This window comes from Mesoplodon mirus, assembly GCF_964341445.2.
Source record: "Mesoplodon mirus genome assembly, chromosome: 13".
Classification (NCBI taxonomy): domain Eukaryota; kingdom Metazoa; phylum Chordata; class Mammalia; order Artiodactyla; family Ziphiidae; genus Mesoplodon; species Mesoplodon mirus.
Genome location: NC_138989.1, coordinates 42,963,144 through 43,539,859, shown reverse-complemented (window position 1 = coordinate 43,539,859; position 576,716 = coordinate 42,963,144). Strand labels below are relative to the sequence as shown.

The 576,716-nt window shown below is 39.3% G+C and overlaps 2 protein-coding genes across 4 annotated transcripts; both read left to right on the top strand.

The window, feature by feature from the left end:
* Positions 1-221,006: 221,006 nt before the first annotated feature.
* Positions 221,007-466,746, top strand: CHST9 (carbohydrate sulfotransferase 9). Its single transcript, XM_082641429.1, has 5 exons — positions 221,007-221,130; positions 259,001-259,208; positions 342,351-342,389; positions 443,341-443,378; positions 465,582-466,746. Exons 2-5 carry the CDS (start codon positions 259,088-259,090, stop codon positions 466,668-466,670), a joined length of 1,287 nt encoding a protein of 428 aa, XP_082497555.1. The 5' UTR covers positions 221,007-221,130; positions 259,001-259,087; the 3' UTR covers positions 466,671-466,746.
* Positions 466,747-495,795: 29,049 nt separating this feature from the next.
* AQP4 (aquaporin 4) lies at positions 495,796-514,368 on the top strand (the record flags this gene model as incomplete). Of its 3 annotated transcripts, none has more annotated exons than XM_082641341.1 (5): positions 495,796-495,869; positions 508,277-508,691; positions 509,586-509,750; positions 510,035-510,115; positions 514,090-514,368. In XM_082641341.1, the coding sequence occupies 5 exons, from the start codon at positions 495,796-495,798 to the stop codon at positions 514,366-514,368; spliced, it is 1,014 nt and encodes a 337-aa protein (XP_082497467.1). The 3 variants fall into 3 exon arrangements, with proteins under 3 accessions (XP_082497467.1, XP_082497468.1, XP_082497469.1); XM_082641342.1 differs by lacking the exon at positions 495,796-495,869 and adding an exon at positions 505,115-505,146; XM_082641343.1 differs by lacking the exons at positions 495,796-495,869; positions 510,035-510,115 and adding an exon at positions 505,115-505,146.
* Positions 514,369-576,716: the final 62,348 nt, after the last annotated feature.

Genomic DNA, 576,716 nt, shown 5'->3' with positions numbered 1-576,716 from the left:
GAGTTTTTGATAGACACTGTTCATTGTCCAGAATCTTTTCTCTTCTCTTCTTCCTCTTTCCTAACTGGCCCTAAATATTTTGGTATTATGCCAATCTGAAAAACTCAGCTTCTCAGGATACTAGCCAAGGAAGCCATACAATGTGTAAGTGAACATCATTGAATGATACTTGTAGAAAAACTTATTAAAGGAGAAGTACTCACATGGCATGGATCTTTTTGCATTTTGTCCTTTGCCTTTTGCCCTCCTACTCTTCTCATATCTAGAGGGACAGATGCCTGGCGATGGAGCAGACAGCTTGCAAGCATGAGAGTGAAAGTTATTCATTAATGGTGGAGAAGCAGAAGGAGAGGAGGGGTCTGGTTCCTTATGGCTTGTTGAGCCACCACGGACTTCCTGCTTCTGGTCACCTCATTGTGTGAGAAAAATAAACATCTATTCAGTTAAGACACACTATTTGTGCTTCTGTTACACAGAGCTGAAAAGAATCCTAATTGTTATAATTTTTGTTTTAGTGATTTTTTTTTTTAATCTCCAACCCTCTACTTGTTATTTCTTTTTCTTTCATTTCCAAAGGTAACAATCCCGATCGGGCATTTCTGATTTAAAGTTGTTTTCTATATTGTGATAGTAGATTTCCTTGCCCATCTTTATTATCCATAGAGGACCCCTTCATGGGTAATAGGAGGATGGCCCCCTGAGTTTGATGAGCTCAGCTGCAGTATAAAACCAAGGTGACTTGCCTACCTGAGGGTTGTTTCCTACTTGCTAATTTCATTAGCTGTGTCACTGGACTCTGTGCAATGACTAGCCTGAGATGTACTTTACTACTATTTATTTTTCCTAGAGTCACCATATTTATATGATAGTTGTTTTACCATCCATTCAAAATTGTAAGGAGCTGGCTATCTAATTTGATTTCAAGAGCCATAATGCAGTTACATTCAAGTAGCTGTTAATATAAAAATGCATTATTTTCTAAGTAGATGATATGAAACCTTTGAGTTCATTTTTGGCTATTATTATTTTTATATCAAAAGAAATATGTTAATGAGAAGAAATGGAGCTGAAATAAGATTGAACCCATGATAGACTGAACTAAGGTCAACCTTTAAATTCTCAAATTTGGAGAACACTTGAATTCTTAAATAGCCTTATCAATCAAGTTTCATCCCATGTCATCACTAGAGACCCCCTAGGAAACTAAGTGAGCTTGGAGTTCTTCTTGAGAATTTTGAACTCTCCAGTACATAAACTCCTTAAGGATACTATCCATTAAGATCATTTGTATAGTCCAAGTGATGAAACACAGCTTGGCATCCTGTTTTAATATGTTATCAGGGAACAACTGACAATTATCAATGGGCTAGACATCAATCTCTTTTTGTGGGTTGTTTTCTGGAATATATATTAGATTATGTTCCAAATCCTTTTTGAAAGTATTTACTAACTGAATGCAATGGGATTATCCAGTTGTAAGGTGAAATTCTGTGAAGATGAGCATTGTGATTTGTGTTTATCACTTAATTATTTTTATCATCTATGTATAATCAAGACTGGCCCAAAGATAGATTCATCTCTCTTCTTCTTTCCCTAAGCTTCCCCCACTCTAATTAGCTCCATAATCCTACTTACATCTCCTTGTAATAACCTGCCATCTGATTCCAGTTTTGGTTTCTTCCTAAAAATAAGTTGAAAATAAAATCTGATTCTTTATACCCTTATCGTTGATAATAAATATACCACAGTTTCTGTGGGAGAAAGACATTGTGCTGACCTTGTGTTTGTAAAGAGATATGATATGGTCTCTCTTGAAGGGACTTGCAGTTTAACTAAAAGGAGAGGGTGATTACAACAGCTGTATAGATAAGTGACAAATAAGTTGTACAAAGCCTGTCTCCCAAGATGACATTCTCCATGTGTAATCTGAGGTCTCAAGTAAAGTGGGACTTAGATGTGCTTTGCAGGAAGTATATAAATATGAGACTAATAGGTGCAATGGTACTTTAATAGCAATGTTGACAATGATAGTATCATTGAGTATTTACCATGTGCCAGATATTATATTAAGCATTCTACGAGGATTATACCTATTAAGTCCTCATCACAACACTATGTTTTGGAATGAACTTTTATTTTAATTCCCATCTTAAAGAAGAAAATATTGAAGGTTAGAGAGGTGTCTGCCCAAGATTACCTAGCTAATCAATGGTGAATAAGAGATATAAACCCAAGGTAGTGTGACTCCAGATCTGCCTCCACTCTAGTCAGGGAGACCTGAAAAGACAAATTATATCTATCTTTGATCCATTTACTATAATTTAGAATTGTTAGCTTTTAAATTATGCTCAAATTAGTGAGCCAATATCCCTGGATTTCAGTATGATGGCTTTAAAATCAAGGAACTCTGCACTTGGGTTTATTTAACGGGCTGATAAACTGCCAGGATTGTGAATTCATTGTTAAACATTAGCCTGGAAGTGAAAGATAAGAATGCACATGCTTTGTCTACAGATGGAGCGAGTTGTCATTCAAAGCTACAAAATATAGCTAAGGAGTTTAAGAATTGAGGGGAACATAAGTTCAAGACCCAGGAGGATAACATGAGACCAGACAATATGCCAGTTAATGGAATTAAACTGAAAAGATTTAAAATGAGATCCCCTCGGGGACAATGTGAAAGAAATGGCAGTTAATTCAATAAGGACAAAAGGATAAGCGGGCTAACTATGAGAGGATCAGAATATTTAAAGTTGATAGTGTCGTAACAATTCAAGAACACTGGCTTATGATTGCTCTGAATTTATTATACACCAGTAGCTTGGTCTAATTTGGTCCCCTTCATCCTCTGAACAAATATGCTCATCCTGAAATTCCAGGACAAAAGAAATAATCCTTTTTGTTGCAGTCAAGCTATAAAAGTGATTATGATCAGCAGCCATTCACAGAGGAATAAATAAGGACCCATCCATCATGCTAGTAAAGTTTTCTGTCCATCTGTCATGTTACATTTCAAAGACTGTTTCCTCATATTTTAGTTGTTTTAAAAGGTGTACTTAAAAAATAAATTTTATACTTGGAAACTCCCCAGTACACTGAGAGTTTAAATGTATAGATGTAATTTCTCTCTTGCTAAGCAGGGTTTAGCTTGCCAAAGGCATGGCAGAGGGTAGTTAAAGAGCGCAGTAAGGTGAATCTGTATGTCTCTGTAGCAAAAAACTAAAAATCTGGATTTTAGAAATTCTGTTATTGGCTATATTGTCTAGAAAAGCAGTTGTTCAGTGTCATTATTCAATTGTGTATCAACAGATGTGCCTCTAAAGACCAAAGCCTAAAAACTACAGCAGGGAGTAGGTTTAAAATCTTACACAAAATACAAAGGCAACAGCATCCTGTAGCTGAGCTTTGGTAAGTGCACACTTGGGAGGACGGCATTGCAGAGAACACATGATTGGTGGAGACAAATAACATTATCTGAGAACAGAGGGATATAAACTTAGAAGAACCATTTATGGGGAAGAAAAGTTTTTCATCGATTGCTATCAATGAGGCTGAAACAGTGCATTTATATGAAGTAGATTTCCCCATGTGATATTTATACCTAAAGACTACCAGGCTTTATAATTGTCCTGCAGCTGATAACTTACACCCTTTTTAAAAATATATACACAGATTTCATCATCTGAAAAATTCAGGAGTTAGACCTATAAATTTTATGGGTTTTTTTTTTTTTGGTGTGAATGATCTAGATTTTCTGGCAAATCAACTATGCATGTACATAATTTTCTTTCGCTGTAGTTCCCTAAGCCTATGTGTACATATAACTAAAATTAGTTTCTTAAAAGTAGCAACAAAACTGTTCTCAGTCCATAAAGAAGTACAGGAGTGCCTTAAAGTCTGTGAATTCTCTGCTCGAAAACATTTCTTTAAAATATTTAGTTCAAACTGGGGGGGTGAGGATGGGGATTCTACTCTATTAAACAAACAGTCCTGTCTCCCCTGGTTTTTTGCTCACCATAGAGTTTAAGGGACTTGCCATTCAGGTTACTGGTAGAACTGTGTCATGACAGAATTTCTGACACCTGTTCATTCCAATGAATCTTAGCACTTAACTGAGAAAAAACGTCCTACTCTTGGGACTCGCGGAATCCCTAAGAAGAGCTTCTAAAGAAGTCCTTCTCAGGACCGAGCAAGTCTAACATTGCCATAGATCTGATTTCCTAGAATTTTTAATGTACAGTTGACCCTTGAACAATGTTGGTGTGAACAGCACAGGTCCACTTATACACAGATATTTTTCAATAGTAAACACTACAGTACTACACGCTCCATGTTTGGTTGAGTCCACAGGTGCAGCGGAACCCCGGATAAGGAAGGCCGAGTATAAATTATACTCAGATTAACCTCCTGAGTTGTTCAAGTGTCAACTGTAGTTTTTATAAGAATTTGTGAATTTATACCCAAAGACCCAGCAATGAGAACCTAAAGATAAACATGAATGAAATAGACCTGAAATTTGAATACACACTTGAAATACGGTTTACGTGTGACATCGTGCTCTGTACTTATGGCGCAATCCAAAGGTGAATGCCAATGTTCACATTACTCGGTAGTTGATCCATCTCACGGTGGCATCAGTTTAAAAAACAGGACTTTTTATAACACTGATCTCTGACAACATTTATCTCAAACTTCTCTGCAGTCTAGAAGCACAGTGGAATTGGAAGGTCTAGTCAAAGCATAATTAAAATACTCTACCTAGCATGTGCCTGGCACTGTGGTAGGAATAAGAGAGAAAAAAACAGATATGAGTTAAGATTCTTAATCAGCCAGAAATCACACATGTGGTAGCCTGTTCTCAGAGCCAATGGGGAAGTGCAGTGGTGCGGGACCTAGCCGTTTCATGAAGGCTTTTGACCTCAACCCAATGGTATTTTTGGGGAAGATGGGGAGAGGGTAGGTGAATAGTACGTTTCAGACCTTATATGAGACCCTTATAGATTTTAGGCTATGTAATTAATGGTGCAAATTATAGGACTTCTAGAAGTTAGTGCTGAAAAGGTAGAGAATTATTGTAGGTTTGATTATTCTAAGAAGGCTTCATGAGATAGATGTCAGACAGGGTAGAATTAATGGATTTTAAAGAAAATGGGTATGATGGTTGTGGGGAAGAAGTCCTTTGAGATAGAAAGCGATATAAGGAAGGCAGGGTGGGAGGAATTTGTGCAGAGTGTTTGGGGAATAAGGAATATGACAGTTTCACTGTGCCAATCATTTGTCATTCCAATGGTGCTTCACTGATCCAAAGGCTATCAATAATTCATCTGACCTATTTATGTTGATAGCCACAGAAACAACTGAACGCAGATCCTTTCATTTGTTGAGATTCATGGCACGTAGCAAATGATCATTCAGTGGATCCAAGCCAACTCCTTGTTCTGCAAGTTGCAAATGTTGTAGCAGAGCTGTTCATCTATTGTCTTGGTCAGTGTTGAAAGGTCAACATTCTCTTTTTAGACCTGGAACAGCCAGAGCTGCTTTAATCCCAGAGAAGGTGTCTGACTTATATTGTACAGTGATTTGTTTAGTCAGCAAGAATTATCTTGTAATATAATTCTAAAATTGCTGACTAAAAAGTCTATTCAACTTGAAACCCCTGCTCCTTCAGTCCAAGAAAATTCTGTGCCTTGAAATCACCTGTTTCAGAAAGTCGCTAATCTCCCGAAGAGGCACTCTTTAGCACCTTCGGCAAAGTAACCAGACCAGGAGCAAAAGAAAGATAATTCTATAAAAACAGAGATCAGAAAATTCAGACAAAGGGATCTTCAGCTTTTATTTCACCTCTTTATTTTCTACCGCATTTGGAAATGAGGCTGACACATGCCTACGTGGCATTGTTAAAGTGACGTTGAGACCCCAAGCTTTTCCACTGGAAATCCAGAATTTACAAACACAACCTAAGTTTCCCCAGATTTTTCTGTCTTATGGGATATATGTTTTATTTTAATATTCCCTAATAAAATAAGTCTCAGTCCTCACTCTGCAGGGATGAAGAAGTTCTGTGCCCTCTCTAATAATTTTTAAGAAAAGGAATGTTTAGTGTAAACTGGGGGTCACTTGTCACCTCTCCCGCCAGATTGTCACCCAGGCATTTGCCTCCATGTCCTCCTGTGCTATCTCTTGACTGCTTTTGGTATTGCGTTAATTTTTCTGGTCCTGCAAATCCCCACCTTTCATTCCCCTAAGCTGCATTGAGCCTCCGCTTTTCTGTTCAGGAAATTATAAGGAAATTAACAAAAAAGCAAAAGTAAGAACTCAGCAGCCCATATGGTTTCTGGGCCACATTCTATCAAAGAAGGAAAGGTGTCTTGCTGACCGTCTCTGTCTTAGGATCCTAGCCTGCTGGCATCTTGCAGAGCCCCTCTCATCCCTACAAACACAGTCTTTCTCTTTTGCTGTCTCTTCCTATTCCTTGGATCCACCAGAGGAAATGTTGCATCCTTTTGAATACCTTAAGAAATCTCCTCTTCAGAAGTTCAACTCCCATCCTTATCACAGAGAAGACTTCTACATTATTTCTGGATACATTCCTCTTAATTACTTCAGTCTCTCCCTCCCTACCAAAATCTGTGATCAAAATGGCCCTGAAAGTACATTCCCTCTCCCAAAAATACTGCCCTTGTGAGCTGAAATGCAGAAATGGCTATTGGCAATAATTTTTTCATCCTTGGGCTCAAGCTAGAGCCAAAGAGGCAGGGAAGAGGCCAGGATGAGTAAGAGGAATATAAGGAGAGACTGAAACACTGCACCCTTTGGGTGGGAACTGCTTTCAGATTTTAGGACCCTATAAACTGGAACCTAAAAGTCAAACCTGGCTGAGAGAAACCTGGGTCAGCAGCCCAAATGTGATAACCTGAAGACATCTTTCTTTGTTAGAAAAGACATCTGCCATGGAGGACAAGATCTAGTTTGTGCTCAGAGAAACTCCGAAACCATTTCTACAAAACCATTATGAAATTTTTTCATCTGAAGTTCTGTACCCCTTATATTAAAATAAGAATGTTCCTGGCTGTTTCCTCATTTGATGCCAATGTAATTTACAACAGTAGTCTGCAAAAATAAAGGACCTTTTTAGATGAAAATAATAGATTTCATTATATTATATTCTTAAAAAGTAGATATATGAGGAGGGCAATTAGGTATATGGAATGAGACACATTCATCAAAGACATTCCTGAAAATTTCATAGGAATAGTAGACCATTCATTCTCTGGAAAAATTATATTTTAAGCACCTTTGTAATACATATTCAAGGAAGTACACTTTTTTAAAAGCCATTTTACCTTCTTTCCTAAAGTGACCTAACAAAAAAGTAAAATATGTATTTGGAAAAGAGCAAAAAAAAATCAATTTTCTTTGTTATCATTACTGGTATCATTGTTACTGATTCTTTTCTAAACATATTGGCTTCTAACTACATTTGTTATGGTTAGTGGTGAACACCATAAAACTTCACACATGGGTGTCAAGACAAGTAAATGATATTGTTTTGGTGATCTTGGGAGTCAGAAATCTTTTTTTCTCCCTTTTTTATAGCTGACCTTTTCAGAAAAAAATCCCTCTTGAGAAGTCCCACTTTAATTTGTTACATTTTTCAAACTAGACTGTCACATATGCTTTAATGGCACTATTTCTTAACACCTAGGAATAAAACTGACACCATTTCTGTGGTTTTTAACACTCTTGTGGTCTTATACACTGAATACAATCTTCATTAGTAACATATCATTTTATATGTTTTCCTTTTAAGGAGGTTTTATGTATCAGGATGGATCTCATGATGAACAGAACTTAATTTAAAAAAAAAGACTTGGAACGTGCTCTGTTAGCTATTGCTTAGGTGGAAAAAAATCTCCTTGGTCAGGAAGGTTAAATGAAGTTCACAAAAGAGCTCTTTTGTGATTCCTATTGCATGAGTCAGTGGGGTTACACACTTCTGTTACTTCATGGGTCATGAGAGAGTTTAGGTTAGTGCTGAGCTAAAGTAAAGAATGCTGGAAGATGCACTTTTTCATTTCTTTTGGTCTTGCTTTTTAAAATAGCATCCGCCTGGAGGGGTGGGATAGGGAGGGTGGGAGGGAGGGAGACGCAAGAGGGAAGGGATGGGGGAACAGATGTATATGTATGACTGATTCACTTTGTTATAAAGTAGAAACTAATAAAAAAAATTAAAAAATAAAAAAATAATAATAATAATAAAAAAGTAGCAGCATCATTCCACATCTGGTAGTAGGGAAATCTTGACCTAGTTCTGTTTCTACCCCAAACCTCTTAATTTCTCTAGTCCTCAGTTTCCACATTTATAAAAGATGTAGACCATGTTTGATAAAAACGCTTGAAATCCTAACTAACTGCAAATCATAACTTTGATAAGGGACTTGTATCCAGAATACATAGAGAATTCTTATAACTCAATAATAAAAAGATAAATAACCCAATTAAAAATAGGCAAAAGATCTAGATAGACATTTCTCAAAAGAATATATACAAATGGTAAATAAACATCACTAATAATGCTCAACATCATTAGCCCTTTGGGAAGTGCAAATAAAAATCACAATGAGATACCACTTTACAACCACTTGGATGGCTATAATCAAAAAGACAATAACAAGTGTGGACAAGGATACAGAGAAATTGAAACCCTCATACATTGCTGGTGAGAATGTAAAATGGTGCAGCCAGTTTGGAAATAGTTTTGCAATTTCTCAAAATGTTAAAGACATTCTCAAAAATGTCAAAAACACTTGAGGGAAGTTGATAATAACCCAGGTCCTGCTTATATAGGTGAAATTTAGGAATTACTATTAACATTCAGATTTCACCAACTTTTTATGCCCTTACATGTGTGTGTATGTATGTAGTTCTATGCATTTTTTTTTTTTTTTTTTTTTTTTTTTTGCGGTACGCGGGCCTCTCACTGTTGTGGCCTCTCCCGTTGCGGAGCACAGGCCCCAGACGCACAGGCTCAGCGGCCATGGCTCACGGGCCCAGCCGCTCCGCAGCATGTGGGATCCCCCTGGACCGGGGCATGAACCCGCGTCCCCTGTATCGGCAGGCGGACTCTCAACCACTGCGCCACCAGGGAAGCCCTATGCAGTTTTATCATGTCTATATTTGTGTGCCCACTGCCACAGTAAGGAACAGAACAGTTCCATCACAAGGATCCCTCATCCTACCCTTAATAGCCACAGTCAGCTCTCTCCTTAAACCCTCTTACAAATCCTTGACAACTACCAATCTGTTATTCATCTCAACCCTTTGTCATTTCAAGAATAATACATAATGGAATCATACAATATGTAACTTGTACTTTTTTATTGCTGAGTACAGGATACCTTGCTTTACTGGGTTTCACCTAATTACGTTTTTTACAAGTTGAAAGTTTGTTACCCTGTGTTGAGCAAGTCTATTGGCGCCATTTTTTTCAACAGGATTTGTTCACTTCATGTTTCTGTGTCACATTTTGGTAATTCTCACAATATTTCAAACTTTTTCATTATTACTATATTTGTTATGGTGATCTGTGATCTTGGATATTGCTGTTGTAATTTTTCATTTTGTACTTTTAATTAAGGTATGTACAATTTTTTTTAGACATAATGCTATTGTACACTCAATAGACTACTGTATAGTGTAAACATAACTTTAAATGCACTGGGAAACCAAAAAATTTGTGTGATGCTCTTTATTGTGATAGGTGCTTTATTGTGTTGGTCTGGAATCAAACCCATAATATCTCCGAGGTCTGTCTGTATTGTTCTGTGGTGTGGATGGATGTCCTACAGTGTGTTTAACCATTCACCCTTGGAGGACATTTGGGTTGTTTCCAGTTTGAGGCTATTACAAATAAAGCTGCTATGAATGTGTGAATATAAGTTTCAGTTTCTCTGGGATAAATGCCCAATAGTACAACCACCAGACTTTGGTAAACATTTTAAGCACATGTTTAGCTTTGTAAGAAAACTGCCAGTTCTTTTTTTTTTTCCCCAGAGTGACTATACCCTTTTACATTCCCGCTAACAATGTCATATGTATAAGTGACCTCGCTTTTCTGCATCCTCACCAGTGTTTGGTGTTTTGTTGTTGTTGTTTTGTTATTTTTAATTTTAGCCATTCTGATAGATGTGTAATGATATCTCATTGTGGTTGTAACCTGTATTTCTCTAATGGCTAATGATGTTGAACATACTTTCATATACTTACTTGCCATCTATATATCCTATTTAATGAAATGTCTATGTATGTCTTTGCCCAGTTTCTGACTGCATTTTTTAATTGTTGAGTTTTAACAGTTCTTTGAATATTTTAGATACAATTCCTTTGTCAAATGTGTGGTTGCAAATATTTTTACCCAGTCCATAAGATGTCTTTTTATCTCTCAGTACTTAAGAGGGGCCTTTGTAGAGTGAACGTTTTAATTTTAATGAGGTCCGCTTTATCAACTTTTCCTTTTTACAGATCACACTTTTGATGTGATCAAAAGAATTCTTTGTCAAGCCAAATAATTCTTTGTCTAGCTCTAGTTACTAAAGAATCGCTCCAATGGTTTTTTCCTAAAATTTTGTAGTTTTATGTTTTACACTTAAGTATGTGATGCATTTTAATTTTTATATAAGGTGGGAGATTCAGGTCAAGTTTTATTTCTTTTGCCTATGGATATCTGACTGCTCCAGCACCATTTGTTGAAAAGGCTACACTCTTCACTGAATTGCTTTTGCATCTCTGTCAAAAATCTCTTGGGCACATTTGTTAGGGTCAGTTTCTGAGTTCTCTATTCTGATCCATTGATCGATGTATCTATGGTAGATATTTATTACTGTGGTATACAACATACCTTTTCATCAGATAGAGTAATATTTCCCACTTTTTTCTCCTTTTTCAAAATTGTTTCAGCTATTATAGCTCCTGTACCTTTACATAGAAATTTTAGAGTAAGTTTGTCAACATCTACCAAAAAAAAAACGAAAACAAAAATGAAAACCCTTTTTGGGATTTTGATAGGAATTTCATTCAACCAGTGGATCAATTTGGGGAAAACTGACATCTTCACTATGTTGAGTCTTTCAATCCATGAAGATTGTATATGTCTTCATTTATTTAGGTCTTCTTTGATTTATTTCATTAGTATTTTGTAATTTTTAGAAGTCAGATTTTGTATGTATTTTGTTAGATTTATACTGAAATAATTTATTTTTTTGGAGCAATTGTAACTTACATTGTGGGGTTTTTTATATGCTCTTTGCTTTGGGAGTTTTATTATTATTATTATTTTAAATATTTATTTATTTTATTTTTGGCTGTGTTGGATCTTAGTTGCGGCACATGGGATCTTTTGTTGCCGTGCGTGGGCTTCTCTCTAGTTGTGTTATGCGGGTTTTCTCTTCTCTAATTGTGGCATGCGGGCTCCAGAGCTTGTGAGCTCTGCAGTTTGCAGCATGTGGGCTCTCTAGTTGAGGCACACAAGCTCAGTAGTTGTGGCACACGGGCTTAGTTGCCCCGTGGCATGTGGGATCTTAGTTCCCTGACCAGGGATTGAACCCGCGTCCCCTGCATTAGAAGGTGGATTTACCACTGGACCACCAGGGAAGTCCCTTACAGTGTTTTTAATTTCAGTTTCCGAGTGTTCATTGTTAGGTTATAGAAACGCTATTGTGAAATGTAAGGGGTTGAGCAGGAAAGCAACAGTGAGGTGACTGTCTCCACTTTCCTCAATGAGCTCATGTTCCCCATTCCATTTATTTCTTTATTTTTGTTTAATTTTTATTTATAAAAAATATAAATACAATTTATATTATATATTATATTACATACAATATATAAATACATTTTAGAGGTATAATTGATTTACAATATTATATAAGTTTCAGAGGTACCATATAATGCAGGGATCCCCAACCCCCAGGCCACAGACCAGTACCGGTCCATGACCTTTTAGGGACCAGGCTGCACAGCAGGAGGTGAGCAGTGGGTGAGCAAGAAAAGCTTCATCTGTATTTACAGCCGCTCCCCATCACTCGCATTACCACCTGAGCTCCACCTCCTGTCAGCACTATGGTGAGTTGTATAATTATTTCATTATATATTACAGTGTAATAATAATAGAAATAAAGTACACAATAAATGTAATGTACTTGAATCATCCCCAAACCATCCCCGCTGCCACCCTGGTCCGTGGAAAAATTGTCTTCCACAAAACTGGTCCTTGGTGCCAAAAAGGTTGGGGACTACTGATATAAGGAGTCACAGTTTTTAAAGTTTATACCCTATTTATAGTTATTATAAAATATTGGCTATATTCTCTGTGCTATATTCTCTTGTATACAATATATCTTTGTAACATTTATTTTACACATAGTAGTTTTTACCTTTTAATTCCCTACAAATATCTTGTCCCTACCCCTCTCCCCAGTGGTAACTACTAGTTCATTGTCTATATCTGTGAGTCTGTTTCTTTTTTGTTATATTCACTAGTTTGTTTTATTTTTTAGGTTCCTAATATAAGTGATGTCATATAGTATTTGTGTTTGTCTGACTTACTTCACTTAACATAATACCCTCCAAGTCCATCCACGTTGTTGCTAATGACAAAATTTCATTTTTTATGGCTATTTCATAGTATGTATGTATGTATGTGTATATATGTGTGTGTGTGTGTGTGTGTGTGTGTGTGATGAACACTTCACATACACACTCTTCTTTATCCATTCATCTGTTGACAGACACTTAGGTTGCTTCCATATCTTGGCTATTGTGAATAATGCTGCTATGAACATTGGAGTGCATGTGTGTTGATCTAATACCCCTCACTCTTGCTCAGCTCACTTATTAGTCCTAAAAGATGTTTTGTAGATTCCTTGGGATTTTCTATGTAGGTAATCATGTAATCTGCAAATAACAATGGTTTTGTTTCTTCCTTTCCAATATAGATGTCTTTTTTTTTTTTTTTTTTGCCTTAATGGGCTGGCTAGAACTTTTAATACTGTGTAGAATAAGAATAATGAGACCAGTCATCCTTGCTTTCTTCCCAGTCTTAGGTGGAGACTGAACTGCAGGGGTTTTTTTTTTATGTGTTCTTTTTCCATTGAGAAAGTTCCCTTCTGTTGCTGGTTTTCCTGAGAGTTTTTATCATGAACGGGTTTTGGATTTTATCAACTGTATTTTCTGCATCAATTGATATGATTATATGATTTTTTCTTTAGCTTGTTGATATGATAGATTATAGTAATTGATTTTTGAATGTTGTATCAGCCTTGCGTACCTGGAATAAATCCCACTTGGTCTTTGGGTATAATTTTTTTTATATATATTGCTGGATTTGATCTGTTAATATTTAATTGAGAATTTTTGCATCTAAATTCATGAGAGATATTCATCTGTAGCATTCTTTCTTTTTCTTTTCTTTCCTTTTCAAAAAATCTATATTTGTCTGGTTTTAGTATCAACATAACAGTAAAATGAGTTGGGAAGTGTTCCTTTTCTGTTACTGGAAAAGGTAATATAAAATTCTTGTTAATTCTTTAAATGTTTGTTAGAATTATCAAGTGAAATCATGAGGGCCTAGAAATTCCTTTTGTAGAAGCTTTTAAATTTTAATTTTAATTTCTTTAATGGTTATAGGACTATTCATGCTGTTGATTTCATGTTGTCTTGTTTTTTTTAAGAAATCAATTATCATTTTCAAAAAGATCATGACATGCATACTTCAGTACAGTTTCTACTCACTTTCTCTGCAAAGACCTTTCTACCCTGGATCTAAAACACAGTTGTTCAGGGTCCCCTTGGCCCAGGAGCCCCCTGAGTTTAAAGAAGAACACTTACAGTGTTTTTTTTTTCTTGCTTTTGTGGCTCCATGCTGAGCTTGGCTGCTGGAGTTCTCGAGTATCTGAACCTCTAGTCAGAGGTAGCCTTCAGAGCCTTTATTCTCCCCAAATCCCAGATGCCTCAGAATTCTTTATAACTTTAATCTGTTAGTAACCCCAAGGGAGTAGAACTTAGTAGACTGGGGAACAAGTAATGGAGGATATCTTGGGCTGCAGTTTTGCACTGGTCTCTGTAAGAAGCTGTTTTCCTTAAATTGAGGAGAGCCTAACTAAAACTATAGCGGATTCAGCATGAAAGTAGGGACAGTTGCTCTGACTAGTGCAAATAGTGTATTTGCAAAGAGGGTTTGAAATGAATTTGGAGGGTATTTTATCCTCATGCTCAATTACTGACATAAATCACATACTTTACAATAAATATGTTAAAATTTTGTTCTCTACTATGTCATGAATAATCCACCTCCAGTTGGTTTAGTAATCAAATGCTGACTGTTCTCTATCCATTAAAGCTAGCAGATTTTTCTGAGGTAAAATGAGTGTCAACAGAAATCTCAAAAGATTTCTTTTATGCTCTTCGAGGCCATGAAATAATGTAGTTTGCTAATGATCTTGTATCTAATACATGCAAATGTCCAATGTAGTAACTCTGCCACAAAGAAAAGACTAAAACTACATGCATGTGGGAAGCATGACTGGAGAGGTTTAAGATCACAGCAACACACCAATTTCCAATAGACTCATGGACGATATCCCCCCTTGTGTTCCCTACTCACTGTATGTGTTAGACTTTCCCCACAGCATACTGTTTGGGCACCTGCAATGTCTCCAGCTCTGGCTCTTCCTCTTGCCCAGCATTTACAGAGTCAGGTCTATGAAGAGAGACCTTCAGGAAAGGATAATGCATGTTAACCGTAGTAAGTTGCAAATTATCGATAAAACACGAAGTACTCCCTCTTTAAGAGATGTTTACCTTTTAAGGAGCAAAGTGTCTATTTGGTTAAAAACCAAAGAAATTGGGATGTAATTTTTACATTTTAAACACCTGAGAGTAGGGTAGGTAGGTTTCTGTTTCAGCAGGGTGACCAGTGGGTCCAAAATTCTCCATATGGCTTTCCCAACACAAGGCCACATCTGACTCTTCACCACTTTGAATGGATTCTGTTAATCCTGGCACCAAGGATCCTGGGAAAGAAACCAGCTTTACCAAAATGAAAACACCTAACTAGATGGAATTCACTCCACCACGATAGTGATGAATCACAGTTAAGATTTCAGCAAGCAAATAAATGTTTTTATCACTTCTGGAATGGCTTAAAAGTGTTTATGATTAGGATAGTTCAGTTTTGCCTGTTTTGTTGGTATATTACAAAGTACAAAGGCTTAAGAAAATTGCTTTTTTTTTCCTACCCTTCAGGCTATTTCCTCTGTCCATGGTTTGAAGAAAGACTTCCTTCTTTGACATTGTTCAGAATTATATTCAGAATTGTGGAACAAACTAGTTGGATTCTCTTTGTATGTCAGAGGTTTACAGTCTTAAATGGCAGCATCTAAATGAGGTTCTGATATGCACATTGTTCCCAAATAGCTCCCTATATCCATGTGGAACATTTTTTTAAATTAATTTTCATTGGAGTATGGTTGCTTTACAATGTTATGTTAGCCTCCACTGCACAACAAAATGAATCAGCCATACACGTACAGATATCCCCTCCCTTTTGGACTTCCCTCCCATTTAGGTTACCACAGTGCATTAGATAGAGTTCCCTGTGCTATACAGTATGTTTCCATCAGTTGTCTATTTCATACAAAGTATCAATAATGTATGTGTGTCAATCCCAGTCTCCCACCCCACCCCTTTCCCCCTTGGTATCCATATATTTGTTCTCTATGTCTGAGTATCTATTTCTGCTTTGCAAATAAGATCATCTATACCACTTTTCTAGATTCCACATATAATTCAAAAAAACACCTGCACCCCAATGTTCAGAGCAGCACTATTTACAATAGCTAGGACATGGAAGCAACCTAAATGTCCATCAACAGAGGAGTGGAGAAAAGCAAATATTGCACGTGGAGCATTTTTAATGGGACCCTAAATTTTCCTGACAGTCGGCCTTCTACAAAGTCAGGATTCACTCACTCCACAGGGGTTTGCATGGCTTTTGGCCATGGGTCCAGCTCCTAGCTGCATTTCCAATGGAATTCATGGTGTTTAGTTATGCAGCTGTCATAACTGGGTGAGCCCCGTCTCTAGGGGCACATACAACTCCTGTCAGTGTCAGTGGGGTTGAAGCTTGTGTTTCAAGGAGGTCTAAACTTGCCAACAGTGAGAGGACATTTTAGTTCTCCATGCTTTGATTTGGGCTTCCTGTGGTGATTTTGATTCCTCTAACAGAATTCCTTTCTTTCCATTTGTTATTATGTTTACAGAAAATTAACTGTCTGAAGAACATAAGGCAAGCTGGAGTTTCTCTGTCTCTGTCTGTCCCGTGTCTTTCTTTCTCTGTCTCTCTTTCTGTCAGATCACTGCACTTTTATTTGAGATGTCTTCCTTGTTTCCTTCTCATTGCTCTTTGGGTCAGTGTTGCCACCTTTTCCTAGTTCTGTTACTCATTCCAGACTCTTACTCCTAGAGGAAATATCTCTGGGATCTTCATTTAATTCTTGCCTATTTATTTTGAAATGACTCTATTCTGTCTTTTGGTATAACACAGAATTCTTACCTACTTAGGGAGGTGATATATTTTATTATTTATTTTTTAAAATTAAAGTATAGTTGATATACAATATTATATAAGTTTCAGGAGTACCACATAGTGATTCACAATTTTTAAAGGTTATACTCCTTTGTAGTTGGTATAAAATATTGGCTATATTCCCCATGTTGTACAATATATTCTTATAGCTTATTTTATACCTAATAGTTTGTACCTTTTAATAGGTACCCCTATATTCCCCTCCCCCTCTTCCCTCTCCCCACTGGTAACCACTAGTTTGTTCTCTATATCTGTGAGTCTGCTTCTTTTTTGTCATATTCACTAGTTTGTTGTATTTTTAGATTTCACATATAAGTGATATAATACAGAATATTTCTTTCTCTGTCTGACTTATTTCACTTAGCATAATACCCTCCAAGTTCATCTATGTTGTTGCAAATGGCAAAATTTCATTCTTTTTTATGGCTGAGTAGTATTTTGTTGTATATATAGACAACATCTTTTCTTCATCTTTTGATGGACACCGAAGTTGTAGGGAGGCAATATAGTTTCATTATTTTGTTTACATAAGTCTCAAAACTATTAGTTAAATGTTCAGAGAAAGTTTATCTCAATATTATAAAAAATAAACAAAAAAATTTTCCCTGAACTCAGAAGTTAAATTCTGTAATTTTGACATCATTAAATTCTCATATCTTGGGGACCTTCAAGATGGCAGAGGAGTAAGATATGGAGATCACCTTCCTCCCCACAAATACATCAAAAATACATCTGCAAAGACCTCAGACTTCCCAAAAGGCAAGAAACTCCCCCACACACCTGGGTAGGGCTAAAGAAAAAACACAGACAAAAGTATAGGGATGGGACCTGCACCAGTGGGAGGGAGCAGTGAAGGAGGAAAAGTCTCCACACACTAGGAAGCCCCTTCACTGGGGAGATGGGGGATGGGTGGGGGTATAGCTTTGGAGCTGCAGAGGAGAGCGCAGCTACAGGGGTGCGGAGGGCAAAGCGGAGAGATTTCCGCACAGAGGATCACTGCCGACCAGCACTCACCAGCCTGAGAGGCTTGTCTGCTCACCCGCCGGGGCAGGCGGGGGCTGGGAGCTGAGGCTCCTGCTTCGGAGGTCAGACCCCAGGGAGATCTGATGGTTGGCTGCGTGAACACAGCCTAAAGGGGGCCAGTGCGCCACAGCTAGCCAGCAGGGAGTATGGGAAAAAGTCTGTAACTGACTTAAAGGCAAGATATCATTGTGCGCGAGGAGAGGGGATTCAGAGCACTGCCTAAATGAGCTTCAGAGATGGGGCTATCAGCGGGGACACCAGAGACGGGTATGAAATGCCAACACTGCTGCTGCAGCCACCAAGAAGCCTCTGTACAAGCACAGGTCACTATCCACACCTCCTCTCCTGGGAGCCTGTGCAGCCCGCCACTGCCAGGGTCCCATGATCCAGGGACAAGTTTCCCGGGAGAACACACAGCGCACCTCAGGTTGGTGCAACGTCATGCTGGCCTCTGCCACTGCAGGCTCGCCCTGCATCCGTACCCCTCCCTCCCCACAGCCTGAGTGAGCCAGAGCCCCCGAATCAGCTGCTCCTTTAACCGCGTCCTGTCTGAGCAAAGAACAGACACCCTCAGGTGACCTACATGCAGAAGTGGGGCCAAATCCGAAGCTGAACTGCAGGAGCTGTGCAAACAAAGAAGAGAAAGGGAAATCTCTCCCAGCAGCCTCAGGAGCAGCAGATTAAATCTCCACAATCAACTTGATGTACCCTGCATCTGTGGAATACCTGAATAGACAACGAATCATCCCAAAATCGAGGCAGTGGATTTTGGGAGCAACTGTAGACTTGGGGTTTGCTGTATGCAACTGACTTATTTCTGATTTTTATCTTTATATTAGTATAGTTTTTAGCGCTTGATATGATTGGTGGATTTCTTTATTAGTTTGGCTCCTCTCTTCTATTTTATTACTCTTTTAAAAAATTTTTTATTTTAATAATTTTTAAATTTTAATTATTTTATTTTATATATATATTTATTTATTTTTCTTTCTTTTTAACTCCCTCTTCTTCAGAGCCGTGTGGCTGACAGGGTCTTGGTGCTCCAGCCTGGTGTCAGGCCTGAGACTCTGAGATGGGAGAGCTGAGTTCAGGACATTAGACCACCAGAGACCTCCCTGCCACACATAATATCAATTGGCGAGAGCTTCCCAGAGATCTTCATCTCAAGGCTAAGACCCAGCTCCACTCAATGGCCAGCAAGCTACAGTGCTGAACACCCTATGCCAAGAAACTAGCAAGACAGGGACACAACCCCACCCATTAGCAGAGAGGCTGCCTAAAATCATACTAAGTTCACAGACACCCCAAAACACACCACCGGATGTGGCCCTGCCCACCAGAAAGACGAGATCCAGCCCCAACCACCAGAACACAGGCACCAGTGCCCAATATCAGGAAGCCTACACAACCCACTGAACCAGCCTTACACACTGGGGGCAGACACAAAAAACAATGGCAATTAGGAACATGCAGCCTGCGAAAAGGATACCCCAAACACAGTAAGTTAAGCAAAATGAGAAGACAGAGAAATACACAGCAGATGAAGGAGCAAGGTAAAAACCCACAAGATCAAACAAATGAAGAGGAAATAGGCAGCCTACCTGAAAAAGAATTCAGAGTTATGATAGTAAAGATGATCCAAAATCTTGGAAATAGAATTGAGAAAATAAAAGAAACGTTTAACAAGGACCTAGAAGAACTAGAGAGCAAACAAACAATGATGAGCAACACAATAAATAAATTAAAAATTCTCTAGAAGGAATCAATAGCAGAATAACTGAGGCAGAAGAACGGATAAGTGACCTGGAAGATAAAATAGTGGAAATAACTACCACAGAGCAGAATAAAGAAAAAAGAATGAAAAGATTGAGGACAGTCTCAGAGAACTCTGGGACAATATTAAACACACCAACATTTGAGTAACGGAGGGTGCAGAGGAAGAAGAGAAAAAGAAAGGGACTGAGAAAATATTTGAAGAGATTATAATTAAAAACTTCCTTAACATGGAAAAGGAGATAGTCAAGTCCAGGAAGTGTAGAGAGTCCTATACAGGATAAACCCAAGGAGAAACAGGCCAAGACACATATTAATCAAATTATCAAAAATTAAATACAAAGAAAAAATATTAAAAGCAGCAAGGGAAAAGCAACAAAAATCATACAAGGGAATCCCCATAAGGTTAACAGCTCACCTTTTACCAGAAACTGCAAGCCAGAAGGCAGTGGCAGGACATATTTAAAGTGATGAAAGGGGAAAACCTACAACCAAGATTACTCTACCCAGCAAGGATCTCATTCAGATGTGACAGAGAAATTAAAACCATTACAGACAAGCAAAAGCTAAGAGAATTCACCACCACCAACCCAGCTTTACAACAAATGCTAAAGGAACTTCTCTAGGCAGGAAACACAACAGAAGGAAAGACCTACAGAAACAAACCTGTAATAATTAAGAAAATGGTAATAGGAACATACATATTGATACTTACCTTAAAAGTAAATGGATTAAATGTTCCAACCAAAAGACAGAGACTGGCTGAATGGATACAAAAACAAGACCCATATATATGCTGTATCCAGGAGACCCACTTCAGACCTAGGGACACATACAAACTCAAAGTGGGGGGATGGAAAAAAGATATTCCATGCAAATGGAAATCAAAAGAAAGCTGGAGTAGCAATTCTCATATCAGACAAAATAGACTTTAAAATAAAGACTATTACAAGAAACAAAGAAGGACACTACTTAATGATCAAGGGATCAATCCAAGAAGAAGATATAACAATTGTAAATGTTTATGCACCCAACATAGGAGCACCACAATACATAAGGCAAACGCTAACAGCCATAAAAGGGGAAAATGACAATAACACAGTCATAGTAGGGGACTTGAACACCCCACTTTCATCAATGGGCAGATCATCTGAAATGAAAATAAATAAGGCAACACAAGTTTTAAATGACACACTAAACAAGATGGGTTTAATTGATAGTTATAGGACATTCCATTCCAAAACAACAGAACACACTTCCTTCTCAAGTGCTCATGGAACATTCTCCAGGATAGATCATATCTTGCATAACAAATCAAGCCTTGATAAATCTAAGAAAATTGAAATTATATCAAGTATCCTTTCCTACCACAACACTATGCGACTAGATATCAATTACAGGAAAAAAAACTGTAAAAAATACAAACACATGAGACTAAACAATACTTTATTAAATAACCAAGAGATCACTGAAGAAATCAAAGAGGAAATCAAAAAATACCTAGAAACAAATGACCATGAAAAGATGACAGCCCAAAACCTATGGGATGCAGCAAAAGCAGTTCTAAGAGGGACGTTTATAACTATACAATCCTACCACAACAAACAAGCAAAATCTCAAATAAACAACCTAACCTTACACCTAAAGCAATTAGAGAAAGAAGAACAACAAAGAAGAAAAAAAAACCCCAAAGTTAGCAGAAGGAAAGAAATCATATATATCAGATCAGAAATAAATGAAAAAGAAATGAAGGAAACAATATCAAAGATCAATAAAACTAAAAGATTGTTCTTTGAGAAGATAAACTAAATTGATAAACCATTAGCCAGACTCATCAAGAAAATAAGGGAGAAGACTCAGATCAACAGAATTAGAAATGAGAAAGGAGAAGTAACAACTGACACTGAGGAAATACAAAAGATTATGAGAGATTACTACAAGCAACTATATGCCAATAAAATGGACAACCTGGAAGAAATGGACAAACTCTTAGAAAAGCACAACCTTCTGAGAATGAACCAGGAAGAAATAGAAAATATAAACAGATCAATCACAAGCACTGAAATTGACACTGTGGTTAAAAATCTTCCAACAAACAAAAGCCCAGGACCACAGGGCTTCACAGGCGAATTCTATCAAACATTTAGAGAAGAGCTAACACCTGTCCTTCTCAAACCCTTCCAAAATATAGCAGAGGGAGGAATACTCCCAAGCTCAGTCTATGAGGCCACCATCACCCTGATACCAAAACCAGACAAAGATGCCACAAAAAAAGAAAACTACAGGCCGATATCACTGATGAACATTGATGGGAAAATCCTCAACAAAATACTAAAAACAGAATCCAGCACCACATTAAAACGATCATACACCATGATCAAGTAGGGTTTATCCCAGGAATGCAAGGATTCTTCAACGTACGCAAATCAATCAATATGATACACCATATTAACAAATTGAAGGAGAAAAACCATACGATCATCTCAATAGATGCAGAAAAATCTTTCGACAAAATTCAACACCCATTTATGATAAAAACCCTCCAGAAAGTAGGCATAGAGGAACTTACCTGAACATAATAAAGGCCATATACGACAAACCCACAGCCAACATCATTCTCAATGGTGAAAAACTGAAACCATTTCCACTAAGGTTAGGAACAAGACAAGGTTGCCCACCCTCTCCACTATTATTCAACATACTTTTGGAAGTTTTAGCCACAGCAGTCAGAGATGAAAAAGAAATAAAAGGAATCCAAATTGGAAAAGAAGTAAAACTGTCACTGTTTGCAGATGACATGATACTATACATAGAAAATCCTAAAGATGCTACCAGAAAACTACTAGAGCTAATCAGTGAATTTGGAAAAGTAGCAGGATACAAAATTAATGCACAGAAATCTCTTGTATTCCTATAAACTAACAATGAAGAATCTGAAAGTGAAATTAAGGAAACACTCCCATTTACCATTGCAACAAAAAGAATAAAATACCTAGGAACAAACCTACCTAAGGAGACCAAAGACATGTATTCAGAAAACTATAAGACACTCATGAAATAAATTAAAGATGATACGAACAGATGGAGAGAGATACCATTTCTTGGATTGGAAGAATCAACATTTTGAAAATGACCATACTACTCAAAGCAATCTACAGATTCAATGCAATCCCTATCAAACTACCAATGGCATTTTTCACAGAACTAGAATAAAAAATTTCACAGCTTGGGGCTTCCCTGGTGGCGCAGTGGTTGAGAGTCCACCTGCCGAGGCAGGGGACACGTGTTCATGCCCTGGTCCGGGAGGATCCCACATGCCACGAAGTGGCTCGGCCCGTGAGCCATGGCCGCTGAGCCTGCACGTCCAGAGCCTGTGCTCCGCAACGGGAGAGGCCACAACAGTGAGAGGTCCGCATACCAAAAAAAAAAAAATTTTTTTCACAGCTTGTAAGGAAACACAAAAGACCCTAAATAGCCAAAGCAATTTTGAGAAAGAAAAACAGAGCTGGAGGAATCAGGCTCCCTGACTTCAGACTATACTACAAAGCTACCGTCATCAAGACAGTATGGTACTGGCACAAAAACAGAAATACAGATCAATGGAACAGGATAGAAAGCCCAGAGATAAACCCACACACATATGGTCACCTTATTTTTGATAAAGGAAGCAAGAATATACAATGGAGAAAAGATAAATGGTGCTGGGAAAACTGGACAGCTACATGTAAAAGAATGAAATTAGAACACTCCCTAACACCATACATAAAAATAAACTCAAAATGGATTAAAAACCTAAATGTAAGGCCAGACACTTTAAACTCTTAAGAGGAAAGCATAGGCAGAACATTCTATGACATAAATCACAGCAAGATCCTTTTTGACCCACCTCCTAGAGAAATGGAAATTAAAACAAAAATAAACAAATGGGACCTAATGAAACTTAAACGTTTTTGCAAAACAAAGGAAACTACAAACAAGACGAAAAGACAACCCTCAGAATGGGAGAAAAAATTTGCAAACAAATCAACGGATAAAGGATTAATCTCCAAAATATACAAGCAGCTCATGCAGTTGGATATCAAAAAAACAAACAACCCAATCCAAAAATGGGCAGAAGACCTAAACAGACATTTCTCCAGAGAAGATATATAGATTGCCAACAAGCACATGAAAGGATGCTCAACATCACTAATCATTAGAGAAATGCAAATCAAAACTACAATGAAGTATCACCTAACACCAGTCAGAATGGCTATCATCAAAAATCTACAAACAATAAATGCTGGAGAGGGCGTGGAGAAATGGGAACCCTCTTGCACTGTTTTTGGGAATGTAAATTGATACAGCCACTATGGAGAACAGTATGGACGTCCATTAAAAAACTAAAAATAGAACTACCACATGACCCAGCAATCCCACTACTGGGCATATACCCAGAGAAAACCATAATTCAAAAAGAGTCATGTACCACAATGTTCATTGCAGCTCTATTTACAGTAGCCAGGACATGGAAGCCACCTAAGTGTCCATCGACAGATGAATGGATAAAGAAGATGTCGCACATATATACAATGGAATATTACTCAGCCATAAAAAGAAACCAAATTGAGTTATTTGTAGTGAGATAGATGGAACTAGAGTTTTTCATACAGAGTGAAGTAAGTCAGAAAGAGAAAAACAAATAACATATGCTAACAGATAGATATGGAATCTAAAAAAAGAAAAAAAAGTTTCTGCAGAACCTAGGGGCAGAACAGGAATAAAGACACAGATGTAGAGAATGGACTTGAGGACAAGGAGAGGGGGAAGGGTAAGCTTGGAAGAAGTGAGAGAGTGGCAGGGACATACATACACTACCAAATGTAAAATAGATAGCTAGGGGGAAGCAGCCACATAGCACAGGGAGATCAGCTCGGTGCTCTGTGTCCACCTAGAGGGGTGGGATAGGGAGGGTGGGAAGGAGACTCTAGAGGGAGAAGATATGGGGATATATGTATACACATAGCTGATTCACTCTGTTATACAGCAGCAACTAACACAGCAATGTTAAACAATTCTACTCCAATATAGATGTTTAAAAAAATAAAAATTCTCATATCTTAGGAAGTCACAACTTTAAATTTAAAACATAGCCCAAAATATAAATTCCTCCCTCTCTCAGGTCCATTAGGTTTTTAATTAAAACATAAAAGTAACTAGACCAAGCCTTCTTAACCTAAATTCTGTGGAATCTATATGCATTCATAGATGCCTTTCAAAGGACTTACAGAATTCCATGAAATTGTTTACTAATTTTTATATATGTACATTTTTCTAAGGAGAGGGTTCAAATTTTTCTAAAGGATTTATTACTTTAAAAAATTATTAACGATCCCATTAGAAATTGATTCCAAGTTTCTTATGGGTGTAGCCTTAATTCCTACTTTCCTGAAAAACGGATAACGTCTAATGAGTTTGATGAGTCTTTAAAAGTTCTCTCCCTCCCATGTCATGCTTTTGCCTCTTAATAAACTACTTCTGCTCTCCCTAGCAAAGATCCACCGATTACTACTCCCCCACCTACTATTTCCTTATTAATAAGACTCATCATAGAGCCACCTCATTTCAAATTGTCAAGGCTATCACCCCTTGTTCTTCTCTGCCAGATGACTGGAGAGTCAGGTAAACTCAGGGAGGCATGGCCCTAAGTCCATCTCTGCCTAGTTATAACGTGGTCACTGGGTCCATCCAATTCACTTCGCCCTGAGATGTCTGATCAATGTTCCAATATTATGCATTTAGGCAAAATGAGATTATCTGAATATAACTCATACTGTGAGTGAACATAAGCACACACAGACAGTCCCTGACGTACCATGGTTTCACTTACGATTTTTCAACCTTATGATGGTGCAAAAGCAATACACATTCAGTAGAAACTATATTTTGGATTTTGAATTTTGATTTTTTCCTGGACTAGCCTTATGTTGCTCTCCCACAATGCTGGGCAGCGGCAGGTCTGTCAGCCACGCAATCACAAGGGTAAACAACTGATAAACTTACCGCCATTCTGTACCCAGACAACCATTCTGTTTTTCACTTTCAATACAGTATTCAACAAATTACATGAAATATTCAATACTTTATCATAACATAGACTTTGTGTTAGATGATTTTACCCAACTCTAGGCTAATGTAAGTGTTCTGAGCGTGTTTAAGTTAGGCTAGGCTAAGTTATGATGTTCAGTAACTTAGGTGTATTAAATGCATTTTGACTTATATTTTTAACTTACGATGGGTAGATTGGGACATAGCACCATCGTAAGTGAGGAAAACCTGTATAGTTAAATTCATTATTACTAACCATAGCTTCATTTATTTTCCAAAAACTTACTGAACCCATACTCTCTTTCAGCTACAGTTTGGTCATCAGCGAAATTTGGGTGTCCTAACTGAGGGTCAGTAATAGCTCATTAGACAGACTAGTTTAGTATCTCCATACTGATTTTCTAAGTTTTGATTTGTTACTTCATTTTCTCTATTATTTGTTGCAAAAAATTTTGCAAACTCTACTGTTTACTCAATTAATCCCTTATGAACTCAGTTTTTCTTATACGTTCTCTCTTCCACATACTTTTGCATGCTTTATCTTTCATGCCCCTTCCACACTCTGGTCATCGATTCCTCTAATCTTTGCTCTCTGCTTCTGGGCTCCAAGTCTTCAGAAAGATCCTCTGTTGTTGGCTGTCACCGTCTGTGTTCTTCTCATCTTCATATTCTTGAGGCTGTTATCATTCATACTAGGTGCTGCTCGCTTGAGTTCACTATTTTCCATTTTATTTCTAACTGTTGATTGGTTCTCTCTGACAGGAGAGGCTATTTCTCTCATCTAATGAAAGCTCCTACTATTGCAGGAAAAGTCTAGCTTCTGATCAGTGACATCACGAATAATCTCTTCAGAAAGGAAAAAATCTAAAGGATTGCCTGCTTCCTTTCTTTTGAGCACTCTGAGAGCAGCACAGCTATTATGTAATTCAAAGATATCTACTATCTCTCCTGATTCCTGTTTGTATGTGTGTGTGAGTGTGTGTATATATGTGTATTCTTTTATTCAACAGAGACAAATGTGTTAGGCAACATATAAGCTCCTGGAGACAGAAAGTTTTATGTGTTATGGTCTCTGCCCTCAAAGGGCTTAGTCTAAAATGAGAATAATCTTTACCTTTAACTTTGTTCACTGCACTTAGATTACATTTGGGTCTTCCAGCACTAGTCAATCACCTTATTATTGTTTGTCTGTTTCAGTTTGTGACACTGTTTATATTTAGTATGCCAAGAATTACCATCTATAAGAAGATGCTCTGGAAGAACTTTCTTTTGCTTCATTGTTACATTTTTATAGCTACAACCTTTGACACACATTCCTACTTTCTCCCCAGAACCTTCTTCCAAGCTGTCTTATTTTATGAGTGTACTGAAAGGCCTTCCTCAATCCTTTTCACCTTTTCACCTTCTCTTCAGTCAGAGACACCAGCTTGCATTTGTAGAACGCAAAATTGATGTTCCTCAGAAAGGCAAACAGAAAGCCCAGACTGCATGTACCTCCATCACCCTGTTCCCTTGTGCTATCTTCTGGGAAGAACGGAGAGCTACAGTTTTTTGTAACTCCATCAGAAATTTTTTCCTATTAGTGCCCATTGCAGACTGACTTTGGTGATGCCTGTTTATCTCTGGGCTCCTGGGACCACTCTCTCAAAAACAGCCTGGATGCTAGTCTCTATTTCTTTTCATTGAGACTTTATTATTCTGTTAAAGTGATAGCCTGAATTACTAATTTATATTCTAGGTGTCTGTCTTCTTCAGATACCAAATAGACAAAAACCCTTTTCTCAAATATTCCAGAAACATTCATTCACCTACCTTTTCTGGTAATTTTTAAACTGGGAAAAGTCACCAAATACATTCAAACATGAAACATGACATATAGTTATATCATGGTTATGTAACAGCCATGTGGCTGGTCACGTGTCAGACACCAGAATGCGAAGATGTGGAAGTCATGACCTTTGCCTTTCAAAGCCACTCAAGAAAAATGGGAAGACAAGTACACGAAGAGGAAGTTACAGTAAAATCATTAAATGTCACCCAGGACATAATTCTACAGGAAAATAAGAGAAGTCACTTTCCCTATCTTTCCCCTTACTACTACCCAACTATGGGAAGAAATATGATATAATGAAGAGTTTTGATGTAATGGTAAGTGGTGAAGTACTTAGTCCCAGGTCTGTGGTTGCAACCAGGCTGGGCTGTTTACTATCCATAGACCTTAGTAAGTCATACACTCTCTTAGCCAATTTCTTGTCTGTAAAATGGGGATAATGACAAGAACTTCTCCTAGCTGTCATAAGGGTTAAATGAGCTATAGGATAGAATGCAAAGCACTTTGCTTAATATACAGCAGATGCTGAATTAGATATTAGTGAAGTGAAGAGATGAATGTGTGTCATTGACAACATTCTCTGGTGAGCATGTTGTTATTACATATGAGATTGTGTTTTAGTGTCACAATAATTTCCTAGCTTTGTGATCATGGGTAAACAATTTTTCTGGTCCTTAAGATTTCCAATGTAAACAAAACCTCATCTTTAAATATTTTTTAAGTGGAATTTATTTTTTATTTATACTCTTTATGCTTTTTACTTTATTTTCTTTCCTTATTTTACTGGCTAGAACACGTGCTATAATGTTGAATAAAAGTGGTGGGAATGAACTTCCTTCTCTTGTTTTTTTTGGGGGAGAAAGAAAGTGTTAAATATTTCACCATTTAGTTTGATGTTAGCTATATATATTTCATAGGTGGTCTTTATCAGATTTACAGATTCACCTCCAATCTTACCTTGCTGTCTTTTCAGGAATAATCTTGAATTTTGTCAAATGCTTTTCCTTTATCTATTGAGGTAATTACAAGCTCTTTCTCCTTTTCCTGTTAGTATGAATAGTGAAAATGTAGTGAATGATTTTTTTAAAGAACAGACCACTTTTACATTCCCGTGACAAGCCTCAGTTAGACATAATGAATTATCCTGTTTTCAGATATTTTAGTATTCAATTTAAGAATATTTTGTTAATAATTTTTGCTTCTATGCTTATAAGTAATATTGGCCTGTAGTTATGATGACCTCATAAAATAAGTTGGGATGTACTCCCATCACCTCTAATTTCTGAAAGATTTTTTGCAACATTAGTATTATTTCTGCCTTAAATGCCTGAAAGAATTCACCAGTGAACCCATCAAGGAAAGCATAAAGTTAGGTAATGCTGTTTATATTGGAGCTCTTAGTCCATTTATATTAAATGTAATTGTTGCTATGCTTCAATTAATTTTGCCAAAGTTTTATTCACTTTCTATCAATATTTGTCCTCTTTTCAGCTCTTTTGTTCCCCTGCCCCTGCTTTCTTTTGTCTCAATATATATATTTTTAGTATTATACTTTGTTTCCTCCATTGTGTTTTTAGTTTGATTTCTTTATATACTTTTTTTTTTTTTGCGGTACACGGGCCTCTCACTGTTGTGGCCTCTCCCGCTGTGGAGCACAGGCTCCGGACACGCAGGCCCAGTGGCCATGGCTCACGGGCCCAGCCGCTCCGCAGCATGCGGGATCCTCCCGGACCGGGGCACGAACCCGTGTCCCCTGCATCGGCAGGCGGACTCTCAACCACTGCGCCACCGGGGAAGCCCTCTTTATATACTTTTTAATGCTACTTAGGGATTATAAAGTGCATCCTGAACTTCTCATCGTCCACTTAATATTGTACTAGTTTACGCAAAAGGTAACCCTGTAACCCTGTAACCACGAAATTTCATCTATCCCTTATCCTTTGTGCTTTCGTTGTCAATATTTTATTTCTGTATACACATAATAAATGCTATTATTCTTACTTGATATAATCTTTTAACTTTCAAAGAAATAAAGTAGTCCTTTTTATTTGCCCGCATATTGACCATTTCTCTTAGTTTCTTACTTAATTATAACTTAATTAATTTAATTCTTCACAGTGATACGTTTCTATCTGATAATATCTGCCTTCAGCCTGAAGAATTTCCTTCAGCCTTTCCTATAGTGCAGGTTGGCTGGCAGCCAATTTTCTGAGAAATTATTTAACTGAATATCTTTTGATGACACCCTCATTATTGAAGGAGAGATTTCTGGCCTTACTTTTTTTTTTCCCCAGCACTTTACATATGCTGTTTCACAGGGTTCTAGCTGCCATGACGTCGAATGGAAGTTAGCCATCACTTGTATCATTGTTCATCTGGAGATGGTGTGTGTTTTTTCTCTGACTACCTTTAAAATTTTCTGTTCAGCTCTTGTTTTCAGCAGTTTGACTATGATGCACTTAGATGTGGTTTTCTTTGGATGCTGGGCATTCAGGTAAGCCCCAGAAAGGCCATGAGAGTAAGGCCTATGCTTTAGAGTAAGAACCATAATTTAGGACAGAGAAAAGAAAACACTGTAGACCTAGCTTAAGCGATGATAAAACCAAACCTGACAAGTTCAGTGGGATACACTAGCAATCTAACCAGCTGCCAGAGCACAGTTCACCCCTTTCCCAGCCGGGCCAGCCCACTAACTTCTCTTGGCAGTGTCTGGCCTCCATGTTTCTGGGCAGCTCTTGCCCTGCAGCATCTGCTGTCTGCTGGGCCTGCCAGGCTCCCCCTGCACAGGCAGAGAGCAGCTTTCATCTGGGGTCTGACAGGGAAACCTTGTGCCATCTTTTGGGACCACCATCTTCACAATCCCCTCCTCTCCTGTATCCTGCTCCGCAAACCCCAGTTGCTTCAGCAGGTCCCAAACTGCCCTCTGCATCACCTCTTCTCATCTCAGAGACAGAAGGATCTCTCTGCTTGGACTCTACTTCCCTCTTCTGAGACTGGGAAAGGAGTGCCAGGGTAAAATCAATCACATCTCTTGTATTTTCATACACTCAAATATATCACAATCCTCTGACTCTGTCCAATACATAAAAATGGTTCTTTTATATACTCTGTCCAGTTTTATACTTATTCACAACAGTAGAATAAATTCCATACCAGTTATTCCATCATGGCCAGAAATGGAAGTCCTCTTTTGTTTTTGTTTTTTTGGAAAACTCCTCAGGTGATTTTTTTTTTTTTTTTTTTTTTGCGGTACACAGGCCTCTCACCGTTGTGGCCTCTCCTGTTGCAGAGCACAGGCTCCGGACGCGCAGGCTCAGCGGCCATGGCTCACGGGCCCAGCTGCTCCGCGGCATGTGGCATCTTCCCGGACCAGGGCACGAACCCGTGTCCCCTGAATCGGCAGGCGGACCCTCAACCACTGCGCCACCAGGGAAGCCCTCCTCAGGTGATTTTTAACGTGTAGCCTAGAAAGAGAAGCAGCGTGTTACAGCTCCTGGACTTTGGAGAAGCTGCCAATCCCTTCATCTGCCTGTCACCGCCAGGTACTGGGGACCAGGGCAGGAGGAAAGGCTACTGGAGTGGGGATTCCGAGGGAAGAGGATCCAGTCTGACTTTCCTGACAGTCCCTTTTCAAGAGATGCATTTCTGAGAGAGAATGATATAGTGGATACTATTCGCAGAATGAAGAAACTTGGATTTTAGTTCTGGTTCAGCCAACAGCTACTGGATGCCCATCATTTACCTTGCCTCTCCTCATCTGCAGAATCAGAGAATTGGATTTAGAATACTTACATTTTTCTCTATCATCTAGAGTCTCAGAACCACAAAATATTAGGCTATCTAAGTATTTCTATAACCAAATGACACATGGGAAGGCATAAAAAAATCAGGTTCTTATTACAAAAAAAAAAAAAAAACCCTTCATGGAATGAACCCATGTACCTCTAAGAAAATGACAAGATATAAGCTAAAACTGACTGTAAGAGGCTAAAGGGGTTTCAATGTACTGTCAAGAACTCTTTGCTGAATTTCAAGGTTTTCCAAAGCAGGACACCAACTGAATCCCAAGTAATGAAGATGATAGATACTTTAAAGGCTTGTTTTCTATTCCAAATGTGCTCTGTTGTTAAGAGAGCAAGTGAATCCATTATTACCTGATGATAGCCAAATGCAACTATGGCCAATGAGGAAAAGGGGCATGTTCAGAACTGTTTTTAAACCTTAAACAAATTAATTATAATACTGTATAAAAGCACAACACAGGAAAAGACTTACCACTTAGTGTGAGCTCATCACACTCATGCTTTTGTACCAAACATTATGTTGAAATAATACACATTTTCTTTTCCTCTTCAGATTCGTACTTCTCACATTACTGAAGGACCGATAAGTGAATCCCTTCCATAAGCATTAGAACTGGTTCTTGGGCTCAGTGTTCTGAGACTTGTAACCTACTACTGAGGATAAAATTGTCTGGAAATCTACAGCTGGGTAAAAGTTTTGGCATATGCTGAGTTGGAAAAACAAGACCTATTTGTCTTTTCAGGCTTTTTTTTTTTTTGCGGTACGCAGGCCTTTCACTGTTGTGGCCTCTCCCGTTGCGGAGCACAGGCTCTGGGCGCGCAGGCTCAGCGGCCATGGCTCACGGGCCCAGCCGCTCCGTGGCCTGTGGGATCTTCCTGGACCAGGGTACGAACCCGTCTCCCCTGCATCGGCAGGCGGACTCTCAACCACTGCGCCACCAGGGAAGCCCCAGGCATATTTTTGACGACAAGACTAAGATTCTAACAGAAAGTTTAAACATGGGGTTCTGTGCATCCTTGCCCCTTAAAAGTCTTGATTTCCAGGCTTTCTTCTAACATACTTACACACTTCCCATATTATTCCAACCTTCTGAAACTCTAATTTTGCCTTTGCTCAGATTATATTTCCTGTATCAGTAAGAAACTCATTCAGTGGTCCAAACAAATTCAGCTGGGCTTTCATGTCTTTCAAGAATTAAAGCAAGACAACACAGAGGGAAATATTTATCGCAATTTATTTTGAGGCGCATCTTAGTCTGTCTTTAGAGAGAGTACTTTGTGTATAAGTAAGGTTTAATGTGGCATAAACTCAGTAAAGTCATACACTTTTTAAGAAAGGCATAGGTGTTAGGGTTAATGACAATTCTAAATTGATATCTGGCAGCATGCTATTTACAATAATAATATATCATGAGAACTTGTAGTTTCATTATAAGAAGTGAAAATTGATGTCAGTAGCATATAGAAGCAAATTATGCTCTAATGATTTCCTAATAAAGTAATTTGCTCATAGGTCACAAGGGGTACAAGCCAAAAAAACTGCTTGGCCACTGAGGCCAAAGTAATTATTTTTCAGCCTTTAAATATTAAGCAAGTTGCCTAAGGCTTCTCATGGCATGCTAAATGATGATTCCCTGTCCCATCAAGTTCTTGAGGAGTTTGAAGAGGTCAAAGACAGAACTTCAGAGATAATTGAATGCACTTAAAATGAAAATGTTTACCAAGAAAGAGCAGGTTAGGTTTGTTTTTTCCCTGTGGCTAAGTCAGTTTTCCACCTTTGGTCCATGTGACAGATTGGGAGACATGTGTAGATTCCTGTAATCCCAGTGCTTAACCAAAGGGCAAGGATCACTTGGCACAATATGTAGAACCTTTACCAAATACAATCCACTCACCACATCCTCAACTACAACCTAATTTAATCCCGGGGTGGGTAAATATGAGGATTAAATCAAATGATATATATGTAAGTGTGTTGACAATTACAAAGTAGTATATAAATTAAAGTTATTAAGACACATTTGACTGGAAAAGACAAACTGTTTTCAAAACCTTATTACATTTCACTCTGGATTTATAAAAGTAAGCCATCTTGCAATTGCATTTTAAGAAATAGTGACTAATTGTGTTTGCATCCAGTCAGTACCATAGAAATTATGTCCCTATTTAGTAGACTTTCAATCACGCAAACTGACAAATTAAAAACACTAGCAGTAAAGCCTTTTGCACATGTTTTTCTTCATTATTACTTTTGCCTTACCTTGAGCTGCCTCTAGAGTTTATTTTAAAAGATAAAAAAAAAAATTTTAGAAAGGAAGGAAAACGTACAAGACAGATGGTTTGTCAAATCAGAAACAGGAAGCCTTTCCAAAAACAGGATAAAGAACATGGTGAATTATGAGATCGAAATGTGCATTGTAGGTCTACTGCAATTCCTTTGGATGTAAAAATAGGATGTTGCTGTAGTTCAGCCTTTAATTGTTCTTCCTTTCCTAGAGGGCAAGTATGTTCACTGTACATCTTCTATACCCATAAGGAGTGCTGGGCTTTTGTTCATAGTATGTCTCCCATTTTTCCGGAAGATTCCTTGGCAGGTAGAACACAGCTCATGTGCTAACTCAGAGCGATGTCAAGGGCCTAAGACATGCCCCTGCATGAGCACTGCTCTGTAGAGCACTGCTGCAGGACAGTGGAAAGAGCATGAACTTGGAAGTCAGGTGGATCTGAGTTTGAAAACCATCAGTTCTGACACTAGGTTGGTATATTCGTGGGAAAATGAATTCACCTCTTTCAGTCTTGGTTTTCTAATCAATAAAAGATAATGACAATAACATGACCCTGCAAAGTTTTATTTGGAGTTTAAGATTATCAGGATATGTTAAATTGACACAACTTAATAGCTATCTCTATGGAGCCTCCCCTTCCATCAAGTGTTTTGTATGTATTTCTCATTTAGTGCCCACAACAAGCTTATCCCGTAGGAAATACTATCTCATTTTTTTCACAAAATGGAAACACTGAGGCTCTGCTAAGTTCATGCTGAATCCATGTGGCTAGTAAGTAGATGTGCCAGTGGGAGGAGCTTGTGTGGTCCAGAGCTTGCCCTGATTAACGCCCACAGTCGGAGGTTAGTTCAGGATCACAGAAATGTTGCTAGAGAAGAGAAACCTTCTTTTTATAACTTCGGTGACTCTACCCACTGTATCTTTTGAATCAATGGACTCCCTTTTGGGGGGAGGGGGAGAGGGAGGTGAGCGGATTGTATAGGACTTCTCCTGCACTGAAGTGAAAGGTGGTCTCCATGGTCTTTTTTATTTTTATATTTATTTATTTGTTTGTTTGTTTGTTTATTTAAGACTGTGTTGGGTCTTCGTTGCTGCGTGTGGGCTTTCTCTCATAGCAGTGAGCGGGGACTACTCTTCGTTGAGGTGCACGGGCTTCTCATTGTGGTGGCTTCTCTTGTTGCGGAGCACGGGCTCTAGGCATGGGGGCTTCAGTAGTTGTTGCATGCAGGCTCCAGAGCGCAGGCTCAGTAGTGGTGCGTGGGCTTAGCTGCTCTGCAGCATGTGGGATCTTCCTGGACCAGGGCTCGAACCCGTGTCCACTGCCTTGGCAGGCGGATTCCTAACCACTGAGCCAACAGGGAAGCCCTCCATGGTCTTTTGAAATGCTAAAAATTTTGACAACTATAAAAGAGAAAATGATTCCTTTTAGCAGAAGTAAAGGAAAGGAAAAAGATTAAATGAAAGAACTTTTTGGCTATGAAATATGAGAGTTTAGTGAAAGAAGTAGTGGCTTCAATTGATAGACATGTTCTACAGGTAAACAATCATTTCTCTCAAATCGTCTGAATCAATCCTATCTAAGGCAAGGATATCACCTGCACTTAAATAATGTTAGTATGTATTATACAATGAGGGACAGTATCCCTTAATTTATCAATCCTGCATTTTTAACAGGACCAGTGTTCATATAAGTGGATATCCAAATCATGAAGTTTACCAGATGTTTGTAAGAACCCCCCCCCCACCGAAAGCCATAAGTTGTGCCCTTTTGAAATCTTAAATTGCAAGCACTGGTGCTTCTAGAGCAACTTTTTGATTCAGGATGAGAAGGCTGAACCACATGGAGAATGACTAGAGATAAAGGTTTGATGGTAGCTGGGGTATCCATTCTCTTCAGTTCCTCTCCCCCACCCCACCTCCTTGCTCACAGACCCTGGAGAAGCAGGAAGCTGGAAACATGGCCAAGCTTGGGGGCACAGTGGGAGTCAGATTTTCATTCCATCACATCCACCATCTGGTGCTTCTCTTCCTCACTGTCTGCCTGCATCTCCTTTTGGGGGCCTCTGGCTTTCAGCTTTTTCCTTTCTCCTTTTTTTGATATTCTGTTTCCCTACCAGCCCTTTTCATTCTATCTTCTCTTTTCTATTTCCATTTATCTGTGATCCCTTAGTTTGTTCTTTCCCTACAGAAATAATTTAAAAAGTCACCTGTATCTCAAGAAACTTTTTCAAGAATAAAATACATCTAACTCTGTATTTGTGAGTCTTGGTCCTTTGAGGATCAGATATCAAAAACAAGGTATCAAGAATTAAATATGCAAAGAATGTATTAGGAAAAATGCCAGTGAGAGAAAGTGGAGAGGGAGCCAGGGGAGACTAGGAAAGACCAAGATGGAGGTTGGATCCAGAGAAGAGAGAGGGACTTAAGGAAAGTAGGTCAGGTGCAAGTGTCTAGTCAGTGCAGTTCTAAGGAAAGTTCAGCAGGGGGAGCTCATGAGTCAGTGTCACTCACCAGAGGAGTCCTCTGTTGATCAGGAAAGGGCCTTAGCCTCCCTGCTGTGCTCAATCACTGGCTGGGAGCAGCCCATGGGAAGCAGGGCCTCAGTCAGAGTGCAGAGATGGATTGCAGAGTACAGAAGCTTGAGGCCATCAGCAAATGACGTTCTCTGCCTATGGAGATCTGTGAGGTGCGTTCTCCTGGTCACCATACTACTGTTCTTAGAGCTATGGCCCTTGAGTGTGTGTGTCTGTGTGTGTTCAGTAAATATCTATATTTATTAAATGTAGACCTTACTTTTTGACAAAAGCATTTGGAATATGTAAGTAAAATAGCCCCGCGGGCTCTTTGCCAAACTGGAGACCTGCTCCAAGTAATTACCTTTAGATCTACATTTGCTAAGCTGGTGAAAATGAGACATAGTTCTCAGCAGGAAAATAAAGTTATTCAACAAGCTAATGGTAAGAAGTATTGTGCATATTCCAATAGATGTCAGCAGCCATCATCACTGCTCCTATATTTTCATCTAAAGAGACATTTGTCTGATTATTAAATTTCTTTGACAATGTGCCTCAGTACAATCACCAGAAAACATAACAGCTGGTAAAAAGTTGCCTTTTATGTGAACAATAGCTGTTGTAAAGCTGTATAAAAATCACATAAGAGGTAAAAGTAAATACTGAGGATTGTGTTGAATCTTGTGGATTTTGAACTAGAGCAGTTAGAATTAAATGTAAAATTGAATAGCTATTGCTGAATATTAATACTTAACCAAATAAGGGTATTCTGTATTTCATAACTGCTAAAAACATTAGACCAATGGTTATAAAGGGTCATGATAATTAGGAAGCCAGAATTCTATGTTCTGATCCTCAGCCACTGCTAAATTATTCTATATCTTGTCATATGTTCAGTAGAGGTAGCATATCTAGCAAGAGAAAAATGAAGAATATACAACATGATACAGAAGTAATCAAGGAAAGAAGAGAAGGAGACTAGTTTAAAGAAACTATTACAATATTTATTTCTAAACACATTTTTATGACATCCCAGATCTTGACCCTTCTCAGACCCCACTCACATGATAGTCTCAGCATATTAGCTTCATGATTTTATCTAAGCACACCTACTATTTCAGTTAAAACCAAACATAAGTAAAAATGATAAATGAGAAGAAAAAATAGACTTTGAGTAGGGTATAGTAACGATTGAGAGGTGGTTTTCTGCCATATTTGAGGAGGGTGATGACAGTTCAGCAATACCATGGAATCAGTGGCAGTGATGATGGTCTAGAACTTTGGGGAGTTGACAAGCTATCTGAGTCAGAGTTCTCCAGAAAAGCAGAACACAATAGGATGTGTACATATAGAGAAAGAAATTTATTATATGGAATTGGCTCACATAATTATGGAGGCTGGAAAGTCCAAAATCTGCCAGGTAGACCAGCAGGCTGGAGACCCAGGGGAGGTGATGTTCCAGTTGGAGGATGTCTGCTGTAGAACCAGGTCAGACTTACTTTGCAGGTGAAGTCTGAAGACAGTCTGCTGTCAGATTTTCTCTTGCTCACAGGAAGCCTGTCTTTTTGTTCTATTCAGGCCTTCAACTGATTGTATGAGACCCACCCACACTGTAAATAGCAATCTGCTTTACTCACAGTCCCTTGATTTAAATGTTAATTCCATCCCCAAACATCCTCACAGGTAACACAAAATAACATTTGACCAAATATCTGGACACCTCATGACCCAGCCAAGCTGACATCTAAAATGAACCATCGCAGGGCAGAAATTGAGACACAGATGTAGAGAACAAACATATGGACACCGAGGGGGGAAAGTGGGGGGGGGTGATGAATTGGGAGATTGGGATTGACATATATACACTAATATGTATAAAATGGATAACTAATAAGAATCTGCTGTATAAAAAGATAAATAAAATAAAATTCAAAAATAAAATAAAATGAACCATCATACAAACCTTCCAGATTCCTTACCTCTGGTAGCAGGAATAGTAAGCTAAGTGATGTCCAGCCCACTCTGATTCTATGTTAACAGTGAGAATAGTCTCTAGGAGTTGGGTCAGGTACACCATCAAAATAATTTTCAGAAATGTATGCCCTCTTCTTAGACTTAACTTCCTAAGTTGTTGAAATTCAAAGTGCAGTGTATTATTGGTCTTTCCTTTATGCAACATTTTACTGAGGTATAGCATATATTCAGTAAATTGCCCAAATCTGAGGTGACAATGAAATATCTGTATCTGTCTCTATATCTCCATGTAACCACCATACAAAACAATATGTAGATCATTTTCAACATTCCAGAAGAGGCTCTCATTTTCCTTTTCAATTAATGTACCCCAGAGGAAAACACAGCTCTGACTTCTATCACTGAAGATTCTACTTTGTCTTTTCCTGAATGTCATATAAGTGACATCACAGAAAATTTCCTCTATTAATATCTGGCTTCCTTCATGTTAAGTCTGAAACTGTAAAAGGACTGTGATTACACCACTTGTGAGATAACAAATTAGCTTGCCATAGTTTTATATATATATATGGTATATATATGATTTTTTTTTAAATAAGACCTTGGGTCATACACACAAATGGTTTATTACTCACAGCAAAAAGCAGCCAGAGCAGTATCTCAGCACGCATTCTCCATGTCCCAGTCTTCACAAGGTGACAGAATGAGCGCCAGATGTTTATCTGACCTGCATCAGGTTTACCTCACAAGAGCAGAACCCTGAAAGGATGAGACTTGGAACTTCTTTGGGGTGGTTGGCATTATCTCTAGCACATCGCTGCCATTCTCCTGCCAAGAGAAAAAGGCTTTTACTCTACAATGTAAATCACCTTCTCCTGGGGAAGTGGGGGAGGGATATGATGACCATCCTGGAACGTAAGCCAGTGCCTCTGGAAGAGGGGAAGGAAACGTTACTAACTTGGAAGTCTCTGGAGATTTCTGTCTTTAGGGAGATACTACCTCTAGCTTCTAAGGCATGTTCCCAAGGCCATCCCTGTACTGGGAATGCCCAGGCCATGCAGAAAGACTGAGAAATCCAGGGAAATTTATCTCCCAACGTCATCAACTTTTCCTTGAGATTAATACACATGTTTGCATAAAGCAGTAGTTTATTCTTCCCTTGCTGATATACACAATTACTGCAGTTGATGTATTTAGAAATTGGCTGTTGAGCACCTACCATGTGCCCAGGTCTACCATAATAAAAGGACTGGCATGCCTACAACTATGAATTGTGGAAACTAGGGAGAGAGTTTAATGTGAGTTCTATAGATCTCTTAGTAGTACATATTCGGTGTTTAGATAGCTCATGATCCTTTCAAAATTCTACTTAAAACTTTGAGTCATGTTATATGCATTTTTCTCGGGAGAAAAACCATTGCTTTTATCAGATATAGTAATATGTCTGTAATTCAAAAGATTAAGAGTACCTAGCATGGTAATTACATCTCTGCAAGATTCAAACAGACTCTCTGTGGTTTTGTTTCTTCCTGACAGATCTGGACCCTGAGCCTCTAGTTTCCTTAAACTGCTTCCATTGTCTTAACTTCTCACCAAAACAGTGGAATTTCCAAGACAAATATGGAAAGAATGATGAAAAAGGTAGTAGGTATAAGTGAAGTAAGTCAGACAGAGAAAGGCAAGTATCATGTGATATCACTTATACGTGGAATGTAAAAGATGATACAAGTGAACTTATTTACAAAACAGAAAAAGACTCACAGACATAGAAAACAAAATTATGGTTACCAAAGGGGAAAGTGGGGGGAGGAATAAATTAGGACTCTGGGATTAACAGATACACACTAATATATATAAAATAGATAAACAACAAGGACCTACTGTATAGCACAGGGAACTATATTCAATATCTTGTAATAACCTATAATGGAAAAGAATCTGAAAAAGAATATATATATATACATGTATATATATGAATCACTTTGCTGTATACCTGAAACTAACACAACACTGTAAATCAACTATACTTCAATTTAAAAAAAGAAAGATATGGTAGGTAATAGTGCTCAAATTAAGGACAAAACCACCTCAGGGGCTTCCCTGGTGGCGCAGTGGTTAAGAATCTGCCTGCCAATGCAGGGGACACGGGTTCGAGCCCTGGTCCAGGAAGATCCCACATGCCATGGAGCAACTAAGCCCATGTGCCACAACTACTGAGCCTGCGCGTCTGGAGCCTGTGCTCCGCAACAGGAGAGGCCGCGGCAGTGAGGCCCGCGCACTGCGATGAGGAGTGGCCCCCGCTCGCCACAACTGGAGAAAGCCCTCGCACAGAAAAGAAGACCCAACACAGCCAAATAAATAAATAAACAAACAAACAAATTAATTAATTAATTTTAAAAAAAGAAACAGAATTCCTAAAAAAGCAAACAAAAAATAAAAAAAATCCTCAGACAAGTCAGTTTACAATTTTTCTGGCTTCTTTTTGTTTTAGTATCTTTGTTAAGAACGCACCAGTAAAACACTCAAGACCAAGATCTAAGACCCACCAGAGTGCTATACTCTCCCCAGGACTTAATCTGAAAAAAAACCCCTACTGTCCCCAGATGCCCCAGCCTGTCCCCACTACTATGACACGTTTATAGCAAATTTTCCTAAATTTGATACTCACCTGCCTGTGTTCAATCTCTTCTCACCCAGCACTGAAAATAAATTTAACAAATGTTCTCTTTTCATCATTTGCATTTTTGCCTTTTTGGAATATTTGCATTTTAACAGGAGTATGCCTGAAAAATAAGTCTTTGCTTGAGGGAATGTATTACTAATGTGAAAATGTTAGGCATCTGTTACAATCTAGTTGAAGAGGGATTTAAGATAAATAAGCTTTCCTGTCACACCGTCACACAGCAGTGCTCACATCACGTCGTCATCTCCTTAGATAAGCTTCATAAAATTCTCTACTTTTCTGATTGAAAAAGTTGCTCTTCAGAACATGACGGCACACACAATTGCCACATGGTGTGGTGACAAGGACACTTAGCCCGACCTTCCAAGACCAGAGTCCAAATCATGGGTCTGCACTCAGTCCGGCATGACCTTGGGCACATTGATTAATCTCCCAGAGATTCAGTCTGCTTTTGGGTAATACTGAGATCATGATGCTTGTGTTAACACATTATCAAATGAAAGATGTTTTACGAACTTAGGTAATATTATGTCACAATCACGTCACAACCACCCCACATGACCTCACCTGGACCTCATCTTCAGGTTACAAAAACATTCCTTAAACATTTTGGCAGTGCTATCGAGATGACAGTTTTGAAACATAGTCCTGTTGGACTCTGGGTCACAGTTGTGGGATGGAAGGAAAGAGGGGGAAAGAAGGAGTTGAGGAAAAGAGATCCTGCTGTTTTTAAAAAAATGTTATCGGAGTATAGTTGATTCACAGTGTGGTCTTAATTTCTGCTGTACAGCAAAGTGAGTCAGTTATACATATAGCCACTCTTTTTTAGATTCTTTTCCCATATAGGTCATTACAGAGTACTGAGTAAAGTTCCCTGTGCTATATAGTAAGTCCTTATTAGTTATCTATTTTATATGTAGCAGTGTGTATATGTCAATCCCAATCTCCCAAAGTATCCCCCCTTCTCCCCTGGTAACCATAAGTTTGGTTTCTACATCTGTGACTCTATTTCTGAGATTCTGCTATCTTGTGAATGTGCAAGATTTGCTCTCCTTGGAGGAAAAGTGACAGTTAGCCGGTGACTTTGCAGCATGGAACCCATAGCATGAAGGTTTAGGGCTCTGTTATTAACCAACAGTGTGCTGCCAACCAGAGTTAGCGAGCGTTTCAAGTGTCTCTTCATTAGCCAGGAGTGGGGAGAGATCAACAATTCTGTCTCAAAGATATAGGAAGCCTGTATCTTAATACTGTTAGCCTTGTAGGCAGGTTAGCGATAGCAGCTCTGTGGGCTCACAAGTGTGTTTCAGGTAATCTATATCCTCATATATTTGGGAGTGTTAGAAGCAAGCAACCACATTCACTGCTTATGGAAAACAGAACAAGTATCTCACAGCGAGCATTAAGACTGAACGATGCCTGAGCTATTGGAGCCTTGTTGATTCCAAATTTATAATAATGTCTGTGGAAAGGTGGAGAACAATAAGGAAACATAATGACTTACATTCCTTGGCTTAGGACAATGCAAGGTAGGTCAATTGTTATAGTCATATCTCTGTCCAGAGAAACTGTCATTTTAACTCCCTACTTCATAGCTTCTCATCTGAAAAGTTTTCTCAGTGGAGAAGGCTTCCTGTGTTTCTGGATGAGGATGAGAATAGTAGTGTAATGTCAGTTACTTTTTAGAAAGAACAAATAGAGTCCAAAAGTGGGGGTGAGGGAGGGGTTGGGAAAGAGAGCATACTGGCATTTGGTCAGAAAGAAATTAAACTTAGGGATAAGGGGAGCACTTAACTAACTCATTATTTTCTTTACCCTCCCATTCCTACCAAATCTTGTGCAATTTTTTTTTTAAAAAGTGAAAAAGAGATGTGCCATTTTTTATAGTTAATACTCCATCATAAATGAGCAGCAATTAATTAGAGAATATAATGGATGTCTTTTGGCACTTGAGAAACACAAATGGAAGTAGAGAGTTTAGAGTTTTCAAATAGAATAAACTCTATAACTTCCAATTTCTTTCTTTGGCTTACCATGGTCATATTATTATTATTTTTGTCCCTAAAGGTGATCTAATTTGTTTTCTCCAAAAGCTTAACATCCTTACAATAGGCTTGAAATTCTGACATATCGACATGAGGAAAGATCGGGAACCTTAGTGTCAAATCATGAAGTCTTTATTAGAAAGTACAAAGTCAACAGAAGACTGTTACTTGGAGATTTACTACTCTTAAAGGAAGTAATATATCAGTTTGCTCTTAGACATAGCCCAAGAGATGCCTGCTTGGGAAGTTTGGAAAGCTCCAGCTGGGGGGCTTTCCATCCTTCTCTTCATACCTGCAACTCCAGAAGTTAATACACAGAGTTTTAAGTAATGACGATACACATCATTTTTCCTTGGCTTCTCAGAGTGAATTGTTCTAAGAGAAGAAAAGTACTATGCTTCATATAATGCTTTACTATAATTCCCTAAGAATGTAATGGTACTATTCTATTCTCTAGATGTTTGTGGGAGAATTGGAAAAAAATTAACCTGGCATTCAAATTGAGCTTATTCTTCTAGTCTCTATTGCTGTACCTAGAACTTGGAGAGTCAGAGAATGTATCTACCAGCCCAGTGAATGTTTGTACCTTTGTGATTTTTGAGTCACTTTGTAGAACAGGTCAGGTTTCTCAGTATTCTTGGTTGAGGGAGTCTAATACGTAAAGTTTGTAAAATTTAAAGAACAAATCTTGGTCTTCCCTGGTGGCGCAGTGGTTGAGAGTCTGCCTGCCGATGCAAGGGACACGGGTTCCTGCCCCGGTCCGGGAAGATCTCACATGCCGCGGAGCGGCTGGGCCCGTGAGCCATGGCCACTGAGCCTGCGCGTCTGGAGCCTGTGCTCCGCAACGGGAGAGGCCACAACAGTGAGAGGCCCGCGGACCGCCAAAAAAAAAAAAGAACAAATCTTTATTTCCTGCCTTAATGGGTTAAGAAGTTTCCTTTCAGCCCATAATTTTATGGGGTGTTATTTCAAAAAATAATATTTAATGTAGGTTTGTTTTTTGTTTTTACTATTTTGATCTTAAGAATCATTGAGGTAAAGAGCTTCTAGAGCATTTATTCTTAATCTCTGGATCCTCTCTTCAATAAATCATGTATATAGAAATGTGGAAATTTCACAGACCCTCTGAAACTTATTCATACACCAATAGATCCATGGTTGCCAAGTTTAAAGCCACTGTTGTAGAGGAATTGGAATTGTATCAGCTTAAACAGATTAATATCACACCCTAGATAGTGCCAGGGACTCAGTAAGCACTTCATAAAACCTTTTGGAGAAAATAGCAGATGGAATATTTTTTCATTCTCTGCTCTGAAATTACATTTCCTAGGCCTCTCAGAGACCCAATAAGGTCATCAATTGTCATTTCCAAGATTCCTGCTTTTCATTGCTCAACTGCAAGGGATGAGAGGCAGGAGAATAACGTCCATATTTCAGCATTTCATGAATCTGATTGTTACGTGATCTCAGAAGGTTACAGTTAGGCTCTTCTCTCTTGTCTTTCATTTGTGTGACACTGGATTTGTTAATGAAAGAACCTAAATGAGCTTTAAATGGTTTTGTAAAGGAGAGACAAATATTTGGTTTGTTTTCTTAAAATTTTTTTTTCAATTGCCCGCCTCTCTTTCTCTCTCCCTGTCTCTCTCTTTCTCTCTCTAGGCACACAAGAAGTTGTTGGGTATTGCTCAAATTCTATAATATGGTAATGAAATACTTTGATCATGAGAAGCAAACGAATGTTTAGTAATTCAGCCAAAGCAGATAGAATCATGAGTTTTATAATACAGTTTTAGCTTTAGATACCACTTCAAAATCCACCTGCTTACTTAAATTAAACTCAACCCTCATAATTTTACATCCCTTGTTACTTTGTCATTGAACTATTCTGGTTTTAAGAAAATGAAAAGTAATTTTTTAAAGTGAGAACAATAAAGGAAGTTTGTGCAATTCATTTTTCTCTGATTAAAGAATACATACACACATTTACCTCTGTAGTTAAAAGCTGTACAAATACTAAATTTCATCCTTGGTTGACCCTGATACTTTTGCCATTAATATGGGAAATGGTCAGTCAACACAAGAGGAAAGGACATTTTATTTTCATGGTGAAACTTCTGCAGAATATTACAGGGTTCTTGGACTATATGTAAGCTAAAAGTTTGACCTTTTATTAAATACTTTGTAAAAATTTGTATTAAGGAAAATTTCAAATACATGCAAAAGTAGAGAGAATAGTATGACTTTGTGACCAATCTTTAAATTGATTTTGAAGTCACTGGTTGAATTATGGTATTCTAGAAAAAGTTTTAACAGTTATTGCCTTATTTAGGTCCCTTTCTTACTTCCTGTCACACCTTATTAGAATTGAAGCTAGGTAAATGCCTTTTTTTTTTTTTTTAAGAGAAAGAACAAGTTCTCTGCTGTCTCTCTTTTTCTTTTTTTTAACTAATTAATTAATTAATTTATATTTTTGGCTGTGTTGGGTCTTCGTTTCTGTGCGAGGGCTCTCTCTATTTGCGGCAAGTGGGGGCCACTCTTCATCGCGGTGCGTGGGCCTCTCACCGTCGTGGGCTCCCTTGTTGCGGAGCACAGGCTCCAGACGCGCAGGCTCAGTAGTTGTGGCTCACGGGCCTAGTTGCTCTGCGGCATGTGGGATCTTCCCAGACCAGGGCTCGAACCCGTGTCCCCTGCATTGGCAGGCAGATTCTCAACCACTGTGCCACCAGGGAAGCCCCCGGTAAATGCCTTTTTATGTAAAATTAATAGATGCTCATTCAGAAAAAGTCAAGCCATTAGGAAAAGTACAAAGTAAAAGACATATTTAAAACCATATCAATTTCCACCACCTCCAAATTACTCTAGTTACTATTTTGTGAACAGCATTTTATGCATCTTCTTATAAAGAGATCAATAGGTAATAGAGTAAAAAGTATTATCATGCTATATTCAGTATTTAAAATGAAAATTATGGGATTTAAAGAAAAAGAAACTGAAACAAAACTAAAATAATTGTTTCTTCAAGAGATACTCAATTCTTAAAGTGTCTTTACATTTTAATATAAAGAGTTTATTAAAAAGTACATAGTTCTACTTTAAATAGTATCTATTTGCATTTTGACTTGAAACCATAACTCCCATAATTCTGTATTTAAATGGATTCGCTATTTACCACCAGTTTTTTTTATCATGTTTTATCCGTATCCAAGTTTTTATTATGCTTCATCTCTCGCCTGCCTGGCATTCATTCTGCTCAAGAATGTTTTGGTCCCTAAGCTGTTAACAGATTTGCTAACTTCAAGGAAATGTCTTTATCTGAAGACACTTTGGACAGTATGAACTATTGGGCCACTCCCTCGGAATGTTGTACCTATCGTTCACTATCTTCAGGAGTTGAACGTTGCCTTAGAGACATCCGCAGCTAACCCTATTTTTACCCTTTGTATACCATTCACTTTTCTTATCACATGCTCAATTTTTTTTGAATTGTTCAAGTACAGCCACTTTTACAAAACATGTCCAATGATTCTGTCTGAATTTTCGAAGATATAATGTTCCCTTTCAATTTGAAGGTTCAAGTTTTTTCTCAGTTCTATGGTATTTTCACCTGTGAGATTACTTTATAATTTTAACTGTTCCATTTTTTCCATACTCTTCTTCAGCAATTATGGATATACTGGATCTCCTTTTCTTCCATATCTATCAACTTACAAACAGTACTTGTCTTTCTTTTCTTTATTATTATTATTATTATCATCCTAATGTGACTTTCATCTTTATCATGGTTTAGTTTTCTCTTATATTTCCTCTATGAATTGTACCGGCTCAATTTTTCTCTCCATCCATTGTCTTATAATTTCTTCTTTGAATCCTTACATCTACCCTATGAGATCTTTTCAGGAGTTATTATGCAATTTGGAATTTTTTTGAGACCTAACAGGTTGAATGTTTTTGTAATATAAGCATAGCTGTTTCAGTATTTTGTAGGTGTGCCTTATAGTTTGTGGTTGTAAACTTCCTTGTTTCATTGGAGATGAAGAGCTCTTCTATTTCTTCTATTTTTTCTTCATTGCGCACAGAGGGATTTAGGAAAGGAGAGGGGAATTCTAGAAAAGTCTTTGCTCAACCATCTTTGACATAAGGCTTACATCGAAGTTTAAGTCCAAAGTTTTACACTGCTTCAGTGCTATGAAGACTTCATAGATAGCCACCCAACTATCTGGGTGGAGTGGCTTCCTTTCCCTAGGAATGAGCAAGTTCTTAGAATGAACTGATTGCAAGAGCTAAGAACACAGGATTGGTTTTCCAATTCTTCCAACCACCTTCACCCCAGAAAGTTGGAGGATAGGATCACTTGCCCTGATACCTGTGGTGTGGACACAGGGTGAGACACTGTAGGTATGGTTGGAAAAAGCTTTTTTTTTTTTTGACCACATAGAAGAGAAATATAGTGTTAGAATCAGCAGCTTGACTGTGTATCCAAAAGACTGGGCTGATTTTGGCCATTTTGTACCTTGAATAAGTTTTTACTATACAGAGGGTTGAGATATGAATATTGCACTTCGGAGGTTCCTTTCCTGTTCAAAGGTAAAAAAAGTAACCAAAAGCTTTTCCAGGAGTTTTTACCAGCAATAGGAATAAAGTCTAGCTGGAAATACTAACTAGATTATAAGTTTCTCAAGCGACCATATTTTATTTATCTTTGCATTTTCAGTACCTTGTACAATGTTTGGAAAATAATAGGTGCATAATATTAACAATAATAACTGATAGCCAGATGCATATTGGTGATGGGCACTATGCCAATCACATTCAATTTTCACACAAAAAGAACAACTCATTACCCTTCTTGATTAGGGAAGTGAGGCTCAGAAAAGTAAATGCCCAAGATTACACTGCTATTAAATAGATGGAGTCAAGATTTGAACCCAGGCTAACTGACTACAGAGTACATCAACTTAACTAAGTGTACGAACTTAACCACCAAGAAAGGGATGAGGGAGCCAGGAAAGGAAATAAAGAAGAACGGGAGGCACAGTGAGAAGAATGATTGATATAAGCAAGAATTTTAAGGTACTGAAGCATTGTTATACAAAAAGGAGAACAGATGGCCTTTGAGCAGCCAGTGGGAAGCATGATTTTGCCGTGGAGACTCAATACTAGAGGCACAGGAAAAAAGCAATACACCTGAATGCACGCACAAAAAGTCTGTTACAAACCAAAGCTGGCCTCCTGGTGGTGAGAAGACAACTGTGGACATGGGGAATGTAGAAACCAATATGGAGAGATCGTGGTTGCCTTTGCAACGTTCCATGCTGTTCTTAATTTCTGACTTCCTGACCACTATCATTTTCTTGAATATCTTGGGAAAGTGTAAACAACATGGGAACAACACTATTGTACCCGATATGGACCATGTAACTCTTGAGAACACAGTCATCTTGACTAGCCAAGAATAGCTAACTGTAGTGGGCCCCAACTCTATTAAGCAATAGTTGGTGGGATGCAGGTTTGATGGGAGAGAATATCAAAGGGCCTCTTAGGCCTTTCCTCAGTTGGTTTTCTTTATACCTTTGAGTTCGGTTACGTATGTGCAAATGTGTGTCTGTGTATGAATCCATAAGCTGTCAAAAATTCAGTCTAGACTAGGAAGACTTAAACCAACAATACTCAATAATCTCCATCTAACCTGGGTGCTAATATTACTTAGAGGAAGGAAGTATTCTGTGAGTCTAGACAGTGTGATCCCAGCTAAGGAAAAAGCAGTTTAGTGAGTCAGAGGTGTGTATTCTGGGCCTGGCTTTCCCTCTCTGTAGCTGAGTGACATGATCATGCTTGGCTTCAACTCCCCATAATTTGAGGACAGTTCTCCTTGCCCAACCTACATTTGCTTCACTGGTTCCAAAACCTGTATAAAAATAGACAAATTGCAGAGACTCTTCTTAAGCCAGAGGAGCTAGAGTATGCACTAAGCAGTGTAAGATTCCTCTGTACCAGATGTCTTCTGTCTCCGGATGTGAGCCTGGCCCTGCTCAAACCTTACTCACTATGACTTCCCGCTACACTTTTTTTTTTAACATCTTTACTGGAGTATAATTGCATTACAATGTTGTGTTAGTTTCTGCTGTATAACAAAGTGAATCAGCTATACATATACATATGTCCCATATCCCCACCCTCTTGCGTCTCCCTCCCACCCTCCCTATGCCAAACCTCTACGTGGACACAAAGCACCCAGCTAATCTCCCTGTGCTATGCGGCTGCTTCCCACTAGCTATCTATTTTACATTTGGTAGTGTATATATGTCCATGCCACTCTCTCACTTCGTCCCAGCTTACACTTCCCCCTCCCCGTGTCCTCAAGTCCATTCTCTATGTCTGGGTCTTTGTTCCTGTCTTGCCCCAGGTTCCTCAGAACCATGTGTTTTTTTTAGGTTCTGTATACATGTGTTAGCATATGGTATTTGTTTTTCTCTTTCTGACTTACTTCACTCTGTACGACAAAGTCTAGGTCCATCCACCTCGCTACAAATAACTCAATTTCGCTTCTTTTTATGGCTGAGTAATATTCCATAGTATATATGTGCCACATCTTTATCCATTCATCTGTCAGTGGACACTTAGGTTGCTTCCATGTCCTGGCTATTGTAAATAGAGTTGCAATGAACATTTTGGTACATGACTCTTTTTGAAGTATGGTTTTCTCAGGGTATATGCCCAGTAGTGGGATTGCTGGGTCATATGGTAGTTCTATTTTTAGTTTTTTAAGGAACCTCCATACTGTTCTCCATAGTGGCTGTATCAGTTTACATTCCCGCAAACAGTGCAAGAGGGTTTCCTTTTCTCCACACCCTCTCCAGAATTCATTGTTTGTTTGTTTGTTTGTTTGTTTTGCCGTACGCGGGCCTCTCACTGTTGTGGCCTCTCCCGTTATGGAGCACAGGCTCCGGACACGCAGGCTCAGCGGCCATGGCTCACGGGCACAGCCGCTCCGCAGCATGTGGGATCTTCCCGGACCGGGGCACAATCCCACGTCCCCTGCATTGGCAGGCGGACTCTCAACCACTGCGCCACCAGGGAAGCCCCAGAAATTGTCTCTTAACCAAAATATCAACACCAGAAACCTGCCCCCTACCTCATCTGCAAGCATCTGTATGTGTATTGAACTGACATCAGATAGATTATGTTTGACAATCAAAGCACAAGAGGCATATTCATCAAGTGATTTTTCAATGTAAGATATACAACCACTACTAATTATTCCTAAGTCTTAGAGATAGTGCTAACACTATCTGAGTTCTAGGTTTATGGTTAAAATTCTCTGCTCTCTTTCCCCATATCTCATTTCCTCTCTCATAAACTATCAACAACTCTACATAACTCTTCATTGATTCCCAAATGCAGCCAGCCTGAGATGAAAGAATGAAAGACATGGTAGTCCCCTAAATAAATAAGCACTTTAGCTGTAAAGAGAAAAACGTAGTATAGCAAGGCAATCGAGGAAGTTTTGAAAATAAGTTATTCCAAAAGTACAAGGAAATTGAGGAAGTTTTGAAAATAAGTTATTCCAAAAGGTATTAAAGTAAAAATCCACAAAACCTTTGATCTATCAAGTCTGTCTTTAGACATAAACATTATAGAGATACTTGTACAAGTGCACAAATAAGTACAGATAAGTAAGAGTATTAATTGCAGCTCTTTCTTAGTGATAATTGGAAGTAATAAATATCTATCCCTGTGGGAATATATTTTAATACCAGGATATGCCTAAAGCAAAGTCTTAGCCCCCGAACAGTATGGTGTAGATCTCCATGTAGGACAATGCAAGAAGTCTATGAGGCAGAGCTGAAGTTTTTTAAAAAGCAAGTTGCAAGCATTAAGTGGAAACATAATCGTATTTTTTACAATTCATGCTTCATGCCCAGGAAGGTGCCTGTGGTTTTCAGTTATTCAAGAAGAGTGAAGATGTTTTATAAACGTAAAAGGTTCTTAAAATTCATTGTAGGTTTAATGATTTGAGGATTTCTTCAACTGTCTATGTATAGGCACAGATTCTGAAGATTACTCTTGAAAATACTAACGGTGGTTGTTCTAGGGAAGTGGGAGATTGGAAAAGGAAGGCGAGGAGACATTACTTTAGTCTGAAAAGTCTAGCCATCCAATGCATATAACTAAAAAACTATACAAAAAGCAATTATCTCCGAAAAGAGCTGCACTATCTCCTCCATCCATGACCCAGGCATAGTATTTTCCTTTATCTCTTCCCACCTCACAGACTCTTTTTCCTTCTCTGCCTTATGAGAAAAATACATTATAAGACAAGTACAGAGAATGATATAGGATAGATGTTACTGGACTGCAGTTTGACTTCTACAATTGGACTTAATGCATTTGACAGATTATAGGAGGAATAATGAATCTGAGTTCTTTGCAGTTGCCTTCCATATAGCAGATGGAGAGGTGCAGGACATGTGAGATAGCCATATTTATGGCAACAATGACTTAGATCCAAGCTCTGATCCCAGAAGAGGTGATGTTATACATATCAGTTAGAGTCTATCAACATGGTTTAACAACCCTGTGTGAAACCATTTCCATAAAGAGCAGCTGTTTCTTCCAATCTGTCTCTCGCTTGCTGTCCCTAAACACGTGTTCATACTCACATTTGTCCTTGTGCTTTGATACCATTTAAGATGGACAAAGGTGTTTTATAAATATAAAAGATGATTTTCAAAGGTGGTTTTTTTTTTTTTTTTTTTTTTTTTTCTTTTTGCGGTATGCGGGCCTCTCACTGTTGTGGCCTCTCCCGTTGCGGAGCACAGGCTCCGGATGCGCAGGCCCAGCGGCCATGGCTCACGGGCCCAGCCGCTCCGCGGCATATGGGATCCTCCCAGACCGGGGCACGAACCCGTATCCCCTGCATCGGCAGGCGGACTCTCAACCACTGCGCCACCAGGGAGGCCCTCAAAGGTGGTTTTAAGGCTTAATATTTTAAACATGATTTAAACTGTAGAGGCTTAGTGTTTTCAGTGGCTTAATGAAATAAAACCCACCTGTTATTTTTGGCTGCTTTATTTAGACCATCTGCATCACAAAGAACGAAAAGCTCAACGGTGGACAGAGAACTGTCTACTCTTCATGTGTCAGTAATTTATTTATTCTCTCTATCCAAGCCTTCAGGTCATTGCAAAAGGGTTTATCTATTCATTTTCCAACGCAAGGGAAACGAATATTTGGTGTTTGGCTTTATTAAAAATAATCACAGGGAATTGTATTTTTTGTTACTTAATGGTTTTCTATTTCCCCTATGTTAAAATAGCTTGCTGGGTGCATGTATTTTAAGGAACCAGATTCTCTTTTCCTTCTATGGCAGGTGGAGTAGCTGCTGAAGAGGTGTTTTTGGTGATGATGAAAAAATCACGTGGCATTCACAGTTCAGGTAGCAATGTGAGCATCACATTTTCTGTTCCTAAATTATGGAGTCCCAGCTAGAGATGAGAATTACAAAGGTCAGGCACTTTGGTCACCAACTATGTCCACTGGAATGGAAAGGTTTTGCAGTCCTTGTCGTCATCTTTTTGCAACATAGGATACTAGAGATCACCTTACTTTAACTTTTCTACTTTACTTGATGACTGTGAGTTTGTTCTCTCTTGGGTTCACTCTCACATCTTTGACCACCTCTAATCATAATCATAGCAACAACAATAATAATAACAGCTTGTATTTATCGAGTACTTACTAAGTTCTAAGTACTATGCTAAACACACCACATATCTCTCATATTTATCCAGCTCCTCCTTTTTCTCATCTTACACTTTCCCGCAAACTTACTCATGGGTCTTTTCTTCTACTTACTTACTCATTTCTTCAATGAGAACATTTCACATATGGTTCAGAATACCACCTCTATGTGGATGGGGTCTAACTGCATTTTCAACCTGTCTTAGTCCCTTCAAGCACCTGTAACAAAATATCATAAACCAGGTGGCTTATAAACAACCAAAATTTATTTCTCACAGTTCTGGATTCTGGAAAGGCCAAGGTCATGATTCAGACAGATTCAGTGCCTGGTGAGAGCCAGCTCCCTCGCTGACGGCCATCTTCTCATTGTACCCTCATATGGCAAAAGGGATGAGGGAGGTCTCTTTCGGGCCTCTTATAAGAGCATGAATTCCACTCATCAGGGCTTTGTTCTCATTACCTAATCAACTCTCAAAGACCTCACCTCAAAGTACCATCACATTGGAGATTAGGATTTCAACATACGAATTGTGGCGGGGATAGGGGGTGTGGGGAACACACAAACATTCAGATCATAACACAGCCGTTGAACTTGAACCTGACTTCCAGTTTCTAGCTGCCTATGGGATGTTTTAGGATTATCTAAGCGGAATGAGAATCTACTATTTATTGAGTGCCTGCCAAGTGCTAGGCACTTGTTAGATATTTTATATATTATCTTTAATCTTCACATAAATAAAGTACATCTTGCTTTAGATTTGGGAAAATTTGGGTACAAATAATTTAATAATTTTCCTGAGACCACACTGTTGCTAAGAAGCAAGCTGGGATGTTCAAATGTAATTCTAAAACCCGTGACTTTAAAAACATTTCATATGATAAATCTCAGATGTAACACTTTCTCCATATCACTGACTAAGCATCTGAGACTATCACCCATGTACTGCCAGACCTCCCTTTCTATGTTTCTGTTTATCTCCCAGCCAGCCACCTGCTAGGACTTTCATCCAGGGCTTGGTAACCTCAGCCTTAGATCATCCCAGTTACCTCCCTCCCTACTCTTCATTTCTAACCATCCTGTATGAAAACTATCCAATTTATTTTCCTGTGGCACTGTTCTCCTACTGTCATTTCTGGGCTAAAGAACCTGTAACATCGCCCATGATCTATCCATCAAGGTCAAATTATAGATTCAGAGTTTTTCTTCAACTCCTCTAATATATTTGTCTAAAATGATCATTATTTTATTAATTCATTTCACTCACAACAATCATTTTACTGGGTTCTTCACTCACTCTGCTCTTTGCCATTCCTTTTCCAGTTCCCTGAATCTCTTTCCTCCTCTTCTTGGCCAGTGCAATCTTACCCTGATTCAAAGTTCCAAACCAAGTTCTTTTCTCCCAAGAAAGCCACCTTGCTTGTCTACAGGCCACTAACATCTTTCTTCTCTGAATTCCTACAGTATTTGCTGTGTGCTCCATTCCCTTATCTACTGCCTTTTATTTGCCTTTCATCATTTGGGTCTCCAGGCATCAGACAGTAAACTTTTGAGGACAGAGGTCCTTTGTAGTACTTCTTGGACCTGGCATATGAACTTGGCACAGACTGTGTGATCAATAATCACTTTTAGATTAGTTGACTGGCATAAATTGTGTACTTAGAGGTGACAATCATTCTGCCACACAGAGTCCAGAGCCTCCTGAAAACCTTTATCATAGGCTGTTTGTCCTACAAGTGTTTGGAATTCCCCACCCTTGACATCATAGATGCCTAATAGGAAACAACAAACGATATTTATTTAGCTCCTTAAGTATGTTTCATATCCAACACAGTCTCTCATGCAAAAAGATAATTGTACTTATATGCTGCCATCCTTCAGAAACTGCCTATGATAACTTTGAAAATGTAAAGTCTATCATGTAAAGAGAGAGGGTAAGATAAGATACACCATAGTATGTTCATAGATTTCTTATCTACAGTCAGGATTCTCTCTTCTTTCCAAAGGACATGCTTACAAAGTATTAAATGAAGAATTTTGAAAGTCCCCTCCATCCCTGAAATGTAATCTCTTATGAAACAGGCTGGAAAGATTCTAAAGAGCAAAAAAGTATGATGTACTTTAAGCTCTTTTGGGGTCAAAACTAATACTTGAACTAATTCCAAGATAGTGACCTCTGCAGAAATATTTATTGAGCTTTGTTGCAGATGGACGGTGTGACAACAAATAGGGTAAGTCGTTAGGAATTCAGAGCTCGGGTATTCTGATGGCTCTTGAGATGCAAGCCAGATAACTCAACTCACTGTAATATGCGAACAAAGGACAGGGCTTCTAATGAGATTGAGCTTCTCAGCAAGAGCGTACATTGTGTATAGGAAGCACCGTTTTAACTTTCCAATATTTTAAAATGCATTGGCATCATTAGTGCAGGGCCATTTAAAGGTCGATTGAATTCCAATAGAAAAATCAATGACCAGTATAGGATAACACTAAGGTCACATAAAAAAAGGGCATGAAATGGGCAGCTAATTCCCAGAGATTTGCCATGTGATTCCCAATGCGGCATCTAATAGAAGAATGATTAAATAGAATTTAAAACTATCAGCAATACCTCTGCTCTGCTTGTACATTAAAAATGAATCTATATTTTTGGTATGCCAAAGGCATTATCTAAATTGCATGATGATGTAGGAACAGAGTGATATAAATTACCTCCCAAAACAAATAGAACATATTACCGCTTTAGGTATTTTATCTTGTTTAATCCAATTCTGACCAATTCTGTGGTATGGGTATTTGTATCCTAAAGTTACAGGTGAGTATATTAACCCTTGAAAAGTTTAAATAACTCTCTCAAGGTCAAAGTTAGTAAGAGGTAGAGTTAGGATTCAAATAAGTCTGAAAGCTAATTCACTTCCCTCACTCCCCTATTTGGGGTTTTGAGAAATCCTGGAGTAAAGAAATCCACTCCACATTGTTTAGGACAAGATCTGCCACACTCATTTGACCGGTAAACCTGTTTTCCACAGAATACTTTCTAAAACCTAAGATGGTAACATTCTGTAGCACAGGCTTTGGGGAATGCTGCTTTGGGAAGATGAGTAGTTTGCCAGGGATAGCAGATCTCACTCAACTCAAAAGAACTACCAAGGGAGTTGATGATAATCCAGTATGTAGCCGGATATGTGTAGTGCATACCTTGATGCTCTAGGTTTGAAAGAGAGGCACATCTCTCTGAGCTTCTAAAATAAGAAGTGCACAGAGCCATCTGGCTAAAAAGTCACCCTGAAGAGATTGTCAACCAAGTCAACAAATCAGTTGCTGGTCTCACTCGGGATTCTGCTCAGATCAAGCAAGAGGAATCATGGGTGATGCCTTGCTTCTCCAAGGTGACTCTAGATTTAAAGTAGATTCTCCCATGAACCTTTCAACACTAAGTGCTCGCAAAAGGAGGCAGTGGTACTGCACCTCCACAGCTCTGAAGAATATTTCCTGGATAATCCAGATGACCTAGCTGGAAGCTGCTGATTTCTGTTAAAACCTGTGAATCTTAGGAGACCAACAGGTTTCCATTTGTTGCAGCCATTTTGATGTATTCAAAATGAAACAGCTATTTTTACATGAGCTTAAAAATCAGCTATTACATTTTAAGCTTTTAAAATTGAAAATGAGGGTTTCTCCTCCCATCTTTGGCCCCATCCCGCTTCTGATTCAGTATGGAGGAGTGAAGAGTGGGGGGAGGGTCAGAGATTAGGTAAGGTTTTATGATGAATATTATTGCTGCTTTAAAATACTCACTTTGTATTTTGACATAACTACATGACAAGTAATATCCTTCAAGTCAAAATTTCCTTGTTAACGAAAGGTGAGTCAAATTAGCCAAGATAACTTGTTCTCTCTTGAGGCAATGACTATGTCTTACTTATTTTATGTTCCAAGGACCTAGTACAGTGTTTTACACTAAATAAGAGCAGTAAGAAAAACCACTGCCACATCTAGTAAAATCAAGCCCTAGCCTGGAAAGTTGACCCTGGATAAAGACTATAAAGAGGGGAACTAGAACCTTGTCTTCCCAACTCTAACCCTCGGACTACACTGCCCTTGGGGACGTTTCACTTTTTCTGCTATCAACACTCCCCCGGCCTCTAGGACACTATTTCTTCCAGCATATCTTTTTCTGTAGCAAAACTGAAAAGAGGCTAGATATTTAAAAAAGACTTTTATTTAAAGTCTTATTGTTAAGGAAATGGTAAAAGACCCAGAGATAAATATATAAGTCAATATAAAATATGGCTTACTCATTTTTGTCTTGGGAAACCTTCAGAGAAGCTTTCTGCCTAAGCTCCTGACCTGCGTCCATAATACAGATGCCATCTTCTCTAACCGTGATACTAAAAACCTCAATGCAAAATTCCTTGTGACCCAGGAAAAAGAGATTGAAGTTCTCTTGCTCAACTAGAACTGCTTTACCATGCTTCTGACAGCTGTGGGAAATATTCTTTCATTTCCCAAAGACCCTAGAAGAGCATACTGCACACGGCAAGCACTCAATTCAGGGGGGCTGGCTGACTCCCAAATTTTCTTGGGTTAAACCATGAAAACCTGAAGGCAGCAACTTAGCTGAAGACAGTGAATTCTACCTGGAGTTCAGTCTCTCAGGAAGCCGGGCTCCTGGCCTGCCTGCAGTGAGCGTGCCAACCTGACTCTTTCCAGCCCACTGCAATGTTCTCTAACACTCTCCTAGGAAGCTCAAGACCACGGATTGGCAGATTGGGAATTGGAGGATGCTTCAACAACATTCAAGATTCTTGGGGAGTTGTTTGTAAAGTTGACTTGGCAGGAAGTGTCAATAAACAATTTATGGGAAGTTTTTTCTGTCTGCTTTACCAGATCATTTGGAGGAAATACTTTGCTTCAGATTATAGTTTCCATAGATCTAGTCTACAGAGTATGGTATTTTTACAAAAGGCCGTGTAATAAACAATAGCTGAGAGTTTCTTAATTAACCCTTTCATACTGTTCATTCTTTCCTCGATTAAAAAGAATGTTTTAAGATAATTCTTATCCTTTGACCTAAGACTTTTCATTTTTTAATAAGAATTCATCTTCTGAAATGTACCTACAATTGGGGATTTTTTTCTATGACGAGAGTGCATATTTTACATGTATATAATGTATAGGAAGAACTTAAATGTATTCCATACCATCACTTCCTTTTTGGAATATTAATATGTTTGCTGTGTTTGATTAAAAATAGCTCTTTGAGGTTCAAAAGTATCTCTTTGCTAGCCTCTGAGGAGGATTTGAGGGAACAAAGGGATACAGTTTCTTCGGTGAAGAAGGGAGGTTTCTTCAAGGAGGAGGCTCATTGAACAAGGGTAGAGGATCATTAAAGAATTCTGCCAAGGTCAGTGACAACTTCAGTTACTGGCTACATATTTTACGGTAAACACTGCTCAAGTTAAAGTTGCCCATGATGGTTAAATGGAGGCACTAAATTATGCCTTCTCTGGATTCATTTGGTAGAGATAACAAGAGCGGAGGCTGTGTGAGCACTCTGGCTCATTCCTCTTTCATCTCTCTCATGCCCTTTATTTCCTCTTTTAGTCTCATACTTGAAAACTAAGAGTCCACTGAAATCATTTTTGTGAGCAGTTGTCATGAAGCCCTAAACTTCACCCTTCTGCTCCCACCTCATTCATTCAGGCTTTGGGGTAGGGAAGTTCCTTCCCAGGCTATATACCCTTGGGGCTATTCTCTTGTCCGTTACCATTCATTTATTGATTGAGCCTACATATAACACAAACCACTTTAAGGTGAGGACATGTTCTCAGGCTACTAAAGGCCCACTCTCTGGCCCTGGGCAGGACTTGGGAAGCTTTGCCTGGCCAGTTCCCTTTCCAGGATCTGGTTCCCTGCGGTTAGACTAGCTAGGATGCCTCCCTGTTTATCTAGGTGTCCCACACCAAAGAGTTATAAGTCAAGTGTTCCTTCTGAAGTTACTTTTGGTTCCTTAGCAAAGTCTAGGATCTCAGTGTTCCTGGTGGGTCAGGGGAGAGGGAGGCTGGCCACTGAATAGGAGGCTGATTGATGTGATAGGACAATTAATTGCTGGAGAAGGGAAATGGATATTGGCTACACTTCTCTCCCCTTTGGTAATTCCTAAAAAATATGTGTTACCCAAGCAGCTTAGTATCTGGCCAGGTCTTATTTCAGGAATAACTGATGCATAATGATCAACCTACTTTGTGGACTTCTGTATTCTTAATCACTGGCTTAATATGCAGCTCTTTTATTGCTGTGTTTCTCTAGTTTTCTAATCTCTCCTCTGAGTCAGGTAGCTGGGCTTATGTTTGCAGAGACTACAGGTCCCTGAAGTGACAGCCCTGCCCTTCACACTCACCTCCTTTCTTGTTTGCTCCCTTTGTCAGGTTAAGACATCTTCATTGCTCTCTATGGATTTCTGGTTTCTAGGACATCGTTCTCAACAGTGTTCTAAGGTAAAAAAGAGGTACTTCTACCACCATCCCAGTGGTTCTAGGGCTCTTTAGGTCACCACTAGTGATTCTGTTTGCAGACTGATCCCTACCAGTATGGACCATCATGCCACAGTCTTACTAGAGTTAACTAACCCTCTACCCTGACTGATGACAGGTATTTTCTCAGCTTGAAAGTGTCACGGTGGCCACTGGAGTGATGATTGATAGAACTGTGGTCCCATAATTATAGATATGAGTTCAAGCCAAGTGCCTGAATATAGAATATAGGATCTTTGACTTTTCTAAGAGCAACATGGTCCAGGAAAGCAATGTTATGCATCCATCTTAAGGCTGTATTGTCATTGTACTTCTTAATCTTGCATCACTCATCAGATGTTACTTTGTCTATGTGGATCACAGAAAGGATCGATGTCTTATGAAAAGATTAACAGAAGGGAAAAATACAAATTCTTTGTATGTATGGATCACAGAAAGATTGATATTTTGTTTGAGGAATGCCATAGGAAACATACAGGAGGAGCTTTTCATCACACGTGTAGAAAAATAGAGCGTGATCAATAAGGCTATGTAGTTATTGACCTGTGAACACTTAGCTAAAGAGAATGGTTCTCTGACAAATCGAGAAAAAGAGCCAAACACCACAAGTGAGAGGTCTAACAAATAACCCCACTGAGCTCCATCCGTGTGTGTGTGTGTGAGTGCCTCAGTGGGGAGCGGGGAGCAGGGGTGTATTGACTGCCTGCCCTCCCTCTGTTGCCTGCCTGCCTGCTCATGCTTTCACTCAGTCAGTTTTCTGAGAGAATCAGTCCTCTGCTCCAAGAACCTGCCCTGTTTTACAAAGAGCTGAGAAGTTGTGCTACTATCAGAAGTAGCTAAAACTGAGCTCTTAGGGAATCCAAAGTATTGGCCACGACCTGAACCCATTTATAGCTGGGAGCTCGCCCGCCCACCCCCTGAGCTCTCTTTCTCTCTCAGAGCGGATGACAAAGTCTTTTTTCCCTGGTAACCAGAGACTTTCTCCTCCCCCACTTCCCCACAGAAACCTGTTCTGACCATCCAGGTCAGGATTGCCTTGAACTTGATGGAGGTCATGAGAAATGTCTCAAATGTTTTCTCGTTAGGTTCTACAATGGACTCTCCATATAATTGAAGGGATATTTTTACACAGAATGAAATTTCAGTCTGTTAAATTGCCATATGTTTATCTTAGCTTTTGTCCCTTGGAGTTATTTGTGGTTGAATCCTCTGTATATTTGCATTTGTCTGGTAGGAGAGGAGTTGGTCTTACAGATTGTTGACGAACCTGTGCTCTTGGTTGATGCTAACGAACAGATGTGACTTAGGAAAGCACATAATGGCTAAGTTCTGAGGGGGCCCCCAGTAGAACAAAAAACACGAGCCAAAAATCAATCCTTGAAGGTTTCCTAGAAGCAGTGAGTTCTGAATCAGATTTTAGGAAAAGATAACGTATTCTTTTGCTTAAAGGTATAGCCTACTAAAATATGCAGGAGATCAGTTCAAACACCAAGAAGTAGAAATTGAATAGAAATAGATAAACAAGCCTTTTCAATTTGCTCTTCAAATATTTTTAAACCATTAATTCTATTAGCATACAACTGAATGAGCTATTAGTAGGAGTGTGTAAGCTGCAAATTTAAAGACAAAGATCTGAAATTGTCAATGGCTTCTTTTTGATAAAATACCTGCTTTATGTTTTTGGAAGAGGAAGAATAAAGCAATATTTGACTTAGTGCAAACGATTTATTTGAAATGTAGCTAACATTTGATATGGAAGACACATTTGCAATGAGAAAGCAGATAACATAATGTGCAAATTCAGAACAAGTAAAAATAGATTTTTATCAAATTTTCTTGTAATTTAACGTAACAAAGCCATACAAAGTCTTTAACATCGGAGAAAAATGGAAAGGTCTTGGAACAGTATAAAATTCTTGTTTCAGATAATAATATACTGTGTAAATTATAAAATTCAGACCCAGTCTACCAGAAACACCCTAAGAATGCAAAAGAGGCATCATTGAATAACTGATATGTGATGCAGTTTGTTTTAAATCAAGTACCAAGGCTGGACTTATGCTACAATGCAAGGCCCTCACTACACCTTTAAATCTCCCTATTAAGTGTGATCTAGGATTTGTTAGGAAAAATGTTCCAGTGACCATTCACTGCATTCAGAATAAAAATCCAAAGGCCTTATCCTGCCTTTCAAAAGTCTTTGAAAAGTATGCCTTATATAAATGTTCAGCTTAATCTCCCATCAAAACCAGTAAGACCCAATGCTCCGATTAGAGAAGCTGGCTTCACATTCTAGAAGCTGAATTGTGTGCCCACATCCAGGTCTTGGTTTGGTTGGTTTGGGATGCTTGGCCAGCTTCATCCTTGCTTTTCAATGTCTGCCTCTCAAAAGTTTCCCCTTTATTCTTGGCCAAATTCAAACTCCCTTTGATCTAAAAAGCCTTTGCAGGGCCTCCCTGGTGGCGCAGTGGTTGAGAGTCCACCTGCCGATGCAGGGGCTACGGGTTCGTGCCCCGGTCTGGGAGGATCCCATATGCCGCAGAGCGGCTGGGCCCGTGAGCCACGGCCGCTGGGCCTGCGCGTCCGGAGCCTGTGCTCCGCAACGGGAGAGGCCACAACAGTGAGAGGCCCGCATACCGCAAAAAGAAAAAAAAAAAAAAAGCCTTTGCAGAGCTTCTTAGAAGAAATGTCTCCTTTTCTTTTATTCCTCTAGCAAAGTATTAGCTACTCTGTTTGACAACTGATACATACACTCAAACTCCAAGTGCTGTGGACTTTACCTCCCAAGGCAGAAAACACATAGTAGGCATTCACTTAATATTTGTTGCCTGGCTGCCTCAATATTTCCCAAGTGATGCTTTCTTCCCCAGAACTGCCATCGCCAGCCCGGTCAGGTCCCACACTCTGACCTAATCACAAAACTAGTCCTCAAACATGTCACTCTGCCTCTGGTTCAGCCCTTTTCCACACGGCTGTCATAAAGATCTCTCAAAAACGGGAACTTAAAAATTGCAGTTTTAAAAACTGCAATCCCCTCTCTCTCTCACTCAGAGGTTGAATTCTACAGGCTTTATATGACACACACAGCCCTGTGATTTGTACCCCTTCCTTTCCAGTTACTTGTCTGAAACCCCCATTCATGTGCTTTATACTCCAGCAACACTGGATTGTTGCATCTTATGCAAGTGATAAATTCCTGAAGACCCGTGTAATTTAAAACTTGCATTATTTAACACAGATGTTCTCATGTGAATGAATGTCAGCTAGGGGGAACATTTCGGAGCAGGTATATTCTAACCATTATAGGGTATGTTTCCTTTCATATTCTTCTGCCTGGCAATGCCTCTATTATTATTTCACAAAATGCTGTCTCTTAAATTTACAGAAGAACACATGGTAGTGGATTTTTGGAGTTCTTTGTGACTTTTTATTGCTTTTAAATCCTGTTTCAAAGTTATGGATTTTCAGGCATTATTTCAGGTCTGAATTTTAGCCTTAGCCCTAGCAGTACTATTTAACGAAGATTTTCATTATATTATTATGGGGTATAAGGAGATAATTTAAATTACAAGCAGTGAATGCTAAAATTATGGGATGAAAGTCACCAAAAGCATTCACAGAAGTTTGAATGCTGGTAAACAGCAGTGGTCAGACATAGGACAGAAGTCATTTCTGTTCACTAGCAAATGTGGCTACATGGTAGGAAAAGAAACTGGTCTCTTCATATGTTGGCCATTTCATCATATTTTCCCTGGATATCATTCAAAGCTGCACCCTAAAGTGTGCTCAAGGAATATTCCAAAACTGTATGGAATCCAGTTATAAGGGCACATTCCAGACACTGCCATTCTTTTTTTTTTTTTTTTTTTTTTTTGTGGTACGCAGGCCTCTCACTGCTGTGGCCTCTCCCATTGCAGAGCACAGGCTCCGGACACGCAGGCTCAGCGGCCATGGCTCACGGGCCCAGCCGCTCCGTGGCATGTGGGATCTTCCCGGACCGGGGCACGAACCTGTGTCCCCTGCATCGGCAGGCGGACTCTCAACCACTGCGCCACCAGGGAAGCCCTACACTGCCATTCTTTACAGGATTGATTATACCACTTTCTTTCTTGAACTGTGAGCACCTGCCTCTAAATCATTGATTTCATTTTTCTCTCCTGGAATCAAGTGTGAGTCTATGAACTTGCTCTTTATCTGTTCTCTTCCTTTAAAGAAGTTCATATAAGTCTTTTCAATTATACACCATCATATCTCATTCAGTCCCATCCTATACACTGTCTTTATATTCTTTATAGCTGTCACCTCTGAACCTCTTGTTGTGTTTTATAAAATCTAAGACACTGGCTCTCAAACTTAAGGATACATGAGAATCATCAGGGGGGCTTTGCTGAAATGTACAGACCAGCAATATTTGGATTCAGTAGGTTTAGAGTAGGGTGTGGAAATTTTCATCTTCGCAAGCATGGCGGGAGATTCTGATGCTGGTCTCTGTGGCGTGCAGACCTCATGCACTGCTTTGCAGTGCTTTTGTTGTTGAACCCAAGTTCATGTGCCCAACTCACAGTGAGGCCAAACAAACTGGAATGTTGGAGTTTGGAGCAGAGAGATGTTTATTGCAAGGGCCAAGCAAGGAGAATTGGGTGGCTAGTGCTCAAAAAGCCCTAACTGCCTTATCGTTTTGGGGGAAGAGTTTTTATAGGCAAAATTTGGGGGGAATGCTGCAGGGTGTGTGCCCTTCCTCTGATTGGTTGGTGGGGAGGTAATAGGGTGGTGTTCCAGGAATCTCAATCATTAGCCTTCTGGTTCCAACAAGTCTGGGGTCCACGTGCTTGTGCTCAGCCTGAAGTAACCATCCTCCACCTGGGTGGGGCCTTAGTTCCTGTAGAAGAACTCAAGAGATGTGTATCAGATTGTTATGTGTATCCCTTGAGGAGGAACCAGGCCCTGCCCCATCTTGCACTATTGTTTCTTTTCTTCTTCTTTTTTTTTTGTTAGTTGCACTATTGTTTCTTGATTGCCTTTCTTTTATTTCTACATTTCCTCACTCTTCTAATTAATACCCATTTGAATCTGCTCTTTGGGACTCAGGGAAGGTCTAGGAGACTGAAAACTTCTTCCTACAAACAAGAAATGGGGGCCGTGGAAAGGCTTTGTTACCTGAGAGGGCTCCACAGGGTCCTGCTTAGTTTCACTTTTGAGCAGCTTCACCTGGTTCTCCTTTACTCTTGGAATACTCTACATAAAACTTCCTCCCTGTTTTGTGATGTTCATTATTTATCTTCAGATTTTTTCACATTTACTCAGTCCTGTCTGAAGTTGGAAATGTCTTTCAAAATATTAATTTTGTTGCTTTGCTTGAGGATTATCTCCATATTATTATTTGATGACCAACCACTGATATTTTGAAGGTGACTTGATTAATATTTTTATTATATTTTGCATGTCATCCCATTCTATAAGGAAATTGGTCATATCCCAGTCCAGTTTCCCTGCTTTCAAAAAATGAATTTGAGACAACTTCATGGTCAGAAAAGATGCTAACTTTCAAATTACATGTCACAGATTTCAAGTTTTCTTGTATGGAAATCACCTGGTTTTGCAAGGTCCATTTCTCTTCATTAAATGTGTATTCAGAACTATTATCCTGTACTTACAAATCGGTGTCCTTCAATACTGATAATTCTGCATGCTGATTATAAATATTTGTCCTCAGAGAGTGCATTGTCCCTGCTTATGCCTCTGTCATTCAAAATCCTGTGTCTACTGAGCACCTTTGTTGTTATACTAAGAAAAGTGATCAAATTCTTAAAGTGTCCTTCTTAGTTTACTGGCGGGAGTGGGGCAGAGAACAGGCAGGATATGAGATTGGGTTCTGAATCAATATCCCTGATCATACATCATCCAACACAGATCTCAATCTTGCTTTCCTTTTCTCCTATAGAAGCTACTGGAATCTCAGCATATTTGGGGACAGTTGTCATGATTTCCATAATAACTTCTCCTTCCAGTGTTTCTTCTCTCCCAAGTTTTGTGACATTCTCCGAATTTTTTTTTGCACTTTTTCGTTCCAATGGTTGTGCATAATTCCAAGTGTACAGGAAGCATTTTTACACCCTTACTCTCTGAATTATAAACCCCACTTCTGAATTCATTTTGGTATTACCTGATACACCTTCATGTCTCTGACTGACTACAACTGGAGAGGAGAACTTTGAGAGACAAACACATCCAGAAGTGTACAAGGCCCATTCTACAGTTATCATTCAGTTTTTACATACAGATGCTCCATGTGTCTAAGAACTATGTTATTTAAATCAGAGATATTTAAGCCACCACTTATGGTGCTCCAAATGATATCCATATTTTGAAAGGAATCCATCAAGTCTCAAAAACATGTTTCACTGTCTTCATAGAGAACAGACTTGAAGTTGCCAAGGGGGAGGGCAGGTGGGGAGGGAAGTATTGGGAGTCTGGGATTAGCAGAGGCAAACTGTTACATATAGGATGGATAAACAACAAGATCCTACTGTATAGCACAGGGAACAATATTCAGTATAAACCATAATGGAAAAGAATATGGAAAGGAGTGTGTATATATATATATATATATATAACTGAGTCATTTTGCTGTAAAGCAGAAATTAACACAACATTGAAAATCAACTATACTTCAATAAAATTTAAAAAAATGTTACACTGTCTTAGAGAAAATGTTTAGGTCTATGCTTTTGTATCCTTTTTTACAGTTGCAAATCCACTTGACCCTCACATCAGCCTTGCTTGTATACCTGAATAAGATTGCTAGCCAGAATTTCTTTAAATGTAAAAACTCTTGGATTAAGTATTATCCAGTAGGTTTCAAAATAAAAATAAAAAATAAAAAGCTACAGAGCTTTTTTATTAAAGTTGACAAGTATCAAGTGATCCTAATCCAAGTTCAGGGAAGCATCTTTGTCATCATAATAATTAAAGTGGGAATCTAAAGTGTGACAGTTTGCATAAATACGTGAGTGGTATATGCATGTTCAGATTCTGTAACTTATAAGTTCCTAGACATATCTAGCCCTCAATTTCCTCTTCTATAAAAGAAGAGAATTAGACTGATTAATGTTTCTCAAGGTTGTCTGCCACCAAATCACTTAAATGATTCCCACTCCAATTCCTTCATTATGAGTTGAATTGTGTCCCTCCCAAAAGGTATGTTAAAGTCTTAAACCCTAGGACCTGAAAATGTGAACCTAGTTAGAAATAAGGTCATTGCAGGTGTAATTAGGTCAGGTGAGGTCATCCTGAAGTAGGGTGGGCCCTAACCCAGTATGACTGGTGTCACTGTAAGACAAGAAGAAGAGGCCCAGAAGCACACACATAGAGGGAAAAAGGCCATGTGATGATTGAGGCAGAAATTGGAGTGATGCTCCTGCAAGCCAAAGAAAGCCAGCACACCACCAGAAGCTAGGAGGAGGCATGGAAGTGTTTCCCCTACAGGTTTCAGAGGGAGCATGGCCCTGCCGACACCTTGATTTCAGATTTCTGGCCTCCACAACTGTGAGATAATACATTTCTGCTGTTTTAAACCACCCCATTTGTGGTACTTTGCTATGCCAGCCCAAAGAAACTAAGAAACTTTAGGGGTGAGACAAAGGAATCTGTATTTTGAAAGCTCCACCCTCCCTGGTGGTGATTCTGCTATGAGCAAGGTTTGGGACCACTAGACAGATGATCTCCAAGTTTCTGTCCAGGTCTCAGATTCTATGATTCAAGGATATATAGGTGTTGTTAACAGAAGGAAAAAAAAAGAAGGATATACTACATATTCACTGATGAAATAATGTTGAGAACTACTAACACTTGGAGACAATAGCAAAAGTTTCTCTCCTACTTATGACAATGAAGCCCTAAATGATGCTCTTCTATAGTTGCTACCCTAGAAGTACAAGTCATTTGAAGGTCAATTTAATTTCATCTTGACAAACACATCTATTTGAACTTACTTGCTCTTCGAGATACGATGCTTATTCAGGTTTCAGTCAGTAAGTGTTGGGGTACTCTTTGTGATAGATGTACCTCCTATGGGTAACATATCTTCTATGTATGAACATCCAGTTCTTCTGCAATTGTCTGTGATGATTGATATTAAGCTATCATTTCTTGGTCTGTGGCATCAAGTGAAAACTTATCTTTCGTATTGCCAGCTTCAGACACTTCTCTCTCTTACCTGGGTCGGCCCTTGAGACACAATAAAGTGTGACACATGGCACTGCAGCAGCATCAGGAATTTGCAAAGTGCCTGGAGCTGCAGAGTGCCCTGAGTAATGGCTGCAGCCTTCCAGAACACACCAGTGGGGCCTCCATCCATAGCTGTACCAGACTACAATGACCCCTCACTCCACAGTACATCTTGTTCATCACTCATGGAAGCTGTTCTTCTACATTTTCCTCTTTATTTCATGTCTTCACCATGGACTACCAGTGGGAAACCTGTAGGATATGCAGTTCTTCAAGAGAAAAAATGCAGAGGAAGAGAAGAAACACTCGTTAGCATTTTTCTCTCCTATAGTGTATTCTTGAACAGAACAGGATTGGAAATTTAGTCAAAAATAATCAGGCACTTGGGAAACAGAAAGGGAAGCTGTCTTTTGTAGCCGTGTCTACTAAAGTGTTTTCAACACATGGACGGGGGCTCCTGACTTCTCTCTGCATCACATATATACATACTTGTGTTTGGGCTTTTTATCCCTAATCTTGCATGATCTCTTTCCACTCTAATAGGAATGTTAAGGTAAGAGAAAACCATCATGGTTTATAATAACTGTTCTTCTCCATCCTTTGCCTCACAAATGAAGAAGATTGTTTATTTTTAGATCACTGTAGCAAATACATTACCTTCTATCTCTTTTATTGGTACTGACAAGATTAGTGCATGGGAGGTATTATATAGTATTAATATGGCCAATTTATGAGTAGATCCTCTAGAATATTGAAGGTCTCTAAAATTAGGACCTATATTTGTACCCCTGATCCCTCGCCTTTGTACCTGGCGCATACTAAGAACTCAATCTATTTTTTTTTTAACCTGAATTGCTTCCTTATAGACATAGCTATCCTATCTTCTAACAACTAAGTGAGGGAGGAGCACACAAAATCCTGGACCATGAAGGTGCTCACTCCAAAATAGTTGAGACTCAAGTGTCAGATTGGGATCAAGACATCAAATAATTTCTTGGGCTGGTTTATAGGACTGGTAGATTATAGGTATACTACAAACGTTCTGGAGAGCTGAGGCTAAGACTGGAGAAGGTCTAAAAATCGTGTATGTACTTGAACTGAAGCAATGATTTTGGAGTATGCTGATATTTCTGCTTTAAGAAAAATTAATGGACGCAATTTAAAACAAATGTTAGTTGATAGTATACATGTTCATATACATCAAAGCTCTTCATACTCACAGGGTCAGTTAATGCAATCAACAAAAGGGTTTGATATCAATGTGAAAAATCACCATTGTGGTGCCTTCAACATAAAAAACTCAGTCCTTACTGAGTGACAGCAGTCTCAAGATATGGGAATTAGCCCTGTGGCATATTTTAAGACACACAAAAATCAGATGGATTCAGCATTCATTTGACTAAGTACTTGCAAATGTTATGTAGAATAATTACTTAATCACAGAATATCTGATTACAAAAGCAGAAAAGCTGTTAGAAGCAACATTAAGATGAATAATTATGATTTTTACTAGTGTTTGATGGGAGTATAATTTTTATACAGTAAAATGTCAGATCCCAAGTGATCAGCTTAATGACTTTGTTCACATGTATACTTCCATGGAATCATCACTTATTTAAAAGTATAGAACATTTCACCACCTCAAAAATACTTTTTGATTTTAAAATGGTGCTAAACTGTGAATATTGGGAAGAAGAGGTGGGATTACATGCCCCCAAATTTAAAAGAAATTAGTGGGAAAGCAGAATTCAGTTGATAAATATTTGTTTCACACATAAGGTTCAGGTATGTTTCTAGTACATATCATGATGGTCTCCCATGTATCTCAAAGTTACTCAACTACTATGTTCACTATAATCCATTAAAATATTTTTAAGACATTTGTGTGGTTTTAAACAAATAAATATTATTTGCTGAAGGAAGAGTTTCCCATTGTTTCTCGGAATGCCTATATTTCTTTATTAGCCTCCCTCAAAGCTGATTCCTCTGAAGGTATAGATAATTGCAGTTAAGAGGATACTAGTGACACCTAGTGCTTATACACTAAAAATGTCTGCATTGAAGAGAACATTTATTTTCTAATGGTTAGCTACTGTTAATCAGGTTCTTGCTTATGTGCAGAAAAGTGACAATGATAATCTCAGTGCTATTTCATGCTGTTAAAGACTAAATGGATAACCTTCCAACATAACCTCTTAACATAATTAAAGCAAGCAGATTTGACATTAACACTGCGTATTAAGAGCCAGTGCAGAGGATGAGAGGATCACAGAATGAGGAAGCATGTGCTTGAATTGGAATTTTATTATTCATAAGCAGATAGGGATGCTTAAAAGTTGTGGCTGATTAACTTGGTCCACTCATTAGGAGCTAGTAAGTGACACGGCGGGGGACAGAGGTGGGACCTCTGACCACAATGAAAAAAGACATAAAAAAAGTCTTCCTCCTTATTATTAATGAGTTGGTTCTGAGATTTTTCCATATCTTAGGTCAGATTCTGAAATACTATGAACCCAGTAGGCAAACATAGCAAGGCTTGGAGTGTGGGGCTGGTCACTGAAATCAGATGGATGAGTCATAGCATCCTCTCTTTCCCTCCAGTCTGGGAAGAAAATCTCAGCTCTCAGTCCCAATGTGTATAGACCATTGAAACCAAAATATTTTCCCATCTGCCCATTTCTGTTATGCCACTGTCAGACTCCATCCTCTTGATCTATCAAAATCTTGGTTTAGTTTTATAAGCTAAACCAAATTGGGGGTGATTTCGCAGTTAATCTTTGGTTGATAGTGATGAAGCAAACGTGATCCTAGAGAAGGAAGGACCATACTGAAGGTGGAGAGAAAGACTGCTAAATTTTTTTTAAATTGTACAATTTTTACTAAAGATAAGTCATCAAACAAAGAAACAATGTAGCTACTTTCACTCTTAGAATTGCCATCATCAGCAAATATTATTATTAAGCCTCAAGGGTGTCCAATGCAATGTGCTGGGCACTGAAATATTTTACATATAAATAATATATATATATAATGCTGACATATAATGTATGTGTATATATGTATATTTATATATCGTATTCTAGGTTCTAAATTCTGGAGATAAAGTTATAAACAATATAGATAAGACATCTTTCTCATGAAGCTTACATGCTTGTACAATTCATAGATAATAACTGTAACAATAATAATAACAGATAATAATAACAGATAATAATAATAACAGATAATAATAATAACAGATAATTTTGGATAGTGATAACTAGTGAGAAGGAAAAAAAGAAGATGAGATACTGTGATAGAGAGTGATGATATAGGAATAAGGAAACAAATTTTTGCTAGGTATCCAGGAAACCTCTCTGAGGGGGTGATGCATGAACGGCAAGCTGAAAGAGAAGGCATGTGAACACATGGGGGAAAATAAGATCCCAGCAAGTACAAAGGCCCAGACGCAGGAATAATCTTGGCTTATTTAGAGAACAGAAAGAAGCCAAATGTGGGAGGAGCTGTATGTGGCAGGAGAGGAGGAGAAGATCAGGTCTGAGAGAAAGACTAGAATGAAACTTTGCAGGTTGTTATGGGCTCAATGTTTGTGTTCCCCCAAAATTCATATGTTTAGGCCCTAGCCCCCAATTTGATGGTGTTTGGAAATGGGGCCTTTGGGAGGTAATTAAGTTTAAATTAGGTATGAGGGTGGGACCCTCATGATGGGATTAGTGCCTTTATAAGAAGAGGAAGAGAAAGTCTCTCTCTCTCCACTAGCACACACCAAGGAAAGAACATGTGAGGAAATAGCAAGAAGTCGGCCATCTACAAAGCAGGAAGCAGGTTCTCACTAGACACTGAATCTGTCAGCAGCTTGATCTTGGACTTCCCAGCCTGCAGAACTGTGAGAAATAAGGATCTATTGTTTAAGCTTCCCGTCTATGATAGGTTGTTATAGCAGTCCGAGCAGATTAAGACCCAAGTGATGACATGGCATTTGGAATCTAAGGACAGTGGGAAAACCATCTGAAAATTTAAATTTTATGAATATATATATTCATTTCATTTAAGGACACTATGACTACCATGTACATAATAGATAAACAGGGTAAATATTGGGAGCAAGATGACCTCATGTAATTTACAATCTATTTAGGAATGTAGGACACATACATAACGGAAGCTTAAATTCATAAAGAATACAGCCTACATTATGAACATACACTACTTCACACCTTTGATACTAATAAACATTTCTCCCTGTGGGAACATGTATTGCATGTGCAGAATGCCTTTAAGAAGTGAGCCCTGGTAATTTAATGGACTTGGAAAAGCTGTGTCCTGCCGTTCTCCTGTCTTTTGGGACTTTACACTATTACACTCCCTCCAGTCTCATACATCAAGTCACTTGAGGTGTCACCTTACATGATTTAAGGCAGCAAAAGATAAACACAGTCTGTCTCTGGACTCCGCATATTGGGTATTTGAAGGGCAGGCCAATGATTGTTTATTTCCCTGAAAACCTCCACAGCTGGAGACATAATGAGAAATTCCTCCAGCAACTTTGTTGAAAAGCTAACAAACACTCCCATGCAACATCAAAACTGTTTTGAATTTTTATGTTTTTTCTTGTACACCTCAAATTGAACTTTACTTAAGGACACAAAGTTTTTGTTTGGCTCTTGCTTTTGTTTTTGCATAATATATCATTTTTGCAGTGTTTTGGAACACAACCATACCTTCCCCTCATTCCACTCTGTTTAAATTTAGCACTTCAATAATTGAGGCTGCTTTCTAAACACACACGCACGCACATGCACACACAGACACAGTGACCCTTATGTAAGTTCCAATAGCACCTCATCATCCTGTCATTTATTAGCTGATTTTTCTTATTCTGCTGTCTAATTAAATGTGATCCCACTCTGTTATCAATGTTAGACTGTACACTCCTATTTGGAATTCTAGATGACAAGAATGCTTTCTGACGAACGTTCTTGTTTATTGATTTACTCAACATTGAGTGTTCAACAAGTGACAGATATTTCAATTTGCATGGATGGCAGAACCTAATAGGACATGGTCCCCATCCTCACGGATGGCACATTCTCATGGAGAAGCTTACCAGAGCTGAGACAAAGCTCAGCTACCCACTTCCCTCCACATAAAAGGTGGAAGAGGGTGTTGTAGTGGTGGTGGTTGGTGATAGTGGATGGTAGTGATGGTTGTTGGTGGTGATGGATGGTAGTGATGGTTAGCAGTGGTGGAGTGTTTGATATTATTTAAGTAGGAGTTGTTTTGGGTTTGGTCACATAATTTATTGCGTATTCCAACCGTTCTCATTTGTTCTTCTGACTCTTTGTTCATATGTCCATTCACTTCAAGACTGTGCTAGACAAAAAATATACAGAATGGTAAGCATCATGGAGCTTACAGTCATGCTGCTTCCTCTGGCAGAATTCCTCCCAATCTCTTTAGCACCCACCTCAAATGTCATTTCTTCTGTGAGGCATTTCTTGACCAACTCAAGAAGCCTCTGTGGGACTCTCTACTGTGCTTTCATAAAGCTCTTTGTACCTCCATTACAGCACTTTCCATAGCCTAACTTAGTAGGGCTTGTCATTGACTTTTCTCTGTGTATTTCTGTCCCCTTATGAGATTTTAAAACCAGGAATATTGCTTTTCTCCCACCCCCACACCTCAAAACCAAAGAGTGTTTATAGTACATACTCAATACACATAGTGTTTATAAAGTGGGATGCAAGTCTTCTCATAGGAATCAGTATCCGAGCAGATATTTGAATGGTGCCTCTCAATTATCTGATGTTTAATAGAAGATATCAAAATTATTTGCCCAAACCGTGACTTGATGTTTTTTTCTTGAATTATTTAACAAATCTGTGTAGCAAGCTTACCGTGTGCTACACACTGTTCCACAAGCTTTAGAATGTAAGATTATTTAAAGTTCACAACAACCCAATGATAGTGGACAATCATCACTGTAACTGAACAAAATTTGAGTCCAGTCAAGTTTACTGCATGCAGTAAGGCCAATCTACTGACATCAGGTTGTGGTGAAGGACAGTGCAGTGTTTATTGTAAGGCTCTAGACAAGGAGTTCAGGGCAGCTAATGCTCAAAAAACCAGAACTCCCCTATGTGTTTCAGGGAAACGTTTTCAAGGTGAGGGTGGGGAGTCGCAGGGAGTGTGATCAGGTCATGCACAATTCTCTGATTGATTGATGTTGAGGTCACAGGGTGGTGTCTCAGGGGTTCACATTATCAATCCTCAAGCTCTAGCTGGTCTGGGGGCTACATGCTCATGGTCCTCATGTAGTTAACTTCTTCCATATTGTAGGAGCTTTGGTATCTGTAAAACAACTCAGGAATGGGCATCAAATACTGTTATCTGGGTACTTCAGGCAGGAACTAAAGATTCTGTGACTGCCATATAGCTGATTTACCATTTAAATTGTTACCAGTTCTCCTGGCCCAACTTCTACTTTTGTCACTACATGTTCACATCCTTTCAAACATTAATTCTTGAGCCAGGCTTTTGTGACTCAGGGGTGACCTGAGAAACTACAGCTTTTCCACAAACAAAAGGCAGGCAGAACATTGGGGGTGGGTCTGTCTGGGGAAGGCCCCATAGGGTCCTACTCATTTAGATCACCTCCATCATGAAAATGAGGATCCTAGACAAGGAGATGCTTAGGTACTTTGTCCAAGGTCACAGAGCTGATCAGAGGCAGATCCCAGTTTTGATTCTCAGCAGCCTGGTTCCAGAGTCTACACTCTTGACCACTACACTCTGCTGTCCCTCCCACCATGCTGGTCTATTTCATAGTGTTGACTCTTGAGTCCACACACTCATTCACTTATTCAGTAAGCATATTCCTTTTCATGGCCACCACTTCATCAAGCCCTCTCTTTCAAGTGCTCATGTTTATGGAATAGCTTTCTTTCCCTTCCTCTTAGGCTTTAATTGTAGGAATCACCCCCAGGCTGGTTTCTTGGCCCTCTGCCTTTATCTCTTTAGTCTCTTCTTTGGAGCTCCTCCTGCCTTTCTAATACATATCACTTTCATGATACTATTTTGTTGTTCAGTTCCTCCCATTCAAAGTGCTCCATCTTCTGGATCCAAATTACCTTTGCCACCTTATATTTCCACTTTCCTTTTCAAATATTCTGCCTCAAATACAACTTGCAAACACAGCGTAGAATTTGCTAGCCTGGACTCGATGTTCTTGCTTCTTGCTTCTTGCTTTGCCCCGTCTCCACTAGCCTCAACTCTCACCTATGAAAATGCTAACTATGTCTCTAGGGAGATGAAACAATCTCCAAGAAGCCTTTGCTGTGCCTCCCAGCTCACTGTGATCCCTCCACCTCTCCCTTCTGTGTTTCTGTAATTGCCTGTTCCCTACGCCTCTTATCTGGTATCTAGGTAGGACTTTGTAGTGGTCGGGAACACAGTCTTTGCAATCAGGCTGCAAGACTCATAGCCCAGCTCTGCAACTTACTTGTTTGGGTAAATTCTTTTGTCTCATCAACAAAAATGGATATAATGTTAGCAAATTCATGCATTGGACACCAGGATGATTAAATTAACTCATACCATAATAGCTTAAGATTAAAATTAAGATCAACAATTGCCTGGCACGTTGCCTTTAACACATGTTAGCAACTGTCAATATAATTACATAGAGAACCTTGTAGCATCTCTAATAATGATATTCAACTCCTCAGGTATTTCCTATGTATTATTAGTCTCCATCTCACCTTCCATACCTTTGTCTCCTACAATCTTCTATCTCCTTGTTCTTAGCTTTTCCCATTGTATTGTACTTTCTGACCCTAATGCCTGAATCAGATTTAAAATTGGACGCAACAGATTGGACTTTCTGTCATTTCTGAGGCTTTCATTTGTTCTGTATTCAAACCAAGTTCTCACCTAGTTCTATTCCTCTGTACTTTCCCATTGATACAACTGATTCTTTCTCCCCAGTATCCTCCAGTGTCTTGACCCACTGCCAGTCCCTCTTTATAGTCTCCTGGAGTCTATCCAAATAGATTTTAGGAACATTAAAAAGGAGAACTATAAACTTTCCTTCTTTGTATTCTCCACAGTGCTAAGTACATACTAGATGCTCCAAATATATTTATTAAATAAATTGATGACACAAAAATAAAGATGTTCATGGCTTATTATTATAAGAGAAGGCAGTTTATATCAGTGAAGTCTGACACACATCTGTGATAGTCATATTTTAAGTAGGTTCAAAGAGATAATCAGAACATTTCATTTGGTTTGACAAATAACCGAGAATTTTCCCTCCTACCAGCAAGAACACTTAAAAGAGACTTTATTTCATTAATGGGGAGAGGTGTATTTGCTTATGGCTCCTGGAAGACAGGAATTTGATATTTATTCTAGGCAACTGGAAAATTGATTTGACCCATTTAGTAGTTTAACAATGGATTTATAATAACTCTTCTCAAAGAGTACAAAAGAACAAGTACATCAATTGATCAGTAGTACATTTAAGAAGAAAAAGAACTCAAGATCAAGAGAATTTAAAGAGATGGCCAAAGAACACTCTCTATTCAGAGGATTAAATCATAAGGTATTACAGAGAGTATAAAATGAATACATTAGGAAATGTTTCCTTAACTTTGGGACAGCAATTTCAGGGAGGAGTCTCAAAACTCCTTCCTGTTAATGTAAAATCAAAATGATAATCCCACTCAAAATTTCTGGGTCATTGAAAACTTATCTAATTTAACTCTGTGGTCAGCCTCTGATGTCTTTTTACAGCAATTCTGGGTTCCCACCAGGTATATGCTCTCAGCTTTCTCTTGGGGCCAGCTAGATTCACAGAATGGGAGAATAAATTCCAGGAAGACCCTGATGAAAAGGCTTGTGGGTGGAAAGGCTGAGTGGATGTTACACAGTAAGTGCCACCCAGGGAAAAAGAAGAAGTTTGCCTCCTTTCTTTTTTCCTCCAGAAGAAACACTAGCAATCTGGGAGAAATTCTTTCCCATCAGGCATTATCAGGCCTTAGCTCTGATCAATGCCCAGGAAATTCCAGTTCTAACAGGTCCTAAGTTTATCCAGCTACATCCCCTTTTTCTCTGGGTTCAATGGGAAACTTTAGTTTTCCAGTAGGGTAGTTTCCCTGAATGAGGCCTCAGGTAATTAATGGATAATTTTTAAAAATAAGTGAACAGGTTAGTTTCCTGTGGCACAGAAGAGTTGGGATAAAAGGAGAGAAAAGAAAAAACAAAACATTAAAATTTCAAATCTATGTAGAGACTAAATTACCTATCTAATGCTCACTTGGCAACAGAAACAGGGTAAATACACAATTAAAGAGAGCTCTTTGAAAACACACATAAATTCTTTACCAGAGTTGTAGGTGCCTACTCCATAAGAATTTAAGTTATATGTATAGAAGCTGAAATAGCTATTTTAGAAGTTTATGCAAATGGAATGATAATTATCAAGCTGTAGAAATACAATATAGAAAAAAATACCTCCTCTCTTTTATTTTTTCCCTCCTCTCTTTTAAAATAAATTATTTAGATGTGAATCCAGTAAAGCTACACTTTATTAGAAACGCATTTTAAAAGATTTCTTTTCCCAAAGTTAATAAGATTATAATCGCTAACCCAGAAATAAGGATAATAGGATTATTAACTACGAAGTTCACTAAGTAAAAAAAAAAATTCTAAATATAACTCCCTTGGAAAATTATTTCAACCTTCACATACTATCTTTCGCCCTCTATTGTCATTCATTCATTTACTCCCCAATATTCCAATCTCTTCCAGAGAAATGGGGCAGAGACTAATTAATGCCTTAACTTTTTAATCGGCTTTATTTTTCAGAATAGTTTTAGGTTTACAGCAACACCAAGCAGAATGCATAGAGGGGTCCCATATCTCCCTTCTCCCACAAATACACAACCTCCCCCCACTGTAGACACCCCACACCACAGTGGCACTTTAGTTACAATCGATGAACCTCCATTGAAATAACATTATCACCTAAATTATGTCTTTATTTCCATCTTTTCTTGTCCCAGAGTCATAAAGTTTTTGGCTATAAATTAGCTACCAGCTATAAAGATTGTATGTTTTGGCCTTTCTTGCAGCTCTGTGTGGCCAGGTGACGCAGCTGGCTCTGACCAACAAAACAAAACCGAATGTGACTTGTAGTGGCTTCCAGGATCCTTCCTGAAGAGACAGAATGAATGTACCCTTAGCTCTTTTATTCTTCAGCTCATCTTTCTTCTTGCTCAGCAGTGCAGAAACCACCTTGGTTCCCAAGGTCAAAGCCATGCATGGCAGAGCAACAACAGAGAAAGAACATTTCTAGGTGGAGCAGAGCTACATCTCCAGCCCTAAATTCGTTTAGACAAAGAAAGGTAATTTTTTTCTTGTTTAAACCACTATTATTGGAGGAATTCTAATGCCCACAGCCATATCTAATACAAACTAATACAATAAGACAAAATACTAGACCCCATAGGTAATAAAATACATGTAAGATCCAGCCCTCTCAGGATACCTCCAATCTACTAAGGGAAATAAGATACATAAGCCAATGAGTGAGCTGTAAGAGTCATACAAACTGAGCCTTATAGAGTACAGAAGAGGAAAAAAAATTCTTGGGGGAAAAAGGAGAACTTGATGGACAAGATAGTGTGAAATTGGGGTCAATATGTGGCATTAGAAAGGGAAAGAATTTAAAGTTTCGGAACAGATGGAACTAACATAAATCCTAAGAAGGGCCTCTCAGAGAACCAAAGGTGATCTAGTTGGCTAGAGAGACACAGGAGACAAAAGAAACTGATACATGTATTCAATAGATTGGGACTGTTTATGGAAAGTAATGTTAGGCAAACAATTGTGTTTTTAGAGAATAGGATTCATTTAAATCTAATGTTAGGGAAACTGACTTGGCTGTAGTATCAGAGGATGTCAGGGCAGGAAGCAGTGAAAAAAGTCAGGAATATAAGGGTTCCTTTCCCTGCAATTAGTGTGATGGCATTAAAAGGGAAAAAGAGGGGATGGGAGGGCAAAGTGTAGAAAAGGAGCGATCTTTCAGACTTGGCAACTAAATATGAAATGCGAAGAGGTAGAGAAGTATATTAAAAAGCCCAGACTTTAAGCCAGGTGACAGGTCAAGGTGTAGTCCATTGCCTAGAGAAGGGCAGTTAGAAGTAGGAAGCTGTTTAATGGATTGGACGTATAAGTATTTTTGAAAGCATTGTGTGTTTGAGGTGCTGGAAGGAGGGCATGCCCATCAAACCATTGGAAATACGGACCTTAAGACCAGAAAAAGTTCACCCTAAGGATAATGATTCCACACTCATTCCAAAAGAGGTAAGAGTCAAAATATATTAAATAGAGTGAGATAAAATAAGAGAGAAAAGAGACCACAGACAGAAATTTGGAGCGTACCTCATAAATAGGTAGAAAGAGAAAAAAGAGGCTAGCAAGGGGGCCATCTCAGACAGGGGATTCCAGAAAGTGTGAAGGAAGAAGAAACTTTTGAATCAGAAGTGGTGGTGGTGACCTATGTAAAATGCTCCTGAGAGGTAAAGATGTGGGAGTGCTTAGAAAAGCTACTCAACTTGATGTTGAGAAGCTCATTAGTAAGTGGTCAGAGCATTTTTCATGGTTATGAGAACAAAAACAGTATTTCTGGGGGTAGGTATCAAATGGTACAGAGGTACCACTAAGCTGTAATAGGCAACAAGGTTGTCATGCAAAGCACAGTGAAAAAGATTGATGACAGTGGGTCCCAGCTGGAGGTGACTTGGGCAGGCCTCAGTGTCTTGGGGACACTGCCATACCACCCTCTCCATCACTGGTGAACAGTTGTACTAGGTCAGCATGCAGCCCTGACGCAGTGCCGAGAGAGAGAGAGAGAGAGAGAGAGAGAGAGAGAGAGAGAGAGAGAGGGAGAGAGAGGGGGAATTTATAGCCAATGTGCTGATGGACAGGTATCAAGAAGGACACCCAATAATTGTTTACTTCAGTCAACTTTCTTGTTTCTATGGAATGAGAAAGCTATTCAAAAAGACCCACTCCTAAGGCAGTGATAAAAACAGGTGACAGCAAATAAGGAAGGAAGGGAGAACTTATCTATTATTTACTGCAAAATCCTAGAATTGAGATTAGTTATTTTAAATTGAAGTTAGCAAAACACTGACAGTCTGTTCGGGCCACCCTTGAAGGTAAGATTGAACCTGTCTTTGTTTTTGCTGAGACATTTCTGCAACATCTTTTTGGCCTGAGAACTAGAGTCAACTTATAAAGGAAAAGAGCAGTGTGAATGTGCCATCCCAGTGGTTCAGAAGGAGAGACATGTGTGTATGTGTGTGTGTGCGCGCACACACGCATATGTGGACTAGCTAAGAGTTTGAAATTGTCCTTGCTGTCTAATATAATTCCTCCTCTTGAACCTACCCCCACCCAATATTAGAATTGAACAGTAGCTCCCACCCACCCTAATGGAGCTAAACTATCTTGAACTTATGTACAGTAGTTTCTCCCCCTTCTAACCTCCTCTCTGAGGTCAAATTTTTTTTTTTATTCTTCAGAATTCACTCCTAGGCCCTCTCTTTTCTTAGAAAATCACATCTACACCCCACAGCTTCAGTTATCGTTCAAGTACCAATAGCCTCAATTTTCTTTATCCAGTCCTGATCACTCATCTGTGCTTGAAGAGGGGGGACATAAATGCCTACTCAGCATTCCACTTTGATTTCTCAAAGACCCATAAATGCAGCATGTCGAAACAATTCAACTCATGGATTCTTTGCTAAACCTACCATTTCTCCACTTCTCCCCATTTTAATAAGTAACCCCAGACTAGGAGTGATTATTGATTACTCCTTCTCCTTGACTCCCCAAATCCTATGGGTTCTACCTCCTAAATCTCTCTCAAATCCATCAATTCTCTCCTTCTCCCTCCAGCAGCCTATGGTTTCGGCCACCATCCTCTCCCATCAAGAAAACTCAAAAAGTTTCTTCAGGATAGAAAACCCAGAGATAAACCTACGCACCTATGGTCACCTAATCTATGACAAAGGGGCAAGGATATACAATGGAGAAAAGACAGTCTCTTTAATGAGTGGTGCTAGGAAAACGACAGCTACATGTAAAAGAATGAAATTAGAACATTCTCTAACACCATACACAAAAACAAACTCAAAATGGATTAAAGACCTAAATGTAAGGCCAGACACTATGAAACTCTGAGAGGAAAATTTAGGCAGAACATTCTTTGACATAAATCGCAGCAAGATCTTTTTTGATCCACCTCCTAGAGAAAGGGAAATAAAAACAAAAATAAACAAATAGGACCTAATGAAACTTAAAAGCTTTAGCACATCAAAGGAAACCATAAACAAAACAAAAAGATAACCCTCAGAATGGGAGAAAATATTTGCAAATGAAGCAACTGACAAGGAATTAATCTCCAAAATATACAAACACCTCATGCAGCTCAATATTAAAAAAACAAATAACCCAATGAAAAACTGGGCAGAAGACCTAAATAGACATTTCTCCAAAGAAGGCATACAGATTGCCAACAAACACATGAAAAGTTGCTCAACATCATTAATTATTAGAGAAATGCAAATCAAAACTACAATGAGGTATCACCTCACACTGGTCAGAATGGCCATCACCAAAAAAATCTACAAACAATAAATGCTGGAGAAGGTGTGGAGAAAAGGGAACCCTCTGGCACCTGGTGGGAATGTAAATTGATACAGCCACTATGGAGAACAGTATGGAGGTTCCTTAAAAAACTAATAATAGAACTACCACATGACCCAGCAATCCCACTCCTGGGCATATATCCAGAGAAAACCATAATTGAAAAAGATACATGCACCCCAATGTTCACTGCAGCACTATTTACAATAGCCAGGACATGGAAGCAACCTAAATGCCCATCGACAGAGAAATGGATAAAGAAGATGTGGTACACATATACAATGGAATATTACTCAGCCATAAAAAGGAATGAAATCAGGTCATTTGCAGAGATGTGGATAGACCTAGAGACTGTCATACAGAATGAAGTAAGTCAGAAAGAGAAAAACAGATATTGTGTAATATCTTATATGTGGAATCTAGAAAAATGGTATGGGTGAACTTAAATAGAAATAGAGTTACAGATGTAGAGAACAAACTTATGGATACCAAGGTGGGGAAGGGGAAGGTGGGATGGATTGGGAGATTGGGATTGACATATATACACTACTGTGTATGAAACAGATAACTAGTGAGAACCTACTGTATAGCACAGGGAACCCTTCTTAATGCTCTGTGGTGACCCAAATGGGGAGGAAAGCTAAAAAAGAGGGGATATATGTATACGTATAGCTGATTCACTTTGCTGTACAGCAGAAACTAACACAACATTGTAAAGCAACTATACTCCAATAAAAATTAAGAGAAAAAAAGAAAACTCAAAAAGTTTCTTAAGTGGTTTACTGCCTCCATTGTCACTGTCTTCCAGTTCATTCTCCATAATGTAGCCCAAGTATTCATTTTAGAAACAAGATCTTGTCCCTCTTCCCTGCTGAACACTTTTCAGTGGTTTCCTATTCCTCTTAGGAGAGAAAAGACATGGTCCGTGACCCTTCACATGTCCCTTGAGTTTCTGCAGGATCAGGCTGCCTCCTGTCTTTCCTGCCTTTGCCTGCTCTTCTCTACACACTCACATTATTGGTCTTTAAAAGAAAAAAATTTCTCTTGGGCCATTCTCTTTCTTGCCCCAGGACTGATATATATGCTATCATATAATTTATCTCTCTCCCACTTACTCTGCCTTTACTTCTCTAGTGCCTCCTTTATGGTCAACACAAATTTCATTTCCTTAGGGAGATATTTTTGGACTTTCCAGTGCAATTTCCTCTCATCGGCCTCCACAGAACATTTCTCGTACATAGAACTCAATAAAATTGTTTGATGACTCTCTTCCCGACCAGGCTGTAATCTGTCTTGTTCAGTGCTGTGTACCTAGCAACCGGCACATTTTCTGGAAAGGAAAGTGAATGAATGAATAAATGGTTTTAGAGAAACTATCGTAGGCTTGACTTACAATTTCAAATCCATTTGTTTTTCTTCTGACAGAATAGGAATTACATCAAATAATAGCTCAGCTCAAATATGGTTATCAGATCAGCAGAAAACAAGGCATTGGAGAAAGGTAACACAGGAGGTATGTGCAGTTTTCTGTGGCAGAGCTGAAGGTAAATTTTAGAAATATAAGACTATGCTGAAAGGGGGCCAGTGGATGGTAAATGCCGGAATAAGAAGGTGAAGCAAAAGAGAACATTTAAGGTGGGAGGAAGAGACACAGAAATAAACTTTATAACATCTTTGCAGTATCTGGGGCTTTGAGTCAGAGAGACCTGGAGCTGAATCGCAGCCCTGCCATTCACAAGCCAATTAATTAATCTGAGTCTCTATTTCTTACTGTGACTTATTTCACACCCATAAAAAGAGTGTGAAGACTACTTTTTAATGGCAGGAAAATTCTTGGCGCATAGCAGGTGTCTGAATTGTCAGTTTCCTTCTTCTCTAACTCCAGGAGTTTCCACTTACATTTGTTTATTTTACATTCAGTTTATCAAGCAGTAAACTTTTTTCTTTTTTTTTTTATTAGTCTCTGCTTTACAACAAAGTGAATCAGTCATACATATACATCTGTTCCCACATCCCCTCCCTCCTGCGTCTCCCTCCCTCCCACCCTCCCCACGCAGCCACCCCCCACCATCCATCCACCCCACGCCCAGCAGTGTATACACGTCCATGCCTCTCCCCCTCAACATCACAGCCCACCCCCCCCACATCCCCAAACCCACCCCGAGTAGGTCTGTGTCTCTATTCCTGTTTTACCCCTAAGTTCTTCATGACATTTTTGTGGCATATAAACTTAATGCCAGTTATGTTTCCCACAATACACAATTTTGTGTGGGTCACAGGAGAATACACAAACCATACCATGTAATTCAAGAGACTATTCTGTGCATCATTGAACAGTATTGAGAGAAATATAAACAGAGAAGGTCAGATGGCCAAAAGATTAGCAAGAACAGGAAGCAGCTCGAGCCCTTTAGGATGGAGAATCAAAGAGAGAGAGTGGGGCTTCCCTGGTGGCGCAGTGGTTGGGAGTCCGCCTGCCGATGCAGGGGACACGGGTTCGTGCCCCGGTCCGGGAGGATCCCGCATGCCGCGGAGCGGCTGGGTCCGTGAGCCATGGCCGTTGAGCCTGCGCGTCCGGAGCCTGTGCTCTGCAACGGGAGAGGCCACAACAGAGAGAGGCCCACATACCACAAAAAAAAAAAAAAAGAGGGAGAGAGTGGTCCTTTGAAATGTAGCTGCTGGGGCAGAAGAATGGGAGCTGGCATGGAGGATGAGACTGCCAGAGAGGCACCTCTCACCCAAGATGCCACTCAAAGCAGAGAGGAAGTGAGACATATTCTGACTTCCCTCCTTCTAACCTCCTGCCAATATCTCCCACTGGCCAAACCTAACTAAAGCCATTGGACAGTGACTCCTGGGAAATACCATTTGCAGAGTCAGATCTCTGAGATGGATAGCAGAGAGGGGAAAACAGGGAATGGATCCGAGTGAAAACAGGCAAATGGCTGGCATAAACAGCAAAGAAGGGCAATCGAAAGTGATTTAATAGAACTCAGTTACCTAAAAAGAACCCTTCTGTGATGGTGGAAGCCCTTCAGACCGACACAGAAAAGATTACAGATAATAGTCATTTCGCTCTTTGTGCTGTACAAAGCATTTTCAAAGGGTAATATGGTGTAATGGAAAGGAAACAAGCTTGGAAGGGGATAGCATTGGAATATAAACAGCTCAAACGTGAAGTAGATGTAAACAGACGGAACAAGTCTTTCACACTCTTCTTTTACTCCTCTCTCCAAATAAATAACCACTGTTACCAAATTAGCATCTGCTTTAAAATATATCTTTGTCATCTTTCCATATCACATATATAATGTTGTCTTACTATTTTTAGTAGCATAATATCCTACTGCATGCTCAGATCATAATTCATTCAATCAATTCCATACTGGGAGTCATTTGTAGTGTTTTGAATTGTTTTCTGCTAAAAATCAGCTTGGGAATAATATATTTGTACAAATACCTGCAGGATAAAATTCTAAAAGCGGAATTGCTATGTCAAAGGGTAAGATGTTACACAGTTTAATATATACTACTACAAGGCATTCCAAAATTTGTTTGAATTTACATTCTCTTTTGAGTTTTATAGCACTGTTTTCCAGTCAGCTCTTGATACCGCCACAGACAAAAGCCCAGTCAGCATACAAACAGAAAGACAATTACTTATTGTGCACAAATCTGTTCAACCAAACTTTAGGCATCATATAACTCTAAGAAACAGGATATTTGAATACAAAGGAAAAAAGTTGTTTTCCAAAAATATCATGTCTGAATATGTAATAGTACTTTTCATAGCTTTTCATCTGCTATTCTGGGAAAGTTACCTGTGACATGAAAGAAAATTTAACAATGAAAGCTGATCATGTAGAAAAAACTAATGTATAAATTAAAATGGAAATGCCCAGGATATAGGCTAGATAAAAGTTTAAGCATTTCAAATATCCTAGGAACTTCAGTTGCTCTAACAAAATAGAAATGCTCCCAGACATACGTATTTAGAGAGATTATTGCAAGGTTTATACACATGTGAAATGTTTTACTTTTAAAGGCAAGGATAGGAGCCTAAATCAGGCGAGACTAATAGCAACTTCATCATAAAGACACTAAAGATTTTTCACAATAATTTTAGAAGGAGGTCAGCCCTGTGGCTCACTGCTGAAAAGAGGCACAGCTGTCTAAGTATTTTGGGAGGTAGGGCAATATATGATACAAACCATTAAAAACAGGAGCCACGGCCAAGGTGCTATTATGGTTCTCAGGCTGTCTTTGGAGAAAAGAGCGCATCTCCATAATGATTCATTGCCCTGGAAGACCATCCTGCATGGTAGATTTTACAACTACAGCTAGAGACTTTTAAAAATTCAAAACGTTATTGAATTTACAGTATCCAATACACGGAAGCAACCTAAATGTCCATTGACAGATGAATGGATAAAGAAGATGTGGTATATACATATACAATGGAATATTACCCAGCCATAAAAAAGAATGAAATAATGCCATTTGCAGCAAAAGGGATGGACCTAGAGATTATCATACTGAGAGAAGTAAGTCAGGCAGAGAAAGACAAATAGTGTATGATATCACTTATATGTGGAATCTTAAAAAATGATACAAATGAATTTATTTACAAAACAAAGAGACCCACAGACATAGAAAATAAAGTTATGGTTACCAAATGGGAGGTATAAGTTAGGAGTTTGGGATTAACAGATACACATTACTGTATATAAAATAGATAAAAAAACAGGACCTACTGTATAGCACAGGGAACTCTACTCAATATCTTATAATAACTATAATGGAAAAGAATCTGAAAAACAATATATATATTCAGTTATACATATATATATATATATGCATATATATTTGTATAACTGAGTCACTTTGCTGTATACCTGAAACTAACACAACATTGTAAATTAACTATACTTCATTTTTTTAAAATGGTTAAAAAATTCAAAACATTATGGGAAGTAGATTTTAAACAATAAACAGCTTGAGGTACTTTAGTCAAGGAATGTGTTAATATATTTTAAAAATACATTTCTTTGGCCAACCATCAGGCTGAGTTTGCCACGGTGCAGGAATATCTGTAAGACAGGGTGAAGTGAGGTGTTTCAACATTTACCTGGTCCAGGGAAATCTTGAACTGGTTCCAGTCTGTGGACACAGTTACCCCAGCACTTTCCCTTCTATATCATTACTACCCCTCTAAGTAACCAGGGGCCTCTGGCTCTGGGGGATCGTTAGTGTCCTGAGCTGCTGAAAAGAGGGTGGTTTCCATAAGTCAAGTTTGAGGACAAAGTCTCTGGGCACAAATGGGACCCGCTCTTATTGGATGGCAAGCTGTCAAAGACTGGTGGGAGATAGGTCCTTCTTTGATGCCAGTGGGAGCTATGTTTAACTTGCCAGCTTGATACAAGCAAAGCACCAAGCTCCCTGGAATGGAAATATGATGATTTGTGGGTGATTTCTTGGCTTTCCACATGGCTCTCAAAAACTGTTGACAAATATGATTATTCAGCTGGAGATGAGATAGGTCCTGGATGCTGATGCCCCTCCTGTCATTGTATCACTCAGGTCTGGGTCACTAGTCTTGGTCCCACTGACCTCTGCTCACAGCATTGTCTTCTGTCTTCTTCCTTCCTCCTCCAGACTCTTTATCTAGATGACTGTCAAGATAGCCAAAATCTTCAGCTGTTCTTCAAGATCTAATCTTTGTGTCCTGACCTCAGTACTAGATCCAAAAGATTGTTTGATTTTTTTGTTTCTTCCATGTTCTTTTCCTTAAGGCAGTAGTTAGAGGGCATGGAATTTATGGGATGAAATGGGGGCAGGAACATCACAAGAAACAGAAAAATATAAGGACTGAAAAACACAATGGCTAACATATAAAAATATTATCCTGCCCATTTTCAGAATTTGATAGTATTTTTGCAATTAAAACTTACAGAAAACAGTAAACTATAGACCCTCCCAGTATAGCTTTGAGCTTCTAACAGATTCTACTTCAGAAGTAGCACGTACTAATAGTCTTGCTTCAAACCTATAAGCATCCTCCTGTGGACATTATGTCAGAGAGAACTGGATGGAATGAGTTCTGTCACATGGTTCTTGTTACAATAAAGCTATAAGAAAAGAGAGAGTTCTGTACTCTGGATGCATTGTGCTTTAGAAATGAAAAAGGAAGTTTCCCCATAACAGGCATTTCCACCAGAGAGCAATCACAATGCCCAGTTGGTTCTCATGCTTTTGACAGTTCTTAACTGTGTCTAACTCTCCTGATGAGTTCCTGTCTCAGGCTCACAGATTAATATTAACTCAGGCCACAACAGATTCCTCTTGTTGAGAGGGAGTTATTTTGATCTGTACACTTTATCATTATAACATTTTCTAAAAACCTATCTTTCAGCATTTTCCAAATCATGTTCCATGGAATCCTGGTATCCAGTGAGATGTAAAAAGTTCTGCACAGATAAAAGGAATCTGTAGTCAAGCTACTCACTGATATTCTGCAAACTTTACCTCTTATCATAAAGATACAGAATTAAATTAACATATAAAAGGCTCAGAGAAAAACTACATGAAAGAAACCTGCCTAACTTTGATAAACCCAGTATTTCCCAAACTTTGCAAATACAATCTTGGTTTTATTCATCTAGTTTTGATGGATATTACATGATCCACTTTTTGAAAAAGGCTGCTGTATACAAATGACATAATTTTTTTAACTTTTTTTTTTTTTTTTTTTTTTTTTTTTTGACGTACGTGGGCCTCTCACTGTTGTGGCCTCTCCCGTTTCGGAGCACAGGCTCCGGATGCGCAGGCTCAGTGGCCATGGCTCACGGGCCAAGCTGCTCCGCGGCATGTGGGATCTTCCCGGACCGGGGCACGAACCCGCATCCCCTGCATCAGCAGGCGGACTCTCAACCACTGCGCCACCAGGGAAGCCCCGAAATGACATAATTTACTCAGGTATTTGATTCCACACATCCCTTAATAAATAAAGAGAGATTTCATTTCCATTTAGGACAAAAACCGTACAATATTCAGAAGCATGAAAATCTTTTTTTTTTTTTTTTTTTTTTTTTTGCTGTACGCAGGCCTCTCACTTGTTGTGGCCTCTCCCGTTGCGGAGTACAGGCTCCGGACGCACAGGCTCAGCAGCCATGGCTCACGGGCCCAGCCGTTCCGCGGCATATGGGATCCTCCCAGACCGGGGCACGAACCCGTATCCCCTGCATCGGCAGGCGGACTCTCAACCACTGCGCCACCAGGGAGGCCGAAAATCTTTTTTAATAGGAGAAAATTTTTTACATACTAAATTCAAAGCTTCAAGTGCTCCTTGAACAAACTGGAGAACTAAAATTTGAAGACTGTGACACAGCTAAAATGTCCATTGTGTAGACATCACTGTCATTACATAAGCCATCAACCTTCTTTAAGGTAAGAGACCCAGATATTAGATTCAGGTAAGTCAGGAGCAGAAGAGCCACATAGAATTGGGTTTCATGGTACTCTGTGCTCAGAGCAAGACTGTGAGGGTGTGACCCACGAAGCCCAGGGGCAAAGCAAGCCAATGGACAAATCAGTCAAGCAGTCAGGAGCCAGGGAAATTCAGTGGCTAGAAAGCAAGTTAAAGCATTAGAACAAATTCCAGAATACTGGAAGAGTACAAGTACTACAAGATTAGACACAATGAGGGGCAAAGACATACAGAAGCAAAGGTACAGGAACTAGACAAACAAACTGGAGAGGAGGCATGACGGACTAACAAAAAAGACCTTGCAGCAACGTCTGCTGTAATAAATAGCTTACAAAAGAAAACGTTCCTCCTGGGACAGATGACCGGAAGGGGCTATTCTAAAGTCTAAGGGCGATAGCTGGTTAGTGGTTCATCTGAGCATAGAAGGAAAAAGAAACGAAGCCTAGGACAACAATGATATGGTAAGGAAGGAATCATCCGAATGTTTAAATGAGTTTGCAGGAAGGATTTGACCAACTTTTATGATTGAACCATCAATTTCATAGAAGTAGTCTCAGATCGTTTATGATAATAATTCCAATTTGACCTTTTTTCATTTACAAAATACTAATGAGTTATATGGTAGAAATACCATATCCATGCCCAAACACACGTCCTTTATAAGAGATGACAAGTTAAGTATTAACACATTAATAAATGCCAAATGCCAATCAATAGATGAATATTCCAATAAATATGAAGAGCCAAAATTTGAGTTAACATTATTGTGCACAAGAGTTAAGTATAAAATATAAAGAATTTATCATATATTTCTAAATGTAGTATAATTGTTTTCAGTGGATTGAATAATGTTTTATCTTTTTTTAAAATTATTTTTATTTCAGTAAAGTTTATTTTTACTTTAATAAAGCCTTTGATTCTAACCCATGGGTCACTGTTGACACAAATTAAGAAAGTGTGGTACTCACCATGTTACTCTTTCCAGGGATTTGAAAGCTGCACATGGCAGGTCATTGCAATGGCTTTGCATTAGCCTGAGCAAATATATTGAGTAGTATTTGGCAGAACTGATCCTAAGGTTTCTCCTAATCAATAATTTTATTGATGACCTGATCAAAAAGTTTATAGTATGTTAACCATATTACTGAAGAGCTTGGGTTAGGTGGGTTTCTAAGATTTTGGAATTAAGCCCAATATGATTTTTATTAAAAGAATGTATCACATTTGCAAAAACACAGTGAAATTCGACAAAAACATATGCGGGTTAATTTAGGTAAGAAAAAGAATCTGTAAAGCAATATAGGGTGTGGAAATAGTAATTGATCATATATATAGAAAAATGATCCATGTCAGCATAATACAGATGTATTAATATGATTAACTTATAAAAATAATTTCAGAGTAGCTCATAAGAGGACTCTCAGAATTTGTTATGAGCAGACTTTGAAGAGAGAGTGGTCATACATATGGATCTGTATAAAAGTGACAACCTTAAAGGGGTGGAGAGTGTCCTGATTGGCACATAGCATGTCCTCAATTGGTGTCTATTGACGCTGCATCTGCCAGGATTTGGTCAGGAAGACAGAGGCCATTTCATGCATCCCAGGCATAAAGGATCTTAGTATAGAAGCGTGGGCTTAAATAACTATTGGAGCAGCAGGGAAAGTAAGGTCAGCGAAGCAACACTGGTGACCTCAGTCTGAAGTGCTGAGGCGATGGTCCTTCATACCAACGAAGCAGATACAGTGAACCTCTCGTCTGCCCACCGTTTTGCTTGCAGCTGCCTTCAGAGATTAATAGCCATTCCTTTTCTTCTACCTTTCACACCTTATAAGAGAACTTCTCACTGTTACACTCGGCCCCAGAGCCATGTGAGGAATGGGATTCTGGGGAAGATAATTCTTGCTCTAGAAGAAGGTGATAGTGTGGTAATGTGATACAGCAATCCAGCATAACTATATAAATGAAGATCCTATGAAGAAAGGATAAAATAATTTATATGTTTAGCCTGAGGAGGACAGACTATGACAGGTTTTCACAAAATTTTTGACATGTTGTGAAAGCAGGTTAAAATTCTTAGCTGATTCTGTTTGTAAATGATTGAGTCAACTATTGCCACAATAGTAACTAACAACCTCAACATTTCAGCGGCTACAGTAACAAGCATTATGTCTGAGCCGTATATCTATGGGTCAGACAGGCAACTGCTGATCTCACCTGGGCTGGAGAATTAATTCTAGGTCAAGGTTTAGATTCAAGTCTGCTCTACATGGCCTCATTTTTTTTTTTTTTTTTTTTTTTTGTGTGGTACGCGGGCCTCTCGCTCTTGTGGCCTCTCCCGTTGCGGAGCACAGGCTCTGGACATGCAGGCTCAGCAGCCATGGCTCACGAGCCCAGCCGCTCCACGGCATGTGGGATCTTCCCGGACCGGGGCACGAACCCGTGTCCCCTGCATTGGCAGGCGGACTCTCAACCACTGCGCCACCAGGGAAGCCAGCATGGCCTCATTTTTAAGAGCTACCTAGGAGAGGCAGATTAATGGTCCCCTAAAGATGTTCACATCCTACTCCCCAGAAACTGTGAATATGTTTTTTTCCGCGGCCCAGGGCAATGAAGATTGCAGATGGAATTAAAGTTGTTAATCAGCTGACCTAGAGAGGGAGATAATATCTTGAATTATCCTGGATTATCTGGGTGGACCCGTTGTAATCACAGGGTCCTTAGAAGTAGAAGATAGAGGTAGGAGAGACAGAGAAGCAGAGGGAGAAGCAGAGAGAGGGCAGCACGAGGAGAACTTGGCTCAACGATACTGGCTTTAAAGAGAGAAAAAGGAGCCATGAACCAAGGAAGGTGGGCACCTTCTAGAAACAAGAAAGAGCAAGGAAGCAGATTGTCCCCAGGGCCTCCGGAGGAATACAGCCTTACTGACACCTTGACTGTAGCTCATTGTTATCCATTTTGATTGAGAAAATCAGATAGAAAGGAAAAAAACAAGACTTTTAGAAAGAGATGATTACTCTGACTGATGACGATGATAGTAATTCATAAACTGAAAGGTGTTGGGTAAATCGAATTCTGCATACTTGATCCTCAGGAAGCAAGGAAGAGAGTGAGAGAGGAAAGAAGAGAGAGAAACTAAGGAAGCATAGAGGCTCCTGGGAGAGGTAAAGGAGGTGTTTGGTGGCAGTCAGGTAAGAGCTTCATAAAGCAGCTGAATTTCTCTATCACAGTCCTTTTTCCATTAAGTTTTGTATTGGGGGAAGGAATAAAAGCTTTCTAGCCTCTCCTAATAGCACACTAATTGTATAGGTCATGTATATTATATATATCCACTTTATACATATACATTGTATGGAATGATATGGTATATAGATTAAAATATAATGTATACTATAAATTATGCTATAGATTATAATGTTATTATAGTATACATTATAAATACATATACATCTATATTTTGTATATACATATATGAGCGAGTCTTCTCAGTGAAATTTCTCTGTAGCTATTTCATTTCTCTCTTAAACTGTTCTCGTGAGCAAGGTTTCTGAGAGCTATCTGACCTCAAGGGTTAATTTTTAAAGCTACATTTCAAGGTTTCCCTTTTAAAAAATGTATCTTCCTTATGAATAAATATTGTAGAAAGAGACAGCTGAGGTGATCGGTTGCCTTGGGTATGTCCTCAGTCATGGGAACTTCTCTCTGCAGGCTGGAAATTGCTTCCACCTTTCAAAGCGAAACAGTGGAGAGAAGGCTGGATTAGCCCACTGAGATGTTGGGGAAAATTCCAATCTTTCAATGAGAGGGATGGTTTAAGTCATTTCCCAGGCGGCAGTGATTGTGATGGAAACCACCGTGTGGCCAGGAGGAAGTGGTCCTCGTGCTGCTGCCCGCCATGCTGACTGCTCTGCTGTCCCCTTGGCACCTGCCTCTGCATCATTAGTACTCACTGCAGTGTCTCTACTATATTAGTACTCATTTCTTCTGTTACTCTAGCTTCACATACATTTTTGTTCTTGCCAGAGACAGAGGACTTCTTGAGATTGAGGATTATGCTGTACCCACAGTGATTTCATGATCATCACATGAATTAATAATAAATGAACAGATGATTTTCCATTCTATTCGTTTCTCTCTGTCTTTGTCCGTGTATACACACACACACACACACACACATCATCATCATCATCATCATCATCATCACCACAATCACCATCCGTATATTTCCCCCTAGAGTCCTATGCAGTCAGTTCCCTCGCTACCATCCACTCTTCCTTTCTGCTGGGGTCGCCCTCTACCTCCCTGACTCTTGCACAGCTGCATCTCCGGTGGGTCTCAACCAGGTTCTCTCTTCAGTTTGCCCAAGAGCACAGTTTAGGAGCTGTAGTGTTTAGGTGCATTACAGAGAAGGATAGGGTCTAATAGGAAACAGTAACAGAGGTTCTTCTCTCATAGAATCCCCTGCCTGGATGATCAGCCCTGTTTGGCATTTAGGCCCAAGCCCACATTTCAGGGCAGGGCATTGCATGGGTTAGGCTGGCTTCCTGCCCTGACCTCACCTCCCAATCTTTCCACCCTGTGCTCTCCTGTGCCCAGTCTGTTCAGCAGCTTTCTTGGAAAACACAAGTTCATTTCCATGGAGGTGCAGAGGACTCCTTCTGAGTACATTTCATTGTAAAAGAAAAGGGGAAATGCTTAAAAGAGGTAACTGTGCTGATGGTAGAATTCCAGGCTTTAGTGGAGAAGGTGTTTTAAACAATCAAGAGTGTTCCCCCTCATGAGAAAACAGACAGTACACATGTACCACCTCTACTTCAACCCCTGTCAAATGTGAATCAGGATTAGCTCTTTGCTGTAGTCTGTGCAGGATGCTGTATCAGAATGCCATAGACTGGGGGTCTTATAAACATCAGAAATTTATTTCTCACAGTTCTGGTGGCTGGAGATCCAAGATCAAGGCACTGGCAGATTTGGTATCTGGTGAGGGTACACTTCCTGCTTCATAAATGGCTGTCTTTTCACTGTCCTCACATGGTGGAAGGGGCAAGGAAACCTTCTAGGGTCTCTTTTATAAGGACACTAATCCTATTCATGAGCACTCCATCCTCATGACCTAATCACCTCTCCCAAAACCCCCACCTCCAAATACCATTACATTGGAGGTTAGTTTTTAACATATGAATTTTGGCAGGATACACATATTCGGTCTATAGTACACTTCTTCTTCAAATTCCCTGTAAATAATCCACTCACCAAGGTCCCTAAACAATATGCAGGAAATGGAGAAAGGGTTTTACACTATCCAGTGGGCAGCATTTACATCAAAAACTCACATTCAGCATTATCACCCTCAGTCCCCACAAATACACCTCTGTCTCTCTCCAAATCTCCAGACTTGCCCACCTGTACCCCTCTGTCCTGACAATAAGACTTTCCAAATACCCAGGATCCACTCTGCTCAGAATACAAGGAGCATTTTCTGTTACACATAAAATAGGTCAGACTCTGAGGTAAGAACTGGAAACCCGAGCTTTCTTCTTCATGTGTGTAAAATTCTTGGTCATATGTGCATTTATGTATGTATGTTACATCAAGGGAGACTCTTCTTAGATATTTACTAGTTCAAATGGTTTCCCAGATTGTTTTCCAGAATGAAAAAACTAGCAATTGGAATTAAAAATTAAAATTCAAATTAAAAACAGATATTGTTTTAAAGCGTGTGTGAAAGAGCTCTAGGTTACTGGGATTCTTTCATCATGACAACCTTAAAATATGCAATCTATGTACAGCAATAGGGTTCTTATCAGTTAAAAGGTTAAATTGTAAGCGGCTGAAGAGGCTGACTCTTCCAGCTTAGCACAGAGTGAAGAATTTATTACGTAGTCATGATCTCATTTAGTATGCGGGGTAAATAGCCTCATTAAGAACATAATGTTAAGGAGATTCGTGAGGTTTCCAGCAGGGCAGAGAAGTCAACTGAGGGGGAGGGGGAGGCCAGTGGATGGAAATAGGCCTTGGATGAGGCTGTGTTCTTGTTCTGTCTGCTGCCTGTAAAAGTGTCATTTTAAGAAGAATGCTGTCCATCAGAGAAGGAGAAAAGGCCCTATTAGAAGACTGAGGCCCAAAAAACCCCCCAGAGTTTTTTTCCAGAGGTCATGTGGCTGCAATCCAGTAATAGCCAGTTGAGGAAGTCTGAAAGCCAAGATTGAGAAACTGTAGGAAAGGTAACAATCTCTTCAATTAGCTGCAGCATGTCTTTAACCCAGAGCTGGCCCCTTAGCACAGCTGGAAAGCAAGGGAAGGTCATTTTCATTGTCCCCACTCTCTTTATCTTGTATGAAATCTTTTCCTTAACTCCCAGCACAAATGACTTCTACTCTGAAGGCCCCCAATCCAAACTTTGAGTGCAAGAATCTTTATTCAACTCCTCTGATGGTCTAGGGCCCCATGTGGCATGATCTTGACCTTTCCATCCTTCTGAAGGTCACATGCTGCCTCTAGAGCCCTCATGGCTTACCCTCTCTGGCTCACTCTCCAACTCATCCTGCTGAGATTTACCAGCCCTCCTCACAGCTTTGCAAGCTTAGCTTGACAAGGTGACATGAAAGAGAGACTAACGTCTGCAGATGGGCTAAATGGAGAAGTCCAAGGGGCCACAGCTCACAGGGCCATCAGTGGTCCCTCCCCTCCAGGGCAGAAATGCATCCTAGCGGTGGGTTTCTGGAGGAAGCTCTTCCTCTGGGGCTTTCTCTCACAAAAGATTTTCATGAATATTTCTGAGCAGGTGGGTTCTATTTGGTAGGAGAGGAGAAAGACAATACTTTTGGGAAATAAGCAAAAAGAATAGATAGAGCAACAGTCCTTCTAGGCTAGGAACTATCTTTCTAAGGCATGGAGAAGACCCAGTTTTAAAGGTCCCAAGGTACTAGTAAATATCAAGGATAGTAATGCCTTCCCCCATGCTTATCATTGAGAAAATGGACAAATTTCCCTGAGAAAGGGGTTTCTGAAGATTTCTTAGGAGGTAAATCTCTAATGTTCCAATATTGTGAAATGATAGTATTAACTTTACTGGACAGTCACATAATATTGGCATTTAAAGATGGTGGGGAAACTTTTAGAAACTAGTTATTTTTGCTCAACTATATCTGTGACTCTGGTTGTCACAACTCTGGGTGCTAATTTTAAAAAGAAGAGATGTAAAAATGATCTCACATTTACATACCATTAACCACTGTAATAGGGTAAGAATGAACTTAGGTAGCTCACAGATTGCAGAGTTACTGCCTTGTGGATAGATAGGGAACCATAAAAATGTCACGGCCAAGTAAAAATGAGTGAAACTTTAGTGCTAACTCCTCTGTGGAGACTTGTCATTGTAATTTCAGTGTCCTGATTTTTAAAAGAAAGTAAACTACAGCAGCTTAAGATCTAATTCATTGTGCTACTTTTGGGCTCTTAGTTATTTTATTCTATGACTTTTGGATCATACATTCCTGGCTTAGGATAAGAAAAATGGGTAAAATACACAGAAATAAACCAAGGCAAGTAGACCTTTATAGGGTAGCCTATATTGGTCATTTTGGAGTATGAGGAATCTACCAGAGAAGAAAACCACTGTCTGGCTTCCATTGTAATGCAGTGGCTGGATTGAGGGGGAAAAAAAAGAAAAACAATTAGGGAAGAATACAATAATAATATGAAGAGATAGAAAAGCTATATCCTGAATCTGGAACTACACATCATAATTCCAACTATGAAGATCATAGTCAGTGGCTAATGTATCTTTTTTCTGCCACAGCAAATTTAACAGTCTTAAAGAAGATAGAAAGACAGAACCTCTACCCCACTATCTTCCTCCACCAACTGCCCACCCCTTCCCCCTTCAGTATTTGGACTAGAAATACAAGGGTAGAAAACTTGGCAGTTTATAGTGTCCTGCTACAAATGCTGTATTTTAAAATCTGTTTAATTGAATTATAATGATCATATTCAGGATTTTGGAAATGATGAGAGTTTAGCAATATGTCTTAAAAGAGGAGCATGATATTCCACTGGTTATAATAAATCTAGTGATCCAAAGGCTTTTGTTCCCACCTGGAATGTTAACTCTAATTGAACAGGAGGAAATGATGTGAAAATGCTTAGGGACTTTGTGTCAGAAATGGAGATGAAATGAGGTCATGGAAGAGGCACTTCAGGAGTGATTTGTATGAGTGTCTAAACGGCTTTCATATAATACAGCTCAGCTGAATTGAGGAGGGTTTTTCTAAATCTGTGGATTATCTTTCTGGTCATCTGAATTAATCAAACACACAAACTGTTATCATCTCTAACATTCACTGCTACTCGAAGTTTTATACATTTTAACATTAACTGTGGCATTTTCCATGTTCAAATTGCACCTCTCAGGAATTAATGTGTGACTTTCTGTTTTGTTCTACTTCCTACCTTAAAGTTTCTGTGCATTTTGATGCCTGAGTGGATACAGAATGAAGTAATGCTGTGTATGGCATTGGAGAGGTGAAAGTGATAGGATTGGGCAGTGTTTGGGCTACTTCAAAGCACAAAATGCTATGTGTAAAATAAGCTACAAGGATACACTGTACAACACAGAGAATATAGACAATATTTTACAATAACTGTAAATGGAATATAACATTCAAAAATTGTGAATCACTATGCTGTACACCTATAACTTATATAATATAATATTGATAATTTTATCAAGTATCTTTTCCAACCACAATGCTATGAGACTAGATATCAACTACAGGAAAAGATCTGTAAAAAATACAAACACATAGAGGCTAAACAATACACTACTAAATGACCAAGAGATCACTGAAGAAATCAAAGAGTAAATCAAAAAATACTTGGAAACAAATGACAATGAAAACATGACGACCCAAAACCTATGGGATGCAGCAAAAGCAGTTCTAAGAGGGAAGTTTATAGCAATACAGTCCTACCTTAAGAAACAAGAAACATCTCAAATAAACAACCTAACCTGACACCTAAAGCAATTAGAGAATGAAGAACAAAAATCCCCAAAGTTAGCAGAAGGAAAGAAACCAGAAAGATCGGATCAGAAGTAAATGAAAAAGAAATGAAGGAAACGATAGCAAAGATCAATAAAACTAAAAGCTGGTTCTTTGAGAAGATAAACAAAATTGATAAACCATTAGCCAGACTCATCAAGAAAAAAAGGGAGAAGACTCAAATCAACAGAATTAGAAATGAGAAATGAGAAACAACAACTGACACTGCAGAAATACAAAGGATCATGAGAGATTACTACAAGCAACTATATGCCAATAAAAAGGACAACCTGGAAGAAATGGACAAATTCTTGGAAATGCACAACCTTCTGAGACTGAACCAGGAAGAAATAGAAAATATGAACAGACCAATCACAAGCACTGAAATTGAAACTGTGATTAAAAGTCTTCCAACAAACAAAAGCCCAGGACCAGATGGCTTCATAGGAGAATTCCATCAAACATTTAGAGAAGAGCTAACACCTATCCTTCTCAAACTCTTCCAAAATATAACAGAGGGAGGAACACTCCAAAACTCATTCTATGGGGCCACAATCACCCTGATACCAAAACCAGACAAAGATGTCACAAAGAAAGAAAACTACAGGCCAATATCACTGATGAACATAAATGCAAAAACTCCCAACAAAATACTAGCAAACAGAATCCAACAGCACATTAAAGGTATCATAGACCATGATCAAGTGGGGTTTATTCCAGGAATGCAAGGATTCTTCAGTATACACAAATCAACCAACATGATACACCATATTAACAAGTTGAAGGAGAAAAACCATATGATCATCTCAATAGATGCAGAGAAAGCTTTCAACAAAATTCAACACCAATTTATGATAAAAACCCTCCAGAGAATAGGCATAGAGGGAACTTACCTCAACACAATAAAGGCCATATATGACAAACCCATAGCCAACATTGTCCTCAATGGTGAAAAACTGAAACCATTTCCACTAAGATCAGGAACAAGACAAGGTTGCCCACTCTCACCACTATTATTCAACATAGATTTGGAAGTTTTAGCCAGAGCAATCAGAGAAGAAAAAGAAATAAAAGGAATCCAAATTGGAAAAGAAGTAAAGTTGTCACTGTTTGCAGATGACATGATACTATACATAGAGAATCTTAAAGAAGCTACCAGAAAACTACTAGAGCTAATCAATGGATTTGGTAAAGTAGCAGGATACAAAATTAATGCACATAAATCTCTGGCATTCTTATACACTAATGATGAAAAATCTGAGATTGAAATTAAGAAAACACTCCCATTTACCATTGCAACAAAAAGAATAAAATACCTAGGAATAAACCTACCTAAGGAGAGAAAAGACCTGTATGCAGAAAATTATAAGACACTGATGAAAGAAATTAAAGATGATACAAATAGAGGGAGAGATATACCATGTTCTTGGATTGGAAGAATCAACATTGTGAAAAAGACTATACTACCCAAAGCAATCTACAGATTCAATGCAATCCCTATCAAACTACCAATGGCATTGTTCACAGAACTAGAAGAAAAAGTTTCACAGTTTGTATGGAAACACAAAAGACCCCAAATAGCCAAAGCCATCTTGAGAAACATAAACAGAGCTGGAGAATCAGGCTCCCTGACTTCAGACCATACTACAAAGCTACAGTAATGAAAATAGTATGGTACTGGCACAAAAACAGAGCTATAGATGAATGGAACAGGATAGAAAGCCCAGAGATATACCCACACACATGTGGTCACCTTATCTTTGATAAAGGAGGCAAGAATATACAGTGGAGAAAGGACTGCCTCTTCAATAAGTGATGCTGGGAAAACTGGACAGCTACATGTAAAAGAATGAAGTTAGAACATTCCCTGACACCATACACAAAAATAAACTCAAAATGGATTATAGACCTAAATGTAAGGCCAGACACCCTCAAACTCTTAGAGGAAAACATAGGCAGAACACTCTATGACATAAATCACAGCAAGATCCTTTTGGACCCACCTCCTAGAGAAATGTAAATAAAACTAAAAATAAACAAATGGGACCTAATGAAACTTAAAAGCTTTTGCACAACAAAGGAAACCATAAACAAGATGAAAAGGCAACCCTCAGAATGGGAGAAAATATTTGCAAACGAAGCAACTGACAAAGGATTAATCTCCATAACTTACAAGCAACTCATGCAGCTCAATATCAAAAAAGCAAAAACCCAATCCAAAAATGGGCAGAAGACCTAAATAGACATTTCTCCAAAGAAGATATATAGTTTGCCAAGAAACACATGAAAGAATGCTCAACATCATTAATCATTAGAGAAATGCAAATCAAAACTACAATGGGATATCACCTCACCCCTGTCAGAATGGCCATCATCAAAAAATCTGGAAACAATAAATGTTGGAGAGGGTGTGGAGAAAAGGGAACACTCTTGCACTCTTGGTGGGAATGTAAATTGATACAGCCTCTATGGAGAACAGTATGGAGGTTCCTTAAACAACTAAAAATAGAACTACCATACGACCCAGCAATCCCACTACTGGGCATATACCCTTAGAAAACCATAATTCAAAAAGAGTCGTGCACCACATTGTTCATTGCAGCTCTGTTTACAATAGCCAGGACATGGAAGCAACCTAAGTGTCCATCAACAGATGAATGGATAAAGAAGATGTGGTACATATATACAATGGAATATTACTCAGCCATAAAAAGAAACAAAATTGAGTTATTTGTAGTGAGGTGGATGGACCTAGAGTCTGTCATACAGAGTGAAGTAAGTCAGAAAGAGAAAAATACCGTATGCTAACACATATATATGGAATCTTAAAAAAAAAAAAAAAGGTCATGAAGAACCTAGGGGTCAAGATGGGATTAAAGACTCAGACCTACTAGAGAACGGACTTAAGGACATGGAGAGGGGAAAGGTTAGCTGTGACAACGTGAGAGAGCGGCATGGACATATATACACTACCAAATGTAAAATAGACAGCTAGTGGGAAGCAGCTGCATAGCACAGGGAGATCAGCTCGGTGCTCTGTGACCACCTAGAGGGGTGGGATAGGGAGGGTGGGAGGGAGGGAGACTCAAGAGGGAAGAGATATGGGAACATATGTATATGTATAACTGATTCACTTTCTTATAAAGCAGAAATTAACATACCATTGTAAAGCAATTATACTCCCAATAAGGATTAAAAAAAAAAAAACTAGACAAATCACTGCATGAGAAAACAGAAAAGCTGGAACATTGATGTAGTTTCTATACTAATATTGTGAAGCATCTCATTAAGTGGAGAAAATATCTTCAAGTCCCATCAGCCAGACCCAGAAAATGCAAATGTACATTAGCATATAAAAGGTCATACAAGCAGGTACTAAGGAAATTATAGCAATTATAAGAAAATAGAATAACATTTAACATTAAAATACAAAATATCATTGATACAGATAATTTTGTAGATAAACACCCACAACATCATAACTAATATAAAAAGCCAAAACTCGACTCATCCAATAACCATCCCAAGTCCACCTGGTCTGTCAGTTTCCACCATTACCTGCCTAGTCCAGGGATTGGAAAAGTTTTCTGTAAAGGACCAAATAATCAATATTTCAGGCTATGCAAGCCATAAAATCTTTACTGCAACTGCTCAACTTTGTCATTGTAACAGGAAAGCGGCCACAGATACTGTAAATTAATGAGCTTGGCTATGTTTCTACAAAACTTTATTGATAAAAACTAGTGTGGGTCCAGATTTGGGCCAGTTTGTAGACTCTTGATCTAGTCCAAGTTACTAGCATCACTGCCCAGATTGTATCAGTAGTCTCCCACAAATTAACTTGCACTTATCCTGCATACCAGCATCGCCACACTGTTCTTCACACTGCGGAAAGGCGAATCTAATTAGGTAACAAACTTCTGATTTGCCCTTAGCATTTTTAATACATTTGCTCTTAGGATAAAGGCAGAAATTAGTAAGGAAGTCCACAATGCCCTGAATTGTCTGGCCCCCATCTGCTCCTCACGCAGGTTTCCTTTCAGTCCCTCCCATCACCCTGCTTCCTCTTATTACCACAGGACTCTTTTTTATTTTTTTTTTTTAATTGCAGTACGCGGGCCTCTCACTGCTGTGGCCTCTCCCATTGCGGAGCACAGGCTCTGGACGCGCAGGCTCAGCGGCCATGGCTCACGGGCCCAGCCGCTCCGCGGCATGTGGGATCTTCCCTGACCGGGGCACGAACCCGAGTCCCCTGTATCGGCAGGCGGACTCTCAACCACTGTGCCACCAGGGAAGCCCAGGACTCTTGAATATGCTTGTTTTCTTGACCTAGATGCTCCTACTCCTACTGTTCCCTAATTAACATCTGGTAACTTATACTCCAGCTCATGTTTCACCTCCTCAGCTAATCGTTCTCTGATCTACCTGCCTATTACAAAACTCCTGGCTTTTCCTAGCACTATATTGTTTGAGCTGCAATTTTATATATATTTGTTGTATCTGGATCTCTCTGTGTCTCCCCACTAGATTATATACCCCAAGAGGGCAGGAGATATTTCTGGTCTGTTGACCATTTTGTCCTTAGTAACTAGCATCATATTTGGTACATGACAGGAGCTCAATAATTATTTGTTGAATGAGCAAATGAACTAAAGAATACATAAACAAATAAATGAATCATGGAGCTAATTTAAACACATCAAATAAATACTTGCATTGAAGATTCCAAGGCTAGTTATAAAATGATTTGTTTCAACTTTATTAGTTCCCAGGCGTATTAAAAAGTTCCAGAGCATAAAAAAATTGGGAGGCCTACCCAATTTATTTTATAAAACAGTGTCAACTTGTATTAAAACACAACAAGGAAAAGAAAAGTTGGGGATCCTATTTTTGCAATATACTTTCTTGACAGATTTGGCCCAATCATCAGTATGGTTTCAGCTTTCCAGTTGATTTCAATGTGCACCCAAGGATGAGATCCATACATCCAGGTAACCTCACCTGGAGCAGGATGGTAGGAAGTGGGTGGCTCTTATAAGAGCCTTGGGTCACTGATATCAGATTTAGATATTTCCAATGAAGTAAACCTCTAGTCATGTGTATTTTTATGATTAAACACCACATTTATATGTGATACTGAGATGACAAGATTAGGATGCATTTTTATCTCTCCAATTACTTTGAGAACCAGGACATGTCAATCCAAGAGTAGCTAGACAAAACAATAGAACAAAGAGCCTTGAACTCTATGCTGGCCTATATAAGAATTTATTTTAAGATAAAAGTGATTTAACATATCAGTAGCAAAATAAATGATTATTTCCATAAATGGTCCTAGAAAATTGCTTAACTATTCAGAAGAAAGTAAAGATCTCTAGCTCATACAATAATCCAAGTAAATTCTACTTAAATGTAAAAGATGAAACTATAAAACAACCTGAATTTTAAAAAATGGTGAATATTATTTCAAGTCAATTAAGGACTTCCTAAAGCATAAAAGTACTGACAGAAATAGCAAATAAAAATATCAATGACATGCCGATATAAAATATACATTCTTACATATAACATGTATATATATAATATATATATAGTAGATTAAAAGACAAAAGTGAGACAATTTTTAATAAATGTGGAAGAGTAAAATCTTAAAATTTGTTTTAAAAATTATTAAAACTTGGGGAGAAAATAAGCAAAGAGCATTATATGAATGAAAAAAGAAATTAAAAATTTGCTGACACATTAAAAACACATGTCCAATTTCACTAATGTTATAAAAATTGCCAATTTAAGCTATTATGAGAGATCATTTTTCAGGTATACAGTTGGTCTGTTTTTTCTTTCCTTAATGATAATTTTCAGTCAGTGTTAAAGAGGGCAAAGTGCAATGTTTACTTTCATGTATGGTTGGTGCCAGTGTAAATTGATAAACTTTGAAGAAAGCAAATTAGGATCTAAAATCCCTTAGAAATTATAACTTTGGCCCAGTAATACCTCTTCTAGGAATTTATTATGTGCAGTGATATTTATGGCAGTGTTATTTGCAGTAGGAAAACACAGAAACACCCTAAATAATAATAATATGAGAATGGTCAAAATAAAATAATGTGTTCCTTATGACTTAATATTATGCATTCATTTAAATTAATGCTACTGAAATCTCTGTCAGGGTCACTGGGAAATGTCCATGATTGAATTAGGGTATAAAAAAGCATGAACTAATCAGGATATTAAACTCTGTGGTGGTGGTGGTGGTGGTGGTGGTGGTGGTGGTGGTGGTGTGTGTGTGTGTGTGTGTGTGTGTGTGATTAACATGCCAACAGCAGATCTCTCTGGATCAAAAAACTAAAATTGATTTTTATTTTATTCTCTACCATTGTCTTTATTTCCCAAATTTCATCAAGTAGTCATTTTTTCAATCAGAAAAAAAATGTATTCTAAATTAAAGAAAAATATAAACTTATATTCTCAGATACCACTTGCCTTTCCTCTTTTTATTCCCTTCTCTACTGGTATGAATTAATCCCAAAAAGAGAGGAAATAACAACTGGTAAATTCAGATAACAGTCTGTTTTTGATGTTTGTATTATAGTCCTTTCTCTTTTTCTTTAACATTAAGTTTAAGCTTTGCAGTCACGTTTGGAAAAGAGACTCCAGCATGAATCATGTGTGTGGGATACTGATCTTTATCAGAGAATAATATTTAATCATTATCTTTCCAGATCTAATTGACAGAATGTCACAGCTCCACAAAATACACATTTTGCTTAAGATGATAGAAAACCAAACTAAAGCTATCAGGAAGAAGCAGCACATTGGGTGGGTAAATATACCGGTGACACTTAAGGATCTGTAATATATTGTGAAAGGAGAACTAACTCAGTCTTTTTAAGTTTCTCTCACTCTTATCTTGGGATAGTCCAAATGACCAACTTATTGCAAAATAAAGCAAGCTTCTGGACATCTTCAAAGCCTGGAGTTTCATGAAAAACATAAGTTCCACTATGGGTTGGGAAAATCTTATGAGGTTGTGTCATTTAACTGAATTCTCTCTATATTTGAAAATTTCTAACATACACTGTCTTTGCAGCATAGTATTAGACCTCAGCCTTGCCACTGCCTTTCAAGTTATATTTCTATTAACCATTAGCAGATTTGATTTTGGATTTAATGTCAAAAGAGAAATAGGACCTCTTCCTAGCTCCTGTGCCCACAGTTTTCAGCATTCTTAGAAGATACATTTAACAAAAAATGCCTTATATACATGTGGCGATGCTGTTATCTTGCTTAGCACAGTGGTATTCATTCCTTGACATCTATAGCCCTTCACAGAATAATTCAAGTTTCTGGGTAGATCTGTGTAAAGGGGAAAAGAACCCTCTGCTTTGGAACCATCCACTCAATCCAGACCAGATAGGGACACAGCCTAAGAGAACTGCATTTTGGCTAAAGGATGTGACTCTGTAACTACCCTTGGCTCAGAAGAACTCCAGAAGAGCTGATTAGAGACCCCAGCTGACTGTAGTCCTTGAAAATGAGAATGTTTCCCTTATTCTTGGAGATGAATAAAAACAACAATGACCAACTTTCATTGAGTATTTATTTTAGGCTAGACAATGTTCTGGCAATAATTTATACGTAACCGCTCATTTAATCCTTCACAACAGCACTAAGGATTTGTTGTTATTATTATCCCTATTTCATAGGTGAGGAAACTGAGGTATAGACTCAGAGACAGCAGTGAAAATTAATTGTATTTCTATATAGTAGGAAAAAACAATTGAAATTAAAATAATACCATTTAAAATGGTATCATAAAAAATATTAGGAATATTTTGACAAAAATATGCAAGATCTCTATAGTGAAAGATATAAAATATAGCTGAGAAAAATTAAAAACCTGAATAAAGAGGGAAAGATACCCCATGTTCATGGATTGAAACACTCCATATTTTAAGATGTCAATTTAAAAGATTGATCTATGAGTTAAAATTTATCATAATTCCAAAAGGATCTTTTGTAGAAATTAAAACAATGATTCTAAAATTTATGTCAAAATACAGAAGACCTAGGATAGCCAAATCTATAAGACCTGAGTTGGAAAACTAACACTCTCTGATTTCAAGGTTTACTACAAACCCACAGTAATCATAACAATGTTGTATTAGCATAGGGATAGTAAAACAAAACTCAATGAAACAAAATAGAGATTTCAGATAGAAACCCACACATACACAGTCGATTAATTTTCTACAAGGCACCAAGGCAATTCAATGAAAAAGATAGAATCTGAGAGTAGGGTCTGGTCTTGTGGTTGCAACTGTGACTAAAACAGGACTCACTATATCAGCATTTGAAGGGGAGAAGCACCAGTTAACTCCCTGGGCATAAGGCAGATTTAGCTCAGATTAGAACCCAGGTCTTCTTGATGCCATAGCTCATGCTTTTTACCACTGTGCTCTACTGCATCCGAAGATGGCCTTGCAATTTGGGGTTGTTACTGAATTACAATACTGCTCACTGGAAACAAATAACTTTGTCATAGATTTCACTTACTAAAAATATTTAGGGCTTCCCTGGTGGCGCAGTGGTTGAGAGTCTGCCTGCCGATGCAGGGGACCCGGGTTCGTGCCCCGGTCCGGGAAGATCCTGCATGCCGCAGAGCGGCTAGGCCCGTGAGCCATGGCCACTGAGCCTGTGCATCCGGAGCCTGTGCTCCACAACGGGGGAGAGGCCACAACAGTGAGAGGCCCGCGTACCGCGAAAAAAAAAAATTAATAACTGCTCTCATTCCTTGTCACAAAACAAAGCCACAATATAGGCATGAAAAAAATAGCGAAACACTATCTAGGATATGACACTGCCTAATATCCTCTCCATGTGATAAAAAATATGTGTGCCTGTGCTTTCTTTGGTATTTAATTCCATACTATATATTCATACTGTAGATAGGGTCTTAAATGTAAGATTTTACAATGGGAGACATGCACAAACCAGAATTTTCATATTTGTTCTTTTGGGGGGAGGGGTCCCATTTGTTTTGTTTATTGTAAAACAATGCAGTCATCACATGCATAATCAGTGACATGTTTATAAGAACTAAAATGGGTACACAGACATCAACTTTATTCTTTGTCTGTATAAAACAAATTTCCCCATCAGCACTAGGTAACTAGTTTTTTTTTTTTACACTAAGCAAAATTCTCTGGAGACTTATCCAAGTTGCTGGGTATATCAAGACTTTGTCCTTTTTATTGATCAATAGTGTTCCATGGTACAGATGTTCCATAGTTTGTTTAACCATTCACCCATCAAAGGACATCTGGTTGTTCCTAGTTTTTGGTTATTGTGAATAATGTTGCTATGAACATTAGTGTACAGGTTTTGTGAGAACATAAATTTTTATCTCTCTGTGCTAAATGCCCAAAAGTGTAGTTGCCGGATTATATGGTAAGCACATTTTTTTTGTGTGAGAAACTGTTGCATTCTTTTCCAGAGTGGCTGTTTCACATTCCCATCAGTATTATCTGAGTGATCCAGGTTCCTCTCATCCTCACCAGTTTTTGGTGTAATCACAGTCATTCTGATAGGTGAGTAATGATACCTCATTGCGTCTACCCAAAGACTTGTACACAGAGGAGCCTGCATTTCTCTAATGGCTAATAGTGTTGAACATTTTTTTTAACATCTTTATTGGAGTATAATTGCTTTACAATGGTGTGTTAGTTTCTGCTTTATAACAAAGTGAATCAGTTATACATATACATATATCCCCATATCTTTTCCCTCTTGCGTCTCCCTCCCTCCATATGCTCATTTGCCATCTGTATATCCTCAATGTCTCTTCATGTCTTTTGCCCGTTTTCTAATTGGATATTTGGTTTTTACTGTTTAATTTTTTGAGTTCTTTATATATTTTAAATCCTAGTCCTTTGTTGGATATATGGTATGCAAATATTTTCCTCTCAATCTATAGCTTGTGTTTTCATCCACTTAACAGAGTCTTTTGCACAGCATTTTTTTTTATTTTGATAGGTTCAATTTATCATTTTTCCTTTTAAGGATTGTGCTTTTGGTGTCATGTCTAAGATCTCTTTGCCTAGATCTAGCTCCCGAAGATATTCTTGTATTTTTTCCCAAAAGTTTCATAGTTTTACATTTTACTTTTAAGCCCATGATTCATTTTCAGTTAATTTTTGCCTATGGATGTCCAATTGCTCCAGCACCATTAATTGAAAAGGCTCTCCTACTCTATTGAATTGCTTTTGCATCTCTGGCAGAAGTTAGTTAAAGGAATTTTTGTGGGGGTCAGTTTCTGGGATCTCTAATCTGTTCCATTGATCTATGTGTCTATACCTTCACCAATATCATACTGCCTTGACTATATAAGTCTTCAAATCAGTTAGATTGATTCCTCCTACTTTATTCTTGTTATTCAAATTTGTTTTTGTTCTTCTAGACCCTATGCCTTTCACTATAGACTTTAGAATAAGTTAGTCTATACCTATAAAAAAAATCTTCCTGAGATTTTGATAGGAATTGCATTCAACCTATAGATCAATTGGGGTTAACTGACATGTTTATAATATTGACTCTTCCAATCCATGAATGCAGTATATCTTTCCAGTTATTTAGATTTCTTATTTATTTCATCATCACCTTGTCATTTCTATGATACAGATCCCGGAGAAATTATAAATTATATTGTGTTTTGAATTTCAAGTTCTACACATTCCTTGTTAGTATATAGAAATGTGATTGATTTTTTTTTTTTGCATGTGTTGATCTTATCACCTGTGACATTTTTGAACTAACATTAATTCCAGGAGTTTTTTGTGGATTATTAAGAATTTTCTACATAAACAATCATTACATTTCCAAATAGAGATGGTTTTATTTCTTCCTTTCTGATCTGGATAATTTACTTCCTTTTTTGCCTATTGTTCTGGCTAAGATTTCTAGTACAATGTGAATAAGAATGATGGGAGTGGGCATCTTTGCCTTGTTCCTGATCTCAAAGAAAAAGTATTCAATCTTTCACCATTGAGTATAATGTTAGCTGTAGATTTAAGTGATGTTCTTTATCGAGAGTCACCTCTAGTCTTAGTTTGCAGATAATTTTTTGTTTTTGGCCACACTGCGAGGTTTATAGGATCTTAGTTCCCCGACCAGGGATTGAACCTGGGCCCTGGTAGTGAAAGCACTGAGTCCTAACCACTGGACCAACAGGAAACTCCCAAGAATTTCTTTTTTTAATCATGAAAGCAGGTTGAATTTTGTCAAATGCTTTTTCTATATCAGTTGCTATGATCATGTGATTTTTCTTCTTTAGTCTGCTAATGGTGGATTATATTAATTTTTTCAAATATTGAACCAGCCCTGAGATGACCCCCACTTGGTGATCGTATATAGTTTTTTTTATATATATTGCTGAATTCTGTTTTTGTGCTATATTCATGAGGGATATTGACCTTTAGTTTTCTTCTTATTTATATGTATTTATGGTACTGCTTTATCTGGTTTTGGTATCAGTTTAATACTAGCTTCATAAAATGAACTGAAAAGTCACACCCCTCTGCTATTTCCCGGAAAGGATTGTATAAAATTTGTGTTGATTCTTCTTTAAATGTTTGGTTGGATTCTCCACTGAAATTCTCACTGTGTAAAGATTGTTCTACTCGAACATAACTATTTTTAATAGAGGCAATAGGCCTTTGCAATGTTGGAGTATCTCTCTTTTTAGCAGTTGTGGGTCAAAATAAGAAGGAGCCAAGTGCATTGGGTGTCTTCCGACTGTTTCAAAGGGTGAGAGTTTATGAGTTCCAAAAGGTGTGGATCTGAGATTTAGAAGGACCAACAGCAATGCTTTTGGCCAACGTATTTGGAAGACCTCAACAAATTTTTCCAATTTAGTCTTAATAATGTCATTTGTGTTGGACTAAACAAGAGAATTGAGGGTGGCAGACACAGTGAAATTGTTTTAAAAATCAACCAAAGAGCACAGACTTGTCAAAGTACCTGGCCAATAAAATGAATTCCTCCATCACTATGAAATTTGAGAGGAGTTCCCAAGGTAGGGATAATCTTTTCCAAAAAGATTTTAGCCACAAAAGAGGCAGTAGCCTGTCTGCAAGGGAAAGCTTCACTCTATTATGAAAATATAAAGACCATGACTAAAATATATTTATAACCATGAGACAGAGGAAGTTGTATGAAATCCATTTGCCAGACTTCAAATTGTCCACTAGGCAGTTTTAAATGACCAGGAGCTGTTATACAGGCTTCTCATGGTTGCACTTCAGACAAGGGTCAATGGTGTTTCCTGTGTTTCTGGGTGAGTACCCCAAGGGCATTTCCTTCCTTTTCATATATTAAAAAGGGGGGAATGTGATAAATGGGATGTCCAAGGGCAGGTGGGTTCATCAAAATCTCCTTTAAGACCTTGAAGACTATGTCATCTGTTTCTTCCTATAAAATTAGCACGGGGTTATTATAGTGTTGAGTAAAGCATATAGAGGTTTGACCATAAGAGAAAAAGTTGGAATAGACGGAGAGATATACCATGTTCTTGGATTGGAAGAATCAACATTGTGAAAATGACTCTACTAGCCAAAGCAATCTACAGATTCAATGCAATCCCTATCAAACTACCACTGGCATTTTTCACAGAACTAGAACAAAAAATTTCACAATTTGTATGGAAACACAAAGGACCCCGAATAGCCAAAGCAATCTTGAGAACGAAAAATGGAAATGGAGGAATCAGGTTCCCTGACTTCAGACTATACTACAAAGCTACATTAATCAATATAGTATGGTACTGGCACAAAAACAGAAATATAGATCAATGGAACAGGATAGAAAGCCCAGAGATAAACCCATGCACATATGGTCACCTTATCTTTGATAAAGGAAGCAAGAATATACAGTGGAGAAAAGACAGCCTCTTCAATAATTGGTGCTGGGAAAACTGGACAGCTACAGGTAAAAGAATGAAATTAGAACACTTCCTAACACCATACACAAAAATAAACTCAAAATAGATTAAAGACCTAAATGTAAGGGCAGACACTCTCAAACTCTTAAAGGAAAACATAGGCAGAACACTCTGTGACATAAATCACAGCAAGATCCTTTTTGACCCATCTCCTAGAGAAATGGAAATAAAAACAAAAATAAACAAATAGGACCTAATGAAACTTAAAGGCTTTTGCACAGCGAAGGAAACCATAAGCAAGACCAAAAGAGGACGCTCAGAATGGGAGAAAATATTTGCAAATGAAGCAACTGACAAAGTATTAATCTCTATAACTTACAAGCAACTCATGCAGCTCAATATCAAAAAAGCAAAAACCCAATCCAAAAATGGGCAGAAGACCTAAATAGACATTTCTCCAAAGAAGATGTACAGATTGACAACAAACACATGAAAGAATGCTCAACATCATTAATCATTAGAGAAACGCAAATCAAAACTACAATGAGATATCATCTCACACCGGTCAGAATGGCCATCATCAAAATATCTAGAAACGATAAATGCTGGAGAGGGTGTGGAGAAAAGGGAACACTCTTGCACTGTTGGTGGGAATGTAAATTGATACAGCCACTATGGAGAATAGTCTGGAGGTTCCTTAATCGACTAAAAATAGAACTACCATACGACCCAGCAATCCCACTACTGGGCATATACCCTGAGAAAACCATAATTCAAAAAGAGTCATGTACCAAAATGTTCATTGCAGCTCTGTTTACAATAGCCCAGAGATGGAAACAACCTAAGTGTCCATCGACAGATGAATGGATAAAGAAGATGTGGCACATATATACAATGGAATATTACTCAGCCATAAAAAGAAATGAAATTAAGTTATTTGTAGTGAGGTGTATGGACCCAGAGTCTGTCATACAGAGTGAAGTAAGTCAGAAAGAGAAAAACAAATACCGTATGCTAACACATATATATGGAATCTAAGAAAAAAAAAAGGTCATGAAGAACCTAGGGGCAAGACGGGAATAAAGACACAGACCTACTAGAGAATGGACTTGAGGATATGGAGAGGAGGAAAGGTAAGCTGTGACAAAGTGAGAGTGGCATGGACATATATATACTACCAAACATAAAATAGACAGCTAGTGGGAAGCAGCCACATAGCACAGGGACATCCGCTTGGTGCTTTGTGACCACCTAGAGGGGTGGAATAGGGAGGGTGGGAGGGAGGGAGACTCAAGAGGGAAGAGATATGGGAACATATGTATATGTATAGCTGATTCACTTTGTTATAAAGCAAGAAACTAACACACCATTGTAAAGCAATTATACTCCAATAAAGATGTTAAAAAAAAGAGAAAAAGTTGGAATTCAATTTCTTTTTCTTTTTTTAATTTAATTTTATTTATTTTTATACAGCAGGTTCTTATTAGTTATCTGTTTTATACATACTAGTGTATACATGTCAATCCCAATCTCCCAATTCATCCCACCCCCACCCCCACGCCCACCCCGCTTTCCCCTGTTGGTTTCCATACCTTTGTTCTCTACATCTGTGTCTCAATTTCTGCCTTGCAGATCGGTTCATCTGTACCATTTTTCTAGATTCCACATATATGTGTTAATAAATGATATTTGTTTTTCTCTTTCTGACTTACTTCACTCTGTATGACAGTCTCTAGAAATGAACCAATTTCTCTACAAAATGAACCAATCCACATCTCTACAAATGAACCGATTTCATTCCGTTTTATGGCTGAATAATATTCCATTGTATATATATACCACATCTTCTTTATCCATTCGTCTGTCAGTGGACATTTAGGTTGCTTCCCTGAACTGGCTATTGTAAATAGTGCTGCAATGAACATTGTGGTACATGACTCTTTTTTTTTTAATGGATCTTTATTGGAGTATAATTGCTTCACAATACTGTGTTAGTTTCTGTTGCACAACAAAGTGAATCAGCTGTATTCATACACATGTCCCCATATCCCCTCCCTCTGGAGCCTCCCTCCCATCCTCTCTATCCCACCCCTCTAGGTCATCACAAAGCAGCGAGCCAATCTCCCTGTGCTGTGCTGCTGCTTCCCACCAGCCAACTATTTTACATTCGGTAGTGTATATATGTCAATGCTACTCTCACTTTGCCCCAGCTTCGCCCTCCCATCCCATGTCCTCAAGTCCATTTTCTATGTCTACCTCTTTATTCCTGCCCTGCAACTAGATTCATCAGTACCATTTTTTTTTTAGATTCCATATATATGCGTTACCATATGGTATTTGTTTTTCTCTTTCTGACTTACTTCACTCTGTATGACAGACTATAGGTCCATCCACCTCACTACAAATAACTCAATTTCATTTCTTTTTATGGCTGAGTAATATTCCATTGTATATGTGTGCCACATCTTATTTATCCATTCATCTGTCCATGGACATTTAGGTTGGTTCCAAGTCCTGGCTATTTTAAATAGTGCTGCAATGAGCATTGTGGTACATGTCTCTTTTTGAATTATGGTTTTCTCAGGGTATATGCCCAGTAGTGGGATTGCTGAATCATATGGTAGTTCTATTTTTACTTTTCTAAGGAACCTCCATACTATTCTCCATAGTGGCCGTATCAATTTACATTCCCACCAACAGTGCAGGAGGGTTCCTTTTTCACCACCCCCTTTCCAGCATTTATTGTTTCTAGATTTTTTGATAATGGCCATTCTGACCAGCAGGAGGTGATACCTCATTGTAATTTTGATTTGAATCTCTCTAATATTTAGCAATGTTGAGCAGCTTTTCATATGCCTCTTGGCCATCTGTATGTCTTCTTTGGAGAATATCTATTTAGGTCTTCTGCCCATTTTTTAACTGGATTGTTTGTTTTTTTGATATTGAGATCCATGAGGTGTTTGTATATTTTGGAGATTAATCTTTTGTCTGTTGCTTCATTTGCAAATATTTTCTCCCATTCTGAAGGTTGTCTTTTTGTCTTGTTTATGGTTTCCTTTGCTGTGCAAAAGCTTTTAAGTCCCATGTGTTTATTTTTGTTTTTATTTTCGTTACTCTAAGAGGTGGGTCAAAAAAGATCTTGCTGTGGTTTATGTCAAAGAGTGTTTATCCTATGTTTTCCTCTAAGAGTTTTATAGTGTCTGATCTTACATTTAAGTCTTAAATCCATTTGGAATTTATTTTTGTGTATGGTGTTAAGTAGTGTTCTATTTTCATTCTTTTACATGTAGCTGTCCAGTTTTCCCAGCACCACTTATTAAAGAGGCTGTCTTTTCTCCATTGTATGCTCTTGCCTCCTTTGTCATAAATTAGCTGCCGATATGTGCATGGGTTTATCTCTGGGCATTCTATCCTGTACCATTGATCTATATTTCTGTTTTTGTGGCACTACCATACTGTCTTGATTACTGTAGCTTTGTGGTATAGTTTGAAGTCAGAGAGTATGATTCCTCCAACTCTGTTTTTCTTTCTCAAGATTGGCTATTCAGTGTCTTTTTTGTTTCCATATGAATTGTAAGATTTTTTGTTCTAATTCTGTGAAGAATGCCATTGGTAATTTGATAGGGATTGCACTGAATTTGTAGATTGCTTTGGGTAGTATAGTCATTTTCACAATATTGATTCTTCTAATCCAAGAAGATGGTATATTTCTCAATCTGTTTATGTCATCTTTGATTTCTTTCATCAGTGTCTTATAGTTTTCTGAGTATAAGTATTTCACCTCCTTAGGCAGGTTTATTCCTAGGTATTTTGTTCTTTTTGTTGCAATGGTAAATAGGAGTGTTGCAATGGTAAATAGGAGTGTTTCCTTAATTTCTCTTTTTGATTTTTCATTGTTGGTGTATAAGAATGCAAGAGATTTCTGTGTATTAGTTTTGTATCCTGCAACCTTACCAAATTCATTGATTAGTTCTAGTAGTTTTCTGGTGGCATCTTTAGGATTATCTATGTATAGTATCATGTCATCCGCAAAGAGTGTCATTTTTACTTCTTCTTTTCCAATTTGTATTCCTTTTATATCTTTTTCTTCTCTGATTGCTGTAGCTGGGACTTCCAAAACTATGTTAAATAAAAGTGGCAAGAGTGGACATCCTTGTCTTCTTCCTGATCTTAGTGGAAATGCTTTCAGTTCTTCACGACGGAGTATCAGTCTTGCTGTGGGTTTGTCATACATGGTGTTTATTATGTTGAGGTAGGTTCCCTCTATGCCCATTTTCTGGACAGGTTTTATCATAAATCAGTGTTGAACTTTGTCAAAAGTTTTTTCTGCATCTATTGAGATGATTATATGGTTTTTATTCCTTAATTTGTTAATGTGGTGTATCACATTGATTGATTTTTGTATACTGAAGAATCCTTGCATCCCTGGGATAAATCCCACTTGATCGTGGTGCATGATCCTTTTAATTTGCAGTAGGATTCTGTTTGCTAGTATTTTGTTGAGGATTTTTGCATCTTTGTTCATCAGTGATATTGGTCTATAATTTTCTTTTTGGTGATATCTTTTTCTGGTTTTGGTATCAGGGTGATGGTGGCTTCATAGAATTAATTTGGGAGTGTTTCTCCCTCTGAAGTTTTTTGGAAGAGTTTGAGAAGGATTGGTTTTAGCTCTTCTCTAAATGTTTGATAAAATTCTCCTGTGAAGCCCTCTGGTCCTGGACTTTTGTTTATTGGAAGATTTTTAATTACAGTTTCAGTTTCATTACTTGTGATATGTCTGTTTATATTTTCTAATTCTTCCTGGTTCAGTCTTAGAAAATTGTACCTTGCCAAGAATTTGTCCATTTCTTCGTGGTTGTCCATTTTATTGGCATATATTTGTTTGTAGTAGTCTCTTATAATCCTTTGTATTTCTGCAGTGTCAGTTGTGATTTCTCCTTTTTTATTTCTAATTTTACTGATTTGCTGCCCTCTCCCGTTTTTTCTTGATGAGTCTGCCTCAGGGTTTATCAATTTTGTTTATTTTCTTAAAGAACCAGCTTTTAGTTTTATTGATCTTTGCTATTGTTTTCATCTTTTCTGTTTCATTTATTTCTGCTCTGATCTTTATGATTTCTTTCCTTCTACTGACTTCAGGTTTTCTTTTTTATTCTTTCTCTAGTTGTTTTAAGTGCGGGGTTAGATTGTTTATTTGAGATTTTTCTTGTTTCTTGAGATGAGACTGTATTGCTATAAACTTCCCTCTTAGAACTGCTTTTGCTGTGTCCCATAGGTTTTGGGTCATTGTGTTTTTGTTGTCTTTTGTTTCTATGTATTTTTTGATTTCCTGTTTGATTTCTTCAGTGATCTCTTGGTTATTTAGTAGCACATTGTTTAGCTTCCATGTATTTGTGTCTTTTACAGTTTTTTTCCTGTAATTGATTTCCAGCCTCATAACATTGTGGTCAGAAAAGAGGCTTGATATGATTTAATTTTCTTAAATTTTCTGACACTTGATTTGTGACCCAAGAGGTGATGTATACTGGATAATGTTCCATGTGCACTTGAGAAGAAAGTGTACTCTGCCACCTTTGGGTGGAATGTTCTGTAAATATCAATTAGATCTATCTGTTCTATTGTGTCATTTAAAGCTTGTGTTTCCTGATTTATTTTTTGTTTGGATGATCTGTCCTTTGGTGTAAATGGGGTGTTAAAGTCCCTACTATTGTTGTGTTAGTGTCAGTTTCTCCTTTCACAGTTGTTAGCATTTGCCTTATGTATTGAGGTGCTCCTATATTTGGTGCATAAACATTTATAATTGTTATATCTTCTTCTTGGATTGATCCCTTGATCATTAGGTAGTGTCCTTCCTTGTCTCTTGTAATGTTGTTTATTTTAAAGCCTGTTTTATCTGATATGAATATTGCTACTCCAGCTTTCTTTTGATTTCCATTTGCATGGAATATCTTTTTCCATCCCCTCACTTTCAGTCAGTATGTGTCCCTAGGTCTAAAGTGGATCTCTTGTAGACAGCATATATATGGGTCTTTTCTTGTATCCATTCAGAGAGACTGTGTCATTTGGTTGGAACGTTTAATCCATTCACATTTAAGGTAATTATCAATATGTATCTTCTTATTACGATTTTCTTAATTGTTTGGGGTTTGTTTTTGTAGGTCCTTTTCTTCTCTTGTGTTTCCCAGTTAGAGAAGTTCCTTTAGCATTTGTTGTAGAGATGGTTTGGTGGTGCTGAATTCTATTAGCTTTTGCTTGTCTGTAAAGCTTTTGATTCCTCATCAAATCTGAATGTGATCCTTGCCAGGTAGAGTAATCTTGGTTGCAGGCCCTTCCCTTTCGTCACTTTAAATGTATCATGCCACTCCCTTCTGGCTTGTAGAGTTCCTGCTGAGAAATCAGCTGTTAACCTTATGGGAGCTCCCTTGTATATTATTTGTCATTTTTCCCTTTTTGCTTTTAATGATTTTTCTTTGTGTTTAATTTTTGTCATTTTGATACTGTATGTCTCAGCGTGTTTCTCCTTGGGCTTATCCTGCCTGGGACTCTCTGCACTTCCTGGACTTGGGTGGCTATTTCCTTTCCCATTTAAGGAAGCTTTCGAATATAGTCTCTTCAAATAATTTCTCGGGTCCTTTCCCTCTCTCTTCTCTTTCTGGGACCCCTATAATGTCAGTGTTGGTGGGTTTAATGTTGTCTCTTATACTGTCTTCATTTCTTTCATTCTTCTTTCTTTATTCTGTTCCACATCAGAGAATTCCACCATTCTGTCTTACAGGTCACTTATCCATTCTTCTGCCTCAGTTATTCTGCTTTTGATTCCTTCTAGTGTATTTTTCATTTCAATTATTGTATTGTTCATCTCTGTTTGTTTGTTTTTAATTCTTCTAGGTCTTCGTTAAGCATTTCTTGCATCTTCTCGATCTTTGCCTCCATTCTCTTTCCGTGGTCCTGGATCATCTTCACTATCATTATTCTGAATTCTTTTTCTGGAAGGTTGCCTATCTCTACTTCATTTACTTGTTTTTCTGGGGTTTTATTTTGTTCCTTCATCTGGTACATAATCCTCTGCCTTTTCTTTTTGTCTAATATTCTGTGAATGTTTTTCGTTCCACAGGCTGCAGGATTGTAATTCTTCTTGTTTCTGCTGTCTGCCCTCTGGTGGATGAGGCTACCTAAGAGGGTTGTGCAAGCATCCTGATGGGAGGGACTGGTGGTGGGTAGAGCTGAGTGTTGCTCTGGTGTGCAGAGCTCAGTAAAACTTTAATCCACTTGTCTGCTGATGGGTGGGGCTGAGTTCCCTCCTTGTTGGTTGTTTGGCCTGAGGCGACCCAGCACTGGAGACTACAGGCCCTTTGGTGGGGCTAATGGTGGGCTCCAGGAGGTCTGACACCAAGAAGTACTTCCCAGAACTTCTGCTGCCAGTGTACTTGTCCCCACATTGAGACACAGCTGCCCCCCCCCACCTCTGCAGGAGACCCTCCAACACTAGCAGGTAGGTCTGGTTCAGTCTCCTATGGGGTCACTGCTCCTTCCCCCTGGGTCCTGATGTGCACACTACTTTGTGTGTGCCCTCCAAGAGTGGAGTCTCTGTTTCCCCCAGTCCTGTCAAAGTCCTGCAATCAAATCCCACTAGCCTTGAAAGTCTGATTCTCTAGGAATTCCTCCTCCCGTTGTGGGACCCCCAGTTTGGGAAACCTGACGTGGTGCTCAGAACCTTCACTCTAGTGGGTGGACTTTTGTGGTATAATTGTTCTCCAGTTTGTGAGTCACCCACACAGTGGTTATGGGATTTGATTTTATTGTGATTGTGCCCCTCGTACCATCTCATTGAGGCTTCTCCTTTGTCTTTGGATGTGGCGTATCATCTTTGGTGAGGTCCAATGTCTTCCTGTCAGTGATTGTTCAGCAGTTAGTTGTGATTCTGGTGCTCTCGCAAGAGGGAGTGAGTGCACATTCTTCTACTCTGCCATCTTGAACCAACCAAACTCTGGAATTCAATTTTGACAATAACCAACTAATCTGAGAAAACCTAACAGTTGGCACTTAGTTCTGGGTTTTGGGAAACTCACCCCATGAAATCTGTCTGTATCTAGGTGTAGTCCTTGTTCTCATCTCAGAAGCCCTATATGTTGAATCTAAGTTTGGGCACACTGCAATTTTTCTTTGGTGAACTTAAGTCCCTTTAAGAGGAAAAACTTTAGCAAGTGTCTTCTTGTTCAGAGGCTTGAGAAGAAAAGCAAGGAGCAAATCCTCTACCTATTGCAACAAGTTAGAACCTCTAGAGAACTTTGTATCCTCCAGATCAGCCTTTAGAATTTGTGAGAAGTAAGAAGGACTCTTCAGTAAAACCCTGAGGCATTACTATCCAGGTGAATTATTTTTCTTCACAAGTGAGGGTGAAAAGGTATTGGCTGTCTTCATCAGTGGGAATACTAAAGAAGACATGGCATAAATCAATTACAGTAAAGAATTTACTTTAGGTAGAAATGGATGTAAGTAGCATATGAGTTAGGAACAAACAACAGAGTGTCAAGGGATAATAGTGTTACTTACTGCTCGGTGGTCCTGAACAAATCTCCACCCTTACCCTTAGGTTTTCTCCCTGGTAAAGTAGGAATATTACAGGGGTAGTATCAGAAAAACTAAACCTTTAAAAAGACCTTGAATAAAGCCTGGAGAGCTTCAAATGCAAAGATGATGTGAGCTTGGATCCAGGAGAAAGACATACCTTCAAACCCTGGGGTTAGTGAGAAAGCAGTGAGCAACAGTGGGCTCAGTTGTGGGTACCACACCTTTTTGCTCACTAGCCCCAAAGCTGTGAGGGGTCTTCTCTGGTTCCCATATAGGCCACCAAAATGTTGACCTGAAATAAATAGACTGCCAGATATTTCTCCTACAAAGATGGATTTATTCAGGGTCAGCAGAGAATTACAATTTGAAGTCTGCAACCACTGCGAGCCACATGAAAGTTCCTGCACAAGGAAAGGAGAACACTTTTACACCTTGTAAAAGGACGTCCAGAGGGTATAGTCAGAAAAGAGTCTGTGGCTTTTCATTGGCTGAATCCTTGCCAGGAAAGAAGAGGAGTGTTTCTTCTTCCTGTTGGGCTCCGCTATGATCGCAGGTCATGAGAGTGCCCCCTTCTGGTCTCTCAACTTCTGTTTAACTGAGGTTTCTGTTTATTAATTTTTATAATAGCATTTCCTTATTATTCTTTTGATGTCTGCAAAATGTCTAGTGACATCTCCTGTTTCATTCTTGATATTATTAATCTGTGTCTTCTCTTATTTTTCTTTGTCAGTCTTGCTAGAGGTTTGTCAATTTTAGAGTCTTTTCAAAGAACCAGCTCTTTGCTTCATTGTTTTTATATTTTTGCTGTTGTTTTCAATTTCATTGATTTCTAGTGTTGCCTTTATTATCTCCACCCCCTTGCTTGTTTTGAGTTTATTTTGAACTCTTTTTTTAGGTTCTTGAAGTAGAAGCTCAGATTATTTATTTGAGAACTTTCCTCTTATCTTTCTAGTGTACATATTTGTGCTATAAATTTTCTTCTCAGCACTGCTTTTGCTGTGTCCCACAAACTTTGATATGTTGTATTTTTATTTTTATTCTCTCTAATGTATTTTTTACCTTCCCCTGAGACTTCCTCTTTGACCCATGGATTATTTATGTGTGCTGTCTTGTTTCCAAGTGTTGGAGATATTCCTGTTATCTTTTTTCTAGTTTGATGCCATTGTGATAACAGAACACACTGTATGATTTCAATTTTTTTAAGTTTGTTCAGGTTTGTTTATGGCTTAGGGTGCAGTCTATGTTGGTACATGTTCTGTGGACAATTGAAAGAATGTGTAGTCTGCTGTTCTTGTGTGGAATATTCTATAAATGCCAATTAGATGCTGCAGGTTGATGGTGTTGTTGAGTTCATTTTTATTTTGCTGATTTTGTCTAGTTTTTTCCATCAAAACTCAAAGAGAGAAATTGAAGTTTCTAACTATAATTGTTTATTTGTCTATTGTTCTTTTCAGTTCTATCAATTTTTGCAACACATATTTTGTGGCTCTGTTATTTGGTGCATACCCATTTAGGATTGCATGTTCTCTTGCAAACCTATGAACTATAGGCTTATATAATAAGGAAACTACAAGTTATCTTGTAGTACAAGTAACTACACTACAGTTAATGTGGAGACATATGTGTCCTTGTTCAAGCAGGTGCTCAGAGGTCAGTAATAAGACCTGGAAGATGACAGGGAAGTCTGACTTTCATTTCATGCTGCCAAAAGGAACACAAAGTGGAATTCAGTAGGATTTTTGTCAAACTCTACTCATACTGTTCAGTTGATGCTCCTCATGCACTTGAAAAAGTGATTATCTCTGCAAGCACTGATGTTGAAGCATGGCGTCCTTTAACTGCTGTCTTTGTAAGGGCCATGAGGGAAAATGACATCCCCACAGTTGAAGCCTCCCATCTTCCTGAATGGACTTGATAATAGCACTTTCAGACACTCTGGAAAGACACTAATAGTGGGGCCTTGAACTGGAAGGAGGGAGAATCCCCAGGAGTTGGACCTGAAATTTGAGCCAGAGGCAAACACAGAAATTGCCCATTTGTGGAGGTGGCCCAGCCTTAGCCCTAGAAGTATGCCAGGAGGTGGGCACAGAGGTACACTGTAGAGGAGCCTAAACATGGGGTAAGTATCTGATAGTAGCCACATCTAAAAACAGAGGCAAGTTCTACTCATTTTCTCTATTACTACCAGTGTATGCATGGGAAATTTCAACTACAGCTTTGATTGTACACTATTGTAGAAAATCAGCATATATGTCTGACTGAAATTTGGGCAGAATGAAAAAGGGTATGAATCCCAGTCACCCAAGGTCAGAATGTCACTTCACTTTTAGGGTTGATCTGGGACAAAGTAAACCTAAAGGAAATGATCTAAGCATAAATTGGATATTATATATTTCTGACTGCAGTAAGGAGGGAGGCAGTTATTGCAAAGGTAACATGGAAGGTGTCCTTGGGAAGCAATGTAAATAAGGAAAAAACTGGGTTAGCAGAAATAGAAGACATACTGCTCTCTTTGGGTAACACAGCTTTTGTAAAAAAAAAAAATCATCAAGTATCTTTCAAATTTCATATAATGGTGGGAAATAATTTTCTCTCCTCTTTAAGATGAAAGCCGTTTTATTGATTTACTTATCTGATACTTTAAATAGATCACTAGACTCTGCAGAAAAATTTAAGAGTCACAAGAAGTTCAAAAGTAAAAGGTTAACTAGCCATGGGAAGAAACCAAAGTGGAAATACCTCAAAAGTTGTAGCAAAAAAGCAGTGGCAACTGTTAAACTCTCCAAATGATGAGCATTCTATCCTTTTACCATAAATAATTCTTCTAACCAGCATTTTTCATAACTGTCCTTCATTGTAGAGAATGGAACATAATTTGGTATCAAATTTTGCTTTTGATAATGTACAATAGAACTGATTATTGTCTGCCTAATTCCAAAAAGTAAAGCAGAGAGGCTCTTTCAGAATTTGACAGTTGAGCTGGCTTTGTCTGGACTAAATATCTCCTGTGTGTGGAGAGGAGTGAAGACTTTTATGAATGCAAATGAATGACAGTATTGTTAGAGTATAAGAGTATCAACCATGTGTAGAGGGGATAAAAATAGAATGTAGAGGCCCCTGGCAGCAATCTCAGTCTCAGAATGAGGAAAATACAAAGAAAAGTGTGCAAATATGGGTGCTTTATACTAATAAAATATAGATTTGGTTAAAATTTTATAATGCGTGTACTGCATAATGTCACCACTGCACCATTTATATAGTGTGTAGAACTTATAATTCTTCAAGACATAGACAGGATTCCGTTTTTGCATATGCTGTGCCTTATGCATAGAATATTCTTTCCCTGCACCTTTAGTTGGTTGAGAACTGTTCATATGTCCAGAGTATTTCCAGTGTCTTCTTCCAAGAATACCATCTGAGAGATTGAATATACACACAGACAGTGGCCAGATCATATATAACAATAGAACTATAACTCACAACGTCTTCAGTAACCAGCCCAGGAAGCCAAACAATAATTTCTTAGCAACGGCTCCAAAACGATCAGGACATAGGCAGTGATTGCCAGCTTCCCTATTTTTTTGCCCTGCTTCCAACTTAGGACCAACAAGGTAAAGCCAAACATGCTCCCCAAACCAATCACATAGGATGTTCAGTTTCTAGTTAGCCAACCTCTAGCTTTCCCATGACAACAGCCTCTAGTCAGAACATACCTGAAACCTTCCCTTTTTTCACACCACTTCTCTCTCTGCCTTTGAGTCTCTGCCAAACGCAAATGATTGTGCTTGATGCCTTTGCTTTAACAAGCTCAGAATAAATAGCTTTTTTTGTCCTCATTCAATGATTTATTTATTTCCATATGTCCCTGCTTTTATCTTCCTAGCATCAGTGTCAAAGGATTTAATTTCGAGTTATTGATACTTTCACAAATATGTCTGGCTTATGTCATAGGACTATAATGTCTCTCAATTTAATAAAGATTCAGTAAAAATTCAACAGATTGTGGAGCTGGTCTGTATCGTCATCAGAGATATTTTAGTTTTCAGCATAATATGCTGTACATATTTTGTTAGATATATAGGTAAGCATTTCAACTTTTGGTGCTATTGCATATAGTCCTGTCTGTTAAATTTACAATACCAATTGTTCATTACTGGTATATAGAAATATAATTGATTTTTGTAATTTACTTATGTCCTGTGACCTTTCTAAACTCACTAAGTATTAACTCAAGAGGAGTTAAAACATATTCACACAAAAACCTGCATGTGATGCTTTGTTCATAATTGCCAAAAACTGGAAACAACCCAATTTCACTTCAACTGGTAAATGGACAAAAAAAATTATGATACATCCATACAATGGAATACTACTAAACAATAAAGTAACAGACATTCAATAATGTGGATGAATCTCACATGTATTATGCTAAGTGAAAGAAACCAGAATCAAAAGGCTTCAAATACATGATTTCATTTATGTGATACTCTAGAAAAGGCAAAACTATAGGTGGGGGAACAGATCAATGGTTGCCATGGGTTACTGGCTGGGAAGAGATTGACTGCAAAGAAGCAGCCAGAGGACATGTTTTGGAGTTGATGAAACCATTCTGTACCTTGATCATGATGTGATTATGGGACTGTATGCATTTGTCAATGCTCATAGAATTTTACAACAAAAACGTGAATTTTAGTGTATTAAATTTAAAAATCAATTAACTGTGTATTTTTTTCTTAATCTATTCATAGGAATGTAGGACAAAGAACGAGGGAGATATTTCACTATATTGGGTTCCACTCTTGGTCAACTTAAATCATTTAGTCTAGATGCCATGTATAAGAGCCATAGACAAAATAAGAAGTTTCTGGTTAGAGTCTCCAGGATGTTGAAAATGATCCCCATTCTGTGCTTCTTATGGAACATTTTCTAATAATCAACTTTGGGCAAAAGGAAGGATCTGTCCTGAGAGGTAGAGTTCTCTATCACTGACAATGATCAAATAACTCAACCTGAACAACCACTCTGTGGGAATTCTGGAGAGAGGGGAATTGAAGAACTCCAAACCCTGAGATTCCAATATTCTATCAAAATAAGATAAGTGGGTTGTAAAGATAGATGTGAATCGCTGATACATGTAAAGGAAATGTTGAAAACAAGAGTGCTGGGCTTGCCTGAACCATTGAAAAATTGCATTTATTCAAGTTTTTTTTTCACATTTTGTTTTATTTTATTTATTTATTTATTTATTTTAACATCTTTATTGGAGTATAATTGCTTTACATTGTTGTGTTAGTTTCTGCTGTATAACAGAGTGAATCAGCTATACATATACATATATCCCCATATTCCCTCCCTCTTGCATCTCCCTCCCACCCTCCATATCCCACCCCTCTAGGTGGTTGCAAAGCACTGAGCTGATCTCCCTGTGCTATGCAGCTGCTTCCCACTAGCTATCCATTTTACATTTGGTAGTGTATATATGTCAATGCTACTCTCTCACTTCTTCCCAGCTTACCCTTCCCCCTCCCCATGTCATCAAGTCTATTCTCTTCATCTATGTCTTTATTCCTGTCCTGCCCCTAGGTTCATCAGAATCGTTTTTGTTTTTTTTTTAGATTCCATGTATATGTGTTAGCATACGGTATTTGTTTTTCTGTCTCTGACTTACTTCACTCTGTATGACAGACTCTCAGTCCATCCACCTCATTACAAATAACTCAATTTTGTTTCTTTTTATGGCTGAGTAATATTCCATTGTATATATGTGCCATATTTTTTCATCCATTCATCTGTCGATGGACACTTAGGTTGCTTCCATGTCCTGGCTATTGTAAATAGTGCTGCAATGAACATTGTGGTACATGACTCTTTTTGAATTATGGTTTTATAACTTTTATATACAAAACTTTTTGAAATTTAAGTCACTAAAGTTTTTCTGATGTTTTTAAGCTCGCATATGTCTGCTTCATGTATTGTTATATCCGTAATCCTATTTAGTGTTATCATTCCATTAGCTATTCAATATGTGTGTGTGTATTATCTTTTTTTTTTTTTTTTTTGGCTGCACTGTGTGGCATGTGGAACTTCCCCGACCAGGGATTGAACCCGTACCCCCTGCCAGGGACACAGAGTCTTAACCACTGGACCACCAGGGAAGTCCTGGATATTATTGAATTTAGTTTTAATTTATTCAAAATACATTCAAATAGTTTTATATTTCTGTATAGGAAAAAAACACTCCATTTTAAAGATGAAACTTAAGTTTTAGTGGCTAACTTAACTATAAAACTCAAGATAGCCAGTTGCCCACCTACACTGGATTAATATATCTGTCTCCCATGATATATACAGATGAATAAGTAAATAAAACCTGTATTTCTCATTATTCTTTACTTCCCTAAAAATTTTTATACAATTTTTAAAGGTTATTTTCCATTTACAGTTATTACAAAATATTGGCTCTATTCCCCGTGGTGTACAGTACACCCTTGAGCCCATCTTACACCCAAGAGTTTGTACCTCCCACTCCCTCATCCCTATATTTCTCCCCCTTCCCACTGGTAACCACTCATTTGTTCTATCTGTGAGTCTGCTTCTTTTTTGTTATATTCAGTAGTTTGTTGTATTTTTTAGATTCCACATATAAGTGATATCATACAGCATTTGTCTTTCTCTGTCTGATTTATGTCACTTAGCATAATGCCCTCTAAGTCCATCCACATTGCTATAAATGGCAAAATTTTCATTCTTTTTTATGGTTGAGTAATATTCTACTGTATATAAATACATATACCACATCTTCTTTATGCATTCATCTGTCAATGGACACTTAGGTTGTTTCCATATCTTGGCAATTCTAAATAATGCTGCTATGAACATTGGGGTGCATGTAACTTTTCAAACTAGTGTTCTTTACTTCTTATTATGGGTAAATGGGCCTATAAAGATCTATAAGGACAAAATAAATGGGCAATCATGAATGTTTTAGGGACATGGAAATAAATTAACTTGTGCATGGAAGGTGTTTTAACAGAGATAGGCAGAAATACCCATAATTCTGAAGAACTTCTTCCCACTGTCTTTTATATATGTAGGCACTTTGCTAGCTGGGATTGGGCTTGGCAGAGGTAAATTGAGAGAAGTTATCCAGAACATTCTTTAAATAAAAGGCAAGATTTAGATTAGATTCAAGATTCATCATTGTTCTCTATGTATGTCTCTCTGTTAGTGAACATGTGTAAGTGCACTCTTAGATGCACTTATTTCCACTCATGTTTCTCTGTGAACATCATACATGTAGACATGTGAATAATTATGATGTAATGTACACTTTTCTCCAGATTCCCACAACTTTGAATATGTCAACCATCAACTGTAAATAGTTCAGTAAAGGATTTCTTAATTATAGATGTATCGAATTCTACAACATAGCTTTGTGAGTTGTGTTACTTTTGCAAGTTAGATATTCCTTGAAGTTCCTATCAATAAAATATCCCTCCAAAATAAAAGTACGTTCTGTGATCTAACATCTAATATTTTTCAGATCGTTACCCTTAAGAAAAAATTAGAAACTTCTTCTTATAGGAAGTAAATTTAGTGCCTGATTCCTAAATCATTTGAGTTGCTTGTAGAAAGTATATGCAAAGTTTTGAAATGCCTTAGCTTTGCTGAAATGGATCAGAAAGGTCATGGGCAGTAAGACGATCCACCAGGGTAGCAGCACAGATAATAGCTCATGTGTGCAAAGCAGTCCTTTGCTGTGCAAGATGATAGTGTGCGACCACATACACTTCAGTTGAGTTTTTAACAACAACAAAAATCTCAAAGCAGTCTAGGCTATAGACTTAATAGCCAGTTGGAGTTATGCAAGCTTCAAGAAGAAGAAAATGGGTTTCCTCTCTCTCTAATTATTGTACTAGTTAGCTCAGAGAGCCATACGATTCATGAAAAACTGAAATATCATTGTGGTAGGTTGAATAGTGTCCCCCAAATAGTCATGTCTGCCTAGGACTTCAGAATATGACCTTGGTTGGAAATAGGGTCTTTGCAGATGTGACTAAATTATGGATAGAGATGAGCTCTTGTTAAATTATGGTGGGCCCCTAACCCAATGAGATTTTCTCTACGAGAGGCAGGGAGGAACACACAGAATAGAAGATCATTTGAAGCCAGGGGTAGGCAGACATTGGAGTAGCATACAAGCCAAGGAATGCCTGGGGCCACCAGAAGCTGGAAGAGGTAAAGAACCGACTTTTCCCTAGAGCCCTCAGAGGGAACACAGCCCTACGGATGCCTTGATCTCAGATTTTCGCCTCCAGAATTGTGAGAGAATAAATCTCCGTTGTTTTAAGACATCACATTTTCGATAATTTGTTATGGAAACACTAGGAAACTAAGAAAAATTTGAAATCTATTTGGGCTCATTTTCATCATTGTGCATATATCTTTAATTTTTTGAACCTTTTCATTATTCTGTATGTATCTTTTTTATATTGAATATTCAGATGCCAAACTTTATAAGCAGTTTTCACGTTATTTCCATCCCTATTTTACTGAAAGGCTATTTTAGATTAACTTGAATTTCCTTCAATAAATTGCTTTCATTTTTAATTGGCCAAAATGACCCAGCCACTTCTAAGGTAGAATAATCAAGATAAGTGGATGAATCAATATTTCAGAATGAGAAAAATGCTCCCTACAGGAAAGGTTCTTTTTTTCATACTTTTCATTCCTAGACTGGGTTGACAGATTTCATTTATTTAATATAAAACATGTGAACATAAACACGTTGTTATTCTCTAAATGTCTTACCCTTCACATTTAGTTTTTTTTTTAACTTGCTGATGGATGCTATCTATTTAATTCAATTAAATTAGCATGTTATACTTGATTGATTAATTAAATCTTGATTCAGCAATTTTGTTACCTTTTTTTCAGGGATACTTTTACTGTCACTCTTAAGAACAGAAAATCTCTCAATGTGAGAAAACTCTCCAAGTACTTAAGCAGCATGAAAACCTTTGTTGATAATTGTAACCAACTGATGTTTTACATGGAGAAACTGACACCCATCAAGATTGGCCTTTATTGTTCTAAATTCTCTCAGAAGAAAAATGCACAAAAACTTTTAAATCTACTCATGTGGGTCCACAGACACCTTGAAACTCTAGGTATAGTTCTTAAAAAAATATAAAGGACCTAGAGAAATAGATCCTTTCATTTCTGTAACTTTATGAGTAAAAATTTGAAACGGAATTGCCCAGAATAATTTCTCCGAAACCAAAGTTGAAACTCAGTTAGGAACCAACAAAGAGATTAAATCGCTCTGGTATTTTCTGGTAATAAATAGTTGAAAGACAGCTGTTTATAAAAAGACTTGTAAAGCAGAAACTTGAAGAATGACCATTTCAAACAAAGTTTCTTTTTGTCTGGGTGACATGGAGTGGTCATGGCTTATGGGTCCACTGTGGTCAGTCATTTAGAATGAATTCTTCCTACTTAATCACTTCTCTGATTGCTTGATTGTTGTTATTGTTTGCATTGCAGTGTCTTTACTCCAACAAGTAAGATGTCATTTCCTTCTTTATTCATGTTGGCATGGATCTTCTGGAGTGGAATGTCATCCTGGCACACAGTCACTGCTGCCTAACAGAGATATGTGGCATTTATAAAGCCTTTCTAATACACAGGGTTACTTATCCAAATTGTGCACCATCTGGGTTAATACAAATAAAGTTGTAATAAATCATTCATCACAATGTGAAATTTTATATAAATTCACATGAATTGTTTTTTTTAACTTACCACATGGATGTTCCCCAGCAGATCTATGGCTCTATAAATCCAAGGAAGTTTATTTGCTAATAATCCCATGATTACAGCTTTGTTTGTTAGTTGCTTTATGCCCCACATAAAATTGTCATTTTTTTACTGTTGGCAAGAGACCCTTGATTCAAAACCGTTTAATATGGTGCCTTTTGTGCAGATGGGTTTCGTCCATCCACTGTGCTCCATCATGTCTAAATTTCAGGGCAATAGCATTTTGACAATATGCCTAGTGATAAAAAAACTATAATGTTATATTTCAGGTGCATTTCACCTTTACACAAGTGTGATATATACATATTCCTACTTCCTCCTAAAATAAAAGACATTTAAAAAACTTGAACGCAAAGGATTTTTGACTTTCCCAAATATCTTCCAAGAGAAAGCCAATGGCAATACTTCATATACAAAGGGAGTAAACAAGAAAAGACACTGGAGGCTTGGAAAAAGGGGGCAACAAGTCCCTTCCAACTCTGCTGAATTGGGAAGGAATTAACAGGAGCCTTCTGTTTCAATGCCTTTCTCTTCCAACCACCTGAGTTCACAGAAAGCCTCTCCTACGCCATTCAGGATCCCTGCTGAATACTGAGCTTGAATGGATCTGGAAGAAAAAGATGCTGAAAGACAAATGAACAAAGGCACCTCAACACAGGGTTCTTGGGTGGTTCCCCTACTCTTATACTTTGGAGAAATTACTTGTTTTATGTCAGTCTTCCCCACTAGACTATAAACTTTAGTCTTTGGAACAGAGTATGTTGAGCACATGAAACAAAAACAACAAAAGCTATTTATCTAAAGTTGCAGAGGGTGAATTTGTTATTAAAGGAAACGGGAATCTCAGGTAACACAATTGCAAGGTGTTCCTTATGAGAATCTCAAAATCTCTTATGGCCCATAAGATGTCTCATCCTTGTTTCATATCTCTGTGTCTGCTTCCTTCTCTCAACCCTCAAGAGAAGTAGGGCAAATATTATCACATCCGTTTATAGATGTCAAAGGTCAGAAGATAGCTGCTGAAATTAGAACCTAAATTTTTTTTAATTTCAGCTCTGTGCTCCTATTTTTACCTTGTAGCGTCAAATTCTGCTGTGTACTCTTCAGCTGGTCAAGGAGTGAGTGATCTTAACCCAGTGATCCTCAAACATTTTGGCGCCAGGGACTGGTTTCCATGGAAAACAATTTCTCCAAGGAGGGAGGGGAGATGGTTCAGGCGGTAATGCAGGCAATGGGGAGTGGCTGATGAAGCTTCACTCCTCGCCTGCCACTCCTCTCCTGCGTGCGGCCCGTTCCTAACAGGCCACGGACAGGGGGTTGGGGACCCCTGTCTTAACCCCAACAAGCTGCACTTTTCTCTCTGTGAAATTATGGTAAATAATACTTGCCTTTTACATCTATAATGTTAGCATTATCAAAAATATATATAAAGTATATATATAGATAGATATTCTAAATCAAAATGTCTAGACAAATTCTTTGCTATTACATTTTTCAACAGATTTTTGAATTCCTCGCACCTTTCTCTATCCACCCTCCCACCTTTCCATCTCAAATCTGGAGAAAGTAAAGTTTTTCCACATCTGATGTCTATCTAATATATCGTTACTTAGCAGCAGACCTTAACTATGATATTCATTAAGAACAGATGATAAGATGTAAACTGTGTTTAAATGAATTCCTTCCATTTAAAGTATATGGAAGATTTATGCTATTTTCACAAGTCAGCAGTCTTTATAATGAATCCTTAAAATAGTGATTTGTACCTTGGAAGTCAACAGATACAGTTATAATGGCATGTTGATTATCTCCAGAATTTCAAAATGCCTACCTAAAATCATGCATGTATCCATGTATGTATAGCAAATCTGTATAGGCTAAGTGTCAAGTTTCCATGTTTATAGGACTTATATTAAATGGTCTCTAATTAATTTCATGAGAAATTGAATTAATTAGTTAATAATTACAATTTCTTTGATAAACAAAGTATTTTTTAAAACAGGGAGCCCATGAAGAAACAAAATGAAAGCATCTCTTGATAGTACAAAGTTGGAAAAATTCTGCATTCCAGCTTCCAAAATAAATTGGTTCTTAGCTGAAGTGGATGTGTCCTGGGAGGAGGAAACTGACATTCAGCACCATGCCACTGGCGTGGTCCACACTGTGGGAGCCCCTTCAGAGTGAAATGCTACCCATGAACTGCTTCATGGGTAAAATGTATCAATACATTGTGTAGGGTGAAAAACTGGGAAGCTAAATGTGAATGTGCCCCCAGACAGGAGGGGAATATGTTCTGGTTGGATAGTGACCCCCCCAAAATCCCTGTGTACCTAAAACCTCAGAATGTGACCTTGTTTGGAAATACGATCTTTGAAAATGTAATTAGTTAAGATGAGGTCATACTGGCATAGGGTGGGCCCTAAATCCAGTGATTGGTGTTTTCATAAGAGATTCGGAGACACACAGACACACAAGGAAGAAGGCCCTGTGAAGATGGAAACAGATTTTGGAGTGATGTGTCCATAAGCCAAGGAATGCCAGGGTTGCTGGCAACCACTAGAAGCTAGAAAATGGCAATGAAGGATTTTTCCTTACAGTTTTCAGAGAGAGCATGACCCCACCAATACCTTGATTTCATACTTCTAGCCTTCAGAATTGTGAGAATAAGTTTCTGTTGTTTTAAGCTACCCAGTTTTTGTGGTATTTATTATGGAAGCCCTAGGAAATTAATGCAGAGGGTTGAAGGATTTTTGAAAATGATTATGCTTACTGATTAACAAGCCCTACTCCTCTACTTGGACCCACATTGCAAGGCAGGTGTTTTTCCCCGGATGTTTTCTTTGCTTCTTGTCAGGCTTAAATTTTCCAGAGTCAAGCAGTGAACCCTAATTCTGCATACAAATTAAAGTTAGTTGCCCAAACATTATAGTACAATTTTCCAAAGAAATTAATTTACTTAGCTCCTTGATTTGTTTACACTCAGAGCATCTGAGTCATTTTCTTGTGTAAGTAAAATGACGTATTTATGTACGACTCTCTGTGTGTGTGCGTATACTTATGCATGTTGTACACAGGAACATGATTTACTTTTTTCCAGATTGAACACTTCCTAATGTGTTAGAGTTTCCAATAAGACAACTGCCATCAGTTAAACAGCCATTAAATTGAGAAAGACTAACTTCAGCAAAAATTTATTGATGTTCATTATCGAAGAACAATAAACGCCATAAATGTTACATAAATGCCACAATGCAGTTCATGATTTCTTTTTGTTGTTGATGTGTTTCTTTTTATTCCAGCTTTATTGAGATATAATTGACATGTAATATTGTATAGGTTTAAGATGTACAATGAAATGATTTGTAATGTGTATATATGCAAATGATTACCACAATAAAGTTAGTTAACACATCTATCCCCTCATGTAGTTACAATTTTTTGTGGGTGGTGAGAACTTTTAGGATGTACTCTCTTAGCAACTTTGAAATATACAATACAGTATTCTTAACTGTATCACTGTGCTATACATTACATTTTAAAGCTGGAATTTTGTAACCTTTGACTACCTTCATCCATTTCTCCTCCCACCCCTGGTAAATACCAGTCTACTCTCCGTTTCTATGAGTTCAGTTATTTTAGATTCCACATATAAGTGATATCATGTAGTATTTGTCCTTCTCTGACTTATCTTACTTAGCTAATATCCTCAAGGTCCATCCACATTTTCGTACATGACAAGATTTCCTTCTTTTTTATGACAATAATATTGCACTGTATATAAATACATATAACAATTTCTATATCCATCCATCTGTCAGTGGACGCTTATGTTGTATCCATACCTTGGCTATTGTGAATAATGCTGAAGTGAACGTGCGACTGCAGATATCTCTTTAAGATACTGATTTTATTTCTTTGGGATATATAATCAGAAGTGGAACTGCTGGAATATGTGGTAGTTACAATTTTAAATTTTTGGATGAACTTCCATGGTTATCTATAAAGGCTGAACCAATTTATATTCCACCAACAGTGCACAAGAGTTCCCTTTTCTCTACACCCTCACCAATGCTTATTAATGCTTATCTTTTTGATCATAGCCATTCTAAAAAGAGTGAGGTGATTGTGGTTTTTATGTGCATTTTCCTGATGACTAGTGATGTTGAGCACCTTTTTATGTACCTGTTGGCCATTTGGATGTCTTCTTTCCACGCTACGGCAGAAAAAATACAAGATGAGCTGAGAACATCTTGTTCTGACACAAATTAAGTGCTCAAGGAATTATGGAGATACATCAAAAGGACACAGTAGCCAGACTGAAGGGGCTCCCATTGATCAAATCTTCGAGAAGTTGAGCATCAAATTAAATAATAATAGTAAAGATTGTAACCCACTGACTGAAGTAAGAATGCATGAGTCCATACTAGTATAAATAAATTATAAATAAATAAATAAATGGTTTGGCGAAGGAGAGATATTTACATATTCTCAAATTATTTACTCACAGAATAATTTCACAAAGGAGGACCCTGATAGGCATTACCATAATAAAGTGATCAAAGTTAGCATCACCAGAAATAGGACTTAGAGAAGTCACATTCCATCTGATAGAACACACTGAGAGGAAGAAGCATCACTTGTACATTATCAATATGCAAAACTGAATCAAATCGTGAGGAAGACCCCATAAGGAACATTCCACAAAATAATTAGGCCTACAGCCTTCTAGAAAGTCAAGGTCATGAAAGTCAAGGGAAAATGAAAGAACTGATCAAGAATCATGGAGACTAAAAAGCCATGATAATGTAATGCTAAGCATGATTCTGGACTGGATCCTTTTTTGCTGTAACTGACATTATTGAGATAAAAGGATAAATGTGAATTTGGTCTGAGCATTCTATGGTAGTAATGTTACTTTCCTGATTATGATTATTTGATTGTTAATCGTGTTATTTAAGAGAATGATCTAGAGTATTTGGTGGTTAAAGACATCATGTTGACAATTTACCCTCAAACGATTCAGAAAAAAACCTTCTTTAGACTGAACTTGAAACTTTTCTGTAGGTTTGTGATTATTTTTTTAAAAAAACAAACACTACTGCATTATTTCTGAGAATAAAAATGATAAAGTAGAGATTTTGCTTAGATGCCAAAAATACCTTGGTCTAGGATCTGGTCCTGAGTTCTATAGACCAAAAATGTCCATATGTAAATGTATTCAGAAGTGATCTTTGTATTGGAGGGGCAAACTCATATTAATCAAATTCACAGGAGGAGACAGTATAAATCACTATGCAAAATCTTTTTTTTTCTGCATAAATGGTCAAGAATTCTTTTTAAACTTTTAAATTTTTGTACTGTATTTTTTAATTTTTATTTTGTATTGGAGTATAGTTGATTTACAATGTTGTGTTAGTTTCAGGTGTACAGCAAAGTGATTTAGTTATACATATACATGTATCTATTCTTTTTTGGATTCTTTTCCCATATGGGTTACTACCGAGTATTGAATAAAGTTCCTGGTGCTATATAATAGATCCTTGTTGATTATTTTACATATAGTAGTATGTATATGTTAACCCCAACCTCTTACTTTATCCCTCCCCCTCCACATTTCCCTCTGGTAATCATAAGTTTGTTTTCTAGTCTGTGAGTCTGTTTCTGTTTTGTAAATAAGTTCATTTGTATCATTTTTTAGATTCCACATATAAGTGGTATCATATGATATTTGTCTTTATCTGACTTACTTCACTTAGTATTATAATATCTAGGTCCATCCACGTTGCTGTAAATGGCATTGTTTCATTCTATTTTTATGGCTGAGTAATATTCCATTGTATATATGTACCACATCTTTATCCATTCATCTGTCAATGGACATTTAGGTTGATTCCATGTCTTGTCTATTGTAAATAGTGCTGCAATGAAAGTTGGGGTGCATGTATTTTTTGAAGTATGGTTTTCCACAGATATATGCCCAAGAGTGGGATTGCTGGATCATATGGTAGCTCTATGTTTAGTATTTTTAAGGAACCTCCATACTATTCTCCATAGTGGTTGAACCAATTTACATTCCCACCAACAGTGTAGGAGGGTTCCCTTTTCTCCACACCCTCTCCAGCATTTATTGTCTGTAGACTTTTTGACGATGGACATTCTGACTGGTGTGAGGTGATACCTCATTGTAGTTTTGATTTGCAGTTTTCTAATAACAACATTGAGCCTCTTTTCATGTGCTTTTTGACCATCCATATGACTTCTTTGGAGAAATGTCTATTTAGATTTTCTGTCCATTTTTTGATTGGGTGACTTTTGTTTTATGTGTGTGTATGTGCGTGTTTGTGTGTGTGTGTATGTGTGTGTGTGTGTGTGAGTTTTTGTTTTGATATTGAGCTGCATGAGCTGTTTGTATATTTTGGAGATTAATCCCTTGTTGGTTGCTTCATTTGCAAATATTTTCTTCCATTCTGTGAGTTGTGTTTTCATTTTGTTTATGGTTTCTTTGCTGTGCAAAAGCTTTTAAGTTTCATTAGATCTCATTGTTTATTTTTGTTTCTGTTTTCATTACTCTAGGAGGAGGATCCAAAAAGATATTGCTACGATTTATGTCATAGAGTGTTCTGCCTATGTTTTCCTCTGAGAGTTTTATAGTGTCTGGCCTTACATTTAGGTCTTTAATCTATTTTGAGTTTATTTTTGTGTATGGTGTTAGGGAATGTTCTAATTTCATTCTTTTACATGTAGCTGTCCAGTTTTCCCAGCACCACTTATTGAAGAGACTGTCTTTTCTCCATTGTATATTCTTGCCTCCACTGTTGTAGATTAATTGACCATAGTCGTGTTGGTTTATTTCTGGGCTTTCTATCCTGTTCCACTGGTCTATAAGTCTGCCTTTGTGCCAGTACCGTACTGTTTTGATAACTGTCGCTTTATAGTGTAGTCTGAAGTCAGGGAGCCTGATTGCTCCAGCTCTGTTTTTCTTTCTCAAGGTTGCTTTGGCTATTCAGGGTCCTTCATGTTTCCACACAAATTTTAAGGGGTTTTTGTTCTAGATCTGCAAAAAATGCCATTGGTGGTTTGATAGGGATTGCATTTAACCTGTAGATTACCTTGGGTAGTGTAATCATTTTGACAATATTGATTCTCCCAATCCAAGGACATGGTATATCTTTCCATCTGTTTGTGTCATCTTCAACTTCTTTCATCATCATCTTATAGTTTTCAGAGTACAGTTCTTTTGCCTCCTTAGGTAGGTTTGTTCTGCTGCAAAATCATTTGATCACAATTTTTAAAATATATAATGTCCAAGGGGAATCAACCACTCAAAATCATTGGTGGACTATCATCTTCCTGCAAGGAAAATATTTAATGGAATTTCTAAGTAAATCAGAAGACAATGTTGGGGAAACATGGAGCAAGAGTTAAAGGATGGTTAATGGCTAATATCATCAAACTATTATAAACATCTAAATATTTTTCCATTATGTATAGAAGTCCTGGGCTTTGAAGTTAAAAAGACTTGAATTGAAATTCTAGTTTCAGACTTTATGTGTTCTTGAGCAAATTAATTAACCTTTAGAAGTCTCAGTTTCCTCACTCAAAAAGTGAAGTCTGTAACTTTGCAAGACTAATTTGAGGATTGAATAAACTAATGCACGTAAAGCATTTAGCACACAGTTTATACTAAACAAGTGTTAAGTTTTGGTTACTATTCTTATTTTGCCAGCTAAGTGTGCTGAATAACTGCATTGAAAGGCAGAGGCCCTTGTTTTTCTAAGAACCTTGGAAATATACTAGTAAATTCTTATTCATTGTCTTACTATTTCCAACCAACCTGATAACGTTCCACCCTGGGTTAACTCAGCATTTCTGCAGACTGGGTGAAATGCTATTGATAATCTAAAACTTTAGAAAAAAATACAGCCATTCTTTTATAAGATGCCTAATGAAATGCCTGAAACATGTTAGAGGCTTAATGAATATTTGATGAATGAATAACTCCATGAATAAAAGATAGCCATGAATAGAATCTGGATGTCTTCAAAAGTCCTCAGTACTCACATATAGATTGTCAATTAGGATAGATTATGTTTATAGTTGTCTAACCTTAGTCATTACACAGAGTGTTTTTCTTAATTTCATTCTCAAATTATACTCTTAAAGTTTTAGAGTTACCTTGAAGGTGTGAGATAATTTTTGGAAATACAGTTGTAAAACTTATCCAAAAGATTCTATTCTGGGCAACTCATTCTCTGGTAATACCAATGCATGAGATGTTTCCCTACTAAAATGCAGGCCCAAGGTATACAACAGCATTGTTGATGCCTAATAATTTAATGCCATTTCCAATAATGCCCAAATTATTTCATATGTTGTTCATTGAATATACTCTATAGTATAACTTCCATTTGGGGTAAAGTATCATGTTCAATTGACATTTATAGATTCCATTGTGATTAACATTTGTCCATAATAACAAAAGAGGAAGAAAGCATTATGATTAAGAAATGCTCATATACAAATTTCTAGGTGTTAAGAAGAGTTAAAGGATATCACTTTTAACTGCTTTAAAATATAACTGATATCTATAGTAAATATGGTTTTAAACTATAGTATTTTTTCCCCCAAAAATACCCCCATTTTCCTTTTGAGAAATTGGTGTCAGATCCCTGAGCTTCTTTTCCTTTGTCTCAATCCTATTCTACTTTCTAAGCTAAAAGGAAAGAGGGCAGGAGAGGTAATGTCAGAGAGTCCGATGATGATAAGTTTTTCTGAGTGATGGGACACAGCTAATTTGTACATCATTGTTCCTGGGGCCACACCTGAACAATGCAGTTTTTTAGAGCTCCCCTTGAAATCTCCTCTTCAGCAAGATGAGTGGTTTAACTAGCTCTAAAGAGCTACACCTGGTAACCTTAGTTCAGCCTCCCATCAAAGCACCTTCCATTTCCTCAGAAATCCCAATAAGGCTCCTGGGCTTGAAAGTCATCCATCTTTTGCTTTTGGAAGGACTAAAGCTCTCAGGGTCTCCTACGAACAGGTTTTAAGAAGCAAGGAAAGAAATCCATTTTTTTCCTCCTACAAACGGGAACATCTGGGAATAGACGCTGTGCATCTGACAAGAGAAATGACATCACAGAAGTGTTGTTCTTTTGACTCATTTTTAGTCACTTTGCATAGCATAAGTAACAGTTGTTTATCATCTCATGGACACTTCAACAGACGCTAATTTGTGATGCTAATTAATATCACTACCAGTAACCGTAAGCTCTATGCCTTGCAGCTGGTATTGGCTAGGGGCAGAAAAGCAACATCTGCATGGAAATATTTATTCAATAGATTTTCTAGAACCCATCACCAGCATCCCTTCCCACAAAAGTGAAAACCTCCAATAGCATAAATCATTTGCAGGTTGTGACATTAAACTGAACAATTGCTCCGACTCCTAAAATAACAATTGCTTTATTATTGGAAGCAGCTTAAAGTAAAAAAGCAGAATGTGACTCCCACTTTCCCCCCTCCAGAGGCCTACATCCTGTCAGAATGCACCAGAATCATGGAAGCCTGTATTGTTTCAAATCAGGCATCAAATAGAGTCTAAGTGTCCTACTAACTAGCACACCCACCATTTGTCATTGGCACAAAAGGAAAAGGTTTTTTTTTTCAATTAATTATATAAATAAAGAAAGGAATTGCCATAAGCTGAATGATACCTTTTTCTTCAATTTTTAGATATTTTCTCCCCTCCTGCAATCTCCTTTAATAATTTCCCGCTATGAATATTGCATGCCCTTCTTCAGTTAATTATTTATGTTGATGAAACATGGCACTTACTGTGCCTTCTAGGATTCCAGTTGAACCTGATTCTGTGCTAGCTAGGCACAGAGAGGAATTAGAGCTCACAGAGGACTTTGGTTTGTAGAAAATCTTGTAGCTATTAAATTCAACATTCACAATCCATTTTTTTGTCTTACAGGATCATTCCATCTGTCACCACCATTGCCATCCTCTGAATGTCATTTCATATATTTCAAAAACCACTTGCAACTCTCATAATAGAGACCACCAGTCAAATTTCAAAAGTCCAGCCTCCTCTAGACCTACTTACCAACTTATATTGATTCAAGACTACAGAGACTCAAAGTTTAAGAATCTTTTTTGTTTTTAGCATAAAACTCTTTTTCAGAAAGAATCTCTGGTTATCAGAAATACTTCGTTGCTTCTAGAAGCAGTCTTCCCCAAATCATGAACCAGTTTTAGAAAAAAAGGAAACCTGGGTCTTTACTTATTGAGAGGGAAAATTTGGAGGGAACCTATTTGGAAGACTATTGTCTCCATGACTTCTCTTCATAATGTATCTATTAACAAAAAGCTAGATTGATTTCTGGGGAGTTTGAAGTCTAGTTTTCTCATAAAATGCAATAAAGAATGAAATGGCTAAAGATGACCTTCATAAAAAATAGAAGCTATTTCAGTCATTGTAAACTGAATTTCTAGATACTGTAAGAATTATTGACAGGGATGGATGGGTTGGGTGCCCCTTTTAAGAAAACAAATACAAAGGCAGAAGAAACCTGGGTGTGTGTGTGTGTTTATATGCTTAAAAGAATATGAAGGGCAATAGTTTTTTTTTTAATTAAAGTATAGTTGATGTACAATATTATATAAGTTACAGGCGTACAATATAGTGATTCACAATTTTTAAAGGCTATACTCCATTTATAGTTATAAAATTCCCTCTGTTATACAATATGTCCTTGTAGCTTATCTTATACGTAAGAGTTTACCACTTAATCCCCTCCCCCTGTACTGCCTCTCCCCCTTCCCTCTCTCCACTGGTAACCACCAGTCTGTTCTCTATATCTGTGAGTGAAAAACAGTAGTTTTAAGGAGCTTTATAAAAATATAAGGAAAAATGAATGCAATAAAAGGGGAAATTGCTCTCGACCTGCTGAAGCAATAGAGATAGTCTTAATTTTTTAAAATTTGCTTTTCGTTGTTCAGATTTTTTTCAAAATTAAATGTTAACATTTATTTTTTAAAAAAGAAAAGGAATACAAAATTACATACAAAGCGAATAATATTTAGAGTGAGACAAAATCACAACAAAATATAAATTTTAAAAAATTAAGAAATAAATAGTACCAAAAACCAAAATAACACGTTATTAATTAATGACCTGATACACCTCTATAGTATTTTTTTTTTTTTTTTTTTTTTGCAGTACGCGGACTTCTCACTGTTGTGGCCTCTCCCGTTGCGGAGCACAGGCTCCGGACGCGCTCAGTGGCCATGGCTCACAGGCCCAGCCACTTCGCGGCATGTGGGATCTTCCCGGACCGGGGCACGAACCCGTGTCCCCTGCATCGGCAGGCGGACTCTCAACCACTGCGCCGCCAGGGAAGCCCCCGATATAGTATTTTTATTTCTTACATTTTGGGGGCTACATGCTCTTTGATTACCTCTTTATACAACATGCTTTTTTAATAGGTAACTTAGTTTTCCTCTAGCATGAGTAATGGACATTTATTTATGATGATAATTTTAAAACATTTCTTTCAGTTCCAAACTTGTTTAGTAATGTCAATGTACATTTTTATGATTGTTTTCAAATTTGAGACAATCCCTGATAAATATCATATTTGTGAGCTGTACAATTTGGAAGAATTTGCCATGGACAAACTTCTGCTTCTGCTTCTGCTTCTTCTCCTCTATTATCCAAACGTTTCTGCTGCAGAGTATCAGCATATGGGAGGATAAAAGTATTACTACACCAGCACAATTAATATTAGCTTAACTACAAACAAAAAAGACTGTGAACCAACTAAGTATATCCCACTAAAGCCAGTGGAAATGTATCCTCAACTCTACTTTTATTTAGTAAGGCTCTCTAAATGTCTATGGCCTTTCAGTGACACTCCATAAGAGTGAGAGGTCCTGAAACGTGATGTCATGAGCTTAGTAGTAAATGATAAATCTCTGATTATTGCCTTGGGAAGAAAGGAAAAATGGATATTAATGTTAACAAAATACAAACATTTTATGAGTATGGCCTTCTGGTGGACAAATATGGGAGATGCTATGATACTCAGTATTTGAAACCCAGCCAATGCTGCATTAATAATGGAAGATAAAGATTTTTAACATACTGTGTTAAACAGTAATTAAGAAACTGATGCCACATTTACTTTTTCAGTATTTTCAAGTGACCTGAACAAATTTTTTAATGCATCTAGGGTACTGGCTGAATTATCAAAATGCTATATATGATTGGATTGATGAATTTGAGAAACAGAACAAGTTTGCAAGCAATTTCTAAAAATTGCTTAAGAAAGCAAGCAATTCTGAGAATTCTAATTGATTCTAATACAATTAACAAAAAGCAATTTCTAAGTTTACAAGCAATGGAAATAGTGTTTTATCTTTGTCCCATCTATTTCTCATATGAAGGGTATTTCTGAAAAAGTCTTTTTCTAAAGGATCCCTTCCAGTTTTCTAAACTTGGTTCCTTTGTACTCTAGATGGAGCACTTAGCCTTCTGCTTTCACTTTTTGTTTCATCAAGGCTGAATTACAGTCATGGAGGAGTCGGGAAAGGCTTTCTTTAGAAAGCTTTATTGATAGTTCCAAAATAAGGAAGGGATTCCAACTCTTCCATACAAAATGGCTCCTTCTATCCAAACAGCCATGTTTGTGTGTTTTAATGATTACATTTCCAAAGCTGATTGGTCTCCTGGTTTCTGGTTCATAAGTAAAGAACGAGCATGTTGCTTAGTTTCTCATTATCTGAAGTAGTTCAAGGACATTTCTTAAAAAGGGTTAAAAAACAATCAAGAGTGAAGTTGGCAAGCCTCATCATCATCAGCCTATGCAGTTGTTGTGCTTGTGCCCATGGCAATGTCCTATCAGTCCTAAATTTAATGCCATGGCTGAATGTGCCAGGACCAATGATTTTCAGGGGTTTTGCAATGTTTCCATTCTTTCTTTCTTTCATTTAAATTGGATTTGTTACTGACTCACTGATACATTAAGTACCCTGTAAATTCCCAGTGATAATATGATTTTTTTTGTTTCTGGGGACATTGAATAAAAGAAAAATCAGAGCACAGGTATCTAAACATTTTGCATTAACAAGCAAACCCAACATGATAAAAACACACAGCTTTCTAAATTCAAAACTGTAAAGACTCTGTATAACCAGTGACCCATTTTACTAGGTAAAAATAAAAGATCTGGAAAAAAAAAGATTCCTATGGCCATACTATAAAATAATATAGGATTTAGGGCCTCCCTGGTGGCGCAGTGGTTGAGAGTCCGCCTGCCGATGCAGGGGATACGGGTTCGTGCCCCGGTCTGGGAGGATCCCATATGCCGCGGAGCGGCTGGGCCCGTGAGCCATGGCCGCTGGGCCTGCGCGTCCGGAGCCTGTGCTCCGCAACGGGAGAGGCCACAGCAGTGAGAGGCCCGCATACCGCAAAAAGAAAAAAAAAATAATAATAATAATAATAATATAGGATTTAAAATAATTATTAATGCATAGTCAAAATTTTACAGCTTTGTACGTGTTTTGTGCAAAAAGAATGATTTATTTCTGAAATATAAAAGTGGGATGAAAACTTTCCCTAGTGAAATTATTTTGTGATAGAGAGGACAAGTCAGCTTCACATGCAGTAAATTACAGTGGTAAGTACTGGGATTTATTCAACTCAGCTACATAATATACACCAACACCTTTTTGGAAAACAGGACTGAGAGGCAGCAAACTAGCCATGATCAGTGTGTTCTGCTCCCAAAAGTAAAATAGCCATGAGATTAGAAAAGAAGTTTCTCTCTTCCAGCTTTGAACGAAGCCAGGTTTGCCCTAAGTGTTTTCTATAAGGCTATGAATTCATTTATCTAAGGTAATTTCTGGCTAAGGTCAACTAAAAAACAATTCCTTTAAAATAAACTGATCATTGGGCTTCCCTGGTGGCGCAGTGGTTGAGAGTCTGCCTGCCGATGCAGGGTTCGTGCCCCGGTCCGGGAAGATCCCACACGCCGCGGAGCGGCTGGGCCTGTGAGCCATGGCCGCTGAGCCTGCGTGTCTGGAGACTGCGCGTCCAGAGCCTGTGCTCCGCAACGGGAGAGGCCACCACAGTGAGAGGCCCGCGTACCGCAAAAAAACAAACAAACAAACAAACTGATCATTATTAGGAAAACTGAATGCCTTCCCTGACCTTCAAGGCATTGAAACTCATCCTCTGTGCCCATTTTTATCACCCCAAGCATGGCCGTCTCATGGTACTTAACACTCAGGATTGTAATTGCCTGTCTGTCTCTCCTATCAGAGAAGGAGAGATCATTAAAGGCAGATGATGTGCGTTGTTTATCTTTATTTCATCAGCGCAGGGCCCGTGGAAGGCACTTGTCAAATATTTATTGGATGGATGGATGGATGGATAGATAAAGACAGATGATAAATAAAAGTAAAATCATCCACAGATATTCTAGGTTTTGAAACCAAGTAATATTCATCTTTTTATAGACATAGCTGTACCTATATTTAAACAGTGATAAATAATTCCCACAGAGCTTACAAGACTACATCTAAAACAAATAAGAAATTCCTGAAGCTTCTACTGTCAAAAAAGATCACTTTTAGGAAAGGTGATATAAAACAATGGTTCTAAATTCTACGACTAATAACAATAATAATCCATAACTGTTGTGGGCCTCCCATCCACTGACAGAGTAGTAATTGCTTCTCATGCATTTATTTCTCACAACTCTTATATACCTATTTGCTAATGGGTAAATCAAGGCAATAAAGAGGGTCTGTTACCTTCCTAAGGTCACAGAATAAGTGGAAGAATTACAGCTTGGATTCAGACACTCTGAATACAGACTTTGTGTGCTTAATCACTAGGCCACATTCTTCTCCTTAGGTAGTGAGACTGAAAGGGAAATATTGTCAAATATTATCAAATCTGACCCACAACATATTTTCTGGGTGTGAGCCTAAATTACTGACAATGAAAAGAGAATTATTTCCAGAAAATAGAAAAGTGCAAAGTTCAGTTATTTTCATTAATTGAATAATGAACTTGTTGAAATACCATGATATCACTTGATCCTACTTTATAGCACAGAGAATAGATTTGTCTAAGAGTCTTTGTAGACTATAGCCCCTGTGCAAGGATCAAGAATGTTTTAGACCAGGGATGGCAAATATTTTCCAACTTTTGTGCCAAAGTGTTCACTTCCTGGACGTGAATGCTGAGGCTAGTCTGGAGAAGCTCCCACTGTCGTTAGTACCGCCTGCCCTGAGTACACAGGAGCCCTGCCACTGGACACATGCCATTCATGTGCTGTCCTTCTCCTAGGAACACTGTTCGGATACATTTCTAGCACAGTGGCTCTTCAATCAGGTTGTACATCAGAATCACCTGTGGAGCTTTTACAACCTACACATACCAAGGAAAGACACTCCTTGACTTCTATAAACATACAGTTTTGGGAGGAAAAGTCATATAAGCAGGTTGTAAGGTACAACTGAAAACACAAAGTCTCTTCCCATGTCTTCATGAATTAGGTAACCACCTCAGAATAAAGACTTGAAAACACTTCTAGTTGAATTCAGACCTGCCTATGCATTTAAGTATTTTAGCCCTTTCAGGTAGAAATGCAATATGTAATTTGATAGAAATATTGGGAGCACATATATGTATAGTCTTCATAGGAATTATTTTTTAAAAGGTGTTGTTTTAAATATATAAATTATTAGCAAATAAAAAAATAAAAGCAAGAAAGGAAAAAAGTAAACATGGGGTCCAAAATGGTTGTTGTGACTAACTAGTGATGTCTTCAAAATCTTTCTGGAATCTAGTTTGTTGGCTGCAACTAAAGAGATAAAAACAATACAACTGAAGGAGTCAACTCTTTATATTGTATTTCCATTTCAAACGGCAAAAACTCCACATTTTCCCTAGTGAAATATTTTAAATGAAAGTTCTTTCGGTAGCTGCAGAAGCACTAAGAGAATTGTAGTTACATGAAAGATGTGTTTGAGAATAAGGAAAGGGAAAAATACTGAAGAATCTTGAAAGTTACTCTTCCCTTTTACCACCATGCCAAAATAATAGAGTTCTGAAATATTAACATGTGAAGGGTAATCTCTGAGACCTTTTGCCACTTCCTAAAATGAAGAAAGGTTGCATACATTTTTGTCTTGCTGCTATGAATAATAAGAAGCCATGGGATTCCTTGTAGCAATCCTAGAATAATTATGAAACAGCTGATTAAGTTCAAAGTTAGCATGGAAATCTGTTCTTTTAAAAGTCTTTCATAATCTGTCTCTAGAGGGAGATAATTCTAACAAATTTGAATTAATCCATAGATAATGGCAAGACTATTGTCCACTATTATGTGTCTATATATGAGATATGAATACTGCATGGATTCTAAGATTTCACAGTAAAATAACTCAGGGCCAGATTACAGAAGGGATTAATTGTAAATAGTACAAGTTATGACAATCACCCCCAGAAAGGGATTAATCAACTTCAAACACAAAACTTGACCTAACAATAACAGTCTAACCACAGATAATTCTTTGGAGAGTGGATTTTTAAAATGCAGGTCACACAATGATCCCTTTATAGATCCAATAAAACATTTTTAAAATTACCCTATCTGGTATCATTATAAAGTATAATCAGGTCCCAGTATTATCATTACTACTGAAGCCTATAGTAGAATTAATTGTTCTTCATTTCAAGTCAAAAATAGGCTTTTTATCAAGAAACCTAAATTAAAGCCTTCAAAAAGTTTCCATTTTGAATAGTTAAGCACATTATTAGTAATTGGGATGTAAGCACTCATTCATTTTATCTTTTGTTCATGCCTGGTTTCTATTCTTTCAGTTTTGAATCCATATTTGTTCTACACATATAGCCAAAGTACAGAAAATAATGGGGCTTTCTGCATATGGGGTTACATTGTTCCTAAGGTGTGTGGACAAATGATAATAAAATAAGTTTGTACTTTATATAAAAATAAATTAAGGTTTAAAATTTTTTAGCAATACTTACATACGTGTATATATATATCTACACATATATATAATAAAAGTTACCAACTTAACAATTTTTAAGTGTGCAATTCAATAGTTAAGTATAGTCATTGTTGTGCAGCCAATAGCCAGAACTCTTTTCATCTTGCAAAACTAAAACTCTATGTCCATTAAATAACAACTTCCCCTTCTCCCCTACCCCAGCCTCAGACAACAACAATTCTATTTTCTGTCTGTGAATTTGAGTTCTCTAGCTGTCTCATGTAAGTGGAATATTACAATATTTGTCTTTTTGTGACCAGCTTTTTTCACTTACCATAGTGTCCGAGTTTCATCCAGGTTGTAGCATGTGTCAGAATTTCCTTCCATTTTAAGGCTGAATAATATTCCATTATTCCAAGTGCAGTGTATACTGCACTTGGTTTATCCATTCAGTCACTGATGGACACTTGGGTTGCTTCCTCCTTTGGGTTATTGTGAATACTGCTGTTATGAATATGGGTGTACAAATATTTCTTTGAGACCCTGCTTTCAATTCTTTTGGGTACATGCCCAGTAGTGGGATTGCAGGATCACACGGTAATTCTAACTTTTAATTTTTTTGAGGAACCGCCATACTGTTTTCCATAGTGGCTACGCCATTTACATCCCTACCAATAGTACATAGGGTTCCAGTTCTTCTACATCCTCACCAATACTTGTTATTTTCTGTTTTTTTAAAAATATGAATTAGGCTTTACCTAGCAGCCTTAAATGTATTTCAAATGATCTATCTATTATACCTGCTAGGGCTGAAAATCTGAGCTTTTTACTTTCTATAGGAAAAGATTGTTAAAGTTGAAGATACAGAAAATGAAACTTTTCTAACAACTATGGATCAATGTTAAGTCCTGATCCCCTCCCCCTCAAAATATCTGACATATTCTTTGTACAAAGTATGCACTTAGGAAATAATTTTTTAAATAAATGAGATAAAATGTTTTAATTTCCCACAGAGTTTTAAAATCCAAGGTGAATTTCAAAATTCCTCAGGGTGAAGGGCGCATACTTTTAGGTTATTACTCTATCCTCATCTGTCTAATGGACATTGCCTCACTTGGTAAACTATTTCTTTTGGTTGTTATGAGGATTAAATGAATAATCCAAAGCACCCAGAACAACCCATTATAAATTTAATAAATGTTAGCTATGATCATTTTTATAATTATTTAAATACTGTAAAAAGTAGCAACAAATTAGCAATTAAATGCAATTACATGTTTTTAGCAGTATATTAGGCACAGTGTTGAACATTGTCAAAGTACAAATAATAATTCATGCCTGAATAATATGGAAATATAGTTTAATTTCAAAGAAAAAAGATAAACACAAAAAAATGTAATGTATAATGCAAGGCAGGATTAAACCACTTCCATCTGAAACTCCCTTTCTTTAGCATCATGACTTTGTATAATTCTTCTTCTCGTGATACATCTTCCTCATTTCTTTCCAACCCCACCCGTGTATGATTTTTACCTCAGTCTTCTAGTCTTCTCTTTTTACCTGTTTTCTCCCTTGATGATTTTATCTGCTCTCATTTCACCACCATGGAGATGATCACAGCCTGAATATCTCTCCTTCAATGTTGCTGATTCATCTACCTGATGAACAATGACATACCAGTGCTATTTTGAAAGCAGATCTAAAACTCAAGTGCCTGTTTCAATTATTATTGTTACTGCTGCTCCTTGACGTAGTCCTGTCAAAATCCTGTAATTCTACTCCCTATCTGCAGAACAAAATCTAGAAATCTTAGTCTGTGATTAAAAACCATTCACAATATGGCTTAAAATTAGTTTTTCTACTTTAGCTTCCCTATAAGTACTCTAAACTAAGTTACATATACTTGTTCTTGTAGAACTTACAGTTTTCTTTTTTATGCCTTGTGAATTGAGTTATCTTGTTGCTGAGTTGCCCTTTTCTTCATCTCCATCTTTTGAAATCCTATTCAAACACCAAGAGCCAGCTCAAACCCTGATTCCTGCACCCCAACCAAAAGGACAGTCTCTCCCCTCTGAACTTCACAGTTCACTGTACATAATGTACATCTATTCTGAGGTACCTGGTTTCTAGGTATATGTCAATATGCACTAGATTTCCAGTCACTGACAATGACTTCATTGCCTAAGAGTCTCCCAAATGAATGAATGAATGAATAAATAAATAAATAAATAAATGGCTGAGTGAATGAATGAATAAATGAATAAAAGTAAATGTAGATTTTTAAAGGAAAATTAACTTTGTAATTGTATACAATGTAAGAGAGTCCAGATTCAGGGAGTCACCCTAAAGACTGTTGTATTGTTACAAATATAAAATCCAAGCTGGAACTACCTCAGCAAACTGGATAAGTAAGTGATTTAAGCTACTAAAAAGATACTAATTTTTTAATTGTAGAATGTATGTCTCACATGGTACACTTATTATACTCAGCTGTCTTTGTGTATTTCATTTCGGAAATTATCTATTGTCTTAGACTAAGACCAGTGTCTTAGTCTGCTCAGGCTGCCATAACAAAACACCATAGACTGGGTAGCTTAAACAAAAGAATTTTTTTCTCATGGTTCTGGAGGCTGGAAATCCAAGATCAAGGTCCTGCAGAGGTTGAGGTTGGTTCCTGGTGAAACTTTCTTCCTGGCTTGTAGATGCCACGTTCTCAGTACATCCTCACCTGGTGGAGAGCAAGCTTTCTGCCCTCTTCTTCTAAGGGCCCTAATCCCATCATAAGTGCCTCACCCTCATCATCTCATCAGATCCTTATTACCTCCCAAAGGCCTTGTCTCCAAATACCATCACCCTGGATGTTAGGGCTTCAACATATGAATTTGAGGGGATGCAATTCAGTCCACAGCAGCGGGGGAGGTGAGGAGATGTTTTACCTTTTAAACACATCTTTTCAACATTGTATTAGTCATAGAGAAATTTGGCAAATTACCAGAAAAACCTCTGAGAATTCCAGAACAAGTCACATTATTTTCCTGTTCAAACTTCCATGACTTCACCCACACATCAACAGGGAAAAAAAAATACATATACATAGATATATACATATCTCATGACTTCCTTACTGATATAATTTGAGGTTCATAATGTTTTGACCAAGGTATGAAGTTCCCACTCTATCAGTCAATTCTCTAGTTACTACATCTTAAAACTTCCTGTTAAAATTTACTTACCCAAAGTCAGAAGCAGTGTGACCATGAAGCTAACGGCACTAGCTAAATGGCCCCTCACTTGCATGGATTACTTGGAGGGACACTGGCAATGTGTTAACGTGGTCTTATGTTTCAGTGAATTTTATAAAAATGATACTTTAAAAATTCTTTTACTTAAAGATAACCCCTAAAAGTCTATAAGCTTCAAGCCTCACAACACTTAGATAAGCCTCTGCATAAGAGGTGTAAAATAACTACAGAAGATTGGATCAGATTAACTAGACATCAAAAAGCATTCTGAGATGCAAGCTAGTTTGTGAGGAAAGCACACCTGTAAGGGATCGTTACTATAACCAAAAGTGGGGTCTGGCTACTCCCGGCTCAAAAGCCAATAAAGAGGCAAGGTTGGTGGAAAGGAAAGTTTGCTTTATTCTGGATGCTGGCAACAGGGGTGGGGGGAGAGAGGGGAGGGTGGACTCCTGTCCAAAGGCCGACTCTCCCCCTCCTCACTGACAACCAGTGGGCAAGAGCTTTCAGAGACGGAGGGGGCTACATGCAGAAACAGCAAGGTCAGCTCTGACAGTCACCTTGAAATTGGTCATCAGTGGTCTGATCAGTGTCATCTTGATTGTTTTAAGTACACTTGAGTCTTCAGTTCCAGGGTCAGTTTGTTCCCATTTCCTTGAGGCCAGTTCTCAGAATTGTGGCACCTTATGTCATGGCTAGAGTCTGGCCATCATGTAGTTAACTTCTTCCACCTGATGGAGGGTTTCAGTACCTACAAGACAGATCAAAGGATATGGCTCAACACATTATCTATAGCCCTTGAGAAGGAACTAAAAGTCCTTGACTTTGTTTACTATTATTGTTTTGTCCTGTTTGACTGTTTTCCTTTGCTTTTGTGTTTTTTTACTTCTCTGATTAAACTTATTCTTTGCCTAAAGTTTTTTCACAGACAAAAGGCAGGTGGAAGATGTGGTAGGGGGGGATGGACCATAAGGTCCTGCTCCATTTCGTTACCACATAGGCCCCACAATGCTCCCACCTGTTTCATCTGACCCCAAGCACTATGAATGATTCACTATAATACTTCATTTAGTCTTTCAAGATGTTTTTTCTTACTGAAACTTACTTGGATCTGGTTTCCTAATCAGTGTCCTGCTTTGAGACCCCAATACTTGTATTCCTTGCTTATAAAATGAGGGTGAAGAGAAAACCTATTTTGTAGTGTTATTGTAAACATAAAATGATATGATATACATAGAAATGCTTTGTAAGCTATTCTTTCTATATGAATTTGAGGCCTTCCATGATCTGGTCCCATATGAATTTTCCAGTCCTGTATTCCACTAGAGCCCCTTGTTCTGGCCAAGTTAGATTACTCATACATCTCTGAACTCAGTTTGCAATTTTTGTTAGATCAATAACCATATCAGAGATTGAAAAAAAGCTGAGAATTATCTTAAACAAATAAGACCTCAGGGTCAGATCATTTTACCTATGAATTCTTTTAAATTCTTAAGTAACAAAAAATCTATATGAACAGTTGACATCATAAAGAAAATCTTTTAAAAGACTCCAATTTATTTAATGAAGCTAGCAAAACCAGAGAACAAAAATACATCAAAATCTTCTTAAAATAAAAACAAACAAATAAATTGGGTTAATTTCTCTTTTTACATTACTGCAACAATAAAAAAATACTAATAAGTAAAACTCAATATTCATTTAAACCATGTTTCTCAAAATTTGTTTTGTGCATCACGTGTTAGAATCATGGTGTGGAGGGGTTACTTCTAAAAATTCAAATTCTCAGCCTCACCCTACTGATTATGACCTACTGAATCAGAATCTCCAGGGGTGTCCATAGAATCTGCATTTTAGCATTTGTCCCAGGAGATTTTTTGCAAACTAAAGTAAAAAATACTACATTGACATAATCTGTCACAACCATGTAACATTTCTATCAATTAGAAATGCAAGAAATGATTAACATCGACACTTAGTGATGTAAAGATTTATTTCAATAAGCCTCAAAAGAAAAAATCCACAGAATAGATGCTAAAATGTTAGTCAGTAAAATTCATTACCTATTCCTGTTTAAAAAAGAAAACATAAAACCAAGAACAGAAGAATGCATATCCTCAAAATGATAGAGAATAACCACTTTAAAGCAGTGTTTTTAAACAGAAAAAAAGAAACCAACATAAAAAAAATAGTGGGCTTTTTTAAACAAAAAACATTAGCAGCATTATTATTAATGAACTAAATAAGGGTATCAGAAACCTCCTGTATCACTTCACATAGTTCTAAAGTTCTGGTGTAGACATTAAGACATCAGAGGTAAAAAGAACCTTCATTGTTGGAAAGAGGGAAACCAATTATAATTATTTTCAGAAACCATTATTCCATCCACTGAAAATCCAAGAATACATACTGAAAAATATAAAGTGAGAATGTAATGTAGCTTTGGACCACCAAAAATAAAAAGAGTCTATGTACCAAAAATAATCAGTTAGAATATTCATTGATTTATTTAATGAACATTAACAGAACACCAGGAAAATCACCAAACAATTGAAGAATATATTGAATATAAAATTTATAGAAATAATAAAGGAAACAACAAGCTTTAAAAGAGAATGAAATAGATAAATCCCAGGGAAATCTATAGAAGGAGAAATAAAAATGCTGACTAAGAGCCTGTGCTGAGGAGCACAGAGATGTCAGCTCACATCTTGCCTGGTGACCTTGAACTGACACTTAACCTCCCTCAACCAAAGGTCTCCCTGGCTCAGCAAATTCCCACCTACACAGCAAATGCTGTTATATTATTTCAACCTGTCCTCTATCTGAGAACATTTGGGTTGTTTATGATGTTTTTGACAAATAAAGCTTTTAAATTTTTAATTAGTTGGATCTCTAAATCTTTTTTATGTGTTTGCCTCTTGGCATTACTTTCCTTCACCCTCCTTGGAATCTTCTTTTTTTGGCTCCCTTCCTAGGTTATTTTGTCTGGGATGAGAAATCTTTATTTGTCTGTTCACTTTTCTCAAGAGAGGCTTTTCACCATCTCCTCTTCTAGTAAAGATATAAGTTTGCACTTTGTCAAATTAAAAGTCATATTTTTTTATTGTGATAACCTATGGAAGGAGGGTTTAGGCTGAATAAGTAACTAAATGACAAATAACTCCTGTTTTTAAAGTATGTATCAAATTCAAAGTCTCTCTCTCTCTCTCTCTCTCTCTCTCTCACACACACACACACACACACACACACACACACACACCCATAGGTTTATTTTCCTGAGCTTTTTTTTCACATCTATTTATGTTGCATAGACTATGAATTTTGTAAGATAACTCAAATCATTTTCAGAGCAAGACAAAATAAAAATAAATAACAATATCAGAATATTCTGCCTGGAGAGAAGTGAGAAGCAGCTCTACCACATAACTGTTTATCAAGAGATACAGATGAGCTCACTGGGAAGGTACTTCATCTGAATCGTGATGGGGCTCATAGTGCTGATGCTGCTTCCCCTGGTCCTTTCCATGCCTTTTTTCCCTACCCTGCTATTATCTTTCAATCTTCTGAAGATTGACACAGGTCTGCACCAAGTCGCTTGCATGGAAGTCCTTTCTGAGACTAACTTTTATAGTCTTTTTAATATTCATCTTCTTTCCTTTTCTTATGCAAAGCTCTCCTTTATTCACAATTATCTAGTTCTGCATCCTAATTGTTGACTTTTTGATAGAAGGGTATTAATTCCTGTCTGATGCTACTCCTTCTGTGGTCCTTGTTATAGTAGGACATCACATGGGGGAAAGCTGGATCACCAGCTGCCCCATTAGGGCAGTCATACAGACATGTAAGCACATTGGAAATCGACATTGGAAGTGGGTCTTGTTAGTTTCAGTGTGCATCTTGTTATCGGAAGGGTCTTGTTATACAGCCCTGAGCCTAACGTGTCAGGAAGGCATATGTGACAGAATTTGGAAGGAGGGAACATTCAGAGCTTTTGACCTGCTCACACCTGCTCAGGCTCCTCAGACCGGCCGTGACGACCACTGTGTCTCCATGGAGCTGAGGGAGGCGAGGAGAGCTCTGAAAAGAACCGTGGTCTGTTCTGGCTGAGTGTATCACCCCTGCGCTAAGTAAACTCTCAAACTAAGCTGAATATGACTCTGAGTTCTAAGTAAACTGCAGGTGTATGGTGCTTGGATGCTTGCATGCAATCCAGTGAACCAGAGAATAGCTTGTGACACTGGCCAATTCCTTTTTCTGTCCCCACAGCACAAGATTCTCTCAACGTCCCACTCGTCTCTCTAGGTGGGAAGCAGTCCGCTCCGGTTTCAAGTTCTAGCCCTGGCACTTACTAGCTCTGTGGCCTTAGGCAAGTCACTTAACCTCTCTGGGCTGGTTTCCTCCCTCCTGGGACTTTGTGAGACTTAGAACTGAGAGCACAGGTACAGAGCCTAGTACAGGGTCTGGCACATGAGCACTTAACACCTACGGGCTAATGTATTCATCACCAGCAGCAGCGGCATCTCTCCCTATAATCTACCCCTCCCGACTCACATAGCGAGATGCCTCTGGTGAAAGTTCTTCCCTCAGTGCCTCCCAGGAGCCTGTCCATCTCCTCTGAGACTCTCCGTGGTCACTGAGCCCTTATGTTTCACGTCTCTTTCACATCCCTCTCTCCCTGAGCCTCCCTTTCAGGCTTATAAACTTGTACTAGACTTTTCATCCTCAAACTAATATACAAAACAACAAAAATACTTCCTTGGCGCTTTCTCTGGTCACTGGCACCTTTCTCCCACCCTCCACAGCCAAGCCACTAAAAACAGGCAAATAGGCTTCACAGACTCCATGTTCTTCACTTTTATTTCCCTTCGATTGCGTCCGGCTTCCACTGCCACCGCGCCACCGAAATTGTCCTTTGCAAGGTCGCTACTGTAAGGTCAGATCTTAACAAACGGCATCGCGAAACAGAGGAAAGCTTCAAGTGAGCTTTATTAGGGGGCGCTCCCGGGCGAGGTTCACTGGTCCGAGAGAAAGGGGCCAGAGAAGTCGCACCCGGGCGAGGGTTGAGCAAGATTTTATGGAGGAAGAAGGGAAAAGGGTGTGGTGAATCTGGGAGGGCGCAGGGTATTCCTTATTTGGTGGTCTCTTCGGGTATCGTGGCAATACCTGGTGCCGGTTACATCAGTCTTGGGACCGCTAGTCCCGCCCCTCGAAAGGCGGGAAGACTGGGCCGGGTGGAAAGTCCCCAGGTCAGTTCCTGGAACTGGGTGGTCCGGAGAGTTTCGGTCTCATGCAACCTGTGAATCTGATTGCGTTCCCCTGCCTCGGGCCAGTTGGCCTTACAGCTACTAATTGACAACTTACCAAATTCATATTTTCCAGTCCTTGTTTGACCCAACTTCTCTGTAGCCCTTGCACCACCCTTCTCCAAAACCATCTCTTCCTCTACTGTCTCTTCAGTCTGGTTTTCCTCTTCTCTCTCTGACGCTTTTGTTTTGACAGTTATTAGGTAACTCCTTTTCTCCACAGCCCTTAAATGTTAGGCTGCTCTAGCCCTTAGCTCTCATCTTTCCTGACTTTTCACACCCTCCGGGCAATGTCACCTACATCATCAAACCATGCCCCACCCCTGCCCTCTCTGGACTGGAAATGGCCTCAGATTTCATCCAGGTGTCTTTTCCCAACAGTAAAGCAATGTTTGCCGCTGTCCAATAAACACTTGCACGTGGATACCTCTGCTACCTCAACATCCCCTTGTCATCCCTCCTGGATGCTTCTCTTCAGGCCTCTCTTGCTGAACGATACACTGTCACTTGCCACGAGCTCCACTCGAATTTAAACCCTTACCGTGGAGTCCTCAGATCTCAGCTCCAACATTGTTTCCTCAATGAAGCTTTCTCTGAACTCTAGCTTAGCCCATCGTCCTTACAGTCTCACTTTAAAAAAAGAAAAAGGGGGGGGGGAGTTTTCCTTCTATTCAATAGCAGTTTACATTGAAAAGCGTGATTATTTAACTAATAAAAATCTTTCCAAACAGATTTATAAAACTGAGGGCAAAATCCTGTCTTTTTTCACTAACCATTATAGTCTGATCCGTTAATATGGTGTCTGGAATAAAATATCTGCTCAGATATATAAAGGATAAATGATTCAACCAAAGAGTCTAAGAATCTTCCCAGACTCATGTATTACAATGACTCCTGATAACCGGTTAGCTACCAAGTCCTGCTGATTTTATTCCCTAAATATTACTCAAAGTCTGTCTTATCTTTCCTAGTTCCTTTTCAAATGCTTTTATTTAATGTTTAAATTACTTTTCATCAATTTGGCAGCAGCCTCTTTATTATATAAGTGTTGTATTTAATTAAACAGATTCTGCATCAGACTGCCTGGGTTTATATCCTGGTTCTGCTATTTTCAAGCTATGTGACCTGCAAGTTACTTCACTTTTCAGTGCCTTCATTTCCTCATCTATGAAACAGAATCAGTAATAAAATTACCTCACATGACTCTTGTGAGCATTAAGTATTATATTATAAGTGATTCAAAGAGTCCCTAACCCATGGTAAACAATAAATTCCAGCTCTTATTTTTATTACTATTTCTTCTCTTGGTGTTGGCATTTCCAGAGTAACCTCAACAAGTTACTAGAAACTCTAAAATGCAAATTCCAGAATATGTCAATACCTGAACATCCTTTAAAGGCTCCTCATTAACTGAGGATGAGTTTATGTGTAGAAAGCTACATGAAATCTAATACTTACATGATTTTGCTCAAAATGTTACCTCTATCTGGCATTATTATCTCATTTCAGTCCATCTGGTGAAGTCCTACTTAAGTTTTAAAATTAGTTCAAGCATCTCCTCCTCCAAGAAGCCTACTTCTTCTATCCTACAAAAAATTTGGTATCTTTCTCCCCACTCAAATGGCGCCATGGTTCTTCTTCCATACAACACTAAACATGATTGTTCTGTAATGATCTGCTGACTTGGATACACCTTTTACTATCTGTGAATTTCCTTGAGGTCAGGAATTGTGCATATTCAGATGTGTATGTACAGATTTTGAATATGCCTGTCACAGAAACAGGGCTCAATAAATATCTGCTAATTGAATGAATAACTATTCACCATCAGCGTTAAGCATGTTGTTTTGTTAGGGGAATTATCCATATTATATACATGCCATTTCCTACTTGTAATTGAAATGATAGAAGACCACTTCAGGACGGTGAACACAGGAATCACTCTTTACACAGGTAACGGGTACATCCAGACCATAGGAACCTGTTCCAGTTAGATTTGTTTCTTTCTCTTTGCATTGTCATTTTTATATTTTGAAAAACAAAACAAAACAAACAAAAAAACCAAGCACCACTTCTCTCCCTCTCACCGTATATTTCTATTTTGAATTTTCATTTACTCTGTCACTTCTTCCTGGTTTCTTAGTAAGTTCTTCCTATCTGCCCCATCCATCTCTTAGAAACAATGCAGCCTCCAGCCTTCCATTCTTCCACAGGGGCCTCCCTGAATCTGTTCACCTCCTTGATCAAGAGACTAGTTGGGGATAATAAGAATGTGTCTTTCGATTATCTCCAGGTCAGTGCTCAGTGTTGGAATCTGAGAAGACAAGAAGCAACTTGAAAGCTCTGATCCCTCATATTAAATATCTTCATAAAACTTGATCCTGCTACATAGGCACGTGTGTCCCTCACATAGCATATTCAATTCTCATAAAATTTCCTCCAATTAAAATCATAGAGTGGGGTGTGCTGTTGCTTAAGTCTTTTGAGTAATTATGACTTTTTATATTTATAACACATTTATAACATTTAATTACATTTTATAACAAATTTCTAACATTTTGAAATGTCTTAACTATGTCAACATCCTCTCTGTAGGAGCATTGTCATCAAATCAGATAAATAGCACAAAAGCTAAGGTGAGAAAACTTTAACTCTCTGCTTTACAACTCCCGTCAGTTTTTTTTACCAGCATTACTTTAAAGGTTAGTCTGTACCAAGGGGTGTCGTTTCCAACTTTGACAGTTTTGCGCATTGCAGTGTTGCTAAAAAATTTATAATGGAAAATACTATTCTTACAACAATAACAATATAAATATACCCAGAGTTGAGAAGACATTAAGCGTATGATAAGAGAAACAAATGGGCGGAAGAATAGGTAGTCGGTCACATAGGACGCTTGTTCTGATTCAAAAAGATCATCACAAGTTTCTCCTCGGCCGCTCCAAGGAGAATAATCTTCATGCTTAATAAGAGAGATAGTAGTGAAAACAAGGGAGATATTAAATTATACTATATTTATATTTTTATTTCTTTTATTTGGGGCTTCTTATTTCACTGATGTTTACCCATCTAAATAGAGCCCTGCTATAAAAAATAATTTAATAGAAAGCAATATTCTGATTTAACCAGTAGGCTAAAACACAAGCCTTCCATTTTATCATGTTGACAATAGCCAATATAACAAAAACGCCATCTTCCCTAACTAGTTGAGAGCAGACTTGCACAAGAATGTTAAAGGTTGTGTTATTTACATAGCCCCAACTAGAAAAGCCCACCTGGCCATTAGTACTTCAACTGGGTAAAACAAAGTGTGGTATATTCATGCAATGGAATGCTGTTCAGAAATAAAATTAATGGATCACTGCTACACACCATGACATGAGCTTGGATATGGGAATCATGAATATACTAGTAAGAAAAAGAAGCCAGGGGTGGGATAGGGAGGGTGGGAGGGAGGGAGATACAAGAGGGAAGAGATATGGGAACATATGTATATGTATAACTGATTCACTTTGTTATAAAGCAGAAACTAACACACCATTGTAAAGCAATTATACTCCAATAAAGATGTTAAAAGAAAAGAAAAGAAAAAGAAGCCAGATGCAAAAGAGTACAAACTGTATGATTCCTTTTATTAAAAGTTCAAAAATAGGCAAAGCTAAGCTATGCTATTTATTTATTTTTAGTTTTTGGCTGTGCTGCATGGCTTGCAGGATCTTAGTTCCCTGACTAGGGATTGAACTTGGGCCCACAGCAGTGAAAGCACTGAGTCCTAAGCACTTGCCCACAAGGGAATTCCCTAAGCTATGGTATTTAAAGTCAAGATGGTCGTTGTCTTTGGGTAGGAGGGAATGGTGATTTGAGAGGCCAATGAGGGGGGCTTTTGGGAGACTGAGAATGTTCTATTGCTTGCTTGGGTCATGGTTACATAGTTATGTTTACTTTGTGATAGTTCTAATGAATATTCAGGAGGTGTGCATTTTTCTTTAACTTTGCTTTATTTCAATAAATAAGTTTAACACACACACACACACAAAGTTCATTGCCTTATTTAAGAAAAACTTTGTTTCTTCAGTGATTTTTTTTTTGTTCAGTGGGTTGATTCATCAAGATTTCTTCCCAGAAATACATGGTGTTTTGAGAGAAATAAAAGCAAAAGCAGCTTTGGAACTGAAAATTGAAATAATCTCAATCACTTTATTTTAAAAATCAACACTTCATTTGTTGGTTTTATGAAATTCCTCAAGTCTTTGAAGAAAGGAAGAGACACCTAGATGGCAAAGCCACAGCCATGGGCAAGATGTGAAATTTTATCAACTAATCATCTTTACAAGCAGCATCTTATTTTTTAAAAACATCAGTAAACACTTTGATACATTCTGTGGACACTGAATCAGCAGCACTGAGTCTCTTAATGATGTTTTTAACCGACTTGTGTTTTAGTGATATAAAGTCTGGTTAATTAAGGGATTGTATAAGGAACACATAAGAAAAACCATTTTAAAACCTCTACTGAGTGTGCTGCAGTCTGTTGTTGAAAATATCGCTCATTAATTTGCTCAAGACACTTCTTGAGTGATGGAAATTTATTTTAAAGTTTAGTGCCAGGAAGTAATTTGTTTCCCCTAAAAAGCTAATGTGTTTTTTTCAATGGAAATCAGGTGAATTCCTAAATTTCCCTTTCCTTTGATCTTCAGATAAGTAGAACCAGAGGGACTTATCTCCCTTGCATTCTACTTTCTCTGGACTGTTTACTACTTTTTATTCTGATTTGTATTTTTCTGTTCCTGATTTTATTTTTATTTTATTGTTTATATTTTGTGTAAGTTGAATCATAGATGGAAACGAGAGGACAAAAAAACATTTTTCTTATGAATATATAAACAGTCCCATTATTCACTTTTTGTGCAAAAGAGGGAAAAAATGTTTTTAATAGAAAACTCTCTGTAAAGAATACCCACATACAAGACAATAATACAGTAAATATCAAATAAATGAAACAGACTATAAAAGCTATCAGTTCAGAAAATGAAGTCCTCACAAGCACACTGAATTTGGTGAAGAAGAGGAGAAATTTGACCTGGGATCTCAAGGGCTTCTACAAAACAGATAAACAAGAAAGATTTAATATGACTCTGAATTGATTGATAACATTTGCAAGAGACACTTGTACTTTAAACTTTGTCACTAATTATTGAATGAAAGATATGACATATTTTTCCATGTTAGCAAAACGTATGTTGAACAATAAACATTTAGGAAACAGCTTAGCAATAGTAAAATTTAAATAAATGTTAGCTACTAATAAAACTATGAAAATCATAACTATTAGTATTATCAGTAATCCAACGGGAGAAATATTTTTCATTAGGATAATGAAAGCAACTAAAATTTCTCCGAATGGACAATTGCCTGTTTCACCGATGGGTAAACACAGGCTGAAAATATGTTTTGTCTCTGTCTTTCCAAACTGCAGTAAATCAGAGTGTGTAGCTGGAATATTGGTCAAGACAATGGAGCTAATGGAGAAAAAAAACAATAAAACTGCCTTGAATCAAATCTGTGCCTCTTATAATCTAGTGCTCTTGAATAAGGAAATCATCTAAAATGAAACCATTAATTTCTATCTATAGGGTTTGTAGGGTAATTACATATGATCATATGGATGAAGGATTTTTTGCATATATTAAAGGTGCCAGTGAGAGGATATGAATGTATCATAGAAGACAGAGTTTTATAAATGACAATACCAGAGAAATATAACTGCTGCACATGTGGAGAGGCTACTAAAACTGTCCCAGGTGAGGCAAAACCTTTTCTGCCGAGTTTAATGATCCAAAACTTGAGGGCAATGTTCATGCTGCTTGAACTTTGATAATTTCTTACTTGATTTTCAGTCTTTTTTGACCCATTAATGGCCTTTGTCACCCACCTTCAGTTTTGCCTCTCAGATTATGGACTTTACCTGCCAACTGCTTATGGAAAGCTTACATAAGCCCTTTGGGTTTTATTCATTCAACAAATATTTACTGAGTACCTAGTATATGTCCTGCAGTTTTCTGGGTATATAGCCAAGGACAAAACAAAATCCTTTTCATACAGAGTGTACATGCCAAGGAGCAGAATTTAATAATAAAAATATTTCACTCACACAACACCAAGGCTGATTGCAATTATGAAGCAATTTAAGAGATGTGAATAAATAGCACAATAATATCTAAGCACAATTAGATTTGAAACAAGTGGATTCATTATAGTTGGATGTGGAGGAATGATTAAAGCCTATTTCAGTAGATGTGAAAATAAAATGCCATCATAATAAAGCCGGGTAGATTGTGTATTCCAAAGGTGACTGCGTCAATTTATATTTTATCCCTAATATACTTCTTTTCGTGACATTGATTCTTGAATCTGGATGGACTTGTGTAACTGTCTTAATCAACAGAATGGGATGGAAAGGTTGCTGTGAGGCTTCCAATAACAATAGGGGACAAAAGATGGGTCACAAAGCAACCCCTGTCCCCAGTGGAGAGTCATTCCACGGCCCATTCTCCCCACATACAAACAAATGAGTTGAAGAACCATGATTCAGTCACTCCAGTTCAGGATTTGTTGTTAAATTTGATTTGCCCTTGGCAAATGGATTCTTACAATAAAAGGAGGGTCAAAATTAGTTTGCATTCACATGGGATAAACAACAGCACACATTCATGGTCATGCCTCACAGATCTTTGTCTCTATTGCTATTTGTCACAGTATAATTATGGCCTGGATTATCTGACACTTTCCAAGCAATATCACATTTGTCCACTATACTGATGACATCATGTATAGCAAGTCCAATGAGAAAGAGGTGGCAAGTATTCTGGATTCATTAAAGAGATGCACGTGCTTCACAGTTTGGGGAAAAAAACCCTACAAAGATCAAGGTGCTTCTTGCATCAATAGAATTGTTGGGGATCTAGTTGTCTGAGGCACTCTTAGGACATGCCCTAGAAATACAAGTTATTGCACCTTGCACCTCTTATCGCTAGGAAAGAAGCACATGTTTAGAGGCTTCTTTGTTTTGGAGCAAAGATATCCCGTATTTGCAAATACTGGTTGAACACCTGTGTCAGGTGACACTGAAGGTTGTTGTATGTGAGTGGAGCTAGAGAAAGAAAGGGCTTGGTAACAGGACCAGCCTGTAATAGGTTCAACTCTGCCAGTTGGGCCATTTAACCCAGTAGATCTGAGGATACTTGAGGTATCTATGGTAGAGAAAGATGTCATATAGAGCTTCAGGCAAGCTCCAGTAGCAGAATTATAGCACAGACCCTATGGAATCACATCAGAGAAACTGAGAACCATTAAAAAGCGTTCCTAGAGGAAGAACTTCCAGAATAATGATTTCAGAAAATCTGCTCATCCATAAAGCCACAAGATCACTAGCAAAATTTTTTCAAAATCGGCTTTTTCAGAGCTTGGAAATTAACCAGAAACTTGCAAAACTCCAGGAGTATGTATTCAAGAAAAATGACAGAATCTTGGTAACAACAACAACAAATATCAGCTATGTGATATTTTAACTGGCTTATTGCCCATTCCAGTATCCCCAACACCACAGTAGCCTGGAAAATCAACAGCTTCAGAAGCACAATACTGTGAAAACCAGGCGCTCAGCAGCCGTTAGAGGGGGCAAAACAGATTTGCAATCCCCCTCCAAAATACTCTATTTTCAGAAAATTGTCACTATTTGATCTGTCTGGAAGATTCCTAGAAAAGCCATATTCTCAGAGCTTGGCTTTATTTGACTTGATTCAGAGCTCAGGAGCAGCCCTATACCTGAGGCATTTGTCAAAAACAATCAATCAGTGGCAATTGTTTAACATCATATCTGCCTGAGGCAATAATACCAGTTGGGACTAACAAGAGACTGCCTAAATAATTTGAAAGGAAAAGCTGATGAATGAGATGCCTTTAGAGGGCTTTGAAAAGCTCTAGCATATTTCTGGGGATCTAAAAGACTATACACAGGTTCAAGGCTCTGCACCTGGCCAGGAAGTACTTAAGAAGACCTTATTCTCTCACCTCTGGCTGACTTTGCGGCTCTTCACAAGCAAGTAGTAAAGGCTAAGGCTTAATTGTAAACTGTCTGCTGTAGCATTGAAGCCATACCACCAAATTCAAAAGCCTTCAGCAAAGACTGGGAAACTTACTGGTTCAAGGCATTTAAGAAAATTTCTATCCAATCATTAGCTGACTACTAAGTTTACTAAGCTAATTAGGTTGAGACTTCAGTGGCCACACATAATAAAGAATGCACACTTGTCAATTTATCCAAGGAAAGTAACTAGAGAAATAAAAGTAACAACAAACCATGGGGAGATGAGTAATCTGGTTTCCAGAGCCATCACATTTTTTTTTTTTTTTGGCTGCATTGCGCAGCATGGGGAACTTCCCTGACCAGGGATCAAACCCATGCCCCCTGCAGTGGAAGCACAGAGTCTTAACCACTGGACCACCAGGGAAGTCCTGTCACATTATATTATTTAAAATGTAGTTTTCAATAAAAAAGTATGAATCATGTGAAGAAATGAGAAATTTGGTCCCTATACAGGGGAAAAAAGCAATTAATAGACACTGGCATGGAGGAAGCACAGATGTTGGCCTTAGTAGACAAGGACTTTCAACAGCTGTTATAAATATCCTTAAAGAACTAAATGAAACCATGACTGAAAATTAAAGGGAAGTACAAGAACATTATTGGACCAAATACAGAATATCAATGAAGATATAATAATTATCTTTTTTTAAAAAACAGAAATTTTGTAGTTGAAAAGTAAAATAACTGAAATTACTTGACCTGAGGTGTTAAATAGCAGATTTGAACTGGCTGAAGTGAATCAGTGAACTTAAAGATAGGTCAATTGAAATTATCCAATCTGAGGAACAGAAAGTAAAAGAATGAAGAAAAAAGAACAGAGCCTCAGTAATGTGTGAGATATCACCAAGTAAGTCAATGTACAAATAAATCGAAGACTGCAATAATCTGAATGTGTCCTCTCAAAATTCTGTTGAAATCCTAATACCCAATGTGACGTTATTATGAAAGGGGGCTTTTGGAAAGTGCTTATGTCATAAAGGTGGAGCCCTCATGAACGGAATTAGTGTTATTATAAAAGAGACCCCACATAGATCCCTTGCCCCTTCCACCCTTGAGGACACAGTGAAAAAGTACCATCTATGAACCAGGAGCCATGCACTGTGGCTCGTGCCATGATCTTGGACTTCCCAGCCTCCAGAACTGTGAGAAATAAAATGCTCTTATTTATAAGCAACCCAATCTAGATATTTTGTTATAGAAGCCCAACAGACTAAGACAAAGACCCAGAAAGAGAATAGAGAAAGGAAGGAGCAAGAAGAATATTTGAATAAATAATGACCAAAAACTTCTCAAATTTGATGAAAAGTATTAATCTAAACATGAAGTTCAAGCAAATCCAAGTAAAATAAGTTCAAAAAGATTCACATCTGGAAGTATTATCAAACTGTCAAAAGACAAAGACGAAGATCTTGAAAGCAGCAAAAGAAAAGTGACTCATCACAGAGAGCTACAATAAGATTAACAGGTGAATTTTTATCAAAAACTATGGATGCCAGAAGGCAATGGGATGTCATATTTAAAGTGCTGAAAGAGATGGACGACCAAAAATTCTATGTCAAGCAAAACTATTCTTCAAGAATGTAGAAGAAATGAAGACACACCCAAAGAAAAACTGAGAATTTGTTGATAGCAGATCTACACTACAAGAAATGCTAGAGTCCTTCACACTGAAATGAAAAGGTATTAAATAGATACTCACATACATGTGAAGAAATAAAGAATACCAAAAAAGGTTATTGACATAGGTAACTATAAAAGACGGTGTGAGTGTTTTTGTTCATAATGCTTTCCTCTTCCTATCTGACTTAAAAGACAACTTCATAAAGCAATAATTATAAACCTGTTGATGAACTTAAAACATTAAAGATGTAATTTTTATGACAATAATAGATGAAGGAGGGAAAAGGAACAGAGAGACATTGGCTAAAAGTTTTTGTATGCTATTGAAATTAAGTTGGTATTAATTCAAAATACATTATTTTAAGATGTTAATATTACTTGTAATCTTCAGGGCCACAAGAAAATAACCCAAAAATATATTAAAAGAAAACATAAGGGAATTAAAATGGTACAGAAATGGAGAAATAGAGTAACATAGTGACATGAGACATAGAAAACAAATAGCAAAATAACAGATGTAAAGCCCACTTTATCAGGTATTACATTAAACATAAGTAGACAAACACTTTAATCAAAAGGCAGAAATTGGCAGAATGGATTTTGAAAAATGATCCAACTGTATACTGTTTATAAAACATACTTCAGATTCAAAGATATAAATAGATTGAAAGTAAAGGGTGCAAAAGATATACCATGCAAGCAGAAACCAAAATAAAACTGTAGTGGCTCTATTAACATAAGAAAAAATAGACTTTAAGATAAAAATTGTTACTAGAGACAAAGAAGAATGTTTTATAATGATAAAAGTGTCAATCATTCAAGCAGGCATAACAATTAAAAACATATATGCACCAGGGCTTCCCTGGTGGCGCAGTGGTTGAGAGTCCACCTGCTGATGCAGGGGACACGGGTTTGTGCCCCGGCCCGGGAAGATCCCACATGCCGTGGAGTGGCTAGGCCCGTGAGCTATGGCCACTGAGCCTGCGTGTCCAGAGCCTGTGCGTCCGGAGCCTGTGCTCTGCAACAGGAGAGGCCACAACAGTGAGAGGCCCGTGTACCGCAAACAAACAAACAAACAAACAAACAAAAAACCAAAAAATATATGCACCAAACAAGAAAAGTTCTAAAATACATAAAGCAAAAACAGACAGAAGTGAAGGAAGAAAAAAACAAATCAATATTAACAATTAAGAGACTTCAATACCCTACTTTCAATAACAGAAAAATCAACTAGGCAGAAGATAAATAAATACAAGACTTAAACAACACTATAAACCAATTATACTTAACAGACATCTATAGAACACTCCACCCAACAACAGCAGAGTACACATTATATATCATACAATAAAATATTGTTTGTACATAAAAAGGAATGAAGTACTAATACACACTACAGAATGGATAAACCTTGAAAAGTTTACACTTAGTGAAAGAAGGCAGACACATAGGCCACATATTATGTGGTTCCATTTACATGAAATTTCTAGAATAAGCAAATCCATGGAGACAAGAAAGAAAATTAGTGGTTGTCTAGACTTAGGGGAATTGGAGGGAATGAGAGGTGACTGCTAATGGGTATAAGTTTCTATTTGGTGATGTTGAAAATGTTCTAAAATCAGATAGTTGTGATGGTTGTCCAACTCTGTGAATGAACTAAAAAAACACTGAATTATACACTTCAAAGGGGTGATTAGAGTTTGTGAGTTATAAAAACCAGCTCCTAAAATGCTACTAGGCCATGATCAAAACTAAGCTTCTGACCACTGGATAGCAGAGGACCATGTGGCTGGAAGTTACCATTATGGCCCATCAAGTAAAAGGTCAGATGAGCCCAGCAGCAATCCATTGGACTCTGTATGAGCCCTCCAGCATATGCTTCCTCTCACTCAGACAATTCTAGCTACTGCCACAGTTGAGTATCTGACTTGTCAGCAGCACAGAATAAGGCTGAACCCCAGAATCATACCATCCCTCAAGGAGACCACTGAGCCTCTTGGTGGCAAGTTGAGGAATGTTTTGAATTCAAGTGTTTCTTGGGAACATCTCCTGGTACTTCCATATCTGTTTTTAACCAAACGGGCTTATGCAGACATCATAATCTGATAGAGCTCGCTAAACAGAGCCTATACCCCTCAGGAATGAAAGTCTGTGTCAACCCACCAGACAAGCTACCTGGACCAGCACATGTGCACATTGAAGAGAGGAGAATCTAGAATGGATGGAGAAGCAATGAAACGACGCATGTCACTGACAGCAGGGTTTCTCAACCTCCATACTGTTGACACTTTGTGATGGATAATTCTCTGCTATGGGGCTGTCCCGTGCATGCCAGTAGCAACCTCCAGCTATAGCAACCAAAAATGTCTCCAGACATCGCCAAATATCCCTGAGTCGGGGTGGTGAGGGGGGGGGATCTTGTCATTGAGAACCAATGACTTACAGCCTAAGGAACAATGGCAGCTGCAGGGGTTCTATTTTGTCCAGCTAACCATCCCCTTTTATAAGTTTCACCAGAAAATATGAACCACCAGAACCCTAGAGAATCTGTGCCTGGATAGATGAACTTGGAGTGAGAAGCAAGCCGATCTAAGCAATGTCAGGGGTAAGCTATAGTGGGTGCTGTGGGTGTCCCAACCAGATCCCCTTTACCAACAGGTGCACCTCTCTTCCACTGCTGCTAGTGCTATGATAACTCAAAGGTGCACCCTTCTCTGCAGAATTTCCCTCTGCCAAATGGGAGTTCTGGTGCTGGAGAGACTACACCTCTACAGCCCTCTGAGTGGGACTGACATGCATTTTGAGCTGCAGAGCTTCCTGGGGATATCAGACTGAAGTCAGTCCCCAGCTGAGATCTCTTTTCCCTCCTGATTTTTTCACTCTTCTGCTGAGAGCATTCAACCAATAAACCTCTTGACCAAGAATTTCCAACTCAGGCTCTGCTTCTTAGGACAAAAAAAATCATTTATTTAATGCCTGTTATGTGCCAGCATTTAACTTAGATTTTTTTCATTCTTAACGTCATTTAATCTTCAAGATAAGAGCTAAACATCATTAATCCTATTATACAAATGAGGAAAGCTCCAAGGAGTATGAGTTGTTCAAAGTTACACCCTAAAAATGGCAGAGCCACCATTTGAATCCATTTGAATTCATGACTTCTAAGACTATGTTCTTAACCAATAACTAGTCTATCTTTGAGGTTAAAAGGTGCTGAAGATATTTATAGTCTTCTCCTAGGTGGACTGCTCCTTTCCTTGCTGGAGGGATTCCAAGGTGTGTAAAAGAGTATGGGCTTCCATTTTATGACTCACTTCACGCAAAGTTTGTGTTGGAGATATTCATTAAATGTTGAAAACCCCATTCCTCAGTATTGGATGATCTGTCCTCAGGCAAGAGGGTGTTTCTGAATTCCTATAAGAGAGTTCATATACTCTCTGGTTCTCTAGGGAGGAAAGGGACTTTGACATTCAGAATTAGCTTCTACAGCCCCATAGCACAGGGAGACCAGCTCGGTGCTTTGTGACCACCTAGAGGAGTGGGATAGGGTGGGTGGGATGGAGGGAGATGCAAGAGGGAAGAGATATGGGAACATATGTATATGTATAACTGATTCACTTTGTTTTAAAGCAGAAACTAACACACCATTGTAAAGCAATTATACTCCAATAAAGATGTTAAAAAAAAAAAGAATTAGCTTCTATTTTGAAGAGTAGGGGGAGGATAATACGAGAAATTGCTTTCAAAGGCCACTTGCAATGGAAAATAAAAGTAAAAAAGCAACAGTAAATTGTGTCAATATATAACTTTATAATCTATTTTCTTTAATTATTTTAATAAGAACTTGAAAGTAAGACACATTGTACATAAATCCCCTGGCAGTTGAGTGAGAGCCAAAGGAATTATAAGCTTTAAAAAATAAGTTATCTGGGAATTAGCTCTAGGCTATATAGGCGTTTTGGTGTTGGAGAATATATCCCTTTCATCTAAAGAGAATTGTAATACACTTTTGCTTTAGTGAGAATTTGTGTTTAATCTATGCATTTAAAACAAAGAGAGACCACTAAACATTACCATGTTACCTTGGGTAGCTTTTGTTTTAATTGAAATACCACCAAGAGATATAAAGTCTTTAGCTAGCAGGGTATTTTGTTATTGTGTTGGTGGTGGTGTTCTGTTTCGTTTTGTTTACCATTTATGATTTGGTGAATATTTTTAGCATTATATGTAATAGAATTGGTGAGGTATTGTGGAAGAGAAAATAACAATCAAGGTCAACACAGAAATTCCCCATTTATAAGGCCAATTTATTTTGAGGAAAGTACTTTTCAGCAGTAGTGATTTTACAGATTTTTCTAGATTTTTCCAGATTTTCTTACTAGGAAACTGATACTTTTTCTATGAACCACATCATGGACCTATGAAAGCAAACACTGATGTAGTACATATAATCACAGTGGTGGGGGGAAGAACTTTAATTTACAAGGTCAATCTCTCCATGGCTGCAGATTTCCCAACTTTCTTCCTCTTTCCCTCCCTCCTTCCTTCAGCCTTACTACATACTCCTCAGGGTCACTGATGTTGGATGCCACAGCTCCTGCTATTAATGTCTTCCATTCTCCACTGGTTACAAGACTTTCCAAACTCCCATCAATGAAAAATTTTTTAAAAAATCAACAGAAAATGAGACATGAAGACATCAAAGTGTGACTTCTTTTCCATTCAGAAATCCTGATAATTTGAATGGAAAGGCAGAGAGTCAAGTCAGAACTGTAAATAATTTGGAACTTTCAGATTAATGCATTGCAATGCATAATTGCATATAGAAGATGGAGGAGAATAAAATGGGAAATGAAATATACAAAACCAGTTTGACTAGGAGAAGTTGTTCCAGGAAGAATAGATACCTAAGCAAAGTCACCTGCCCCAACTTATTTCTCCTCATAATTCTTGACTTTTTTTTTAACCAGCACCTCCTTCCTTCTCCCAACGCCTGAATCTGAAACAACATTAGAACTGACACCAACAAGTATCTAAAAAATGGTACAGATGAACCAGTTTACAAGGCAGAAATAGAGACAGAGATGTAGAGAACAAATATATGGACACAAAGGGGGGAAAGTGGGGTCAGTGGGGAGTGGTGGGATGAATTGGGAGATTGGGATTGACATATATACACTAATATGTATAAAATAGATAACTAATAAGAACCTGCTGTATAAAAATTAAATAAAATAAAATTTTTAAAAAATGTGTTTTTTCGGGCCTCCCTGGTGGCGCACTGGTTGAGAGTCCGCCTGCCGATGCAGGGGATACGGGTTCGTGCCCCGGTCTGGGAGGATCCCATATGCCGCGGAGCGGCTGGGCCCGTGAGCCATGGCCGCTGGGCCTGCGCATCCGGAGCCTGTGCTCCGCAACGGGAGAGGCCACAACAGTGAGAGGCCCGCATACCGCAAAAAGAAAAAAAAAAAAAAAAATGTGTTTTTTCTGTCTTTCTTGGTGTCTCTATAATTTGCTGGCTATGCTCTTGGAACAAGTTCTTTAAACAATCTAACTCCAGCATCCTCTGTAATAAATTTTATAAAGATGGGAGTGAAATAATAGAGCTAAAAGCCTAGCACAGTTCCAGACAAACTGTGGAGTTTTAGTAAGCTTTCTCTGTCTACCTGAAGTGCATATTTGCTTTCAATCATTCACACTTTATTGTGAATTAGTTTAATCAGAATGATTTCTTCTCTAATGTTTACTCTTATTGAAGAAATATGAGTTGTGGTAGAAGAACCTGAGGGAAAGCTTAATGTCCCTGCGAACAGCTAGAAGGTGCTGGATACTTGGAGGAGACAGAGAGGGACTCTTGGAGGTGGGGAGCAAGGCAGAACGGAGTTACAGAATGGAAAGGGGAAATTTCATCTACTTTTGACTTTTTTGAGGCTAGAAATGGAGAGGAAATACATCCCTTCTAATCCTTCCCTGCTAAAAGCCCTCCTGCACTCAGAATCTAATATTTGGGCATTTCATTAATATCACTCTTTTTTTTTTTTTTTTTTTTTTTGCGGTACGTGGGCCTCTCACTGCTGTGGCCCCTCCCACTGCGGAGCACAGGCTCCGGATGCGCAGGCCCAGCGGCCATGGCTCACTGGCCCAGCCGCTCCGCGGCATGTGGGATCCTCCCGGACCGGGGCACGAGCCCGTGTCCCCTGCATCGGCAGGCGGACTCTCAACCACTGCGCCACCAGGGAAACCCAATATCACTCTTTAGTTACCCTTAGATTTTATAAGTTTCTCTGAGCAATCTGATAAGGAGTCATCATCTTGGTGGAAAGAAGCATTTTTCTTTACAAATACCTGTTTTCCTAATAAAGTTTAGAGCATAACCTGTTCATAATTGGAAGCTGACTGTAATTAACATAGAATATGATTAAAATCCATAACTCCAGCGCTGACACCATTAAGTGATAACTTCTGCATTTCACAAGTTTTTTTAGATTAATTGTATCGAGATTAGTTTTAATTTGGATTCTGTATGACTCATTCATGAACCATGGATATATTTGGTTACACTGAACAGCTTCCATCCTGTTTTTGAAATTATTAACTCTACCTTCAGAATCTAAGTGAAAAAGTATCTCACGTGTGTTTCAAATGTGACCACCAAATAGTATAGAAAATTGAAACAAATTATTCTACCACTCCTCACCATTCTAAGGCTAAAATTGAATTAAAAATAGTAAGCAGGCCCCATGTCCTCATAACTACTCTAATTCTGAGGATAACATTTACTCTTGACATCATGCCCCAAGATGCTGAGAATAGAGGTCAATGTTTCCGCCCCACTGCCCATCTTCTCCATCACAATCCCATGGGAAGCAGGCAGATTCTCATATGATAGGACATTACATAAAATAATCAGTAGTTGACAACCCATTTTCAATTTTTAAATGTTTTCTTCAGAATTCCTACCCTTTATAAGGTTTTTACTTTGTTCCTTCTCTGTTGCTGTCAAGAATCTAATTTTATGAAGAATCCTTGACAGTATTCATGTAATGTTGCAAATTCATTCAGTGATGGTAGAAATTTCATGGAACAGGTGCCAGCAGAACAAGCAAAGTGCCATCATTTATTGTCATTACATTTATGAGATACATGGAGCGTAAGGAGGAAAAAATCATTGCACCAAGTCCGGCAGAAGATTGAGACTTGTTGAGGTTCTGCAGAGTAAGAGTGCAACATCGGGTCACAGTCACAGTCAATTGAAACGTTCTCTCCCTTTGGGAACAACTGCACATGACATAAATTGAGCACTCTATTTTTTTTTTCAGCTATTAAATGAACTTGAAGAAACCTGGATTATTTAATTGTTTTGTTCCAGCGCCAAGGACTATGGAAGGACTATGGAAAATAAGAACACTGGAGGATGGGATAGCAATTCAGATTTTTTTTAAGGTTTTAAAAATATGACTCCATGGAATATACTAAATAGAAAATGATCTTGGTGGCGTGGATTTATTTTTTGTTGGCAACAAGATTTTATTTTAAACAGGGCACCTAGTGGCTTGGCATGCTGCCAATATTTGACAAAGTGGCCAACCAAATGGCACTGATGGGAGAAAACCTCCCTCAAACTAGGGAAAATAGATCTCAAAAAAAAAATAAGGCCTTTGAGTACAAAAGGGGAACATGAGCAGAAAACTAAAAGGGTCCGCAGGGGGGAAAAATTACTGAAAGATATAAGTATAAATCTTGCCTAAGCCCAAGGTAAACAGAATGCCCCAAAATCAGTTCAACACTTTACAGCAGCATCAATAGGAAACAGTCTAAAGTGAAGGAGAATATGAACACTCAGATTCTTTTTTGTTACATCTTAGTTCTGCTTTGGCTACCAACAAAACAGCTCTATTTATTCATTGTCAGTCTGTCAGTCAGTCAGTCATTGTCGATTTACATGTCGAACTTTGTGCTACGCATCAAGAATGCAGTAGTAAACAAGAAAAAATACAACAGTGAAAGAAACAGAGACAGGAAGATGCAAGACTGGTTGTTAATGACACACTGAGAATAAATAGAGGATGCTGTGAGGTAGAAGAAAGCATACGAACCCTAAGTTTGGGGTGTCCGAAATGTTTTCTCAAAGGCAAATTAGTGAAGAATGGTCCAAGCATCTAGAAACACGTGTAAAGGTACAAGAGACAGAAGGAAAGAGAAAGAGAGAGATGAAAGAGTGTATTATGGCCAGAGCTTTGAGTTTGGTGAGAAAAAGAGGCAGAAGAAAAAGCAAGAGATAAAGCAGTGCCAGGGTAGCTTGGAATTCTTTACTTGTAAGTCTCAAAAGCCAAATTCGAAAACAATTTTAGCAAGAAAAAAAAGAGAGGGGCTTCCCTGGTGGCGCAGTGGTTGAGAGTCCGCCTGCCAATGCAGGGGACATGGGTTCGTGCCCCAATCCGGGAAGATCCCACATGCCGCGGAGCGGCTGGGCCCGTGAGCCATGGCCGCTGAGCCTGCGCGTCCAAAGCCTGTGCTCCGCAACGGGAGAGGCCATAACAGTGAGAGGCCCGCGTACCGCAAAAAAAAAAAAAAAAAAAAAAGAGAGGAATCCATTAAAATTACGTTGGGGTATCTCATACATAAATCGAACAGTCATACTAGGGAAAGGGAAGGAATACATCTGGGTCTCAAACAACTAGTAGGAGAGTTGAATACCAGCGAAACTGTCTTTAGCTCTTGTCTCTGTTTTTTCTATTGGCTTCTTATTCTCATTGACTTGTCCAAATAGCTTTTGAGTTTTATTGTCTAGGATTCAACTTTTAGAGATTGAAATTGATTCTGTGTCTTAGCTTCAGCTTCAGAAATTGGAGGGAAATCCATTGATACATCCATTCTTTTCTTCTTTTGGTTCATTCTTCTATGTGTCTACCAAGTTCCAGGCACTGTTTGATGTGCTGGGTTCATGTGATGAGCCCGACAGATAAATCCATGCTCTTATGGAGCTCACATTTAGTGGGAGAAAAGAGCAAACTAATACATGAACAAAGCAACTTCAAGTAGTGCTGAGTGTCTGTAAAAAAATAAAACAGAAAGGTGATGAAGTGATGGTGTGAATGAGGGAGGGGGAGATGGGTGAGTATCACCAAGGAGGGGATGTTTGAATAGAGCCGAGTTGAACAAGTCAGCTTCTCAACAAGAGGCAGAGATTTTACACAGAGGAAACAGTAAGGTCCAAAAGAGGAGACATTTGGCACATTCAAGGAGCAAAACGAAGGCCTGTGAAACCAGGGTAGTGAATGAAGAGAAGGATGGTAGGTGATTGGTCACAGACAAAACCAGGGGCCAGAAAACGTACAAGCTTATGAGGCTTTGAAAAATCGATTTTATTCTGAGTGAACTAGAAAAGCATCATAGGCAGCAGGATGGGGAGAAAAAGCAAAAGCAGGAATACCAACTATAAAGCTCTTGCCGTAATTCAAGTGAAAGGCGTTGGTGGCTTAAACTATGGTAATATTAGTAGAAATGGAGAGAAGTGGAGAGATTTGTAAAACATTTTGGAAATAGAGCCAAAAAGGCTTGATGATGGATTGGATGTAAAAGGGCAAGGGAGAGCGAAAACACCTAGGTCTGGAGTTTAAGTGAGCAATGGGATGGGTGGTGATACCCATTGAAACCAAGGGCAGTGATCAGTTAGCTTCCTTAAACTATAACTTGCTTAATAAATAATATCCTGTAACCCGCCTTCACTGACCAAGCTCGCTTTAATTATTCTTGCAAATTGCACACCCTCCAAGCTTCACATAATTTAGATAATCTATAACCAGACTTTTTAACTGTCCCCTATAGATAACACCTCTGATGTATGGGTTGTTATAGTAACGGTTGCCTAATTGGTTTTTAAGGATCATGGAGCTACTCTTGCCCAGTTCAAGCTGGTCGAGACCACCCACCATTCGACTGAAGCTGCACAAGTGTCCAATGGATGACCTTTTGACATCAGAGGGCCAAAAACCCCACCCTCATATCATGCTAACGTTGCCATTTGCTGAACATGTCACATGAAGAAGCACGTAACTCAGATATGCTGGTGCAGAGCAGCCATTGCCTCACCTTTTTCCTACCTCCAGTCACCTCCCCCTGCACCTCCAACCACTATAGTCTTTACCCATCAATATTCTAAGCCCCTCGCCTCCGGGGAGGCAGACCTGAGATTTGTTCTCCTATCTTCTCGCTTGACTGCCTTGTGAATAAACCTTTCTCTGCTGCAGACCTCAGTTTCTTAGTGTTTGGCTTGCTGTGCATTGGCCAACAAACCTGGTTCAGTAATACTGTTTACTAAGATGGAAAATTCCAGAAGGTGAACAGGGTAGTTTTTAGGGGGTGGGCTGATAGATCTACCCCAGGAACCTAATAGCTGTGAGTGGATGTTCACATTTTCCTGTGAGTGCTAAATCTAAATTGATAGTAAGTACACCAGTTGGGGTAAGGGGTGGGCAACAATTTACAAAAGAAGGGTAAGGAGCTGGCAAATACCTATGCCAAATAGAAATATATATACACACACTGTACATATGTATGCATGTATATATACACATATATATTTGTTTATATACTCCATAGATACACACTTATATTATGGCTATCTACCTATCTATACAGATGTATATGCACATGAATTCAGTTTGGACTATGGCAGGAGCATGGGTCATGTCAGAAGCAAAAGCAAAGGAGGTACAGACTCCTTTGAGTCCAGTGATGGAGCAATCCTACCCTCCCCCTCTGGCAGCTATTAGAGTTGGCAATTCACCCTTAACTCAGAAATTGTCAGCAGTGATGGGGGAAGGGGTGTTAGATGGAATAAATATATATGGAACACCTACTATGTGCTAAGTTGTGTGCTTACCCTTTCCTACCTGATTACAGGTAACTGAAAAGTTCTGTCCTTCACAGTTTTTAAAACATCTCCTGTCATCTGAAAACAAAAACAAAAAAACCAACCTAGCCAAAAAGATGGTTACCATTTCAAATCCTGAGGACTTGTCAGGAATGTCCTCCACAGTCAAATCTTTCTGCCTCATGCACCAAGGACATTTATAATTCTGACAAGACATCTCTGTCTTTCAGAACATCCCTGCAGGAGGTTGTCAACTTTAAAAAAATGGTGCCCTAAATAGAAGGGGGAAAAGTAGTTAATGTGCTTGTTTTCATAAACTAAAGTTCATGGAGAAATTCTGGACTCCTTCCCAAACACCGCTGACAGACAGCTGGTGTGATATGTACTTCACGCAGGCACCTTTTATTTTCAAGAACATTTCTCTTCTTAGAAATCGCTTTAACGAATACTCTCCTGATTGATCATTCTCTCTCCTTGTGATCCTTTTTGCATTGGTGTAATTCAGTTAGATGACATAAGGATTTCTATTCCTGCTTAATGCATAATAGATGTTCAACTGACGAGAGCAAATTGTTAAACTTGTGTGGTTAGTGTCACTTGCTTAGATTTAAATTTTTTAAATTTTATAAAAGCTGATTCCCCAATTACATATTTTATGCTCTATGCTATGTCATAAACATTGGAGATTTATAATTTCTGCCTATTTTGAATCTATAGATGTTAATCATCATTGTTCTTTCTGAAACTTTCCTGAAGCAGCCCGTGGTGGTAACCGAAGTGCATCTATTTTGCACGCACTGATCTCTAGTGCTAGGTCAATGCCATACCAGAGAGAGCGCTAAAATGATTTCTTTACCTGGAAGGAGCCAGGTAAGGATTAGTTCTTTCCTTAAATAATTTTGTAAACAGTTTTTTTCTTTCCTTATGACAAAAATATGATTTTGATCGTATTTTGGAATAGAATCTTGTCATTTCCAATGAAAGGAGCTTTTCTCAATATAAAAATAATAGATTATCACCATAAGAAACATGGAAAACATTAAATATGAAAATCTGTAAGTACAATTTGCACCTTGTCTCTTCTTTTTGAGGATTTAGCACAAGTCTTCCGGGTCCCTATGCTTAGGAACAAACACAGTGGAACGCCACGGGATATATCACACCTGTCTTTTGACAGACAGACAACTGAGTAACTTGTACCTTTAACTGTATTAACATTACAAAGCCATAACTCCTGTTTTGACAGCCAGGATTTGTAGCAGTCCACTTCAGTTGTCATATTAGGAGTTCATTTGTGACCTGACAGTCATGCCAGTGTTTAGTTTTTGTCAAGTTTGGATTGGCAAAGGGAAAGTATATCAAAACTCTATTAATAAAAGTGACAGCTGTTGACTTAAGAATGATTCTAATTTGTGATACATTTTGCTTATATAAAAATGTATAAATTAAAACATCTTTTTAAGAAAAAGTAAGATCATAGTAAGACTATATACTTAATAGTAAGCCTATAGTTAGTAACACTGATTCGTGTATTTGAAAGTTGCTAAGAGTAGATCTTTTTTTAAAATTTTATTTTATTTTATTTATTTTTGGCTGCGTTGGATCTTTCTTTGTTGCTGTGCGCGGGCTTTCTCTAGTTGCGGCGAGTGGGGGCTACTCTTCATTGTGGTGTGTGCGCTTCTCATCGCAGTGGCTTCTCTTGTTGTGGAGCACGGGCTCTAGGCGTGTGGGCTTCAGTAGTTGCGGTTCGTGGGCTCAGTAGCTGTAGCTCGCGGGCTCTAGAGCACAGGCTCAGTAGTTGTGGCACACGGGATTAGAAGATGTGGGATCTTCCCGGACCAGGGATCAAACCTGTGTCCTCTGCATTGGCAGGCACATTCTTAACCACTGCGCCACCAGGGAAGCCCAAGAGTAGATCTTAAAAGTTCTCATCACAAGAAAAACATTTTGTAACTAGGTATAGTGAATCATGTTAACTAGACTTATTATGTTGATCATTTCACAATAGATACAAAAATGGAATCATTAGGTTTTACACCAGAAACTAATATAATGTTACATGTCAATTATATGTTAAAAAATAGTAAAACAATAATAAATAAAATGAGATATTTTTTTCAGACATGGAAAGGGGTAACAGAATGCGTGATATACATAGTCCCAAAATAGCAATTCCTTGCAAATATTAAATGGCTAAATGATTTAAGTATATTTTAAAGATTTTTTCTGTTTGGATTTGTGCATATTTATAATAATAAACATTTAATTTGTGTGAATTGTATGCATCTAGACTTGTGGCAATTCTGTATCAAGAGTTTTCATTCCACCATTTAAAAACAAACAACTGGGGAATCTATAACCATAGTTATAGAATCGTTATATCAAGGAAGCAGTAATAATACATTTAAAATACATTTAACTTTTTACTTTAACATACATGTTACTATTTAATGACCCATCTGTGAATTTGCCAGCCTTGAAACTACAGGGCAAGTTTTGTTCTGCAGCATTTGAATTAGCCTCTTCTGCTGTAATTGGCTTCTCCTACAGGGAGTGAAAATGAACTGTGCTCTGGAATGATAACCCCTCTCATGGATAACAGTGACAACAACAAAAATGCTTTCAGGATTAGGTCACTGGGTAGGATGGTGCTTGGGGATTAAGACTGATATCTCATTGAAGGTGAAGGCAGGGGCTGGGGGTGGAGGGGCTCCTTCTCCAGCAGAATGCATTTGAATGAATATTTATCAAATACATGAATGCTATGTAGATGTTGTTTTTCTTGTTTTTGTTTCCTCTAGGTAGTTTGTATTTTTAGGAGCAGCACAGATAACAGTCATTTCTTAAATTTTCTTTGACTGATCATTGCTGATCTTCACCAGGGACACAAAGTGGGAACAAAAGAATAGTCATTATATTTGGTCATTCAGAATTTATGCACTAAAAACAGACTACCATCATGCCCAAAGCAGGAACAGGTTCACAAATTATCAGAGTGAAGCAGTTTGAAATTGGCATAACTGTAAGAGAAGCTAAGTGTCAGCAGAAGCACCAAATACAAACGCTGCAGAAGGAAACTTTTCCTGTAGCCTGACACATTCATGCACGGGTCACCGAACAGTAACAATGCACTAAAGTACAGTAGAAACTAACACAACATTATAAAACAGCTATACCCCAATAATTATAAAAAAGTTAACATGTTATTACTGGTTCCGTAAAACAACAGTGTTATAACTATAGCTCTATGTAGTTCTATAGCTTGGACATAAAAAAGAAAGAGAACGTACTTTATGTATTTCAGGAGGTAAGATTGGTAAAATAATTAAAAGTAAACGAAGATGAGGAATAATGTGGAAGGATAATATCATTGTAGAATTCTATTCAGAATTCTATTACATTACTTAGAATTATATTCTATTGTATGTAATACATATATTCTATTGTACATATTCTCTGAGAACCCCATTTTATATAATTGGGTTTCAAAGCACATCTTAAGTTTTTCTCTTGTGTCATAGAACCAATCTATCTATTTTCTCCCTGTCTGGGATATAACTACTCCAACACACAGCCTCGAGGCACTGCATAATACAGTGTTGTCACTGGATGTGCTGGCTTTGAAATGATACAGTCCAAATCCTGATTCTGCCACTTACTATGTATAACTTTGAGCAATTTCCTTAAAATTCTACTCAAGTCTCCTCATCTGTAAAAATGGGAATATGTAATAATACCCATAATTATATGTGATTATTATTACATGTAATATTATATGTGATTATTATTACATATAAAATTATATGTGATTAGTATTACATATAAAATTGCATGTAATTAGTGTTACATATAAGTAATATATCTAATAATAACTCTATACCTCCCAGCATTGTTGGGGAGATTAAATAATTAACATATCAAAAGGTTTAGAACCACTTAAACATATATTAAAAGCTCAGTGATTGTCCTTATTTTACAGAAATAATTGGGTGTTATTTTCATAGAATAAAGGAATGATTAAATTTTAAATTTATATATAATGCCTAGAAACACTGTTTATATTACAATACTTTTGGTAATACTTGGCCAACATTTTATGGTAGTTTTATACTGTAACTCCCTAATTTGACATTGTAGAATGCAGTATTTGACTTATTACTTCTGTCTATAAAGCAATGTTTGATGCTAATTGCCATTGGTAAAATAAGGATCAAAACCCACTCTCCAAAAGTTAATTACACTTAATGTAAAAGGTAACAGATTTGCAAAATGATAGGTCACATGGTGATTTCTATTGAATGAATAATTTAAAAAAAAACCCCAAAGTCTAATAAGATGAAAGAGTAAAGCTTTTTCCTACCAGTTAGTCCTCTTGAGTGTTCTCCTCTTTTTGAATGATTTCTGTTTATTTATATATTTAACCTGCTTAATCCACCACAAACTGTTTGGAGTACTTTTGTTTGTTTGTTTGTTTTTCCAGAACTACTCTTTTTTCCTTTTATTTTTTTTTATTGGAGTAAAATTGCTTTACAATGTTGTGTTTGTTTCTGCTGTACAATGAAGTGAATCAGCTATAGGTATACCTATATCCCTTCCCTCTTGGACCTCCCTCCCACCGTCCCCCATCCCACCCATCTAGGTCCTCACAGAGCACCGAGATGAGTTCCCTGTGCTACCTTTTGGAACATCTGAATCAATTTGCGTTCCCACTTACAAACAAGCCTGGAGTTACTTGTAGAGAAATGCCAAAGAGGGAAGCATGGTTCGTGGGCTCCTGGCAAAATATTTCACAGTATCACAATATGATGGTGCTACTGTCTTACACATTTTCACAAGGGTTATTTAAAATTAAGTCTTACAGCATTTACAAACTCATTACAATGGGGAAATAAAGTCCTCTGTGGTTTTTAGAATTCTAAGATTAAAAGGGTCCTGCAGAAATTCATCCGTTGTTTAATAGAGGTATTAGTAAAAAGAAAAAAGTCCCCGTGTCAGAACACAATAATACTTTAAGAGATACATGAATCATACTGGTCACAAAATAATTTTAGTGTCAGATGCAGAGATCAGATCCAACCCCTTAATTTTATAAAGGAGGAAACAGAATCAGAGAGATTCAATAGCTTACCCAGAGTCACTCAGCTGGTTACTGAGAGGCCAGCCGTGTGTCAGTTTATTAAGAACATTTTATCACTACCTGGGTGACCTCCAGCAAATTATTCAACCTTCCTGAGCCCCCTTGTCCTCACTGGTATATTGAGTAAAACTTATAAATATGATAGTTGAAAAGATTAGAATAATAGATTGCATGGGTAATGCACAGGCAAGCTTTAGTGTAGCCTCATGACCTCCCCAGTCGGGGGCGGGGCGGGGGGGGAGTCGGGTGGGGTGGAAGGGGAACATCCCTTGCCAAATAGAGAAATAAATGAGTGAAGGTGATCATCATCACTGCAGAAAAGGAACGCTGCACTCTGTCAGCAGAAAACGGCAGGGGGTAACTGGGATGGTGGGGCGTGGGGGAGGTGTATGGAGTGACTCTAGAGCTTTGTATCCCCAAGAAACTAGACCCATTCACATTCTTTCAGCAGACACTGATTGATCACTTACTACTAGATGCTGGCAATACAGCACTGAGCAAAACAAAAATCCTTCCCTAGGGAGCTTGCATTTTGGTGAGGGGAGAGATAGACCAGAAGCAAATAACTAAGAAAATTAGATAACATGTTAAAGTATGATAAGTGCTCTGGGGAAAACAAGACAGAGAAAGGTAATAAGGACCTACTGTGTCTGGGGAGGAGGCTGAGATGGATTTTAAACCAGATGGTCAAGGATCAGAAGGTTCCTTGAGCAAAACACTTTAGAAGTCATTGTTTTATATCGTATATTAACGCATATATGTGGAATCTAGAAAAATGGTACAGATGAACCATTTTGCAAGGCAGAAATGGAGACACAGATGTAGAGAAAAAACGTATGGACACCAAGGGGGGAAAGCAGCAGGGTGGTGGTGGTGGTGGGATGAGTTGGGAGATTGAGATTGACATGTATACACTAATATGTATAAAATAGATAACTAATAAGAACCTGCTGTATAAAAAAATAAATTCTAAAATTAAAAAAAAAAAACAGAAGTCATTGTTTTACAAGGGAGTGAAAATCTCTCTCCGAAAGATGTAAAAATTCCTGACTTGCAATGTATTTAGAGTTTTATCTACAAAGGTGTTTATCACAGCCTTATTTATAATAGCAAGAAAATAGAAATAACATAAAGCTCCAACTGAAGAGTTTGTTGCATAAAATACAGATGAAAAAACATGACACAATATTTTAAAACTGTGTTTTGGAAGAAAATTTAAAAGCATGGGTATGTGCTCTATAGTTGCAAAAACATATATGCCATATGCTTCCTGATTTCTTCAGTATATTTTTCTCCAATTAGAAAAGAGGGCAATGGTATTCCATAAAATATTCATAATATTACTATCCCAGAGATGTGATAGAGATTTTCAATTTATTAAAACTTTTCTTATCTTTTTACATTTTGTACTAGAAACAAGTATTACTTCTATAAAAAAAATTAAAATAAACTAAAAAGCTCTAGAAACTAGAATGCTTACAAATGTCTTCATAAAGCATAGAAAAGATGCTTATCCAATTGAAAGTGACAATCTGAAGAGTTGAAATGGTGTAAGAAGAATCAAAATCACAAATTATTTTGACAGACCAAAACAAGGGCCAAAGACATCAAGATGAACTTTATTAAAAATCATTTGAAATCTCCATTTGGGCTTTTAAAAAATCAATTTAAGAGTTACAGAGCTGGGGGATCCATCTGACAGCAGCTCACGCAAAGAAAGACCTGAGGGTGTTAATGACCACAAGCTCTACAGGAGTTCATAGTGTGACACAGCTGCTTAGAAGCCAATAAATTTTTCCATTAATTAATATGCTTCTGGAGTCAGCACAGGAGACATAATTGTCCCTGTTTCATCTACACTGGTCAGACAAAATCGGGCCCCCAGACTGAGGGAAACATTCCCACTGCATCTTGTTTTTCTCCTTTAGAGCCCTTGTCACACTTACGACCCACTAATTTAAGCAATGCTCACTTAATAATCTGTTGTCTCTGCTGTCCTGAAAGCTACCTGAGGACAGGGACAGTACTTTTATTATTTACTGCTTTATCTCCAATGTCTAATGTAGGCGCTCACAAAAAAAAAAAAAAAAAAAAAAAAAATTGCTTGCTGTTTTGAGTATTGTCAGTTCCAGTAACCTCATTTATTTATTCTATTTAACAACACTTAATATCATGTCTATTTGTGCCAGGCATGAGTCTAAGACCTTTAGAGACAGATATTTCATTAATCTTCACTGCACCCAAGTGAAGCAGGTAGACAAGAACAATAAGTTACAGAGAGGTTAAGAAACATGCCCAGGCAGGTAAGGGGAAGAGCTGAAATCTGAACCCAGGCACCCTACACTCTGCTGACTTTCAAAAACAAAACTTTGAAAAAACTATGCCCTATCTGTATGAGGTCGACCAGGAAAAGGAGTCTAAAAAATATATCGTCTTGAAAGGTTTGAAAGAGATGGACCAATTCAGGCTAAAAACAAACAAATAAAAAACAGAGTTGATATGATCACTTGACTTTGAATTTAGAGCACTTCTATGCTTCTATGCAAAATAAGAAGTAATGATGAAAATTAATGAACTCTCCTATGTTGAGTATGAACCTGCAGATTCATGCTAGGGCAATCCCAGTTGATGCCTATGGTAGCAACACAATTATCAACAGCACCCTCTTTCACTCTCAAAAATGTTCCAATTTGGACAATCAGTTATTACACGGTCACCATGTTTATGGCTTAAAAGAAGGTTTCACATCATTTGTACATTTAATTTTTACAAAAGTCCTGGGTAGTTGGTATTAATATTAGTTTACTATTCCTCATTCTTCAGCCTGAAAAACACAGACTTGTTCCAAAATACTTCACCAGTTAGTGGCAGAGATGTGACTTGAACCAGATTGTCTGATTCAAACTCTACATGTTCTTCTCCATCTACTCTGCTGAGTAATTCAACTTGCTCTGTATTGCTACAGAGCTCAGAACTAGGACAAATAGATAGAGATCCCTAAGAAAAGGTTTATCCCCAAATGAAGCACCATATGTATGTAACGTGCTTATATATTAGAAGAAAAAAACTGACTTAATGAATGAGCTGCCTGGTCAGTTGGAAATCTGACCGCTAGAAACTGCCCAAACCCAGGACTGAATGGGCAAGGGGCAAGTTTTTTACCAAGGGGACCTCCTGCACCAATAGGACCTTGAACCACTACACATGAGCATCTCAGAATGTGAGACATAGATTTTTGGAGGTAAATGAACCATTAGTGGGTCATGAAATGAATTTTGGCACTGCATGGACACAGCATTCCAAATCACCGACATACATAGTGAGACATTCTGATTCCCTTTTAAAAAAATAATTAATTAATTAATTAATTAATTTAACGTCTTTATTGGAGTATAATTGCCTTACAATGGTGTGTTAGTTTCTGCTCCCTTTTAAAAAATATATATATATATATATAATGTTGGGGGTAGGAGTTTTTTTATTGATTAATTTATTTATTTTTGCTGTGTTGGGTCTTCGTTTCTGTGTGAGGGCTTTCTCTAGTTGTGGCAAGCGGGGGCCACTCTTCATCGTGGTGCACGGGCCTCTCAGTATCATGGCCTCTCTTGTTGTGGAGCACAGGCTCCAGACGCGCAGGCTCAGTAGGTGTGGCTCATGGGCCTAGTTGCTCTGCGGCGTGTGGGATCCTCCCAGACCAGGGCTTGAACCCGTGTCCCCTGCATTAGCAGGCAGATTCTCAACCAGTGCGCCACCAGGGAAGCCTTCTGCTCCCTTTTTAATTATAGTTTCAATCCTTCCATTGCTGCCAAGGGGAAAGCCTGAGTTGGTGCTAATATACTTTTAATGCTACTCAAACATGCTAACCCACCTTTCAACCAAGAGTGCAGTATATTTTGAGCCTTCAGAGGCAGTAATATCCATTTAACTAGATCTGATACCATTGTTCTACCTTCACTGAACTTATTCTGATTTTGGATTTCCTTTTATGGTAATGATATACATTTTTCTTTAAAAAATAAATCTAAGTGAATGCGGGTCAACCTAAATAAAAACATTAACTAATTTATACTAAAAGCTGTGGTAGGCAGAAAAACAGCCCCCTAAAGATGTCTATATCCTATTCACTAGAACCAATGGGTAGGTTATCTTACATGGCAAAAGGGATCTTACAGATGGGATTAAGGTTAAGAACCTTGAGATGGGGATGTTACTCTGGAATATCTGAGTGGGTCCAATCTAATTCACATGAGTCCTCAAAAGCAGACCACTTTTCTCAGCTGTGGATGGAAAGACACATGAGGACAGAAGTAGGATCAAAGAGATGGAATATTGCTATTCAGAAAGTGGAGGAATAAATGGTGCAGATGAACCGGTTTGCAAAGCAGAAAGAGACACACAGATGTAGAGAACAAACATATGGACACCAAGGGGGGAAAGTGGGTGTGTGGCAGGGTGGTGGTGGGATGAACTGGGAGATTGGGATTGACATGTATACACTGATACGTATAAAATAGAAAACTAATAAGAACCTGCTGTATAAAAAATAAATAAAATCCGAAAAAAAAAAAAAGAAAGTGGAAGAAGGCAGACCATGAGCCAAGGAATGCGGTGGCCTCTAGAAGTTGGAAAATGCGAGGAAATGGATTATCCCCTAGGGTCTCCAGAAAGTAATGTAGCCCTGCCAAGCCTTGATTTTAGCCATGAGGCCCAGGTCCACCTTTTGACTTACAGAATTAAGACAACAAACTGGCCCTTCCAGTTCTGAGAGCCTCTGATAATATTCCATCACCTGTCAAATTTCTGTCCTTCCCAATAGCTAATTTGGTGTTTCCCGCCTTTTCATAGACATTCCAGGAAGAAATTTAAAAACAGAATTATTGAAGAGAAACAGAATCTTGTTTGGGAAAAGTAGTTTGTTTTTCAGGGATGCAGTGCTGGAGATGTAGGTATGACATTCTTACTTATGATCACATCATTTTTAGGTGGATTCCCTTGATGTTGAGAGCAATCTGCTTGTCCCAGATTAGTGAGTTTTATTATTCACACATTACAGTATTTTTCTTAAAAAATATTGGATACACTCAATTTATAGGTTAATTGAAGGAACTTTCTACACCAGTTGCTGTGAAAAGCAATCAAACAACTCATCCCAATAAAATGGAAGTTGAATTTGATGGCATGTGGTTAGTCCATGTTATACTGAAGAAGAAAACAATTATGATTAACCAAGTCTATTTGCTCTAAGTTGTTTTATTCTGCCATTTTGAAAATTCACAGCCTACAGACTCATGTTTGATTACAGTAATACCTAACCACTCCCCATTCACCATATTCTCCTTTGACTTGATTACACATGTTGAGATATATGAAAATGTCTTCAGGAGAAAAATAAGAGTTAATCAAAGACAGAGGGAAATGTGAGCACTCCACATCGCATGATTGATTATACATTACACGTGTAATCTGTAGACTAATAAAGCAGGACATGAATATAGCCAGTGAATACATAATCAGAGTCATTAAAAGAGAGCTTGTCATCTCATAATGTTAGTCAAACGCTATTTGACCAACTTGCTTCCAGCAAGTAATGGGGCAAATTAATATCAGCTAATCTTAAATCTAAAGAACAGCATATTCTAGAACTAGAGGGTTTTTAAAAAAATTTTCCTCTTTCTTAGGTTGAACTCATTTATCTTGAAGAAATGTATTTTCATGCTAATGCCAATGAAATAATACCCGAGAGCGGATTTGAAAATGGCAAGCTGTAATTTATCGTGGCTATGGAGGAGCGGAATGGCCACAATATCTCCAAAAATGCCTGTTATCAAATGGTCAGAAAAGTGTTGTGTAGACACCCCTCTGATTCATGATCTTCAGGCTACTAAAGTACCATACTTCACTGACATGCCACAAATTGAAATAAGAATGGAAAATTGATCTTCTTCCCCTGAAAAAAAATCTTAATTTAATCGATTTCCAGCTTAGTTTTAAGAAGAAAATATCATACTCTTATCCAAGAGTGATTTGGTTATGTATTAGCCCTGACCCATGTTACAGGAAATATATTTTTGGGTTCTTTAACGAGTGATGACTGTTCACGTGATACAAAGCTAATTTTGAATTATTGTGCTTTCACCACTGAGAAGAATATAAAATATCCTTTTTCTTTTTTTTAAATACATTTAATTCCTGACATAAGTAGGAATTCCTTTGAAGCCATTTGGTATTTGTTTTAAAGCAAAACTAATATTACCAGAATCCTGGGTTCTAGTAAATTGTTAATTAGTTGGTAATTAATATGGATTAATTTTAGCAATCCTACAAATTAATTACTTCTGGACTCTTTAATAAATTGAACTTTGTAAAGGATATATATTATATCCATTGCTTCTTTCTAACATATCCCCAATTTCAAATAGAACTGAAAGAAACCTGATAAAATCACATAGCACTGTCCCATCCTCACCCAGTTTAAGTTATATTATAACATTAGACTTTTTGTTCCCTGGAAACAGGAGCTTAATGTCTAGAGTTAGAAGATAGGGACCACATTCCTTGTTTTACTGAAGCATTTTCAGTGAATAGTGTGCAAGAAACTGATGCATACAGTCATATATACTGTATATGACTTTAATAATGCCAGAGAAAAGTGTTTATTTTATATTTAAAGAGAAAAATTGAGTTGACTCTCAAGTGAGCATGTAAACATCTTCTCAAGTCCTATAATAAAGTAGCTGATTTTGGCTCAAAGACTGAAACTCAGTTTCCCTAGATGGCCACTTCTTTCATCCCACTTCTGTAAAATATATTTAGTTCCAGGAACGAAGCAATACTAGCTGGCATGGGGAAAATCTGATCCAAGCATATTTTTCTCTTTAAACATGAAATTGGGAAATATCTTAAATGTTGAGGTACTAATTAGAGTCAAGGGACCCTTTACACTAATTTCTAACTCTAATATCATAAGCCTGTCTCAATAACCAAGTTTTTTGAGCAGACAACGCACAAATACTCAGACACACAGTATTTGATGTTTCTATTGATATTTACCCATTTTGAAGCTCAATACTCAAAGCCTTTTCTAGAAAAAAAAATCTCAAAGTACTAATATCTTTGATATGACCATAAAACTCTTATAAGCCTTAGAGATATGTACTTATGCTCTTTTTTTAGTAGAAATCAATAATTGTGTTTTCAGTGAGGATAATAGATACATGGTACATTTGTAAACTATTAGCACTGTTCTAAAAAGGAAATAAATAAACTCACAGTTTATTCCAAGACAGTATATTATTAGATCTTAATATTTAACTTTGCTCACCAAAATCGATTTGCTGTTGCTGTTGTTATGACTGCTTCCAGGTGGTTGTCTGCCTTAAAGAAATACACAAATTAGTCCAGGAATGTTCTACACCTAAACTATATTTGCTGATTTTATTTTTATTTTGAAGTGCATCATTTCATGAGGGCTCTGAAAACAATTACGTGGCTTCTCCTTGCCATGTGTCTCATTTCTCAAAATATCAGTCAACAGGGAAAGGAACGAGATGATTGGACCTTCTCGGTGGAGATGGCTCCTGCACTGATATTCTCCCCACACAGACTACTGAGCTGAAAGCTGGCTGCTTTTTTTTATTGAAAACAATATATTTCTTACCTTTTCCCTGGAGTCCTCCCCAGTTTTCATATTGAGAATTCCTCCTTTTGCCAGAAATGGTGTCCTGTGACGCAAAAGAGCCGTGTTTTATCATCGGAGCAATTTTAACATTATGCTTCTTACACTGATTTTTGACAGCTCTTTATTCAGACTTGAAGTGAACATTCCAAAATGCAGTATTTCCTCAAATATTTCAAATTTCTAAGGCTCATTCTATAATCCTTTACACTGGATTCTTCTTAAATTTGGAATCTCTAAAACCAGATCGACTGAGAATCCTTGAATGATTTCCTTAAAGATCTGCTTTCTGCTTCCATGTGTAAAGCTGGGTGTCCTTTGGTAAAACAAATTTCCAAGCTTCAGTGTGTCCTGTGGCTGTTCCTCCCTAAAAGGAAATAATCTTACCACAATGAGCTAACATTACAACAGCTCAGTGATTGAGTGCACTGTGGCTTCTAAAAATTTTTAATTTGGTTTGTTTTCCAGGTTTTGCTCAAAAACCACATGTTGGATTTACCACATGCACCATCTTTACCAGGACTGTCCTGGTTCATAGTCTGAACAAGTAATAGCCTAAAAGGTGTGGCTTCAGGGACCCCAACATGACTGCCCTCCCATCACCAAAATATCCTTCCTTCTAGCACCTCACTGCCCAATTTCTTTATGACTGTCTGAAATACTTTTTAGCAGAGGATGAATTTTTTTCAACACACTGTAAAAAATAAGTTGGACATTTAAACACTCTTCCAAAGAATTGCAAATACCTTAAGAATTGGATGCCTTCTTGTGTGTAGATTTTGATGGGAGACAAGATGTGAAGGCATAGAATACATATTACTTAGGTGAGAAACTGGCATTTCATGGATGAAAAGGGAGGCTAAGAATGAAACTCATGGCCTGCTTCCTACCTTTGCTTATGGTCAATCCTTGTGATTTTAATTCTCCTAAAAAGAACAATACTTGTCATAAGAGTTTTCTATGCTACTTATAGAAAATCCTTTATTCCCTTCTTTGGTAGCTAATTTCTGAGCACATGTAGAAATATTTTAACATTGGCGTTTCTATGTTCTGTTACAATTTAGAATGCTTCTTGCCTCTGTTTCATGGTCTTATTAGTATCACTTCTAGTAGTGGGATCCTTAAATAATTTAGAAGTCAAAGGGAAACTATTGCTTTACATGGGGTTCTAATAGAACTGTACCTCCAAAGAGCTATAATTTGTAAATCTTAAGATATTAATTACTATCACTATTGTTAATGATTTACACAATATAGACTAATTAATATTTATTCATCAGCAGTGTTCAAGTAAAAATACATGTATCCATCTCATGTTCCTAGCATATGCCTCATGCATTTTGAGTCTAAAATTCAGAAATGATATTGACAGCACATGAACCTTTAAAAATTAATATTTCATTTTAAATTTAACATAATCAATTATGAAAAACAGTTAATTTTTTTATTCATGGATTTCATGTTTTTATGATAGCATTTATATTCTTTTTTAAAAAATAGTGAAGATGTACCATTGTACTTTATTTATTTTTAAAAATTTATTTATTTAATTTATTTATTTTGGGCTGCATTGGGTCTTCGCTGCTGCATGCGGGCTATCTCTAGTTGCGGTGTGTGGACTTCTCATTGCGGTGGCTTCTCTTGTTGCAGAGCAGGGGCTCTGGGCGTGCAAGCTTCAGTAGTTGTAGCATGTGGGCTCAGTAGTTGTGGTACACGGGCTTAGCTGCTCCGTGGCATGTGGGATCTTCCTGGACCAGGGCTCAAGCTGGTGTCCCCTGCATTGGCAGGTGGATTCTTAACCACTGCGCCACCAGGGAGGCCCCAGCATTTATATTCTTAAACATCTAAAGTAGAACTCACTGATAAAGATCATCATAGATTTGGAGGCAGCAAACTGTGGCCTGCTGCCATTCAGCTGCTACCTGTTTTTGTAAGTCATGTTTTACCAAAACACAGCCACATCCATTTATTTATGTATTGTCTATGGTTGTGCTCCTACAGAAGAGTTGGGTAATTGTCACAGAGACCATATGGTCCTCAAAGCTGAAAATATTTGCTATCTGGACCTTTACAGAAAAAGTTTGCCAACTCCTGCTGTAGATTATCAAAACTTCATCAGTTTGAAAAATCTTTAGCAACTCAGGAAATTATTTCCCTGGTATCAAGGAAACAATAAAAGTTATACCTCCAGAAAAAGATAACTCAAAGTTAAGTGTTTGCCTAATGTAACATGATGCTATAAAAATAAAATAGTCCATAGTAAACATCTAGGATTTTGGACAATACCACAATTTGTTAGATTTCACTTTTCTGGAAATCACTTTTTAATATCTCAGGTGGATTATATGGTGACTCTAAATTTTGTCTTTTTAAAAATGTGATGGAAACTACCAGACAGGAGAGTATAGCGATTTCACATTTAGACAATCCTGTCTGATCCAAACACATAGCGATGACATATAAAATACAAAGAGAAAGTCAAATGTACATAACCAGGATCAAAAAGAAGATAACATTGTTAAGGACTAGAAACAAAAATATGACTCATTCATAATAAAAATGATTATCATACTAATATAAAAGGTATTTAATAAAATAATGCTTAAACTTTAGAAGTATTCCAGTAAGAGTCAAGAAGACAAAGATTTCTCTTATATTCGTTTCTATTAAAAACTGTAAAAGATTTCTGAGACAATGAAGTAAGCGATGAAAAAGAAATAAGCATAAATATTGGAAAGAAAGATACAGTTTGTTTCTCAAAAGATACTCATTTGCAAAGAAAATCCATAGGAACTAGAGAAATATAAGTGCTAATTAAACAAATCAATTGACCACAATTGTTAATTTAATTTACCAAATTTGTTAGAATTCACCAAAATTGTTAGAAACAAGATCAGCATATAAAAGTCAATGATATTCCTGTGCTCCATTAGAATTGGAAAATGTAATCAATTATAGCAAAAATAAAACTAAAAGGAACTTGGAAACAAATCTAAAAATGATAAAAGAATTTTTTTGAGAAAATTACAAAATATCATAGGACATAAAAGAAGATCTGGGAAAATATTGCATACTTAGGAATTGGAAATTTTGAATTTTAATATCTGATTTCACCTAAATTAATCTTTAAAGTAATTTCAATCAAAATTTTCACAGTCTTTTGCAAATTGGACAAGCTATCATAAAATTAAGGGAAAAGTGTAGAACATAAATTTAAAATTTTTAAGTATTTAAAGAAGAGAAGGAAAACAAAACTGTGTGCTGTGGGAAGTGGGAGAAGAGCTTGCCCTTAAAGATGAATAAGGTATATATTATAAAACTAGAGTAAAACAGAGTGTGTGGTATTGGCAGAGCAACAGATAAATAAACCAATGGAAGCACATAGAGTCCATGTATGCAAGGAAACTTGAAATATGATGTAGAGGGTGTAAAAATTATTAGGGAAAAGGATGAACTTTTCAGTAAACATTGTTGGCACAATGAAAATAATAATGAAAAATAAAGTTAGATTTCTACCTCATATCATATGGAAAATGTATTTTTTCAAATTTATTAAAGCCCTAAATATGAAAAGCAAATTTTAAGTCTTCAACATTTAAAACAATAATAAAGGAGAATTTTTATCACTTCAGGGTAAGAAAGACTTTCTTAAAAATCAGACAAAAATATCACAACCATAAAGGAAAAGATTGATAAATTTGACTAAATTAGAGGAAAACAAGACTATTCAAAAAGGTACCATAAATTAAGTGAAAACAAAACAGAAGGAAACAAACAAGTCATATACCTGAAGAAGATATTTGCAAAACATATAACCACCAAAGGATTTGTATCCAACATATATTAACCAAGCAAAACAAAACTCCTACACACTGCAGAATAATAATCAGTATTGAGGCTACTAAGTACAAAGAGCTTTATTTGGGTTCTTAAGAATTGCAGTTTGGGAGACACAGATTCGGGTAAAACCAAAAGAGTGTTCTGGGGAAGAAAAAGAGTCAGGGGCTTATAAGGGTAAGAGCCACAGGCTACTCAAGAATTACGATTGAACCTGATGCAACAAAGGAAATACTTGTCCTCAGGGGATAGGCTGTCACAAGTTATTTCAGGGTAAGGGTCATAAATATCTTGAGTTTCTGGAACATTAGTCAGATGTTCTGGATGGGTATGTTAAAACAAGAAGTGGTCAAGGACTTCCCTGGTGATGCAGTGGTGAAGAATCCACCTGCCAATGCAGGGGACACGGTTTCGAGCCCTGGTCCGGAAAGATCCCACATGCCCTGGAGCAACTAAGCCCGTGCACCACAACTACTGAGCCTGCGCTCTAGAGCCCGTGTGCCACAACTACTGAAGCCCCCGCGCCTAGAGCCCGTGCTCCGCAACAAGAGAAGCCACTGCAATGAGAAGCCTGCACACCACAGCAAAGAGTAGCCCCCATCGCCACAACTAGAGAAAGGCTGCACACAGCAACGAAGACCCCACACAGCCAAAAATAAATAAATTAAATAAATTAATTAAAAAAAAATAAGTGGTCAAAGTTCAGAATCCATCTAGCCTGAGACATGCGTTAAGTCCTACTTCCTCGATGGCCTCCTGGCTCCATTTTAAGGAGCTCCCTTAGCAACACTGACTCCATTTTGATTTTCTTTTCATAACACCAATGAAAAAAAGTCCATCAACCTAGTAGAAAAGTGAGCATAGAATATGAACAGAAAACTTACATTCATGAAAATCTGAGTACCCAATGAATTTCTGAAAAGACGGTCAACCTAATTAGAAACTAGAAATAGGCAAATCAAAACAAGAGATTGTGTCATACCAATCACACTGGGAAAATTTTCAAAGTCTGATAGTACCAAGTGTTGGTGAGGCTTAACACAATGGAAATTCTTACACTGCTGGTAGGCATTTAAGTTGGAACCACTGCTTTGGAGAACAATTTGACAATATCCAATTAAAGAGAGAAAAGATTTATTTCCTTTGATTTGGACATTCAACTTCTAGAGTCCAGAGAAACTCAGGAACCAGTATACAAGGAGATTTATACAACAATGTTCAGAGCCCTTGTAAGAGCAAAAGAATTGGAAACTATCTAAACACCCCATCAACTAGAAAATAAATAGTGGTCTACTCACACAATGAAGTAGTTACTAGAGAAATTAACAAAGCATGTCTAAATCTTAATAATATTGGGGGGGGGAAGGTCACATAACAATATGTAAAGTGTATCACTAATATAAAGTTTGGAAAGTACAAAACTGTAAATACCATTTATGAATGCTTGTTTCAATGAGCTTAGTAGTAACAACATAAAAGCATGCTTGGAAATGAAAAACGCATATTCAGAGCGACACTTCTCGTGGGGAGGTATGGAGCTGGGTAGGGGTACTCAGGTAGTTTCCACTTCATCTCAAATTTTTATCATTTTCAATCTTAAGAAAATTGTAATAACAAACATGTATTGAATAGTTATCATATGCCAGGCACTTCCCTAAGCTCTTGACATGTATTATTATAGTTAAAACTCATAAAAACGATATGAGATATTATTATACTAATTTTATATTTGAGAAACTGAAGCACAGAGAAGTTAAGAAACTTACCCAAAGTTATACAGCAAGGAATTTATTTAGGTAATAGACCAGGGACTGCATCCAGGGAGTATTAGTTTGGCATCTGGACCCTTAATCACCATACTATACAGCCCTGCTGGCATGCAAATATGGGAAAACACTGATATTTGATAAAGCTAGAGTATGTGTGGTTTTTAAAAATTATATTACACTGTAATAATTTTATGACTTAGTAAACATTTTAGTTTGAAAAAAGTATATAAGTACTTTAAAAGAATTGTATTTATAAGAATAAGGGATCCCAGTCATTCAATCCAATTACAACCTTTTAAATCTAATAATAATAATAATGTGACAATAAATGATTTTGAATCTTCACTTACTTTATAAGCATTCTTTTTTTTTTTTTTTTTTTGGTCTCCAAAATATTCCTAAGCAGAACTTCTTAAAAATAGGACTCAATAGTACCATTATGTGGAAACCAAATTTGGCTATTAATTCTTCTCTAAGGGAAGCCATTATGCTATTTTTGTGTTTGTATTCTCTTAATCACTACCATGACATTCAGAATTCTCTGCAGGAATGTACAAGAGCAGCTGTGAGGGGACTTTTGTGCTTAGGGAATTATAAATACATTCAATAATAGAGAAAGAAAAACAAGGAAATTGCCCATATACCTTAGTTTGTAATACGTTGCTTTCCCAATACCAGAAGCTAATTCACAGTATTCATAGGCTCTTAAAAACAACTAAGATATAAATTCTGTCCTGTTTATGTGAGATCTTTGTGAAGATAAACAGATAATCCTGATTTTGTTGATGGGAGTCTGAGTATTAAAGTGTGGAAATGACCTGGCCCAGATAGACATTTTAGATGACCAGCAGATCCTTACAGGCAAATGGAAAGAGTCTGGGGTGAAAATCAGACAACTGCTGGAACTTACAAAAAATTGTGAATAAATCAAGCTTGCTTCCAGGTCTGCCATGGCTCGTCTCCCTGGAAGCCATTCTATTCTTAAATAACTTTTTTCTAGATTAGCCATCAACGGATCCGCATCTGAGGAACATGGTTTTACTCTTGATCCAAAAAGACAAAGTCCATAATCCTAAATTCTAGCCTCAAAACCCAAAGAATAAAGCAGCAGACAGTAACAAGAGAAGTGATCGTGCCAAGGTTGGCGGGCGGTGGGGGGGGGAAGGAAGGGAGTTGGTGAGGCTCCAACCCTTCCGCAGCATATTTGTGGTCCCCTCCCCACGACTGTACCCACCAGTGTGATTTTGACCATGAATTCTGTCCTGTATGATTGGATAAAGACTTAATGGGGGAAATGAGTAATGATAGCAAAGCAAGTGATGTGCCTCTTTATCTGTAAATCCAGAGGTTAAATGTACTGTGATGCTTTTGCTTCCTACCCAGCAGAAGAAAAGCACTTCCCTAACTTTTCAGTTGCTGAGCCTTATCTGTTTGTTTTGAGAGTAAACGTGATATGTTTTTGATTTATGTCATTGAACTAACGCCAAATTGAACATCATTATTGTGACAACTTACAGGTAGATGCTATTTCATGCTGTCATTATTTTTGGATATTAAAAAAATACTTGCTTCTCATTCCTAGGCAACTCTAGAATACATTATTATTTTATTGATATATTAAATACGATCCATCCGAAAATATGGGAACTGTTATGTATATGCCAATTAAAGGTAAAACCAGAAACCCCTCTTCTCACCAGATTGCAATCCTCAATTCATCCCAGTGGCCTACGAAACATATCTGACAACCAAAGCGGGTCCTATTTTAATACCCTTTCCTCTGTACAACAAAGTGATTTTCAGTAACAATCATGAAATGATCGATTTCAAATACATTTGACATATGAACCAAAAATTTTACTTACTGAACTAAAATAATACATTTCACATTTTACATTTATTCTTTCACTGTTTTACATTTTAAACATGAATGCTTTTGGGGAGGGGGAAGTTTCCTCCTCTACGCCTCTTGAGTTTTTGTGGCTGAACTAATACTAAAACTGACACAAGCCAGATGAACAGGAGAAAAAGAAACACATTTTAATTTATGAGCACGGAGGTCTCATAGAAATAGGACCCAAGAAGTGGCCAAAGCAGGCAGCTCTTATACTTTTTAGACAAAGGAACAATACATTTGTGAGGAATTGACAGGACAAAGCAATTTAGGCTTTGGGTGCTCAATGAGTGAGGAGTTTAAACAGAGTCTGGGCTTGGGGTGGTAAATTAAAGAAGTAACAAGGTTTGTTGATAAGGGCTTTTCGCCTCAAATTCCCTATCTCTGGTGAAAAGAGTCTCCTTCTACCTCCAAATGCAGGGAGTGTACTTTTCACACGAGATTTATATCCTGCTTTCAGGGAGAGGAAGGTCAGAGTGTCCCTCTTGCATTGGCCATTTCTTGAGTAACTTTAATTCAAAATCATCAGTGTACCATTGGGGCACATTTTGGGGAGGCCCACCCTGAGCCCCAACATTGGTCACACAGAATGACAGAACTGAAATAACTCTAGTTCCATTTCTTCTTTATAATCTTCCCTGGGCTAGCATGTTTATTTCAAATCCACTGTTTAAATGCAGGAACATATAAAGAAATATATAAAGTACCACGAGGTTGGAGCCAGGATGCTGAACTGAATGCAGGTAGCTGAATCCCCACATATGGCGGATGGGAGCAACGGCTCAACAAATCAACCTCCATGTAGAATGCAGTGTTCACTAAAGGATCAGTAATAAAAACACCAAGAGCACCACAGTAATTATGGAGCAGCCCAACAAAAGATTTTTTCAGAGAGGAGTTTTTAGCACTAGCATGATGTAGAATTGTTGCCATGTGATAATAAGAAAGAAAAAAGAGAGGACAACTTTTGATCCATTTCATTATTGCTTTTAAATTTCCTACAACCAATTCACCTCGTTCTTGTCACCTCCACTGGACCACCCTATGTTGACATTCTGGAGCCTGGACCACTCTTCTGAAAGCCAGAGCACTGGATGGCCATCACTGACCATGGAAATTTGTCATGAGAGGCCACATTGTCACTCTGGCTTTCATCCCTGATCTCTTTATTCACACCCATCTTTCTAAGAGAAATGCATAAAAATGGAATTGCCTGGCTTGGGGGAAGTAACCTCCCAAAAGGATCCTTTTCAGGTGAAGGGAGAGAAATGGTATTCATGGCACCAAGCCAGGTGACGAGGGCAACCTGGAATGAGGATGGAAGTGTTCTGTGCATGAATTGCTGCTCTAGAAACAAAATGGCTGGGACTGAGGTCTAATGGAGGAATACACTGTTCTTCTCTCCAGTAATGACTAGATAAAGTTGTTGTTTGAAAGTCTGACAATTAAATGCAGATAGAAATAATGCTATGTGGGAAAGGGACTAACATTTCTTGAGCACCTACTGTGTGTATCAGTACTCTCCTCACTTATCTTCTTTAATCCTCCTAGACATTATTTCTAGTCTATAGTATAAATATTTTGAAGGTTAGAAGAGGGAGTTTACACACATCAGAAGTTATCACTTCACTGTCCAACTTCTAGTACCAATTGTCTTCATTTGGGCTCCTCCAGAAGCAAACCTTGAAATGAGGATGAGAGTGCATTTTAGAGTTTACTTAGGAAGTGATCTCAGGAAACTGGGAAAGGAGTGAAGAAGTGAAAGAGAAAAACGAAGGCAGAAAATAAAGGATGCTTTATCGAAGATGTCACCAGCTTCAGCAATATAGCTGAATTCCAGCGTAGTATTCACGCCTTGGTGTTCTATCTGAGGGGCTAGGGAGCTGGGATATTGACTCTGTAACCCTCTTCAGTGGTTGGCACAGGGCTGGTCCAGACACAGGGGAGGCATTTGTTCTCTAGCACTTCTGACCTGCCCCTTGATGAAGCAGAGCAGTGATGCAGACAGATGCTGGCAGTTGGAAGTTGGTGGCTCTCGCCGAAGCAGTGAAGCCTAAGGAGCTAGGAGTGGGCAGCAACAGCATCTTCCAAAGGTACCAGAATTTTCAGGGACCTGACTTAACCCAACAAATCCTGGTCCCCTCGGAGGCTGGTGTGTATATATTTTTTTACTTTTTATTTTAGAAGTTACTTATTTACTTTTTTTTTTTTTTTTTTTTTTTTGCGGTACGCGGGCCTCTCACCGCTGGGGCCTCTCCCGCCGTGGAGCACAGGCTCCGGACGCGCAGGCCCAGCGGCCACGGCCCACAGGCCCAGCCACTCCGCGGCATGCGGGATCCTCCCAGACCGGGGCACGGACCCGCGTCCCCTGCATCGGCAGGCGGACTCCCAACCACTGCGCCACCAGGGAAGCCCACTTATTTACTTTTTAAATATTAAATCTATCTACATGGTTCAAATATAAACTTAAAAAATGTAAATGGGGACACAGAGAAATGATTTCTCCCATTTCTCTCTTCAGATACCTATTTTCTAGCTCACTCCTTACAGGGTACCACTATTACTCATTTCATAGTTTCATATATATTCTTCCAGAGATTATATTAAATATAAATATATAGTCTACCTCCCTCCTATTTGTACAAAAATGATAAAAATATGTATTTATATGTATTATATTTTTAAATTATTATTATTTATAAATATATATTTAGATAATGATATTAAATATATATATAAATATATCATTATTCTCTATCAGGTTTTTTCTACCTAACAATATGGTGGTTACCTTTCTGTATCAGTATTTCAGCATATCAGCTGCATAGTAATCCAACAGCTAGTTGAAAAATAATGCATTTAAGTAGTTTACTAAGAATAGACAATTAGTTTTCCATCATTTGTTATAACAAAGATTATTCTGGGAATAACTTTAAAGACAAGTCTTTTCACATATATGAAAGTGTATCTACATGGGTAAGTGTATCTATAAAATGAATTTCTAGAGGTAGAATTGCTGTGTCAAAGACAGTAGGTATTTTCAGTTTTGATAACTATCGCCAAATTGTGCTTCTAAGAGTTTTAAGGAATTAAAGCTCTCTAAATATTTGAAGGAATTTTCTATTATCCCTCCTTTCTGTAAGGAAATCTTGACTTCTTTAAATTGGTGGGACAGGTGAGTTAACACTTCTAGAAAATATCCTTAGTCTCTAAAATACTCAATGACATTTTAAAATTATCAGTGGCATTCTTTATGCTAAAGAACCATCCAAGACAAAATTAAAATAATTTAGTTGCTACTGTGCATAAATATTTGACATGACCCTTTGGGGGAAAAAAGCATTCTATTTTTAGAGGATAAATCTGGAAAAATTTGACAGCTTTTTCTTAGAAACAAAAGTCCATTTTGGCATGTCTGTTCTGACAGATCATGTGTTAGTTTGGTGGGATAAAACCATCTGTGTGAATCCTCATATTTTGAACAGCACCCATAATAAATACTGCAATTGGTAACAATTCTGAACAGAACCATTTCTTCATCAGGATTTGAGTTTAACAGCAACAATAACAAATCAGTTGCTATTTTGTTGCTGCCAAAGAATTATTTTCCATAAACTTAAGCATTCCAGAGACTTTTCTTTATGATGCTGTTGACATCATTGTCAGAATCTATCAAAAAGCAGGTGGCAAAAGGAAACTTTTAATGCGTTTTCTTTGATTTAGATGAGTCACCCTCACTAACCACTTCTTTCAGAAAAAGGAAATTATTTTTTTACACTCTCCTCAGGCTGAAAAGATAGTCTATAGCATGCACACCAAAATCTTTCTCTTTCCACCTGCAAGACTGATTAATCTACAGCATAAAAAATGTAAATCTTTGGGGATCTTGTCACTTTTATGGTCTGTAGAAGATGAATTCAAGCAGGATTTCAATATTGCTTGGGCCTCTGGCCCCAAAATAATATAGCCGTGTCACCAGGGGAAAGTCTGAGGGAACAGGCTGTGCTATAATAGTTTACAGATTCATAAAAAGTATTGATCAAGCTTTGTCTCCTGTAGTTCTAAATAGAGTATTAAAGGATTTTATCTTCTAGACTAGAGCAGCCCAATAATGCTAAGCATGGCAATGAACAAAAGCATGAAAATCAAATACAACCAACAAACACAAAAGCATCTGGCTTTATGTTTAACTCAACTACCATCAAGTTAATGGTGCAGTCCTGTAAAGCTTTTCCTTTTAATTAAATAATTAGCCCTTTTCTGAAGGACAGCTTTATGCTTGGCCACACTGGCTGTTTGTAAAAGCAGAGCTGACAGCCATGCCAAGGCAGAATAATTTGTACAGCTTCAACAAGATTCCAAAAAGCCATCCACCCACTTCCTTTCTGGTTAGAATCTCCTGTCCATTTCCCTAAATTTCTACTGGTGGATTGAGAAGTGAAATACTACTGACAACATCAACACAGCAATGGTGTTGACATTTCAACCTGGTTCCAATTCTCAAATTCAAAGATAAGACAATTCTGGACTCATGTTTTCTGAAAAAGTCTTTCAACAAAGCACAGTAACGTTTAATTTTTATTTAATTTTCTGAAATTGTAACTCTGGGTTTTTTTCCCACAGGTAATGCAATGTAACTTTTGCCATTGACCCAGAAGTTCACTGCATTGCTAAGATTTTATTTCTCTTTAGTTAACTATCCTTTGAGTTTTAGAGGTTTTTGTAGATATTTTCTTTGGGTGGGAAGAGATCCAGATCAGAAGGTTAAAGTTCTCTCACCATTCTGTGACAAGAAAATGTCAGATATACGAGGGAGATATTTCAGATCATATAATATTTGAACTATTATAAATGGATATAAATTCTGTAAATAAATTTATAGTGTTAGTTATTGCAAAAATCCAGAAGTCTCTGATCCTCTTGATGTGGAAGAAAATAGAAAGACATCAGTCTACTTGCAAATATAACACCTAACACCTAATTTACAAAGATGTGTTTCCTCACATGAAGATAGTCTTGCAGAAGAGGGATGATTCTATAGTTTCTTCCTTCAGGAGGGATTGGTGAGTAGGGGAGGTCTGAGGTACTGGGAATTCTCTAGAAAAGGCACATCTCCTTATTGTTTTGTCAGTCAAAGACCTAAATCCTAATTGCTAAAAAAGTTACTTGCATTTTTGCAACACTTACTATTCAATAGTGGTTAATGGGTATTTAAATGTTTCTCTGATTAAATTGGGAAAACAATCTTCATTATAAATGAATTTCTGAAAGAGGCTTTCAACAGAGCATAGGGGCAGGTAGTGACAGCTTGTTTACCTCCACAGACGACAGAGATGTCATTTTTTTCAATAGTCATTTTATGGTAAATTCAGGTTATAGTTTTTATTTTATTGTTGATGAAACCAGGCTTCTTCCTGGGTCCACATGAAAGAATAATTTCTAACTACATTGAGCTCAGAGATTATCTTTTATCCTGAAGAAATAAATTTGCCATCAAATAATGCTTTTTTTTTTTTTTTTTCTTTTGCGGTACGCGGGCCTCTCACTGTAGTGGCCTCTCCCGTTGCGGAGCACAGGCTCCGGACGCGCAGGCTCAGCGGCCATGACTCACGGGCCCAGCCACTCCGCGGCATGTGGGATCTTCCCGGACTGGGGCACGAACCCGTGGCCCCTGCATTGGCAGGCAGACTCTCAACCACTGCGCCACCAGGGAAGCCCAATGCATATATTTTTAATGGAAAAATAAATATTACTTCAAGAAATAAATCCTTCATTCTTAACGACATACTCTGAACTTCAGGTGAACAATGAATTAACAACATCCATAACTTTACTAACATAAAAAATTACCATAAAGATGCTTAAACAGTGCAATAATGTGGTATACAGATTCCGTAGAAACATTTTGCTGCTTTCAATAAAGTTTTTAATCATTTCTATGAAAGTAGCTACAGAAATGAATATTTTTGAAAAGATAGCTTTTGAGTTGTAGATTGTACACACACTATATAAGAAGACATATAACCTGGATTAAGTTTCCTTTGCTGTAAAATGAGAAAGTTAAGCTAGAGATTTTCCAGGATTCATCTAATTCTATGACTAGTCTCATCACAAGAACATTCGCTATTATGCTTTACGGTCCAGGGACTTGTCTTGGATATCTCAGAGGAGAAGGTGTAGCTGTGTTCCTACTTGCCTTTTGGCCTTTGGAGGCAAAATTAATCAGGTCAAGGTCAGACCACTAGTTCCATAGGGGAATCCATGGTTCCACTGGAAATCTGCCTTGAGGAGGGTCTGTATTTTCTCATATTTCAGGAAGACATCTGTCCAACGCACAGATGTGTAGAAATCCAGAGCCCTGGGCACACATTCTCAAACCAGGCTTCTGACTTTCAATATCCCTCCCTTGACGGGCAGTGAACATTCTTGGAGGGGAAGGTAGGGAATTATGCACATAGTTTGTTGGCTGTCCATGGCTTCTTTTGAAATGTAATCGCTAGCAGTGCACAGGGGGGAAAATGCCCATCAATGGACACCAAAGGCTCCTAGAACATGTCCAAAACTAAAAGAAATGTGATCTCCTGCTTCCAGGAAGTGCCATGAAGTGACAGCAGAAACTGCTAAAGGACTAGTAGTTCCAACAACTTCTTTCCATCTGCTGAGCATTTTGATATTTTAATTTATTCTACCTGCTTGGCTAAAATTTCTCTGGCTTAATCATTAGGAGTTGTTTAATTCTGTGGTTAGTTACTAATTTTATTACTTAAGTTTCGGAGAAGCATAGACCTGTTAGCCTGAGTTAGAAGTCACAGCCTTTTCAATGGATTTGGATTTCTCTGAAGGTTACTTATGGATGGAGAGTTCCTTTTGTTTCATCCAACATCCTGACTACTTATGCTAAGCCACTTATGGGAAATACATATCATTCTGTGTGATTGCCCTCTCAGTAGCTAAAGCGAAGGCAAAAAGGGAAATATTTGATATGGTATTCATGTGTCCTTTTTGGGAATTATTATGATTTAATAGTAATTTTGACAAAAAGATTAATTTACTACTTGTTTTTTCTGGAATACTTTCTTTTTATAATAGACTAATTCCACACTGCTACAGATAACCTCTACCTGACCTGTAGCTTCTCCTTTTTACATATCCAAGTGAATCACTCTTTTACTGTTTAGACTGGAAAGTGGAGGAAACACAAAGATTTTTACTTTTACTTTGTTTCTTTTGCATCAGAAAATTAGTATTTGGTAGATACAGCAAATAAATAACAACAAAACCAAAAAATACATGTATGTGAATATTAAACCTTAACAATCTAAAGTTACAGAAGATTAGAGTATAAAACCAAAACAATAATTTTAACAGAAGTTTGCAATTGTTTATTCTATTTAATAATTATAAAATATAACAATGCAAGACAAATTTATTTAGAATGCAGAATATATCACAGTGAAAATAGGGTCTTTTCTTTTAGCACATAAAATATTCCCTTCCAAAAGTGCAAAAGAATTCTAACTTAGAAGAGTTGCATAGGGTAAATTGGAAGCTAAATAGTTTAAAATATTTCAGCTTATATAATCAGGAGGGAAAAGATCTATGGCTGAAGAATGATCAATACCATTCAATGGATTATCAGAATCCTGAGTCATTTGTTCTGATACTTTAGGTACATGCCAGCCTTTGTCAGTCAGCAAACATTTGTCAATAAATAGATTGCAAGAAAAAACAGAAAGAGAGAATAACAAACCTTGGTTTACTTTATTCATTCTACTTTCTGGCTTTACTCAAACTTCACTTTCATTGTTTCATAAAGGAAAATCCTTCCTTATCTTTCACCTGCCCTCACCTGTTCCATCTTTACATGACACATGGCACTCCTATGACTTGTCTTAAAATCCTGCAATCCTGCTTTGAAGTTAAAGAGAGACAGATAGAAAGAGACAGGGAGAGAGACTGATTTTCTAAGACACTATATGGGGACTATATAGAGGAGTTTTAAGTATTTGATATAGGGGTAAATTTTTGAAACAGTACATAAAGTATTGAAATAGGTGTTTTGTGTTTTGTTTTTATCCATCTATCTTCTTACCTTTGAAAAGTTTTTCTTTCTCTCTCCAAAACTAAAAGCTTAATTGCATTGAAGAAGCTTATGAGAAAAATAATAGGAGAAATAAGTTTTTCTTTGGAAATGGCCTCATGATTCCCATTTACTATTAATAGCATAAAAGAATTTAGCTCCTTAAGGGAACAAGCCATGCACGCCTATGTTTTTAGGATGGGTGTGGGATTTTTTTATGCACCATTCAGAGAAACATATGTCACTTTTTTTAAGATGTAAAGGTGTTTTATGGTGTGTGCCTGAGCTCTAATAATATCCAAAGAATTCAAGACAAGTAGAATGTCAAGACAATAGGTAACTAATTAATTACTTTAGGTATTTCTTAGATGTCTGCTCTGTGCTATATTAATTTCTATAACAGCTCTCTCTGAGATAGTTAGCAAAGTTCTAATTTTCAGAGTAGAAAGCTAAACTTCATCTAATTTCACTCTTTCCATGAAACCATGCTGCTTTCCTAAATAAGCAAAACTTCAGCCTATGCAGAAGGATAGGGCAAAATATAGCCTGTGCCAGACCCAAACAGGGAAAAGGCCTCCTTCATATAGCATTTTGCTGTGAGGGCACTTAGCTATCTGTCCTCCTTGAGGTGCTATGTCTCTAGTGTAAATGATGGTTAGGCTCCCTGAGGTCACATAGCATTACCTTGCAAGAGATACTTGCCGGAAATTTTATAAACGCATTAAAAGAAATTGCTGTTAGAAATTCAGTTCGCACTATGGACCATATAATTTACTCTCCAACTAAACTAAACATAATATCAGAGCCAGATCTCAGAAGGCAATAGTAAGATGCCCCTGAAACATGGGAATAGGTTGTTAATATGTAGCTGAGGAGACAACTGATCCAGTATCCATAAGTGTATCTATCATTCGTGACCAAGATTAATTGGTAAAAGAGGTTGCTGGAGCTTAATCAATGATATTAATCCATTATTAAAAAAAGGATGAGTCAGTAGAAGAAGGTTGTGTGCCTAGAATTCAGGAGGAAATTATAGTGGTGATAGATGAGGGAAGGGGAAACGAGAAAGTCTTAAAATTTGTATCCCAGTCTTCAATAATGGCCCAGGAAAGAGGGCATCGTGATAAACCTGAGTCCATGATTCAGGCTATTTGTCAGGTGGATGGCTTTTTGATAAATCAACTCTCACAGCATGGTCCTGCACTAGCCACAGGGAGAGTGGCTAAATAAACCACTTGGCTTCTTTCCATAGTTACCAAACAACAGCCTGAAAATAATATGAATTACTTTGTATGCTTTCCTATGCTTTTTCCAGTCTTATTCTGTCTGGGCAGCTATATTTCTTGTTGAAAATAAATAGAGTTACATATGAGTTTTTACAGGCACACTGTCCTATCAACTCTCGATGCTTTAAAGAAAATAAAATTTCTGGATGTAAGCTCAGGACTAGTATAACTATGATGGTCATTTCAAATAATGCCATTCTGAAAGGTCTGACTTTATATGTCTGGTATATAAAGCATGATATATATTTTTTCAGACCAACATTGTTCTTCCTCACCTATACCTTATGTGTCTTTGAAGCTCAGCCATCAGTTTACACCACATACCATCAGTCTATACCTCCTCTATCCCTTCTCATCGTTTCCTCCTGCTGATCTTCCAGAAATTTGGTGTTCAGCTGATAGCCTTCCTTTCAACCATACATTCTGCTGCAGCCTGACAAAGTGCTCTTTGGATAAGAACGAGGCAAAACTAATGATCCAGGCTCAGTTTAAGGTACAGAAGAACTTTGCTTAAAAGAAAAATGTAACCAAGCAGTACAAAAATTGTAGGTGAGAGATATAGATGAGATGCTTTGGATACCTGATGGAGAGCCAGGAACCTGCCTTAGGTGGGCTGGTTTGGGGGCTGCCAGGCTGGAGCAAAGAAGACACCAGCACTCACTCTACATCCATGGAAGACGTGGGGACTGTGTGTTCTAGTTCCCAATGTGTCAGCAGGATGGCTGTGGCGTGGCTTGCCACTTCATCCACCCAACAGCCACTTCATTTCTAAATTGTGAGAAATAAAAGTACAGTCTGAGATTCCCCTGTGGTTCCTGCTTTAGTCTTAGCCAGAGAGCATCCATTCAGGTGAGTGTAGGCTGAGCTCTTCTTACTGCAGTTGCAGCCTGATTCGGGAAGAATGTAGCTCTATTGGCACCTCCAGGGTTGAACTGATATAACACCAATGTGTCCCAATTTTCCCTTTTTCCAAAAGTTAATACAATACATAAGGACATTGATGTACCAACTAAACACCCTTAATATTGAGAATTAAATAGAAATTTACTCATCCAAAGCTGGAAAACGGCACGTATTACCCACAATGCGATTGCCAATCATGCTGCCTGAAGAATGGGATCACATAAGTAGTAAAAACAAACAAACAAACCTTCTCTGATTCACCTTATTAAAATGCCAGTTTTGATGGCCATTCAACTATTTCATATCTGGCCATTTGCTGTGCAGATTTTCAGTCCACCTGCTGTTTGTGGTAAGCAGAATTCTAAAACAGCTCACAAGATTCCTAGCCCCTGATATACACACACCATGTCCCAGTTATTTTTGAAACACTAATTGAGGTAATGCTGAGAAAGGGATTTTGCAGATATAATTAGTTCCAAAATGAGTTGACAATCAGATAAAAAGATTATCTAGGTGGGCCTGCCCTAATTTTATGAGCTCTTTAAATGTGACTCCAGAGGTCAGGTAGAGAGAGAAAGAGAAGTCACAGGGATTTGAAATGCAATAAGAAATCAACATGGAAGAGATTCTCTGATGCTGGCTTTAGAGATTAAGGGGACCACATGTAAGAAATGTGTGTATCCTTTAGGAACCAACAGTGGCCCCCAGTTGAGAGCCAGCAAGGAAATGGGGATCTCAGCCCACAGGGAACTGAATTCTGCCAATGGAAGTGGACCCTGAGCTCCAGATGAGAATGAAGCCAGGCCAACACCTTGTTATCAGCCTAGGGGACGCTGAGCCCAGAACCCAATGAGCCAGGCTCAGACTTCTGACCTACTGAACTGTCAGCTAATAAATGGGTATAGTACCAAGCTGGTAAATTTGTGGTAATTTGTTACACAGCCATAGAATATGGTTGAACTATTTTTTTCCTACCAATTTATCATGCAGATTCCATAGTTTGCCTTTCAGTTTACTTTTTAAAGCTATTGCCAGGAATTGAGTTCAAAACTGAATTCTACACGTGGAAGATGGTGGTAGAGTGAGAATGTAAGGAGAATATCTTGAGTCCACAGTATTTCCATATAAGACCTTATAGCTCTTATAATGATTCCTGAGAACTTCATTTTTAAAGGCAAGAGAAATCATGACCTAGTCTTTTCTGCAAAAATAAAATATAAACCAAGTTTTTAATTTATTAAATATACAAAAGCTTTCTCTGAAAGCTTTGGTAAAATGATTAGTTCATCATATGGTTCTAAGTATTTGGCCTATTTATATTTAACAATCTTTAAGCCGTATATTTCCTTTTCTAAAATATATAATATATTAACTATAATTCTGTATTATATGTATATTTGGGGTTAAACTTAACCATATAAGAAGTGGTCAGTGGAATGTTAATTTAGCACATAATATTATTTATTGTTGAAACTTTTCAATTCAGTGGGGAATATATATAAATACTTTTCTTTTTGGCCATGCTGCGTGGCTTGCCGGATCTTAATTCCCCGACCAGGGATCGAACCTGGGCTCCCTTTGATGCAACATGGAGTCCTAACCACTGGACTACCAGGGAATTCTTTCTGGGGAATATTTTAGATACTAATGTAGGTGAAGGCATATATAAGGAAAAACTGATATTACCAAGAATTAAGACAGTAATGAGCTAGTACTCCCAGGATATAATCACTGATGGCATAAATGTTCACGGATTTTAAAAAAATGAAAAAAATAAAGTCAAGAAAAGTAAATGGTTTCTTCTACTAGTGTATGGAAAAAATAAATGTTAGTCACCAGTGTATTATGATAGTAAAAAAATAGAAGGATAATGTCATCAAGGACACAACATGTTATCCACTGATTAAACCCCTTTAAGGACAAATAAACACACCAGAATTTTCAAAAATGACCAGAATAAAGTCTGAGAGAGAAAAAAATGTGGATGAAAACATAGTAACTACCTGCAAACATTTGAACATTAAACCGGAAATGGAGCTGTTTATCACTCCATGCCAGCTACAACTGAAAGATTATAGGAATTTACAAAGGAGCATTTTTTTTCTTTCTTTTTTTTTTTTTTTTTTTTTTGCGGTATGCGGGCCTCTCATTGCTGTGGCCTCTCCTGTTGCGGAGCAGAGGCCCCGGATGCACAGGCTCAGCGGCCATGGCTCATGGGTCCAGCTGCTCCGCGGCATGTGGGATCCTCCCGGACCGGGGCACGAACCCGTGTCCCCTGCATCAGCAGGCGGACTCTCAACCTCTGTGCCACCAGGGAAGCCCTACAAAGGAATATTTTAATTTAATCTTATGTAAGTCTTCGGTAGATTAACTATTCTCTTTGGGATTTGAGGAACTTAATGATATAGATTTGCTTAGGCTGAATACCTTTATAATCCTAGTCAAATTCAGTGGTTTTTAGAAGTCTTTACTGCTGTCATATCTTAAACATCTCTAAAAATGTTATTTCCCTAAACACATTCTTTCCATTAAAAATATTTTTGAGGATCTTTTGTGTTTCTCATAACCCTTTTGGATATTTCTGGAACTAGGGCAATTTTTTTCAGGTCACCAAGGTGATAATCAGTGCAAAAACTTAGAAATTTAGTAAATAATATCCTAAAAAAAACAGATAATATATTTCTTTGTACCAAGCACTGCTATCAATATCATTATCAAAAGGGAATGTAGTATCTTACTCATAGCTCAATGCATACTGGACTGCCTGAAAAATAGATAAAGGAAAACACATTTATGTGCTAAGGATCATAAAGATAACATTTGCAAGAATTTTTCACTTGTATTACAAGTGTGAAGAACTGTTAAGTTCATTACTGGAGTACCATACCAACTATAAGGGGTTGTTGGGAATTATTAATTTTTTTACATTGTTATGTGATTTTATTCTTGTTTAAGACTAGCATGATAAAGCGAAGTTGCAAACATATAACGGAAATCTATTATCACTAAAGGTAAATTATTTTTAAAAGGTAGATGATTAATTCACCCAACAGATATTTATTTGGGGCCAACTAATTGACAGGCCCCATTCAAATCACTATAAAAACTACGTCAATCTTCCATGAACTTTCTAACAATGGCAGTTTCAGCGATAACCAAAAGCTTGACTGAAATTCCTGAAAGGTTATGACAAGTTTGAAGTTCAACTTTTGTTGACAAGCTGAAGTTCAGTCTGATGTAGCACTACCTGCATCGCACTGGCAAGTTTCCTGTAGATTACATGTCTCCCTTTTCCTACTTTCCCCCATTCCCACTGCTAAGGCATTTGTTCAGGCCACTCTCATCTCTTGCCTAGATTAGTGCAATGGTCCCCTCCAGCCTTGAGCATTGTGCACCCTCTACCAGCGTGTGCTTTCTGGGGTGTTAGTCCCTTGCTTATTACCTCATTCTCCCCATTGCTTTTGGAATAAAGTTCAGATTCCTTAAAACAACACACAAGACCCCTGCTAACATTTGCCACCTCATATTCCTCACTCCACTGAGCTGCTTTTTGTTCTGCAAACACACCATGCTCTTTCTCAGCCCTGGACATCCTCTGATACATTTTCTTTTGACAAAAAAGTCCCCCTTTCCTCATTCCCCCTCTTTGTTCCCAATCCTACTCTCCAAATATGAATTTAGTCACCACTTCTGGAACTTTCCTTGATGCTCCCTGACCACTCTCCCAAGGTTAGGTGACCCTCCAGTCTTCTTCTCTAGCATTTCTTACTAACACGGCTGCTTCCCCTTGCTCTCCCCCAGAAGACATTCATTTCCTTGAGACCCTGTGCTGTCACATCCCCTACACCAAACATGGTGCCAGGACCACAGTAGACATCCAATAAAGATGTTTAATGTGAGAAATAAATGACTGAATCAAATCATCAGGGTGGACTCTGCTTTCTTATCTGCTAAATAATGTGATCGAACTGGGAATAGATTTACCCTTTGGGAGGTAAGTCTGTCTAGGTACAGAGGAATCCAGGTAGGATGGCATACTAATGGGGAACACTGAGGAAAGTTTAATAAGTGGATGATTTACAAAGGTGTGGACAGCTTTTAAGAAGATCATCCAGGAAGACAGTAGAACCCCAGGGCTAGTGAAGAGGATTGAAGAGGTATGGAAGTATCACATTTAGGCCTAGAAAGGAGAAGGGATGGAATGGTCCTAGGGTCCAGAGGGTAGAGGGTTGGGTTGTGAACTTTGGAAGAATATTTTAGTGACCCCTTGACAACCTGGGAGGGGGGAGTCGAGGGTATAAGGCTCTTCTCCTCTCTTGCCTCTTCCTCTCTGACCTGTGCCAGCATCTCACTGGCAGAACCCAGCTGGAAGCCAGAGGACAAGGAGATCTGAAGATGTGGTCCATACATGCCTGCCCTCTGACACTGGGCAGGATGGGGAGGTGACATTTGGATGTGGAGCGGCAAACAGAAAATACCCACCACAGTGATCTAATATTTCAAGAGTTGGCAAATAATAACAATGTTTAAACCATGAATCGAGACAGTGAACTATTAGGTGGGAAAAATTCTGCCAGATGGGAATAATTAGTAAATTACTGTAATTAGTAAATTTCAAATTAGTGATTAAATAAATAATAAAAATTATTTAATAATCTGACCTTATAATGTAAAGGTTAAAGTGACTTTGCTCCATATACTCCTTTTCCACGATGCATGTTTCTAACCTTTTCATTCCTGGTCCAAACACCACATGGTAAGATAATTCCATCACTCTCTTGAAGTCTTCCTTGAAACCATTGCTATGCCCTTGCATTATAGAAAAACAGGGGTCTGTAGGTATTGCAGACTTTATTTAAATTGTTACAAGAAACTAGAGATGTTGAATAGGGCAGTTCAAAGGGGCAGACTATGGGATTCTGCAAGTTTATATTGCATGAAAGTTGTGAGGTTCAAAGTTGAGTGGGGCTTAGTGAGGTTCAATCTGCATAAATAAAATTTTTATTATCTTTTCTTTTAATTTTCAGATTTCTTACCCTCTGTTATGGGCTGAATTATATCCTCCCCAAAACCTATAGGTTGAAGTCCTACCCTCAGGACTTCAGAATGTGCCTATATTTGCAGGTAGGGTCTTTAAAGAGGTAATTAAGTTAAAATGAGGTCATTAGGGTGAGCCTTAATCCAATAAGACTGGTGGTTCTTTTAAGAGAATATTAGGACACAGGTACAGAGGGAAGATGATGGGAGGACATATGCAGTAGATGGCCACCTACAAGCCAAGGAGAGAGGCCTTAGGAGCAACCAACCTTGCCAAACCTTGATCTTGGACTCCTAGCCTCCAGAATTGTGAGACACTACATATCAGTTTAAGCCAGCCAGCCTGTGGTACTTTGTTAAGGCAGTTCTAACAACGCCCCCTCACCTGCCAGGCCACTGTCACATCTCCTGCAATTTTTAAGCTGACAAATTTCCTGCATAACTCTAGGATTCATTTTCTCCCATGAATTATGTCACCTCAGGGTCTTGGACAGCCCACAATTTTATAACATGATTAAAGCAACAGCAAAATGGTGAAAAAAAGATCTCAAATACCAGGAACACAGCCAACGTTCTTCAGGCCATGAGCTAGGGCCTGCTGTTTCCTGTCATCAGGGGGTCTGTGGGATCTAGTTCGTGGGTGTGCAGCTCCAGCTGGGTACTTTTCTTTAACAAATAGTAAAACCAAGCAAGTCTCAGAGTTGCTATTTTTCAAGGTGTAAAAGCCCAAAGAGGTCCACAATTTCAGTGGGAATGCCAATGATAATGCTTGAAAGAGACCTGGAGAAATCTTCCCTTTTCAGATCACTTTAGCCAAATCAAAGATCCATTCATAATCATATGCAAAACCTCACCAGAATTAATTATAGGATTGATCCTAAATTTAACCATACACGTATATGGTGGTTTATGATTTTTGTTAAAGACGTAAGCTAGACACAAAAATAATTGACTTGCTATATTGTGTGTGTGTGTATGTGTGTGTGTGTCTCTGACATAAGGGGTTCTCATGTTATGATTAATAATCTATTTCCACACACTTAAAGGTAGGCCCACATAGAGAGCATTCTTCAAGGAGAAATTATTCTATTTTAAAAGATGTTTCAGTCCTTGAAACAATAATACAACCTCTGTGTTAATTCGAACTATTGTTTACTTACATCCACTATTAAGAAATACAAATCTGACTATTCTTAAAACCATTTGGCAGCTTCCCACCACACATAAAGAAAGTGTGAAGAACCTAGGGATAAAACAGGAATAAAGACACAGACCTACTTGAGAATGGACTTAACGATATGGGGAGGGGGAAGGGTAAGCTGTGACAAAGCGAGAGAGGCATGGACATATATACACTACCAAATGTAAAATAGATAGCTAGTGGGAAGCAGCCGCATAGCACAGGGAGATCAGCTCGGTGCTTTGTGACCACCTAGAGGGGTGGGATAGGGAGGGTGGGAGGCAGGGAGACGCAAGAGGGAATCGATATGGGAACAGATGTATATGTATAACTGATTCACTTTGTTATAGAGCAGAAACTAATACAACATGGTGAAGCAATTATACTCCAATAAAGTTGTAAAAAAAAAAAAAAGAAAGAAAGAAAGTGTGAGTGCTTTATCATGTCCACGAGCTCTCTATGAACTGAGCCCTTTGATTTTTAGCCTTAGCTTATGAGGACTCATCCTGCCACCCACAGCCCATTTGGCTTTCTTTCTGTTCCCTAAATACACCAAACTCTTTCCCATCTCAGAGCGTTTGCACATTCTGATCCTTCTGCCCAGAAAACTGTTCCCAAGGGTTTTGACTTAATTTACTCCTTCTCACCTTTGAGGACTCAGCTCACACATCACCTTCTTTCTTGAACTTCTACCTCAGTGCCCTTTTCCCCCTATTAACTATCATATAACCCTTGTTATTCCCTTCATAGAAACTTTCAGTCTTACATATCATGTTTATTTATTTTGTGTACTTACTTAGTATCCTCTTCTTACTAGAGTGTAACTGGCATAAAGGCAGAGATCTTATTTTTCTTGTTTACATACTTATCCAAAGAGGCAGCTGTGGACACGGGAGTTGCTCAATAAATATCTGATAAATAAACAGACAAAAGATATGGTTTCCAAATATACATGTGTGTAATATTATATGATCCTTGATGCTGTCAATCTCAGCCCACTTTTTTTCTTTTTCTTTTTTTTAAGATGTTGGGGGTAAGAGTTTATTAATTAATTTATTTATTTTTGCTGTGTTGGGTCTTCGTTTCTGTGCGAGGGCTTTCTCTAGTTGTGGCAAGCAGGGGCCACTCTTCATCGCGGTGCGTGGGCCTCTCACTATCGCGGCCTCTCTTGTTGCAGAGCACAGGCTCCAGATGCGCAGGCTCAGTAGTTGTGGCTCACGGGCCTAGTTGCTCCGCGGCACGCGGGATCCTCCCAGACCAGGGCTCGAACCCGTGTCCCCTGCATTAGCAGGCAGATTCTCAACCACTGCGCCACCAGGGAAGCCCCTCAGCCCATTTTCTTTAAAATATTTTTCAGTGTTTAAAATTTTGCAGACAGCTTAAATAATGCTAGATTACTTGGTCTTTTCCATAAATCTTATTTTAAGTTTAACTTGATTCTGTCAATAAATAAATCATGCTTGCCTATAGTATGCCAGGCACTATACTTGGCACTTAATATGACCATGTAGTGTTCCTTCCAATTCTCTTTCCATTTTTCAGAATTCTCAGAGATTATGAAGCTATTAGAGATTATGAATTATCAGAACAACTTATAAGAATCTTCCCAAAGTTTGCTGACCCTCAATACTTTTGCCTATAAATTGGAGATAGTCAATACCAAGCCTCCACACCTCTAATTCTGTTGGTATTGTAGTTCTATTTTCATTAACTTATGCTCCTAGCACCTCTTTGTATTTATACAGTGGATAAAAGTCATCAATGATGATGCCACATCCTATTTAGTCCTCTCTTTTATTTTCCTGCAGACAAGAAATATACAGCAGGAAAGAGATGGTTTGAGGAAAAGCATTTTTTCTCATGCAGGTACAATTTAAATTTTAAAATGAATGTTTAAAAGAGGCCAGTTTAATCTGCTGAAGAGACAGGCTACCTAAGGTAGGTAATGGTACCTATAAATATTTACTAGTTATTTCCATCAACAGACATGTTTTCTAAATATTCAAGAAAAGTAGGAAGGAATAACAAACACTGGGCTTCTCCTTTCCTCCCTAATGATGCTTTTTCATTGCGTATAAGATCATTTCTTGGCTGCTCTCTGCTCATCCCACAGGCTCTAGCTATTCTGTGTTCACCATCTATGATAAGTCATTTCAACTAAAAGTAATACCTTTTTATTGCATTTAATCCAAAGGGTGATTTAAAAATTTATTCATAGCAAGGGAGTGCCTGTCAAACATTATTTTTACACATCAATTCCTGGTCTTTACCACATTTACAATAAAGTCGTCAAATTGAGCCATATTTGTTTCTATATCTTCCTGTAAAGTCTTTCCCCTCCTTCCTGCTTTTTTGTCACCTTGAAACACATTTCATTTTTCTCTCCCATGAAAGACTCCGGTGAGCTTGAAAAACAGATATGGGCTAACGCCTACGCTGGGGAAGAAGATATTGGCACATCTAACCCAGAGGTAGAGACAGCGTTCCAAAGATAGTATACTGGTATTTTACTCCTTTGCTGTCAGTGGTGGTTGAAAAACAAATAATAGGAGAGTTTTATAGTTTCTGGACATGTGTATCATGTATAAGTGATTTAGTACTTCCTGAAGTGCAGTCAGATATGTCTGAAAAATGCAGATTGAACATCTCTGTGCAAATTTGTTAAATAGTCCTTCCGATCAAAATGAAAAATAAACCATAAAGATGTATCAGATATGATGTTGTGAAAGCTTCTAAAAGGTGTCACTCGACACTGAAAAATTACATGGAATCAATAAGTATACTACAGACTTATTCTGTGCGTGGAGAATTTTTCAAAATATTATCAGTGTTTTGAAATTAAGAATTAAAGTGCTCAGCACAGTGGCTAGAACACAGAATGTGGGCCAAGAGGAGAGAGAAAAGATGATGCAGGTAAGAGATTCTGAGGTAAGAGTGATATCATATTGCTCATTTTTAATATTCTAACAATTAACTCATCAGTGCTTAAATCTATAATTCCCCATGAACTTAAATTTGACAACTTTTTGAGGGAGTTGCAGTAAGTCACATTCTTTCTTGGAAAGTTTATTCTTGGATGTTCCCATGTGTTAAGAAATATGTTGAAAGATGAATTTAAGCAAGAGACCATATCCAGAACTTGTTTACTTTTACCTTAGTACTAAGGTTCAAGTTACTTTCAAAATTATAAGCCAGAAATAGTGTCCTTTTTACCACTAGAAAAGGCAGACTTTCAAGTTTTAAATCCCACTGTCATTAGTTCTCACAAAGACAAAAGCAAGAAAATACATATCTAATCAATATTAACTTCTGTCTTCTCCTCTCTTCTAAGTACTATGAGAAAAAAATTTAATTCCTTTTTTAACACAAGCGAAAAAAAGACTTTTAAATATACCAAATACCCAAATAGTGTTAACAATAAATATGTGCTGACATAAGGTGAGATGTAAATAACTAATTAAATCACATGAGTTTAATGATACTAAGCTGAGCTGGTTCTGTTTTCAGCTATTTTGAGTATCAACCTCAGAAAATAATATTTGCAATACATATGCTACATTTTATGAGGCTACCAGATATAAGATTTCTTGAATTTTACACTAATTTTTCATTATATATGTTAGTTTCAAAAAAAAATCACTATTTACCTTCATTTTTACAAAAATCCTCTTGTTAACAGTATTTATTTTGAATGAACAGTCGACAAGAAGCTCTCAAAAAAAGCTAGGACAGTCACCACAGCCTGTGTCCCTCAGGGCTGAAATGATATTAGATTTGGTGAGGTGAACCATATATCACAAATACTCCCAGCCCTGGAAAAGGAAATATTTCATTGCATGGGAGGGGTGGATTTAGAATTACTCTCTGCCCTCAAATGCCATATTTTATCTTAGGATACATCATTGACATACTCTCTTGATTTCATCAAATCTCTTAAGAGCTTGCTTTCTTCCTTCAAATACAAACTCACACACACATATGCATACACATCATTGAATAAATATCATTCAAAGCGATTTCAATTTTGCCTTTTTTTAAACTCTCAGCGAATCTTTCTTTTTTTTTTTCCTATAGGCTTAGCATTTCTAAATTTAATGATATGTGATTTGAATTCATTAGTTTTCACCTTATTAAAAGGGATCATATCTCGTTAATTTTTGTATCCAAGGCACCAACACAGAGTACCCACACTGACTAGACAGCCATGCTTGGTGAATTAATTAGCAAAATATTTGTCAAAGAAGGCTCCATCACTAACCCACTTCTAGACACTGTTGAAACTTACAGTACAGAAGGCCCCTCATCAATTCAGGCCACTGCAAATGATTTTTTATTTTGACTTAGGGTCTTGAAGTCATCTTCAAGATCACTTCATATCTTAACTGACCATATCAAAAACTGAACCCATTTCAGGAAATAAAAATGTATGTGTTCAAATATTGGTTTAGAGGAAAGCACTGCATTTTTTCCAGTAAGTTGTTCACATAGAATTTTCCCTATTCCAACCACCTATCAAAAACCATCAAAGCTGTAAAATAGAATTTCTTTATACAGAGGCACATTTATAGTTCCACATGTTGTATGTTTCTAATTTAGGTTTTTCTCCATATAAACACTGGCTTATAAGATTTTTATAAAATTTCATTGCTTAAGACTTAAAAGTGACTATTTGAAAAGGTTTTGTTTTTGTTATTTTTTAAAGGAAATTCATACTCTCTTAGTTTAAAAAATTATAGACATAACTTCCCTAGTGACTTTGATTTTCCTAAAGTAACTGCAAGCTGTTCTTGTTCAACCAATCAATATATATTTATTGACTTGTTCTATTTACCAAGACTATTAGGTTCTAACTATTCTATTTGACCTTGAATCATTGCTTTACTTGGGCAGCAGAAAAATAATAAAATGGTAACACATCTTGTTTCATTTTTGTTTATAATTATCTTTTAGTTTTTCTGTTTGACCAATACTATCTTGTTCTCTATTTTAAAGTTTTTAATTCTTTAGGGATCGTAGTCCTTCCTCATTTGCCATTAATCCTGTGTTTTGTCCCATCATGCATTTTTTTCCTTTTTCTTTTTCAGTATTCTTCTGGACACTTAATTTGTGCTTTAGTTATATATATCTGGTTCTTGATAATTTTTCTTAATTTTTGAAGAAAATAATTTCTTCCCTAAAAAGTGTTAAAGACAGAGCTCACAGAGCCAAATCTTTTTTATTTCCCCATCTCTCAATAATTTTGGGCAACCTCAAATAGCAGACTTTGCTTTACAGTGCTGGGTATAGCAGGAAGTAAATAAATCATTATGCTTCCAGACCCCTCCTAGTCTGTAAAGTTTTAATGCTTTGTCTTTGTCCTATTTATCCCTAATATTAAAATGATAAGATGTTTTCTTCTGAAACTTCAGAGAGGAAGTGCTACTTTGTACCATACCACATCCTGCATCCTGTAGATCAACGTTGGATAACCAGTACCACAGTCCTCTAGTGTGCTCTCATTTTTGTTTTGAATTTCTTCTACTGAAGAAAAGCCAACCCCAGGCTTTTATTTTCTGATTAGAGTTCACTTTGGATGTCACTATGCAGATCCATTGATACGTGAAGTTGAATAATCATCGGAATAGCTTGATCAAAATAAGTGATCTTGATCAGACATCAGGGAAGCTTTGAATTTGGAAGGATCATCAGGGACCATCCATTCCCATGACCTCATGCACTACAGGTGATAAAACTGAGCCCAGAGAGAAAAGACTTGCCCAACTTCGTGGAAGCAAATCCAGTTCTCCAGTACTCTTGCCATTTCATCTCACTAGACTAAGCTTTTTAAAAATGGTTTCCAACCTCTTTTTCCTTAAGAATTATTTTTATTCCCCTCCCCCAACCCGAAAAGTCTGGATAAAGTGGTTTCTGTCATCTATTACAAGAGTCCTGCCATTCTCTCCTCTGGTTCAGTGGGGTAGCTTGTGTTCTCTTGATCGTGAATCAACATAAATGATGTTCTTTGATTATTTTTCTTGTTTTACTCCTGCTCTGCAGAATAAGAGCAAGAAAAGTTAAAGGGAAATTACAATAGCTTCTGGCCTATCCTCTGTTGACTCATGTAAAAATACTTCTTTCCAGGTAAATATATCTCTGCTTTCCCTCAACAAAACAGCTGGAGCTATAAATAAGATGATTCAGAGGTATTTGTAACCCCCATATGGCCTTGTACATTGTGCTTAATACATTTCAGCTGAATTATTATTTTGGCTATTTATTAAGCCAAGTCATCATTTGAAACTGCATGGCTAAAGAAAAGCACAAACTCAAAAATAGCAAGAACTATCCCGTAATAGTGTTGTACTTGTACCTTAAAGTAGCTTTTTTTGTGTGCATAGAGACACTGGAAAAATATCCTTCCTGACTCTTTTCCTACTCCTCTACCCGATCCTCCTCACACACAGCTTTCATAAACTATGAGCCCCTCACTTGGCTCATTCTTTATATTACTAGTTACACTATTCTCAAAGCGAGGTTTGCATTTCTTATACTTAATCCAATGATATCTACACTGTGTGTGTTTCACAAATAAACTTATGAATGATGAAGTCCTCTTTCTACAAAGGCACTCTTGTCAACGAACGTACCTTGGGATTTGATGCAGAAACTTCTTCTATGATTATAATTGTTACCAACCTACACATTAAAGGATCAGTGATCTGTAAGCTTCATACTTGCCCAGAAACAATCGATAGTTAAGCACTTTAAGAAATTCAAAGAACTAAACAAAATTAATAGACTGGAGAGTTTAGAAACATGCTGTGAACCAATGTTTTAGGAATAATGCACTACGTAAAAATTAAACTAGTTTAATTACAAAATTTAAGAAGGTGCTATTTTCACTTATCCATGTAACTCTCTTACCATGCCATAACCATGTAATCAAATGCCATGGGAAGATACATCTTATACCGATGCTTTGTATGCTTTTTAAGGTGATTCTTTGATCCTTTATTCATCAGTGTTGAAAATTCAATTTCCTTAGTCATTAAAATATTTTTAATGGGTTTGGACAGAGATTTAGAAATGGAAGACAGTTCACATTTCGAAGTGTTTGATTTGCTATAATAGACAAATGAAATAGATTCTAAAGACTGGAAAATTCCACAATGGACGGCAATGTCTAGAAGCACATCAATCACACAAATTCCATGAGAACTGGCCTGACTATGCCCAGTTTCCCCCATGAGCTACAAAAACTTTAAGAATTTAGAAACAACAGGGTTATAATGATATTCTTGCTTGACTCCTTTATTTTACAAATGAGAAGGTAGAGGCCATAGAAAAATTGTATGACTTGAAGTAGCCAAGAAGTAGAGTCCAGGTCTCCTGACCCCGGCTGGGATTTATTCACCGCTCAAGTGTAATAGATGGTTACAACCCCAAGAGCTCATAGAATATGGAATGACACCCATGGGACCAAACCAAAAATGACTAAGTTAAATTGGTTAATTCATTCAATAAGCACTCATCAATTTCCAGTTAAATATAGCTCAGGGACACTACCTTGTTTCTTTAAAACTCCAACAGCAGAAAAAGAGGTTCATTCTAGTGGTGAATAAGGCCTTCAGTGCAGTATCCAAGCTAGCCATTAATAACAAACCAGCAGACATACAAATTAAGATAAAACTTGTAACAAAAATCAGGCTGTGTTTAAAAGAAACCAGAATCAGGCAAACAAGTCCTATAATAGTATTTCTTCACGGAACCAGAGTTTATTACCACCAGATGTGTTCTTCCTAACCCACTTGTAAGAATAAGACCTACTGAAAACGTAAAAGGTTGATAATATCTCCGTTTGAAAAAATATATACTCTAATATAGCAATGAGGTAGGTTTAGACACTTACTACTTTTTTTTTTTTTTTTTGCGGTACACGGGCCTCTCACTGTTGTGGCCTCTCTCGTTGCGGAGCACAGGCTCCGGACGCGCAGGCTCAGCGGCCATGGCTCACGGGCCTAGCCGCTCCGCGGCATGTGGGATCCTCCCGGACCGGGGCACGAACCCACGTCCCCTGCATCAGCAGGCGGACTCCCAACCACTGCGCCACCAGGGAAACCCGACACTTACTACTTTTAAAAAAATTAGTTTTTCTTTGTTAACGCATAGAAACTACCTGAATGCAAAGTAAGTGATCAAGAGTTATGCTAATTTTGTTTGCCCTAGTCTGTTCAAATTGTTGCTAGTATAATATTTGGAACTAACGTTTAGATTTCAACGAAGTTTCCTTTAACGATAAGAAAAAAAAATCCGTCCTGACCTTGGTCTGCCAACTTCAGCTTGCTGGATTTTGAAATGTGTGGCCTGAGAGAGCTACAAGGTCTTGGATTATTGTACAGGGCTTTTTTTTTTTTTTTTTTTTTTTCTTTTTGCGGTATGCGGGCCTCTCACTGCTGTGGCCTCTCCCGTTGCGGAGCACAGGCTCCGGACGCGCAGGCTCAGCGGCCATGGCTCACGGGCCCAGCCGCTCCGCGGCATATGGGATCCTCCCAGACCGGGGCACGAACCCGTATCCCCTGCATCGGCAGGCGGACTCTCAACCACTGCGCCACCAGGGAGGCCCTGTACAGGGCTTTTTAAGGATGTCTTTGCCTTACACAAACCTGCTACCAAACTAGCCTGTGGCGCATATATCCTTACTGGAATTTACTGACCTATTATTTCATATACAGATAGAGATATAGGTATAGATATAGATCTATTTATATAATAATATATATAAATAATAGATAAATCTGTCTGTAAAGCAAAAAAAAATTCTAAGACTTTGGAGTCAATGTTTGCTTGTCACAACCTACTAACCTATAGATTTGTCCTTCAGGTGTTTCTAGAACACTTGGGAAAGAATCTGAGACAGGGCAGAGGTGAAGAAGAGAAGGTGACTTAGGAGACAAACGCCGGAGATCACCACTCCCTGGACCAGGAGTGGGTGGCACCAGAGCCCTAGGGCTGGGAGGGAGGGCGAGTGGCCAGCAGAGGTAAGGCCAGAGAGTGACAGCCAGAGAGCGACAAAGGCGGAGACGGGGAGGCCGGCGGGCGGGCGCGCGGCTGGGGGGAGTGAGGGGTTGGTGGGGGAACCGGGGGGCGGAGCCGCGGGGCGGGGCGGCGGCGGGAGCGGGAGCGGCCGGGAGCCCAGGCGGCGACGCAGCCCCAGTCGGGCGGACGGGCGAGGGTGAGCGCCGCGCTCAGCGCCGCTCCAGCTCCGGCACCGCGCTCCTGCCCACCGCGCGGCCCGCGGCGGGCGGAGTCCGCGAGAGTTTGCCCCGGAGCTCGTGGAAGTTTCCCGCCGAAGCTCCGCTCCTGTGAAAGCAGCCCCTGCCGGCACCCTCCGCTTCCCTAGCCGCTCGCCAGGTAACCGCCGGGGGTCGGGGCGTGGGGGAGGGGGTCCGGGATTGGAGGGGCCGAGATTGCGGGGGCGCCGCTTGCACCCTCGGTAGGAGAGGGGTCTGGGTGGGCGGAGAAGCGCGTCCTCACCTTTCCAGGTACTTCACCTCTGATGACTGACTGCAGAAGGCATCTTTCTTCTCTTTCTACCCTAATCCCCTCCCTCCCCCCATTTGAACCCACTCCCGTTCACTTTATTGATTGTGCTGAGGGGAAAGGGGGTCCGGGAGATGGAGGGGGTGCGAAGACTTGGAGAGGGGCGGCGGAGGAGGACGGGTGCCTGAACTCGGGAGCTACCTGTGCTGGATTCCTGAGCCCCGGCGGGGAGGGGCACCCTGCACCCCAGGATTCTGGTGCCAGCCCCCACTCGGGGCGAGCCAGCCGAGGTTGGAAAGAAGACGCCAGGAGGAACGGTCTTGAGTTTCTGATGGCGGTTTATCCGGCCCTCCAGCGCGTTGGGCAGAAAGATGAGCATCTCCGCTGTGATGCCCCTTTTTGCATCGGTCCCAAACTCCGAGACCTCTCAGAGGCTCTTGCTGAGGCTGCGGGCCACGTGGGAGGGAAGTGCGGAGACTCGGAGCCCAGGTTCCATCCGGGCCGGGCAGAGGGGTTGGGGGTGCCCTGGGGAGGGGGCCCGAGGTGGGTGGGAGAGAGTAGGAACTGCATGGTTGCTTTGTGGCCGCAGCTGTTACTTTCACACGGTTACCGGCTCCCCGCTTCTGCCCCGTTTCAACATCCTGCCTATCAACGTGTTTCTGTTAGGAGGCTAAAAGGTGTTATGTTTGATGTCTGTCAGGAGTTATTTCCAACTAAGTTCACAGGAGCGATGCTGGAGCGGCCGCTGGTCCTCCCTTCTCTTCCTGCTGGTCCACCCCCAACTCCCTCCCATCAGCAAACCCGTCCTGAACAGTTCCCAGGGTTTTCAAAGAGACAGGAAGTAAATCATACAGAGTGTGTGCTTGTGTGACTTTTCCCCAATTATGTTATCACGAGCAAATCAAAACACTGTGGATGTTTAGTAGGACTCTCCTTTAACAGTTTTTATAGTAATTAAGAGTATTATTTACCAGTATTTATTTTTCTTTAGTTTAACCCCAAACATTGCGTTAATCTCTCTGTATACAGTTTTTATCTGTGTTTGTCACTATTCCATTGGGTTTAAAGGACATGGACTTATTTTAGACTGACATATATATATACACACCAAAATACAGTGTGACTGTAGTTAATATTTATCTGTCTTCCTAGTTCGGTGGTCTGGCACCTGCCAATTCCAGTACATAATTATAGTACAATATGCCTGTCTACCAAATTGAGAATAAGGCGATTGTTATTGCTTTTCATGGGCGAGAGTACCCTGGACTACCAGATTTTATGATTGCTCAGAGGGTTTTTAAGGGCTTCAATCAGCATGAATCAGATACACAGAACAAAATTACAGTTCTTCCCCATGTATCCAAAAAAGGATACAATACCCGGGCCCTGGTAGTTGACTCATTATTGAGGAAAAATTTAAGGCCTCTCATCACACAGAAAACATTTTGATTGAATATAGTCAATAAGAAATAGCACACATTGAATGACTTGAGAAAACAAGAAGAATTTTCCTCTGGCCTCATTTGGGTTTTATCTCTTTTATTACAGTAGCATCCTCCAGCAAATGAGCCTTGCAGATAGTTGTTGGTCTGTGGTGACTACAACACCATATTTTTTAATACAGAGGCTTGGTGACAGTCCAAAACCATAAATGTTTTAAACCATTACCAACCATCTGTTCTCTCCCACTCAAAGCGTAATGTTTTATTTTCACAGGTATCAAGACATACATCCTCACTTTAAACATTTCCATGAACATCCCAAAAGCTGTAATGGTATCTGATCTTGACCCAAGTTCAGCAACTGTTGTGTTTGGTTTATTACACTATAAGCTCCTCTCCTTTTATTTTCAATGGAAGAAGAAATCAAAAAAGTTTTAAAGCCTTTGGCCAAGGCTGGTGTATACTCCAGTGAAATCTGATTGCTCTTTTTTCCCCCCATCTTTTTATTACCAGAGAAAAGCTGAGAGTTAGTGCAGCTGCAGGCTCCTCCTGATGGCATTCTTTCCCTTTCTTCCTGGTCACAAGGGTAGTGTTTGGTGCTCTGAAGCAGTGCATGAAACAGCCCTATGACTCCAGAAAATTAGTGTGGTTTCCAGAAGAATGTAACATCTTCCCAGGAAGAATTGACAAAATGGGAGACTAACCTAATATTCCAAACCCCAAATTAAGTAGACCTAAGACATACACATTCTTTCCCGCACAAGTATTGGGCATGCGTAATATAGGGTATTATATAGGATACGAATAAAATGTCTATCTACATAGTATCTTTATATTTGTGTTTGGGAATCTAGATGAATTTGTATATAATCGGCAGATAGATACACACCCTTCATTTTGTTCATGTTGTCATTAAAGGAAGATTTGAGGTTTTGAGTCCTCCCCCCATCCAGAATGCTTTCCCATTTGGGAATGTCTGCTTTATCTGGAACTGCAAGGTTAGGATATTTTTATCTCTTAAAATTAAGTCACATAATAAAAATATTGTTCCTTCAGTGTGGCCAGAGCATTGGGAAATTCTTTTTACTCAAATCTGGGTGTCCCAAAGCACTTCCGTATTTTTAAGGAAAAAGATATTGGCAATCTTGCTCACACTTTGCAAATAATGGTTATGTACTTGAAGACTATCAAGAACCAAAGAAAGGTGGGGCTTCTGTCTTCTTACCTGTTACACTGCTCTATACTGCCCTTGCCTTGAAGGCACAAGATTCTCCTTACTTGCTGCCAGGATAGCATTGAAAAGAATGAACCTAAGCTATAGATAATTTTGAAAGTAAAGTTGCATTTTAAAATATGGTCTAATTTAAACCTTTGGAAAAACATAAGGATGCGATTTTTCTGTGTACTAAAAATGAATTATTGAGGGGAGACAGTTTCATCACGTATAGGAAGCACTCTGAATTATCCATGTTAATGAGAGGAATAGAGGCAAAGATAATCCAAAATCATGGTCATTTACGAAGTCATTTGTGTTTGTCTTTGGAATGTATTACACGTTTGATTTGAAAACGATTTTCATTGTTAATTGTGGGCAAGTTGCCTTTCTAATTATTTTGTTTTGTTTAGGTTAATTTTTAAATGAGCTTGCATATCTCAAACACCAAAACTGATTTATGGGGAGGTGGGGCATGTGGGCAGCCTGCCCAGAAACGAGCTGGGTGACAGAAATGGCAAACCTGGTATGAAAACTTTGAAGTAAATTATATATAACTCCCAGAGAGGTAATCAAGACTGGATTCTATATCTACTTAATGAATTTGTGTTAAGGATTAGATGTGTTCCTGGAAAAATAAAAGTCCTTCAATCAAAATTTGAGAAATTCAGTCCCACTTTGCATATGACAGAGGTGATTAATATGTTTTTTAAAAGATGATAGTGCGGGGTGCTTCTGAAAACCAAATAGGAATATTCTAACTTTTAAGTCTTTTGTTTGTTTGTTTGTTTGTTTTTGTCTTATTAAGTGGAAGTTTTTAAGCATGAGGTTTTCCTAAAGCATACACATGTGTATGTGTTAAGGTGATACTCCTAAGCCTTATTTATATATGTATGTTCTAAAAGCAAAAATAGCAAGTTGCCATCAGAATAAGGGGTTTGGTCCATTTGCTTTCTGCACCTAGGCTCCAAATCAAGTTTTATCAAAAAGAAGCTCTCAAGTATCTATTGTTACCAAGGACCTGATTAGATAAAGTAGCTGAAGTTCAGTAGGGCTGCCAATTTAACAGATTTCTATTGTGTTTTTCAAAAGCTCCAGGGCAAAATTCATTGTCGATGAAATAGTTACTTGGACAAGAAGTTGATTCACAGCATAGCACTTGCTCTTGAACACCTTGTCTGTGGTCAGTTTTCAGTTGTGTATAGATTTTGTTGAATTGTTATTGCTGTGGACTATTAGAATTTAGAAGACCTCTGTGGAGAAGGTTAGAGCTACCAAAAATATATGATTGGAAAGGCAGAGAGATAAAATCATTTTTATTTCAAGAATTCAAAGCAAAAAAGAAAACTGTGACTTTTACAACAGGGAGCAGGATGGTACTAGAAAAGTAGATGTCCCCTTCAGATTGGTGACTGTTCTCATAATAAATGTGCTCACTCCATAAAGTGTAGGGGGACTTCTTTTTTGAGGAAACATTTTAATTTTTTTATAAGACATGGCATTTTTAAAAGACTTGACTAGACTGAGTACTTAAAAAATATATTGTGGTTGGAAATATAATTGCTACCCACAGGATATATTTTATATACATTTATTAAAGGAATCAGTTTCTTCTGATCAGCGCCTGTCTTAGAATCAAAATTATGCATTTTGTGATAGAGCTGGAAAGGACCTTAAAAGTAATTTATTCCAATGCCCTTATTTTACAGTTAAGGAAATGGGGGCCCACAGTGATCCCAGTGAGCTGCTAAAGGTCACACCGGTGGTTAGTGGCAGAGTAGATACTAGAAACCTGATCTGTGCGACTCCTTATGCAGCTCCCTTGACTTAAGTTGGGTAGCTGGATGGGGGAGTTAACTCTTCCTAGCCATGATGGTATCAACTGTACACGATAGTCATGAAGTGAAGTGGTACAGAAGTACACGCAGGAGGCTTGTGATTTTTCTGTCTTCTGTCATTCACTGTCATTTGCTGTGGACCAAACTGTGGTTCTCAACCCTCTTAGACTCTGTCCTCTTCTTAATAACAAATATTTTGTGTCACCCTCTTAGTATCTTGAAATGTAATTCATCAATAATATAATCACTGAATATATTTGTCATGAAAAGGAACAATACAGTAAAAGTAATTTTTAGTACAATGTGCATTTCAGTATGCTAATGTTTGGGGGTGACTTCACTGGAACACATAGTAAAGAAGCCAGAAGCTTGCTTGTGTGTACATACTCTATAACAAATAAATTTGGATTTAAGACAGGAATGTCAGAAGACATTCCATATAGTAAGTACAGGAAAATGAATGGAGAATAGACTAAAAGTAGTATTAGGATAATTACAGACCAGACATGTGTATTTGGAAAGAAGGAAATGATGGTCATCATTGTAGGGAAACTATGCCAAAGTCAAGTTATAGAAAGGCCGAGTGGAGAAAACGTGGAAATATGATATTTTGCAAATGAGAGAGTAAATACTATTAATATAGTCTCACCAAAATCCCCAAACTGCTCTATGCAGCATTTTCCTGTTGTTACTAATGTAAACTCAACTTCAAGGGACTCTGCAGGCTACCCACCATATCATCAATAATAACAAATAAAATATTTCCGTGATGGAACTTATTGACAGTGCTGATACTGCCTTTTTCAGTTTATTTTCTATTAATGTTGTAGTCTGTTAAGTCTAGATTTAAGAGAAAGACTATACAAAATCGTTGAATTATTCCCCACAGCAACCTTGTTGTAAACCACTGGACTTTTTGGTGCAAATTCTTAGAAAATGCTTAGTTATGATTATATACCAGATTCTACAGGTTGATATTCATTATAGGTTTAGTTCAGGGGACACTGCATGTTGTTTGGGATATTTGGGGAAATTCTTCACCAAAAAAGCCACTAAAAACCAATAGAACTCCCCTCCCTTAATGATTGTGACAAACCTGAGCCTCCCCAGTCCTTTGCAAAATATTCTCTAGGGGCTGTCTGGCCCTGATGAGAGTCAGGGCTAGATAAGCAAGATTTTTTAAAAAATTCTTATTTATTTATCTTTTATTAAAATATAGATGATTTACTATGTTGTGTTTGTAATAACCTATAAGGGAAAAGAATCTGAAAAAGAATAGATATAGATAGACAAGATTTTCATGTTGATGTGGGTTATTTTTCATGCCCCTATGCAATCCTTACTTCTTTTAAGCGGGACCATCCCACTTGTCCGTTGGTCTCTGCCTTCAGTGGACCATGATTACAAATTTCACTGCCCATCAAACTCAAGCTCATGTTCTGATCTTTTTCTCTTTCTCACCTTTATAAAAATTTACTACTTCTTCCTTATTTCTCCTAGGAATCTATCTTTCATGGATGACTATGAGTGTTGACAAACTAATGTGCAAGCTGGATAATATTTTACTTCTCGCAGGCCTTAACCTTGTGCATATCTCCAGAAAGCATTGAAGGCTTTTATGTATAGAGACAATGTATACATGCACACATATGTATGTATATGCATGTATATGTATAGATGTACATGTTTTCTGTGTCTACGTCCATATATACATACATAATTTCAGGCACTGAAAAAACAGGAAAAGGAGGCATCAATTGAGATTATATCGTCAATGCCCTTGAAATAGGCTTATGCAAAGAACTGCACGGGTCCAATACTGGAAGTTGCACCATGAAACATAATGTTGTGAAGTATGTTCATAGCAGAGGCCAAAATCTGTTACGAATGCAAATAAACTGTTGTATTAGAATGTTTTTGTGTTACTTGAATTAAGTGTGTCCTGTGCTGGCATATGGGAGTTGGAGGGGGAGAGGTATAGACAACTCTATTGTCTGTCTCAGATGTATATAGTCTGTGCACTGTTGCCACACTAAAAACACACCAACAGCTCTTCTCTTTGCATAATATATAGTCTTTGCAGAGGGATTAGAGGGTTTTGAAGATTGCCCATATACACAACCTATATATGGGCAAGAGAGTATATAGAGTATAGGATCCCAGAAGCAAGGAGGAAATTGAGAGCGAAACTCAAATTTTCTTACTTATAATGGTTTGTTTACTAGACCATAATGTAAGACCTGCTCTTGGGAACTGAGTTATTATAAAATGTCATTTCAGTATTAGCTACAGCAAGCATCTTGAATTTACCAAATTGTAAGGAAGACTTTTTTTCTTACATTACTTTCCACAGTGGGTCCACCTAAGATGTCTTTTATAACATCATATGACTTCCTCTTTTTTCTTATTCTTTTTAAAGAAAGAAGCTTTTTAATGTAAAATCTTTTTTAAATTTTATTTATTTATTTATTTTATTTTTGACTGCATCGGGTCTTCGTTGCTGCGTGTGGACTTTCTCTAGTTGCAGCGAGCGGGGGCTGCCCTTCCTTGCGGTGCGTGGGCTTCTCATTGCAGCGGCTTCTCTTGTTGTGGAACACGGGCTCTAGGCTTATGGACTTCAGTAGTTGTGGTTTGCAATTAAGATTGAAGTCACAGTATGTCTGTGTGTGTGTGTGTTTGTGTGCGCGTATGGGAATAACCAGTTGCTTTGACATAATCATAAGCTTTTTGACATAGAAGAACATGTTTTACTCAATCAAGAGAGGCAGGTTTTCATACAAAAAGGATGCAGCAACTGTATAGAACACAATTTGATCTATGATTGTTTTGCTGTATATTGTTCATTCTTACTGGAAGCTTCTTGGTCAATTGAATGGCCCAGCATTCAACCTCAGACTGATCCCAAACTTGATTTGGTCCACTTTTGTTACAATTTCTAATAAGAGTCCAGTGGGGCAATGGGAATTGAGCGAAGATAAAATTGAGGGGGTTGGATTGTGGAGGTGATAAGGAAAATAAGGAACTTCTTTCATTTGAGCAGCACAGAGATCTATATAGGCAGTGAAATTTTATTGGAATATCTGCCTTTTCTTGTTACGCTTTTTACTCTTGCATGGAATGGAGGCAAAGATTGTGAAAGCAAAGCCCTTCTTCCTCTTTGTACCGTTAACAATGCCACACAAGAGAAAACCTTCTTTGTCAGAATAAACAGATATGACACATTCCAGTCATAGTGCCTCCTTTTTCCATAGGACCTCAATACTCCCCTAAACTGAAATCTGAAACACTAAAGAATGTAGGTATGAAAGGGAAAAATGCACCCAGTTAGTGTAGTAATGTAGTAAAAGAAATGTCAGAAGCCTCTATTGGATACACATGAAAATGGAGAACGGAATAAGACAACTTTGTCAATTCAAATGAAGAACACAACTCTTACTACTGCATTAGTTTCAGGAGCGAGAAGCTCAAAGCTCACTTAGCTTTGTGATCATTTCTGTTGTCTTTTTTGTCACCAAGGGGGTTAGAGCTGTGATCCAAAGTTACAGGTTACTTTATGCACATACAGCCTGTGAAGATTTAGATAAAATGATGATGTTGATCGTATACTTTAAAAAAGAAGTTTCAAAATTAAAATGTGGACACAAATTTTTAGAAACATATCTCTCAATAAATTTGATTTTTCCACAGCACCCTTGGACAGTAGATTAGAATGAGGGTAGTTTCCTCCCTCCCCCCCAAAATCAATTTTCTCAACGTATTAAGATGTGCTTAGGTGTTAGTGACATTATTGGACTAAAAGTAGTAACTACCAACACTCTTTTACCTTCTAGTATTTGCACTTTATTTTCAATTAGGAATTTTTACCATCAGAGGATGAGATTCTATTACTGTGACAGGGTTGGCATTCATCTGGGTACACTGATGTGGTCTTACTGGTTATTTGTGGCTGGAGCCCAAGTTGTACAGATTATTAAATACTTTAATATTAATTCTGTACTTACATGATCACTTTTGTGACTTCAATATGGATACATGCATAGCTCTCACTTGCTAAATGTGTGTGTGTGTGTATATATATATATATATATATGTATATCTCACTTGCTAAAATGTCTAGCAAAATCATATTTTCAGATTTTGCAGATCAGGAAATTATAACAGCATTTAGAATAGAAATGGATTTGCAAATTACTGAACTCTCAATTAGCAGAGGTTGTTCTAGTACCTTAGAACTTTGGTTCACTTTGACTTTTCCCAACATACTTACACCACATACTGTCTAATAAGATTCCTTGAAATTACTGGTGTATGTTTTATTCAGAGCACTCTACAAAACATGATTATGGCTCAGAAAGTCTCTCTAAATTCTCCACTTGTAGATCCAGCTCTGTGCTTGGTATTTCTTCTTGTCAGTCTTAAACATCAAATGAAACATGTCAAAATCAAACTTGTGATCTCTGCCCATCTCACCTCAACCTCCAGGATTCCCCAGCTCCCAATCCAGATTTTATCTTTGACATTCCCTCTCCTTCCACCGCATATCAAAGCCCTCACCCTGTCACTGATGTTACGTGTCTACCTTAGGGCATCACCTAAGTCTCAGCTTTCACCATCCATTGTATGAGGGCTACTACAGGGCTTTTATAACTCATCCCCTGGCATCTGATGTTGCCCCCCCTCCAAATCCATCCTCCAATAAGGTGAGAGGAGCCTTTTCAAAATGCAAATATGACAACTATCACCCCTTCAGCTACACATGCCACTTAAATGGATTACCACTGCTTTAAGATAAAGACCAAAACTGTGCACCTGATTTTTTTATAACCCAGCGAGGCTCCTCCAGTCTTATCTCTTTTGGTAGCTCCAGTCCTTCCTTCTACTTCAGCTACCTTTCTTCCAGTTTCTCTGACTCTCCCTGCTCTCTCCCATCCTCACACCTGTAAACACAGGTACCCAAACATTGCCTAGTGAACTCTTAGTTAAACCTCAGATATCAACCCAAATGTCACTTCCTCAAATGAGCCATGTTGTCCCCCTAGACTGAGCCAAATTCCCTTATAATACACACACACACACACATCTTTGTATGCATACATGTGTCTGTACTTGGGTATCCATATCCCTCATCACAACTAGTTGCAGATTCACATTTATTTGTGTAACTGTTTAATTAATCCTAAGGGAGGGACCTTTCTAGTTTTCTTGGTCCTTATACTCCTGGAAGATACCATAGTTCCCACTCAGAGTGGGAGTGTAATAAGTATTTGTTGAATAAATGTTGATTTGGTCATCCTGTCTTTAACCCCAAATGTGCACATGCATACACATATACTACACACAAACACACACATCCACCCACACATTCTAAGATAGATAGATAAATAAATAAATAAATAAATAAATTACTTGGAAGTTACAAGGCCCCATTTTTTACTTTCTTTGTGACCTCTCCAAATATCACACTCCTCTTTCTTCAGTTTCTCTTCACTATCAGTGATTCTTTCAGAGGTGACTTCAGCAGTGCTACATTTGCTTAGAGAGTGAGGTTGGTCTATTGAATATTTTACCAAAAAAAAAAAAAAAAAGTCCAGGCATTTCTTTACATTATTTCCTCTGACATGTGAAATCACTTGATAAATTCATGAATCTTAAAAGGCTTTACTATATCAGGGATTTATGCTGTGCTGTTTGTGCATATTTTGGCATTAGTTAGTGATCTAAGATTATACCACGTTAGAGAAAAAAAAAGAAAATCCTTTAGAAGTTTTCTATTCGTATGATTTCCATATAGAGATAAAAGAAATGAAGGAGAACAAATTAAAGTAAGAAAAATAGATGAATTTGAAAGAGTAACATAAAAATCTATGTTATAAATTAAAAGTCTATATTTTTAAGAATTTCACAAAGGCTTCAAACTATGGCTAAAAAAGTTAAGGAAGCGACCTATCATACTGACTGGCACTTACTATGTTCTAGGCACTATTCTAATTATTTGTTCCTGAATTCAAATTACTGCGTTAAAATTGAGTTAGTCTCCTTTTTATTTAAAGCATTCTTGGTTGAACTAGTGTAGGGGAGAATCTGCTAAGCCTGGCATATTTTGTGCCAGAAAACAAGGAATTGTTCAAAAGGTGGTGGAGACACATCAGAAAGACATAAGAGCCAGATTTCAGGGATACCCACTGGCCCAACTTGGGATCATTTGAACATAAAAAGTAATTATGTTATGGGTTACAGCACATTAATAAGAAGAGCATCCATGAGCCCATAGTGTGTGTAGTATGCAGACGGGGGCAGGTAGAAGGAAAAGCTCTGTTTCACTGAAGAGTACAAGCAAATGAATAAAAGAAAGGATAGAATTATAAAGTCACTTTTTGTGACTACTATTACAAAGGATAATCCACCACTGGGTGAATGGTTGATGGGGACAGGATAGTCACACTAACTCTACATGTCAGCCCACAGATTGCCTATTAGTTACAAAGAGGGGAAGTCCCTTTACAGGGATAACCAAGTGACCACACTTGCCATCACCGATAGTGGACAAACTGACATCGTGTACCTCCTGATACACACGTGAAGTAGGATAATCCCCTCTGAAGTTATTTTGCTAGAAATGATTCTCCTGAATCTAATCTTGAGGAAACAATCAGACAGATCCAAATTGGTAGATATTCTTCAATATAACTCACCTGGACACTTCAAAAATGTCAATGTCACTAAAAATAATCCTGGAAAACTGTTCAGTATTAAAAGACTAGAAGAAATGGCAACTAACTGAAAGATATCCTTCCTGATTAGATTCTGGATGAGAAAAAAAAACTATAAAGGATAATATTGGGACAATTGGAAGGAATCTGGATATGGGCTATAGATCATATACAGTATTACACCCATGTTAAATTTTCTAATCATATTGGAGTCATGTAGGAGAACGTGTTTTGGGAGAGATGATATACTTAAAAGTATTTAGAGATGAAGTCTCAGAATCTCTGCCATTTTCTTTCACGTGGTTTGGCAAAAAAAATTTTTTTTAATATGGGAAAGAGAAAAAAAATGTGGCAAAATGTTAACAATTGTTTAATCTAGATAAAGATTGTATAATATTACTGCTAATTTTCTGTAGGTGTTTTTCAAAATAAAAATTGGGTAAAATATTCTGTGATTTTAAACCAGCTATCCAACAGTTGCAATCATTGTCACGTTGTATTGAAGTGAGCTTTTGTGCTTGAAAGTGGTTTCATTGGTCAATTAGTAAAGTGTCCTCTCCAGAGTATCTAAATATCTTCATCCAGCATTCCATAATACTCACTAATTTATATTTAAACACTTAAGAAAAAGCTATCCTTAAAAAGTATGTTGTAGGCAGTATAGGAGACAATACCTAATAGGATACTATTAGTAAATATTAGATGAAGTAATATTTTTCCCGTTGTTCAGTTATATATGAGAACTTTTCAACATGTGAAATTTTATAGGGAAATTAGGCAACTTGGTAATACGTTTTTTCTTCTTCCATGTCTTTGCTTAACATTTGGTGCTTGCCTATAAAACAAAGTGTAAGATTACTGATGATTTTCACGGAAAGATCTACAACATAGCAGAATGCAGTGTGCAGTGTAGAATAGATCTGGCCAAGGCTCCAATGAGATTTAGGATCCAGTGTGATTCTCAACTGTACATCGTCTAGAAGGCAGGCAAGCACTATCAGTACTTGTATATTAGAAACAAGTACTTAAAAGCCCAATACCATGGATTTACAAATATCAGAAAACAGAGCTCTCTGTTAGGTCAAAAGTGAGAGTCGATTCTATATGAAGCACAAAGTGAAAGAGATTGAATTTTTAAAAAGTTACAAAATTTGTAATAAAAAATTATCTCTTTGGAAAAATTTCAACTTCAAAATAAGTATTTAAAATACTCCTCCTACCATTTAAGTGTATGATGTAGTATTTGCAGTCAGGTCCCTGTAAGAATACTTTGCATGAATACTTTTCTGATAACATTTAGGGCTGCTTCGATATGTACCTTTCACTTATCCAGAACAAGTGGAGCAGTGCTTCTCGATATATGATAAAAAAAGAACTTCTTGTATCTTAAGATACAATAAACCAAAGGTAAGATTATTAATAGAACTCTTTCCCCTTATATTTCATATGTTAGTTCATAAATTATTATAAATTATAATAAGAGAAGAGGTTTGAGTTTTTGAAAAATCTGAAAGAACCAGTTTCTTGATACTGCCAGGTTATACTGTCTTGAGGCTAAATTTTGCTATGTTAGGAAGTTAAACTTCATCTTCAGCTTATATTGAGACAGACGAGTAGTTTAAACTTGGAATTGTTTTTAATAAGGGAAAAATAGTAAATTATTATGGGGAGAGAGTGGTTCTTAAAAAAGTCTTGATTATCTTCAGATAAAGTTAATAATAGCTTTAGTTCTTATACCCATTGTCCCACTACACACACCTCTGCCCCAAGCTACTCATATACATGTCAGTACTTATACAATGGATACCCATACTACTGTAAGGGGGACAGAATTTTAAGACGTGAGAACTGGGTAAAATTGAATTTTGTGATCTCATTAATATATTTTAATATATTGTTAATATATTTTTATTTCATATTTTTTAAAAAATTTCTAAGACCATGAACAACGTAAGTTAAAAGTTTGAATTTATAGCAATAGGAGAAGTGAACTTTCATATAGAATTTGGGTTTAAAAGTGAACAGCTATGTGAACAATTTGTGTAGGTAATTATTAGCTGGAAGCTGTTTGTACTCTAAGTTTATTGAATATATACATATGATAAGACTTTGCACAAATAGAATCTTTTGATAATAAATACACGTGAAAGATTGTGCCGTGGGGAATAATTCTAGATATTATAAGTATATGGAATTCCTTGCACACAGAATGCAGAACCCTCGACCAAGTATGTAACTATTTTTTCATTCATGAAAAATAGGTCATTTTACCTAAACTCTCAGAAAGGATCAGTGTAACAAACAATGGAAAATGGTGTTCTATTTATACATATATCCCAAACAGCAATCACAGAAGAAATAGCAAAGTGGAGCCCTGTATCCTGTCACCAGTAGTGAGCTAAACTACGCTCAAAATTACAGTTATCAGAAACAAATAAATACCTAATCATTACCTGAGAAGTCTCCCCTGTCATTGTGTATTGGAATCCCTGATTGTTCGCTTTTGTGGGATCTACTCACCTGCTTAGAAAAAGTACTTTAGCAGTAAAATAAAATATAGAAGAGCTGAGTTCTTTTTATGAACCTTGTACATTTATAACACTTCATGGAACTGTACACTCCCCCAACAGTTTTACTGTATGCTAACAAAAATAAAATGAAGTATCCTTCCAGTTCCCTTCCCTCATTAAGATTTTTTGTTATATTTTTATTATTATGCCCTATTACCTATTTCCATATATAAATGAAATCAGTGCTCAGAATCCGTCCTTTCATGCCTGTTTCCTTTTCTGAGCTACCTTGATTTATTTCGTGGATTGCCAGATTTCACTATTAAGGAGTTTATTCTAGGAGGGCTCGTGTGCACTATTCTTCCTGAATTTTTACTTGCCTGATCCTCATTCCCCACCCCCTTTTCCCTTGCCCAGCATGGATGTCTTTCATCCATAAGCCATTTTCTGATTTGCTTTTCATTTTTCAAGGGGGCTGGCAATGTGGAATGGCAGGAGCTGGTGTAGTGGGCAGTCTGCAGCTCCAGTATGGGTCTTGTCTAGAATACCCTCTCTCACCATGCTTGTTCTACTTACCCTCGAGTTTAAACAGTCAAGCCCCTAACTCAATGTTGTGATTTAGCAATCATGGCTTTCCTCCCATTGTCTCCAATGGTACACTCAGCTGGGAGACCAGTCCATAGCTAGTAAAAGTAGAAGGTGGGTGTGTTATTTTCTCTAGCCTACCATCCCCAGTCATTCTGACTTTGAGTAGGGAAGTTTCACACTCCCTAGAACCTTCTTGTACCCTCAGTGTCACTGTGCCAATCTAAGGTTGGGGACAGCCTGTTGGGACTATGATATTATTTTTAGGAAAGTTTATATCCACCTCAAGGTTTGAGAGCATATGTGAATTCTCATCATCCTCTCATTTCTCTCTAGATTTACAGAATTTAGCAGATATGCCATGCAGTTAGTGGTTTGAAGTTGTGGTTCTTTCCTTGTTTAATTGAAGATGGAGTACTTTTTCACTAATTTTTAATAGACTTTATTTTTTAGAGCAGTTTTAGGTTCACAGAAATATTGAGTAGAAGATACAGAGGTTTCTCATATACCCTCTGCCCTCCCACCCACCAGCCTTCCTCGTTATCAACTTCCTCCACCAGAGTGGTACACTTGTTACAACTGATGAACCTACTTTGACACATCAACATCACCTAAAGTCCATAGTTTACATTATGGTTTACTCTTGTCCTGTATATTCTGTGGGTTTGGACAGATTTTAAATGACATGTATCCACCATTATAGTATCATACAGAGTGATTTCACTGCACTGGTGAAGGACATACCTCCCTCTCCTCCAACCCCTATCGACCATAGATCTTTTTACTTGTCTCGATACTTTTATCTTTCAACAATGTCACAAAATTGAAATATTACAGAATGTAGCTGTTTCACATTAGCTTCTTCCACTTAGTAGCATGCATTTAAGTTTCCTCCATGTCTTTTCATGGCTTGATAGTTCATGTCTTTTCAGCCCTGAATAGTGTTCCAGTGTCTGAGTGTACTACAGTTTATTTATCCATTCACCTGGTGAAGAACATCTTGGTTGCTTCCAAATTTTGGCAGCTGTGAATAAACCTGCTTTAAACATCCATGGGCACGTTTTTATGTAGACGTTAAGTTTTCAGTTCCTTTGGGTAAATGCCAAGGAGCATGATTGCTAGATTGTATGTAAGGGTATATTTAGTTTTGTAAGAAACTATCAAACTGCATTCTGAAGTGATGGTATCATTTTGCATTCCTGCCAGCAGTGAATGAGAATACCTGTTGCTCCACATTCTCACCAGCCTTTGGTGTTGTCAATGTTCTGCACTTTAGCCATTCTGATAGGTGTATAGTGGTAACTCATTGTTTTAATCTGCATTTCCCTGATGACATATGATGTGGAGCATCTTTTCATATGCTTATTTGCCATCTGTATGTCTTCTTTGTTGAGGTGCCTGTTAAGATCTTTGGCCCTTTTTTTTTTTTTTTTTTTTTTTTTTGCGTTACGCAGGCCTCTCGCTGTTGTGGCCTCTCCAGTTGCAGAGCACAGGTTCCGGATGCACAGGCTCAGTGGCCATGGCTCATGGGCCCAGCTGCTCCGTGTCTTTGGCCCATTTTTTAATTGTTTGCTCTCTTATTGTTGAGTTTTAAGAATTCTTTGTATATTTTAGATAAAAGTCTTTTATCAGATATATATTTTTTGAAAATATTTTATCCCAGTCTGTGACTTGTCTTTTCAGTCTCATGACAGTGTCATTTGCAGAGGAAAATTTTTTTAATTTTAATGAAATCCAACTTATTGATTCTTTCTTTCGTGAATCATACATTTTGTGTTGGATCTAAAAGCCATCACCAAACCGAAGGTCACCTAGATTTTCTCAAGTTGTCTTCTAGGAGTTTTATAGTTTTACATTTTACATTTAAGTCTGTGATCCATTTTGAGTTAACTTTTGTGAGGGGAGTAATTTCTGTGTCCAGATTCATTTTTTTGCATGTCGATGTTCCGTTTATTCCAGCACCATTTGTTGAAGAGACTGTCTTTGCTTCATTATATTTCCTCTGCTTCTTTGTCAAAGAACAGCTGACTGTATTTATGGGGGTCTACTTCTGGGCTTTCTGTTTTATTCCATTCACCAATTTAAAAGAATTGTTTTTCACCAATACCACAATGTCTTGATTACTGTATCTTTATATTATATTATGTCTTGAAGTTGGGTAATGTCACAGTTCTCCAACTTTGTTCTTCAATATTGTGTTAATTATTCTGGGTCTTTTGCCTTTCCATATAAACTTTAGAATGAGTTTGTTGATATCCGCAACAAAATAACTTGCTGGGATTTTAATTGGAATTGCATTAATCCATAGGCAAGTTGGGAAGAACTGACATCTTGGCAGTGTTGAGTCTTCCTATCCATGGACATGGACTATCTCTCCATTTATTTCGTTCTTTATATTCTTTCATCAGAATTTTGCAGTTTTCTTCATATGAATCTTGCACATGTTTTGTTACCTAAGTATTTAATTGGGGGGTGCTAATGTAAATTGTATTCTGTTTTTAATTTCAAAGTCTACTTTTTCATTGCTGATATAGTACAGCAATTGACTTTTGTATATTAACCTTGTCTCCAATGACCTTACTATAATCACTTATTAATTCCAGGAGAGTTTTTTTGGCAGTTCTTTCAGATTTTCTACATACACAATCATGTCATCTGTGAATAATGATGATTTTACTTCTTCCTTCCTAATCTGTATACCTTTTATTTCCTTTCCTTGTCTTACTGCGTTAACCAGGACTTCCAGTATGATGTTGAAAAGCAGTGGTGAAAGGAGACATCCTTGCCTTGTCCCTGATCTTACTGGGAAAGCTTCAAGTTTCTAACTTATGTTAGCCATAGGTCTTGTGTATATTTCTTTATCAAGTTGAGGAAGTTCTTTATTCCTAGTTTACTGAGAATTTTTCGTCATGAATGAGTGTTGGAGTTTGCCAAATGCTTTTTCTGCATCTGTTGGTATGCTCTTGTGATATTTCTTTATCCATCTGTTTATATGATAGGTTGCATTAATTGATTTTTGAATGTTGAATCAGCCTTGCATACATGGGATGCATCCACTTGTCATGGAATATAATTCTTTTTATACATTGTTGGATTTGATTTGCTAATATTTTGTTGAATATTTTTACATCTATGTTCATGAGAGATATTGGTCTGTAATTTTTTTGTAATGTCTTTGTTTAGTTTTGGTATTAGGTTAGTACTGACCTCAAAGACTGAGGAAGAGATTATTTCCCCTTCTTTTATCTTCTGAAAGATAATGTAGAGAACTGGTATAGTTTTTTCCTTTAATGTTTTGTAGAATTCACCAGTGAACCCATCTGAACCTGGTACTTTCTGTTTTGTAAGGTTATTAATTATTGATGCAATTTCTTTCGTGGATATAGACCTATTCATATGTCTATTTCTTCTTGTGTGAATTTTGACAGATTCTGTCTTTCAAAGAATTGGTCCATTTCCTCTAAGTTATCAAATTTGTAGGCATATAACTGTTCATAAGATTTCTTTATTATCCTTTGAATTTCCATGGAATGGGTACTGTTGTCCCCTCTTTTATTTCCAGTAATAGCAATATGTGTCCTCTCTTTTTTTCTTGATTAGTCTGGCTAGGGACTTATTGCTTTTTTTTGGTTTTTTCAAAGAACCAGCTGTGGTTTTGTTGATTTTCTATCTTGATTTCTTGTTTTCAATTTCAAATCTAATTTTTATTATCTCTCTTCTTCTGCTTACCCTGGAATTTATTTGTTCTTCTTTTTCTAGTTTCTTAAGGTAGGAGCTTAGACAATTGATTTTAGATAAAATATGCATTCAATGTTATAAATTCCCCTCATCTCACAAATATTGATAAGTTATGATTTCATTTTCATTTAGTTCAAAATATTTTAAAATTACTTGAGATTTCTTCTTTGACACGTGTTATTTACAGGTGTGTTGTTTAGTTTCCAAGTATTTCGGGATTTTCCAGATATCTTGCTGTTGTTGATTTCTGATTTGATTTCATTATGATCTGAGAGCAGACATTTTATGATTTCCAGTCTTTTAAACTTTTTAATGCCTGTTTTATGGCCTGGAATATTTTCTATCTTGGTGAATGTTTGTGTGAGTTTGAGAAGAGTGTGTATTTTTGCTGTTGTTGGATAAAGTAGTATAGAGGTCCATTATATTCAGTTGATGGATGGTATTGTTGAGTTCAACTATGTCTTTACTAATTTTCTGCCTGCTGGATTTGTCCATTTCTGATAGAGGGGTGTTGAGATCTCCAACTATAATAGCGGATTCATCTGTTTTTGTTACAGTTCTATCAATTTTTGCCTCCCATAGTTTGACACTCTCTTGTTAGACACATACACATTAAGATTTATATCTTCTTAGAGAACTAACCCCTTTATCATTATGTAATGTTCCTGTCTATCTCTGATAACTTTCCTTGCTGTATAGTCAAAAACAACCTAATTGAATCCTCTGCTTAAGGTTCCACAAGGCTGCAATCAAGTAGTTGGCTGGGCCCCATTTTTCATCTGAAGCCCAGGGTCTTCTTTCAGGCCCGCTGAGTTTATAGGCAGAATTCTGTTCCTTACAGCAATAGGTCTGAGAGCCTCAACTCCTAGAGACCATCCCTCTCCAAAGGAAGTTCACAGCTAGCTTTTTGCCTCTTCAAGGCCAGTAGGAGAGCATCTCTAACTTCAGGGAAGTACTGGACCCTCTTTTAAGTCAGGCTCACCCAGGATGCTTTTATTTTATTTTATTTTATTTTGGTTATCTTTTTCTTTGTGTACAACATGATGATTTGATGTACATATACATTGTGAGATGATTACCACAATCACATTAATTAGCATATCCATGATCTCGCATAGTTACCTGATGTATGTGGTGAGAATACTAAGACATACTCTCTTTGCAAATTTCAAGTAAATAATACAATATTATTAATTATAGTCACCGTGCTCTATGTTAGGTCTCTAGAACTTATTTATCTTATAATTGAAGGCTTTTACCCTTTGGCCAGCAACTCCTCATTTCCTCAACTCCCTAGCCCTTTGTAACCACCATTCTATTCTCATTCTCTCTTAAATTCCACATATAAGTGAGATCATACAGTATTTGACTCCCTCTGTCTGGCTTATTTCACTTAGCATGGTATCCTCCAAGTTCATCTATGCTATAGCAAATGGCAGGATTTCCTTCTTTCTCATGGCTGAAGTAATCTCTTGTTTAATTAACTCAAACACAGTTGATTAAGGGCATTAATTAATTCTGAAGGGTTTTTTTTTTTTACCTTTTTCATATACTATTCATTAAAATCAAATTACAGGTCTTCTCCACTCTCAAGAGGAGGGGATCATGTAGGGCCAGGCCTATTAGGGTTCACCTTAGAATTCTATCTGCCACAGAAATCTTGCATATTGACTTGCATATTTAATTTCTTGTCTGGTGCCTTGACTTGGTGTTGTCATAAATACCTAAAATTCAATATGATCAAAACTGAGCTCTTGATCTTCTTCTTTGAAGACGTCCCCTATCTTGAGTATCATTTCAAAAGTTAATTTCAAGTTTTTTCACTTCTTTCCATCTCTACTGCTGTTACTGTTTGATCCAAGTCATCATCATTATCCATATTTGTAGACTACAACAGCCCCCTTCCTGGTTGATTTCTTTATTTCTCAGATCATGACTCACATGGCAGCAAAAGTGATTTTTTTATAACAAAGTGAATCAGTTATACATATTCATATGTTCCCATATCTCTTCCCTCTTGTGTCTCCCTCCCTCCCACTCTCCTTATCCCACCCCTCTAGGTGGTCACAAAGCACCAAGCTGATCTCCCTGTGCTATGCGGCTGCTTCCCACTAGCTATCTGTTTTACATTTGGTAGTGTATATATGTCCATGCCACTCTCTCACTTTGTCCCAGCTTACCCTTCCCCCTCCCCATATCCTCAAGTCCATTCTCTAGTAGGTCTGTGTCTTTATTCCTGTCTTACCCCTAGGAAGAGTGATCTTAATACATAGATCTAATCCTTTCTCTCCTCTGATTATAAACACTCTATAGTTATCTGTTGCTTTTTAGAATTGCCCTTATGGACCTGATAGGACCTTCCCTATCTTTCCAAGATCACCTTAGGCCACTTTCTTTTATTCATTGAGTTCCAGCCATACTGTCTTCTTTCAGTGCCTAGGACATGTTAAGTTCTTTTCTCTTTCAGAGTATTTTCACATGTGATTCACTCTATGGGGAACTCTCTCCCTTTACCAGCACAATTTTGCATGAGACTAGATCCTTCCTGTCATTCAGATCTGCTTAAACATCACCTCCTCAAAGATGCATTCTCTGACCAACACGTCTAAAGAAGTTCTGCTGGTCCTTATACCAATATTCAATATGTTGACCCTTGCTTTTAGTATTTGTCACACTTCTTAATCATGTTTGTTTTTCTTGCTTTTTCTTGGCTCACTTTTGTGTCCTAGTATTTAAACAGTGCCTGTCAAATAACAGATCATCAAAACATATTTCATGAATGACTGAAGTGTTGCTATTATCAAAAAAAGGGGCTAGAGTAATTCAAAGAAGCCTTTATGGGAGAAGCTGGGCTCTTTTTTATACATGGATGTATAACTTTTTTTTTTTTTTTTTTTTTTTTTTTTTTGCGGTATGCGGGCCTCTCACTGTTGTGGCCTCTCCCGTTGCGGAGCACAGGCTCCGGATGCGCAGGCCCAGCGGCCATGGCTCACGGGCCCAGCCGCTCCGCGGCATATGGGATCCTCCCAGACCGGGGCACGAACCCGTATCCCCTGCATCGGCAGGCGGACTCTCAACCACTGCGCCACCAGGGAGGCCCGGATGTATAACTTTTTAAAAACATTTTTATTTATTATTTTTGGCTTCGTTGCTCCACGTGGGCTTTCTCTAGTTGCAACGAGCAGGGGCTTCTCTTTGTTGCCATCTGCAGGCTTCTCATTGTGGTGGCTTCTCTTGTTGTGGATCATGGGCTCTAGGCACTCCGGCTGGACTCCAGGCGCTTTGGCTTCAGTAGTTGTGGTTCGTGGGCTCTAGAGCACAGGCTCAGCAGTTGTGCAAGGGCTTAGTTGCTCCATGGTATGTAGGATCTTCCCGGCCAGGGATCAAACCCTTGTCCCCTGCATTGGCAGATGGATTCTTTTTTTTTTTTTTTTTTTTTTTTTCGTACGCGGGCCTCTCACTGTTGTGGCCTCTCCCGTTGCGGAGCACAGGCTCCGGATGCGCAGGCTCAGCGGCCATGGCTCACGGGCCCAGCCGCTCCGCGGCATATGGGATCCTCCCAGACCGGGGCACGAACCCGTATCCCCTGCATCGGCAGGCGGACTCTCAACCACTGCGCCACCAGGGAGGCCCCAGATGGATTCTTAACCACTGCACCACCAAAGAAGTAGGATGGAGAGTCAGAAAGGAAGAAAGTCCCAGACAGATGGAGTAAAGAGCAAAAACAAATTGATGGATGTAGAGATTAGCATGGAATGCTCAGGAATCAGTAGACAGAGAGAAGGTTTCACATTGGGGAACAGCAGGAAATTAGGTTGCAAAGGTATAGTTACCACCTTATGAAGAGCCTAGTAGACAGACCTTCCAGTATCATGATATTGAATATAGTTTCCTGTGCTATATAGTAGGTCCTTGTTGGTCATCTATTTTATGTATACTAATGTGCATATTTTAAGGAAAGGAAAAACATTGAATAAGCAATATTTAAGAAAGATTAGTGAGGCAGCATTATTTGTATTGAATTGAAGAGATTATCTGGAGATAAATTGTTTATCCAGAAGTATTTTTGTTCATTTACGCAGCACATATTGATATCCCATTCGCTATGTCTAAGACAGTGTGTTTGGCGTGAGGGTACCATGAGTATCACTTCAAAGCTGAGTCCTAAAAAACAAAGACCAGCTTGAGGTTGGTGGAGGGTCTGAAAAAAAGAAGAAAATATTCATGTGCCCAGGGACAAAAGAGAATGCAGTTAGTTCTTAGGAATTTATATAGTTCAGCCTGCCTTGGGAGTAGAGTTTGAGTAGAGGTATGAGTGATAAAACTAAAAAAGTGGTGTAGAGCTAGATAAGGATGGGCCTTTTTAGTCATTACACTTGACCCTTGAACAATAGGAGGGTTAGGGGTGCCAAACCCCGCACAGTCAAAAATCTGCATACTGCTATCGCTGACTCAAAAGTAAAGGAATTGATGAATGATTCACCCAACGGCAGGAAGCTGAAACCATTTGGATAAAATCAGGACTGAAACTCTACTTCTTTTGATTCCACATATTGGGATCTCTAATCAAACACACTTTCCCCCACACTTTGTTAATTAAGATCTATAAAATGAAAATACAGGTACTACATTTATTGACAAAAATCTGCTTGTAAATGGACCTGTGCAGTTCAAACCTTTGTTGTTCAAGGGTCAATTGTATAAGAAACTTGGGCCTGTTAAAAAGTGTGAGGAGTGGTAGAATACGCAGTCAGCATTTAGAAAAAAGGGACCAGAACAGGTGAGTTATTAGAACTGGAAGCATGGATTAAGCTTTCATCTTTGCAGAAATCAGATCATTTCATGGGGGATGGAGCAGAGAAAAGAGAGTAGAACTCCAGGAAAGAAAAAGAGAAGTGGGTGAGATCATTAAAGCTTGAAAAAAGATCACAGTAAGGGCCAGAGATGTGAGACGTTTCAGAATGGTCAACAGATCATGGCATGAAGAGGTCAGGAACTCAGAGGATATATTTTGCAGCGGCAAGAAGGAAATAACTTGTAACCCTAAAAAAGGCATTTTCTCTGTGGTTGCTTGAATGCCCAGTTAACAGCTAATCAGAATATTTCAGTGTCGATGTACACTTTTGTGAGTTCCTAAGATATGTGGGTAAATAATGTAAAAGTATTTGTTAGTGCTGGAAAATGGAATGTTTTCTTAAGACAAGTAGTCCCTTATAGCTTACTTAGGTTTTCAGTTTATTTAGTCAGCTCCGACTTTTGGTAACTAACTAATAAAAAAGTAAATTAGCTTATTTTGAGCAAATTTTAATAAATTTCATAATTTTGGCATCACTCTATGTAAGTGTTATTTGAAGTGTACACTTAAGTTTAGTGGAAATCATGCAATTTAAAGACAGATAAACCTGAGTTTGGATAATGACTCTACCTGTTATGAGTCACGTGAACTTTCATATTTTGGTGTTTACTTCCCTAAATTGTCTCTAGACAGCATCCACATTTTAGAGCTTGATATTTTAGTGTTAGGCTTTACCTGTTGACTTTCCACCATGATAGAAGAGAATTTAGTCCTTTTTCCTTCATCTTACCACACATATTCATATTTGTCCTTCCCAACCCTTCTGTCCTCCCAATAGTGATAGTATTTTGTTTAGACACATATTCAGTGTTTTTGTCGTCAGGACTCTGTAAATGTTAGCCACAGCTTAGCCATGCAGTTTAATCTGTTTTTTTTTTTCCTTTCCTACATTTTCTGTTTTTCTGAAGTTAATAGTATCTTGCTCTTTCATTTTTCTCATGTTCTAAATTTTTGTCACTGATTCGGGCAAACTCTTCATCATTGTGTAAATATTCTGTCAGGATGTTCAGACAGATCAGCTAGACCAGCTTTCTGAAAAGTTTCTCCCATGCCTCTGTCCTACTCCAGTTTGAACTGCTCACCCTCTAAACCTGTACACAGCTTTCATCTTTTCATTACTGACCAGAAATTTCTCTTATGTCATCCCTCTCCTTTTCTGGGCCTACTGTTTCCTGTATCCTATTTCTTCCTCTTATTTTATTACCTTGGTTTGTGCTTTTGGGGAGGTGAATTTTTTGAAAATTTATCTGAAATTTTTTTTTACCCACACCTTTGATTGAGACTTTGATAGAATTTGGTAGCATTTAATAATATTTTAAGGGAAAATAATTTTCCTTGAGAATTTTGAAGTCATTCTAGCTCCATTGCCTTATTCTAGATTCCACTGTTGCTACTGACAAGTCTGATGTTATTCTGATTCTTGATCCTCTGGATGTGATCTGGTTGTGATCCATTTGTTTCTCTCTGGCAACACATAGAATCTTTTATTTATTCCTAGTGTTCTGAAATGTCTATACAATGTCCCTTGGTGTGTTTATTTCATACCCATTGTGCTAAGTACTCAGTAATCCCTTTATATCTGGAAACTCATGTCCTTCAGTTCCCTGAGATTTTCTTGAATTATATCACCAATGATCTCCTTCCTTTTCTCTTCTCAGTTCTTGCTGCCTGGAATTCCTCTGTTATTCAGATTTTGAATCTCTTAGATTAATCCAATTTCCTGGCTTTTTTTTTCTTGTCCAGTTTTCCATCTTTTTGTTCTTCTGCTTTACCTTCTGAGAAGTCATCTTAATGTATCTTCTGACCTGTATGTTGAGTTTTCAGTTTGGTTATGTTTTTCATTTGCAAGAGCTTTCTTTTTTTTTTTTTTCTCTCTGATTTCCTTTTTTTTAAGTTAAATATAGGGTCCTGTGCCATTTGATGGAATCAATTTTTTTGTCTCTGTAAAGATGTAAATTATAGTTCTTTTGAAATTTTTGTTTAGTTTAGTTAGTTATTTTCCTATTCTTTGCTCTGCTTCTCTTCAGGTTATCTATTGCTTTCTCTCTTGCCTTCCCTCTTCTGGGAAACCTAGTGTACCTTTCCTGGGTTTTATAACACAGAGTATCTTGCTTCTTGTTAGTATCTATGGAAACTCTTTGATTTCAGCATTCTTGATCTTTTAAGTTGGTTATCACTCCTCTGCCTGCATTTATCTTCTAAAACTTTTTATTCTTTCTCTCTCTCTCTCTAGTAATCATCTCTTATATCTTTGCAAGTTTTTTTTTCCTCTAGTGTCTTTGCTTTTGTTTTAAAGGAGATTGAGGAAGGAATACAATAAGTCCCCTACATACGAACAAGTTCCATTCCAAGAATGCGTTCATAAGTCCAATTTGTTCATAAGTCCAACAAAGTACCTAGGTACCCAACTAACACAATTGGCTATATAGTACTGTACTGTAATAGGTTTATAATACTTTTCACACAAATAATACATAAAAAACAAACAAAAAGAAAACATTTTTAATCTTACAGTACAGTACCTTGAAAAGTATAGTAGTACAGCACAACAGCTGGCATACAGGGGTTAGCATTGAGTGAACAGGTGAGAAGAGTTACTGAGTGGAGGAGGCAGAGGAGGTGGGAGATGGTAGAGCTGAAGGATCGTTAGCAATAGGAGATGGAAGGCAAGATGCAGTTTCACTCATGCCTGATGTTGATGGCACAGGTTCTGGTTCCTTGCTGGATTCAATTCTATCTACCCTCTTGAAAAAATGATCTGGTGATGTCTGGGTAGTAGCACTTTTTTCCTCATCATAGATGACATGGTAGCACTGGATTGCATTCTGAGTGGCTGCTGCAACCTTTGTGTATCATTCTACATTTGGGTCCTATCCTCAAAAACTAACAGTGCTTCCTCAAATAAAGAAAATCCCGTTGCCATTTCCTGCGTTGTGAATCTCTTTGGTTTTTCAGTTACTTCTTCCTCTTGTCTCTTTCTGTCCTTTCTCTGGGCCTCCAATTCCATCAGATTTTCATTAGTAAGCTCCTCGTGTTGCACAGCAACAGTACTGTACAGTAAAGCACACAAAAGCACAACCACTTGTAGAGGATGGACGCATGTGACGATGTACACCAGACGCGTGAACTAACTTACATGATTGGACATGCAAATGCACGTTTGCATTTTTCAAAGTTCGCACCTTGAAGGTTTGTATGTAGGGGACTTACATGAGTTCATGAGTTCAGTCTGTCCCTTTACTAGATTTAACTAGACATACTCTTCATTGATTAGTTAACTAAATTAATTTAGATTAACCAGTACAATAATAGCATTAAAAGCATCACTAATTATTCATAATTTTGTAGTATCCTTCAGGCTCACAATTCTTTTTTTATATATTTTGTTGTATTTTCTGACATTTTTATGGGATGTTAATCTTCAGAGTTATATATTATTCCTACTTTGCTTTGTTGGCATCATTTCAGCCTTCTCAATATAGCTATACTTATTTCAATTACTACCTTCTGGCAGTTACTTTGATGTTTTAATATGAGCACTGTTTTGCAGTATGTTCTTTGAAAATGCCTTAAGAGCTTACTCTTTGATTTTTGTCAGTAGATATTTTTGCAAGTTTAATTTATTTTTCGTTTTTAAACCAAGATTTGTAGATTAGCACCTTTTCTGTTTTACTTCATGTTGTTTCTCTACTAAATGGTTGCAGGCGAAGCACAGATGGACTAGAATGTGAAACAAGAACAAAGAGATGGGGCATGTAGTAAAATTTAATAAATATTTGCATGAGATTGCTTGAAGCCAGCTTTGAGTGCTTGGCTCACAAACTTTGCTATCCCTAAGAAACAAATCATATTTATTTTAAAATATACACATATTTCTAGTGTTTTATAGAGGTGTAGGTTAGCCTTAGAATTTTGCTATTTTATGGAAAGTAATGTTATCCTTTCTACAAGAGACATTATACAATGGCAGCATACCAGATGTCTAGATAATATATAATGAAGGGGAAAAATCAGTCTTCTAAATAGTTATTGACTGTCTAGCTAATCATTAATAGAAATAACTAACCAACATATCTGGCATAAGAAAGCAAGATACTCTATAAATATTACACCCTTACAAGGGTTTTATTGTTACTGTGATGAGCAGAAAAGGGAATATAGAAATAATGTAATATATAGGTAACAACATAGAAAAGATATTTTATCCAGGTAACAGCAAGTAACATAGTAATAATAAAACAATCTATGTTTTATTGTCCCATCATAAAAATACTAATTTGAAAATATATCAGGACAGTTTGTTGAATATAAAGCAATGCCAAACTTTTTGTCTAAGTTATTTGTCACAGGAATTTGTCATTCTAGAAGTCGTCTTAACTATTGGACATTAATTAAGTACAGATACTGCTATTTTATTGTAAAAAGTAACATTGCAAAACCAATTTGATCCATTCTGTTTTATGTTGTAGCTAACATTCTAATTTGAACTACTGCTTACTCAGAAGAACTGCAAAGATCAAAATGACTTCCTAACATTCTGTTGCCTCTTTTTTTTGGGGGGGGGGGCGGCTGCTCCGCGCGGCTTGTAGGATCTTAGTTCCTTGACCAGGGATCGAACCCAGGCCCCAGACAGTAAGAGCGTGGAGTCCTAACCACTGGACCACCAGGGACGTCCTTGCCTGTTGCCTCTTCAGTGCTGCCAACTTGTTCTTGTTTGTTGTTGGTTTGTTTTGTTTTTTTTTACTAGTGACACAACCTCCACCAATCATAAGGAGGGCCAGAACACAATTCTACCCATGACTGGGGCGGTGGGGGTGAACTGCAATGTTTAGCAAACTGCATGTTCCAGCAGTTTTATAGCTTGCCCTCTTCACTTAAGAAGGTATCGTGATATTTTTCTGTGATTTTAATGATTCATCTTCAATGTCAATGTTATATCTACATAATAGTTCATTACATGCTGGATTTTGTTTATTTTCTGAGGTCTTTTGGAAGTAAATATATTGCTATGAAGCTTTTAACATTCTCTGGCTTTCTCTCTGTCTGTCTCTGTTACTCACTCACTCCTACATTATCCTATTTTTGAATCATGTCACTTTTTTCAGCTATAATGCCCCACCAAACTCACTAGATTTTGTAATTCCTTTATATATTGGTCTATCTCCCTGAAAAACAACTTCTTCCTTTACTTGATATGAAAAACTCATATCCTGCTATCACTGAAACCGAAAACAAAAATTTAAATTAGCATATATTGCTTGTTTACATAGTACTCAAAGTACTTGATTATTATTTAAGATTCAAGGGTGTGTGAATGACATTTGTATATGTTAGAACTATTTTGACCTACTGTGCACTACAGTAAAACACATATCCTTTTTCTCTTTTGACACTTCAAACTCATGGTTGGAATAAAAAAATTTTCATCTTCCGGTTCCTCTCCCCAAAATCCTTTAGTCCTTTTTGATCTTCTCTCAATAATTTCACTTTGGTGTAGTCATCTTTTCTGGTCTCTTCTTTTTCCACTTTTGGGGGGACCATATTTCATAGTTAACCTTCATGCCTGCTATTTCTTAAATCCTTGCCCTATGTTTACTTATTAAACTAACTGTTCATTTACAGTCTGCCATGTAATAAGATCCTGTCTTAGTTTCTTAATTGCATGTTCTTTATGACAAGTTTCCTACTTCATAATCCTTTCTTTCAAATTTTTATAAAGAAGATATTTCTATTACCCTGCTGTTTGGACTGAAGGAAATCCCTCAGGCTCTAACCTGTAACCTGTTTTATTCTCCCACTTTATCTGTGAATGCCCTCACGTTTAGCTATTATTTTTATGGTGCTGATGCTTATAACATTACCCATCCGTTCAATCACGCTCTACTTCTGAGCCCTGCATTTAAAGAAAAGCATTAACAAACACAAATATGTCTGGAGGAGGATGGTTAAATTGATTGAATACTCCTAAACCATGTCCCATAAGGAATGGCTGAAGGAATTGTGCATATTTATTGTTTATCTGGGAGTAAAAAGATTAAGGATAGACAGGATAATTGTTTTCAATAATTGGAAAGTCTGTCATGTGAAGGAGAGAACAGATTTGTTATGAGTTGTTCTAGAAGACTCTACTAAAACCAACTTGTGCAAGTTGTGAAGAGCTAGGTTCAGCTGTTCTCTGATGAGGATCAGAGATTAAACCTTACTCCCTTTGGCTTTGCTTACAGTGTCTGGCACTGAGCCTTAGTCATATTCCAGCCTAATGGATGTTTATTGATCGGGTTGAATTGGCTTGAACTGAAAGAATAAACCTTCTAACAGGAAAAACAGACTGCCTTTTGAAGTAAAAATACCCTATCTTTCAACAAATATTTATTGATTAACTACAGTGTAGCTGCCCCTGTGCTGGACATCTGGAATGTAAAGATATTAACATTTTAATATTATAGACAACCTCTATAGGCCAGGTATTCTTCTAAATATCTTTTATATATCAACATTTCACAACGTTGACCTCACATGGTAAACACTTTTATTCTCCCCAATTTAGATGTGAGGAAACCGAGGTACATAGGGGTTACATAATAAGCCATGTGACTAAAGTAGTAAGTCATCAAGCTGTGATTTGAACCTGGCAATCAGGCTCCAGAATCTTCATTCTTAACCACTATGATAAACTGCCTCCAGTAATGAAAGACAAGAGGATGTGCGTGAATGGAAGGACAGAAGGATTTTTGGATTGGAATAGAATCCAGTCCAATCCCTGCCCTGGGGATTCCTGGCCAGCAGCTGTCCTCTTCCCAAATGCCTGTGGTCTTCTTTACCTTCCGTCCCGTCTCCACACTGCCTCTGAGTGATCCTCCCATAGTGCAAACCTGATCCTTCCACTCCCTTCAAACCTGCCGTTGGTCCCCTGGTGTCCACAGGACAAATGCAGTCACCCTAGGTTGACGCTGAGGCCCTCTGTGGTCTGTGTCCACCTCCACCTCTCGCCTCACCTCCCACTGAACTCTGCATCAGACCATGTGGTTATGTGAGCCAGTCCTGCAGATTTCTTGACTGGGGAGATAACAGAGTTATTGTGAGAATTAAATTAAATAATCAATATAAAATGCTCAGAACAGAGCCTACAATGTATAACTGCTCAATAAATGTTAGCACTGTTCTTTTCATTTATTTCTGATTATCTTGCTGAAATTGCTTCATCCAAAATATAGCTTATTTCTAAGTTCTCTCACTGTACTTACAACTGCTTTGTAATACACTGAAAAATAAAGGAACTTTATTAGGAACTTCTAATTCACAAATTCAGAGGCAGAGTGAGTACCTTCAGGGCCTAGTCAGAGCTGTTCCTCTGTTTCTCTGCAGGTTTCTCAGCTTTGCCTTCCTCTGTGCTACCTTGTTTTTTAGGCTGGCTTCCATCAGGGCTGCCAGAAGACTTCCTGCAACAGCAGGAACTGTGTGCTTCCTTATTCACAGTCACTGAGAAAGAAAATATCACATCTCATGACCATCCATCCAGAGCGCTAAGCTTGGTTCTGATTAAATGGCCTCCGAAACAGTCACCGTCTCCACACAAAGCCTGGTTCAGTGGGTTGAATGGTGACCCCATTAGTTTGTGCCCCCCACCCTCACCCCTGTATTGCCCCTCCCCCCTCCCCACTGGTAACCACTAGTTTGTTCTCTGTATCTGTGAGCCTGCTTCTTTTTTGTTATATTCACTAGTTTGTTCTATTTTTTAGACTCCACATATAAGTGATATTATGTAGTACTTGTCTTTCTCTGTCTGACTTATTTCACTTAACATAATAGCCTCCAAGTCCATCCATGTTGCTGCAAAAATATTTCATTTTTTTAATAGCTGAGTAGTATTCCATTGTGTGTATGTGTACACACACACACACACACACACACCGCATCTTCTTTATCTGTTTATCTGTTGATGGACTCTTAGGTTGTGGAAGCCATCTTTTATTTAACACATCTTGGGTTATATTATTAACTATTATGGTAACTAAAACTCAGTCATTTCATTTGACTTGCTGACCGCCCTCCCCCTTATCCAATCTGTAGTTATCACTTATCTCATTTGACATAATCCCTCACTGATAACTCCTTCAAGTCATCTTAGAAATGATCACTCAAATTGCCATTTCCTTGTTTCAAGACTCCAGAAAACTTTTTAAGGACTCCCTCTATCTTCATAGGACCCTTTAATGAAATAGAATTGGATGCTGTATTTACCTTATGTTTTCCTGAATGTGATCCTGGTGATTCCTGACTGACATATAAATACATGCTACAAATGCTTGTGACTGTGCTTAAACAAATGTAAAAATAACACTATTTCTGTATCATGCATATTTAACACTTTGACATCTTTAGAGTGGGGAACAAGTAAAAATGAGAAATGAGATGAACAATCCATTCAACAATAATCTGTATGGGTATTTTTATTTTTCCCCTTTTTAATACAAACAAGGCAAGGGCCTTTGGTTTTAGTCTTGTGCAGTCTTTAAAGACAGACTATTGTTGCAAAAACCAAACTAAAACAAAAAACTCTACACTGAACACTAGAATGTAAAATATGAGTTTAAAACTTTTTCTTCTAAAACAAAGAATATAAGGACAAAGCCTTGTCTTGTTAAAAACCTTAATTATAATTAAAGTTTAATTACAACAGCTAAAAGTAGAAGGTACCTGTTAAACAAATTACACACGAAATCAAAGCAGCAAAATTCATAAGGAAGCACCTACAAATTAGTGTCTAGTGAAGGAATATGTTTCTATGTTCTGTATGACAAAACACGTTGAACAATGGAGCTATTACAGGAATAGACCGTGAAACACTGGGCCTGAGAAACCATGTGAAAACTATTTGAAAAGATCAGTATTATTGTACCCATTCATAGTAATTTTGCAAACTGTCTTCCTTTAAAATTACTTTGTAATAGTAATGTACTATATTAGTTTTCTTTGCTGCTGTAACAAATCATAGCAAATTTAGTGGCTTAAATAGCACAAATGCATTGTCTTACAGTTCTGTGGGTGGAAAGTCTGACACAGGCTAATTAATACTGAACACAGAAATGGATAAAATACCAATAAGTTTAATTAATTATTTAATAATTAATAATAAATATATATTTTAAATGATTGAAATTAAATAGAAAATCTCAAACATGACCAGGGTGAGGAAACCCTGTTCAATGAGTATTTAAAGCATGCTAAAGTTCTTGTGAAAACTGTAAACTTTACTAGAAAAATTTATTGTTAAGAAGGTAGTTTTTAAAAAAAATTTAAAGTGCTTCTTAGCTAACAGAAATAAAATTTGTAGATTCAAAGAAAGCAGAAAGAGGAGCAGAGAGGATTCAAAAATTTTAGGGAAACTAAAGAAGAAGGAGAAAACCCATTTTAAAAACAAACAAGAGACATAAATTTATGATAATTTAAATTACAAAATATTTAGAACTGGATGACAATGAAAATACTAATGTGAAAATATGTGATATGCCACAAAAGTAGTTTTGGAGGAAATTTGGGCTTACATAAATGTGTGTTATAAAAAAGATCTAATATACGTGAATTAATTTTCAATTCAAAAACTTTGGGAACAAAAACAACAGATATCCCTAAAGAAAAAAAGTAGAATGAAGAAAGAAATGAAGGTAAAAGAAGAAATAGAGAACAAGAAACAATAGAGAGGAATTACAATATACTTTTAAATAAAACAGACAACTCTCTAACAAGAATGTTCAAAGAAAGTAAGAGAAAAGGCACAAATACATGTATTGAGAATGAAAAGGGGGCTATATTTACAGCTATGAAAGATATCTTTAAAATCATAAGAAAATCCTCTGAATAACTCTGTGCTTATAAATTTGGACATTAAAAGGAAATGATAGTTGTCTAGGCAATATAATTGTCTAAAGGTGACTCAAAGTAAAATGAATAAACAACAATTAACAAAATCAAATCAGTAATCAGATTCATTTTCTGTTCCTCAAAGATAGGTCCATATGTTTGTACAAACATATATAGGAACTTGCTATATAACAAAATCAGCATTAAAAATCAATAGTAAAATAATAAGCTGTTATTATCATGTGAAATGAATTGCTTACAACATACACAAAAGTACACTCCAGGTGAATTCAAATTCTAATTATGAAGAGTAGAACTTGAAAACCTTTGGAAGGAGATATGAAAGAATAATTGTGTTATTTGAAGGTAAGGAATATTATCTTAGAAAACTCCTCAAGAGCACAAACTGAGCTTGATGTTGTCCATCTCCACCGTCCCCTCCCTGTGCTGTGGTTGAGGAAGCTCACGGGAATGTGCTACATAAAAAAGCTCTCTGGTCCTCAGGCTGTCAGTCTGGTTTGCCAAATGGATCACTGGCAGGAAGTCTCAGGACAGGAGGAAATTGAGGATGGTGTAGTTATTCTTCTGGTTCCCATAACACCTGGCTACAGTGTATTGTCCGTGTCCTTGTACAATAGGCCACAGCTCCCCCTCAGCCCTCCCCCACCTCCAGCCCCCTCTCGAGGCTCAGGAATAATAGCTCTACTTCCTGTCTTCACTTCTAGGAGTGGTTGCTGTTCCTTGCCCTTGAGGACTGCTCTACCCCTTGTTGGTTTCCCCAAACCCCAAACACATCTTTGTAAATTGTCCCTTATTAGACTCTCCACAACTTCATGATTTTGAATACATCATGTGTTTTCTTTCAAGACTCTAGATGATAAATCAACAAGGAAAAGAATGATAAAAATTGATTTTAAACTTCTGCATAATAAAACAATCACAGCACCAGCAAAGGAGGGAGGGAGGGAGGAAGGAAAGAAGTTGCAGACAGGAAGGTTTTTGCAACACATAACTGATGAAGAATTTCCATCCAATGAGAAAAGAAACAAGAAAAATGGAAAGGGCTATAAACAGGAAATTCATAGAAGAGGGAACTATTGGGTTGGCCAAAAGGTTCGTTCAGTTAGTGAATACGTTGTTCAATCAAGTTCTTCGTGAAAATGAAAAATGTGTCTTTTATTATTACTTAAAACTGAATGAACTTTTTGGCCAACCGATAGATTAGCAAAAAGACAAAGCGAAACAAAAACTCAGGGTATTTTAATTTTCCATCCCTACACAACTTTGGAGCTTCATCGCATCTTCTCCAGCCTCCTGGGCAGCTGGGGGTTGAGAAAAGGCTGGGAAATAGGCACCTTAGGCCGTCAGGGCAGAGTCCTCTGTCTTCAAGCTTGCCTGGGAGTGACAGCAATGGGGCAATGACTGGAGGGGTTACAGAGGGAGAAGTCATTGCGTAAAGAGGTTCAGGATAAGACCCAGGCTCCAGAGGGTGATGCAGCTGCGTTTCACAGCAGCACAGAAGAGAGGGAGACAAGAGTGAGGACTCTTATTCATCAGAGGTAGAGGCACAGGGATGTGGACGGGGCCAGTGATAGTGAACTTGGCGAGGGGCAGGTAGTAATTGAGGGAGTTTGTCCCCGATGGTCTGTGCTTGGGAAAGCGATGGAGAACCGGGCGGCTGCTATGGGAGAGGCAGGATGCAAGGACTGTGAGGTCCTGCGGAGGCTGAGGGCAGAGACAGGTGGTCCCTTGACTCTGGGCTTTTTCAACACCAAACTGCAGAATGAGGTCCAAGCTGGCCTTTCTAAAATTCCATAACTCCTTCCTTAAGATCGTAGGCTGCTGCCAAACTGGACAGCTCACAATTTCCTCTTAAATAACTTGCCTCCATCTTGTAATCTTTCGCTAGACTGAAGTCCCAAAATGCTTCTGTTGGTAACCATGGTTATTTGAAAGAATAATTTTTAAAGTGTTGGAAAAGAGATAACGGAGCGAAATAATTATTTTTATATTTTTGTATTTATTAGGGACAAATCCATAGGATACGCAAAGAAAAAGAAATACGTACTTTTTTAAAAAGTCATATAGACCCTTTCAGTATTTTAATAGTCTGTATTTCTCCATTCAAAATTTAGGACTAAGGATTTACAAATACAACTAGAAAATTCATTACCTGTATTTTGTTATTGGAGCTCCAAATTCAATTCAGTGCAACCCATTGTTGGGTACCTGCTAGGTACAAGGTATTGTGTGTATGAGCAGGCAGAGGAAGGATTGTACAAAACAGGAAGACTTTGACCATGGAAATTGTATAATGCTGGTACCTAAAATAGCATTATTCCAAGTAATTTCCATCTCCAGTAGTCTGCACTTTTTCCGCAGGCATGGAGGTAGATGTATGATCTCCAAATAGGTGTGTTTTCCCATCACAGCTGACCTTCAGGTTTGCTTAAAGCAATACTGCCTCTCCTAGCGCCTCACCTCTGTTTAATGAGAGCCATTTCCGAATGCCAACGTTGGGTTAATGGACTGAGATGGGAGAAAATCAAACCTATCTCTCCGTTTTACACCAGATTGCCTTTCTGCCTTGTGGCTTTAATCGCTCAGTTCTACTCACATCTGCCATAATAACAATTACGGGTTTTCTACCGACTTCTTACCCAGGAGGGTATGTCAGAGTACAGCAACATCTCCTGAAGAAAGGAAGGGAAGATTCTTAATCTTTTTCCAGCATCGTAGGTGATAATTTTCCTCTGCAAACCCCCAAGGAGTACTTCTTTTGGCTTTCACACCCACCATTCCCACAGGTCTTTGGCTCTGTTCTGATTTACGAGTTTCCTTCTATCCTCTTTCATCTGGGTTAAGTTTTAATTATGTAGACAGATTGTCAAAGTCTCTTTTTTCTTGTAAACAACTATTTCTTTGTTAGTAGTAGATTTTGTTTAACTGGTTTTCTCCTATCTGAATCTTCTTGTGGACTCAGGAATTGTGTCTGTTCATTGTTTAACTGCAGCATCAACAGAAGAGAAAGCTGGTTTCCCTTCGGAGTTTTCCGTGAGGGATTCAATCTTGGAACACCTCAAATTGCAAATCTCCCTCGGGAACTGTTCTTTGTTGCATATGTTTGGAAAGCCCATAATATTTCAGTTTTGAATCAATATAAGAGCAGAGTATCACCCACCCAGTAAGCAGTATGATAATACTCTCAGTTCTTCTACTTATTTAAAAACTTCCTCTACTACCCAAATCAAGAAAGTGCTTGAAATCCTCAAAAGCACTTGTGAAAACATTAACTGTTGTCTCTTCATCAAGGGACTCAGAGAAGTGAATTCGAGAAAGCTCCTCAGGTAGTGCTGACAACCACTGCTCTTACTCTGGGACCTTCCGTGTATAATTAAAATATGAAGGAAAAAATGTATTTATAATAGGTCTTTTCACTGTTGTTTTGCATAAATACTTTTACCCATTTGGTGGATTTCTTTTTTCTAATCACTAGATCATGCTGCCACATCCACATCTAATTCTGACCTCATAGGTTACCTTTGAAGCCCGACATCTGCGTGAACATTGATTTTGCCAAGTATAGCTAAATATTATCCTTTCACCAGCCTAGCAATCTCCCACAGCATTTTTAAACTTTTACCTGGCACCTCACCAAACACCTCTTAAAAAGGCTAAATCCATATTCTTTCAGAAGTTTTTGAGGCATCTTTGAAGAGAAAGGAGAGAGAATTTTTAGACACAGCAGTGTATGTAATGTCCTCGCAGTGAGAAACCATTTATTCAGCTCATCCCAAGGCGGGGGGTGTGGTCCGTGGCCAAGGAACAGAGCTAAGGTCTTTGACCAGCCTTAGACACAAAGCCATGACCTTGGCCTCATTAGCTGGGCTGCTAACTATGTGAGCTCACCATGCAACCTACTGCATATTTGCACGGCTGTTCATAGGGAGCAGGGTTTCTTAATTTGGGTTGCAGTAAGTGTCCGTAAACATACTGATTTTTTTTTTTTTGCGGTACACGGGCCTCTCACTGTTGTGGCCTCTCCCATTGCGGAGCACAGACTCCGGACGCGCAGGCTCAGCGGCCATGGCTCACGGGCCCAGCCGCTCCGCGGCATGTGAGATCTTCCCGGATCAGGGCACGAACCCGTGTCCCCTGCATCGGCAGGCAGACTCTCAACCACTGCGCCACCAGGGAAGCCCAACATACTAATTTTTGACGCTAGATTTTCTGTGTGTTTATATTTTTCTAAGGAGAGGGTTTATATTTTCATCAAATTCTCAAAAGTGGATAGAGCTTAAAAAAAATGTAAGGTTAGGATTCCACTAAATGAGATCATTCTAAAACAATGTCATTTCAATATTTCTTTAAGTAAAGTAACCTTTTATTACTGAGGTAGATTTCTGTAATCCAACGTAGATTTCTCTACTCCATGTTATTGTGGGAGAGGCCCTTGAACTCTGACCTTTTCATTATTTATCCTTTTATGCCTTTGAGGGAATTTAAGTGTACTCTTTAAGTTGGAGAAACCTACTACTTTTCAAGGAGAGGGAAATGAGAGATTGAACCCTTCATTTTTGAATTTTTGTATATTTTTAAGACATGAAGTGGTGTTTCCCCCCTTTATCTACAAACATGTTTTTCAAAATCCCTTCCTTAACAGTCTATTCTGAGAGTCTTCTTTCCCCTCAAAACCATTCTAAGATAACTTGAACCTGACTTTACGATATAGGAGAGCTGAAGTCTGGGATGCTTCCCCTAATTAAATGTTAGACTGTTACTTATTAACTGTAGGATAGCACATTCCTTAGGTAAGATAAAGGTAACAATAGAAAATTGCCATTCTAGGGCCATCAACTGCAATCTCTTCTGTCTTCAGTGTTAAAGTTCATGTAAATCCTCAGTATTGTTGATAGACTGTATATCTGTACCATATTTGGGAAGAAACGTTATCAGCAAGGTACAATGTGGATTTTTAAAAAATTCTAGGTTACTTCACTGAACGAGCACTTAAGAAGAAAAGAAAGGATTGAAACTCTGTGGAAAACCAAACTATGTGGTCTTCAGAAATGAGAGATGCAGCCATCTGAAATGGTCATGAACCCCAAACAAGTCTTCCTCTCAGTGCTGATATTTGGAGTAGCAGGGCTACTCCTCTTCATGTATTTGCAAGTCTGGATTGAAGAACAACACACAGGTAACACCTCAACTTGTTTTTCCTATTTTTAATTATAATGGTCATTTTCACTTAAATGAGCTATGGTGTTTATAGATATATACAAAGTCACAATACTTCCAACAACACAGAGCATTAGACACAAAATAAAACCTCCAGCTCCCCAGAGAAAAGATGGTTATACATTTCTGGGGAGCATTTGCTTGGTCCCTTGGGACCACTCTTGGAATTTTTGTTACCGTGGCCAAGTGGCTCATTAGCCTTTTGGCTCAGCAAAGACTGCTTGTAGAGAATTTGTCTACTCATTTATCCGACCTTTGATGTGTCTACTAAGCATTGAACACAAGTCTAAAGAGAGCTGAATATACAGCAAACTCTCTCTTTTAATTCCTTTTTAATTTTTGTGTTGATACTCCAGTTGGTGTAGAAATTCTTTCATACCTTTAATATAAAGCAAGAGTTAGCAAACCTTTTCAGTAAAAAAATAGAAAATATGTTAGCCTTTGCAGGCCATGTCGTCTCTATCACAGCTATTCAACTCTGCCAACGGATCAGAGAAGCAGCCAAAGATTATTATGTAAACAAATGAATCAGGGTGTGTTCCAATAAAAGTGTTATTTACAAAAACAGCTGGTAGGCCAGCTTTGGTCCACTGGTTGCTGCCTACTCTACTTATCTTGTATACTCATCATTCAGTTCGTAATTGCTGTCTGTTGGAGGCACTCAATTACTGTTAAAATGGATTATGTTTATCATGATGCAAGGAAATGTTTTAGAGCATCATAGAAACATATACACATAGGTGTTGTGAAATTTGGTTGTTTTCCGTTAGTAGAAATAGCCTATGGCTTATGACTGTTAAGAAAAATAAAATAAAAATAGAACTATTCCTTAATTGTTTTCAACTGTGGCCCATTTTAAAATTATTCTAGATATAAAGCGCTTAAGAATCTACCCTGAATGGACTTGAGGACACAGGGAGAGGGAAGGGTAAGCTGGGACGAAGTGAGAGAGTGGCATGGACATATATACACTACCAAATGTAAAATAGATAGCTAGTGGGAAGTAACTGCATAGCACAGGGGGATCATCTCGGTGCTTTGTGACCACCTAGAGGGGTGGAATAGGGAGGGTGGGAGGGAGACGCAAGAGGGAGGAGATATGGGGATATATGTGTATGTATAGTTGATTCACTTTGTTATAAAGCAGAAACTAGCACACCATTGTGAAGCAATTATACTCCAATAAAGATGTCTAAAAAAAAAAAAAAGAATCTACCCTGAAAGATAATTCCATACTAAGTCTTAAATAATGATGATTTTAAAAGTTGTTTCCATTTTTAAATTCCTATCCTTGGTTTAGCCTCATAGACACTTTGGAATTATTTAATTTATATGGTAACTCTTGTGAAAAGAATTTGCATATAATTATTTTCTAGAGAGTATGTAACATATTGTCCAAACTTATTCTTAATTCCCATTACAGTTTATAGAAACTATAATATCTTCTGTTTTCTATATTACTGCAATATTTTATCATACTAACTGATAATATTGAATGAGACCATCTGTGATAAAATAAATAGGCTGATTCCTTTTGCAATATAATTCCTAGCATAGATCTTGTCACATAGCCTTCAGTAGGTGTTTGTTGAATGAGTGAATAGATGAAAAACTCACTGTAGACTATAGACTGGAACACGGCAAAGAATGAAGAATCAAAGAGATCTCATTATTGGGAGGTTTGTTAACATCATAGTCTCATAATAGATTTCCCAAGAAAAGTATCACAACAAAGCTCCAATACGTAAAAGAAAATATATTCCTATATACAGACTAATGGAGAAATGTGATTTAGTCTGCCAGTAAGAAACTACATGACTTCTGAGGAAACAGCCAAGTCATATGATAACCTGACATATACAGTACAATTTACAAAATGTGTCCACAAACATCAGTAGCTACAATTGATCGAAAGCTTACTAAGTGCCAAATGTTTACATGTATTTTCTCTTACCCTGTAGACATCTCACTGGATGTGCTATTCTAAGTTTGTAGATGAGGAAACCAAGGCTCAGGTGGATGAGGAAGTTAGACAAGTCCCCACATGAGTGGGCTGAGGTACGGAGGGAAAGCTAGGATTCAAACCCAGGTTGTATGTCTCTGAAGTCCATGCCTCTACCCTATGTATTGCTTCTATGAGGGGGAAAAGGTGGATATTATTACCCCCTAGAGCACACATGAAGCAACTGATTAAACTGAAACTTTAAGTGACTTGCCAAAAGATACAAAGCTAAGCATTTTCAAAGTATGATCCATGCCCAGGTTCTCCTATGCCTCGTGAGCCCTGAGAGAGCCTCCTAAGCAAAAAAGGCAGATAAGATAAACATATATGATACATGCTGTAGCATCAGTACAGACATTTTAAAATCACTGACTTGGTAAACCTAAGCTATGTTTACAAGTTCATAAATGTATAATCTCTTCTGCAAGTTGGATTCTTTTTTTTCTAATTTTTATTTTTCTTAATTGAGTTCATAGGTTTTCCAAGTTGGGAAATTATTTTCCTCAGTGAATATGGGCTGGTAAAACATTTACCATTTATTCTCTTAATTTTTGTGATTTGCTAGAAGTACTTTCTCTGATTCTCAATATGTCCTAAATGAATTATGTAATATTTCACAATCTGCTCACGACAGTGAGTATAAACGTTAGAACCAGGATTCCTTTAGATAACTATTTTACTGAAGAAACATTTTATTATTCTTCAATAAGACTTCATCTGGAGTTTTGCCTTATACTAGGCTGGTGTCCTAGGTTGTAATTCTGTAGTTTTCTAGGTAGACAGGTCCCTATGTATTTTATATGTGTTTCACATAACATCAGGCATTTTAAAAATAAATTTATGTATTTAGTTATTTATTTATTCTTTTGGCTGTGTTGGGTCTTCATTTCTGTGCGAGGGCTTTCTCTAGTTGAGTCGAGCGGGGGCCACTCTTCATCACGGTGCGCGGGCCTCTCACTGCCGCAGCCTCTCTTGCTGCGGAGCACAGGCTCCAGACACGCAGGCTCAGTAGCCGTGGCTCACGGGCCCAGTTGCTACGCGGCATGTGAGACCTTCCCAGACCAGGGCTCGAACCTGTGTCCCCTGCCTTGGCAGGCAGATTCTCAACCACTGCGCTACCAGGGAAGCCCAACATCAGGCATTTTTAAAGGCGGTCTCTTTAAATCAGAAAATATCTGAATGTATGCTTTGATGTTAAGTTAAAAATTGGAAAATCTGAGTTTTGGACACTTTAAAACTGTCACTCACAGAACTCTGAAAGATGTTTTGGTTCCAGAGATCCTCTGTAAGTGGAGCAGATTTTAAAGCTTTGGATGGTTTGATCTCATACACATTTCAGTTGTACATAAGAACTCTTAGGTTCTTTTCATACCTTTTTTCTTTTGAGGTTTTAAAATTCAGTAAGATACAGATTGTTTTCTATACCTCCCTAGTTTTCCTGGGCTTCTTCTTATTAAAATAAAATGCTTTAGGATTACAAAAAAAAGTCTTAAGTATGCTCCGATGTGCTAGTAAAAGATTATAAATAGACAAGACCTTTTTGGAGGCAAAGAGGAAAAATGTGTCACAGAGAAATGAAATTCTATCCAATTATAAAACAGTTTCATATGAGCATCCATTTCAATACCATCATCAATTAAATTATGCCTTTCTCTGCTAATTTTCAGTATGTGGTTGTATTATTATGAACTTTATTTTGTACATTTCTTTTCCCTAGTTGTTAGGAGTGCAAGTTTTACATTCAGAGGAAACTTGAAAATCTCAGATCTCCTTGTTAACTCTGGACAAATCACTTAGCCTCTCTAAGCCTCGATTTTCTCATCTGTAAAATGGGGATAATAATGTTTTCCATATAGGGTTGCAGTGAGGATCAAAGGAGACAATGCCTGCAAAGCACTTAGCATGGTGCCTGGCAAGCAGTAGTGCCCAATAAATGTGAGCTGTTATTATGATCCTGGAAATGATGCAGAGCATCTGCAGACTTGCTTTTTCTGAGTTATCCCAGTTAAGACTCAGCCACAATTCAGGAAAACAACCCCAAGCTTGTGCCTTGACTGATTAAGAGGAAAAAAGAAAAAAAGAAGGCTCAGTTCCAGCTCTGGTTAAAATAGTTGGGAGACTCTAACTGGCACAGAGCCATCGTGTTTCACAATGTAGACACTGGACAGGGAGAGATGGGATTGAGTGGCAGAGAGGAGAATTCGGGCCCAGGACGCTCTCAGGTCTGTACAGGCTGCCCAAGGTCAGGGTACTCATTCATTCAACAGCGTTTATTGAAGACCTAACAATCAGAGGTGCCAACAGAGAACCAGATATAACCCCTGTTCTCAAGGAGACTATAGTCTCATGGATTGTAAGGGAGAAAATGGTCTTGAGTCCAGGCCAAGGCTTTGGTACAAAAGGACAGTCCATTGTGACAGGAAGGAAATAAGCCCTTCTTTATGAGGTAAAGTAATGAGTCAAGACCAGGAGAAAGAGCCCAATCAGTTGTCAGTAATGGGACTGCTGACCAGATAAAAGTGTTAAAAGGAGCGGCATAGGGGTGGGGGCAGGGGCAGCAGATGCAGAGGACCAGATCCAAGCAGAACAGGTACCTGTCTGGGGAAGATGCAGTAATGGGGAGGGCCATCTCAGGATAAATCACAGCACTGGCTCATTTTTTTCCCCAGCTCCTGTTGAAATTTGCAATTCGGTGCTCTTTCTCTAGGTAGACTGCTACTGCTAAACAGAACAAATACCAGAAGGTGTGGTACATAATTGTTCTGTATATGCAATAAGACAGGGTGAAGACCCCGTCACAACAGAGTTAGAATCTCAGCTTTAGAAAAAAATTTAAAGATTATCTTGTACACCACCTTTTTAAAAAATATATAAATCCAATGACATCACTCCCCTGTTTAAAACTTTTCCGTGCTAGCTCATTCCCTTTAGCAAAATCTTCTCCCTGGGCCCACGAAGCTGTGGGTGGAGCCGCCTCCTGCCCCAGAGCCTCCCCTTCATTCCCTTGCCAGTGTTCCCAGCTTTACCTCGATTTTTCTACCAAACTAAGCCCTGGGCTAACTCAGCGCTCTCACAGTCTCAGAAGGTGGGATGCTCTTCCAGCTGTCACCTGTCAGGGCTTAGCTCAAATGTCACCTACTTTGATCACCCCACGATCCATCCGTCACCCTCTCCCACCATCTTATTTATTTCTGTCGGAGAAATGGTCATAATTAGCAATTGCCTTGTTTAATTATCTGTTGATTTACTTATTAATTGTCTGTATCCGTTAACTGTTTTGCAACCTCCACGAGGACAGAGATCTTGTCTGTTTCACTTATCGAAGTGTCCTCGTTCCACAGCATGGAACATGTATTTGGTAGGTGCTCAATAGTATTGTCGGACAGGTGCATAAAGAATGCCTCCGGGGCTTCCCTGGTGGCGCAGTGGTTGAGAGTCCGCCTGCTGATGCAGGGGACACGGGTTCGTGCCCCGATCCGGGAAGATCCCACATGCCTTGGAATGGCTGGGCCCGTGAGCCATGGCCACTGAGCCTGCGCGTCCGGAGCCTGTGCTCCACAACGGGAGAGGCCACAGCGGTGAGAGACCTGCGTACCGCAAAAAAAAAAAAAAAAGATGTATTCTATTATCGTATGAAACCTGTGTTAGAAATACATATATCTAATAAAATCCCCTGTCAAGTAGTGAAAAGTTATTTACACATATTTTCAAATATATAAAGTAGTGAAAATTAAACATCCCACTGAATAGCTTATTTCTTTTTTTGAGATATTCCAGAATCAAGTTTTGTCTTGGAGACACTGCTTTGGGAAAGATCCCCAGTATCCTCCTTACTTGCTGCAAGTAATAATAAATCCTTCTTTCTACTGAAAAAAAAAAAAAGTTTAGTCTTAACTATTCCAAACTAAAATTGTTGCCTGGATTTATATACATTGTAAAACTCTATCTGACAACTTCTGAACATTATTATTCAGGACCAGTATTTTTTAGTTTTTAAATTTTTTAAAAGGAAACAAATTTATTTAAACAAAAACTAAAATACAGTTCACCCATTTCTCCCACTGTTGCACCCCCCACCTCTGGCAACCACCAATCTGTTCTCTGTCTCTGTGAGCTTATTCTGTTTTTTGTTTATTGTTTTTAGATTCCATGTATAAGAGAAATAATACAGTATTTGTCTTTCTCTGTCTTACTTATTTCACTTTATATAATGCCTTCAAGGTCCATCCACATTGTCACAAATGACAAGATTTCATTTTTTTTATCTCTGAATAATATTCCATTGTATATGTATACAAATCTTCTTTATCCATTCATCTGTCAGTAAATGCTTAAGTTGTTTCCATATCTTGGGTATTGTAAATAAAGCTGCAGTGAACTTACGAGTTCCTATATCTTTTTCGAGTTAGTGTTTTCATTTTCTTCAGATAAAAACCCAGAAGTAGAACTGCGAGATCATATGGTAGTTCTCTTTTTAAGGTTTGTTTTTTGTTTGTTTGTTTGCGGTACGCGGGCCTCTCACTGTTGTGGCCTCTCCCATTGCGGAGCACAGGCTCTGGATGCGCAGGCTCAGCGGCCATGGCTCATGGGCCCAGCTGCTCTGCGGCATATGGGATCCTCCCGGACCGGGGCATGACCCCGTGTCCCCTGCATCGGCAGGCGGACTCTCAACCACTGCGCCACCAGGGAAGCCCTCTTTTTAAGTTTTTGAGGAACCTTCATACTGTTTTCCATAGTGGCTGCACCAATTTACATTCCCACCAACAGTGCATGAGGGTTCCCTTTTCACCACATCCTCACCAACGCTTATTTCTAGTCTTTTTGATGGTAACCATTCTAACAAGGGTGAAGTGATAGCTCATTGTGGTGTTGATTTGCATTTCTCTGATGATGAATGATGTAGAGCATCTTTTCATGTACCTTTGGCCATCTGTATGTCTTCTTTGGAAAAACATCTATTCAGATCTTCTGCCCATTTTTTAATCAGATTGTTTGGTCTTTGCTATTGAGTTGTATGAGTTCCTTATATATTTTGGATATTAGCCCCTTATCAGATATATGATTTGCAAATGTTTTCTTGCATTCAGTAGGTTGCCTTTTTCATTTTGTTGACAGTGTCCTTTGTCATGCAGAAGCTTTTTAGTTTGATGTAGTCCCACCTGTTTAGTTTTGCTTTTGTTGTTTTTGCTCTTGGAGTCAGATGCAAAAAATTATCTCCAAGATCTATATCAGGGAGCTTACAGCCTATGTTTTCTTCTAAGAGTTTTATGGTTTCAGGTGTTACGTTCAAGTCTTTAATCCATTTTGAGTTAATTTTTGTGTATGATGTAAAATAGTGGTCCAGTTTCATTTTCTTGCGTGTGGCTGTCCAGTTTCCGCAACACCATTTATTGAAGAGACTGTCTCGTCCCCATTATATATTCTTGGATCCTTTGTTGTAAATTAATATGTAGGGGTTTATTTCTGGTCTCTCTATTCTATTCTATTGATTTATGTGTCTGTTTTTAATGCCAATACCATACTGTTTTAGTCACTATAGTTTGTAATATAGCTTTGTTCCAGCTTTTTTCTTTTTTCAAGAATGCTTTGGCAGGACTAATAATGTTTTAGATATTGATAGTATTTTTACATGTTTACCTTAAGCAGAAACTTATTTGACTTTTCTTTCATACCTCTAATGACATTTTTTTTTGATTCCTACTAGTTTATTTCTGATTTACACTAAATAAGTACTGATATCTGAATTTAGTTTAGAATTCAACATTAGCATCTAAAGTCAATTGTTTAGCTATAAATTATCATACCTAGCATATGAAAGAATCACATAGCTATAATCCCACCTTTTCAAAACTCATTGTCACCAATCCAGGCTCTATAGGACTCTGATCCCAAAAATAGTTGGCCTGAGAAGTATGTTCATTTTGGTCAATGATGTGAACTTTCTGTAAGCCAGGGCTTTATTCAGATCTTCAATGCTGTTATCAATGGCAAGATTGCCAAAACAGGTGGCTACTTTTAATTTTTTTCTTTTGCAAAAGTTCAATAAACATCAATAGGCTCAGGTTATGTTTTAACCTTCTTGTGTTTGTATGAAAATGATAAGTAGTAGCTACAAGCTTCTGATTTTAGGCAAAGTAAAGCCACCTTATTGTTCTCTTGGACAGTTAATTGATTGAGGACCTCATAGACAAACTGGCCTCCATGCTTTGGTATAATATTTCTAACAAGATTCCATCTTGCTTTTTTCCAAACTAAATATATTTTGTGGCCTATAAATAAGTTTTGCTTTTAGACTGGTTTGGCATAATTCTTTTCTCTTGAGCCTCTCTGATGAGAAAGTGTGTTCTTTTCCTCTGAAATCAGGCTGTTTTTCCTGATTTTGATGTTGCTGTATTGAAATTCTATTTTCCCCCAGGGGATCTTTGTATACGTGACCTGGAGCAAAGGCACTTATAACATGGAAGGACTTTATGCTTGCTGTCAATCATATCCTCAGGAAAATAAAATTGCTTTTCTTTTAAAAGTCACTTGTTTGAGTTACTTCCTCTGGTTTTGATGAAGGTTGCAACCATTTTTTAATCAAATAAACACCTACTCCCTCTGTCTACCTCTGGACACCGCCATCTCCCATCTTCCTTTTACATGATTTTTCCCATCTCAGTTGACTTAGCTGTTCTCTCCTCCTGGAACATGTTTTCCTTCACTGTTTCCATTGCTGGCTTTTCCTTATCCTTCAGGGTATAGCTTAAATATCACCTTCTCTCAATTTCTTATGTAAAGTTGATATCCTCTGATGGTTTATCTCCCAGCACCTTTTATTTATTACTTCTTAAAATTTATTTCATGGCACTTATTCTATCTGTAATCATTCTTTTCATTTATTTATATATGCTCTACCTCTCACAATGCAAGTTCCCAAGGACAGGGAACTTGTATGTTGGTCACCAGTGTCCATTCAGACACCCATCACCCACTTTCAGATCCTGATGTCAATTCTCACTTCATTACGTACTCCCAGTGCCCTCCAAATTCCATGTGTGTTCTTATCCACTCAGCTACTTATAACTTGTCCCTCCCAGTGGACTCTGTTTTAACTCTCTACCCTGCCTCCTAAGTCTCCTGTCTTCCTGGGAGCTGCCCCCTGTGTATGCCCCACACTCCAGAAGCCATACTACTAGAAATGAAGGAGTAATGGTCAAAGTTGCTTAAAATCTTCTGAATTTGAATAACGTTCAGTGGCCAAGCTTTGCTACAGAGTTGATCCAATCAATGTAGATTTTTAAAAACTCTAGTAATCAACTGAATGCATTTGTTCTCCAAATATGTTCTGAGTACAGGTAAACAATAGTGCTGTTGCTTCAGCCCAGCACTCACCCTTCTTCTGGGTGCCCCCCCTGCCTCTGTTTCTTTTGTTCCTCCTCTCCCACACCATCTACAGAGGGTAGCAGAAACTGCCACTTGACAATGGGGCCCTTCGTTTGGTCCGTTGGCACCTGGCCAATGCTGGGCCCATCATCCATAGGACACCGCACATCACTGGTCACCATGAATTACTAGTCTAGGGAATGGGTAGCTGATTCAAGCTTAGCTGATGATTCCCTCTCTTGAAACTTTGGGAGGATGGCTCTGAGTGCCTGGACGATAAGATGCAAAACTCAGAAGCTCAAGTGGCTGTTTCCTACCACGTGGGCCAGAGCAGCTGAAGAGACCAGGCTGGAGAGAGAGCAGAAGGGCAGTTGGGAGGAGAGGAGCTGAGCTGAGGGGAGAGCCTCAGAGAGCGTTTGGGTTCCTGTATCAGCTTCTCCCAAGATTCAGGACTGTTCCTGCCTGGGGTATTTAAGGTGGCTTGTAGGGGTGGGAAAATTTCCCCTCTGCCTTTCTTGTTTCTTTGGCTGTTCCAATAAATTGACATGAGATGGATTAATAGGAGAAAAATGAAGGTAATTTCATACATATTGGAGCCCCATAAAAATATGAGACTCTAAAAGAAGTGGCCAAAGCAGGAAGCTTTTACACCTTTTAGACAAGTAACAATACATTTAGAATTGACATGAATTGAACATGAAGAATTGACATGACAGAAGTCTTTGGGGTTGGGGTAGTAGACTGGTAAAGAAGTAACAACGTTTGTGTATACAGCCTCTCTGCACTGAATTCCCTGTCTCTGGTGATAAGGATGCCTTCTGCCCTCCTGGGACAGGGAAGGTACCTTTCACAGGGGAGATTTATTTCCTGCTTCAGGGGGACAGAGGAGGGTCAGAGGGTCCTTCTTGTACCAGCTGTTTCTCAAGTACCGTTAATTCAAAATAATCAACATGCCAAAGTGACATATTTTGGGGTGACATATTCTGAACCCCTACAGGCTCAACTTGGGCTTCTGTCACCTGCAGCCCAAAGAGTCCTAATAAATCCTCACCAGCTCTCATACCTTCCTTCCCACCCTCTGTAAGCAGCCATCTTTCTCAAAGTGGGGTTACTGGAGCTTAGAGGGGCCTCATAAAGAGCCCCATTAGCTTTATTCATCTCTTAGGGTAGGGTAAGGGGAAAAGGGCACAGACCAATCCTCCTTCACTGATTTATCTTACACCGTGGACCACAGGGTGCTGCCTTGCTCACTGCTGTGCCCCTAGCACGGTGCCTGGCAAGCAGTAGACACTCACTAGATCTTTGCTGAATGAGTCAATCCACATGAAAAACTAGACTCAACTAAGCTAAAGAAGGCACATGAGGCTGGTGCTCAACGCTGGGTTTTCCAGAGGTTACAGTGTTTGGTTTGCAGGGCATTTTCTCCAAGAATATCCTGAAATGTCTTCCTTGAGGTTAGGGATGTGTTACCTGGAGAGGCTTATTTTTTCCTTTTGCTGTGTTTTGTTTCTAATAAAGGCTGGATCATCCTTTAACAGACATGTTGTTAGGAAAAGTCAAAAATTGAGGGAGGAGTTGTATAGGATGTCTTTTTAAGGTCCCTTATAATGTTAAATTCCCTGTGACTATCATTTTGTGTCTGAAAGAGGTATTAACAAATAAACTTGGGCTCAGAAGTGCTCCCTTTTGGAGGTGGTATTCTGTATTGGAAAGCACTGGACTCACTCTAGTTTCTAGCCTGTTTTGTGTCCTTGAGCAAGTTGATTAATCTCTCCAGATTCTGGTATCTTTTCTCCTCTGATCAACCTCCATACCTTCTTCCTCATTCTCCTCAGGTAACCACCATCCTAAATTTGATCTTTATCACCACATTCCTGTGCATATCTCTATAATTTTTTAACACTTATGTATATTCCTTTTTCATATTTTAAGCCTTACATAAAAGGTGTCTATCTGTATATACCCTTTTGCAAACTTACTTTTTCACTTAACATTAGGTTTTTGAGATTTATTTATATTGCTATATATAGCTTGATTTCATTCACCTAAGTGCCGTGTAATGTTTCATTATGTGAATCTGCTGCAATTCATTTGTCCATTCTTCAATTGATGTACATTAAAGGTGCCTCTGATTTTTTGCTATCACTCACAATCCTGTTGAGAACATTCCTGTTCTCAACAATAACAATACCATTGTTCACATATTTGAGAATTTCTATAAGGTCAAATTTCATGTTTTCCAAAATAACATCATCTTCAAGATCCTATGATTTTATATTATATCTTATCTTCTGCTTTCACACATCAAAATTAGGACTTCTTAAAACACTACAAATGTTTAATGATAATCCTTATAAAATGCATACAGAAATATTTATTGGGACACACGTTTCCATTCAGAATTATGAATGGAAGGATACAAATACGAGGCACAGAACAGGCACTCACAGTGCTACCTGCTTTATTGGTATGCCATCGGGGTGGTTAACAGTTCATTAAGAAGCAATGAAAACAACTACCGGTCATTAGTGTGGACTTGGAGTATGAGTGCAGAGCTCTCACTCACTCAGTAATTCATGGTGACAGGAAAGTTATAGCTCCTGTTAGGGAGCGTTGGTTCAGAATGTAATACCACCTAGTCCAAACTCTCTGATTTTCCTCATAAAAATAAACTTCAAATACCAAAGCATCATTTAGTCCCAGCCTCCTTCTTTTACAGAGAAGCAACCAAAAGGCTTAAATTTGCATAGCCAGGAAGTAACAAAACTGGCACTAAAACATGATTCCTGATAACTGCCTATTTCCCCCTGCAATACTCTTCTCCTGCCCCTTGAGGTACCAGAGGATTCAAGACACTTTGCATTTTTGGTTTGTTTCCTAAAGTGGTTTGAACATAGCCATTCTCAAACCCGGTCTAGAAGTCTAGCAACCAGATGCATCACCAGAGGCAAGGATATAGTTTCTGTTCTCCAGTTGAAAAATCTGCACAAAGGAGAGCTTACTGTTGTAACAGCCCCAGACTTCAAAAGAAAGTTCAACAGTACAGAGCCAGTGTCTTTGGGAACATACCTTTCAAGAAGAAATCAAGCAACTAAGAGGGTTGGTGGGAAATTTCATGGTATCCAGGTCATTACAGATTAAAGGGGAGTAAAATATGAAAAGAAAACATGGATTGTTTTCAAATAAAAGAAGAACCTTATTTTTCACTAAGTGTGCTCTCTGTTATGTTTCCCTGAGTCACAGATTGCCAAAAGTTATATTGAGTTTTATGTAGAGGATTGAAAGTAAATGTTTTTGTGCTAATCCAACAGACAGAATTCACCACTAGTCCCCCCTTACTATTCTCAGACTTTTATCTCCATCTCCCGTGGTGTGACTCAGCCTGGGTTGTAAACATTGGCTTTCATGCCTGTCTCCTCAGCTGGCAACCCACTGAGGGTCAGGACCACCTTGCCTGGAACACAGGAGAACCCCCAGTAAAGAGCTCGATGGGAAGAAATGGGAAAGAGATTCTGGAGACAGAGAGCAGTTCATCATTTCTGCAGGGCTCACAATGTATCAGCCAATCTTCAGCGTGGTCACAACCTTCTAGGTGTGTTTGTGAGCTTGGTAGCTCTAGATACTCCATTGGGCCTCTTGTGAAGAATTAAACAACTGTTGTCTAACTTTTGTTACACAGTCACACTGGTATATATGTATAACCCAGAAATGGTTTAATTAATGATTATCATATTAATGGAGCTGTATCTTCCCAATAGTTAGAGTGACTATAGGCACTGGCCAGTCTCCCCCACTTTCCTAGGCTCAAGGTGTTGGGAAAAAACTGTACTCTTCTTGGGGTTGTTTAATCAATTTGGAATATTCTTGTGGGGATGTTTTGTTCAAGTCAGGAAGCCTCATAAACTAACTGTTTAACAAAATATTACATTTTATGATGTCATCCCTTCAAGATCAGCCTGGCTGTCTGTTTTTATATCTGGCAACTGTAGACTGTGATAGAAAATTCGAGGAGACAGATTGGTAGAGGATAAACTGACGGCTCTTCATGTTGCCTGGCAATCCTGTGTTCCCTAGTGAGCTGTTTCTCTCCTGTTTTCCAGAGAAGCAGTTTCTGACATGTTACTTTCTCCTCAGCACTCCGGGCACATGTGCTCCCCCCGTGTCTCTCTGCAGATCCCCTCTCCTCCTACTTCACAGAAAAGAGATGAACATCAGAGAAAACTCTCGGAACTTCCTTCTAACAACATACAGACTGATCAACTTCCACCCCGTCTCCGGCTCTCCTCTCAGCTTCTTCCACCTCCCCCTCTCCTCCCATTCATATTCTGTCTCCCGAGGGGTCTACTTCCTCAGTGATCTTGCCCATCTTCCATTTCTTCTCTTCTCCTATATTTTCATCTTTTCTCTATCACTTCCTTGTATCTGTATCTATGCATGATCTATACGTGTATCTATACATGATCCTCACAGACCTCACTGATCTAAAAATAACCTAACTCACATATCCAGTTCTTTCAACCACATTTTTCCTCCTCCCCCAATTTATCCCTTTCCTCCCCTTTCTCTTCTTAAAAGACTTTTGTGTAATCACTGTCTCCACTTTGTTATTCTCTACTCACCCTGCCCTTACATCGTGCCGTCTGCCGCCGTCAACCACTAGTCCTGTTCCCCCCAGCATCCTGCCTGCCCTCAAATCTAGCACGTCCTTCCCAGCCCCCATCTTAGATCGGTGCAGTTTTAGATACCAGTGGCCCTTCAATGCCACCTTCCCTTGGTGTCCCTGACGACAGACTCTTCCACTTTTCCTACCCTTCTCTGGCTGTATTCTCAGTTCCTTCTTCAGACTACTGTGTTTCTTTTTCCATCCCTTAGATGTTGGTGTTCTTCCGAGTTCTACCCTTGGGTTTCTTTTCTTCTCATCTTCATGCTCTCCCAGTGTAATGCCATCCATAGAGCCCTGATGCCTCACACCATCTGCTTCCAGGGCATCTGTACTTGAATGCCCCACAGATCCCTTCAACTCAGGAAGTACAAAGCTAACCTCATCGTTTTTCTCCAAAGTCTGTCCTGTTTCCCGTTTCGCTGTTGAGGCAATGGCCCCACCTAAAGACCTTGTTGCCATCTGTGATGTCTCCATTTTCCTTTTCCCTCCTGCATAAATCTCTTCTTGGCCTCCAGTGGCTCTTGGGAGAAACCTAAACTCCATAATTTGACTGTCAATCCCTTCATTATAAGACCTCTACTTAACTCTCCAGGCTCGTTTCTGTCCACATTGGTCATGTTGCACTTACCCTTCAGCTGTGCTAAATTTCTCCCGGTTCCTTGAACCAGTCATCGGGCCTCTCAACCCTAGGCCTCTGCAGGTGCCTCTAGAAGCATTTCCTGTGTTGCCCACCCCCCCCATCATGTGCTCCCTGTACTCCCTATGAAAGCACCGATGATGGTGAATTTGGAGTGTTTGTTAAAATCACGCCCATCACCTTCAACCCACCAGGTCACCACATTTCTGAGGGTGGCACTAAGCAGGCCATTTCACAGTCGTGTCCTCTGCACCTGGCACATGCTTCCCTTGGCCATGACAGGTAGGATTTTGCCATATTTTTTGCAAATACTGAGTTAGAAATCTTTGGAAAAAATACAGGTATATGCCTCCTTGCTTAGGTACATATATGTCAGCCTCCCAACTTGCATAACCATGAAAATGATATTTTCTCTCTCTGTGAGAATCCATCATCTGACTGCATGGAAAGAACAATGTTCTGTATCATGGAGACATACTTCTGTAAAACTTCTTTTTTATCATGCAATATTTTAGTGATAATCTAGTTAACTTTTAGTGTATTATAATTGTTTGGTTTTTCTCAATGGTAAAAAAATTTACTTTATAGGTTAGTTATTAAATTTCTATCCTTTTACTCATAACTCTGACTTCTCTTATTTTCTCAATCTTACCCTTCTGAAATTTCTTTGTTTTCCAGAACATTTTAAACTCACCTGGGGGGGACTTCCCTGGTGGTCCAGTGGTTAAGGCTTCACCTTCCAATGCAGGGGGTGTGGGTTTGATCCCTGATTGGGGATCTAAGATCCAACATGCCTTGCGGCCAAGAAACCAAAACATAAAACAGAAGCAATATTGTAACAAATTCAATAAAGACTTTAAAAATGGTCCACATCAAATAAATAAATAAATAAATAAATAAACTCACTTGGGTAGTCCATATGTGTATGGCCCTCAGTGCAAAATTATTGTCCAGTGTTAGTGTGATTTTTAAAAGCCAATAAAGAAGAATGCAGAGGCAGAGTTGACACCAGTGACATTGACAGCCATCATCTTGGGAAGTTTCCCATTTGTTTGGACCCATCTCAGAGAAAAAACAAAATACATCCTGCCCAGATGCCATTTTCTTCTTTGCAGATGACATTTAACTGTTATGTGGGTGGCAGCTGGCTACATATTTAGTAAAGATTCTTGATGGAGAGAGAATTTTCCTCATTAATTTTTTTAAAACTGAGAAGGCCAGAAATTGACATCAAAAATGGTTCAGATCTAATCAGAGTAGAAACAATAACAGAGGTGAAATGTCCAGCTTTCTGTGCTGTGGCCGAGCACTGAGCACAGTACTTGTGGAAATGCCTTAACATATGCTTAATAAAAACATCACAGTGATAAATGTAGAATTCCAGAATGCTTACCGTGTGCTGTATGGGTAAGGTAACAATTAATAGTTGTTTGCAAGTGAAAAGCAATTAGACATGAATATTTATCTATTTCATGGTCCTGGAACAGCTTTCAAGTTACTTTTATAACCAATTTATTACGAATTATTAGCTCATATAAACTAGGCTCACACAATTTTGCATTTCTTGTAATATGAAATACTGCTTTAAGATACGAATGATTTTTATCATAAGATAGTCTCCATGGTTTCTACATGACCCATCACAAAATAATTAGCTAAGAAAGGTATATTTATTAATATTAAGAAACTCTACTTTTAAACTTTAAAAATTCAGTTTTAAAAGTCTCTTCAGGGCCTCCCTGGTGGCGCAGTGGTTGAGAGTCCGCCTGCCGATGCAGGGGATACGGGTTCGTGCCCCGGTCTGGGAGGATCCCATATGCCGCGGAGCGGCTGGGCCCGTGAGCCATGGCCGCTGAGCCTGCGCATCCGGAGCCTGTGCTCCGCAATGGGAGAGGCCACAACAGTGAGAGGCCCGCGTACGGAAAAAAAAAAAAAAAAGTCTCTTCAGATGCATAAAGCCAAAGGATATCTAGTCAAAGGAGAAAAGAAGAGGGGCAGCCAGCTCTCACACACTCAATAAACCAATGGAGGTTTTACTAAGCCTTCTTTTAAGTTTGCTCAGGAGAGAGATAAATCCATAAAGCAGTCAGGCCGCTTATGATCATGTTGCCAGAAATACACTATAAACAATGTAATTGCCGTCGAAATTTGGACTCAGAATTTTATGATTGACATTAAGGGTCAGTGCCTGCATTTTAGATCCATTCCCAGAAGCAATTTAATAATCAGCAGAAATCAGAAGTCCATTCACTGAACCACTGGCAGAAAATTAGGTAGAGACTCCCAGTCTCCTTTGAATCAAAGGTATGTCCGATAACCCAAAGCTAGGGAAAAAGACATAACTACAACCTGAAATCCCATATCCAAAAAGTGAGATGCTCTGTTTTTGGTAATGCTGTGAAGAGTTATGAGCAATAGATGGGAAAAATCACAAAATGCCCTTAAATGGAAAACTGGTAGTAATGGAAAAAAATTAATAGGTTTTTATTCTGTTTCTCATTCTTCTGAAATATTTTTTACATCAACTAGATTGAGCTTGTAATGGCAGGTGTCCGTCTGAAAAACTCTGAACAAATTCAAATTCTACTAAGGCAATACCCAGTGAAATTTAAATAACATAAGTCTTGTTTATTTCACAGGAGTAGGTAGGCAGCTTTTCTTCCTCTGTATCTCCTACATTTAAATTCCATGCTCTCTGTTTACAACTGGCAAGAGTCAGGGGTTATCCTCGATTTCTGCCAAGATGCCAAGTAACTTGGCTGATGCTGGATTCCAGAAGGCAAAGAGCCTTCTTCCCCGAAGCAGTTTCTGATTAAGAAGAAAATGAGATCTCAGGTGTAGTTTTAGCATCTGGAATTCTTAAATATTCATTTATTCAGTTTTGACTTTGGGATTTGGGTTGTTACATTTTTGGTGTGTCCAGTGAATAGCACTACTACCTGAATCATTATATCAACTTCAAACAATTGTGTTGCTGTTCCTTCCAGAAGGCTCCCTTGTAAGGTTCATATAACTTCATAAGGGCATCCGTCTGTGTCTGTATTCTCTGAATATTCATGAAAGTCATTGAAGGCCAAGGACTGCAGGGAGGAGGGAGGGTTACTGAGGGAGGGGGTTTGTGCAAACATGACAGGATAAGATTTCAGCTTCCTGGTCCAGTGTGAAATGCACAGACCGAAGGTTTCCTGGGGGTGTTGGTGATGATTTGCAAAGAATAGCCTTGTTGCAAGGCTTTGGCTATCTTGTCAGATCCCAGCAGACCACATGCTTGATGTCAGTGCATAAAAATGGCCTCTTCTCTTGCCACAATATTTATGTCTGCTTTGGAGCAAGCTGCTCCCCAGCAATTCTGAGAACTAATAGAGTGTCCTGGAGAAATGAGTAAATCTTCCCTTGTTTTTGACATTTCTCCCCATTACCTCGTTGCCCTCCCCAGACTTCTCACCTCTTTCGTTCTGATTCTGTAGGATTTAACTAAACCGAGGACATGATACTCTATCTTTATGGCATGAAGGACTATCTTTTTTTACAAATGTAAATTTCTATTTAAAAAAACCACATAATTCCAAAAGGTTCATTAAGATGCCACTGAATACTATGGCCTTTTACCAGGTGACTATGCATTAGGGAAAAGGAAATGATCAGTCTTTTCGGGAATTACTGGACACTGGCCCTGAATTGACACTAATTTCAGGAGACCCAAAACATCACTGTCAGACTAGGGACTTATGGGGGTGGTGATCATTGGTTTTTTTAGCTCAGATGCATCTCACAGTGCGTGGGTCATCCCCAAACCCATCCTGTGGTCATTTCCCGAATTCTAGGAGGCATAGGTGGAATAGACATACTCAGTACCTGGCAGAATTGCATTAGAGATCCTGAGAAATATGTCTAGTGGAAGAACACTATCTGATCTGTGTGTTATTTCCTAATAGATGTATATTTTAGGGAAGGAAATAATCACTGATTAGCACTGAGGGAACTCCCCCTGAGTAGCTGTGTGGCCTTGACTGAGGCCCTCAGCCCACCCAAATATGTCTCCTAACCTAAAACACAAAGAAGTGATAATAGTCGTTTTCAGCTCTAAAATGCTGATATTTTTATTTGCTTACAACTCACTTCTTCCAGCATTTTTTCCTTGAGTAGTCACACTGGAGATGTATTGGGTTCATATCTATTTCTTTTGTATTATGACCAAATAAAGATAGCTTGGCACTCCTGCACATTTTTAGTGATAGATCGTGCCATAAACGCTGATGTTTTCCTACATTCTTTTGCTTCCACGTGCATCAAATGTGCCTTTTTCCTCTTCACTCTTGCAGCCCCTCCTCCTCATTTTGGAGTTCTGGCTAGTTTGACATGAAAAATGTGCATTAGAAAGCCTAATGGATAATTACATCAAGGAGGGAGGGAATGATCTAAATTTCAAAATCAGAATAATTACCTAAGTCTTAACTGTAACTAGCATAATATAATTACTTTTTTTCTTCAACTTTTTTTTATTGTTCTGCATATACAAGGATGATTTTTCATTAACTTTTAATGCTGTTTGTAACTCCATTCCAGTGTATTCGATGCAGCTTTGAATAGAAGAGTTCTACTCACAATAGAACACAATGTCGCTAAGCTTTACCATAAGACACAGACTGCTACGGAAGCTGTAGAAACAGCATTTTTATTAAGGTTGTTTTGTTTAAGGGAAGGGACAAGCCCACTCATATCTGGGATCATATCTCAGCAGTAGCAAAATTTTTGAGCAGTGCAGGGTAGTAGATAACAGTTTTAAACTTTTAAATTTATCTGAATCACTCATTTTAAGTATGTTTGCTCTTCAGTAATTGTAAAACCTGGCAAGCTTGAAAAATGACAATCCTGCCTTCATCTCCTATCTATGCTTCTGCTCTTACTTCTCTGGGTTGTTAGCTGGAGATAACCTTAGCTTTTCTCATCAAACACAACTTCACAGGACTTTGGAATAAGCCATATTGACTACAAATATGGCAGAAAAACACCCAAAGGTATTATGCAGAACGCTGGGTTTTAAGTGACAGAAATCCATCTCCATGTAGGTTAAATCAATAGATAAATAGGTAGATATATTCCACAGGAGACTTCCTTAGTCTCTGCCCAGGCCCTGGGAAGTCCACAGTGGTGTCAGAACTATAGCAGGATCCAGAGTTCCAGCAGTTTCATCATGAGGACTCCCTCCATCTCTGGCTTCCTCTCTTGGCTTTGCTTTCTTCTGGACAGTGGCTTCCTCAGCGGGTGCCTGCATTTGATGGCAAAGATGCCCATGGGAAATTCCAGACTTTTATCATCTTTATTGGTAGCAATTACAAAGAAGAGACCCCTTCCTCCCCTGGTGCTTATGTCAGTTACTGAAAATGGACCCTGATCCATCCTGCAGGGGTCTTCTGCTACAATTACTGTCTTCGTGGAAATAAATATTCTGAACAGCCAACCTGACCTTCCCCTGTCTCACAGAACATGTGGCCTAACAATTGACAGCTTTGTGCCAGTCAAGGGGGTGTGGTGGTGGAGGTAATACTGCAGAAGAAGGCATGAGGACAGGTTTTAAAACTGTAGCTTATATTCATGCTACCACATTCAACTCTGCAGCGGTGGAGTTACCCAGCTCCTAAAGGGGCTCACAAAGTGACCTCTAGAGATCACTCAGTGGAAGTCCTCCTGTCTGTGGGACAATCTGGAGTTGTGAAAGTCCATAGAACTGGCATTTCCTTCAGTGATTGTCTTTCTTATCCAAATATGTTACATGAAGTCAGGATTCTCTACCCCTTTTTATACTCACAACAACCCCATAAGATAGGTACCATTATGATTCTCAGTTTGCAGTTGAGGAAACAGTCACAGAGAGGGTAGGTAACACACAGCCAGTAGTGTAACAGGGTTGCTCAATCCTTTTTAAAATCATAATCACCTGAGAAGCCTTTTTTTTAATGTGGATTACCTGGGTCTCACCCTAAGACATCCCAATTCAGTAGTTCTGGAATTGGGTGGTGAGCCTTACAGTTTATAATGGCCAAAGTGATTCTGGTGAGTGACCAGGCTCAAGAGCCACTGATCCTGAGAGCAAGAAGGAAGCAGAATGGCAAAGGGCTGGAGGATTTTAGTTATGAGATAAGCAGTAGTAAAGAACACAGGAAAAATAAATAATGTATTTGAAATCATTTGTGGCAACCTGGTCATGAAACTCTGGTCCTGTTATATCAGGAAAAGAGCATCTGGGAGGAGGCTGAGTGGTAGTGACTCTAATCTCTCCTTCAGCCACTGCTTTCTCTACTCATTTCCAGAATTTACTCTTAATATAGGCATCTGTTTCCTCTATATCTGTTTCAGCTCTAGTGGAAAAACATGTTTTTTCTTTGGCTAACAAACGTTCTTACTAGTGTGAAATGAACAACTTAAAACCTCACAGTGATTCTAGAGGCTGTTTCTTCCATTTGGAGTAGTCCTGCCCATCTCCTCCCTTCAATACCACTTACACTTCAGTTCTCAGGTTTAATATCACCACCTCCACGAGGCCTTCCCTGATCTACCCATCTCTGCTAGGTTCCCTGGACACACTGTCTATCAGCACCTTGTACCTTTCCTTCAGAGCAGTTACCATAATTGGCAATTGTTAATTTACTAGTGCGACTGTTTGATAGTCTGGTACTCATCGCCCCCCCCCCAAACTATAAATGAGTGACGGCATTTGATTTTTTACTGCTGTATTCTCAGCACGCTGTACTGTGCCCAATGACACATACTAAATATTTGATAATTCTCTGTTGAATGAGAATAAGGATAGTCTCCTTTAAAAAGCCAGTGATGCCTGGAATAAGTCCTTAAGGAGACATTCCCCCAAGTGGAATTTCTCAAAAGAGAAAGAAGTAGAGAAAGGCTAGGAGAAACTAAGAAAACGCTTTGAGAGCAAGTAGCAAAAAACTGATAAGGAGGCAATTATCACCTGCAATCTAAGTACAGACTTAAGCAAACAGAGCCTTAAGCTGTGCAAATAGCTGGGGAGCCACAGGAAAAGGACCACTAATCAGGCCATTAGCTAGAGAAACAAGAGCTAAGTACAGGGAAGAGGATATAATGTTCTTGGAAGTATTTTGTTGTTGTTTCTTTTTTCACAAAATGTTACAACTGAAAAAGACTTTTAATAACACCTACCCAGCAGTCCCCAAGCTGAGGTCGCCATATTCCAGAATCTTAGATTACTGGGAGCTCTTAAACTATATTCAAAGTTTCTGACAGTCCAGTGAATGGCATATCTTTCTCTATAATGTGGCTGAATGACTTAACAGAAAGCAAAAGTCCTTTGCATTTGCTCCCAGGCTTATCACCTCCATGAAGTTATGGGTGTACCTTGTTAATTAAAACAAGGAGGTAGATGTAGTTGGTTGGGTGGGTCAATCATTTAGAAATACTGGGTCCAAGAGGAGATATAATAGAGTCTGATGACTTTATCCAAAGGCAACTCTCATCAGCCCCATACCCAGAGTCTATGATCTTTTCAAGAACTCATGAAAATGTTTGAGTGATTGACAGACATAGTTTTTGGTTCCCAAATTAAAAAATAAAATGAAAGGAAACTGCTAAATCAAAATCAATGCACATTCACCTAAATGCACATAAAACATAACTCTTAATCAACTTCATTAATTATCTAACAGAAATCATTAACATTTTCATTAAGCTTGAAAAGTATATAATGTTTAGCCAGGAGATTTTGATGTGGGTAGGGGGGATGGTGGGGGAAGGAGAGGTCAAGAGGAACAGTGACCATTCTGACAAGACTGAGGGCTCTTTGGGAAGAACTAAGGGCCTCTTCCATGGTTAAGTGAAAGGAGTCCAGTGGTGGAGGTGGTCCAAGTCAGTGGTGACTGGGGACAGCAGTGCATAGGTGAACAGGGGCTCTAGCGTACATTGTGAGCTGCTTTCTCCACAGTCAACTTTAGATCTACAGATGTTGCTATTATTTTGTTTTCTGTTTATTAAATCTCTTCCTAAGGTATTTTGCTAGTACTCTTACTTGGAAAGAGTTTTTGAGTCTGGCCTTGAAGTCAGACAGCCCAGGTTCAGATTCCCCACTCTGTCTGCAGATTTCAAATTCCCTGATGTTGAGCTCTCCCAGTCTCTGTTTTCTCATCCATCAAATGGATTATTAATACTTGCTTCCAAGGCTGGTGTAAGCGTATTAAGTAATGTAGGAGCATTTAGCATAAGGCCTGACATAGAGTAGATAAAATTTTTCCTATCCTAAATATCCAAGTAATTTTAAAATAGCATGCATTTTACACATATTACTTGAGTATGTTCCTCATCCTTTGGTCATTTAAGAAAAGAGTCTTCAAAACTGGGTATGAAAGTGGAAAGTGAAGTCTGGTATCCACATTTAAAACTGGAAAAGGTATCTATTTACAGATGATATGATATTAAATATGGAAAGCCACAAAAAAATTAAGTGAGTTTGGCAAGGTTGAAGGATACAATCATATACAAAAATAATTTGTATTTCCATACGTGCAGTGAACAATCCGAAGTGAAATTAAGAATCCCACTTACAGTAGCATGTGGTGACCTAAATGGGAAGGAAATCCAAAACAGAGTGGATATATGTATACGTACAATTCACTTTGCTGTACAACAGCAACTAACACAACATTGTAAAGCAACTATACTCCAATAAAAATTAATAAAAAGAGGAAAAAAGAATAGAATAAATAATTAGGGATAAATTTTGCATTTCTTCTGTTACAACAGAAGAAATGCAAAATTTATGCTCTAACTACAAACCAGTATTTAAAGAACTAATGACTTCAGGAACACAGTCTTCTTCCACGAAAGATATTGGAGAGGGCATAGCAGTAGACTCCTAAATCCACTCTACCCCAGGTGAGTGGTGGAAATCAGACTTGAACTTGAATCAGAATCACTGAGGTGTTTGTTAAAGCACAGATTGCGGGGTCCCACCCCCCAGAGTTTCAGATCCTGTATGTTTCCGGTGGGGCTTGAGAACTGGCATTTCTAACAAATCCCCAGATGATGCTGATGCTACTGGCCTGTAACCACACTTTGAGAACCACTGGTCTATGGTCGCCATTTCCCTGGTTGTTCATGGGTGATGGAATGGGCATCTGCTCTAAATTTAGCCCTGGAAACCTGAAGGGATGTGTGCTGCAAGACGTGACATACCTCACTGGAGAATGAACAGTGCCTCCCCACCATCCTTTTCCCCCGAGACATTCTGTTTCTAGATATGCAGCCTAGAAACAGCAGAGGCCATCCTGTGACCATCTGTGACCATGAGGGCACACACCTCATCAGGACACCAAGGCTGAGATGGCTAAAGCAGGGAACTGGAGGAAATTTGGGTCTGTGATGACATATGGCCCAGATGGTACTTGGCCTGGGGCCTGAGCTTCCAGTTATGTGAGAAAATAAATATCTTCATTGTTTTAGCCAGTTTGAGTTGGACATTTCTGCTCATTATAGCCCCAAATATCCTAATTAATATAGAAATGCCAGAGGGCATGAAACCTATAAAGGGAACAGAAAGATTTTAGGTAGAAAAAAACCCCATCACCTGCAAACAAGAGGACGTGTTAGATGCTGTATGAAGCAAGAGGAAATAGTAGAGCCCAGATCTAACTAAGTGGGAGAAAGCAAGGAGGCAAAGGCCAGTAGCAGATTAGAAAAACAAAACTTTTTTCAAGTGGCAGAAACGAAACAATCCAAACCAAAAACTAGACCATAAAACTCTACAGTGAACGTTTACACTTTTGCAATTCGATTTATTTTAATGTGTTTTAAACCCTCAGGCAAAAGCTCTGTCTTCCCCCCTCTGCCTTTCCAGACCAGCCTGGTAATAAATTACTCAACTCTGCTTCCACCTTAATAAAGAAAATTAGACTTCCCCATTTCTCTCCTCAGCCAGGAGCTTCCCCTCCCGATAATGGGTAAGACATGGAGACCTAACTTCTCTTAAATGTGCCAAGGGCTCAGAGGCTATGGTCCTGAACCTTCCCTGATTATGAAGAGAAACATCAAATTGTCAAACTCACCTAGGTAACCAGGGCACAGCCTTGAGGTTAAAAACAATAGTTGTCAGAATCGATTTTAAAATTTACTAGGAGCCGCTGTCAGACAAATGAAGTGGTGATGATGAACTGATTCAGATAAGAAGTGATGGAAGTCAAACAGCTGGCCTCAGCACTGATTAGACTCTGGCACTGGAGCAGCCAGCCACACACATGGCCACGTGCTCCCTGGGAATCAACAAGCCGTCAGGGCTACATTGGGATCGAACAATTAGATAAGATACAGATCTCAGTTGGATTAGTCAAAGGCTTTGCATAGTCTTCAACTGTGGCCACATGCCCCTTCTTCCCTAGGTCCAAGACAGGGATCTATCACTCAGTCTTTTGCTGTCTAAATCCAAGGCAAAAATGAGCAACTTCTCAGCAAAATTTAAAATAATCCAGCTCCTTCACACTATGAACAAATGACACTTGCCAGGGTAAATAGGGACATCAAATCCCAGGAACCAGTAGGCTCTGTCCCATGTGCTTGTAAGAGAAAAAAAAAAAGGTAGTTGTGCCTTGATTAAGGACTGACTTAATGAGATCCAGCTTTCAGGTGACCAGAGGCCATCCCAGGTGTGGGCACAAATTCATGATACTGTAATATTATCTGCTTTCACATGCTCTGTTTATTTGCTACATAAATCTTGCTGTGTAGTGGGATTTGCTAGAAACACTATTGGGATTTTATTACGAATACAACTCAACACTTCTGACCTCCTCATCCTGTAATTATTCCATAACTGCCTTGAGAATTATCATATGATATTTTGGCATATCTATGAATGTAAAACAACATTGTCCTATGCAGTGAGGATATAAAATAAAGATACTTATTTTTAAAATGTCTGGGAAAAATAAAGTTTCTGCCCACTTGGACCTGATAAAGACCAGAATTGAAAAAGAAGAATGATTTATATATCCCAATATGGAATGCATTAATAAGTATAATACCTTTATGTTACATCATATATATAATTAATAGTGATTTTTCTATTTGGTAGGATAAGAGGTGATAATAGGGGATAATTTTTCCCACACTTTCCATGACTCCTTCCTCTCCTTTCAACTTTTCCCAAATGATTCAGATATTTCTTGGTTAAAAAAAAAATGAAATAGCATTATCTTGAAAAAGAAAAGTGTTCTTTGGAACAGAAAAATTCATATTTCTATTTAGATCCATTTTTTCTTTTCATTTTTCGTTTCCCTCATCTATCTTCCAGTATCTGTAAATATGTAATCCAAACTCTCAGTCTTTTAAAGCGATTGTCTGTATTTATCATACAAAACTATCTATCAAAATGAAACATCATTTAATATTATTCACATATAATTTAAATACTTACCCACACTAGAAAAAGCTCATTTGCTTATTTCTATAAAATAATACACCTTTTTCTATCACTTTATATTCAAAGTTGTAAAGAACTATAATTTAACTGATGATAAAAAGCCAAAACCAGGCAGTTTTGAGTCTTAGCACTCAACACATCCCCTAAGTGGGAACATGCATTTGGAAGTAGCTCCAGCCACAGCTATTAGGGGAAATCTCAGAAGACAGGTGGAACATGATTACAAGAGAATCATACAGGTCTAGTAAAAATAATCAGTGGGTTTTCCAGGAAACATAGAATAGATTAACAGGGGACTCTGGGAAGAGGCAATAGGTAGTGTCTGGTGGGTGGATGGTTGACATCAGGACATTTCAGAGAGAACTTCCAAGAAGAGAGAAAGACTTCAGTCTCTAAGGAACTGGAGAAGTTGACAGGGGACCAAGAGAGACAAGCCCCGAGTGATGACATAGACATGAAATTTGAATGTACTACAACATAAAGCAGAAATGCAAGTGGTAGGGAATCTACCAGTATGCTTCATTCTTGCCCACAATCACCCTTCATCCAGACTCCTATCCTCAAACGCAGCACATTTGGAAGGAGAGACATACCATTAGAATTGAGCCCTGGAGATATTTATCAATTCAAGAGAAGTATCTACTGAAATGACAGCAGAAAAACTATGACTGTCTCCATGGAATTTCCATTTTTCCTATTCACCAGTACTATGAGGACTGGGGGCTGAGGACCATCTACACTCCAGAGCAGCAACAGACACTTGGTTAAGAAGCACACAATAAATCTGAAATTTTCAGCCTTTTAATCCCAGCTCCAGCTCGTTACTGAAAGCTGCATGTCCACTATAGACTTACAGCATCTGTTGTAGCTCCCTTCTTGTGTAACTTTAGAGAACATTTGACTGACAAAATTGACTCATAAACAATGAGACCTTAGGAAATTCTCAACACTAGTCTCTGTGCTATTTATAAATAAAAACTGGGGGACAAGGTGGTACCCATGTAGCAGTGCTATAGGATGAGCTGAAACTGGGCAACCCATAGCCAGAGGGGCTCTGAGCAGATCTGCTTCCTTAGACTAATTTTCATACTGTTGCAAAGGTTATCTTCCTAAAATAAGTCCCCGTCATACCTGTGCCCAAAACTCCAGTAACTGTCCATCACTTATAGACTAGAACTGAAACTCTGTAGGCAAGTTTTAATACAATTCAAGGTGTAGCCACTATCTACCTTTGGAGACCAGTCCACTATTCTAATCATCACACACTTCATCCCCCCAGGGACCTTCTACCTTTCCTTATCAAAGGCTTTTGTCACTCATGGAAATCCTCTTCATCTTTTAATGTCAGCTCTAAGCCATACCAGTCACCAGTTATTTCGCTTGATCTTCAAATACAAACCCACCCACTCAGGCATGTACATAAGCTACTGTGATATTTAAGTGTAACCAAAGTCCCAGGATTATTTTTTCCTTTCAAATTATGAGAAAGACCTACGTAAGTAAAAAGGTTATTTAATGGAAATAGGGTATTGAATATTAGACAAATTTGTCAGCTGCTTTAGATAGTTGATAAATTGTCAATCGTGGAATTTATCAAAATTAAAAAAGAAAAAATTTTAGTATATTCTTTCAGTTTTTTGACATAGAATTTGCATAGCAAAAGGATGTGTTACATTATGTAAATAAGCAATGCTTTAATTTAAACTATATTCCCACATTTTTTACCATTAGCCAGAAACCAAACTATAAATATTAAATGTCTCGTTCATCATAGTTGAAAATATATGATCATATATGCAAAATGTAGAAGAAGAGAAGTTTTATTATACAAGTTTTCAGTGTGTTTTCCTAAGGTTATATGCAAAGTCTCAGGGAATAAGAAGCTGTTATAAGACAGCAGTTACAAACAAATGGGAACAAATTGGTTAAGCTGGTAGGTGAATTTATCCAACTCCAATAATAGCATTAACAAAATTAGAGGGCTAGTTTTCAAATGGAGCTAATCATTAAGAGGGGAACCTAAGAAGAATGATCCTTAGTTAATGATTTTGTTCAAAGTTTAGGCTCAGCGAATTTTATACTTAGTGTGGGACTGTCTCTGCTTCCTCAGAGACAAACAAAACTGCTGGAAAAATACACAGTTCAGTCAATCAATACTTTGGGTGATGATACCAACCAGTCACTAAGAACAATTGTGTGGCTGAGTTTCCTGGATATTTATGCATTGATTAATCTTTCAAAAGTTTATTTGAGTTTCTAGCTACGTAAATTGGATTTTTCTTCTAGATATTCAATTTTTTTTTTAGTTTTATGAGCAAAATAGCCTGCTTCTATTGAAGTAAAATCTAAAATTTACAAAGTGAGTTGGAATGCTAAACTTTGGAGATATATTTTTGACAACCTGTATCCATTAATGTTTTGAAATTTTCCTACATTTGAAAAATGTTTTATCCTTATACCTTAAAATCTCATTCTAACTTTTAGTTGTCTACTCTGAGTAGCGCATTGAATTTGGAATTGCAGATTTTTATATGTATAAGGGTAGAGGGCTAAAGAACATTTCTCGTCCAAATAATCAGACTTTAAAAGTTACTGTAGGGGCTTCTCTGGTGGTGCAGTGGTTGAGAGTCCACCTGCCGATGCAGGGGATGTGGGTTCGTGCCCCGGTCCGGGAGGATCCCACATGCCGCAGAGCGGCTGGGCCCGTGAGCCGTGGCCGCTGAGCCTGTGCTCCGCAACAGGAGAGGCCACAACAGTGAGAGGCCCGCGTACAGCAAAAAAAAAAAAAGGGGGAAGAAAAAGAAAAAAAAAGTTACTGTAACTGCACTTGTAATGACACATGGACCAGGTTTTGCATAACATAATATTCAAAAGAGTAACGCAAGAAATTAAAATAGAACTGAAATGAGTCTTGAATTGAGTCTCTTACATGAAAGAGGTGCTAATTCATTATACATAGTGGTACTTCTCAAAAGTTTCTGTCCTCTCTCTCCTCCCTTCTCTTCTCTTGTACCTTGTGGCTGCTTGAGAGTTTCTCATACACCAAACCTCCAAAACTTTCTCCTGATAAACACTACATAATCCTTCTGTCTGTCCCTTCCTTTCTCTTGGTTCTTTATTTAATGAGGCTCTCCATCTCTTCTCCAGATTCAAAATCACAAAGAGTGCTCACATTGTTCTGACAAAGACAGAACTCTTCTGAGAGAGAAAGCAAGGGGAAGAAACTAACTGATCAAAGAAAGATTTTCTTCCTTTCTTTGTTTTCTTTAAAGCAAACAGAGTGAGTGATTTCAGGAGAGGAAGAGGAAAAGGACCTTGAAAAACTCAAAATTAATAAAGTGTGTCTTTGTTGAGACTTTCCTGGTGGTCCAGTGGCTAAGGCTCTGTGCTCCCAACGCAGGGAGGCCCGGGTTCGATCCCTGGTCAGGAAACTAAATCCCACAAGCCGCAACTAAGAGTTTGCATGCTGCAGCTAAAAGATCCCACATGCGCAGCGAAGACCTGGTGCACCCAAATAAATAAATAAATAAATAAATAAATAAATAAAATTCTGTCTTTGTTCTACAAACTTCAGTGATTCAAGAGAAATGGAAGTCCATGTTTATTTTCATGGTCATAATTAATTTTTTTCCTTAAAATATTCATTTATGTTACTAAGACCCCAAATGATGTCTCCATTTCAGATATTATTAGCAAAAGAAAAAAAAAAGAAAGAAGAAAGGGCAAGGAGGGAAGTGAAGAGAAGAGGAACCTTGAGGTAGTTAAACCTCATTCCCATGTGTTACTGGAACATGACAGTTCCTTTGCTAATATGACTAGCAATTGCTTCTTTTATTCACTTAACTATTTCTTGAGTTCTTGGCTGCCTACAGAGTAGGCATCCTGCTGCTTGAGATTCAAATGCTGGACGAATTTCATTTTTCTTCAAGGAAGCAAGATGAAAGCACAGAATAGAAGGATGACATATTCTAGATAATCTATGGATATAATTATTTGTCCTAATATGGTTCCTCTGCCCCTTGCTTCACCTTAGTTGACAAAATTAGATTTGAGAGATTATGGAAAGTACATGTCTCAAAGCACAATCAATCATTTTTCAAAGTTTAAATAAACAGTCAAAATCAGTAGCTTAGCCAAAGAAGCTGCTTATTCTGTAGAGATAATCCACCCAAGTCAGTAACCAGTACAGTTTTGAGACTTGCTTAATGACATATTCCAAGAATCACCCTTTATATGCTGAGTTAATGTTTCTCAGTAGCATCTCTGGCCTGAACGAAATCCGACTTTAACAATAGCCTAAGGAGAAGGTCTTCATTAAAGCTGATTTGTTACCTCACAGGACACTAAAGTAACAATTTCTGGTATAAATTTCTACCCATGAAAAGAGGTCAAAGAGCCTGTACCAGTGAGGTTAGCAGAAGGCAGGAAGTTTTGCCTCTGTATACCTATCAGACACACAACCCCTTTCTCAGACACCATGAAGCATCACAGCAATGCCATGACTACATATTCCTGTATATTCAGTCCTGCTACTGTGATTTAAAAGACCGTCTTGGAGGGATTTGGAATTTAATTACAGTATATGGAATGAAGCATTTTTGTTGGGTACTCAGCGCAGTGCCTGGCTCTTAATAGGTGCGCTGTACACGGTCGTTGTGATGGTGGACGTAGGGGTGAGGCAGTAGTTATTAGCTTTTAAAATGATAATAGTTATTCAAAGTCTGATAGAAAAATTTAAATGTCAGATTATATTGTTCAAGGAGCATTTCACAAAGTATGCACTCAAGGTTTATTTAAATAAATTCTATTCTCATTCCATTGCATCAGGTAGTGTTGACAAGGGATCAGTAAAACCTAGAAATCATGTAATAGTCAAAGTTCAGGGTAATGAGCCTCTGGCTTCTTTGTACTTGTTAAAGGAGTGCTTATAAACAGCCATGTGAGAGCAAGAAGAACACTAATCCTAATTATTTACAGTAATTTATTGCCTTGAAGTCTGTTAGTGACCAGCAGTTGATGATTTAAAGAAATCTGTAATACAAAAGGCCACCTGGCTTAATTCACCAAAGGCATCTATATACTCCCATGTAAGGAGTCCAAGATTTTTCAACAAGTCTTATTGATTGTAAATGATCATGTGAAAGGATGAACTTGAATTTGGTCAACCCCACTTAATGGGCTCTTTGTTTGGTCTTACACCTTTGTGGAAACCATCTCAGCCCCATGCAGATTATTTGCAACATGGATTGCCACCACCATGTTTTTCTGACAGTGGGTTTCCAATGATCTCGGTTAGGTTGTAAGAGTTTGTAAAGAGGGACCTGACTGAGCCCTTAACCTTGTGCTTCAGCATCTTGAAGGGAGCAGTGAGGCTGAACCAGTGGTGCCACCTGTCCCCAAAGAAGGAGTTTAGCAGAGACTGATCAGTGAACAAGGGGAATCATGGCCGAGAGGCAGCCCAGAGCAGAGGGACCGAGCACTGTGAGATACTGGGACCACAATTAGGCACTGGCTGTTTCCACTGTCTTGTTATATGAACTTGAGAGAATCACCTACTCTTTTCTATACCTCAGTTTACTCATCTTTACAATAAAGGGAAAGGGCAAGAGAAGGTGTCTCTAAGGTGCATTCAAGACAAAGAATTCCGAGCTTCTCTTCATCATTCATATGGCCATTTTCCAATTATTTTTCCACTGTCTGTGTATGCATTCAGTTACAGAATTGGCCAAGAACAGAACATGTTTGCCTTCTATCACATTAGCAGGACTAATGGTTCCGCTTTTCAAAGAGAGACGAATACCCTTTATACAGGCTGATAACTGCTATACTTCACCTCATCACGTTCAAGATAATCACCAACAGTACCTTACAATCTAGTACGTTAAAAAAAAAGCGTGGAGTCCAAGCTATGCATCACGCATTGTGTTAAGCACTGGGGCATAGCTTTGGCTAAAACAGACACAGTTCCTGTCCTTAATGAAGCTTTGAGTGGAGGGAGGGTGGGATGGCAGACGTTAAACAGCTAATCACGCAAACAAATATTACAGTTGAGACCACTTGTGTGAGGGAACAGTCCAGGGTGCTATGTGAGTATATCCAAGGGGAATCTAATCTCACCCAAAGGGACAGGAGTACTTTAATGTGAATAAACTTATCTAAAGCTTAACATCAAATATTGATGTGATAGTATGATTGTCCAAGAAGTTGTTAATTATTATCTGAACAATATTCTATATTTTATCAACAAAGAATGCTACATACTTACAGAAAAAATCCACTGTTCAGGATGGAGTAAAAATAATATAATCTTATTCTTTTTTTATGCTTGAGGGTAGTCAGTTTCCAAAAATTAATGCCATTGGACAAAAGTAGACTGAATCCCCAAAGAGGGAAAAATCATAGCCATTGTTTCTCAAGCAGTAATCATCACAAACTTTGCTCTAGCAAATAAATGTATGATCTGTACTATAAATTACTAACACTTTTCCTCAAATTCATTTATAAAATGCTTACTTAGGGTCATCCTAAACAAAGATATCTGTAAATTAGTACAGAAGTTTTACTATGCTAATTAGATTGTTTAATTGACTTTTAAAATGAGTACATATCAGGGGAGGGATAAATTGGGAGATTGGGATTGACAGAGACACACTACTATATATAAAATAGATAACTAATAAGAATCAGCTGTGTAGCATAGGGACCTCTACTCAATACTCTGTAATGGCCTATATGGGAAAAGAATCTAAAAAAAAAAAAAAGAGTGGATATATGTACATGTATAACTGATTCACTTTGCTGTACACCTGAAACTAACACAACACTGTTAATCAACTATACTCCAATAAAAATTTTTTAAAAAATAGTACATATCTATGCAAATAAAACTTGGTCATCTATCTTCTAACATTATCTTGAGTACCAGGCTTTAAGAAACGCTGATCATAACCTGTGGCTCCACATACAGACACAGACACAAACTGTAACGTTGGAAAAAATTTTCAATTAATGTGAATGATGCACAAGCCCAGTTACAACTCAACATCTGTACCTTTCAGCAGAGTTTTCTTAAATGTCCCTCATGAAGCCATTTGTGATATCTAATAGATTCTAATTTAATCAATAAGTAATTATGAAGAACCAACTGTGTAGTATGATTTCTAAATACAGTGATATCCTCACTAAATATTTGGAAATTTAGAGCTATTTTGATTTGACATGAAGACTAAGAGCATTTTATACCTTCAGTCTAAGAATGTCTACACCTAATATAATTTTGCAGTAATACGCTGGAATATAGAGTTTCTCAGAAAGGTGATTCAAAGCCTTTGCAATGGCAGTGAAAAACCTTGGGAATTCTGATAGTAGAAATGTCATTTATAATGGTTATCACCTGTGCGATGAAAGCATAGGTATTTAAGAAGAGGGTGTTTAAAGCCAGAAAGATAATTTATTTTTTTACCTCTGTGGAAGTGTTAGTTTCACTCTATGGTATTCAAAAATAATTATTCATGTAAAATAAGATAATTTCTTGAACTTTCAGTACCATTTCCCCATTTCTCTGAAAAACTTAATTATGCTTTAGCTGTATCTCCCAAATACTGTAACTAGAAATAATTTTTTTTGAGTCACAAACTTTGTGGGATATTTTACATCTTACACAGTGATGTACTTAGGGTTTAACAATAATATAGAGATTAGTGTTTTCTAGTTACTTGAAAGCAAGGAAAATCAATTATATTTGTCTTTTCAGGGTTTTGGGTTCCTTCATTAATAAATCACCAGAGATTAGGGCATGTAGAACAAGCGTTTATCTGTGTCTGGGAACCAAGTTTTCCTCTAGTTCTCTTGACAAGTGTGTGAACGATTCTTAAAAGAGGTGAATTAAAGTAAGCAGTGTGCCTCACAGATAGAAAAATATACCTGACTTGGCTGCTAAAGGTTACCTGCAGCAGTCTCCTTTGTACCAACCAACAGGAGATGCTAAAATCAATTAGGATGAATCCTGGACTATGGCAAGGGATTGGGTGTATTTGTTGCTGTTAAAGCTCCACAACTTGGGTCTGAATGATGTACTGTGGTTTCTTCCTGTTCATTTTAGCTGAAATTATTTAAAATCTAAAATCGTGGGAAAGATATTTGAGGCTGCCATATTGATTTCCTTAACATGTTTTGATTTCACATTTATTGCCTGTAGGATATAAACACCAGGAATTTCACTCATGAATGAATTCCATTCAGCTTAATTTTAGTTAAAAGATTGTTCTATTGGCATTTATGTCAGACTTGAGAATCATGAAAAATATTATAACAGACATTGCTTTTCCTTCAGAGTAGCTCTTGTTTCTTAAGTGTAAATACGTGGTACACATTTGAAAGCTCCTGGTCCCACTATTTATCCAATGCTTATTCAGTGCTGGAAAACCAAGATTTGCACATTTCATATGCCCCTTAAAGTTGTGAGTTAGTAACCTTTATGTTAAAGGAAATCCACCCCCAAATTTTATTTTATAATGTAAATTAACCTCCATATTTACTGTAATAGATAGATTGCAGATCTTAGAAATAGAAAACCTGGGTTTTAGTTGTGCTGTAAAAATTGTAGAAATCACCTCATCTTACTAGGATGAAATTATCTTGTCAGGCACCATGGTATATGGAGACAATCATGGGCTTTATATCAGAAAACAGAGGTGTGAGTCCTGTCTTAGATGCTTGCTAGCTGTGTGACCTTTGGTGAGCCACCTAACCTCTCTTAGCCTCATTTTACTCATTTGTAAATTTGCAGTTGTAGCTTGGATTTCATTGGGTTGCCATGAAGGTTAACTGAAATTTCAAAATTTCAAGCACTGTGTCTGGCCCATAGTATAGATGTACGACTTGGTAGGTCCCTTCTGCCTATTCCTTTATCTCTAACTTCCTGAAATCCATATCTGGCATATTTAAAGTGAAATGTCATCTGTAATTTCCACTGCTTACATTCTGTATAAATACACATCGAGTTTGGTAATTGCAGTCATTGTTGCTTTTGTTGTGGTCATCCATTTACAATGCTTGGTGTCAGTTTATCTCTTGTAAAAATAAAATACAGTGTGTGTGTGTGAAAAAAAAATAAAGAAAAAATAAATAAATACACATCGATACCAAGATAAACATACCCGTAAGAGGAGATTGCTAAATCTACTTAACAATTTCGTAGTGGAAACTGAGAACTCAGTCATAGGCATTTTGGGGCTGTCACTTTAATGTTACCACCTGGCAGACAAGGCTTCTAAATTTTTCTCATGTCAGTATTTATTATGAACCTTGGAATATAAGAAGGGTCTTGTTTGACATATATATATATTAAAGTGATAATAGCTGGAAATGGAGTACAGATGGTTATAACTCAGTATATTAACAACATGGGAAATGAAACAAACTAAAAACAAATGAGAGTAAAGATTTTCTTTGAATAAGATTTTCTGTTTTCTTTACCGAGTGTTGAGGAATTTTGTCCCCTGCTCCGCACCCCACAGTGGATGTGACAAGATGGCCCAGCTCTGTCAAGGGGTCTCAGTTTTTGATGATTGTGTCTGTCCCCACCACCACTTCATTCTATCTTCTAGAGCAAATAAGACTTTTTCACTATGTATATATAGTGCCCTATAAAAATGGGAAAGAAAGTATTTTCCATAGCATCCCTTAATTCTCCCAGTATGAAAATAAATTCCATTATGTGCTTAACCTAAAATCTACATGCTTCCATATAAGCTTCTTTACCTTTGATTCTGACTTAGCATGAAGAGAAAGGGTAAAGGCATTAGTCTTTTCATGTTTGAAGAGCATTATTTAATCATGTCACAATCTCTTTGATCAAAGAAACACAAAAGAGAGAAAAGACAGAGAAAAGAGGAAGAAGGTCTTCTTTAACAATTATATGGAATATTGATGTGTTGCAAATAGCATGAAGTTGGAAACTGGAAAATGAAACAGACTATTAATTGATATATTTTAATATCAAGTAAAATAATGACACTTTATTGCAAACAGTGACTAAAGAGTAGCCTCTTCTCATCTTCGTGTACAGAGGTTCTCAAGGGCTTACTGGTACAGCCATCAGCCCACTGTCCTAGGCATTAGAATTCAGGAGGATCCTGAACCACAGTGCCAGGTCTGGGAGACCCTGCCTGGCAGTTCCTCCCTGTAGCAGCTTTGGAAACCTATACATCTCAAAGATGGCATTCAATTTAGAAGCAACTTGCAGAGGTAGCCCCCTTCTATTCCTAATGGACGTTTCCCAGCCTATAGGCATTTTTTTTTTCTCGTTATTTTGTTTTTTTTATTTTATTTTTTATTTTTAATTTTTTGCCTTATAACAAATTTAATCAGTTATACATATACATATGTTTCCATATCCCCTCCCTTTTGCGTCTCCCTCCCACCCTCCCTATCCCACCCCTCCAGGCGGTCACAAAGCACTGAGCTGATCTCCCTGTGCTATGCGGCTGCTTCCCACTAGCTATCTACCTTACGTTTGGTAGTGTATATATGTCCATGCTGCTCTTTCACTTTGTCACAGCTTACCCTTCCCCCTCCCCATATCCTCAAGTCCATTCTCTAGTAGGTCTGTGTCTTTATTCCTGTCTTACCCCTATGTTCTTCATGACATTTTTTTTTCTTAAATTCCATATATATGTGTTAGCATACAGTATTTGTCTTTCTCTTTCTGACCTACTTCACTCTGTATGACAGACTCTAGGTCTATCCACCTCATTACAAATAGCTCAATTTCATTTCTTTTTATGGCTGAGTAATATTCCATTGTATATATGTGCCACATCTTCTTTATCCATTCATCCGATGATGGACACTTAGGTTGTTTCCATCTCCGGGCTATTGTAAATAGGGATGCTATGAACATTTTGGTACATGTCTCTTTTTGAATTATGGTTTTCTCAGGGTATATGCCCAGTAGTGGGATTGCTGGGTCATATGGTAGTTCTATTTGTAGTTTTTTAAGGAACCTCCATACCGTTCTCCATAGTGGCTGTACCAATTCACATTCCCACCAGCAGTGCAAGAGTGTTCCCTTTTTTCCACACCCTCTCCAGCATTTATTGTTTCTAGATTTTTTGATGATGGCCATTCTGACTGGTGTGAGATGATATCTCATTGTAGTTTTGATTTGCATTTCTCTAATGAGTAAAGATGTTGAGCATCCTTTCATGTGTTTGTTGGCAGTCTGTATATCTTCTGTGGAGAAATGGCTATTTAGGTCTTCTGCCCATTTTTGGATTGGGTTGTTTGTTTTTTTGTTATTGAGCTGCATGAGCTGCTTATAAATTTTGGAGATTAATCCTTTGTCAGTTGCTTCATTGGCAAATATTTTCTCCCATTCTGAGGGTTGTCTTTTGGTCTTGTTTATGATTTCCTTTGCTGTGCAAAAGCTTTTAAGTTTCATTAGGTCCCATGTGTTTATTTTTGTCTTTATTTCCATTTCTCTAGGAGGTGGGTCAAAAAGGATCTTGCTGTGATTTATGTCATAGAGTGTTCTGCCTATGTTTTCCTCTAAGAGTTTGATAGTGTCTGGCCTTACATTTAGGTCTTTAATCCATTTTGAGCTTATTTTTGTGTATGGTGTTAGGGAGTGATCTAATCTCATACTTTTACATGTCCCTGTCCAGTTTTCCCAGCACCACTTATTGAAGAGACTGTCCTTTCTCCACTGTACATTCCTGCCTCCTTTATCAAAGATAAGGTGACCATATGTCCGTGGGTTTAACTCTGGGCTTTCTATCCTGTTCCATTGATCTATCTTTCTGTTTTTGTGCCAGTACCATACTGTCTTGATTACTGTAGCTTTGTAGTATAGTCTGAAGTCAGGGAGCCTGATTCCTCCAGCTCCATTTTTCGTTCTCAAGATTGCTTTGGCTATTCGGAGTCTTTTGTGTTTCCATACAAATTGTGAAATTTTTTGTTCTAGTTCTGTGAAAAATGCCAGTGGTAGTTTGATAGGGATTGCATTGAATCTGTAGATTGCTTTGGGTAGCAGAGTCATTTTCACAATGTTGATTCTTCCAATCCAAGAACATGGTACATCTCTCCATCTATTTGTATCATCTTTAATTTCTTTCATCAGTGTCTTATAATTTTCTGCATACAGGTCTTTTGTCTCCTTAGGTAGGTTTATTCCTAGATATTTTATTCTTTTTGTTGCAATGGTAAATGGGAGTGTTTCCTTGATTTCACTTTCAGATTTTTCATCATTAGTATATAGGAATGCCAGAGATTTCTGTGCATTAATTTTGTATCCTGCAACTTGACCAAATTCATTGATTAGCTCTAGTAGTTTTCTGGTAGCATCTTTAGGATTCTCTATGTATAGTATCATGTCATCTGCAAACAGTGACAGCTTTACTTCTTCTTTTCCGATTTGGATTCCTTTTATTTCCTTTTCTTCTCTGATTGCTGTGGCTAAAACTTCCAAAACTAGGTTGAATAAGAGTGGTGAGAGTGGGCAACCTTGTCTTGTTCCTGATCTTAGTGGAAATGGTTTCAGTTTTTCACCATTGAGGACGATGCTGGCTGTGGGTTTGTCATATATGGCCTTTATTATGTTGAGGAAAGTTCCCTCTATGCCTACTTTCTGCAGGGTTTTTATCATAAATGGGTGTTGAATTTTGTCGAAAGCTTTCTCTGCATCGATTGAGATGATCATATGGTTTTTCTCCTTCAATTTGTTAATATGGTGTATCACGTTGATTGATTTGCGTATATTGAAGAATCCTTGCATTCCTGGAATAAACCCCACTTGATCATGGTGTATGATCCTTTTAATGTGCTGTTGGATTCTGTTTGCTAGTATTTTGTTGAGGATTTTTGCATCTATGTTCATCAGTGATATTGGCCTGTAGTTTTCTTTCTTTGTGACATCCTTGTCTGGTTTTGGTATCAAGGTGATGGTGGCCTCGTAGAATGAGTTTGGGAGTGTTCCTCCCTCTGCTATATTTTGGAAGAGTTTCAGAAGGATAGGTGTTAGCTCTTCTCTAAATGCTTGATAGAATTCGCCTGTGAAGCCATCTGGTCCTGGGCTTTTGTTTGTTGGAAGATTTTTTATCACAGTTTCAATTTCAGTGCTTGTGATTGGTCTGTTCATATTTTCTATTTCTTCCTGATTCAGTCTTGGCAGGTTGTGCATTTCTAAGAATTTGTCCATTTCTTCCAGGTTGTCCATTTTATTGGCATAGAGTTGCTTATAGTAATCTCTCATGATCTTTTGTATTTCTGCAGTGTCAGTTGTTACTTCTCCTTTTTCATTTCTAATTCTATTGATTTGAGTCTTCTCCCTTTTTTTCTTGATGAGTCTGGCTAATGGTTTATCAATTTTGTTTATCTTCTCAAAGAACCAGCTTTTAGTTTGATTGATCTTTGCTATCGTTTCCTTCATTTCTTTTTCATTTATTTCTGATCTGATTTTTATGATTTCTTTCCTTCTGCTGACTTTGAGATGTTTTTGTTCTTCTTTCTCTAATTGCTTTAGGTGCAAGGTTAGGTTGTTTATTCGAGATGTTTCCTGTTTCTTAAGGTGGGATTGTATTGCTATAAACTTCCCTCTTAGAACTGCTTTTGCTGTATCCCATAGGTTTTGGGTCGTCGTGTCTCCCTTGTCATTTGTTTCTAGGTATTTTTTAATTTCCTCTTTGATTTCTTCAGTGATCACTTCGTTATTAAGTAGCGTATTGTTTAGCCTCCATGTGTTTGTACTTTTTACAGATCTTTTCCTGTAATTGATATCTAGTCTCATAGCATTGTGGTTGGAAAAGATACTTGATACAATTTCAATTTTCTTAAATTTACCAAGGCTTGATTTGTGACCCAAGATATGATCTATCCTGGAGAATGTTCCATGAGCACTTGAGAAAAATGTGTATTCTGTTGTTTTTGGATGGAGTGTCCTATAAATTTCAATTAAGTCCATCTCATTTAATGTATCATTTAAAGCTTGTGTTTCCTTATTTATTTTCATTTTGGATGATCTGTCCATTGGTGAAAGTGGGGTGTTAAGGTCCCCCACTATGATTGTGTTACTGTCGATTTCCCCTTTTATGGCTGTTAGTATTTGCCTTATGTATTGAGGTGCTCCTATGTTTGGTGCATAAATATTTACAATAGTTATATCTTCTTCTTGGATCGATCCCTTGATCATTATGTAGTGTCCTTCTTTGTCTCTTCTAGTAGTCTTTACTTTAAAGTCTATTTTGTCTGATATGAGAATTGCTACTCCAGCTTTCTTTTGGTTTCCATTTGCATGGAATATCTTTTTCCATCCCCTTACTTTCAGTCTGTATGTGTCTCTAGGTCTGAAGTGGGTCTCTTGTAGACAGCATATATATGGGTCTTGTTTTTGTATCCATTCAGCCAATCTGTGTCTTTTGGTGGGAGCATTTAGTCCATTTACATTTAAGGTAATTATTGATATGTATGTTCCTGTTCCCATTTTCTTAATTGTTTTGGGTTCGTTATTGTAGGTCTTTTACTTCTGTTGTGTTTCTTGCCTAGAGAAGTTCCTTTAGCATTTGTTGTAAAGCTGGTTTGGTGGTGCTGAACTCTCTCAGCTTTTGCTTGTCTGTAAACGTTTTAATTTCTCCATCAAATCTGAATGAGATCCTTGCTGGGTAGAGTAATCTTGGTTGCAGGTTTTTCTCCTTCATCACTTTAATTATGTCCTGCCAGTCCCTTCTGGCTTGTAGAGTTTCTGCTGAGAGATCAGCTGTTATCCTGATGGGGATTCCCTTGTGTGTTATTTGTTGTTTTTGCCTTGCTGCTTTTAATATGATTTCTTTGTGTTTAATTTTTGACAGTTTGATTAATATGTGTCTTGGCGTATTTCTCCTTGGATTTATTCTGTATGGGACTCTCTGTGCCTCCTGGACTTGATTAACTATTTCCTTTCCCATATTAGGGAAGTTTTCAACTATAATCTCTTCAAATATTTTCTCAGTCCCTTTCTTTTTCTCTTCTTCTTCTGGAACCCCTATAATTCGAATGTTGGTGCGTTTAATGTTGTCCCAGAGGTCTCTGAGACTGTCCTCTGTTCTTTTCATTCTTTTTTCTTTATTTTGCTCTGCAGCAGTTATTTCCACTATTTTATCTTCCACCTCACTTATCCGTTCTTCTGCCTCAGTTATTCTGCTATTGATCCCATCTAGAGTATTTTTTATTTCATGTATTGTGTTTTTAATCGATGCTTGATTCATCTTTAGTTCTTCTAGGTCCTTGTTAACTGTTTCTTGCATTTTGTCTATTCTATTTCCAAGATTTTGGATCTGGGAAATAGAATCTTGGATCATCTTTACCATCATTATTCTGAATTCTTTTTCAGGTAGACTGCCTATTACCTCTTCATTTGTTAGATCTGGTGGGTTTTTATCTTGCTCCTTCTCCTGCTGTGTGTTTTTCTGTCTTCTCATTTTGCTTATGTTACTGTGTTTGGGGTCTCCTTTTTGCAGGCTGCAGGTTCTTAGTTCCCGTTGTTTTTGGTGTCTGTCCCCAGTGGCTAAGGTTGGTTTAGTGGGTTGTGTAGGCTTCCTGGTGCAGGGGACTAGTGCCTGTGTTCTGGTGGATGAGGCTGGATCTTGTCTTTCTGGTGGGCAGGTCCACGTCTGGTGGTGTGTTTTGGGGTGTCTGCAGACTTTTTATGAGTTTAGGCCACCTCTCTGCTAATGGGTGGCGTTGTGTTCCTGTCTTGCTAGTTGTTTGGCATAGGGTGTCCAGCACTGTAGCTTGCTGGTCGTTGACCGAAGCTGGGTGCTGGTGTTGAGATGGAGATCTCTGGAAGATTTTTGCCGTTTGATATTATGTGGAGCTGGGAGGTCTCTTGTGGACCAGTGTCCTGAAGTTGGCTCTCCCACCTCAGAGGCACAGCATTTACTCCGGGCTCCTCAATTTGGGATGATGTGTTGTCTATTCATGTATTCCACAGATGCAGGGTACATCAAGTTGATTGTGGAGCTTTAATCCACTGCTTCTGAGGCTGCTGGGAGAGGTTTCCCTTTCTCTTCTTTGTTCTCACAGCTCCTGGGTCTCAGCTTTGGATTTGGCCCCGCCTCTGCGTGTAGGTCGCTGGAGGGCGTCTGTTCTTCGCTCAGGCAGGACAGGGTTAAAGGAGCAGCCTCTTCGGGGACTCTGGCTCACTCAGGCCGGGCGGGAGGGAGGGGCACGGAGTGCGGGGCGAGCCTGCAGCGGCAAAGGTCGGCGTGACGTTGCACCAGCCCGAGGCGCACCGTGCGTTCTCCCAGGGAAGCCGCCCCTGGATCCCGGGACCCCGGCAGTGGCGGGCTGCACAGGCTCCCGGAAGGGCGGTGTGGGCAGTGACCTGCGCTCGCACACAGGCTTCTTGGCGGCGGCAGCAGCAGCCCCAGCGTCCCACGCCCGTCTCTGGGCTCCGCGCTTTCAGTCGCGACTCGCGCCCGTCTGTGGAGCCCCTTTAAGCAGCGCACTTAATCCCCTCTCCTCGCGCACCAGGAAACCAAGAGGGAAGAAAAAGTCTCTTGCCTCTTCGGCAGCTCCAGAGTTTTCCCGGACTCCCTCCCGGCTAGCTGTGGCACATTAGCCCCCTTCAGGCTGAGTTCTCGCCGCCAGCCCCAGTCCTCTCCCTGCGCTCTGACCGAAGCCCGAGCCTCAGCTTCCAGCGCTGCGCGCCCCGGCGGGCGAGCAGACAAGCCTCTCGGGCTGGTGAGTGCCGCTCGGCACTGATCCTCTGTGTGGGGATCTCTCCGCTTTGCCCTACCCAGGTATGTGGGGGGTTTCTTGCCTTTTGGGAGGTCTGGGGTCTTCTGCCAGCGTTCAGTAGGTGTTCTGTAGGAGTTGTTCCACGTGTAGCTGTATTTCTGGTGTATCCGTGGGGAGGAAGGTGATCTCCGCGTCTTACTCTTCCGCCATCTTACCCGGAAGTCCCAGCCTATAGGCATTTAAAAAAGTGATAAAAGCTGGAAATGGGGTACAGATGGTCATAACTCAGTATATTAGCCACACGGGAAGTCAAATGAGTGAGGGACAGAAGTGTAAATTATGGGTAAATGTAACTCAGATGGAAAGAAGACATTTCTCAGGAGCTCGTGTCCTTTAGCTTTGCCCAGTAGACCTTCCTTTTCAACCTCTTCATTGTTCATATGGTTCTCCTGTTTCCATAGGTAAATTCTTCCATGCTTTCATTTACTGTGGAGTCCAAAACTTTGTACACAGTAGTCTGCAAGATCCTGGGTATCACATATTCTGAGATGATGGGGGAATCATCACTATTATAAAGTGGGAGCCTATAGTGTAATATTTTACTTAAAGGACACAAGTAAGTTTCCAAAAGCTTCCCAAGTCTTTGAAAAAGGGCATTTGTCCTTTGAAGAGTCACCAAGTGGGAGGAATTGAAGAGCTGAAGAATCTCTAACATAATTGTCCTGTGATACCTGAAATTGTCAGGAGATTGCCCAGTAACACAAAGATCGCTTTGGGCTCTATCTGGGACCAACCAAGGCATTGATAGGCTGCCATCCCCTCCCCAACAGAGTCTTTTTTCACGAATGCCATTCCCTAGGGACTGCTGTGTACATTAGATTCCTTGGGAAGATAGTTGCTAGTAAAGTTATCTGGCTAGTAATTATTATCTAATAATATTGTTAGATACTCATGGTTTTTCCCAAAGTCATTGTGGGATAATGTCCCTAGCAATTTAGTGGAGTCTTGGGAGCAGGGGAGAGGGGGAGGGCAGGCACGCATGAGGATATATTCACTCTAAGTCATGGTTCTGCCCATTTCAAATTCTTATACATTTGCAAAGCAGCATCTATTAAGAATATTGAAGTGAAATATGCCTAGTACACTTTCCTTAGAAAAAGAAGGCACTCGGTAAATATTAAGAATGAATGATTGCGTGACTTGCCCCAGTCTGCTATTGGAGAAACCAACCAAAAGGGCAAGGACACTCAACAGAAAGGCAAAGAAGCTCATTTAGAAAGGTGATTTTGCCAGTGTTTCTGCGAACGTTAGGTCCAGATGAGAAGTGAAAGTGACGGATTCTGACAGCGGGGATGATAAGATGGAAAAAAGCTTCCTGACACCTTCTTGAAGTATTTTTTTCTCCTTTTCCTACTAGCTCCATGCTGACATTTCTGATGTCAATGAACATAAATTTTTAGAATAGCCTCTGGGGAAGAGAATAGAGGCCAATCCAAGAAAGCTGACTTTCAGATATCCCAGAAACTGTTCTGCAGTTTTATTATGGCAGGAGTAGAAAGTGTGGAGGGCTCCCACCCTCTTTATAGACTTACTTTCAAGACAGCGTTACACACACTTCAATTCTTGCTTCATATAATAGACATGCTCTCCATGAATCACTTTTTAAGGGTCTGTTTCTTTTCCATTTAAACCTTTACAGAAGCTTTAAGAGACTGACCAGCTCATTTTAAGAGCCCTTACATTCTGGTTAAGCAAGACTATCCAGCTCTCATATTCTGACACCTTCCCTTTCTTTGCAGAGATCGTTGCAGAAACTCATTAGAATTTTATCTTACCTGAGTATTAAGACTTTGAATCTCTGCAATTGTATAAAGTATACACCCTTTATCCAATTTTAGGCTTCTTCAGAGCTTCCCATCAGGAAACAAGTCAGAAATTATTTTACTTTTTTTTTTAAGTAATTGTCCCATGTATTAAAAACACTGTGTTTCTGGATGTGGTTTAGTTTAATATAAGGCACACTAGCTTTAGAGTCTGACAGGCTAGATTCAAATCCTAGTTTTGCTGCTTAATAGCTCTGTGACCTTGGGCAAATTATGTAATCATTTTAACCCTCAGTTTTCTTATGTGTTAGAAAACTCTTTCAATTACTGTCAGAATTCAATGAGGTGATACTTATGAAGGGCCAGGCATAAAGAAAGGACTCAATAAAGGATACTATTATTTTTAGATTTTCTTGGGTAGTTTTAGGGAATTCCAAATCAATTTGCTAAAAACCATTTCCCCCAAGTTAATTGGTAAAAGCCAGTTCACCAAATTTTCAGTCCAAGAAAAATTTGCTTTAAAGTGTTATACAGGTATTTCAAACCAGGTCCGGGACAGGTTGGTACAGCCAGAGGCAGGAGTTGAAGCAAATGTAAGGGCTGATAAAAGAGCACAGGTGCGGTGGGGACACATGAGACCAGAGGCAGAAGTTCCAGAAATTCTAGACATCTGAATTTTGAAACATGCCAAATGGATAGTAGCTAAACCCAGCTGATAAGCCAGTGGGAAAAGAGGTTAAAGAGACATGATGAAATTAACGCTTGGAAAAAAACTGGCAAATTGGTTATTCAACAGATTGATTTTTGGTGACTTGGCTTTGTGTAAATTAGTCATTTAGCAAATTGGCCTGCTTTTCTTTGAGGCCTATTTTTCTAACAAATAGAGAGGAATGAACATTTTCAGTCTAATGTGTCTTTAAAAAATGTATTTATCTTGGAAATAAAAAATAATTTATCTCAGAAAAATGCATCTCCAGAGACAATGGAATCGTAAGTTAGTGCATGTATATCAACTGTGTGACATAAAAATAAATGTTTCACCCCACCTGGAGTTTGCCTGTGCCCGGTCTCTCTCAGAATGTGCCTTGAACAATTCATGACAAATAAGTTATAATTGATGTCAAATTTTAATCATGCATCACAAGTTCGTCACAATTCTGCGTGTGAGGTTGAGCGGTAAATAGAAAGAATACCGCATTACTTCTTTTCCAGTATCTATTTAAATAAGCTTAATGCTGACCTAAGCAGGAGCTGATGAGTATATAGAGCTATCATTTTTCAGATTCAATTTAACACCTCTCCTTGAAGCTATCTCTTCATACCGGTTCTACATTTCTCTCAGAAGCCTTCATCACCATTTGGGTTGTAAATAAGCAATACCATATGATTTGACAACCTTTCTAACATTTGATCCAATATACCTACCAAAGAAGCATGATATGTTTCACCCTGAAAAATATCCATTCCCTAAAAGGTATGTGAAAATCTCCTGGTTCCTAGAGGGATTTAAGCAACAAATTGCACACAGCACACAAAATAAGCATTTAGAGAAAATTCTCTAGAGCTTGAGTGCCCTTTCAACTGGACATATCAAAGCCTAAATGTGTTCCTCTTACACTGTCATCTTGCTCCCTCAAGCAGAAAGACTCCTGAGGTTGTCTTTTCTCTGTAAATTGCTAAAAACTTCAAGTAAATGACAGTAGGAGCCAGCTGTGAAAAGCTTTTGGAATTTTTGCCCAAAAGTTTTTCTTAGAACCTGGCTTGCTTTGGAAAATTAATCCCAGTTCCTGAATAGTGTAATTCACCCATTAATTGTATTTTTCAGTTTTATTGTCATTCACAGGATTGAGGCAGGGTAAGTGCCACATTGAGGACAGGGGAATCAGCTAAAAGGGTTAATGGGCCAGTTGGATGGTTACTGCCACAGAACATGCTTGGAAAGATAGAGGCATGGCTGGAAAGGAGATTGCACTTACCCAGGTGTGGTAGAAACACAATCTGCGCATTGTATATTTTTCCATCCAATATTTTCCTTAATGTAAATCAATGCTAGATCTGAGAATTATCTGCTAGTAGGACAACTTACTGAAGTTAATAAATCGTCACCTCTTTCATGCTTAACTGTAAAATATAAACATTTTGATGAGTTTTTCAAGTATCTATTATTATGACTATACCAAAAAGCAAATTTTCATTATCTACATATTCAAACATGTGAATGTCCTTTAAGTCTTTTGAAATCCTGGTCTATGAGATGTGTTAGTATTTAACATATTTTCTGAGATCCACTTTTAAGGGAAACTTGGTAGATCTTTTGTTAGAGCTACATTTCTAGTAACTTAAGAACTGATTACCCCCAGGAGGGAGCATTCGGACTGGCTGATAAACCCGTTGCAGGTGACTTTTGGATTAAATCTCATCCTGGGACAGAAAGCTCCTGTTTATATTTTTAATTAAGTGCAGGCTTCTGTCCTTTATATGAACCTGAGAGGTATCATGTAGCAGGAAGTTTCAGCTGAGCACTGTCCAGAGTATTTTTCACACAGTTCCACTCTGCAAAGAAGACAGAGAATTAACACAAGGTGTGATTTAGCCTCTGGCCTGTGCATAGTGTCTTTAAACTCCTTTGTAGCAACTTTTTTTTTTTTCATTCCAGGACCTTAGGCCAACAGGAGAAACTAGATAAAATATTAAGAAAAGCAATACCACCACGCCTGAATCTCATTCAGTTATTACTCTCTTGATCAACATACGAAGTGTGAAGAACAGAATCCAGCACCTGGGAGGCATAGAAATGCAAAGATAAAGCCCCCGACCTCGAAATTGTGTCATCTAGGAGGGTGGGCACGTCCAATACCCTCCTCACAGAACAGTGATGCAAAGTACACACGCTGCTTTGTGCCATCTAGCGGCTCAGAGATGGAAGGAATCACTCACCTACCATCAGAGGACCAGTCCTCTGAGAAAAATTGCTCCGTACTTCATCTGTTGTTGATTTCTTTAAAAAGTGCCCTTTTAGCTGAATCCCTCAAAATATACTCACCGTCTGTCTCTGATTCCTTTCTCTTCCCTTTTGACAGTCTTTCTCTTCAAGCCACCCTTCTGGCTCATACTTAACTCCTAAAGAGACTAATTCCAAACACTACCCCGATTTTTCTCCTAAATTCCACCTCGTCATTTCCTGGTTATCTCAGTCAGCTGTTGCTTTAAACTCTTCAGATTCATGGAGCTGAGAAAAAAGTCATGATCACTGCACACCGAACCTCCACCTCCCCACCTTTGTGTATTATTTCTGTTATGGCCATGACTGTCTTTCTGCTCATCCAGGCTTCCGAGTGGAGCTTCATCCTAGACTTTTTTTCTCCCAACTTCCCTCCCCTCCCCCTTCTCCATCAGTCAGTTGAAAAGGCCCTCTTTACCCAGCTCCAGTATGTAGCTGACCTTCCCACTGCACGTGACATCCTCGCTGCCCTAAAGGATGTAGTCAGTCATCATGCCCTCTGTGCACAGTGCTCGCCCCCACTAATTCATTTATGAAATATTTCCTGGGTGTCTATTATATGCAAATCATCACGATGCGTTGAGGATACAAAAATGAAAAAAGAAACTGGAAGAGTTTCTTAGAAGACAAGAACTCTTTCTAGTGAGAGAGGCAATTAATTAAACTTTTTTTAATGTGATAAGAGTACCATCTCTGCTTAGGGTATCAAAGGATGCATCCCAAAAGAAGTGACTCTTGAATTTTAAAGGATGAGCAGGAGTCAACCAAGTATAAAAGGGGGAAATGGCATTTCCAGATGAGGAACAAATAGGAGAAAGGAAGGTATTACCTACGCAAGTTGAGATTTTTTCCAGTCGATTGGTGACCCATCTCTTCCTTCTCTGAACTCCCATAGGATTGGAAAGCAGCTCTGCCTTGTTGTGTGGCTATCGTAGTATTTACCAGCTCCTGCCTAGATTACAGGTTTTAAGGGTAGAGACCATGCCTCACTGTCTTTGAACTCACTATAACACTTGTACCCAGGTTACTTTTGTGGTAGGCTAAAAAATGACCCCAAAGATGTCCATGTAGTAATCCCCAGAACCAGTGAATATGCTACCTTACATGACAAAAACGACTTTACAGATGTGACCTTGAGATGGGGAGATCATTCTGGATTATCCAGTTAATTTGCGATTACCCTGATAATCACAAAGCTCTTCATAAGAGGGAGGCAGGAGGGTCAGAGTCAGAGGAGATGTAGAGACAGAAGCAGAAGTCAGAGCAATGTGACTTTTAACTGTGAAGATGAAGGAGGGTCCACAAGCCAAGGAATGTAGGCAGGCACTGGAAGCTTCAAAAGGCCAGGATTCTCCCTGAGAACCTTTAGAAGCCATGCAACTCTGCCTGCATATTTTAGACCTCAGAACTGTAAGATAATAAATTTGTGTTATTTTAAGCTACCAAGTTTGTGATAGGTTGTTACAGGAGCAATAGGAAACTAATACAAGGTTTAATATTCGTCCATGTTGTGTAGATCGTGACATGATTTTTAGTATTTTCTATATTAGCACAACAGTTGTAGAAGCATTTTAAAGAATTTTTGTATAGGGAATTCTTTTTTTTTTTTTTTTTTTTTTCTTTTTGCGTATGCGGGCCTCTCACTGCTGTGGCCTCTCCCGTTGCGGAGCACAGGCTCCGGACGCGCAGGCTCCGGATGCGCAGGCTCAGCGGCCATGGCTCACGGGCCCAGCCGCTCCGCGGCATATGGGATCCTCCCAGACCGGGGCACGAACCCGTATCCCCTGCATCGGCAGGCGGACTCTCAACCACTGCGCCACCAGGGAGGCCCTTAAAGAATTTTTGTATAGGGAATTCTAAGTGTAACAACCACTAGATCATGCTGGCTTGAAAAAGTAAAGCAAATGCAAAATTTTCATCATACAAATTTGAGTCATCAAAGAGGATTGAAAAAGAAGACTGATGAGAAGTTCCAGATGTTGTGATAAAGCTACTTTCTTCAACTAATGATATCCTTTACTTTGGAAGATAATTTCAAGAAAAATTTCTCTGGGTGCAATTATCAGAAAACGTGAATTTTTACTAAAGTTCCCACAAAACACCATCCTACATTTATCTGTAACTAACTCTGTAATTTAGAGTATGAAGATAATATTTCATGTGCATTGAAAATCTCTTAATGTTTTCTGAGAAGAGAGTCCATAATCCATTTTGATAAGTTTTGGTAGACAGTGAAGGTAAACATGCTATCGAATGCAAACATTGGTGGCAGGGGTCAGGACGGTCTCCAGAGCACACCCAGAGGCTTTGCCACTAGCAGGTGGTAGAACAAATACTTGGGGAAACTCAAGCCTATATAGGACATCGGTCTAGGAACTGAGCTACGCTGAATTTAGTCCTAATGTTAAATGACCTGTACTGATACAAGGTTCACAAATACAGTCCATCCTCATTATTTTGAGATTCTAAATATGTAAATTTGCCTACTTGCTAAAATTAATTTGCAATCCCCAAATCAATACTTGTGGCACTTTGACAGTCACACGCAGACGAGAACAGAGTGGCAAAACTTTGTGTCACGCAATGCATACATTCTCAGCGGAGGTCAAAGAAGGCCATACTCTGCCTTCTTGTTTCAGCTCTCCGACAGAGGTGACCAGAGGATGGAGACTGTAGCGGGCGGCGCACTGCAGTGCAGGAAGCTCTGGCTCTGGGGCCAGTTGGATGAGGACTGAATCCCCACTTTGGCACCTGTTCTGGGGCGGCCTCAAGCAAGCCACTGAACACCTCCAGAGGACTAGACTCTGGTCCAGCTGGCCTGTGTACCACACTCTAGTACCCTGTTTCTCACTTGTACCAACAATAATGAACAAAATAATGAATGCCTTCTACCATGTAGTACTGATTTCTGTCTTTATATGAGCAAGATACATTATTTACTTATTTGTTTTTAGCAAGTTACAAATTTTTCTGCGGTATTACATTTTAGACACGTGGACTTAAAAATATACAGAATTCATAGAGATGTAATGACTTTATCACTCCCCACTTTCCCCAAAGAAGTTTATTTCTTTGTTGCGATAAGAATCTCCAAACCAAGGCTCCCTCCTCTCCTATCCACAGCATTCTCTATTATGAAACAGAATTTTTGTTCCCAAGACTCACTCAACAGGATTGATTAGGCACTGCGCTGAGTGCTGTGGAAGATCCAGATAAGGACGGTGTCTCTCCTTCTTACCAAAACATGGGAGGAAATTCAGTGAACATACAGAAAAGAAAAAGAAAACTATATGATCAAATAAATACAATTATATTGAAGTCTATGTGTTTAGTCTCTAACTTAAAGCATTCCAAGAGTCTGCCAATCAGAATTTTAGCCATTTGGAATTTTCCTTATTTTCATCCATTTTGTAATTAAAATTACCATAACGCCTCTCGTTTCTGTCAATGTGATGGGTTCTGAACATTGGTAAAGATGAAGAAAAAAAACACCACTGGCGCCACCAACAACTATTAAAAAAATTTTTCCAAATTTCCATACAAATGAGTCAATAAACTCTAGCTTGGTAGGTTAAATGAACCATGTGAAGCTATAAATTCAGAATTTTATGCACCTCCTAAGAACATGGTATAAACATAGAGGGACTGCCTCTTCCAGTACAGTGAGAACTCCTTGATCAATGTCTGCAGTTATGCTCTGTATTAAGGCCACTAGAGTCCGTTTGATGAATCAGTGCTCCTAAGGGCTAAATGTATGGCTAAATGATCGGTTCCCCTTTCTGTTCACCTCCTTCCCCCTCACTGGCATGTAGTTCTCGTCTCCTTTTCCCATTCTGTGCAGAAAATATGGAACAACCTCTGTACTAAATTTTCTGTCAGACACCTTATTGGCCTGATTGTGGGTGAAACAGCGATTGGTGCCTAGGACTCAAAGCTTACACATAGGATTCACATCCTCAACGGAATCACATTCGCAAGACCCTAAGGTCATGTCCAGGGAAGCATGGAGTCCCTTGTGTTAACTGCAGACGGGATGTCTATTCAGGGTTTGCTCTCCTAAACACAGACAAAAACCTCACTGGCTTTAAACAGGAGTCAGCACAGGACTGCAGGCCTGGAGACAGCGTCTGTTCATTCTGATGTCCTTGGCATTCGGCTCTTGGTTGCCACACCGACCAACCCACACCTATCCCCAGGTTCACCTATTGGTCAGGTACCAAAACATTCCAAGCATCCTTGAGACTTCTTCTTTTGAAAATAATTTTAAAATGGAACCTTCGAGGCCTATGAAAGCTGAGCCTACTAAAGTGAACCAGTATTACACACACATGCATTCATTAAAAACAAGCTGGCCCCTTAAATTAAATAGGGCAGTTACTGCTACTGCTTCTGAATTGTTCCATATCAGAAAGAGCCTAAAATGTCTAATATGTCATTTAACTAAACTCTCAGGAATTTAATCCTTTTCAAATAGAGCCTATTGTCTTGAAATTGCACATTTAGTTAAGGGACCTGAGTCCTTTTACCAGAGTACTTCATGAATATTGAGAAATGTCAGATTCAATAATTTATCACCTGGATAGCGCATGCATTGAAGTTGAGGACACAGTAACAGTGGTAATGACACAGTGAATTATGTTACCATGGCAGGACAGCCTCCAGCAGCTACTCGGGTTTCAGCTCTGTGGACTTCACATCTTTATCAAGACCTGGGTCAGAGGGGCATGGTGTTGGCACACGTGTTAAAATTGTTTGCTCTCATGGAATTTTATAATTTGCTCCTTGGATTCAGACATCCATGACGATCTTTTAGGTACCATAAGAAACCCCTGAATATGACAGATCTTTAAATATTTAGGTGTTTTGTAATTAATTTTAGTCATCCTCACACTGTACATTTGAAAAGAGTGTTTTCCAGCTCTGATAGGACACAAAAGAAGTTTTGTACTTGTGAGAGTAGGTAAGTATGTGGAAGAGCTACTTCATCGTTAGTAATTGATGCCTAGTAAATGAGATGTTTCAGGTTTGTTAGAAACAAAAAAATCACCCCTGGTATGGTCTAATTTTACATGTTATCGTAGTCCAATAATCTATGTTCTCATGAATTCTACCTAAAAAAGGATAAGTGAAGTAAATTTGTAAGAATGTCAGACCATTTGGTCAGATAGGATGTATTTTCTCAATATTGAATCAGAGGCTGAGAATGAATGATTAGATACGATCAATTGGCAGCCTGGAGTTTGTTTTCTCCTTTCTTCTTTGGTATCCTTCTGGAAATAAGGATTTCTCTGTGTGTGTGTGTGTGTGTGTGTGTGTGTGTTCTTTGCATTTTTAAAGTTTTGGAAATTTAGTATGCTTGCTATCTATTTGGACAAGTTTGTAAAATAAGTATGACAAATATGAGTCACCCAGTGAAGCTTCTTGCAACTAATAAAATGTATCAGCAAAAGAAAGAAAGAAAGAAAGCACCTCTCACAAGAGCTGCAATATATGCTAGTCAGAGAGGCAGTTGCTGCACCAGTTTGGGGACACTTCATTTTTATTTATCAATGATCCACAGTCTATACTTCCCGGCTTTTAAAAATTAAAAAAAAAACATGGTGGGTGAACATTTTCTTTAAAGCATTGTTTTTATTACTTATATTCAATGACGAAGTTATAGCTATCAAATCATGTATTGCTGTACTCTCAGTATATAAATATATAAGATTTACATATATATTAGATATTAGATAGTATTATATATGACCATATACAGTACATATATATTATATATGACCATATTATACTATGTATACTATATACTATATTATATAGGTATATAATTATATATAAATTATGTATTATACATTAATGTTATTTATCTTTTTTTTTTTTTTTTTTTTTCCGTACGCGGGCCTCTCACTGTTGTGGCCTCTCCCGTTGCGGAGCACAGGCTCCGGATGCGCAGGCTCAGCGGCCATGGCTCACGGGCCCAGCCGCTCCGCGGCATATGGGATCCTCCCAGACCGGGGCACGAACCCGTATCCCCTGCATCGGCAGGCGGACTCTCAACCACTGCGCCACCAGGGAGGCCCTGTTATTTATCTTATATTAGGATTTACTAAGTCTTATATATTGGTATACTGTCTTCTAACCTTAGCAATATGTTAAAAAGCAGAGTGTAATAATTGTTGCTTATGCAAAGCTAGGAACAGAAAATAGCGTCTGTGTTTTGTACAAATACCAACATCAGGACACAAACCACCCTATTACTCAGAGGAAGGCTGATAGCACTATGTGAATGTCAAGGTTGTGGGTGTAGAGGTGGAGGTCAGGAAGGTGGGAATCTCTTGTAGTCATCATATCCCAGAGAAAATCACAATTTGTCAGATGGAGAAAAGATAACATTAGTTGATTCCATTTTATTCGTTTCTACAAAAGAACACACAAAAACTCATACCCCGCAGGCTTTTTTTAAAATGCCAATTTGTTACAAGTCAGTCGGATTAACTTGAAAGCATTTTTATAGTTTTGTCTTGTTTAAAAATTAGTACCAGTCATTAAAGACTCCATTGTTTACTGAATAGATAGTATACATGTGGATTCAGATATTTGGGGTAAATAATAAAGAAGAAAATGAGATGAATTTTAGAAAGGATCCTTCAAGCTAAGCTGACCAAAATAAATCACAGTTTTCAAAATAACATACCTCTTGAGAGAAAGTTGCTTCCATGCTTCATAACTTAAGGATGTTAGTCTCATAAAATTTCACACATTTGAAGGGAATGGTAAACAGGTGTCATATTCAAAAGCGCTAGGATAAAATATGAATATCTGTGTTCTATTCTTAACTTTGTTACCAAATATGCTACCTTAGGTGAGACAAGTGGTTCTGTGTCACAGTTATAACTCAGCTTCGACTTATCAAGGCTGAATTATACCTGCACCTCCTCATAGAGCTGTAGACACAACTGAGATTAGAAAAAATAAGACAAGATGAGAGCATAAATGTGAACCCAGAGAAATAGAAAATATGATGGACTGCCCTGTATACAGGGGAAAAAGATAGATTTAGTCATGAAAAATAAGTAAAACAGTGTCGAAAGATATACGAAGGTCAGAAGCCACAAATAGCTTCCTGGGGAGGAGGACCACAGAGGGAGCGGAAGTGGTGACTGAATCCCGGTCAGACCAGCAGTGGCTGCCTGTTCTCCTTCCTGCAGCGCCCTCTCTGCATCAACCCTAGTCACCCCTCTAAGTCGCCCCTAAGAACTTGTCTGTCTGGTCTCCTTCTTCCCTTTAGTCCCAGTGCTAGTTTTCCTGACTACCTGTCTCTAATGATGTCACCTCTGTGTACCTATAGTATAGTTGTAGACACTCTGGGCTACTGAGTCTGAGGGGGGTCCGCTTCCCCACTGAGACCCTGTACCTGCCCTGCCCCTCGGCCAGGTGCTCCCCTTGTTCTCACCTAACTTGTTAACCCAGCAAGGGCATCGTTCTCGGGGTGTGCTCATCTCCCGAGGAGATCGTGGAAGACCTGTGAACCTGGTCTCCACTCCACCTGGCTAGCCCTGTCCCTCCAATACTGGGGCCTTGAGTGTCCCCTGCTGATTGGAATTCTCAGAACATTGTGAGGCAGATCATTGTGAATTCCAGCTTCCTCACCCAGCTAGGTATTTACCTACAAGTGCAAAGTTCCCGTTGCCAGTGAGGAGGCCGGGTGCTCTTTTTGAGCTAGTCACCTGGTGATTCAAGGCAGTGCTTCTCAGACTTCACTGTGCTTATGGATTACTTAAATCTTGCTAAAATGTAGCTTCTGATTCACTAGATCCTGGAGTGTGGCCTGAGATGCTTCACGTCTAATGAGTTCCCAGGTAATGACAATGAACTTGTCCCCGAGATTGAGTTGCCAGAATCTAGGCAGAGTTGGGTTGAACCTCTCAAACAGAAAGGGAGTCCCCTGCAGGAGCAGTAATTATGCTTCTTATGGAAAGTTGCCAGCCACTCATGCCATCTATTGCTTTAAGGCTGTAAACTGGACCAGAGTCTTCTGCCAAGGCTCGGGTTAGAACAGCACAGCCTGTTGTACCTGTTAAGAAAAGGGCTGTCCCTCTCTGCCAGGAAGGGCTGTCTTGACTCCCTGAATCTCATCACTGTGGGTTTGGGTCCAAGTGAGACTGAAAGTCGGGCTGGGCAGCACTGGCTTATCTGTGAGGCAGGGTGTCGAGGCTGTATCTTAGTTACAGGTCACATATATGGACACCCACGTCTGCAGCTTCAGCCTGTGCATCTCAGATGTCCCCTTACCGACTTAAACCATTTCATCAGCTATGGTAAATATTGCCACGAAGTTGCTAAGAAGAAGCCTTCTGGCATTTTAGAGGTTCAGTGCTCATCCTTCAGTGCTCATCCTTCAGTGCCTTCAGTGCTTATCCTAAGTCCAACAGGAACGAGCAGATCATGAAATTGTTGTTGACAACCCTTGTCGTACAGCACCCCAAAGTGAGGGAACTGCCGACAGTTATGCCAGAAGGAAGGCTTGAAGAATGTTCTGCATCCAGGATTCAAACAACAAAGCTTCGCTGCCGATTGCCAGAAGGCGGCAGGGACAGGGAGGTGAGGCTGGCACATTGCAACCCACAATGGAAGAGCTTTTCTTCTGAACGGAGACTTCACAAGCTTGCTGTTAGTTTAGGAGCAAGAATTGCAAATAGCCTCTCAAAAGCCCAGCTGTAGCCCAATCAAAGAACAATCTTCACACTGGGCAATATGGAAATAACTACTGAGCCGCCCTGTATCCTGACAGCCACGCTCATACATGATGAATGAAAAGCATGATGCAGGAAAAGCATCATCTTCAAATAGAGGAGCTCTATTACCATGCAAATATGTAGATGCCCCATTGATAATCAAATATGCCATATATAAATGTATGTCCGGCAGGAAGAAGGCAAGTTGAGAGATTGTTTCCACTAATTGTGAAGATGTCTATAATTGGTAGAGTTTTAGAATCATGAAAATATCGACCCCCCCCAGTACTTCTATTATTATATTAATGCTGTCCATTATTTGTATGTCTTCAAGCTATGATGTCACTTTCATCTGAATAATACAGAGTCCATTTTGTCCTGGCAGTTGATTTCTCAGCACTATATGCATATGAGAAATGCAGATATTTCCACGGAAATATTGGTTTCTACACAGAGAACTATGAATTAAATTTTTGGACTGAAAAAAATGCAGTATCTAAAATTCACCGCTATATTTAAAGAATTACAACAATGAATTTCTTGAGCACCTGGTATGGGAGCGGCATCGTCTTAGGATAAATCTCACTTTGCAAGTGTGATTCCTCACTTACCCTAGACTGTGTTCCTGTGCTCAAGGACAGTAAACACATCTGCATAAGCGTTTATCAAATAAGTTCGAATGTTTTAAGTATTACAAAAGAACTATAAAACGTGGATTGGACTTGTGCCCCGAAAGGTGAATGAAATACTGACATGTGTCAGTAAATGGAAAGCTAGGTAGAAAGGAGGCACAATTTTAGAAAAAAAAGAACAGGATCCAATTAGAAAAAGAGAAACTACTATGGTGACACAGGTGCTGGAAGAGCCGGGTAGCCCAGCAGTGGATAGTGGGGCTCCAAGATCAGCGAGAGCGGAAGGGCACTGCCACCACCAGCGCTGAGAAGACAATAATGTTACTGGAGCCCAGAAGCCAGGACCAGTCAGCAGATACTGACCAGCAGGGTCTGGGACTGTGGGCGGGAGGAAGTGTGGGCGCATGGGAATGGCCCCATGGAGCTGGCACAGGAGCCTGCAGGGTGGTGGTGTAGAGCCTGCCTACTCTGCTCTTTTATTCTACAAACTTTCATCAGTACCTACCACTGGCCCAGCCTACCAAGGAGTACAAGAAAATCTGGGAAATTGTGTTTCTGGTTAACAGGGAACAAAGCAGGATAAGGATGGGGAATGAATCTGAGAGCAAGCAGGCATAGCTGGCAAATGCAAGGATTGCAGAAAACAAGGGCTAGTTGGGAATTTAATGCAATTCCAAGTTTAAAAGTAATGCGATTTATCTGTAACACACGATGAGTTAGAACAAGTTCATACTTCTTCACAGTTACCGGAGGACTAGAAATGAATCTTCATTAAACAAATACATGAATGAAGGAATGGATGAGATCAGGTAAATTAAATATGGAATCATATATTGGAACCACTTCTTGGAAAGTATTGAATGACAGGCTAAGGAGTTTGATGTTTACCTGGTAGGCAATAGGCCATTTAAGACTTCTATGCCTGGAAACATGATCAAAATTTTATGCCTCTTACTGGACAAATATAGAAATAGGCTTATCATATTTAACCCAGTCAGGACTCGCTACATAATTTATGGGTCTCGGTGCAAAAAAACGTGAGACCCCTTGTTGAAACATTATTAAGACTTTTTAATAAAGATATAAAACTTTTAAGACAGCAACAGCAGGGGGTATGAATCCCTTAAGGCTGATCTGAGCCCAGTGCATTATATCAGATGCTTCTGAGAAATAAATTTACTGGGATCAATATTAATTGTCAAATTTTTGGTAGATCATAGCTATAAGAGAGTTCTAAATATAATTTAAGATAACTATCATTATTTGATTTATTCTCAAAGAGACATTATCTTTTCTGGTATCAACTCTTTATGTGCCAAGCAAGGGCAAACAGGGTATTGAAACAAAAATTTTCTTCCCATGAAATAATTGATTTTAAAGTCACTAACATGTGAAAGGCACTGTTGCTTAAGTTCCAGACTGTGTTTTCATGCTTTATTTAATTCATCATTCTTGAAATAATTTATTTCGAACTTCTTCCTAGGCTGAAATAGGAAATATACTCTGCTATTTGGTATATCTGAGCTAGAATAGTATTCATTTTGCCGCAATTTGTGTCTGTCGGTGCTCTCTTCAATCCCGGAAGTGGTTTTTCATGTATCTCCTTAATCTTTATTTCCTGTCTTACTTCTACTTGTTTTGCATTGTAACAATCTAAGACAGGTCTACCAAAAAGATCACAATGAATTAATATAGCAGGAATTTAGAAATCGGAGTCTAACTGCATATAGCTCCTAGGATCTCAACAGATGTTCTAGAGCAGCTGTCCCCAACCTTTTTGGCATCAGGAACTGGTTTCCTGGAAGATAATTTTTCCACGGATGGGGAGGGGGCGTGATTCAGGCGGTAATGTGAGCGATGGGGAGCGGCAGATGAAGCTTCGCTCCTCGCCTGCCACTCACCTCCTGCTGTGCGGCCCGGTTCCTAACAGGCCACAGACCAGTATCAGGGGTTGAGGACACCCTGTTCTAGAGTACATTCACTACCTTATAGCAGATTTATTGTCCTACAATCTGTATAATAGTTGGCATCTATAATCTATCATGACTTCATGCTCGGTGAAGAAGGAATGTTGATTTTGAACTTAGTATGAGAGTGGGGAGATTGGTCTTTTGGAAAAAAATTTCTTTCATTCTGTTTTTTTAAAATTGTTTTACTGAAGTATAGTTAATTTACATGTTGTGTTAGTTTCAAGTGTACAGCAAAGTGGTTCAGTTATACATATATATATATATTTTTCAGATTCTTTTCCATTATTGGTTATTACAAGATAATGAGTATCTTGTGTGATACAGTAGGTCCTTATTGTTTATCTATTTTATATATAGTAGTGTATATATGTTAACCCCAAACTCTTTAAAAAGTTACATATTTTCTTATTTTTCCATGTGAAAGACTTATAAAAGAAATGCTTAGAAGTGCTTGCAATTGTCTCACAAACATATCGAGCCAGATAAATGGAGACAAGACTCTGTGGAATCATTGCTTCTTCGAACTATAAAGATATATTAGGGGACTGCAAGGCATATTAGAGAGAATAACTGAGCCTGTGCTCTAGAGCCCTTGAGCCACAGCCACAGCTACTAGAGCCCATGCTCTACAACAAGAGAAGCCACTGCAATGAGAAGCCTATGCACCGCAACGAAGAGTAGCCCCCGCTCGCCGCAACTAGAGAAAGCCCATGCGCAGCAACGAAGGCCCAAGGCAGCCAAAAATAAATAAGTAAAAAAATAAATTAAAAAAAAAATGAGCCCTCACTTATATTATGATGAGAAGACCGGTGGTGAAAGAGTTCACAATAAATAAAGGTCCCAATTCCACAAATTAGTTAACTCATATTCATTCATTTGCTCATTTGGCAAATATTCACTTAGCCCTTACAGAACTGTACAATTAGGCTGTCCTGACATCAAGAGCTTACAATCTACTGGAGGATAAAACTAAGTAATAAAAGTAAGCAAGGATTCCCAGTCAATTTGGCAACTGACCTGATGTAAAAAAAAAATTTCTCTCCAACTCCAAACACAAAAAATATCAAATAAAATACAAGAAAAGCTTTCAAGGTTAGCATGAAACAATGGAAAACCTTTGTATGCTAGAATCAAAGAGTAATTAAAAGTAAGAAATGTGAACAGGAGCTAAAGCTGATATCATTCTCATGTCCACATTTGAAGAACAAGCTACGAGGCCCCATGCAAACAAAAATATGGAATTACGGCCACGTTTGTGAAAGGGACCTAGAGGAACCTGGAAACTGCCCCAGAGTTGCAGCCTTAGCAAATAAGCCAGGGGCCTCAAGAATAAAATTCATCATGAAAAAAGTGAAAGGAATGTTATTTAAACTGATAGCATCTATCTTCAGCAACAATGGGTGTTAGAAGACAATGAATTAGTCTCTTCAAAGTGTTGTGAAAATATAACTTTTATCCTAGAACTCTATCCTCAGCTAAACTATCCTTTTAGATAGTTTAAATATATATAAAATAATAATATATAATAAATTAAAAATGAATATTAATTTTAAAAATAAATATATTTTCAGGCATACAAAGACTGAGAGAATTTACTCCACAAAGGCCTTCAGTGGAAGACTGAGATAACTCCTCTTTTTCTGGCTTAGGCAGCTGGGTGAATATTGTTTCCATCTACTGAGATACAGAATACAATAACTGTATGTTGACTTTTAGAGGTTTTAGAACATATAAATGGAGATGTTCAGTAGATAAATGGAGCTGACAATTTTGCTAAGGATATAGATTTGAGATTCAGTGACATTTAAAAGATATGGGAATGGATGTGGTTGTCCAGGGAAAGAATTTAAAATGAGAATAAAAGAGGTAAGAACCCTAAGAACCCATCATTTAGAGGATGAGCAAAATAAGAACATGACAAAAAACTGAGAAGGATTTATCAGAGAAAAGGAAAACCAAAAGAAAATGATACCATGTGAACAAAAGGAAACAGAAGTGGACACCAGTAATAAATGTTGAGATGTCAGAAATGTCAGAGATGAAATAAAATCAAGACTGAAAATCTTTCCACTGGATTTACCTAAAAGGAGATTTTTGATGATTTAGGCAAGAAAAGAGTCTTTGAAGTAGTGGAAACAGAAGACAGTTATAGTGAGTTGAGGACTGAATGGGGAGTGAGCAAGTGAAGGCAGTGAACATGGGCAGCTCACAAATCCTGGCTGTGAAAGAGGTGGGAAAGAGAGGAGGAGCTGGAATGAAAAGAAGGGTAGAGGGAATCTGATTTGTTTTGTTGTAAAGTGGAGACTTCATCGCATTAAAATACGGACAGCGAGGATCTAATGGGAGACAAATAAGAGAGAAAGAAAATAATCTGGGGACCCTGGAGGGTATGGGATCAAGAACAGCCTTGAAGAGGGAAGGGCTACTTCGTCCATCCTGACAAAGAGAATGAGAATTGCATGGTGGCAGGTGTGTTGCAGAACTTTGGGAAACCCATGTAATGATGACGATTTTAATCTGCAAAGTAAGAAATAGGGTGATGCTTTTTATCTTTGGATAAAGGAGCAGGTATGAAATGCCCATAATGAAGGATAAGAAAAATAACTGACTAAAGAAACCAAGAATTTCCAGGCCCCCTGACAGCCAATTTGGGTTGGATACCATGAATTTGTGGTTGTGTGCTTGTGAAAGTAGGTATCTTGCTTGTGAAATGTGCATATTTGAGTATTTGATGCATTTTCAGTTATCAGTCAAATGAAAAGGTAGAGAGTTGGATTGATCCTAGAATGTGGTTTTTACCAGATAGTTAAACAGAAAGGCAAGAGAACAGAGGTGTTAAGGCAATGATAAGAGAGGGTTTAAAGTGACAGACTATAGGGAAGTGGCACTAATTTACACACAGTATTCATTTGTAGATCTAAAAGGAGCAGAATATCTTTAGACTACGTTTTTAAACAATTTTCCACTTCTAATAAGAGAAAATAATGTTTCATATGGTGTGACTGGCATAAGTTTGTTCAATGGTCAAAAACCACTTTTAGGAGTAAATGATTGAAAATGTATTTCATAAAGAAGTAATCCTTACCTCTTTTTATTCCTCTTATTTTCTCCAGATTAATTTCCACAAAATATTTGTATTGTCTTTATTTTATTTTATTTTATTTTTTTTGTCTATGGGATCTTATCATCACTTGATTATTGTTCCTTACAGGGGCATGATTGAAGTTGAGGGAGAGAGAGGAACAGGCAGGAAAAGTTGGAGAAGGAATCATTTATGAGAGTCTTCTTTGCATGGAAGAGAGGGAAAATGGATCATTTTTAGAGTGCCCAAACTAATATAATATGCAATAGTTATAACTTGCTTGTTTTCTCACAGATTATAAAAAAAATCTGCTTTGAGTTTCAGATCATGCCCTAGTGTTGCTGCAATAAAATGCGTGAGGGGCAGCGGGGCTTAATAAACTAAAAACTGGATAGATATTCCCAAAATAATCAAGTGGCCTGTCAATCTACATGTATTAGATTTAACACTCTAAAGGTCACTGTAACTACTCCTTTTTAAATTCTACTTTTACAGAGGGGTGCATAGGGCCTATAGAAAAATGGAGGTAGGGTGTAGGACTAGAAACACTCAAAACAGTCCACTTTTTCATAAAAAATAGATAAATGGAAAAGAAATATGTTGGGTACTAGCCCTGCTTTGAAATTGACAGAATTTAGTAGTTGAGTTCCTTGACCCTGTTACAAGAAGGCTTTTTATTTTTCTTTTAGTTTTCTTTCTTTCTTTCTTCCTTTTTAAATTTCTAAAGAGAAGGAAAATGTCAGGTAGTGGTATGTTGTTACTGCCACAAAATATTATTAAAGCATAACTACCAAACCAGAAAGCATCACCCTGTAAATTTAACACAGTGTCAGTTTTGATCTAGGTATTCTGCGCTCCAAAGAGATGCTTAATCTCCTAAACAAAAAGGAACTGAATGGATTTCAAAAAAAAAGTCTGTAGTGGTAAGATGTCAGTACAGTTTGCCAGCCAAATAAGCAACTAGAGACATTCCCATAGGTGAGTATATGAATTTGTAACTTTGGTTGAACAATGAAAATATTGATTGGGTGGTGCAGTGATAAATGGTACCACTTTACCTTCAAGAGGCAATTAGAAAATTGGATCATACTACTTGAATTTAAAGTTTGGAACGTAGAAAATTTGGCCTTGACAATAACAACAAAAATCAGAGGCATCAAGATCAAATGAGATCATACACATGAAAGAGAAACCACTACAGAAATGTAAGGCTTCATTGGAGTAATCATTAGCAAGACTTGAAGATATTTATTGAACATGGTGATTTCCTGAAAGTCATGATATTTACAAAGTTTAATGAGACCTATTTAGTTAATCCTTTTAGAAATGACTTTAATTGTTTTTAATAACCAAATAAATATACATATGAAATTCAAATAATTTGGAATATATAATGAGACATCATTAATGAAAAAAAGACAACTAGATTTGCATGAAATTGTATGTAAAATATCACCAACTAGTTAAGACACTTCATTAAATAATGAATGTAGGAGATATGTAAATAATTTAGGCTTTTTGGGGATAGTGGGATCCTGCCAGGTTTACGGAATCATATTGATTTTTATTTTACTGTGGTTTGAAAGTTGTTAATTTAGAGCCCTCATTTATTGAGAACATGATATTCAGTATTTCTTCTCATTTTTATAATAACCCTAATATTCAGTAGTTTAGTATTATTGCTTCTATCTTGAACATGAGGACCTGGAAATACATAGGGGAAAGCAATTGGCCTAGATCTTGTAACTTTTAAGTAGAAGAATGAGGATCCAAATGCAGGCCCTCCCTTTACTTGTTAATGCCTAACAATTAATATTCAAAACATGCAAATCAGTAAAAGCAGTCTTACACAGTGCTCTTTTCCTTTATTTTTAAATTTTATTGAGGTATAGTTGATTTACAATTTGTATTAATTTCTGCTGTACAACAAAGTGACTCACTTATACATATATATATTCTTTTTCATATTCTTTTCCCTTATGGTTTATCATAGGATATTGAATATAGTTCCCTGTGCTATACAGTGTTATCCATTCTGTATATGCTGGGGGGGTGGTTCTTGTAGTTTTTAACCTTTTTGATTTTCTTGCCCAGATTCAAAATTCTTCTACCCTTCCTGAGTCGACCATTCTTTTGATAACCAAATAAACAGACTCTTCCCCCATCCCCTGTAAAGTCCAGTGTCCTCTGTCCACCCCAGTGGGCTTTTCATTTCTTCTGCTCATCAGCTATTCCATTTTCTGCTTATGCTCCTTCTCCATGTTTTATCTCCTAGAACAAAATGCTCTGCAGTATATCAGTCCAAAACCTTTTGCCACACTATCATGCCTAACCAAAATTATATCAGTCCAAAACCTTTTGCCACACTATCATGCCTAACCAACTTTCGTTGATTTGGGAGGTTCAGAGAACAGTGTTCAGCACATTACAGAATTGGAAACAACTTACATTGAAAGTAGTTATTGTGGTTGCAAACGTTTGTTGGCCATTTCCTAAAAAGGGAATTTCTTATTGGTTGTATCTTTCCTTCGGTTCTAACCGACTACCATATTCATATATAAACCTGAACCCAGCCCCTCCCTTTTTAGACCATTTTTCCCCTTACTTTTTTCAGAGTTATTTAACCTCTCAAAAAAATTAATGAATAGCTCCACAATTCCTCTTATTTTATTATACAGAAAAATCCACCCTTCCTTTTCTGCACACTCTCTCAACTAAACTATCCCAGGAATCTCACTTTCATAACCAAAGTGGGTTTTTAAGGCACCAGGGAATTTTCCTGAAGAACAGTTTCCCTAGCGATGGCATTCTGCCACTCCCCTAGAAGGCAAAAAGTGGCTGCCATTTGTTTTGTTTTTAATAGCAAACCCTCTTTCTTGTTAGATTAGTATATTCAATGCATATTTATTTTCACACAATGGTTATGAAAGATACCAGAAGGACAAAAATAAAATTCTTGTTTTTCCAGAATTGGGAGAAAATATCCCAAAGGCCCTTGTATTCCTTTGAAAGCAGACTAAAGTCCGACCAAATGTAGCTGGCTGTGAGGTATACTTCACTCAGCAACTTTCCTTAAAATGCATGTATTTTAATTCTGTTCCATGGAATTATTCAACCTTAAGGTTGAAATATTAAGATGCTTATTGAAGACTTTTCTGTCACTTAAACACAGAAAGAAAAGCTCCAGGTGGTGGATCTCCTTTCTCTCCCCTTTGGTTAATATATTACAGCCCTTATTGTGTGCACCAAAACTAAACATCTTGCCAGGGGACACATACCCCATGTGTCCTGCTAAGGAGGTGGTGTGCGATGTTTGAAATGTTTGAGATGACAAATAGCCCAGCGGGTCTGGCCTCTTCTCCTCCTGCCCTGCGCTGCTGGCAATCTATTTCAAATTGTGTGTGCATTGTCGGGTGAACATGTATCCATGAGTGCCAACTTCACCCCAAGCAGTGTCCTATTGAATATGGGATTAAGTGAACGTCTCTGGAGACCAGCCAGAGAATGAAAGTGCACTTGATCACCAGAGGCACAATCAGCTGAACAGAAGAAACCTCTATGTTCCATGCTTCTTTCATATGTTTGTGGTGTCATATGCAATTCTGTGAACTATTTCTGAAAAGGCAAAAAATAAAAATATGCACCAACCGCATTCTTTAGATGAATAGTTCACCCATCCATGGGGCCATCATTTGGACACCAAGAACAAAATCTAGGTTTTGAATGATATTGAGTTGAAGCTAGCCTTGCCATTTTGCTTAAAGCCCAAATAGTACTTTCCACCACAAAAATGTCCCCTCTCTGAATCTCAGGAAACAGAGTGTGGTGACTGTGTTAATAATCTTGGTGGCATCCAGATGGGTAGATATTGTTGGAAGCCAGACACAGCAACCTGGCTACATCAGGCTGAGTCCATGGAAATGATGGCAGAGTTCACAACCTGCTTTTTTTTTCACTTTAAGGCTGAGTTATTGCAAGTGTGTGATCTGGATTTTGTAACATCTTCCTCATCTTTTTGAAATGATTCTTTTCTATACGTATATGTATTATCACTTTTCCAGGATTTCCTACCAGTTTCTCAAGAACTGATGTCAGCCTGCCTATTAATGCTCAGGCTTGATATTTTTCCCCCAAATATTTGGCAGTGTCACAACACAGTTAAAAAAAATTATCAAAGTGTTTTCTATAGATATTCAGTATTCTGAGAGAAATCTCTTATGTGTTTGAGAGTATAAGTGAGTCGTATACATGTGGAAATGACATCTCCCCTTCCAGAGCTACCCCAGGAAAGATGAAAGGATGAAAGTAATATTACAAAGGTCTACAACCCTCCAGGCCTCCCCTCCACTGCCCTCGGCCAGATTTAAATACAGTTGGTTCAACTGGAAAATAAAAAACTGAAATTTACCAAAAAAAAATATGCAAATCACCTTGTAACTTTTTTCAAAAGTCTGTAGCAAATAGTGAATTGGGGAATTTAAAATCAAAGTGACAGATTGGGGCTATGTAAGCAACCAGTTCAGATAAGTTTATGGAAAATAAAACTTACATACTTCGCACAACAAAGGGAAAAGAATAGATTTGACCCATTTCCAAAAAACTTCAGAGAACATTTTATACAAATGAAAGTGGATCATCTCTATCCTGTAATACCATGTGAGAAGGAAAGGCTTACCCTGTCCCACTTTATTTACTTTATACCAATATAATGTTTTCACTTTTTAATAGATAAATTTAACAATGATTCATTTATAAAGAAATTTGATTGAATTTCATTTATTTGTATTTTACCCACTTAGAGTAAACATTGCTAAGAATTTTTGAGATAGGAAACTGGAGACAAATAAAAAGGGTAATTTAAAACAATCTGTGTCTTTCAGTTTTGTATAGAAATTAAACCAACATCACAGAAAAATCTGAGAGAGCATATGCCATAACCAGTATGATCTTCAAAGGTCCTGGATTCAGATCCAGATTCTAACACTTACTGGGTAATCTTCAGCGAGTTCACCTCTCTGAGACTTTGTTGTTTTCTCATTTATCATCTGTGGATAAAATACTTCCCCCTTCCTTCCCTTGGAGTGTTATGAGAATTCACTGAGACACTGTTTATGACCCCATCATTTCCATGCATTCTTACAGGAGCTACCCTCAGTGTTTGTGTCATGACAGACCTGCCCTGTAATTGCTGGGTCTGGGGCAGGAGAACCAATATAACCCCCTTTTCTTTCTACCTTCATCACAGCCCTCCATCACAGCCCTTCCAGCATCATGAGGGGCCTCACTCACATGAACTGGGACCAGTCTGCACACACATCCAAGCCCCAGGCATCCTTTGAACACCCCTCTACAAGCCTAGTACCAGTGGTGCAATATGGTCCCCCCTTCTAGAGTTCTGATCTGGAGAGAAATCCCATGCAACCCTGCAGGGCCTCGGGGATGTTTGGCCAGGGAAGTCTGGCATCCCAGGTACCCAGTGCATGGTCCAGGTAAGGCATGGACTCCATGGGCAAACATTTTGGTCCTTCTCACCCTCTGTGAAGTGACATGTCTGGAAGAGCTCAAGACTGGACCCTCTAAAGTGTAGCCCCTATAGCCAGGGAGTAGTCTCACCCCCACAATTCCTGGGGCTCTCTGAAAGGCAGTACTCTTTCCTTTCCTTCGGGTTTTATTTCTAATTCTTTTCACATAGAAGATGTAATGAAATAATTATTTTGCATTCCCAGTTTATTTTGCATAGAATACTACTGTTTTGCTGTTGACCTGTGTACAAGATACACAATGCTTTCAGCTGCAAGTAACTAAAAACTGTCACTTAAACATTAAAAGGTTAAATAATCCATAACAAGAAATCTCAGGGTGGGGTGGTTCTGTGGCACATGAATTCAGAGCCTTAGGGACATCCTCCTGGGGTCTGTTCCCTTCAGTCATCCTTGCAGTGCGTGCTGTTCGTCTCCTGTTGCAGGCATCATACCTAGATGCGACAACATCCGCTGAAAGAAAAGAAGGTACATAAACTCAAAATGGATTAAAGACCTAAATGTAAGGCCAGACACTATCAAACTCTTAGAGGAAAACATAGGCAGAACACTCCATGACAAATCACGGCAAGATCCTTTTTGTCCCACCTCCTAGAGAAATGGAAATAAAAGCAAAAATTAAAAAATGGGACCTAATGAAACTTAAAAGCTTTTGCACAGCAAAGGAAACCATAAACAAGACGAAAAGACAACCCTCAGAATGGGAGAAAATATTTGCAAAAGAAGCAGCTGACAAAGGATTAATCTCCAAAATTTGCAAGCAGCTCATGCAGCTCAATATGAAGAAAACAAATGACCCAATCCAAAAATGGGCAGAAGACCTAAATAGACATTTCTCCAAAGAAGATATACAGATTGCCAACAAACACATGAAAGAATACTCAACATCATTAATCATTAGAGAAATGCAAATCAAAACTACAATGAGATATCTCACACCGGTCAGAATGGCCATCATCAAAAAATCTAGAAACAATAAATGCTGGAGAGGGTGTGGAGAAAAGGGAAGCCTCTTGCAGTGTTGGTGGGAATGTAAATTGATACAGCCACTATGGAGAACAGTATGGAGGTTCCTTAAATAATTAAAAATAGAACTACCATACGACCCAGCAATCCCACTACTGGGCATATACCCTGAGAAAACCAGAATTCAAAAAGAGTCATGTACCACAGTGTTCATTGCAGCTCTATTTACAATAGCCAGGACATGGAAGCAACCTAAGTGTCCATCAACAGATGAATGGATAAAGAAGATGTGGCACATATATACAATGGAATATTACTCAGCCATAAAAAGAAACGAAATTGAGTTATTTCTAGTGAGGTGAATGGACCTAGAGTCCGTCATACAGAGTGAAGTAAGTCAGAAAGAGAAAAACAAATACCGTATGCTAACACATATATATGGAATCTAAGAAAAAAAATGGTCATGAAGAACATAGGGGCAAGACGGGAACAAAGACACAGACCTACTAGAGAATGGACTTGAGGACACAGGGAGGGGGAAGTGTAAGCTGGGATGAAGTGAAAGAGTGGCACGGACATATATACACTACCAAACGTAAAATAGATAGCTAGAGGGAAGCAGCCGCGTAGCACAGGGAGATCAGCGCTGTGCTTTGCCACCCCCTAGAGGGGTGGGATAGGGAGGGTGGGAGGGAGACACAAGAGGGAAGAGATATGGAGATATATGTATATGTATAGCTGATTCACTTTGTTATAAAGCAGAAACTAACACACCATTGTAAAGCAATTATACTCCAATAAAGGTGTTAAAAAAGAAAGAAAAATTAAAAGAAAAGAAGGTGTTTTCTCTAATCTGTTGTTTTTTATTGGCATGGGAAACCTTTCAATGAAATTCTTCAACAGAATTCATCTGACATGTCATATCATTGGCCAGAAATGTCAAATGACCATCTAAAGAAAGGGGAGTGGGACCACGATGATGAGTTTATGTCAGTCATGTTTCATCCATGTCATCCATGTGATTGGAGGGTCAGGTACCGGCATGGAACAAGAGGAGCAGTGACTGGAGGGGAGGCACTCAGCTGTGTCTGCCATAGTAAACACAGCTAGAAAGTCACTCCCCTCCCCTGGGAATGCCAGATTCTCAATCTTGTGCAAATCTAAGCTTGCAGTGGCTGAAGTCGGTGAGAAGACTCTCCTCCATGCTCCCACTCCCTTCCTGTGCTCACCTGCACCCTCTCCGGGGTGGGGGAGTGGGGGGTGCTCTACTTCCTGTCTTTCTGGGTAAGCTGCAGCAGAAGGACCTCCCCTCTGCACTGTGTCAGCCCTGGCTGGCTTTTTCCGAAATCAGCATCTCACACCGAACACCAATAAAAGATTTCACCAGAAAATAACTTATTGCCTTAGGTGTTCAGATGATATTTATTTCTCTTCCCTCCTGGAGCGTCTCCTCTTCTGTCTCTATTATTAGGTAAAGGCCCACTTCCAGCCCCTGCTGGAGGCCGCATCCATTGAGCCAGTCAACAGACTCTGCTTTCCACAGCCCTTCCCTTGGCCAGGAGTTTCTTGTCTACTCTTTACAGTGTTGCAGACATAAAATGCTGAGCTTTCTGCCAGTCATGTCATAGGGGCTTGGCAGCATTTCTCTCTTGTTGCTTTCTCTGAAGGACCCAAGTGTTGGTGAGCCTCTTTCCCTATACATAAAATGGACTAGATCATTAACAACTTTTCTAGTAAACTCGGGTAGTCAACCAGGTTTACAGAGGATAGTTTTACAAGATCACAAAGTACACTGCAAAGTCTGAAAGCAGTAAATCCATGGCCACTAATCTACACACACTTTCTTCATCGTCTTCCTTCAGTCTATGAAATAAGAGCTTCCCTGCATGTCTAAGGCCCAAACCTTTGATGCAGGTCAATGTGAAGGAAAGGATAAGTATGATGAGCATTTTTTAAAGATAAAAAAGGAAAAACTTGGGGCTAGTGGGAATGAAAATGGTGCTGACATCTCAAAGAGTAAATGAAGCCCACCTCTGGCCCCTAGCAGCTTTCTTCACAGGCTAATGAGGAGATGATTAAGAACACAGGAGAGAGCAGTGAAATGTGCTCTTTTCCTTCATATGAAAAGCTGGGCTGGATTGTCTGTGAGCCAAATAAATTGTATTTAAAGTGAACAAACTCCAACTTCACAAGCATAGTGTCTGACTGGACTCAAATCATTACCTTTCTTAATGAAATGTTTCCCCTTGTCACCTTCATACAGAAAATGAACCCTAAATAATATCAAAGCTCTTAATTCAATATAGATTCTACTAATTTATCCTTTAAAAGTAAATCTACCCAGGGAAAGTAAGATAATTTTAAATTATTTAACAGAAATTGCTGTTGAATCTTTTCAGTGTTTCAGTTCAGAGGGTTTCTGTATAATTTCCAACCATCAGCGATAAAGTTTTTGAAGCCTGGGTGAATATTTAAATGTTGTTTCAAACGGGTGCCTCATTTGATGGTTGACAAGTTCTGAAATGCTACATAATTGGCAAGTCTCCACTTTACTTTTGATTGATAACCTGGACATAGGCTAATATTGTAATACTTTTATTAAACAAAGTACATATTAATCTATATAGATTGTACATAAATTAACCATACTCAATAATAACAGGTTTCATTCTGTGTCATGAAGAGGAATAAGTTTAAATGCTAAAATGCTGGATAATAGAACATATTTATAGGTATAGTTGAGCAAGCCATCTTAGGAAAGAAGGAACCTAGGTGAGCCCTGCTTTAAGGGGAAAAAAAATCAATATATACTGGTATATATTGATAGGTTTATCAATAAATATTCTTACTGTGAAAACAGAAACAGGAGATTTTTTTATTATCTTTTGATTAAAACAAAGTATGCCAAAACGTAATGGTATAAAACAAACATTTATTTAGCTTTCAGTTTTGTAGGTTAGAAATTTTGAAAAGTTTCATCTGGGCAATTTGTCTAATCCATATGGTGTTTGCTGAAGCAACTGGAGCTGGAAAATCCACTTCCAGGATTGCCTCATCATCCACACAAGTTTGGCGCCTGGGTTGGGATGGCTGGAACAGCTAGTTGTCAGTCATGTATGATTCAGGCAGCTCACTTTCCACAGGGCCTCCAGGTGTGGCTCGCTTGAGCTTCCTCACAGCATGGTGGTCTCAGGGTAGTCTTTCTTACATTATGGCCAGACTTCTCTCAGAGCAAGTATTAAAAGACTCGGGAAGTGGGAGCTGCCTGATTTTCAAGGCCTAGAAACTGACATTTCCAGCATATTCTACTCATTAAGCAATTTACAAAGGCCTGGACAGTTCAGTAGGAAGGAAACTGACTCCACCTCTTAAAACATGGTCATTGTTATTCTAGCACAGGACTGAATAATTATATTATGAAAAGATTCTTTATTTTGCAAAATAATTCATTCCTATTTCTTTTATATAATGAAGATTCCAAGGGCACCTAGAATAATATGTCACTTAAGAATAATTATTAGGGGGCTTCCCTCGTGGCGCAGTGGTTGAGAATCCGCCTGCCGATGCAGGGGATACGGGTTCGTGCCCCGGTCCGGGAGGATCCCACATGCTGCGGAGCGGCTGGGCCCGTGAGCCATGGCCGCTGAGCCTGCGCGTCCAGAGCCTGTGCTCTGCAATCGGAGAGGCCACAACAGTGAGAGGCCCGTGTACCGCAAAAAAAAAGAAAAAAAAAAAGAATAATTATTCACGGGGCTTCCCTGGTGTCGCAGTGGTTAAGAATCTGCCTGCCAGTGCAGGGAACACGGGTTCAAGCCCTGGTCCGGGAAGATCCCACATGCCGCAGAGCAACTAAGCTTATGCACTACAACTACTGAGCCTGTGCTCTAGAGCCCGTGAGCCACAACTACTGAGCCCACGTGCCACAACTACTGAAGCCCGTGCACCTAGAGCTCGTGCTCCACAGCAAGAGAAGCCACCACAACGAGAAGCCTGCGCACCGCAACGAAGAGTAGCCCCCACTCTCTGCAACTAGAGAAAAGCTTGTGTGCAGCAACGAAGACCCAACGCAGCCAAAAAGTAAATAAATAAAATAAAATAAATTTATTTAAAAAAAGAATAATTATTCACATCTAACGTACAAGGAACATGTTATTGCACAAAGGAAAGTACAAATGCACACATCCCTGCTTTGGTCAGTAGCTGAAACATATATTAGTAAAACTAGCATTCCCATTTTACAGAGATATTTAAGACCTGGGTTTGGGTTGATTGGATATTTTTTCCAATCTGACTTCAACATCTAAAGGTCTTCCAAAAAACTTCTTTGCCAACAAATGACTGCTTCAGAATGAGGTTCTGAATATCAAAAGGTTTACTTTAAGATTTAATTCACCCAGGCCAATGTTGGGAATCTGAAAGGAACTGTTGCTTGTCACATTAATTATGTGCTTGTCAGGTGGATCTAAGTCGGAAGAAATTCTATACTTGAGAATTTCCAAGAGAACACAAAACTGTTGTTTCTCCTACTGATTTTCCTATTTCTCTGTAGAGGGGTCAGCCCAGGAAAACTCTTTGAGCATTCAGTTCTTCTCAGGCTTTTTACACGCGATGACGGATGGCAGACCCCAGGGCTAGGGGGCGCAGATGGAGTATCAGCTCTGCCAGGGCAGATGGCCAACCTCAGAGGCCAGAACTATCGGTATCGATACGTTTCTGAAGGGTGTTTTTCTGTGGCTCAGTATACACTGTCTGGAGCTCACAGCATGCAGGTGTGCTCATAATGGCTCCGTCTGCCTAAGCATCATAGTGACACATCAACTCAGCAAATAGAAATGGACAAAAGAGCAAGTGGAGTTTATCTAAACGTGCAGGAGGGCAGTGAGGGTCCACAGCCATAGAGGCTCATCACAGTGTCTGCTGAGGCCAGTGCCATTTCAGCATCAGCATAAATCCAGATATCAATAATAAAATAAACTCCTCTGCCTTTTTGTACAATTGACCAAAGAGAAACTATGCAGTTTCTCCAGTCTATTTTTTTAAACTTTTTATTTTATATTGGAGTATAGTTGATTAACAACGTTGTGTTAGTTTCAGGTGCACAACAGAGTGATTCGGTTATACATATACATGTATCTATTCTTTTTCAACTTCTTCTCCCATTTAGGTTGTTATATAATATTGATCAGAGTTCCTTGTGCTATATAATAGGTCCTTTTTGGTTTTAGACTAGCTGGTCTTTACAGTGGCTTAGTTAGGTGTCTCTGTTCCTGCCCTATAGTACGGTACTTAAAATCTTCTCACATCCCTGTTTGTACAACTTCTTTTGGTATTATTGAAAGATAGTATTTACCTATCTAACTAAAGAGACCTGTGAATCTTGGAAATGTCAAGTTACTTGTTCAAGGTCTTACCATTTGTTTCAAGGAATAAGTTCTGGTAATGAGGTCCTCTGGTTTCTAGAAAAGCTCTCCCCTTCTATTTAGACCGTATCACACTGTTGACAGTTCCATAGCTGCTGGTCAGTACAAAATATGGATAGGGATTTGGACCACACATGCTGGGTTCTAAAATCATGTCATCTGAACTCATAATTGGGGAGAGTTTTGCCATATCAATGTATTTTATCAAACCAATTTGTATTTGGAAAGAGTTACGAGGAGAGGAAAGGAATTCACTAAAGTGAAAAGCTACTTCTCGATTAGAAATTCTAAGGGAAAGCAAGAAAGAGATGTGATGGTAAAAATCTGAAGTGTAAACAAAGCCATTGACCTTGAGAATATGTAGAAGTATCATATGTTACCATGGACCACCTGACATGGAACATTCATAAAGAGAAGCACCTGGCAATACGCTATGTTGCTATTTTCCAGGCACTGAAGTGAGAACATTATAAATGTGATTGCATTATGCACTCAAAATATTTAGGATTATTATTAAACACATTATTTTGTTTAACCCTCACAATGACCCTGTGAAGTAGGAACTAGTATTATCCCTATTTCCAGATAAATACAATTTAGAGAGGTTAAATGATGCTCCAGTGTCCCACATTGATTAAGTGGAAGAGCTCTTTACCACTCTACAGACCTGCCTGTAATCACCGCAGCCAGTAAGCTCAGAAAGGGTACAGATCTCAGCTTCAAAGTCTAATCCTGGAACCTTGTGCCGTTTCAGAGAATTTTCTGAGCCTCCTTTCTCCACTGGAAAATGGAAGTAATTTTCATCTACTCCATGAATTGGCGACTGAGAAATTGGTGTGCAGTGAGGAAAGCTTGATAAGATTCCATGACAGACTTTATTACACAATGACGGAAGCAGGTAGAAGAGTGTATATTTTGGAGATTAGACTATATCTGATTGTAAAATCACAGGACACACACCACATGTACATACATGTAATGCATTATGTATATGTAGATATATAAATATATATACACACATATATACATGTATACCCACTATTTGTATATGTGTATACACATAAATACTTATATATGTGTGCACAAAATTTTCTTTTCATTAGAAGTGGCATAAGATACTGACTTGTGATACAAACACCCTGAGACATCGTTGGATTGCCATGTATGTGTCTGTGGTTTTAAAAGATCAGTAAAAATCACTTCGATTAAGGGACTACTTCAGTACTGAAATGTGCTATAAGTGGATATATATTTAATGTTTCTCCATGAAACCATATCAACCCCAAGTCTAAAATAGCTTTTAAAAATATCAACTCAGTTAGTTGTGAAAATTAAAGTAAATAATTTTTAAGTGTTATTAGGGTGCCCGACTCATAGTAGGTACTAAATAAATATGAAACTACTAAAAAAGTTCAAAATCTGAAGGTCTTTTTGGCATTCTACTCCTGAAACATTATTAGGTATTTAGCAGCTAAAATAAGCAGTTCATTTATTCAAACAAATAATTTGATAAATAATGAAGAGCTAGTTTTTAAAAGTCTATGGAAATATTTTAACAAAATAATTTATTCAAGTAACCCTCCAAACCTAAGGACTGATTATATACAGCTTATGGATAGATATCCAAATCGTTACTCCTCCCTACCTTTCACCGCAACTATTTTTTATCCTCTGGTTACTTATTTGCCACTAAGTAGTTCAGTGATTTGGTAAAGTTATTTACCAAATTTCTACCAAGTTTTCTTACCTGAAAATCGGTAGAATGTAAAGTCTCATAATACTGTGAAGATAAAATGAATTAACACATATAATATGTTGATTACAGTGATGAGCACATAGATATTGTTTAATAAACATTAGCTACTATTATTAGCATGATTATAAAAACAGCACTCTGCTAATACCACTTGGAAACAATATTGGAAGTAAAACTCAAATTGTTTGTTTTCAGTTGAAATACAAGAGTTAGGTAGAGATAGATACAATAGATAAATATAGATAAACAGATACTATGTATATGTATGTCTTGTGTACACACACACACACACACACACACACACACAAGCACTGGAGAGAGAAGAGGAGACAACAGAAAGGAACATGTATTGAGGAGATACTCTATGCCTTGTTCCCAGGATTACATAGCTCCGAGGGACCAGTGGTTAAGACAGGAAGTCACTCCATCTAACTCCAAAGTCCATGTTTATTTCACTATATCATGCTGTTTCCTGTGGGAAGAGATTGACTAAGAAAAACCTTGCATGTAGGTGAATTTTATTTGCATTTAGGTGAATATATAAAATTCATATTCTCTCTGATTACAATCAATAAGCAGGAATCTTTGGTATACTAATACCCAAAACAACAGTAATTTTTTAAGATATTGATAAAGGCATTTTTCCCCCATTACCCAAATGCACATTCTGAAGGTTACTTTTCTCTTAGGTCTGGCATTAAAATAGCTAAACATGCAATAGTGGTGACCTGTGTATTAGGCTGGCTCTACAAATCAGCTAGCACTGTAACCTAGTAACCCCGTCTGTAACTGACGCATTTGAAGTGAGTGAATCTTAAAACCCCACCCTCTCTAAGTCCCTATAAAGGAAACAGAATTAAAACCCTACCTCCTTCTACTTTTCCTAGTTAACTCAGAAGTAGAGAAGTACTACAGATTCTCATTATCCAGAAATATTGCCAGCACTTTTCCATTAAAGTCTAGGTGAAACAAACGGTATTAAAAAAAAATTCATGGGAGTTCACATTATATTATCTGGTAGTTGTGTTTCTTTCCCCCGCTGCCTTTTTAAAAACAAGTAGCATGTGCACAGTAATTTTCCTTGTCATGATTCTATGCCATCTTCATAGTGCATTTTGCCAAAGAAACATCAGACATAAATGAACATTCTCAGGTATCCTAGCAACAGGATGTGATTAATAATACCTCTCAGAGCAGGGCAGATAAAATGCCTGTGACTGAATGCACACTCAGAATTGGCACTGAGAAATTGGTAGTGCAGTGAGGGAAGCTTGATAAGATTCCATGACACACTTTATTACACAATGATGGAAGCAGGTAGAAGAGAGAGTATATTTTGGAGATTAGACTATGTCAGATTGTAAAATTACAAGATACATATCACATGTACATATATGTAATGCATTATATGTATGTATATATGCATATATGTACACACATATGTGTATACCCACTATTTGTATATACGTATACACATAAATACATATATATGTGTGCACAAAATTTTCTTTTCATTAGAAGTGACAAGATACTGAGTTGTAGTACAAACACCCTGCTCATTATTGGTGAGACATCTTGGATTGCCGTTTACGTGCCTGTGGTTTTAAAAGATCAGAAACAATCACTTCGATTAAGGAACTATTTCCGTACTGAAGTACTGAAATGTGCTGTAAGTGGATATATATTTAATGTTTCTCCATGAAACCATATCAACCCCAAGTCTAAAATAGCTTTTAAAAATATCAGAACTCAGTTTATATAAATAAATAGTCATGAGATGTGGAATTTTACTGTTCAACTAAATACATTTTCTCAGAAGAACAGTTGGACCCTGCAAATTCCATTTTTATGAAATTATAGTTCATTTTGTTTCCTCACAGGTGGAGTGCTACATCCAGGCTTAAAGAGAAGTAAGATGCAAACCAGACTTTAATGCTTTGTTCTTAAAGTAGAATCTGTGTTACAATAAAGCACAACTAGAGCAAAATGTATGTTCATTATTCTGACAGCCTCTGTTATCTTGTCACCCACTTTTCTAATATAATAGCTTTCTAGGTTGTCAGTTGTAATGTAGATACTTGGTAAAAGCTCTGTTCTTGGTTGTACTTGCGCTCAATGTTAGCAGCACTAAAATGGCGTTCATGTTCTTTAGCATTTGAAGGAGTGTTGGGATGATACATAAGTCTCCCGGTGCCCACTCAATCGCAAGCATTTGTGTTCCAGGCACTGTGAGGCGTGAGGAGACAGAGAAGCATAGGATACACCCCTTGCCCTAAAGGAGGCCGCAGTCCAGCTGGGGAAATAAACACACAATTGATTATAAACCAAACACTGAAGTTAGTGCTGTAGCAAAGGTACAAATAAAGGACTAAAGGAGCATAGAAAGAAGGATGATTAATTCTGCAGGGAGTGGACCATTGCGGGAGGTGACACAAAGCCGAAGGCTTCACAGAAGGGCCAGCATCTGAGCTCAGCTCTGAAGGATGAATGGAGTTTTGATAGGCCCAAAGGACATGACAGGACATTCCAGGAAGCAGAAGCATCATGCACAGGGAGTTGGAGGGGGAGGTACAATTCCTGACATAGTTGGTAAGTGTTCTGTATGGTGCTTCAGGGGTAGTAGCAGAGGGTAGGCCATGGCCAAATCTTCCAGGGTCATCAGTTTCATATTAGGGAATGTGTATTTTAACCTTTAATAGAGATCAGACTGCAAGAATGGAAAAACGATCGCTAAAACCAAAGAAATCAGTTCGGAGCCTCTAGAAAATAACCCCAGGAAGAAATATCAAGTTTATGAAACAGGACAATGGCAACGAGGAAGGAGAGGTTAGATCTGAAAGGCCCTGTAGAGAGAGAATGTAGTGGTCTGAGGTTGAGTGAAAGGGAGGAGCTGATGATTCTTAGGTTTCATGTTTGGGTGCCTGAGCAGATAGGAGGATAGCACTAAAGATAAGCAGCTTGGGAGGGGAATATAATGGTTTACATTAAGGACTTGTGAAGTAGAAAATACAGATAGAGATTTCCAGTAGACCTAACACCTAGGTAGATTTTGGAGCTGGAGATGTAGGTCTCACATCATCTTTCTGTGAAGGTGAACACTGAGAGATAAGATCACCCATACAGAGCAAGATAAAGAGACCAAAAAAGAAATCTAGAGGGTTATCTCCAGTTAAGCAGTGCAATCTCTGTGTCTCTTGATCAATATAAGATTGTCTTATTTATCCAGTTTTTATTTTTCTCATTTGAAGTTTACTGTATACGTAACTAAGAATAGAAATCCAAGTGATTCCTATAACAGAACTGATAGCATAATAAAACGAATGCAGAAGATTTATACACCATTCCACAGCTTACAGAGCCCTTTCATACAACACAAGGGCAGAGAACTGTTTGAGATCTCAGTGGAAAAACATTATCAGCAATGCCGTCCAGGCTCCCTTCTAAAACCTCGAACCCCAGTATTTTGTGTTAGTTTCCTCCATTTCTTGCTGGCTCTGCATATGGACTTATTTAATCCTCACAGCATTGGAGAAAAGCAGGCTCTGACCCCACCGTACAGATGAGAAAGTCAGGGTGACTGACTGATCTGCCACAACTAACATCACTGTAGGTATATCCTATTAAGTGGTAAATTAACCCAAACTTTCATAATAAAATTATCCCATAAGTATTAGTTATGTAATACTGTATAATAATTTACCCAAAACTTAGCAGCTGAAAACAACAGTAAACATTTATTACGTCACACAGTTTCTGTGGGGAACTCTGGAGTGGCTGATTGGGTTGTTCTGGGTCAGGGTCTCGCAGGAAGTTGCAGTCAAGGAGACAGCCAGAGCTGCGGCCATGTGAAGGTTTGAGAGAGGCTAGAGAATAGGCTGCTCGTGTGCGGGCAAGTTGATGCTGACTGCTGGCAGGAGGCCTCAGTTCCTCATTGGTTGTTGACTGGAGCCCTTGGTTCCTCACTGGCTATTAACAGGAGGTCTCAGTTCCTCTTTGGCTGTTGACGGAGGCCTCAATTCCCCATTGGCTGTTGACTAGAGGCCTCAGTTCCTCATTGGCTGTTGACAGGAGGCCTCAGTTCCTTGCCACATGGGTCTCTCCTTTGGGCTGCTTGGGTGTCCTTGTAACCTATTATCTGGATTTCCTCAGAGGAAGTACTCTGAGAGACAACAAAATGGAAGCCACAATGTTTTTTGAGGCCCAACCTTGGAAGTCACACTTGATTATTTCTGCAAAATCCTACTGGTTACAAGTCAGTCTAATTCAGTGTGGGAGCAGACAACACAGGATACAAATGCCAGGAGGCAGGAAGATGAGGATCATTGGGGTCACCTTGGAGACTGGTTACCACACCCTGTTATTAATCTTCAATACATTCATTGTCAACTTTAAGGATTTATGATGCATTCTTAGACAAGTTAAAGGCTCTCCAAAAAGATGGGGTTTTTTAAACATCTTTTTAATATTTTTTTAATAATTCAGGACTTGAATAGCATTTTTTAAAATTCATGAAAGTGTTTGAGGCCCCTAGTATATAAAAATTTATAATCAAAGGTACATAGTGGCTTGCCCAATAAAAATCTTAAATGAGGAGGTACCCCATCATACTTGGTAATGAATGAAACCTTTAAATGGACCATTCATGCCATTTATCTGTTTGTATCATTGAAATAAATTGCATCAAACAAGTCCTCTGGAAATCACCCAAATGAATAGAATGTGAGATTAATCAAGATGCCAGTTAAATGAATTCTACACTTTGGGCAGCTGCACAAGGGAAGGATTATACATTTTCCACCTTACAGTCTAGGATTTTATTTTATTTTATTTTTATTTTTAAATTTATTTATTTATTTATCATTTTTGGCCATGTTGGGTCTTTGTTTCTGTGCGAGGGCTTTCTCTAGTTGCGGCAAGCGGGGGCCACTCTTCATCACGGTGCGCGGGCTTCTCGCTATCGCGGCCTCTCTTGTTGTAGAGCACAGGCTCCAGACGCACAGGCTCAGTAGTTGTGGCTCACGGGCCTAGTTGCTCCGCGGCATGTGGGATCCTCCCAGACCAGGGCTCAAACCTGTGTGCCCTGCATTGGCGGGCAGATTCTCAACCACTGCGCCACCAGGGAAGCCCCAGTCTAGGATTTTAAAAGACACGAAGCGCTGGTAGAAAAACTTAAAGTTTACGTGCAGCTTCCATAAGCTCTCAGTAACTAGCTCCATCTGTGACAAGTTGATAAATGACAAGAAGGTGATGGCTGGAAGGGTGGCCCTCACTTACTCATTACAAAACCAAGGCTGTCACCTCAACTGTAGTGTTTACACACACCACTGCCCTGGTGCAACGTTTCCGATCTAAGCCTGTAAACATGCGGAAGTGTCCCAGAAACCCTGACTGAACTCCTGCCCAAACTGTTACCTCATCTCATTCATGTTTGTGCTGGCAAATGTCGTGAACAAGTCATTTCCTCCTCGGCCTCATCTTCCTCATCGCCCACTGCTCTTCAGACACTCACAGCCTCTTACTATCCCCTCTCTGCTAAAACTTCTCATTCATAGTCTAGCAACAACCGCGTGAACTCAGTGGTATCGGAGGCTGTTGGCACCCCTGATACTTCTTAAAACTTTATTTATGGTACATGACTTTGTGTTCTTTTGATCTCCGTGGAGGTCTGCTTCTCCTTCTGTCTTCTCATCGTCCTTCAACACAAAACAAGAGTAGAATTTTTGTTCTCTTGGTCACTGTCTTCAGCCCAGCCCTCTGTTCTGTCTGTCTTTATGTTTCCATTTCCCCCCTCAGCTCCAGCCATCTTCTCAAGATGGACATTTTCTGCATCTATAATTTCAGTTTTGATCTCTCTCCCAAACTCCGTCTCCTGGAAGCACTTCAAACTCATTAAGTCTAAAACTGAACTCATCATTCCCATGCTCGCACCCTATTTTACCATTTCCCCAAATTGCATCACCACACCCAAAGTCAACTAGCAGCCATTCATCTTGACCTTTCCTTTTCCCGTGCACTTCACATTTTGTAAATTCCTGGGCCCTATAGGTTCTGCCTTCCCACTGTCTCCTACACCCCTCACTTCCCTCCTCTCTGCTCCCACTGTCATACTCAACCAATTACCTCTTGCCCAACCTCTGGGACAGGGGTCCCCAACTCCCTGGCCGCAGACCTTCGGAACCGGGCTGCAGGAGGTGAGCGGCGAGTGAGCGAGCAAGGCTTCATCTGCCACTCCCCATCACTCCCCATCCCTCCCCACTGCTCCCCATCGCTCCCCACTGCTCCCCTCCACTCCCCACCGCTCCCCACTGCTCCCCATCGCTCCCCATCACTCCCCATCACTCCCCATCGCTCCCCTCCACTCCCCACCGCTCCCCATCGCTCCCCATCGCTCCCCACCGCTCCCCATCACTCCCCATCGCTCTCCACCACTCCCCATCGCTCCCCATCACTCCCCATCACTCCCCATCACTCTCCACCACTCCCCATCGCTCCCCATCACTCCCCATCGCTCCCCATCGCTCCCCACCACTCCCCACCGCTCCCCATCGCTCCCCATCGCTCTCCACCGCTCCCCATCGCTCGCATTACCGCATGAACCATCCCTTCCCTCCTGCGTCCGTGGAAAAATTGTTTCCACGAAACCGGTTCCTGGTGCCAAAAAGGTTGGGGACTGCTGCTCTAGGATACTCCTCCTATAGAAAGCTACTCTCATTCAGGTTTTTAAAGCAAGCCCTAAACATGACCCTTCTTGCTCAAATAGCTTTGTCCTACATAGCCCATTACTGTTTCCTTTGCCAAGAATCAATCCTTTCCCCTTTTCAAATTCCCCAAATCACATGTATCTCTCAAGGTCCAAATCAAATACTACTTTCTCCGTAACTTCATGGGCACCCTTTTATTTCTTAAAATAATCCTTTCATCCTCTCATATCTTTAAACATTTATACCCTTTGGGGGCACATCTCATTTCATGTTATATTGTCTGTCCTTTACCTTCCCAAGCAGGTTGTAAGAGACCATGGTCTTATCTTAGTCAGGTGTTTACCCCCACGTAGAACAGTTTGTTCTATGGGGATTTGCACCTTGTAGGTTTATTGTTGAGTAAATGGTTCTTATTAACAAGATTTTTTAAACCCAGAAGCATGTTTAATGCATATTCATTAATTTTTGACTTTCATAAATTGATTTGAGAATATTTTTCACCCTTTTCCTCTGTGCCCAGTCATCTCTAGAGGAATGTTGGACATGGCTGACCTAGTGACTGTGTCTGGAAGTTACCATAAACTGGGCTTTCATCTTAGTTACATCATATTCTCATGGCTGCACATTGCAACTGATCTGCCACTTCTTATTTCAGGGAGAGTGGAGCAGAAAAGAGAACAAAGAGCAGCTTCAGGTAAGATGTTGACTAATTGGCCTCAGCTTTATGTTGTGTTTTTACTTCCACCTTGAAAAAAAATCTATTTGCAATGTAGTATTCAAAAACTCACCTAAAAATGTAATAGTTTATAATCCTAGACTTGACTGATTTTAAATTAATTAAAATAAATGAATGCATTTAGCTTTTTCACTTCCACATCAGTCATGTCCTTTTCATCCTATCTTTCTATTCAAACAAAAATGAGATGGCCTGTTATTTAATTTTTCCATGATTATCCATTTAAAAGGTAAGTGTTGCAAGCACCGATTTCAAAATATGAAGGTTGTAATCGTTGACAACTATTTCATCTTCCCAAATACGTATGAATCTCGATTATTTTTCTTAAGCCCATTTATGTAGCTGATGTTTTTCAGGACAGTGTCAACTGCTTAACCAAGAAGAATCTTTACATTTTGGAGAAATTTTAAAAAACATTCCACTTCTAAATCCTAATATATATTCAGAAGTGAGTGATGCTTTGGCACAATGCCATTGCACATAGTAGGGGCCAATATTTGCTATCTAATACAAAAATGAGTCTTTACATTTCCATATTTTCATCACTTGGCTTTTGGCTTAAAGTCATAAGGTAAGATAAATTTACCAATTAAATCTTTGCATAAGGGCAATCTTCCAGCTCCCAATGCCCTAAAATTGTCAATATTTGTAGAGAATTCTAATTTGGCATATACATCTATGCCCACCACCCTTCCGAAGTCTTCACCAACCCACTATTTTATGATATGTGAGAGCACCCAACATAAAGACACATTACTCCCAAACACTATCTTTTTTCATTTTTTTAGTCTGGTAACAATGTATTTTGTGTGTTTCCAAACAGTGAAGTCAACAGAAGACCAAAATCTGTGTTAATCAAAAAATGTATAAACAGCCTAAGCCCCTGTCTCTTTTCTCCTTCCCAACCTTAGCATTCATCTCAGACAACTGGGCAACTTACTACCTGCCTGATTTCCCTCTTAGATGTTATTGTTTGCATTCTCCTTGTGGCTCTTTTAAAACCTGATCATGAATACCAAAAAAAAAAAAATGTGAAGGCAAGCAAGTATCTGGTGTCCTCACAGATGTGCTTACCTCTATTATTGCTCCTTGGGGGAAAATTATTTATACTGTTTCTGAAATGCTATTGCTATGATCCTGTAGGTATGGGCTTAAAGAAACTTTATAGTTGGGAAGAAAGCTAAATTGGCCAAAGTGTTAAACCAGATGCCTCTTTAAGTTCCCTCCATGCTCATAGATTCTGATATGCTGTGTGACCAAGGTGACACAAAGGACTAGAGAGAGAGGCAGGAAATGAACTCAGATTTCTTCATTCCTTATTCTTCCCAGTGTCCCCCATTCCTAAGCTTTCTTTTTAAATCAAAGTGCTAGTCAATTTGACACTGTATTAGGTTTCTTGCTTAATAAAATATTTTTCAACAATTGGAAAATCTTTTTAAGGCAACAGGAAACACTAATCATCAGGGTTCTGAGGAAACTCCCTTTATTAATGGAGCTAATTTTCCCCAACTGATTCACAGCTTGTCAATGTGTCCCATTTCTATGAGAAAGTGAAAGAAACTTTCTATGAGAAAGTGAAGTCAAGGAGAACTAATGGAGAGAGCTCAAATTATTGGGAAAATTTTTTTTGACTCCTCATTTCAAAGAACACAAATCCTGCCCTCGGGAAATCTACATTTGTAAAGATAGTCTGAGTTTTCAAAATTGAAACGTAACCTTTGCCAGTGTGGTCCTAAGTATCACCATGTTCAATTTGTGGTGCTAGAATGAATGTCTGCCTCTTTATAAAGCATGTGCCTGAGATACCAAGAGCATCATGGGCATCCCTGCTTCTCACTTCCTGCCTGGACTTCCTTATATCATTCGTTGTTCATTCTGCTCAGATTCTATGTCTTACCTGCTGTATTAGACAATACACCCCACACCCTTTTGCTTATATTGGGTCTATCTCCCAGTATGGGAGAAAGAATTTAGAAGAAAAATATTGTAGACAAAAAAAAAAAAAAATTCCCCATTAAAATAGGGACTTCCAGGACCCTCACTTTTTGGGTAGGTAAAGTTGGTTAATTCTTCGTTTAAAGAATCTTGCACTAAGATGAAACTTACAGAGGTAAGTTTTTACTCAGAAAAATAAATAACTTTCTAACAAGGAAACCTCTCCAGGACTGGAAAGAATGAGATTGTGTGAGTAAAACTGTACAAAGGTTGTGCCATTACCTGCAAGGGATGTTGATAAGAGATTCATGAAGAGTTTGGTTGGATCATTCCTGAAGTTCTTTCCAATTTTATGTCTATGATTCTACTTACCATTATTAATTTATTGAAATGGTTCTACTGTGTGTGTATGGATCGACACAAAATAAAGCCTTCTAAATGGCTCACATTATATAACTGAATGAATCATGTTCCAAAACTTAGCTAAATCAGTTTAGACTGAGTTGCTTAGTAGAGCATATAGCTAATAGAGCTAAGACTATGAAATAAAATTGTTCTATAGGATATTTAGCTTCTTTGGGGGAAAAAGTTGTTGTTTGCACCCTGATTGCAACCCCAGCTGTCATTTCAAGTGTGATGCTGTTTTTGATAATCCAGGAATGAGTCACAAGAGAATATGTATAACCTGATATCATTTTTGAAAAGCTATGGTAAGCTTAGTCATTTTTGAAAAATAATTCAAAGCATATGCCTCCTGACATTGGATTTGGAAACCCATGTCAAATTCATAAAACATGGCCAGCAATATCAAAGCTAAATTTGGCTATTTGGGTTGGTAAAGAATATTAAAAATATGTGGTGGTGTAATGGTAAACAGACAAATATTAGGAGTCGTGTTACTGATATCATCAATTACCTATTCGCCCTTGATTATTTTAAGGACCCAATGTCCTCACCAGAAAAATAGAAAGAAAAAGAAGAAAAAAAACCCAGCTATATTCCATAGATTTCTGCCTAAAACCTTTATTGAGTTTGAAGTGTTTTTATCTTATTAGGAGAAAAATCCCTTTTGAGGTCAAGGAATTCTTGCTCTTTAAAAAACAACACAGCAAAAAATACAAAAAATTCTCGCAGAGAAAGGTGCTCCATAAATTATTATTTAGAAAAAGATAAATTAGAAGGCTTACTAGGGTAGGCTATACAGACGCCATCTGTTAAATATATATTGTTCCAATTTTTCCAAAAAGGAGAACACTTTCAAATCCAGTTGAGTATTAAGTAAAGAATAGCCCTAGTGGACCAGAGAATGGAGTCATCAGTATAGATGATAATGAGTGTTTCAAAATGAATTTGCCTTCTTTTCATTTATGACATTAGAACATCCCTAAAGTTCAAGATGTTTTTTTCATTTGCATAATTTGCAAAAAGTAACCGGTAAAGAAGAACAATGCTATTTTTTTCTCAACTTAAAAGGTGGAATTTATTATTGGAAATTCAGCAAATGGTAGAACACCTGCTTTGCAAGTTTAGATCTTGCTACTTACTCTTTGACTGGGCTTTTCACTTCTGTGAAATGTTCTAAAACAGAAATAGCACCTCCATTTTAAAACTTTTAAACACACATTGAACATGCAGTCATTCAGGTTTTTAAAAAGTTAGATACTGAATAAATCCTTCCATCTGTGCGGGAATAGCATGTTCATTTTCTTAAATGTTACTCATTTATTGAATGCAAATTTTCAAGTGGATGCATATCTAGCGTGATTTTCATCTGTGCTATTACTATTTTGTAATGCTTTTTGCCACAGTTCTGATATCTAAAAAAACCCTCAAAAATAAACATGAGAAGACCTAATTTGTTATTGTCTTCATTACTGGTGACCAACAGTAAACATGAAGTTAGCAGGCAGGTTGTGTTGCAACAAATATGCTTAAGTAAACTATCATTCTTGAAAAGTCTATCATTTCTTGGATTTTAATATTTTTTAATATTCTACATGTTTTATTCTCACTTTGAAAATCATTATTCCAGTTAGAATCAAGGTTGAAAATGCATACCATCCTAACTTGTTCATAGCTTACAAAAGCTCTTGTCACTTAATACTATATAACATATTTGAAGGTTGCTAAGAAAGTAGATCTTAAAAGTTCTCATCACAAGAAAAAAGAAAGTTTGTAACCATGTGCAGTGACAAATGTTAACTAGACTTACTGTGATGATCATTTTCTGATATATACAAATATTGAATCATGTACACTTAAAATTAATATAATGTTACATGTCAATTATATCTCAATTAAAAAAAAAAACTCTTGTCTTGATTCCATCTCATCTAGCACCACAAAGAGGGCAGAGAAGGAATCTGAGGAGGCATTTAGAAGTTGATGCATTCAATTTGCTAAACATTTTTGCAGTCCAGGCTTTGTGCTTGATACCGGAGATGCAGTGGTGAATAAGATATGGCATTAATGTTCATTCACTTTCTGGGGGAGAAAAACAAATGCATACAGATGATTATAATCCAGTGTGAAGAGTGCCTTCTAGAGAATCATGTACTAGGTGTCCTGAGGATTTCAAAGAAGGGTTCATGGAAGAGGGGAGACTTGAGCTGATCCTTGAAGAAAGAATTGGAATTCACTAGATGGAAAAGGGGAAGGGCTGGCTTTCCAGAGAGGTAAAGACAAGAAGAAGCATGGCCTATTGAGGGAAATGTTTGTGGTTAAGTAAGACTGGATGGAGTATAGTCATAAATAGGCAAGAGGCAAGAGATGTGGCCAGAAAAATAAGCATGAGCCAGAATTAACAAGGGCCATTTTGCCCTTCCGTGGAGTTTGACCTTTATGCTGTAGGTGTGGGGAGCTAATGAAGGGCAAGGAATTACATGATCTATTTGCATTTTATAAAAATCCTCCAGAGGAAGTGTGGATTGGAAGGGGAATTGACTGAAGGCAGGAAAATCAGGTGGTATATCACTTTAATATCAAAGAATGACAGGATGAAGGTCTGAGGGGTCTTTACTAAGACAGTGTCATTATCGAGGAAGCTAAGGAAATGAATGCAGATATATTTACAAGGTAGAATTGGCCTGTTTGATTGGATATGGGAGGTAGAGAAGGATGACTCCTAGGTTTCCAGCCTAAGAAATAAGATGAATAGGTCATCCTGTGTAGGGAACACAGGAGGAGGGACAGGTCTGGTGGGGAAAATGATAAATTGAATTATATCTTTGTTGATTATAGTGGGACCTATGAGATATAAAGGCAGAAATGTCAAGAATGTTAAATAAGCAGCAGGCCTTACAAGCCTGGAGCTCCAGAGAGAGGTCTGAGATGCAGGCTTGCTTTTCAAGTTGGTGCCTGGATAAGAGTTGAAGCCCTGGTTATGAACGAGCTGCCCAAAGGGACAGGGGGGTGTGAGAAAAGAGGCAGGGATGAGTCCTTGGAAAATCCCTAATGTGAACAAAGAACACAGTAAGAAGAACCAGAGGCTACAGCCTAGGAAAGATCTAGGTTGTCTTGTGAGAATCAACAGGATTCTCTGTCTCTGAATCCAAGAGAAGAAAAAAGACAGAAAGAAGAAGAAGGAATTGGTCAAGTATGTCAAATGCCACAAAGCAATCAAATAAAATAAGCACCTAAGAAATGTCCATTGGAGTTGGGGGGAAAAATCTTCTGGTCACCACAAAGAATTACCTTTTAAGAGTTCTATTAGTGAAATCCAGATAGCGATGGGTTGAGTGAGGGAGTAGAGAACAAATACGAACTGGTTCTTTTGAAGAGTTTGCCTGTGAAAAGGAGGAAGGAGAGAGACAGAATCATTATGTCAGGGAATCGATGTGTACTGAGACCTGCTATTTCAGGCTCTGTGCTCAGTGCCTTCCATTTTACCCTCAAAATGGCCTTGTAAACTTTGTTTACAGTCAACATTTTAAAAATTAGAAAACCGAGATGTAGAGAAGTTAAATAACTTGCCTTTGACCCCATGTGTTAATTGGTGGAGCCAGAAATGGCACTGAGGCAGTGGCATTGAGCCTGTGTTGTCTGGGGAGATGTCTGGAGTGAACTGTTTGTGCTTTTCTTGTCCCAGCTCTGTGCTCAGTGAGGTCATGTAGGTAACTTCAACTGGCCATGGTGGGAGCATTTACACCACGGAAATTGACAAACGTTGCAAACCAGAGTTGGTTGATTTGTTTGCTTGTTCCTGGAAAGCCAGTTGTTAAACACTGACAAGCACAGCACTGGGTCTCCATCTGAGTGACAGCAAAACCTCAGCATTTCCCACTGCCTAGTATATGTGACTTGGCCAAGGTCACTTGGCTAGCTAAAAACAACAGAGTTGAGACTGGAACCCGGAACTGTGATTCACATCCAGTCCTACACGGGCCCCAGGGCTTTGATGAAAAAATAAGTAAAATATTCGTTCCTCACATTCTATACCCAAATGGTCCAGGTTGGTATAAACGATGTCTCGTCTTTATCCATGCTCTGGTTCTAAACTACCAGTCTTCTGCTTTGGCCTCCCAGGCAATCCGTCTCTAGGGTGTTTGCTTTTTTAAACAGCTTTCCTGAAGCATTGACTCTCTGAACTATGTTAATGAAATCTATTTAAAAAAATAACCGGGCTTCCCTCGTGGCACAGTGGTTGAGAGTCTGCCTGCCGATGCAGGGGACACGGGTTCGTGCCCCGGTCCGGGAAGATCCCACATGCCGCGGAGTGGCTGGGCCCGTGAGCCATGGCCGCTGAGCCTGCGCGTCTGGAGCCTGTGCTCCGCAACGGCAGAGGCCACAACAGTGAGAGGCCCGCGTACCCCAAAAAAATAAATAAATAAATAAATAAAATAAATAAATAACCAATCTTCTCCGGGCTTGTGGTTTCAGAACAGTATTTGTCAGTGAATGAAATAAGTTATCTTAGATGCAGTTTTCCATCCACAAAATGGAAGACAGACACACGGGCGTTTCATTAAAAGGAGTCCTGAAGAGTTTATTTTTAAACAAACTTCATTTTCCAGCTAGTCGAATTTATGATAAAGAATGAATAGCAGCACAGCTGTGCCACATTATTCAAAACTCCCTTAAATTTCATTGTATAACACTGCATTTAAAACAGTATGTGTATGCAAACTAAAGAAATCTAAAATGATAAATAGCTAATGTTGGAGAAATTGCCATGTCACCCCACATGGTCAAAGTGCAGGTATGAAAACGTCTCCGGGAAATTCCCTCCACATGTTTAATTTGGATTGCTGTTATGGTGCACAGAACAGGATTTATTTGCACAAAATTGAGGCCTGAAACTTTCTTTAGGTGTTAGAGGAGAAATATTCTTTTTATCTGCATCACAATAGACTTTACCTTAAAGCAGCGTGGCTTATTGTAAAACTGAAAAAGAAGAACTTTTATCTGGGTTGATTCTTGAACAACATATATGTGTTCCTTTTATCCACAAGATAAAATAAAGAAAAGTTTTGTAATTTTGTTAGCCAAAAATTACTTCAGTCTTTCATCTTAAATATTCTATAAGAAAGCCACAAGGAATTCCCAATTAAAATGGAAAATAACTCAAATAAAAATGGACTTTCAGGAGGTATATTATAGAGCTTATTAAGGCAGTATAAGCCAAAGCAGTTCTCAACAAAATTAGGCTCACACTAATTTGAATTTATTGTGGAAGTTGCACCAAAGGGCATCCGAGGTGTGTATATCAGTCAATATAATAGTAACTACACTTTTGTCTGACCTGATTTGCTCCATTCCCGAACATTCTAGGTCAATGCATATTTTGATTAGTTAAAAGTTGTACTTACACTAACAAAGGATTAAAAATGCCCACAGAAATAGAATATAGGTGATCCTGTGGCTTTCTTGTGAAAGGAGTCTTAAGTCATACCTGATTTTCCCACAGAGAAAACAATGAACTTGTATTTCTAACCAAAGGAACAGACGCCCAACTTTTTTTTTCATAGAAATGATCACAGACATTTTAATCAACTGTAAATGATATACTTGTACACGGTGTCACTGAAAACCTTCTAAAGGGAATGTAGTCATTTGAGCTGAGCAATACAGTAATCAATTGTATAAATGATCCTATTATCTCACTGAAAATTCCCGATAAGATGATTTGTAGGACAGGAGAGAAGCCAGGAGACTAGGAGGAAATAAGAAACACCTGCAGACTGCTCACCCCAGAAGTGAGGTCATGACTTGAGTGGCAGTTGCAGCAACTCTGAACGGGGCAGAGCCTTGGTTGAAGTAGAGACAACCAGGAAGGGGAAGACCAGAGCCAGGGGATGCCTTCCGAAACAGCTGAGTAAACTGATCACGCATTCATACTGAGGGATTACTACACGAATGACTACATTACTGATTCGAGAAAGCATATTTAATCTGTGTTCCACATGACCATCAGTGTCTTGGCTTCTTGAACCACCTATAGACGATGATCCTGACCACGGCCCATGCCTTTGTTTGAACATCTTTACCTCGTTTGAGTCCTCACAGAATGTCTCTTGAATCTATCTTTGCTTACCTGCCTTTGCTTATACATCTTCACCATGGAGTTATTAGCGTGACTGTAAATCTGTAACACATTTCTTACTGCACAGAAACAATCTGTATTTCTCTGTCAAATGTGGTCCTTTCCTCCTCAAAAATATCCCTGAGATGCAATTCCACCCAAGCCTTCTCTGAAAACACAGTTTTCTATTTCATTGATAATTTGAGACAAAACGCCACATTCAAACCTGACTTTATTTAATGCATTTTTCTCTTGTTTTCTTTGTCCATTTGTGCACCTAATCTGCTGACTTCCCTGCCATTTTAAAATATTCATGTGGGAACATATAGATAAGCAAATATGGACTATGTTAAATTTGATCTTTTTCATTGACCCCACAATACCTAGAAATACACTCAATCTTACTAGAGTAATATAGCTACTTTCCCTATAAGGTTTAAAAAAATTTTTTTTAATTGCAATAAATACACATAACAAATGTTACCATCTTAACCATTTTTAAGTGTGCAGTTCAGTGGCATTGAGAACATTCACCTTGTTGTGCCAGCATCACCACCATCTATCCACACAGCTCCTTCCATGCTGCAAAACCCAAACTCTGTACCTGTTAAACAACTCCCCATTTTTCCCTTCCCCCAACCTCTGGCAGCCACCCTTCTGCTTTCTGTCTGTATGAACTAGAGTACTCTAGGTACCTCATATAAATGAAGTTATGCAGTATTTGTCTTTTTGTGACTGGTTTATTTCACTCAGTATAATGCCCTCAAGGTTCATCTATGCTGTAGCATGTGTCAGGATTTTCTTGCCTTTTAAGGCTGAATAATATTCAATTGTACATGTATACTGAAATTTGTTTCTCCATTCATCCATCAGTAGGCATTTGGGTTGCTTCTACCTTTTGGCTATTATGAATAATAATGCTGCTGTGAACATGGGGGTACAAATATCTCTTTGAGACTCTGCTGTCAAATCTTTTGAGTATATACCCAAAAGTTAAATTGCTGGATCATATGGTATCCTATAAGGTTTAAACTTAGGCAGAAAGAGTGATTATATTTGTAAGATTCTCTAGATTTTATAGTTATTTGCTTGCTTATAGTTGTTTGCTTGCTTTTGTTTTGTTCCCTCTCTCTTGCTTTCTTCTAGATTAGCCATATCCCATAGAAATACAATTCAAACCCCAGATGTATATTTAAAATTTTGAGTAGCCACAGTTTAAAAAGTAAAAAGAAATAGATGAGATTAATTTAATGATATGCTATTTAACCCAGTATATTAAAAATATTATCATTTCAACCTGTAATCAGTATAAAAGATGATAAATGAGATACTACAAATTATGCATTTGCCAGACATGCAATGAAGATTAATAGAGTACGTGGTACAACAGTTAAAGAAAAATTGTAGTCCCACCAAAACAACAAGGTGTGTTTAATAGAAAAATGTTTTATACTGGTTTGGTTTTAAATTAAAATTTAAATTAATTAAAATTTAAAATTCAGTTCCTAAGTTGTCCTAGCTGCATAGCAGGTGTTCAGTAGCCACATAGCCACATGTGGCCAGGGGCTACTGCAGTGGACAGTGCAGAGATGAGCATTTTCTTTTTTTTCTTTTTTTTTCTTTTTTTGCGGTACACAGGCCTCTCACTGCTGTGGCCTCTCCCGTTGCAGAGCACAGGCTCCAGACATGCAGGCTCAGCGGCCATGGCTCATGGGCCCAGCCGCTCCGTGGCATGTGGGATCTTCCTGGACCGGGGCACGAACCTGTGTCCCCTGCTTTGGCAGGCGGACTCTCAACCACTGTGCCACCAGGGAAGCCCCTGAGCATTTTCATCATCACTGGAAGTTCTATTGGACAGAGATGCTCTATTCTCTGATATCCCTGAGGGCCAGGAACTTGGATCTCTTTTTTATCAGCAAAGCTTTATCACCTGGTGCCTAGTAAGTGTTGAATATTATTTGTTGGATGATCTACTAAATGTATTTAGCAAGCTCTGCATTATCGAATGCTCTCCATCTACCAGGGACTGTCATGGCACTGGGGCCTTACTGAGTGAGTTTATATCAGCAACATGTCCCATCCCGGAATGTCTGTCTAGAGATTGAGGTCTTTGCAGGTTCTACGTTCTGTTTGCTTGGTTTCTGAGCTAGATTTTGAATGAAATGGGAAAATGTATTGAAAACAAATACAGAAGTTGCTTGTATGGTTCTGTTTTGTTCCTGGGGCCTCCCGCAGGGCCTGAAAGAATTAAATATTGGTTCAACAAATGAAGGAACAAGTGGCCTTGTGAAATCATCCCACACAGAAAATGGCCCTGTGAGTTTCCTGAGGAAAGAAGTCCCTGAGAATGCTGGGAAGGAATTGTAAGGGGAAGACAAGAGAAAACCAGAGAAATGGAAACACACAGGAGAAGGGTATGAGCATCCTAGACGGTATATTTGAAGTAAGGAGAATTATCTGTAACCAGCTCAGAGCCGTGAGCACTTCCTTATCCATAAATTAAAAGGCAAAATTTATTAGTTCTGCATATAAATTTCTGCAACCTAATTCCATTTGGAAGCGAAGTCATTCATTTATTCATTCATTTGTTGAACAAGTGTGTGCTTGCCTTCCAGTGTCTGCTGTACCCAGGCCTTCTCAGCAGCGACAAACAGTAGTGCTCATTGTGTGCTAGGGGGACAGCTGTGCATTGACTTCCTAGCAATTATAAGGGCATTTGTGGAAAGTCAAGCAATAGCATTCGAAATATCCTTAATCAACGTGTTTATAGAATCATCACTATAAACTAAAAAAAAAAACTGCCTCATATTCAAAATATGTAACTCATACTTAATTCATATGTAACTGTGTATGTTACACAAACTATGTTTTTTTTAATATTAAGTAACAATGTTAAAAAATCATTACAGTGGTTTAGCTAAAATAATTTTGGGCCTAAAATACCCAACACATAAAGTGTTATGACTATATCATTTAGGATGATGTTTTTGATTGTTGAATATATTAGAAAGTTAGCATCTTCTTTCTTTATTTAACCTGATACAAATGTACAGAATTTTTTTAAGGTAAAATGTAAATTCATTCCTAGAATTTAATTTATCTTTATTGTGTTTATCAAGAAAACAAGAAAAAATCATTTTCCTCCTCCACATGAGGAAGAAAATCAAGAGAGATAATCAAATGAATACTTTTTAACTCCATAGCAGAAGTCTTTAAATAACAACTTCCTAACACATCTGGATTAGATCCTGGTTTCACACTGAGGAACCAATAACGTCCTATTCTTAGTATTCTAATTATAGTCACAATGTCTGAATTTCACTGAATTTTTCAGGAAGCATTTAATTTGGCAGTAGTCAAAGTCATTGAGATTGTAAAAATTGATCAAACAAAAGGCCTGAAAGATGGATTTCGTTATCTCCTCTTTTTAAGTAACATGCAGTGATTGTTGGCAGAAATAGATAAAGCAAACAGATGTCTCTGATCAGCTTGCATTTTTAATCTTTTCACTCCAAAGACCACCCTGTTGTGTCCAGGATCATCACAGTAGGATCTAGTGCAGCGTAATTTAGGGATCATACTCTTTTTTCCACTAGTAAGTTATCAGATTTAGCATTGTCACTCATGAGATAGTGTCAGAGGAATATCTTTGTTGGTGAAAAATAAAAGATTTGCATATAAGATGGCAGATATGATTAAACTTTTAGTTCATATTTGCCGATAGAAATGTAAACACCAAGGCTAAGATGTGACTCATTTCGATTTTTTTTTAACCATTTGACTTCAGAACTTGTATAAGTAGCGCAACACAGGCAGACCTCAGAGATATCGAGTGTTTGGTTCCAGACCACCACAGGAAAGTGACTGTCACGATAAAGTGAGGAACTGAGGCTAAAAGAAGATCCCTATTTTGGATACCTTAAGTTCGAGATCACTATTACCTACTCAGCTAAGACACTTCTTGACCATCTATTGCAGTGACAGTGGGGCTGGAGGAAGTGGGTGGATTTGAGAAAAGTTTGAAGAAAGAATAAACAGCACTTGGTTATTAATGGCAAGTGAGCGTGAGGGAATTTGAGAGGAATTCCAAGGCCCCTGATTTGGATGACTGAGGCTGCCAGTCCCTGAGAGCGAGCACTGGGGCAGGTGCATGGTTAGAAGAGGAGGACTTCATACTGAAGTAGGTGCGGTTTTAGTGCTTTGGGAAGATCTACAGCCATGTGCTCTGAACACGTTCGTGTTTCAGTCTGGAGCTCAGGTGAGAGACACAGTTTAGAAATTTGGGAGTCAGTGATGTAAACATAGTCATCATCAATGCCAACAAAGTAGATGAGATTACTCCAAAAAAGCCTGTAGGGTGAAAACATAAAGAGACTGTATTTCAGATGAAAAGAAAAAGCTTGGCATGGATCATGCTGCTTAGCAAAACAATCCCGAAAATGCAGAGAAGGGAAAGAAGGATGTGAACACCCTTCCAAATCAGCTGCGTTATTTTATGGGCATAGCTCCTCTTCAGCTAGAACTTACAACAAGGGAATATTGGACCTGCGTGCAAGTCTCACAGTCAAAGAGCAAAACCTACAGCCGTAGAACAGGGCAATAAAGAATTCAGAAATGGAGACTTTGATCTTGAATTCTTAGGTAGTTACATACACAGTGTTGGTGAGAATGCAAAATGGTGCAATCACTATGGAAAAGCAGTATGGAGATTCCTCAAAAAACGGAGCCACTATGTACTCCAGCAATCCCTCTTCTGGGTATTTACCCAAAAGAATTGAAATCAGGATCTCAAAAGATATTTGCACTCCCATGTTCATGGCAGCATTATTCACAATAGCCAAGATGTGGAAACAACCTAAATAGCCATTGACAGATGAATGGGTAAAGAAAATGTGGCATATACATACAATGGAATGCTATTCAGCCTTTGAAAAGAAGGATATTCTGCAACACACAACAACATGGATGAAGCTTGAGGACATTATGCTAAGTGAAATAAGCTAGACAAATATTATAAATATCCACTTATATGAGGTACCTGAGATAGTCAAAGTCATAGAATCAAAGAGTGAAATGATGGTCACCAGGGTCTGAGGAGAGGGGGATATAGGAAGTTACTAATCTACGGGCATAAAATTTCAGTCAAGCAAGATGCTCTCCAGTCCTGCAGTACATTGTACCTATAATCAACAATAATGTACTGTGCACTTAGAAATCTGCTAAGAGGGCAGATTTTCAGAGAACATCTGGGCTGGCCGATTATCTTCCTGGCAGCTAAGGTCAACAGGAGACAAGCCAGAAGTGATGGATGCAGGGCCCTGTGACGGGGGCTGCGATGAGGGTGCCAGTTAATAAAACAAACCTGCTTCTTCTGACTCCAAAACCGGAGAAGTCTCTCTGCCCCACAGCTGCCTCTTTAGAATAATGGACGATCTGTGTCTGGGAGGAAGTCTGGAGATGATCTGGTGCTAATTTTTTATTTTACAAATGGATTAAATAAAACCCTGAGAGAGTAACTTGTTCAAAGTCACACACCTGCTTTGGGGTGAAGTCTGTGCTGACATTGGGAGCATCCCTACTAGACTCTGATACTATTCGTGGGACTCTTTTCAAAGGAAATGAAACCAATTTTGCATATGCCCTCTGCATGCCATGTGGCTAAATCTACTCCTGGAAGAAGTCCAGGGTTAAGGTTAACAGTATAAGCTCTACGGCTTCCCTGGTGGCTCAGTGGTTAAGAATCCACCTGCCAATGCAGGGTACACGAGTTTGAGCCCTGGTCGGGGAAGATCCCACATGCCGCAGAGCAACTAAGCCCATGCACCACAACTACTGAGCCTGCGCTCTGGAGCCCGTGAGCCACAACTACTGAGCCAGCAAGCCACAACAACTATGAAGCCCATGCACTTAGAGCCCATGCTCCGTAACAAGAGAAGCCACTGCAATGAGTAGCCTGTGCACCGCAATGAAGAGTAGCCCCCACTCACCGCAACTAGAGAAAGCCTGTGCACAGCAACAAAGACCCAACACAGACAAAAATTAATTAATTAATTAAAAAAAAAGAGTATAAGCTCTAGTCTCAAATGACCAGGGCTGGAATCCCACTGCTGTCCCTTGGGAGTCATATGATCTTAACCTCTCTTGACTTATTCCCCTTATATGCAAAATGGAGATAATAATAGTATTATCTTATAGAGTTGTTATGAGGATTAAGGGGGAAAATACCTGTCAAGGCCCTGATGTCTAGCTCATGGTATGTTCACAATAAATTTTAGCAGTCATTTTATTGCTTTTGATATTACTTTATATTACTCACCTCCATCTTTCAGCATCTGGGGTGGAAATGTTAATAACACCCACAGAGATTTGTTTTTCTGGCATGTAGTGTGCATAAAACAAATATTTGTTGAGAGAGTGACAAAGGAAGGAAGAAAAGAAAAAAGAAAATGAGGGTGGGAGGCTATGACATTAGAAGACCTTTCTTCATTGTCTGACCCACATTCTGAAACGTGGAAATGTACAAGGTATTTTTATTATGAATATTACCCCTTTTCTGATCAGCACAACATGTAGCCATGCTTTTAAGATAATGTAGGAAAGCTCAAGAAGGAAGGTGTGTGTCTCCATGTGTTTTAGCGAGCTTCCTGCATCTCTTAGCATCTCTGTTCGCTGGTCAGAGGTTCAGAGAGAACAGAGACAAAGTGCTTTCCCTTAACGAGCTTCCATGTGGGACAGACACTTGACACGATGATTTCTTTTTTTAAATATTTATTTATTTATTTGGCTGCATCAGGTCTTAGTTGCAGCACACAGGATCTTCCTTGCAGCATGCAGGATCTCTCATTGTGGTGCATGGGCTCTTCGTTGTGGCATGCAGGCTCTCTCTAGTTGTGGCATGGGGCTCAGTAGTTGTGGCACACGGGCTTAGTTGCCCCACAGCATGTGGGATCTTGGTTCCCCCACCAGGGATCGAACCCGCGTCCCCTGCATTGGAAGGCGGATTCTTAACCACTGGACTACCAGGAGAGTCCTGACATAATGATTTCTATAACAAAAGTTGCTTCTGTAGATGGTGGTGTGAGGGCTAGGAGCCTGCACTATATGGCTGGACTGCCCAGGTTTGGATCCAGCACTTGGCAACTTTGTGACCTAGACAAGTTAAGTAACCTCTCTGAGCCATGCTCTGACCTGTAAAGTAGGAATAGGCATTGTACTTACCAGATAAGGTCAAGGAACAAGTGAGTTTTTATACGTAAGTGCCTAGCCTGGCATGCTGTTTATTCCTGGGCTTTGCCTGCCTCTCAAATGAGTGATAACTACTAAAGTTCAGAAGGCGACCACCCAGAACATGGAGAGATGAGGTCATCAAGGTTAGATCTTGAAGAAGGAATGGACTTTGTCAAACAGAAGGAAGAGAGTTGGCTATTTCAGGCTTGGGAATAGAAATGGACTTGGCCTTGTATAGGCAAGTTCTGAGTTGCTCAGGTAAGCAGTGATCATGTTTTAATGAGCACTGAATGCAGAGTTAGACAGGATCTGGTAACAGTGAGAAGCAAATAGAGATCTTGAGGAGGAGATTAGCACAGGCAAAGTGGTTTTTTTAATGATTAATTTGGTATATTAACATTAGGATGGAGATTGAAATCAGGACATCAGTTTGGAGAACATTGCAGTAGTATAGACTTTGATGTGCTCAGGATCTTGGAGGGATTGATGGGAGGTTAATATAAAAAAGAAGAATGAGTATGAGACATAGAAAGAAAAGATCAGAAGGTGACTGGAAACAGGTGTGAGGAGGAGATGAGGGGAATGTTAGAGTCGCAAGCCTGACTGGCAGAGAAGTCTGTGTAATAGACACACATGTGCAAGTTCAGAGGGATGGGTGGTTTGTGGAAAAGGATTACAAGTTTCTTTCAAGTCTAGTCACATTTGATCCAACAATAGGACACCCATGTGGAAGCTAGAATTTGGAGAAGCAGAACTGAAGTTCAGGAGAGGTCAGAGCTAAACGTCTATATATACTTGGGACTGAATCAAGTATAGGTGAAAGTGAGAGACAGGAGAGAGGGTGAAATTTCTGCGGAGATGGTAGGGCGAGAGTGAGGCAGGATAACATGCCAGCAAGTAATAGCAGTGAGGATCAGAAGAGGTGACATATATGACAGCACATATGGGAGTGGGGGTGATGAAATACAACATAAATAGGAAAAACTTGGTGACTACCCCATTTCCTAGAATCTCAAAGCCAAAATGGACATTAAGACATTTTGTAGATGAGGGAATTAGGGCTCAAGGAGGCTGAGTTCATTGATTTCCCCTGAGATAGCTGCAGAATCGGACCTGTCCCTTTTCAGTGCTGTTCTCACTTTACAGGCTCCCGCCTGGCTCGTCCTGTCTCTCAGTGCCCAGCTGCATATGGTTCAATCTGTACTCTGTTTTACATAAAGCATACTGTAGAGTGCTGGGTCCCCCTGAGTGGGCAGCGTGCACTTGGCCAAGGGCAGACCACAGAAGCTGCGTCAGCTTAGCAGGATTCCATGAAAGGGCGTGTTCAGTATACACACTGATGTTGGATCTCGCCCTATTTCTCTTTTTCATGTGTACTTCCTTTAGTTAATTAACTAATTTTGCAATCTTTAGAAAATGAAATAAGCAGTTTACCCATACACTCCTTACCTTTGCATGCATGTTAATTAAATAATTATTCCACTGCTTATAATATTGCTTCCCAAAAGATATTGAATTGTTTTTTATATGAAGGAGGCTCTAAATCTCAACCGCGTTTATAGCTCAATGATCGCAATAATTATTTTTTAAACCACATCAGTTAGAAATCGAAATAGCTGCTTTTGAAAATGCATAAAAGTGATGTCCCATGTCCAAACCGTTTGTACAACTTAACGTAATTTTATTGAAGGAATAACCATTTGAGATCTTAACCTTTTTATGAATTTATTATGAAGTCATAGAAATCTTAATGCCTTTCTAATTTTCTTCTTGAAGGAAACAATTTGGAAAATGCCAAGGACAAAAACATAAGAAGCATTTAACATAAACTGAAATCATTAATACTGAATGGAAAAGCATAATCCATTCCGAGGCATTTTAAAACATCTTCCGTAAAATCATTGCTTCTAGGAGGTGTTAAAAAACAAAATTCATCTAAGTAAATTTGAAGATCTAATTGGCCTGAATAAATGCTTCATGAATCGGTCAGCATCCCATCTAGCAAGTTGAGAGGAGCTCTGAGGAGGCTGTACAAGATGGAAGGCTTTTATAGGCAGAAAGAGGAAGGGATAAGGAAAGATCGGATTACAGCATCTTCCTTTGGTGGATAAAAAGGGTCTCTGTGGCAGATTACCTCATCGGTGCTGACCAAAAAATTCCAAACTGACCAGTTAAGACTATGTTCCTGGGGGAGATTAAAACTGCAGTTAGGTTAAGTATTAAGTTTCTGTTTGGTGACATGGGCTTAGCACAAGTGACTCCATTTTGGACCTGTTGTTTCTTTTTTAACAGAGGCTAGGTGGTTCTTCAAAACTGGTGCTTCAATAGTCTTATTCAAAGAAAGACTTGATGGAAATAAAAGCCATAAAACCCAAGGATTAGAAGGAAGTGGGGGTGAGATTCAAATGACCTCACTTAAAATGCTATTTGTCATCACAGATTTCTACTAAGCTTGCTCCCACACCTGGCTTCCCATGGGACCCTTGGGTCAGAGGTTCTTCTGTGTTGTTTTTTGTTTGCTGGAGGGGAGGGATGCCCTTTCAGGGTTTCTTTAATTTCAGAGTTGCAAAAACTGGTTCTGAAAATAGTTGGCAGTATCCGTTGGCCAAACTTATTTGCTGAAAACCCTTTTGTTTTGAACCAGTGAGGCCCAAGGTCAAGAAATACTTGGGTTAACTTAAGGTTAACACAATAACAGGGTTCTTCTTTTGCAAACTTCCGAGACTATTTCATTACTTTCTGGCTTCTTCTCTCTTCTGTTACTGTGTTCTCTTGCTGACCACTGTTGAGCTGTCTCAAGCCCCCTTCCTTGGTGGCAGCAGCCCACCCAACCCTCCAGAGTTCTCTCTGTGCTGAGGCTCATGGGATGGAGGGAAAGAGCACTGAAATGCTAGACTTGGATGCTGAATTCTGGAGCCAAATCCAGTTCGATCTCTAGTTTTGTGATCCTGGGCAAGCTACCTAAACTCACTCTCCTTCTTCTTCTGCTTCCATTTTTTTAAAAAATTATCTTTTACAGTAATTTTATCAAAGTAATGCCTATGCAGTTAAAGTATCAAATACAACAAAAGTTCTTTTAACTAGCCTTCTCTTAAATGATTTCCCTGACTAAGCAACTCTCTCCCTTCCCTAGATATAACCTGCTGACTGATGCTCCCAGCCAGCTCACACCCAGGGCCTCACCTGCTGTCTCTTGAGCCCTCCTATAACTTCTGACCCCACCTGTGGGGATGAATATGGACCAAGAATTAGTTGTGTTTGTTCCCATTGTACTTGTTAATATAATTGTTCAATTATAAATTATATACAACCAATGGCGTATGAATGCATAAAAGAATTTCTATAAAAATGTTTTGGAAAGACTCAAAGTTGAGTTACTAAAAGTAAAAGCTACAGAATTAGGTGTGAAAATAAAATGGTAAAATATTAGGAAAAAACTCAAATCTAAAAGGATTCCGCTTTGTGTCTTTAAGTTCTCAATCCACTTTAATGGAATAGAAACTAGGAAATATAGATGATGGTGATGGGTGTGATTTATGTAAAAAAGTGAAACACATAGTTATATTCCATAAGCAGAAATCCAGGTCATATTCCCATGGGATTCTTCTGGTATTAGATTAGATGAGGTTCACATAAAGTGCTCAGCATCATGTCTGATATTTAATAAGGATTCAGTACATGTTAGCTGTTATTGTGGTTACTATTGATTTAATAACTGTATATCCAGGTGACATTAAAAGGAAACAGGAAAGAAGGTAAGGTGAGACCAAACCAATATTACAAAATAAAATATTGGGATAAACCTAAACCCAGCAACCAAATGTTATACAACAAAGGACCTAAACTTCACTGCGAAAAACTTTTTTTGTATCAAAATATCTTTATGTTAAACTAAGAGTGTATTGATAATCACATTTATGACAGGTATAGCTGGAGAAAAAAAACATTCATTCATGAAATGTAACCCTGTTTCAATTTTAACAACAAATTGCAGCATGGCCTTAGGAAACTGCCCAACATTTTCCTGTCTTTTATTCTCTGTTAGGCAAGGATGTTGATAACCAACTGAACAAATTTATCATGCTGCCAGAAGAATTACTTTCAGAAAAGCACATTATGGGCATATTTGTGTTTCGTCACTTGAATGTGAGCTCTGCTTGCCTGTGCTACTCATGCTGCATAGAGCTCTCAAACCCTCAGAAGAAGGATCAGTGAAGTGCCTTTTTTTAAAAATTGATTTCCGGCAGCATGTACTGTATGTGGAGCAGTATACAGTGAAGCGGAGGGAGAGCGGCTCCGTGAACTCCTCTCCACTTTCCCATAGAGAACCCTTGACTGCCTGCTGAGGGCGAGCCACACACGTTCCCTCATGCTCAGCAAGCCTGCAAGGTCACTATCATAGGACAAAGGTTTTGCTGCAGCTCATCTTCCTCCCTGTGTACATTCCATTTGCTTTCTTGGAATCCTGTTGCATCACAGAACCTGGAAGTTCTGATTTTCTATTGAAATCACAATGGAAAGTCTTGACTTGCCACCGTGTGGCAGACAGGGCCTTGGTGCTCCAGCCAGGCGCCAGGGCTGTGCCTCTGAGGTGGGAGAGCCAAGTTCAGGACACTGGTCCACAAGAGACCTCCCAGCTCCACATAATATCAGATGGCAAAAATCTCCCAGAGATCTCCATCAATGCCAAGACCCAGCTTCACTCGACCAGCAAGCTACAGTGCTGGACACCCTATGCCAAATAACTAGCAAGACAGGAACACAGCCCCACCCATTAGCAGAGAGGCTGCCTAAAATTATAATAAGGTCACAGACACCCCAAAACACACCACCAGACTTGGACCTGCCCACCAGAAAGACAAGATCCAGCCTCATCCACCAGAACACAGGCACTAGTCCCCTCCACAAGGAAGCCTACACAACCCACTGAACCAACCTTACCCACTGGGGAAAGACACCAAAAATAAAGGGAAATATGAACCTGCAGGCTGCAAAAAGGAGACCCCAAACACAGTAAGTTAAGCAAAATAAGAAGACAGAGAAACACACAGCAGATGATGGAGCAAGGTAAAAACCCACCAGGCCAAACAAATGAAGAGGAAATAGGCAGTCTACCTGAAAAAGAATTCAAAATAATGATAGTAAAGATGACTCAAAATCTTGGAAATAGAATGGAGAAAATACAAGAAATGTTTAACAAGAATGTAGAAGAACTAAAGAGCAAACAAACAGTGATGAACAACACAATAAATGAAACTAAAAACTCTCTAGAAGGGATAAATAGCAGAATACCTGAGGCAGAAGAACAGATAAGTGACCTGGAAGATAAAAGAGTAGAAATAACTACTGCAGAGCAGAATAAAGAAAAAAGAAGAATGAAAAGAATTGAGGACAGTCTAGGAGACCTCTGGGAAAACATTAAATGCACCAATATTTGAATTATAGGGGTCCCAGAATAAAAAGAGAAACAGAAAGGGACTGAGAAAATATTTGAAGAGATTATAGTTGAAAACTTACCTAATATGGGAAAGGAAATGGTCAATCAAGTCCAGGAAGCCCAGAGAGTCCCATACAGGATAAATCGAAGGGGAAACATGCCAAGACACATATTAATCAGACTATCAAAAATTAATACAAAGAAAAAATATTAAAAGCAGTAAGGGAAAAACAACAAAAAACATACACAGGAATCCCTATAAGATTAACAGCTGATCTTTCAGTAGAAACTCTGCAAGCCAGAAGGGAGTGGCAGGACATATTTAAAGTGATGAAACAGAAAAACCTACAACCAAGATTACTCTACCCAGCAAGGATCTCATTCAGATTTGATGGAGAAATTAAAACCTTTACGGAGAAGCAAAAGCTAAGAGAATTCAGCACCACCAAACCAGCTTGACAACAAATGCTAAAGGAACTTCTCTAGGCAGGAAACACAGGAGAAGGAAAAGACCTGAAATAACAAACTGAAAACAATTTTTAAAATGGGAATAGGAACATACATATCGATAATTACCTTAAAGGTAAATGGATTAAATGCTCCCACCAAAAGACATAGACTGGCTGAATGGATACAAAAGCAAGACCCATATATATGCTGTCTACAAGAGACTCACTTCAGACCTAGGGACACATACAGATTGAAGGTGAGGGGATAGAAAAAGATATTCCATGCAAATGGAAATCAAAAGAAAGCTGGAGTAGCAATTCTCATATCAGACAAAATAGACTTAGAAACAAAGACTATTACAAGAGACATAGAAGGACACTACATAATGATCAAGGGATCAATCCAAGAAGAAGATATAACAATTGTAAATATTTATGCACCCAACATAGGAACACCTCAATACATAAGGCAAATACAAACAGTCATAAAAGGGGAAATTGACAGTAACAAAATCATAGTAGGGCACTTTCACACCCCACCTTCACCAATGGACAGATCATGCAAAATGAAAATATATAAGGAAACACAAGCTTTAAATGATACATTAAACAAGATGGACTTAATTGATATTTATAGGATATTCCATCCGAAAACAACAGAATACACTTCCTTCTCAGGTGCTCATGGAACATTCTCCAGGATAGATAATATCTTGGATCACAAATCAAGCCTTGGTAAATTTAAGAAAATTGAAATCATATCAAGTATCATTTCTGACCACAATGCTATGAGACCAGATATCAATTATGGGGAAAAATCTGTAAAAAATACAAACACATGGAAGCTAAACAATACACTACTAAATAACGAAGACATCACTGAAGAAATCAAAGAGGAAATCAAAAAATACCAAGAAACAAATGACAATGAAAACACAATGACCCAAAACCTATGGGATGCAGCAAAAGTAGTTCTAAGAGGGAAATTTATAGCAATACAATCCTACCTTAAGAAACAAGAAACATCTCAAATAAACAACCTAACCTTACACCTAAAGCAATTAGAGAAAGAACAAAAAAACTTCCAAAGTTAGCAGAAGTAAAGAAATCATAAAGATCAGATCAGAAATAAATGAAAAAGAAATGAAGGAAATGATAGCAAAGATCAATAAAACTAAAAGCTGGTTCTTTGAGAAGATAAACAAAATTGATAAACCATTAACCAGACTCATCAAGAAAAAAAGGGAGGGCCTCCCTGGTGGCGCAGTGGTTGAGAGTCCGCCTGCCGATGCAGGGGATACGGGTTCGTGCCCCGGTCTGGGAGGATCCCATATGCCGCGGAGCGGCTGGGCCCGTGAGCCATGGCCGCTGGGCCTGCGCATCCGGAGCCTGTGCTCCGCAACGGGGGAGGCCACAACAGTGAGAGGCCCGCATACCGCAAAAAAAAAAAAAAAAAAAAAAAAAAAAAAAAAAAAAAAAAAAAGGGAGAAAACTCAGAACAATAGAATTAGAAATGAAAAGGGAGAAGTAAAACTGACACTGCAGAAATACAAAGGATCATGAGAGATTACTACAAGCAACTCTCTGCCAATAAAATGGACAACCTGGAAGAAATGGACAAATTCTTAGAAAAGCACAACCTTCTAAGTCTGAACCAGGAAGAAATAGAAAATATAAACAGACTAAACACAAGCACTGAAATTGAAACTGTGATTAAAAATCTTCCAACAAACAAAAGGCCAAGACCAGATGGCTTCACAGGAGAATTCCATCAAACATTTAGAGAAGAGCTAAGACCTATCCTTCTCAAATTCTTCCAACATCCAACCTATAGCAGAGGGAGGAACACTCCCAAACTCATTCTACGAGGCCACCATCACCCTGATACCAAAACCAGACAAAGATGTCACAAAGAAAGAAAACTGCAGGCCAATATCACTGATGAACATAGATGCAAAAATCCTCAACAAAGTACTAGCAAACAGAATCCAACAGCACATTAAAAGGATCATACACCATGATAAAGTGGGGTTTATCCCAGGAATGCAAGGATTCTTCAATATATGCAAATCATTCAATGTGATACACCATATTAACAAATTGAAGGAAAAAAACATGATCGTCTCAATAGATGCAGAAGAAGCTTTTGACAAAATACAACACCCATTTATGATAAAAACCCTCCAGAAAGTAGGTATAAAAGGAACTTACCTCAATATAATAAAGGCCATAAATGACAAACCCACAGCCAAAATCGTTCACGATGGTGAAAAACTGAGGCCATTTCCACTAAGATCAGGAACAAGACAAGGTTGCCCACTCTCACCACTATTATTCAACATAGTTTTGGAAGTTTTAGCCACAGCAATCAGAGATGGGAAATAAGTAAAAGGAATCCAAATCAGAAAAGAAGTAAAACTGTCACTGTTTGCAGATGACGTGATACTATACATAGAGAATCCTAAAGATGCTACCAGAAAACTACTAGAGCTAATCAATGAATTTGGTAGAGTAGCAGGATACAAAATTAATGCACAGAAATCTCTTGCATTCCTATGCACTAATGATGAAAAATCTGAAAGAGAAATTAAGGAAGCACTCCCATTTACCACTACAACAAAATGAACAAAATACCTAGGAATAAGCCTACCCAAGGAGACAAAAGACCTGTATGCAGAAAACTATTAGACACTGATGAAGAAATTAAAGATAATACAAACAAATGCAGAGATATACCGTTTCAACATTGTGAAAATTACTATAATACCGAAAGCAATCTACAGATTCAGTGTAATCCCTATCAAACTACCAATGCATTTTTCTAGAACTAGAACAAAAAATTTCACAATTTGTATGGAAACACAAAAGACCCCAAATAGCTAAAGCAATCTTGAGAAAGATAAACGGAGCTGGAGGAATCAGGCTCCCAGACTTCAGTCTATACTACAAAGCTACAGTAATCAAGACAGTATGGTACTGGCACAAAAACAGAAATATAGATCAATGGAACAGGATAGAAAGCCCAGAGATAAACCCATGCACATATTGGCACCTTATCTTTGATAAAGGAGGCAAGAATATACAGTGGAGAAAAGACTGCCTCTTCAATAAGTGGTGCTGGGAATATTCGACAGCTACGTGTAAAAGAATGAAATTAGAACACTCCCTAACACCACACACAAAAATAAACTCAAAATGGATTAAAGACTTAAATATAAGGCCAGACACCATCAAACTCTTAGAGGAAAACATAGGCAGAACACCCTATGACATAAATCACAGCAAGATCCTTTTTGACCCACCTCCTAGACAAATGGAAATAAAAACAAAAATAAACAAATGGTACCTAATGAAACTTAAAAGCTTTTACACAGAAAAGGAAACCATAAACAAGATGAAAAGACAACCCTCAGAATGAGAGAAAATATTCACCAACGAAGCAAGTGGCAAAGGATTAATCTCCAAAATATACAAGCAGCTCATGCAGCTCAATATCAAAAACACAAGCAACCCAATCCAGAAATGGGCAGAAGACCTAAATAGACATTTCTCCAAAGAAGATACACAGATTGCCAACAAACACATGAAAGGATGCTCAACATCACTAATCATTAGAGAAATGCAAATCAAAACTACAATGAGGTATCACCTCACATCAGTCAGAATGGCCATCATCAAAAAATCTACAAACAGTAAATGCTGGAGAGGGTGTGGAGAAAAGGGAACACTCTTGCACTCTTGGTGGGAATGTAAATTGATACAGCCACTATGCAGAACAGTATGGAGGTTCCTTAAAAAACTAAAAATAGAACTATCATATGACCCAGCAATCCCACTACTAGGCATATACCCCGAGAAAACCATAATTCAAAAAGAGTCATGTACCACAATGTTCATTGCAGCTCTATTTACAATAGCCAGGACATGGAAGCAACCTAAGTGTCCATCATCAGATGAATGGATAAAGAAGATGTGGTACATATATACAATGGAATATTACTCAGCCATAAAAAGAAACGAAATTGAGTTATTTGTAGTGAGGTGGATGGACCTAGAGTCTGTCATACAGAGTGAAGTAAATCAGAAAGAGAAAAACAAATACCATATGCTAACACATATATATGGAATCTAAAAAATCGTTCTGAAGAACCTAGGGGCAGGTCAGGGATAAAGATGCAGACACAGAGAATGGACTTGAGGATATGGGGAGGGGGAAGGGTAAGCTGGGACGAAGTGAGAGAGTGCCATGGACATATATATACACTACCAAATGTAAAATAGATAGCTAGTCGGAAGGAGCTGCACAGCACAGGGAGATAAGCTGGGTGCTTTGTGTCCACCTAGAGAGATGGGATAGGGAGGGTGGGAGGGAGATGCAAGAGGCAGGGGATATGGAGATACATGTATACATATAGCTGATTCACTTTGTTATACAGCAACAACTAACACAGCATTGTAAAGCAATTATACTACAATAAAGATGTTTTAAAAATTGATTTCCCATCAAAGTTCTAGACCTATTACTTAGTATGGTGCTTACACCAAGTTTCAACAGGTGAAACGTGCTTTCCCACCGAAAACAAAAATGACTCAGAATAAAGTAATATGATGATGGGGAAAGATCTTGTTTCATTAGATTGTCTATGCCACTCAATTAAGTCTTTAATATTGTAATCAATCTTGTAAGTGCAATATAAGAACAGGTTCACTGGATGTGAGGTTTGAATTCTTATTAACTTTAGTGGCTCTGGCCAAATCCAGTTAATTTCCGCTGTGTGAAGCAAGCCTGTATGCTGACATTTAAAACCATTTCCACAGCTGACCATGGGAAAACACTTATCGTTATTTAATACATGATCACGTAACAAGAAAGTCAGCCTATATTGATTATAGAGACTGAGCTCAACATCCTAGTGAGTCATTACATTAAAAAAATATATAGGAACAGCAATGATTTAAAAGATATAGTCAAACCCTCTAAAGGGCTATGCATGCTATTACTATTATTGGGAGGTGAGAGAGGAGGCTTTTTTTTTAGGAGACAGTTCATAAATTCAAAAATAAATGGCATTTACTTTCCTGTCTTTTTATCAGATCCTTAAAATTAACATTAATTAATATTAACCTTTGAAAAGAAATATTACAGTTTAATTCATTACTTATTTATATACAACACTAAACTAGATTTGGGGAAATTATAAAGAGAAGTAAGACTGAATCATCTAACTAACTTGTTTTCATCTAACTTGTTTTCAACAAGTTTACCATATAGTGTAGGACACGCATTCATCTAACTACATACTTCAGTCTGTGACAAGTGGAAAGCCAAACTAGACCATCAAAGTGTATCCAGTCTGGGAGTATAATCTTATTATTATGCCCCAGTGTCAGGTTTCCTGAGACCCTTGAGAAATTGACAGATGGTAGTTTCCTGGGGATGGGGAGAGCGGCATGGAGAATTGCTGTTCCATAGGTAGAGTTTCAGTTATGCAGGATGAAAAATTCTAGAGATCTGCTGTACGACATTGTGCTTACAGTTCACATACCGTCCTGTACATTTTAAAATTTGTTGAGGATACATCTAATATGTTTTTTACTACAATAAATTTAAAAAAGAAGAAATTGGCAGAAGTCCTTGCACAGCCTTTATAGTTGAGCCTTCGTGGAGATGGGGAAAAAGCCTGTCATATCCACGTTTTTAAAGGAAATGACTTGGTCATTATAAACCTGAGAGCTTAGAGGCAACACCTGATGAGAACAATTTCTCATGCAATCTGCAAGCAATTTAGCAGAATATCATAAGAGATAAGGAAGCAGCTGCATTTGACTCTTTGAATAGCCATTTTTTTCTACATCGATTTAATTTCCTTCCATGGTTACGTGACAGATTACATAAACAATGAGATGTGCCAGATAAAATCAGTTTTGTGTAGAGAAAGATTCTGGGTCCTAACCTAAACAATATTGTTATCACCAAGGCACAAAGGTGTGACCTTAATCATGCTATTGTTACATGGGTGACCAGTAAATATAAAGTTGCAATTACATCAAAATGAGTTGAAGCAGTGGATTAAATATCAAGTTCTAACCCGTGAGAGTCAGTTATACTGTAGGACCTATAACTTATTGATGAGCTGTACAAATGACTTACAAGTACCTTCATCCAAAATGCAGAAATTACTAAATCAAGTGGAGCTGTTGATACCTTATCCCAGGAAACTCATGACAATACAACACAAAATGCCCTTGGATATATTTTTTAAATCATTCTAAAGATAGAATAGCATTTTTTTAAAAAACGCTTTTTTTAGTTTTATTTATTTTTTATATTTTTTTATTGAAGTATAGCTGATTTACAATGTTGTGTTAGTTTCAGGTGTACAGCAAAGTGATTCAGTTTATATATATATATATATACATATTCTTTTTCAGATTCTTTTGCCTTATAAGTTATTACTAGAATAGCATTTAATTGACATAAGTATAAACTGGTATATTCTAGCATAAATGAAATTTAGTGATAGATTAATTAAGAAGGCAAGTGCCAATAGGATCTTTGTTTCAATTAAGGTTAGGAAAACAATATTATATATGAAGCACGCTGATAGTGGGTTTTTTAAATGGAACACAATAGCAGGACAGAGAATTAATCATACCATTGTTTAAGCCTCATCATTCTTAAATAATTGTTCAAATTTTTATCAACATACTTTGAAAGGGATATTTTGAAAAACAAGACAATACGCAAAGAGGAAAACATTACATATACATATGTATAAGATATATATTAATATATAGTTTCACATGTAGTATATAATATATATTAAAATTATACAATATATAAAATATATTGTATAGTGTACTGTATATAATATGTATTATATATTATATAGTTATATAGTTGTAATATGTTTTTTTGAAAGAAGAATTGGACCAGTGTAATCTAGAAAGCAAAAGTCTGAATAGCCGTCTTGTGGTTCCCTAGAATTGTTCTCAGAATGAGCTGAGACTCACCTCTCCCAAGAGATGACTAAACCAGAAGAAATATTCTATGTTACATTTGGTAATTTCATCTGGCAGAAAGAGGTCGTCTTTCTTGATTATCAGGATGGAAAATCGTTGGCTCAAGGGAACCCCCCAACATTAGAGCTCTTCACTATAAAGTAAACCACCAGTAGTTCTGGATGATTTAAATATCCATGGGATCGCTTCCCTCAAAGGGCTTTTGTCCTTTTATCCTAGATTTCAGTTCATTTACTCTTCCAAGCTTCACAAACCAAGTTATCCAACAGTGGGTCACTGGATGTACCACACTAGGAGATGTATCTATCCCAAGTATCAATTTTACCTAAAGAGATTTATCCTAAGTACTCAAAAATTTAAAGCAGAAACTATAATTGTGTATCAACACCTTGAAAGGTTATGGAGTAGAATGCAAAGAATCCAAGGAAATTTTCTTCCTTGTGATGGATGTTTTCCAGCTCCACCTACCCCAGTAGTCCCCAGATCTCTTTCTCTGATGTAGACGGTATAGGCACAAAGCTGTCTTTTCTGTGGCAAAATTTGAAGGTAATGCCAGGTTTCCTAATAAGTGACATGAAGCCTGTCACCACTTGAGTAGCCCAGAAACACAGGGATGACATATTCTGTTTCACGATCCTCTCCCTTCCCATGATTTTCTTGGCTAGCAATAAATATCAGAGACTTGAGGTATATCAATGTAGATTGTTTCTTAAATATCTTTGCATGTGATGGTAATATATGAATTTCCTCTCTCTTCTTTTCCAGGATGGGGGCCTGTAAATTACTTGCAGCCTATAGCCAGAAACAGAGAGTAAACTCTCCATGATGTTTGGGTCTCAGGTAGTTTTAGATAAGCAGAGCAAAAACCCACAGTATCTGAAAACCCCGTAATGTTGCTTTTATACACCTGTTCTTATGTTGATAACCATCATCAGAAAGCACAGCCTAGGTGACATTGTTGGGGTGTATAAAGTCTTGGAGGGTGGGGGAGAGAAGCGAACAAACCATGATCCTTGCCCTCAAGAAATTTACAAAGGAAGCCAAAGACTCTGAAGATGGATTTCACTTATATCTAGCTTAATGAATAATTAACGTTCATCTTATTTGAAAAAATTCACATTTTACCTATTTTTATTTTAAAAGTATTTAACACTTCCCTGGGACATTGGACTCTATTCATTATTTTCCAGAAATGTCTTCCTCTAAGAATTCAGTAAAACCTTATTAGTTCAGATATTACTGTTATGCAATTTTTGACAATTTGACCAAGACCAAGATAAAATTTACCTTTGAATTCTCTGCAAGGAATGGATTTGTTAAGAGAAATAGAGGGAACACCTGTAACTTACTTTAAAAGAATAATTATTTTCATGGCTTTAGCATATACGGTGGTCCTTAGGCAAAAAGATTTGGCTATAAAATAAGGATCCATGTCATTAGACAGACTTTATTGGCAGATCATAGTATTGAAAGTAATAAAACTGTATTGCTTTCAATAATTCTGACTTCCATAATTCAGGCTAGCATCCCCCTGTTCCTCCCATCTCCCCAAACTCATTATTCCAATCTAATGAAAAGTACTATTGTATTATATGTGAACATAAACATTTGTTAATAGAAGAGGATCAATTCTTATTATCTTATTTTTTTAATTTACAAATATAAATTTTAATTCTTTGGATGCTTATCTGGTACATTGATCACCTGGATGGCAGTCGTGTGTTTATTTTTACAAGAAAAATGATGTATCATTTCCTTTCCTTTTCTGTGATTTTTATACAGCAGGTAATTTTTTTAAATTTAAAACTCAATATTTTCACAAAACAGGCTAGAAAACTTCCCAGGTTGATAGTGAAGATTTAAGGTGAGAAAAAAATAACCCCAAAATCAGATCATGCCCTCCTTGGGGCATGTTGAAAAATCAGAGCAGTAACTAAATCACCATTCATTCATTCAACAAACACTTAGCCAAGGGCTGTGCTTATTGCTTCAAGGTGTGTAGAGATAAATAAAACTGTCTTCTTGTCTACACTGTGCCGGCAGCCCATAAGTTGAAACAGAGATGAAGACAGTTTTCTCATGTGGTAAGTGATGTGTTATTCATCCTTGTAAGCAAAGTGCTTTGGCAACACAGAAAGTATACCATTAAATCTGACTAAAAAGTTGGGGAACTATTCGTAGCAGGTATAACATTGGAGCTCATTCTTAAAAAAAATAAAAAGAATTTCTACAAGTAGAGAGAAGGATAACGTTTCAAATCAGTATGAGCAAACATATGGAGATAGGGAATACATGGATTGCTTAAGAAACACAGAGCAGACGTGTTAGATGTGGAGAGCTGAGGAGGTGGAGGAACAGTATATGGTCTATAAAAAGGTATATTACTAAAAAATATGCCCTTCCTTAGTGATTGGAAACAACAGTTGGAGCTCACAGAAAGATTTGAGAGTCATGTGCAGAGATCTGAAATGTGAAGAAATGGGAATAGATAAGACTATTTGTGAATAATTGAGAGAACTTTTAGGAACACAGGACAGAATCAGCTTCTTCCTGCTGTAGGAGAGAAGGGGAAATTAATTAATTAAAATTTGTAGTTGCATATAAAGAAATTTGAGGGAGTTTATATCTAAGAGCTTCAATTTTCTTTCCGTTATACTGTTGGATGAGCATGGGATATAGACTAGGAGGATACAAGTTTGAATCCCAGCTCAGGTGCCCATGAGTGATATAACATGGGCAGGTCATGTAACCCATGTACATTTCAGTGTTGTCTTAACCTCACAGCGCTCTTGTCTATAAAATGAGGATAACAGTACATAGCTTATATGGGTTGTTGATATTATTAAAGACAAGCTATGTACACTGTATTCACATGAAGGTGCTCTACAGATGAGAGCTGTGAGATGATTATCATCTGTGAATAGGAGCTTATCCCCAGGGAGAGAGAAAGAAAAATTGGAATGAGGAATGAAAATTAGAAGGGGACATGTGAAAATGTTTTTAGGCAGCATTAAGAATCCTTGTGAAAACATGACTTTGCATGTACAGTCACACTTAAGAGCTCCAGAGCAGCCAGTAGAGATGATCTGATGGCCTGGGGTTGGGGAAGGTCAAAGCAGGCACTGTGTCATTAAGGGAACAATTGAGAATGTTGATCAGTGCAGATCCCAGGACCTTGGTGGCTGGTACTCCAAGACCTGTACTCCAGCCTCTACACTGGGTTGGCAGTGTTTTCTCTTCAGGGTCAGCTGCCTGTGATCCTAAGGCTCTTGTCATTATCAAGTAAGAGAGTTGAGTTGCCAAAGTTCCCAAGGTTGTCTGCTCTCCTACCAGCTGAGCTCCAGACACAGGCTGCTACTTAGAGATCCGCCAGACCCTTTGCCCCCTCCTCCCCTCTCACTGACCACCCTTGGCTCACAATACCTACCCCAGCCTTTCCTCCACTCGAGTTTTAGTTCTTCCCTAGCACACAAGGCAGTGAAAGAGGTTTCTGCCTTCTCTGGGATAAAAAATTGGCACATGAACCAAATAAAAAGGAGCCCAAGGGCATGCTGCTGGTCCCTCATGTCACCAGCACCCTTTCTAGACCTCAGTACAGACTTCACTGCGTGCAGCAGGCAGGACCACGCTTCCGCTCCCACACCTGGACATGGGTTATCTCACCAGCCACTAGGATGATGTCCAGTGTTCTCTTAAATGCTTAGTGAGCCTTAGGGACCCCAAAAGAGAGCTGCCAAGATCTATCTTGATAGTCAGCTTAACTTCCCTCAGAGGGAGATTTGAAAGGCTGGAGAGCATCCTTCATATGCCAACTGGCAGTAATAAAGAAAATATAGGCTATATTTTACCCATTATTGACTCCTATTTTAATTAATGGGAGACACACTCCTCTTTTGGGAACTGGGTTGATTCATTCAGTGAGTAATTATTCATGAGGATATACTAATTCAAGGTGCTAGCTACTATCCAAGATCTTTGAAGATAATGAATATAAGCACCTTAGGAAAACGTTGTCAAATTCAGACAAAACTCTAAGTTTCTGTGAAAATACAACTGCAGAGACTCATTAGGGGTTGGGAAACCCCAGAGCTCTTTCTTCTCTCTCCTCAGACTTGGTTCCCAAAACCCACTCTTCTGTGAATGCCAACAGGGGGTCCCACAGAATTCACCTCTAAGCACCTTGCTTCCTGTACATTCTGTTCAGTCATTTGTGGTCACCTGAGGATGTGTAGATTGTTCCAGATCATACAACATCTTCACTCCCCACATGTGGTCCTTCCCTACATGGCAGGAGCCATGCTGAAGTGCAGCCCATCTTTGCCTCCCCCAGGGTAGGAAACACCATGTCTCCTGATTGGGTCTCAGGCTGGGGATCCTCCCACATGCCATAAATGTACATCAGCCCTTTCTGGAATGTGCTTTAATCACCTGGTGCCATGCCAGCCAACGAGCACTCCCTCTTCAACTGCCATTCGTTCCTACCTGGTTTGTATGCCGGTCGATCCAATATGGTGAGCAACTCACCCCTCATTAAAAACAAACACAACGATTTGCAAATATTTTTTTCCCAGTTGGTAGGTTGCCTTTCCATTTTGTTGATGGTTTCCTTTGCTGTTCAGAGGCTTTTTAGTTTGATGTAATCTCACTTGTTTATTTTACTTTTGCCTTTGGGGTCAGTTTCAAGAAACTATCACCAAGACCAATGTCACATGGCTTACTGCCTATGTTTCCTTCTAGGAGTTTTACAGTTGCAAATCGAATATCTGGTAATGAAATAAAATGTATATTTTAAGGCAGGACAAGAACATTTAAACATAAGATTCTTCTCTCTGTCTGTCTGGGCTTCCTCCTTCCCTCCCTAATGTGCATCTGCCTTACACATTAAACAGATCTCCTCAAAGGGAGAAATGTTTCTCAATTGAAAGAAAAAAAAACCACAACAGCTACCAATTATAAGATAAGTAAGTCACAGAGAATACAGTCAATAATATTATAATAATTTTATATGGTGCACAATCTATAAAAGTATTGTATCACCCTGTTGTGCACCTGAAACTAATATTGTTAAGTCAACTATACATCAATTAAAAATTAAATTTTTAAAAATACACAAACATCTCTATCTTTTTCCTTTCTTTAGCTCTAACTACACCTTCCTTCTATTTCCTCCTTTAATCAGTATTTTTCCCATTTCTGGGTTCCATGTATATTTTCTCCTTTCTACTTCATCTCTACCCTTTGTACCTCTCACAGGCTTTAGTTAACTCTTGGGAGTTAATTTTGGTTTATTTTCTGCTTAGTTGGAAGAACACAAGACTCATGTCCATTAGGTGGCAAACTCAAAATTAGGACCAAGTGTGCTGCAGCACTTCATTTCTATATTTTTCTCATTCTTCTTTAGAAATCCTTTGCTGCATAGTGAAATGATGCTCAGTGTGGGACAACCCAGTGAATCCTTGCCAGCAAAAACACAGTCCAGATTGTAACAGCACAGACTTGGGGGTCTGGAGAAAATGTTCAAGGCAGAGTCTAAACTTGAATCTTCTTACTCTGGATCCTATATTTCCTTGGACATCCATGTATAGAAACTGAAAAAAAACCTGATTTCCTTTTATTTCATGAGTGGAAGTAATTCCAAATCGTTTCTTAGGGACTTTAAACTGAGAAGTGTTCTGTGGATTTCCATGAGGAGAATATTCTGGCAGGGTTTATGTCCCAGCAAAGGGACCCACATTCATGGGTGATACCTTTTTGCATGTTACTAGCATCCGCTCTCCCAGAGTAGAGGGATGCCTTTGTGGAAGGGCTGCAGTGGTGTGTGATTTTAAAGGAAGAGTTGCTCCTGGCTGCCCCTGCAAGTGCCCATGCTGAGTTAGCCTACACACTTGCTCATGTTCTAAAGCTTTGCATTCTGTAGGTGTGTTCTACATGGTTCCAGAAGGGACTCTTGCTTCTGTGTACCAAGTGTCCTCGGGCTCAGCTGGCTCCAAGGGAGGAAGGCACATCTCAGATTCATGAGCACTACAGAATGTAGAGATGTGGCTTTCCTACAAGTGGGGATTCCAGCCCCCCCACTGGGCATGGCTCAGGGCATTTTCCAGGGCATACAATGCTGGTTCCTCTGTGCTCAGCTTCTCTGGGGAATGAGGAGAATTGAGACTGTGCTACGGTGTTAGAATCAAAGTTAGTGTTATTACAAGGTTAGCGTGTAAAGGGGGCAGTTACCCATACTCTAAGTGTCCCTACTGGGAGCCCTGCATTTGCATGTGCCTGCGGACATGCTTGCCACTGTCAGCCAGAATATTCTTTTCTGTAAATCCAGGATTACCGAACCTGGCAGGAAGGGATAGTTAGAGATTTTTCTACAGCCTTCCTGAGCTTATGTGAGAATTAAGCCTTACAAATCTTACAAGAATTGATGAACATGATGATATATATAAAAAATGCAACATAAACCTTCAGATTCACAGCCTAGCCATCTCAACTGAAAAGCCCTTATGCTTCAAGATTTTTAAAAATTACCATTTGCCAGTCTTACCTACGCTCAGACAGACTCCAATATTCAAACAGCTTGCAAATTCTGTACAAACGGATGCTGTTATTCCCGCATCCATCAAAATAGTGGAGTTGTTGAGGTCTTCTTTTTGTGGGAGAAGGGGATGTACGTACATTATTATTCTTGTATGGGAATAATTAATCAAGAAAAAGTGGCATCCCACAGTTAATTTAGTTGTTCTTTTGTTTTCCAGGTATCTGAATTACGTGAACATATTCTTTTAATAAACTGATCTGTTTTTTCCCTTCTCACTGAGGTGCAAAGTAATCTAGAGGGTCAAGGTTTCCAATCTTTTTCTCTTGCATTAAAATGATCTGTCATTTCCAATGCGGCTACACCCAAAAGTCAATTTTTGGTCTCCTTAAAGTGCCTATAGAATAATTCAGTCGTGTTGAGGATGAAATTCTTCTCAAAGTGTAAGTGCTCCCCTTGCTGGTGTACTGTAGCAATGACATTCATCTTTGAAAACTTAATCCTGATTCAGAGCAGGGGTTTTTTGTTTGTCTTGGAGGGTGAGTTTTTTTGTTTTGTTTTTTTTTTCTTTTTTGGTACTTCTTTATCTTTATGGTTTTGAACTTCACAGTAAATTGAGGCTTAACCTAGTGAAACCGGATAAATTACTGTAGTCATCCTATATTGTAAACCAGGCATGTAGAATTCAATAGAAGAAGAATTTTTTTAAATGCTCCCCTAGAAAGTAGAGAAATATTCTGAATGATGTTTAGTGTTAAAGTTTTTTTAAATAGTAGAATATTTTAATTTTTTAAATTAATGTGCAATTTATATTCAATAAAGCACACAGATAATTTGTTTGTTTGATCCAATGAGTTTTGACTCAATCCAAACATTGTTTGATCCAATGAGTTTTGACAATTGTATATGCCCTGTATAATGGCCACGCAAAATACGACACTGAATCTCATACCCTAAATATTTCCCTCATGGCCCTTTCCAGTCAATTCCAGTTCAAGAGCCCACCATTTCCCTCCCACCCATCTCCTCTCTACTGCCCAAGCAACAACTTTCTTATTTCTATCACCATAGGTTAGTTCAGTCTATTCTTGGTCTTCAAATGAATGGAATTATACAGAATAAACATTGTAAATGCTCCATTCACTTACCATGGTATTTTTGAGATTGTTGCATGTATCCGTATCTGTGCTGTTACAATCTGTATTCATTCCTTTTTTATTGTTGAGTAATATTCCCTTGTATGACTAAACTACAAGTTATTTATCCTATTTTTGACATTTGAGTTGTTTCTAGTTTGGGACTTTTATGAAAAAGACTGCTCTGAAAATTCCTGTACAAGTCTGTGAATAACTTGTTTCATTCCCATTGGATACAGACCAAGAAATGGGATTGCTAGATCATAAGGTAAATGTTTAGCTTTGTAAGAAACTGCCCCACACTTCACCAGCAATGTTCAGAGTTCCAGCTGCTCCTTACCCTCACCAACAGTGGGTAGGAAATGGTATCTCTCGTGGCTTGCATTTGCAGATCTCTGATGGCTATTAATCTGCACCATCTTTTTATGCACTATTGCCCATTTGTATATCTTCCTTGGTGAGATGCATATTCAAGTTTTTTCTCAGTTTGACCAGATCACTTGTCTATTGCTGATGGTAGGAGTTCTTCCTATATTCTGGGAAGCCCTTTGTCTGGTACACGTATGGTAAATATTTTCCCAGTTTGTGATTTGTCCGTTCACTTTATTTACAGTGCCTTTTGATGAGTTGAAATTTTTTAATTCAATAAAGAACAATAAATTACTTTTCTCCTTCATGGTTAATGCTTTTTAGTGTCCTAAGAAATCTGTGCTTACCCTGAGGTTGTGAAAATATTCTGCTATTACTCAAAAAAGTAGTGATAGCAACTTTTAAAATTGAGAATAATAATAAGGACAGTTTGCAGGCAGAGAAGGAGGCGTGTTTCTAATGACTGAAACACAGGGCTATCTCTGCACTCTTATAAATTTGTGATTATTTGTTAATTTTCAAGTGTCTCCTTGATTTAGCCTCCTTTCCTCTGAGAAATAGAAAGTAAGTCTGGGTGTTTTGAGAATTGTCAGGATTGAAGTACGAGGAAAGAAAGCTCAGTGTGAGGTTTGAATGTCCTGTGTATGATAATGACTTTAGATAATGATCTTTATAGTATAAGTGATTTTATAGCATTATTCACTGTCCTTGAGCAATGACTTCAGCTCTAGGGAGCCCAACCAGGCTATTTCTCTTCTTTATCCTCATCTCTGCAGTAAGGATATGATTGCAAATTATCAGACTTTCCTAAAAATATCATTTGTTGCATACATTGATTAAAATATACCAAATTTGTAACATCTTAAATATATGTGCAATATATAAATATATTATTCTCATCACCTTTACTAAGGTGATGCTCTAACATTATCTAGAGCTAAGGAAAGCTCTGATAATATTTATCCCTTTGATTAATATATATTGACCCATACTATGTGCTGTGGTGGTGATTAATATATATGGATCCATACTATGTGCTATGGTGAAGAAACAGACCAGGTTCCCACCTCTAGGGGCTTCCTATCTAAATGAGGAGAGTTAGCCAAGTAAACAAAGGTACTCTTCAGTTTTTGTTAGATGCTCTGCAGGATATTACAGGACATCAAGAACGACAGTAACAGGGAGGACATCATGTAGGAAGGCCTGCCTGAGCAGGTGACAAATAACCAGAGACTTGGGTTGACAGGGACCCAGCCAAGTGGGGGAACAGCAGTCTTGCAAGAGAAGCAGCACAGGTGACAGCCTTAGGCAGGTAAGAGCCGTGTGATCCAGGTGAGGGTAGGGGGCAGTGAGCAGAGGAGAGAGACAGGGTAAGGTGGCAGCGAGGTCATCGAAGGGCCTCACTGACCATCATTAGGTGTTAAGTTGATGAAGACCATCCTACCTTATATGCAGAGCCCACATTCATCACAAAATGAGCACGGAGTGTTCATAGATAGAATAAGGGATATTAATTAATGCTACTTTTGTTTAGAGTCCCTGAAGAGTAGCTTATATATATAAGCAGATGACATGTGGCCTGGATGAGCAAGTCACTCACTGGTGTTCATTGAATAGAATTCTCAAGACAAGAGATCCATGGACACGTGGAGCAGAGAGGGGGATGCTGACCTAGGGGATTTGGATTTAGAACCCACGTCGGGGCCACTGGGTGCTGTGCACAGACACAGTGAACAAGTAGGGAGAAGGCCAGCAGTCCCAGTACTAGGTTGAGGCAAAGTCTTGAAATAATGTCCAGAAGTTAGGATGAGACCATATGAGGGACAGCACATCTCACATACACCAACTAGTTATAGATCATTCTCGAGCAGGAAATGTGGATTGAACAGAGAGAAACTGGAAGCAGGAAATTCCACTAAAAAGAGCTTCAAAGAATTCATGTAAATTGCGCAGAGTGGTAAAGGGAAGGAAGACGAAACCAAGAATTCTTGTGCAGAGACCTCTATCAATTGTCAGGTTTGCTATGGGGTATCGGAGCCCCTGTGGGACTCTCTCTGTAACTTGAAGTTATTTACAGCCTCTAGGAAGTATAGACAAAATATGCCAACATGTATCCTTCCCCACAGAGTCTTCTAGAGAGGCAGGGCTGTGGCTGGAAGCTACCAGCGTGGCTCTGGGCAGGCAGATGAATGAGCTGGGTGTAGGGTCAAGGCCAGCATCCTCTCCCTGCCTCTGTGCCCCAACACCAGTTGGGCAGCATTACCCTCTCCTCTTCTCAGATAAGCATTCCCCTTACCCTGTCCCAAGGGTGCACAGTGCCTGCACAGGCAAACACACAACTCCTTCTCTGGTGATGGTTGAAACTTGGAAAAATTAAAGGTAATGTTCCCTCACACTGAGGAGACTGGAACCCTTAGAAAGAAAGGTGTCAGATTGACCAAACTTGGGACAGATGTGGAAGGTCGACTGTACTATGCCTTTTTATATAACAGACTTGAGCATATTCAGATTTTGGTATCCCTGGGGACCGTGGAACCAATCCCCCCTCGGGTACCGAGGGATGACCGTACCAGGATGGTGAGCTTACAAAAGAGCCAGAATGTAACAGTTACAAAAGTGTTTTAGCAGGAAAGTAAGGAATTTTAATACCTCTTTTGTTGTTATTGAGCTTGAGGGTCAAATTGGATATCTGCAAACGACAATAAATAAAACCTAGGCTTGGGGGAGAAGCTCAGATGGAAATAGATATTCAGGAACAATTAGCTTCATAGATTGGAGACAAAAGAGTTGATGTGAAGACTTGATGTGGAGATAAACAAGTAAGGGATGAAGGAAACAGTCCTTGGTGACACACATAGTGGGGATTGATAAAGAAATAAACCAAAAAATGGAAAAAAGAGAGACACCAAAAGAATGATGACAACTGGAAAAGCAGGGCTTCCCTGGTGGCGCAGTTGTTGGGAATCTGCCTGCCAATGCAGGGGACACGGACGTGTTCGAGCCCTGGTCCGGGAAGATCCCACGTGCCGTGGAGCAACTAAGCCCATGAGCCACAACTGGTGAGCCTGCGCTCTAGAGCCTGCGAGCCACAACTACTGAGCCCATGTGCCACAACTACTGAGCCCGTGCACCTAGAGCCCGTACTCCACAACAAGAGAAGCCACCGCAATGAGAAGCCCATGTGCCACAGTGGAGAGTAGCCCTGCTTGCCGCAGCTAGAAAAAGCCCGTGCACAGCAACAAAGACTCAGTGCAGCCAAAAATGAATAAATTAAATAAATAAAAATTTTAAAAACTATTAAAAATAACTGGAAAAGCAAATAAGAAGAATATGGCAGAAATAAAGATTTGAAACAGGAGAAGATCCCCTATGGTCTTTATAATGTGTATGCAGAAAATAGTTTTCAATCAATCACTGTTCAATTTAGTTTTTGGGGTTTTTTTAGGAAATGAACTGTATTTCTTACATAAATCCTCTAGTTCTTGTTTCACTGCTTTTGAAATCTAGAAGTAAATCTATAGATAATCTCAGTCATTTTGTAATAGAATTGTCTGAGGGCTCTTTTACAACACTAAATATATTTTTGTCGAGTTAGTTGCAAAAACATTCGTTTCAACAGATCTGTGATTCTTTAAAAGGTTTTCCATTCATTGTATTAGATATTTTTTTATACCTCCTAAGGCTAAATTTGGCTGGTTGATATCACTATGGAATAGGAACATGGGAGTGTAGAACTAATCTCCTCATTTGACTTTTAAATTAGTTTTGTGTGTGTGTTAACTAAAATTGAAATGTTTCGATTATGAATAATGCTAAGATGAATGGGTACACGCCATTGACTTTAATGAAGTGTACATGTTCTTGCAGACTTGTGAATGATGGCATGGTAGCACAGTTCTCGAATCCTAGTGTTTAATCTTTGCTGCACTTACATATTTTATTTATGATACTACTTACCACAATCACAGCTTTTTACTTTCATGAACGCAATTGAACTTAAAATTTTTGTTTCATCAACTTTTCCAAGGGATTCATATTACCAAGGGTGTCCTTTTTTTTTTAATTACCAAGGGTGTGCTAATAATTGGCAAACAATTTATTAAATTTTAAATTAGCTAACATTTACTACATGATTATTGAAGGCCCTGTACTAAGAGATTAATTTTCAAGGAATAAACAAGTCACCTAAATAATTGAAACTTTAAAATGAGGGACTTCCCCATTGGTCCAGTGGTTAGGACTCTGCGCTTCTACTGCAGGGGGCACGGGTTCGATCCCTTGTTGGGAACTAAGATCCTGCATGCCTCGTGGCCAAAAAAATTAATTAATAAAATAAATTAAAAATAAAATAAATTTAAAAAATGAAATTTTTAGTCTTTAGTGATCAACAAAATGTACATAATAAGTTAAATATCAGACAACACTTGCTGCTAGTATATACAAAAGAGAGGAACAACTAGGAAAATTTTGAATAATGAAGTTAATTGCATAGTTCCTTGAATAAGGGTCTTTGCTAATTTTTTTTAAACCAAAGAATCCTTACTTGAGTTAAATCTTTAGTGGCTGTTAGAAGAGTAAAATATGCTCAGATACTTATAAGTGCATTTTAATTTCATGTCATATATCCAGGGCTTCAAGCTCGAGCTATGGTTTTCTTGTTTGAATACTTTGCTAATTTATTCATGCCAAACAAGAAATCAAATTATAAAAATATATTTAAATCAACAACTGTTCATTCAATATTAAAAGGGTAAACAACTTAATAATTTATGAATGTACTAATGTTGGGTGTTAAAATGCTTTGAGATGAACAGTGGATTCAACATGTGTAACATGCTCTGAAAATTAACTATTGCACAGACTTGGCAAGTATTATATGCTGCACAGATTCATGAAATGAGAAATTATGAACACCATTTTACTTGTTGTTATTAGATACTTCATATGTGTCATACAAGTCCTTACTAGTTGAATCATACAGTGCTGTATTTCACTAACAACAGCGATTAAATGTCCGTGCCCAAGCTGTACACTAAATGAAAGAATTCGATCTAGAAGCCAGGACTCCCCTGTCCTAGCTTGATGGAGGTGTATTACAGGGGTAACATCTTACATATTACAAGGGTGACCTACATCTTGCATGCTGCAGTTTCCATGGGCACATGATCTAGTTTAATATCCAGTTCATAATTTGCAGTTCTTTGACAGATAGTCACGAGCTACAGTTTTCAGCCCCATATCCAAAGCTATTGAGGGTAAAATTTACCTATATCATTGCACCTTTTTGTTTTATTTTGGGTTCTCAACTTGGCAAATATATGCCTTGGACTAGGGTTCTAAGTCTGTTATTACATCCTGTCTGTGTGATCTGAGGAAACTTGCTTTACCTTTCTGAGTTTCCAGCTTTTGTTTTTTGTTTGTTTGCTTGTTGTTTCCATTTCCATGCCAAAGAGCTCTGAAAAGGGTAAAAAACTATGTAAGTTACAAATATGAGTTTATAAATATATTTGTTGGTTTGAGGGCTTGGGTGCCTACTAGAGGCATCAGAGTCTGGGCAGGTGTGCCTGCTTCCACCAGAAACCTGTAGAAAGGCACGAGCCAAGACACAGCCAGGTCTGTGCACCAAGAGAGAGGAACACCTCTTCTTTTTACAATTTTCTTCTTCTAAAGGGCAGAGGCAAGAGTGGCCTTGCCAGTAGAATGCAAGCAATCTAAACCTAAAAGTCAGTGTGCAGTCAAATGTCAGGAAATGCCAGCTGCTAACACCTGCCAGCCTTGTGGGAATTTGGATCCATGAGCTACCTCTTCTGATGAGGGGGAGTTGGGAGCAGAAATCTTGAGTCTGGCTGGTCACCTGGCAACACAGAGAGACCTTCTGGATCCTTACTGGACAGGTCTGTTTGTCTCCCTAAGACTGAAAGTTTGGAAGCATTTAAATAAGAGAAATAGAATCAATAGACAGTGATTTCAGTCACTCAAGTGCAAATGCACCCCAAGCTTGCTTCTTTGTCTTTCCGCTTAAAGGCTCTCCCTTGTTGGTTTGCACCCTCCGCTGTGCTGTCTCTCCTCTTCTCCCCTGGTTGTATTTCCTAATTCTGGCCACCTCCACTCCACTAACCCCTGGCTCTTCCCTCCTAGATGGAGTGTCACACAGAGCTGCCTTGCCGTATTAGTTCTCTGCCTGAGAATGGCTCTGAGAGTTTTCGCAATCCGGCGCTGGCTTTCCAATTCTACCTGGGTTCCATCCTCTCCCTTCTGCTCATACCAGGCTTCTCATGACCCCGCATTGTTGACCCTCTGAACCTTTTAAGCATGCCTGTGCTACACCAGTAAAGCACTCTCTGCCCTGTGTGTTCTCTGAGATAAGACACAAATTCTACCACTTTGGTGGTGGGTTTCCATGCAGCTTTCCTGATGATTGCAGTATACACTGGCCTCTCATTTATCCATGCACATGCCATATTAGTTTTTTGTTTGTTTGTATTTGGTTTTTTTTGAGGTACGCGGGTCTCTCACTGTTGTGGCCTCTCCCCTTGTGGAGCACAGGCTCCGGACGTGCAGGCTCAGCGGCCATGGCACACGGGCCCAGCCGCTCCACGGCATGTGGGATCTTCCTGGACCAGGGCACGAACCCGTGTCCCCTGCATCAGCAGGCAGACTCTCAACCACTGCGCCACCAGGGAAGCCCCCACATTAGTTATTAAATGATGTATGGTTTGGAATTTAATTGCCCGACAATTGTTCAGCTTCCTGTCTTCCTAGATGAGTCAAAAGAATGTACCATGAACTTCTGTTGTGTCATTCCCTGCCCCTCCCACATCATGCTTGAAAACCACCTGTTTCTGGATTAATCGGTGACCATGGATGAATACATGTAGGTGAAAGATGGGCAATGTTTAGATCTATTTCATTTTTCCCACCATCAACCTTCCTCCTTTGGCTTTGAGATCGATTCTGGCTCCTGTTCCCTCCCTCAGGTGTTACAAGCCTTTGGCCTCTGGAATCTGATAGAATGGGACTCAAGCCCCAGCCTGTTGTAGGACCTTGGGCAGGTTGTTTCACCTCTCCAAGCCTCAGTTTCTCTATAAAATAATGATGTGTTAAGAGTTGTAGGTGGTTTATTTTGGAGCGGGGGAAGTGTTTTGTTTTGTTTCATGGATGTTTTGACCATTCTAAATTCTTGTAAGGAAGTGTTTAAAGATATATATGTAAAACATGTTTCTAAGAGTGTTACTTGGGCACCACATTGAGAACAGCTATTTCAGTGAATGATGTGCTCTAGATGAGGAATTACATTTCCTGTTTTCAGGTAATAAGTGTGGGTTTGGGGTACAAATCTGAGGCTGTGGGATCCCAAACCCCACACTCCTCCCATTCCACGTGCCCTGTCTCTGTGCCTGTGGAACATAAGAGAATATCTGTCTTGAATGACACTTACAATTACTGCAAGTCGTGTCCCATTCATACATGTTCAATAACTGACATTAGTCAACTGCACAAGGAGAGAGGGACTTCTTTCTCCATATGCTGCTAAAACAATAGTAGTCTAAAAGAGGACAGATGAAATGAGAAAAAACATTATAGACCATGAGAGATGACATCACTTAAAACCCTGGGCTAAAAGCCAAGGATACAAGGTCCTGCTTTCAGCTGTCAAGTATCATTTTGTGATCATAGATAAATTTACTTCATATGAAAAGAAAGTAAGTAATGTATGTTCAGACATGTTATAGATGAAATTACTTACTGAGTCATATGAAAAGAAAGTAAGTTATGTATGTTCAGACATGTTATAGATGAAATTAATTACCGAGTATGATATAATTAGGTGTAGGTAAAGAATCTAGCAGCCATAGAAATATCTGCAACATCTAAGACATATAAGCCTGCACAGAAATCTAAGGTTAAAGGGTGATATAAATGAAAACAATAAAAGTATTACCTTGTTACTTTTTCTGGTTTAATTTAGGACCTAAGCTTTCAGGTTTCACCTTGAAGCCCTCTGGTGCTAAGTGTGTATTTCTCAGACAACCCAAAGTAAGTTACCATGGATTTGATTCTACCAAAGGCAAAAAGAAAGGAAAAGGAAAACATAAGAGAGATGAGAAAATACTTTTTCACAGTTCAATAATGTGAAAGAACTTCAGAAGTTGCTTTCGGAAGAAATGTTTCTAAAAGTATTTGATGGTACCCTTTTCAACAGAGCCACAGAATAATAAAAGCTTATTTAATTTAATTTTCTACTTCATTACTCCCCAAAGTACGGGACCAAGTGAAGGAATGCCCTCACAGATTGCATGCCACATGTCAGAAATTTATTACCATGCTCAGTGACGTTATTTCACCTATTTTTCTGTAATATTTTCATTCTAAACTGAAGGAAGGGAAATTACATTAAAACCTAGATCTTAGTCTGATGATGACTTGGCAACCTCCATTAATCCAAAGATCTGTGCTCCTTTTGTTACTCAAGGATCCTGAACAACAAATTCAAATTACCCAGCGTTCATTAAGCAATAATGCATGAGAAGCGCCATGCTAGAGTCTGTGGGCAAAGAAAAAGATGAACCCATCTCAGAAGGGTTTAAATGAACTAACATCCTAGGAGTAAGTTCTATACCCTGTTCACAGATGACTGAGGCCATCAATTCAAGGAATGGCCTCCTGGGGCCACAAGCTAAACCACTGTAAGTTTCTCATCCGTAACATGGAGTGCGGTCCAGGCCAGCGGGGAGATAAAATGGTTTCTAAGATCCTTTTCAGCATTAAAGTCTTAAGATTTCATGACTGGATCAGAGTTACACACCCACACAAGTTGCAGCAGAATGTTAAGTAGAACCCAACAGAGCATTCTTTCTTCTCCTGATGTTTAGAGCAAAAACCTATCTCAAATTTAGGAGTATGTTTCTCTACGTGTGAGAGAGAAGCACAGAAAAAGAGGGAGAGAATGCTTGCAAGTGATTCCCTGGGTTTCCAATATGGAGTTTCAGTATTTTTGACAAAGGGAAAAAGAAAACAAAACAAAAAAGCCCAGAGCCTGCCATAACCCTGTGTCTCGAGATTGAAGAGCCATTGAAGATTGACTCTTCATGGTGGCACAAGAGATACGGTTAGAAGTACCGATGTTATGGATTCCTTGCTGCAAGTTCAGCACCATGCTGGGTGCTAAAGAAGTAAGAGAGCAAGGAAGGAAGGGAAGGAAATAGATATAGGAGAACAGGTCTGGCGGGGTGGGGAAGGAGGGGCGGTGGAATGAAGGCGCGGCCCCTGGCCAAGCAAGGAGCTTGTTTCACAGATTCTTTTTTTGCAATTAATTTTCACTTTTTGCAATTCAGTGTTTTCCATCTAAAGAAACTTCTGCTCAAAACACACCTTTTCAAAGCCGAAGTGTTTATTAAGTTGTGGTGAATCACAAATGCGCAAAGAACTAATGATTGGTCTTAATATAGCATGTTTAAGAGAGAGAAGTATAAGTGGGGAGAATGATACTTTTGGAATTTCTACCTGTTATCCTCCAATTTCCGACTGATTGATTGTTGTTGCAACTACTTAAAAGGACCGCGTGACCATTCCGAATTCTTTCTCTAGTTAGGTCAGTCTCTGAAATAACCTCCTCTGCTTTGAAATTTCATCCCCCAAGCCCCATCTTCCACATCACTCCTTGTCAGTGCAGGACCTGGCTTTATGTTTCAGAGAAGTTCACAGAAGCTACCCACTGAGAACTGTCTCAAATACCTACGCCAAATCCATCAGCCAGTTTGCTTTAGTTCCCATCCGCTTCTCCTGTTACAGTGGAGGAAGTGGACCCACCTGCCATCAAGGTGAGCTCCACCTGTACTCTGGGTCCCCTCTATTCTCTCCTCCTGTAAACCTCCCTGAACGGGTGACTCCCTTTTTCTCCTGGGTCTTCAGCCTCTTCCTCTCTGTGGCTGCTCAGTATCAGTATTCACGATGCTCTAGTTTCTCCTTTAAAAAAGAAAAATAAAAGAAAGCTTTTCCTGAAACCTGTATCCTCTTCCAGCTACAGCTCTTTCTGCATCTCAAAACAGTGATCTGCATCTTTCCCCACACTGCTGTCCACACCAGTCTGGCTTTTGCCCTAGCCACTCTACTGGCTTGCTCCGGCTAATGATCTCCGAGTTGTGAAATTCAAAGGACACTGGGGTCCATCAGACTTGACCTGTCTTCATCTTATTACTTCCTCCTTGAGAAATGGCTTTTCCTCCTCCCTCTCTGTTCCTCTTCCATCACTTTGAGAGGCTATTTTCTTCCATCTGAATTTCACACACTAGATTCTTCTTAGCTTGGCCCTGGGTCCACTTGGCCTTTTAATCTACAGTCTTTCCCTCGTGATGTCATCCACTCCTGTAAACCAGGCTCTCTTCTCCACTTGTCTTCAGAATCTCAGAGCCATCTAACTGTCTGCCTAGCAAGGTGCCATTGTTGTATCCGTCTCAAACCTGCCCCTCCTCCAGCATCCCCCATCTCAGTAGTCTCAGTAAATGTCACCTAATTGCTCCTGCTGGAACCGTGGGACTTGACACTTTGCCTCTTCTTTAGCTCTCATATTCAATTATCATTTGTATCAATTTTACCTCCAGAATATATATTGTACTGTCTCTTTCTGTGCTTCTCCACTGGCCACCTTGCTGGCTATGGAAACAGCCCCCTAACTGCCCCCCACCACATCCACTCGGGCTCCTCTCTATCCCATTGTCCATATCACAGCCAGAATGAATTTTACCAAATGCAGATCTGAGTGTGTTGCTCCATAGCGTTAAATGCTTCAGAGGCTTCCCACTGTCCTTAGAAGAAAATGCAAAGTCCTTTACGAGATCTTATGCAATCCTCCCTTTCCCTTCCTACCTCTTTCTCCCTACTTCCTGTTACCCTCCTCTGACCCATCCCTCTGTTGTACTGAGCTTCTCTCAGCAGCTTCATCGCAAAAGCTCCTTCCTGGCCATGTGCTGTTCTTTATCCCTGAAATTCTCTCCCCACCTCCACCCAACCATCCCTCCCCACCTCCACACTTTGCCTTGGGCTTCAGATGAAATCCCACTTCCTCCAGGAAGTTCTCTCATCTCCCCAAGTCCTCTTGACTAGATTTGCTCTCCCTGCTCTTTCCTATTTCCTCTATGCCATTATGTCGGCTACCACAATTGTAATTATGTAATTATCTGGACAATTTTGTGTCGTATCTTCCCCACCAGACTGTATTTATCCCTGAACCTCCATCAGCTAGCATATATTCTAATACATAGAAGGTCTCAAAAATGTTTGTTGAATGAATGAGTGATGTACCTTCTCTTTTTCTTGCTCTCTTCTAAAATCTACTTCCCAGCCACTCAGAGTTTACCTTAGGTAGGTTTCCCGTCTTGTTAGGAAAAATCTGAATAAAATGTAGAAAAACTTTTGATTATATTTTGATTCTAGTCTTAACCCATCCTCTTTGAGGCTGTATGCTCTCTGCTTTTTTCCTTTTTTTTACATTATTTTTATTATAATCCATGATGAATTTTTTAAAATTTTTATTGGAGTATAGTTGATTTACAATGTTGTGTTAGATTCTGCTGTACAGCAAAGTGAATCAGTTATACATAAACATATATCCACTCTTTTTTTTTTTTTTCATTACGTGGGCCTCTCACTGCTGTGGCCTCTCCCGTTGCGGAGCACAGGCTCCGGACGCGCAGGCTCAGCGGGCATGGCTCACAGGCCCAGCCACTCACTCGGCGGCATGTGGGATCTTCCCGGACCGGGATGTCCCCTGCATCGGCAGGCGGACTCTCAACCACTGTGCCACCAGGGAAGCCCCTCTGCCAAATATCTTTAAAGAGAGAAGCAAAGACACAGGAATGGTCTATATCAATTAATGGGCTGCACATCGTAATGTGTCATTTATTAAGCCCTAAGTATATGCAGGTATGCTGCTAAGAGCTTAACTTATTTAATCCCCCCTAACAGTCTTTTATTATTATTCCCATTTTGCAGAGATAAGACTGACATTTAAAGAAATTACATAGCATGCTCCATATTCCACAAAAAGTTAGTAAATTAGTATTTAAGCCTAAATTTTTATGATTGCAATGTTTTTCCTCTTAGCTACGACGCTAAGTTTATGGGGCTATCAGAAGTGATCAGGAGAAATCACAACTGGAAGAGAGTTGTAGAGAAGCACATCATTCTTCTTAGCTGTGCTGCTTTTTAATTGTTTCACAAGATGAATGGAAAGAAACTATGTCAGGAATCTGAGTCTTAATAAAACTTAACAGAGCAGGAGGGGGATGTGACAGATCACATTCCCAAATCGTTTGTTTTGTAATAATATAACTGAGGGAAACCTGCTCTTCTAATAGGGGACGATCACTTTTTCCAATTATAAGTTAAGTTATAAATAAAAACAGTAACTCACTTTTATGGTGTCCTACAGCTACACAAGAAACTTTCCCCTCTGCCTAATTAAAATAAATTGATAATAAGTCACATGCTTTGTCCCTGAGACGGCCACATTTGTACTGGGAAAAGGAACTGTTTAAAACAGAATTACAATGAAAGCAATTTTGAAATTGGACCTTGTCACTAGGGGGCACTTAGGGATATAAAATCAGCATCACCAAAAGTACTTTCTGAAATAGAACAATTACTGACATATGCCTTTTCAAGGGAGGAAAAAAATACCTGATTAGAGACGTAAGAATTCAGGACATCTTCTGATGGACTATTTTCAGGTACCCCATTGGTTAGAGAAGGAGCCTTTAAAGTGGGCACCGTTTTGAAGTCAGGAGTCCAATCTTCTCTCTCCCTCTGTGTTTCACCACTGGAAGTATGAATGTGATGTGAAAGGGAAAAATAAGAAGAAGAAGAAAGAAAGAAAGAAAAACCAATGGGGACAAAATCTTTGTCTTCCTCAGCTCCTTTCATGGCTTCCTCTTGGTCTCTTTCCCACTGTCTGCATCCCTTTCTTTAACCTGCCCCTGAGGGCATTTGTCCCCCTCCCTCTGTGGCTCAGAGTTACTTGGTCTTCATTTTTACAGGCCTCCCTCTTTCATTTCACTTTTCCTCCCATTACACCTGGCTTTGTTCTTCCACTTTATTGCTCCTCTTTGTTTTCATTAGCTGTTAGACTGAGTTCCAGTTTTAGTTTTGTTCCTGTTATGTGGCTTATTTTATTTTCTCTCCCTTTTAAACACTCACATCCCTATTTTCTTAAGAAATCCATAAAATGTGTTTCCAGGATCTGTTTTACCTCAATGTGACGGTAATAGAGAACATGTTATCTGGTGCCAAAGGAGAATCATTTCTCAAACTGATCAAGTAAATGGGGAGAAACGTAAGAGTGAAAAAACACATTCTTACATGCTAGTCTCTCACAGGACAAAAACAAGCAGAAAAACCTTTTCATGGTGTGTGTACAAGGCTAAAACCACAGATGGAAGAATGAAAGTGTGGCCAAAAAAAAAGCTTGGTTTGGTCCACATGTCACCGAACAACCAGTTTAATTGATTTTCTTTTCCAAACTCACCATTTCTTTTGCTTGGCATGTGAGGAAGTTGTAAACTATACTAAATCATGGAGTCTGTATTTAGAGGATTTGGATATCTCAGCAACATCTTAGAGCAAAGATGGGAGACCTTCAATTGCCCTTAATGTGAAGGGAAGAAAAATCTTTCTATTTTATGCACCCTATCTGTGGAAATTACCCTGCAGTTATAATTAAGAAAATAATTGCAAGTACAGTTTACCAGGTCCATGCCCATCATTTCATCCTGTAAATTGAAGCACTTCACCCACCGACCTAGTTTGTGAGCTTTGGGCTAACCTCCCATGAGCAGTAGATCTGGTTCTTCTTGAATAATGAAATAGTGGTCTGGGACTGGGAATCATGAATTTGGTTCCTTGCTCCCCTGACTCACCATGTGGTCACAGGAACGTCTACACATCATCAATTTTTCTGGTAGGAAAATGATTAGTGTAATTGTTATGCAGATTACTCTAGAGCTTTGACTTCAATCAGCCACTTGTGGCACCCAGCCCTGCCCTCAACCTATAAATAAACTTTTTATTCAGATCAACAAAAACTGTTGCTTCAGATGCCAGTATTCATAAGATTATTATTTCAAAATTCTTTTAAGATACGTTCATGTTTTCACGTATTTCAAGCCAAATCAAATCATAAGACATCCATCCAGTTAGTCAACTCCCATGGTTGAGTTATAATAAATAGATAAATTAATTTTAATTTCAGTTTTTGACTTAGGAAAAGATTTTTATTTTTCTACATTTTTGCCATTTGTCTTCTCCTACACAGCCCTACTCCACTGACTTCACTTCACATTTTATATATTTATTTACACAGTCGTTAATGTTGTGCGATTCCTTAACACTTCTTAGGAAGATAGAACATTTGCTTTTCTTAATCACTGTAATCTGTTGCATTTCTATATTGCATACACTTCCTGGCTTCTAAAAAGACCAAGATGTTCCATGAGTTCAAAGAGCTCAGTGTTTGTAGCAGGGGCCTATAAATAGATTATCCTAGTGCAGGACACTGTAATGTGCTATAATATATACAACAGCAGGAGCCAACACTGTATTCAGTGGAGTGGTGATTTCCTCAGGGGATAGATGACCTCCATGGAAGATTTTTTGAAAGTCTGTGAGGACAGTTTTTTGTTGTCACAGAAATTGGAAGTCACTGGCATTTAGTCGCTAGGAACCAGTACTGCTAGACACCCATTCTATGCCCAAGTCAGTTCTGCCCAGCAAGAAACTGACCCCAGTTATGCATGGCTTTCTGAAATCCCAGTGGACATCCTTGCAGTTAAAAAACATGTTTATCGGGCTTCCCTGGTGGCGCCGTGGCTGAGAGTCTGCCTGCCGATGCAGGGGACACGGGTTCGTGCCCCGGTTCGGGAAGATCCCACATGCCGCGGAGCAGCTGGGCCCGTGAGCCATGGCCGCTGAGCCTGCGCGTCCGGAGCCTGTGCTCCGCAACGGGAGAGGCCACAAGAGTGAGAGGCCCGCGTACCGCAAAAACAAAACAAAACAAAAAAACATGTTTATCATTAGGTGGTCCTAGACCCTTCCTGTCTCTGAGATATAAACACAAAGAAATTATTGCTATCTTTTTTTTTTTTTTTTTTTGCAGTACGCGGGCCTCTCACTGTTGTGGCCTCTCCCATTGCGGAGCACAGGCTCCAGACGCACAGGCCCAGCGGCCATGGCTCACTGGCCCAGCCGCTCCGCGGCACGCGGGATCCTCCCAGACCGGGGCACGAACCCGTGTCCCCTGCATCAGCAGGCGGACTCTCAACCACTGCGCCACCAGGGAAGCCCAGAAATTATTGCTATCTTAAGAGACACTAAATTTTCCGGGGAAGTCAGTACCTCATAAACTAAGGGAAAACTCTTTTATTTTGTTCAGAACTTGACTAAAAATTATTCCTCTGAAAAATTGTCACCAACTGCTGATTTGGACATCAGGAATACTAACACATAGTCTGTAAAAATAGGATTTACACAACATTCAACAGAAAGGGGTTAATAATCTTAATATAAAGAGCTTTTTAAATCAATGAGAGTTGAAAATGAACTGGTTTATGGGATGGGTAACATTAAATGTTGATACCCAGTTTTATATAAAACACAGCAAACATGTTCAATAATAATGTATGTATAAAGGTATAATATATAACAATATACAGTATACAAGGGAGTACATATGTAAAGTATAATTTCATAGTGATTTGTAGTATTATTATTTGACAATCACACATTAATTTTTTTTTTTTTTTTTTTTTTTTTTGCTGTACGCGGGCCTCTCACTGCTGTGGCCTCTCCCGTTGCGGAGCACAGGCTCCGGACACACAGGCTCCGCGGCCATGGCTCGCGGGCCCAGCCGCTCCGCGGCATGTGGGATCCTCCAGGATCGGGGCACGAACCCGTGTCCCCCGCATCGGCAGGCGGACTCCCAACCACTGCGCCACCAGGGAAGCCCACACACATTAATTTTTATATGTGTATGTTTGTATGTCACTCTACTATATTTAACTGCCTACTTCCTTTCACTGGATCATAAGTGAGTTTCAAATGTATTCACAGGAACCAACACAGGCGCCTGGCAGAAAGCAGGCATTCAATAAATGTTTGTTAAATGAATAGATTCTTATGAAATATAATTACTACTCTGTTTACTCTTATCCCTTTGAACTAGAGAGGGAAAATATTTTACCAAATCAGATGCATGTCTAAATTATAAATCTCTACTTTCAGTATATTTTTCTCTATTTAGAAACTTCTAATGGAAGGTGACAGACAAACTGGAAACTTGGCATTTAGACTGGTATCTTGTGTGCCATAAGTAAGTAAACAAAAAAGCAAATACAGCCAAAGGAAATAAATTGATTAAATTTAACTTCCCCAAAATTTACATCAAAATTATACTCGCCAACACTTTAAAAAATATAGTAGAGAAACTCATTATTTAACGAACTCTCTTGTCTAAAATAGTGGCTTTTCACAGTACTTTGGAGTCTTGAGTTCCACAGAGCCTTCTCGGCATTGAGCGGGCATTCTCTCTGGACTCCACCTCTTGTTTCAACCAGAGCAATTCTGCTTTTATTTATATTATGTTCTGGGCTTCCGCGTAGACTCTTAATGGAATAAAAACTTCAATGACATTAAATAAATAATCAAACAAATATGAAAAACATAGGTGTCAAAAATAATCCACTAGTCACGTGCACACACACATCATCACCTCCTGTATTATCTGTTCTGTATCCTACTCATTCTTGAAAAAGCCAATTGATAAATCTACTTCCTCTGTAAAGTCTTGCCAGTTCCCCCAGCGGGCTAGTTACTTCAGTCTCAATGTCTTCTTATATTATCTCTTCACATGACTTCGTATCCTTTCCAGGCAGTGATATCCAAAGTAGGTTGCTAGTACCTCAAGGGGTATGCACCATAATATATTAGGGAAGAAAATATTAGAACTTCCATTTATACTTTTTTTTTAATCTTTTTAATTCTCTGTTTTGGGGTGGAGTAAATTTTATGAAATGAAAATATTCTACCACAGTGGTAGATGATAGATAGGTGATAGATGATGATGATAGAGATAGATAGATAGAACAAATAAATGAATAAATGATGGGGAAAGTTTATTGCTACACAATGAAAAAGGTTTTAAGACCACTTCTCTAGGCTTTGGACTCCTATGATAGGGTTTCTTCATCCTGGTGTCTTCAGGTTAAATATCGATTGCTCAATAAATTAACTTTGAAAGAATAGATGAATTATTTTGGATATTCTACATTTGAGTTCTCTGAAAGCAATACATGCCTGGACTAAAATTTTGAAAAGTCCCTTCATAAATGAACATCTCTGCCACAAAACACATCATGTTTTTCTCAAAAGACTCCCCCATGACTACAGTTTTTTCTTCTGAAGTTGCCAAAGCCCCAAAGTGCCCGACAAATCCACACTTCCATGTGCAGAAACTGAGAGCGTAGCAGATGTGGTTAGACAATTTAGAAGTCTGGCTGAATCTAGAGAGTACGGTTAGATCGATACATGACTTTGGAAATGGGGTGGGAGGTGAAGATGGGAAAGGGGGTGTCGGTAGTGTGATCCATCAAGCATGGAGGGTAGGAGGGAGGTGGAAGGTGTCATTCTGAATTTGCTTCCCAAAATCAACAAAGACAGCCTGGATCTCTGTGATTTGCAAGCATATTATTACCAAGTTACATGAGTCCACCCTCATTTCATTATGCTCTTCTCTTATATATGGGGTTCTTTTCTCCCCTATTTTAACTGATGTATTTTTTAACCTGCCACTAAATAATTAGCTTTACGTCATTACACACTGTTCTTACTTAACATCTGAGTATCCAATTAATTATATGTATTTTAAATTTCTATTTTAATTTTATCAATAGACTTCCCTAAATATTTAGATAACGATAACTCTACTACTACTAACTCTGTGATATTTTATAAATTATAATACTTATAAAAACCCTGAAAGGCAGGTAATTTTTATCCCTTTGGTTAAAATGTAGGATGTTAAAGAGAAAAATACAGCTTTCTCAAGATACAGAAAATGATATACTATAATGAAATCCTTTCATTTTCTCTAACTTCCAATGTTTTCTTTACATAAACCCTTAACATTTTTGTTGTTTAAATTTAAAATTAAATATTGAGTTTGATCTTATAAAATATTTAATTACTTTTGGAAATGTACTTTATGAGACCCAGAAAACTCAGTTTCAATGATATGGAATAAAAATCTAATATCATGCTTGGAACACAATTTTTGAGAGTGCAATGCATCACTGGTGGTATTTCCTTTGGAAAATGAATTATTGTATTATGGGCTAAATCCTGCCAGGATTGATTTTGAAAATCCAAAGTGGAATATTTTGGATACTACAGTTTCATATGAAGTGAACAAGCAAATAGTATTTTTATCTTTTTAAAAAACAAATAACATGGTTTCAATAAAGTGTGATACTCATATTTAATACCTACTCTGTGTCTCTGAACCATAAATCTGATGGCTATATCTGAAGTGTAAGCAAATCCTGTTCTGCAAAGTCTAAGCATTTTCAAAGCTTGTTGCACAATCTCAGTTATTGCTTTTCTTCCCAAGAAAAGGGTTGCCCATCCTAATTTAGTAGTGAAGAACTGATTTTTATTACGTTCTCCCAGGTGAAAAGTAGCTCCAATTTTTCAAATGGAATGACAGCCAGATTGACTTATGGAGGGGCTGGGGCTGGGGAGTAGCCAGAACCTGCAGCTACCCAGAGAAAACCCCACTGGTGCTGTGGGCAGTGCACCCCGTCCCCTCAGGGAAAAAGCATGGCCTAAAAAGTCCTCCCTGTACATTCCCACATGATAATCAGGAATTTCCAGCAGTTACAGGAAATGCTTTCCCATTTGATATGAATGAAGAAGAAGACTAATACCTAATCGTCTCTCTGGATTTCTTTATTCAGACTTATCTTGTTTTATTGTGCTTCACTTTGCTTCGCTTCACAGATATTTTGTTTCTTACACATTGAAAGTTTGCGGCAACCCTGTGGTCGAGCAAGTCTGTGGGGCATCATTTTTCCAAACAACGTTGCTCACTTCGTGTGTCTGATTCACGTTTTTGGAATTCCAGCAATATTTCAAACTTTTTCATTATTATTAAATTTCTTATGGTGATCGTGGTCAGTGATCTTTGATGTTACTATTTTAATTGTTATGGGGCGCCGTGAACTGCACCCATATAAGACAGTGAACTTAATGGGTAAATGTGTGTGTTATGATTGCTCCACTACCGGCCGTTCCCGTCTCTCTTCCTCCCCTTGGGCCTCTCTGTTCTCTGAAACACAACAATATTGAAATTAGGCCCATTAATAAACCTACAGTGGTCTCTAAGTGTTCAAGTGAACAGAAGAGTCACACTTTAAATCAAATCTCTCCCTTTAAATCAAAAGCTAGAAATGATTAAGCTTAGCGAGGAAGGCATTTCAAATGCCGAGACAGGCTGAAAACTAGGCCTCTTGCACCAGTTAGCCAAGTTGCTATCGCAAAGGAGAAGTTCTTGAAGGAAATTAAAAGTACTACTCCCATGAACTCACAAATGATAAGAAATCAAAATAGTCATATTGCTGATATGGAGAAAGTTTGAGTGGTCTGGCTAGAAGATCAAACCAGCCACAACATTCCCTTCAGCCAAAGCCTAATCCAGAGCAAGGCTCCACTCTCTTCAATTCTGTGAAGGCTGAGGGAGGTGAGGAAGCTGCAGAAAAAGTTTGAAAGAGAAGTTTGAAGCTAGCAGAGGTTAGTTTATAAGATTTAAGAAGAAAATAGCCATCTCCATCACATCAAAGTGCAAGATAAAGCAGCAAATGCTGATGTAGAAGCTGCAGCAAGTTACCTAGTTTACAACATGGTTTACTGAATATTTTAAGGCCACTGTTGAGACCTAATAACTCAGAAAAAAAGATTCCTTACTGCTCATTGACAATGCACTTGGTCACCCAAGAGCTCTGGTAGAGACGAACGAGATTAATGTTCTTTTCATGCCTGCTAACACAATATCCATTCTGCAGCCAGTAGTTCAAGGAATCATTTTGACTTTCAAGTCTTATTATTTAAGAAATACATTTTGGGGCTTCCCTGGTGGCGCAGTGGTTGAGAGTCCGCCTGCCGATGCAGGGGACACGGGTTCGTGCCCCGGTCCAGGAAGATCCCACATGCCGTGGAGAGGCTGGGCCTGTGAGCCGTGGCCGCTGAGCCTGCGCGTCCGGAGCCTGTGCTCCGCAACGGGAGAGACCACAACAATAAGAGGCCCACGTACCACAAAAAAAAAAAGAGAGATACATTTTGTAAGGGTATAGCTGCCATAGATAGTGATTCCTCTGATGGATCTGGGCAAAGTCAATTGAAAACCTCCTGGAAAGGATTCACCATTCTAGATGCCATGAAGAACATTTGTGATTCATGGGAAAAGGACAAAATAGCAGCATTAACGGGAATTTTGAAAAATTGGGTGACTTTGAGGGGTTCAGGACTTCAGCAGAGGAAGTAACTGCAGATATGGTAGAAATAGCAAGAGAACTAGAATTAGAAGTAGAGCCTGAAGATGTGACTGAATTGCTGCAATCTCAGGCTAAAGCTTTAATGGATGAGGAGTTACTTCTTAGGTATGAGCAAAGAAAGTGGCTTCTTGAGATGGAGTCTAGTCCTGGTGAAGATACTGTTGAAATGACAACAAAAGCTTTAGAATATTACACAAATGTAGCCGATAAAGCAGTGGCAGAGTTTGAGAGGGTTGACTCCAATTTTGATAGAAGTTCTGACGTGGGTAAAACGCTTTCAAGTAGCACTGCCTGCTACAGAGAAATCATTTGTGAAAGGGAAAGCCAATCAATTCATCAAACTTCACTGTTATCTTAAGAAATCACAGCATCCACCCCAGCCTTTAGCAACCACCACCTGACCAGTCAGCATCCAGGCAAGACCCTCCACCAGCAAATACATTACAACTCACTGAAGGCTCAGATGATGGTGGGCATTTTTTTTAGCAATACACAATTTTTTAAATTAAGGTTTGTACGTTGTTTTGTTAGACATGATGATATTACACTTAGTAGACTACAGTATAGTATCAATAGAACTTTTATATGCACTGGGAAACCAAAATAATTTGGGTGACTGATTTTTCTGTGATATTCGCTTTATTACCATGGTCTGGAACTGAACCCACAATATCTCCAAGGTATGCTTGTACTCTCATTTCCTTACTTTCATCTTTTATTTTCTTTTTTCCCCTTGTCCGTTGGTTAGTTATCCAAATATTTTTTTTTAATATCTGTTTTGTGCTAGCTCAGTGTTAGAGCCTGAGGTTGCAGAGACAGAGAATCTATGCTCTTAGAAGGAAGACAGATATGGAGACCAGTAAGTGGGACCCAGTGGTACAGGTGACACAATAAAGGTCTGAGCAGGGTGCCATGAGGGCAGGATGGAGGGAGAGGCAAGGCACACTTTGGAGATCTGGGCCAGCTTCCTGCAGGTCACCCTCATGCTGCACCTTGAAAGATAAGAAGCTGCTCTTCATGTAAGACTCAGGTTCGGCCCTGAAGCAACAACTGCTCTGGCTGTGGTTACTAGTGCTGGTGATACAGCTGCTTCTGATGATGACAGAATTAAACATATAGTTATGAAATAACCAACCACCTAGGATGGAAATTTAAAATAAAAATAGTGCCTTTTTAATTCCATAATTCAAGACTGTATTTGATAGTATGTACCCACGTGCTTTGTGGGAAAATTAATGGCAGAAAGTGTGTGTGCTGGACCTTTCCAGGCCTTGACCAGAGGCCTGTGGCACAAATTCATATCAGGTCAGAAAAATGATGTTGGGCCTTGTCTTATAGATAGTAACATAGTAAAGTGGTAATGTGCTAATATAAAGGGGAAAAAAATAATTAGCAGTTGGAGATTAATTTTCAGTGCTGTTGTATGGCTGACTGCTGGAATGGCCTGCGGGCTACAGGATGACAGCCATCATAATCTTTTCCTCATCAAAAGTTTCCAACTCAGTTTGCAGGAACCGTTTCCCATAGAATCACAGCTACACTCTAATGGTACAAGTCAATGGGACAATCCCTTACATGTAGCTTAGCTGGAAACCTTCCCTTGTGTAGAGATGTATCTCTATTATATAGTGGTTCAATGGGATCAATTTAAATGAGATTATTGTCATAATAAGTAACTAAACCCTCACAGATGGTTTAGAAAGATGGAATGCATTATAACTACTGTGCTTTGTAATAGATGACATTGGAACATTTTGGTTTTATAGCTGAAGACTAGACTTTCTCAACTTAGAATTCTGTTTGTAGTTATATTGTGGAGAACTACTTACTTTAGGAAAATTTCTTCGACCCCTCTGTGGACTGCTAACATTTATTGAGCAATGGCTGTGTGGTTGGGTCCTGAGTACCCTACAACGCTGCCAGTAAAGTCTGCTATTATTCCCTTTTAGAGACAAAAAATGTGACGCTCACAGAATTAAACAACTTGCCCACTTAGCAAACAAGTGGTAAAGCAAAATTGGAACTCAGGTGGTCAGAGTTCAAGATCCATGCAATGACATCATTTTGCTAAGATGTTTAAAATACTTATAAAAAATACTGTATACTTCTCTGACAGTTGGGGGACATTTGTTTAATGATACAAAGGATTATTGTTGACAACAGAAAAATATGGCCCGAATCAACTGATTTTCTATTGTTTTTCTCTAATAAGCAGCATAAAGTCAAATTAAGAGATTAGATATAGTTTATACACCTATATGTACACACAGATATAACATCTGACATTAGATTGTACACACGTATGCACACAGCTATGTACTCACACACTACACACACACGCACACTGTAAAGGAACAAGAGACACTTAGACAGAAATTCAAGGCTGTCCTTTGACTTGAGTTGATATCCTTGAGTCTGTCTAGGACATTATTGGACTGCCCAGTCTCTAACATCTTTGGGGGCAGTAATTAAACCTCCTCCCTTTCAGCTTCTCTAGCCCATGGAGTTTAGGTCCTGTCCTTTTTCCAATATTGCTTCCATAACTCTAACCAATAATTATAAAAGCATTGATGAAGAACAGACCTTTCCTCTCTTTCACTTCCTGTGTCCAGAGCCCTCCGATAAAAGGATGTTGCTGGCTAAGAGTCACGTTTACAGCGTATAAGTGATGAGAGCATAAGTACAAAGCACGAGGATGTATGGACTGCGCACCATGAACTGTCTCTTAGGGCTGCCACCCAGGCCTGCCCACAGCATCCTGCATGGACAGGGCTTGTAAGCATCACAGGATGCGGTGCTGCACAAAGCATGCTGAGACTCAAGTTGGGTCAGACCCAGTCCTTGCTGACAAAATGCGTAAGCAGAGCCCAGAGAATCTGGCTTTATCCCCAGATGGGCATTGCATATTAACTATATAATTTCTTATTATTAAAACTATTAAAAACTAGGTCTTTGATAATTCTTGGATGTTTTTAAGTTCTTTCTTTAAAAGGAAACTGAAATAAAGGAAACACAACCTCAACTAAATAATAATAGAACTAAAATTAAATGCAGTTAAGATACACACTAGACTGTTTTCATTTAATAATAGGAAGACAGAGCAAAGCAGGGTCTTCCTTATGTTAAAAACTGTAGCATAGACCCAGCTTGGATTTTTAATCTCAATTTAAAGTTTTTAATAAAAATGGTCTGAAGTAGATTTTTTTTAAACACTTGCTCATTTTTCATGTATCTATGAGCTACAGCTTCAGAAGGGAATTTTTGTCTGATGTTTGTAGGCTGAACTTGTATTAGTTATCTATTCCTAATTACCAAATTATTAATTAGCTGTTAATAATTATGAACAAATTACCCTAACATTTAGCAGCTGATAACAACAGACATTTATTGTTTCACAGTTTCTGTGGGTCAGGAATCAAGTCAGAGCTTAGCTAGAGAGTTTTAGCTTGGGGTTTCCTGTAAGGCTATGTCATCCGAAGGCTTGCTACTTCCAAATTCATTCATGTGAACAGGCCTCACAAGATACAAGATCTGCCTCCAAGCTCTGCCACAAGGGCCTCTCCACAGGACTGCCTCAGGACATGGCAACTGACTCCCCCCAGAAGTGAGCAATCCAAGAGAGAGTGCCCAGGATGCAAGCCACAGCCTTTTTATAACCTAAAATTTAAAGTGGTATCCCAACACTTCTGCCATATACTATTCGTAAGAAGGGAATCCATAAATCCAGTCCACATTTGAGGGGAGTGAGATTACACAAGGGCATGAGTACCAAGAGGAAGGGACCATGGAGAGCCATTTTGGAGACTGCCTGGTATAGTTGTTTATCAGAAACTAGAAGAGAAAAGGGATTGAGAAAAGGAGATTAAGAAAAGGGATTGAGAAAATATCTCTCAACTGTCTCTCTCTCTCTCTCTCTCTCTCTCTCTTTCTCTCTCACTCACACACACACACACACACACACACACGCAGGCATACACACAGAGTAAGCATTTGACTGATCACAGCTGTTATAAATTAGGATATTTTAATGCTCAGAAGAATTGTAAGAGAAAAAAAATTTTCTAGCATTATTTTTTAAATTATGCATTAATACATAAATTTTTTTTCTGAAGACTAGTGGCTGTGGACTGAATTGTGGCCTCCCAAAATTCATATGCTGAAGTCCTAACATCCAGTCCTTCAGAATGTGACTGTCTTTGGAGATAGGGTCTTTAAAGTTAGGTGATTGGGTTGAAATGAAGTCATAGGGTGGGCCTTAACCCACTCTGACTGGTGTCCTTATAAGAAGAGGAAATTTGGACACAGAGAGACACCAGATAGACACGGACATAGAAGAAAGACTCCGTGAAGACAAAGAGAGAAGACGACCATCCACAAGACAATAAGAGATACCTCAAATGAAATCAACCCTGTGACACCTTGATCTCAGACTTGTAGCCCCCAGAACCATGAGGAAATAAATTTCTGTTGTTTAAGCCACCCAGTCTGTGGCATTTTGTCATGGCAGCCCTAACAAATTAAAACATCTAGTTGTTTTACAACCAGAATCCCTGCACGCACTCTGGATTTCACAGTTTCTTATTGGCCTTGTATGAACAAGGTGAACAAAGTGAATATTCTATTTTATTTTCTTTCAGTTTCCCCTAGACATAGTTCTAACCCTTATATTTTTAGGAGTGTTGGAAATTTTCCAAAGAACACAGTTAAATTAACTTTATCTTTCTATTTCTCTTTCTTTAGTTTTTCTCCTTTTACTCATTTATCGTATTGTTTCCTCATTTGTCTTTGCCTCATCTTTACTAAGACAATATTAAACTGCCTCTATCGTGGCTTGGTAGTAATACTTATGGCTTGATAGGAATCTTGACACTGTAGTGATGGCATAAAAATTCAGAGATGATGAACATTTTTTGGATCCTTTTGCTATTTTTTATTGGACAGCCATTGGCACAAGAATACTAACACCATTCGTTATCCACCTTTATTTCTAGACTTCAAAGTTATGACTTTTCCCAAGAGAATAAAATTTAAAGTTTACATTCTCTTTAATGTCTATGATTTTTCTATTTAGTGGGAAAGGCATATGCTCAGCTTTGTTCAATACTAACTACCATAGAGTTTTCCAAGGTAAGGTGGTTATACAAATTACACTCCTCCCTTAGTGTATGAGATTCCTTTTGTCCAATATCCTCATCAACACTAGACATTTTCTGCTTTTTTATTTTAGCCATACTGGTGAGCATGTATATAGAATTTTTATTTCCTGATGACTGATGAAGTTGAGTAGCTTTTCGTGTTTTGGGTCATTTGATAATCCTCTTTTATGAAGTGCCTTTTCGAGTCCTTTCCCATTTTTCTGAGTGGTTGACTTTTATCTTATTGATTTGTAGGAGTTCTATATAAATTTGTTTGTCAGATACATGTATTGCAAATGTCTCCTTATTAGTGGATTTTCTTTTTACATTATTAATGATGTCATTGGATAAGCAGAAGTTCTTAATTTTAATATAGCTGAGTTTATCATATTTTTCTTTTATGGTTGGTTCTTTTGTGCCCCGTTTCAGAAACTGTTGCTTGCTCCAAGTTCATGAAGATATTACCCAATGTTTTGTTCTAAAAGCTTTATTGTTTCCCATTCTTAGTCAGTTCCATGATCTGTCTGGAATTAATTTTTTATTGATGTGAAGCAGGGGTCAAGATAGGAGTAACCAATTGCTGCAGCATAATTAATTGAAAGGACCATTTTTTCTGGGCTGGCACTTTTGAGCATTGATTATGCTGTGGGCACTATGCAAGTTGGTACTTCATTTTATCCTCACAAAATCCCTATAAGATAGATGTTGCCTTACTTTATAGATGAGTAAATGTGCAATTAGATGAATTAAATAAATTTCCCAAATGTTCATGGCTAGTAAGGTATGAATCTGGGTTTTGATCTCAGGTCTTTTGACTTCAAAGCCTTGCTTAAGTCATTGTCATCAGAAGGAATAATTATATTTTGTTAGTGAAAACCAAAACGGTGAATGGATTGGGAACCACTGTGAAAGAAGAAGCATTGACCCTAGAAAACAACAGGCCCTTGAATAACACCTCGCACATAGCAGGACTTAGTAACTATTCACTGCATTGCAAAAAACATCCACTTTGGCATAACTATGAAGCTTTGTAATTCTATGCATATATGTATGTATATATACATGTGTGTATGTATATACATATATACAAGTGTGTAGATGCATGTGTATGCTTACACGTATGTATATAGGTATGCGTGTCTATATATGTATTATATATATACATAGGTATATATATAGTTTTTTATATATAGGGCACATATGATTTTTATATACAAAACTTTTTGTGATTTGTTCCTTAATTTTCTGTGGCAGTGGTTTTCAAAGTATGATTTCCCCAATTCAATAACATCAGCATCACCTGGGAACTAGTTAGAAATACAAATTCTTGGGCCCCATGTGAGACCTACTAAATCAGAAATTCTGAGGGTGGAACCCAGAAAACAACAGTGTGTTAACAGGTTCTTCGGGTCACAAAATTTGAAGCACACCACTAGTCTAGGGCCTATACTTTCTCCAGTCACACTCCACTACAGAAGTTTCCTCTAACCTGCCATGCTTGGCCGTACCTCCAGGTGGGTGCCTCTGCCTGGATGCCCATCATGATTGGTAGCCTGGCTGATACCTCCTCCAGACTCAGCTCCTCTCTCCTTACACATACACACATACGCAGGGGCCCAGATTCAGTCTATCAGTCACTCTTCTTGTCACACTGCTTTGTCATTGTCTGTTTGCTTGCCTGTATCTGCCACTCGGCTGGGAAGAGCTTAAGGCCAGAGACTTTGAATTTCCAGAGTGTGGCATATAGTAGGAGTTCAATATAATTTTTTGAGTAAATTAATAGCATTTAATTTTACTCTTGAAGGACTATTATGTGGAAGGGAATTCTGTAATTTTTGAGTAAATCAAGGTAAATTTGAAGGACTCTCTTGTGGAAAAGGAATCATAAAACAAGGTACAGGGAATAGAGACTTCAAGGAGACAAGGAGCACTGAGGGACCTGTCACAGAGGTGTTCAAGAAAAGACTGGAAAATCTCAAGGACTCTGTAACCCCTCTCCCCTTTGCCCTTCTAAACTGTGAGCTCCTTAAAGCCAATGACAACATCCCATCCCCTATCCATCCCCCGTCCCCAGCAGGAGCTGGTACAGTGCCTGGCACACAATGAATTCACCATAAGTGAATGAATGAGTGAATGGATGAATGAATTAATGAATGAACAAACAAGTTACTTAATGGCATGTGTGGGGTTTTCTTGTCGCTACTGTTTTGTGTGCTTGAATGTTTTTTGCTGGAGAGACATCTATAGTTCTAGATCATCCAGTTGGCTAAGTGTGCAAAATTTTAGGAGCACCAGTAAAGCACAGGGGGAAAAAAGTGACAGATATTTAGCTTTGATAAATTTATCCAACTTTCTGTAATCAGAAATGCTTTAAGAAAGCATTTTAACTACAGCATCCATATGTGTTTGGTGTTTTTTGGCCTCTTCCTCTCTTTTCCTTAATTATATATGGATAAAGAAACCAGGAAATGAGGCACCATAATCTTTTCAATGCTTAGAGGCTCTGAATCTAGCCCCTGGGCAGAGGCCAGACCATGAAAAGCCTTGTGGGTCTTGTTTACTCTGTGTAGGAGTTTGTACTTTATCTTGAAGGCAGCTGTAAGCCATTGAATGATGTTAAGGAGGGAAAATAACATAATAGATTTGTTTTTCTAAAGGTCACTCTGACTGCTGTGTGGAGGATTGATTGGGAAGCAGGAAGGGGAGGATGGAGACTGCAGTACAGAAGACCAGTTAAAAGAAATGTTAAAACCAATCAAGAGAGAGTTGATGAGAACTTGCATTAGGGCTGTGACAGGATGGAGGGGAAAGGGACTGGCTTCAACAGATATTGAGAACATTGGCTCAGCCCACTGAATTTGCTGACAAAGATAAGGGGCTTGTCAAAAATTATTAGAGTTAGCTTTCAGTGTAATAGTAATAATTAAATTGTCAGACCTCCGCTTCTACTGGATCTTCGAGGTTATGTCATGGAAGCCTTTGTTAATTACAAAGCACTGAACACATACAATGTGGGATAATTACCCACAGAAATCATACCTTCAAATCCATGTGCCACAGGCAAACACTGAGAGTCTGAACATGAGTTCATGTTTACTGGGGCTCACCAGCAGGATTGTACATGTATTCCTGAACAATGAGCTTACTGTTCATTCTCAAGTGCTCATTACAATGGAAATTAGTAACACTTGAAAGATTGATGTCGCTCTACTCTAAACATGCCACTTAGCAAATACTTGGCTACAGCCCAGTAAGTCAGCAATTCACATGCTGATTAATGCCAGACATGAGTGACTATTTTTTTGTGAATGGAGTGAAGATGGGTACCTCACCGTGAAGAATATACATCATATCTGCATGAGTCACGAGCAAGATTTTGTTTATAAGTCAGCGTTTAGATGTGAAGGACTTGGCCTGGTTTTGCATATTTATGTTTTTAGCCTTGTCAAAAGGAGCATTTAGCTTCTTCTCACCAATACTTATTTTTTCAAAACCAAAACCTTTTATTTATTTATTTTTGCAGCTTGGTCTTGAGGAAAACTATTCTTTCTTTTTCTAATTTGATTGAAGTATAGTTGATTTACAATATCATATATTTCTTCTGTATAGCAAAGTGACTGTTATACATATATAAATTCTTTTTTATATTCTTTTTCATTATGGTTTATCACAGGATATTGACTATAGTTCCCTGTGCTATACAGTAGGACCTTGTTGTTTATCCATCCTATATATCATAGTTTGCATCTGCTAATCCCACACTCCAATCCTTCCCTCCCCCTAAACCAAAAGCTTTTATTTAACATAGAAAATTCAATCTGCAACCAATTCTCATTTCCCAATCCACTTCTTAATTTGGGAAACTAGAAAAAATGCAGTATTCCAACTCAGCTCTGAGAGTACATGTAAAAATGAAGGAAAAAGGGGCCTCCTGGCCTTAATCTGTTTCCATCAACAGCACAGAATTCTCCTTACATATTTAAGGATGATTTTTATATAGATGACGATTGATCAACATTTTGAAGAAAGGCAAAAAAAGTGAAAGGCACTCCCTATATTCTTTAAGATCCCTTCATTTTATGTATCCTGGTGCTGGGATTTAGGACATAGAATATTCAGGCTTCTGTTTGGGCCAATGGGTCGCTACGAGATAATGCTATAGCTTCTTTCATACCACTTTGCTCATTTTCTGCCCTTGGTAAAATATCCGTTATTAACTGTTATAAATTATAAGATTTTTTTTTCTTCTCAAGAAAAATGTGGACTTTCTTTTTTTTTTTAACAGATTTGGAACTGATAAGCCTGCTTGCCTGCCTTAAGCAGTTGTACCAGTAACTGAATCTGCATGCTAAAGTAGTAAACCCTCGGAATGTTTAGGGAAGGAAGTCTGATGTATGAAACGGAGTAAAGGCAGGTTGATGGAGAAGGGAAAATTCACTATTGTGAAACTTCCTGACTCCACTTTGTGAACTGTTGAATAACCAGACATTATAGTCTGTATTGAACATTAGTTCTGTCAAGATTTCCCGAGTGAAGAATTCCATTAATTCTATATCTCTCTGGCCTCCACCTTATGCTTGGTACATAATAATCATCGCCATTATTAACTTTATTCATGGATTGATTTTATTATATAGTTGGATTAAACACTAGCTACTTGCAGTCAACAAGAATATATTGAGAACTGAGGATTATAAAAATTAGTAAAACTTGCCTTTTTCCCTCAAAAAGCTTATAGTCTTGTCTGGAAGAAAGAGGAGTAAGTACATAACTGCAATAAAGCATCATAAATCTATGGTGGAGGGTTATATAGAAGTACAGAGGAGGCATACCTAAGCTTGACAGGTCAAAGCGGTAGGGAAACAGAGGTTTCCTGGAGGAAGAAACATCTGTGCTGTCTTAATGGAGCCTTAGGATGCTAGGATAGAGACTGGAAATGTGAAAATAGATGCAACCTCTTCAAAAGTAATTGGACGATACATGTGGAGTCAAAAAAAATGTTTATACCTAAAATTTACATTCTTTGAGTCTTTAGTTTTAAAAATATCTGAAATAGAGAAACAATTATATTTAAGAATGTCAATTACTTAGTTATTTGTAGTAACAGTATTGAAACCAGCAATAGAAGAACTTTAAAGGAAATTATGGTTTATCCACTAAAGGACTATAGAGCAGACATTCATGATTTTTGCCAAGAATTTATCTCGACACTCGGCCCTTTATTCTACAAATATTTATGGAACAGCCTATGCCAGGCACTGATCTAGGCTCTGTGTATACAAAGTCAAATAGACATGTTTTCTACTTGAAGAAGCTCATGGTAAACTGGGGAATACAGATGACTGAATTAACTTATGGGAAGGAAATGGTCTGGTCTCCATTAGTGGCTTTAAACATGTTATTAGAATGTAACTGAGACCCACGTAAATCAAACTAGCTGGACATGTTAACAACAGTGTCCTACAGTACAGCACAGGGAACTATATTCAATATCCAGTGATAAACCATAATGAAAAGAATATGAAAAAGAATGTATATATATGTATAACTGAATCACTTTGCTGTACAGCAGAAATTAACACAACATTGTAAATCAACTATACTTCAATAAAATAAATTAAAAAAAAACAAACTTGCCAGACATGCTAAGCTGCCTAAAGGGGATGGTGCAGGGCTTGAGTTTTGAATGACAGGAGGGGAGAAAGGAAATGGAAACAGAAAATTTCTTCTTTGATAATGTTAGGTGGGAAATAAAAGCAGACTATAAGATTGGATGTGCAGTTTGACCACAACTATATAAAACCAACCAACCAAAAAGATTATATGCATAGGAAAAGAGAACAAGAGAGACAGCAAAGAAATAGAGTGTTAGTCGTGGTTGTCTAAGGACAGTGGTACTATGGGTGATATTTTTCTCACTTCCCCCTTTTTGTTTTTCTCAAGTATCCTATTATGAACATATTGCTTTTATAATGAAAGAAAAAGATGCAAGAGGTTGTCAGCAGAAGGATAAAGGGCACAAAGTGTTCATATTTTACAGGAGAAGTATTCATGGTCAAACTCTCATAACAAAACAGGATGGCCACATGTCCAGGACACAATTTCACAGGATGGCATTCTCAAGGATAAAAGACCCTTCTGTTCCCTCACATACCAGCCCATTCTTAAAAAAATCAAAATACAAAAGTAATACATAAGCATAGGGTGTGTTACATAAGCCATCAAGAAAATTCTTACCCTCTCTTGAATTCCCTTCTTTTTATAGAGAGCCCACATTGCTTAGCACTGAGCCAGGAACTGAATCTGCCATTTACTAAATGCATTAGTACCTTAAATTTGCATAACACTGTAAAATTTATGAGGCATTTTCATAGTTTTTTCTTTTTATTTCTCCACAGCCCTGTGAGGTAGATAGGACCGGTATTATCTTTCTCATTTTACAGTTGAAGAAAGTAAGACTTAGATGAAGTTTCTTGCCTCTGGTTACAAGGCTGGTAACTGATGGAAGCAACACTGGAACCCAGATTTCTTTCTGAACATTGTGTTTGTTCCTGGGTCACAAATACCAAATGGTAGGCAACTCTCTCTTCAACTAACAAAAGCAAACCAACATTCGTGAGGGCAGACAAGGTGGTTTATTTTTAACTTATGTGTGTGCTAGTGTCTAGAAGGGTTCTAGTACACGATAGATGTTCCATACATTTTTGTTGGGGCGAAGAACAAAAGGATTATTAATACTCTGATTTAATACTTAATAAACATACAGGTCCTAAATAAATCATCTGAATAGATATTGTCATTGTCCTTAACGAATCTACTCTGAAGTGCAAGAAAGCAAAAAAAAAGAAAAAAAAATTATATTAACACAAAAAAATCAGAAAAAGGGGAATGGAAGAGGGGTTGGTTAGAAAGAGTGAAAAGGAAATATTTGAGACAGAGATTCCTAATTAAATAAAGCAGAATAATTTATTATTAATTTCTGCTTTAAATCTGAGAAAAATAAATTGATATTCCACATTAAACATCAATTTTTTTTTTTTTTTCGGTATGCGGGCCTCTCACTGTTGCGGCCTCTCCCGTTGTGGAGCACAGGCTCCGGACGCGCAGGCTCAGCGGCCATGGCTCACGGGCCCAGCCGCTCCACGGCATGTGGGATCCTCCCGTACCGGGGCACAAACCCGCGTCCCCTGCATCGGCAGGCGGACTCTCAACCACTGTGCCACCAGGGAAGCCCTAAGCATCACCTTTTCTTGAAAACAAAGCATGGGAGAAGAGAGTGTCTTTAAGAATCATCAAAGTATGTCTTATTTCTAATGCACGCACATACCTGCTCTCCTTCTGCTGCGTTTGAAAAGGGGGCTCATTTAGCATCACCGATGAACAGGAGAGTATTTCTGAGCCCCTGCTGAGCTAGTGAAGAATTTCTTTACACTTATTAAGGTAGCACATGTAATCATGCCCTAGTGACTTCAGTTATGTATGCCCTTTGAAAAATTTCTAATGACGTGTTGGACACCCTGCATATAAATGTCACCCTTTGGAATGAGAGTGAGAGTTTTACTCATTGGAATGTTCTCTGCTTGGCTTCAGTGTAAGATTATCCCTGATCTGATGAAAGCAAATAGTTCTCAGTAACTCCCTCCCAGATAATATTGCATATTCTTTTTCTGCCATCCATAAAGTAGTGGTAAATAGCTTAGCAATACACACAGGGGCAATTCTACCAATGGATAAGAAAATTAAATTGCGGTCTGTGTGGCCCTAGACCTTTTAGATTGTTTTCAAAATTCATCACTGCAACAATGCTTTCCCTTATATTACTTTTGACCAGCAGGCCTGGTTTTCTATGTATATGGGACGCATCTTTAAATCTATATTACTTTTTTTTTACAAATGACCTTTGGAAATGATTTCCAATAACTGCAGCCGACTTGAAACTCATGTCTTGGTAGTGAAAGGTCACTCTCCATTTAGACTAAGTGTGGGTAGATTTGTACTCCCTACAATAGGCTACTGCTTTAGGACCTGCTATCGTATTTGACCCAATCTTCTCTCTAACCCAAGCATTTAGACAGTTTCCAGCTGGGTTTTTTTAAACTTCTTTTTTTAACTTCAGTACAAATTAAGTGGCTTTATATATTAGCATGTAACATATTTTCTTTAGAGATGCACATTTTCCTTAGAAATTTACAAAAATAGAACAGGGTATTCTTGTTGGACTTCTCCTAAAACAATTCTGTGACTTCACATGGGATACTCGTGGTCTAGGCCAGCCCTGCACACATTGATTGGAAGGGCACGGAGAACACACTCTGAGGCACAGGGCTCGCCAGATCTCTCCTCTCCCTCTCATTCGCCTCTTCAAATAAGACTATTCCCTTATAAGGAGGGCAGGGGGTGCATGCAATAAAGCCTCTAACCCAGGCATCTGTGCAGTAACCCTTTGTAGGGCTGCATGGTGGAGAATGCAAGGAGATGGATATTTTTTTCCTCTTCTAAACTCAGGAGCAATGCCCACTCCTCCTGCCTACAGCTTCCCTTTCTCACCAGCTCTGGTGGTTTCCCATTTGAGCTCTATGTGGATTCTGTACCTGTGACTGTCACGCCATGCAGCCTCTGCCGATGAGTCACAGAGGTGCTTCTCTTCTTGTCCTATGAGATTCCATCTGTGGTGGAGGTCTCAAAGAACATGCAAGAGAGTCAATCTCCTCCCTGTGTCTGGACAGGCTCTAGGACTGCTGGCGGCCAGAGTCCAGGGAGGGAGCACCCCCCTAACCCTTGCCCCCCACCCCTGGGTCCTCGCCTCAGCACTGCCTAGCTGGAAAGCAAAGTTGCTTCTATTGCTTGCCATGCAAGGACCCAGAAAAGACTCTGGACTCGGTGTCAGGAGACCTGGGTTCCCATTCAGGATCTGCCATTCACCAGTTTTATGACTTGGGGCTAAATCACTTGTTCTCTATGCTTGATCTTCTGTCTGAACAGGATGAGTTAATAAAATTAATTTCTGTACGTTCGGTGAAACAACATCCAGGCTTGACACCCCTCTTTTCTAAATGAGTGTCTTTGTATCAGACTCCTCAGGGAGAAAGTAGGATTACTGCAGCTCTAATTCTGATTTCAAAGAAAGTGTCCAGATAATTCAGTCTGCCCTAGGAATGCACCAGAATAAAATGATTTCTTATATTCGTATAGCATTTTTTAAATTCTAAGTTGCTTTCATTGATCCTACTTACAGTAGCTCATTTAACCCTCCTGATTAGCATAGGTTTGGGGTACAATGTTGGAGTCCCTTTAACATGCTTGACTGCTAACAGCCCCCTTCAGAGGGCTGTTCCCAAGCACCAGGTGCTTACCTAAGGCGGTGGGTGCAACCCCTTCTTATGGCCAACATGGAAGTGTGTGGGAATACAAAAGGCCAGCTCCTTTGCCTCCAGGTGAAATAAATTCGGAGATGTAACTTATGCTCTTTGGCACCCCTCCCTCAAAAATCAGCCTGAGTCTGGCCCTTCTGGAATCACCCTTCCCCATCTTGCTTCCCCACCCCTTACTGGCTTCTCCTGGAAGCCCACCCTTACTACCTCACTTGCACCTGAAACCGTGGCTCAGGAGAACCTGATCTAATAAAGCAGTGGATTTAAACAGAAAAGTCAGGTTGACGGGACACAGTAGGTGTGCTTGCAGGAGACCCATGTTGGCACCTCTGCCACTTTACAGTTCTGTGGCCTGGAGCAAGTTGTCTGAAGCTCAGAGCCTCTCTCCTCGTTTGTAAAAGGAAAATAATAATCCCCACTCTGCCTACTGATAGGGAGGATCCGACGAGATGGAGGATTGTGGAAGTGTTGGAGAGCCGCCAGACACCATACAAGCATAAGGACATTAATTTTTAAGCTAAAACAAAAATTCAACCCAGTACTAAAACCATTAACACGTGTTCAAAAGAAAGCAACTCAACAGCAGTTTGAAGAATCAGAAAACATGCTTCCCACCTTGGTGTCCTACCTACCTTCTTCCTGCCTCTCTCATCTAAATGTTCGCTCTTCGTTTAAGCAGTCCAGAAAGTCACTGGAGAAAGTGGAAATTAACTGTGTCTCAGTTATTAACCAGCCTCCACTGGTTGGAGGAATTTCCCCTGCCTACTAATGCTTACCAGTGTCCACTACCTATTCCTAAACCCCGATTTTCATTTTATTAGTTCCTTATTTCTTTCATTTCAAAATATATTGGCTTTACAACTTCAAAAAGGAAATAGACATCTCAGGGAGATCCAGGTCATAGACCATAGTTCCAATCCTCTACTTCAGATTTGGTGGTGTTGGCATGAATTGATGGAACACAACAAAACAGGGTTAATAAAACATATGGCCCAGATGGTGGCTTGATTAGAAAGAGCTCAGTGTATTCCAAAGATCATGGCATGTGTGCAAAGTTATTTTTTTCCACAAAGGCCCAACGAGATTCATGATAAGATTTTATTTTAATAAGGATCTAATTAGAGAGCTCAGCATGAGAGAGTTAGAAGACATGAGTAGTCAGTACAGTTTGGTACAAGAAGTATTTGTCGAGCACTTAGGCACCGGGGATAAAAGAAAGAATAGTACATAACCCCTGGTAGAGGAAACAGATGTAAAAACAGATCATTTAAATGGAATATGTTAAGTGCCCAGTAAGCTCAGAGCCAGTCTGGGGTTCCAAAAACAATTCACCATCTAAAGCATCACCTCCTCAAGTTTTTACGAGTTACTTGAAAGATCTCTTTAAATTCCCCTAGGACCATTTATCCTTTGACCTGCATCCTTGCCTCACTGACTCCAGCTTACCCTTTGGGACTCTTCATTCATTCGTCTCTTCATACACACATTCATCAGGTAGCTAACTCTGCCAGATACTATTGTAGACACTGCTTAGAGCAGGACAGACCCCCTCCCAGCTGTCTGGTCTTGGAGCTTACATTCCAGTGGTCAGCAACAGACAGTGAACAAGGAATTCAATAAGCAATAGAATTGTGGATTGTAATGAGGCCCATGAAGGAAATGGAGGGATGGGGTACCAGGAAAAACTAGGAGAGGCCTCCTTAAGCTACCTGGTCAGGGAAGGCCTCTCTAACATGAGACATTTGAGCTGAGACATGAAAAAGGAGAGACTGTTCTGGGTGGAGGGGGTGTCCAGCGAGGCTGGGAAGAACTTGGGGTCATCAAGCGAGCAGAAGGAAGCCAGTGTAGCTGGAGTTCATGAACAAGGAGCAGGTGGCAAAGGATGCAGCTGGAGCAAGGCAGACGCCATCATGGGGGTTGTGGGAAGAGACCACATTTCACTCTCAGTACCTGTGCAACCTTTGAAACTAAAACTGCATTTGAAAGCACATACACTGGAAAGGAAATCTGAAAACAGAGCCCAGGGAAAGAAAAAGTGCCATCAGCCCATGTGAGCTGCCATCGGCTCTCACCTGGATGACAATGGCAGCCCTCTCATCCCTCAAGAGTTCGTTCTTAACACAGATCCTTCTTAAGGTTAAGTGAAATCATGTCATTTTTCTGCTCAAAACCCCACCACGGCTCCCTGAGTCATTCAGAGTAAAAGCCAGAATGCTTACAGTGGTCTCCAGGGTGCTACATGGCCTGGCCTCAGTTCCAAGGTTCCTGCCCGTCCTCACCTACCCTGGCCACACTAACTTCCTTGCTGCTCCTCAAACACCCAGAGATGCTCTCAGTTTTGAGCTCCTGCTGGTCCCTCTGCCTAGACCCTCTTTTCTGAGTAGCCCCAACTAACTCCTTCACCTCCTTCAAGTCCTAGTTCAGTGCCATGGCCTCCTGGACACCCCAGTTTACACTGCAGCTCTGCCGCCATCTCCACCACAGCCCAACACTCCATCCCCCTGGCCCCGCTCTACTTTCTCCTTTTCTGTAATGCTTATCATTGTCTAATATGTTCTACAGTTTACTTAGCTATTGTCCCCGTAACTCATTGTCCGCCTCCCCCTCCAGAGTCTAGAAGAAGCCCCAGAGCCATGAGTGGTACCCGCTGCCATGCAGGTCTGTCTCCTTCCACATCTAGTGTAGGCGTCACTATTTTCCTGACTCCTTGGATTTAGATGAGACTCTGTGACTTCTTTGGCCAGTAGACGGTGAGCAGAAAGGATGCGTGCCACGTCTGGCAGAGACTTTCATGGCAGACCACTCTTTCACATCCCCTCCTCCCTCTGACCCGGCATCCCACACCTTTCAAGGTGGAGGTTGCTCCATCAGGCTCGGTCCCTGGGTGAGTAAGTTGAGCAAAATCCCCCTGGCAGCCGTTAAAGAACGTACAATGAGATCAAGAAATCAGCCTTTCTTTAGAAACCACTGTGAGTTGATGATCTTTGTTATTGCAGCGTCACCTGGCCTAATCTGACCGACTCATTTGTTCAGTGATGCATCACAGGGACTTAGAGCAAAGCCTAGTGTACGGCATGTGCCCAGTACATGTTTGTAGAGTGAATTTCTGTCTCTACTCATAAGTTTTTTTTTGTTTTTTGTTTTTGTGGTATGCGGGCCTCACACTGTTGTGGCTTCTCCCGTTGCGGAGCACAGGCTCCAGACATGCAGGCCCAGCGGCCATGGCTCACGGGCCCAGCTGCTCCGCGGCATGTGGGATCTTCCCGGACCAGGGCACAAACCCGTGTCCCCTGCTTCGGCAGGTGGACTCTCAACCACTGCGCCACCAGGGAAGCCCCTACTCATAAGTTTTTATGTGGCATGTTTTCAATTTAAATATACTAAAGGTATCAATAATATCTGGAAACAGGCTTTATTCCAGACCTGGGCAACAATCAACATGAAGCACCTACTGTGTGAGCTAGGATTTTCTCAGGGCTCCAGAGGAATAAGCCACTGTATCTGATGTAGTTGATGAGTCTGCAATCTAGTAGCAGAAACAGCACCCTTATCCGCATATACAAAGTCATGTGCAGTAGTAGGTGACACATCCTAGAATTATCTTAATTAAAATTATCCTGAGAATTCAGAGATGGGGGCAACCACTGAGAGGGAGACTAGTTAACCAAGGGATGGGAGGCTACCTGAGCTGGGCCTTGAAGACTTGGACAAGCAGAAAGAGAAGCAGGGAGTGAGTACTCCTGCCTGGAGGAACAGTATCCATCACACACAAGCAGGAACCAGTTTTGAAATATTAGACGGTAGCATATACTACCGTGGTTAGAGGCCAGACTGTAGGGCTAGACTTCCTCGATTGAAATCCTGGCTATCGATGTGACTCTGTGACTCTGTGGCTCTGTGACTCTGATAAGTCTGTTAACTTCTCTGTGCCTCGACTTCCTCATTTGTAAAATGACAATCATACTAGTCCCTACCTCAGAGGGTTGTTGTGAGGATTAAATGAGTCAATACATGCAGTGTTTAGGATAGTCCCTTGCAGAGAGGGAGTGTTGGTTTGGAAAGAAGAGTTGAGAATTTTGCAGACCTCAGATTTTGCAGGATCTTGAGTCTGAGGTGAAGATGTCTCTTGTTTCATTCTGTAGGCAGAAATACTTTCCACTAGCAGATCAAGGGTTTTTATCAGAAAGCGATAGACAGTGAATATTATAGCCCGGTGAATAGGAGCTGAAAAGCGGAGGCCGAGAGCCTGGTTTGAAGGCAGATGTGACCATCTCGTTGCAGGAAACTGGAAGTACATGCCCCAGTCATGGCCGTGGCAAAGAAGAGACCAATGCTGAAGACATTCTGGAGAAGATGCTCTTGTTCCACCAACAGACAGGCTAGGAAAGAGAAGAAAAGCAAAAAGGATCCAAAGGTTTCAGGGTCTGGTGACTTAAAGATATAATGATAACACTGGCCAAAATGATGAAGAGCAAAGGGGAGCAAATTTTAAGGGAAAGATGACAAATTCTATTTTCAACACTGCAGTATCAAGGTCAAGCTATTTAGAAGGAAATTGGATACAATAAGCTGAAGCTTAACTAACTTGGGGCTATGCTCAAATGTCACTCCGAAAACCTTCCCCAAATAGCCTATCTCAAATATCTCTCTCCTCCCCTCACTGTCTATCTTATCACCTAATTTATTTTCTTCATTCCACTTCACGGCACAATATTACATTACATATTTGTTGATTTGCTTATTGTTTGTTTCCTTCCACTTTCTATAACGTAAGCTCAGTAAGAACAGGGACCTTTTCATTCTTCTCCATTGCTCAATCCTCAGAGCCTAGGACAGTGCCTGGCCCTGTAGTCTTTCAGAAACTATCTTGGGGAATAAAATCATTTTTATCTGTGAGCCCAACTGCCAAATATATACTAACATTCAGAGGTCACCTTCAGCCTGTGTAGAGGCTTTCATCCTTATATTATTTAGGAATTAACAGGAGAAAAAAAAAGGGGAATAAAGAAGGAAGGCTAAATAGTAAAGCATTAGAAAGTAAAGATGTGGGAATTCAAACAAGAATAGACAAAGAAATCAACAGAGCATATTTGAGAGGAGATCTGAACTCATGTGGATATTTTGTGTACGTGAAGCTGGCATTTCAAATCAGTGGAGGAAAGATGTGTTCTTCTAACAATAGTTTGGGCAAAACTGGTTCGCCATCTAGAAGGAAAAATGTATTTGGGTCTTTTCCTAAAGCATTGCACCAAAATAAATTTTAAGCATATCAAAATTGTAAATATAAGATAAGGAGTCATCAAAAAATAATAAATCATAAAAGTACTGGAAGAAAATAGCTGATTTATTAAAACAGCCATGAATTAGGAAAAGCCTTTCTAAGAATGGCAGGAAATGCATGCAGCATAGTAGAACGTTTAATAAATTGACTTCAAAAATAGTAAAAATGTGTACACAAAAAAGTATTTCCCATGATCCAAGTTAAAAGACAGCAAAAAGTTACAAGTCCTTCAGAATTTGGCACACAAATATCTGATTTCTTTAATGTGCAATGAACTATCATAGGATATGATTTTTTTTTTTTTTTGGCCGTGCTGTGCAACATGTGGGATCTTAGTTCCCCAACCAGGTGTCAAACCCTTGCCCCTTATAATGGAAGCACGGAGTCTTAACTACTGGACTGCCAGGGAAGTCCCACAATGAACTATTATAAATGAAAAGTAGATGTGTGGAAAATTCACAGAAAAGTAATCATAAATGATTAGTATACATTAAAAAATCAACCTCACTCCTAATTTTTTAAATGCCAATTAAAGCCACGAAATAGCAATGGCAAGGATTTCAAAGCTTGATAACACTCAAGACTAAAGGATATGGGAAAGACACACTCTCATACATTGCTGGTGGGAGTGTAAATTTGTTAATCTTTTTTATGGTCATTTGGCAATAGCAACCAAAATTTTTAATTTACATACCCTTTGTCCAAGCAATTCTCATTCTAAGAATTTAACCTACAGAATATACTTGTATGAGTACATGAAGATAAAAAAAAGTTCATTGACAAATTGCTTGTAATTAAGAAATTTCTAAACACATACCATAGCTACCTGCTAAAAAGTGACAGGACTTCTATTCAGTAGAATACAAAGCAATTACTAAAAACAATGGGGTATGTCTGTGTGGATTGACAGAGAGATTTTACAATATACTATTAAATAAAAGAAAAAAAAAGAAGTCACTTAACCGCACATATAGCATGGCTCCATTTGTTAAAAGCAAAAAGACAAATGTAAAAATCCTTGTATGTACAACAGAAACTTTCAGAATACTATACAAAAAGCTATTAACTGTGGCTGCCTAGTTAATAGCTTTGGGGAGAGAGTAATACTGGGGGTGAGGTGATGCTTTGAATTTTCACTTTATTTTTTTCTCAATATTGGAAATTTTTTCACAATGAATAAGCCTACCTTTAGAATTTCATAAGAGAAAGGGTAAAACCTTCAATACTTAGGTCACACTATTCTTATGACCAATCCCTCGAAAAAGTGTACCTGTAGAGTTTGCTTGATTATTCCTGAGATTATGTGAATCCTCGGGCTAGTCCAAGACATCTGCCAACTAGAACATTAGAAGACTGTGTAGGTTTCCAGAATCTTTTAAACTTCCGCAATAACTTCTGTGAATCTTTTTTAGAGAGCAAAAATTAAAGTCTTGTTTTTATATCACCGGCGATCACCAAAAATCAGCCAGGGAGAACCTAAAATACTAAAATAATTCATATGGCTCAGAATAGCTAACTGGCCTTCACTTGTCCAGTTGATACCTAGGCAGGATCATTTCCAGCATTGCCGAGGGAACTAGGAAACTGATGGGACAGCTGAGAAGACATAACAGGAAGATTTGTGATTAATTCATTGGAAAGCCAAACAGTTATAAGCAACTATATAAATGTATGTGTGTATGCACGTATATGTGTGTGCAAGTGAACATATTTGTGTGCAAGAGAGTGAGATTCTAAACCAGTATTAGCATTTTATCAAGGATTTTGTTTCAATCAAAAAGTACTGTATGCAATATTTATATTCCTGCCTTGTTGTTTCAAAGAATTGAAAACTGGGAAATGAATTGTTTTAAATCCCCAAAGTACTAGATTACTATTCTTGCAATTTAAAACAAATGTATATTTCTGGTTTAGAGTGCACCACAAGAAGAACATACTTTTTTCAAGGTTTGACTCACTTTTGCTTTGCCTGATCTTTTCCAAGGACTTAAAGAGATTTCTTTAGAAAAAATGAAAGTATCCTATCAATTATAGTTATTCTTTGATTTTTTTTGCAATAGCTGTTGTAGCAATAGTTTTTATAAAGCATTTCACCTTTTCAACTCACCAACAAAATTCTTATTCAAAATGATTAACAACATTGAATTTTTTTAACTTACATTTCCCACCCTAAATGATCAGTTGGGATTATCAATTAGGAATGCTGGAGACTTTAGAAAGAAACAAGACAATTCGTTGAGAAGAATGAAAGCATCATTCTGAATATACTAGAATATATCTTTGCTAAGCATGTAGCATTAGGCGTACAGACGAAGACAGACCATCCACAGGTCTGTTGTGTTTTCATTGCCAGCGTCATTACACTGGGTGGTAGAATCAGGATTCCAGAGGGCTTTTGTTCTTTGCCCACTTCTTCAATGCCATTTGTTTTCTACTAAGAGGTGTTTCCTTCCTGGGTCCCTCAATAGGCCAGCCACTTGGTCACAAGACCCTCGGATCCCTGTGAATTTATTCATCATCTGCTGATACTCATAGAAGAGTTTGTTACCAGGACTAAAGAGTGAACCTATTTTAAGCTCCCCCAGGCCCTTGATACACTTTATTCATTTAATCTTCACAACAATGTCTTGAAATCAGTTCTATTATTATCCACATCTCTCTGATTTGCAGTCCTTCGCTTAGAGATGTTAAATAACTTGCCCAAGGTTGCACAGCTAATCAATGGCAGTGCTGGAACTTGAACTCAGGTCTGTGGATGCCAAAGCTCATGCCACAGGCCAAGGCCAAGCCAGATGGCCCGCTGCCTGGGGATGCTGGTTTATAAAATGCACAGAACGTCACTGAAGTAAACGGATAATGTCATCAGTTCACTCATGTTTCCAAACACAAATCTTCATGTAATTATAAGTTGGTGGCCCTCCCGCCAAAACAGACTGCTCTTGCAAGTGGAAATAACACTCCCTGGGAACAAGGACATGTTACCTAAGATGAGGATTTTTGTGAAACCCAAGGCAAGTTGCACAGTGCCGCTTCAGGCTGTGAACCACCAACCACGTGACATTACCTGAGGGTCATAGTCCAGCCACAGTGAAAATTCTAAACCCAAGTAATGCCTAGACGGTGCTGTTAACCGGAAGTGAGTCCTTGTATTAAGTTTTACATTGTTTAAAAAGTTTTCCAAGAAGGTGCTGACTTTGGCCAATTACAGGTAATGAAGGGAGACAACAGATCACTCTTCTGAACAGACAAAAGGAGATGTGTCTCTTATTTTCTAGACCAAAGAGCCTGCCATCTTGACCTGGCCTTACCTCTGACCATGAAGGAAAAAGACCTCCTATATTACGCCTCTTCTTGCACATTTGTTTGCTGCATCATTTCTTTCCCATGATGGTACCTTGTGCACCACTGTGAAATACAGGATCAACCCTGCACAATTCCTTTGCCCTAAAAGGGCACTGCTCAAAGTTTCCCCTTCTCCAAGACAGGGCTTTCCATCCTTTTCCTATCGCCACACACCTGCTATCGGTGGTACTGATGTGGAATGCACATGCACTTGGGTGGTGAGCAGATAGATGGGGATACTGGAGGGGGTGAGCAAAGGGCCCTGAGACCTGGGAGTGGGAGTGGGTCAGCATCCTGGCACAGATGTTTCCTCTTCATGGCACCCTGCCTGAGAAGCTCTGCCATCAGACACACTAGATTTTCCATTACTATACTCTGGGCCTGGCTTTGATTTTCTTGCTTACTGCAAATGCATCAAGAAAAATAAAACACCTATAATTAATGTGCACTAAGTGGGAAAAAGAAATTTGAAATCTAAAATAATCATATTTGTTTCTGGAGGAAAAAAAAAGTGCCTTCTCCCCACCCCCTGCCTGGGACTGGCGCAAACAGACCAAAACACACCGAAGCAGAGATAGCCTGTCCCTGAAGTACCAGTCCAGTAACCAGATGGGCGGTTGAGAAAGAATGGACACTTTATGTAACAATATCTTGTTAGGGGGTTAACTGAAACATATAAGAAAAGAGCTGCCTCTGAGTATATCCATAAATTATTGCACTAGTTTCTGAGTGGCTAAATTAAATGTGAGTGATGGAGTAAAGTACATGATATGGATTTAGATTTGGTCTCCAGTTTTTATAGAGCTTTGCAACTTTAGTAAATGTCAGACTTGTGTTAGTTGCATCAAGATCTCAGTTCTGCTTCTCTGATATTAATGTAATTTGTGGTTTCTCTCTCAATTTACCTAAAATTTTCTTCTTATAAAACCAGGACTTTGCTGCACTGGCTACAAGTACTTGGATCTTGTAAGCATTTCCCCCTCCCTCCCTCATGTTGCAGTAAGTCAAAGAGATAATGCACATAGTAATAGTGAGTACAGTTATTGAGGAATTACTATGTGCCAGGCACTGTGCTAATTATGAACCATGCATTATATCATTCAGTCCTCAGGAAAACCTCATGAAGGAGGTATTATTCTGATAACCCCATTTTAGAGGAAGAAATCAAGGTTTAGAGATGCTAGGTAAATTGTCTTAGGTCACACAGCTGGTAAATAGAAGCATGGGTACTGAACCCCAGGTCTGTCTGACACCCTGTCTGTGCCCCTAATCATTACATTCTGGGGCTACAGGATATTCCTTAAGTTGTAATAGGTGCTTACATATGAGGAGACGCAGAAAGAGTTGTTTCACTTATTATGATTATTTTTTAATCCTCTTTAAAGCTACAAGCTTGAATCTGTGCCGCCTGGCACCCTAGGGCTCTGTGAAGTTTTTCCATTTGAACAGCTGGGGGAGCTTGTAGGCAGGTAATCTTTTCATTCTCTCTGTTCTTACAAACAGACCCAATGGCTCAGTAATAGGCAGGAGCATCCGCTTTTACGTCTAGTCCCAGTAATGACTTACCAGGCTGCAGGGTTCTAGAAGCTTTGAGGCTTAACTAAAAGTGTGCGCGTCTAGAGGAAGACAAGATGCAGAAGCAGCTCCTCGGTCTGTGGTGTCCCTGGAAGTGGCAGAGGAGGGGGTCTTTGAAGTAATGTTTTGGCGAAGTGAGACTTTGTCAAATACTTTAAAAGGAGGCAGCCCGAGGCCACGGCAGGCACACTGTGTATAAAGATAGCCCAGCCTCGGGCTTCCCTGGTGGTGCAGTGGTTAAGAGTCCGCCTGCCAATGCAGGGGACACGGGTTCGTGCCCCGGTCCGGGAGGATCCCACATGTCGCGGAGCGGCTGGGCCCGTGAGCCATGGCTGCTGGGCCTGCGCGTCCGGAGCCTGTGCTCCGCAACGGGAGAGGCCACAACAGTGAGAGGCCCGCCCGCGTACCGCAAAAAAAAAAAAAAATAGATAGGCCAGCCTGGGTTCAAGCCAGCACACCTGGCTCCGTCACGGAAGGGGTTTGGGTTCACTGTGCTCACTCTTTATCCTCAACAAAGTGTCTGGTACTTAATATGCCCTCAGTATTTGCTGAATGAATGAATGAGTAAATCAACTTATTGAAGCCTTGATTTCCTCATCTAAGTGATGGGTGTTTCCCTAAAAACATCAGCCCTTGAGTTTAAAATAAACAGACAAACAAAAAGCCTTATCATCGTAAGACCAATTAAGTTTCTCCAGCTCCATCCCATCTCAATAATGATTTCTAAAAGTCTTCAGAGTTTGTCCTACCTGACGCAAACACAGTACCATCTATCACTTGCCAGTTTTCTCCTCGTTTTATCAGACACCTGTACAGGTGTGATAAAATAAATTAAGGAAAACAATTAAAATTTGAGTAAAGCACACTTTTTTAAATGGCAGGAAACCAAAATTGGACCCCTCACTGACAAAAGTGCCTTCAAACTTCTTCTGATGGAAGTTGGAATAAAGGCTGTGCTCATCTAACTGTCACACTCTGTGGTTCTGGGGACACTTCATTGCAACCATGAGCTGAATCTCTGCTCAACTTCAGCCACAAGCTCCCATGGCCACAACTTGACCTTGACCTATGACTGCTCTACTTCAAAAACTAGACACTTAAGGATCTTGGACTGCATCTTGCTATTATTATCTCAGGGCACTTCTTGCCCACCTAACTGTTCTTTGACCTCATAGATATCTCTGCCATTTAAGCTGCCATTCTCTGCACTTTTTTGAGCCCCTTTCTTTCTTAATCCATCCCAAGCCTTCATGTCCATCTTCAGATCTCCCCTTCTTCAGGACCGTGGAGTCCTTGTACCCTCTATTTTCACATCACCTGCTAGAAAGAAGGAGAACTTTCCACAGCGATGCTGATGAATGCCACTTAGAAATCATGTTCTCCAACATGAGGAAGGTGCTTACATCACCCAGTATTCTAATGTTCTGATTCCCATTGATGATGATTCTAACCCTTCACTATCATCTTTAAATCCACACTCTTCTCGCTTTTTGCAGGCTGCCTTGCTTCAGGTTTTTTGAGGCAATGGAAGCCACAGGCATGCACTCCCTCAACTTCTCACTTTCCCAACAAACTCACTCTACACCCTCCATACCCCTTTCCTTCAGTATCAGAGGATGTGCATTCCTCCTCCAGGTCAAACCCAATCCTTTGCTTTGGATATATTGCCCAATTGCCCAACCAGGACCTGTTGCTCAAAGTTTCCAGGTCTGTCTCCAATATGTTCAACCTCTTGTCATCTGGCTCCTTGGTCTCGGCCAGAGCTATTTTTAAGCCCTTTGGTTCCATTAATATTTCTACATTAACTCAATCTTTTGCCTTTCATTTTCATTCAGATTTCTCATATGAGGAGTCCTTGCTTCCTGTTTCCATCTTCTCACCTCCAAAGTAACTGACATTTGGCCTCAGCTCCCACCATTCTTTAGAAACTATTCTTACTCACTGCTGGTCAAAAAATGAACTTTTCAGATCTTATCTCTGCCATCTTTAGCACTGAATTCAGTTGCTGCCTTCTTCTTTTTTACCTCAACTATGTATTATGAAATTTTTCAAACCTTTCAGAAAAGCTGAAAGTATAGTACAATAGCACGTAAATAGCCATCATCAAAATTCACCAGTTGTCTATGTTTTGCCATTTTGCCTCATTTACTGTCCCCCACTCTGTGTATATGTACATACACATTTAAGAGGAAGTTACAGACATCATAACACCTCACCCTAAATACTTCAGCACATATTGCCTAAGAATGAGGGCGTTCTCCTACATAACAATACCATCTTCATACCTAAGAAAATTAACAATAATTCTGTAATGTCTTCTGATATCAAGTCCATATTCAAATGTCTCCAATTATCCCAAGAATATCTTCTACAACTACTTCCTTCCTGAACAAGGATCTGATCGATGTTCAAACATTGGTTTCTATGTTTCTTTATTCTTTTGTATTCTAGAATAGTATCCTAGCCCTTTTTCCCCCATGACATTAAATTGTTTAGGAGTCCAGGTCAGTTGTCTCTAGGATGGCCTGCATTCTGAGCATTCCTCATAGCTTAGTTTAAATTGTTCCTTTCCTCAGTAAACTGACAGTTAGTCCAGAAACCAGGTTGAACATTTTTGGCACTGATACCTCATATTGTGTTGTCACTTTTCCACTAGTAGTGATGCCAAGTTTGATCACTTTGTTCAAAGTGTGGACAACAGATTTCTCTATATTAAAAGTATATTTTTCCTTCTCAATTACTGAGAGATCCATGGAATAATATTTTGCGTGGTAGTAATATTCTGCTTGAGAATCTGTTAACAATTCCTGCCTGAATCAGTTATTGGAGATTTTAAATATTTTTTCTTAATTCTGTCACTTCCTCTACATTTATTAGATGACATTATTTAGTAAAGAAACTTTCCCTTTTTTCGCTTTCTCTCCCTTTTCCTTGGGCTCTCCCTTTTCCTAGGAACTCGCTGACTTTTATCTATGAAATCTATTACAATCAATTCTAATCATTCTTCTTTTTGGTGTGCATTTTTTCTAATGTGGAAGCGAAAAACTGTTTAAGCCAGTTCCTGAGTCTCTTTGGTATGACCTCATTAGTTTTGAGTACTTCTTTGGACTGCTAGCAAAAAGATATTTTTTTTTTCTGCTCTAGCCCTGGAATCAGCTTCTCTAAGGAGCACTGGTTCCTTTTAACGAGGAATAGCACATAGAAACTAAGACCTGGGTATTGGTCTTAAATGATGCCTTTATATGTTTTCAATTGAAATTTAGAATTCCTCTGCCTTTGTCCCTTCTCTTTTTTCTTACACTGAAAACTTGAGTTCCTAATACTATTAATATACTTACTTATTTTCTTTTTCTTACAATATACTTTAAAAAGTTTCAAAATATAATGCCAATATTACTATTAATGATAAATCTCCTGGATGTTAGGCTTATAATTACTCTGTGATGCTTTTTGTTCTTGGAATGTAAACCATAAAGATAAATAATGAAATGGACCCTTCCCAGAGTCAGGGTTGTTACAGAAGAAACATAACCTAATCCAGCTATTGGAGCCAAGAACCAGCAACATGTTATTATGCAAATATTTTCTAATGGAAGAAAACAAATTTACTATAAGTAGTGAATTTAATCAAAGTCAAGGAGAAAGGATTTTCTAGTTGTATAAGATTGTGATTGGTGATTCAAACTACCAAAATATTATTGACCTTAACTTCATTAACAGAGAAGCATGGAATGTGCAAAACAGTAAGAGAGTTAAATCAGCATCTTAAATTCTTATTTATGCCACTTGGGTGTGCTTAAATGTAAGAAGAATTATAGTAATGTTAGCACGCAGAATAGCACTCTAGTAGAATTAGTATTATTTGCCTTTGCCATAAAACTCTAAAGGTTTATGCTCTCTATTCTTTCAAGGAAAAAAAGAAGAGTGGGAGATTTTAAAATAAAAAAAAATTGTATAACAATTAGTGTATAAAATGGTTTAGGGATTCATGAGTTTAAGTTACTTACTTAAATTATTACTTTTGGGCTTCCCTGGTGGCGCAGTGGTTGAGAATCCGCCTGCCGATGCAGGGGACACGGGTTCGTGCCCCAGTCTGGGAGGATCCCACATGCCGCGGAGCGGCTGGGCCCGTGAGCCATGGCTGCTGAGCCTGTACTCCGCAACGGGAGAGGCCACAACAGTGAGAGGCCCGCGTACAGCTAAAAAAAAAAAAAAAAAAAAAAAAAAAAAATTATTACTTTTATGGGAACTACCAGATTTAATCAGAGATACACATTTTCCAAATGGAAGGGAAAAAATAAACCAAAACAAACAAAAGAAAATGATTCTGTCACCACTGTGAAACAGAATAAGCAACACATTTGCCTGCTAAGTGAAAAAATGGTGAGCTTTACAAACCCCAAAATCTTTTTTCACAAAAAGTAAGAAGCTAGGAATCAATTATAATTCAAATGACTCTTCGATGATTTCCTCCTAATTAATTTTAATGATGTAAAATAAATAAGTATCTGAGTAAAGAAGAATTTGATATGATACAACCATAGATCGTGTTCATCTTTATCTCTACCTTTTCCCACCACAGAATTGATTTTATGAGACCTCCCTATGCTACTCTACCACCCTACCCACACCCCTTCACCCCTCGCCCCCTACCTCGGGCAGGGAGGGGTGATTAGAATATACTTAGAACCTCTGAAATGTATAAGCAGACATGGCAAAATTCCCCCAACTGCCAAAAAATATACCAAAATGTAAGGGAGATGAAATAAAAGGATAAAAATCACGAGTCTGTCCTCTCCTGTGGGTATTGTCCAGGAAAATGTCTGGTGCATTGACACTGGGAAAAATGATGTTACATGGAGCTACCAGGAGCTGTCTGTTTACATTCGGTCTCTGCCGCCTGAACCACAGGCTGTCCCCATGCCATGGCGTGACCCCACTGGTCATACAGAGGGACCACTGACAAAGGCACAGCCTTCACTTCTCTCCACAGAACTGTAACCTACTCAATCCAAACAACCTCTCTGGAGGTATGTTTACATCATGTACAAAGAGCTGGGAGATTGACTAACAATTACAGCCCGTTAGCAATCCTTTTAGCTAGTTCTAGCCTTGAGTGGGTAAGCTTTGATGTATGGAAATGAGGCAATTGAAAAACATCCATATATACTGTCTGTAGTCTCTAATACTCTAAAAATTACCTTTAAAAAATAAGCTATCCCAATTCAGTGTTTTTTAAAAATATCTTGCTTGAATTTGAAAGGAAAAGGGGAATCCATTTCAAAAATAATTTGATTTTTCAAAAATAAGCTAGTATTTCCTGCTACTTCCAAAGGTGGGCAGGGCAGAGGACCTTACTTTTAATAAGACTGTGGACCCTACTGTAAATGACATTGTGAAGTCCAGGGTCTGGAATTGAGCGATTGTGTCATTTACAGTTTCCCTGATTGCATACTAAGGCTTTAAGACATCACCAGGAATAATTAGAAGTTGAGGGTACATGGGATCTGCAACCTTAATAAAGAGTTAATAAAACTCAGTCATTTTTCACAGCATAATGGATATAAAAGAAAGAAATGAATTTAATGATAAGATGTTAGGTGTGTTGAAGAAAAAAATTCCAACACTTGTTAAAATGGTAAAGAAGACTTTATTCAGGACTGTCGCAATAGGGGTATGTAACAGAGGAGAGAGATGGGCTCAAATACAAGGACAAGTGGGGACTTACAGCCAATGAGCAGTGTGGAGTCAGTGGATGGAAAATGACTAAGAGGGAACCTTAAAGAGTAGGAGGATTCTTGCTAAACTGACCTAACAGAATTCTTGCTAAAGGATTACCAAAGACTTACACATCAAAGGTGGGGGATGAGGAACTTGATCACAGATCAAGTATGGAGGGACTCTTACTCTTAGCAGGATTCTTGCTAAGACTGGGCAAGGCTGGCAGAAGACTGGACCGGGGTCAAAGTCAAGGTCAAAGGAACCTGACTAAAGTCTGATCAAGGAGAGAGTCTTTGTCAGGTGCCATATTGTAGTTCACCCTAAGAAGCAGCAAATGGTGACCAGGAAATTGTGCACATTCTTCTTCTCAAAGCACATGTTACAGGAGAATGAGAACTAGTTCACTAGAGGCACTGACTCCCCCAGTTCTCGAGGGAAGTCCTTTGTGTCAGCTGGTCCCTCTACCCCTATGGCACTGGAGGGAAAGCTGCAGGTTTCGTTGTCCTGTGCCTCCATGTGGCAGGCTGGGGACTGGAAGCCAAAAGCAGGACTTGGATATATGCCTGTGCATTTATGCCTTAAGGTGAAAATAGGATTCCAAGCATTTTCATTTTTATTAATTGGCTAAGCTAAAGTTCTTAAATGTTTGACTACTTGTTAATCATTTAAATTGGACTAAATTTTTTTTTCATTTTTTTGACACTGAAAATACATATTATCCCTAGTTTTCTCCCACACTCCCTGGTTATTCCAGAATAGGATATTGGCTGTCTTGAAAGTTGTTACTCTTCTTAACCACATTGAAGAACAGCTTCCATCTGGGTTGTAAACAATCTGGTTTTGTTATCCTTAGCTGGAGCCTCTTGTGATACGAGTCATTACAGATGCCAGGTATTGTGCTAGTAATTCCTTTATGTTAACTCGTTGAATTACCAAAAATGATCCTATAATATACTTGTTATCCTTATTTTACAGATGAGAAAACTCACAGAGGTTGTTATTTGCCCAAGGCCACCCAGACAGAAAGTAGAGAAACTGAGAATCAAGCCCAGACATTCTGAATGCTTAGCCTCCACTCTTGACCATTGCTAAAATCTGTGTGGTTGGTGTCCTTAGGAAAGTCCCACACTTTCATAAGCTTCAGTTTATAAATAAGGAAATCGGCCTAAGTTTCTTTTACTAGAACTTGCGATTTGCCTTGATGATATTGTGATTTACAATAAGAAATAGATCTATAATATTTGGTCTTTGTCCCCAGTTTCTGGCACAGAGCTACGAAAACCCTTGGAATTTCCTAAATGATGAGCATGAAAAAGGTGTCTTTTTTTTTTTTTTTTTTTGCTGTACACGGGCCTCTCGCTGTTGTGGCCTCTCCCGTTGCGGACGGAGCACAGGCTCCAGACGCCGCAGACTCAGCGGCCATGGCTCACGGGCCCAGCCGCTCCGTGGCATGTGGGATCTTCCCGGACCTGGGCATGAACCCACGTCCCCTGCATCGGCAAGCGGACTCTCAACCACTGTGCCACCAGGGAAGCCCAATAAAGGTGTCTTTCGTTATCTTAATAAGGTGACTTTTGGACCCCACCTAAGGGTGGAGGCTGGTTGCCAAGAGAACCAACCCTGTGATTAGAGGATTGGAACTTTCAATCCCACCCCTGACCTCCAGGGAGGGGAGAGGGGCTGGAGATTGACTTCAGTCACCAATGACCAATGATTTAATCAACCATGCCTATATACTGAAACCTCCAGAAAAACCCAAAGGGTTGGGGTTCAGAAAGCTTCCCGCTTGGTGAAGGAGTGGAGGTTTAGGGAGAATGGCACCCCCAGAGAGGACATGGGGGCTCTACGTGCCTCCCCCATACCTCGCCCTATGCATCTCTTCCATTGGCCGTTCCTGAGTTATATCTTTCTGTAACAAACCGGTGATCTAGTAAGTAAAATGTTTCTTGGAGTTGTGAGCCCCACTCTAGCAAATTAATCAAATGCAAGGAAAGGGTCATGGGGACCTCTGATCTATAGCCAGTAGGTCAGAAGCCCAGGGGACAAGCTGGACTTGCAGCTGGCATCTGAAGTGCGGTGTGTGTGTGTGCACGTGCACGGGTGTGTCGAGGGGCAGGGCTTTGTGTGCAGGCATCTAGGACTAAGCCCTTAGCCTGTAGGATCTGACTGTATCTCAAGGGAGGTAGGTGTCAGAAGTGAGTTAAATTTGTGGACAGCCAGTCAGTATCTGTGAAGAATTCAGTTAATTATTTAGTGTGTTAAAGGAAAAACACACCAACGGAATTGGTGTCAGAATCAAAGCCTTTGACTCAAATCCAGGACCAGAGAGAACTTAAGCTCTGAAACCAAACTTCTAACTTCCTAGTTCCTGATAGGAAATCCTTGTACTAGCTTAGAGACAGCACCTCCTGTTCACCACAGATGATGTAAAATCAGCATTTCATTACCTAAAGAGGCATCATTGAATATAAATTAAAAAAAACTATTTCCCAAAGTTCTAATTTGGTCATTATTTCTCTGTATAGACTTTAAAAAGAGTCTTGCATTCTGTAGCTTCCCCGGGCATCTCTCTGCAGAAGGTTGCCTGATACTGACCTCTTTCCTGATCTCACTTACTGCCCTCCTCCGGGATGTCTTTCTGGTATTTTAAACCTAACAAATGTTGAAAGGAGCTAATCATTCCACCTCCACCATTACTCACCAAATTTACTTCTTTAAACTGGCCCTATTTCCTTGTTTCCATCTTTGCATTAAGAGCGTCTTCTCCCAAGCAACCAAGCTCAAGATCTTGATCATCTTTAGTTCCCTTCTTTCCACCACCTGCCCTGCCACCCCAGCCCCCATCTGAATGAAGTCCCATTCTACTCACACAGTGTATCTCTCATTCACCCACTTTATGCCATCTCCATACCAGCACCTCTCATGCTCAAGCCATAGCACTGTTAGATTCATCTTCTTCAAACAGTTTCAATCACTCTCTGGCTCAAAAATGTTTTAGAGCTCCCTTACCAAATAAATGTCAAAATCTCTCCTAAAGTATTTAGGACTCTCCACGATACTGGTCCATGACACACATTTTGCCTTGCCTTTGATTACTCGCTAATATACAGACTTCACTGAAGTCAAGCAAAACTATTTACTACTCCTCGTACGCACCCCATGCATTTCCTGGTTCTGCGCTTTTGCTCATGCTCTTCCTTTCAGGTGAAATACTTTTTCTCCAATCTATTTTTATTAATATAACTACCCAGATCAAATGCTGTCTCGTCCATGAAGCATCCTCGGGATACCCCACGAAACACGACCTCTTTTTTATTTGTGCCACTTCTATGGAAATTTTCAATCTCCCTGATTCTTTTCATGGCCAAAGAACTTAAACTATAAACAAACTTAGAGACCATCTGTACTTGCAGCATTGTCATTATGTAGTGAGGATAAAGCAAGGACTACAGGAGTGAAGTCATACAGCTTCATAGTGGCAAAGCCAAGACGAGAAAAGTCTGAAAGTGAACCCATCACCATTTCTACTATATCAAGATTTAAACACCTTTTGATCTGACTACCTATGCAGTTTACTAGTAAATCTCTTACAGCTCCATGACTTCATGTTGTTATTTTTGGGGGGTGCTCATCTTGCTTCCTTTGCTTCTGTACTTTCAGAACACCAAGCATAATGTCCAGAATAGGTGCTCATTAAAATATTGCTGTAGGATTAGACGAGTGAATTTTGCTTGGGGATAATCTGAAAATCCTTTAACATGAAGACTATGGCTGTTGAGAGCTCATCGCTCTTTTCTTTACTTAACCAATATTTTTTGAGTGGTTCAAGTTACATATGTAAGCTCATAAACTTTGAAAATTTAATTGAATCCCCAAATACGTTTATTGACAAGGAAAAGAAGTCAACATTAATGCATCTATCAATGAGCTGAATAAAACCCCTTTTGACTCTAGATTAACTCAAACTCAGATTATTTAACTGTTATTGAGCCATCCCTCAAACACTTTGTAAAATGAGCTAAGAAATAAAAAATCAGCAATTTTAATTTTTCAGCTCATAACCATAAAATGTATCCAGGTACTTTTCTGCCTCATTTTTGCCCAGGTGTGTGTGTATACACACATACACGTACACTCACATGATGCAACCCATACATATGCACACACTCCACCTGCACCACAGTTACCTTTCAAAAATGGATACTGCAGCTCCAGAGGCAAAGTCTCTGACAGTGGTGAAGAATTAAGTCATTCGTTATTATGACAATGATAATTGCTATTAGTATGGTCATTATTACTTAAAGTCCACTTTTGGTGCCTGACTTTTTCTGCAGTAGAGTTATAAACAATGAATGCCAATTTTAGAGATATCAAGGAATCAAGGTAGTAGCTACAAATGACACTTAAATGTCCCTCTTTCTAACTCACTCTCAGCGGGAGATAAAAAACTATTGAGAGCACTCTTTGAGACAAAGTCATGAGATAACATGTCTCCACTATATTTATTAGTACATGGTCTTATTAGCCATCTGTCACAGAAATGGACTGACTTCAACCAACAGTTTACATCAAATTCATTTTCTAGACAAAGAAACTGAGGCTTGACAGAGAGTGAAGCATCAGCCCAGAGAGGGGATCATGAGCTCCCATAAATCACTTCGTCCCTAGGTTCCTACACCCCTCATCCTTTTCCTCCTCAGTGTTGCAGGGCATTGTTCCTTCGCTTTGCACTCAGTTGGTTGAAGGTAGGCACCATAGGTTTGATTGATACATCAGTTTGCATCTCAAGGCATCACTTGATAAAGACAGTGCCATGAAAGGCTACTCTCTCACAAGCCAATTTCCCCCTCTGGGCTGACTTTAGAAGCTCATTGATGTCACTTCCTTCCTCAGTCAGCAAGTGAATTTTCTTTAATTCTCAAGACCAGCTGTCCATGCTGTCAACAGAAAGTTATTAAAATTCCTTTAAAGTGAATAAAAATAGCCTAAAAGCAAATGTACTTGGAAACAGGAAAGAATCAGTATGCAAAGTCCACAAACCTCTGAGCAAAATAATGTTGATCCAACCAGAGATTTCAAGCATTGTATATTCAAGATGCTAGAAAAAATAATTAAAAGATGCTAAACCACATACTTCTTAATCTTTTATTAGCAATGGCTTATGCAGTTACAATTTATCCCCTAAATTCCATTCCTCTTTCTCAAATATGATTTGAATAAATTGAGGAATGACTTAGGTTTTCCTTAAGTGGGATTCCCTCCTTTTTTCTTGTCTCAGCCAGGGAACATTTACATCTCCATCAGGCTAAGACTATCAGTGAGCAAGAGAAAAAATTATCATTAGCTGCAATCATAACCACTAGAGCCACAAAATAATTATATATTTTAATTTATTAGGGTTTTAATAGCTCAAGGGAGGAGATCATTTTTCTCATATTTAAATTGCTGTATCTCACAGAAGTGGTCCATCCGGCTCGAGTGCCCATGATCCTCAACAGACTTTCTGACCTTAGGAACTGCAATCCAACCCTGTTACCTTCTAAATCAGCCCTTGCCTTACCCTTCAGTCCCCAGCATGGCTTCTACCTTGTGACCTGAGTTGTTCATGAACTGGTCCCTAAGTCCCTTCAAAACATGGATATGTTCCCTGCCACTTACATCACCTAAAATCACCTACCTCTTCCTTATTTGGATAGAAACCACAAATCCTGGACTCACTGTGACCTTTGGCCAGGGAAACTGTATCCGACCTGTCTGTCTTATCATCCCAAGACACAGCCCAAGTTTGTGTGTTGGGTTCCTACCGGTAACTGGGGCACTCAGGTCAAGTCTACCCCAGTGCTGCACCACCCAAGGCCCCTAATTCTGCAAACTCCACAATTCAATTAAACAGAAGCTTGAATCTTCACTGTAACTATGCTAAGAAGCCCTATTTTAGTAAATAGCAGTTTAGTGAAAGAAAATGGTGGAAATTTGGGTAAATTCAAACTAAAAGAACAATTAAAATATTGTTAACCTTCAGGAAAAGTATAAAAACGGTGTTTTGTAAGTTATCTAAATTAATTCTCAGTCTTTCACTTCAATTTCCACAATTTTTGTCACTTATTATGTTTGTAATACAGAACTAGGCTACTACAGATGTTGTATAAAATAGGAGGGAAAGAGGACATTAGACATAATCACTATTACTTGGATACTTTAAAATCCTTGAAAATCCATTGGGAACTAATACAAAAATGGCTGCCATCACAAAACAAAGCATTTGGTATGGGCCAGAATTTATCAGTAGTCAACTTCAGGCCTTCATGTGATCCATCTAGTGAGGTTTTTTTTTTTTTTTTTTTTTTTGTGGTACGTGGGCCTCTCACTGTTGTGGCCTCTCCCGTTGCAGAGCACAGGCTCCGGACGCGCAGGCCCAGCGGCCATGGCTCACGGATCCAGCCGCTCCGCGGCATGTGGGATCCTCCCGGACCGGGGCACGAACCCGTGTCCCCCGCATCGGCAGGCGGACTCTCAGCCACTGCGCCACCAGAGAAGCCCCATCTAGTGAGTTTTAACCACTGAACCTCTCCTTTCACTAGGGAGCAAGAGCCAGAAGCAGCTGCCCTTCAAATATGGGAACTGGTACAAGCTGCCCCCGACTGAAAATACTGTCAGTCATTCTGTAAATTTGTACTGAACACTTAGAGTATGCCAGCACTGGGCCCTGGATACAACAATAAAAAAGATGGATCAACTATACTCCAACAAAAATCAATTTAATAGAACTACCATGTGACCCAGCAATCCCACTACTATGCATATACCCTGAGAAAACCATAATTCAAAAAGCCTCATGTACCACAGTGTTCATTGCAGCTCTATTTACAATAGCCAGGACATGGAAGCAACCTAAGTGTCCACTGACAGATGAATGGATAAAGAAGATGTGGCATATATATACAATGGAATATTACTCAGCCATAAAAAGAAACAAAATTGAGTTATTTGTAGTGAGGTGGATGGACCTAGAGTCTGTCATACAGAGTGAAGTAAGTCAGAAAGAGAAAAACCATATGCTAACACATATATATGGAATCTAAAGAAAAAAAAAAAGATTCTGAAGACCCTAGGGGCAGGACAGGAATAAAGATGCAGACATAAAGAATGGACTTGAGGACACAGGGAGGGGGAAGGGTAAGCTGGGACGAAGTGAGAGAGTAGCATGGACATATATACACTACCAAATGTAAAATGGATAGCTAGTGGGAAGCAGCTGCATTGCACAGGGAGATCAGCTCCGTGCTTTGTGACCACCTGGAGGGGTGGGATAGGGAGGGTGGGAGGGAGATGCAAGAGGGAGGGGATATGGGGATATACGTATATATGTATAGCTGATTCACTTTGTTATACAGCAGAAACTAACACAACATTGTAAAGCAATTATACTCCAATAAAGATGTTTAAAAAAATCAATTTAAAAAAATAAATAAAACATAGAAGAAGAAAATAGATTTTAAAAAAAGGTACAGATTCCTTTTTGTGCAGTGTTGAATTTATAGACACTTTATAAAACATCTTTAATAAAAAACAAATAAGCAATTGTCATGATATTTTAATTTTTATTGATATTTTAAAGGGACCCACATTCTTTAAGTGTTAGTAACCACTGCTATAAGAAATAGAAAATTAAACCTTTTCTTTAGTGCTCTTACACTTATAATAAAATCAGCCACCTCATAAAAATGGTTATTACTTTTTCTTGTTCTATTTTTAAACATAGTTTCCTCATAAGAGGTCTTGTCTTGTTAATAAAATGTTATTGCCAGAATTTTTACTTGAAAACTTTAAGGATTATGTACTGTAGTCTCAAATCAGAAAATAGCAAAATTTTAAAAAGACAAAATTAAAAAAAAACAAAAAACAAAAACAAGATAGGCAGGGTCCCTGACCTCAGGGAGCTCACACTATAGAAGAAGAAATGAGCAAAGAAGCAAGCGAACATACAAACGAGAAAACAGTCGCAAGTTGTAGTAAGTGCTAGGAAAGAAATAAACGAAGGGCTGAGATCAAGAATCACAAGAGGAGATGGGGTGACCAGAGAAGAACCCCTACGGTCTTAAACTGAAACCTGAAAATTTGAAAGAGCTAGCTCTGTCAAATTGGAAAGACAGCAGCATGCACAAAGAACCAGAGGTCAAAAGGACCAGAAATTCACATAAGACCAAAGTGATTGGAGGGTGGAAAGGGAGAGGGAATGGAAATCAAGGTGAGGTTGGAAAGATGGGCAAGAAGCAGATGGGGCAAGGCAAATAGGATGTAGTAAGGAGTTTAGGGAGAGCACGTGTGGAAGCAGGGACCAGCAAAAGGCTGATGTCACCATCCAGGGGAGAGCTGTTGATGGGCTGCAACAAGGCAGGGGCTATAAAGAGACGGCATGTCTTGTAGATAGATTCTGAAGACACTGATGGACTGCTCTGAAACCTCTCCCCGGCTCCCATCTTTGGCTCCCTTGAACTATTCCTGGTCCCTGAGCCTTTGCATAAGCAATGTTTACAGTTCTGTGCTCTTTTGCAAGATAAAGACAGGGCCCTAGTTCACCAAATTGCCAGATCTGCCCTGTTACAGATCACCATATTGGTCCTCTTCCCCAAATTGTCATGTTCCTTCCTAAAATACCCTTTAATGGAGAGGAGGGGGGATGTGATATTCCAGAATCTGGCAGCTGTAGAATATCAAATTACCGTACGAAATACACAGAAATACAGTGGGCGTATTTGCACTCCAAGAAAGAGGAAGAGATTCGTAACCTCACCTTCTTTTCTGTGTCTTAAGATTTCACATGTGGTACCTTCAAAACAGCTTGAACATCACTACAGAATGGATAAGGCTAAAAGTAGACTATAGTCCAGAAGTAGACAATGTCAGAAAAGCAGAGAACCAAGCCAGCAAGCGCTTTGGGAGCAGCCAGGGACCAGGCCTGTGTTGGTCACAGTTGAATCCCCAGAGCTTAGAATCCATATGTGACATATGGTAGCTGATCAGATATTTGTTGATTAAGTGACTAAATAAGCCAGATATGATTCTTTCCAATCTTTATTCCCCTTATCTATTTGTTACCAGTTTCTCTCAAACATTTCTTCCATGTGCTCCTTTGATTTTCCTCTCTCTCTCTCTCTCTCTCTTACTTCCCGTTTCAACCTCCCTGGTCTAGGCCCCAATCCATCACCTAGTTTATCCACCCACCAAAGCCGCCTATGTATTCTCCAATTGCTCTCCCTACTCTGTCCAATGTATTCACCAGTTTAATTTTCCTTCATATTCCACCTCTGCTGAAGAAACCATCATTGCCCACAGATTGTCTACTGTTGCAAACATAAGGCAATTGACTTGTTTCCAGGTCACCCTGGGCAACAGTATTTCTCCCAAGACCCTCTCCTCTAGTCAGAGTTTTCATTCTCATGATGCCTTCCAAATTTCAGCCATTTCTGAAGATCTGATTCAAGTTCCACCTGCTCATTATTCCGATTCCTGCATCCCAAGGATAGGTCCTATCTCATCTTTTTTTTTTTAAGCTCTTGTATTCATCCTCTCTCTAAGAATTTGTTCAAACATGCCTATATCCAGAAGATATTCTTAAACTCCATTAAGTAAAAGGCCAATAAAAAAATCAATAAGAAGTGTGGTCCTTGGGACTTCCCTGGTGGTCCAGTGGTTAAGCATCCACCTTCCAATGCAGGGGACGCAGGTTCCATCCCTGGTCAGGGAACTAAGATCCTGCATGCCGCAACTACTGAGCCCACATGCTCTAGAGCCCACACACCACAACTAGAGTGAAGCCCACGTGCCGCAACTAGAGAAGCCCGTGTGCCACAACAAAGAGCCCGCCTGCCACAATGAAAGATCCCACATGCCACAAAGAAGATCCTGCGTGCTGCAACTAAGACCCAAAGCAGCCAAATAAATCAATAAATAAATATTGTTTTAAAATGGGTGGTCCTTGGTTGTTTGTGAGATATTTCTGCATAAGCCAAAAGGGAGGATAAGAGTGGTTGTTGGCAATATTTCTCCTGGAAACCTATTTGTTCCCCAAGATCAGCCACACTGGTTGCTCTTCATTTGTGTTCTCACATGGTGTCATTCATAAAACTCTGTTAAAACACTTAAAATGCAGTGTTGCCACTTATCTCTACTTACCTCTCTCTCCCACTTGACCTTGACCTTGAGGGTGGGTGCCCTGCTGTGTGCATCTTTGCACATCCAGCATTCAGGAGGTATCTGCCACCTTGAAGGGATCATATTTTTTTAGAATAAATATATTAGACATTGAACTCATACTTTCAGTTCATTAAGTTAGGGAAATGCCTGAACAGCTGATGAGTCTAGTTGTGAGGGACGAAAAATGGTCCAGAGGAGCTGGAATCTGAGAAATTTTTATTTCATGTGTTGAAATAAAATAGACTTGAAACTGCAGATTCTTGCAAATCTGTGCATGGCTGCAGAGGTCTCCTAGCTTCCTGCATTGTCCCATTTTGCTGTGTGTTGGCATTTTTCTGAGGAGCAGATTCGTAGCTGCTCTTGGGTCCTCTTCCTCCCCATCAATCCATCCTCCACCCCACCTCTCAAGTCATCTTTCCCAAAGCTGGTGTCTCACCTTCTTCCCACACCCTTTCCTTCCCACCTGCTGTGCTACGTATGCTTATACTATATAAGCCACTCAGAATGTCTCACAATTTACCCAAACACACCCTCTCCTTGCCTCTGAGACTTTACTCTTCCTGTCCCAACTCCCTGGAATGCCCTTCTCTCACCCTTTGCCTGCAAAATTCATACTTATTTAATCTTCACAAATCTGGAGAGGGGTAAATACTGTTAACTCTTTGTCATAGATGGCCAAACAGGACCAGAATGTTGAGTAGCTGGCCCTGAATCAAGCATCTAGTAAATGACAGAGCTGTAAATTAGATGCCAGGTTGTCACCTACTCCATTTTCTAGACTCCAGTGGGCTGCTGCATGATTAGGTTATGATTATTTGATTGTTTGGGCTCTTATTTTTCACTTGAATTCCTTCAGATTTCCCTTGGTTCCTAAGGAAACAGAACTAAGATTTTGTGCTGCTGCTGCCCCTGACGTCACCTCCAGCCTATTCCCCAGGTAGCAACCAGCCCCGAGTGGTCCTCTGAAAATGCACGTCTGACCAAGGCATTCCAGTGCCCCTACTCACATCCTGGGCTACACCCCTGTAATAACTGACTTCCCTCTACTTTGGGGAAGATCATAAATCTCCCCCAAACGGTCTACATGACCATGGCTGTATGTTTCTTGCCTCATTTCACACCACGCTGGCCTCCCCTTACTTTCCTCCGGCGATGCTGGCTTCCTTTCTGTGCTTTGGACCCGCTGGCTCTCTCCTTGCTGAATGTTCTTCCCCCTCTTCTTGGACATACTGGTGATTTAATTCAAAAGGCAAGTTTTTTTCCCACAAACCATTAAACAGACTTCTTTAAACACTCTGCATATTATCCGACAAGGGAAATCTAAATATTAAAATGTATCAAGAGGTCCGATTGGGCAGTACCATTTTAAAAAATGAAGAAAATTGGTTCTTATTATCTAGAAACTCCAAGATTGGCCCCTGGTATTTCGGGACAGTGACTAGATTTAAGATCCCACTCAACAGAGCCATTCCATTCTCTGGACTCCTTATTCTTCTACTGCATCCCATGTAACACTTAACCTGGTACTGAACACTCAGTAAAATTTCCAGATATACTTATTATTAGTTGCTCAACTGACTGGTAAATATCACTTATTCATTACAAATCTTTTTTTGAAAACAGTTTTGACAGTTTCTTAAACAACTAAACATGCAACTACCATACAACCCAGCAATTGCACTCCTGGGTATTTATCCCAGAGAAATGAAGACTTATGTTCACATAAAAACCTGTACATACATATTGATAACAGCTTTATTCACAATAGCTAGAAACTAGCCAGATGTCCTTCAGCCGGTGAATGACTAAACAAACTTTGGTATATCCTTACCATGGAATACTACTCAGCAATAAAAAGGTAGAAATGCACAGGAATGCACATAGCAACCTGGATGACTCTCCAGAGAATTATGGTGAGTGAGAAAATCCTATCCCAAAAGGTTATAAAATGTATGATTCCATTTACACAACATCCTTGAGATGACAAAATGATAGCAATGGAGAACAGATTAGTGGTTGCCAGGAGTTAAGAAGAGGGTGGAGGTAGGAGGACAATGGATGTGACTATAAAAGAGCAATGTGAGGGACCCTTGTGGTGATGGAAATGTTCTGTATCTCAACTATGTCAATGTCAATATCCTGGTTGTGATATTATTGTACTATAGATCTTCCAGATGTTGCCGGTGTAAAGGGTACAGGGGATCTGTCTGTATTATTTCTTATAAATGCATGTCACTACACAATCATCCTAATTAAAATTTTAAGAGGACACATTTAATAAAGTGTACGTATCACACCAAGATGTTCCCAAGCACGAAATAACTGCAGGGCCACAAAATGTCTTCTTTCCTCTCTTTCCTGATGGTTTGTTGGTTATTCATTATTCCTAGGGACTTTTTTCCTTGTATGTAAGACCCATGATATTGATCACTTTTAGGCTATTTTCGCAATGACTGAGGTTTATTATTTTAGAGTCTTTATTATTTATACCCCTGTGTTGCTTTTCATATGTTATGTTACTCTGATTTGTTTCTGTCCTGACCAAGATACCATTAATAGAACTGTTGGTTTGTACTTTAGTCTCTGCCAGTACCAAAACATAAGGACGTCTTTATCATCTTCATAGGTCAGAGAAAAGTAGCACCTCTGCCATCCACCACTTTAAATCTCCTGGCCTGGTCCTCAAGGTTCCTTGAGTTCAGTGTTAATATTATGCTTGAACAGGTTGTCATTGTTTGTAAACCTTCGACTTGACTGGCTGTGGTTCAATTTTTCTTTGGTCCTTTCATCTCTTTACCATTTCTCTGCCAAAGTTTAATACATTCTCTGGTATCACCCTTCCTGGATTTCCACTCCATTTTCTGTTATCTTTGCCTAATGTGGTTTATTTCGGTTTTGACTTTTTTTTATCCCAATTATTGGAGTGATTATAAATGTCCCTATTGTGATACACATTCTTGCTCGGAGAGTTCTTTTGGAGTTTTGAGTGAGAACAGAGCAAGACCAGTACAGTATTTTATTCCTTTTCATACTTTAATGTTGAACTTCTTTTTTGCTCTCTCTTTCAGTGACCAGAGAAAAAATCCAGGACCATATCACCAACCAGGTATTTCCTCACTTCTCATAAACTGTAATGTAGAATTTTGCTTTAAATATTAATAATTATTTGTAAATATTTAGAAGGGGGGCATTGCTAGTTCTTGGGTATGAGCAATACACGTGTTATTGGTTCTGAGAACAAATAAACTGATCCTCTGTAAATGATCATACACTTTCCTTGTCTCCCTCACCTCATTCCTTCCCTCCTCAACATCCTCCCCAAGGGTGGGAAACAGTGAGAAGTGGGCTCTGCCAGTTCTGACATAAGCATCCCTCGGAGCGTATCATGATCTCTCTTTGATTCTATCATGGCTGCAAATAGATACTTTTATCTGCTTCTCCCTTAACTAAGGTGACTCTCCTCTGTGATTTTCCCAAGTTCTAATTCGCCCAGTCACTCCCTCCCAGACAAGTTAAGAGCTAAACCCTTAGCAGTGGAAACGTACAAGTTGATTTTCCATTCTGGTCTCTGATTTCTACCCACATTTAGCCAGTGTCTTCCTGCCTGCCTCACTATTTCTTATCCATTCCTTTTTGATTAATTTTTTATATTTACCAGTAGATGGAGTCATTCTGTAAAACGGTTTAAGGGGTTTGAGACATGTAGCCACACATCCAAACCAAGTTCGGCCTGTCTTGCACCATCCCACCCTCTTCCCATGGGCCAGCTGAGCTGCAGTTTCTCCCAGTGCTGCCTGTGTCACTAGACCCAGGGAATTCAGACACTGGCCTATGGCAAAATATGCACAGCTTTCATTCACAGACCAGAATCTCCAAGTCTTTTGTTGTTGTTGTTCTCCTCTGGCATAAATTATAACTCACCCTTGCCAAGGTGAAGAATGGTGCGTCTACATTTATACCAGTCAAGGGTACATTTTTCAACATCTTCTCCTAATGGGCTTCAAAATAAATTCCAATTCTGGTCCTCATTGTCATTCCAACCGAAGTAAGTTCTAGCTCTACCTAATCTGTGCCAGATGCCCTGTAATTCATCGAGCTTAAAAAATGGTTCTTTCATTTGGCTAATACAATATATTGCAAATTCAGTAGGCAAAATTTAAGGCTTATCGGGTACCATTTTTCTTTTGAATAAATTGTAAATACTGTATTGACTCTTTGTAGCAGCCATCTTAATACTTGAAAATGCCACCCCTGTGCAACGTTGAAGTCAATTAGTCGTTTCAAATAGTTTATTTGCCTTTTGAACTTAGTCTCTTTAACATTGTATTTCAACTATTTGTATATACTCAAGTAGCTTGGTAAGGCTGAGCAACAGTTAACCAGTAATGTTTATTGCTACAATTTTTATTTATTTAAGTCACAGAGGGAATACCTTTCCTTATAAAGACAACTGTTTTCTTTATTAACTTAACAAGGTAAAGCAGTTGGTCAAGAAATAAAGACCACTTCTCTGGGGCAGATTTTCATTTCCTGTATTTTCCTTCTTTTTATCCTTGGCTAAACTAATAAAGTAGGTAGACACCAAAATAGAACACCAAATATTTACTTATAGTCTTAAACCTTGATTTGGTGCCAGATAAAATCATAATGGTTTCCAGTCCCAGTAAGACAGCGAAATCCTTTGGACTTTAGCTTAAGAGGTAAGGGTCTTAAGTATATTAGTTATATAGTCATTCTCAGAATAGATAGTTGTATTGTTCAATCAGTGTCTGCCAGCTGTATTTCTAATTCTACAGTAGAATTTCTATTTTTTCTTCTTCTATGTAGGGAGGCATTCGCCACTCTCAAAAATGTGCCGGGAATACAACTCTACAAGGCATCTTACACTTCTAATTTATCTGAAATCTGACAAAGAGCCACAAAATGAAGTCCCTTCCTTTTTAATTTTTTTTAAATTAAGGTATAATTGACATATAACCTTATATTAGAATCAACATAATGATTCCATATTTCTGTACACTGTGAAATGATCTCCATAGTAAGTCTAGTTACAGTCTGTCACCATCCAAAGTTACAAAACATTTGTTTTCCTCGTGATGAGGACTTTTAAGATTTACTCTCTTAGTAACTTTCAAATATGCAATATGCTAAGATTGACTATAGTCACCACGCTGTCCATTACAGCCCCAGGACTTATTTGCTTTATCACTGGAAGTTTGTACCTCTTGATCTGCACTCCCCTTCTGCCACCCAAAGAATCTGGCTCTTGAAAAACATTTCTGTATACTCACTTTGGATAATCAATAGTGTTCTTTATCAGAAAGGCATGTAAAATAGAGCACTGGTGAGCGTTAATCTTGCCCCAAAATCCTTCCCACTAGGCACTATAGATTGTGTAATTAAATTGAAATTGAAAATCAAGTCCTTTTTTTTTTTCTTCCATTAAGCAAGCTAGGAGTTGCACGCCAGTGTGAGAAATCAGAGCTGGAGCAGAGGGAGGGTTCTAGCCTACTGGCCAATATCCAGCGTGCATTTTTAGCCCACAGCTATTTTACCACACCTGAGCTCTGAGAACAAACAACTATTTGAGTTCTCTGGAGGGAACGCCGAATTCTTTCCTGTGTAATTCACTGGGGAGATTAGTATGCTATTTTAAAGTAACCTGTTAACGCAGTTTGTTTACGGGAAGAGGACAAAAATGAGCAGTGAACCGCTAGGCAGCTCATGTCCCAGAATGAGATGAATGCATGACCCATTTTTTTCAGCTGTCCCTTTGGCAGTTCATTGCTGCAACGATTTCCTCTCCGAAAAATGTGCCTTGTAGACATGAAGTCTCCTGTAGGTTTTTCTGAATAATTTTGACTACGATAGATTAAAGATAATACCTTAAAATACTACCAAAAATACCTTCAAAATCAAATTAGCATATTGTCAGTACGAGAATGGGAATACTGAATATAAAAACTTTTGACTTCAGTTCTGGAAACTGCCTTCTTACATAGTAGGCAATTGAAACCTGTAGTAAATGAATACCTCTGTTTATGCCTTTTGGGATAGTAGATCACTGGAACCCATAGCGAATTAATAGGGGTTTCCCTGGTGGCGCAGTGGTTGAGAGTCTGCCTGCCGATGCAGGGGACACGGGTTCGTGCCCCAGTCCGGGAAGATCCCCACGTGCCGCGGAGCGGCTGGGCCCGTGAGCCATGGTCGCTGAGCCTGCGCATCCGGAGCCTGTGCTTCGCAACAGGAGAGGCCACAACAGTGAGAGGCCCGCGTACTGCAAAAAACAAAAACAAAAAACATAGTGAATTAATAGTTTGTTTTTAAACAGCTAGTTGATGAAGAGGGATACCGAACCTGGGGCTCGGTTCCTCGTGGGAGGGATGTGCATGTTGCGGGGGGACATCCCCAGTTCTGGTGCTGGTCATGAGAAAGGCTCGCCTTCGCTGATTGGCCGGTTCAGAGAGGGCCAACGCCATTGGCGGCTGTTACAGCTTATGGATCTGTTTCCTGAGACTGCTGCAACAAACTCTCACCAACTGGATGCTCTCAAACACACTAATGTATTGTCTCTTGGTTCCGGAGGCTAGAAGTTCAAAACCAAGGTGTCGACAGTGCCAAGCTCTCCCTGAAACCTATGGAGGCGGATCCTTCCTTGCTTCTTTTCTGGCTTCTGGTGGCGCCGGCAATCCTTGGGGTCCCTTGGCTTGTAGCTGTGTCTCTTCAGTCTCTGCCTCTGTCGTCGCGTGGCTGTCCTCCCTGTGTGCCTCTTCTCTTCTAATAAGGACACCAGCCATATTGGCTTAGGGCCCACCCCCGTGACCTCGTCTTGATTACATCTGCAAAGACCCTGTTTCCAAACAAGGTCACACTCACAGGGACCAGGAATGAGGACTTCAACGTATCTGTGTGGGAGACACAATTCATCTCATACCAGACTGGAAACTTTAGAGTCATCCTCCGCTCCATATCTCCCTCTGACCAGCCAGCACTTGACGTGCTCTCCCATAGCCCTGTCCAATCCAGTTCCTCCGCCACCACCCAGCCCTTGGCCTCTGTTCCCCCAGGCCCTCATCTCGTTTGCTCTATATGGTGGCTCCACACGGCTCTTCCACTGCTTCACCACCATCCCATTCATCTTGCATTCTGTTCCACTTTACTTTCTGAAATACCAATCACCTGGCATCTCTCCTCTGCTGAAAAACAATAACTAAACAGAAATGCCTCCCGCATTTTTAGCAGTGATTATTAACGCTGCATGTGCATTATAATCACCCTGGAGCTTTGTTAGCACAGATCCTGAGACCCGCCCCCCTCAATGTCACATGCACCCCCCAAGAAATTCTGGGCCAGGGGTTGGGTTCAGACAGGGCCTCACTATTAGACCAGGCCAAGAGGGCTCATGTGCTTTCGAAGGCCTCAAGCATCACAGGCACAGAGAGACAAACACTTTTTTTTTTTTTTAATTCATTTATTTTTGGCTGTGTTGGGTCTTCGTTTCTGTGCGAGGGCTTTTTCTAGTTCCGGCGAGCGGGGGCCACTCTTCATCGCAGCACGTAGGCCTCTCACTGTCGCGGCCTCTCTTGTTGCGAAGCACGGGCTCCAGACGCGCAGGCTCAGCAGTTGTGGCTCAGAGGCCTAGCTGCTCGGGCGGCATGTGGGATCCTCCCAGACCAGGGCTCGAACCAGTGTCCCTTGCATTGGCAGACAGATTCTCAACCGCTGTGCCACCAGGGAAGCCCGACAAACACTATTTTTTCCTCTCCAGCCTCATGTTATAAAGTTTGATGACCAATTGAGCACACACAAAATGTTGGAGAGGGATAGAGCAGCTGAATTGGACACTCTGGTCCTTTGGGGTGCTTGGGAAATGGGTGCAGTGGGCAGGTGTAATTCTGGGCAGTACTTAGAGCTGCCTGGCAATCCCAGGTCAGAAAAGTGAGACCTGAGGTGAGGGAACCTGCCCTTCCCAGGAATCCTGTGAGCTTTACTGAATCATCCCATCCTTGACAGGGGCAGGTCCAGCCACTGCCCAGGAGTCCCCAGCTGTGTCTAGTTTCTAGCCTGTCCTCCTCCTGAAGGTCCATTGGGCCACTCAGGCCTCTGTGGCAGGGTGGCCCTCAGGAGACAGGGCTTCTTTAGCTTCTAGGCCCAGAGCAGTCCTTTGAGACAGGCTGCAGACCAGAGGTGGAAACACGGACTGGGTCTTTGTATCACTTACTTTAAAACTTCTGAATATTTAGACATACAGTGTGTGGGCTTCCATTCATCCTCCTGCTCTAGGCCCTGTAAATGTTGAGGATGATCCTGATCAGACATCTACAACTTAAAAACTTAACATGTGATTCCAATAAGAAGCCAAGATGGAACCCACTCACCTCTTGTCTATAGGATAAAATTCAAACCTGTGAGTACAAAATCCAAAGCCCTATGATCTCCTTTGGAGAGCATGCACCCCGCCTCCCTAGACTTATTTCCCATTCTGCTCCTTTATGTAAAACTATTGTGTCCTATTTAAAACTCTTCTATCAACATACTCACCCCTTTCTCTGCAGGTACAAAATTTACTCATATTCCAAGACCTCACTCCAATATCACCTCTTCCATGAAGCTTTCCTCATCACAGAGCTAAGAGTAATCTCTCCTTCTTCTGTGCACCTATATTATTTTTCCTGCCCCTTTGCTATAGACCCTTGCATTTTCTACTCTATATTCTAATTATTGACATTCCTATGTGATTTTTTTTTTAATTTATTTATTTATTTATGGCTGTGTTGGGTCTTCATTTCTGTGTGAGGGCTTCCTCTAGTTGCGGCAAGTGGGGGCCACTCCTCATCACGGTGCGCGGGCCTCTCATTATCGCGGCCTCTCTTGTTGCGGAGCACAGGCTCCAGACGCGCAGGCTCAGTAATTGTGGCTCACGGGGCCAGCTGCTCCGCGGCATGTGGGATCCTCCCAGACCAGGGCTCGAACCCATGTCCCCTGCATTGGCAGGCAGACTCTCAACCACTGCACCACCAGGGAAGCCCTCCTATGTGATTTTGTAACTAGATAGTATTGTCCCAAAGGGAAGATACCACGTTTGGCTCATTTCTGATTTCACTGTTAGACCTTGCACATCATAGGTATCCAACCAATTCCTGGTCCCTTGTAAATTCTTCCACTCACTAAATTATTATCCTAGAAACCAGAGGAACTGCTGGTTGCAGGCAGGCTGCTCCCTGTACCCCGGACCACTCACACCTGGTGTGCCATTGACTCTTATAAGGCAGGAACTAGGTGTTGTCCTTTGCCCTCCCAAGTGAGGAGTCTAAACCAGAAACAGAAGACCCAGCTAAGGCTGCACGTGGTCTCTACGAATAATGGTCACACAGCTGGGGAATGAAAGAATCAAAGGGCAGGGGGACCCACACCTTTATTTCACCCTTATGTCCACGTACCATAACTGCCTGTAGAGCGCTGAACCATTTGCTTGGGTCAAGACTTGGCACCTGATTTTTTTTTCTTGAATGTAAACATGGAAATGTCATTCACTGCTGCCTTTTCAGTGTAGCGTGAACTTTACAACTTCTAAATTTAAAGTGGGATTGCATTACCTTGCACTATTCTTATCAAAATGACAATGCACTCAGGGAGACAACTTTGACCTAAAGAGAGTTTCTCTTGGCAGGTTCAGCATAAATAGAGCTAGTAAAGACCCCATCCCCCTCATTCTCTTTTAAGATTACCTTCTAGAATTGGGAGTTGCGCTTTTAAAAAGCTACCCCATTCATGAGTCTTTTTAAAATACTTGAAAGCAAGACTGAAATGATCCAGAAGTGGTGGCACTAATGGTGGTTAACAAAGAAGGATTTGTAAAAGATGGGCTTTATTAAAGGTCCGAAGGCTTCATAACTAGAAGATACTCAGGTCTAAGTGTCAAAGGGCTGGCACTCGCCTCTTTATTCGGAAGCCAAGAAAGTTAAAACGTTGTGTAAGGATCTCTATGGAAAAAGACAATAGACAGTAGTCTCTGGAAATATATTGTCATGACAAAGGGAGGGAGGAGAAGACAGCCCTCAGGTGTTTTAAAAGCGTGAACACCAAGAGGAAAATAATGGTTTATTAGCCTCACTGCAAGAGCTGTTAGCAATCAAATATGCAGGTAATTCTCACTTGAGCATTCCCACTCAAGATCATTCCCACTCAGAATGCTTCTGAATAATTGTGGCCAAGAGTTTTGCTAGTCATGTAATGCGCCATCTCATTTATTTGTCACAGCAACCCCAAGAGGATGCGTATTTTAACCTCCTTTCTATACAGGTGGAAACTCAAGCTTGAAAGATTTAGTAATTTTTCAGGTCCTGCCATGCTTAGCACTAAATTAATAATAATAATAGTTAGCATTATTGTTGTTTAACAAACTTTCTGTGTGTAGGCATTATGATGTTTTACATAAAATTATCTCATTTAAACCTCACAGCAGTAACCTTGGGAGGCAAGTACAAATCAAGGGAGTCAATGTTAATGAGGTTAAATGCCTTGCCCCAGATCACACACCAGGAAGGAAGCAGGCAATCCAACCCTACCGTGTAAGCACCAGCCACTGTTCCCTGCTGCTTTAAATACCTTTATTTAAAGGCACACAGATGATGAGTGGCAGAGGTGGAATCTGAATCTAGGTGGATGGATCTCATTCTGAAATCCTTTCTCTTCACTATTATGCTGTCCTACTACTTGTTCTGGAAGTGTTTCTATTAATTAAATGATCCCACTTATGACCACCCTAACCAGTACTCCAATCTTAACACCAGCACTGAAGCAATTGGTTGTGAGAGTCTAGAAAACAGATATTTATGATGTGGTAGGTCTTTTTTAAAAAACATTTTAACTATCAAGATAGCATGCACTGGGCTTCCCTGGTGGCGCAGTGGTTGAGAGTCCGCCTGCTGATGCAGGGGACACGGGTTTGTGCCCCGGTCCGGGAAGATCCCACATGGCATGGAGCGGCTGGGCCCGTGAGCCATGGCCGCTGAGCCTGTGCGTCCGGAGCCTGTGCTCCGCAATGGGAGAGGCCACAACAGTGAGAGGCCCGCGTACTGCAAAAAAAAAGATAGCATGTACTTACTCTGGGGTTCCTGATGAGCATTAAATTACTTTTTTAATTAAGTGAAAAATCAAATGAATCTGGTCTAAGAGAAAAACTATTTGTCACCTGAAAAGAGATTAAAAACTAAAAAAAAAAAGTAAACATTAGGATAATCTCTTTTGCCCACTGGCAATTTAATTCAGCAGAGCCCAGACCAAATTACTATGGACATAAAACAAGAATTGAAGTAGAAACCTTTATTCTCACCCACTATAAAATCTTCTCTTGTTCTTCTGTTTTCCAGAAAAGCACTTACTTCTAAAAACTCTTTCATAAGTTCTTCACTATTAGTAATAAGGTGTCACTGTATATGTACTCATGTGAGAAAATATAGGATTCTAAAATGATTGAAAATGTAGCATCTATTAGAAAGAATAAAAATAAAGAATTTACCATCTAAAGTAAATGAATCGCACCACCTAAGATGTTATCACCAACAGGCCAGGGAAATCTATTCCACAGATGATTTCTAGTCAGTCTGTTTCTCTTCTTTTTCCTCCTCTCTTTTGAGATTTCTAATCACACCCCTTCCTACTTGCTAGCATCTGTACCTGAAGATGAGTATAACTGCGTAACTGCAGTTTTTCAGCTCAACAGATGTTATGAGCAAAATGGTCAGCACCATCATTTGGGATTTCTCCTCAATACATAGCAACTCAGTATCCACTTTCTACAAGCCAGGAACCCAGTTAGTAGAGACCTGTCAACATTCGGTAACTCAAACACCTCCTCCCTATAGAAAATATTTCTTTCACTTCTTGGGTTAAAGCTATGATCAAACTGGTACAAAGAGCCCATTTGTCATCACGATTGAATATACATTCTAAAATACAGTATTTTTTAAAATCTACCTTTAAACTATTTTACCCGTGTTATTCTTTCTTCTCATGATAAAGAACTGAATGAAGGACTCAAGTGAAAACTTGATCTCTTCTGGAATTGTGTGAAAGAGGCACAAGGGTAGTCATCATTTTGAATAAAAGTTGTTTGTGGACATAAAAAAATGTGTTTTGAGAAGTAGTGATCAAGCAAAATGGAACATACTACATGGTTTTGTTTATATAAAATTCCAAAAAATGTAAACAACCTATAGTGACAAAAAACATAAGTGGTTGCCTTATCTGGCTGGGGGCAAAAGAAAGGATGGATTGCAAAGGTCCACAAGGAAAATGTTTGTTGTGATGGAAATTTTCTGTATCTTTATTTTGACAGTAGTTTCACAGGTGTGCACATTTGTCATAATTCATCAAAATGTATACTTTAAATTCAATTTATTGTATATAAATTATACCTTAATAAAGTTGATTTTAAAAAGAAAAAAAAGAAATAGTGATCAAGGGATCAGAAATATTTTTATAGTGTATATAGATCATTGCTTAAGTTGAGCTCTATTCCCTATAGTGATGCTAAAATGGCTATTTCCTTTGTATTTATAAATTGTAATCCTTTTTCATTTTCATCAGTTTGAATTTCACTATTTCCAACATTAGGCCACAATAAATATTTCTAAAAGCCCCAAAAGAAAAAAAATAACAAGTAGTGGTCATTAATACAAGGCCAATTCTGTAGAATCCATGCTATATAAATGGTTTTGGCCCCTCAGGGCAGATCCCATGGGCATCCCTGATATTGGGTGTAGACTTTGGTGTGTATCTGAATTTGGCTGAGGAAACAGTCCTCATCAGAATTTCAAGAGTGAAAGAAAGTGTCCTGGAGAGTTTTTCTACCTCTCACTAGAGAAAGAAAGTGATCAAACCTATCTCTTTGTGCATAAATTAAAACCAATTTTATTGAAACTTTCTTTTGAAAAGTTTTTTAGCACTTATCAGAGAACAAATTTCTGGGAAGGAAAAGATGCACAGACAAGTAGTGAAAATTCAGAGTACCAATAAGGATCCCACTGAAAGCTACCTTGCTTTATTTTCCTTAATGTGGAAAAAGTTATTATCCATGGAAGTCTTATGTTATATTCTGTGGTCGATCATCAAACAAGGGTGGAATAAACAAGATTATTCACTGTTTCATCACTGGTATGTGCCTTGCTCAAAATGTATTAAAAGGAAATATTTCTGTCATACTATTACTGGATAATTCAATTAGGCCAATGTTCTGTGGATGCGGAATAATGTAATTTACTATGTTGACTAATTAGCCAATCAGATTTCTCTCATTTTCTAAGGCAATGGATTGACTAAAATGTGACCATAAACAAAATAGATTTTATTAGGCATAATCTGCTTTGTAAACAAATGAAATTAATTCTTTGCCTGACCTAAAGCTTTGAAAATGAAAGACCAAAATTGAACACATGCTTCCAATTTTGGTTCTGTTACTAAGATGACACAGAATATAAAAGTTACAATTTAACTTCCCCTCAAGTATTTCATACTTGAGACTAAATGACTCTTAGAAATATGTTCATCAACAGATGGGAGCCACTTATGGCCTCATAAACTCCAAAGCAAGTGAAATTATCTCAGCAAAATAGAAAGATTACAAGAAAGCCTCATCTGCTTATCTCGGAGATGATTCATGCATCGCATATTGGCTCAATGGTGCAATGAATATTGACAGATAATCACCCTTCTTCATACAAGAGAAATCCTGAAAAAACGAATGCTTGGGATGCATGTTTGTCATCAATCAGTAAGCAATTTCCACACATACCCTGTGTTTTTCCTTTTTACTGCTTCTCCACTGATACCAACCACCAGCCTCTCTCCAGGCTACTCTGTTTCCACTCTTAACAGCCCCCAGTCCGTTCTCCACTTGGCCAGCAGAGTGAGCTTTATAAAATGTGCTTCACATCATGTTATCCACCGTATAAAACTTCCAGTGGCTCACATTACACCTCTGATAAAAGCCTACATTTTCCCATGACCTAAATCCTAAATCTTACATTCTCCATGACCTGGTATTTCTACAGCACGTGGTCCTGCCCTCCTCTTTGATTTCATCTTGAGTCCCTGGACCCTTTGCACTTACACGACAACCATCTGCCCTCTGTCCCTCCACTTGACCAGGCTCATTCCCCTTTGAGGGCCCTTTGCCCTTGTTGCCCCAGCCTGCAACACTCTGCTCCCAGAACAGGGGCTTCTTCTTGTCATTCAGATCTCTGCTCAACTAGATTCTCCCAAATAGATCTTCCCTAGACACCTAGATCGTGTGGTCTTCCCACTCTCCACCTGCCACTCACGCTCTGCCACATCGCTGTGTTTTAGTGTTTGCATCACATGTATCATCATCAAAATTTTTGTTCATGTATCTGTTCGTTATCTATCTTCACCCACAGGAATGTAAGTACCATGAGAACAGGACCCTTGTCAGAGTCGTTTGCCCCTCTGGCCCCAATGCCATTAAACAGGGCACATATTAGATGCTCATAATAAATACCCATCAAATGAACGCATCGCTTGATCCTGCTAGCAGGCTATGACAATAGTCTGGGTGTGAAAAAAATGTGTCTAAGTGATACACTGATAGTGGGAATGAACAGTTTAAAGAAAAAATGAATAGAGCTTGGTGTCTGAGTATGAGAAGCGAATTAACAATCTGAGACAAAGATTAATGCAAGGTCCCCAGGGTTACTGCAGGAAGGTGATACTCTTGGCAGAAATGTAAAAGTTGTGGTTAAAAGCTACATGACAGGAATTGTGTATTTGTTCCATTTATTTTTCACAACTCCATAAAGTCAGCATCATTATCTCTCATTTATACATGGGAGGCTGAGTCAACTACCCCAAGCTGATTTGTTAGATATCTTATTCCAGTGAGTGAGGTTGATTTGACAGAAAGTACTAACTTAAGGTCAGTTGAAAGTTGCAAGTAAAGCATGAATAAGAGTAAAAATTTACTAAGTCTGGTCTCCCTCCCATTTCACAAGTTGTTGAGCTGAAATGAGTGTGAAATGTGTGTCTCACAACCTACCTTGGCACTCAGGCGTTCTTTTGCAAATTGGTCTGAGCACCTGTAGACCACCACGACTGTCTTCCTCGTTCTGTAACCATGCAGGGCTGGGGGCTGGAAATACCTTGAAGAAGACACCCAACAGGAAAGTGACTGGATGGAGGTAAGAGATGAGATCAGTAGAACAGAATGATACCAGTTACCTTGGAGACAACCACCTGGAGGGTGATAGGACCCCAGAGAAATTAACCAGGATGCAATACACAAAACTTTTTGGTTTCTGTCTTTTGGGCCAACCATCTGATAATTTACTAACCTAGAACATGGAAACTAGACTTTGCTGAAAATTAGTTCTATACTAGGGTCTGGAGGAGACACAGTCCTGATGATGAATCTGGGGTGGTAGAAGATGCTGCGACTCAGCACTCAGGGGTCCTATTACTCACAGCAAGAAATGGACATTTTTTTCCTCAGCGTATAAATCCCCATGGAGATGGAGTCATAGAGCTAGTGTCTTGTTGATAAAAAGCCATGGGGACCAGATTCACTGGTCACTGGGAGTTTATCAGGGATTGAAAGATACCTTCAACTTCCCTCCTTTCATCCCTGATCCAGACACACAGCTCAGAAGTACCCACATATTATGTGTTTTCCCAGATTTGCAGCCACTGAAATACCAAGATGTAAAATAAGTTCTCTTGAAAAGGCCACCAGAGATGGAGTGAAGACATCATCACTCCATAACCACCAAGTCTGGATAGATGTTTCTAACAGGAGTGTAGAAGCAGGAGAGGAAATAAAGATACCGTGAAAATAAGGAGCTTTGTTCTGAGGCATAAAAGCTGAGCTGATGATCACAATTTCTGTGTGGTTTATGCAACATAACGGGAAACCCAAAGTCCAGGCAGCACTAGCTCAAATCATGGTTTTCTAGAAACAAGAGCCCAGTACCCCCTCGGCCATGCTGATTATTTGGGACTGTCCAATAGAGCATCTGTTCTTGGTACCCAACATATGTAGTTTAAATTGCAGAAGAGAAGCAACCAAAGGTTTGGCAATGTCCACTGCACACTCTAGAGTTGACTTCAGCACATGTGGCCATCTCAAGGTAGCTCAGTACAAAGGATAGTATCCATGTGGACCAAAGGGCAAGGGAACACTCTTCTAATTACAGATGTGATGGCACTGAGAGCCCTGTAGAGTTAACATGTGCCATATGGTAAGAAACACAAGGTTTGGAGCCAGACAAACCTGAATTTTAATCCCAGCTCTAGGAGTTGCCAGTCGTAAGACACCAAGTAAATTTAATGGAAACGTGATTGTAACCACCTGACAGAGGTGGGGTGAGGATGAACTCGTTGAAGCAGTGCCTGGCACACGTGAAGCACTCTGTCGATATTCATCCCAAACCCACCCTCACCACTCATCCTCTCCCTACGGCCTTGGTCCAGCAGCTGTGCTTTAACTAAAGGAGGCCGGAGCCCTGACAGGGGCCAAGACATGAAAACCAACCCTCCCTGCCAAATGGTATAAATACATCCTTCCTTGCCCAGGAGGGAGTGTGCTCTGGACCTGGGAATCTCAGTATATGGGCCATGAGTTGCAGGTGAGGCAAGAGTCTTCCCACTGGTCTGAGAACTGATCCAGAAGTGCGCACCTTTTCTTTGGTTTTCACAAGTGCGTGGTGCTCAAATCCATGCACTTTCATCTTGTTACAGTATAGGCTGTAGTCTAGTTGCTAGTGGCTGCAGTTATGGGCAACCCTAAGAAAATCCCCTTTGTGAAGCCTGAGACATCCTTCCCCCTACTGTAGGCAGTTTTCTCTTGTGTGGGAAGTAGATGGAGTTAATAGACTGTGATTGTATTTCTGAGCAAGGTATGTCAAGATATGTTTGCTCCTTACAAGAAACAGATTATAGACTCATAGTGAGGAAAGGGGGGTGATCACGCAGTGTCTGCAGGACCTTTAGAGAATTATGCTTGCCTGCTTGCTGATGATAGCTCTATAAATAGAGCTGTCTCTCTATATATAGATTAGGCAGGATCCTGTCCATCAGTGTCTCGATATAAGAGAATTGTGGTTGGTCAACACGAGCCCTGCCACTGTCACTACCACTCTCCCAGTTGGCGTTGTGTTCTCAGGGCTCAAGTAACCTTGGACCAGTAAGTAATGGGTGGGGAAGAAACAGTTCCCCAGGTAAATGCTGCTTCCTGGGACTGGAGCTCTGCCTAAAGAAAAGAACAGGAAGGATTGGACTGTCCCTGGCTCCTCCCTCCCCCCTTCTTACCCCGCTTCTCCATTCGCACAGTTGCACTTACTGAGCCTGGGCTGCAGGGGGCAGGCGGCCCTCTGTGATCTTCCCATGTCCAGCATGGGCTCATTCTGTACCAGCTCTGGGGAATGAGGTTGTACAGACCACTGAAGGCTCCCAGCCCCAGGCTAAGGGATCAGGACCAGTGGCACTCATACCTGGCCTTGAGAAGAAAGGGAGACCAAAAGGAGTTGGCTATGGCCATTGATACTTCTCAGTAGCCATTTCAACGACATCTTGAAACAAACTGTCATCTTCAGGAGAAAGTATCTATCTTGTAAACCCTCAAAAAACTTCAAAATTTATTATTAATAAAATAATATTCTTAAAATGAAAATGATGAAATTTATCTTAATGCATGAAGAGATAAGACTTTGCAAATATATGCTGGATCATCACTTTGTTTTGTCAGTCATCTATTCCCTCTGACCCCCTCTGACCCGACCCCCCACTCTACTCCTTGCCTCTCTGTCTTGCTTTGCTGGGAGTTTATGTCATACATTCTTCCTTGGCATTATTTCTCAGCCTGAAATCCTGAAAAGAAATCCCTCTCAGCACGGCCCCAGGTTCCCCAGGGCACAATCTGGTGCCCCAGGCCACCTTCCTATCCTAGCGCAGGCCCATGGTAGCACCAAAGAGTGAGTCACCTGCTCTACACTGAGAAGGTTGGGCCGACACTGAAGAGGCAGCCCTGAGTAAAGCTGAGTTGTCAAATATTGCAGGCGACGTAAGCCAGAGGGGTGTGTGTGTCACTCAAAGGTGCTGACACAGGCGAATCTGATCTGGGACTGGCAGATGCTTAACCAAATAAGACAAATGGAGTGTATCCTGCCAGTGTCACTGCTGCTCTCACAGTTGGCATGGCTGTCTCAGGGCTCAAGTGGCTCAAGTAATGGATGGCAAAGAAACAGGTCCCTGAGTATACGCTGCTTCCTGGGACTGGGTTCTCACCTGTGCTGAAGCCCTGTGTGCCTTAAACAAGTTAAATGAAGAGCCTCCATTTCTTCATCTGGAAAGTGGAAGTGAAAGATTATCATGGCAGCAAGAGCGCCTGCTACGGGTCGGCACGTAGCAGGCACTCAGTAAACAGCAGACATTGTGATGATCTCTGCCTCTCTGTCTAGGAAATGCCTTCAAGGCCCATAAATTCAGCTAGCACCTCCACAAGCCAACACCTCCCAAATCTGTATACCCAGCTCTGAAGTCTCGATATTGACTTCCAGATTTCCCAAGGTACCTCAAACTCCAGAGCTCTGAACTTGAAGATAGTGAGTACCCACACCCACTCCGTAACCTCTCATAACACCTACTGCTCCTGTTTCATCTCTCTGGGAGATGGGAATCCATTCTTTCTACTCCCTTCACTCCCACTCTCCCAGTCTGATCAATTTCCTAAATTTGCCTCAGATAATTCCCTTTTGACCCCATTGTCTTAGTTCTTCTCCTAAGAATTCCTGATGGACAGTCACAGTTGTCTTTTACATGATCCCCCTACACCCAGTCACACCTCCCTGATGCTACTAGAATGTTCATTCTAAGTCCCTGCCTTACTGAAAATCCCTGTCACCTATGTGGCAAAGTCTAGACTTTTCATATGGGCACAAGGCCCTCCGGAGTGAATCCCAATCTGCTTGCCTCTCTCTCTCATCTGAATCTGGTCCCTCAAGTGTCCCCTTGATGGTACCTTCCCATCCTGGTTGGTCCACCTGTCAGCTTCCCAGTCATCCTCCCAGACTCCTCTCAGGCATCTACCTCCTCTCTGAAATTTGCCCCCAAAAAAATCTCTTGAGAAAAATTAAGTACTCTTTTCTATATTCCCCAAATACCCTATGCATTCTTCCATTATAACAATTATCACATCTTTTTCATAAACTGCTTTTTTTTTAATCAACCCAGTTAAACTTTGGCTTCCTCAAGGGGCCATAAATTTGATCTACTTCATCCATTTCTACAAGGCCAAAAACAGTATTTAGTGGTAGTTCAATACATGTATGTTGAATGAATGAATGATCAACAACCTTGAGTTACATAGTTTCCATCAGCCCCACAATAGCAGATCAAGTTTTGCAGAATTACAACCCTTGTCGACAGCATAAAGCCTGTGTGCGTTAGTTGCCTGAAAAGGGGGCAGTACAGGAATGATATTGCTTTTGCTTCCATTAAATTCAAAACATATATTTATGCAAAATACTATTCTAGATGCTAGTGGAGACAATATAGATTTATAAGCCTTTACACTGACCTTTAATAAACTTAAAATTAATTGGAGAGCTAGTCACCTAAACAACCAACTATAACAACTAACTAGAGTAAAACGAAAAGTGCTAAACAGTGGACTTAACACCCAAACTGAGTAGACTTGTCTTTGTACCCTGTAGTCTCATTTCTGCACTCCCAGCCTCCAATAGCTTCCCGCTGGAGCCCTTGCCACTATGGTAATAGATTAATTAATTGTGTAATTATTTGATTTTTTTCCTCTATGTATATGAGCTCCAAGGGGGCAAGGACCACATTTGTCTTATCCACAAAGCCACCCCTGGCATCTAGCGCAGTGCCTGATGTGTAGTAATGGCTCCATGACTTTGAGGGGGAGAGAGGAAGAGCAATTAATTTAACTGTTGAAGATCAGAGAAGACTTCACAGGGGAGGTACATTAGGCCTTAAAAACTAAGAAGAGTGAGGCTTTCAAATTTACTGCAGAGTTCATAAATATTCCACAATTTTTCTTCTTTAGGCTTCTTTGAATACTCATTTTTTTCATCTGTGGTTACATGTCTTTCAGCTAATTTTGCAATAATATCCACTCTTTAAAGGCATATATGGAAGACTATAGCTTTCTGCCAGAGTTTACAGTTTAGCTGTGGCTAAAAGGGTTTCTCCAGAGAGAAAATCAAATAGCAGCGTAAGCTGGAGTAAAGTTATTTTCCTTACAGGTGGTACAGACTAAGTGCTGAAGTTGTTTCAAAGAAGGTGGAATCCCTCACTGGAGACCTGGGTGGTTTTCATGGGGACAGTGGGATTTTATATCAGCTTCGGAGATTTGGGATGTCCCAAGAAAGGGGGAGAACATGGATGGGGGATCCTGAGAGACTGATAGAAGCAAGTAGAGGACAGAGAACACATCAGGAAAGGAGCAGAACACAAAGTGACAAGAGGCCTGGTGGTGACAGGCTGCCCATACCAAGCTAAGGAGTCAGGACTTTAGTTTATATGTAGTTGAGCCAGTTCCAATTTTAAGGGTTGAAAAATAAAGTACTTTAGGAAGACTAATTTGGCAGTACTTTTCAGGAAGCCTAATTAGGAAGCTACTAAAGAATATCCAATTAAGAAATAATAAATAAAAAATAAGTTTTTTTGAAAGTCATTATGAGATGTAAACTAACCAGTTTACTTTCTGATTGTTAAAGCATCCCACAGATTTTGTCAGTGGGGACCAGAATGTAATAGAACCATTTCAGAAACAGAAGAGAGTGCAGGAAGAGTCAGTTTTGGAAGGAACAGGATAAGTTTGGCTTTATATGCATTTGCTTTAGGGACAGTCTGAACGAAGTACCTTGAAGGAAAATGGGAATGTAAGAGTTTACTCTTATTATTATTGTTGTCATTATTGTTATTATAACAATCATGATGGAAATTCATTGGTATAAGCCTCCAATTTAAAATACCATTAACCTTGATATTAGTAGTCCAAACCCCTCAGTCTTTGCTGTGATTAAAAGGAAGTGCAATGGGGGGGCTGGGTAGGGGGAGGGATGTTACCACATCCTAGTAACTGGTTTTTTTCACCTTAAATATATACAATTTTTATTTGTCAATTATACCTCAATTAAGCTAGGGGAAAGGGGAGGTTTGTCTAAGATGAGTCAGAAATGAGATTAACTTGGTTCAGCTGCATTGGAAAAAATATATACCATGAAGTCCATATGGCTGAATGCATCAAGGTAACAGCCATGTTCTCTAGTAATTGTTTTTGTAAGGTGAGTGATGGTGAAGTGAGGCGTTGCTTGGAGAGGGTCTCATGGTCATCCAACAAGAAGGCTCATGGGGTATCATTACCTAGAATTAAGCCTTTGTCCGTACCTTGATTTGGTCAGAGCTGAGGAAACAGACTGGTACTTAATAAACTAGTAGGAGACTGAAGTCAAATTTATGAGCAATGAATTTTTCCCTTGTGTAGTAATCTCCCCAGTCAAACCAGTGATTGGAAAGTAGCTTGGGGAACAGGGACCTCCAGCAAAGGGAAGTGGATGAAGGTGAAGGGTATTTCATCTGGTCCGTGTGAGGCCTGATGTGACACCCTGCCTACAATAGAGCATTTGTCTCTGCTTACTGAAATATTCATGTCCACCATATTTGGAGTCTTTGTCTCCTGGATGGTATGAGATGGACTCTTACTTTTTACTTTCCTTTGCTATGCTCCGGTTCAGTGGACCCCAAATGCCGTTATTGACTGTGGAGTACCTGGGGAGCTTGTCTAAATTAGAGTCAGGACCCCATCCCCAGATTCTTTTTGGGGTGTCCACAGTGATGCCTAGGAGTCCAGATGGCTGGCAAGCCTCCAGGAGTTACCAGGCCGCACTGAGTGACTTTGAACCAATCTGACTTCGCAGGCAGGTAAGGCTCCCACCTACATGCCTACTTTAGCATGAGCAGTTCTACCTGTGCCTGTTGTATTTGTCTTCTCTTCTGCCAAAGATTTGTTTGAATACAGATTTTCGGCACTTTAAAAGAATCGGTCAATTATTTATCTAAGTTAACCTTGATCTTCTGATTAGCACTGTTTTTCTTCGACAAGGTCATAAAACAACTGCTTAGAGGCCCATCATTAAATTGTAATCACATTCACTCATTCAACAATTATTTATTGGTCATCTTCTATGTGTCAGGCAACGTGCTAGGTACCAGAGATCCAACAAAGAACAAGAAAGGTTAGACTTCTGCAGTCATATTCTAGTGCAAGAGATGAGGATGGGGTGAAAATAGACAACTTAGAAGTAAAACAATAATTTCATATTGTGATAAATGCTATGAGCAAAATAAGCAGGATTCAGTGGGAGAAAATCTCATAGGGGAACATAATTTAGACAAGGTAGACAGGGAACAAATCCCTACAGAGGTGACTTCTGAGTGCCACCAGGCATGCTGGCTGCTAAGAGCTTGAATAACATAGTGACAAGTGGTCATAGAATTGCAAAACTGGAAGCAATTATGTACTGGAAGGTTAGACAATGAGGGTCAGAGAGGTGATGGAGGTGGTGCAGCCTCTGTCAGTGGCAAGGTCCATGTGAAATGGAGAGACTTCTACGAAAGGCAAGGTGGTCAAGAAAGCAGAGAGTTTATTGGGTGTCAGAGTCACTACACATGATGACAATAGTGGAGATGAAGAAGCAGAGTCTGAGCCGGGACCTAAGCTCTTCAGTGCATGAAGATGAAAGGTCAGTGGGAAAAGCAGATGACAGCATGGGAAGAGGAAAAGGGAGGTTGAGCAGGACACACGTGCTTCACAGAAGCAGGAGGGTTTTGCTGGGGGGTGTCCTGGAAGCCACAGGGAAGGCCAAGGAAATAGCTCCCTATCTTCTGGCCTGAGGGACAAGCTGCCCAAAGAATTGAAGTTTCATCTACTTGAAAAAGTGCAAGGGAAGCAGAGGTTTGGGGGCCATCCAGGTTTCGTTAGAAAAAGTCATGGAAAACAAACATTCCAGAAGTCTCTGGAGATTAAAGAGGAATTTGATGACCACAAGCCGAAGATCCAGAGGGCACAGTGGAAGGCTGATTTCGTTTTTCTTTTTGTTAATGGGGCAGGGAGAGAATTAACTGGGGCGTATGTAGAGACACACAAATAACATTCTGGATAATAATGGACAACCAGCGAACCTTGAAATTCACTAGGTCACTGGGATAAAATACTATTATGATGAAGACTGCTATTAAAACCATAATAGCAATTATTATTTATAGTTGGAGTTGTTGAAGGAGTAGCAGCAGAAGTGTAGTGGCAGTTTGATTTCAGGGCTGTGCTAAGCACTTCCCATGCTGTCTACCAATAACCCCATGATCTTTCAAACCTCAAGTCAAATTTTACATTACATGTGAAAATTTTATGGACTACAAGTTGTTGATCAGGGTAAAGAGGGATTCAAGGCTTTCAAGTCACCCTGGCAGTCTCTGAGAAGACCGCAGACAAATGCTTTTAGAGTTGAAACCCCAAGTAGTTGGCTCAGTGGTGTGGAGGAGCTTGGTGGCTGTTTTATGGGGCTACGCAAGTTGGTGTATGGTGATCAGGGGTTACTTAGTCAATATTCTTCCACTAGAAAGAAGCATCTCTCCTTAAAGCTCAGCTAGTGGAAGGACTGTGATGCCTGGAGGTGGCTCCATACACAGTGCTTCATTCCTCTGCTCTTTTGCTCAATTTGCTAGAAAATTCCTAATCATCCTTGAAGACCTAATTTGACTCATACATTCATTCCTTCATGTAACAAATATTTGAGAGCAATAACTAGAGATTACAGACTGTTCTTGACCCTGAGAACATAATAGTAAATAGATCTATATCTATAGCTATCTACCTCTGTCTATGTATATACACACATCTCCTCTAGGAAACGTTCCCCAGCACTTCCTCCACATCTAGGCTGGTGGCCCTATGCTTTACTCCCTCAGAATGTCATTTATTCATTCATTTTTCCAATACCATGCTGACAACCCTACATGTATAGCCTCAGTCCAGTCTTCTCAACCATCTCTTTCTAGTCTAAGTGAGATCATATTACTTCACTGCTCAGAACACTCCAAAGCCTCTGTAGTTTATCCAGAGTAAAAGTCAAGGTTCTTACAAATTTTGTCACTATCAGAGGATGCCACCTCATAAACCCCATCTCCCATGTCTTCCTTTATCCAGTCACTTCCGAGAGTTGTAAGAAGGATGTAGTCAGATGAAGAGCAGACGGTAAATGGGTTGATTCATCCCACTGACAAGAGAAGTAAATTCTCATTCCACTTTTGATACAATTTTATGTAGCAGGACATCAAGTAGACTTTTTCGGTTTCCCTAATCTTTCTTCACTTGGGAAAGAGGGAAGGGCTCATACATGAATGAAATTGTATGATAACATGATAATAGTTATGAGATTATTGTGATAAATGAATTTAGAAAAATAAAACATTTTCCAAGGGAAAATAATATATATCACTTTTTGCAAGTTCTTGGAAAACTGAAGTGGTCACCAGAATTTTATAATTGGCCTTGCTACAATTTTAAGTTGTAATTTATTGCTTTGAACTGTTCTGCGCATTACAGAATGTCCCCCGAAACAACAAAAATTTCAACCCAAATACAGCTACATTTTGTATCTACATTCAGATGCATTAAATCAATGTTTGAAGGTAACACACTCCTTAATAGCTCAAGAATCGTTGACCTACAAAATGATGGAGTTATATTTTATTGCATTACAGGCAAAGCTTAGATAGAAAATTCAGGGCCTTATTCCTCTCTATCTTGTGTATACCTTTTTTCTTTTTTTTTTTGCGTTTTGTAAGATTATATAATTGATACCCACAGATGCAAAGACAGTACAAAAACAGTAACAAACTTACTATGATCATAGATTCATATCAATAACTAGTAGTTTTATCCCAATAATATTCAGATAATTTAGTATGAGAGTATTAATGTAATGCAGCACATGAACATTAAATGAATATCATAGTAGCCCAAATATATATACTATAAAATGTGAAGCTTTGGTTCAAAGTGATGCATGGATACCATTTTCGTCGTTACGTTTTCTATGAAGAAGCTTATTACAAAATGTATATTCCACATGCTTTGCTAAATTGTTCTGGCAGCTTACATGAAATGTGTGCCCCTTGATAGCACTTTAAAATAAATATTTTAAGTTCCTTATCAAATACCCACATTTGTGAATGTGCTTTCAACATTTCCCCTTCTCTATTTTAACAGAACCCCAAGTACCACATGTCCAAGGATCCCAAGAATAAAGAGGAAAATCTACTCAACTCTGAGAGGCCTACCAGGGCCTTCACAGATAACAACAACTCCCAAGGAGAGGCTCAAGTTTTGAGTAGGATCACAGGGTCACCAACAATTCAGTTGATTGAAAAACATCAAGGGACTAAGACCCTTTTCAGGAAGTTCAGCGAAATGAATTGGCCGGTGGACATTCGCCCTTTAAACAAAAGCTTAGTCACAGATAGCAAATGGAAGAGAATTGATGCAACTCAAGAAAAACGCAGGTCTTTCCTTCAGGAATTTTGCAAGAAGTATGGTGGGGTGAGTCGTCCTCAATCCCATCTTTTTCACATGGTCTCCAGGATCTATGTAGAAGATAAACACAAAATTTTATACTGCGAAGTACCAAAGGCTGGCTGTTCCAACTGGAAGAGAATTCTGATGGTACTCAACGGATTGGCCCCCTCCGCGTACAACATCTCCCATGATGCTGTTCACTACGGGAAGCATTTGAAAAAGCTTGACAGCTTTGACTTAAAAGGGATTTATACTCGTTTAAATACCTACACCAAAGCTGTGTTTGTTCGTGATCCCATGGAAAGATTAGTGTCTGCATTTAGGGACAAATTTGAACACCCCAATAGTTATTACCATCCAGTATTTGGAAAGGCAATTATAAAGAAATATCGGCTGAATGCCTGTGAAGAAGAATTAAATAATGGATCTGGCGTCAAATTCAAAGAGTTCATCCACTATTTGCTGGATTCCCACCGTCCAGTAGGAATGGACATTCACTGGGAAAAGATCAGCAAACTCTGCTATCCATGTTTGATCCACTATGATTTTGTAGGAAAATTTGAAACTTTGGAAGAAGATGCCAATTATTTTTTACAGCTGATTGGAGCTCCAAAAAAGCTGAAATTTCCCAACTTTAAGGATAGGCACTCTTCTGATAAAAGAACCAATGCTCAGGTGGTGAGACAGTATTTAAAGGATCTGACTAGAACTGAGAGACAATTAATCTATGACTTTTATTACTTGGATTATTTGATGTTTAATTATACAACTCCATTTTTGTAGTGTGCATTCATTTTCTAAAACCCTGGATGTACTTCATGATGATGGCATCAAATCAGCTAGCTGTAATTTTCCTATAATTCTGTCTATGAGAAAAATTTAACTAAGTGCAGTTGTCTTGATTTAATGAAGATTTCTACCAAAGAGTATGAAACCAATTGGCACAAAGTTATAGTAAATTACCACAGAGACATGTAAACAACTTCAGTTGCTCTAAAATGTTTGGAAAAGAGCTGCTTTTGCATTATGGATTATATTATAGAAGTGATAACCTAGCCAGCTGCTACATTAGGTACAACTGCCTCTTGCAAGGGTAGGAAACGCGATCTAAAATGGCATGAGTGTATGTCTCCATCCTGGAATCTGTTGTCTAAAGTGCATGGAGATATTTTTAGCAGTCTGTGGCATATGAATCAAACATTGCATAGTCTTCTTACATCCCTGGAAATCTTTCCATCAACTGTAATGATAAATCAATTTTGAAATGGTGTTTTGGACCTGAACATTTTACTTTAGATTGGAAGGCATTATGTGATTTACAATATGAGAAGATAGCAGAAAAACCAGATGAAGCTATGGCTTTTTATATTCAACAGCCAATAAAAAATGCACAACATGCTAAGATCAAAGCAACAAAAGTAACCTTCTTCTTCCAGAAAAACTTAAGGGAATTGATTCTGTTTCCTTTTGAGCCCTTTTTGCAGAGACAAAATATGAATGTAACCACTAAAGGTCTTCACTTTTGAAGCAGGCGACTGAGAAATTTAAGCCTCATCAGATATAAATGTGCTCCTTATTCTGGTTTAATTGGGCAGGGGGGAAATTGTTTCAGGATGGAATAATCATCAAAAACAAAAGTTGCCACTCTGAATATAGACCTCAAACAATAACAAAGTTTTATAAGGATATTATTTGAATCAAGCACCATATGCATAGCTTTATATGTGGAATGTACTCTAAGAATAGCTTTTGTCTAATTATTCAGCTTGGGAATGACTTTTTAAAAACTAATATACCACTTCAAAGATAGGTTACATTCTAGAGAATAAACACAGAGCCCCTAGAAACGTTTTTTTAATAGGCTTATGCATAAACAAAATAAGGTATTTTCTTTTCAAGTTTAAATATTCTATACTAACAGAATCAAATACTATTGTATTCAAGCAGTCAATCAAAGCCTTTGGAAAATAGGACCATGTGTCACCCCTATGGAAAGTTGTAATGCATTTTGGAAAATTTTTCCAAGGAGCCCTAAATCTGTAGACGCGTTTGGATGGGAAATTTATTTTAATTGGTTGACGGTTACTCTGAGTTAAGCAAACCACACATTCAAACCCTGTTTAAACACATTTCTTGAATATGTTCCTCTTCTCAAATGGTTTTTTGTGTTTTGTTTTGTTGGCTGTGTTGGGTCTTCGCTGCTGCACGGGCTTTCTCCTGTTGCGGTGCGCGGGCTTCTCATTGCGGTGGCTTCTCTTGTTGCAGAGCACGGGCTCTAGACGCACGGGCTTCAGTAGTTGCAGCACGTGGGCTCAGTAGTTGTGGCATGCAGGCACTAGAGTGCGTGGGCTCAGTAGCTGCGGCACACGGTCTTAGTTGCTCCACGGCATGTGGGATCTTCCTGGACCAGGGATCAAACCCATGTCCCCTGCATTGGCAGTTGGATTCTCAACCACTGTGCCACCAGGGAAGTCCTATCATTTTTTCTTGTCAGTAAATATTCAGTAATGCCTCTCAAAGAAAAGTAGGTATTAATATATGAATATTAATAGACCAAGATAGTTACAATTGTGCTTATTTCATTTTGACTTCCCATTTCATGGCTGAGTTTTCATGAATTGCTTCATTCTTTACACCCGTCTGCCGCATCCCATCTGTCTCCCGAGGAGAGGGGAATTGCAGCAGGCCTCCAGATCATAAGTATTAAACCTTCTAAACCAAACTTTTACTACTTTTCCACTCCATCCACTCTTGCCTCTAAACCACACACTTAAGCTGTGCTCTCCGTTTTTAAGTAGTTTCACTCTAGAGTAATCTAAATTGTATAATTTAAATTTTGCTATACCCTGTAGAGTGGATTCCTAGTCAGTTAGAGACATTGAACTTATCTTTTCATGGAGAAAAAGAGAGAAAGAATAGAAAATATGCCAAGCAGCCTGACATTTTATTCCTAAACTACACAAAAGTAGTTTTAGATGGGATCTGCTATAAAGGATAGGGGAAGTTTTATCAAAGTTATTCCTAAAACCATATAAAGAACAAACAAAAAACCTTTCTTTTCATAACTTTGGGGAAAAAAATGGAAACGAGCATCCTCTCTTATTAACATTTCTAATGCACTTAAGAGGATGGAGTTTATATATATATATATATATATATAAACAATCATATATATGTATGTATATGATTGTTTGGCATTGGTGGTAGAGAAGAAGGGTGAGAGGAAGTAAACGATACACAGTGCTCTCTATCAAAGCCGTTCTGTATCTTACGTTGTAAAAGCTCCTTTCCCGACCCTTTCTGCAGCCCCTATGTAACCATAGCTAGCCCTTCCATCATTCTTTTCCTCAGTGGACTCTCTGATGCCAGCTGGCATCCTGTGTGGTTGATTTCCAGGGGCCATGTGTGTTTTTAGGTAGGAAGAACATTTTTAATGTACCTGCTCTCCCTTTTAAATGATGTCTTTTCACATTAGGACCAAAGAAGCCATCATCATCCTGGATTCCTTGGGATTTTAAATACATTTCCCATTTATCTCCCCTGAATTACTCTATTTCTTAGACCAGCTCACGTTCACCTTTGTCATTTCTGCCTGAGTATAAATGCCAAGTGTGAGCATCACTGTTCCATTGGACACTCACTATTTCTTGGATTTAATTTCCTAAAGGCAAGTGACCAAATCTGGACTCATCTTCCAGATGTCCAGTGTTCCCATTTTAACATTAGCATGCTTTAGGTGTAAATGTTAGTCCTCTAATTAAACCCTAAGGATCTTATTTATTTTTATAGACAGCAGTAACACAGGCCCCTTCACTCTGTTATTCTCCTGTCTGGAATTGCTATTAGGGTAGCAAGTTGGCAATTAAGCCCAAAACCACAGTTATTTAACCTGGTAAACTACCCATGGATATGCATTATTGATGTAATTGCATCCAGAAACTGCTGTAAACTTCAACAGAGACGTTTTTGCACAGGACACCCAACTTTCTGATTTTCACATGTATTTGGAAATATCCATTGTCAATGGGAACATGGGGCCACTTGCTAAATTCTCTGACTTCAAGGTCTATAAATATCATCTAGCAATTCAAGAACTACTTGGGCACCATTTATAATGACAAAGAGGAAAAAAGACTGTTAATTACACTTTTTTCATGAATAATTACTCTTCAAAAAGGTGTTATCTCCTAAGCACTGTATATTAGTGCTTAGCTGAAGGGAATATATAAGCAGATACAGAGAATTTTTGAATATTAAAGCTCTCTTTGAAAACATCACTTGCTGAATTCGTATAAGTTGGAATTAGTAAGCTGGGGCTGCAATAAACATCCCCCTACTCTGAATTCTCATTTGGCCCCTTGGGGCATCTTTAAAACTCTAGGCCTTTGTAGAATATGGTGAAGAAGAAACCTTGCCCCTGGCTAACATCCCCCGTGTGTCCTGATATTTGAAGAATGGTTGACCAAGGTGTTTAATAGTAGCTCAACCACCTGAGGACCTTAGACCAGGGCTAACGTAATTTAGTTCTACCATTAGGGTCATACCGTCTCAATCTTAATCATAATCATTATAGTAATATTCGTAATCATAGCTAACAGCTATTCAGTACTTAAGCGCTTTTCATGCATTAATTTATTTAATCTCCATAGTCAATCTAAGTTAGGTGTTATTATATGCACCCCCATTTCCCATGTGTAATAAAGGAAACTAAAGCAAGGTGTGCTTTAGTTAAATTACCAGCTAAAGAGGCATAGCTGGTAATTAGGTGGGGAGGCAGAATGAACCCAAGCAGCAAATACCACTACCAAACACTCTTCTTCTTTTTTTTTTTTTTGTGGTACGCGGGCCTCTCACTGTTATGGCCTCTCCCGTTGCGGAGCACAGGCTCCGGACGCGCAGGCCCAGCAGCCATGGCTCACGGGCCCAGCCGCTCCGCGGCACGTGGGATCCTCCCGGACCGGGGCACAAACCCGCGTCCTCCGCATCGGCAGGTGGACTCTCAACCACTGCGCCACCAGAGAAGCCCTTCTTTTTTTTTTTTTTTTTAATTAATTTGTTTATTTGTTTTTATTTTTGGCTGTGTTGGGTCTTCGTTGCTGTGCGCGGGCTTTCTCTAGTTGTGGCGAGCGGGGGTTACTCTTCATTGCAGAGCGCAGGCTTCTCATTGTCATGGCTTCTCTTGTTGTGGAGCACGGGCTCTAGGCACGCAGGCTTCAGTAGTTGTGGCATGTGGGCTCAGTAGTTGTGGTGCACGGGCTTAGTTGCTCCGCGGCATGTGGGATCTTCCCGGATCAGGGCTCGAACCCGTGTCCCCTGCACTGGCAGGCTGTTTCTTAACCACTGAACCACCAGGAAAGCCTCAAACACTCTTCTTAGAATAGTATAAACTTAACTACTTACTTTTGGTTTCTCTTACCTATATTCAGAACAGCCAAAGGCAAGAAATATATATTGGCACCTGAAAACTTTTTTGACATTTCAAATCAGCTTATTTCTTTATTCCTGTTGAGTTAAACTGACAAATTCAAAGATTTTATAAAAAATTAGACTTCCTCTCCCTCCTCCTTTTTTTGTTTTCCTAGTTGATCATGAGACACAAAGTTTTCAAAAAGAGAAAAAAGTCCTTGGAACAAATTTAGTCTAACAGAAACAAAATGTCATTTTGACAAAAAGTCCAGACAGATACAGCAGTGGGCAAGGTCACGGGGGATATAGTTCAAGAGGAAGGGAGTTCGGCCAGTTTTCCGCACGTCAGCACTTGATGGACATTGAAGATGCTCGTGACTCAGCAAGTCAGCCAAAGGGAAAGCTCCATGACTACCGTTAGAAACTAAGCAATTGTACTCGTATCTTTTTCCTGAGTTCCCATCCCCAGTACTAGTTTAGTAGTTAGATAACCCTAAACTCAGGAAGACTGTAGAAGAGAATAGAGGAGCAGCTTGACTTAAACCAACTGAAAACCACCATGAAAAAAGTCAGATTAAATAAGTGCTCAGCTAGAAGAAGGCAGACTTTTCCTAGGCCTGCGGACGCTCTACCTGAGGAAGGCCAACTCTGAGTCCAACAAAAGAATATTGCTCTGCATCATTTAATTCTCAGGATTGCCTAGTCCCTCCCGTCTTGGTTTTTCACCAGGATCTTATTCTTCCAGGTGAATTTCTTCAAATCCACTTAAGCGATCATTTTTTCTCATTTCTAAGCCTCTGCTCTAAGCCTCTTCTATTGAAATACTTTCTCTCTGGACATTCATTTCATGTTAACTCACCCAGGAATCTTTTTAGACTAGTCAATTTTCAAATCTTATGTCTTCATGAGCTCTCTCATCAATGGAAAAAGGCAGAATGATCTCCTCCTGATACGACATGCATCCGATTCTTCTTCTCCTGCCAATGAATGCAGGCATTCCTTCCCTTACTTTTTTTTCTTCATTAATTTATCTGTTCATTTGCTATATCCCTCTTTATATGCATACAAAATCTCTGTTGTCATTGGAATGTGTCTTAGGTCTTCCAAAAGTGTTGTTTATTTCACTTTGCACAGTTTCTAGCAAAGCATTGCGTGGAAAGAGTTCCTTTAATAAATGTTTTTGTGATGTTTTGTGTAAAGGTTCCCCTACTGTTTCTCTTAGTGTATAATGTGTATATTTCTGCCTATGACTTTCAGGCATCTATAGGCCCAGTGGATCTAAAGAGGAGGCTCCAGAGCAGGGCAACTGGGGGAAGTGAACCAAGCCACATGCCTTTTCTCTACTAACAGTCACACTTTAACCTAAAGTATAGCTGTGGACACAGCAATCTTGTATTGCTACATTTCTAAGGTGACATATTTGTTTATGAAGTTTTCAGAGGAAATGTGAAAAAATGCATAATTCTGGTCAATATAAGAGCCATTTACTGAGCACCTACTGGGTAGCAGACACTGGAAAAATACATACATTCACTTGACATGAAGAGTATGTTTCATACATTCCCCAAAATATGAAAGTTACATATTATTCCACCCATCATTCTATAAATGAGAAAACTGAGGGTCAGAGAGGTTTAATGACTAGCTCCAGAGCCAGCTTCCGACCAAGGTCTCTCTGGCTCCAAAGCTAAGACCACACCAGCCGCCTATGGGCCAGATCTGGCCACAGGTATGTTTGGTTTGACCTACAATGCATTTTATTTAATATTTGGATTAGTTGGCAACATTTTAAATTGGGACTCTTTGGTCAGTGATAGGGAATTTCTGTTACCCTGCATCCTACCTGTCTGCCTGAAAACATGCAGAATCAAGGTCAGCCCCTTCAGATGAGGCCAGAGATCTCTCTTGTTCATGCTCTCCACCTAGCCATCATCACTCATTTACCTTACCTGGCTGACTCCTAAGTGTCCCACTTTTCAACCCCTGCTCGAAGAGTATGTTCTTCCATCCACCAAGCTTCCAAAGGAAAAGCGATTTCTGAATATTTTCTTTGCTTATATTTGTGTTGTGCAATCCATGAGGTCATCACGTTTTGGGTTTCCTTACCCTCACTCGAAATGCTGCTTGTCCTTTGATCTTCTACCCAATGTGATGGCCAAACAATATTTCATCGTTTAAAGAAATCTCTTTTGACCAACAAAAGAGATGTTGGGAGAAATCCAGTACCTTTCTTTGGCATCCTTCTGTCTTAGCCACTGGGTACCCCTGGAAATAACCGTCCTTCCCGTCCCCTTCAGCAGAGATGAGTCATTCTCCCATGTCCTCAGAACCTTGGCATCTAGGGACGAAAACTGGTTCACACTGATGTATCCAGACTCTTATTCGATAACCTTCCTGCAAAAACTCCTCCTGTTTTGAAGGTGTACCTACTCTTCCTTAACTCTGAAAATTGCCTGTTTCCCAGATTTCTCTGAGGATTTCCCTATCTGGCTCATAACACTCTTCTCCACCCCCTTCCTGCAATTATCCTGGGTGACATTGGCTTTCCCGATGACTTTCCACCAGCTTTGTTTCTCAGTGCTCTAACCTCTCTTTCTCCCACTTCAACTCTTGGACAGCTGGAGAAAACAGAAACACAGCCATGAAAATCAATAGCCACAACTTTTGTCCCCAGAGAGCAAACCAAAGCTGTGGTAACCGATATAGTACTTCATTTTATCCATTCATTTCCTCAGAATATATCCAAGGCTTAGAAAAATGTTCTTTGGAAATATTTTGAATTGAAATGTACTTGGCACGCTAGAGTAATTACCGAATTAAAATGACAGTATTACTAGGGTGACTGTAATTATCCTTAGGAAAACATAAATCCTGATTTAGTTTATCAGTTCTTCAAAAAAATAATGTATGGGCCACCTGAACCAAATTTTTGTTAGAAACAGATTTCTGTAGCCCACCCAGGATGCACTGAATCAGAATCTCTTGAAACCCACTTGGGAATTTTTTTTAACAATCTGCTGGGTTGAGTCTTACATACAGCAAAGTTTGAGCACCACTTATATGTGTGTGATTTTTTTAAAATCCTGGTTGATTGTAAGCGATAATAAAGCCTGCCCCTTTCATTCCATTGCTCTGTTGAAAAGTTAAAAACTCTCAACTGAGAGACGGGTCAGCAGGTGTTGGTACCAAAGCCCGGCATGGGATTTTGACCAGTGTTGGAGCAGAAACTTGGCATCTGAGGCTGCCAACTGCAAGAACTAGAGCTGAAATGAAGTGAGTTATGGGGACAGCGCTGGGCACTGCCCAGGTTTTTTGAAAGCTTTCAGGATGAAGTGGGGAGATGGAAACTTTCCCCTTTTGAAATACAAAAGACAAATGTGTACTGAGGGCAATTCTGGCAACTCAACTTCACACTAAACCAAGTGAAGACAGGATGAGTTTCTCCAATAAAAAAGAAAAAACCTTTTTCAAATTGAGCTAAGACGATTGAAAATGGAAAATATTTGCTATTTGGGTTATTAGTTTGAAAGCAAGTGCCCCAGGAAATATTTTGCAATTAACTTAAATCATAAGAATGTACATTTCTTGGGCTTCATTAAAGAATTTGTCTCTCCTTTCCTTTCTGTGAGGTTGAATCACATAACATTGTCAACATCTGAGCACTTCTGACATACAATCACAGCATTTTTAATGTTTCCACTATGAGTTCTACTGCTCCCTACCAAATTCTAGCTACACCAGCATTCGCCTGGACTATTAGAAATCGCCTCTGGCAAACGCCCTACCCCTCACCACTCTTCCCTTTTCTTTTCTCTTTTTTCTCTTTTTTCCTTTTTACATTTTTGATTGCGGTTAAATACACATAACCTAAAATTTACCATCTTAACCATTTTTAATTCATTATGCAACCATCACCACCAGCCGTCTCCAGAATTCTTTTCATCCTCAAAACTGAAGTGTCATACCCATTATTATTTAAATAACTGCCTCTCCCCTTCCTCCAGCCCCAGTAACCACATTCTACTTTGCACCTCTATGAATTTGACTACTCTAGGTACACCATATAAGTGGAATCATACAGTTTCTGACCTTTTGTGACTGGTTTCTTTCACTCAGCAAAATGTCTTCAAGGTTCACCCATGCTGGAGACATGTCAGAATTGCCCTCCTTTTAAAACTGAATAATGTTCCCTTGTACATATAACTTCTCCCTTTAATCCACTCTGCACACTTCGAAAATAAACTTCCTACAGCATCATTCTGCTCCCAGCTTCTCATTGCCTGGCTTTAAGACCCTCAGCAATATAACTTTTATCCAGTATTACCTGATAATGGCATCAGACCCATTATTATCCAGCCAAATTGAACTATCACATTCCCTGAAAATATCCTTGCTCTTCTCCCTATTTTGTTCCTACTATTTGCACTGCCTGTAGTGTCCATGCTTCTCTCTCTCAAATGGCCTCCTCACAGGCCCCCTCCAGCACGATGCTGCCTCCCATCCCCCCATTCGAACCCCATCCCTCCCTCCCCGCCCTCACCATCCCTCACTCAGCTGCTTCACCCACTCTGCCTGGGGAATCTCTTCCGTTCCCCTTGCTGTAACTCCACCCATAGACTGATGGCTCCCAAACCCCTGTCTCTAGCCCACATGTCTGTAGTGGACCTTGACTCAGACTTCTAACTTCCTGCAGGACCTCTTCACCCAGATGGCCCATGGGCACTCCCAGCTCCACATGACGGAAGCTGAATTCATCACCTAACCCCCAAACCTGTTTTTTCCTTATTTGATGCCATCTCCATTCATCTCCTCTGTCTCCCATGATGGAACCAAGGATTGAAGCCAGACCTCTCCCTGTGCTGAGCCCCCATAGCCAGAGGCAAGCCCCTTAACTTCACCACCTACGTCTTCCTCAAGCGTCTCCTCTCCTCCCATCCATTCTGCTACTTTCCTAGTTCAAACCCTCACCCTGTCTGCCCTGCAACACTGCAATACTTTCTAACCGTCCTCCCACCCTTGTGCTCAACACCATCCTCCATACTGCCATATTCACTCTCAGATGTAAACCCAAGCCTGGCATTTCTCCACTTAAAGCTCCTTAGTAGTGCCAGTCATCCAATTTTGTCTCCTAACATATGTGCAGTGTCCTCCATGATCCTAATTCTTCTCCAGACACATTTTCTGCCAGTTCCTACCTCCCTGCTTCCTCTCCAATGACCTAGAATGGCCATGATCCCCGGACAATGGGTGGTTTCCTGCCCCCTGCCTTTGCTTATCCCATCCCCTCTGCTGGAGCATCATCTACCCTCCATTCACCTCCTGAGGCCTCCTAATCCCTAACCTCAGCTCGGACAGGCATCCCTTGCCGCTGCCTTGGCTCGCATGAGATGCCCTGCTCCTGTGTTACTGGGAAGCAAAATCCTATGGTGGTTAAGAGCTGGGGTTTGTCATACATAAGAACTGGGTTTGAATCCCGTCTTCAACTTGCAAACTTTGGGACTTCTCCAATTTATTTAACTTCTCTGAGTGCTAGTTTTCTCATATCAAAAATGAGGATAGCAATGCCTACCTTGTAAGGTTATTGTGAGAAATAAGTGGGAAACTTGTGTAGTGTTTAATAAGTGCTCAATGAATTATAACTACTGTTATTATCCCATTAGACCCTTGCATATCTCTATCTTTGCACTTATAGAATTCTAATTATTTCTGTATATGTCTGGCTTCCCCAGTACACTGAGTTCCTGTAACCCCAGAGAAGGCACTCACTAAATATTTGTTGAAGAAATGAATGCAGGAACGAATCTTGCACACCAACCCCTATGTTGGCATTGCACTGTGTCCTTCCCTTATGGCATTATGACTTGTATTATGACAATATGAAAATGTGTCTTAACTTTTCTGTTAGATTCTAAGTTACCTGAGGGCAGAAACCATGTCTCGCTCAATAAATGTACATGTAATTGAATTTCAGACTTTCAAGTGTTGATTCTTTTTAATAAGATAATCGTTTAAAATAGTGGGCTTTCTAACCACAACGTAGAAACAAATAAGAAAAATCTGTCACACCTGCCATCTTCAGCCCCTTTCTTTCCGTTACCTCTACATCCTGACTGGGCTGAGCCTCGATCTCCTCAGATAAGCACACTGCTCCCCATCTTAGGGCCTTTCTGAGCATCTGGTGCCAATGTACATGCAACCTGTAGGTAGAGGAGAGTTAATACCTGATGGGGAGAGCTTTTGATCAATGGGAAGTGGGACCAAGTGGACATATTACTCTCCCTTTATTTCCTCAACAGACAGTACAGAGACTTTTTTTTTCCCCAGTGGTTCTACTGGCAGCCAGCTAGACATCGCATCCTCACAGTGGCCATCCTCCCATCCCTGATTCACTCCACTGACCCTCACTTCAGCTCCCTGGGGTTGTACTAATTGTACTGATTCAGGACGAGCATGTAAGACCTCTGCCTCAGATGCTGCCTTCTTGGGAACTGGGGTGTCGTAGTTTCCTACAGCTGCTATAACAAAGTACCTAAAACTGGGTGCCTTAAAACAACAGAGATTTAGCTTCTCACAGTTCAGGAGAACAGAGGTCTGAAATCAAGCTTTCTGCTTGGTTGGCTCCTTATGGAGACTTGGAGGGAGAATTTGCCCCATGCCTTTCTCCTAGCTTCTGGTGATTTGCCAGAAAACCTTGGCTTTTCTCAGCTTCATCCCTCCAATCTTGGCCTCCATCATCAAATGGCATTCTTCCCGGGGTGCTTGTGGGTCTCTTCAGGTGGGCTTCTTGTAAGGACACCACTCACTGAATTTAGGGCTCACCCTAATCCACTATGACTTCATCTTAACAAATGATTTCATCTGCAAAGACCCTATTTCCAAATATGGTTACATTCCAAGGTTCCAAGTGGACATGAATATTCAGAACGCTCGCCCAGTGTACTGGGCTACAACAGTGGGAGCCAAGAGTGACGTGATGGTTATCCCTAACAAGCAGGGGCATCACAGTTACTAAGACTTTTACCTGTGGTTAGTGAGTGGTTAGATGAGGTTCAAGTGGAAGGTGGAAGGTGAGTCATTGAAATATGCAGTGTCTGGACCATGATAATTATAAGGGCTCTGGAGTAGGCTGGTTTCTTCTAACAGCATTTGAAACCTTGAAGAAGGATGATATAGGCTCAGGGTGGACTACTGCCAACTCAGGGTATTCTTTCAAAGCCAGAGATCCTATGACAGCTTTGAAGAAGACTTTCAACTCCTGAAGCATTAGGGCAGATTCTGCTGCGAAATCAGGCCCAGGACCAAACTGTGATGGTGGCTGAGTTGAACACTAAGATCTGGGATGGGAGTTCTTTAGATAGAAGAGTCTTGAACATCCAGCCGAGCAGGAGCAACCCCCTTCCCCTTGCCTGAGAACAACCTCACCTTCCATGAAGGTCACACAAAAACACACTGAGGGCAGGGATAAGACGATGCTTATTTTCCTCAAGATCTTCCATTACCCCCCTCATTATCTCCAGGCTGATACTAAGATCGGCACAGCCCAACAGGGGACATTCTGGTATAAAATAGTTTGCATGCCGAAAGCATCACCAATACCAATCAGCAGGAATCAGAGGAACACATGTGAGAGTGAAATTTGAGGGTGTTGGTTAGGTGGGGACAAGATGAAATACAAAGTTGGAAAGGGCACAATTTATGGGCATGGTGGAACTACCCATGTTGTTCTTGCAAAGATTCCTGGAGCTAATCCTAATAGTTGGTTGGTATGGTTCCTTGAATGTTGGGTATGATTATGGCCTACAGAAAATAAATAGAGATGCCAGAACTTTGGGCACAGTACCAAGGAAGGGATCAGACGCCTCTGGATGGGAAATTGTCAAAATGGACTTAATGTGTAAAACCGTGGAACTCATCACTGGACCATGATAACCAGGACAGATCACAAAACACTCCTTGCTCTAAGGCAATATGGAATGCACTAGTGAGTACAAGCTCATTTTTGAGAAGCTCAACAAATTTTTCTGTAGGGCAGGATTGACAGTTGAAGATGCTGTAAGAGAACTGGACACTATAACATGACTGGGGATGATGGTGTGGGGATGGTAGAAGCCAGGTGTACACTGGGCTTTCTGAGACAAGGTAGATGTGGTTCCCATAATGGGTGAGAAGACTGGGGTGGTAATCAGGGGGCTGGATCTGCAGTGATCTGTGGCAATGGTTACTAGATCATTTGAATCTGGAGGCAAGACAGATGCCAGCTGATCACGATGTTGCTCAATTTATGTAATCAAAACACTTGAGAGAACAGATGGTGAAATCCTCTGCTTCAGTGAAAAAGCATGGATGTTCGTGCAGTTTCCAGACCTATGCTGGTCAACAGACAGAGCTCCTTGGTTGAAACGAAGATCTTATCCCCTTGAGAAAGGACCTTGAAAAACTATGACAAGAGGACATGGTAAAAATTCCCCCAGTCTTTTCAAAAAGGGACTTGCCACCATTTGTTATGATAACTATGCTTTGGGAAGATACCCAGACTTTTCCAGGTCTGTAAGATATAGGGTCTGAAATAACATTGATACCTAAGGATGCAAAACACCATCACGATCCTCCAGTTAGTGTTGAGGCTTATGGAGACCTAGTGATAAATGGAATTTCAAGCTGTAACTATTTTTCAGTGAGTCCAATGGGTTCACAGACCTACGCTGTGTTTGTTTTCTCTGTCTCTGAGTTTGTAATTGGGATAGATATACTCTAGAAGTGGCATAATTATCACATTGGTTCTCTTAGCTGTGTGGTCCTGGCCATTATGATAGGAAAAGATGAGTGGAATCCCCTAAAACTGCTTCCACCCCTGGCCAAGATGCTAAATCAGAAACACCACATCCCAGGAGTACTTTCAGATTTTAAGTCCTCGAAGACTTAAAAGATGCAAGGGCGATACTCTCCATCACCTCCCTATTCAAGGGCTACTGTAATCTAAACCAAAGGATAGCTGGCCAGACATGGTGTCTTTGCTGCATCAGATCAGCACCGCCTCTGACATCTGCTTTGTGGATTTTGATCTAGGGAAAGCATTCTTCTCTTTCAATAGAAAAGATCAAACACAAATCACCTTCACACAGAAGAGAGAATATTCACCTTCTTGCTCCAAGGCTATGTTAATTCTGTTGCCTTTTGTTGGAGTATGCTACACAGAGACCTTGGTTACCTTGACATTCTGCAAATCATCACATTGGCTCACTCTACTGATAACATCAGGTTAATTTGCCCTGTAGAACAGGAAATGGCAAGTTCCCCAGATGTCCTAGAAAGATACATGTGTGCAACAGAGTGGGAGGTAAACCCCTTGAAATTTTAAGAGTCTCCCACATCATTAAAGGTTTTGGAGGTATAACACTCTGGGACATGTGGGGCATTGCCTCTATGGAAATGACAAGTTGTTGTACCTTGCATCTCCCACCACTAAGAAGGAGGTTGAGTTCATGGTGTACCTCCTTGGATTTTAGAGGCAGCAAATACTGTACCTGGGGATACTGGTCTGATCCATATTGGGAGACACTCAGGGGACTGCCAGTTCAGGGGCGGCTCAGACCAAGAGAGGACCCGGAAGCAAGCCCAGGCTAGGGTGAAAGCTGCTCTGTCACTTGGCAACATGACCCAGCATGTCTGATAGTACCAGATGTGCCTACAATGGATAAAGATGCTATAGAGAATTTCTGGCAAGTCTCAACAGAAGAGCTGCAACACATGCCTCTTGGGTTCTGGAGCAAATCCATGCCTTCAGCAGTTTAAGACTACTCTCCTTTTGGAAAATAGTTGTTGGCACCTAAGAGAAAATACCTGACCATGGGATACCTATGGAACTCCAGTAACTGGAGCTTCCTATTAAGAATGGAGTGTTGGGCTTGCCTGCTGGCGCAGTGGTTGAGAGTCCTCCTGCCGATGCAGGGGACATGGGTTTGTGCCCCGGTCTGGGAAGATCCCACGTGCCGCGGAGCAGCTGGGCCCGTGAGCCATGGCCGCTGAGCCTGTGCATCCAGAGCCTGTGCTCCGCAACGGGAGAGGCCACAACAGTGAGAGGCTCATGTACCGCAAAAAAAAAAAAAAAAAAAAAGAATAGAGTGTTATCAGATCCACAAAGTTATAAGGTCAGATATGCGCAGCAGCGATCCAATATACAGCAGAAATAGTCTATTTATAATCAGGCCTGGCAGTTCTAGAAGGTGTGAGCAAATCACATAAATAGGTGGTAAATAAGCGGCTTATATTCCCATGCCACCTGCCTCTATTGCATGGATGTTCCTCCATCAACTCACACCTATGGTCTGAAGGTGACCAACTGATGGAAGAAATAGCCTGGGCCTGGTTCACAGCTGGCTTAATGTGATATGTTGTTTTCACAAAAATAGACAGCAGCCCCATTATAGCCCCTCAGGGTGGTTCTTAAGGACAGTGGCAAAAGTAATTTCCTGCAGATGAGAAAGCTCTAAGAAAATATATTTGATCAACCGCTTTGCATGGAAGGAGGAGCCTGAGAGGTAGACATGCAAGGGTCTCTAGGTAGAGACCAGTAGTATCAATAGCTCAGCTCTGTTCAAGAAAAGGCCTGAAAAAAAAATGAGGTTGAAAGAATAAGGAAAATGAGATCTACAGAGAAGATATGTGGACATATGAGAATGGCACAAATAGTGCATGAAGATCTTTGTGTCCCAGGAGCATCCATCCCAAGGGAATCTCTCAACAGTCACGTACACAGAAGGGCTATCAGTTTGCCTCTCAGCTTTGCCTCCTCGGTGTTGGTACAGCGGGTGCATGAGCAGAGTGACCGTGAGAGCAGGGATGGAGGCGTTGCATGGGTCCCACAGCGTGACTCCCTGTCACCAACACAGATCAAGCTCCTTCCACTACTGAAGGCCCTCTCTGCTTGCAGCAAAGACTAGGCAGCTACGTGGCATCCACTGATTCCACTGGACCTGTTCCACTCTGGAGGAAGCAGTAGTTTGTCCTACTGGAATCTATATCTGTTCCAAATGTAGGTTTGCCCTTCATGTCAGGACACTCAGAAACACTGATCTACCAACAGGTGTCCCAGCCAACACTGCCTCCAATCAAGAGATTCAGGTTTTGGCAAATGAGGTATGACGGTGGGTACACAACCTTGGAATCCACTAGACTGACCATGTATTGCTTTCCCCAGAAATAGCCAACAAAAGATAGAATGGCCTGTTAGAGACTCAGCCAAGGCACCAGCTTGAGAAATACACCTGTCTACGTTGGGTCCTCGTCCTTCAGAATACAGTATATATACTGAAAGATAGAGCTGTGTCCCAATAACTGGAATACGAGGCTGTTTCTCTCTTCATTACTCACAGCAAATGACTTGCAGAATGTGTGCTTTCCACTCCTGGAAACTTAGACCGCTGGGTTTGATTTACTGGTTCCCGGAGAGGAAATTTTCAGCAAAGAGAAATTATAAAGTCCCGTTAAGTTTCTGAACACTTTGGACTCCTCTGCTACTGGGAGTGGAGGAGGGGGGCGCAGGGGGAAGGCAAAGAAAGGACTCACTCTACTGTCAAGGGGATTTGACTCTGATTCCATAAGAAACTAGAGATGCTACTGCCCAATAGGGACAGGAAGAAGGAAGTCTAGAACCCAGTGGACACTTGGAAGGTCTCTTAGTGCTTTCACACCCAGGGAGAACAGAAAATAAGCAATGGCAGCAATCACAGTCCTCCGAGCAAAATGCAACTAAGTGTCTCACATCCCTGAAGGATGCCAATCTGGGTGGTGACACCAGACAAGTAACCCAAACAAGGAAAAGTGCTGGCTGAGGATCAGGGGATTTAGAATGGGGAATTGAGGAGGGAGGTGATGAATATCTATTGTGATTTTGGAGAAAAGCTGTACCAGAAGGGAGCCTTCTTTTTTATTCTCTTAGAAATTTTGGTTTTTGTAGGAGACCTTCTGTGTGATTAAATTTATAACTCATCTCTTGGGGAGAAAGTGAAGACAATAGATTTCTGACAGGTTCCCCTGGGTCTCTCAGTATGGTCATTAGAGTTACCTTCTTAGAACATAAACACCATTCTCTTGTCTAAACCTTGCTGATGGCAGGAGACACAACAAATGAACTGGGCTTATAGTAAAATACTATGCAAGCTCCACAAGTCACACTTTTGAGGAATATTCATGAAATGAAAATATGCTCATGACAAAGGGGAGGGGCAAATCATAAATGAGTCTGTACAGTAGGGTTTCACTTGTTAAATACTGTATGTATGTTTTCAAATGTGTATTTCTGGGGTAATGTTTTTGAAATACAGTCCGATCCTTTTTCCTTTCATTTCTGTGTCTGGGACCCTTCTGCATTCAAGGGCTGGGGCTGGGCATCTAGGATGAGACCTGTTCTTGTAGAAAGAAGAAATGCAAAAAGGAGGAGAAATACAAAGGCAATATTCAGCTTTTGGTTATTGAAGCAGAATTTTTGAAATAGTCTTGAAATCTACTCTTTACCAAGACAAGAATTGACTTTTAGGAGTACTTTTAGCCCCCAACCAAGCTCTAAATATAAGAAACCATACTGATGACCAGATCACAGAATTGCATCGCTATGAACAAAAACTCAGGGTCAAAGAGAGAGCAGTGGTTCTCGAACTACTTTGTGAACTCAAACCCTTTCACAATTCTTTAAAATTATTGAGGACCCTAATCATTTCTGTTTTAACTACTGATAGATATTTGTTTATGTGGGTTATATCTATTGAGAGTTACCATATGCCATAGACTGAATGCTTGTGTTCCCCCCGAATTCATATGCTAAGACCTAATTTCCAATGTGATGGCATTTGGAATAAAGTCATTGAGTGTAATTAGGGTTAGGTTAGGTCATGAGGGTAGAACTCTCATGATGAGATTAACGTCCTTATAAAAAGGGAATAAGACATGAGAACTTTCTCTCTGTCATGTAAGTATACAGCAAGAAGATGGCCATCTGAAAAGCAGAAAGAGAGTTCTCATCAGACACTGCCACCTTGATCTTGGACTTCCAGACTCTAGAACTGTGGGAAATATATGTCTATTGTTTAAGCCTCTGATAATGTGTTATCGTAACCCAAGCTTAGATACCATATTAGAAATTAAAACTGAGAAAATTTTAAAATATTTATTAATACACCTAAGATAAAAATAACTCCACCACATTAAGTCAACTACATAGTTTTATGAAAGAAACCTTTTCCAACTTCAAAAGAATGAGTAACAAGAGTGGCATTATTTATATTTTGGCAAATCTATTTAATGTTTGTCTTAATGGAAGACAGCTGGATTCTCCTGTTTCCAATCTGTTGTGGTATTATTGTTTGGGTTAAAATATAGGAAAACAAATCCAACCTCACACAGATATGTATCTGGCAGAAGAAGTATTTTAATAGCCTTTTCAGATAATTGTGGATATTTTTTGATACTATGCCAAAACTCATCAATTAATACTTTCTTAAATGTTAGTTACAACTTGGAATCTGAAACCATATCAGTGAACATTCATACTGCTACATTAGAGTTCATTCATTTATCTTGAACTCCAAGTGAATCTTTAACCCACGCATGATTTTAAACATTATGCATTGATCATTTGGAGAATATTAGTTCACTGAGTTATGTAGATTTTCTTAATGTTTATATACTTCATTATACAATATCAAAAATCACCATCATCACAAATCTCATCAGAAAAATGTTGAAGTATTGGGAAGCTGTTAACTTCATATGGTGGTGGATACACATTTTCTAAACTTCTACTTTTGGTTTGAAAGCTCAAATTATGTTCTTGGCAACAAATACTTCCAGTTTTCCTTGAAATGACAGGCTCACTTCATTCATTTTTGAGAAAATGTCCACCAAAAATGCAAGTCTGACTCCTCAGAGTTTGTCTATCAGTTGTTCTTTCAAGTAAAAATGGTGTTCCATGAAAAAAAATTGCTAATTCAGCTCACAACTCAAATAATTACATAAGTGCAGTTCCTCAAAATACCATTGTGTTTCAACATAAATTAGAAGTACTTTATTTGTACTTCCTAGTTAGCCACACAGAAAATTCAAAAGATGTGTAATCAAAAGTTGAGATTTTATATATATATTGCTTTACCAAGGACTTTCCTGAGTGAAATTAGCAGGTTACTTTTGTTTTAATGTCTTCTTTGTCTCTTGAGGTTGTGTGTGTGTGTGTGTGTGTGTGTGTGTGTGTGATGGATACTGTATAGCACAAGGAACTATATTCAATATCCTATGATAAACCACAATAGAAAAGAATACGAAAAAGAATATATATATGAATAAGAGTCACTTCGCTGTACAGCAGAAATTAACATTGTAAATCAACTATACTTCAATAAATTTTTTTTAGAAAAAAAGGAGTAAATTAAGGTAAGATTAAAAAAAAAAAGAAAGAAAGAAAGAAAGAAAAGAAACCAGATGAATCAGGGGCATCTTGCAGTCACTGGTAAGGAGTAAATCAGAACAGCCCCTCTGCCCCTGAGGTCAGGGTCACTGCCAGAAGGGTACAAGGACTTGCTTCATACATTCAGTTGTGACCTTGGAAAGGGGAGGGGAAAGGAGCAGAAATCTGGAAGACTGAGCATTTGAGTCTAGCTCATCCAAACAAAACTATTTAAACTAGCCTTGAAAGAGGCTGAAACTCAGAAAAGATTGAATATTGAAAGAGAAAGTAAGTATTTCTAAGACTGAGATATAACTCATGATTGAGCAAAGTCCCCCTACTAGCCATCAGGATAGGACCTCCAAAGGGACCATAGAATCCCCTATAGAAAGCAGTCATTGTCTGAATAAATCAAAAAACTAGGGCTTCCCTGGTGGCGCAGTGGTTGAGAGTCCGCCTGCCGATGCAGGGGACACGGGTTCGTGCCTCAGTCTTGGAAGATCCCACATGCCGCGGAGTGGCTGGGCCCATGAGCCATGGCCGCTGAGCCTGCGCGTCCGGAGCCTGTGCTCCACAACGGGAGAGGCCACAGCAGTGAGAGGCCCGCGTACCGCCAAAAAAAAAAAAAAAAGTATGTTCATTGTTACCAGGGGTTAACTCTGGGTGGTGGTATTATGGATGGCTTTATTGTCTTTTCAGGCTTATCTGAATGCTGTTAGTTTTTTATAATAAAGAATCATTTTTTAATAATCAGAAAATAGGAGGTGATGTCATATTACCTGAAAGATATTGTTCACATTTCTGAGCCTGGTGGAAAAACACCCTTCTTCTACCCTGCTTTACCTCCTCATCTTCCTCTCCACCCACTGCACCTCATTGCCAAACAACCCCCTGGGCCCCACTGGCCAAGTTTGCTCAGGGTTCTGAAAATTTCTAGCAATATATGCATACTTAATCTTAAATGGAGAAACAGACCTCTATAGCAAAGGGTAGGTCAAAGCTCATACAACATTTGTATTACTGCCCCAAATATCTTTACATAAAAGAATATCAGTAGTCACTTTCCAAAATTCATGAGGTTAGCTAATCAAAACAATAAAATTACAGCATAATAATTTTTAAAAATTTAGCAACTTCTTAGAGCTGCATCATTTAATAAGCAGCCACTTAGCCACATGTTGGCTACTGGGTACCTGAAATGGGGCTGGTAAAACTGAGAAATTGATTTTTCAATTTTATTTCATTTTAATTAGTTTAAAATAAAAACTGTTAATTTAGTTATTGGAAATTTTTAAAGTATGTTCGTGAATCTACTCTTTCGAATGTAAGTATTATGATATCTGAACACCAGTCAAGTACAGTCTTCCCTCAGTATCTGCTGGGGATTGGTTCAAGGACCCTCTGTGGACACCAAAATCCATGGATGCCCAAGTGCCCTAGCTAGACCTCCATATCCATGGTTTCACATCTGGGAATTCATCAACCCAGGATCGTGTAGTACTGTATGTTTTTATTGAAAAACATTCATGTATAAGTGGACTTGGGCAGTTCAAACCTGTGCTGTTCAAGGGTCAACTGTATTTCCAATGAAAATTTAGCTTCCAAATGGAAAGAGACTGTAAGTGTACAATACTTACAAAATTTAAACACTTAGTAAGAAAAAATGTGAAGTGTTTCATTACTAATTTTTTATATTGATTTCTTATTGCAGTGATAGTATGCTACATATATTGGATTAAATAAAATACAGTATTATAATTAAGTTTACCTGTTGGTTTTTACTTTTTTTATTGTAGTTACTAGAAATGTTTAATTATACATGGCTGACATTATATTTCTACTGGACAGTGCCAACTTCAAGCTTGTTGAGGTATAATTAGACATAAAATAATTTTGTTTACTTTTGACTGTTACTATAGGTCTATTTAAAAATCCTTCTGTATCTCAACTGGAAATATTACTCTTTTTCTCAAAAGTTGCCTCTTTTAAATGCTATAATCTCCAAGCTACCTAACCAGGTACCTGTAGTATGTGAAAGATTAATACTTAAGATGAGTATGTACTTATGAGGAGTATGATTACGTTATTGCAATGTTGTTGCTAGGACATTTCTTTAAACCTAGAAAGTGCTGCCTTTCTTTCCAAGTGAGGCTAGTGGAAAATGGTTCCAGACATTGGGTACTTTTGTATAAAGCTAACAGTAGTTTTGTTTTCTATTTGTCATTATGACTCAATCCTCTTTTTCTTGGCTTTGTGGTGAAGGGTTGAACAATTAATATTTCCCAGAGGTCCCCTTTTTAACTCTCAACAAAGCCCTAGCAAATGTTTCTGTGTCTTATTCACAGCAATAGCTTTTGCCTTTCAATGAAAAAGTAAAACTGGGAATAGTTTTCAGAGCTTTCAGAACTTTTTCCATTGAAATGCAAACAATCCTCTGGTGCCTCTGAAAATTCTGAGAAGTTGTTGGGTTTTGGCGATGTTTCCAGAAAACCTGGCATTCTTCTCCTGTTCATGGCTGGTTTAAGTCCTTCTCTTTCCAAGTACATTCAAGCAAAGTCAGCAGTTGAGATTGTCTCTTGCAGGGCAAACTCCCAACTTGAACACTGAACAAAAGGGTAACTTTTTCATTCCAAATTTGGGATTGTGACCAGTAAACCTCGCAACCTTACCTTGGCACTTCTCTCCAAATGCAACTTAGCTTCTCACATGCACCTTCTACTTAATCCTGTCCATGAACTGCCTTGTAGGCAGCGTTTGCAATGACTAGGCACACACCCCAACAAGTCACTCATATGTTATAAAGATAATGACAGATATTGCCTTGGATTTCTTGGATTCTCTAATGCAGCCATCCTAACTTGCCTAAAAATTCTTCATCCATAATTTTCAGCATGCCACCCAGCCCATGCTCTCTATTCCAAAGTATCAGTGTAAAATGAAGCCACCCATCTTTTCTGTCTTCATTTCCTCAATATCAGTAGTCTGAATATGTAAACCAAGAAAGTGATTGCCAAGCATTCGATTAACATATCACCAGACTCTGATCTGATATAGAATCAATGCAGATATGTCCTCCTTATTTACTGTCTATAATATACAACCTTGCTTCTGTTATGCCATCATATAATAATAATTTGAAAGGTGATGTTATTCACTGTTCTGCATGTATTTATCTTAACTCAAGAGCAGGAATCATGTCTGGTTTTCCTCTCATGGATCATAGTTTAAGTCCAGTGGATACTTATTTAATGATTGTCGCTTAAGAAACAGTTAACCTAACAGCTCCTAGCATGCTGGGGAAACAAACAGGGTCAATTCATGCTCAGGTAGAAAATAAGAAGATCTCATCTGGGGTGGAGCTAAAAGTGGCTAATGCATATGGAAGAAAAGCAAGAAAAAACTAAGAAGGGATAAGCTCTCTTCTATTAGATGCCCTGCAACCTTTTGATTTAGTAAATCATCTTCAATCTCTATATTCACCAAATATCAGATACTTAAACATCATAACAAAACCCTAATTAAAATGTTGAAGAACAATTCTGTTATAAAATATAGTTAAAAACACAACTCTCTCCATTTATCAACAAGTCTCTCTGGGACTCTATTTCACCTTCTGAAAAGTGAGGGAATTAGACTAGATATCCAGATTCCAGTGGTTCTATAAATCTGAGCCATGGACCTTTAATTACTGCAGTCCTAAAGAAAGCTTTGCAAGCCTGTGACCCAAAATAAAGTGAAAAGACCAGCACTGTACTAATTCTTAACAACAAAATTGGTGTATATGGGTAATAATGATTTTCTTGAAAATGCAAACATTTTTTTAAAACCAAATGGCAGAAAAGATCAAAATACAAGACACCTTTTAGCCCTTAGACTATGGCTACGGTTCACACTCAGACACTGAGGGCTCAGTCACAGTACTGGGCACAAACTATGTGTTCAAGAAATTTTTTCTCTATGACTGTGCAAATATACCCCAGAGCACTCTCTAAAAGCCAAGGTAGCAGTTCTGGAAAACTACTGACCAATTAGCACATCTTCTGGATATTATGTGAACAAGGAGAAAGTGGCATCACCTACATGAGCCTGGTTGACCTTGCCTGTGTTCAGGGAAAGCTCTCCTTCCAGACCCTTCCTCCTTACCATCCCATCCTCCCCAACTCTCCATTCCATGCCATGCTGGCCAAGAAATATTTTTCAGAGCATCTTTCATATACATTTATAGGCTCCAGGATATGGCTTTACTAGGGGTTCAAACTTGAGGCTGTAACTAAAGTTCCAGTATTAACAGCAATGTTCCTGTATACAGATTTTAAATTGTAGTAAATTTAAGAGTTCAAAGTATTTTAAAACTATCACTTGCAAGACAAAACTTATTATCTGGAAACTAACCATACAGCACAGTGGATTTCCCTTTTATTTCACTCACACTCACACATACACACACACACACACACACACATACAGCTTTCCATATTAAGCTAATCTTACCAGACAGGAGGACTAGAGAGATGAGCAGAGGCTACCAATGATCAGTGTTGTGTTCTGTGAAATGCAGTGAACTTAGTATTTATCACTAGGAGAGAAAAACATTTTTCTTACAGTTGTGAGATTATCCATGGACATATAACACATTAGTTAGAAAACAATTTAAACTGGGAAATAAGATTTTGAGTCAGTGACCTACATATGTAAACAATGAAAATTCTTTAAAAGCCATTTGCTGAATTCTTACAATCTTCCAAGCAATAAAATTGACCAAAGAATCAGTGCAATCACATAAGTACCAATACTGGGGAAAGAATCTCCTTGGTTAACTCATAAATTCACTCAATTTCTAATCTGCCACACATCTCCTATTTAGAAAGCCATCTTGGGGTTGTTTCTACCATATGGCACAGAACAGTCTAGAGGGTCAGGGGATCCTGGGTAGAAGAGGCAGAGAGAGCTAACCATAGCAGCAAACTGCTTTCAATTGGCTCTTCTGTTACAAAGCAAATGGAGTGATATGTCAGTTTGCAAAGAAATAAAATGAAAAATTGCTTTCAAAGGCCTCAGAATGGACCCTGCTTTGAGACATTGGAAAAAATTGCTTTCAGTAATTGAAAGCAAGTTTTGCGGTGCATGAACAATCAGCTTCACAGACAATTCTGCCTACACAGCCTGCTGACTTTCATGATATCTGAATTAAGATTGTTCCATATCCACAAACAAGCAAACAAGCCAGGTGGGCTCAAATCTGTGTCTTTTTTTCTACATGCCTCTAAACATAAGTCTAAAAGTTAGTTATGACAAATGTCAGTTACGATCTTCCACACACGATAGCAAATTTCTTCCCTGATGCGGCCATGTTACCAGATCTTAACCAAATGAAAGATGAACCCGATCCAGATTGGATTTTTTTTTTCACCTTATCACAGACAACCACAGCTCTCAACCACAGCACAGGTAGCCAAATTATTTGTTTGAAAATCTATCTTCTCAATTCTAAATAATGAGATTAAATCCTCATTATTCTTCTATCAGTCAGAGCCTAAATTCAAATGAAACAAAAACATACCAAGCTTAATTTCACTTCCCTAAAGATAGGAAGGGTTTGGGGTGATCATCTTGTTTATAACCCACTTCCAAACAAGACCACATCTAAAATATTCCAAAACAGCTAAAATGATACATTCAATTTTTTAATGACCTTCAGAGAAGATCACTGTACTCTATTTCAGGTGTTCATTCTGGAATTGTCAAATCATCAAATCCCTCATACTGAAATTCCATTCATCTTCAGTGTAAGTTGAAGCAATTGGACACAAATTTCTGGAATCTTCATCAAGCCCTGGAATCACCTTGCCCTTCCATTCTCCCCAGCTTGCTAACCTTCTTGTGGTCACAGGACTCCTGCCAAGTTCAGAAATGATGCATTTAGACTTAAGAACAGAAAATGTTATATAGTAAGAACTAAAAAAAAAAAAGTTAGTGATTAGGATGATGACAGTTAGCCCAGGTGGCATGGCAGCCACTGTGGTGCTGCTCTCACCAAACACTGGATTTTGTTTTTAAGCAGTCACTGTGTGAAGCTTGATATAACCCCCTCCATTCCCTTTTCTTGTTCCTTCCCTGGACTGTGATCCTTGCTAAAGAAATTTATAGAACTTTACTGACCTTTCTACAAATTCGTGCTAACTTCTACTGCACTCCTAGCTAACCAAAACCTTATTGTTTATCTCATGGGCCTTCCCTAGCACACTTCCTAAACAAACATCCAAATCTTTGCTATCTTCAATCTTTTCCACCTGAAGTCTCTTCTCCCACATGATTGATTTTCCTACTATTGATTGATTTTCCTACTATTGATCTTCAGGAATTGATTTTCCTGCTATTTTATGTACACCAGCGCCTTGCAAAACACCTGAAAGATAGAGGTTATTCAATATATATGTATCTGATTGAAACCAAAAACAGTAGTTAGTGTAGTTTCTTCACAAACTTCTACTTCCTTTTTTCTAAAGAATTAGGGAAAATCTTAGCCAAATGCAGGTAAGGGACAATTTTCTGTGTTCATCCCATTCAGGCCCCTTTCTGTCATCCTGTTTCCATGACTGTTGCTGTTGTTCTGTGTCCTACATTACCCTGTTCCAACTGGATCTGTATCAAAATGGTCACAGTGGTGACTTCTATGACTCTTGTCTTGGTGCTAATTGCACATAACGCTCCATGTCTTGGTCTTAAGTTGACAGGTTCCCAACTTGATGGTGGAATTTGCAGTACACATTCCCTTTGAACCGATGCTCCTGTTTCCTGGGGATCGCTTCTCTCTCCTTGGCTCAGTTCTCTGACTCGGGGGTAATCAAGTCCACTCCTGATAGTGGCATGACTGGGTCCCCCTTATTCTTCCCAGTCACAGTGCCACACTACCCCATGGGGAGCGTCACATGCACAAGTATGGACACCCCAGTCCAAGCTCCATACTCACGCACCTGTAACAGCTGTTCGTTGGCCACAGCTGGGACCAAGGCTGTGCACATCAGCTGTGGGATCAGGGGGGCGGGGGAGGGATGCCAAAGAAGAGGCCTGTCCAGGCCCCGAGAAGAGAGGATTCCAGAGTCCCAGTCATGGGGCGTGTGGTCTACAGGGGCTCTAAGTACCGGAGGAGGACGATGCACTCAGTTGAGGCAGAGCCTTCTAAAGCAGGGGTCCAGGGCAGGGCCCCCCTGCCAGGGTCTGAGGACGGCACTGCTGCCACTTCAGTCGTTCTCTGATCTGCATAACACTTTCCGAAGGACAGTAGAGCCCGAGCTTTTCACTTGAAAAACACCATCCTTTATCGCGAAGTAATTAATTCTGTAATGATTTCTGTGCTGCTCTATCAAGCATTCCTTAATCTCTGTGGCCTGAAGGGCCAACCATTTTTTACCACCATCAATTGAGATGCACACAAATCTTCATTTTCCTCCTCTTTTTCATTTCATCTTGACAGAAGGCATTTCCTCCTTAAGTCCTCTCTTCCTTGCCTCCTTTCTCAAAAAGAGGGTCATTCCTCACAATGGAAACAGCATATACACACTGATGGCGTGCAAGGTGGCTTGAGGTGGTACATGGAATAGACTTTTCTGAAAATTATATACTGAATTTAATATGCATTATAAAAATCGAACCAGCGTATCAGACCGATGGTATTGTTGCATAGATTGACGCTGAGTAAAAATCTGAGTTGACTTTACATACAGTTGACCCTTGAACAACTCGGGGATTAGGGGTGACCACCCTCCGAGTAGTCGAAAATCAATGGACATATAACTTATAGTTGACCCTCAGGATCCACGGTTCTGCATCTGTGGATTCAAGCAACCTCGGATCATGTAGTGTTATAGTATTTACTATTGAAAAAAGTCCGTGTATGGGGAGCTGTGCAGTTCAAGCCCACATTGTTCAAGGGTCAACTATATACATGTATATTTATATATTTATATTTATAAAATTGTAGAGTTGACTTAGATATGGAAAAAATGGTGATGGTGGAACAGAAATGATAGAAGTTCGAAAAACTGATAACAACAAACCTGGAGAATGATGTCATGGGAAAGGGAAGGGGGTGTTTCTAGAAAGGGGTATATTGTGGTGCTCATGACCTGTGGCTTTGGGGTCATGGAGACCTGAGTTTGAGACTCTGCACTTCTACTTGTGAGCTGTATGACCTTGGGCATTTTTCTTATTTTTTTTTAAATTGTGAGATGGAATAATAATCGGAGCTTCATCATCGGGATGCCACACAGATTAAATGAGCTGTCTCATGCCAAGCACTTAGCACAAAACCTGGCACATATGATGATGGACGAGTGGTCAGCAGGGTCAGGTGCTGCAGAGGAAGGTAAGGGCTGGGGCATTTCCTCTAGAATCACACAACAGAGAAGGCCCGAGTACATGAAGAGAGCATTTACAGGAAGTGATAGGGACAGAAACTAGGCTATAACCGGTACCAAAGGATAAAACATGAGAAAAGAGACAATAAATGGAGATTTTTTTTTTTTTTTTTTTTTGCGGTACCCGGGCCTCTCACTGTTGTGGCCTCTCCCGTTGCGGAGCACAGACTCCGGACGCGCAGGCTCAGCGGCCATGGCTCACGGGCCCAGCTGCTCCGCGGCATGTGGGATCTTCCTGGACCAGGGCACGAACCCGTGTCCCCTGCATCGGCAGGCGGACTCTCAACCACTGCGCCACCAGGGAAGCCCCTAGTTGTTTTTTGTTGTTGTTGTTACTTGCCTTTTTTACTGTATGACATTTGTATTGTCAGCACAAAAGCCATGGTGGGTAAAATTGCTGACACCTTGGCAGGAATCAAGGCATCAAGACCGTCTTAGCAGGGGTGTCCTCACCATCACATGCAGTACAGTGTCAGTTCCACTTAAGAATGTCTTTGATGTAGCAAAAAATTACTAATTTTATTAAATCTTGACACTGAGTGGAGGTCTTTGTAATGTTCTCTGTGACAAAATGAGCAGTATACATAAAGTACTTCTGCTACAGATGGAGTGTGATGGCTATCTTCAGGACTGATGGATTCGTGAGCTGAACCAGCCCCTTTGTTCATGGAATACCATTCTTCCTTTAAAGAATGGCTGACAAACTACGGCTATTCAAATTGAATGATTGGCTGACATTTTCTTGGAAATGAGCAAATGAGCCCATCATTTCCAGAAAAACTGACAATATTTGTTGCCAATAATAATATTTGAGCTTTCAAAAAAATTATCATTTTGGAAAATTTGTGTCTGCCACAGTGAGGTTGACAGCTCTCAAAACTTTAATACTTTTCTGATGTGATTGGTGGTGACACTGATGAATATGATATATTTGATATTATAAAATAAAATATGCCAACATTTGGAAGATCCACATAAGTCAATGAATGAACAGATTGCAAATGACCACACATAATGTTCAAAATGATGCCTTATTAGAAGACTAGTTCAAAGTAAAAAATAGATGAATAGATTTTAAAGTAACAAGGTATGAAAATTCATTAATATGCCTTCAGCATCTACATTGACACTAACCTTTAAAAAAACAACCGCTTATTGAGTTTTGGTGTACTATCAAAGAAAAATATCCACAATTATCTGAAAAAGTTATTAAAATAGACCTCTCTTTTCCAGCTCCATATATGTGTGCGGCAGGATTCTCTTCCCATACTTCAACCAGACAATCATTTCACAACAGATCGTACGGAGAAGCAGAAAGGGAAATCAGCTGTCTTCTATTAAACCAGACATCAAAGAGAATTGCAAAAACATAAAACAATGCTACTCTTCTCACTAATCTTTTTGCTTTGAAGAATATAAATATATTTCTTTTTCTTTGAAAATTTGATTTAGTTGACATATGCTGGGTTTATTATTGTTATCTTTAAGTAAATTAAAACAATTTTTAAATATTCTGTTTCAGTTCCTCATACAGTAAGGGTCAATACCCACAGTTCACATAAACAAAATGTTCACTGGGGGGTTCAGTAATTTTTCAACTGTAAAGTCTGATCGACAAGATGGGATTAGAGAATGGTACTAGGAGGCAGAAATGGGTGGGATGCAGAACAGGACTGAAGGAATCCCTCCAAGACCCTGGAGGGATACTTCTCCCACAGGAAACAGGTAAGGAGGAGAGGATTAGCAGATGCAAGGCATTTTTAGGTTTGGTCAAGGGAATTCAAAGAACTTCCCACCTGAAGGCTTGTTTTCACTGTGATGCAAGGGTTGAGGTCATACCTGGAAAGAGAGGGGAAAGAGCAGGAAGGGGAGGAGTTCGAGGGACCCATGGAAGAGCCCTGGGGCACCAGAGAACACTGGCCAGAGCATGAGGAGGGAAGACTGAGCAGCACAGGGCCCCAGGGTGGGTTTGCACTGCGGAACCAGGGAAAGCCCTGTGCTCAATACCCTGCCAAAGCCACTCCACAAGGGCAGTCACATACTACCAGCCAGCTGGATTTATGGTAGTTAGTTAATTTCTTATCAATTGAATATTACAACCATACAGAAATAGAACAGAATCTCAAAACGTTGTAAGCCCACCACCACCATTTTAACAGTTATAATGTTTTGCCATAGGAAACGTAGACTGACTGTTTAAGCTAACTTATTTCTAGATACCTCAAAATGTCCTAAAATATTTGATTAGTTGCTTAGTTCACTCTTGACATTCTGATTTTATAAACACACAGTTTTTAAATTCTGCTTCCAATGTTGATTTTGAAATGTAACTCTAGAAGATTGGACAGTTGACAATCTTGCTGTCTTATTTTAGCTTTATACAGACAACAGCAATTTTACTGGGGAAAAATTGTTAAATGGGTTCATTTTTCACTTTCTCTTTTAAAAGGTATTATATGGCCTGTTGACTCAGTGTGTTACATAGTGAGGCTCTGATGCAACTAAAAAAATCAAAGCTCAGCTTTCTTGGAGAAGTGAACAAATTCCAAGGGTTAAAGTGAAATCTTCAGGACCCAAATTATAGGACTGGATCATGTCCTCAACTATGTAATTTTTTATGATATTCAGTGATTATATTTATTAGAACATTTAATGCAAAATTAAAAAACAGGACCATAATGACAAAAGAAATTAATAAAAAGTATAAATGATACACAAGACTATTACTACTATAAATTAGAAAACCACAAGTATATTTGAAACACCTATGAGTGTTCTAAGAGCATTATTCAATACAACACATGCCAATTACACAGATGTGAAGATCACTTATTTTACAAGTAGAAGATCACTTCATGCATAATCTGGTGTAAATCATTTGGTCTCTGGTGCTCTAGGCACCAAGAGTCTTATTTTATTAGCAACTATTGAGCACCTGCCAAGATTCTGTACCATGGATGCTACAGGAGTACAAGTAACTATGACATGGTCTCAGTCCTGAAAAAGCAAGTATTGTAAGATAACCATTGGCTGACAACCAGCCACAGAAGCTCAGAGCCTTTGACTGTGTAATTGTGACAGGTAACTAAGCTTTAGAACTTCAGTCTCACCAACTATGGAGACACTTGTTCTCCTTTCACCAAAATTAAAGGTTCAGAGGATTACACAACACTCTGGGGCATTTGAGGAGCTATATACCCATGTTGGGCTGCAGGCAGGCCTAGTGATGTCAGCTGAGGTCAAGGTATTGAGAACATCACAAGTTCTGACACGAACAATCTCTGTCTCTGATGTCCCATGAGCCATATGGTACCACAATTTTTCTACTCAAAATGTTGTGCAGAATGAGAAGGATAGTATGAAGTTTGCATACTTATTCTTTTTTTTTTTTTTTCTGTACGCGGGCCTCTCACTGCTGTGGCCTCTCCCGTTGCGGAGCACAGGCTCCGGACACACAGGCTCCGCGGCCATGGCTCGCGGGCCCAGCCGCTCCGCGGCATGTGGGATCCTCCGGGATCGGGGCACGAACCCGTGTCCCCTGCATCGGCAGGCGGACTCTCAACCACTGCGCCACCAGGGAAGCCCTGCATACTTATTCTGTGAGGTCTTCCATGTGATCCGCTATTGAAGGGTATAATAACGTTGGTATTACCAGGACATTATAGAGCTCTTCCATTCACTCAACCAGCTCTCATTTTTTAAATGGAATTATTAGCAGTAATAATAACAATGAAGAATTGTATTGCTCTTGAAAGTTTATAAAGTGATTTTTGTATGTCCCCTTGGGTGATTATAAAGACTTGTACACAGAAAAGTATCACAACAAAACTATGAACTATACATTGAGTATGTCTATAAAACTGTTTAGACCTTGTTACAATGCTCTGTTGTACTAATCCCTCTCAGATAGCAGTGGGAATCATAGTTCATTATGTCAGTGTGTTCCTGGTTCACTAAACTCCTCTTTTAAAAGTCCCTCCAATTAGAAATGAAAATGTTATTTAAAAAAATATTGGGCTGGCCAAAAAGTGCCTTCGGTTTTTAAGTAAAAATAAAAGACACATTTTTCATTTTCACTAAGAACCTTATGGAACAATGTATTCACCCTTTTGTTCCACTACCTTCTGCCATTTATCAGGCAGCTTTGTAATTCCATCTTTCCAAAACTTTTTATCTTTTTGAGCAAAGAACTGTTCCAAGTGCCTTTTACAGTCTTCCAGGGAATGAGAGACAGATGATTCTGGACGAATAGGATTTCTGGGTGGCATTGAGGAGTAAGTTTACTTTGGAAATTATAAATTCATAAAATTATCCATCCTCAATGGTTTTATTTTTTCCAGCAGTACTCAGTGGCCTGAGTGGACATGTGAGAGCCATAAATGTCTTATCATCCCCAAAGAGCTAATGGGGAGATGACATAAAGGCAGTTTTGGTTTTTTTTTTGCGGTACGCAGGCGTCTCACTGTTGTGGCCTCTCCCGTTGCGGAAGCACAGTCTCCGGACGCACAGGCTCAGCAGCCATGGCTCATGGGCCCAGCCGCTCTGCGGCATGTGGGATCCTCCCAGACCGGGGCATGAACCCGCGTCCCCTGCATCGGCAGGCGGACTCTCAACCACTGCGCCACCAGGGAAGCCCAGTTTCTTAATTTTTAAATAAAATTTGCTGAGACATTTTGGATTAATCCATAAGACAGAGTTTTTTTTAAAATGTTACTTCTGACTTAAACTCTGAAATATGGTCTTGGAATTATCTATGTCCATATGACGTTTATAAATTTTTATCATTAATGTTAATATTTTGCAATTATCTATATCTTTATTTCAAATGACTTTTTCAAGGTTTGGCATAGATAAATTTCTTGACGTATAACTGAATGCCTTTTTATCACAAGCATCAACATCATCATTATTTACATTTATCAATTATGTTGGTAAAGCACTTCTGCTAGTATCACCCTATTTGAGCCTCATTCACTTATTTATTTATTCCACAATGTTTTTCAGTCTTCAGAATGTGTCTTGGATCTATACTAGGTGCTGGGGATACAGCAATTAATTACTAAGTCTAATTAATTACTATGATTATTGAGAGTGTTCTCTGCTCTCATTTCCATTACAGACTAGTGATGCAGTTACACAAGTAAACAGATGATTCCAGTATGCTGGGGACAATCCTATGATGGCATTTGGGGAATTCCCAAGTGGAATTCCCATGCAAGCACACATGAAATGGTTCAAAACCAGAACAAGGTCAGGAGGGCATCTGGCCTTAGCACAACTTTGCAAAAAGACAAGAGAGAGAACATGCTTTGTTTCATTTCACAGATGAAGGACCAGGGTTCAGAAAAATCCAGTGCCCTACAGCCAATAAGAATTATGTGATAGAGCTAAGACTGCCAACTCTTACCCCTTCTCCCTCCACTGCACAATGGGTATCATCACCAAAATCATTACTGTCCCTTTGTCATCATTATCATCATCATCAACACTGTAAGAAATTTAATAGAACATATATAGCCCACAACCTCAGTTCATATCTAAAAAGAGAGAGTAAACTAGCATCCAAACACTGGTGAATGATACAGAAACATAACCTAGTAATAACTGTAGAGTATCACATAGGTTCACAGGCTGCTATGGGTATTTCTTGTGACTAGAGCCCAGCTAGTTTGCGAAGGGCAGGCTTCTGGGAGGGGATAAATGTTGAGGAATGCTCAAAGAAGAATCAGAGAATCGTGTGGCAAAGATAGAAGGGAAAGGGATTGAAGATGGAAGAATCACTTTTGGTGGCTCCCTAGAGGGGCTGACAAGATGTAGCCATGGTGTGGTTCCCTGAAACAGGCACACAGGCCAAGGGTAGCCAGAGATAAGAACATTCAAGTATTGGGCTTCCCTGGTGGCACAGTGGTTGAGAGTCCGCCTGCCGATGCAGAGGACACGGGTTCGTGCCCCTGTCCGGGAAGATCCCACATGCCACAGAGCGGCTGGGCCCATGAGCCATGGCCGCTGAGCCTGCGCATCCGGAGCCTGTGTTCCGCAACGGGAGAGGCCACAACAGTGAGAGGCCCACGTACAGCAAAAAAAAAAAAAAAAAAAAAAAAAAAAGAATATTCAAGTATGGTGAAACCATCAATGAGGCTTGACACTTCTAAGAGGTCCTGTGAATTTCTTCACACATAGATTTCTTCTGATTGTACAAGAAAAGGAAATACAGAGGTTAAAGAGAAGGATGTATGATCATTTAGGAAAGAAGCAAGAGAAAGTTTAGTCTGAATTATGAGAAAGGTCATCTGAGAAAATTCTTAAAGAACTAGAACGTTGAGAGTCTATCACATTTTCTTTATGATCACAGATTATGACCCTTTCTTCTCCTTTCTTAGAAACTGTTCATTTTCTAAGAAAAGGCAGCATTTCTTTTAACTGCCTAGTTTTTCCATCTACTCCTCTTGTCATAGCCCCCTTACACACAGAATTTTAAGTATTTTGCCCTTTCCTTGAAACTGGGACTATTTTTCTTAATCTATTAGAAACATAAAGATTCCAAGCCTTTCTGTATAAGTGATAATAATTGCCAAAATGTTGATTTGGCTTTTAATATCTTCAAATTTAATTTAAATTTTGGAACAATTACTACTACAGACTACACTTTACAGATTACTGACCATTCCAAACATTTCAGTCCAACCCATTAGATCCCAAAGTCCTTTGCTTCCCAGAAAACAGATTTTTGACTGTGGATGTCTGAGCAGCCTTTAAAACGCCCAACCAAACTCTGAACTGTCATAGTAGCTGGGTAGGAGATAAGGGGTAAGAAAAGTATCCAGTCATCCAACCACATTTCTGCTTTTCTGTACAAGCTTCGGATGAAATACAGTCACTCAATACAGTCCTTCTGTTTCTCTTTCCCTCCCTCCCTTTCTCTCTGCCCATTGGCCTAGAGAGGGGAACCCTAAACCTTTTGGAACCCTGCCAGCAGGACCAAAAGAATCTCTTGACTATTTTCCCAGGGAATTCCTGCCTTAAATGTCAGCAGAGTACAACTTGCCAGCCAAAGCAGAATCCGCCTGGACCTGAATCAAGAAAACTGCGCCTGCTATAACCAAACGGGAAAACCTGGCCCCATGGGGCAAGGGGACAGGGGCAGCGATAGAGTGAAAGGGTCCACGTCCATTGCCAAGACCCATGTTTTGTCAGATTCACCTCACTGAGGAAAGGAAGCTAAGTCAAACTTTTTTTGGTTCCTTGCTGTTTTTTGATTGTTATTTTTTATTTTTCTCTTTTGGTGGTGAACCATATCTCCAGCAACCACTCTGAATTACTATAACAGTGATGAGGTAACACCTCTCTGAAAAGGGAACAAATCTCCACTGAAGCCCTTTGTTGTGGTGCTGGTTGTTGCCTGCTGCTGCTCTTGCTGTTTTGTTTATTTGTTTGTTTTTAATGAACATAATGACATATAAGTGCTCTGGGGGAGGATTCATATCACTGAGATTCATGAAAAGCAAGATAAGATTTGTGAGATGCGACTGAGTGTGTCCCTGCCAGCCTGGAGACACTTCCTGTCTGGTCCTGAGGTACTGCTGGCATTTTTAGTGTGTTTGAGTTAGTCTTCGATCTCCAAACACATGAAGGAATACTAAAAGTTCTGAGGGCCAGGATGGGAAAAGGGGTCTACAAATCCCACAGATATGCATCAGCTCCCAAGGATAACAATGTGATATAGTAGATTAAAAATTAGGAGCAAAGTGCATCAATCACTAGTTTTTGCCGAGTACTCGTAATTTTCATTTACCCTTCTTTCATTTTTCTCATATGTTACTGACCTACAACTTCACAAAGCTATTCAACTAAAAACTCACAAGCTTGCCTGACACACAAGATTGATTTTAAATCAATGTGCCATGTCACTATCCTTTTCCTAAAGATCAGAGCACTATATAGTAAGAAAGTCAAGAAGATTTCATCAATAAATTGTTATTCCATCTTTAAGTGAATTTAGGCCCTTGCAAGGTTACCAATGGGAAAAAAAATTTAGATCCCGAATCTCATTTGGCTCTAGGCCTAGGCCAGTTCAAAAACAGGTCAACTCGGGCTTCCCTGGTGGCGCAGTGGTTGAGAGTCTGTCTGCTGATGCAGGGCACACGGGTTCGTGCCCCGGTCTGGGAAGATCCCACATGCCGCGGAGCGGCTGGGCCCATGAGCCATGGCCGCTGAGCCTGCGCATCCGGAGCCTGTGCTCCGCAACAGGAGAGGCCACAGCAGTGAGAGGCCCATGTACCGCAAAAAAAAAAAAAAAAAAAAACCCAAAAATAAACGAAACAAAAAAGCAGGTCAACTTAGAAGCTATTACTTATATTCGCCAGGGCTCCCTGCCTCATACTTTTTCTACCATCACAAGTGCATTATAGCTGATATCTTCCATTATCATATGCTGCATGCATTGCCACAGACAATCCTATTGGAATTTTCTGTCCCTAGTTTAAAGAAAAGCCAAGGAAGTAGGTGGTTATTGCACAAGACTGAACGTGTCGCTGGAAGACCAATAAGACCATCTCAAATATAAAAAGGATAATAAGGAAGACCTAATAAGAAAAACTACTGCCAGTAGGTGAAGGGTTAATCCCTGGTCAGTTTTGAACCTCTCTGCTGAGAGTACTAATAAGTTTGAGTTTGTGCCAGTTAGGGTGGCCCTTCCCTGGATGGGAACAGCCATCCCTTAGGAACTGGACTGTCAACACATTCTACCACATTCTGGCAGTGATCAGCCAGCCAGAAGAAAGGGAAAGGGCCTGAGAAACTGTGGTAACCAAGTTCTGCTGGCACTTTGCAAAATGGTGCCGGGAACTGCCAAGGCCATGGAGTGAATGCTAATGAGCTGAGCTCAACTTACAAAGAGTGGACCTGAAAAATGTCCCCCCAGTGACCAGCAGCTGTAGGGATTGCCACTTTTGGTAGGTTCCTGTGGATAGGACCACGGGCCTCATTCTTGAGGACAAACCTAAGCCTTGCAACATTGTTCCTTGGGTTCAAAGACCTCACAAACACTTCTGACTCAATGTCAAAGTTTTCAAAATAAAAAAAATTGTTTTGCACCTTTACAAAAAATCTCATTCTAAAATCTGAATGGTAAATAGCTTTAAGAATCAACATGAAATATTTTGAAATATTTTAAGTGTTCTTTGTGAAGTCCCATAAATTCCTCCCTTCCCCTCTCATCAGAGTTTGTTCTGACTTTCAGGGAGCATATTTTTAAAAGCCTGAAACCCCTGATGGACAGCCATCAGTGTGCAGCCGCATTCTTAAGGATGTAAATTCAATCTTTGTTATCTGAGAATGCTTGAAACGGGATTAAAGAGCTCTTCTGCAATTCACACTCAAAATTGTAATTCCTCTTTCTCATGAGCGCTTTTTAACCATTCCCAATTCTCAAGTACCCAAAGGAGACAAGAAAACAAAAAATTGTAACTATGATGTGAAAATATAACTATTTTCTTCTTCTCTCTCCTGTATTTCTTTCTTGCCACACCTCATTCTGAATAAAACTCTTATGTGAAATGCGATGGTAGGCGGAGAGGCAGGGCAGGGAGAGGGAGGGTCCCATAGGTAGATGTGAGTTATTATCACAGGTCTAGTTGTTGGATTGAGTGGTGGTTCATGGATGTTCATTATATACCTTAAAAGTAATCAATTAATGAATGAATTAATCCCTGGTGGGGCAGTGGATGAGACTCCGTGGCGCTCCCAATGCAGGGGGCCCGGGGTCCAATCCCTGGTCAAGGAACTAGATCCCACATGCATACCGCAACTAAGAGTTCGCATGCCACAACTAAGGAGGCTGCTAGCCGCAACTAAGGCACACACGTGCCACAACTAAGGAGCCTGCCTGCCGCAACTAAGACCTGGTGCAACCAAATAATTTTTTTTAAGTAATTAATTACCTATTATAAAATAAAACAGGGCCATACATATACTAGTGATGACAGAATGTCATACACCAAGGATTAGGATTATTCCCATTCTAGGTACCTGAGGTCCATTTAAAGAAAAAAAATTAATGAGATGGTGACACAGGCACTAATTCTTAGACCTTCCAGAGTTCACCAAACTCCTCAGTCGAGGATGCCTTCATGGGCACACACGTATGCACTTAGAAGGGTCCCACACTTTGTTTCACGTCCTGCTGTTGTGAGCTTGAAATTCTTATATTTCTTCAACAAGGAGTCTTGCATTCATTTGGCACTGGATCCCACAAAAGATGTAGTCAGTCTTGTCCCTAGGTTTCTAGATATTAAATTTACCTAGAGTTCCCAATAATTTTGTGCCCCCCCAACCTCTATATATTTAAAGTTTGCCACTTCTCACCCAACAATTGTTAACATAACAGTCAGGTGAGACTCTACAGCAGCCTTATTTCCTGTTATCCAAATCAGTGCTGCACAGGCTACAAGAGACCTGCAGTTACCTGCTGTGCTTAAAAAGCTGCTTCTCAGAACAAAAACTTCACATAGAACCCACTGGATATTTTGCCACTCAAAAACAAATGCACCTCAGCCGAAATCTCAATTCATCTCAACTGCTGGATAATGCAAATCCGTTCTGTAATAGTTGCCCAATTTCAACTATACATGTAACCAAAAAAAAAAAAAAAAAAAGACAAATTGTCAGCAATTCTCTGTGGTGGAAGGAACTCAAATAAAGATTTAGGGAAATCCTCATTTTCAAGGGTCACCAGCTAAAGAAACATTAATGTGAGCCAGCATTTCGTGTTCCTGAAATGCCCTGTGTCTATAGCGATCAGGTAGAAAAAGTCATTTCAAGTTCAAATATAACTTAGCGATTGCCACATGGTGCAGAATCTTTCCACCCCTAAGACTCCACAAACCCAATCAGACAAGTGGCCGTAATCTGACTCCCAGTGCGCTGGGAGCCCAGACGCAGGCAATGAGCGCTGCCCTCTAGCCAAAGGAGGCATGAGTGACAGACCCGCAGCCTGGCAGTGGGGGTAAGTCCTTCTTTGCCTTAAGGGAACAATGCTCTGACGAAAGATGAGACTCGGACTCTTTCATTACAGATACGTGTGCCTTCTCAGGCAGAATCTAGAAGGAAACTCTCGGGCAGGTGGGTGGTTCTTTCAGGGCTGGGTACCGGGCATATTCATAAGAGAGGAGAGGCAGAGAGAGGGCAGAAGAAAAGGGATGCTTTGGAGCAAAATCCTCCAGATACTGGAGACCTGTGAAAGCACAAGAAAATGACCCTATGGAGGTAAATCTATCTGTAGTATTTTTCATCAGAAAAATTACTCACCCATGGCCTCAGCTGTCCAGAAGGGGCTCAGGCTGGGTGTTCAGCTAGAAAGTAATGTGTCCGGCTCTGTACAACCCGGTCACATCAACAAACCCCCTTTGTTCTGGGGCGAAAGAAGCAAAACAAATGGCGATGATGCATTTCCAGGGAGTGTGAACAGGGAAGGGAACATTGACGATAGATAATTAAGAGGGGCTGTGAGAGAGCTGGGGTGAGCGCTTGTCAAGCCAGAGGTATGTATGTGCTGCCAGGGGACTTTGGGGTTCACAGGCGACGGAGCTTGGTCACTCTGCCCTGGAAAGAGATCAGCATTTTGCACGTTTTCAAAGAAAGCTAAAGGCATGCTTAAGGAGTCTATCTGTTTGGGGGTTTGGGGGGTTGGGTTTTTATTTCTCTGGCTGATAAAAGCTTGAAGTTGAAAGAGCAACTGAGCTTCTCAGATTAGGTCTCTGGAGAGGGAGGCAAATGCAGAGAATGATCAGGGAAGGTGAGGGACAGGGTGAAGCAGGAAGGCGTCTTGTACACAGGGTCTGCCTCTCCCAGATCCCTGTGCTGAGAATGGGACCTGCCGCATCCTGCCCACCTGGCTGCCTTAGCTTCCTGCCTTGTCCTCTTCCTTTTTCCCACTAAATCCGGCCACAGAGGACCATCGCCTGACATAGCACCTTGCCCTTTGCCATCTCGGCTACAGCCGTGGGCCACTGGTGAGTTCAGAAGCCAGCCTCCTTGTAACTTCTTTTTCAATTTGTGAGTTTCTCCCCCTTTGGGATACTTGTCATTTCTCCCCCAGGGCACCCTGGCTGCCCTGCTCCAAGTGCTGTTTTTGTCTCTTTATTTTCTCTTCCTCTAGGGAGTGTGATGTCATTGTCCTCCCAGCTGGGGTTTTTCGTAATTACATGATTCACTTAGAGGAGTTCACTGGGGCAAGGGACCGCTGGGGACAGGGCTGGCTGGTCTCCTTCTGGAGCCACCTAGGCTTGGGCGGAAAATGGGTTTTTCTTTCCAACTCTGAAGCAAATCCCCACGTCAGACCAGGGGCTGAGCCGAGATCCTAAAGGTCAGGGCGGCATTCCTCTGGTCCTTGTTGGTACAGCATGTCTCCACTGCCCAACCAGCCGGACCCGGGCTCCTGGGGACTGTAAGTGACTGGGGGCGGGGGGTGGGGGGGGAGTGCGGGGAAGGGGCCGTGCTCCGTAGCCCGTCAGAGGGAAAGCTGCAATAATTCTAATCTGTTAAAACACCTGGCTTTCTCGTCTAACCCTTTTCACAGTCCCCTGGGATGAGAGTCTCCGCTAAATGCTCTCCACGCTTCTCCCCTCCCGCACTATCACAGACGAAGGATAAGGGCAAATGCCTTGAATAATGGGGTAACTGGGGCCATTGCCTCCCAAGGGGAACCCTAACCATTTCTTGCCATTAATATCCTCAAACACCACCCCTTCTCAGCTCTAAAGATCCAAAGACATTAAGAGGAAGAAACGGTCTTCCATCCCAAAGGCTGCCTCGCTGCCCTACCCATCCTCCCCCTCCCCCCAGCCCACAGGTGCGCAAGCTCTCCCCCGCCCCACGCCCCTTCCCCGCCCCAGGAAGAGGTACCAGCAGAATTTAGAGAAGGCCGTCAGGAAGACACTAGAGAAAAACCGCTCTCCGGAGCCTCCTGCTTTGAGACAATGGTCTCCCTGGCCACACTCTCCTTGCCCACCTTCCTGCCGCAGCTCTGACCAAGTCGCTGTCCCCCGCACTTGGTGGGCAGGGTGCCTGGGGCGCCGCTGGTACACACTGGCCTCCAGGATCCCCTTTGGGAGGTTTTATCTGAGAGGTAAACGTCAAGGGGTGGAGAGTCAGGCCCAAGAGAGGATGGTCCCTCCACCCTGCAAAAGTACGCGGAGGCCAGGATGCACTTTCCCGGGTAAGGTGCCTGCGCCTGGTACCCAGCGGGCGGGGCCGCTGCGTCTGTGCACCTGGCGCTGCCTGGAGCCCGCCCCGCCCAGGTGGCCGGTCCCCGCCCTCGGAGAGGCGCTCCGGCTCCCCTGGGGCCTGCGGTTGACACGGCTCCACGCCGCCTCCGGGCCCGGGCGGGCTCCCGGACTCCTCCCGCTGGCCGGGGAGAGCATGGCAGCGTCCCCTTCCCAGTCCCGGGTCCCAGGGCCAGCCCTGCCAGTCACCACGAGTGCCCCTCTCTGCCAAACAAGATTCACCTTCTCCAAAGACAGGCTTCCAGCCTTCCAGCCCTCCTGGCTTCCTAGCAGGACTCGCCTTCATCCAGAGTCTCCAATGGGGGAGAGGAGGGAGAGTCAGCTCTACAAATCCATTTCCAGAATGCCATTTGAACCATAAAGGACAAAACTGGAAAAGACCTCCTTTTTTTATGGCTGTAGGTTCCAAATAGAAATGACATGTAAAAAGTACCTTGAAACGTAGAAACTTGCTCTGAGGGAATTGACTACAAGGTAAATATACTTTATTCTTAATTCTTTAAGGAACTTGATTTAGACATTTTCCTTTCTAGGGACAATTCAGATAATTTTCCAGTGAAACTGGATGATCTTTGGATATTAACTCAAAGGAGATTAGAATAACAATCTCAATAGAATAACATAACAATATTTACTGTTAGAATAACCATAACAGTAATTACTTAATTATCTCCTTAAGAGATAATTAAGTAATTAAGGAGATTTTCCAGAAGCATTCTTTCTCTGTATGCAAATAACTTTTGGCTGGGTGGCCTCCCTACTGTGGGATAAGACTGTGGGCCTGGACGTCCTCACCTAAAGGCATAAACCTTGGATTGGTAGCTTCTGATGCCGATTTGTTTTTCCTTTCAGTAAGTGTGGACCTTTGTGTAGAAGAGAGAGTATCATGGTGGCCTTCAAAGGGGTCTGGACTCAAGCTTTCTGGAAGGCAGTCACCGCGGAATTTCTGGCTATGCTTATTTTTGTCCTGCTCAGCCTGGGATCCACCATCAACTGGGGTGGAGCAGAAAAGCCCTTACCGGTCGACATGGTTCTCATCTCCCTCTGCTTTGGACTCAGCATCGCAACTATGGTCCAGTGCTTTGGCCACATCAGTGGTGGCCACATCAACCCCGCCGTGACAGTGGCCATGGTGTGCACAAGGAAGATTAGCATTGCCAAGTCTGTCTTCTACATTGCAGCCCAGTGCCTGGGTGCCATCATTGGAGCCGGGATTCTCTATCTGGTCACGCCTCCCAGTGTGGTGGGAGGCCTGGGAGTCACAACGGTACCATCTTTAGCTCTTGTTTTCAAACTCGGACTCTAGGCTTCTTATAGACTACTAAGTGACAACTGGTGGCTTAAGAGACCTTCCTAAAACTACTAATTTATTCCCAGGGAATGTCTGATGACTCTTGATAGGGGTGAAAACTGATTCTAGCCACGCTGACTACATCATATGAAATCATTATGTGCTATTGAGTAACTTGAATAGCACTAAGTCTGGGTAGCACAAAAATTGTGTTGGTTTTTTTCCTCTCTCTCTCTATCCCAGTGACTATATTGACTATATATTTAACTTAAGGCATTTTTGTTACAATTATGTGTTGGTTCACTAGCAGAAGGAACAATTTTGTTTCCTGTCATGTGCCTGAGATTTAAAATGATCTGCATCGAGGGTCACACTTAAAAAAATAAATTGGCGTTTGATCCTAGTTTTGTTCTAAGCTGATTAGGAATATCATTTGTTAGCTCAGCACCAGGGTTGATTAAAAAAACCACACACGGTTTAAATTTTAATTGAAATATATATTAATTAATTTAAACCTAATTAATGGATTTAATCGTTGCCTTATAAATTACAAGACTCTCAAGAAACTCTTTTATAAGTTAAGTGCAGCAGTGGCATATTTTGCTTCCTTTGTAGAAAAGGACATTCAGCACAAACTCCCTCTTGGTCATTGTAAGAGTAATTAATTATCTGTGATGGTCCAAAATGAGTAGAAATTTATTTCTTCTTTTTGGAGGGGGCAGGGGTGCAAGCGTCTCAACTAGGGGTGGAACAGAAGACTCAAGCTAATTATCAGTTTTTGCAGGGATAAAATGTGCCTTTCACAATGATATGTTATCATAGAAAATGTTCCCTTGCCTTAATTCAGATGGAGCATTTTTCTCTCTCCAGGTTCATGGAAATCTTAGCGCTGGTCATGGTCTCCTGGTGGAGTTGATAATCACATTTCAGTTGGTGTTTACTATCTTTGCCAGCTGTGATTCCAAACGGACTGATGTCACTGGTTCCATAGCTTTAGCAATTGGATTGTCTGTTGCAATTGGACATTTATTTGCAGTAAGTTTCCAAGCCCATTGAAGTAATTGATCCACGTTGTTTATCCTCACCCTAGAGCTGGATGAAGATGTTATGTTTCACAGCTGTAGTTCTTTAGTATCCAGCTACGTCTGTCCATTTTAGGTGATTTTTTTGCTAACTTTGTGATGAGAACATTGATATGGCTGCTAACATCTGGACAGTCCCTCTAACTGACTTGGCAAGTGGTAGCACATTGCAATGAAGTCTACCTGTTAGTAGCCCTATTTCAGCAATGTCTGAAGTTGTGTTCTTTTTCCCTATAGATCAATTACACTGGTGCCAGCATGAACCCTGCCCGATCCTTTGGACCTGCAGTTATCATGGGAAATTGGGAAAACCACTGGGTAACCACCATGTTCATTGTGCCTGTTTTCCTACAGTTGAGGACAATTACCCAGAGATCTCTTTTTTTCCCATTATTTTGCTCACTAGTTTCTCTTCCTCCCAACTCTGAACCCCTAATTTGTTACATCTTTCATAAAGACTAGGGAGAGACTAGGACAGATCTGCTACAAAACACCTCATATCAGTTCTGGACCTTCAGTGACAGTCTTTTTTTTTTTTTTTTTTTAAAGCACTGCTCTGGGCACTGTATCTGACAGACTTCAGCAAAATATATTGAACATGGAGGTTGCCTATCTGGAACAAGTTAAAATCAGGGTGGTGAAGTGAATATGGTGTTTAAATAATTGAAAGTAAATCCTTCCCAGCAATGACGGAAAATATGCTTGCAAAAAAATAATAAAAAAGAAGAAGAAGAAGAAGAGAAAGAGAAATGCTTAAAAGCATAGCCCATTGCAAAAATATTTACCTTTTTTGTTTACAAAAGCATGAACCCAGTTAATAGTATGGGAGTTGGAAGCATTTGAACTGCAGATGGTGAGAAATAATTAGTGCAAATATTTATGCTATTATCACCATAACCATAGCTGGAAAAAGAAATGACTTTCAGAAAAGACACACTTCCCAGCCTCATGCCTACCCTACTTATTAACGTGGGGACAATGCTTCCAAAGAGCAGTGGTATCCATTGTTAAATACCACAGTCAATTTCTTTTCAATTGTCTCTTACCAAAAAGAAATTTCAATCCGTTAAATGAATAATGTGGCAGTTTTGAAGACCTCTTACACACTAATTTACAATAACCAATAAAAATAGGTGTATGTCAGCCAGCTTCAAATGGAGCTAACTTTTATTTTCATGTATATGTTGTGAATGCTCTTTTACATCTTTTATTTTTAAGTCATGAATGTAAGAATAAGTCACTTATGTTTTTAATTTATGTTCTTATTGTAGTGAGGGGATTTACAATGTTGTGTTAGTTTCAGGTGTACAGCAAAGTGATTCAGTTATACATACTCAGATTCTTTTCCATTGTAGGTGTCGCTTTTGTTTTAATCTCATGCATACAGTGGTTATTGACACAGTCACACGCACTCAACCTTGATGTACGTTGCAAATGAGAAGAAATTGCCCCACTGCTATATGCATTCACTTCTAAGAAAAGTGTACCTATCTATCCCATTAAAGTAATCTATCCCATTAAATAACAGCATGAGAGTCAGTGATCAAAAGCAAGGTTTTGGACCCAGATATGAAAAACTTAGTCAACAATACCACCCATGAGATTGGTTACTTTGCCACTGATATTTCCATGTATGTCTCTAAAGATTTGCCACTTTAATGGGAATACAAATTTGTAACAGGCAGCGTATAGATCTTATGATAAAAGTACAACTTTTAGGTCATCTTATTCAAACGATTTTTGTAAGTAAAATTTAGAAAAATGACAACTTTTAATCCATGAAGACTTTAATATGTGAATGAAAATATATGTTTTTATTAATTACTTGAGTTGTGGTACACTAGTTAAAATTTACGTAGCAAGAAAATCTTTAGCTGTTGATTGAATCCAAGGTTTCCCGTTGTTGCTATTTTATAACAAACTTAATCCTACAGAAAATGAATGTCCATTTTGTAGCAAAGCTTGTGTGAAATTAACAACTAATTTAAAGTATGTCTGTAGATAGATGGATAGACAATAAATAACAAGATATTAATGATGAATTTTGTGTGTAGTGTAATAACATTTTTTAGTCTTCTTTTCTGGATTTTCTATATTTTTAGCAGTAGAACTTCTTTACCTTTATGAATTTTAAAAGTTACTTTAAAGGGCATTATGAGTTTGGGAATAGCAACTTGAAACTGAGATTTGTTTATTTTTGAGAGCATGTGGCTAGACATCTTCTTCGTAGGTGTTTTGGGGGAAGTGTCATAATGATTTAGCAGTCCCTTTTCTCCCTTGCGGGATTTGTAGCTTGTGGAATAGAACATACCAAATGAGATCTTACCAAGGGACAAAGCGCAAAGACATTTAGAGGAGGGCTCTCATTTCTCCTTTGAAAGGGCACAGAGAAGGTAAACTCTGACATGGTTTCTTTCATGTTCAAGATAAGGAACTTGAACATAAGGTTCTTGCAGCCACTTTGTCAACAATTTCCCTGTACAGTATATGTGTTCAGTTTCAGCTTAAAGTTTGAATTTTCTTTAGATTTTGCAATGAGGATGCTAAGTGAGCTTCATTTCCAGAGAGTGTTTTAAGCCAGAAGCATTCATCAGATTTTTTTCAAGTGAGCGAAGTGTAGCATCGTAGAAAGCAGTATAATGATTCAAAAGAGAGGTCTGAAATCAGACAGACCTGAAATCCCAGATCAATCACTTGCTAAGCATGAAGTCTTAAGCAAGCTTCTCACCCTCTCTGCATGTCCATTTTCTTACCCATAAAATGAGATAATAATAATATCTATCTCAAAGGTCATCATTAGAATTAAATGAGTTAATACAAGAAAAGCACTGAGTATAGCCAGCTGAGAAAGTGTGCTCAATAAACAGGGTTTTTGTTGCTCAAGTCTATCTGTTGAATGAATGTCTAATATTCTATGGCCTACATGTGCTCTAAAGCAAGTGTTGAAGTTTATCCAAACTCAAAACTTGTTTCATTCTAGACACATAACTAATATGATAGAAACTTCCAGTTATTGAAATAAAATCCTATGGAATGGCTAATCCTTAACTAACCATCATCCATAAATGCAGTACAGATTTTTCCACCAAGTCATCAGCGTAAGAACCATGAGGATGAAAGCATTCTGCAAGAAGATGAATGGGCAAACCATGAGGTTTTCTCTTAAATCAAATCATCAAACTTGAGAGAAAATCATGTAACATAAGGAAAGTGACTTATAGCCAGCCTAGTCCCATACATCTTTAAATTGTCTAGGAAACGATGGAATGGAGCAAGTTACAATGAAATTGGAACTATGAAATACTTTACAAGTATTATTTCAATTTAATCCTGACAACCCATGAGGTATGTATTATTATTATCCCTGTTTTGCAGATGAGGAAATTAAGGTTTAGGAAGTTATGTAACAGATTCAAGCAGTAACAAGATTGCTAAGTGGTCGAGCTCATATTCCATTTATCATGCTGTACTGAATAATTAAAGCCCCAAGTGATACAATCTGTACTATGGTTGTGATTATGCAAAAGACCAATGTAAGATGGCAATATTAAGAAAAAAAGTACTCTCCAGAAAATGTTTCCTCTATTTCAGCTGAAGAAGTCATACTCCCAAAGAGGACCTATCTTTACTATAAGGATTATCAGAAAATGGAAAGAACATAATTAATGAAATCAGGAAAAGAGAAGAGGAAACAGTCTTTTCTTATTTTCTGTTCAGATGTTATTTAGCAATATATGGATCTCTGATGTAGATTTAATGTATTCTCTTATTTTCTTTCCAATTCTCTCTCTCCTTTTTTTAAATGCATGACTCATTTGCTCTCTCTCTTTTTTAAAAAATAACTACTTATGTCTTTGTTTGTTTGTTTGTTTGTTTTTTTGGCTGTGTTGTATCTTCATTGCTGCGCACGGGCTTTTCTCTGGTTGTGGCAAATGGGGCTACTCTACGTTGCAGTGCGGTGGCTTCTCATGTTGCGGAGCATGGGCTCTAGTCACGCAGGCTTCAGTCGTTGTGGCTCGTGGGCTGAGTAGTTGTGGCTCGTGGGCTCTAGAGCTCAGGCTCAGTAGTTGTGGCACATGGGCTTAGTTGCTCTGTGGCATGTGGGATCTTCCCAGACCAGGGCTCGAACCCATGTCCCCTGCATTGGCAGGTGGACTCTTAACCACTGTGCCACCAGGGAAGCCCCACATTTGCTCTCTTAATTTAAACCAGCTAAATTCTATATCCGTGCCTTGGTCAAAGGAATAGTTTTACTCTACTTACACTCTATAACTCTTCCATCTTTCCCCCAGATATACTGGGTTGGACCAATAATAGGAGCTGTCCTTGCTGGTGGCCTTTATGAGTATGTCTTCTGTCCAGATGTTGAACTCAAACGTCGTTTTAAAGAAGCCTTCAATAAAGCTGCCCAGCAAACAAAAGGGAGCTACATGGAGGTGGAGGACAACAGGAGCCAGGTAGAGACCGACGACTTGATTCTAAAACCTGGAGTGGTGCACGTGATCGACATTGACCGGGGTGAGGAAAAGAAGGGGAAAGACCCATCTGGAGAGGTGCTATCTTCAGTATGACTAGACGATAGCACTGAAAGCAGACAAGAGCCCTTAGAACTGTCCTCAGATTTTCTTCCACCCATTAAGGAAACAGATTTGTTATAAATTAGACATGTGCAGTTTATTGTTTCATGTCATATTACTCAGTCTAGACAGTAAATATTTCATTATTTACCAAGGAGGAATGAAAGAAACCTATCATGAATTTCAAATCTAAAAAAAAAAATCTTTTTGAAGTATCCCCAAAGCCAATGTGTATCTAGTTTATCTATTTGCTATTCATTAATAATCAATTTAAAATGTGTATCAAGATTTGTTAAGGCTTGCCTGACAACTTACAGACATACCTATCAGCTTACTCCTCCTCTCCCACGAAACCAGTATTGTCAATCCTCATTTGAGTATTTATTCTGTTAAATCAAGTTAATCAATGGCAAAACACAGAGTATGTCATAGAGTCATGCACATTCAAGAGAGCAAATACAACAAGCTCTTTTATAACCAGCCCCCTTAGGTTAAACTACCTCGGCAAAAGAATATTAACAAGAGTCATTGCTAGTGAATTGTTTTCATTTATATTTCAAATATCCAACTTTCAACCCAAACTCCAATTCATAATATTCCTTCCTCCTCCTCACTGCCCAAGGTAATATGGAACTAAAGACCAGAAATTCAAAGAATATTCAGAAATCCTATATGTGTTCCACCTAATAAAACATCCACATCATAAGGCACCTACTGAGATTCAGGACAAACAGACTTGTAAGATCTTATGGGGGTGGGTGGAAATTTACCATCATACAAAAATCATAAGGAAAAAGGAAATCTGCATGCTGGTTTCAAATAGTTGATCTGTTTTCAGTGCACATCCTCAAATACACCACATGAGGTTAACAATCTAAGCTTTTAACCACTTAACCATTTTGCTTATTTTTTTAATTTATTGGCAAAACTGGGGGTTTTGTTTGTTTGTAATTTTGGTTAACTATATTTAAACATTAGCTGAGACATATTTTTGATAGCAAAAACATAACCAGTTGAATCCTGACTTTTTGTTAATTATTAAGCTCTGCTCATTCCAGAAGGTGTAAACTGGTCCTGCCAGTCCCAATCATGGCTACTCTCCCACTTTTCATGACATTTGTTGATAATCTTCATTGTGCGCATCAATATTTTAATGAATTAAAATGCATGAGAGACAAGGAACGGCATGACCACAAAATAAAAGGGCAGGGGCATCAAAACGCTCTGTATTCAAAGCTGACTAGATGACCAATCTTTCATTTGTAGAGATACTGTAGGGTTTTTTTTAAGCATTTTCATTACTGACTCATTTATTTTTCAAAATAACTTGTTCTTTCCCATACTGCTTTGCCTTATGTCAGTAAAATGGTCTCTGTAAACCCCAGTTTCTATCATCTTAACTGTCTAGTCTAGCCTTTACCTTAAAGAGCTGAAAAAGTCAATTTCACTGAACAAAAGCTAATAGTAAAGCAAAACCCTATCACTGCAAAGAGTGGCTTGTAAATAGCTGATAATCAAGGGCTGTCTTCTCCTACTCACAGTTCCAACTATGTGCCACTTTTTGGTGTTAATGGCAGTTGTGTGTGTGTGGCAGTGAGATAATGGACCACTGATTCTCTTTGGTGCTAAGAAAGTAATGAACAAGGTTCCCAGAGAGACATCACACCAGTGGAGTCCCTGGGAGTCCCCCTGACATCTTTTTGGCAGGTGCCTAAATCCCAGGTACCTTTGGTGGCTGGCCACACCCTCCACCACTGAGACACATTGCTTCCTGTTTGGGGCACCATCTATAGGAACTAGGGTGTATTTCTAATGATGGATCTTTTCAAGTGTTTGCACAATATACCCTTAAAGGCTTAAAACTGGGGGTGGTTCAGCTCAAAAGATAGTGCTATCAACCATCAGCAAACATGTCAGTTCAAAAATAAGTTAGCAAGGAAAAAAAGAAACATTTTCCAAATACGCTTACAATTTACTAGTTTATGATCATTTTTATTCAGCCATATGGTTTACTTCTAATACCCTCACTTTTATACTCACTTTAGTTAGAACATTCAATAAATTAGTGCTGGGGAAAAAAAAAACCCTCATGAATGATGTTTTTGCCATTTGTTTTCCAGCAATGAGCAGAGTGCCTGGCACATAGTAGGTATTCAAAGCAAGTGTGTTAGTTAAGAATATATATATATATATATATATATATATATATTTCATTTGTGATTTAAGGATATAAAAAATTTTCTTTTAATCTTTATTTTACTCCATATTTAATAAGAGCGTGAGTTCAAGGACTACTAAGGAAGGCCACCTAAATGTAAAAACCATAAAATATATTTTTGCATTCTCTTATTTTTAGGGGCATGCAGACAATGAAAGCTTTTGCACTTTTCTTTCCCTGCATATATTTCACTCAAGGCTCTACCAGTAAAAAGTAATGAAATTGTACCTTTCTGATGACATCTATGCAGCAGGGGTCTTTTGCCTTGTGGATGGCACCAAATTATCCAAGTGTATTAGGAGACTGGGGCTTTTTCCTTTAATCCCTTCTTATTAATGAAGTGCATCGTGCTACTCCCAGGAGAGTGCTGCTGACAGATATACAGAAAAGAGATCAGAGATTAAAAACTGGAAGGACATAAATGAATTATACCCAGCCAGGAAACAATGCCAGCCATCTCTTCCCTAAGGAAAAGTACAACAAGCACCCCCCAAATTGTAAGGTGGTCTCTACACTGCAAATGTATATAGTTTGTCAAAAGAGTACAAAGGGTAAATGTCATTTTTAAGTTTTCAGGGCTTTCTTTAAAATTGGGAGCCCAGAATTTGAATGTATGTTTTCATGATAGAAGAGGACATTTTCTTCAAAGAGTCCTCAACTTTTACACTGGAAGGAAGTATTTTCTGGTATCTAAATAGTTGCTTAAATGTAAGATTCTTACACTTTGTCTCTGCCACTTGATGTTTTCATAAATTCTTATACTTTCTATCGTCTGACCCTTTTCCTAATGCAGTTGGTAGGTGCTGGCTTAAACTGTGGCTCAGTCTTGAAGATTTTACAAGATGAGAAATATGTCGCTAACATGTATGATGGAATTAAGCTCTCTAATTATTAGAGGTCTGATTCCAAACAGCACAGAATATTCTTCTTAAGTCGTGAAACCAAGCAACTCACTTACCGGTTTAAACTCCATAATGAACCAGAAAATTCCAAAATAGAATAGCAAATTCAAAGGCTAGAATCAATCCCAGTGATCTGTTGTAGCCTGTTGACACTGTTCCCACATGTTGTGAACATTTGAAAAAGAAATTGCCTTTGTGACAGCTGAGGATGACGGTGCAAGCCCAGCAGACAAACTTATCAGACAAAAGAAAGCCAATGTAAATTCTCATCATAAGCATTATAGAATATGAAAACAGAATATTTTATACCTGAAAGTAATTTTGTCTTTCCTAATATCTTTATGGCATCAAAATTATTAGAAAGATGTATTTACTATCTGGAAAGTGTAACATAACAAAACTCACTCTCTTTACCCCAAATCATGTACATTGCATTGGTGTTGTAATACTTTACAGATCACCCCGAAATAGCAGTAACTTTTGAAACCCTCTCTAAAGTACATGAAAGACATTTAATTCGGGGCTTAAAAACTGTGACCACTCACTTTGGCAAATGACAATAACCTATGAAAATAGATATCAAATAAATATTATACAACCTGTACAGTAAACATTAAACTTAAGAAAAATTATAGTGTTACCTATGCATGTTAAAATCCAAGAGCTAAAAAATACACTGAATTTATATAACCCGTCGGAATGTATTTCTAGATTCTCTTCAGGATTAATTAAATAGACATGCAATTATGAAACTATATAAACAATTATTTATCACTTTTATGACCCAAATCACAATAAAATTGTAATTCATGATAAACTAGTGAGAGTAAACTGAACATATGGTCATATTCACAATTCTTTATTAACTGAAATGTTATTCCAACATTAGAGCTAATGTTAAGGAGATTGAAACTGTAATGTTTAATATTTGGAATAATCTATTAAAGTCTTAGCACTGTGGTTGATTTCCATGAATGATGTTGTATCTCATATTACTAAGCTTGTGCAAATAAACTGTTTAATGTTTTAAAATGTGTTTGATGATTTTGAAAATTCATCCAGAGCTTTTGCAAGTCCCATCCTAGAAGCATCATTTAGAAGGACCAGAGGTTTAGATATTTGAGTACAATCAACACCAAATGAAATGGTGGTGGAATCCATATAATAAAAAATGTTTTGAGAGCCTGCAGAGTACACAGTGTGGTAGATCCTCATATTGACAGTGAAAATTGTGTTTTCATGGGTTTAATTCTAAATGTTCACATCTATACAAAATAGACCATTGAATATCGACTGTCATTGTAGAGTCAAAAAGTGAAGACTTAAACAACTGTGACTCAAATGAGGCTGGTATTATTAAATAGATGATCCATCCTTAGGGCATTTGGTAAATTCTGCCTACCCAGTTGGATAATGTAGGCTCAATGAGCACTGGTTTACTCCCTTGGGCTCTCGGTTTGAACCTCTCAATTTTGAGAGGTTACAGACCCACAGGGAAGGATTGAGGACAATCATTTATGTAACATGCAACCCATTGGAAGAGTGGAGGAAGCTGCCTTAAGAGCCAGGTGGATGTGTACGTCTCTTATCACCTTTGTCACATTGTAGTGAAATCATCTGTGTAGGTTTCTGTCTCCCCTAGTAGGTTTTAAACTCCATAAGGGCTAAGACTGTGTCTTATTTATTCTGTATCCTCCACCCTCAGCACTGAGAACTAGGCTTGACATTTCTCTCAATAAATGCTTGTTGCATAAATGAATAAACAGCTTGTGGAATATCTCACAGTCATTAGGAAATACCACAAAGCAATATACCTTAATCTAGTTGGTTTTTACTGTATAAGTGTCTGCAAAATATTTGAATGCATGTAGTTCCAGTTAGGAGCCCAAAATTAGCTCAAGCACTAAAGAAAATAAAAGGGAAAATGCGCAGAAAGCATGAAACACTAACTGGCTTTCTAAAATTTATACCTAACGTGTAAGCAACAAGACATGTTTTCATTGCTATATTTATACGATGGCCAGATGTTAGATGAAATTTAGCTCAATAACTATTTCAGCAAGAAAAGTATTTTAACAAGCATGGGAAGCTAGTGAATAAATGTCAGCCTGATTTTATAGTTATCCTGCTGGAAAATGTCCAAAACAATATTTCACCTGAATTAAATCTTACTATTTTCTAGTTTTTTCTAGCTCTTTACTCCTTGGGTTTAAGGAAGACATAAAAGATCCTAAAAAGCCAGGTTGAGTTCTGCTACCTCCACATATTCAGAAGTCTCTGAGAAACCATGACCATGATGTTTGCAACCTTTGTGCATAGCACAATGACAGCATGTAGCTAGTGCTCAATAAATGTAAGATGGATGGATGGATGGATGGAAGAAACTCTCCAGTCTAGAAGAAATAAGTTAATCTGTGAACAGATGGAGATCATAGCCTGTATTCCTTCTTCCCTTATAAAAGTATTGGCCAAGGATCAGAATGCTAGAGGAGGAATGTATAGATTAGAATAATTACCAATTATGAGTATATATGGGGTTTTAGAACTTATAAATATTAATCTTAATCAGTTAATTTTCAAAGCTCATTGTGGGGCATGCATTGCTATCATTCTCATTTCCAAAGATGAGGAAAGCAAGTGTCAAAGAGATTAAGTAAATTACCCAGAATTATACCTAGTGCTAAAGCAAAAACTGGAAACCACATCCCAATTAATCCCAATCCCTTATGTTATTTCCCTAAATCACACAAAGTTCTCCCATTCATCCATCAGCCTAATTTCCCATCAGCCACCTTTCCTTAGTGTGAAGAAATATATTCTATCCATACTAGGGGAAATCTTTATATACAACACCAACAAAGGGCAATAAATTAAGTACTACAGATCAGGAGTAGGTATTGTAAAACTTAGAAAAGATCCCAAGTAAGAGAATAGGATTGAATGCTACAATGGGTTTACTTTAGGATACTTTGGATAATTTAGGAAATTTTTAATTGACTTTTCTTTAGGAAAACATTATAAAGACCACTATTGAAGATAATTTTTATTTGGTCCATAAGAGAGAGTTGAGGATTAATTGCAAAGGTACTGATAAGGTTTTCCACATTTCAGTAATAATAATAACTTTAGCCCTCAATTATTCAACATGCACTGTGCACCAGACATATACTTTACACTGTATAAAGAAACCTTATGAAGTAGATACTGCTATTTATTCCCACTTTACAGGTGAGAAAACTGAGATCTAAGACGAGTAAGTAAATAGTTCAAAGTCAGCTACTAATTGGGGGAAGTGAGATTTGAACCCAGGCAGTCTATCCACAGACTCTAAGCCACTGTCCTGTGTTGTCTCTTACCTGGGGTGCTTTAGGCCCCCATTCATTCCAATGTTCATATCTGCTTTTTCCAAGCCTTTGATTCTTTCATACGCGATACAGATTGCAGCGTGTTTGAACCTCTCAGTTGTTCACAACTTGACCTCTGGTTATCATTTTGACCAACTCCAAAGGAAGATTTAAACTCTCAAGTGCAAATGCCACAAAGATAAATCAGCTAAACTTAAAGTATTTTTGAAAGGGACTTTGAATGGCCAAGAAAACACTTTCTTTTCTTGAGCAGGGTTATGGCAGAAACTTGTTACACAATATACCTTCCACTTTTTAACTCAAATTCTTAGCTGGTCTTTAAGTTACCTAATTTGACAATTTCTCTCTGCCCTACATTGAGACAAGTAATATGTATTTTAATTCTTCTTTACCTATTAATCACCCAATCAATATATATGCTTAAGCACCTATTTTATTCAAGGCTCTATAGAAAATTTTAATAAATTACATTTATTTATAAATTTTACTTAAATAAAATAAAATTTTAATAAGGGAAGCAATAAAACGGTGTTTGGCAATAAATTGAACTAGTGTATGATAACTTATCCTAGATCAGCCTATAAAGTTGACAGAATGTATTTGTAAAAAAATAAAGGTGGGAATTCCCTGGCAGTCCAGTGGTTAGGACTCAGCGCTTTCACTGCTGGGGCGCCAAGTTCAATCCTTGGTTGGGGAACTAAGATCCTGCAAACAAACAAATAAATGAATACATGTAATAATGAGTGGGCCAAGTACTAACATTGTTACAATGACAACAGCTTTGGGAAATGATTGAATGGAATGATAGTTGCCAGTACTTACCTCCTTGTGTCCAAACTATAGCTTCAGTCCCCAAGTATTTTGACTCAGACTCTCAGAATACAAAAATCTTTTAAAATACAATATAGAGATGTACAACCAATGACTGGGGAACTATTTGTTTAAATTTGGGGCTCCCAGAGGGGAAAGGAAAAAAAATGAGGAGGATGGGTGAAGGAGGGAAGGCAGGAGTCCCTCAGTAACAGCAAAGTAAGAGGACAGGGGCTCCTAGCTTTCTTATTCCCACCCAACACAGGAGTTGCCAGGACAGCCTCTGCCCCTTTGCGGAGAAGAGTCCCTGTGCTGAGTTAGTGTGTTCTTATCATCCTGTATGGTAATCAGTGCCCCAAAGAGAACTGGGCTGTGCATTGTACAAACTTAAGCCCTCATCTCAATTTTAATTGTCCAAACCTCACACTAAAGGGAAATAGACTCTTCCCGTGGAATAAAAGGACTCACTGAATCTTGATTTTCAGCAACAAACGCCGGATGGAAGCAGGATCTCCCCCATCTCGTCAAGAAACCTTGCCTTTAAAATGTATTTCTTTCAAAGGGAAAAATGATGAGCCTCATCTTAGCACAGGGCTCTTGGAGACGATTCACCATATTAAAGCTACTCCAGGATTTCAGTGTCAAAACTTATCACAAAAGACGTAAGTTTGATCTTGCTGTTTCAAAAGCCGATCTTATGGAAATGGTGGCAGGAGAATAGAAGGAGAACCACTGGGATTTCTCTAATGATCTTCAAGAAAGAGTTGAGAAAAACTGATGAAGAGTATTCAGCTCTGTGGTGTTGGTACATTGTAGTTAAATCGTTCATATTCTTTGAACTCTAATAAAAAATTCTCATCAAACAATGATGACATTTTCACCTCATCCAAGTTTAATCACAAGAGTATTGTAATTCTGATTTTCTTCACCTCAGTTCAAATTGAAAGCAATTGTCAGACGTCTTTTTTTTTTTTTTTTGCAGTATGCGGGCCTCTCACTGCTGTGGCCTCTCCCGTTGTGGAGCACAGGCTCCGCGGCCATGGCTCACGGGCCCAGCTGCTCCGCGGCATGTGGGATCCTCCCACACCGGGGCACGAACCCGCGTCCCCTGAATCGGCAGGCAGACTCTCAACCACTGCGCCACCAGGGAAGCCCCAGACGTCATTTTAATTCTAACCACTACATCCCTTTTTACATGTTCTCTCTCACATTATTATGGCCCATTTTGTTCTATAAGAGGCATGACATTTTTTTTCTATTATTCAAGCAGTTTTAAAAGAGCTTTGTCACCCACCTACAAATAGGACATTTAAGGCTTATTTTAAAAAGAATTTACGATAACAAATTAACATAAATGGAAAACTTTTCCTTGAAACACCGAGAGACACGAGGGGTAATAAATTCTGACTATTGAGTTTCCTGAGGTTGGTAAAACACTTAATTGTCTGAATTGTTGTGTTTTTTAAAAATATTTATTTATTTATTTATTTTTGGCTGCGTTGGGTCTTTGTTGCTGCCCGCGGGCTTTCTCTAGTTGCGGCAAGAGGGTTTCCTCATTGCAGTGGCTTCTCTTGTTGTGGAGCACGGGCTCTAGGTGCATGGGTTTCAGTCGTTGTGGCTCACGGGCTCTAGAGTGCAGGCTCAGTAGTTGTGGTGCATGGGCTTAGTTGCTCCGCAGCATGTGGGATCTTCCCAGACCAGAGGTCGAATCTGTGTCCCCTGCATTGGCAGGCGGATTCTTAACCACTGCTTGACAATGTCTGCAGGTATATTTGGTTGTGAAAACTGTTACATCTAATGAGTAGATGCCAGGGATACTTCTAAACATCCTACAATGCAAAGGACAGTCCTCCACACCCTAACAAAAAATTATCTGGCTCAATATCTCAATAGTGCTAAGATTGAGAAACTGTATAACTGGTCTACCTGCCTTCAGTCTTGTTTCCCTCCAAGCAAAAAGAATAACTTGCTTTTAAAAACTGAATCATATTTCAAGGTTATCTTTTAAAAATGAAATCATATCTTTTCATCTTTTAAAGGTTACCTTCTAAATTAAATCATTATCTTTTAAAAGTTATCTTTTAAAAATGAAATTATATTTCTTTAGTGAAATCTGGGAGATACTGTTTATTTTTCTATCCAAATCCCACACACCTATTTCTTTGCAGTAAGACTTCTTTCGCTCCAGAGAAGGATGGGTCTTCAGTTCCAGGGAGTCAACCTTTATTAGGCTTACCCAGTCAGGGTAATTTAATTGCCTTCTTCAGTGACTGGTTTAGGAAAGGACCTGAGAACAACTGATTTAACCTCATCTGAGAAAATATTCTCTACTCTTTAAAGGAGGCTGTGATAGATATATTTGCAAAGATGGACATAATAATACCATTCCTATTCCTGTGTACATTCACGATATGACTTTGCTGTTCTTCCTGTCATGGGGTGAAATCTTTTTCTCATCCTTTGAATTTGAGCTGTTCCTATAACTTGCTTTACAAATAGAATGCAGCAGAGTGGTACTTGGGACTCTTGAGACTAGGCCTCGAGGTGCCTTGAGCTTCAACTCTCATTTCCTTGGGACACTGCCTGGAGACTGCCATGTAAAGCCCAGTCTAGTCAGCTGGGAGCTGAAAGACCACTTGCAGCAGGAGGTCATCTGTTCCCGCCATCCTGGCTGAGGCCCCAGACATGTAAGTGAGGTCATCCTAGACTATCCACCTCCAGTTCAGCCACCAGTTGACTGACTACAAGTGAATGTGTGAGGCCAGGAGAGAGCAAGCAGCAGAGCTGCCCAGCTAAGCCCAGCCCAAATCCCTGACTCACGGTCATGAGCTCACGGTGACTGTTTTAAGACAAGCGTGATGTGGTTAGTTATGCAACAATAAGTAACTGATGCAGAGACAGAAGGTGGAACATGGCCTTTCCCTTCTGTCTATCCTTCACATGCTATTGGAGGAAGAAGCAATATCCAGCTTTTACAGCTACTCTGAGAGACATACCCAGCACACTGAGAAGGGCAGAATAGAAAGAAGAAAAGAGCCTGATACCTCATGACGTCACCAAGCTGCTTAAGGACCACCTTACCTCTAGGCTTCTTGTTATGTGATACAACATAGTAAAACTCCCTTAATGTTTAGACTACTTTTATTTGATCTTTCTCTTGCGTGCAGATAAAAGTGGCGTTCATTGGACTTCCTTTGTCTTGAGGATAGAACTGAAATCCATTCATGCCCTGGTCCCTGTTAATCCTCTGGCTTTTTATCTCAGCACTGCTCACCTTGCCCCTCTCACTCCTCTGCCCACCACACTTACCTGGACCTTCTTTCAGCCCCTCAAATGAGCCATGTTCTCTCTCTGTCTTGCTCAGGGCCTTCACATGGCCTTTTGTTCCGCCTGGAGCTCTCTATTCACCCAACCACCACAGTGCCAGCACTCCACCTTTCACCTGAAAGTAATGTAGTAGTTTTTCATAACCTTGTAGCTTCTCTCTCTCTCTAGGAAAAGTAAATCCTCCTCCCCTTGCCGGTGTTGTTGCTCGGTGAGCTGTCAAGGTGATCTGGGAGTCTGACTCCTTCAAAAACTAACTTTCAATCCATCCTCCTCGTTTTAGTTTTTCTAACTACCCCACTTTGGGAAGTTAGTAGAAAGGGGACCCATTTCTAAGCTATGGATTCTGAGTAATGAAGCTGGATTTCTTCTTTGGAACTTAGCTTTCACTTCTCTCTGGTCCTTTATCACTCCCCATCTGCTTTCCAGTTTACAAAATTTTGCAGTTATTGCCTCCTTTTCTGTTCTTCTTATGCTTGGGGGCTTAATACTTTTTTTAAAAAAAAATAAAATCACTTTAGACTTGTTTCACGGGGCTCTTGAATCTGCCATTTAATCTGCACAGAAATCCTCTACACTCTTCTGCTCTCTGTTTAATGTTAGTTCCTTGGAGACCCCCCACCTCGAACCTACATGATGTACCTCTGCTATGTCTCCTCTCTGTGCTCCCCCCATCAGACACGTGGATGGGCGTGTGGATGGGACCAAAACACAAATGTATTTTTGTCTCTTTCTGTCCCTTTAAATTTTCATTTAGTGGAGATATTCATCCCCTGTTCCTGGAAGGAAATCTGGCACATGCCCAGGATTTTCTGCTTACTTACATGAAAAAGACAGTCGTGTGAACACTTTAATTCACAAAACCAGATTCACTAACATAGAAAGTGTCCTGCCCAAAATATTCAGCAGTCCCTCGATTTTTCTCCCCAGTTAGGAGTGCGTCCCCTCCCCTTTGCTAAGGTCTGTAGTTGGCAGCTGCCTGACTTCCAGAAAGGGGGTGCAACTAGCTTCTGCTCTGTCCTTCCCTGCTCCCCTCTTTCCCTTTGGATAGTGGCTCATTCAGCTGTAGGCAGAGGGCAAAGTAAGCAAACAGAGTTGCCAAATTTAACAAATACAAAGGCTGGTTAGGTAGATTTGAGCTCTCTGAAACTGGCAAATGATTACTGCTGACTCTCTCATAGGTTGTGTTTTGGTTTTATTCTGTTTTGTTTTTTAATTCTTTGGTGGGATTCCCATCCCTAGGAACTCCTCATCTGTAATCGAGCTGAAGAGGGTGTATTCCAGCTTCCAGGCCTGCAGTCAGCCCTCTGTCCTTGGCGCAGTAAGAATTAAGATGGTGCAGCCTGGCCCTTTCTCCCAAGGGAAATACTTGTTGTGTGGCATCAAAGCAGCTACCAGGCTTTCTGTCAGCCTCTAGATTGCCCAAGGAAATCTGGCACCCACGTGTCACCCAGACAGCAACCTGTAAATATTTATTGGCTGATGACCAAATGAATGAATGAACGAATTGGCCATTACTGGTTTTCTGCACTGGGCTGTTACACAACAAATTGTCACCAATTCTTTCCCCTCTCTCTACCCAGTAGAGGTATGAGATTTAGCTTCAATTTGCAGAAAGAACAGAAATGCTAAGTCTTGATCGAAATTACCGGTGAAGATCTTTAAAATGTCTTTTTTGAAAGATTTTAAAGTGGGATCACTATCCTTCTATTTCAAGTGGTTGAGTGTTGACCTTGATAGGGAGTCAAATGAAATAGGCAACTGGAGAGATGCTCCAACACCATAATTCTATGAAAATACAGTAGCTTTGTCTCATTTTTAAGAAGAAATTGAAACTAGATTAACAGAAAATTAAGTTGGTCGGTTTGGTCAAGCCAAGTGAAACATGAAAAGTAAACAATATCCTGTTCTAAAATTCTATGATTCTGGGATATGAATAGTGGAAAACAATTTGTACTTTTCAAATACTTCCAGCAATCATTTTGCAATTTCTAGTTATAAACATTTGGAACATATTATACTAGAATTTCTGTAGTGAATCATTCCCACAGTAATACTGAATTTCCTTTTAGTTATTCAAATAGGAGTGGAGACCTTTATGCAGGGTTATAGAGAAATCTCAAATCACAAAATTTATCTGACATAAGTATCACCTAAAATGTGTTTTCTTTCTAACCTCTTATTATGAAATTCATGAATTTATCATTTGTAGCCCCACCTGCTTCCCAAAAGGATTTGAGGTGGATTTCAACTTTTAAAAAAGATATCCAGGGACACAGGATAAATACAAGAAATAACAAAGGCTATAGACAGAATGGTGCTTATTACATCGAGTCAGAGATGAGATATTTGCTACACTTAAGCACTAAATTTAGCTGTAAAGTTTCTGATTTCAAGTCAAAAAAGGAAATGTAATGGCCTGTATTAAATCTGCCATGATGTAAAAAGAAAAATACCAACTCTTTAAGGGTTACTATTTTAGTTTTTGTACTAAATTCCAGGAATAATTTATCCTATGAGTCCTTATAAAATAATAGCTAACATGTATTGAATGTCTATTATGTGTCAGGCATTCTCCTAAACTCTTTATGTATCACTAATTTAATCATCACAACTGCCCTGTGAGATAGCCAGCTCTCCCTGCTGTACAGGTTAGAAAATAAAGGCACAGAGAGATAAGTTGCCCTTGGTCACAGCTAGAAAGAAAAAGCCGTGCTCTGGACCCCCAAAGATCCTGCTCTTGATGGCCACAATGCATAAAATCTTCATCAATGGCTCCACAAATGACCTCCAAAGTCTCCATTTCTTAAATCAATGCTCAGTCAAAGCCAGGGGCATAATATTGAACTTAATGAAAGTATTTGTACTATTAAAACTTAGGGAACAGAACCATTGGAGCTTAGCTGAAGACATGCAAATTATTCATTACTCAGTTTAGGAGTAAAGAACAGGACACTACAGGAATAAGAATAATTATGATAGCCCGTACATATTAAGTGCATACCATATACCAGGCACTGTGCCAAATTGCTTAAATGCATTATATAATGTAGTCCTTAGTCTTACAAAGAAGGTACTTATTTACCTATTTGCTCAAAAACGTTGATTGTATATCTTTTATGTGACAGACACTATGCTAAACAATGGGCCACAACAGTGAACAAAAGAGTATAGGGCTGGAGGCTTATGTGAATTAAATCATGAGAAATAAACACATAACTACAAACAGAAATACAGTGAAGAAAAGATACAGCATGTTGTGACATTGTTTACAAGGAGATTGAACCTAATCTGGGAGGACTCCCCTGTGGAAGTGGCATTTGAAATGAGATCAGAAGATTGTGTCAGAATTAATTAAGTGAAAGGGGAGGAGGAAAGGGCTCTGGGACATGAGGAAGCATGAGAAAACAAGAGAACGAGAGAGATTGACTTGCCCAACATTAAGAATTATTAAGAGAGAGAGCCTGAATTCATATCCAGGTGTCTGTCACACCTGAGTTCACCTTATTAACCCCTACATTACAATGCCTCCCACCCTGAAGGTGTTTCTCTTAGACATTCTTTGAGAGCTAAAATAGTAGTCAGCCCAAAACTTAGTTCTTAGAGAGTACCGGAAGTACAAATTGTAGGTGTTCTGCAGGTATTTGGAAAAGATCTTTCCATTGGAGCTGCATCATCCTTTCATTTAATTTTCACAAATTCAACTATAAACACTGGCACTAAAATAAAAAATAGAACAAACATATATTTAATGGCAACCACAGTTGCAGCCAGCATTCCCCACAATGAATGTATGTCCAAGGATGAGGATGTCCCAAGTCCTAGGATGAGTCCGTGTGAATCAGCTTGTCCAGGCAGCTCTCCTCCGTGAGCCTCTCCCATGACAGCCAGGGCCCTGGGGTTTCCGGATACACGTTCTGCAACCTCTTCCCTAATCATAAGCCTCGTTTCCTGAACACACATGTCCTTCCCACCTCCATGCCCAAGTGCAGTCGTTTGTGTCCCCTACCGGGGCTGCCCCCTCCCACCCTTCAGATTCCTTGAGCTTCTGCTCTGAAGCCCTCTTCTCTGCACTGTCCACTCTATGCCTTCATCAGGCTACATGAAGTTGCTGGGTTTCACATTTGTTCCCCACTGTACCTTGAGTTCCTCAAGGACACTGACAGTGCTTTAGTGACAGGATGTGTGTCTCCCTGATGCCCAGCATATAGTAGGTCTTCAATAAATTTTTGTGAATTGATGAATAAAAATGTATTTAAATTGATGAACTGTTTATCCAGGGGATTCACTGTCTTCACGTGGGCCAGAGAGAGAAGCTTTGACAGTGCCAGGCACATTGACAATGAGCTTCCTTTTCCCAGCCAGGAAGGATCCCAGTGTTTTAAGGAATTGTCTGTTCATTAATGAGACTCTGGTCAGAAGGTTCATAGTCCAAACTCCAGTCTCTGATCAGAGCCTGACAGGGCACCCCCACCAGTGTGCTCCCCGCACGTCAGCATTGGGCACACCCAAGACCCTGTCCCCACCCCATCTTTGCAGTGGGTGAAGCGCAGGCATTAGAAGTGACAAAGAACTGCCTGGGAGCTGGGGGTGGACATTTTGGAGTTTGTGATAAGAATGGATACTTTGTGATGAATTTTACACCTAAGAGTTCCCCATCTCAGTCCTCCAGAGGCTGAGATTTTTAAAAAAAACACCGAGGGTTGAGCTATCCAGGTGCCAAGAGAGAGAAAAAAGAGAAACAACAGTAATAAGTGCCCTCATTCCTTCCCCTGACAGTCGACCAAGACCTGGAGGAAAGGATGCACTCTCTCCTCTCCTAGCAACTGGAAGACCAAGATGGTGAGAGGTGGATCCTGAAGGTAGAGAAAGTGCGGCAGAAAATCTAGGCTGGGAGTGATGTTTGCTTTCGATTTACCCTCAAACCCTGATGCCAGTGTTAGACTCGAAGAGCTGCTTAGTCCCCAAACTACAAGGTCCCTTGAAATTTATCCTAATGCGGATGATCCCCTGACCTGGCTGGGCTAGAGTGGGGATGGAATCACGGAAGGGAGGGGAAAGATTGTTCTGCAATGTCCAAGACAGAAGAAGCAACCAGAGATCGACGGGTGAGGTCTGCCCCTCCCATGTGACGTATTGACCAACAAAATATTGTCTTTCACTTTTTAAAAATAGCTGCCAGGAACTTCCCTGGGGGTGCCGTGGTTAAGAATACGCCTGCCAATGCAGGGGACACGTGTTCAATCCCTGGTCTGGGAAGATCCCACATGCTGCGGGGCAACTAAGTCCGTGCACCACAACTACTGAGCCCACGTGCCACAACTACTGAAACCCGAGCGCCTAGAGCCCATGCTCCGCAACAAGAGAAGCCACAGCAATGAGAAGCTCGCGCACCACAACGAAGAGTAGCTCCTGCTTGCCGCAACTAGAGAAAGCCTGCATGCGGCAACGAAGACCCAACGCAGCCAAAAATAAATTAAATTGAAAAAATACATTAAAATAGCTGCCAACATTGAAGTTGGGGGAGGGGGAATTTTATAAGCTTCTTAAAAATTGGAAAAGGAGTCATCCCTGGACCTCTATCCTCAATGGCAGCCATAGGCTAGAGCAAAGTAGCTTCTGCTCCCTTGGGATGAACTGTCTCTGGACAGGTGCCCTCCCCACTCCGTACTGTCGCTCCCACCAGATCCCCTAGACTCATGTATGTCAGTCACCTCCCAGGTTCCCGGAGACTGTGAGAGTGCGTTCCCCATGACTAGAAGGCAGACAGGCAAGACTTCGTGCAATGAGTTAAAGCAAGCTCTGGTGTACCAAAAAAATTAACCAGTGTCAGGTTTTGTCTTTGTCTTTTATGTGGGAGAAAGTTTGTGTACAGATGGTCCCCAACTTACAATGGTTCCACTTAAGATTTTTTGACTCTAAGATGGTGTGAAAGCGATACACGTTCAGTAGATATCGTACTTCGCATTTTGACTTTTGATCTTTCCCCCGCACTAGCGAAAGGCCCTACGATGCTCTCTGGTGTCACTGGGCAGCCACAGCTCCCAGTCAGCCACATGATCATGAGGGTAAACAACAGATACGCTTGCAACCAATCTGTACCCAGACAAGCATTCTGGTGTTCACTTTCAGTCCAGTATTCAATCAATTACCCGAGATAGTCAACACTTTAGCATAAAACAGGCTTTGTGTTAGATGATTTTATTCACCTGTAGGCTAATGGAAGTGTTCTGAGCACGTTTAACATAGGTTAGGCTAAGCTGTGATGTTTGGTAGGTTAGGTGGATAAAATGCATTTTCAACTTAACAGTATTTTCGATATCAGGGCGTAACCTCATCCCAAGTTGAGAAAGATCTATCACTGATTTGCAGGTACTGCAAATTTTTCTGTGGGCAAAATGAAACCAAGTGGAGAAACCTGAATTCCTTCAGGGACTGCTGCCTTATGGGAGAGAAGGGGAAGTAATTCTTAAGTGTGCTGGTGGAGAGGAAACAGGAAGACAGGAAGTAAGGAAGTGAGAGAGTGGGGCTGGTAGTCAGGTGATGGAAGGCTGTTCCCCTAGCAGGTGACTCCCCCTAGTGACTGACCAAATCCTTGAAGCCCACCCCGCCCCCCATCGAAAGAGCTAGGAAAGGGGTAGTGAAGGAGGGGGGAAAGCCAGAAGGAAGAATGAGTGAAGGAAGGGAGGGAAGGAGGGCAGGAGGGCAAGATGGCAAGCTAGCTCAATAGCAGTTTCTTCTAGAGACTGGTGAAGACACTGAATCCTGCATCCAGTGTTTCTCTAAACCTGGCAGGAGCAGCCAGCATCAACACAGGGGCCCAGAGATGCAATGCAAAAAAAGACATCTATGGGGACTTTCAGAAATTAAAATGAGGGTTCTGGACTCTCAAGACTTGGGAGGTAAGGTTTCAAGCCAAGTTTAAGCAGATTTCAAAGGTACAGGGTGTCCCAGCTGACCTGGGGTCTAGCTGACATGTCACCCAAAGGAAACCTGGTCCCCACTCAGCCTCGAGGAGGGTCACAGGGTTGGTGTCAGCTGTAATAAAATCAGTAGATAATTGTCTGTTAAAACTAGGTCCCAAAATAACTAGTTTCCAACATCTAATGAAAGTTTCCTTTAGAAATATTAGAAAGCTTTGGATGTATAATCTCCCCAACGCACGCACACACACACACATGAACGCATGTACATTCCTTCTCTAAAAACAAAAAGTGGTAGCAACAACCACATACATCTTGGTATTATGACAAACTTATACACATATATTCTGGAAGGATTAGATTGACTTCGTGGGACAATTAAAAAGGAAAGGAAAAAACTAAACCTGATGTGGGATAATTGCCCTTCTGGTAATCTCTTGGAATTTACATTCTGATTTTTTTTTTCACTTTTCAACTGTTTTGAAAAGATGCTCCCTAGAGGCCAGGTGTTAAGGATCAGAATGTGACAAACTGACAGTCAAAATGATGTTGATGACAAGAAGCAACAATAGTAATCAGAAGAAATAACTGTGATGGTGGCAATAATCCTGGAGGTGCCATCAGAGCAAAATGTTGCCATGGCAACTGTGAAAATGGGGTGGAGGGCGTAGAAAATCTCTTACAATGGAATGCTGTGTTCCAGCAACTTCTGAGAATGAGCTTGTATATTGCATCCTAAAGAAGATTCTGATAAATAGCTATCTTTTGTGATTATGCACAGCAGAGTTAAGGATAAAATGACTTGCTGAGATCGGAAAGGATGTGTGGGGTGATGGGTTGATACTTGCCCTCTGGTTCTGCCTCAGAGAAACAGCTGCACAACATCTTTCTAGAGACAATTCAGACCAGCTGCACAACAAGCAATACACACAACAAAATGAAAATGTTCCAAGCATGGTATTTCATTTCCATCTTCACAGCTGTCCAGACAGTTCAAGTTTAATAGTGGCACACGTTGCTCTTTAAGGCACAAGAGAGAAACTTTCCAAGTCCCAGTATTGAAATGTGAATGGATATAAAACTCTCTCCAGCCATTTCCAAGAACATAAAGGAAATGTTGGTGCAGAAAGAGGTCAGAAAATCCATCTGGATTGCTTTTGAGCTTGGCAGTTCTGTTTTCGGGGTATATTTTTGTGTAGAAAGATTTATCACAATGTTATAAAATTATATAGAAAATCATTCTTCATCTTAGGCCACACCCTGGCAAATACTTGCAAAGAAAATTGTTCTCATTTCTTGGGATAGCCAGCCTGTCTGAACGTGGGCTGTGAGAGTGCTTCAGAAAGCAAGCCCATGGAGAAGCTGGACCACAGAAACTGTGCCAGCCCCTGCCGGCCATGGAACTCACTTCCAAGGGGACCAAAGGAAACCTCACTGGGGCCGGGGGTCTCACCAAGCATTGTTCGCCATTAGCACCCAACAATTGACATTTGCAATGACCAGAGGGTTGCCAGTTATTGCACAAGCAAGAACAGTCTTCTTTCACTTGAGTTTATACTTTATATTATTCTAGAACGTTCTCCCTTCTCCACTCTCTTTCCTCTCTGTGAGACAATAGTTACTAAATTCTCTCCCTTGTCCTTACACTGAATAAATACATTGTGATGATAGAGGTATGACATCTGTTCCGCAGCATGGAAGACGCTCTAAGAATACAATAATGAAAAGTATTCACCTTTTCATTTTGCTCTCCTTCCCAAGAATTGAAGAAGTTAGATGGAATATTGTTGTGCTTTCATTTCTCTAACTTGAAATGAAGAATACTGAATAAATCTTCCCAGCAACACTCTGAGAGAGCCCCAAAATGAATCCTAGTTAAAACCACCATTCCTGAAACCAGATAGAACTGCATTGAAGTCCCAGCTTCACCACTTACCAGCTGTGGAAACTTTATCTTTCTAAACCTCATTTTCTTCATTTGTAGGAAGAGGATGATAAAATCACTAAAGATATTGGGGAAATTCACAGAAATATACATGTGCCATGCCTTGTCCGTAGGAAGTCCTCAGTATTTTTATTAGAGGTGACAAATGGACACCCGGTAACTTTTGCTGCCATGAGTCACTGTAAGACCTTTGTTTACTCTGACGGAAAGAATGAAAAGGCTACATCATTCTATAGTTTTATGCTAAAGATTCCTTTTCTAACCAAGAGAAGGCACATCCATCAGAGCTGGACCAGCTCCAGACGGCTTGCAGATGGAGGAAGTAGGTCCTGCATTCCCGGTGCCAGCCCAGCCCGGAGGGGAAGGGTCTTCTACCCTTCCTACATAACCCCTAGTAAACTCCCCGAAGTCACCACCACTTCGAGAATTGCCCCAAAAGTAAATAAGGAAAAAACCCTCTAAGGACAAGAAGCACTCTTATTGCTGCAGCCCAAGGCATCTGACAACAAAGAATATACATCGCCCCAATTTGAAAATATTCTAGAATCACGGATCTGACTCCAGGTTGCTTCTGAAGTCTCAAAAAACAGCCACTTCCTCTGGCCTTCCTGGTGCTCATTTAGAATTCTGCAAACAATCTAGGACACAGGCCTCAGCCCTCTTCACCTGTAACGATTCAGTTTTCACATTTATCCCATCAGGTTGCAAGAGGAACCCCTGAAGTCGTATAAAACACGTATTCCATTATCAAAGTTTTGCTCCTTGAGTCACTTTGATTTCACTAAAAGCAGTCATTCAAAGGACATCTTGTAAGTGGTGTGCCAAACAAACAGACTAGCATGAAGCAGGAGTGATTTGAATTCTAAGAGATTTTCCCTTGAAATGAGCTTTGTAGGAAAGGTTGTGATGCCAAGAAAAGATAAAAGGGAACAGAGTTGCAGATAAAGTTCAGAATGACTTAAAACTCAAATATAATCATCAGATGTTAGGAGTTTAGCCAGATGAGCACACGGCATCACCTCAGTCCTCTTTCTGTCCCTAAGATTTCTGTATCGTGTACTCTGAAGGTGGATGTCAAAGGATGAACAAGCATGAGGGGTCCTGGGGGAAGGTTCAGAGGGCTCCCAGTCAAGGTGGCCCTATCATTAGGCAGAACAGGCAGTGGCCTAGAGCTGTGAAATATTAGAGCTGTGAAAACACATAGTAACTGAATATCCTGTGACCGACTGACTGCAGGCTTGCAGGCACCAACATTTTCCAGTCCACCCAGGGCCATAAAAGTCTTCATCTCCACCTCTCAATTCAATCAGGGACATAGAGTATTGATTTCCAACCTTAAATTACACTCATGTTTTCTTTTTTCCTTTTATTGTTGGCTACAGAGATTTCCCATTGTTTATAACACATATGTCTTTTCAGAAAAAAGAAAGAAAAAAAAACCTAAAAGGAGTTTGAGATATCCTGCACTCAGAAGTGTTTTAATGCACAGACTCCATTCACTTATACATTTCTATTGCCTGAATAAAGACACCCTGCCTCCCAAAGGCAAGACCAGATTTTAAAGGATGCTACATTGCAACTGTTTAATGGTAAGAGGCATTAGCTAAGAGCAACCATTCTATGTGTTGATGCAATAAAAGAATATGGAAGAGTTGATCATTGATCTACAGGAACCTACATACTTGATGATAATACTTCAAAAACCCTCTCTTCACCAGCCTTCACCTCACCAGGAAAAACTAGCTGAGGCTCTCATTGCCCTCAGTAAAACATACTGTTTGGTGCCCATGGAACACCAAACTCTCACAACTAGTAGACCACTCATCAGCGTACCCGTACAAGTCTGTCCAGGCCTCTGCGTTGGATGCTTAGCAAGAGACTGCTCCTAAATCCAGTGTTGCCAGTTGTACCTGTTACTGTAATTATGTAATTTCATTGAGGATTCTTTTTTTTTTTTTTTTTTTTTTTTTTGCGGTACGCAGGCCTCTCACTGTTGTGGCCTCTCCCGTTGCAGAGCACAGGCTCCGGATGCGCAGGCTCAGCGGCCATGGCTCACGGGCCCAGCCGCTCCGCGGCATATGGGATCCTCCCGGACCGGGGCACGAACCCGTATCCCCTGCATCGGCAGGCGGACTCTCAACCACTGCGCCACCAGGGAGGCCCTCATTGAGGATTCTTAAAAGGAATTAATATGAATACAAAGAGCAAAAGATCTCTTTCTATAAAACCACGTCAAATGTGTTGGAAAGAAACAATAAAAACGGGTCACATAAAGAAACACTTTTGTGTTAAATGTGAGCAGAACAACTATAAAGGGTTGGGGGAGTAGTCATAAAAATCTGGAAGAATCCTGATCTCAGATTGCCTTGTAACTTTCTGTAAGTTCTCCCTTCACTTAAGGAACTGAAGCTGAACATTGTAAATGATGCTGTGTGGGTGTCACTTGTACACGAGATCCAAGGAAGAACATTCATCAGCAGGACCCAACTCAATGACAAGGTCTTGACCTACTTCACAAGGTTGGTGAATTAGTGTATATTTATGGGTTTCAAGTTGAAATAAAGCCTATAAGATTTGTGTAAGCTATTGTTTTTTTTGAATTTTATTTTATTTTTTTATACAGAAGGTTCTTATTAGTCATCAGTTTTATACACATCAGTGTATACAAGTCAATCCCAATTGCCCAAATTCATTGATTAGCTCTAGTACTTTTCTGGTGGCATCTTTACGATTCTCTATGTATAGTATCATGTCATCTGCAAACAGTGACAGTTTTACTTCTTCTTTTCCAATTTGGATTCCTTTTATTTCTTTTTTCTTCTCTGATTGCTGTGGCTAAGACTTCCAAAACTATGTTGAATAATAGTGGTGAGAGTGGACATCCTTGTCTTCTTCCTGATCTTGAGGAAATGCTTTCAGTTTTTCAGCATTGAGAATGATGTTTGCTGTGGGGTTGTCATATATGGCCTTTATTATGTTGAGGTAGGTTCCCTCTATGCCCACCTTCTGGAGAGTTTTTATCATAAATAGGTGTTGAATTTTGTCAAAAGCTTTTTCTGCATCTATTGAGATGATCATATGGTTTTTATTCTTCAATTTGTTAATATGGTGTATCACACTGATTGATTTGCATATATTGAAGAATCCTTGCATCCCTGGGATAAATCCCACTTGATCATGGTGTATGATCCTTTTAATGTATTGTTGGATTCTGTTTGCTAGTATTTTGTTGAGGATTTTTGCATCTATATTCATCAGCAATATTGGTCTGTAATTTTCTTTTTTTGTAGTATCTTTATCTGGTTTTGTATCAGGGTGATGGTGGCCTCATAGAATGAGTTTAGGAGTGTTCCTTCCTCCCCAATTTTTTGGAGGAGTTTGAGAAGGATGGGTGTTAGCTCTTCTCTAAATGTTTGATAGAATTCACCTGTGAAGCCATCTGGTCCTGGACTTTAGTTTGTTGGAAGATTTTTAATCACAATTTCAATTTCATTACTTGTGATTGGTCTGTTCATATTTTCTATTTCTTCCTGGTTCAGTCTTGGAAGTTTATACCTTTCTAAGAATTTGTCTATGTCTTCCAGGTTGTCCATTTTATTGGCATAGAGTTGCTTGTAGTAGTCTCTTAGGATGCTTTGTATTTCTGCGGTGTCCGTTGTAACTTCTCTTTTTCATTTCTAATTTTATTGATTTGAGTCCTCTCCCTCTTTTTCTTGATGAGTCTGGCTAATGGTTTATCAATTTTGTTTATCTTCTCAAAGAACCAGCTTTTAGTTTTATTGATCTTTGTATTGTTTTCTTTGTTTCTATTTCATTTATTTCTTCTCTGATCTTTATGATTTCTTTCCTTCTGCTAACTTTAGGATTTGTTTGTTCTTCCTCTAGTTCCTTTAGGTGTAAGGTTAGATTGTTTATTTGAGAATTTTCTTGTTTCTTGAGGTAGGCTTGTATAGCTATAAACTTCCCTCTTAGAACTGCTTTTGCTGCATCCTATAGGTTTTGGATCATTGTGTTTTCATTACCATTTGTCTCTAGGTATTTTTTGATTTCCTCTTTGATTTATTCAGTGGTCTCTTGGTTATTTAGTAGCGTATTGTTTAGCCTCCATGTGTTGTGTTTTTTACGTTTTTTTTTCCCTGTAATTCATTTCTAATCTCATAGCATTGTGGTCAGAAAAGATGTTTGATACGATTTCAATTTCCTTAAATTTACTGAGGCTTGATTTGTGACCCAAGATGTGATCTATCCTGGAGAATGTTCCGTGCACACTTGAGAAGAAAGTGTAATCTGCTGTTTTGGGATGGAATGTCCTATAAAAATCAATTAAATCTAACTGGTCTATTGTGTCATTTAAAGCTTCTGTTTCCTTATTAATATTCTGGTTGGATGATCTGTCCATTGGTGTAAGTGAGGTGTTAAATTCCCCCACTATTATTGTGTTACTGTCGATTTCCTCTTTTTTTTTTTTTTCTTTTTGCGGTATGCGGGCCTCCCACTGTTGTGGCCTCCCCCGTTGCGGAGCACAGGCTCCGGATGCACAGGCCCAGCGGCCATGGCTCACGGGCCCAGCCGCTCCGCGGCATATGGGATCCTCCCAGACCGGGGCACGAACCCGTGTCCCCTGCATCGGCAGGCGGACTCTCAACCACTGCGCCACCAGGGAGGCCCCGATTTCCTCTTTTATAGCTGTTAGCATTTGTCTTATGTATTGAGGTGCTCCTATGTTGGGTGCATATATATTTATAATTGTTATATCTTCTTCTTGGATTGATCTCTTGATCATTATGTATAGTGTCCTTCCTTGTCTCTTGTAACATTCTTTATTTTAAAGTCTATTTTATCTGATATGAGTGTTGCTACTCCAGTTTTCTTTTGATTTCCATTTGCATGGACTATCTTTTTCCGTCCCCTCACTTTCAGCCTCTATGTGTCCCTAGGTCCTAAGTGGGTCTCTTGTAGACAGCATATATATGGGTCTTGTTTTTGTATCCATTCAGCAAGCCTGTGTCTTTTGGTTGGAGCATTTAATCCATTCACGTTTAAGGTAATTATCAATATGTATGTTACTATGACCATTTTCTTAATGGTTTTGGGTTTGTTTTTGTAGGTCCTTTTCTTCTCTTTTGTTTCCCACTTAGAGAAGTTCCTTTAGCATTTGTTATAGAGCTGGTTTGGTGGTGCTGAATTCTCTTAGCTTTTGCTTGTCTGTAAAGCTTTTGATTTCTCCGTTGAATCTGAAAGAGATCCTTGCCAGGTAGAGTAATCTTGGTTGTAGGTTCTTCCCTTTCATCACTTTAAGTATATCATGCCACTGCCTTCTGGCTTGTAGAATTTCTGCTGAGAAATCAGCTGTTAACCTTATGGGAGTTCCCTTGTATGTTATTTGTCATTTTTCCCTTGCTGCTTTCAATAATTTTTCTTTGTCTTTAATTTTTGCCAATTTGATTACTATGTGTCACAGCATGTTTCTCCTTGGGTTTATCCTGTATGGTACTGTCTGCACTTCCTGGATTTGGGTGGCTATTTCCTTTCCCATGTTAGGGAAGTTTTCAACTATAATCTCTTCAAATATTTTCTTGGGCCCTTTCTCTCTCTCTTCTCCTTCTGGGACCCCTATAATGCGAATGTTGTTGCGTTTAATGTTGTCCCAGAGGTCTCTTAGGCTGTCTTCATTTCTTTTCATTCTTTTTTCTTTATTCTGTTTGGCAGCAGTGAATTCCACCATTCTGTCTTCCAGGTCACTTATCCGTTCTTCTGCCTCTGTTATTCTGCTATTGATTCCTTCTAGTGCAATTTTCATTTCAGTTATTGTATTGTTCATCTCTGTTAATTCTTCTAGGTTTTTGTTAATCATTTCTGGCATCTTCTCAATCTTTGCCTCCATTCTTTTTCCGAGATCCTGGATCATCTTCACTATCAATATTCTGAATTCTTTTTCTGCAAGGTTGCCTATCTCCACTTCATTTAATTGTTTTTCTGGGGTTTTGTCTTGTTCCTTCTTCTGGTACATAGTCCTCTGCCTTTTCATCTTGTCTATCTTTCTGTGAATGTGGTTTTTGTTCCACAGGCTGCAGGATTGTAGTTCATCTTGCTTCTGTTGTCTGCCCTCTGGTGGATGAGGCTATCTAAGAGGCTTGTGCAAGTTCCGAGATGAGAGGGACTGGTGGTGGGTAGAGCTGGGTGTTGCTCTGGTGGGCAGAGCTCAGTAAAACTTTAATTCACTTTGCTGCTGATGGGTGGGTCTGGATTCCCTCCCTGTTGGTTGTTTGGTCGGAGGCAACCCAACAGTGGAGCCTACCTGGGCTCTTTGGTGGGGCTAATGGTGGACTCGGAGGGCTCATGCCAAGGAGCACCTCCCAGAAACTCTGCTGCCAGTGTCCCTGTCCCCATGGTGAGCCACAGCCACCACCCGTCTCTGCAGGAGACCCTCCAACACTAGCAGGTAGGTCTGTTTCAGTCACCCCTGGGGTCACTGCTCCTTCCTCTGGGTACCGATGTGCACTCTACTTTGTGTGTGCCCTCCAAGAGTGACGTCTCTGTTTCCCTCAGTGCTGTCAAAGTCCTACAATAAAATCCCACTAGCCTTCAATGTCTGATTCTCTAGGAATTCCTCCTCCTGTTGCTGGACCCCCAGGTTCGGAAGCCTGACGTGGGGCTCAGAACCTTCACTCCAGTGGGTGGACTTCTGTGGTATAAGTGTTCTCCAGTTTGTGAGTTACCCACCCAGCGGTTTTGGGATTTGATTTTATTGTGATTGCGCCCCTCCTACCGTCTCATTGTGGCTTCTCCTTTGTCTTTGGATGTGGGGTATCTTTTTTGGTGAGTTCAAGTGTCTTCCTGTTGATGATTGTTCAGCAGTTAGTTGTGATTCTGGTGCTCTCACAAGAGGGAGTGAGAGCACGTCCTTCTACTCTGCCATCTTGGTCACTTCTTTTTTTTTTTTCAGCTATTGTTTTATGATCCCCTACTTTAACTGGTTTTCGATTGAGTGACCAACTAAAGTTTTGATTTTCATCAAAGAAGAGTAATGTTATGATATTACATTTGAATATGGTATTTGGGGGGTTATACTGAGGTAATTTTTCCTTTCTTTTATTGTCAGGGGCATCCTCACTTTGAAAGATGCAGAAATACTGTGTATATTCTTGTCAGTGAACTTGCCAAGAGGTGAACATTAGTATCAGTTTCCAGCTCAGATGACATACAATTCCCTCCTCTGCTAAGAGTTATCGTTTCTGTGTCTCTCCCAAAAGATACAATAAAATAAGATGGAATGTGGTCTTTTAATCTTGGAGTCATAAAAAAAAAATGTTGAGGGATGGGGGCTCAAACCATGCCCAGACAGCTATGGCAAGTTGAGAAGCGATAGAGCGTATGGTTTTCCATGTGTGAGGCTTCCTCTTGCAGAACAATAAAGGCAAACCACAGACAGGATCAGGAACACCAATTATTGCTTTGGTTTAATCTACTATATCTTAGACGTTAAGAAACAAAACATGGTGACATGCTTCACTCTCCATCTTCATTCAGAGAAGCCATGACTATTTCTTTGTAGATCAGAGACTGTCAGCATATGGTTGTGAGGTTGTCTGGCTGCCACAATGAAAAATGCCCCCACTGTGAATTGATTTCCAAGTAGCCAGTCCTAATGGGCCACCTTCAATGATTAAACAACTGAACCAAACATTGTTCTGTTGTAGTAAAGGTGACTGGAGCATGTCAGCCATGTATGATCTGATCACTTACTCATCAAAGAGAAAGTTGATTTGTTTGTTCTAACATCTGTTGCCTGTGTCATGTATATGTTCTAGTGACACATCAGAAAAAAATTATGTTAAATAACTAATCATTTTATAACTTTTCCCAATAAATAGAATAAATTGCTATTATGATGTGCTTAGGAATAGCCAGGTTAAACTGCGTCCCCTGCAAACACCTGCTAAGTGTGAGTTCTGTAATACGATCTTACTTTTCCTTGCCTCCATCTCAGGCTTCATCCTCTCTTTTCATACCGATGATCCCTCTGGTTCTATTTAATCAGCAATGATTACTGCATCCGTGTTTCTTAACTTTATGGTCTTGGTCAAACTACTGTCCCTGTAAATTCTAAGAAAGATCCACCCTGAAAAGATGAGCCACCTTGAAACCACACCATTAAGGGGATCACTTCCGGGATCCCCATAGCTTCCTGCCATGAGACGTGGTCATCGTTGTCTCAGCAGAGTTCTCCAAGGCAATCTTAGCACATGCTTGTACTACAGCTCACTGCTGAGAGCTGACAGCCCCTGGAACTCCACTGATCCTTACCTACTAAAAAGGGGATGGTAGAGAACTAGCATATTGGCCACCTGCTTATTTTTATTTTACACTTAGAATTTCCCTGGGAAAACAATGTCATTCCAATGGGAGCTTTCCAAATAGGAATGCTGTCTGATAAAGTTGTGCTCTCAAAGTGAAGGAAAGAAAAAGGATGGAGGGAGGAGAGAAAAAAAGAAAAGGAAGACATGGAAATAAAAGAAAAGCATTGGCATGTTTTCTACAAACAAATTACTGTTAAAAAAGGGAAATATGAAGAAAAGAGGTAGGGGGGCGCTGACTGAACAGCTATAGCTTTCTTGAGGTGATGATTATGTAACACTCTCAGAGAAAACTCTAACAGTTCAGTAGAATGTAAAATAGTGGGGAGTTATGGACTATCTCCCCCCATCACCACACTCCATTGACAGGAGGTTTTAAAATATGTATTAGTCGGGGCTTCGCTGGTGGCGCAGTGGTTGAGAGTTCACCTGCCGATGCAGGGGACACGGGTTTGTGCCCCGGTCCAGGAAGATCCCTCATGCCGCGGAGTGGCTGGGTCCGTGAGCCATGGCCGCTGAGCCTGCGCGTCCGGAGCCTGTGCTCCGCAACGGGAGAGGCCACAGCAGTGAGAGGCCCGCGTTCCGAAAAAAAAAAAAAAAAAAAAATTAGTCATCCTCTGATTCCTGCTCAAAACCACAAAGGGTGATCCACAGTGTAATACCAATAAAGGCTTAAATAAATGTTAGGTACTATGCCACACAATTTTCCTCATGTACAGCAACACCAATATAAAACTATCCATAGAATGCAAAGATATCTGCATTTGGATGTTAGTTGCAGCAGCACTTATAACAGCAATAAAAAAGGGAATATTACGAAAGTGATCATCGATGTGAAAATGGTGAAATAAGTTGTGACACATCTGGGCAACGGAATAGTCTACAATTTTGCGTATAGCCAAAAATGGGTATAGCCAAAATGGTATAGCCATTTTGGGTATTTAAAAAAAGAAAGAAAAGGGACTTCCCTGGGGGTCCAGTGGTTGAGACTCCACGCTTCCACCACAGGGGGCACAGGTTCGATCCCTGGTCCAGGAACAAAGATCCCCGCATGCCCCTTGGTACAACAAGGAAGGAAGGAAGGAAGGGAGGGAGGGAGGGAGGGAGGGAGGGAAAAAATGTGTGTGTTACAAAGGCAGAGAAAACAAGACAAAATTTATAGAACTACAGGAAATGTAACAGTATAGGAAAAGACTTGGAAAGGATACACACCAAACTTAGCAATGTCTACTTCTGATAGAGAATGAAATCAGAAGAATGGACAAGGGATACTTTCTAATTTTCATCGACATAATTCAAAATTTGTAAAATTGTGTACTTTCTTTTTTTGTGACATATGAGGGTTTTTTATAATTTTAAAATGTAGATATTTTGCAACCATAATCCTAGGCCCACTCTGTGTAGAAACCACAACTTCCAGCATCCCATGGGGTTTTAGTCTAGAACCCTAGACACAAAAGGGGCTCCCTTTATAGATCAGCAAGCCCTAGCAGAAGGTGAGATAAGAATTTGTGAGCATACCTAATCTCTTGGGGTCTTCAAGAGGGAAAGCTACCTAAGACAATTCCTGGAGTTGTGACCATGTCAGGCTAAAATGCCTAGCATGTGAAGCTCAGAATTGAAAGGCAGAGTACCAAGGATTGCACTTCCTTCCCAAGAATATACCACGTGGAGGAGTTTTTAGAAGCTAGTCACAAAATACGTCAGGAAGTTGCATTGCTTATTTAAATCAAAATTTGTGGATTTCATGGGGTAAATAAGGCTACTCTCCAAAATGGTAAGAGAAACCACAAACTGCCTTTAGTAACTTTTTACTCTGCCCGCTCTCAAAAAACATTTAGGAGGATTGCAAAGTAGTATGTCCTATGCAGCAATATGTAATGGAGAACAAAATCTTTAATCTTCCGTTAAGGAGTCATTTGAAAACAAGGGGAGTATGAGAGTATGTTCTTAATACAAACTGTTGCTGTGGTTGTTTCTACAGTTTCTATTTTGTGCTAACAAGGTAACTTCTATAACACCTGCCCCTGCAACACACTGTCTGATTATGTATAATATTTGTCAATACTCATGTACTGACAAATACATGTCATATCACAGAAACACCTGCCTCTTTTCATAAACTAACTTTGATGTGCTTTCTCTACATTATCAAAAGTCAATGTCTATTAGTCAATTTTCTCTCCGTACAGTACTTCATTTATTCATTCAGCAACTTTTCTTGAGTGCTGATTGACTAGATTCCAGGAACTCTGATATGTGAAAATTCTTTCAGTTTTCTTTTTGTTTGTTTTTAATTTATCTTTTTTTTGAAGTTTGGTTGATCTACAATGTCGGGTTAATTTCTATTAAAAGTGATTCAGTTACACACGTATAAACATTCTTTTTTTATATAGATTTTTTTCCATGATGGTTTATCACAGGCTATTGAATATAGTTCCCTGTGCGACACAGTAAGACCTTGCTGTTACCTGATATGTGAAAATTCTTTGTAATGTGGAAAGTGTATTCAAATATCAATGGTTGTTTTCAGACTGATCAGACACTCCCAGTCTGCCACTTCCTCAGAGCAGTTATTGGCTGCTCTAGAGAAAGAAAAAAAAGAGAGAGAGAGAGAGAAAATCTGATAAGTTTCACACAGGTGATAGAGATATCTCAGCCACTTCCCCCTTTAAAAAGATTATTATGTAATATTGTACCACATTAAGGGCAAAAGGACTCATGTCGGCATCTTAATAGAGTGGGCAGTGTTGATTGGGCAGCATCACCCAATGGCTGCTGGACAGAGCTTGTGTCCTCTACCTGGGGAACACGGGTTGCTGTGTCACTTTCTCCTGGATGGGTTTTAGATATGGGCAATGTAAGTGGCAACCCTTTTATTTGTGCCAAGGTCAAAAGAGACCTGCTACCTGGCCCACCTCCTTAAATGCTGCTAGAAAGATAGGTAGACACTTTCCGGCTTATTTAGAATCAGTGGTACCACTCAGCCTACCCAAAGCCCATAAACTCAGGGCACCACAACTCATACGACAACAACTTATGTTCTGTTTAAACATACCTCTTTTGATTCCTGCTACAGCCAAGGAAAGAAGAAATAAAAACTTAAGGGGGAAAATGATCCTGCTATAACTTACCATATGTCTAAAAAGAACTTCAGGGAAAATTCACACTGAGATTCTATTTCCCAAGATTAAATTCAAAGCACATCATGATTGAGATGAAGGATAATGTCCCCTCCCTTCTCACTGTTACACGTAGATCCAGACGAGATGCTTTCTTCATTGCTTTCTGCTCTGTGAGTTATTATCACCAGGAAACAGTAATGTATACTTGTGCACCAAAAAATACAAAGAGGTGTTATTTACTGGGTTAATGCATGAAAACATCCAACTTCATTACTTCCACATTTTTTCTGGGGAGGAAAAAGAAGAAAGACTGAATCTGAAGAACACACCAAACTCTCCACCTCTCCTATCCTCTCTCACCTCTGCTGAATCTGGTCTTTGTCTTTGAGGCTTTCAATTCCTTCATCTTTACAGTGTCACTCTTACTTCTCTTACTTCTCTTGCTCCATTTTTTCAGACGTACTTTCAAGATGCAGGTTTTCAGGAAGCCATTCATCCTTCATCTTTCCTACACCCTCCCTTCCAATTTGTAATCTCACATGATTCCAGTGGCCATTTTGATTTTGATCCCCATTTTGATCATTGAGCATTGTTGGGGGGAAGGGGAGAGGGAGTCACATAACGGAATATGTCGGATCTCGATACACGTCCCTGCCTTCTAATTCCACATCACCTGCGTCCACTGAGCAACCCTGTCAATATCTCTACTGACCCCTAGTGAGTTTCTGGTCCTTTTCCACCTTTCTCGGGCCCCCACCAATCCACCGCCAGGTTGCTTGTTACCTATATCACTGAGAGGATAGGTGACCCCCGTTTGAACTCCCCCAACTGTCCTCCCTTAAACCTCAAATTCCCTGCTTTTCATGGTTTTCCCTTTTTTGTCCTCATTCAACCAGAAGTGTCCTCTAAGACTAATTTTCCCCCCCAGGGTTTTATCCCCCTTCTTCCCTTTCAGGTACTTAATCTATGGATCATCGCCTCTGTTCACATCTTCCAGTTCTCCTTCGCCTTGGGCATCTTCCTTCCTTGGTTTAAAAACACAACTTCTCCCTTGAACATTTTTTGCCCTCGAGATCAAGTCCCATCCTGTCTCTCTTCTTTGCCAAACTTCTGCAAACAGTAAACATAACTCGTCACCACGTTCTAACTTCTCTTTAACTTCTAATCACTGACTATCAGGTTTTTCTGGCACTTTCCAATGACATTCGGGCCCTCTGAAGCAGCAATATCCTCCTAATTACCAAAATCCAATGATTTTTCCTTGGGTCTCACCTCTTTCTATCTTTCCTCAGAATCCAGCCTTGTTCCAGCCATGAAACCCCTTCCTACATTGTCTTCCAGGACCATCCCCCAACTTATTCTCCTTCTGCTTTTCCAATCATTCCTGCCCACCATCTCTGCTTCCTTTACCTTGGAGATCCCTCCAATGTAACTATGTGCCCAATACATGGGATACATCAGGGAACAGTGCAAATAAAAATCTCTGTCCCCGTGAAGCTCACACTCTAGGGGGAGACAGAAATTAACACAGTCGTTAGGCAGATTATTTCATACGTTAGAAGATGAAGCAGATATGATTATTATCTCTATCTTAAGATGAGGAGGTAGAAGCCTAAACAGAGTAAATAATTTGCACAAGTACACATGATCTGTATTGGGATTGCTCCAGCCCCCAAGACTCTGACTCCCAAACTCCTACTTGTATCTGCTGTGCTACACAAAACCTCTGATGCCTAAGCAAAGGCCTTTGGAAGAGGAACCCCAGGTAGAAAAGGATTCTGTGCAGCAGATGATGACTTCTCCCCCAGGCTTTGCTTTCCCATAGTGCTAGTTTCCTTTCTGGACCCTGCTTACCACCCTGCTTAGCCCCTGCAGTATGATGCTCTCCATATAAGCTTCCAACCCAAAAAAGAAAAGAATCTAAAGGTGGTCTCATTTTCCTTCTCTTACCTAACAAAGGCAGACTGGAATTTGAAAAATGTCAACACCTAAGGAAAAAGTTAACTTGAAAGTACAAAGAAAATACAAGAAGTATAAATACATTTAATCTTATAAATTACAGGCTCCTGACTTAGGCATAAATACCTAAGTGACTCATTCAGCTCCCATTCTATCCCTCCCCCTGCTTTTGGAAAATGTCTGTATATAAGATCTCTGCGGCTTTTGTGTTCATCATCCACTTCCAGGCTGAGAGACCCAGCAGAGGGCAGGTGGACACCCTCGGCACCTCCATGAGTGGCCCTTACAGATCGAGGCTATGAGCTCCACCCTCCCATGGAAGAGGTATTCTGTCTCCACCCCTACATCCCATCCCTGTGAAACTAGTAGTCTTACTAAAGTCTACCAGTTAGTGTTCTCAATATAATGACAACTCAACTGTGTCGGAATCCATAAAGGTCTGTTTAGTTCAGCTTAACAAACAATGGTTGAGCTTCTACAACATGCCAGGCTCTGAGCCTGGTGCAGAGTGGGCATTTAGTCAATACTAGGTAAATGAATGAATGAGCAAATAAATGCTTTGCTTTGTGCTGAGGCTGAGGTGAATGAGACATATTCCAGTCTTCAAGGAGCAAGTATAGTTCTCTTGCTGAATATGTACACATACCAAATTCAGCATATTCAAAAACAAGTTCTTCCTCTTCTTATGAAATTAGATCATGTTCCCTTTCCTTACTTCCTTTAGGTTCCTCATTGTTTTTTTTGTTTGTTTTTTTGTTTGTTTGTTTGTTTTTTGCCGCGTGGTATGTGGGATGCTAGTCCCCAACCAGGGATCAGACTCGCACTCCCTGCATTGGAAGCGCAGAGTCTTAACCACCGGACTACCAGGGAAGTCCCCTTTCCTCATTGCCTTTAACCTCAGAGTTACTTGTACCTCCCTCTCCCTGGGACCCTACACATCCTGAGTCCACAACTTCCTCATCCTTTCCACGATCACTTTCCTAGCTCATGGTCTTACCATCTCTCATTTGAATGATTGCAGTAGCTTCCAGACAGGGCCCTCCAGCTCCAGTCCGTCCTGACCCCTGCCTCCCACCCATGTCACCCATTCTCCACTCTGCCTCCAGAATTCTCTTCCTAAAATCAGTATAACCACATCAACTCGGTTTTTCAAAGATGTTGATTGGCTTCCCACCTTCCTCTGATCTGGCAGTCATAGCCATCCATGGCCAAGCCCAGCCTCCAGCTCCAATCTCCCCTAAGCCACACCCTCTCATCTTACCTGACCTCCACACCCCGACACCTGGTCTCATTGGATGATTCTCTGCTCTGGAGCAGGCCTTGCTCTCTCCAGCCTCTGTGTCTATGTCAGGCTGTTCTCTCCTCCTGAAACGCCCTTTCCCTAGTCTGTGTCTGTTACGAGTCTACATCTCCTCCAAGGCCCGACTGACCCCTTCCTCCTCCAGAAGCTTCCTAAGTTGGAGACCTCTTTTCTCTCCCTTGTTTCTCATAATGAAATCCATTCATCCTTTTATTATAGCACATTTCATAGTCTTTCCCATGTTAGAATCACTCCTTTCTGTCTCCCCTGTGGGATTTTGAGATTTCCAACTCTATCTAACTCATCTTTATAATTCCCATAGTACTCAGCTCAGTGGTGGCTGATTGACTTGGGAGTGAAACGTTTTGTCTATAACTAAAATGAGCATAGCATGGTACTATTGAGGAATGACTGAGGTTAAACCTGATATAAAAAAGAAGAAGAAGAAGAAGAAAAGAAGCAGCTTTGCATGAAGAGAAGTTAGTCCCCCAATTATAGACTGTGTCTCAATCTTATCAGTCCTCCAGCAAATATATACTCTTCCAGGAAACCTCTGTAATTTCTCCACAAGTGCAAAGCCATATTCACAGGGGAGCCTGGTGAGAGGATTTCATTAACTCAAGCTTAATTCATCACACTACTATAAATAAAACTCAACGTACATGCCCTGCAGACGGTAGGTCAATAACATCAACTCACATGAAGGATGACCCTAGCAAAGGACAGACTAGGCCGGAAAAAAATACGAAAACAAACTTTTAACTGGTCCAATGCCAGCTTCTGAACCATACCAGAATATGGCCTCTTGATGACTGGAAGAAATTGGAAGGGGAGTAGGAAGAGGGGAATTTCAACTTCAAGGGTATTAAGACAAAGGGGAGGACACACTGCCACCTGCTGTCCCCAGCCAGGGTCTTACCGTGTTTTGCAACCAGATATTTGTTTATTGGATGCTTCACTAGGACCCTTCACATCCTCCTGTCTTGACCTGTAATTTCTCCATCCCATCCTTGGCTACACACACTGATGTTTGGCCTGTTCCTTTCCTGGATAACTATGTATTAGTTTGCTAAAGCTGCCATAACAAAGTGCCACAGACTGAATGGCTTAAACAACAGAAATGCATTTTCTCATAGTCTGGAGACTAAAAAGTCTCAGACCAAAGTGTCTACAAGGTTGTTTCTTCTGAGGTCTCTTTCCTTGGCTTACAGACAGCTGTCTTCTTTCTTGGTCTTCACATCATCTTCCCTCTGCACTTGTCTGTCCTAATTTCCTTTTCTTATAAGGACTCAATTCATATTGGATTAAGGCCCACCCCAATGACCTCATTTTTATTTAACTACTTCTTTAAAGAACCTGTTTTCAAATACAGTCACATTCTGAGGTGCTGGCAGTAAGAACTTCAAGATATGAATTTGAGGGGAGACACAATCCAGCCCATAACACTCCATGAGATGTTATGTTGCCCTCTGATCTCTGACTCTGGCTATTAATCATATCTCTGATGGGAATAAAGGAATTACTGGCCTTGATCCCAAATCCCTATAAAGGACTGTTAAGTCCTCTACAGCTTATCAGTCTAGTAGTGAAAAGGAACTAGAAAGGATGAACCTAGAGAAAATACTGCCAAGAACAGTATGTATTTGTTGGATGTGTTCCCTCCATGTCAAACTCTCTACATAACCAACCAGAGTTGGCTGCAGCCACAGGATATGTGAAGATCTGCAAATGCTGGGCCATCATTCTGCAAAAGAAACATGACAAGAATTGACCATGGCTCCTACTTGCTGGACACCCTGCCATCAATATCTAGCTCATTCCTTGAATTCACTGCCACTGGTCAGCTTGTGTCATTTCTGAGGCTTTATACAATCAAACTTAACCTCCAATATAACCTCAGCATTGCCAATGCCAGGTCCCTTTTGTCCCATATTTTCCCTAACGTCCAAGTTGAATCTTGTCCCACGTTAGTAATTTTACTGTGCAATTACAGATGTTGGTGTTTAAATGGCTTATAAAAACATTTTTTTCCTTAAGAAGAGTCCAGCTATCCAAAATCATTGTTAAACTTTTTGCACAAATTATTTTTTAAAGAAAAAGTCCAAGGACAAGGAAAACTAGTAAATACTGGAGTTTTTGAAAAACAAACTTCTCGAAAATATCCCAGGATCAATCCATATTTAGCCCAATTTCCTTAATTTCTCTATGTAAGATATTATACAATGAGAATTTATACTCTGATAACCCTGAGGCACTGTAAAATTCTTAATCATCAAAAATGCAATTATGCTCACTATACTGTAATTACTAAGGAAAGAAAGTGCATTTATATATTTTACAAAGATTTTCTACAGAGAGGAACTAGTAGGTTATGTGTGTTGAAGGGCAGAGTTTTAATTAACTTTCAATTAATCAGAAATTCAAGTAGCCAGAAAACCTCATCTCTTAGACATTCCATGAGCACGAGCTATGTGCCACACATTGAATTACTTTATTTATTTATTTATTTATTTATTTATTTATTTATTTATTTTTTGCGGTATGCGGGCCTCTCACTGTTGTGGCCTCTCTCGTTGCGGAGCACAGGTTCCGGACGCGCAGGCTCAGCGGCCATGGCTCACGGGCCCAGCTGCTCCGCGGCATGTGGGATCTTCCCGGACCGGGGCACGAATCCGTGTCCCCTGCATCGGCAGGCGGCCTCTCAACCACTGCGCCACCAGGGAAGCCCTGAATTACTTTACTTTAGAAAAGTGCAAGAAAGGCCATTTCCCAATTGATAGATGGAACATCTTTCTGGAAGTACAATTTAACAAATGACTCCACTCTAGATCTGCATATCAAGAGAGGTCATATGTAAATATACAAAGCTTTGAAATGTTTAGATATTTTAGGCATCTAAATACAAATGAAATAGCAATAATAGTTTTCGAATTTGATTGTAGGAAACCATGAAGTGTTTCTCCCTGCCCTAGGAATGTTTTAACTAAGAGTTTCAGTAGGGACAGACCTTTTATGGTGCAAGTGACCAAAAGCTCAACTCAGATTGATTCAATAAAGGAAATTTGTATGGGACTTCCCTGGCGGTTAAGACTTCGCCTTCCAATGCAGGGGGTGCAGTTTCGACCCCTGGTCAGGGAGATAAGATCACACGTGCCTCAGGGCCAAAAAACCAAAACAGAAAACAGCAATATTGTAACAAATTCAATAAAGACTTCAAAAATGGTCCACATTAAAAAAAAAAATCTTTAAAGGAAATTTGTTGAGTTGCAGCTGAAAAAGCCAGAGGAAACTGCGGCAAAGCTGGATCCGCAGCTGGAAAGATACTGCCAAGCGCCGAGTTCTATCTGTCTTTCTCTGGCGCTGACTTCCTCCAAAAGTTGCCAAATTCCTGATCTCACATCTTCCTGCCTCATCATCCAGAGGAAGAGAGAAGGTCTTTTCCTATAGCGTTTGGGAAGAAGTGTTACATTTTTCTTTCCCAGAAACCCCAGCAAATGTCTCTCCACCCTCATTGGTTTAAAAGACCTAATGAACCAATCACAGTGGTCAGAGGAGATGGAGTAATCTGATGCCTTAGGCCAATCAGGGCTACCCTGGAACCAGAGATGGGTTTGGTTTTTTTATACAATTTTTAAAGGTTACTTTCCATTTACAGTTATTACAAAATATTGGCTCTATTCCTCATGTTGTACAGTACATCCTTGAGCCAATGCACAATAGTTTGTGGCTCCCACGCCCCACTTCTATATTGCCCCTCCCCCCTCCCCACTGGTAACCGCTTGTTTGTTTTCTGTATCTGTGAGCCTGTTTCTTTTTTGTTTCATTCACTAGTTTGTTGTATTTTTTAGATTCCACATATAAGTGATATCATACAGTATTTGTCTTTCTCTGTCTGACTCATTTCACTTAGCATAATGCCCTCCAAGTCCATCCATATTGCTGCAAATGGCAAAATTTTGTTCTTTTTTATGGCTGAGTAGTATTCCATTGTATATATGTACCACATCTTCTTTATCCATTCACCTGTTGATGGACACTTAGGTTGCTTCCATATCTTGGCAATTATAAATAATGCTGCTATGAACATTGGGGTGAGTGTGTCTTTTAGTGTTTTTAGGGGTTTTTTTGGATGTATACCCAGGAGTAGAATTGCTGGGTCACATGGTAGTTCTATTTTTAGTTGTTAGAGAAAACTCCATCCTGTTTTCCACAGTGGCTGCACCAATTTACATTCCCACCAACAGTGTACAAGGGTTCCCTTTTCTCCACATCATCGCCAACATTTGTTATTTATGTTCTTTTTGGTGATAGCCATTCTGACAGGTGTGAGGTGATATATCATTGTGGTTTTGATTTGCAATTCCCAGAGGTAGTTTTAATCCTACCCAACCCCACATGGCTGAGAATGAGAGAAAGTGGTTTCCCAAAGGAAATTCAGGGTACTCTTAGGAAGGAGAAAGGGGGACTGGTGGCTAAAACATAAATAGATGGATGTCTAACTAGATCCACAAATACAAAGCAAACTCTGAGGGTTTTGTTCTTGCAGTCTTGGCCCCAGATCAACAGTAATTTTCCTATCAGTAGTTTTGAAACATGCTTATTTCCAGGTAATTTCATGAGTGAGAAGTGGGAGGGTAGAGATAGCAACTTAGAGCTGCCCACACTCCTCTAAAATTCTGATTTATGAATCAGAACGTCAGACATCCTGAGCATAAGTCTCAATCGGCTTTTTGGAAAAATAGGAACTATTGGTCAGTACCTTTAATATAAAGATCAAAACTTTCTAATAATAATAAAAGTTGGGTGTGCGCTTCCTGTGAGCCAGGCCCTGTTCTCAGCCCATCACACACATTGAATCATTTAATCCTCACAACAACTCTGGAAAGTTGTTCCTGTGATTACCCCCCCATACCCCCCCAATGAGGAAACTGAGGCAGAGAGAGGTTAAGTAACTTACCCAAGATGCTTGAACTTGGGCCATATAGCTACAGGGAGAAGAAGTAATGACTCAAGGGGCAATGGCTTTATTCTTGCCTGTTGGTGGCAAGGACGCTTTTGAGTTTGATAACTGGTGCTGCCACTTAAATCTGCTGCAATCCAGCTTTGGGGGATGTGCTCCAATTCCTAGAATGAGAGGGGTACAAGATCCTGAAAGTCCAGGGTCCCCTTCCCAGGAACCCAGCAAGAATACTACCTTCAATGATAGGAGTGATGGATCACAGGAGCAGCAGGCTCATTATGGGCAGCAGAGAAGCCTCTTCTTCTTCTTCTTCTTTTTTTTGCGGTACGCGGGCTTCTCACTGTTGTGGCCTCTCACTGTTGTGGCCTCTCCCGTTGCGGAGCACAGGCTCCGGACGTGCAGGCTCAGCGGCCATGGCTCACGGGCCCAGCCGCTCCGCGGCATGTGGGATCTTCCCAGACCGGCGCACGAACCTGTGTCCTCTGCATCGGCAGGCGGACTCTCAACCACTGCGCCACCAGGGAAGCCCAAGTCTCTTCTTTGAGTGAGAAACTGGAGTAAAGGATGCCAGGTGGAGAGAAACCGTACTGGCCTCCAAGGAAAGGAGCCAGTGCGGCGAGAAACTGCCAGGAGTAGGGCAGGCAACTCAAAGATGATGCTTGCCATCCTGATTATTGTCAACTGCACTTTGGAATTTGTCCCTCTAGCCAGGGTGACCAGGGAAAGTAAAGGTTACACATTATAGAACATAATCAAAGGGAAAGTGTTACCTTAGCAGATGCTGAGAATCCTAGTAATTACCATGATTTCATCTTTTAACTGTTCTTTTCTACTTTTGCCCAACGTTGAGAGGCAGGGATAGGATTCTAGTACAGCGCTTGTTCGCAAAACACAGCCTCCCATTTAGACTCATTCTCTTGACCCACTGCAAATGTTGCAAATACAAAAACAAAAAAACAAAAAAAAAATAGAGACTTCAGTCTAAATTGAGTGCAGGTTTTGACATGTATGGTGCAGCTGCCAATGCAAATCCCGAGGCTGAAAGGAAAGCTAAGGCAGCAGGGGGCCGCCGGCTCAGAAACCGCAGGGGGTCAAGAGAAGCAGTCCGTGCAGCTACAAACCAAATGTTAAAACAAAGAGTGTTAGAGGCGCATAAAAACTCCTGCTGCTGGTTTCTACACAGACTGTCTCCTACAATCTTAAATGGTTAAAAGAAAGGTGGAAAAAAGGATCCAGGGGTTTCTGCCTTGGTGGCACTGCTTGCTTTCGTCCAGCCTAAGTGATCGGTGGCTGCAGTGCGCCACCTAATGGTGACACCAGTTGCTTCTGATTTAAAGAGCATGATTGCACTTTTTAAAACATCACGTTTCCCTTCTCTAATTTAAATGCAATGATAAAAGCATAAACATCCTCATCACAGTTACAAAGACTAGCCTTGCTTTCATTTTTTCATGGCTCTAGTGAAGATCTTGAGTATGCTTCTAAATATTAAAATCCCGATTAAGTATCAACTAGATGTGATGAGAGCTAAAAAGTGTATAAGTACACAGCTATGCTTAATGAATAAAAACTGAAAAAGGCTGAGCTTACTTGCCTGTGTCCCTTCAAATCCAGGAATTTTAGGCTAAATTTCCTGACACCTTTCTTTTCTCCATCAATCCTGTATTTTTAACTAAGGACCGCACGAAGTTTTAAAACCAAACTTGTTAAAGTGAACAATCCTCCCCTAAGGAACACAATTTCTGCATCATCATTTTCTCTGACCACTTAGTTCTCTACATATCACGCACATGTCTTGTCAAGATAGGTTCTTTGAGGGCTGAGTCTTTAAGCATCTGTCCCCACCAAGATCTTATATCGCAGGGTGAATTGTGAAGGAATTTACACCCATTTATAATCAGGGTACATTTACCAGGAAAGAAAAGGTCTAAGAAGCTAATACTAAATAAGGAAAAGTGATAAAAGGTAGTACTATCCATGCCTAGATCATGGATAAATGCAGTACTTATGGGATGGGAAAAGATATATCTCTTATGTATAAAATAGATAACCAACAAGGACCTACATATAGCACAAGGAATTTTACTCATTATTTTGCAAAAACCTATACGGGAAAAGAATCTGAAAAAGAATGTGTGTGTGTGTGTGTGTGTGTGTTTGTAACTGAATCACTGTGCTGTACACCTAAAACTAACACAACATTGTAAATCAACTATACTTCTATTTTTAAAAAAAAGAAGGATCTGCCTAGATCCTGGATAAATGCAGTCCTGATGGGATGGAAAAACACAGTACCACCCGTGGTCTGTGGTTTTGCAGCTCCACCCCTTGGCAGGTGTTGAAAGTAAGTGATTTCTGCATCAACAACCCTGATTTTTCTTTTTTTTCTTTACATTATATGTGTCTACGGGGTGTGTGTGTGTGCGCGCGCGCGCGTGTGTGTGTGTGTGTGTAAAATTTTAAGTTTCGAGGGGTGGAGAATGAATAAAAGGGTGGTGAATCTGTTTGTCTGGCAAAGGGATCACCACAGCAACACTGTGAAAGGAGACACCCTGATGTGTTCCTTTCACAGTGCGATTTCCTGTACAGTTGTTTTCACGGCAACTGCAATGACACTAAATTAGATGCCTCAGAATAGTGAGATGATGAGGGCAAGAGATGGTAAAATCAAGCAACTTAACCACAAGCTGGCTTTTCATCCTCGCACTTTCCGGGATTTTTCTGCCACTCTGGCAAACACTAAATGCTCACATCCCTGCCAGGCACTTTTTAGCTTCTGGATGTCTGATAAACTAAGCCAATCACCCAACACATGCAAGATCCACAGTGACATCACACAAGAGTCTCATTAGTAAGTTTGTATGCAACATCCCTAGAGGCGGGAGAAATGATATTTAAGGAAAATAATGCCTTGATTGAAAATAATGATTGGTGTTTCCAATAAATAAAGGAAGTAAGGCCTATGGGGGGAGGGGAGTAGCAGAGGGAGAGGAGAGGTGGGAGCTGTGTGCCCACGTCTCCCTGCAGCTACAGGCAGCCCTGGTTGAATCTGTTCCCCACCTTCCGGAAGCAAAGAAGGCTAGGCTGCTGTGCCCGTCCTGAAATCCAGAGGCTGGGGAGGGAGGTGAGGTCAACAAGCCACCCCATCGCTATGTGCTTCTTCAAGTCACCACTTATTTTCTTGCCCTTCCAGTTGTGAAAAGTAGACTGTTGGAGCCTACGATGTGTCTTCCATGAGCTTAAGAAGGCTTTGTATGTGGATGGCACTGGGCTTAAGGGTGATGAGACTTGCCATCTGGACTTACTTGCGACATTATTTCATAAAGACATTTCTGAGAATTTTAATTGTCAATTACTTCAAAGGTTGTTCTTGAGGTCTACCTTGGAAATACTTGCCTTTTCAACCCTTAATTGTTTGAAGTTTAGATTTCAGACCTTTTTGGTACTTGGGAAATTCATTGTTATATTATAATTTGAGTCAATTGAAGGGCTTTTTGTAACGCAGGTTATGAATGGCAACTCAAGGGAAATAGTCTCATGGAATGTCTAAAGCCCAGATAAAGAGGTTAGCAGTTTGGAGGGGGCCTGTCCCCCTCCAAAGTCCCCTACAGATCTTCAACAGGGAGATTCACACCGTCCTCTTGATATAAAAGATTCCCCTTTGATTGCAGGTGCTAAGGCTGTTTTAACACTTAAATTTTAAAATACGTAAAATCCATAGTCCCCAGTAACTCAGGGAAACCCTTCAGGAACTGCCTTCATCCACTCACCTCCCATCTGCCCACCTGTTGGATCCTCTCCTACATCTACCTCTTCCCTGTGGGAAAATGCTCACAAAGTTTACATACCTAGGCCTCAACCCTAGCTGCACATCAAAGTCACGTGGGAGCTTTTACAAACTATTGACACTTGCTCCCACCCTAAGAGATTCTGATTTTAATTGTCAAGGGTGGAGCCAGACATCCGGATTTTTTTTCTAATATCCTCAGATATATCTACTGTGCAGCCAGGGTTGTAACACCTAATTCACACATTCACATGACCTCTTTCAAGCCTAACCTGAGGGTTCAATAAAGTGTTACCAATGAGCCCAAAAGGGGCCTGTTACTCCCTCAACTGAATCTGTGAGTGGTCACGGATTCCCCTGTGCCCACAAGTCTCCCCTGAGGTCGCTGGCAGAGGAAGGCTACCTTTCTTAAGGCAGTGGAGACCTCCCTATGCTAACTTGCCTCCGTAATAGTTTTGTAAAATTTGGTTCTATTTTCTATTAAGACAAAGCATTAAAAGGACTTCTGCACAGTTTGCTATATTCCTGTTCCTCCTTCTCATCCTGAGAGCAAAGGGAAACCAGGGGTCACAGTCATTTCCTGGAGGGTTTTGAGGATAAACACTAAAAAAGCTGCAACTTCTACTGACACAATAAAAACCTTACTATGTTAATAATAATAGCAAGTCCCTCAAGACTCCTAATAATAAGAAATGGACCACACAACTAACAGATCAACCTTCCAGGTTCCTCCCATTTATTTTTGAAGGACTGTCTTGAGGAACAGGAGCCAATGCAAGAGGGTCTTGGGTCTTTAGCGTGTTTTCTGGAAACAAACAGGCCAGACAAAGCTTCACATCCTTGGATTGAATTTTAACTCACAAACTGAGTCTCCTTTCCTTTGCTGTAAAATGGGGGACAAAAGATTGGCCTGATGGCCTTCCAGGGGACCAAGCTCATCTAATGAGTGTAAGAGGGTGTCGTCAAATCTGAAGCCACGAAAGGCTTTCGTGTGGGGCAATAAGAAAAGACACCAAATACCAGCAGATGCCAATGACTGATCAGAGGCTACACCAGGGATGGTTCCAGCTCCCTCACATATGTTTCACAAACTATTACTTGTACATCACATAAGATAGTCTACAAGACAGGCATTAGAAGCCAAGTTTATTCCAAATACTCAAAATGAAGCTTCATAAATCTTCTAGATAATTCATATTAATTCAATTTTAGGAACATAATATCAATAATCAGAGATGTGCAGAAGGACTTGTATCTTGTAATTTATTCATCAAACACTTATCCAGCACCCACTATGTGATAAATATTGCTTACACCCACAGTGCTGGTTATAAAAGTATTTATGATACCAAAAGTATGGGAACAATCAAGATGTCAAATACTACAGGAATAATTAGATAAAGTTATGATATATCTAAGTTATCAAATATTATGCAGTAACTCTAAATAATGTTTTTTAAAATATTAGAGAAATGGGGAAATGTTTATGAGATAATATAAGCAAAAATCAATATACTAAATGAAAGTACATAAGCCATCTCAATTTTTTAAATATACATATGATTGAAGGAAGATATATAGATATATATAAATGTTTTTAAATTACTATACTTGGAGGGATAGGATTATTTTTTCATTCTCTTTATTATATTTTCTGCATTTTTCAATTTTTCTATACTAAGCGTGCATCACCATTGTAATTCCCAAATGAGCAGTATCTTATTTTTTCAGTAAATAGTGTTTTAAAATTAACGTAAATTATTGTTCTTATTAAACATGATGGTGAAGCCTCACTAATGCTCTTATTTGGCATTTTCCCACAGTATATCGCTTCAAATTTATATTCACTCAGAAAAGTTTAAAGAGATTCTCCTGTATTTAAATGACATCTTTATAAAGTTAGCCATTTCTTTGTGTGTATATTTAAGCTCTTAGAACTACCTTTTAAGTTGAAGTACAGTCATTCCAACTGAGGCCTTCTGGTTGCTATGACAATTTATTTCTTATCTCTGCTACCCTGTGATCCCATCACTTCAGCATTTGGCAGCATCTTACTTGAATTGTTTGTGTAGTGATGCAGAGAAGCTTTGAACATTCTTGCCTTTATATAATATTCTTTAGTAAAGAACTAGTCCTTTGCAATGTACCCTTTGAAGAAAGTTCAGAGGGGTGAAGATAAATAATTCATAAGAAGTAACAAGAGAACCATCATGCCTAGATAGTTCTGAGCATAGACATACATGCCACGGCTAAGATGTATATAGGATTTGAGTAGCAGAGTTGGTGTGGATTCCAGGAAGCAGCAAGCCTAGGTTTATCTTTTGAAATATACAGAAAAATAATGCTACCATTCCATCCTTCATGCATTCATTTGTTCATGAGATATTTAAAGACCACTTCTTCTGCACAAGGCCTGTGCGATTTGTATAATGGGGGACACAAAGGACAAGACAGACCCTGCCTGGAAGAAGCCAACACTTGGGGCAGGGTGGAGGGTACAGAGTGATGTCACTGGAAAATGTCTGCCCAGCCCAGATGACATTTTCAAGCCAACCTTGAATCCAGAGGTGGCCATGTGCTACTCACCACTGAAATGAGAATGGCCGTCATATGTCACTTTCAGATCAGTGTTTTTAAGAAGCTGGTGTGCCTTCTCCATGCTTTCATCTTCCATCTGCTGGACACTAAAGAATCTAGGTCCCAGCAGATGGCAGAGCCCCACAAAACTGAAGGAGTGTGGGTCCCATGCTCTGGTGGTTTTAAAATAGGTCCACAGGGAATTACCTGGTGGTCCAGTGGTTATGATTCTGCACTTTCACTGTCAAGGGCCTGGGTTCAATCCCTTGTTGGGGAACTAAGATCCTACAAGCCCGCAGCCAAAAAAAAAAAGAAAACTAGGTCCACAGAATCTTCGATACCCCTCCCTTGAAAGTTGGAGCTTAATCCTCACCCCCTTAAGAGTGAGCTGGACTTAGTGACTCACTTCTGGAATGGAATCAAACAGGCTCTATCTTGCTCTCTCTTTGGTTTCTCCGTCTGGAGGAAGCCAGCTATTGTGCCCTAAGGACACTCAATGGGCAGGGCTAGGGACTGTGAATGAGTCATCTTGGAAGTGGATCCACCAGCCACTGTCAAGCCTTCAGGTGACTGCAGCCCCAGCCAACAGCTTGACTACAACCTCATGCAAAACCTGAAGATCAGAACCTCTCAGTTAAACCGCTCCCAAATCCCTGCCCCACAGCATTTGTGAAATAATCAATGTTTTCCTAAGACAACAGGTATGGAGCTAATTTCTAATGCAGCTAACTTGTTATCTATATTATGGACAACTAATAGGGAAAATAGACAGATAAACCTAAAGTTGACAGATAAAACTAACAAAGTCCTGAATCACCAAGGAGAGAAGAGCTTCCAGCCAACCAGTAACACCAGGCTGGCCTATCATGTTAAATCACTAACCTTTGTGGGTTTGTTTCCTAGAGTAGCTAGCATATCCTTAACTAACACGAGGAGGTTACATATGTCCACATGCAACCTCCCATGTACTACAATGTTTAGCACTTTTAGGTATTCAATTAACATTTGTTGAAGGAATAAATTGATTATAATTTAAAAATCACACACGACCTAAGAGAGATACAAACCAATCACAAGAGATGCTCAGAGGATAGAGTTTGTCTTCATCTGTGAGAAGAGAAAATTTTTCATGAAACTGGTGACATTTGAACAGTGCCTTGAAATGGAAGAATGTTGAGAGACAGAATTGGGAAAAGGTGCTCCTATCAGGGGTCTCGCATCAGAGGAGCAGATGCATAGGTAAGAAAAAAACTGGAAACAATTTGAGGCCTAATGGATCATCCAATCTGATTGAAACATTGAGTCATAAGGAGAATTAGGAGTCAAAATTAGAAGGAAAACCCAGGATCAAACCCAGAAGACGTTAAATACAAAGAACTGGGTTTTCATCTCAGGGCCACTGATTAAAGTGACCTGAGTAGAGCTACAACTGGTCATCTTGAGTGAAATGATTAGGGTGAGAAGAGTCTAAAAACTGTGAGCATAGGAGACTAGTGAAAGGAGAAGTGAAAGGTCACAGGATCTTTCCTCCCAGAACGGAAAGAAGGAACAGGTGTAAGGAGGGCAGGACTGGCTTAGGCTCTGTCCATGGTTTCCCAGTGGTGTTGCTGGCTCTGTCTTGGGCAGTCCATCACACACTATTTCTCTTTGTGAGTAAATCCTCTGAACGTGGAAGGGATTTTCTTCTACATAAAGTTAAACCACCAGATCTCAAAAACATTTACTTTGGTCTCATTAGCATCAGGTTCTAACCAACTCACTAGTCTTTGAGAAAGACCACACGTGCATCTTGGGCTGGTCTAATAAAGGGAAGCCAAATATCCAGCTAGTGCTGCTCACTGCTGAGTCTCAAAGCATCAGCTGTTCTGTTGAAGCAATGGACCCTGGGAAGTGGGAACTGGATTGGTACACTACACTGGATTGTTCTGAGAAATTCAAGCTTCCATTTGGCCCAGGTAACAGAGGTAATCTGGTCTCCTCAAACAAGTGAACTGTGAAGTCCTATAGGAAAATGGGAGAGTGGCAGGCAACATGGGGGTGGGGGGGAAAGTCATCTCAGGGTATAAGGCATCCTGGTGCATCTTTAAACAAAGTCCTTTCCTCAGATATTCTCTTGTCTGCCTCAGCCTTTCCTTTCCAGGTCCTTCTCTCACCTGTGTGCCTTTGTTTACTCTCTGATTGACACATGGGGCCGTTCCCTGTGCTGAAACTCTTCCTAAAGCTTTGGACTAATTTCATCCAGCAAATCTTCCTTCCCTCTCTGTTTTGGTGCTAAGGAATTCCTCCCCATGCCTCTTCCATCTTTCTTTTGGGGGCAGGAGGCACCCAAGTCCACACTCCGGGATCCTGCAGCACACAGAAGGAGATGAGAAAGTTGCTGGTGTATTTCAGCTTGCTTCGTTAAAAAACAACTCTAGGCACTAAAAAGCATGTGTTATTAATATGCATATGTGATATCTTCGAGGCAGAGCTGCCTTCAAGGTGTATTTTCAGCAGGACATTTTCCCACGTGAGGCAGAGAACAACAGGGAATCACATGCGTGGGAGGGAAAAGCCTGTGGGCTGTGTACAAGGCTTATTCCCTTTGTGTCTCGCTTCCTTCTCCCCCTCGCCCCCTCCCACCCATTTTATTAATGGTTTCTGCAATTACTGGTAACAGTGCATTGCCAGGAAAGAAAAATCGGTGACTGTGTGACAGATTGGTGGAAGGAGGGGCAAGAGAGATATTGTCTGTGAAGAGAAACAAGGGGATTGCCACTGCAAAATGGAGTTTCTCAAGCGAGGGAACTCTAGGATATGTGGAGGTCAGAGTTAGGTATAGGATTCTCTGTGTTATAGCACCTGACATTTTATAATGAAAAGGGAGATTTCAGAACAGGATTGGTCACCCTGAGAGCACATCTAACCTTATCTGAGAGGATGCTTCTCAAGGGATTCCAAATGGGAAGCCCCAAGAAACTTAGTGGCACATATTTTTATACCTCTACTATAGGTTAAAAGAGACATGTATTAAGTGAATGCAGTGGTTTAAACATCCAAGGAATAGATTTTTTTTCTCTTTTATTTATTACTCAGTGTACAAAAGAAGGATTTCCTATTACAGCCAGAAATGGAAAGAGTAGCCAGTAAAAGAAATGTCACATTAAATAAGTAAACAAATAGATATATAGTCCCTAAGAGGAGTATCAAGAAATGTTGTTACAACTTGGTTTGGGTTAGCAGATTTGACAAGGGAAATGTCAGCCCAGCTAAATACAATGGATTCGTATTCAACATGGTCTAGCAGAATTCCAAAATGCACAGAAGTTAAAATAAATTCAAATGGTTTTGCCCATCAGAATGACTCTATTACACCTGAAACCAAAAGCTAATATTGAGATTCGGTAGAAGAAGAATATTTCTACTTATTTGTCTTTTATTAGTTAACATCCATCAAGTGTTCAGCAGATACTACCTTTTTATATTTTTTAAAAATGTTTTGAAAGGGAACTGTTGGTCATAGGAGATATTTATCCTTGAAAAGGCAGATCTCCATCATATTTTGTGCATGCAGCAATTATATTTTATTTTTTATTTAAGTGAGAACACGGTACTCATTATCATGATAACAAGTTGATATTTTTTCAACCTACTATGCTTAGAGTTTTTAGGATATGTGTGAATACAGTACTGAAATTTGATGGACTCCATTTGGTTCCATCACAAAGTTTTGCCAGGTTCAGGAAAACATATCGACGTCTCCAACAGGACTTCAGAAATCACTGAAATCCTTTAGTCTATTTCTCAGTGAACCATAAAAGAATGCGTGGGTCATGACAATATTACTAGAATCTTCTTTCCTCTTCAATTCTCTCTTTTTTTTTTTTTTTTTTTTGCAGTACGTGGGCCTCTCACTGTTGTGGCCTCTCCCGTTGTGGAGCACAGGCTCCGGACGCGCAGGCTCAGCGGCCATGGCTCACAGGCCCAGCCGCTCCGTGCCATGTGGGATCTTCCTGGACCCGGGCACGAACCCGTGTCCCCTGCATTGGCAGGCGGACTCTCAACCACTGCGCCAATTGAAGAGGGAAGCCCCTCTTCAATTCTCTTGCTTCCCAAATCTGTGATTACTGACTAACTCCAAAAATTTCTCTCATCTGTACTCTTCCTTCACAGATACCTCTTCCTCATACACATACAAGTATACACACAGGCACATATACACATACACACATAGGTGCACACACATGGGTCCTCTTGCATGATGTTCTCCAACTGGTGATGATCCCCATAACCCACAATCTCTTTAGCAGAGCAAATACGTTCACTGTTTCTCTTGGAAGAATAAATCTGTAAGCCCGCACCACTTCATCCTTTCCTTTCCTTTCCTGCTCCCCTACATGGGAACTGTAATAATATTAACAGGTCAATATGTTTGTTCTTCATAACACACAACATACACAAACAATTGTGAGATATAGATAGATATAGATGATATATAGATTAAATATATAGACATAGGTGAAAAGATATAGATAATATAGATACAGACAGAAGGATGTATATACACATAGGGAGAGAAAGCACACAAGCCTCCTGCACTCTGGTCCCTGGCTCTCTCAGACAATCCATTCTGTAAAGTCCAATCTAGCTCTAAAATTCTGTTGCTCTAACTTCTATGGAGTTTCTGGTAAATGCAATTCAACGAGCTATGTTGCAAAACCCACCCTGAGTCCCATCCCCATGATAAGGCAAAGAAATGGAAAGTCACATATCATCTTATACCCACTAGATTGTTTAAGGGAAAAAAAGCTAAGTCTGCCAATAGCAAGGGCTGTAGAGAGAGCAGACCCTTGGGGAATCGCGTAGCTGACTGGTGGGAGAATAAGTGCTAATCCACTTTGGAAAACAGTTTGGCATTGTCTGGCCAAGTTAAACACTTGCAAACCCTATTCCTAAGTGGATACACCCCCAAATAACTGTTTTTGGTTCATACCAGTAAAGTATCATAGCAAAAGCAATAAACAAGCCAAATGCCCATCAACAAGAAAATGAAAAAAACAGTTGCAGTATTTTCACACCATAGAATATTATGTAGCAATGAAAATTAATGAATTACAACTGCATGCAACAACATGAATACATTTTGGAAAGCTAACTTTAAGTAGAGAAAAGAAACTTCCAGAAACATAAATGCAAGATGATAGGATTTTTAAAATAAAACTTAAAAACGGATACAACTAAATAGTACATTGTGTAAGCATATACACATTGAGATAAAACTGTACTTAAGATTAAATGCAATGGACTAATAAACATGAATGTTAAGAGAACTGTTATCTGTGGGACATAAGCAGGGTTTGGGGGAGGTGAAAAATATACAGCAAAATGGAAGTTTTTAATAACATTATAGCTCTTGGATTAGGTGGTTCATGATTTTTAAACTGTCATTTTTTACATAGTACCATTTTACAAATATCAAATAATAGGATAAAATTAAGTAAAATAATGTTAAAAATTAAATGTTCTTGATTTTTTAATTAGTATATAAAATTAAAGCGCTTATGAAACAATAGTTTTATTGAAAATGTACTATTATTGTTTTTTAAAAAAACCTAATCAGCATAAGGCATTGTGCTAGGCATTTTAGAAATTCAAAAACAAGAGCTGTCTTTGAAAAGTCAGCCGTCTATTGACAGGATGGCAACAACAAAGCAGAGGCAGGACGTCACTGTAGTAACAGGGGTGCATGGATTTGCTCATTCCACTCATATGGTGTCAGGCACCCATGGATGAATGAGATAAAACCCCTCTGTTGGAGGACTCTGCAGATCAGTGTGGTTGAAAGGGTTTGGGAAATAAAGGAGGAAAGACATGACACCCATTCAATCTGGGAAACTTTACGCAGAGAAGGATGTCACAGTCTTTCAACGTGCAAGATGCCACTCAGAATTCTGACCTATCTTCTTGGTACCCTGAGCTGGCCTCATCCTCCAGGCTTTCTCCTTTCACACCTTCAGTACTTGGAGGTTAAATGTTTGCTAACAACACTACAGAGTCACCTTCTTCCTCAGAGCCTAGCTGTGCCCAAGAGTGCTAGGATTCTGAGAAGACATCCACTTAAAAATGCCCTGGCAGGGTTTCACAGCCAACCCCTCCGCCAGAAAGGCACCCTCCACACATCATGACATGGCCAGTTCCTTCCCCGGGGTGGCGTCAGGAGTGATCTCCAGCTCTTGAAAATGCAAGAGGCTTTCAAAGTTGACCTGCTTTCTCTCCCATCCTTTCAATCCCAATCTACACAACCCAACTCCAGCATCTGGAGAGCGCCTTCTGCCCTAAGTACAGCGGGAGACACACAGATGATGTGAGGTCAGCCCCACCCTCACGGAGTGTGAATTTCAGCAAAGAAGATGAAGAATAATGAGGAATAATATCTAAGGCAACATGAGGCACTGAGCCGTCTAGGAGATCCAAGGAGAGAGAGTCCATCTTCAGGATAATCAGAGAAAGCTTTGTGGGCAAAAATGACATTGGAGGGCTTCCCTGGTGGCGCAGTGGTTGAGAATCTGCCTGCCAATGCAGGGGACACGGGTTCGAGCCCTGGTCTGGGAGGATCCCACATGTCGCGGAGCAACTGGGCCCGTGAGCCACGACTACTGAGCCTGCGCGTCTGGAGCTTGTGCTCCGCAACAAGAGAGGCCGCGATAGTGAGAGGCCCGCGCACCGCGATGAAGAGTGGCCCCCACTTGCCACAACTAGAGAAAGCCCTCGCACAGAAACGAAGACCCAACACAGCAAACATAAATAAATAAATAAATAAATAAATAAATAAATAAATAAACTCCTACCCTCAACATATTCTTTAAAAAAAAAAAAATGACATTGGAAATAGGCCTTGAAAAAAGGCCTTTGGCTCTCCCCAAACCCATCTAAATCTACATGTGAAGATTCAAGAACATCTGTATTCAAGCCACACTCTATAGGTAAGACGTCTTCACCACAAAATTTGCCAGAGAGAGGATGTTTTGTTAATTTTTCTAAAAACCTCAGATGTCTGCTTTCCAAACCTACCTCTCCTCTCTTTTATAGTCATAGACTCCACAGTCTTCTGTTTAAATGACGCTTTCATTCGTTTTCACACTCTTTGCTTCTGCTCATCCCTTCGGTACCCAACATCCAGATGACGGTCATCTACCGAGCTGCCCTTTCTTTGAAATGGTAGGAAAAGTTGTGTCTCCACAAAAGGGTTAAGGGGGCCAGGAGAGGAACTTTGCCATTGGCTTTGTTTCCAAGGACTGGCCTTCCAGTAAAATTAACAGCCCTACGATTACAGAGGAAGCACAAAAGTATCCACGAAATGCCAACCTAACACTTGAAAATCAGGTCAAATTTTATTTGTACATAAAACTTCTACCATTAATGTACATCAATGCCTACTAAAAAGGCCAAGAGGAGCAATCATTAAGTAGATTGACAGAGTCACTGCCAAGAATGGACAGAGAGGGACTTACAGATACATCCGGTACCCAGGAACCCAAGTGCCACGCATGGATCCACACCAGCCAAGCGCTACTAGCAAGAACTGCCTATCAGGGGTGAATGTAATTGAGCTGGATATGATCAGGACACCTGTTAAAACGAAAAGGACAGTGTCTAATTTAAACTGGTCCCACATCAAGTCACACGACATTTAAACCTATGTTCGAGGAATCGGGAAAAATACCCTGAAAAACTGTGTATGGAAAAAAGTCATTTGCAACTTATTTGCATATCTCTTAGTCCTTGTGGACAAAAAAACCCCAACAATGTTAATTCTCTGATGAATGAACATAGCTGAAAACAGCCAGATATCCCAAAGACTCTGAAGAACCCAGATAAAAAACGTAAGCATTTTGGTATTTGAGATATTGAACTGTGGGAATTTCTGCTGCCCTGCGGAACATGGTAACACAGATTCCTGATCCAATTTGTCTGCTCATTAGCTGCTTATTCCATCTTTTCTCCCTTTTGTATTATCAATTTCCAAAAAATAATGTTTTCCAATAACATCTATCAGAATTCTTGACGTAGTCTTGCAGAGAAGTGCTACAGAATCCAAATACACATCACATAATTAGAAATTATCAAAAGATGTCTTTCGTGTTTTGTGGAGAGGAACCTCACCAGTACCCCTCCAGGAAACTGAGAGTTCAGGGGAAAAGGGGAAACCTATTGAAGCAGATTCCATGCAACTCAACTCAGCAGGAATTTGCCAAATACTCACTTGTGACTGCCTTAGTACTTTGCTACCTGGAAAAAATAATTAGGATGGTCCCTTCTCTCTCCGAGATGATGATGAAAAAGAGTTCTGAGATTTGGGTGCAAATGGACCTCCATAAGTGACAACTGTTAAATTTTCTGAGCACTCAGACATTGCCCAAGCTCACCGCTGAAAAACGTGATGCCCTTGCTTCATGCCATAGACTGGCTCCACTTAATATGTCCAGCACAGGAATGGAAATCCCTATGCAGAAAGACATTTGTCAAAGACACTAGATTCAAGAAAACTACTAAGAGTAGCCTAGCCTGTTTAAGCTTAATGAGGAAATAAAATTACCAATGTTGTGTTGACTTCAAGCTTTCTTTTAAAGGGATGGAGGGCCCCAAATGGATCTAGACATCATACCAAAGAATTTTAGTTTTAGTACATAAGCTACGATTTGGGGCTTTGGTTTTTTTTTATTAATTTCATAAAGCAAATGAAAATGACTCCAGTCGTAGAATACAAATTCAATAATTAATAGAGAAAGAGCTTGAGGGGAATGATAGAATCTAAAAGAGATAAGACCTAGGACCAGGTGTAAGATGGATGCTATAGAAAGGAAGAATTCAACACATGGGAAAATGTCCTAAAGGTATAAAATCACTTAAAAACAGAATGGGCTGCAGTATTAGGTGATGAACTCCTCATGGTTAGAAACATGCAAGGCGAGACAGCCCTTGTCAGGGATCCATGAGGTGATTCCTACATGGAGGTGGGAGGCGGTACCAGATGACCTCTAAGGGCTGGGTAGGTAGTGGCGAGGTGGGCTCTGTTTTATGTCTCCTTCCTGGCCCTCAGAAAGATGCTGCATGTGCGTGGATAAGCACAGCCACGTCAAACCAGGAGGTGCTAAACCATTATTCCAGAGAGCATGTTAATTTTGAATAGCACAGGGACCTTGGAGATTAGTGAATAATAAATAAAGCATTTCTTCTTTTGTTGGTAGCGTCTGTCCCTGTTCATTAACTCTCTCTTTCTGGGCAGCCAAGGGGGTTCTGGGAGGCTTGATGCCTTTGGATATTCTTACTGCTGAGAAGAACCCCTAAACAGCTTGGAGCAGGCTGCCTCCACTCCCCAAGGGGAAGATCCAGAGTCTTTGTCTTTTTCTCACCCCCCAATTCCTCCCTCGTCCTCTCTCTCGATCAACCATGATATCAACTATGATATCCATAATCTATCTACACGCTCGCAGCCCCCCTATCCATTGGCTTTCATTTGTAAATGACTTTTAACACTGGAAAGATAGCTAATTATGGCCTCATTTGTAAGTTATTCGTTTTCTTTTTCAAGCTTGTGTTGTAGAATGTCATTTTTTCATGGGTCTGACTTGAAATTTCAGAATCAGGGGCTGTTTTTCTCCTCAGAAAGCAAATGAGTCTATCTGGTTTTCACTGCAACCATTTTGTGTTTTGATAGATGAGAAAGGACTCCAGTGAGCGCAGGAGAAGAGCTCCCAGTAACTTCGTCAGTGCCATTCATTCACGACCCACCCACCGGCCACTAAAACACCACCCGGGTTACAGACAAGCCACGCCCCCGAGGGTGCCTTCTCAGCCCCGAGGCTCCAGCCTCTGCACCCAAAGCATTTTGCATGCAGACCCCTCCTCCGTGAAACTCTCTTTCTTGGCTTCTGTACCACTGAGTTCTGAATCTCCTCTTATTTCTCTGATGCTAATTCTATGCCTCTTTCGTAGGTTTCAAATTCTCTTTTAATCTAAATATCACTCTCCTTTTTCTTTCCATATACCTCGCTCGCCCTTAAGTCCTCCTTGAAAATTATTCTCAAAATTGTGCTTCTCTCCCTGACCTCTCTCCTCAGCCTCAGACCTGCTTGTAAACTGCCCTCTGGACATCTCCACCTGGACACCCCGCTGACCTCAGAATCACGACAGCTCACTAACTAGTCAGGTAGTTGTCACAGGTCGGTTCCTTTAGGGCCTTCTCTACTGGAAAACAAACATAACCGAACTATCTTCAGCGTTCCTCCTGAATCTATAAGATGGCGATTGTATCAGATATTGAATTCATCCTTTCTCCCATACTTAGCTCTTTTTCTTGTCTTCTGCTAGACTCCTGCCCCATCGCAAGTAGACTCAGAACCCCAAAGACCTGTAGGCACGGCTGAAAACTGAAAAACCAAAGTTGAACCGGGTCCCGCCTCCAGCTCAGGGTCCTTCAGGTCTTACTTGCCCCACCTCCGTATTCCTCCATCGGCCTCTTAAGCTCTGCACTCTCCCGGACACGTGATGCTCCAGCGCACGCTCCGGGGGTGCGCTCGCGGCTCCTAAGTACCTGCTCCCCAGTTGCACGCCTCTGTGGCTGTTCTCATGCTTCTCCTCCTCCTCAGACACCACCTTTCACTCCCAAATTCCTCTGCCTACTGGAATCACACCCACTTTTCAGGGTTCTTCTCAAACGCCATCTAAGCCTCTTCTGCTGCCAACCAAGCCAAAGTGTCTCTTGGACATCTCTTGGTCGCTCTTTGCCAGTGGTTCTCAACCTTGGCTGTGCCTCTGAATCACCTGGAAAGCTTTTCTGAAATCCCAGTCCCCTGGCTGCGCCCCCGACCAATTAAATCAGGACCTCTGGGGAGGAACCTCTGGTGTTTTTCTAGCTCCCCGGGTGATTCCCATCTGCAGTCAAGGTCGATAACCACTGCATTGCAGCATTTATCACTTTCTTCCTTGTAGTTGTAATTACGCTGTATTTGTCTTATTCCCACTACTAAATTTGAAACTCCCTGAGGGCACAGACCATCTTACCACATCTGCTTATCCCCTGCAGGTCTTAGTGAATGAGAGAGGCAATAAATATTGTTGAATTGAATCTGGAAACTTCAAATTAACCATAAACTTCAGTTTTAGACCTTGCATATGATTTTAGAAGAGGAAGCAATTAATGAAGGACTAATCTGAATTTTTGTTTTTAAAGGTGCAGTTTGCCATTACCAAAAATATTCTAGTATGACTTTGAAATCAGAATAGCTCTCGTTCAAGACTGATGACCTGCAAATATGTGTATGACTGATGCATCCTTTGCTTTTTACACTTTCTTTTCTGAACTCTTCACAAATAAAATGAATATTCTATGATTCTTTGAGAAGTGGCTGCAAAATGTGACTCTGTGTGTGTGTGTGTCTGTGTGTGTGTGTGTGTGTGTGTGTATACTCATGTCTCATTGAAATAAACAAAAGCAGTCAGTGACTTGCACAACGATCTGCCTTCCCCAGCTTTGAGACAGAAGGTACCACAAAGCAAAACTGCAATGTGAACTTAACACAGAGTATCTGACCTCCTTTCAGGAGCCACAGAAAATGAAATGAAAAATGAGACAAGGAATGCTTGCCAGCCTTTCATATGCTACAGTTGCTAAGGAAACGGCTTTCTTAGCTTCAACCTGTCCACTCCAGCCTGTTTCACACATTCTTCTGGGTTTTTGAAAATAAGGAAATCAAAGAGGGAAAAGATGATAGAGAATAAAATTCAGGGTTGTGCTGGTCCATACAGAGCCTCATGCCGTTTCTCCCTGCTACACTCTTTCCCACTCACCTAGAATATTTGCCACCTGGCAAAACTCTCCTGGACCTAAAATCACAGAATTAGCCGATGAGGTAAACAAAACAATAGGAAGCCCTATTTGACATGCAACAGTGGCTAAAAAACCGCTTCCTCACCCCAACCAGGCTGTCTTTCCTGCTGGGAAAGTAGAAGGCAACTCTTAACACAGCAGGAGAAGCGCCTCAGCCCTCACCTGCCCCACATATTGGGAGAAAGTGCCACCATGAGTACGACCCCGGAGCGGAGGGAGCATCCGAATTGCATATGTGGGAAGATGCAGGAAGGATACTCCAAACTCTCCAAATCAAGGGAGTGTAGGTTATCAGCTGTTCAGGGAGCAGGGAAATCAAAGGTCAGGAGGCCCAGCTTGCCTAATTCTACATCTCACAGAGGATGTAGAAACAGGAGATAGCACACGGGGACATGTGATGTATAAGAAAGACAGCATCCCATTAACAGCCAATTAAATGAGCAACTATTTCTTCAGCATCTCCTGATGAGGCACTATGCTGGAGAAGCCATTGATAGAGATTTCAAAAAGTCATTTGGCTGGACTTCCCTGGCAGTCCAGCAGTTAAGACTCCCTGCTCCCCATGCAGGGGGTACAGGCCTGATCCTTGGTCAGGGAACTAACATCCCACATGCTGCACAGCACAGCAAAAAAAAAAAGTCATTTGGCAATAAATATTGCTGTACTCATATTCACAGATGATGTCCCTGAGGGGTGGGGGAGGGGGAATTGGAGGAAGGTCAAAAGCTTATAACAAACTTCCAGTTATAAGTAAGTACCAATGTACAATATGATAAATGTTAACGCTGTTGAATGTTACATATAAAAGTTGTTAAGAGAATAAATCCTAAGAGTTCTCACCACAAGGAATAACTTTTTCTTCTATTTCTTTAATTTTGTATCTATATGAGGTGATGTTCACTAAATTTGTGATAATCACATCATGATATATGTAAATCAAATCATTATGCTGTATACCTTAAACTTATACAGTGCTGTATGTCAATTGTGTCTCAATAAATTAGAAGAAAAAACCCAAAGATTATGCCATTTTCTTCCTCCATTTGCCACCAAACACTTTTTTTTTTTTTTTTTGCTTTTAGTGAGAATGAGCTTCTTCATCCTCCAATTCTACCTAAATACACTGTAAATAAAAGTTCTCTTTACAAAGGACTAGTAGCACTGTTCAAACCAAGGAAGGGGAAGTGGGTAGCTGGGAGAGGAGGGGAAAGAAAGCTTGTTACTATTAACCATTTGCATCTTTTGAATTTTGAACCATGTGCATATTTGAAAATAAGTAAATAATATTTTAAAATCAAATTAAATGCTGCTTACTTAAAATGTCCAAACTCTACTATGGATAATTTATAGGATGTCATAGGGGAAATATGTATTGATTTTTCTCAAATTTATAGGATCCAGATAATATGTGCAATGTTATCATCTAGTCACTAATCCTATGAAAGGCAATTATAAATATTTTTATTCTATTTTATATAATATGTATTATATATCACACATGTAACTTTTTTTTTTTTTTAATTTATTTATATTTTGGGCTGTGTTGGGTCTTCATTTCTGTGTGTGGGCTTTCTCTAGTTGCGGCGAGCGGGGGCCACTCCTCATCGCGGTGCGCGGGCCACTCACTGTCGCGGCCTCTCTTGTTGCGGAGCACAAGCTCCAGATGCGCAGGCTCAGTAGTTGTGGCTCACAGGCCTAGTTGCTCCGCAGCATGTGGGATCTTCCCAGACCAGGGCTCGAACCCGTGTGCCCTGTATTGGCAGGCAGATTCTCAACCACTGCGCCACCAGGGAAGCCCGACACACATGTAACTTTTAAAATGTGGGAGTCTACTATATTATGCAACATAGCTTAATAAATTCTTTTTATTCAGACTCCTGGGATAATACAGATGAGTCAGAAATAATGCCCTAAGATCTGAAGACACTTTGGGTTTTCTCAGTGCTTATGTCAAAAAGCCTTTTTCCTGAGGCTTGGGCAGAGAGCCGTGTGATACTAAGGAAATGGACTCACTGTGATCTAAAACTACGAACAGGCTGGTCCAATCATAACCAGATAACTCTGACCAAGTTACCCAAGTACTTCCACTCCCTCTGCTAAAAAAAAAGAAAAAACAGAAAAAACAAGAAGCGCAATATCATCACGGTCATTTTAAAAGGATAATCAATGGCCAGTGGGATTCTCTCAGATGGAGAGTGAAACTCATCCAAACATTGATTATATTTGGTTTTCTCTTCATTTTACAGGTGAAAGAAAAGATGCCAATATGTTTTCTCAGATGTGTGTCTCCTGACAGGGGAGTTGGTGCGGATGTTACATCACCCGCTAAACCCGAAGATTTCCATGTGGCCACATCAGATGGTACAAGCGTTTCTAACATGTCTGGAGACCTGCTCCACAAAATCAATAGGTGAAACAGATTTCCTGTATCTAAAAAGCATGACGGTAAAATACACGGTAAAATGTCAAGAAATCCTCTTGAAATACCGTATTAAGAGCATATTACAATCTGGCTTGAACTCAGAATTCTGCCCCTAGTGTTCACCTCTAGGCCCAGCAGGAATGATGCATGAAGCATGTGAGGACAGCCTGTAGATGTCAAGGCTTCTTAGCCCTGCCTGAATGTTGGAGCCACTCAAGGAGCAAGTACAGAACGACCCAAGCCCCGGACCCGCTTCTGAACAATTAAACCAAAGTCTCTAAGTGTGAGGCCCTGGGTGCTTCCCAGTCTGACAGTCACCGGCTTACATGAATTTCAAAACATGATTAGTCAAAGGTAAAAATCTTTCTGAACGCAAGTACCACCTTAAGAAGGTATTAAGGTACTAGTGGTTGGGATATTAGCTATGGGCCCAAGGCAGGCAGGTGAGTGCGTGTGTATGTGTGTTTTATACAGTAATGTATTCCCTAATGTTACTGTTCTTTCGTCTGTTTGCTTGTGTTCACAAAACTTCCTTAGCTGATAAAAACCTGGGGCAACCTGAACACAGAAAAGCATCCATCAAAGAAGTAAAGATGCAGCTTCCCACTAGGGAATGCTTTTGTTGCCTAGGTGTCAACGACTTTGCCTGCCTAAAGAATGCACACTCCCATATAAAACCTTGGCCAACCCTTCCTGAGTTGGCTGAAAGATTCTACTGTGGGCCAGGAAGCATTTTCTGTTCCCCGCAGCGACCAGTTGGCAAAGACTTTGCTCACACACGCAGATTCTCCCTCTCAGGTCCCGTGGCCAGGAGCTTTTTGGGCACTCCAAGCAAAACTTCTCCTTGCAGGCTTCTTTGTCTCCAGAATGTGCATCTATGTTCTCTACACACATATGTATCTTGACAGGGGAGAGACTTCCTTTAGGATTTCCTTTGAGGATGCATTTAAAGTGCTGGCTTCAGGCCAAGCCGAAGTGACCTGTGGACAGAGGCATCTGCAGGGAGCCTGTGTGTTCTTTCCACCTCACGTGAAATGTGATGGAGCATCTTTGGGTCTGGGAGAAAGAAGGTGGGTGGAGAGCTGAGGAATGTCTTCATTTCCTTTCCTGTCATGAAGCCCCTCTATAGCCGGGGCTTTGTCAGCTCCAGGCAGACTCCCATCTCCAATGTGAGGCCAGCCTGCTTTGATTTCACTTTGTTTGGGATCTAACTCAACCTTGTTATATGCCAAATACCCTCCAGGGTGTCCTACTTTTCTGGATCTTCTCTTGTGTCAGAGCTCCCGGTAGCTTCATCTTTCTGTCCTTTAGGAGAAAAGCACCCCTGCCGTCACCCCAACCCTTCCCAGAGAGAGGACCCCAGGCTGCTGTTGAAACACCCGGCAAATGCATTTGGCGATTTTAAGTGAAGATTATGAAAACATGAATTACTGTGACGAAATTATACCAGCCAGGTGTGAAAATAAATGGAGCATGCTCTGAATTTAATTGAAAGAAAAAAAAATAATTCAAAAATCATTTGAAAATCGGGCTGCGGAAAAGAAATCCCCTTTCTCTGTTCCCTGCCCAGAGTTTTCTTGGTTCTTTTCTTCCCTCCCTGTCCAAATGCAGCTTATTTCCACTTCCAGTGATTTCTTTCTTTTTTTTTTTTTTTTTTTGCGGTACGCAGGCCTCGCACTGCTGTGGCCTCTCCAGTTGCAGAGCACAGGCTCCGGACGCGCAGGCTCAGCGGCCATGGCTCACGGGCCCAGCCACTCTGCGGCATGTGGGATCTTCCCGGACTGGGGCACAAACCCGTGTCCCCTGCATCGGCAGGCGGGCTCTCAACCACTGCGCCACCAGGGAAGCCCCCCCAGTGATTTCTTAAGTCTGAGAAACTAACGGAGGTGGAAGTAGGTTTGTTTTGAGAAACCAAAAATATTCCAAACCATACAGGCTCCAGAAGAAATTGTGGTGCACTGGATTTTCATGGCCTCTACAGTTAGACTGAGGATTAGATTCTTTTTTTTTTTTAACTTTTATCCTTTAACACTGTTATTTCTTTCAGTTTTCCAGGAAATATTGCTGTGGCAGCATGATCTACTAAAGCAGATTGCCCCATACATTTAGTTGTTGTCATAGACACTGTACTTACTTTTTAAAAAATTGAAATATAGTTGATGTACCATATTATATAAGTTACAAGCATACAACATAGTGATTCACAATTTTTAAAGGTTATACTCCATTTAAAATTATTATAAAATATTGGCATATTCCTTGTGATGTACAACATATCCTTGTAGCTTATTTATTTTATACATAAGAGTTTGTACCTCTTACTCCCTTACCCCTATCTTGCCCCTACCCCTTTCCTATCCCCATTGGTAACCACTAATTTGTTCTCTATATCTGTGATTCTGTTTCCTTTTTGTTATATTTGCTCGTTTGTCTTATTTTTTAGATTCCACATGTAAGTGATATCACACATTGTTTGTATTTCTCTGTCTGATATATTTC

What these genes read in the sequence shown, in the direction of transcription:
- CHST9 (XM_082641429.1), top strand. Translation starts at nt 259,088, where the DNA reads ATGCAGCCATCTGAAATGGTCATGAACCCCAAACAAGTCTTCCTCTCA. An exon ending in AGAACAAAGAGCAGCTTCAG is followed by an intron (nt 342,390 to 443,340) that starts GTAAGATGTTGA and finishes TCTCTCTTTCAG; the next exon opens with TGACCAGAGAAAAAATCCAG. An exon ending in AGGACCATATCACCAACCAG is followed by an intron (nt 443,379 to 465,581) that starts GTATTTCCTCAC and finishes CTATTTTAACAG; the next exon opens with AACCCCAAGTACCACATGTC.